The sequence below is a fragment of the Giraffa tippelskirchi genome, chromosome 7, assembly GCF_054371585.1.
Source record: "Giraffa tippelskirchi isolate mGirTip1 chromosome 7, T2T-mGirTip1v1.2.pri, whole genome shotgun sequence".
NCBI lineage: Eukaryota > Metazoa > Chordata > Mammalia > Artiodactyla > Giraffidae > Giraffa > Giraffa tippelskirchi.
Window position 1 is genome coordinate 116,421,743 of NC_137281.1, and position 576,716 is coordinate 116,998,458.

The 576,716-nt window shown below is 38.4% G+C and overlaps 10 protein-coding genes and 1 long non-coding RNA gene across 52 annotated transcripts; 8 read left to right on the forward strand and 3 right to left on the reverse strand.

The window, feature by feature from the left end:
* Positions 1-19,362: 19,362 nt before the first annotated feature.
* On the forward strand, positions 19,363-161,976 carry PRTG (protogenin). 6 transcript variants are annotated; one of them, XM_081510240.1, is made up of 21 exons: positions 19,906-20,275; positions 22,497-22,799; positions 67,836-67,888; positions 93,421-93,565; positions 95,626-95,765; positions 97,263-97,400; positions 97,657-97,815; positions 98,433-98,592; positions 99,396-99,643; positions 101,833-101,997; positions 105,755-106,060; positions 109,329-109,517; positions 141,981-142,076; positions 142,728-142,914; positions 143,563-143,690; positions 148,730-148,900; positions 155,648-155,830; positions 157,237-157,357; positions 158,611-158,776; positions 160,908-161,012; positions 161,496-161,976. In XM_081510240.1, the coding sequence occupies exons 4-21, from the start codon at positions 93,558-93,560 to the stop codon at positions 161,898-161,900; spliced, it is 3,075 nt and encodes a 1,024-aa protein (XP_081366366.1). In that variant the 5' UTR covers positions 19,906-20,275; positions 22,497-22,799; positions 67,836-67,888; positions 93,421-93,557; the 3' UTR covers positions 161,901-161,976. The 6 variants fall into 6 exon arrangements, 5 of the variants coding, with proteins under 5 accessions (XP_081366362.1, XP_081366363.1, XP_081366366.1 ...); XR_014059483.1 differs by lacking the exon at positions 67,836-67,888 and having other exon boundaries at positions 19,363-20,275; positions 155,648-155,834; XM_081510236.1 differs by lacking the exon at positions 67,836-67,888 and having other exon boundaries at positions 19,363-20,275.
* A 4,544-nt stretch (positions 161,977-166,520) lies between these two features.
* On the reverse strand, positions 166,521-170,457 carry LOC145513553 (uncharacterized). The gene is made up of 2 exons (XR_014059489.1): positions 167,539-170,457; positions 166,521-167,427 (listed from the first exon to the last, which is right to left on the reverse strand). It is a non-coding gene; the product is annotated as an uncharacterized LOC145513553 (long non-coding RNA).
* A 12,743-nt stretch (positions 170,458-183,200) lies between these two features.
* On the forward strand, positions 183,201-208,305 carry PYGO1 (pygopus family PHD finger 1). Of its 2 annotated transcripts, XM_081510252.1 has the most exons (4): positions 183,201-183,411; positions 183,710-183,814; positions 205,081-205,166; positions 206,225-208,305. In XM_081510252.1, exons 2-4 carry the CDS (start codon positions 183,766-183,768, stop codon positions 207,347-207,349), a joined length of 1,260 nt encoding a protein of 419 aa, XP_081366378.1. In that variant the 5' UTR covers positions 183,201-183,411; positions 183,710-183,765; the 3' UTR covers positions 207,350-208,305. The 2 variants fall into 2 exon arrangements, with proteins under 2 accessions (XP_081366378.1, XP_081366379.1); XM_081510253.1 differs by lacking the exon at positions 183,201-183,411 and having other exon boundaries at positions 183,421-183,814.
* A 14,295-nt stretch (positions 208,306-222,600) lies between these two features.
* On the forward strand, positions 222,601-303,229 carry DNAAF4 (dynein axonemal assembly factor 4). 3 transcript variants are annotated; one of them, XM_081510249.1, is made up of 9 exons: positions 222,601-222,812; positions 223,197-223,344; positions 225,377-225,510; positions 254,274-254,505; positions 265,005-265,150; positions 266,456-266,565; positions 282,686-282,839; positions 283,874-283,979; positions 302,716-303,229. In XM_081510249.1, exons 1-9 carry the CDS (start codon positions 222,690-222,692, stop codon positions 302,835-302,837), a joined length of 1,275 nt encoding a protein of 424 aa, XP_081366375.1. In that variant the 5' UTR covers positions 222,601-222,689; the 3' UTR covers positions 302,838-303,229. The 3 variants fall into 3 exon arrangements, with proteins under 3 accessions (XP_081366375.1, XP_081366376.1, XP_081366377.1); XM_081510250.1 differs by lacking the exon at positions 302,716-303,229 and adding an exon at positions 285,840-286,294; XM_081510251.1 differs by lacking the exons at positions 283,874-283,979; positions 302,716-303,229 and adding an exon at positions 285,840-286,098.
* Positions 295,341-302,776, reverse strand: PIERCE2 (piercer of microtubule wall 2). Of its 2 annotated transcripts, none has more exons than XM_081510278.1 (2): positions 302,663-302,776; positions 295,341-296,466 (listed from the first exon to the last, which is right to left on the reverse strand). In XM_081510278.1, the coding sequence occupies exons 1-2, from the start codon at positions 302,678-302,680 to the stop codon at positions 296,122-296,124; spliced, it is 363 nt and encodes a 120-aa protein (XP_081366404.1). In that variant the 5' UTR covers positions 302,681-302,776; the 3' UTR covers positions 295,341-296,121. The 2 variants fall into 2 exon arrangements, with proteins under 2 accessions (XP_081366404.1, XP_081366405.1); XM_081510279.1 differs by lacking the exon at positions 302,663-302,776 and adding an exon at positions 297,172-297,241.
* Positions 303,106-345,109, forward strand: CCPG1 (cell cycle progression 1). Of its 4 annotated transcripts, none has more exons than XM_081510243.1 (10): positions 303,106-303,229; positions 321,250-321,318; positions 323,551-323,671; positions 325,349-325,425; positions 328,477-328,681; positions 332,305-332,556; positions 336,885-337,006; positions 340,412-341,820; positions 344,332-344,429; positions 344,989-345,109. In XM_081510243.1, the coding sequence occupies exons 2-10, from the start codon at positions 321,259-321,261 to the stop codon at positions 345,003-345,005; spliced, it is 2,361 nt and encodes a 786-aa protein (XP_081366369.1). In that variant the 5' UTR covers positions 303,106-303,229; positions 321,250-321,258; the 3' UTR covers positions 345,006-345,109. The 4 variants fall into 4 exon arrangements, with proteins under 4 accessions (XP_081366369.1, XP_081366367.1, XP_081366370.1 ...); XM_081510244.1 differs by lacking the exon at positions 303,106-303,229 and adding an exon at positions 313,560-313,647; XM_081510241.1 differs by having other exon boundaries at positions 344,332-345,109.
* LOC145513550 (histone H1.3-like) lies at positions 341,648-359,481 on the forward strand. The gene is made up of 3 exons (XM_081510277.1): positions 341,648-341,820; positions 344,332-344,429; positions 358,234-359,481. Exon 3 carries the CDS (start codon positions 358,238-358,240, stop codon positions 358,886-358,888), a length of 651 nt encoding a protein of 216 aa, XP_081366403.1. The 5' UTR covers positions 341,648-341,820; positions 344,332-344,429; positions 358,234-358,237; the 3' UTR covers positions 358,889-359,481.
* On the reverse strand, positions 345,101-371,834 carry PIGB (phosphatidylinositol glycan anchor biosynthesis class B). Of its 4 annotated transcripts, none has more exons than XM_081510247.1 (12): positions 371,608-371,834; positions 368,635-368,767; positions 368,094-368,214; positions 364,506-364,610; positions 362,788-362,918; positions 360,031-360,171; positions 357,233-357,284; positions 352,379-352,590; positions 351,394-351,458; positions 347,863-348,076; positions 345,815-345,995; positions 345,101-345,480 (listed from the first exon to the last, which is right to left on the reverse strand). In XM_081510247.1, exons 1-12 carry the CDS (start codon positions 371,741-371,743, stop codon positions 345,343-345,345), a joined length of 1,629 nt encoding a protein of 542 aa, XP_081366373.1. In that variant the 5' UTR covers positions 371,744-371,834; the 3' UTR covers positions 345,101-345,342. The 4 variants fall into 4 exon arrangements, with proteins under 4 accessions (XP_081366373.1, XP_081366372.1, XP_081366371.1 ...); XM_081510246.1 differs by having other exon boundaries at positions 368,094-368,211; positions 368,632-368,767; XM_081510245.1 differs by having other exon boundaries at positions 368,632-368,767.
* Positions 371,835-371,922: 88 nt separating this feature from the next.
* On the forward strand, positions 371,923-373,724 carry PIGBOS1 (PIGB opposite strand 1). 2 transcript variants are annotated; one of them, XM_081510281.1, is made up of 2 exons: positions 371,923-372,139; positions 373,361-373,724. In XM_081510281.1, exon 2 carries the CDS (start codon positions 373,436-373,438, stop codon positions 373,598-373,600), a length of 165 nt encoding a protein of 54 aa, XP_081366407.1. In that variant the 5' UTR covers positions 371,923-372,139; positions 373,361-373,435; the 3' UTR covers positions 373,601-373,724. The 2 variants fall into 2 exon arrangements, with proteins under 2 accessions (XP_081366407.1, XP_081366406.1); XM_081510280.1 differs by having other exon boundaries at positions 371,923-372,135.
* RAB27A (RAB27A, member RAS oncogene family) lies at positions 371,923-454,507 on the forward strand. 23 transcript variants are annotated; one of them, XM_081510265.1, is made up of 11 exons: positions 371,923-372,139; positions 373,361-373,570; positions 396,480-396,558; positions 397,093-397,153; positions 401,534-401,650; positions 425,260-425,452; positions 431,938-432,112; positions 437,168-437,253; positions 438,792-438,895; positions 443,458-443,581; positions 452,213-454,507. In XM_081510265.1, the coding sequence occupies exons 7-11, from the start codon at positions 431,960-431,962 to the stop codon at positions 452,409-452,411; spliced, it is 666 nt and encodes a 221-aa protein (XP_081366391.1). In that variant the 5' UTR covers positions 371,923-372,139; positions 373,361-373,570; positions 396,480-396,558; positions 397,093-397,153; positions 401,534-401,650; positions 425,260-425,452; positions 431,938-431,959; the 3' UTR covers positions 452,412-454,507. The 23 variants fall into 23 exon arrangements, with proteins under 23 accessions (XP_081366391.1, XP_081366385.1, XP_081366384.1 ...); XM_081510274.1 differs by lacking the exons at positions 371,923-372,139; positions 373,361-373,570; positions 396,480-396,558 and adding exons at positions 384,103-384,218; positions 430,245-430,398; XM_081510259.1 differs by lacking the exons at positions 396,480-396,558; positions 425,260-425,452 and having other exon boundaries at positions 371,923-372,135; positions 373,361-373,619.
* A 7,721-nt stretch (positions 454,508-462,228) lies between these two features.
* On the forward strand, positions 462,229-482,475 carry RSL24D1 (ribosomal L24 domain containing 1). Of its 4 annotated transcripts, none has more exons than XM_081510285.1 (7): positions 462,229-462,355; positions 467,873-467,986; positions 470,197-470,269; positions 472,580-472,643; positions 474,422-474,507; positions 475,693-475,781; positions 482,357-482,475. In XM_081510285.1, exons 1-6 carry the CDS (start codon positions 462,275-462,277, stop codon positions 475,764-475,766), a joined length of 492 nt encoding a protein of 163 aa, XP_081366411.1. In that variant the 5' UTR covers positions 462,229-462,274; the 3' UTR covers positions 475,767-475,781; positions 482,357-482,475. The 4 variants fall into 4 exon arrangements, with proteins under 4 accessions (XP_081366411.1, XP_081366410.1, XP_081366409.1 ...); XM_081510284.1 differs by lacking the exon at positions 482,357-482,475 and adding an exon at positions 478,401-479,707; XM_081510283.1 differs by lacking the exon at positions 482,357-482,475 and adding an exon at positions 475,869-476,487.
* The last annotated feature ends 94,241 nt before the right edge of the window (positions 482,476-576,716 follow it).

Genomic DNA, 576,716 nt, shown 5'->3' on the forward strand with positions numbered 1-576,716 from the left:
ACTGTAGTGGGGTGCCATTGCCTTCTCCGATGAATGCGTCTAGAGATTACCATATTAAGTGAAATCAGAGAAAGACAAATACTATATCACTTATTTGTGGAATCTGAAAAATAATACAAACAAACTTATTTATAAAATAGAAACAGACTTACGGACATAAAAAACAAACTTATGGTTATCAAAGGGGAAAGGAGTGAGGGAGGGATAAATTAGGACTATGGTATTAACAGATACACACTACTACATACAAAATAAACAGGGATTTATTGTATAGCAGAGGGAATTAACTATATTCAATATCTTGTAATAATCTATAATGGAAGAGAATCTGAAAAAAGAGTGTTTATAGATGTATATAGTTGCTATTTAGTCACTAAGTCATGTCTGACTAGTCTGTGACCTCATGGACTGTAGCTTGCCATGCTCCTCTGTCCATAGGATTTCCCAGGTAAGAATACTGGAGTGTGTTGCCATTTCCTTCTCCAGGGGATCTTCCTGACCTAGGGATGGAACTTGTGTCTCCTGCATTGGCAGGCGGATTCTTTACCACTGAGCCACCAGTGAAGCCATATACATATATATATATATATAACTGAATCACTTTGTTGTATATCTGAAACTAATACAAGATTGTATATCAACTATACTTCAATTAAAAAAAAAATCCACACCAAGTTACATGAAATTTCAGAACAACTTTCAGAGCACATCTGGAGAGAAAAATCAAGCCACAGTCAAAGAATCAGGAATCAATTATTTTAAAGGACTCTTCAGTACAAAGTAATGCCAGAAGACAGTGAATGCCTTTAAAATTTTGCAGAATGGTGATTTTCAATTGAGAATTCTGTATCTTGCCACACTGCCATTCAAGCATGCTGCTGCTGCTGCTGTCGCTTCAGTTGTGTCCGACTCTGTGCGACCCCATAGACGGCAGCGCACCACTGAAACAAAAGCATTTTCAGATATTCAAGGACTTAATACCTCCCAAGCACCCTTTCTTGGAGATCTACTACAGAATATACATTACCAAAATAAAGGAATAAGAAAGAAGATATGGGATCCGGGAAACATGACTCCAACTCTGGAGAACTAAATAGGAAAGTTCCAGAACAAGAACTATGCAGCATCTGATAGATGTCTGAGCCCAGATTAGAGGAGGGAGATGGTGGCTCTGATGTGGTGGCGGGTGCACAGAACTGCTCATTCTCATCATGACTCTTTATGTCCATGTGTTACTTTAATAACTTTTAAATTATGTCCTGTCTTGGATTATCCTCTCCACCACTTAAACACATTCCTTCCCAGTCCAGTCCTCCTAGCACTGTTACACACTGCTGTTATACAGCATGTATCATGGAGCCTTATCAGCATGTGTTTATACGTCCTTCTCCAGAGTTATGATGTGAGTATTATGAAGGTTGGGACTGTGTCATTTCATCTTGATTTTCTCAGCCTCTAACAGAGTGCCTAAGTATGTGTTTGCCCAATTAAACCAAATACTGATTAAGCTAGTTGCCTGAGAGAAATTCCTCAAAAAGAGCATTTTATGTTGACATAATAGGATTTTAAATCAGCAGAAAAAGTCTATTTCACACCTTTAACATTCTCCCAACATAAATAGTAAGCCATCAACAGATGAAATGATTATACCTACCAAATGCACTAATTCATTCATTGAATAGATATTGTATCCACTTTATGCCAGAAAATCTTCAGCTTGCTCTGAGTCAGGTAAAATCCTCTAGTGGAAGAGTGAGTAAATAAATAGAGTACAAATAAATATATACAATAATGCTGTGGTGGGTAAGGGAACAGAGAATGACAGTGGGGGAGAATGGAGTACTCTTTTAGATGGGGTGGCCGGGAAAGCCCTTCTTTTGTCCTTGTTCTTCCTCCATTTCCCTCCACCCCATTAGAAAATGGGGCAGTCTTAGAAAACACACAGTGATATCAGAGAAGGCACTGGCGATCCACTCCAGTACTCTTGCCTGGAAAATCCCATGGACGGAGGAGCCTGGTAGGCTGCAGTCCGTGGGGTCGCTAAGAGTCGGACACGACTGAGCGACTTCACTTTCACTTTTCACTTTCATGCATTGGAGAAGGAAATGGCAACCCACTCCAGTGTTCTTGCCTGGAGAATCCCAGGGACGGGGGAGCCTGGTGGGCTGCCATCTATGGGGTCGCACAGAGTTGGACACGATTGAAGCTACTTAGCAGCAGCAGCAGCAGCATACATATATGTAGGTTGCATAAATATATATATATAATCAAAGAAATGTTTAAACAGCAGATATTTTGTGAAAGAATTGTCTATTTAGTAAAGTAAATAAAACATAATAAAAATAAGTATAAGGTTTATCTTTTTTTTAACAGGTACCACAAATCAATGGGAAAGGATCCATGAAGAATGAGATGCTTTTGTAAAAACCCTAGCGATAATAAAGGCAAACCAAAGAACTTGTAAAAACAGGCTAAAACTGACTTTACTGATCATGCATCTGTGAAAATTATAGAAAACCTTTTGAATAAACATTTGAAAAAAAAAAAAAGAAAACACACAGTGAGGTTTTAATCAGGACTGCCCTGAGCTAAGTCCAATTCTTTAAGTAGAGATGGAAAAAGAGAGGGCAACTTTCCTCTCCTTCCCCCTATTTAAGGTGATAAAGCAGAACAACCTCTAAGGGACTTGGAAAAGGCTTTCTTGTATCCTCAAAAGTTGTGAAGGAGCCACTGTGAAATCTTGGAAGAAATTAACACTCCTTTACTAGTGTAAGAGCTTTTGAACTGAAAGCAAGTATCCTGGGTACCATTCCACCTTAGCTGCTGCCATTTGGTGATAAATGGGATTGGACTGGTATAAAAGGAGTATGATTGCTTAGCTGACATCAAACCTCAAGGAAACTTCAACCATCAAGTTTGAAAATGACAATGTCTGCTAATTCCTAAAACATTCATAATTAAGGAGGGTTAATTGTTTTCAGCACATGTTATAAGTTGTATCTACCACTCCAAAATATATAGTCATAGATTTTCATTCTGGAAAATAAAAACATATCAGACTACTCAGTCTTTGTTCAGTTATCACTAAACATGCTACAAAAGAAAGTTGCTCTCCATTACAAAATGGATCTTTATTGGTAGACTATTTTAAAAAAAATAAATAGAAGGCAGCTATTAACCTGTTGTCATCAGTCTTAGTTATTTTAGTGATAAATTTGAACTTGCAGAATGTACATTTTCTGAAAAATGCTAGCTGAAGCAAACAAATTATAATGTTTGTATGGTTATCTACATCCTTGCATTTATTTACCTTTTCTTCTCTTACTCTTGTAGACAAGAGGTCTAAAAAACACCTTGCAAAGATTCAAAAATCTTTTAAAATCTTAATACTTACTTTTAAAGATTCTATGTCTATCAGTATAATTAAACTATCCTCCCCTCATCACCTTCATATATCATCTATCCTTTGCCAATGATAGCCACACAATCTGCAAACTAGGGAATGTATCTGCACGTTTGTTAGCTGAAAGAATGTGTGCTTAATGTCAAGGATCTACAGGTTTATGAGCTCCTAGATAGAGCTGGTGAACCATTTGGATACAGCTACCCAGCAGACAGTAAACAGAAATGACCAAATACCACTAATGCTCTTATTTATGGTAGATAGGAGTAAGAGCAAACCAATGTATAATGACAGGCATAAAATTTCCCACTGATACAAAATGTATTTTCAGTGCAACATTAAATCCTTTCCAATTTATAGAGGTCTTTGAAGGGCTGTCGTTTTTGAGATTGCATCCAAGTACTGCATTTCGGACTCTTTTGTTGACCATGATGGCTACTCCATTTCTTCTAAGGGATTCTTGCCCACAGTAGTAGATACAATGGTCATCTGAGTTAAATTCACCCATTCCAGTCCATCTTAGTTTGCTGATTCCTAGAATGTCAACGTTCACTCTTGCCATCTCCTGTTTGACCACTTCCAGTTTGCCTTGATTCATGGACCTAACATTCCAGGTTCCTATGCAATATTGCTCTTTACAGCATCGGACTTTGCGTCTATCACCAGTCGCATCCACAGTTGGGTATCGTTTTTGCTTTGGCTCCATCCCATCATTCTTTCTGGAGTTATTTCTCCACTGATCTCCATTAGCATATTGGGCACCTACTGACCTGGGGAGTTCATCTTTCAGTGTCCTCTTCTTTTGCCTTTTCATACTGTTCATGGGGTTCTCAAGGCAAGAATACTGAAGTGGTTTGCCATGCCCTTCTCCAGTGGACCACAATCTGTCAGACCTCTCCACCATGACCCATCCGTCTTGGGTGGCCCCACACGGCATGGCTTAGTTTCACTGAGATAGACAAGGCTGTGGTCCGTGTGATCAGATTAGCTAGTTTTCTGTAGTTTTAGTTTTAGTGTGTCTGCCCTCTGATGCCCTCTCGCAACACTTACCGTCTTACTTGGCTTTCTCTTACCTTGGGCCTTGGGTAATTCCTCTTGCCGCTGCCACCACTGCCCCTGGCCCCAGCCCCCGGCCTGGCCTAGCCCCTCTCGACTGCCGCCCCCGGCCCTCGGCCCCCAGCCCCCGGCCCGGCCTAGCCCCTGTCGGCCGCCGCCCCCGGCCCCTGGCCCGGCCTAGCCCCTGTCGGCCGCCGCCCCTGGCCCCCGGCCCGGCCTAGCCCCTCTCGGTTGCCGCCCCCGGCTCCCGGCCCCCGGCCCCCGGCCCGGCCGAGCCTCTGTCGGCCGCCGCCCCTGGCCCCCGGCTCCCGGCCGAGCCTAGCCCCTCTCGGCCTAGCCCCTCTCGGTTGCCGCCCCGGCCCCCGGCCCGGCCTAGCTCCTCTCGGCCACGCTTCTGCGCCGAGCCGTCGCAGCCGCCTCTCTTCTGCGCCGAGCCGCCGCAGCCGCCGCTCAAAAACGACAGAATGATCTCTGTTCGCTTCCAAGGCAAACCATTCAATATCACGGTAATCCAAGTCTATGCTCCGACCAGTAACGCCGAAGAAGCTGAAGTTGAACGATTCTATGAAGACCTACAAGACCTTCTAGAACTAACACCCAAAAAAGATGTCCTTTTCATTATAGGGGACTGGAATGCAAAAGTAGGAAGTCAAGAAACACCTGGCGTAACAGGCAGGTTTGGCCTTGGAGTACAGAATGAAGCAGGGCAAAGGCTAATAGAGTTTTGCCACGAGAACGCACTGGTAATAGCAAACACCCTATTCCAACAACACAAGAGAAGACTCTACACGTGGACATCACCAGATGGTCAACACCGAAATCAGATTGATTATATTCTTTGCAGCCAAAGATGGAGAAGCTCTATACAGTCAGCAAAAACAAGACTGGGAGCAGACTGTGGCTCAGATCATGAACTGCTTATTGCCAAATTCAGACTTAAATTGAAGAAAGTAGGGGAAACCACTAGACCATTCAGGTATGACCTAGATCAAATCCCTTATGAGTATACAGTGGAAGTGACAAATAGATTTAAGGGACTAGACCTGATAGACAGAATGCCTGATGAACTATGGACAGAGGTTCGTGACATTGTACAGGAGACAGGGATCAAGACAATCCCCATGGAAAAGAAATGCAAAAAAGCAAAATGGCTGTCTGAGGAGGCCTTACAGATAGCTGGGAAGAGAAGAGAAGCGAAAAGCAAAGGAGAAAGGGAAAGATATTCTCATCTGAATGCAGAGTTCCAAAGAATAGCAAGGAGAGATAAGAAAGCCTTCCTCAGCGAACAGTGCAAACAAATAGAGGAAAACAACAGATTGGGAAAGACTAGAGACCTCTTCAAGAAAATTAGAGATACCAAAGGAACATTTCATGCAAAGATGGGCTCGATAAAGGACAGAAATGGTATGGACCTAACAGAAGCAGAAGATATTAAGAAGAGGTGGCAAGAATACACAGAAGAACTGTACAAAAAAGATCTTCACGACCCAGATAATCACGATGGTGTGATCACTCACCTAGAGCCAGACATCCTGGAATGTGAAGTGAAGTGGGCCTTAGAAAGCATCACTACAAACAAAGCTAGTGGAGGTGATGGAATTCCAGTTGAGCTATTTCAAATCCTCAAAGGTGATGCTGTGAAAGTGCTGCACTTGATATGCCAGCAAATTTGGAAAACTCAGCAGTGGCCACAGGACTGGAAGAGGTCAGTCTTCGTTCCAATCCCAAAGAAAGGCAATGCCAAAGAATGCTCAAACTACCACACAATTGCACTCATCTCACAGGCTAGTAAAGTAATGCTCAAAATTCTCCAAGCCAGGCTTCAGCAATACGTGAACCGTGAACTTCCAGATGTTCAAGCTGGTTTTAGAAAAGGCAGAGGAACCAGAGATCAAATTGCCAATATCCGCTGGATCATCGAAAAAGCAAGAGAGTTCCAGAAAAACATCTATTTCTGCTTTATTGACTATGCCAAAGCCTTTGACTGTGTGGATCACAATAAACTGTGGAAAATTCTGAAAGAGATGGGAATACCAGACCATCTGACCTGTCTCTTGAGAAACCTGTATGCAGGTCAGGAAGCAACAGTTAGAACTGGACATGGAACAACAGACTGGTTCCAAATAGGAAAAGGAGTACGTCAAGGCTGTATATTGTCACCCTACTTATTTAACTTCTATGCAGAGTACATCATGAGAAACGCTGGGCTGGAAGAAACACAAGCTGGAATCAAGATTGCCGGGAGAAATATCAATAACCTCAGATATGCGGATGACACCACCCTTATGGCAGAAAGTGAAGAAGAACTAAAGAGCCTCTTGATGAAGGTGAAGGAGGAGAGTGAAAAAGTTGGCTTAAAGCTCAACGTTCAGAAAACTAAGATCATGGCATCTGGTCCCTTCACTCCATGGGAAATAGATGGGGAAACAGTGGAAACAGTGTCAGACTTTACTTTTTTGGGCTCCAGAATCACTGCTGATGGTGACTGCAGCCATGAAATTAAAAGACGCTTACTCCTTGGAAGGAAGGTTATGGCCAACCTAGATAGCATGTTTAAAAGCAGAGACATTACTTTACCAACAAAAGTCCGTCTAGTCAAGACTATGATTTTTCCAGTGGTCATGTATGGATGTGAGAGTTGGACGGTGAAGAAAGCTGAGCGCCGCAGAATTGATGCTTTTGAACTGTGGTGTTGGAGAAGACTCTTGAGAGTTTCTTGGACTGCAAGGAGATCCAATCAATCCATCCTAAAAGAGATCAATCCTGGGTGTTCATTGGAAGGTCTGATGTTGAAGCTGAAGCTCCAATACTTTGGCCACCTCATTCGAAGGGTTGACTCATTGGAAAAGACCCTAATGCTGGGTAGGATTGGGGGCGGGAGGAGAAGGGGACGACAGAGGATGAGATGGTTGGATGGCATCACCGACTCGATGAACATGAGTTTGGGTAGATTCCGGGAGTTGGTGATGGACAGAGAGGCCTGGCGTGCTGCAGCTCATGGGGTCGCAGAGAGTCGGACACGACTGAGCGACTGAACTTGAAGGGCTGATCAAGAAAATGATTGGTTTATAAAATGTAACTCAGTAAATTACGGGCTAGAAGTCGCTACTCTCTTTCTTTATATGGGTCATCAACATTTCCATAACAGGGAGTGGAGAGAGGTTGAGGCTCAAAGCTTGAGGTTTGAAACACTGGCCAGCTGAGTTGAAGGTGGGTTGGGGGGGACACAATCAGAGGCTTTCAATTGTGAATTACCGTTCCTTTCCCTACTTCTACTTCAGCCCCACCACACACATACCAACCACTGACTGGAGACTATCAGCACCACTCCACTCATCAGAAGACAAAGTGAAAAGCAGTTTATTTCTCCCTTGGAAAACTTGGGGACCCCCTGGTCCACTGTGTGCAAAGCACTTTGCTAGGTGCTATGTAAAGGTGTTGAGGGATGGTGCACTATTTGAGGACAGTCATAAAAGATTTATAAATGTACTAAATAAAAGCTTAGCATGGGTGTGTCTAGAAATGGAGTGCTGAAGTCCCTTTAGACCCCTGGCGTGTCTCTAATGAAGCATGAAGGTGTTGGGGCCAATATCAGTCCACAGCATTCCCTCTCACCACCACTTTCCTCTTTTTCTCATCCACCAAACAAAGCATGAGTAAGAACACTCACCTCTTTAGTGGCTTAGGAGACCTGTGACAGGACTGGCTGGAAGATGGAGAATTTCTAAATCCTACAGTTATTTTGTGAATTTATTCCCCAACTTTTACTTCTTTGGTCAAAACACTTTTTTTTAACCTCTTTCTGTTGATCTCACTTTACAGTTCTTCACTACATTTCCCTTCAGCATCGTCAAACTTCCCATTTTCTAGTTGTTTTTCTTTCTTCCCCTGGAGTTGTATCAAGCAGAGCTGGACACAGAACTCTTACATGAAGAAAAGCTTGTTGCTAGAGAGAAGGGAAAAGATTAACTTTCAGGTGCTGGAAGTTACACTTAGGCCTCCCACTGCCATTGTTCATGCATATGTGTGTTTTGCTTGTTATTTCTTAGACGTATTGAAGTAAAATCCCTGAAATTAATTAAATCTTGTCTACTGTAAATAGTAGACATTTGTCTTTAACATAATCAAAGACAAATATGAATCCAATAATAAAACCACTCTTGATGTGGTTAAAAAAACAAATACAGGGGATTTCCCTGATGGGCCAGTGGTTAAGAATCTGCCTTCCAATGCTGGAAATAAGGATTTGATCCCTGGTCAAGGAACTAAGATCCCACATGCCATGGGGCAACTAAGTCCATGCTGCAACTGTTTAGCCCATATACTCTGGAGCCTGTGTACTACAACAAAGAGCCCACATGCTGCAACTAAGACCCAACACAGCCAAATAAATTAAAAAAAAAATACACACAAAGCAATAAAGCATGGATGAGACGAGCCCAACTTTGAATTTTGCATTGCCACTTAACTGGTTGTAAGACCTTGAGTATGTTTTTTTAACCTCTCCAAATCAAATTCTTTAACCTCTGTGGAATAGATTAGCTATTTCTATGGCTGATATCATTTTGGCCTTCAAACATTTATCCTCTTGGGTTATTCTCTGCTTGTATTCTAGGCCTTGACTCTTAAAATGTGGAATTCAAAGATGACTATAAAATGCTAAACCTAGTAGGACCAAAGTGACATATAACGAGACTAATCCTTCCTTATTCTGGTCAGTGTGCATCCATGAACACAACATGGGTTTGCACTGGCACAGCTGCAACCACACACATTGTTGCCTCAGTTGTGATCAATATCTTCAGGTCATTTTCTCGCAATCTACAGATAAATCAGGTTTTCCCATGGCCACCCTTGATGCCTGTCCATCCAGTGCAATTAAATTAACCAAAAAGTACAAGGTTATGTTTATCACAGTTAAATTCCATGCTATTTGAAAAACAAAGCTGTTTCTCACCTGTCACATAGCCCAGCAGTACCAACTGTGTATGTGCTTACTGGTCCAGGTAAAGCAGGAAAAGTTGGTCTCCGGTAGACTGTGACAGAAGAAGGGAGGATGTGCCAGCAAGAACCAGTGAGTTGTGTTATTTCAGAGCTTCAGAAATATGGACACAACTCTTGGCTAATAAAAGTACCTTGCTGGTCCAGTGGTTAAGAATTCACCTCCCAAATCAGGGGACATGGGTTCAGTCCCTGTTGGGGAGCTAAGATCCCGTATGGAACAACTAAGCCCGTGCCACAACTTGAGAAGCTGGCCCACTCTGGAGCCCATGCACTGCAACAAGAGAAGCACCAGTGCTTCAGTGAAGACTCACTGCAGCCAAAATAAAATAAATGTAAATACTGAATGACTAAATAGTACTTTAAAAAAAAGTACCATGTTAGATCTGTCTGTAGTTCTAACTGTTCACTTCTAGCTATTATTCCTCTTTCCCTTCTACTTTTCACAAAACAGTCAGAGAGCTAAGAACAAGGGACTCTGAGTCAAGTAGATTTGGAGGAGGAGAAGCATGCTTTTGTCATGTATCTGCTATGGGAAGTCGACTAAGCTGCTTAGCCTCTCTGAACCTCTGTTCATCTATAAAATGAGGACAGCAATACCTACCCTTATCCTGGTTGTAAAGCTTGGGTGAGATAAATTGCTCTAGCACCTGGCATGGGGATCACAGAAAAGAATGCTCCACAGGTAACCCATCCAAAGGGCAGCTTTTTGGGAAATCATCGCCCCCAGGACAAAGATCAGGCTCCTTAGCATGGCATGATAAAGGCCTCTTTAGACGTGGTCCTGCACCTTCCCTCCACTCTCCAAGGTGGCCTGCATTTCAGACTGCTGACCTACAGCTAAAGGTCAGCATCCTGAATATACCTTGCTCTTTTGTTTGGTACTTCAGTGTCTTCATACCATTCTCTGGAAGGCTCACCCCAATCCAGTCCAATTAGAAAACTTCCACTCACCCTCCAGATTCACTGAAGATGTCAGCTCCACAGTCAAGCACATGTTAGGAGACAATCCTTCATGGTTCTCTTGCATTTCTGCACATCTTGCAAGAGAGGAACCAGCTGCACTTTGTTCTAGACTATCTCTTCAACAATGTTTGTGTAGCAAGTAGCCATGGAAGACAGAAATGGTGCCTTCTTTTGGAGCAAAGGGCAGGCATGCCTACTAACCATTATAAAAGATTTGGGTTCCTAAAGACCAGGGCTCCTCTTCTGTAATACAACCCACTGTATGTGCAGGTGACACCTGGTTCTCTTTGTTCTGCTCTGTGGAATTTTAGGCTTAGGGGAAAAATTGAGGCTGATGCAAAATTGCCAGTATTCTAGCTCCTGCTATCACTATGCTTAATAAACTGCCCATCATCTCTGACACAGGAGTTTTGTGTCTTCTACCAGAATCCGTGAAACAGTGGCAGACTAATTTGTTAGCTTGCAAGCAGGGTAAAATCTGAGACCTTCTGACTTCTTGGTAGCATGCTCCCTCCTTCCCATTTCATCCCTCTGTAGGCCTGCAATTGCTCCTTAAATTCCATTTATAAATTATCATGAACATTGTAGACTTTATCACAATATTCAGTATCTGCATCATTTTCTGATAACTGTATCTGCAACATCTATCAGTCCTATAACACATTGGATGCTCAGTACTTTATTGAGTGAGTGAATGTAGCCAGCTCTCTGCAGTTTCTCAAGACTCTTCTCGTGGCTAATTTGTATCCAAGGGGATGCTCAGTGTTCTTGTCCTCAGTTCTAAATGTCCTGTGCTCTTTTCTTCTAAAACCCTTGATCATCTCCCCTTTCTCACCCTGGAATGACCCATTCATTCCAGGTGGTGGTTGATGAGTTACTTCTGGCTCCTGTTTCCTAACTCTTCTGTTCCCTTGGAAATTATGTACTAAATAGTAACATACTCTCTCTTGAAGAATCCCCCAGGACAGCTCTTCTGAGTTTCCACTTTCCAAGACAACTACCAGGACTGGAAAAACATTCTCATTCTATCATGTTAGTTGTGCACTTGTTACATGCAAATTAAGATAAATGTGTCCACTGTACTTTTTATCCAAGCCAATGGTATTTAATCAGAGAAGGCAATAGCACCCCACTCCAGTACTCTTGCCTGGAAAATCCCATGGACGGAGGAGCCTGGTAGGCTACAGTCCATGGGGTCGCTAAGAGTCGGACACGACTGAGCGACTTCACTTTCATTTTCCCTTTCATGCACTGGAGAAGGAAATGGCAACCCACTCCAGTATTCTTGCCTGGAGAATCCTAGGGACAGCGGAACCTGGCGAGCTGCCGTCTATGGGGTTGCACAGAGTCGGACACGACTGAAGTGACTTAGCAGCAGCAGCAGCAATGGTATTTAATATAGACTAGACAAGGTCAATCCCAGGGACTTCCCTGGTGGTCCAGTGCTTAAGACTCCATGCTTCTGTTGCAGGAAGCATGGGTTCGATCCCTGGTCAGGGAACTAAGATGCCACATGCACAGTCAAAAAAGTAAAAGTCACCTCCAAATATACAACTTTGCACTATTCTCAGAGAACTTTCTCCTAATTGCTTTCCATATATTTAATCAGTATTTCAGTATACTAATTCATTATTTCTTCAGTCAAGAAATACCTATTAATTTCCTCTTCATGGTAGTGTCCTTCTCACTATGAGGAACATAAGATGAATAGGATATAATTTGTGCCTACAAAATGCTAGTGATATAGTAAATTATGTGTCACAAAAATACTATAAGGTTTCAGACAAAATAACATCTGTGCTTCCCCTAGAAATATAAATAATATTTGGAAAAGTCTCAATTACAGTGTGGGAATGAAGGGTAAAGAAAGTAATATAGGTTTAAGGAGAGATCCTGCAAAGGCTTAGAGTCAGGACAGTTCAAGTGCTATTGGGAAATCACCAGATGGTTCACTTGGGCCTGAGTGTCAACTATATTTAGGAAAAAATGGACAGTCAAGTTGTAATGGTAGATTGGGGCCAGATCAGGGGCCATTAGGAATAAGGAGTTTGTTGTTTAATGAACATTTGGCATTTTACAGGCCTTGAGAGGGAAGTGAAAGGTTTTTGATCAGAAGAAAAACTTGATCACAGACAAATTAATCTAGTAGTCACTGTAGAAATGGATTGGAGCATGGAAAGATTGGAATATTTGAGGGGAAGTCTCTTGATAGCCCATTCTAATGTGATGTGAGGTACTGAGAGCAGGAACATGGGCAGGATACTGAGTGCAGAACAGATTTTAAAAGGCTTCAGAGAGAAACTTGACAATATGGAGCTCTTGAGTGGGAGTGAGTAAGTAGATGCTTCAGTTGAATGTTATTTTGCATAATCCCCTTAACATCCAATCAACTTTGTTCATATCATGAGATGTGGGTGGTCAAATGTCTTGTTGAAATGAAGATGTTTTGCTTTTCCATTTTCCTTGACCTACTCTGATAAATTGTTAGCAAAAATGGCCTTCTGCTTTGTCTTTATCATCACTGCTTTTACTGTACATTTACAACCTGCTTTTTAAAAATTGTGGTTAGAAAAAACACAATGTAAATTTACTCTTGACAATTTTAGGTGTGAAATATAGTATCAACTATATGCACATCATTGTACAACAGATTTCTAGAACTTTTTCACATTGTGTAACAAACACTATAACCATGGAACCTCAACTCTCCACTTTCTCCTCCCTGCAGGCCCTGGCAACCACCATTTTATTTTCTGTTTCTATAAATCTGATTACCTTAAATACCTCATATTAGTGGCATCATGCATTATTTGCCTTTTTTGCAGTTGACTTACTTTGCTTAGTGTAACTTCCTCCAGGTTTATCTGTTTTGGAACATGGCAGGACTTCATTCTTCTTTTAGGGCTGAATAATGTTTCATAATATGTGTTGTGATATATATATATTTTTCTTTATCCATTCATCTGCTGATTAACTTTTCGGTTGCTCCCACGTCTTGGCTATCATGAATAGTGTCACAGTGAACATGGGTGTGCACATATCTCTTCAAGATTCTATTTTCAATTATTTTAAGTGTGTACCCAGACATGGGATTGCTGGATCATATTGTAAGTTCTATTTCAATTTTTGAGGAACCTCCACACTGTTTTCCACAGCAGCCACACCATTCTTCAATCTCATGAGAAGTTACCACCACTTTAAAATAATTATTTCAGAATGTTTCTGATGGCAAACTATTAAGCTCATCAGTGAGTGAGTTCTTAAATCACAGGAAGATCATAGCATGTGATACTCATCCAGGCCCTGCCCAGCTAACCAGCATATTAGGAGCTCAATTCCAGGGGAAAAAATTTTGAACAACTCCAGACTTTCACTGTGTTTTCTCATTTGCTATGCTTCATAAGCATATACAAATGGGCCTATGATTCCATAGAGCCAGATAACACTTTGAGGTCAGAGGGTGGGAAGATCATTTTGTACAACTCCATAACTTGTTGGGAAAAGTTATGTCATTTTCCCCCCTGAAAGGCTAGGAGTCTTTAATTTATTTAGAGAAACCTGATTTTTTTTTTTTAACCTACCATCATCAGATTTCAATTCTTTTTTAACTATATAGACTCTACCCTCTTTGGCCTGAAAATAATTGTCCTGTTTTAGAATATGAAAGCAGAATAGGGCTTAGGTAATTGTTTGTATTTGTTTGAGATTTTTCCTTCAAAGGGGTATTTGGGAGATTAAACACCCAGGCACTTCTTATCTTCCTCAGGACCAGCTTAGGAACCTTTCCAATAAGTCACTAGTGTCACCATCACTGTAATCACCAAACAAATGAATCAGATTTGACTGTTAAAAACCTGAGTATTGCAAAATTAAGCCCACTCTAAAAGGACACAGATTTGGCACTACTGGGAATATTACTCACAAAATAATAGCAATTATTGATAGAGCTGTGCACTACTATCCATGCATTCTATCATAGTACTCCATTAGTATTACATATACATATTCCCAATAAATGGATGAGATTTGAGAGCATAAATAACTTGTCTGCATTAAACTGAAATTTGAACTCTAGTCTGTCAGACACTCAAAACTACACCCTTAGCCACTGCAGTGTTACCTACTGCGTGCAAGGCACTGTGGTGGAATCTGTGGGGCATTCGAGAACTGGGTAGTAAGTCCTTTGGTAGCTTATGCAGCCTACATCATGATATAAGGCAAATATTTTACAGGAAAGAAACTGTAACTGCCCAAAAAGACATGTACTGTGTTATTTACAGACACATGCTATAAATTCTGAAGTCCACAAGAATAGAAGGGAACAGAGGAAGGGAGAAAGAGGGAGAGAAGAGATGGAAGGAAGGAAGGAGGGAAAGAAAAAAAGTTTAAATTTAAGACATAAAGGATTATATGGTAGAAAGGGCAACAAACAAATCAGAAGGCATGGATTTTGGTTTCCAGTTATCACTTACTAATAAATGACTTCTGTCAGAATGTGGTCCACTGGAGAAGGGCATGGCAAACCACTTCAGTATTTTTGCCTTGAAAACCCCATGAACAGTATGAAAAGGCAAAAAGATAAGACACTGAAAGATGAACTCCCCAGGTGTAAGTGCCCAATATGCTACTGGAGATCAGTGGAGAAATAACTCCAGAAAGAATGATGGGATGGAGCCAAAGCAAAAACGATACCCAGCCGTGGATGTGACTGGTGATAGAAGCAAAGTCTGATGCTGTAAAGAGCAATATTACATAGGAACCTGAAATGTTAGGTCCATGAATCGAGGCAAATTGGAAGTGGTCAAACAGGAGATGGCACGAGTGAACGTTGACATTCTAGGAATCAGCAAACTAAGATGGACTGGAATGGGTGAACTTAACTCAGATGACCATTATACCTACTACTGTGGGCAAGAATCCCTTAGAAGAAATGGAGTAGCCATCATGGTCAACAAAAGAGTCTGAAAGGCAGTACTTGGATGCAATCTCAAAAACGATAGAATGATCTCTGTTCGTTTCCAAGGCAAACCATTCAATATCACGGTAATCCAAGTCTATGCCCCGACCAGTAATGCCGAAGAAGCTGAAGTTGAACGGTTCTATGAAGACCTACAAGACTTTCTAGAACTAACACCCAAAAAAGATGTCCTTTTCATTATAGGGGACTGGAATGCAAAAGTAGGAAGTCAAGAGACACCTGGCGTAACAGGCAAATTTGGCCTTGGAGTACAGAATGAAGCAGGGCAAAGGCTAATAGAGTTTTGCCACGAGAACGCACTGGTCATAGCAAACACCCTATTCCAACAACACAAGAGAAGACTCTACACATGGACATCATCAGATGGTCAACACCGAAATCAGATTGATTATATTCTTTGCAGCCAAAGATGGAGAAGCTCTATACAGTCAGCAAAAACAAGACTGGGAGCAGACTGTGGCTCAGATCATGAACTGCTTATTGCCAAATTCAGACTTAAATTGAAGAAAGTAGGGAAAACCACTAGACCATTTAGGTATGACCTAGATCAAATCCCTTATGAGTATACAGTAGAAGTGACAAATAGATTTAAGGGACTAGATCTGATAGACAGAGTGCCTGATGAACTATGGACAGAGGTTCGTGACATTGTACAGGAGACAGGGATCAAGACAATCCCCATGGAAAAGAAATGCAAAAAAGCAAAATGGCTGTCTGAGGAGGCCTTACAGATAGCTGGGAAGAGAAGAGAAGTGAAAAGCAAAGGAGAAAAGGAAAGATATTCCCATCTCAATGCAGAGTTCCAAAGAATAGCTAGGAGAGATAAGAAAGCCTTCCTCAGCGATCAATGCAAAGAAATGGAGAAAAACAACAGATTGGGAAAGACTAGAGATCTCTTCAAGAAAATTAGAGATACCAAAGGAACATTTCATGCAAAGATGGGCTCAATAAAGGACAGAAATGGTATGGACCTAACAGAAGCAGAAGATATTAAGAAGAGGTGGCAAGAATACACAGAAGAACTGTACAAAAAAGATCTTCACGACCCAGATAATCACGATGGTGTGATCACTCACCTAGAGCCAGACATCCTGGAATGTGAAGTGAAGTGGGCCTTAGAAAGCATCACTACGAACAAAGCTAGTGGAGGTGATAGAATTCCAGTTGAGCTATTGCAAATCCTCAAAGATGATGCTGTGAAAGTGCTGCACTCGATATGCCAGCAAATTTGGAAAACTCAGCAGTGGCCACAGGACTGGAAAAGGTCAGTTTTCGTTCCAATCCCAAAGAAAGGCAATGCCAAAGAATGCTCAAACTACCGAAAATTGCACTCATCTCACAGGCTAGTAAAGTAATGCTCAAAATTCTCCAAGCCAGGCTTCAGCAACATGTGAACCGTGAACTTCCAGATGTTCAAGCTGGTTTTAGAAAAAGCAGAACAACCAGAGATCAAATTGCCAATGTCCGCTGGATCATCGAAAAAGCAAGAGAGTTCCAGAAAAACATCTATTTCTGCTTTATTGACTATGCCAAAGCCTTTGACTGTGTGGATCACAATAAACTGTGGAAAATTCTGAAAGAGATGGGAATACCAGACCATCTGACCTGTCTCTTGAGAAACCTGTATGCAGGTCAGGAAGCAACAGTTAGAACTGGACATGGAACAACAGACTGGTTCCAAATAGGAAAAGGAGTACGTCAAGGCTGTATATTGTCACCCTGCTTATTTAACTTCTATGCAGAGTACATCATGAGAAACGCTGGGCTGGAAGAAACACAAGCTGGAATCAAGATTGCCGGGAGAAATACCAATAACCTCAGATATGCAGATGACACCACCCTTATGGCAGAAAGTGAAGAAGAATTAAAGAGCCTCTTGATGAAAGTGAAAGAGGAGAGTGAAAAAAGTGGCTTAAAGCTCAACATTCAGAAAACTAAGATCATGGCATCTGGTCCCATCACTTCATGGGAAATAGATGGGGAAACAGTGGAAACAGTGTCAGACTTTACTTTTTTGGGCTCCAGAATCACTGCTGATGGTGATTGCAGCCATGAAATTAAAAGACGCTTACTCCTTGGAAGGAGGGTTATGGCCAACCTAGATAGCCTATTTAAAAGCAGAGACATTACTTTGCCAACAAAAGTCCGTCTAGTTAAGGCTATGGTTTTTCCAGTGGTCATGTATGGATGTGAGAGTTGGACGGTGAAGAAAGCTGAGCACCGCAGAATTGATGCTTTTGAACTGTGGTGTTGGAGAAGACTCTTGAGAGTCCTTTGGACAGCAAGGAGATCCAATCAATCCATCCTAAAGGAGATCAATCCTGGGTGTTCATTGGAAGGACTGATGTTGAAGCTGAAACTCCAATACTTTGGCCACCTCATGAGAAGAGTTGACTCATTGGAAAAGACCCTAATGCTGGGTAGGATTGGGGGCAAGAGGAGAAGGGGACGACAGAGGATGAGATAGTTGGATGGCATCACTGACTCGATGGGCACGGGTTTGGGTAGACTCCGGGAGTTGGTGATGGACAGAGAGGCCTGGCGTGCTTAATTCATGGGGTCGCCAAGAGTTGGATACGACTGAGCGATTGAACTTAACTGAACTGAATAAATGACTTTGGGTATACTGTAAATTTTATATGATATTGTATAATTACATCATCAGGATAAGTTTAATGCTGCCTAACATGGGACCGTAAATATATCAGAGAAGTTTAATTAGGGTTATTTAGTCTCATCACATTATATATATATATATCATTTATATTATTTCATATTAGATGCAGTGCTGTGATCCTCCCCAGAACAAGTCAAGGTCCAAAGTCATCTTAGGATCAAAGGCTCCTATGATTAATTGAAATGTTAAAGAAAGGGTGAAGTAGCAGTTAAAAAAAAAGTTCTTCCTTTGCTTTTTAGCTTATCTCTCCCCTCCCCCAATCTTTATTCTTCCGATTTATTCAAAAAGGAGAGCATAAAAGCATCTTGTTAGCAATTCTTATCCAGGAAATATGAGCACTTAGGATCAATTGAAAGGGAACTGGGAGAAGGGGGAGTCAAGAAGGAAAAGGATGTCATACAATAAAAAAATCTAGTTGGCACACCGTTAAGAGTATCAGTTTGTGTGTATTTATCAGATGTTTAGAACATCCTTGCAAACGTTTCATTTTATTACCTCTAGACATTTTCCCTTTCCATGGACCTTTATTCTGATGCTTAGAAATACTTGAAATTCATCTAAATTTTAAGTAAATTTTGGGAGGCAGTAGAGCCCAGGGTATTACTGTTTTACATGCAGTTAAGTTGAAATTGTTAAGTAGACTGATCCCTGTTATATAGTAAGCTTCCGGGGAAGGTTACTCCCAGCAGATGTTCTAAAACTGTTGATCCGCTCCCCGCCTTTTTCCCCCGTAAGGAGGATTTTTGGAATATGCTACAAGCAGTGAATGTGTTGCTGTCCTACTGACAAAAGCTAGATTTCTGTCAGCAGCTTTCATTAAGGTTAGCTTTTAGCCTGTGCTCTAATCATAGCCGTGGATTTCGTTTTGGATTAGGAAACCCTAATCCACATGTAAATATTCTCCGTGACCCACACATGGTTAGCAATCTGATTACATTTTTAATGTACCTTTTAACGCCTCTTGTTATCCTTCATTACATTTAAGAGATGTGAACATATTCACAGCATTTGTGTCTTTCCAAGTCAGTTTAACTTGTAACCAGGTAGTCTTATCCACGCCTAGTCCCCCAGACCCAGCTCGGAGAATCTAGAAATCCATCTGGCCTCACCTCTCAGGACAGGGCCTTTTGTGTGCACAGTTCTGACGAATTAAAGAACTTGACTAAGTTGAGAGATAATAAAACATCTCCCCAAACGGCAATTGTTCATTTCAGGGCACTTTTCAGAGATGTTTTTAAGCCAGCGCTGCTTCTGATGGGGACGGGGGGATAGGAACAGTCCCGAAATGTGGGGGCTGATCTCCCGGAGATGCCTCCAGTGGAGCTGACAAATCTCTCAAGTGGGAAATAGTTTTCCCTCCGCAGGGCCTCGGCGTGCGAGGGATGGAGGGGGATGGGCAGGGGCCATCAGGGGAGAAGTCTCCGGCCTTTCCACGTCTCTCAACACCATCCCTCCCCCATCCCGCCTCCTCCTTCCTCGAATCCTAAACAAGCCCAGGAGTGAAGGGGGATGGTCTGCGGGGGAAAGAGGGGCCCTGGGTTAGGCCAGGCCCTGGCCGGGAGGTTTGGCCTTTATGGCTCTGTCCTCGACGGTGGTGGGGAAAGCCAGAGGGGGCAGGGAAGCGAGCCGGAGACCCTCAGCCGGGGCTTGACCCCCAGGTGCATTGTCCGGCGGGGCCTGTCCCCTCCCCCCCGGGGCCACGACCCGGCCGCCACGGGGCCCCCTCCTAGCGAGCGTCTCCCTCCGCGGCCGCACCGACCTCGCGGTCCTCAGACCAGAGGCCAGATGTAGAAAGTAGTCCCCAGGCCAGCAGCAGCGGCGCTGTCCACTCCACCGCCCCCGCCCCCTCCAGCCGTCGCTTCACTCCGCCCCCGGGCCGGACGCTCGGGCCCCACGCCTCCTGCGAGCGGGTGTCCGTGAGCCGGCCTCGCCGCTCCCGCAGAGAGCAGACACTGGCCGCGCCACGCCACGCCGGTACCCGAGCGGGAAACCCAGGCTGCGCGTGTCCAGCCGCCGCGCGGAGAGGGCTCGGAGTTGGGGGCCGGCAGGCGGACAGCGGCTGAGGGACGCCGGGGGAGCATGCCCGCGCAGCCCCGCTGAATGGCGCCTTCCCTGCGACCCCTCGCCCCGCCGCGGCCGCCAGGGATGCTGCTCGGCGCGCTCCTGCTCCTGCCGCTCCTCGGCAGCCTTCCAGGTGGGCGCGCTTTCTTCTGCGCCGGTGGGGAGTGAGCGGGCGCGAGCGGGCTGGGGAAGGGGGCAAACGGGTGCGTGCGTTGGGAGGCGGCGGGGTCCTCTGCGGGAGCGCTGACCCCCGGCCCCTACCCCCTCCCTGCAGCCAGTCGGGAGCCGCTGGAACGCGAGGTGCCCGCGGGCTCTGCTGGGGCGCGGGCAACAGTGGCCGCCTCTCGCAGCGCCCGCCCCTCCTCGCTGCGCTCCCCCGGCCTCGCGCTGGGGGCCGGCGCCCGCTGTCCACTGTCGCCCCTGTCTCTTCGTGCCATTGTCCGCGCTCCGGCCGTGTCCTGGCCTCCACGGCCAGCCCGGGCACCGCGCGCCAGCCCGCCCGCCTGTCTGCCTGGGCCGCAGCAGCCGCACGTGGCTTTATTTATATTGTTTCCTTAGTGGCAGCCTCGCTGCGCAGGGGGCGCCGCTTTTCCGCGCGGCTCCCGGGTTTGTAGTGGGGGCTACCTCACTTTTTAGGGCGGGAGAGAAACTAGGTGAACTCAGCGCCCAGGTCAGACCCCCTAAGTGCCCCCACTTTCCCGGAACCGGATCCAATGAGGAGACGGGAAGGGTGGCATTGGAAAGAGAAAAGGAGTGGAAGTTTTGTGGCCCATTTGTGCCCCGGAGGGGGGGAGGAAGGGTCCCGAAGCTGAAAAGGAAGGTATCTAAGTAGGATTGACTTCTCACAGCTAGGTATTTTGGGGCAGGATCTGAGGTGTGCACGAATCTAAAGATCCCTCCAAACTCCAGGTTAGCCTTGCGCAAACTTGGACGAACTAATTTTTGGCTTTTTTTTTTTTTTTTTTTTTTGCGTCCGGGTTGCTTTATCCTCAGACGGTTAAGAAGTGTAAAGTGGAGGGAGGTGGGCGGGGAGAAGAGGTGTTCAGAAGAATGGATTCTTTTATTTATTTACAGGTTACAAACCCGAGACTTTGGTGTTCTAACCACACCCCTCTTCTCCAGGAGGAGTTAGTTTTCTTTTAGCATGAGAAAAGGATCAAAGTCAGATGTGACTCGGAAACACAACGGGCGCCTTCCGGAGTGGTCCTCGCTGCGCGGGGCTGTTAGGGTCGCTCTTGTCGCCCTGGGCATCCGTTAGGAGAAGTCAGCAGCCCGGGCGTGAGAGCGTGACTGGTGTGTGAGGTTTGGAGGACCTGCCTTGATGAGAAACAGATCAGTCCGTGGATTGGTACTGTGAAATCAAGACAATCAGAAGGAAGATGAAGTGCACTCCCCGCCCCTCTCCAGGGCGCTAATACTCTACTCGGCCCCAGTCAGTATGCAAGACTTTAGTTGACCTTTGCACTAAATGAAGGGGGTGACAGGGTATTAGTTGGTCATCGGATGCTTTATTCTGGCGGGGACCTGGGACGATGTGTATACTTAGAATAAAGCCTTTCTTCTGCTCTGATAAAAATGTGTATTGGTTGATTAAGCAATCTCCTCTCCCTATTAGACAGTAAGGACCAATTAGTCACACTCCCCCCCCCCCAACAGTTGGTAGTTCTTAAAAAAAAAAAAAATGAAATAGAAGGTTCCTAATCCGATCACCCACTGAGTACAAGCAGCAAGAGTTACCAGCATTTCAGAGTCAACTGTTTGTCTTTGAAATACCTTACCATACTCTGCAGAAATTAAGTAAATGGGTCTCTTTCAAGAAGAGACAGAATCTTTGCTGTTGAAGGGCAGGTATAAAATTGCAAACTTGTAATTTGTCACAAAAGGTAAACGCAAAGGACTAGGTGCCAAGGGTTTCAAAAACTCTTCAAGGGACAAGGAAATAAACTTGCTTGTTCACAGAGTTGGAGTTTTGCTAATGATTTCTTGTAAAATTAGACTTTTACGACTTACTCTGTTCAAGATCTTTTTGACAAGCTTGTAAAAGTAGCTCAAGAGTTTTCCTGATGATTTTGAAACTCTAGCAAGGCACTTGAGAACAGAATTCTTAAAAGGGATGAAAAGTTATTGAAATCTTCCCTAGGCTTTTAGTGTAAGATGTTGTAAAAAGATTTATCTGATTTGCTGAAAAGGTTTGCTGAAACTTAGATTGGTTTATTAAGGTGTTTGTCAGTTAACTAATCTGGTTTGTTAAACTGTGACCCATTACACTCTGAATAAGTGTTTTACAGTTGTGTGTTAAGAAATGATTTTACACCTGTAATTCTGGATATGCCCTTCCCCCCTTTTCCTTGTAGGAGTATGGTGCTTTAGCGAACTGGTTTTTATAAAAGAACCACAGGATATAACTGTCACAAGAAAGGATCCAGTCGTTTTAGATTGCCAGGCTCATGGAGAAGTTCCTATTAAGGTCACTTGGTTGAAAAATGGAGCAAAAGTGTCTGAAAATAAGCGGATCCAGGTTCTGTCCAACGGCTCTTTATACATCAGTGAGGTGGAAGGCAAGCGAGGAGAGCAGTATGATGAAGGATTTTATCAGTGCTTGGCCATGAACAGACATGGAGCCATTCTTAGTCAAAAAGCTCATCTTACTTTATCAAGTAAGTGCATAAGTTCTTGATTGTTTGATGTTTTTCACTGCTACATTTTGATGATTTTTTGATTTTCATTAATATGCTAACCTGAAAAATCATACGTAGGTTTTTTTGGGGATAGTAGTTGATGCTAGCTAAAGCATGCAAAAAAATCTGAGGGGAAAATATATATGCATGTGTAAATTTGAATGAGTGACAACAAAAGTTGCATTTACGTTTAGAACACGTAGAGGTGACTATATGAATAAGCACTTCAGACTCTGAAAAGAGTTGGGTTAAAAATTTGGTCAACGCAACAAAGGTTGTTCTAAAATCTCATTTTTTTAAAATCTCATTTTTTAAATTAATAATTAAAATTTGAAAATCATAAACAGTGTTTTCTGCTTTGTAAATGGTCCTTAAACCCTGAATCTTCCATATAACCCAACCTTTCAGTTCTCTGACTGCTTTAAGATCACCCATGTTGCTTTTTAATTGAAAGAGAGGGCACCGGTCAGTAACTCTCAAGCCTTTGAAGTATTTGTAGGCTTTTCCTGCTGGGAGAGAAAGAGATTAAGGCTATTTCCATATTATGCCTAATGGACTTAAACCAGATCTGCCCACTTTTTCTCAGTTGTCATAAAGTTTGCTGTCTAATGATTTCCTTTGTATTAACAACCCCATCAGATCAACCATTTGTCCAAGTGACCCACTGCTTGCTGGTTGCCCTGATAACCGTTGAATGTAAACGTGGGCCTAGGATGGTTAGAGAACTCCTTGTTTTCACCGAAGCTTTCCATCTCTTCAGGTGATCCAACACCCAGCACTCAAGATTACAATAGACAAAATTTAAATCTTAAAACACAACTGCATCTTAAAAGTAGTTTTACAGGCATCCTATCTACATATTTTTGTTAATCCACCAAAGATAGATTTTGCTCTACACCTACAAATTGATCATTTACAAGACGAACACTAGAAGGAGGGAGCTCTTGAGATAAAGTCATAATCTTTAGGAAATAGTTTCTTCAAGGTCTCCACAGTTGAAATTTAGGAAGCTGTTGGTGGGGGTTTCCTAGGTGACTTTATTGTAACAGTCTGTATTTATGCCACCTTCATTTTAGTAACTTATTTGCACAATAATAATTAATAGTAAAAAATAAATTGTAAGCGAAGATCTTTTTGTATTGAAATATGTCAGGAAAATAGAGAAGTTTCCAATTCTAATAAGCCTGGCAGAATGTCTGATAAACTTGCTTTTTTTTTTTTTGCTGTGATCATTGGTCAATCATCATTTGTTGCTGTTGTTGTTGTTGAGTAATGGTTTTTCACTACCATGTTGTTTTCAGGATAGTGTGCTTTTTATGCCTATGTTTTATTCATTTAATTTTTGTCTAATTGTTCCATAAAGTTGTAATTTTTTCACCTTTTTGGGTTTGTGGAATCTTGTGTTTTCATGTCCAAAAACTGTAACTTGTATTACTTTACCAGAGAGGAGAAGGGGCGGGATGGAAAGGTGGAGGGGGACTGATGGGCTCTGAAAGATTTGTCATGACCACTCGGTATTTCCAGGACCTCCTTAGCAGCCTGACAATTCTAGGGCACTTAGAAATAATTTGAAAACACGCAGAGCTTTCAGGTTTCATAAATAGTCTCAATAGTATTAACAATAGTAACTAACAATGTTAGTAACAGTGAAAGAAAGGTTTGTATTGGCTTTTTGAGTAGCCATAGGTTTTGTATCTTTATAAAAAGTATTAATGGCAAATATTTTATTAGATGTAAATATTTTGAAGGATTTGGTGGCAAAGTAGTTTTGATATTTTAAGTATCAAAAAATCTTTCTAGTTAAACTGTGTAGAACATTGCTTTGCTATTAAATATTAACTATAGTATGTTAGTTATAGGAATCACACTTTTCATATGCACACATCTTATTAACTTGGAGGAGATACTCTGCTCACAAAGTACATTCAGTTATTATAGATTTAAAGTAAAATATGCCTAGTGGGTATAGATTTTTCTTTAAAATATGAAATTTCTTAGAGATTTAAAATTTACAAAATTAGTTCTGATATCTGAGAAGCAGTGTACAATGACATTGTAGGCTTGGATGACTTTATCCTGTGTTCAGGGTGAAGATGTAATACATATTAAACAGGAAGAGAATAGGCATTAAGTGGACATTCTGGTTTTTTTTTTTTTTGAGGGCTAGCTCTCTCCTAGTTATTGATAACAGCAGGGTGCAAGTATGTTCTTTTTATTTTCTGGTCAAGGGTTTTGTCGCCAAGCATATCCTTTAGTTCTGAAGTGTAATAAGTATAGCACCTGGAAATCTAAAACTTTAATCGGTGCGAGTTTTAGATTTTTAACACAGGCAATAAAGTCTTGGATTCTAAACTTAGGAACTAGAAGCTGAAAGTTGCACTCTAGGCAAGAATTCCATTATTCATGTGTAAATTAGGAATTCACAGGGTTAAAAGGTTAGAAACTGGCCAGGATGAGGTTTACCCTTGTGATAAAGAGCAGATGACCCTCATTCATTGGCCGAAGCTTTCATGTAGCTCTTCTGCAAAGTTAGTTATTGCCATGAATTGTTCTTGAGGAATGCAGAAATTCAAATGTGAACAGGCCTTTCCTTAAGTGTCACTGTGGAGCCTTATCTCCCAGGCACATCAGAGACGGCTGTGGGGACAAGGTTCCTCCCCTAAGGCCTGGAGGCTTTGCTTTCCTGTTCATCCAAGCACAAAAGAATTTGTCTAACTTAGCTTTTCTAAGGCATCCCATTTTTAAAGGAAAGTATATGGTTAAAGTAATATTTAGGTTTTTTTTAAAGTTAATCCTTTTTATTGATAGCTATTTTAGCCATTTTACATTTTCATGTAATTAGAATAGAAAGGGGAGTGATGTGGAGGGCTCTTTTTCCAGTTGTATACAATAGTAAGAACAGGAGATTCAACCTTTACCTATAAATTTCAGTATTTTTAACTTTTGGCAGATCAAATTTTCACTTTCATGGGTGCTAAGTCTTCACTATATAAATAATTTAATTTAAATATTTTAGGAGTAAGAAATAATCTATGACATCTTGACATTTCTTACATTCTAAATGTTGAAGTAAGTAAGATAAATTTCATAGAAAAGCATTAGTGTGGTAAAACGGTCTCATATTTCAACAAGTTTAAATTAAGATAAGAGACATTTGAGAGAAGTAAAGGAGGAGGCGGGTTGTGTTCTGTGATGTGTAAAAGACTGGCGGTAAGCTAGTCATTGAACAGGAAGCTGGTTGTTTATTTCCTTTCCATAAAAGGTGGAAATTGAAGTCTTAGGATGGAGGGAAAGAGCTGACATAAAGCTGACTTATATTTGCTGGGTTTTTCACGACTGTTCACTTGGGTGTGAAATAAATTTTAAGTGAGCATTTGTAGCTGGAAGACCATAAGAATTATTACAACTTTATGATGGATTCCCCCCGCCCCCAGATTTTGACATTAGTTTTAGCATCCATAAAACTAATAGCAGTAGTTGTTTTCCTTTAAAAGAATGTAGGTTGTTTTCAAGGAATAATGTGTTTATCATTTCGGTTTAAGTTCAGATGAAACGAGGGTTTTTACTGAGATTAATGAAAAACTGTTCTGTGAGTGTGGTTTCTATTTTAAAGAGTAATACATAAATTATAACTCAAAGCTGATCTTTGAAATGTGAAGATAAAATATATTCAAAACATTGAAAGTCATGTTAGAAAAGAAGGTGGGTGGTATATTGAAAAGAGAAAGATAAGAACTATGAACCTATTAGCCTAAATTTTGAATTTTATTCATCAACCTCAACCCAACGTGGGCAAGAGTTTGCTTCATTGACACTTACTGAGATTTGTAGATGCTGTAAAAAGGATAACATCTCTTACCTGTGTGCATGTTCACTTCAAATCAAGCTGTTAACAGTTACTTGTCCTAACTCTAGAGTGCTAGCACAAAAGCAAAAGTTGTTTGATTTTGGAAAAATAAGACAAACTGAGATATTTAGAGAGACTAATCTGCCAACATTGTAGATGAGGTTCAGATGGTGCTTCCTGGGATCCAGGAAAAATCATCTTTAAAAAGAAGAGAGGGTGGTATTGTTGAAAAGTACATGTTTAAATTAAAAACTGACCATCCTAAAATTGTATAAGTTAAGTCAGGGAAGTAAAGCACATGTAACACTTGGTTCTTAAAGTTGGTCTGCCTAAAAAGTTTATCAGGTACCTGTAATTTCTGGGTAATGAAACCAGTTTTTCCCACTTTGCACTTGATTATTGAGGATCATTTCTCATTTTCAGAAACCTGTAACACTATCTCACTATTTTTCAAAGTTGTTGGACTTTTAATTTTTCAGTGAAGGAGAGTCCACTGCGGGATAGAATTATAATTTGGTTTAAGATGTATAAATGTGTTTGTTTATTTCTGTCAAGCTTCTTAATGGAATCTTGATGGGCATTTGGTATGGCCCTGCTGTGTCAACTAGCTCTGATTATTCTAAAGAAAGGCCCTCACTCTCAGCACTTGTTTGTCCGGGCATTTGTCATTTCCCCCTGAATTTAACAGCGGGGCTTACTGCTGAAGTCCAGAGCAGTTTAAAAGAATAGCAGAAAACAAATCTCTTAAGCAGCCATGTTAGGTTAAACGAGTATTTCAATTAATAAATGAATGCATTTGAGGTTACTTTTTTTGAAAACTTTTATATTCTTGACTACAATTTCGAGACATGTTTTTTCTCATAGGCAGAAGTGCTCAATTAAGGTTGTTTACTTTCAGCTTTTAAACTGGCAATTACTATTAATGTGAAAATAATAATGTTAAGTCAAGCATTTTGCTGAGGATTATATTTGCATTTTACAATCATCTGATGATTGATGTTTTAAGAAAAATTCTAAAAATTATACCACAAATTTAAGTTTTTTCCTGTCAATCAGGTCTATCTTAGTACTTCTGACAGTTTATGGTGTTCAGACTCTTTACTAAAACATTTTAAAAACTCATCATTTCCTATATATCTTAGTATATAAGAGAGGAAGAAGATATGGTTGTAATCATTGAATCAGAATTGACAGTTGCCCTAACATGATAACTGGCACAGAGGAAGTTCACAGTCAACAATAGACAATAGTGATGTATAAAAAAGGCAAAACTGTACCAAATTACTTTCAGTGGCTATAATTCTGAAGCCAAGTGAACTGCTTTGGGGATATGTATTACAGAGGATAAAGGCGTCATCCTCACGAAGGTCTCTGACACTAATCTGACAAACAGTTTCCTGACTTTTACATTTCTTGTTGTTTTATTTTTTAAAACCTCTGGTTCTCAGAAACTGCTTTTGATGAGCTTTAAAAGCCAAATTCTTATAGACCGAACAGAAGGTATGAATTTTTTTTTTTTTTTTTAGTTTCTAGAGTGTTTGCCTTTTCTGTGTGTGTGTGTGTGTGTGTGTGTGTGTGTGTGTGTGTGTGTATTTTATAGCTTTAGTATTTGTAGTGACTAGATTAATCAAGTAACTATTGGGGAGAGCAATCATTGTTCAGGGTCCTGGTTTCAAACTTGTATCCTTGCTGGACTTAGTTTTTAGGACTGATGGAAATAAAATTTTCTTTAAAATTTTTGCTGTATGAAACTATAGTAAATCCCTGTTTAGAACAATGTGACATTTAAAAAAAAATGATGTTGCTTTATATAGACATCTTTCTCTAAATAAATCATATTCCTTTGGGATAATCCCCCCAAATGGCCCTTTTTTTTTTTGGTAGCCTTTTTAGTACTAATGAGAATATGATTTAGTAGTACTTAGAATGGATCTTCAACTCCACCAATATACCAAGTATATATATATAGAGAGAGAGTTAATCAATTACATTTCTCAGGGTTTCTCAGCCTTGGTTCAGTTGAAATTTGGGGCTAGGTAATTCTTCATTGTAGAGGCTGACTTATATAACATAGGATGTGTAGCTTCTAGACACCAGATGCCAATGGCACCACTTCCTAGCTGTGTTGATGAAAGAATGTGTTTTGGGAGGCAAAATCACCTCTGGTTGAGAGCCACTGATGTTTCTGAAAGTAGTGGCAAACTTCAATCCAAGTAATACTTGGTTATTAGTTTTTTTAACTGTTTCTGTCTTAACTTGATATTCAACTTTTCTTGGTGTTAATGTTAAATTTATTGATGGAAGACTACTTTCTATTTTAAGTTATTGTAAAAGGAGTTTGATAAAGAAATATGTGTGGGTTGCTGTTGTCCTCTTGGAATAATGCCTTTCCATCCCTTTTCATACTCAAGAGTACGTTGAAAACTGCTGTTAAGAGTTTACCCTCCTGTAGGTTCATTCATTTTGATTTCAGTATTTTAGATCTTTTCTTGGGAATATCTAGTCTAAGAGTAAATACAAATTTCATTTAGTCATGTTTCTGTAACACTTTTTTTTTTTCTTAATGTGATGGACACTGTAGTTGAAGAGATGAGAAATCTCCATGTGTGGTGAATGTTAGAGAATGTTAGAGAACATCTTTTGTGAGTGCAGCAGTGAGTGCAAGGGACCTTTTGAAGGAGGTCGCCATTATCTTCATTACCTCCACCATAGTTTGGATGAGGAGATACCCCCACGTCCAAGGGCAGAGAAGCCCCAGCAAGACCATAGGCACTGGAGCGGCACCTGCACAGCACTGAAGCAACTTTGAGGAGCTACCCCACATCTAAGGGCAAAGGAGAAGCCCTAGCAATATGGTAGGAGGGGCGAAGTCGCATTTAGAATGAAACCCCATACCTGCCAGAGACACTCAGAGGACTCGAACAAACCTTGTGCACACCAGGACATAGACAACACAGAGACTGAGGCAGAATTGTGTTTGAGTGTCTCCTGTGGTGGTACGGGTTAGCAGTGGACTGCTGCAGGGGCTCTGGGTGCAGCAGACTTGGGTATGACGTAAGCCCTCTTGGAGGAGATCACCATTAACCCCACTACAGAGCTTCCAGAACTTACACAGGACTGGGGAAATAGACTCTTGGAGGGCACAAACAGAACCTTGTATGTACCAGGACCCAGAAGAAAGGAGCAGTGACCCCACAAGAGACTGACCCAGACTTGCCCGTGACTGTCCAAGAGTCTCTGGCAGAGGCGTGGGTCAGTGGTGGCTTGCTGTAGGGTCGGGGGCACTGAGTGTAGCATTGTGTGCATGGGGCCTTTTGAGGGAGGTCGCCATTATCTTCATTACCTCCACCATAGTTTGGCTCCCAGGTAAATAACAAGGAGGGAATAGAGCTCCACCCATCAACAGGAAATTGGATTAAAGATTTACTGAGCATGGCCCCGCCTATCAGAACAAGACCCAGTTTCCCCCTCAGTCAGTCTTTCCCATCGGGACACTTCCATAAGCCTCTTATCCTTCTCCATCAGAGGGCAGACAGACTGAAAACCACAATCACAGAGAACTAACCAATCTGATCACATGGACCACACCCTTGTCTAACTGAATGAAATGATGAGCCATGACTTGTAGGGCCAACCAAGACGGACGAGTCATGGTGGAGAGTTCTGACAAAATGTGGTCCATTGGAGAAGGGAATGGCAAACCACTTCAGTATTCTTGCCTTGAGAACCGCAGGAACAGTATGAAAAGGCAAAAAGATAGGGCACTGAAAGATGAACTCCCCAGGTCAGTAGGTGCCCAATATGCTATTGGAGAAGAATGGAGAAATAACTCCAGAAGACTGAAGAGACAGAGCCAAAGCAAAAACAACACCCAGTTGTGGCTGTGACAGGTGATTGAAGTAAAGTCCAATGCTGTAAAGAGCAATATTGCATAGGTCCATGAATCAAGACAAATTGGAAGTGATCAAACAGAAGATGGCAAGAGTGAGTGTCTATATTTTAGGAATCAATGAACTAAAATGGACTGGGATGGGTGAATTTAGCTCAGATGACCATTATATCTACTACTGTGGGCAAGAATCCCTTAGAAGAAATGGAGCAGCCATCATAGTCAACAAAAGAATCCAAAATTCTGTACTTGGATGCAATCTCAAAAATGACAGAATGATCTCTGTTCATTTCCAAGGCAAACCATTTAGTATCTCTGCCCCCACCAGTAATGCTGAAGAAGCTGAAGTTGAACGATTCTATGAAGACCTACAAGACCTTCTAGAACTAATACCCCCCAAAATGTCCTCTTTATTATAGGGGACTGGAATGCAAAAGTAGGAAGTCAAGAGATGCATGGAGTAACAGGCAAATTTAGCCTTGGAATACAAAACGAAGGAGGTCAAAGGCTAACAGTTTTGCCAAGAGAACGCACTGGTCATAGCAAGCACCCTCTTCCAACAACACAAGAGAAAACGCTACACATGGACATTACCAGATGGTCAATACTGAAATCAGATTGATTATATTCTTTGCAGCCAAAGATGGAGAAGCTCCATACAGTCAGCAAAAACAAGAGCAGGAGCTGACTGTGGCTCAGATCTTGAACTCCTTATTGCCAAATTTAGACGTAAACTGAAGAAAGTAGGGAAAACCACCAGACCATTCAGGTATGACCTAAATCAGATCCCTTACAATTTTACAGTGAAAGTGAGAAATAGATTCAAGGGACTAGATCTGATAGACAGAGTGCCTGAAGAACTATGGACAGAAGTGTGTAATACTGTAGAGGGGGCATTTATCAAGGCCATCCCCAAGAAAAAGAAATGCAAAAAGACAAATTGGTTGTCTGAGGAATCCTTACAAATAGCTGAGAAAAAAAGAGAAGCTAAAGGCAAAGGAGAAAAGGAAAGGTATACCCATTTGAATGCAGAGTTCCAAAGAATAGCAAGGAGAGATAAGAAAGTCTTCCTAAGTGATCAATGCAAAGAAATAGAGGAAAACAATAGAATGGGAAAGACTACAGATCTGTTCAAGAAAATTAGAGCTACCAAGGGAACAGTTCATGCAAAGTTGGGCTCAATAAAGGACAGAAATGGTAGGGACCTAACAGAACAGAAGATATTAAGAAGAGGTGGCAAGAATACACAGAAGAACTGTGCAAAACAGATCTTGACCCAGACAATCACGATGATGTGATCACTCACCTAGAGCCAGACATCCTGGAATGTGAAGTCAAGTGGGCCTTAGGAAGCATCATTATGAACAAAGGTAGTGGAGGTGATGGAATTCCAGTTGAGCTATTTGAAATCCTAAAAGATGATGCTGTGAAAGTGCTGCATTCAATATGTCAGCAAATCTGGAAAACTCAGCAGTGGCCACAGGACTGGAAAAGGTCAGTTTTCCAATCCCAAAGAAAGGCAATGCCAAAGAATGGTCAAACTACTGCACAATTGCACTCATCTCACATGCTAGCAAAGTAATGCTCAAAATTCTCCAAGCCAGGCTTCAACAGTACATAAACCATGAACTTCCAGATGTTCAAGCTGGATATAGAAATGGTAGAGGAACCAGATAAAATTACCAACATCCGCTGGATCATTGAAAAAGCAAGAGAGTTCCAGAAAAACATCTATTTCTGCTTTATTGTCTATGCCAAAGCCTCACTGTGTGGATCACAACAAATTGTGGAAAATTCTTAAAGAGATGGGAATACCAGACCACCTGACCTGCCTTTTGAGAAATCTGTATGCAGGTCAAGAAACAACAGTTAGAACTGAACATGGAATAACAGACTGGTTCCAAATAGGAAAAGTAGTACGTCAAGGCTGTATATTGTCACCCTGCTTATTTCTATGCGGAGTACATCATGTGAAATGCTGGGCTGGATGAAGCACAAGGTGGAATCAGGATGTCGGGAGAAATATCAGTAACCTCAGATATGCAGATGACACCACCGTTATGGCAGAAAGTGAAGAACTAAAGAGCCTCTTGATGAAAGAGGAGAGTGAAAAAGTTGGCTTCAAACTCAACATTCAAAAAACTAAGATCATGGCATCCGGTCCCATCACTTCATGGCAAATAGATGGGGAAACAATGGAAACTGTGAGAGAATTTATTTTCTTGGGCTCCAAAATCACTGCAGATGGTGACTGCAGCCATGAAATTAAAAGATACTTGCTCCTTGGAAGAAAAGCTATGACCAACCCAGACAGCATGTTAAATAGCAGAAACATTACTTTACCAGCAAAGGTCCGTCTAGTCAAAGTGATGGTTTTTCCATTAGTCATGTATGGATGTGAGAGTTGGACGGTGAAGAAAGCTGAGCACTGAGGAGTTGATGCTTTTAAATTGTGTTATTGGAGAAGACTCTTGAGAGTCCCTTGGACTGCAAGGAGATCCAACCAGTCTATCCTATAGGAAACCAGTCCTGAATATTCATTGGAAGGACTGATGTTGAAGCTGAAGCTCCAATACTTTGGCCACCTGATGCAAAGAACTGACTCATTTGAAAAGACCCTGATGCTGGGAAAGATTGAAGGCGGGAGGAGAAGGGGACAACAGAGAATGAGATGGTTGAATGGCATCAGTGACATGATGGACATGGGTTTGAGTAGGCTCTGGGAGTTGGTGATGGACAGGGAGGCCTGGTGTGCTGCATGCAGTCCATGGGGTCACAAAGAGTTGGACACAACTGAGCAACTGAACTGAACTGAACATGATGAGAAGTAAAACTGTATGAGATTAACTACCAGAAAATAACATTTGCTGTGTAGTAGGTGGTTCATTGGGTAAATTGTTAACAGAAGTCTTTTCAACTCATTCATTGGTACCATAGGCTTATTTTGGGCAGAAGCAATTTCACTTTTATAGATAATGATATAAAGATGGTAGCATCTTCTGAGGATATCAAAGGGTTATTAAAAGGAAAAGAATTAGACAATATAGTATTTAACTAGTACACAGTCACATGGAAATTTTTTTGAGTGATTGTTATTGAAATACTTGCTTTATTTTTTAAAAACTTTTATTTTGTATTGGGGTTAGCTGATTAACAGTGTTGTGATAGTTTCCGGTGAACAGTGAATGACTACACCATATATATACATGTATCCATTCTCCCCCAAACTTCCCTTTCATCCATCCTGCCACGTAAGATTGAGCAGAATTCCATCTACTGTACAGTGGGTACTTGTTGGTCATCCATTTTGAAATATTTGTTTTACATTACTTAGTAGCAGTGGGCAGGGATTTCATAGTTTTTATCTTTTGCAGGGTATTACTCTTTGTGTATGCCTCAGTTTTGGTTAAGCTGTTCATGCTAGTAAAAGTTATGATTGTTGCTACATGGAGTTAATCACCTGTAGAGGCCAGTAGCCACTGGTGACTCAAGGGGGAAAGTTGAGATAAAGAAGGAAGCAGAATATTTTAAAAGAATATTTTAAAGTGGCTCTAGTGCTGAGCAAGGGTGGTTAAATGTTTTTTGGTAGCATGTGTTCTATGCCGAAAATGTACTTGGAGTGGAACAAATCACCAATTAGTTAAAAATAGAAGAATGCACATTTTCATTATATTTGAGAAAAATAGTATTTGGGCCAAAGCAGAATTTTAATTTTGTTGCGTTCTTATTTTCCTGTCCTTGTAGTCATTCATAAAGGGATGATGGAGTTGACCGTTTCCAGTAGCTGGTAAATGCTCTTAGCGCTGCTGTTTTTTTCACTCATTTGCTGGGAGGGGTGAGGTGGGAAGGCAGGAAGAATGATAGAAAGGCAGAAGAGCAAACATTAATGCCTTCTCCATTATTGGTGACTTATACAACTTTAGACAAATCACTTTATCATTCTGATCATTGTCAGATCCTGGACAGATACTTGTCTTATCTGTAAAAATAGGTATCTGGGGAGAAAAAGGAGGAGGAATGGATATTGAGCAACAGTGCCCTTAGTTTTGTAATTCTGTTATTATAATACTAAGTAAATGGCCAAGAGATTATGTTTATGTAGGACTGAGTCCAATGACATTGCAAGAGAACGATTTAAGTCATGGAGAAAAAATTAAAATAGCTTGTCAGTTATTTAATTTGGTATTTTAAGAATTCATATTCTTGCCATATACCTTAGGAAGATCTGCTTTTAGAGAGGGGGAAGCCTTAAACCAGTACTGATCATTTGAACTATTATTTTTAGAAGTCTAGAAAAATAGATTACCTTGCCTGAGATTGGACAGTTCAGAATAGTTGTGCTGCTTTGAAGGCTGACATAGTGTAAGAGAGGTATAACTACAAATATGTGTCTGGCTCTGCCAGTAATTAATAAGTGCATTCTAATGTTTATTGACTCGGTGTTTGAAAAAAGTAGTACTGATTTCATCTTAAGAGAGTTTTGCTAGTGTTATTAATGTTTTAATAGAAATAGATTATACTGGCTTCCTGCTGTGATCACCAATTCCTGTTAAGAATGATAAGGTTTAATTTTTCCCCCAGCTTTCAAACTGAATTAGCTTGAATCCCTCTGATTGGACTTAAAGTAATTTCGATTAAAGTATTGACCTCAAACTGGACAGATAATAAGAAAAAAATGCTTTGATGTTGGTATTGCATTTTGGTAGTTCTTTTTAAAAGGGAAATCACTAATTTTCTTGAATAATTTTACCAGCTAAATGTGTTCACTATTTTCTTAAAAAGAATTCATTTTTATATGTTTAAGAAAGCTGTGTTTTCATGCTCTGACTTAGTAATATGTTTAATATAATTTTAATTGAGAAAGCAACTTCAGTAAAGCAATAAGGTTACCAAAAATTTCACCAAAAGGATTATTAAAGTTATCCTAATGTTGGAGTAATGTTTCTTCAAAGCCTGTTAGTATCTTTACCTGGATGATTTACCACATTTTTAGAACTAATAATAATTAATACTTGAAAGAAAATATACAGACAGAAGAAACTTTGTGAAATTTAAATCTATCAAATGTCAACTTGGAAGCTCTAATATTTAGGGAAAAAATTTTACTGCTTAGCAGGTGAAATAAGGAGAAAATATAAGTGGATTCACAGTTGGTCAATAGAAAGGTTATCAGTTTCTTATCATACTTGAATCGACTCTGCCATTCTTTTTTTTTTCCGGATTGAGGAATAGTTAATGTACAATATTATATAAGTTGTATGTGTACAACATAGTGATTCACAAATTTTAAAGGTTATACTCCATTTATAGTTATAAAATATTGGCTTTATTCCTAGTGTTTACAATCTTGCAGATTGTTTATTTTACACTTAGTGGTTTGTACCTCTTAATCTCTTACCCCTATTTTACCACTCCCTGCTTCCCTCTCCCCCACCACCCACTGGTAACCACTAATTCTCTATAAGATCATTTCCTTTTATCATAGTCACTAGTTTATTGTAGTTTTTAGATTCCACATATAAGTGACATCATACAATATTTGTCTTTCTCTATCTGACTTATTTCACTTAGCAAAATATTCTCCAAGTCCATCTGTGTTGTTGCAGATGGTAAAATTTCACTCTTTTTTATGGATGAGTAGAATTTCATTGTGTGTGTGTGTGTGTGTGTGTGTGTGTGTATACCACATATCCAATTGGACCATTCATCTGTTGGCAGACACTTAGGTTGCCATCATATCTTGTAAATAATGCTGCTGTCAACATTAGGGTATGTGTATCTTTTTTGGATTTGTATATCTTTGTTTTTCTGAGGTTTTTGTTTTTGTTTTTGTTTTTGATATATACCAGGAATGGAATTGCTGGGTCATATGGTAGTTCTGTTTTTAGTTTTTTGAGAAACCACCTTACTGTTTTCCAATTTACATTTACACCAACAGTGTGCAAAGCTTCCCTTTTTTCCACATCATCTCCACCATTGTTATTTTTGTTGTTTTTGATGATAGCCATTTTGACAGGTGGGTGGTGATAGCTCATTGTGGTTTTAATTTGCATTTCTGTGATGATTAACAATACTGAACATCTTTTCATGTGCCTGTTGGCCATCTGTATGTCTTCTTTGGAAAAATGTCTATTCAAGTATTTTGCCATTTTTTAAATCAGGTTGTTTGTATTTTTTATATTAAGTTGTATGAGCTATTTATATATTTTGGATATTAACCTTTATTGGTCATATCATTTGCAAATATTTTCTCCCATTCAGTGGGTTGTCTTTTCATTTTGTCAAGGGTTTCCTTTGCTGCTTGGAAGCTTTTAAGTTTAATTAGGTCCCATTTGTTTATTTTTGCTTTCATTTCCTTTGCTTTAGGAGACAAATCCAAAAAAACAGTGCTACAATTTATGTCAGAGTGTTCTGCCTGTGTTCTTTTCTAGGAGTTTATGGTTTCTACTCTACCATTCTTTATCAGAACAGAAAGAAAGTGACTAATCAAAGATTTTTTTCCTGTTATACACCTTTCAAAAGGGGATGACATTTTTAGAAAATAAAATAAAAGACATAGAAAATGCATTATTATTTTCCACTGATCTCCAAACTTTTAAAGACCTGTTTATATACTAGCTATGAACATTTTAAAGAGAGAAACTTAAGATCCCATAAAACTTTTCCTACAGTCAGTAGTGAGTCCTTGCTTCCTAATTTGACTTGCAGTATCATTCTGCCTTTCTCTAACATGAGTAAGGATCATAATTTGTAGTCTTAGACATTTCCATTTTGCAAATAGTAAATATGAAGCTGGAAGGAGGTAACTGCTTTGTCCAAGGACACGGCTACTAGATCTGAGACCAGAGCTCAGGTTTGCTAATTCTGGTCATAAATTCACAGTACTTAAATACTTTCTCCTGTGTATTGTGTGGAAGTGTGTCTTACTGTATTCACATATATCTCATCAAATGCAGAATATAGAAAAGTGAGTGATAGTGGAACTGAGCCTGAAGTTAAAGATAATTTCTTAATATTTATATTAAAAATATTTTATCATTGTGCAGCTTACCCTTTACTGTACTTATATAAGGTATTATTTTTGTTGGTGCAGTGAATAGGTGAATTTGAAATAAAATCACTATTTTATTTCATTTATAAAATGTGCTTATATTTTTAACAGTCCTGTGGCACTTCACAGAACTTCTTTCTTGTGGATAACTTCTATGTAGGGAGATTGAGCTCTTGTCCTTTTAGAGGCTCAGCGTTTGTTGATGTATCTGTCCAAATGGAAGTTTGATTGAAGCAGTGATTTTCAGTGTGTCTTTGAAGAAGCTCCAGTGGACTGAAACACTTTTGTAATCAAAAGGTTGAGGCTGTTTTTTTTTTTTTTTTAATGAAAACTACTTTCGTTTATTGGCCCCAGTGCCACACAGCTTGTGGGATCTTAGTTCCTTAAGCTGTGTGGGATTGGACTCGGACCTCAGCAGTGAAAGTGCAGTGGTAACTACTGGTCCACCAGGGAATTCCCCAAAAGGTTGGGTTTTAAATAAATGATCAAGCATGTGTCATTATTATCTTATGGGAAGAGAGACATAGTGATAATCTATATCTAGCATGGAAATGGTTTTTATAATAACATTTTTATTGGGACAGAATTAACATACCACAAAGTTCACCCTGTTAAAGTGTACAAGTCAGTAGGTGTTTGTGCATCTATCACCACTATCAAGTTCTAGATTATATCCAGAAAGAAAATCCACACCTCCCAACTCTCCCCTCCACTACCAATGAAACAACTAATCCTGTTTCTGTCTCTGCAGATTTGCCTCTTCTGGATATATTATAAAAACAGGATCATACAGTATGTGGACTTTTCTGTCTGGCTTCTTTCACTAAGCGTATATTTTCAAGGTTCTTCCATGTTTTAGCATGCATCAGTACTTCATTCCTTTTGGGAGGCTGTTTAAGGTTCTGATGTGTGACATACCACATTTTATTTATCTAGCCATCTGCTGATGGTCGCTTGAATTATTTATATCTTTAGGCAATCTTGAATAATTCTGCAGTGGACATCAGCACATAAGTAAGTGTCTTTTGCGTCCCTCTTTTCAATTCTTTTGGGCATGTACCTAGCAGTGAAATTGCTAGGTCATCTGAAAATTCTACATTTAACCTTTTGAGGAGACATCAAACATCTTTTATGTGCTTATTGGCCATTTGTATATTTTCTTTCAAGAAAAACCTTTTCAAGTTCTTTGCTCATTTTAAAAAATTGGGTTATTGATCTTTCTGTTGTTGTAGGAGTTCTTTATATATCTTGGACATTAAACCCTTGTAAATTATCTGATTCACAAATATTTTCTCCAGTTCTGTATTTTTGTCATTTCACTTTCTTGTTGATATACTTTGATGCTCAAAAGTTTATAATTTTGATGAGGTCCAGTTGATTTTTTTCTTTTGTTGCTTGTGCTTTTGGTGTTATATCTAAGAATCCATTACCAAATCCAGTGATAGGAGTCCAGCTTCACACTTTTGCATTTGGAAATCCAGTTGTGCTGGCACCACTTGTTGAAGAGACTGTTGATTCCCCCTTGAATGAACTTGGCAACCTTGTTGAAATCAATTTACCATAGATATATAGGGTTTGTTTCTAAACTCTCAATTTTATTCCATTGGCCTATATCCCTGCCTTTATAGAACCATGCTATTTTGATTATTATAGCTTTGCAAAGTTTTTAAATCAGGAAATGTGAGTCATTCAACTTTGTTGTTCTTTTCCTAAGACTATTTTGGCTATTCATGGCTCTTTACAATTCCATATGAATTTTAGGATTGGCTTTTCCAATTCTAAATAAAAGAATGTAGAATTTTGATATGGATTGCATTAAATCTGTAGATGGCTTTGGGTAGTATTGATATCTTAATATTAAGTCTTCCAGTTCATAAACAGTGTATCTTTCCATTTATTTTAGTCTTTATTTTATTCCTGCAATATTTGACAGTTTTCAATATCCAAATATTTCATCTTTTGGTGAAATTTATTTCTCATTATTTTATTCTTTTAGATGCTCTTGTAAATGAAATAGTTTATTATGTGTATACACACGATGGCTTTATATGTGTCATTTTGTACCCTGAAACTCTTCTGAATTCATTTTATTAGCTTTAGTAGTTTTCTTACAGATTCTTTAAAATTATATATAATCATGTCATCTCTGAATGATATAGTTTTACTTATTTTTCTCTATTGTATGCCTTTTATATCTTTTTGTTATCTAATTGCTCTGGCTAGAACTTCTGTGTTGAATAAGTTCTCCTTCTAGTTATCAAAACAGAAATATGGCTGTTACTACTGCAAGGACTGTAGCATATTATGGGAAAGTGCTTATGTGTGGTATCTACAGGGTTCTTACAAGGTTTACTTCGAGCAATTTTGCAGAACTTGTCAGAAGTCTTATAACCCTTACCAAGTGGAGAATATCACCTATCATGTAAATCAGATGTTTGCGTTTTGTGTCTGAATTTGGTGGTGGTAGAAAGTCTTAGTGTAGTTTCTTGAATGTATTTTCTGAAAGAGGCTAGGTTCCCAATGACCTTAGGTTTTGATTTCTTAGGTAGGAGTTCTAGAAATAACATTCAGCTAGGAAAATGAGACCTTAGTGAATGTTTCCTTCTGCCCTCGCAAATCTTGGTCTTGTTAACCTCTTTTGAAACTTACCTCATGTGCATTATGGAAGAGTATTTTCTTAACCTGCTATTCAGACTCTAATGTAAATGTATATATATATATATATATAAATATATATAAAGTACTTATATATTTATATTAAAATATGTTTATATTTTGCTACCCTCTGTTTCATATATTTCTCCTTAAATATTTGTTTCCTCTTTATGCTAGTTTAGATTTACTATTTACTTTTTTTCCTATTTCCTCAAGGTATACTTTAGACTATTGTTTTGAGATCTTTCTTTTTTATTAAATGTACACATTTACTGATATATATATATATCTCCCTCTGAGTACTATTTTCATCAAAACTCCCATGAATTTTGGTATGTCTTATTTTTATTTGTCTCAAAATATTTTCAAATTTTTATTTTGGTGATTTTTTTCCTTGACCCATTGGTTAAGAGCGTGTTGTTTAATTTCTACATATGTGTGTTTTCTAGTTTTCCTTCCGTGCTTTTATTTCTAGTTTCATTCCATTGTGATTGGAGAAAATATTTTGTATAAGCTTAATAATAAAATGTATTGAGATTTGTTTCATGGCCCAACATATGGTCTATCCTGGAGAATGTTCCTTGTGTGTTTGAGGAAAATGTATGTTCTGCTCTTTTGGTTAGAATGTCTTTATATGTCTTACTAGGTCTAATTGGTTTATAGTGTTCTTTAAATCCACTGTTTCCCTGTTGATCATCTGTCTAGATGTTCTGTTCATTATTAAATGTCTTGTATTGAAGTCTCTATTATCATAGAACTATCTATTTTTCCCTTCAATTTTGTCAGTGTTTGCGTCATGTATTTTGGGACTCTGTTGTTTGGTGTACATATGTTTCAGTCAGTCAGTTCAGTCGCTCAGTCGTGTCCAACTCTTTGCAACCCCATGAATCGCAGCACGCCAGGCCTCCCTGTCCATCACCAACTCCCAGAGTTTACCCAAACTCATCTCCATCGAGTCGGTGATGCCATCCAGCCATCTCATCCTCTGTCATCCCCTTCTCCTCCTGCCCCCAATCCTTCCCAGCATGAAGGTCTTTTCCAATGAGTCAACTCTTTGCATGAGGTGGCCAAAGTATTGGAGTTTCAGCTTCAACATCAGTCTTTCCAATGAATATTCAGGACTGATTTCCTTTAGAATAGACTGGTTGGATCTCCTTGCAGTCCAAGGGACTCTCAAGAGTCTTCTCCAACACCACAGTTCAAAAGCATCAATTCTGTGGCGCTCAGCTTTCTTCACCGTCCAACTCTCACATCCATACATGACCACTGGAAAAACCATAGCCTTGACTAGAGGGACCTTTGTTGGCAAAGTAATGTCTCTGCTTTTTAATATGCTATCTAGGTTGGTCATAACTTTCCTTCCAAGGAGTAAGTGTCTTTTAATTTCATGGCTGCAGTCACCATCTGCAGTGATTTTGGAGCCCCAAAAAATAAAGTCTGACACTATTTCTAATTGTTCTATTTTCTTGATGAATTGACCTGTTTAGTTGTATTTAATGTCCTCCCTTGTCTCTTATAACAGTTTTTGACTTAGAGTCTATTTTGTCTGGTACTAGTCTAGCCCCTCAGCTCTCCCTAGTCACCATTAACCATTAACATGGAATACCTTTTTCCATTCTTTCACTTTCAGCCTGTTTGTTTCTTGGATATAAAATGACTCTCTTGAAGATAGCATATAGTTTATAAATCATTTTTTAATCCATTTCGCCAACTTCTGACTTTTGATGAGGAGTTTAATCCACTTATATTTAATGTAATTCCTGATAAAGAAGGATTTTTGCCATTTTTGTATTATTTTTATATGTCCTGTGTGTTTCTTTTTCCTCTCATTTTCTCCACTACTGTTATTTTTTTTATGATGAACCATTTGACTCCCTTCTCATTTCCTTTTGTGTGTATTTTTTAGATATTTCTTTGTGGTTACCATAGGGATTATATTTAACATTCTAAATTTATAACTATCTAGTTTGAATTGATACCAACTTAACTTCAGTAGCATGTAAAACTCTGCTCCTATGCAGCTCAGTCTAGCCTTTAAAAAATAATTTATATATTTATTTATTATTATTATTTTTGGTTATGCTGGGTTTTCATTGCTGCACATGGCCTTTCTCTAGTTGAAGCAAATGGGGGCTACTCTTTATTGCACTATGTGGGCTTCTCCTTGCAGTGGCTTCTCTTGTTGTGAAGCACAAGCTCTAGGCAAATGGGCTTCAATAGTTGCAGCCCATGGGCTTAGTTGTCCCATGGCATGTGGAATTTCCCCAGACCAGGAATCAAACCCTTGTCCCCTGAGTCTAGCCTTTTATATTAAACTGTGATAAATTGCATCTTTCTATGGTATGTCCCCAGTAAAATAGATTTATAATTCTTCTATGGTTTTTCTTTAAATTATGTAGGAAATAAAAAGTAGAGGTGCAAACCAAAAATACATTAATTCTGACTTTAATGTTTTCCTATTTAGTTACATTTACTGGAGATCTTTATTTCTTGATATGGCTTTGAGTTACTGACTAGTAGTATCCTTTCATTTCAACATGAAGGATTTCTTTTAGCATTTCTTACAGGGCCAATCTCATGGTAATGAGCTTCCTTAGCTTTCATTGATCTACAGAGGTTTTAATTTCTGTCTCATTTCTGAAGGATAGTTTTATTGGATATACAATTCTCGGTTTACAGTGTTTTCTGTCACTTTAACTATGTCATTCCATTGTCTTCTGGCTTCTGTGGTCTCTGTTGAGAAATTAACCATTAATTTTATTGAGGAATAATAAGTATATGACCAGTCTCTTCTCTCTTGTTGCTTTCAAGATTTTCTGTTTGCCTTTATCTTGCAACAGTTTGATTATATTTATGTGCCTATCTTTCTTAATTCATTTTCTTGGAGTTCATAGAACTTCTTGGGCTTCCATCAAATTGGTAAATTTTTCAGCTGTTATGTCCTCAGATAGTCTTTGTGCCCCATTCTCTCTTTCTTTTTTGTCTAGACCTCCCACAATGAATATGCTGATTGGCTTAGTGGTGTCCCATGTGTCCTTTAGGTTCTGTTTAACCATCTTTGGTTTTGCAAATCATTATGTTTTTGCTTTATGGGTTTTATTTTTGCCTTTTCTTTCATGTCTTTAAACATTTTAAATCCTTATCTTGCAGTTTTATTAAACTTTACTGTTAATCACAGTGCTTGAGATGCCAAATTCCTTGTTTTCTGTCTGGTGAATTTCCTCAGGGCAGATTGTTTCCTTACGTGACTTGTAATCTTTTATTATAAGCTCATCTTCACTAGGGCTTAATATATCTGATATTATGGAAGAATTTGCTTTTGTTTGGCGCCCCACAGTTTCACTGGTCATGGACCAATTGGGGATTACTTTTTTGCTGCTCTACATTATTTGTATAATTTTGTAATCTACACAAGTGTGTGTAAAGTCCAGGGGTTTATGTTTGTCATGGAAAACATTTCTTCTCATCTAGAATAAAGCCTCCTTGTTGCTGAACTTACTGGTGGTTGAGTTTTTCTACTGACTCTTCCATTGTTTTAGAGATTTCAGCCTCAGGTCTCAGTTAGTTATGTTGTGATGGAACAAAACCACTTCTTCCTAGAAGCCTGTAGTGCCTATAGCTGACTGTCATTGCATCAGGCCAAAGTTTACTATTCTGTCCTTGCCCTTAAAATTTTGTTAGTGGTGGTGATGTTGTTTTGAATATGTTTTGTACAACATTTCTGTGTGTTTTTAATAAGAGAGAACATCTATCTTTACTCAGCCTACTGTTTTGCAGGAAAAGAAAAGGATATGGAGTCTTGAAGAATCTTTTCTTACCTCAGAAGCTATACACCTGATCTTTGAAGACTTAGTTTCTAACTTCTTTTAACTTCACATCTCTGTATAATCCTAGCTCTCTTCGTTTTATTTCTCAACACTTCTTACAATTACATTTCTGTCTTTCCTTATTATTTCAGTCCAGTCCTAGTTAATGGGATTTTTCAGTGACCTTGACTTATATTCCCTTCCACTGCCAGAACACCCAAGAAAATGCTTGGCATATTGTAGACACTAAATCACTTACTGGCTTCTTGAGAATTCTGTGTTTAGACTTATTTCTGACTTGACATTGTCATTCTTTGCTTCAACAAATATTGATTGAAAGCCTGCTCTGTTGTTAGGTCCTAAGAATGCCACAATTTAATTACAAAAACAACCCCTGACCTCAGTGATGGGTTAGTGGGGGAAAGGAATTAATAAATGAATAATTTTTAGAATACTATGATTGTGCAGTAGTAGAGTGTATTTTTGATAGACTTGCATTTGTAATATTATTTTTTCTAACTTTATATTGAAAAAGTATAAATCTGTAGAAAAGTGTTAGGGTAGTATAATGAATACCTGAATACTTTTCACCTAGATGCTTAGCTGTTTATTAAAATTTTGCCACAGTTGCTTCATCCTCACTCCCTGTAAAAATGTAAGTTGCAGGCATCATAACATTTTGCCTCTGAATACTTACGTGTGCATCTCCAAGTGTGAGGTGGAAGGGTGGAAGGTACTTAGGGAGAGATAACTTGTGGAAGTGATGCCAAAGCTTAAATTTTAAAGGAAAACTAGAGTTTAGTTAGATGAGGAAGAGGCTTAGTCCAATAAGGTGCAACAGTAAGTAATAGCATGTTACGTGTGCAATAATAAGCTATTTGGTGTTGCTAGAGAACAGATTTCAAGGAAATGATGCCCAGAAGTGGAGTTGGAGATGTGGGCAGGATCCACTCAAAAAAAAAAAAAAAGAAAGACCTCTTATGTACCACATGCCATTTTAAGGAGCTTAACCTGTGAATGATGAGGAGCTGCAGGGGATTGGACTGGGCAGTTTGTGTTTTACATTGATTACACTGGAGTCTGTGAGAACAGAGTCAGGTGAACAGGGACGGAGGCTGTGACAGTAGCACAGTGAGAGCTCCTAAGGGCCTATACTAGAGCACCAGTAAAGGGATAAAGGGAAGACTAAGAGTTTAGGTTGTTGTTAGGATTAAAAATTGGCGGTGCTTGTTAGATGTGGGGAATAAGGGAGAAGCAGAGGAAAAAATTCAGAGTGATGTTGATACTTCTATTTTGGGTGACTTGGTGAATGGTTGTGTCACCAACTGAGAGAGATCACAGGAGGAGGAGCTAACAAATGGAGCAAGAGTATGAGTTTGGCTTGGAATAAATTCATTGTTGGCGTCTGTGAGATAACCTATGTGGTCCAAGAGAGTGATTGGAGTCAGGAGAGGCATGGCCTAAAGATGCTGAGTTGAGCATCACCAGAACTTAGGTGGAGCCCAAGTTGTGGGTACTTTTGAGCAGGATGGGTGTGCAGTGCAAGAAGCATGGGCAACCACCAGAGACAGAAGCAGTTGTCAGGAACGTAGGTGGAAAACCAGGAGAATGCACAAGCGCAGAAGCCAAGGGTGAAGTTTCAAAGAGTTTATGAAACAAGATTAGATGCCATAAAGAGTTTCAGTAAGATAAGACTTGAAATATACCCTTTGCTGAAGACTGTTAATAGATCATTAAAGTCTTTGAGCCATTTTTGGAGAGTGAAAATGAGCACAGTTTTTAGGAACACAGAATTTTCCCTAAACATTAACAGTGGGATAATTTCTCATTGTTTTAATATTGTCCAACATGATTTTCAAATTATAAATAATACTCATGTTATGATTTAGTGAAGTAATACCACTTTATATTTTACTGAAACTTGTATCAGTGTCATCGTTGATACCAGAAAGTTGAGTTATTTAAATAGTATTTGTTGTTCAGTCACCCAGTCCTGTCTGACTAAGAGTCACAAAGTGTGACCCCATGAACTGCAGCATGCCAGGCTTCCCTGTCCTTCATTATCTCCCAGAATTTGCTCAAACTCATGTCCATTGAGTTGATGGTGCCATCCAACCATCTCATCCTCTGTCACCCCCTTATCCTCCTACCCTCAATCTTTCCCACCATCAGGGTCTTTTCCAATGAGTCAGCTCTTTGCATCAGATGGCCAAAGTACTAGAGCTTCAGCTTCAGCATTAGTCCTTTCAATGAATATTCAGGACTGATTTTCTTTAGGATTAACTGGTTCCATCTCTTTGCTGTCCACGGGACTCTCAAGAGTCTTCTCTAGCACCACAGTTCAAAAGCATTAATTCTTTGGTGCTCAGCCTTCTTTATGGTCCAACTTTCACATCCGTACATGACTACTGGAAAAACCATAGCTTTGACTCTACGAATCTTTGTCGGCAAAATGATGTCTCTGCTTTTTAATATACTGTCTAGGTTCATCATAGCTTTTCCTCCAAGAAGCAAGTGTCTTTTAATTTCATGGCTGCAGTCACCATCCACAGTGATTTTGGAGCCCGAGAAGATAAGGGCTGTCACTGTTTCCATTTTTTCCTCATCTGCTTGCCATAAAGTGATGGGACCAGATGCCACAATCTTATTAGTTTTTTGAATGTTGAGTTTTCAGCCAGCTTTTTCACTCTCTTTCATCTTCATCAGGAGGCTCTTTATTTCCTCTTTGCTTTCTGCCATTAGTGTGGTGTCATCCTTGTATCTGAGGTTATTGATATTTCTCCTAGCAATCTTGATTCCAGTTTGCGTTTCATCCAGCCTGGCATTTTGCATGATGTACTCTGTGTAAAAGTTAAATAAGCAGGGTGACAATATACAGCCTTGACATATTTCTTTATCAATTTAGATCCAGTAAGTCTGTTGTTCCACTGTTGCTTCTTGACCTTAATACAGGTTTCCCAGGAAGCAGGTAGGGTGGTCTGGTATTCCCATCTCTTAAAGAATTTGCCAGAGTTCGTTGTGATCCACACAGTCAAAGGTTTTACCATAGTCAATGAAGCAGAAGTAGATGTTTCTCTGGAATTCCCTTGCTTTTTCTATGATCCATTGGGTGTTGGTTATTTGATCTCTTGTTCCTCTGCCTTTTCTAAACCCAGCTTGTACATCTGGAAGTTCTCTGTTCAAGTACTATTGAGCCTAGCTTGAAGGATTTTGAACGTTACCTTGCTAGCATATGAAATGAGTGCAATTTTGTGGTAGTTTGAACATTCTTTCGGAGAAGGCAATGGCACCCCACTCCAGTACTCTTGCCTGGAAAATTCCATGGACGGGGGAGCCTGATGGGCTGCCGTCTATGGGGTTGCACGGAGTTGGACACGACTGAAGTGACTTAGCAGCAGCAGCAGCAGAACATTCTTTGGCATTTCCCTTCTCTGGAGATGGAATGAAAACTGACCTTTTCCAGTCTTGTGACCACTGCTGAGTTTTCCAAATTTGCTGGCATATTGAGTGCAGCACTTAGCCTCATCTTTTAGGATTTGAAATAGATCAGCTGAAATTCCATCACCTCCACTGGCATTGTTTGTAGTAATGCTTCCTAAGGCCCACTTCACACTCCAGGATATCTGGCTGTAGGTGAGTTATCACACCATTGTGATTATCCGGGTCATTAAGACCTTTTTTGTACAGTTTTTCTGTGTATTCTTGCTACCTCTTCTTAATATCTTGTACTTCTGTTAGGTCCATACCATTTCTGTCCTTTATTGTGCCCATCTTTGTGTAAAATGCAAATTTTCTTGAAGAGAGAGTCTTTCCCATTCTATTATTTTCCTCTATTTCTTTGCATTGATCACTTAAGAAGGTTTTCTTATCTCTCCTTGCTGTTCTTTGGAACTCTTCATTCAGGTGGGTATATCTTTCCTTTCCTCCTTTGCCTTTTGCTTAAGTAGTTTAAATGCTAAAATTGCTATTGTATTCTACCTGAAATAACTGTTACACTTATACAATTCTGTTTTGGGGGACATGCTCCTTAAAAATAATGTTCAGGGACTCCCCTGATGGTCCAGCAGATAATAATGTGACTTCCAATGCAGGGGGCATGGGTTTGATCCCTGATCTGGGAACTAAGATCCCACATGCAGCAGAGCAATCAAGCCCGTGCACCACAACTAGAGAAGCCCCTGTGCTATAACTACTGTGCCGCTAGTCGCTCTGTAACTAGAGAGAAGTGCCCAGTCACGGCAACTAGAGAAAGCCTGTGCAGTGCAACGAAGACGCAGCACAGCCAACATTTTAAAAATAAATAAAAAATAAAAGTAATGATTAGTGAGTATATGAAACTATTAATGGTCACTCATCATTTGTTTATTAAAGTTCTTTGTGCCATCCATTAAATTGATGTTCCCTCAAAATACACACTTCTAAAATTTTAGTATGCCTAGTCTTGAACTTAGAAAGGAAAAGCTTGATTTATAAACAAACTTCCCTGTTCTTTATCTTCTAATATCAACTTTGCAGATAACGTTCATGTGGTATAACAGATGTAGCCATTTCTCAATAACTTGTAAATCTTTGAAATATTTTAGAAAGTCAGTTAAGGAAAGCAATTAATCCCACAACTCCTGTACTACTGTGTAGCTTGTACTATGGCTTTTCTAAGTAATTGAGTTATTCCATTTTAGTAAGCAACCCAACTGAGATACTGGTTTGAAAATGTATATATTTATAAAAATCAGTTAACACATGTAAGTGTACTTTATATAAAGTAATTTGAGTCTTAAGAGACCTATTATTATAAACATGACATAGCCATATTTGAGAAGGCCACATGAAAATACTGCATTAAAAACTTGAAATTTTTACAAGGCATTTTTCTTTGAAGAAAAGAGATTTCATGTTAACTTTAAAATGCTGGACACTTTCCACATACAGTGACAATTACAATGATTTTTAAAACTGCAAAACAGGCAAACAAAACTTTCGTCCTAATGAAACAGCAGCATAGGTGTTAATAAGAGATGGACATTTGGCTCTTCAGGCATATTGTCCCACTACATAATAGTTCACTAGATTAAATGAAATTATTGATTTCTGCTTCATTACTGACATACATTTATGAGCAGTTTCTTTGGTACCACAGCTCTATGTCAAAGGTCGTAACTTTCTTTCTTTGGGAGAATAAAAGCTTTCAGATGGCAACTCCCAGAAACCTTCACTGTGGCCTTTTGCTTTTTCTTTCTTGCATAGAATTACTCAAGAGGCATGCTTGAAAGAGACATCTCATAAATCAGCAGGAGAGAGCCTTTACCCTGTGAGGCTTCTTAAAATCATTGACTACTAGTAGCATTCCACTACAGGATAATATTGTGCTTTACCCAGATTTTGATAGTTTGCAGTAGGAAATGGTTTGTCGTAACATGCCTCTTTGTGTCCTCTATTTTATGAGTGGTGGTGGTTTTGTTGCTAATTCACGTCCGACTCTGTGCAACCCCATGGACTGTAGCTCGCCAGACTCCTCTGCCCATGGAATTTCCCAGGCAAGAATACTGGAGTGAGTTGCCATTTCCTTCTCCAGGGGATCTTCCCAACCCAGGGATTGAACCTGAGTATCCTGTATTACAGATGGATTCTCTACCGACTGAGCCACATGGCTTATGGGAAATACTTCGATTTTTAGTAAAGCATTCAGTATGAAATGTTAAACTATTGAATCTGTGTTAAATATATACATTTTCTACTTCCCTATAGAAACCAGGTCTCCATGACATCAGAATGGACCAGTATAGAGTTAGGGGTTTGGAAATTCCCTGGCAGCCTGGTGGTTAGGATTCAGTGCTTTCACTGCTCGGGGCCCAGGTCCAATACCTGGTTGGGGAACTAAAATTCCACAAGCTGCATGGCATACTCAAAAAAAACCAAAGAGGCATTTGGATGTTTCCATCACTTAGTTGGGTCATGTAACCAAAACTCTTGCCTCAATGGCTGTTTTTTCCACTTTGCGTCAGATTGTTTTGGCATCATGTAGCTAAAACCACAGTTTTTACATAACTGGCACATCAGTGTGCACACGAGGATGTTACTAGACATGGATCCTATTGGAGAATAAAAAAACTCTTTCAGTTTCATAATGGCAGCTTGAGTTTTAGGGATTAGCAAGTTTATAAAGATATACAGGCATACCATGGCAGTATTACAAGTTTGTTTCCAGACCACTGCAGTGTAGTGAATATCACAATAAATTGAATCACATTAATTTTCTGGTTTCCTGGTGCAAAGTTCAGCTTGCACTGTATCATAGTCTGTTAAGTGTGCAATAACGTAATCTAAAAAAATGTCCGTATCTTCATTAAACACTTGATTACTAAAAAATGCTAACCATCAGCTGCACCTTCAGCAAGTCATAATCTTTTTGCAGTAGTAAGGTCAAAGATCCCTGATAACAGACCACAAGAACAAATATCAGAATAATGAAAAGTTGGAAATGTTGTGGGGATTACCAAAATGTGACAACAGAGATACAAAGTGAGCAAATGTTAGAAAAATGGCACCAAGAGACTTGCTTGATATAGAATGGCTACAAACTTTCTGTTTGTAAGTAACGTGTGCAGAGCACAATAAAGGAAATCACAATAAAATGAGGTATACCTGTGTGTGTGTGGTGTCTGTGTATACATAGATACTCTATTACACATAGTATGTTTTATGTAATCTATATTTTTCTTATATATATATAATTACTTACTTAAAACTACTTACTGCTGTGATAAACTTGAGTTTATAATCCTGAGTTCTTCATTGTATGTTACGCCTATATAGATACAAACAAAAAAAAAAAGAGGTGAAAGAAATTATTTTCTTCCTCCTAGTGGTCTGGTCATTTAGAAAGAAATTTAAAACTCAATTATACTGTTTTCTTCAAGAGTAGATCCTCTAATCCCTTGACTTTAAGATGATTTTCATATTCTGAAGATTTTGTAACACCCTATTGAAATACTCTTAAATTCCCAGACTTCTCCAATGAATCCTTGCCTCCCACACAACTAAGGGTTAACTGACTACCAGTTTATTAGTCATAAGGATTAGAGAGGTAGGAAAAGCTTATGTATTTGGCAAAGGACCTGTCATTCTTCAGCCCATTGATTATTTATTCTGAATAAAAGATCAGCCTTTGTTAACAACAAATAGGGCTGTTGTGATTGATATAAAAGTTTATTTGGAGAATCAGCTAAATAATCCGAATTTACTTATACGTTGGTGGCAAATAATTTTTACTGTCAAACAGAGTGCTATATTCTGACTGTATGATAGTAAATAGCTTTTGGATGTATCTGAAAAACAAGTTAATGTGAACAAATGTTGAGCATTTTAATATCTGTGCACTTGCTGAATAATTTACCTATGCCTCTTCACCAGCTTGTTCTAGTTTAGATAGAAATGTTTATCTAAATGTTACATCAAAAAGTTCTCCCTTAGTTTTCCTCTCACTTGGTGTGTTAATTGATAGACAAGCCAACAGTAGTTAAATAGCTTTTTAAGTTTCTTTCACTGCCTTTTTGGCTTAAAGATGAGCACTTTTTGATGTTAAAAATAGTTATTTTCCCTGCAGATTTCCAGTTTGAATCCCCAATACTCAAAAGAATTTTTTGGATAATTCCAAAGGACCCAGGATGCTGTGATTCCAAATCAAGACATTTATCCCTCTTTTTAAAGAAAAAGGGATTAGGAACTTCCTGCTGCTTTTGTAAACACTAAAAGCATCCTTCAGGGCTTGGAGTTGCCCTAAGGTCACTTTTACAAATGCTTTGAATACTCTCAAGGCCCGAGGTCAGCTGCCAACTTCATGATCTTGCTTTTATGGATAAGGGGTAAAATTCCTAATAGTCTAATAGATTTGTGCATAGGATCAATAAATCAATCAGGTTAAAAATATATTTGGGATTATCTAAAGAAAGTGTTCTTATTCCTGAAGGCAAATGGAAAATATCCTGATTAGCCTGAAACTTCAGATTTATTTTCCTACGATTTTGCCACAGATGTGGTAGAAACTGATTCACTAGACAGGAAACAAATGTGAAAGCTTTGGCAGTGAGGTTTTAGGATGAAAGTATTTTGTTTTAGCTCATAGTCTGTCATTGTAGCCTCGTTAAACAATAGACACATAAATATATAAAGATAGTTGATATGTTATCAAGTGTTTTGGTGTTAGATAATTTGAAAAATACTTTACCATTCGAATAAATAGAAAAATTAGATTAAAAGTTACAGTTATATTCAGTATTATCATTATAATGTTTTATCTACTCCTAAAAGGTTAAGGAACTCTCTAAATGGACTTTCCCCAGTTGTCTCCATTGTGAAGTTTCCATTTGAATTCACTAAACACAGAGTAGTTTTTGTTTGTTTTTTGGCTGTGTGTCCTGCGCGTTGCAGGATCTTAGTTTCACCAGCAAGGATTGAACTCAGGCCACTGCAGTGAAAGCATCAGTTACTAACCTGGACCACCAGGAAATTCCCTAAGCACAGAGATTTTTAAAGATTATTTCCAAATTTAAACTTTTAGCAACATCAAAAGATGTTTATGTATTTCTTTAAGAAGTGTCTGCTTAATTTTGGTTCATAAAAACATATGTTTTAGGTAGGTAAAAAATGTATATCATTTCTTAAAGCTATTTTATGTAGGTTTATTTTTTAAGTGGTTAGGAGATTTAAATAGTCACAATCTAGACTAGATCATGATACCTAAAACAGTATTTCAAAGCTGATATGGTGCATAAGCATGGGAAATAGCCTTTATTTAGAAACGTAACCTTACTTAAAGCTTTTTTCTCTAGTTAAAAATAAAAGAAGTGTCACTTTTAGTGGTCATGGAGCAATGAGCTCGTGCTTTGGCATATTCTCTCTGCTCCATATACATAGAAATGGTAGTTTAAATATAAGAACAGAAAACTGAAAGACATCCTGGCTCAAAAACAAGAAAGATATACAGAGACCGAAACAGAAGATAAATGGAGAGGGTTGTGTGGTCTGAAGTTGTAGACTTGGCCTTAGTTCTGGATACAGAAGGATTTAAAAATAATTGACAAAACCCATAAACTATAAAGAAAAATTTTAAACTTATAAATTTTGACAATTAATAAAAACCAGGAGTAAAATGACAAGCCACACCAAAAATAAGAAATGTGTAGTGAATCTAAATGACAAAGGATTCATAACCAAAATATATAAATAACTCCTGCAAATCAATAGAAAAAGACATGTCATAGTGGGAAAAAATATGAACAGGAGACAGTTCACAGATAGCTGATAAATGTATAAAACTGTACTTCACTCACTTGAAATCAGAGAAATGAACGAAAGTTTTTAAATGATACTGTTTTACATCTAATAGATTAATAAAAAAATGTATTTCCAACTGATGGCAAAGAAAGCTGATGGTAATCTAAATTGGTAGAACTATTTTAGAGAGTAATTAGGCAATATCTGGAAAATTTGAAAATGTTTATGCCCTTTGAATCACTAATTTCATTTCCAGGTAAATGTCATAGGAGAACTCTTGCCCATATATATAAGACGACTTATAAAAGAATGCTTCTTGAAGCATCCTTTGTAATAATAAAAAGTTGGAAACAGCTTACATGTCCATCGATAAGAAAATGGTTAGTAAATCGTGGCATACTCTGTATAGTGAAATAATCTATTAAAATGATCGATTAGTTATTATACATCTCAGTATGGATAAATGGCCAAAAAAAGTTGAACATAGAAATTAATTACAGCATAGAATATGATGACTTTGTATATAGATTGAAAGTATATAGAACTGTGTATACTTTGTTTATAAATACATAGATATTTAGTAAAAATACCCATGGGACTAGTAAATACTAAATTCAGGTTAGTGGTTACTTCTGGAGAGGGAAGGAAGATGATCAGGTCAGAGAAAGGTATACAAAGAACTTCAATCAAATCAGGTCAGAGAAAGGTATACAAAGAACTTCAATCAAATCAGTAATATTCTATATTCTTTAAGAAACTTCTGGAACAAATCTGATAAAGTTAATATTTGATAAAGCTTGGTGGAGTGTACATCAGTGCTTGTTATAAGCACTTACATTACGCCCTCTTATATCTGTATGAAATATTTTGAATAAACAATCTTTAGATGAGTGTTTTTAAATACATTTTCCTGTTTTGTCAGAGACTGTGTCCTATTAATGGCTTTCTGAATTTAGATTATCTTATATTGCTGTAAATACTTTGTTTGCTTAAGTTATTTGACAGCTTATTTAAAATTTTGTCTTTATTGTCTTTTTACTATCTTTATTCTAAGTCTTGAAAGTAAGTTGAATTTGTGTATAAATTTATGATATAAAAGGATATTAATAATCTGAAATAACATGTACCCTGGTATATGTTCAAAAATTAAAGTCCATAACTGCTTGGCACCAAATTGTCTTAAGTTGTTTCAGCATGGCCTTTGAGTTATCAATTGTATTGCCATATATTTAATTCAGTTTGAGAGCACAGTTATAATGACCAGACCATAAACCATTATTTTGGTTGTCTTAATGATCAAATTGGATCAACAATTATGGGTTGGATCAGCTGTTTTTCAGTTAGCTATTATAGTATCCAAAGAAAGCAAATCCACCTGAGATTTGTGGATTTGGTTAAAACATACAGACACAAAGCTGCATTCTGGAAAATCTTTGCAGGTACAGAAAACGACCCCCTATCTCTGAAAACTAAAGCTATTATTTAAGACAGGGCTCTTTGTCTGTCTTTGACCAGTGGTCAGTGAACTCTGACCGCACATTTCATTTCACCATCTTGACCATGGTGTGGGTTGCCAGTGATTGATTCATTAACCCTCTAGTGTTCACATTCTTATGTCAAAGACTTATCAATATAGGGGAAAAGGTTCCATGTGAGGTTATTCATTTGATTTAAAAGGCTATGATGAGTTGTGTGATTGAGGAGGTTACTCCGAGGCCTGAGAATGCCTTCATTGCTCCATTTTAATTTGACCCAATTCAAGTCTTACACCCAAAATCATTTACTGTTTTCTTAAACATTTCATCAGTTATCTGTCTCTTCTGTGAACTTCCCTCTGTGTAACATTCATCTGAGAGCTGTCATCTACTTTTCACTTACAACTTATATCTGCATTCATTAAGTAAATGTTTTTGTGTAAAGATATGTAGACATACACATACATATATACACGTATACATAGATATACACAGGACTTCCCTGGTGGCTCAGATGGTAAAGCGTCTGCCTACAATATGGGATACCCAGATTCAGTCCCTGGGTTGGGAAGATCTCCTGGAGAAAAATGGCAACCCACTCCAGTACTCTTGCCTGGAAAATCCCATGGATGGAGAAGCCTGGTAGGCTACAGTCCATGGGGTCGCAAAGAGTCGGACCCGACTGAGCGACTCCACTCACTTTATAGATATACACACAAATATTAAAATTATTTTTATAATATGTATATACGCACATATATATATGCACAAATATACATAAATGATTACAGGGTAAGAGACAAAACAAGGAAACCGATTATGGCACATTTCCAATAGCCAACTCAGAGATGGATGCATACATAACCATGAGAACAAAAAAGACAGTTTATCAGTTAGCTATCACACATAACAAACTATTCCTAAACATGGTGGCTTAAAACTGTAAATATTATTGCTTACAAGTCTATGGATCAGGTGGGTGGCTCTGCTGACTTGAGCTGGGCTCACACATGTTTACCGTCAGCAGGCAGGTCTGCTGGGAGGAGGGGTGCTGGTTGGTCTAGGATTATGTCAGCCGATGTGGCTGCCTGTTGGAATGATAGGAGAGATTGGACCACATGTTTTTCATCACCCACCAGGTTGTCTTGAGTTTATTCACGTTATCGTGGCGAGTTCCAAGAGAGTGGGGGGAATCGCGCAAACCTTCTCAAGGTGCTGGCATGGAATTAGCAGGCTGTTATTTCCATTCCATTCTGCTGGCCAAAAGCAATTCTCAGGGGCAGCCCAGATTCTAGAGGTGGGAATGGAGCTCTTTCTTTACAATGGAAAGAACTTGGATTTGGAAGAGTGAAGCATCAGTATACTACAGATGGAAAAGATATGAGAGAAAGTGTGAAAAGGAAAATTTGTTGATCTCTATCCTTGAAGATAAAGATTTATGACTTTGTTTTTAGATGGTGACATCATTAAGTCACATTGGAAAGAAAGAAAGGATTGGTAGGTGGAAAAAAAGAAGGGATTGGTAGGCAGAAAGAAAGAGTTAAGAGGTGGCAGAGGTAGAAAGGGGAAAGAAGAGGAAAGAACATGAATGAATGAGAAAGAGAGTGAATTTAGTCCTATTGTACCAAGCTTTAGGTGTCTTTGGGACTTCTTGATTTAGATATTTAGCCATATTGTTGGTAGAACTGAAGATTTTCTAAGAGAAAAGTTGAAGTCTAGAAATATATAGATTTCGCAGTCATTAACATATTAGGTGCTGGAAGTTGATGGGGTTGCTAAGGAAAGAGTGTAGTGTACAAAAATAACATTAAGAGGGCTGCAGACACAGTCAGCCTTAATGTTTAAGGAGTGAGTAAAAGAAGAGTCATCAAAGTAGGTAGGAAGCAGGAAAGAAAATAGTGAGGTGGGAGTCAAAAGGAGAAAGTCTGAAACTAAGTATATTCCACTTTTGTAGATACTACAGAGTTTGAATAAGCTGAGGATTGAGGAGAAGCCATTTGATTCATCACTGATGGTCATGGTGGGGTTGAGAAGTGATTAGGAGATGTAGTGGGAGAGGGATGCAGTGAGAAAAAGGCAAAGGGCTTGAGACAGAAGCCCAAGAGACCATCCCTATAGGATAGGAAAGACAAGAATATGTTTGTAAGCTAATGGTCCCTAGGGATGAGGAAGAGCTGCAAGACAGAAGTTGTAACAAATCAGTATTATGGAGCAGTGGAAGGGAAAGGACAGAATTAAATCCTTTATTAGAATATTTCATGTAATCCTCACCATGACTGAAATAAATTTCTTACCCTTTTATAGATTAAGAAACTAAGACATGGATACTTCCCTGGTGGTTCAGTGGTTAAGACTTCACCTTCCAGTGCAGGGGTTGTGGGTTCAATCCCTGGTTGGGGAGCTGAGATCCCACATGCCTCTTGACCAAAAACCCCAACAACATGAAACAGAAGCAGTATTGTAACAAGTTTAATAAAGACTTTAAAAATGATCCACATTAAAAAAAATCTTAAAAAAGTAAGATATAGAAACATTAAATAATTTACAAAGTCACACAGCTGTTCAATTAGTGGCTCTAAAATTACTATTTTTTTCCTTAACTTCACTCTTTTTGTTTTGTTTTTTATTTGTGCATGTTTAAAAAAAAGCATATTTGCTTTTAGAGGGGAGGAGGCAAGTCTACTGAGGTCAGGTATAAGTTTCACTTTTTCTTCTCCCACTGTGTCATAGATAAAATTTGAGGGTTTACTATATTTTTGATTGACAGTTTTTGTTACTGGCCTCCTTAACACTGTTGAATCATTACTGTGTCCTTACATCCATAACTACAGCCATAAAGAAATTTAATTAAACTATCTTTGAGGTCTCTTAGAGCACTTTCCTGGTGGCTCAGACGGAAAAGCATCTGCCTACAATACGGGAGACCTAGGTTCAATCCCTGGGTCGGGAAGATCTCCTGGAGAAGGAATGGCAACCCACTCCAGTACTATTGTCTGGAAAATCCCATGGACGGAAAAGCCTGGTAGGCTACAGTCCATGGGATCGCAAAGAGTCGGACACGACTGAGCGACTTCACTCACTCAGAGCATAAAAAACGGTTCTATAATTTTGTTAATCATTCATTTTCCAAGATAACTAGGAATTAAAAATAAATCGATTTCATAGCCCCAGCAGTGATCACTTTGAAAATAATCCTGGCTAAGTGTATTTACTAATGTAGTCAACTCCAGTACTCTGTCACCAAATTAAAATGTTCTAGAAGCTATTGTCATAATTGCTTAGCAGTGATTGGCAGAACCATCAGTATCCCTTAAAAATTTTTTTTGTGTCCCTTTATTTGCACCGTGCATTCCTGCTCTGTTCCTTCTCGTTGTCTTTTTGCTTGTCATGGAATATTTTCCCCTGTATTTTCTCCGTTTTCCTCTTTCTCTTTCCTCTCTTTCTCACTAATTCCTTTGCCTCAGTTTTCTCTGCCATCTTACCCCACCTTTCTGCAGTTTTCTCTGCCATCTTACCCCACCTTTCTGCAGATACGCACACAGACTCCTATCAGCAAATTTGTGTTTGTGGGGAAGGAAACTTCTAAAGGGCTGCCTGTCATGGAATAGGGGCTGAAAACCGCTGCTTTAGTGACTTCTGAGCACTGGTATATGCCCCCAAACCATTCAAACGATGCCACTGATAGCCATCTCTTTGAAAGAAACTCAAGAGTTTCTATTAAGCTGTGTGGAAAATTTGCATTAGGCTATGAAGAATGCTCCCACACCAAGTTGGGGAATCCAGCTTTACGACTGGCTCTGAATGTAGTTTTTCCAGTAGTCATATGGAAGTGAGAATTGGACCCTTAAGAAGGCACTGAAGAATTGATGCTTTTGAACTGTGGTGCTGGAGGAGACTCTTGAGAGTCCCTTGGACTGCGAGGAAATCAAGTCAGTCAATCCTAAAGGAAATCAACCCCGAATACTCATTGGTATACTGATGCTGAAGCTCCAGTACTTTGGCCACCTGATGCGAAGAGCCAACTCATTGAAAAAGACCCTGATGCTGGGAAAGATTGAAGGCAAAAGAGAAGGGAGTAGCAGAGGATGAGATGCGTAGATAGCATCACTGACTTAATGGACGTGAGTTTGAACAAACTCCAGGAGATAGTGAAGGAGAGAGGAGCCTGGCATGCTGTAGTCTCTGGGGTCTCAAAGAGTCGGATACAACTTAGCAACTGAACAACAACATCTGAATGTAGTTATGTTTATATCACAGTCACGAGTCTGTTGGGGTATCTGTCCAGACCAGAGGACTGTGAGGGCTGAACGTGGGTAGCATCGTAATTTTTGTGTCACTATGAAAGATGCATTACATAGTCAAATGTAACTTTTAGTACATTTTTGCTACTGTTATTAAGAAAATCAGTTTTATTTTCTTTTTCAGCAGGATCATGTTTCTTTAAGTACAAAATCTTTTCTATGACATTCACTGCAAGCCATCAAAAAAAAAAAAAATTGTGTTGTCTAGCTCTCTCCACTGCCAATAACAGGCATTTAAAAGCAGATTTTTTATCAGTTAACTTTCCTTTACCTGAATGAATGTGACACTTGACAACAGATGAGATATGAGCTGTAAGTTTCTTTAACCCCATTTCTATCAACTATGGATTATTTTGATATGGCTTATTGAACACATTATAGGAGATTTCTGTATGACTGTGGTTCAGAATTCTGTGCTCTTATTCTTCTTAGCTTAAGGTTGCATATAATTTAGAAAAACAAATTCTGTAAGAGTATATGCTTTCTTCATTTAAAAACTGGTTTGTGAAGAGCAGATCCAGCCTTAATCTACCCTACCCAGGTAATCCAAAAGCTGTTAACAGGCCAGATAAGAATTTGAATTAAAGAAATTGTTTAGGGAGCATGGTTGCATAAATTTGATTTAAATCATTAGTTGTATATAGTTAATATATGGATATGATGCTTTTATCCTACAGAAAGTACATTCTTGGTGTTTGAGATAATATTAAATGTCTTATCACTGGGAGCCTTTGTATAGGTAAGGAAGCACTTCTTAAAAAATGTCAGCTCTACTGGGGTATAATTGACATAAATTGTAAGATATCTAGATATCTGAAGTGTATGTCACAGTGACTTGATATACATTATGAAAGAATTCCCTTCATCTAGTTACTTAGCAAATCCATCACCTCACATGTTTGTGCATGTGTGAAAACATTAAGTTCTACCCCCCTTAGCAAATTTTAGTTATACAATTTAGTGTTATTAACTATAGCTGCCATGTTCTCAATTAGACCTTCAGACCTTATTGTATAGCTGAGAGTTTGCACTCTTTCGCCAACCTCTCACATATCTCCCTTACACCCCAGGTCCTGACAAACATAGAAAAAGAGAGTAGAAATGTGGGAAGCATTTTTATGAAACAAGCATTCTCAAACATCAGAATCCAAAGCAACTACACTATAAAAAAACACATTTGCATTTGTGGCTACTCATAGTAAATTTCCCATATTGCTTTCAAATATGATCATGTATATATCTTTTACTTAAAATGTTTCAGTGGTGGGCTTCTGTGATGGCTCAGTGATAAAGAATCTGCCTGCCAATGCAGGAGACTCAGGAGACACAGGTTTGATCCCGGGTTGGGAAGATCCCCTGGAGAAGGAAATGGCAACCCACTGCAGTATTCTTGCTTGGAAAATTCTGTGGACAGAGGAGCCTGGTGGGCTACAGTCTGTGGAGTCACAAAGGAGTTGGACACGACTTAGCGACTAAAAAAACAAACCAGTATATGAAGAAAGTGGTTGACAACGTTAAAAAAAAAAGACGTTTCATTAGCTTCTCATTGCCTTCAAGATGCAACCCAAATGCTTAGAGCCTTGCTTCTCAAATTTTTAAAGCGCATATAAGTCACCTGAGTATCTTTAAAAAATGCTAATTGGCATTTGATAAGTCTGAGGTTCAGCTTGATATTCTGTATTTCAAATAAATTCTAAGGCTTTTCCAGAGACCACACTTAGAAGCAAAGCATTAGAACACTAATAGGCAAGGCTCTTCATTATCGCATCCCTGCCCACTTGGCAGCTGCACCCTTTACTACTCTGTCTCCACCCTACTTCACCCTCTGACTCTCCTACATGCCTTAAATTCCTGTTGCATGGAATTTTAATTCTGTGAATGCATTATGCTCTCTTGCTGCTCTGTGCCTTTGCCCACTCTCTACCCTTCACCAGGACTACTCTTGATCGTCTCTGGCTGCTTAGTAGTTCTTAAACCCTCAACTACACATGCCACCTCTTCTGAGAAGCCTTCCCTGATTCTCAAGCTTGATTTGATGGCAGGGGGATGTGAAAGCATCCTGTGGGTTGTACTTTTATGGAGGACTTTATCAGTTTAACGTTCTTAGGTTCTGAGTGTTCTTTTTTATTTTTATTTTTTTTGTTTTTCTCACTCTTTTTTTCATTTTCTTAAATAAATTATTTTTAAATGAAGGATAATTGCTTTACAGTATTGTGTTGGTTTCTGCCATACATCAAAATGAATCAACCATAGGTATACATATGTCTGCTCCCTGAGTCTCCCTCCCACTTCCCACCCATACCACCCTTCTAGGTTGTCACAGAGCCTGATTCTGAGTGTTCTTTAAAGAATGGCAAGTGATTCACTTGTAATAGACAAGTCTATTGGAGAATAATGTGAAATTAGAATAATGAATTGCACAATTAAATTGATGTTGCTAAAAAATAAGAAGAGGGAGAAAGAATTGCTGACAGAAGATCCTAAAAGTTCTCACTGATGATTTTGAGGATGATTCAGTCAACTGGAAGGTTGGGGAAGTATGTTTTTGCTATTACTTCTAGGAAGGTTTAAAGGAGAGCAAATTGGGGGAAGGGAAACCGCTTGTCTTCTGGGCATGAATGTCTGTTTCCTGTCAGGAGAATAGACTCACTAGGCCAGATTTGTGTTCCTTCTCTGAAGTGCCATGATGGACTTCTTGGGTGGACTCCTTATGTCTCTAGGGCTGCAGGTTGTGTGTAATTAAAAAAATAAAAAGCACCATTTGACTCATGTTTCTGCTGTTTACTAATTCTATGATCCTGAGCAAGTGGCTTAACTTCTTAGGATTTTGGCCTATAAGTAGAAGTAATATTATTTATCTGTTAAGGTTTTCATGAATATTAAATGAGTTGATATATATAAAATGTGTAGTAGATTAATCCTCTCATCTCTCCTTTTTAGTACTGGGTGGTCAAGCCAAAAAAAAGAAGGGATCTCTAGTATCGTTAAAAAACTCCAATGTATTATAGACAGGTAGCTTAGAACTCAAAGTCCACTATATGAATTCACTCTAACAAGATCACCTGATGTGTATGTATATCTATATTTTTTCTGTTATCAGCTATATAGGCTTGTCTTTAAAAGTTATTAGAAGATGAAAAAAATACCCAGACATTTCATAGTGATTGATGTCCAGTTTATGAATTGTTTCATACATAGACCAAAATAAATTATGATTATGCAAACTTTAATGAGTTGTATTAACACACATTTACTAAATATCCACTGTCAGGTTATTATGTGAAAAAGAAAGGAAAACCAGGTTTTTTATAATCTGAGAAAACAACATATAAAACAATAGTGGAAAAGAATATAGTAAAGTTTATCAACAAATAATTTAATATACTGCAGTTCTTGAATTGTTTAGAATGTCCTTTAAATAGTTATTTGGAAAAGCAAAAGTAATCCTAGTAGAAATATTTCTGCTTTAATTTTGGTGGATTTTGTGATTTTTCTCATTCTAAATTTGTACACGGATGAAGTTGCTAAATGACATGAATTTTGTTACAAAACCTCACTCCCTTAACGCTTTTTTGATCCTTTTGTTTCTCTGACTGCTTCAAAGTGTAAAATTGCATGGAATGTTCTTCCTGCACAGTTGAGCTATTAAGCAGAACTAATTCTTTATGGAATGACAACAAGGCGTAAGAAAGGCATCTCTTGGATTAGGCAATATAAGGCAATCACTTGGCAAACGCTGAAGGGGAAGTAGTCTTGGAGAAGACAAAGCAACAGCACTTTTTCTCTTCCCCCTGAATTCATAGGAACCACACAAGTTGAACAGCTTTGAAGCTGGTTAATGTGGCTTACTATGCATGTTTTTTCTGTGCCATTTCCTGCTTGTTTTTGCCAGCAGAGGGGCCGAGAATAATCACTTGATAAATGCATTAGCATGTCTCATACACTTCTGTGACCACACACTGTTGCTGGGAAGACAGATAATTTGAGAAGAGGAAAATCCCAGTTGGGAATGTCTTTCAAAGTGAAATCAGATTTTACTCCCAAACTAACAGGATCCTGTCTAGATTATGAGAGTACCATATGGAGACTGATTATTTAAAACAAAATTTTTAACTCAGGATTAAGTAACAGTTGGGAAAGATGAAAAGCAAAGTGAACTGTGGTTTATTTTCATTTTATCAGCTTTAGAATGGAAGACAGGAATGGTATTAATTTTTTGATGTTTTAACAATTATAGAAAGCTGTTTTTATTTCCTTGGATGTTTCCTGTTGGCAGTGAAGGTCTTCCCGGGTGGCACAGTGGTAAAGAATCCGCCTGCCAGTGCAGGTGACACAGGAGACGTGGGTTCGATCCCTGGGTTGGGCAGATCCCCTGGAGAAGGAAATGACAACCCACTCCAATATTCTTGCCTGGGAAATCCCATGGACAGAGGAGCCTGGTGGGCTATAGTCCATGGGGTCGCAAAGAGTCAGACATGACTGAAGAGCTGAGTATGTGTGTTCCTGTTTATTTGCTGAGGTGTGTGATTTTTCCTTCTTCCTAATCTGTTCCTTAAATTCCTGCCAAGAGAGACCGTTTTTCTTATAGCATCACATTTCCATATCTGCTTCTGGTGCTCTTTATGATTTGGCCCTCAGAAGCCACTCCAGTGACCTGCTATTCTCTACTTACTGCTGATCTCTGTAGGAGGGAACAGCATCAATGCAGCAGAATGTAAGTGAAGGTGCTGCTGAAGAGAGCTAACTGTATGTTAGCTGTAGGTGAGGCTGTTGAAAGCATTAGTAACTTCAGCATTGAAAATCTCCCTTCAGATCACTCTTTTCACCTCTGCTTTAGGAGAGTGTAAGTGCAAATGTGGTACAGATGCATGTGTAAAACAGTGCACCTTTATTTTAGCATGCACTGGGGCAGTTTAATCCTGAATGTGATGTGCAGGTCTCAGATATATAGCAGTCTTTTTAAAATTAACTTTTATTGGAGTATAGTTGTTTTACAGTGTTGTGTTTCTACTGTGCAGCAAAATGAATCAGCTGTACATATACATGTATCCCCTCCCTTTTGGACTTCTTTACCATTCAGGTCACCACAGTGAATTAAGTAGAATTCCCTATGCTAGAATTAGTTATCTATTTTATACAAGAATTCCAAAAACCCAGTAGCTAATCTAGAAAATCTGTTTCTCATATGAGATACCTTGAATCAAACCATTTGGTTCTAGGACCAAATTCTAAATAATTTCAAGCCTGGCCTGATGGAACCTGAGACAGGTGAATATTATGAAACTCCTTAAGTTGGGCTCAGAATGCCAGGGTTCCTAGAGCTGACCAGTGTCTGCAGGATATGCTGGGTCAGCAGCCTGTGTAAAAGGTCTGTGCAGACTTTGCAGCCATGCAGTGTGCTTCTGGCATCAAGAGGCAGGGAACTGAGCTGGGCTACTCAGGAAAGACTGGTTGTTCAGATGTTTGCCTCTGTGTGTTGCCTCAGTGACTCCCCACTCTTCTAGCCTCTCTGCAGAGGTGTTACTGATTTTGCACCGCTTCACTACATGAAGGGATAGGAGGACTGTAGGTTCCCTACTCCTCCTGTTCCTCAGGAACATACATACATTTGTAGTTATATCTATATGTCTCATGTGTGGTATTCTAAAGAAAATGTAAACTTAGATTCATCGCCTTATACTCCTGCAGATTATTATTGTGTGCATACTATAATGTGTGCACTCCAGATGCAGTGACTGAACTGAATGTATATGCACCCCAGGACATATTTTATTCATGTGTTTATTAGATATCTATAAAGGGCCTTTTGTATCTATGGTGTTAATGCCAGGAACATAAAGATGAAAAGACAGGTTTTGTCCTGTGAGTAGAAGCAGAAAGTAGAGCTTATAGAACAGTGGAATGGGGTGGGAGGTAGGTTCAAGAGGGAAGGGACATATGTATACCTATGCTGATTCATGTTGCTACATGGCAGAAACCAACACAACGTAGTAAAGTAACTATCCTCCAATTAAAAATAATTAAAAAAAAAAACAACATTGAGACAAACAGTATACTCCAAACTCCTGGGAGTATATAAGAGTTCTGTAGTTTTATTTGGGAGTATCAGGTGTATCCTCACAGAAGAAATGAAGATGGTTTGCAGGAATCAGCAGACCACACATAAATTAAAATTTATGCATGCTGTCAACTTAATTTATAGTTCTTTGTTAAGAGTTATTTGGAAATTAACAAAAGTCTTTCTGCTTTGTAAGGAATACAGTCTTTTTGAAACTTATTTTTTAATTTACATACAGTGAAACTTAGTGATTTGGGTCCACAGTTCTATGAGTTTTAACATACGCAGAGTTATGTAACCTTCACTATGATCAGGATATAGAATAATCACCCAAACCTTCTCTCATGCTGCCTATGTAGCCATAGCCTTCCCTCCACACATTCTCCAATACATCATATAAATGAGATTATACATTATGTAGCCTTTTGGGTCTTGCTTCTTCCACTTAGCATGATCTGCTGAAATTTGTCTATATTGTTGAGTGTTTCAGTAGTTCTTTCCTTTTTATTGCTGAGTACTGTTCCATAGTATAAATTTACTATCGTTTATCCATTCACCAGTTGAAGGACATTTCAGTTGTTTATATTTTGGGCAATTACAGATACAGCTTTGATAAATTTTCTTGTACAGGTTTTCCTAAACAGAAGTTTTCATTTCTCTTGAGACTGAGCAAGTGTACTTTGTTTATTTGCTGAGGTGTGTGATTTTTTCCTTCTTCCTAATCTCTTCCTTAAATTCCTACTAAGCCAGACCGTTTTCTCTTATAGCATCCAATTTCCACATCTACTTCTGGTGTTCATTTAAGGTGACAATGCAGTTGGTATGTATTTAATTTTATCAGAAATTGCTAAGTTATTTTCCAAAGTGACTGTACCAGTTTGCATTCCTACCAGCAAGTTATGAAGTTCCAGGTACCCCACATGCTCCTCAGCACTTGGTATTGTCAGTTTTTTTACTTGAGTCACACTGATAGGTGTGTAGTGATAGCTCACTGTAGTTTTAAATAGCATTTCCTTATGATTGTTACTAACGAAGTTGATCATCTTTATATGTGTTTGGTTTCCATCCTTGGATCTTGTTTGGTAAAGTATGTGTTCAAATCTTTTGCCAAATTTTTTGTTGGTTTTCTAACTATTGAATTCTGAGATTTTTTAATGTATTATGGATACAAATCCTCCCTCAGATATGTGATTTGCAAATTTTCTTCCAGTTGATGGTTTGCCTTTTCCTTCTCTTAAGTTTATTTTTTCAAGAGCAGAATCTTTTTTGTTTTGATGGAAGTCTAATTTATCAATGTTTTTCCTTTATGGATTGTGTTTTTTATGTCATATCTAAGAACTCTTTGCATAACATAGATCACAAAGACTTGTCTGTTTTCTTCTAAAAGTTTTACTGTTTTGTGTTTCACATTTAGTTCTATGACCCATTTTTATATAAGGTGTAGGTCAAGATGCTTTTTAATGTTACAGGCACTGTGCTAAGCACTTTACACTCATTATCTTATGAATTCATAGCTCTTTTAAAAATCCTATTTTATGTAACAAAATATGTTTATGAAGAATAAGTAGGGAACTTCTTGGTGGTCCAGTGGTTAGGGCTTGGGTGCTTTCACTGCTGTGGGGCCAGGCTCAATCCCTGTGCAGGGTTATGCAGTAGGGAGTGATGTAGCCAAAATTATGGTAATCTTCTCAAGGACATAAGAGGCAGAGTTTTTTGTTGTAAATAAGGAGTGAATGGTGATGTGGTTCACTGAGTTTACTTAATGGTTTCTTTAAGTAACTGTTACTGAGTGCCTGTTGTACACAGGCCACCATTCTAGCAATCTACAGACAAGTAAGACATGTCTCTAAACTTCAAGTCATTTATAGTTTTGGTTAAAAGTGTCTGGGAACTTGAATAAATTGGAAAGGTAGAGAATTTCTGAAACTAGTTACTAGTATGAGTTAAGAAGAGAATTGTTGAATACCACTGAGTGGCAACATGAAGAGCTTTGTGTCACTCTTTCCAGCCAAAGAAATTAAGTTTGGGGACTGCCAAATCTGGCATTTGGCAGGATAGGGTTGATAAAATATCAAAGAAGCAAATTCTCAGATGTTATTAAAGGTGTCTTTCAATATGGATACAGTAGGAATAGACTGAAAAATAATGTAGTCTGTGGGAAATTTGCATATAGGATCTATTTCTGAAAGGTCCTGGTTCCTAACTTTGTTACAAAGTTTCTAGCCTTCATTTTGTTTATACTTCTGTGGACACATTTTGATCCAGATATTTCCTTTGAAAAGCAAATATATACCACTTAGCAACTGGATTTTAGAATTACCACATTCAAGCAGGATACTAAATTCAGTAGAAGTTGGGTAATAAGCCACTTATAAAATAGCTGTTTCATACTCAGTATAGATTTTCAAAACAAAGTCAATGCCCAAGATGTCATGATTGTGTTACATTATTTTTATTAAACAGATAAATATTTTTCTGTAAAATAACTTTTAAAGAAGTTTAAATAGCTACTTGTCTAGTCTTAAGGCTATAATAAATTTTCAGCTTCTGTTTGAAACCTGTACCTTGGTTGATTTTTTTTTTTACCTCAGTAGGTAAAGCATCAGTTACCCTGGTTTGATGAAATGCTGGATCAGGTCTCTTGTTTACTTCCTTTTCAGTTGCAGGTCAGTCTTCAAGGTTTGAAGACTTAAAGTGAATTGAACCTGTTGAGGTAAGAAGTTACAACTGTGTTTTGATTAGTAAATCCTGGAGTAGACAAATGCATGATTTGAATGATCAGCGTCATAGAAATAAACTTTAAGCTAAACTTTATATACATGAAATTCTGTAACTGACTCTGGAATTGTGGACATTTGAGAGTCTGAGATAGAAATCTCCCTGTTTCCTTGATGAGCTAGTTATAGAATTCTACAGAGTTGGGCCGGCTCGTGCAGGTACAAAGAGAGCACTGCTGAGAGCCGGGGTTCCTTGAAGTCTCAGGAACTGTCTGGGGTTTGGCAGGCCAGAGCTGTCCCTCTGTCCCACTCCGGAATACAGCCACAGCCATTTCCCACACAGAGTCAGAGGCTTGTGGGTCTCCCCTGAACTTCCTTGCCCTTGCAGTAGCAGTGGGGCCCTGGTTGATCTGAATGATTGTCACTGTACTGGATGGACTGGTGAACTATTGAATTACTTCCATCTTTTGACCACACTAGGAAATTGTCCATGGAGTTGAGATATTTACTGCGGTAATTTCTGGTCTTACATACTTAAGAGATAAAGCCCTGAGCCTTTGGAGTGGGAGCTCTGACTCCAAGACTCTAGACTATCAGAGAACTAACTCTTGGGAGTATCAAATAGTGAGAACTCATACAAAGGAAAGCACTCGAATACAAGACCCAGCAACACCCAAACACCTGTAGCACCCAGTGCAGGACACCTCATCTAAACAATAAACAAAACAAAAATACAAACCCAATCATCAGCAGACAGGATTACCACCTCACTCAGCCTTGCCCATCAGAGGAAAAACAAACAAACAAAAACTCAGCACAAATCTCACCCTGTAAGAAGCTTACACAAACCACTGGACCAATATTAGGAGGGCAGAAACCAAAAAGAAGAAAGAATTCAACGTTGAAGCCTGGTAAAAGGAGAACTCAAACACAATAAGTTAAAAAAATAATAATAATGAAAAGGCAGAGAAATACTACACAAATGAAGGAACAAACTAGAAACACAGAAGTCCAAATAAATGAAGAAGAAATAGGCAAACTACCTGAAAAAGAATTCAGAATAATGATAGTAAAGATGATCAAAAACCTTGAAAGCAAAATGGAGACAATGCAAGAATCAATGAACAAATACCTAAAAGAATTAAAGGATAAACACACAGAGACAAACAGCACAACTACTGAAATTAAAAATACTCTAGAAGGAATCAACAGCAGAATATTTGAAGCAGAACAATTCAGTGAGCTGAAGGATAAAATGGTGGAAATAACTTTTGAAGAGCAGAATAAAGTAAAAATAATGAAAAGAACTGAGGATAGTCTCAGAGACCTCTGGGATCATATCAAATTCACCAACATTCGAATTATAGGGGTCTCAGAAGAAGAAGAGAAAGAGTATGAGAAAATTTTTGAAGAGATTAGAGTTGAAATTTCCCCAACATGGAAAAGAAAATAGTCAGTCAAGTCCAAGAGGCACAAAGAGTCCCATACAGGATAAACCCAAGGAGAAACATGCCAAGACACATACTAATCAAACTAACAAAGACTAAACACAAAAAGAATATTAAAAGCAGCAAGGGAGAAGCAACAGGTAACATACAAGGGAAACCCCATACGCTTAACAGCTGATCTTTCAGCAGAAACTCTGCAGGCCAGAAGGGAATGGCAGGATATATTTAAAGTACTGAAAGGGAAAAATCTACAAGCAAGATTACTGTACCCGGCAAGGATCTCACTCAAAATTGATGGAGACATAAAAAGCTTTTCAAAAAAGCAAAAGTTTAGAGAATTCAGTACCACCAAACCAACTTTACAACAAATGTTAAACAGACTTATATAGTCCAGAAATACAAGAGAAGAAAAAAGATCTACAAATTCAACCCCAAACAATTAAGAAAATGGCAATGGGAACATATGTATCCATAATTTAAATGTAAGTGAATAAATGCTCAACCAAGAGACACAGACTGGCTGAATGGATACAAAAGCAAGACCTGTATATATGCTGTCTACAAGAAACCCACTTCAGACCTCAAGACACATATAGACTGAAAGTGAGAGGATGGAAAAATATATTCCATGCAAATGGAAAGCAAAAGAAAGCTGGAGTAGCAGTCCTTATATCAGACAAAATAGACCTTAAAGTAAAGAAGTTTACAAGAGATGAGGAAGGATACTACATAAAGATCAAGGGATCAATCCAAGAGGAAGGCATAACAATTGTAAATATTTATGCACCCAACCCAGGAGCACCTCAATACCTAAGACAAACACTAACAGAATAAAAGGAGAAATTGACAGTAGCACACTAGTAGTAGGAGGCTTTAACACCCCATTCACACCAATGAACAAATCATTAAAACAGAAAATTAATAAGGAAACAAAGTCTTAAATGATACATTAGATGAGATGGATCTCATTGATATCTTCAGGACATTCCATCCAAATGCAGAAGAATACACCTTCTTCTCAAGTGCACATGAACATTCTCCAGGATAGACCACATCTTCGGTCACAAATCAAACCTCAGTAAATTTAAGAAAATTGAAAGCATATCAAGCATCTTCTCTGACCACAACACTATGAGACTAGATATCAATTACAAGAAAAAAACTGTAAGAAACACAAACACATGGACATTAAACAACACGTTTCTAAATAACCAACAAGTTACTGAAGAGATCAAAAGGGAAATCAAAAAAATTCTAGAAACAAATGACAATGAAAACACGACAACTCAAAACCTATGGGATGCAGCAAAAGCAGTCCTAAGAGGGAAATGTATAGCAATACAATCCTACCTCAAGAAACAAGAAAAACATTGAATAGACAACCTAACTTTACATCTCTGGAAAAAGAAGAACAAAAAAACCCCCAAAATTAGTAGAAGGAAAGAAACATAAAGATCCGAGCAGAAATAAATGAAAAAGAAATGAAAGAAACAATAGTAAAGATTAATAAAACTAAAAGCTGGTTCTTTGAGAAGATAAAATTGACAAACCTTTAGCTGTACTCATCAAGAAAAAAAGAAGAATCAAATAAACAAAATTAGAAATGAAAAAGGAAAGTTTACAACAGACAATGAAGAAATACAAAGGATTATGAGACTATTATGAACAACTATATGGCAATAAAATGGATAACCTGGATGAAATGGACAGGTTCTTAGAAAAGTTCAATCTTCCAAGACTGAACCAGGAAGAAATAGAAATTATGAACAACCCAATTACAAGCACTGAAATTGAAGCTGTGATCAAAAATCTCCCAAAAAACAAAAGCCCAGGACCAGATGGCTTCACAGGAGAATTCTATCAAACATTTAAAGAAGAGCCAATGCCTATCCTTCTAAAACTCTTTCAAAAAATTGTAGAGGAAGGAACACTTCCAAACTCATCCTACAAGGCCATCATCACCCTGATACCAAAACCAGACAAAGACAACACAAAAAAAACTACAGACCAATATCATTGATGAACATAGATGCAAAAATCCTCAGCAAAATTTTAGCAAACAGAAGTCAGCAACACACCAAAAAGCTCATATACCACGATCAAGTTGGGTTTATTCCAGGAATGCAAAGATTCTTCAATATACACAAGTCAATCAATGTGGTACACCATATTAACAAATTGCAAGATAAAAACCATATGATATTCTAAATAGATGCAGAAAAAGCCTTTGACAAAATTCAGCACCCATTTATGATTAAAACTCTTCAAAAAATGGGCATAGAAGGAACCTATCTCAACATAATAAAGGCCATATGAGATAAGCTTACAGCAAGCATTATTCTCAATAGTGAAAAGCTGAAAACAGTCCCCCTATGATCAGGAAGAAGACAAGGGTGTCCACTTTCACCACTACTATTCAACATAGTTCTGGAAGTCCTAGCTATAGCAATCAGAGAAGAAAAAGAAATGAAAGGAATCCAGAATGGAAAAGAAGTAAAGCTCTCACTGTTTGCAGATGATGTGATACTGTACATAGAAAGCCCTAAAGATAGTATCAGAAAGTTACTAGAGATAATCAGTGAGTTTAGCAAGGATGCAAAATACAAAATCAATACACAGAAATCACTTGCATTTCTATATACTAACAATGAAAAATCAGAAAGAGAAATTAAGGAATCAATTCCATTCACCATTGCAATAAAAAGAATTAAATATCTAGGAATAACCTTACCTAAGGAGACAAAAGAACTGAACACAGAAAGTTATAAGACACTGATGAAAGAAATCAAAGGTGACATAAACAGATGGAGAGAGATTCCATGTTCCTGGGTAGGAAGAATCAATGTTGTGAAAATGACTATACTACCAAGTACAATCTACAGATTCAGTGTGACCTCTATCAAATTACCAACGGCATTTTTCATAGAACTAGAACGAAAAATTTTACAATTCATATGGAAACACAAAAGACCTGTAATAGCCAAAGCAGTCTTGAGAAAGAAGAATGGAGCTGGAGGAATCAACCTTCCTGACTTCTGATTATACTACAAAGCTGTAGTCATCAAGACGGTATGGTACTGGCACAAAAACAGAAATATAGACCAACGGAACAAGATAGAAAGCCCAGAAATAAACCCACGCACCTATGGGTACCTTATTTCTTTATTTTATTTTATTTTATTTTTTTTAATAAATTTATTTATTTTAGTTTGGGGCTAATTACTTTACAATATTGTAATAGTTTTTGCCATACATTGACATAAATCAGCCATGAGTTTACATATGTTCCCCTTCCTGGACCCCCCACCCATCTCCCTCCCCATCCCATCCCTCTGGGTCATCCCATTGCCCCGGCCCTGAGCCTTTGTCTCATGCATCGAACATGGAATGGTGTTCTGTTTCACATATGATAATATACATATTTCAATGCTATTTTCCCAGAACGTCCCACCCTCACCTTCTCCCTCAGAGTCCATAAAATTGTTCTATGCATCTGTGTCTCTTATTCTGTCTCGCATATAGGGTTATCGTTACCATCTTTCAAATTCCATATATATGCATTAGTATACTGTATTGTTGTTTTTCTTTCTGGCTTACTTCACTCTGTATAATGGGCTCCAGTTTCATCCATCTCAGTAGAACCGATTCAAATGTATTTTTTTTAATGGCTGAGTAATATTCCATTGTGTATATGTACCACAGCTTCCTTATCCATTCGTCTGCTGATGGACATCTAGGTTGCTTCCATGTCCTGGCTATTGTAAACAGTGCTGCGATGAACATTGGGGTACACGCGTCTCTTTCAATTCTGGTTTCTTCGGTGTGTATGCCCAGCAGTGGGATTGCTGGATCATATGGCAGTTCTATTCCCAGTTTTTTAAGGAATCTCCACACTGTTCTCCACAGTGGCTGTACTAGTTTGCATTCCCACCAACAGTGTAAGAGGGTTCCCTTTTCTCCACACCCTCTCCAGCATTTATTGCTTGTAGACTTTTGGATAGCAGCCATTCTGACTGGTGTGAAATGATACCTCATTGTGGTTTTGATTTGCATTTCTCTAATAATGAGCGATGTTGAGCATCTTTTCATGTGTTTGTTAGCCATCTGTATGTCTTCTTTGGAGAAATGTCTGTTTAGTTCTTTGGCCCATTTTTTGATTGGGTCGTTTATTTTTCTGGAATTCAGCTGCAGAAGTTGCTTGTATATTTTTGAGATTAATTGTTTGTCTGTTGCTTCGTTTGCTATTATTTTCTCCCATTCTGAAGGCTGTCTTTTCACCTTGCTTATAGTTTCCTTTGTTGTACAAAAGCTTTTAATTTTAATTAGGTCCCATTTGTTTATTTTTGCTTTTATTTCCAATATTCTGGGAGGTGGGTCATGGAGGATCCTGCTGTGATTTATGTCAGAGAGTGTTTTGCCTATGTTTTCCTCTAGGAGTTTTATAGTTTCTGGTATTATGTTTAGATCTTTAATCCATTTTGAGTTTATTTTTGTGTATGGTCTTAGGAAGTGTTCTAGTTTCATTCTTTTACAAGTGGTTGACCAGTTTTCCCAGCACCACTTGTTAAAGAGATTGTCTTTTCTCCATTGTATATTCTTGCCTCCTTTGTCGAAGATAAGGTGTCCATAGGTGTGTGGGTTTATCTCTGGGCTTTCTATTTTGTTCCATTGATCTATATTTCTATCTTTGTGCCAGTACCATGCTGTCTTGATGACTGTGGCTTTGTGGTAGAGCCTGAAGTCAGGCAGGTTGATTCCTCCAGTTCCATTCTTCTTCCTCAAGATTGCTTTGGCTATTCGAGGTTTCTTATATTTCCATACAAATTGTGAGATGATTTGTTCTAGTTCTGTGAAAAATACCATTGGTAGCTTGATAGGGATTGCATTGAATCTATAGATTGCTTTGGGTAGTATACTCATTTTCACTATATTAATTCTTCCAATCCATGAACACGGTATATTTCTCCATCTGTTTGTGTCCTCTTTGATTTCTTTCATCAGTGTTTTATAGTTCTCTATATAGAAGTCTTTTGTTTCTTTAGGTAGATATATTCCTAAGTATTTTATTCTTTTTGTTGCAATGGTGAATGGTATTGTTCCCTTAATTTCTCTTTCTGTTTTCTCATTATTGGAGTATAGGAATGCAAGGGATTTCTGTGTGTTAATTTTATATCCTGCAACTTTACTATATTCATTGATTAACTCTAGTAATTTTCTAGTAGAGTCTTTAGGGTTTTCTTTGTAGAGGATCATGTCATCTGCAAACAGTGAGAGTTTTACTTCTTCTTTTCCTATCTGTATTCCTTTTATTTCTTTTTCAGCTCTGATTGCTGTGGCCAAAACTTCCAAAACTATGTTGAATAGTAGTGGTGAATGTGGGCATCCTTGCCTTGTTCCTGACTTTAGGGGAAATGCTTTCAATTTTTCACCATTGAGGATAATGTTTGCTGTGGGTTTGTCATATATAGATTTTATTATGTTGAGGTATGTTCCTTCTATTCCTGCTTTCTGGAGGGTTTTTATCATAAATGGATGCTGAATTTTGTCAAAGGCTTTTTCTGCATCTATTGAGATAACCATATGGTTTTTTTCTTTCAATTTGTTAATGTGGTGTATTACATTGATTGATTTGCGGATGTTAAAAAAACCTTGCATTCCTGGGATAAAGCCCACTTGGTCATGATGTATGATCTTTTTAATATGATGTTGGATTCTGTTTGCTAGAATTTTATTAAGGATTTTTGCATCTATGTTCATCAGTGATATTGGCCTGTAGTTTTCCTTTTTTGTGACATCTTTGTCTGGTTTTGGAATTAGGGTGATGGTGGCCTCATAGAATGAGTTTGGAAGTTTACCATCTTCTGCAATTTTCTGGAAGAGTTTGAGTAGGATAGGTGTTAGCTCTTCTCTAAATTTTTGGTAGAATTCCGCTGTGAAGCCGTCTGGTCCTGGGCTTTTGTTTGCTGGAAGATTTCTGATTACAGTTTCGATTTGCGTGCTTGTGATGGGTCTGTTAAGATCTTCTATTTCTTCCTGGTTCAGTTTTGGAAAGTTATACTTTTCTAAGAATTTGTCCATTTCTTCCAAGTTGTCCATTTTATTGGCATATAGCTGTTGGTAGTAGTCTCTTATGATCCTTTGTATTTCTGTGGAGTCTGTTGTGATCTCTCCATTTTCATTTCTAATTTTGTTGATCTGATTCTTCTCCTTTTGTTTCTTGATGAGTCTGGCTAATGGCTTGTCAATTTTGTTTATCTTCTCGAAAAACCAGCTTTTAGTTTTGTTGATTTTTGCTATGGTCTCTTTTGTTTCTTTTGCATTTATTTCTGCCCTAATTTTTAAGATTTCTTTCCTTCTACTGACCCTGGGGTTCTTCATTTCTTCCTTCTCTAGTTGCTTTAGGTGTAGAGTTAGTTGATTTATTTGATTTTTTTCTTGTTTCTTGAGGTACGCCTGTATTGCTATGAACCTTCCCCTTAGTATTGCTTTTACAGTGTCCCATAGGTTTTGGGTTGTCGTGTTTTCATTTTCATTCGTTTCTATGCATAATTTGATTTCTTTTTTGATTTCTTCTGTGATTTGTTGGTTATTCAGAAGCGTGTTGTTTAGCCTCCATATGTTGGAATTTTTAATAGTTTTTTTCCTGTAATTGAGGTCTAATCTTACTGCATTGTGGTCAGAGAAGATGGCTGGGATGATTTCAATTTTTTTGAATTTACCAAGGCTAGATTTATGGCCCAGGATGTGATCTATCCTGGAGAAAGTTCCATGTGCACTTGAGAAAAAGGTAAAATTGATTGTTTTGGGGTGGAAAGTCCTGTAAATATCAATTAAATCTAATTTGTCTATTGTATCATTTAAAGTTTGTGTTTCCTTGTTAATTTTCTGTTTAGTTGATCTATCCATATGCGTGAGTGGAGTATTAAAGTCCCCCACTATTATTGTGTTATTGTTAATTTCCCCTTTCATACTTGTTAGTATTTGCCTTATATATTGTGGTGCTCCTACGTTGGGTGCATATATATTTATGATTGTTACGTCTTCTTCTTGGATTGATCCTTTGATCTTTATGTAGTGTCCTTCTTTGTCCCTTTTCACATCCTTTATTTTAAAGTCTATTTTATCTGAAATGAGTATTGCGACTCCTGCTTTCTTTTGGTCTCCGTTTGCATGAAATATGTTTTTCCATCCCTTCACTTTCAGCCTGTGTGTGTCCCTAGTTTTGAGGTGGGTCTCTTGTAGACAGCATATATAGGGGTCTTGTTTTTGTATCCATTCAGCCAGCCTTTGTCTTTTGGTTGGGGCATTCAACCCATTTACATTTAAGGTAATTATTGATAAGTATGATCCCGTTGCCATTTACTTTGTTATTTTGAGTTCGTGTTGAAACATCCTTTCTGTGTTTCCTGTTTAGAGAAGATCCTTTAGCATTTGTTGGAGAGCTGGTTTGGTGGTGCTGAATTCCCTCAGCTCTTGCTTGTCTGTAAAGCTTTTGAATTCTCCTTCATATCTGAATGAGATCCTTGCTGGGTACAGTAATCTGGGTTGTAGATTATTCTCTTTCATTACTTTAAGTATGTCCTGCCATTCCCTTCTAGCCTGAAGGGTTTCTATTGAAAGATCAGCTGTTATCCTTATGGGGATCCCCTTGTGTGTTATTTGTTGTTTTTCCCTTGCTGCTTTTAATATTTGTTCTTTGTGTTTGATCTTTGTTAATTTGATTAATATGTGTCTTGGGGTGTTTCGCCTTGGGTTTATCCTGTTTGGAACTCTCTGGGTTTCTTGGACTTCTGTGACTATTTCTTTCCTCATTTTAGGGAAATTTTCAACTATTATCTCCTCGAGTATTTTTTCATGGCTTTTCCTTTTATCTTCTTCTTCTGGGACTCCTATGATTCGAATGTTGGGGCGTTTCATATTGTCCCAGAGGTCCCTGAGGTTTTCCTCATTTCTTTTGATTCTTTTTTCTTTTTTCCTCTCTGCTTCGTTTATTTCCATCATTCTATCTTCTACCTCACTTATCCTATCTTCTGCTTCCGTTATTCTACTGTTGGTTCCCTCCAGAGTGTCTTTTATCTCCTTTATTTCATTATTCATTCTATATTGACTCCTTTTTATTTCTTCTAAGTCCTTGATAAACATTTCTTGCGTCTTCTCAATCCTTGTCTCCAGGCTATTTATCTGTAACTCCATTTTGCTTTCAAGATTTTGGATCATTTTTATTATCATTATTCTAAATTCTTTTTCAGATAGATTCCCTATCTCCTCCTCTTTTGTTTGGTTTTGTGGGCATTTCTCATTTTCCTTTACTTGCTGAGTATTTCTCTGCCTTTTCATCTTGTTTAGATTGCTGTGTTAGGCGTGGCCCTTCTGTATTCTGGTAGTATGAAGTTCCTCTTTATTGTGGAGGTTCCTCACTGTGGGTGGGGTTGGACAGGTGGCTTGTCAAGGCTTCCTGGGTGGGGGAGCTTGTGTCGGTGTTCTGGTGGGTGGAGCTGGATTTCTGCTCTCTGGAGTGCAATGGAGTGACCAGTATTAATTTTTGAGATGTCTATGGATTTGGTGTGCCTCTGGGCAGCCTGTATATTGATGCTCAGGGCTATGTTCCTGCGTTGCTGAAGAATTTGCGTGGTATGTCTTGCTCTGGAAGTTATTGGCTCTTGGGTGGAGCTTGGTTTCACTGTATATGTGGAGGCTATTGGATGGTCTCTTATTATTTAATGTTTCCCCTGGCTTTCAGTCTTATTCTTGCAGTAGCCTCAAGACTTCTCCATCCATACAGCATCAATAATAAAACTTTTAGGTTAATGGTGAAAAGATTCTCCACAGTGAGGGATACCCAGAAAGGTTCGCTGAGTTACATGGAGAGATGAGGTGAGGGGCGGGGTTGAGGTGACCAGGAGGGGAAGAGGGAAATTCAAATGAGGAGAGAGCAATCTAGCCAGTAAGCACTTCCCTCTGTGCTTTCCACAGTCTGGAACCCTCAGAGTGGTTCACAGAGATACATAGAGAGGGGGGAGGAAGGTAATAGAGGTGAGCATGAGTAGAAAGGGAGGAATCAAGAGGGGAGAGAGAGATCTGGGCAGTATCCTGTTCCTGAAGTGTTCTCCGGTACCCAGAACACCCTCAGAGATTCACAGAATTGGGTTGAGAAGAGAAGGAGGAGGGTAGGAGATAGAGGTTCCCTGGGGGAGAAGAAAGAGCATCAATAGGGGGAGAGAGTAATCAGGCCAGTGATCACACTCCTGAGTAAAAATGGGTCCTAAAGATTGGGTTCTTAAATGTACAAAACTGATATCAAATATGTAAAACAAAGATTAAAAATCAAGGGTAGAGGTTAGACTCTTATAAAACTTACAATATAAAAAAAAGAAGAAAAAAAGGAAACAGTGTAAAAAGAAAAAAAACAGTAAAACAGTAAAAAAAGTAAAACAGGAAAAAAACAGTAAAAAAAAGAAAACACAAAAGGCATAAGATATATGTATGCAGTTTGCTTCAAAAATAGGGGTTTTTCTTTTTTTGCAAGTTAATAGTGGGTTATGAAAATGAAAGTTAAAGGTGTAATAGAGGACTTGAAGAAAAAGGAAAGAAGAGAAAAAAAAATTTTTTTTAATTAAAAAAAAAATAGTAAAAAAATATATATCCCAGACTTTCTCTGGCGCTATTGTGAGCAGTGTGGGGACTGCTCAGTTTCAGATAGATCCTTGTTCTTGCTTATACTTTTCAAGATCTATAGGTCCCTTTCAATGCAGTCGGTATTAACTACAGGGATTTTAATCTGTTGGCCTGTCACTTCCAAGACGCTTCCCTCTGTTTATTTGGCTTCTGTTTGGAGGTCTCTTCAGTATCTAATTTCCGCCCTCTTTTGAAGATAATGCGCTCTTTGTGGATGCCTGACGTCCTCTACCAGCCTTCAGAAGTAGTTTTGTGAAGTTTGCTCAGCATTCAGATGTTCTTTCGCTAAATTTGTGGAGGAGAGAGTGGTCTCCCCGTCCTATTCCTCCGCCATCTTAGCCCCGCCTCCTCCTTATTTCTGACAAAGGAGGCAAGAATATACAATGGGGCAAAGACAGCCTCTTCAATAAATGGTGCTGGGAAAATTGGACAGCTACATGTAAAAGAATGAAATTAGAACACTTCCTAACCCCATACACAAAGATAGACTAAAAATGGATTAAAGACCTAAATGTAAGACCAGAAACTATAAAACTCTTAGAGGAAAACATAGGCAGAACACTCGATGACATAAATCAAAGCAAGATCCTCTATGACGCACCTCCTAGAGTAATGGAAATAAAAACAAAAATAAACAAGTGGGACCTGATTAAACTTAAAAGCTTTTTCACAGCAAAGGAAACTATAAGCAAGTTGAGAAGATAACCCTCAGAGTGGGAGAAAATAATAGCAAATGAAACAACTGACAAAGGATTAATTTCCAAAATATACAAGTAGCTCATACAACTCAATGCTAGAAAAACAAACAACCCAATCAAAAAGTGGGAGAAGGCCCTAAACAGACATTTCTCCAAAAACATACAGATGGCTAACAAATGCATGAAAAGATGCTCAACATCACTCATTATTAGAGAAATGCAAATCAAATCTATAATGAGATATCACCCCATACTGGTCAGAATGGCCCTCATCAAAAAGTCTACAAACAATAAATGCTGGAGAGGGTGTGAAGAAGAGGGAATGCTCTTGCACTGTTGGTGGGAATGTAAATTGATACAGCCACTATGGAAGACAGTATGGAGATTCCTTTAAAAACTAGGAAAAAAACATATGACCCAGCAATCTCACTCTAGGCATATATCCTGAGGAAACCAGTGTTGAAAGAGACACATGTATCCCGTTGTTCATTGCAGCATTATTTACAATAGCTAGACCATGGAAGCAACCTAGATGTCCATTGACAGATGAATGTATAAAGAAGTTGTGATACATATACACAATGGAATATTACTCAGCCACAAAAAGGAGCATATTTGAGTCAGTTCTGATGAGGTAGATGAACCTAGAAACTATTATACAGAGTAAAGTGAGTCAGAAAGAGAAAGATTAATATCGTATTCTAACACACATTACGGAATATAGAAAAATGGTACTGAAGAATATATTTATAGGGCAGCAGTGGAGAAACAGACTTAGAGAATAGACTTATGGACATGGGGAGAGGGGAGGAGAGGGTAAGATGTATGAAAAGAGTAATGTGGAAACTTACATTGCCATATGTAAAATAGATAGCCAATGGGAATTTGCTGTATGGCTCAGGTAACTCGAAACAGGGGCTCTGTATCAATCTAGCGGGGTGGGATGGGGAGGGAAGTGAGAGGGAGGTTTAAAAGGCAGGGGATATGTGTATATCTATGGCTGATTCAGGTTGAGGGAAGAGAGAGGGAGGTTCAAAAGGGAGGGGATATGTGTATATCTATGGCTGATTCATGTTGAGGTTTGATAGAAAACAACAGAATTCTGTAAAGCAATTATCCTTCAATAAAAAATAAATTAAAAAAAAAAAAGAATTCTCCAAAGTTACTGATTGGTGACTTAGAACCATGGAAACAGCAAGAAGTGTTTGAACATGACTGCTGGCCACCATGCCTTGGCACTTAGGACTCCCCAAGGAGAGGTGGGGCACTGACAACCGATACATTCGTTGACCAGTTGAGACTCTAGATGCTCTGGCTGCTGTGCAGTATGAGAACCACCAGCGTAAATCCTGTGTTCAGATTCTCACCAACTGAAGTATTTCCTGTTTAGTGACAGAATATTTTAAATGTAATTTACACAAGAAAATTATATTTTCTTACACTAGGGAATAGTTCCTGAACTTATGAGTTGTCATTCCAGATTGTGTATTCATAATTTTGGGGCTTCCCTGGTGGTTCAGCAGTAAAGAATTCGCTTGCAGTGCAGGAGACAAGGGTTCAATCTCTGGGTCAGGAAGAGACCCTAGAGAAGAAAATGGCAACCCACTCCAATATTCTTGCCTGGGAAATCTGATAGATAGAAGAGCCTGGTGGCTACAGTCCATGGGGTCTCAAAGAGTCGGACATGACTGAATGACAGCAATAATTTACAATTTTTAATTGGTTTTAAAATCAACCTGTGTTAAGTATTTCATTCATTGGAACTTCCATTCTTTGTAACATGTATTAAGTTATTTCATTCATTGCAACTCAAGAAGCATAAATAGCATGTTAGTTTAATATTATAGTCATACATTTCCATGGTGGAAACATGAATACGTTGCTTTCTGTTGTTCTTCAAATAAAACTTCGAAGAACATTTTCCTCTTAGCATTTTTTTTCCTCTTAGCATTTCTGATCCTTTTTCTCTGACTATAAATCATAGAAGCAAATGCTTAAGTAGACAGGTGAAGAGGAGGAAATCACAAATAAAATAGGCACTTACATTTATTGTGTTTGCAAGGTTGTTTTTGAGGATGGTGCATGTTTCTTGAGACCTTGTTTCTTGCCTGTTTTATAGAGCTCTGGCCTCTTAACAGCACTGTTTTAATGACTTCTTGTGGGGCTCTTGGTTTATGTTAGCACTGACTATGAAGGGAAGAAAGAGGTCAGGTTTCACAAGGAGGCTGTAGACTTGTAAAATCATGCCCAACTGGTAGAAATGAAGTCCACTTCAAGGAGAAAGAGATTTGCATAACACAAGATATTTTGCCATATAAATAAGTGCACGATGTTTTGATGATGCCTAAAACAGTTTGGTAAACGTGTGTGTTGGGAGGGGGGATTCTAACACTCATTTTAAAGGATCTATTCATTTACTCAGCTTAATACCACAGTTAAAAAGTTAAAATAGAAAAATATTTGCTGAGAAACAAAGTTTGGCTATCATGATATATGATATTTGTGCATGCTTTTCTGAAGTTTCTAAGTTTTGATTCAAATTTTTATGTAATTTCTCTTTTTATTGAAAAGTAATTTTTATTCAGATGTTCTTTTTCTCATTGTTTTTCACATTGAAGACACTGACTAGGGAGGGAATCAAACATCCGTATAGGTGATAGCTACCCAAAGAATGATAAGCTCAAAGTACTAAAACGGCAGATAAAAATTAAGAATGAGGGATCTTTTTTTTGGCCGCACTGCATGTCATGCAGAATCTTAGTTTCCTGACCAGGAATTGAAAGTTTACCTCCCTACAGGAGAAGCTCAGAGTTTTAACCACTGGACTTCAATGGAAGTTCCAGGATGAACCATTTTATCAGGCAGTGGAGCAGTACTAGAAAATTTATGCAAATTCCTGTTTCAAGCCATTCACCATAAAACTGTTAGTCGTGTCTGACTCTTTGTGGCCCCATGGACTGTAGCCCACAAGACTCCTCTGTCCATGGAGTTCTCCAGGCAAGAATACTGCAGTGGGTTGCCATTCCCTCATCCAAGGGATCTTCCTGACCCAGGGGTTGAACCCAGCTCTCTCACAGTGCAGGCAGTTTCTTTTACTGTTGGAGTCACACATACAAAGTTTATTTTAAATGTCATTTCTTTTTAAAAATTATATGATTTTGTAGGAAAAAATAAAAGTACAAAGTACATAATTTATAGAGATCCTCTTGTAATATAGCCCTTAGTATTTCATCATTGAAGTAGAGGATTTTATCCTCTTTAAATAATTTGTCTATTCACATTAAAAATGAGAAAATTATTTCTATTTCTCTACACTTTATATATACTTTTTTGTAAAAACTACATAGTCTGGCTTAGTAGAAAAAAAGAAAAAATTAAATCTTAGACTATCTCTACCTTTGTTAGGGCTTTAAAATTTATTTTATTGTATAATGGCTGTTAGCATCCTTTGTTTGGCTTTAAGTTATCATTCTGGAAGCAAAACCAGTGTATTCATAGCAAGATATCCTCTGTCCTATGCTTTCATAATATTCCATTATTTTCATAATATTTATCACAGTTTGAAATTGCTATATACTTGAATAGTGTATAGACAAAAGTCCGTCTAGTCAAAGCTATGGTTTTTCCAGTAGTCATATATGGATGTGAGAGTTGGGCCATAAAGAAGGCTGAGTGCCGAAAAATGGATGCTTTTGAATTGTGGTGTTGGAGAAGACTCTTGAGAGTCCCTTGGACTGCAAGGAGATCCAGCCAGTCAATCTTAAAGGAAATCAGTCCTGAATATTCATTGGAAGGACTGATGCTGGAGTTGAAGCTCCAAAACTTTGGCCATCTGATGCAAAGAACTGACTCATTAGAAAAGACCCTCATGCTGGGAAAGAATTGAAGGCAGGCGGAGAAGGGGGTGACAGAGAATGAGATGGTTGGATGCCATCACCGACTTGATGCACAGGAGTTTGAGCAAGCTCCAGGAGTTGGTGATGGACAGGGAAGCCTGGCATGCTGCAGTCCATGGGGTTGCAAAGAGTTGGATGCGACTGAGAGACTGAACTGAAGTGAGCTGCATAGTAATTTTAGTTAAATCTCTCTCCATTGCTAGACAAAGATCCTTGAGGGTAGAGCCTTAGTATTGTTCATCATTGGATCCTTGACATGTTGAACATTCTAGGCACAGAATAAACAACTGTTGATGAATGAATGAATGAATTTAGAAAAGATTACTTTAGTCTAAAATTGTTCTAAAATAAGTATGATTAAAACCCTTTTAGGGATTAGGGATGCAGTTAATGTGGCCCATTATTTTATGAATAATTGCATGATTCAAAGCCTGTCAGCATGGGTTAACTATACATTAAATAAATGGTTTGATTATAAATATAATGGGCTTGATGTTAACATGTGATTCATAGAGATTAACTTCTTTGTGTCTTAGTAATAATGTGTATCTTTAATAGCAGAAATATTCACTTTTTTATATAACTATTTTACATTGACTATTTAAATACTGTTGCATGCTTACCACATAAATAGTTTGGGAGTAACTGGTGCCAAATTAATTCTTTGGGAGAGGGGTTAAAAGCTAGCTGACAGATCTCTTTTTGAGAATGTCCCCAGTCAAAAAGAATTAAAAATATATAGTTGATATAAAGAAAAAGATCAGTTCCTTTCAAAGTAACAAAGATATACACATACATTCAGTTTTTCTAGTAAGTAGGCTAAGCTGTTTAAAGATTTAGAAAGAGAGTTTCTAGGACAGTGCTTTTGGACAGTATTTAAAATTGAATTATTTTTAGTGAGTTTGTGTTGTTCATGGTGGTTTTAGCGGTAATGGATGGTCTTATAGGAGTGTTTAATAGATGGAAGCCACATGTGAGTCAGTTGCAGCCCATATGAAACACTGATGAATGTCTGGAGGATGTTTTTGAAAGGGAAAGAGGGAAAATGAGAGCAGGGAGACCAGATAAGAGACTGTTATAGTGATTCCCGGAGAAGGCAATGGCACCCCACTCCAGTACTCTTGCCTGGAAAATCCCATGGATGGAGGAGCCTGGTAGGCCACAGTCCGTGGGGTCGCTAAGAATTGGACACGACTTCACTTTCACTTTCACTTTTCCCTTTCATGCACTGGAGAAGGAAATGGCAACCCACTCCAGTATTCTTGCCTGGAGAATCCCAGGGACGATGGAGCCTTGTGGGCTGCCGTCTATGGGGTCGCACAGAGTCGGACACGACTGAAGCGACTTAGCAGTAGCAGCAGCATGGTGATTCCATTGAGAGATGTTAGGACAGGGATGGATGTTTAGGGGTTAAAGTCAGTGGGAAACAGTGACTGAAGAGAGTGCAGGAGGAGTCGGTAGCTCAGGTGAATTGCTGCACAGTGGTGTAACAGACTGAGGCAGAGATATAGGCTGGGAGGAAAGAAGATGATTTCATTATGGACATGGTGAGTTTGAAGTATGTTTTGTAAATTCTAGGTGAAGGTGTCCAGTAGGCAGTAGCAGCCACGATGAACTGAGCATGATGAACTAAGCTGGAGATATGTTTTGGGAACTCTGCAGCAACAGGTGGATGTAGTTGAAAACTGAAATTGGGTGTGATCACCCAAGAAGAATGTGGAGAGAGAAGAGAATAGAGAATCTTAGAAGGGAGAAGGGTAGGAGGAGGAGTCAGAGAAATAGGAGTGCATAGTGTCATAGACACTGTTTCAATAAAATAATAGGGGAAGAAGGCAGATTGAATATGTGAGGCCTCGAATCAGAGAGGGAGAAGGGGAGACAGCTAGAACTGACTGTTTTTTAGAGAATTTGATGCCATGGGGAAGAGAGAGAGTGGGTAGCTGCTTGAGGGATTCATGGTGTAAGAGAGGCCTGGAGTTTTGTTCTCTTTGTGTTTTCAGTTTGGAAGGAACTTAATCACTTTTATAAGCTGAAGGAAAAAGTTGGGAGAAGAGTTTAAATATACAGGAGAGAAAAATAAAAACCACAAATATATCAGATTCCCAGAGGTGAAGGCAGAGGATGGGATTGTCACGCAGATGATGATGTTGTTCAGTCGCTCAGTTGTGTCCAACTCTTTGAGACCTCCTGGACTGCAGCATGCCAGTCTTCCCTGTTCACCGTCTCCTGGAGCTCGCTCAAGCTCATGTCCATTGAGTTGGTGATGCCATCCAACCATGTCATCCTCTGTCGTCCCCTTCTCCTCCTGCCTTCAATCTTTCTCGGCATCAGGGTCTTTTCTAATGAGTCAGCTCTTTGAATAGGTGGCCAAAGTATTGGAGCTTCATTCAGCTTTAGCAGGTACTTCCAATGAATATTCAGGGTTGATTTCCTTTAGGATGGACTGGTTTGATCTCCTTGCAGTCCAGGGCCTCTCAAGAGTCTTTTCTAACACCACAGTTCAAAATCATCAATTCTTTGGCACTCAGACTGTTTTATGGTCCAACTCTTGCATCTGTACATGACTACTAGAAAAACCATATCTCTGATTGTATGTCACCCAGATGGAAGAGTTGCAGAAAGAAAAAGGGAACTTATTTTTATGATTTAGTCACATTTGCCTCTTCCTGTTCAGTCTGAGAGGTACTGATGAAAGTCCCAGGGAATATCTGGCTTGGTTTTCTCTAGGCAAAATCTATTTTGCCAGCAAGTTGGTTCAAAAGAGACCAAGAAGTTAGACATGTTAAGTATAAAGGTGTTTTTGAGGATTAAAAAATAAAGTCTTTATTCAGTACTTGTTTCATAACTTGCTGCAAACCAGAGTGAGATCAAGAAATACTGTTACTTGATGGATGTATTAACTAACCTTATTATGGTAATCATTTCCAATATATAGATGTATCAGACCTCCAGCTTACACAGTATTGTATACCTTAAACTTATACAATGCTATTCATCAATTGTATCTCAATAAAGCTGGAGGTAGGAGGGGAAAAAAAAACCACCTTAAAGATTGCCTAGGGCTGGGGTGGGCAGGGGAGGGGAAATTAGGGATTTATAACTGAAGGATATAAAATTTTGAAGTGAGGAAAATATTCTAAAATTGATTTTGGGGATGGTCATGGACTTCGTGAATACACTAAAACCCATTGAATTGTATACTTTAAATAGGTGAATATAAATTGAATTTTACACTTTAAATGGGTGTAAATCACATGCAGTGTGAATTAGAGTTCAGTAAACCTGTCTTCCCCACAGACACTGCCAAAAATAAACAAATACCTATGCTGTGTTACAGGATACATCCATTTATCTTTTAGTTCTCAGACTTCTGAAACTCCAAAATTCTAGCCCATTTGACCTAAAGTCAAAGTTACTTTGGTTTTTATAGTTAAAAAAGCTTAGGGATTTCATAGACTCATATATCTGGGAAAGAAAGGGAATTGTTCAAAAAAAGGTAGTGGTTTGGAGGCATCATATTGTTTGATTGGTTAGATGGGATTCAGATAAAAAATACTCAGTTACCTAAGTGGTTGGAGGGAAATTACTCAGAGCGACAGAGTGACTATTTTTATTCTTAGTACTCACAACACGATAAAAAGTTTTATAATATAGATAGCCCTACTATATTGATTTTTTTAATTTTTATAAAAATCCTTTAATAGAGGAAGTATAAATTTTTGTCTCCAAAATATGATACCAGTAAAGTATCAGGGATTGTTTAGAGTTAGAGCACACAAAATAATAAGAAGCGTTACCCTATTCTAATATTATGCCTTGGTATTTGTACCTGGGAAACTCCCTACATTACTGTTTATTTTGCTTTAAGACCTAATAGAATTAGTTCACTTCAGTTGCTCAGTCGTGTTGGACTCTTTGCGACCCCATGGACTGCAGCACGCCAGGCTTCCCTGTCCTGCACGAACTCCTGGAGCTTGCTCAAACTCATGTCCATTGAGTTGGTGATGCCATCCAACCATCTCATCCTCTGTCATCCTCTTCTCCTCCTGCCTTCAATCTTGCCCCAAATCAGGGTCTTTTCTAATGAGTCAGCTTTTCACATCAGGTGGACAAAGTATTGGAGCTTCAGCTTCAGCATCAGTCCTTCCAATGAATATTCAGGACTGATTTCCTTTAGGATAGACTGGTTGGATCTCCTTGCAGTCCAAGGGACTCTCAAGAGTCTTCTCCAATACCACAGTTCAAACGCATCTATTCTTCAGAGCTCAGCTTTCTTTATAGTCCAACTCTCACATCCATACATGACTACTGGGAAAACCATAGGTTTGACTAGATGGACCTTTGTTGGTAAAGTAATGTCTCTGCTATTTAATATGCTGTCTAGGTTGGTTGGTAAAGTAATGTCTCTGCTATTTAATATGCTGTCTAGGTTGGTCACAGCTTTTCTTCCAAGGATCAGGCATCTTTTAATTTCATGGCTGCAGTCACCATCTGCAGTGATTTTGGATCCAAAGAAAATAAAGTGTCTCACTGTTTCCATTGTTTGCCCATCATTTGCCATGAAGTGATGGGACCAGATGCCATGATCTTAGTTTTCTGAATGTTGAACTTTAAGCCAATATTGCACTCTCCTCTTTCACTTTCATCAAAAGGCTCTTTACTTTCTGCCATAAGGGTGGTGTCATCTGCATATCTGAGGTTATTGATATTTCTCCCAGCAATCTTGATTCCAGCTTGTGCTTCATCCAGCCCAGTGTTTCTCATGATGTACTCTGCATATAAGTTAAATAAGCAGGGTGACAATATACAGCCTTGACATATTCCTTTCCTGACTTGGAACCAATCTGTTGTTCCATGTCTGGTTCTAACTGTTGCTTCTTGACCTGCATACCGATTTCTCAAGAGTCAGGTAAGGTGGTCTGGTATTCCCATCTCTTTCAGAATTTTCCACAGTTTGTTGTGATCCACACAGTCAAAGGCTTTGACATAGTCAATAAAGCAGAAGTAGATGTTCTTCTGGAACTCTCTTGCTTTTTTGATGACCCAACAGATGTTAGCAATATGATCTCTGGTTCCTCTGCCTTTTCTAAATCCAGCTTGAACATCTGGAAGTTCATGGTTCACGTACTGTTGAAGCCTGGCTTGGAGAATTTTGAGCATTACTTTGCTAGCATGTGAGATGAGTGCAGTTGTGCTGTTTGAACATTCTTTGGCATTGCCTTTCTCTGGGATTGGAATTAAAACTGACCTTTTCTAGTCCTATGGCCACTGCTGAATTTTCCAGATTTGCTGGCATGTTGAATGCAACACTTGCACAGCATCATCTTTCAGGATTTGAAATAGCTCAACTGGAATTCCATCACCTTTACTAGCTTTGTTCTTAGTGATGCTTCCTAAGGCCCGCTTGACTTCACATTCCAGGATATGTGGCTCTAGGTGAGTAATGACACCATTGTGGTTATCTGGGTCTTAAGATCTTTTTTGTATAGTTCTTCTGTGTATTCTTGCCACCTTTTGTTAATATCTTCTGCTTCTGTTAGGTCCATACTGTTTCTGTCATTTATTGTGCACATCTTTGCATGGAATGTTCCCTTGATTTCTCTAGATTCTTGAAGAGATCTTTAGTCGTTTCCATTCTGTTGTTTCCCTCTTTTATTTTTTTTTTTTGCATTGATCACTGATGAAGGCTTTCTTATCTCTCCTTACTATTCTTTGGAACTCTGCATTCACATGGGTATATCTTTCATTTTCTCCTTTGCCTTTAACCTCTCTTCTTTCTCAGCTACTTGTAAGGCTTCCTCACGCAACCATTTTGCCTTTGTTTTTCTTGGGGATGGTCTTGAACAATGCCTCCTGTACAATGTCACAAACCTCTGTCTATAGTTCTTCAGGCACTCTGTCCATCAGATTTAATCCCTTGAATCTATTTGTCACTTCCACTGTATAATCATAAGGGATTTGATTAGGTCATAGTTGGATGATCTAGTGGTTTTCCCTACTTTCTTCAATTTAATCTAAATTTTGCAATAAGGAGTTCATGATCTGAGCCACAGTCAGCTCCCAGTCTTGTTTTTGCTAATGGTATAGAGCTTCTCCATCTTTAGCTGCAAAGAATATAATCAATCTGATATTGGTATTGACCATGTGTAGAGTCATCTCTTGTGTTGTTGGAAGAGGATGTTTGCTATGACCAGTGTGTTCTCATGGCAAAACTGTTAGCTTTTGCACTGCTTCATTTTGTACTCTTAAGGCCAAACTGAAGGCCTGTTACTCTAGGTATCTCTTGACTTCCTACTTTTGCATTCCAGTCCTCTATGATGGAAAGGACATCTTTTTTTGGTGTTAGTTCCAGAAGATCTTGTAGGTCATCATAGAACCATTCAACTTCAGCTTCTTCAGCATTAGTGGTTCGGTATAGACTTGGATTACTGTGGTTTTGAATGTTTTGCCTTGGAAGTGAACCGAGATCATTGTGTCATTTTTGAGATTGCACCCAAGTACTGCATTTCAGACTCTTTTGTTGACTATAATGGCTACTCCCATTTTTTCTAAGGGATTCTTGCCCACAGTAGTAGATATAATGGTCATCTGAGCTAAATTCAACCATTCCAGTCTATTTTAGTTCACTGATTGCTAGAATGCTGATGTTCACTCTTGCCATCTCTTGTTTGACCATTTCCAATTTGCCTTGATTCATGGACCTAACATTCCAGGTTCCTACACAATACTGTTCTTTACAGCATCGGACTTTATTTCCATCACCCATCACATCCACAACTGGGTGTTGTTTTTGCCTTGGCTCCATCTCTTCATTCTTTCTGGAGTTATTTCTCCACTCTTCTCCAGTAGCCTACTGGGCACTTACTGAGCAGGGGAGTTCATCTTTCAGTGTCATATATTTTTGCCTTTTTATATTGTTCATAGGGTTCTCAAGGCAAGAATGCTGAACTGGTTTGCCATTCCCTTCTCCAGTGGACCACGTTTTGTCAGAACTCTCCACCATGACCCATCCATCTTGGGGTAGAATTAGAGAACATTTAAAAAATTTCAGTTTAATTGAACAGGTATTGTTTTAGTGCCAAGTCTGTACCATTCACCGACTCAAGGGATCCTGCAAAGTTATGACCCACTACTTGTCCTTATTGAGCTCACAATGTGGAATGGGAGACAGTCTTGTAAATATGTGACTATAATACTGTGGGATAAAAGTAGCAATAAAGGTCTTCATTCTATAGGAGTTTTATAGAAGAAAAAAGTCAGGAACAGCTTCCCAAAGGGTGAGACAAGAGAACTAGGTTTTAAGTGATAATAGGATTTCGTCAGGTAGACAAAAGGATCTACAATATTTGAAAGAGAAGGAAAGCTTATATATTGTTCAGAGGTGTGAAATACGGTATATTCAGAGAATTATAAATAGTTCAGTGTCTGTGAGACATAATTTCAAGGGGTTGAATACAAAGTGATAGAATTTTTTAGGGACTAAATAATTCATCAGTAACACAGATCAAATTTGTCTTTTAAGACCATCACTCTGAAAGGTAACTCTGATATCAGGACAGATCTCACCTAAAGACACTCCTTCAAGACTTCCAGGCAGTTGGTGATGAGGACCTGAATCACAGAGAGAGTCCAGTGTTCTTGAATAGTGATCCTTAAACATTTTAGTCTCACTCTTTATATGCCTAAATCTTGAGGACTCCAAAGAGCTTTTGTTTAGGTAGGTTATATTTAACAATATTTTATTATTAGAAATTAAAACTGAAATTTTAAAAATATTAATTTTGAAATGAAAGCACTGATCAATTACATATTAAAATAGCACATTTAATGAAAAATAAGTGTTTTCCAAAAAATTGTAGTAAGATGAGTGACACTGTTTTACATTTGTCCAAATCTTTTTAATTAGCTTAGTAGAAGACAGTTGGATTCTCGCAGTGAATTAGCTTTGTAGCTTTATATCACCCATCATGTAGCTTCTGGAAGCACTATGTACTCAAGAGAAATGAAGGTGAAAAAGGCAAAGGATGATTATCATAAAAATGCTTTTAACCTTCTGAGTCTACTGACAATAGCAGTTTGAAAACCACTGTTTTGAAGTAGTAAGAATTTTTTGTTACATACACAAAATATTAATTTACCCCCACTCCATCCTTTTTGGAAGAAGATATTCCTAAGAGTATTTTCATTATTACTCACTGGCTTTGTTCTATACCTCTAAAGGCCCATGATCCATTTATTGCTAAATTGTATATATGCATATTTATTTTTTGAACTGGGGTTTGAGGATGGAGAGTGAGACTATTATTGTGGCCCTTTCTTTATATCCTGGAAGACTTAGTAGAGGAAAGGCAAGCTACACTATTACCTGGAGTCTGGGCTCCATCAAAATGTAAAACTTGGAGGCTTGTCTAGACGAGTAAAGAAGAATTATCTCTAGAAAATATCAACATTTCAAAACTTAAGTCTAAAAATAGTGTCTTGAATCTGTGTGCGTTTATTCTTCAGACATATCATTTGTCTTCACTTTTTCCTCTCTCATTCTGCTCCATCAATACCAACTTCATTTTATTCCAAACATGGAGTGACATATCTGTGTCCAATAAAAGCCAAGTCTGTTTTCATTACAATATCTGCAGAATCTCTCTCTTCTCAGTGCCGCCACCCAGTTCTGTCATTTTTGTTTAAACAGCCTGTTGGTCTTTTGACTTAAGGCTCTTTTTCTTCAATCCATCCTAACAGTACCTGATTAATTTTCCCACACACTACTGTTACCATGATACTCCTTTGCTTGAAGCTTTTCAGTGATGCCTTATTTTGTACCATGGTACAAACCTGTTTATCTCTGTTCTCCTTCCACTCTGCCATGAACCTTTAATCTGATTTATTCTACAATAGTTAATCTGGCTGTTGCCTCACAATCCTGTGAACACAGGCTGCACATTTCTTACTTCTGTGCTTGCCTTCATGTTACTCCTTTCATCTGAAATGTCTTATTTTTCTCCTTCCATCTAAACCCAATAGATTCTTCAAAACTCAATTTAAAACCAGCCGCTGTTGGGACTTCTGTGATGGAACAGTGGATAATAATCCTTCTGCCATGTGGGAGACCCAAGGTTGATCCCTGGTCAGGGAATATCCCACATGCAACAGAGCAACTAAGCCTATGCATCACAGCTGTTGAGCCTGTGCTCTAGAGCCCAAAAGCTGCAACTACTGAGCCCGTTTGCTGCAATTAATTACTGAAGCCCACACACCCTAGAGCCTGTACTCTGCAACTAGAGAAGCCATCGCAATGAGAAGCCTATGCACTGCAGCAAAAAGTAGTCTCCACTCGCCACAACTAGAGAAAAGCCTGCACAAAAGCAACAAAGACCCAATACAGCCAAAAATGATAATAATAATAATTAATTAAAAAAACAATCCTTGTGAAAGTTTTTACCTGACTAGTCTGTCTTTATTGATTTGCTTGTCTTCTGAAATACACTAGTATTTTGAGATTTGTACTGCACAGCTTAGTTTATCATTATCTACCATTAATAATTGCTGTTTTTTGTTTCAGTTATGTTCATTTTTTTCTGAAATCTAAGTTTCTTGAGAATTTCATTTTGGGAAAGACTAAACTCCTTTAGCAGGGTAACTGCCCAGTGGTTTTTCTAAAATTATCTTTTAATATCTCTTTGTGCTTGTTGAGTTGACCTTATGTCAGAGCAGAAGTTCAAGCTTGATAAGTAATATCTAGCATAATTTTATTTCCAAGTATTATATAATAGTGCATATACTTATTCTGAATGTGAAAAACTTTATCTTATAGCTATTTCTGCATTTGAAGTTCAGCCAATTTCTATTGAGGTCCAAGAAGGTGGAGTTGCTAGATTTGCATGCAAGATTTCATCAAACCCTCCTGCAGCCATAACATGGGAATTAAATCGGACAACTCTATCTGTGACTATGGACAGGTAAATGCAGCTCTTGTCTTTGAAGATGATACAGAAGGACCAAAGATTTCATCATAAAACTGTATATGGAGAAAGATCACGGTGAAACTCATTTTTGTTTATGGTAGCCATAACTAATTTCTTAAAGACATTTCAAACTTAGGCGAAGAATTAGATCATCAGTCTCTGGTACATGGGGCATAGTTCCTGGCATCTTGGTTCAGATCAGAATTCAGATTCTCTAGTGCTTTGTTCTTTTCCTCAAACATCTTTTCCAACTATGGGACCCCCTGGGCACCTGGGTTGCAGCCCAAGAATTTGGGAAACTAAATTATACATTGACTACTGAGAATTGCAGTGCTATTTTAAGGGTTTAAGGGTTTCCCATATATGCAATAATGGTTGCTCACTTCCATCTTTGCCTACTGCTTAGCAGCCCCCTCTACACTACACACACACACACACACACACACACACACACACACAGTCACGTACACACACACACACACACACACACACAGAGTCACGTACATGCATGCATGCATGTACCTAGTGCTCTGAGGTGGTCAGAGTTTAGGGGTCAGGAACTTGGCAGCAACTTCAAAAGTTTGGTTCCTGTCCTAATGAGTAGCAATATTCCTTAGCAGACTCAAATTGCTTGCTGAAATGGTAAAGAGCACTAAGATGGACAAAGTTATTCAAGGAAGAGCTTTAAAAAAAATTTATATTCAGATAAATCTTGATGAATACCTAGATACTAATAGGCAAAAAGTCAGGAATTTGGAAAAAATCATACTAAGCTCTAGATTGTAAGTTTTAAATGTACTAAGTACTAAAAGTACTAATCATACTAAGCTCTAAATGTAAGTTATCATGTCAAGTGAGATTCTGTGTAAAATTACACCAATAGATTTCACAAGTCACATACAGCATAATTACTTACGTTTTAGAGAGTTATATCCCAAATGAAAACAGCTGAATCAAGCTGATATTTTTAATCTTGAAAGTATTGCATCTGGCATTTTAATTTTTTTTCCAATGGCTTTTTTATTTTTATTTTTTTATGGTTCTTAAATATATGTTTTTTTAATTTATTTATTTATCTGTTTTTTAACTTTACAATATTGTATTGGTTTTGCCATACATTGACATGAATCCGCCATGGGTGTACATGTGTTCCCCTTCCAGGACCCCCCTCCCACCTCCCTCCCCATCCCATCCCTCTGGGTCATCCCGGTGCACCAGCCCCGAGCACCCTGTATCATGCATTGAACCTGCACTGGCGATTTGTTTCACTTATGATAATTTACATGCTTCAGTGGCATTCTCCCATATCATCCCACCCTCGCCCTCTCCCATAGAGTCCAAAATACTGTTCTATACATCTGTGTCTCTTTTGCTGTCTTGCATACAGGGTTATCTTTACCGATTTACTAAATTCTATATATATGTGTTAGTATACTGTGTTGGTGTTTTTCTTTCTGGCTTACTTCACTCTGTATAATAGGCTCCAGTTTCATCCACCTCATTAGAACTGATTTGAATGTATTCTTTTTAATGGCTGGGTAATATTCCATTGTGTGTATGTACCACAGCTTCCTTATACATTTGTCTGCAGATGGACATGTAGGTTGCTTCCATATCCTGGCTATTAAAAACAGTGCTGTGATGTACTGTGGGGGTACACGTGTCTCTTTCAATTCTGGTTTCCTCGGTGTGTATGCCCAGCAGTGGGATTGCTGGATCATATGGCAGTTCTATTTCCAGTTTTTTGAGGAATCTCCACACTGTTCTCCATAGTGGCTGTACTAGTTTGCATTCCCACCAACAGTGTAATAGCAGTCCCTTTTCTCCACACCCTCTTGAGCATTTGTTGCTTGTAGACTTTTTGATAGCAGCCATTCTGACGGGCGTGAAATGGTACCTCATTGTGGTTTTGATTTGCATTTCTCTGATAATGAGTGATGTTGAGCATCTTTTCATATGTTTTAAAAGATTGAGTATATTAATTCTTACCATAGAATAAATGGTAAAATAGAATATAAAATCTACTACAAAGAGTTTAATCATGTTTCTTCTAGTGACAGGATAACTGCCCTGCCAACAGGAGTACTGCAGATATATGATGTTGACCAAAGGGATGCTGGAAATTACCGTTGTGTTGCTGCTACTATAGCCCACAGACGTAAAAGTATGGAGGCCTCTCTCACAGTGATTCCAGGTACCACATAGACGTTTATTTTTCAATTTTTAATTTGGCCCAGGTATTAACTTTCCTTCTCTGGCTAAACAGTATGCTCTAAAGTAGTACTTTAATTTCATTTAAATTTTATTGTAATCTAGTTGGAAAATGATCGTTTTTATATATTTAAGCAACCTTCTTCCTCCACCTTGTTTTATATGTTAATATCAACATCTTTAAGAAAGGCTGAATTTTTGTTTTATAAATACTTTTGTTTTTAAAATATAAAATGCAAAAAGGCTCAAAAAAGAATAATAATCATCTAGCTCTACCAAAATTTTCCATTGTCAATAAAAATGTATTTGGGTTTGGGTTTTTCGGTCTGTTGTTTTAGGAAAAATTATCATTTGTAGAAATGATGCATGCTTTATTATAAAAAGTAATGCCTATAAAAGTAAAATACATTTTTTACATTAAACAATGTGAAAAGTACAAAGATATGTTTTAAAATGTCCCTAGTCCATAGCCAGAGGTGATCATTGTTAACATTAAGTATATATAATTTCATGTATTTTGCCATACATGAATATAGTTAGAAGGGAAACTAGCTGGAGAGATGAATATGAAGAAATGTGTTTTATTAAAATGGAATTATAGATAGATGCTAGTTTTTTATTTTTAAATAATTAAATTTACTTGAATGTTGTGGGGGAAAATCCTGTCGTAAAGACAATGTTGAACTTCACATGAATGTTTACTCTTCACAAGAGATATTACTTCCTAAAAGATCCTTTAAGATTAAAATTTTTTTTTAAAACATCGAAACTGAAATTAAATTTTTAATGCCATGTTTTAATTTTAGGTGGTGTCTATTAGCTTCTTGGTGTGAAGCATAAAGACAAAAGCACTCTCTCACTTCTTCATTCTCCCCACTGTCACATAAATTCCTAACAAGATTAGTGAAAGTATTAAGTCAGTGTTTGAACCTCAATTAAAAGTGGATAATACAAAAACAACCTAAGTGTCCATCTACCAATGAATGAATAAATAAGATGTATCTTATCCATTTAATTAAGTATTTATTCTATTATTATTATTATTCAATAAACAGAAATGAAGTAGTGGTACATGGTACAACTTAAATGAACCTTAAACTAATGTTTAAATGAAAAGAAGCCAGTTCCGAAAGACCATGTAAGATGTGATTCCTTTTTTATTAAGTATCTGGAATAGGCAAACCCAGAGACAGAAAGTAAATCAGTGATTGTCAGGCTATGGGGAGCTTTGGGAGTGATTGCTGATAGAATGGAATTTGTTCTGGGGGTAATGAAAATGCTTTAAAATTGGTTATGGTAATAGTTGTACAACTCCAAAAGTACTAAAAACAGTTGAATTATACTTCAAATGGGTGAGTTATATCTCAATTAAGTTGTTTTAGAAAAGGAAAAAGTGAGTGACTTCAGAATAGATATTTTAATTCATTGATTATATCTTATTTATAATATTTTCTTATCTCCTGCCTTTTCCCTCTTAAAGGTAAGGAGTCTAAGTCCTTCCACACACCAACCATTGTAGCAGGTCCACAAAACATAACAACATCCCTTCATCAGACTGTTGTTTTAGAATGTGTGGCCACGGGAAATCCCAAACCAATCATTTCTTGGAGCCGTCTTGGTAAGTCTTCTGAGGAAAAAAAAAATCTTTTCCTTCAACTTTGTTCATACTAGTGAAATTGATAACATGTTTATATACAACACACGTTTGGCAGTTACATGGCTTTTAACTTTCTGGCATTACAGAGTGTAGACGAAAGGTTTTAGTATAGAAAATTTTAGACCTTTTGTGATAATGATTGTTTGGATAGTGATCTTCTGTCAAATTTTAGATCATATATTACAATGTTTTAACTCAAGTATTCTCTTTGAAATAGATCACAAGTCCATTGATGTCTTTAATACTCGGGTACTTGGAAACGGCAACCTCATGATATCTGACATCAGGCTGCAACATGCTGGAGTGTATGTTTGTCGGGCCACTACCCCAGGCACACGCAACTTTACAGTTGCCATGGCAGCTTTAACTGTATTGGGTATGTTTCCTTTCTTTCTGCAATTAGGAGAATCCTACATTTTAACACTTGCTGTTTTACCTCATAGCTTACTTCCACTTTTCTTTAATTCTGTAGCATTTATGTGAAAGTTGATATGAAATATTTTAATCCAGTGATGAATTTTAGGAGAAAATTAAAGCCTTGTGTTAAAATATGACTAGAATCACTCTGAAGTGTTCATCATGTTTGCTTTTATAACATCATGGTCCTTCTTAATTAAGCTTCCCTTTTATCTCCTCACCCACCTACAAATTCATATACACATTGACCAGTCTACATTTTTAATCTATTGCCTATGTGCACTCACAAGGGGCTGTATGTTGGACTTAGTTAAGTTAGGATCATGGCACACATATTTTTAGTGTGTTTGTATGTTTGGTGTCAATGGGGAAAGCCTGTGGGAAGTGGACATCTAACGGAGCAATGCAGAGGAAAGGCATCCAGAGAGAGAGATTTTAATAGATGCAGAGTACAGGCAGGAACTTAGAATGTCAGATATTTTCAGGGATGGGACTTGTATCCTTTGCTGTTCTCTTCCTTGACTGTCTGATTTGTGTTGGTACCACAAAAATATTTTCTTTTTTCTTTAAAAATAGCTCCTCCTTCATTTGTCGAGTGGCCAGAAAGTTTAACGAGGCCTCGAGCTGGTACTGCTCGATTTGTATGTCAGGCAGAAGGAATACCCTCACCCAAAATGTCATGGTTGAAAAACGGGAGGAAGATACATTCAAATGGTAGAATTAAAATGTACAACAGGTGGGCTAAGTCACTTTGCTGCTATTTTAGATAAAACATAATGATTTAGTAATTCTTATGTGAAATGGTTATAATTATAACATCAAATACCTAAATTGTTATTTTAAACTGAAGTAACAATAAGAAATTAACTTAAGACTATAATATCAGCATGCCAGAATCCTTTTGTATTTTATATGTGGATCATGGAAGTGGTAGACTATAATAAAATTTGGAACGGTTCTCCAGACCTGGCTTCTGGTCCTGGTAAGCTACCAGCTAAGTTATTAGCAGCATGTTAACCTTTTGGAGTCTCAGTTCCTTGCTCCATAAAGTGGGGAATTTAGAAGGAAATAATTAAGTCTCTAAGAATTCCTCTACAGTTCAAACTTAATGATTTTAAGAATTCATTTTTATTAGTGTAAATATGAATCTTCTTGTACCATTCTCATATGTTGAACAAAACTTCTGAACATTTTTATTGACCTGAAGTTTATGTAACATTGCAACATTATAGAAATTAGATGCTATTAATGGTTAATGTTAATATACTTAATATACTTCCTTAATAAAAGCCAAATTTAAAAAAAGAGATCAAGGTGTTGCCTCGAGCCAAAAGGATTTGGATATCACACATACTTATTTATATAGACTCAAAAAATAAGAGTAATTTTAAACAATTCATATAGGCTTTTCCTTAGTAGGGCTGGTTACACAGGTTGTTCTTAGTAACTTGTTATTTAAAATTTAGAGTGCACTTAGCATAACTTTATTTTTATGTCATCCTTAGATGTTTCATTGAAATAATTTTTTTCTTCCTTCAGTAAATTGGTAATTAACCAGATTATTCCTGAAGATGATGCTATTTATCAGTGCATGGCTGAGAACAGCCAAGGATCAATTTTATCTAGAGCTAGACTGACTGTAGTAATGTCAGAAGACAGACCCAGTGCTCCCTATAATGTGCATGCTGAAACCATGTCGAGTTCAGCCATCCTTTTAGCTTGGGAGAGGCCACTTTACAATTCAGACAAAGTCATCGCTTATTCTGTACACTACATGAAAGCAGAAGGTAAGCAATTTGAGAAGTATTTATTTTTAAGTGCTACTTAACTGTCATGGCTTTGTTTTCAATATAAATGATGTTTTACATATTCCACAAAATATTTTTGAAGTTCAGTGGCATTTACCTCTTTTAATAAAAATAATTACTATATGATCTGTGTAGCATTTTTTTTTGCTAAATTTTGTATTGTTGTATACTTTATGTGTATGTATGCCTGCTCAGTCACTTCAGTCTCATCTGACTCTTTGCAACCCTCTGGACTGTACAGCCTGCCAGGCTCCTCTGGTCATGGGATTCTTCAGGCAAGAATATTGGAATGGATTCTTTATGTGTTTAAGTGTAGTTTAAGATTTTCCTGTTTAGAAATAAGTACCATCTTTGCCTGCTCAAAAGTTAAAGTGGTGTACTTTACAAATTTCATTTCAGCCAAGATATCAATTCCTTAAGACTTAGTATACCAATTTAAGTATGCAATCACCTAGGAACAATGGTGTAACTACTTAATAAAATAAGGTGAACTCTAGTCACTGTAGCATGTTATTTTCAAGGGGAAAAGTAAACATTTTCAAATTCCCCGTAATGTAATTTTGTATATTTTGAATGTTTTCTGAAATCTCATAAAACTCTCTAAAAATTGAGCAGGACACTCTTTATTGATATCTCATTTATTATATAAAAGTAGAAATCAAATCGGTCTTAAAATTTTTATTCAGTTCCATATCTGGAATCTTTTTTATCCTCATATTTTCTTTTAGCAAAAAATGTAGAGGAAATGGAAAAGCTAGTTATAAATCGTAGAGATTTCACTATTGATTTCTCGTGGAAACCATAGCAGAGGTTTACAGAGTTTAGTTGTTTACACAAACAGTCTGCTTTTTATGCAGTAGACATTCCAAACACATTTCCAAGAATAGTGCTCTAATAAAATTGTCTGTAGAAACAGGTGGTTTGTTGTTGTTTGTTTTTTGTATTTTGAGGTAGTATTTTGAATTTAAATCAGAGGTCATAGTAGCAAGAAGAATGAAAATCTGATAACTAAGCATGTTGGAGTATGTTAATACCCTTTTTAGTGATTTAAGAAGGTAAAAGGAATGCTGGCTTTGGTGGAGACCACTCTTGTTCGCTATTATGGCTGTTTCATTAGAGCCTCCACATGCAGCTCAGTGGTCTATTCAGAGGCAGAACAAGGCTTTTTAATTTGAACTCAAGGACCTTGTTTGGTAGGTCAGAAATCGTACTATGCAGTTCCTAATTAACAAGCCATTAGCTAGTCTGTTGTGAAATGCCTGTAATCTTGTCTAATTAAAATGCTATCAAGTTAATTCAGAAATGTGGGAAAACTTAATAGTGGAATTTGCCTTCTCTTTTGTTTATAAATCCAGTGTGGAGAGAAGGGGCTCCATCCTTAGAGAGTTTTGATTAAGTTGACGTGCATTTACTGTGAATTGTTCACAAAGCACAGTAGCTGCCAGTGCTCTTGTTCCACTTTACAGGTTTGCTCTGTAGGAATTAAATCCCACAAAGACAAATCCTCTTCTATATCTTGCCATGCATATTTTATTAAGAATTGTTGAGAGTATTTTTCCTCTTTGGGCTTGGGGGGGTGGGTACCTCATAGTGGAACAAAACGTTTTGAAGCACATTCTGTGCCTCCTAGTTCTTTTGCTTTTAGTATAAATAAAAGAACAACTTGTGTCAGTCAAATTTAATAGACTCTCTAGAGGCAAAATGAGACCTTTTGCAGGACAACTTTTGGTTTGGTTTATTTTTATAAAGAGTCGAGCCATTACATTCCCTACTGTCTCTCCATTTATGTTTAAAAGAAAAAAGAAACCATGAGTTTAAGCAAGTAAGATTTACACTGTTATGAACTACAGTGTTCTGTAGTATTAAACTCTGTTGTGTTACTGCTGTACATTGTCTCTGCTATGGGTTTTGACTAGATGTTAAATGAAGTTTAGAGAAGATTAATTGTTTTCAGTTTGATTTCTTCAGGAAAAATTCAAGCTAGTAACTTGTAGCAAAACATGGTTACTTTTAGAAAATAAAAACCTTCTTATTCACATTTTTCAAAGGGTCACAAAAATAACAGAGAGATCCAAGGATCAGTGTTTCATAGTCTTGTTAAATGGTAATGACCTTGTTAATTTAATATTGAATATTCATAATTTTTAGACACCAATTCTTTAATCTAGGTTTAAATAATGAGGAGTATCAAGTAGTCATCGGAAATGACACCACTCATTATATTATTGATGACTTGGAACCTGCCAGCAATTATACTTTCTACATTGTGGCATATATGCCAATGGGGGCCAGTCAGATGTCCGACCATGTGATACAGAACACTTTAGAGGATGGTAAGAAAATGTGATTCTAAGTTATCTAAGCATGAACATTAATATGTTTTTATAACTTTAAAGAAATATGTGTTTTAAGAGAAAATATCCTGGTTTTGGTTTAAAAAAAAAGATGTGATAACTAGCAGGCTAATTTACCATTTCAGATCTTACTCTCAATTTTTGACAGTAACATGATATGATAAGGATAAAGAGCACTTTTGTTTATAATTCATACAGTTTTTTAATTGGTCACCTGAATTAGTAAAAATTTTAAATTCCATGAGCTATAAATATTTGTTTGAACAAATTCAGACACATAATGCAAATTTAATAACAAAATTGTCATTATATTTCTTCAAGTCCCTAATTTAAATTGTAAATGCATTTCAGAGTTTTTTGTTTTCTTTACTGAGTGAAACAAAATGTGAGATTCTCTAGGCAGGAATAAATGTAATGACCATTACATTGAGTGTCTGTAAAGACTGGAGGTCAGAGGAATTGAATTTCTGAAACTGAAAGTTTATAAAATTTAGTACTGTCAATTAAAAAATTCTTATAAAGTCAGATAGCTTATTTTTAGAAAAATTTGTGTTTATTCTGCTTAAGGAGGAAAGTATTACTTGTTCAGTTTGTTATCTCCAGTTGGAAGTTGAATTGCTGTGCATTTGAGGGCGAGCCTCCATGTACTCTTATGAAAGTGAAAATGTTAATCGTTCAATCATGTCCAACTCTTTGTGATCCTATGGACTGTATGTAGCCCACCAGGCTCCTCTGTCCCTGAAATTCTCCAGGCAAAAATACTGGAGTGGGTTGCCATTTCCTTCTCCAGAGGATCTTCCCGACCCAGGGATCAAACCCGGGTCTCCTGAATTACAGGCCGATTCTTTACCATCTGAACCACAGGGGAAGCCCATATATTCTTATAGTGGTGGGAAATTCTGTCCGTTAAAATAGTCCCGATAGAACTGATTCTCCTCCTCTGACTCTTCATCTTGCTCTTCAGGGCCTCTCCACAGCCCATTTTTGTACTCTACAGTGTGAAAGGGGGATTATTTAAAATATACTTAATTACACTGTTCCCCCTTTACAAATGTTTTCTCATCCATCCTCAAGAAATGGTCCTCCTTTAGTTTTCAAAGCATTTTAATATAAATGATTCTCAAATCTTTTTCTTCATCCATTTAGTCCTACGTCTCTTTTATTTCTATAATGCCACTTGTGTAAATGTTTATTTATAAATTCAGACTTTTACTAAAGGAAAAAATTATCACTGATCTGGATGCTGAATTCCACATTTGAGTTTATTCCGTTTTAGAGTGAACCATGACCTCTCTAGTTATCTCATTATGTTTAACAACCTCTGACATGCATAACTAAAGTGAAACTCAGGCTGGTGTTTGCTGTTGTTGTTGCTTTGGGTTTATTTGGTATATGAGGTATTGCCCCATGAAAGAAAATGTGTCTATAGCATAGCAAGCCAGTGGTTAAAATTGCCAGTTCCAGTTCAGTTATGATCTCAAAGTTTTCTCTTTTAAACCTTTCCTTATTTTGCAACTTTTTTGTTTAATTAAATTTCATTTTGTTTTCTGGATAACGTACAGACTTCTGACACTGCTTTTTCAGTTTCCACATCAGTATCGCCCCATTTCCTCAGCCTGTGCTTGTCAGGCTTCAGGCAAGATACTGAAGTGGGTTGCCATTCTACTCTGTGTGGGTCTCCTAGGGTACACAGCAGACAGAGCTAATATTTGTGAAATGTTTACCACTGCCTGTTCTAAAAACCTTTCCTCCAGTGGCTCATTCAGTCCCGACTTAGCCCTATGATAGAAGAACCATTGTTATGTAAGAGTAGTAGAGTGTAGGCAGGAGAATGCAGGCTCTAGATCTGCTTCCTCACTTCCAAGCTGTGTGACCTTGGGTAAGTGATTTCACCTCTACCTCAGTTTCCTTAGCTATAAAGTAGAAATGATAATGACACTCTCTTCACTGGGTTTTTGTGAGAATTCATGTGTTCATGTAAAGGACTCAGAAATGCTTAGTTTCCCCTTTGCTACCTATTATTTCATTAATTCAACAAATATTTATTGAGTACCTGCTATGTGTTATTCAGTATTTAGTAGTAAATGAAAGAGATGAAAAATTGGCCCATGACTTGTGGAGCTTACTTTCTATTGTGGGAGAAGAGGGAGAGGAACAATAAATAAGATGAACGCCCAGTGATATATACTAGGTTAGGTAGTAATAAGTGTTGAGAAGAAGGAAGAAAGCAGGGAAGGGGAGTAAGACAGAGACACCTCTTCTCATGGGTTACATCTGAAGACCTAAAGAAAATGAAGAGGCTTCCCTAGTGGCTCAAATGGTAAAGAATCTGCCTGTAATGCAGGAGAACTGGGTTCGATCCCCTGAAGAAGGGAATGGCTACCCACTCCAATATCCTTGCCTGGAGAATTCCAAGAACAGAGGAGCCTAGTGGACTACAGTCCATGGGGTCGCAAAGAGTTGGACATGACTGAACAACTAACACACACACAAAGGAAATGAAAATGGGGGAACTGGCTGGGCAAATGACTGGAGGACGTGCATTCTAGGAGAGGAAACAGAAATTGCTAACGGCCTGAAACACAAGCATGGCTACAGTGGAGGGAACAAGCAGAAAGTAGTAGGAGATGAGGCATAGAATGAGGAGCCAACCATACAAGTATCAATGGATAGGGTTTTGTATGAAGCTTCAATGAGGACTTTAGCTTTTCCTGTGACTGAAATGGGAGCTATTTTCAGGAGAATAATGACAAGATCTGACCTGGAATTTAATAGCAAATGTGTTGAGGCTAAATGGTAGAGATGAGGACAGAGGCAGGGAGATCTGTTCGGAGGCTATTGTGACAATACAGGCTGAGTGTGACGGTGCAGGGACCAAGGGGGTGGCCATGTGAGTCATAGAGCCATGGGACTGAATGTGGAGAGTGTGTGGAGGAGTCGAGGGTGACACCAGGGTTTTCATCTTTTGCAGTTGTACAAGTAGTTTCCATCACTTGAGGTAAGAAAGCCTGTAGAAGAAGCTATTGTTTTCATCCCCATTTTGTATATGAAGAAACCTAGACACAGAGAAATTAATTTGGCCAAGATCACACTCAGTAGAAGTTGATATAACAAGGACTCAGTTACACAGAGGCTAACTCCAGAACTCATCTTAACTTTTAATATTAGACTGCTTCCCAGTATTCTTGGCCTATTTCCCTGGAGTGCCAGTTATATTCAGATTATTTACAGGAAAATCATTGTTTTCATGTTAAGCAGCATGGAGATATATTATAGTTGGGGATAAAAAAAGTCACGCTAATTTTTAAGATACAGCTGTTAAACACTTCAAATTATTTGTCAGGTTTTAACCCTGCTGTCCTCAGCTTCTCCATTCTTGTATAATTCTCTTTTCTGTGTTTTAAGGCATCTTGGTGAAGTTATTGAGAAATATTCTCATGTTTTTTATGAGTATTAAGTAAGCTCATATTCATCCCAGACAACATCAAAACAGTCACAGCAACATTGATGAAAATCTTTCTTTCTTTGGTTCTCTACCTGGATCCTCCCTTCAGTATTTTTTCCTTGCTTTTACTGGTTTGTACTCTGCTTGACTGGAAGCCTCAGCCAGGGTTGAAAGGACCTCTCCTTTATTATATGATGTGCTGCTGCTAAGATACTTCATTAAATACTAGTGTGCTAGTTGATCACTTTGATTCTAAATATTGATAAGCAATCTGCCTTCTTGTATGACTAGTTCCCCTGAGACCTCCTGAAATTAGTTTGACAAGTCGAAGTCCCACTGATATCCTCGTCTCCTGGCTGCCCATCCCAGCCAAGTACCGGCGGGGCCAGGTGGTCCTCTACCGCCTCTCCTTTCGCCTGAGCACTGACAACTCCATCCAAGTTCTGGAGCTCCCAGGGACCACTCATGAGCACCTCTTGGAAGGCCTGAAACCTGATAGTGTCTACCTTGTGAGGATTACTGCTGCCACCAGAGTGGGGCTGGGAGAGTCTTCAGTGTGGACCTCACACAGGACACCCAAAGCCACAAGTGTGAAAGGTAAATGTTGACTATTGAGGAAGAATAACACAGTATCTTTCTTTTTTTGTCTTATCTAACTTAGGTTTATATTTTTAAATTTTGTCTTAAAAATTAAAATATTCCATAGATCATGGGTTTAATTGAAAACAATTTAAACTTTTGGTTACTCTGTGTTTAGTTTGCACATCCTTCAAAGATACATGGGTCCATATTATACAGAGTGTAGTAAGTCAGAAAGTGAAAAATAAATATCATATACTAACATATATATGGAATCCAGAAAGATGGTACCGAAGAATTTATTTGCAGGGCAGCAATGGAGAAACAGACATAGAGAACAGACTTATGGACATGGGAAAAGGGGAGGAGAGGGTGAGATGTATGGAGAGAGTAGAATGGAAACTTACATTACCATATGTAAAATAGATAACCAATGGCAATTTGCTATATGTCTCAGGTAACTAGAAACAGGAGCTCGGTCTCAACCTAGAGGGGTGGGATGGGGAGTGAGATGGGAGGGAGGTAAGAGAGAGGGAATATATGTATACCTATATCTGATTCATGTTGAGGTTTGACAGAAAACAGCAAAATTCTGTAAAGCAATTACCTTCAATTAAAAAATAAATTAATTAAAATAAACAAATGGGACCTAATTAAACTTAAAAGCTTTTGCACAACGAAGGAAACTATAAGCAAGTTGAAAAGACCACCTTCAGAATGGGAGAATATAATAGCAAACGAAACAACTGACAAAGAATTAATCTCAAAAATATACAAGCAGCTCCTACAGCTCAATTCCAGAAAAATAAGCGACCCAATCAAAAAATGGGCCAAAGAACTAAACAGACATTTCTCCAAAGAAGACATACAAATGGCTAATAAACACATGAAAAGATATTCAACATCACTTATTATCAGAGAAATGCAAATCAAAACCACAGTGAGGTACCATCTCACGCCAGTCAGAATGGCTGCTATCACAAAGTCTACAAACAGTAAATGCTGGAGAGGGTGCAGATAAAAAGGAACCCTCTTACACTGTTGGTGAGAATGCAAACTAGTACAGCCACTTTGGAAGAACAGTGTGGAGATTCCTTAAAAAGCTGGAAATAGAACTGCCATACGACCCAGCAATCCCACTGCTGGGCATACACACCGAGGAAACCAGAATTGAAAAAGACACGTGTACCCCAGTGTTCATCACAGCACTGTTTACAATAGCCAGGACGTGGAAGCAACCTAAATGGATAAGAAAGCTGTGGTACGTATACACAATGGAATATTACTCAGCTGTTAAAAAGAATGCATTTGAATCAGTTCTGATGAGGTGGATGAAACTGGAGCCTATTATACAGAGCAAAGTAAGTCAGAAAGAAAAACACCAATACAGTATATTAACACATATATATGGAATTTAGAAAGATGGTACCGATGACCCTATATGTGAGACAGCAAAAGAGACACAGATGTAAAAAACAGACTTTTGGACTCTGTAGGAGAAGACGAGGGTGGGATGATTTGAGAGAATAGCATTGAAATGGATATTATCATATGTGAAATAGATCGCCAGTCCAGGTTCGATGCATGAGACAGGGTGCTCAGGGCTGGTGCACTGGGATGACCCTGAGAGATGGGATGGGGAGGGAGGTGGGAGGGAGGGTCAGGATGGGGAATACATGTACAACCATGGCTGATTCATGTGAATGTATGGCAAAACCACCACAATATTGTAAAGTAATTAGCCTCCAATTAAAATAAAAAAATAAAAAATTAAAAAAATTAATTTAAAAAGATACGTGGGTTTAAATCAAATTGAATTACCAAGTTATTTATTAATAGGGACCTAATTAATATCACTCCTGCGCCATCGCAGCCACCGTGCTCAATGCAAAGAAATAGAGCGCTCAATTTTTCTGGGCTCCAAAATCACTGCAGATGGTTATTTTCAGCCGTGAAATTAAAAGACTCTTACTCCTTGGAAGGAAAGTTATGACCAACCTAGACAACACATTAAAAAGCAGAGTCATCACTTTGTCCACAAAAGTCCATCTAGTCAAGGCTGTGGTTTTTCCAGTAGTCATGCATGGATGTGAGAGTTTGATGATAAAGAAAGCTGAGCACCAAAGAATTGATGCTTTTGAACTGTGGTGTTGGAGAAGACTCTTGAGAGTCCCTTGGACTGCAAGGAGATCTAACCAGTCCATCCTAAAGGAGATCAGTCCTGGGTGTTCATTGGAAGGACTGATGTTGAAGCTGAAACTCCAATACTTGGCCACCTGATGCGAAGAGCTGACTCATTTGAAAAGATCTGATGCTGGGAAAGATTGAGGACAGGAGGAGAAGGGGACAACAGAGGATGAGGTGGTTGGATGGCATCACCGACTCAGTGGACATGGGTTTGGGTGGACTCCGGGAGTTGGTGATGAACAGGGCAGCCTGGCGTGCTGTGGTTCATGGGATCACAAAGAGTCGGACACGACTGAGCGACTGAACTGAACTGAATTAATATCACTACCATATATTTTTAAACAAATCATCAATTTAATAGAAAGACCATAATACTAGGAAGTTCCAGACCTTCCTCCTCTTTTACTAATGTAGAGTGTTCACTTTCACTTTTCACTTTCATGCATTGGAGAAGGAAATGGCAACCCACTCCAGTGTTCTTGTCTGGAGAATCCAGGGACGGGAGAGCCTGGTGGGCTGCCGTCTATGGGGTCGCACAGAGTCGGACACAACTGAAGCGACTTAGCAGTAGCAGTAGCAGCAGCAGTGTAATGTGACTGGGCTTTTTGTTGTTAATTGATTAATCACAATTAGATGGTCAAAATTAGGAAATACATATGACTGATTCATGTTGATATTTGACAAAAACAACAAAATTCTGTAAAGTAATTATCTTTCAATTAAAAATAAATTTTTAAAAATTAGGAAATACATATTGCTTCTTTGAAAAAACTTAAAATCCACAAATATAATTTTGTTCTTATTTATATATTGGATTGGCCAAAAAGTTCATTGCGGTTTTCATACACTGTTATGGAAAAACCCAAACAAACTTTTTGGCCAACCTAATACCTTAGGTTTTTTTTGTAGTATCTTATACTTTTAATTCTGTCTCAAAGTTTAATATCATTGTGTAATTTTTAATATGAAGGGCAAGTGTAATTGTTGGAATTGAACTTTTATGCAGCTGTTGATTTAGAACGGCGAGCTCTCCAATCTCCTGTGTTTTCATGTGAATTATGACTTTTCTTACACATACACATCTGGTGAATTTTTCTAGCTCCTAAGTCTCCAGAGTTACATTTGGAACCTCTGAACTGTACTACTATTTCTGTGAAGTGGCAGCAAGATGCTGAGGATACAGCAACCATTCAAGGCTACAAGCTGTACTACAAAGAGGAGGGGCAGCAGGAGCACGGACCCATTTTCTTAGATACCAGTGACCTTCTCTACACTCTCAGTGGTTTAGGTGAGTGAACCTGTACAGTGCTTTTCCTTTTTTCCTTCCTCTCTGACCATTTGGGAGAAAATGTTATTGGATATAAGGCAGAAGTACTGACTTGATGATGAAAAGAAGTGACTTTACTACCTCACTGTATGTATTCTGCTGCATAAGTCATTCAGTGGTCCTTGACTCACCATTGAGTGACTGGCACAGTGTCACAAGTGCTCAGTCATTCAGTCATGTCTGACTCTTTGGAACCCCGTGGACTGCAGCCCATCAGGCTCCTCTGTCCATGAGATTCTCCAGGCAAGAATACTGGAGTGGGTTGCCATTCCTCATCCAGGGGATCCTCCCAACCCAGGGATTGAACCTGGGTCTCCCGCATTGCAGGCAGATTCTTTACCATCTGAGCCACTGTATCTTTCTATCTTCTCCCCACCTTTGGGCATCTGACTTTCTTTCTGAATTTCACTTCTGGTGGAGTGAGATACCAATTTATTCTTGTGACTGTATGGTGGATATATAGAATGCTGCTGCTAAGTCGCTGCAGTCGTGTCCGACTCTATGCGACCCCATAGACGGCAGCCCACCAGGCTCCCCCGTCCCTGGGATTCTCCAGGCAAGAATACTGGAGTGGGGTGCCATTGCCTTCTCCAGTGCATGAAAGGGAAAAGTGAAAGTGAAGTCGCTCGGTCATGTCCGACTCCTAGCGACCCCGTGGGTCTGCAGCCTACCAGGCTCCTGCACCCATGGGATTTTCCAGGCAAGAGTACTGGAGTGGGGTGGATATATAGAATAGAAATGTGCAAATAGCAATATTGTTATACCAGATGATCAGATAATACACAATAATTTAACTTAGAAATTGCCTGAGAGACATAAAGAGCAAATTAATGGTTACCAGTGTGGAAGGGAGAGGCATTATGGGGTGGAGGAGAGAGGGGTATAAAAATTATTGAGTGTAAGACAGGCTCTAGGATTATGGTACAACATGGGGAATATAGCCAATATTCTGTAATAATTGTAAATGGACTGTAAGATTTAAAATTGTATTAACAAATAAATAACCAAATTAAAAAAAAAAAGAAATTGCCTGAGACTTCTGTATAAGTATATTGTTGTGCATGTGTAAAAAATATGTAAATTATGTACAAAATAATGCTGTTATATATGAACCATGTAACTGTAAATATTTACTGTATGTAGTAAGAAGCACTCAAGAAAAAAACACTTAATTTTATGTTTGGGTTCATCAGAGTTCTGAAAGACACTGTTTTATTCCTTATCCATCCTATCTTTGCACAGTGAAAGGGTTTTGTGATGTAAACATGTTTAGTAGAAGGTACAATAAAGACACTTACAACTACAATAAATGGATGAGTGTAAACAGATACTCAAGGTGTAGACTGCACACTTAGCTGTTTGTTGCTCTTGAGTAGATTTTTACCCTTAAGCACAAAGCAGCAAGTTTATGATCATCAGCTGAATTCCTACTGGATTGTTACAGCCCCTTCTGCACATACTGGACATTTACAAGCACTCTGGCTTTCCCTGTCACAGACAACCCTTTGGTGTGCGGGCAGGAAAGAGGTACAGTGGTCCCATCCAGGAAGGCTTCATTTCCCTGCCCTCGCAGCATTAGACAGAGTCCTTGTGAGTAAGAAGCAGTGGTGCAAATCTCTTTTCAGACCCAAGGACACAGAACCCCATCCTCCAGTTCTTGGCAATAGTTTTCCAGATGGCATTTTGCTTGTAATCTTGTTGTTTGCGATTTTAATTGAAGCTGTATTAGGTTAAATAAGTTTCACTGTTGATCCCTGTCATGCAGCTTTATAAAGGATGAGAAGTTACATATGTTCCAGGGTGACCTTCCTTAAGTCATTGATGCTCAGATGACATTAGCCCAACCTACTGTCAAGCACTCAGCAGCATTTATCTCTAGCTATGCTTTCCCTTTCCATAGGCTTGTCATTTCATCTGGAAAATTTTAGTCAGTATCAAGTAAGAAACAGGCTTTGAGACAATTGTTGATGAAAAATCATATATAAAGCTTAATGCCTCCAATTTCTTCACTGATAGTTTGAAATATAAATATGCTGAAGATACAAAACAGTAGATTCTTAGAGCAATCTTCTTGAACATATTAGTAGCTTATTCTAAACGGATGAGTAATTTATTAGAAAAAAAAGTAATGCTCTGCTTGTGAAAAGTTTAGAGAAATATTTTGTTAAAACTTTGCCAATTAAAAACAGTTCTTTAAAATTTAATTTTTTTCTGCAGTTAGCCTATATTTATATATATATAGAAGATCCATTGATTTTTGTTAAAATCTTTTATAATCTCTATAATAGCTTTCATCCTATAAACCTTTATTTCTTCCTGTGTTTTAAAAATAAATTGCATATGTTTACTGCCTGAGTTTTTTTATGGTATGATCCTTTGCGTATACCATTTGGAGTAATTCAGTTTAAAATCATTTTATAGTGTATAAAAATAGGAAATGATTCTGTTATAGTCCATATACCCCATCTATTAAAATAGCCCCATGTTTCCTGACTGGAGTTAGACTGAGTGGCTGGAGTAATTACAGTGCAGGGTGGCAGAGGACTTTGTCATGGCTTTAGGGCTTTCTTGTTAGAGGCACGTTCCATACCCCTGGATTTTGAGGGACAGAGCTGGAATGGTTGACTGGCAGGGATGCAGTTGTATAGATTCACACATTGTACAGCTGTTAACTAGATCACCTTTAAGATGCCTTCTAATTTTTAGAGTCCTGGGATCCCATCTTCCTTTTCTTAAAAGTCACCGTGGGGCCTAGCCCAGCTTATAGCAAGTGAATGGGTTTACCCCACTAAGCAACCAAGTGTTAACAGCTCTCACTCCTTTCCTTCTTACTTTTGGGTGTTGGGGGTGGGCAGTATCTTCTGTTAACTGAACAGCTGACCATCTGTGATCATTTTTAGTGAGAGCATCTGGCAGTAGATGCCTGTTTAACAGAGAGTGATGTGTCTAAAGGGCAGTAGGTTAAGGGAACTCTATCTGTGTCTTACATGGAGAATACTTGCTTTACTGAGCTTCTGCACATTAAAGATACTCTAACTGGAACTAGATTTACTAAGTGGGCTTGGAAATGAAATTTAAATGCTTTTGTTTGCTGATTCACTGTCAGTTTGAGTAGCAAACTGATGTCTCAAAATTTCATTTTCATACTAATCCCCTTTCTGATGCCCTTTTTGTTCAATTTCTGATAATTAAGTTTTCATTAAAAAAGTATGTTACTGGGACATATTCTCCTAAGTAATATATATAGTTCTTTGTTTCTGAAAAAAAGAAATAGGTGAAGGAGTTCATGTATTTCAGTTCCTTTAACAGTCATTTAAAATTCTTTTTTATGTAAGGCATTATAACACTAGATTAAAAAAATGTAACAAATGTGACCACTGCTTAAAACAAGAAGGATTAAACCAAGATTCAGTTGATTTACTTGTCTAATTTTCTCCCAAATCTGATTAACTAAATTTGATTGGACTTAATATTGAAAGTTATTTTAGAACATTTTACTTTAAACCCTCAACGCTCCATTCCCTGAAATGTAGACTGTTTTGTTTTTTAAAGTGGCTAAAAAGATTCTTGTGTATTTGTTAGTGTAATATAAATATTGGCAGAGCACTGGAAGTATTTTAATGTTGCTAGTTTGTTTGGTTTAATGGTTTTAAGATACACAGTTTGATTTTATTGGAAGTGGTTTACTTGGAGGGAGTTGGATAAAAAGCACTGGGCTTGTGATTTAATGTTTATGTGATTTGTTCTAAATTGTGGTTTGTGGTTTTCTTCAAGATTTTGCATCTTTGTAGTGATTATTTTCACTTAGGTTTTTTACCTCCTTGGCACTTTCAGTGTTCAGTTTTAAATAGAATTTTAAAGTGTTTGTTTCATTCATCATACAATAAACTGAAGCAAAATTAATAGCACAGTTGTGTTCCCTGATAATAGTTCCTCTTTTATTGTCTGTTTATTTCAGGAATTGGCTTCAAATTCTGAAGCTAGAGTTTCTAATCACAAAAGGACTGTTTTCATAAGCTGATTGTCAGAAACTGTTCTTAATTGTTTTGTCTGTGTAGAAGAAAGTGAAAAGGGGAGAATTACTTATATAGTGCTAAAGTTAGTTTAGCATTTAGGACACTGATACTAGATCATCTTTAGCTTCTATTTTCTCAAAGAATTTGTGCTAGTAAATATTTCACAGCAAGCATGATTAGTGAGCAGGCTATTTAGCACCAATTGTAAAGATCTAAAATATTTAAAATCGCACCTTCAAAACTTACAGATCTCTTTGAGAAATCTACAGTTAGAACTCCTAACTCTAGGAGTAGGAGTCTGAAGAAACAGTCCCTAGTTAATGATGTAATTTTTTTTCTTTTTTTTAAATTTGTTTTTTATTTGGAGGAAATTTTCTGTACAGTGTTGTGATGGTTTCTACCATACAGCAACACAAATGTAATTTTAAAGTCCATTAGTCAGTTTGTGTAGAAGCATGATAAAATTAAGTGAGATTTGTGGGTGTTATCTTTCCCTGTGGTATTGATAGAACAGGATTTGGTTGTGTGGCTACATATCTCATGAAAGAAAATAGAGAACTAGCACTAGTGAGCCAAATTGATCTAACTGGAGGAAGTTGTAATCTTTCCTTTCATCAAGGCAGAACAAGATTTTGTGGCATGATGATAAGAGACAGTTCATTGCGAACCTTACTATAATAGAAATTTTGTTTTCAGGAGAATTAGAATCATTCAATTTATGAAATATGGAAGTCACGTTTTTAAAGCAAGCCTAAGTCTTTTCAGAGACTGTATTTCCTCACCCCTCTCAGCCAAGGAAGGCTTAGATAACACTCAGAAAATCTTTGAAAGCATGCTGCAGGTGAAAATCCGTATGATGTGGTTGGTCTGCATGCTTCTGACTGCATCACTTAAGATGGAGTAAAAAAGACATGGCATTGTATAACAAAATCTTCCTAATGGTGAATAATTTCAGTTGTATAATTCTGTACTGACTTTTAGTGTATAAATTCATTTCAGATAATCTGGTGCTTTGATACTGACTACCAGCCCAAATACCATTACAGATGTTAGGAGTCTTCCACTGCTGAAGTAATGTATCAACAACAACATAAATATCATTAAGCATTCTGTCCAGATTAGCTTTGACTTTGTAATGCAGCACTAGTTTCTATGAGATCATTTTGCATGAATTTGTTAACAGACCATTTTTAGGATTGGTGTAAACATTCCGTTAACATTATTGCTATCATTTACCACAGTTAAGATCTTTGAGGACATAGTCTCACAGTTTTTGTCTCTCTTCAGTTCTTCCTGTGCTTTACCACAGATAATTTTCACTTTTAGTAGAGAAAGTTGCTCTGAACAGTATCTGATTACATTCTTTTATCCTTTCTTTTCAAATAATTACAAAATAAGTTCATTTAACTGATGTCAGTAGACTTCTTAAAGGAATGATTTTTGGAAACTACCTACTATGTAGGCCATAAAATTGGCTATGAGTACAAATTAAAGGGAACATTTAAAAAAGTACTGCATTTCACTTCCTTCACTGTTAAGTATCTTTTAAGTTATAATTTTTTAATTCTGTGTTTAATCTGTTATCAATACAAAACCTGTTGACAGTTAGGGACTTTAGGGAATAGTGAAATATTTTCTTCCTAATTTACTGAGAGTGAAAATCTTAAAAATTTCCTTCTCTGTATTGTCCAACAATGCCACATATGGTTGATATTCAGATCACATTTTAGAACCTTAATACTTAAATTTTTAAAAATACTTAAAAAAAAACAGTTGCTGAAAAGAAATGGAGCTTCTACGTCTAAAACATACCATTACTAAAAAAATACTGTTTCATTAAGACAATAAAAAAGATTTTTGTGTGACAATTTGAAACTACCTCTAATTAAAGACAGAATGTTTGTAGGTTGATGAAACTATAAAAACTATACAAAAGTTACAGTTAATCACCTGTTTATCTTTTCTTAAATTCTTTTTCTTGGATGAAAGGTAATCTTCCATTTTAAAATATTTTTGATACTCTCTGGACAAAATTAGAGACCTATACTTTCTGTTTGGAAAAAATCTTGCCCAGCTTTTAAGTCTTAACTCTTATGGGGATACTTTTGTGATCCCAAATGGAATCAGGCTTTCCAATAGTATATCATGTACAATACACTGTTATAGAAGCACGTGGCACTGATGGAGGAAAAGCATCAGTTGACTAAGTTTCGTGTCTACTGCCTCAATTTAACTTACAAGTTCCACAGTTTATTAACAAATTAAATCCTGGTTGTTTGCCTCAATAGAGATAACAATAGCTATTTTAGAATGTTAGGAAGATGAAATAACATAATACACGTAAGGGTTAACATTGCATTGTAAATTGAATTGTAAGTCCTCAACAAATGTTAGCTGTCGTAGCTGTTTTTAAAATGTTTCTTTTCCCAGGATGGAGTCTGAAAATCTGGATTTAAAAAAATTTTTCCCATGTTACTTTCCATAATCATTAGATATGGAAACCACTACTTCTTGAACTTTAATAAGTGTATGAATTTACCCAGGAGCCTTGTTAAAATTTACAATGTCTGGGTGAAGCCTGAAATTTTTGTATTTCTGAGCATTTTGAGAAGCAAGGGTCTAGACCAGGACTAGGCAGATTTTCTCTGTAATGAGCCAGATAGTAAATATTTTAGGCTTTGTGGGTGCTATGAGCTGAATGTTTTATGTTCCTGCCAAATTCATATGGTGAAGCCCTAATCCCTAATGTGACTGTATTTGAAGACATAGCCTTTGAGAGTGTGATAAATGTTGAATGAGGTCATGAGTGTGGGGCCCTAATCTAATAGGGCTGGTGCCCTTATAAGAAGAGGAAGAAATACCAGAGCACTCTCTCCACCATCAGACAGTGAGAAAGTAGCAGTCTACAAGCCAGCAAGTGAGCTCTTATCAGAAAGAGACTCCTGCCACACCTTGATCTTGGACTTCCCAGTCTCCAGAACCTTGAGAATATAATTGTTTAAGCCATCTAGTCCGTGGCATTTTGTCATGGCAGCCTACGCAGATGAATACAGTGGGCCATATGGTCTCTTCCACAAATGCCTGACTCCGGCACTATAGCACAAAGCAGCACAGAAAATTCATAAATGTATGGGTGTTGGTTATGGTCCAATAAAGGTTTATTTATGGAAACTGAAATTTTTAAAAAATATTTATTTGGCTGTAGTGGGTCTTAGTTGTGGCACCTGGGATCTTCGGTCTTCACTGCAGCATGCAGATTTTCTCGTTGCAGCATTTGAACTCTTAGTTGTGGCATGCAAACTCTTAGTTGGGATATGTGGAATCTAATTCCTCAACCAGGGATCAAACCCAGGTCCCCTGCATTGGGAGCATGGCATCTTAGCCACTGGACCACCAAGGAAGGCCCTGGAGACTGAAATTCGAGTTTCATGTAATTTTGATGTGTCATAAAATATTGTTTAAAATTTTTTTCTGACCACTCAAAAATGTGAAAACCATTTTTTAGCTGGCAGGTTACCCAGAGGCAGTAGGCCATATTGCTATGGTTTGGCAATTCCAGGTGTAGACTTGATAGTCTTTGCTCTTCAAAATGTGGTCCCAGGAACAGCAGCATAATCTGAAATTTTATTTAAATGTTGAATTTCAGGCTCCACCGTCCCTTCCCCAGATCTACTGAATCAGAGTCTCCATTTTAACACAATTACTAGGTGACTAGTATGTACATAAAAATGAACTGTACATCTAGACTGTACTGGTCTAGATGACCTAGTACAGTAATATTTTTCCTAAATAGCCATGATAATTTTTTATAACTTAATAACTCATAGTTCTAGTTTGTTATTCTTGTTGGAAATCTTTCATATATTTATTTTTGTGCCTTCTAGATGCCTATAATTGTCAAGCCAATGATAGTTTTTAATTTTGTTACTGCTGAACCTCTGTTTAGTCCATGTTTATTGCGCTTTTTATTGTTTATCTTGTTTCTGGTCACATTTCCCCATACTTCTCAGCTTGTAGATGTTGTTGAGTTGCTGAGTTATGTCTGACTGTTTGCGACCCCATGAACTGCAGCTCTCCAGGCTTCCCTGTCCTTCACTATCTCCCAGAGTTTGCTCAAACTCATGTCCATTGAGTCAAAGATGCCATCTAACCATCTCATCTGCTGTTGCCCCTTCTTCTCCTGCCCTCAGTTTTTCCCAGCATCAGGGTCTTTTCCAGTGAGTCAGCTCTTTGCATCAGGTGGCCAAAATATTGGAGCTTCAGCTTCAGCATCAGTCCTTCCAATGAATATTCAGGGTGGATTTCCTTTATACAATAAGGAAAACATGACCTTTAATGGGTATCATCATTCAGTCAGTACATTTCTTCCCAAACATCCAAGGAGTGGATGAGTCATAGGCTCTCAGGTATAATCTTGTAGTTTGAGCCCTCTATTCGTATATTTTGTTTGCCACTGAGTACTCATTCACAGATTCATTTTCTAATTCTCAAATATTTACCAAGTTCACCATGTGGTGGTCCATACATTAGAACACAACCGTATTTAATGTAGACAGAGCATACATTTGGGGAACTTAGGAAGAAGAATAATAATTAAATAAGCAATTAAAATAAGGTGTGATGAATTCCTTGATAGTGGAAGTCAGATTGCTGCTATGGCATTTGGCAGGAACCTCTGACCTACTTCAGGGCTAAAATGGGGATGGCTTTCAAGAGGAGAGAACATTTGTGTTGAGATCTAAAGGAAGATCTCAGCCAGGCAAAGGTGCTGAGGCAGATACAAGCTGCAGTATCTGATAAAATAATATAAAATAGGTTAAAGCAATATAAAAATATACGATAGATACAGGGTCTTTAATAGGTGTCATGCAAATACAGGGTTCTGAAACTCCAGCTTCATAGCTTCTGGGTTAAGTTACCTCTACAAAGAGGGGATAGCAGAACCCAGGAAGTACTCAAGGAATGCTAGAGTTTATGTGGGATGACCAGGAGGTGAGGGAGACTGTGTTCTGGAGGAACTAAAATGTTACTATGACCAGAGTGAAATGGAAGAGGCAAGCGCCTGGTAAGGCATGAGAGGGAACTCTGGCTTTATCCTTAGGGCAGTGTGAAGCCATTAAATTATTTTAAGTAAGCAAGTGGCCTGATTAGATTCATGTTTAGAAATACCTTTCTGTTGCAGTGTGTAGAATATAATATGGAGAAATGAGACACAAATCAGCTCAGAACTTACTTCTTCCCTGTAAGAGGAAATTTTGTGAACTTTCTTTTCACTTTCTGGTTCGGAGATGTTATAAACATCTATACTCCCAAGTTTGCTCTAGACCCTACTGTACGTGGCAGTTTTCATGTACACAAACAGTAAATTAAAATTCCTTTAGAAAGCAGCTTATTCTGCTGCTTTAAATCACTTTACACAAGGTTCAGTGGTAAAGAATCCGCCTGCTAATGCAGAAGACTAGGGTTTGATCTCTGGGTCAGGAAGATTCCCTGGAGAAGGAAATGGCACCCCACTCCAGTATTCTTGCCTGGAAAATCCCATGAACAGAGGAGCCTGGAGAGCTTTGGTCCATGGGATCACAAAAGAGTCAGACACTACTTAGTGACTAAACAACATACTCAACTTTGGGGGATTGTAATCATTGTAAAAATGTAATATTCACCAGATCAGCAAATTTGGAAATTTTACTGTGCAGACCCTCTTCAAAAATCATTTACAAAGTATTAGGTAATATTGATCCCATATCTGAAAAACAAACTATTTTAACATATAAGGGGGAAGGTATTTGAACCTTTGGTTCATGCCTGTCTTTAAGCCAGCTCTATAACTGTGTTAAGATGTTCTAATTTATCCTTTGTTTTAATTGAGGAAACTCTCAGGAGGCATCCAGTCATAAATCTAATGACATATTCTATCCCCTGAGAAAACCTAGTTAGTCTTGATTTGGTCAGTAACTGTTATAGTGCCAAGTTAATTAAATTTTGTGTTTTTAAATGATCAGAGAAATAAAGGAAATACAACCATGGATTCCATAAACCCATAACACAAACTGTTCTTTGAATCCACAGCATGAAGCCAGGAGCATTTAGTAGTCACTCAAATGGAGAATATTTTTTAACTCACTCAGCTGCTATTATGGAGCTTTTATTATGGGCCCTGAGAGTTGCAATACTGTTTGTAAAGCATTCATTTTAGCACTGTGTGAGGACAGTGAGTACAGTGTTTTATGGAACTTAATAGGTCTCAGATAAAGAGGCTCCTGTGCTTTCTTGGGGCTGGTCTCTTGGGCCCTACTAGGAGGCTTATAACACAGAAGCTCTTTGGCTTTGCAAATCAGTTGAACTCCATTTAGAAATTACTGATAATGAGCTGCAGTTACCATTAAATTAGAGTAAATTAATTACCAGCAAATGAGTTGCAAAATTGAAACCATCCCCGCAACATTCAGTTTTGACTTATGTGAGTTCTTGTAACTCCTTATGAAGACATTGCCTGGAAGATAGTGCCAGTTAGAAATGCAGAATTTCTGATGTTAGGGTTAATACAATACACATTTTTCTCAGAAGTTTCTATATGTGTGTTCTCTGTTATTCCCCATTATTTTTAAAATTTAAAAATTAGAATATATTAATCTAATGCACATACTCTCCACGCCCTGGATTTGGACACAAGGAACCTGAATGAAAGATGGCACGTCTGCCTCCAAAGTGTTTAACTGCAGCCTGGAGGACCTATCAGCATTCATAGGAAAATATGCTGATAAAATTGAGATGTGATCAGAGTATTCTGTAAGCATGAAGGATAAATGACTAATTTTACTATATGACAAAAAATTGCCCAGTTGAGAAATGGAGGAAAATCATTCCAATCATAGGAGCTCAAAATGTACAAAAAGATTAAAGCTGTGGTTTTAACAAACATTGGTTTGTTAAAGCTAAATCATAGGTTGCATAGGTGGGAGCTGTGGAGACTAAAACCATAGAATTAACTAGGGCCGGTGTTTTAAGGACCCTGCATACCATAAAAAGTTATTTAGTCTTTGTCTTATATTGTATAATAAATAGTGAAGAGCCATCAAATTTTGAAGTGAGAAAATGACATGGCTTGTTTAGACAGATAACTGGTAATGATACTGTAAAGGATAGATTTAGAGAATCAGTGAGCATGGGTCCAGGAGAGGGCTACCAAAGACAGGAAATCAATGAAATGGTTGTTGAAATAATCTAAAATAATAAGATAAGTATAAACTAAAACAGTTCATTGGAGAGAAGACAGGTGTGAAATTTTGGGGGCTTAGAACTTGACTCATTACATATGGGCCTGATGGGAGACCTTCATGTATAGCTAGTATGACTAAGGGATCTATGAAAAGATGTGCAACATCATTAGCCATTAAGAAATGCAAAGTAAAAAAAATTAACTATAGTAGGATACCACTACATACATATTAGAATGACTAAAAAATTTGTAAATGTCAAAACTGCCAATAACAAATGCTGACATGGATACAGAACACCTGAAACTCTTATGCATTATTGTAGGAATGCAAAATGGTACAGCCACTCTGGAAAACAGTTCAGTGCTATCTTATGAAGTTAAATATGCCTGTGCCATGTGACTCAGCAGTCTCATCCTACATGTTTACCCTAGAAAAATGAAAATAGATGTTCACACAAGAACCTATACACAAAATGTATAGCTCAATTTACAGTTCCCACAAACTGGAAACAGCAGTTGTCCTTCACTGGGTGAGTAAATAAACTGTGGTATAGCCATATAATTGAGTTACTCCTCAGCAGTGGAAAGCAATGAACTATATGGCTACTTGCAATAGTTTGTTGATGGATATCACTGGCATCATGCTGAGTGAAACAAGCCATTCTCAAAATACACTCTGTATTATTCCGATTATGTGACATTCTTGAGAAGTCAAAACTAAAGGGATGGAGAACAGATCAGTGATTGCCATAAATTAGGGGTGGGAGCAGGATTAACTACAAAGAAGCAGCACTGGCAGTTTCTTGATTCTATGAAATTGTTCTGTTTTCTGATTGCAGTGGTGGTTTCATAAACCTGTGCATGTGTTGAATAGAACCATACACCCCCAAAAGGTCAGTTTTCAAATTAAAATAGAAGAAGGAGGGTCTTGAGATCAGATGGCCAGAGTTTGAATTCTAGCTGTCCTCACACTTGGTGTGATCTTGGTTAAGTTACTGTACCTCCATAAACCTCAATTTGCACAATGTCCAGGATATTGAGGATTAAATGTACTAGAACATGCTGAACCCTCAACACAGTGCTCTTGTACATAGTAAGTGCTCAGTAGCTGTTAGCTGCTTATAAATCTGATTAGGTGAAGAAGTTGGACTGATTCTCAAGAGTCCTGAATGGATGATACTTCACTGGAGTAGAGCTTCAGGAGTAAGACCAGGTTTGGAAAAGTGGGAGATTATTTAGTTCAATTTTGATTGTATTGGGTTGGAAAGTTTGGTGTTCTGGTGGTGATGTCTCTAGGAGCTTAATATATGGTTTTGATTTCAGAAGATCTGAGATAGTGAATCACTGCTGTACAGTTTGGAGTTAAGCCTACACACTGATGCTGTCCTGCTCCAAGGGACCCAACATCTTTTTGTCTGAGCTACAAAGATTTGAGTGGAAGAAACTATTTATCAGCATAATTGTAAAACGAAAGACATTTTCAGGAAATGTCTTTCCTGAAAGGTCATTTTCAGGAAAGTGGGCACATTCAACAAATCTCGTTGAAATTTCAGATGAGGTCATATTTATATTCTTAATTTGGTATAATTCTAAACATTTATCAGTTTTTTACTTGCTTCAAAAGATAGAGGAATTTTGATTAAGAAGGAAGCAAAAAGGATCAGGCAAATCATTGCTGCTATATTATGGGAGAAACATAGCTAGCAAATTCCAAATTGTATTTTGAATTGTAGCAGATCACAGAGGATATTTTGCACTCTGCAGTGCTTGAAAGCCATTTTGTAATTTTTTTTGGTAACTCAGTTGGATGCAATAGCAATACTGTTATAATTTATATTTCTGCCTCTTAAATTCAGAGGACTGCAGAGAGTGTTAAAATACAGTGCCCCCTGAAAGAATAAATGCCTTTTACTCTTGTGCTATATATTGTGCTGTCTCAAAATTGTGTCAGTGGCACCTTATGGGATGTTACACTCAATTTTCTTTCCCACTTTAGAAAAGATCATTTTGGTGAGAGAAAAGGAAGGCAGCAATAAATGCCTATATTTTCTTAAATATTTTTCTCCTTGTTTAAAAATTAAAGTTCAGCTTTCCGTATCAAAACCAAAAAAATAACTGGGAAAAGAATTTTGATGGTTTTTCCTGGACTTTTATATGCTTAGTCTTGAATAGTCATCACCTTTTGAAATACTCTAAAACATGAAAAGCTCTGTGAAAAACATCTGTCTTGTTATTAAATGAGGTGTAATTTGTGAACAAAAACCTTACTCCTTTTTTTTTTTTAAGATAAAGCAAAGTTGTTTTTTTCCCAAGAACAAAATTGGTGCATTTGCCTAAATGGTCATCACTTTTGTAGGTTTGAAGTTGTTTTACTGCTTTAGCAGCTGTGTGGTAAGTTTTCTAGCAGACAATAGTGGTGGGAAGGGGGACTCAGTTGCATCTGGTTTCTCTTTGTAAAATGCCTGAAAAGTTGATATTTAGTAGTTTTCTTGAGAAAGAGGTTCATCAGTAGAAGAACTTTTTTAGTACCTAAATTAGCTTGCTATGTTTCATATGCCTTTGTTTTCTTTAAAAAAAAAAAAAAAATGGGGAGAGAAAGAAAAGAATAAAGAAAATCATCTACCCTAAAACTGCATAGCACAGATAACCCTTTGACCTTTGGCACTGGGTAAAGATTTACAGTACTTGCGGAGCCTCACTTCTCATGCCTGACTGAAAAGAATCCTAAATAAAGTAAGGCCCCTGTGGAGATGGAGAAAATAAGCAGGGTAAGGAAGTTCCATTATTTCAAGTAGCTCTGTTTTTTTAAATCAGTTTATGAAGTGAAATACCAATTGTGATGTATTTCCAGTTTTGAGTCTTATGTCACTTAAGTATGAGGTCTGATGTTACAGTAGTTAAAGAGTTGGGGATGCAGGAGGCAAAGTGTCCTTCTCCATTTCCTTCATTCTCAGCAAATATCCCTTCCTGCTGCCTCCCTCAAAGTATATCTCCACCTGAAATATCTTTTCTTTAGGGCAATATCTCTTCTTTAGGGAAAGCAAAACAATAGAAAGCTTAAAAAAAAAAAAAGGCGCTATTGAAATACAGATGAGAATGGGAATCGCCAGTTGTTTCTGTCTGTGTATGTTAAGTGATCAAGTTTTTCTTCGGATATCAAATATAAAAAGTGTATGAGAACAAAATTAGTTCCATGGTTTGTCTCCTGAAAAAGAATTCTTAAAATTTATTTTATTCAAGTATAGTTGATTTACATACAGTGTTGTGTTAATTTCTGCTGAAAGGCAAAGTGATTCAGTTATATATATATGTATATATATACACACACATTCTTTTTTAAAATATTCTTTTTCATTATGGTTTATCACAGGATACTGAATATAGTTCCCTGTGCTGTACAGTCAGGACCTCGTTGTTTATCCATCCTGTATATATTAGTTTTTATTTGCTAATCCCAAATTCCCAATCTATCCCTCCCCACAGAAAAAGAATTTTAAACTTCATTCCGAATGACACAAATTAAGATCTTTGAAGAAACTTTTACTATCTAATGATGTTCACATCTATTTAATAATTATTTAACTAACTCCTTTACATTGAATCTTTAACTTTATGCATCTTTCTCCTAAAATATTCCAGTAATCTCTATAACCCTTTGTATTTATATTTCAAAGGTTGTTAAATTTATCTTCTGTTATGTTTTCTGCTTCCTTTCTACATGTGCTAATAAAACCTCATTAAAATGGTAACAAATGAAAGCCATGTTTCCTTGGTATTAGGAAGACACTCATAGTTATTGGTCAGCTCTTGACTGTTTTATAGTGCAGAACATTCCCAGTGGTAATTTTGTGAATGAAGGAAAAACTTCAGTAAGCCTTTCCTTCTTATTTTTTAAAATCTGTAAAGCATGGTAAAATGCTTTACATGAATTGCAAACAGTTTTCCTTACAGAAGGGAAAACTCTTGTAGGAAATTAAATCAGTGCTATCCACTAATTGTCAACCTTCAGACCACTCTGGAAGTTTCTGGTCAATGTAAAGAATCTTTAGATGTGTGAGGTCTTTAAAGATCTAAGTAAGTTAAAGGAGAGAAGGTTTTTTAAATACCACATTAGCACATGAAAGAAACTTCAGAGTGGATAGAAAAAAACATTTGTTGCATAGCAGTAATTATACTTGAGGGTTTTGTTTTGTTTTTGTTTTAAGCTTGTTCTTAAAAAAACTTAGTTTGAATGAAATGTTAATCTTTGTACCAATTACGCACACCGTGAGGTAGAGGGGAGCTATAAGACAGGCATTGCTGTAGGAAAATATTTTTATATCTTAACGCTTTAAAAGTATTTTTGTATGTTTCATAATGTACATAATAGGACAGTCGCATATGTATATATTATAAAGAGTGTATATGTTATGAGTATGCTTGCTAGAAAAAATTATTAATGGGTGAAATGAAAAAAATGTGGAGACCACTATTCTAAAATAGAAAATTGGTTATTTCTAAGTAACTACCCAAATTATGAAGCTTTACAACTAGAAGAGGAAATAGGCATTATAATCAAATCATCATATAAACTATATTAATAATTGTAAGCTTTTGTAGGTGCTGTGGTAGAAAAGTATACAGAGTTGTAAGTTATAGGGAACACTACATAGTTTACTAGTGAGGATCTGGTTAAGTTTCCCTGAGAAACTGATAATGAATTAAGATCTGAAAGATAACAGAAGTTAACTAGGTGAAAGACCCTGATGGAATAATGAAAGATTTAAAGGAGGCATGGCATAAACCATAGTCATAGACTAAGAATCAAAACAGGCTAAATACTGGTATATTTTCCTATTTAAACAACTTGATTTATCATTTGATTTGGATAAACTGCTGTGATATCATAATCCTGACAGAGTTTATTGATATTGTACTTTTCCATTTTGAGATGTTTGAACTCTTGAAAGATTTTGCACAACATCTCAGAATGTAGGCTGCCCTATATAAGTGGAGGCTTCTTAAGTTGGCCAAGATAGCATAACTCTATTGACACTTACCTTATTATAGAAACTAGAGTGGATGCTTCAGCTGAAGATGAAAATGGCATCTTAGCTTTCTCAGCATGCCAGACATTAGCAATAACTTAGGAAATCTGTGCAGACAGTAGGCATCACATTTTGCCTGTTTATCACAGTTGATACATCTCTCCTGGTAGAATATGTAAATATATCTAGCTTGACATTGTTGAAAATTTATATACCTCCTAACCTCCTTCTAAGGAAGATTTGGAGTAACTCAATATAGAAACACAAAATTCAACAAAATTAAAAAGAAATAGGTGATGTAAGGCCAGAGTTAGTGAGGGTTTGGGATTAAAGAACCACTCATATTAATAGTGGGAGTATAAATTGATACACAGCTTTTCTAGGGATAATTAGGCAACTCCAAAAGTGAGTAGAATAATATATACACACTCTTTTACCCAACAACTCCATTAACAGAACCTGCCATAAAAAGGTATTCTAAACATGCACAAACATTTAACCACAGAGGTGCTCACTGTAGTATATGGGGTCATTTATAACTGTGAAAATCTGGAGAAAAGCGAAATAGTCAGTTTTTTGTTGTTGTTTAGTCGCTAAGTTGTGACTGTTTGCGACCCCATAGACTGTAACCCTCCTGGCTCCTCTGTCCCTGGGATTTCCCTGGCAAGAATCCTGGAGTAGGTTGCCATTTCCTCCTCCAGGGAATCTTCCCGATTCAGGGACTGAATCGATGTCTCCTGCTTGGCAGGCAGATTCTATACCGCTGAGCCACCTGGGAAGCACTATAGAAGTTTAATAAAATCAGCTATGATATGTCCATACAGTTTAAATAAATGTAGACGTTAGAAAGAATGTTTTAGGATAATGTTTAATAATATGAATAGTTATCCATAGTATATTCACTGAAAAAGATTATAAAGTACAAAATATACTGAATATGGGTGCATATGGATAGGAAATGGAAGGAAAAACATAACACACTAATGTTCACAGTGCTTATCTCTAGGTGCTAGTTTTAAGAATATTTTATTTTTATTTCTTCTTTTGGCTTGTCTGAGTTATATAAACTTTCTATGATAGACATATTTTATCATAATGAGAAAAAACAGTACTTCATCTGGATGACCAAGTATGATGATTTTTAGTATGGTTTCCCTTTCTTGAATACACTCTCACTCTTTTCATAAAAATGGCCTTTTGTCTCAGAAGAAAAATTATGGCAGATGGGCCTTAATTCTGACCCTACAAAACTATAGAAACTACTTTGGAACACTCTTTTTAAAAGGTCCATTTTTCTATGCATATATCCACTCTGAGAAATTACAGTGATTGTTTCAATCATATTAATTCTCTTTCCCATGTTGACTGAATTGCACGCTTTATGGCCGTGATTTCTTGGTTTACTCTGTTCTCAAGCTGTGTGTATTACAAATTGGCATTCAATTGTGAGTCGTTGAGAGTTAAGGAAAGAATCTGTATTTGCATTACTTATACACAGAATCTCAGATATTTCTAGAAATCTTTTAAGAACCTAAAGCCGTATTGGTACTTTGCATTGTCTTGTCAGGCTAGAGTTCAGTACAAACATTCATATGGATAAATGTGGATAAGTAGATAATAGAGATAAAATTGCCCACTAAGAAAATTATACTGTTCAGGAGTTAGGAAAGCTTTTGAAACTATGTGGGTGTGTGAAAGTCGCTTAGTCATGTCCGACTCTGCGACCCCATGGACTATACAGTCTATGGAATTCTCCAGGCCAAAATACTGGTGTGGGTAGCTGTTCCCTTCTCCAGGCTATCTTCCCCAACCCAGGGATTGAACCCAGGTCTCCCGCATTGCAGGCAGATTCTTGACCAGCTGAGCCACAAGGGAAGCCCTATGAAATTTGAAACTGTGAAAGCCCTATTTGAAACTATGAAATCTAACAAATTTGCAGTTACAAAAAATGTGGATTTTAAGATTTATTTCCCTTAATAAAACCGAAACCCTATGTTAAAGTCATAGTCTGACCTGTATAACAGTCTTTCCAAAAACATTTAGTCTGAATCTGACAATGAGGAAACAATTATTATAGATAAATCCAGATGTGCGGTAGTCTGTAAAACATCTGGACGGGATTCTTCAAAGAATGTCATTGTCACGAAAGATAGGAAAAGGACAGGGAACAGTTCTAGATGAAAAAGCAGTGATCCTCAGTTGGATTTAGGAATTGAGGATGAGGGACATAAAGGGTATTATCAGTATAAAATTTAAAAACAAACTATATATCAGATAAAATCGTGTTTTTGTTAAATCTACTGGATGTAATAATGGTATTGTGGTTATGTAAGAGAGGATGTCCTTGTTCTCAGGGGAATCATGTTCAAGTATTTAGGTGTAAAGTGTACTGATTACAAAAGAAAAACTGTGTGTATATGTATACTTGTACATATGCACATACAAATAAGAGAATAATAAGGAAAATACATCAAAATGTTTAAAAAATAATTTAAAAGGTAAAAAAACACTGTGTGTGTTCAGTTGCTTCACTTGTGTCCAACTCTTTGCAACCCTATGGACTGTAGCCTGCCAGGCTCCTCTGTCCATGGGATTCTCTAAGTAAGAATGCTGGAATGGGTTGCCATGCCCTCTTCCAGGGGCTCTTCCCAACCCAGAGATTGAACCCGTGTCTCCTGCACTGCAGGCAAATTCTTTACAAAATGCCCTGTGCTGTGTGGTCAATCAGTTCCTTCAAATTGACAGTGGTTATACAATGATTATGCACATGGTTAAAACAACAGCACTTATGAAATAACTGATTATATAAAACAGTTTTCTGGTGGTGTGTGGTATATTTAAAAGTTACGTCAAGTGGTATATATTGTAATATAATTTTACCTACTGAGAAATAAAGTCAGAAAATCAGATTCTTTCTCATCCTGCTGAGTAGCCCTTCCAGGTAAAGCTTATTTGAGGAGTTAAAAACAAATTATTTCTTTAAACAACTAAATGTTTCTTCTATCCATGGAATATTTATAAAATGATATTTATAATAATATATCTCTTTTGTGTGTTGGGGGGGTTCCACCACATGGCTTTTAGGACCTTAGTTTCCCAACTGGGAATTGAACCCAAGCCACAGCAGTGAAAGCACTGCGTCCTACCACTGGACTGCCAAGGAATTCCCTATAATAATATAGTTTAGGTTGAATGTAAGAAACTTTAGGTCTTCTGTTGAATATTTTATTTACCAGAAAATATTTTTAGTTTAATTCCATATGCTCAAATTGTTTCTGATTCTCTATCATATGTGTTGAAAACTATTTAAAGATGTATTGAATAACTGCCAAGCACTCTCAAACATTTTCAGTGTCTTTCACTACCTGAAAGACTGAAGATTTATGTAATTTGGGTGGACCACTTATAGCCAAGTAACGTGGTAATGACGTGCACCTGCTTGCATCAAAGAACTCTTCAGAATTCTCTTATCTGTTAACATCAAAATCAATTTCAAAGTGATAAATTCAGCAAAGATGAAATAAATTGCTGTAACAGTGCTTTTTGTGAGTTCTAAAGGAGGTATAAATAAATAACACAATAATGTTTTATCACTATGACTGATGAAGCTTACATTTCACTGGCTTGCATTTCATACTTGAGAAGAAATTTTAGACTGGTTTCAAGCTGTCTACCTGCTTCTCTCCCACCCAGTAAGCATCCTTTTAACTGCCGAGGGCTGAGATTTGGAGGAATGGTTATCAAACCACAGATGTTTTTGCCATGAAACTGTGCACCTCCTACCAAGTCACCGTGGTTCAGGAGATGATAGATTGTATTTTCATGTTGCCTCACAAAAAGGTCAAAATGGCATGGTGAGCCCATGACAGTGAAAGGGAGAAATGTTAGTCCTGGAAGGAAATTTATTTCATGGCTTCAGGGGAAGTGTGGTTGTCATGAATAGGCTCTCTCTGTCAGTCTATAAAAATATTGTTTGTAAGGCAATGATGTATGTCAGACAGACAGTGTCTGTGTGTTGGCAGACAGAGCAGCTACTTAAACAAATGCTAAGCCAAGTATAGTAGCATAAGTCAAGTACTTTGAATGTTTTTAGGGGTAAGGATTGCTCTTGATAGAAATATCAACATAAAGGAATTTACTTCATTTTCTGTAACAACTTTAAGTAAACTTCCTTTGAAAATTTTATAGCCTCTTAAAATGCACCCCCACCCCCATTCTGACACTTTTCTGGTGTCTGAAATTCTTGTCATTGGCAGTTGCTCTGTTTTATTTATTTTTATTCATTCATTTATTCATTTTAAATTATTCAGGAACATATATGTTGGGCCAGCCTTTTAGCGCTCCTCCTGTAAGAATGTTATCAATTCTGAGACTGACAGAGCAGGTAAGCCCCTGCTCTTTTGGAGTCTTGCTTTTTCTCCTCCCAGCCTATAGGAATTATCAACCATGGGCATAATTCCATGAATTGATGGTGTGGTAGGAGAGGTTCGGTGGCGGTCAAAATTAGACAGTTGAGGTGATTTTCTTCCACAGAAATTCCTAAAGGGAAAGGAATGCCATACAAAAAGAAGATAAAAGATCAAAAACTGTGTTTGTTGGAGTCTCCAGTATCATTTTCAGATTTGTTTTCTCAGTGTTTGGATGTAAATCAGATTCATTCATGGCAATGTTGAAGTAGAAATCTTCAACCCCAAATATTTCTTAGCCAGAAAGCCCCAAGTAATACATTTATCAAAAATGAAAAATAGATTTTTAAAGTCTTGAAAGTCTAATAGATATATAAAGATGAAATCACATAATTAAGAAAGAAATAACAGTATCACTATATAATTGGGAAAGCCTTATACTTCTGGATTTTGCCAAACAATCCCAGTCTTTTGGGGAAGGTTTTTAAAATAGAGGTGAACAATAGGGTATACTTACTTTGGTAGGAAACTAATTCTCACACGTCACATACAAAGAACTTTCTTCCAAATTATCCTAAACGCAGTAGGAGAGGGGATGTTTTTACTGGGAGTGAGAGGTGTTATTTGTCTTCAGGCCCTTGGAGGGGGGAGGTACAGAACAAAAGGAACTGAGTCATTTCAGATTTAGACAAATACTCAACCATCAGCTTCCGTAGAGAGCTGTTCTGCAGAACACTTAAGGAAAGTTGAGAGAGTGGAGGATTGCCCACTCCATCTGCCATTCTATCCGTTTTACACTCAAATAAATATTCTGTATTATCACAAAACAGATTTATAACATTTTTGGCATGGTGATCGTAAAAAACAGCTTTCTTTAAATTTATAATTCAAATGAAGTGAATTATGTTTATGATTAACAGTCCCTTACAGAAATTCAGTTTAACAAAAGAATGAATTTTTAATTTATGTTTAAAATTTTGCATTGTTTTAGCTAAAAATCCTTTGCTTTTAAATCAGAACACTAGTACGTTTATGTAAGGCATTATTTTAACCTTCATGAACTAACTTTTTCCATGCTTAACATAAATCTGATGATACAAGACAAAGAAACCCCTCTTAGAAGAGACTTGCTCTCCTAATTTGCAACATGGTTTAGAGAGAAGAGAAACACTAGTCTTTCACCGCTTAGATAACTTGAAGGCAAATCACATCATTCAAATGTGATTTGTGTTTTTGTTACTTTGCTTAAACATGGTATTTTAGAGTTATTTCACTCTGCTTTCCGTTCCCACCCATCCCCCTTAGCATTTTTTCTGCTCCTCTGCTGTTGGACCAGACTTGGTCTGGCCCCAGATTCTATGTCAGAGGCCATGACCCAGGTGTCACAGTGGTCCGTACTGCTGGCCTCTTCTCTGAATAATTATATGGGGGTATTGTGTTAGAAGGACAGGCTTGGAGGCAGTGCAGTCACCCTGGCTATCCAGACCAAGGGGCTCTCCAGTTGAACCACGGGGGAACAATGGGCCTGAAAAGGCTCACACAAAACCTTGTAGTACAAAAGATTAAATTAAAAATGGACATTTGGCCAGACACTAGTTTCATCCCTCAAAATGTCACCTTTCTCACTTATTCTGAGCATTTCCTACTTATACAGTGTTCATATATTGACCTTCTAGCAGCAGATTTTCAGATTGCTACTTTCAGATTACCTTTGCATATATATTCTAATTTATTTGATTATTTTTAATCCTTTGAGGATATCTTAATTGTGACACTGTTGCTAGTATAAGCAAAGCTTTCTTTAGCAGTGGTTTAAGTAAGTATTTTAAAGTAATACATAGTGATTTTTAAGGTAATGCTTTTTGTCCTCTTAAGATGTTTTATTAAGCTGTCTGTAAATTAAACAAGTGGCAGGGGACTGTCCAGAGGAGATGTGATTGCTTTACCTTCCTCTGGCCCTAGGAGGATTATTTTTCCCACCACCTGAGAAGTTTCCATTGAAGGATGGGTAATAAAACTCATTGTCTTCATGAGGTTTGAATGTTAGAAATGTCAGAGGTGGACTCACTGCTGTGGAGTATAAGTTTTCTCATGGTCCTGATCTCAGGTTTTCTCTTAAGTTTATCTACCTCTGATCTGTCTACATGGGCCTGGCTCTTGTCAAGGCTTCTGGAGCCTCACCAGCAAGCCCCAGCCAGAAGAAACAGAGGCTTGGTTTTCATCACCCTGATGTTATCTCTTATTATTTGTCCACAGCTAAATACTTTGTAAATAATTGTCTTCTAGTATGCATTGTCCAGGGAGCCAAACTTCTAGAAATGTCAATAGCATCGCAAAAAATCCATAAATGATGTCCATCAGTTTTACCATCTGTCTTTATCATCAGTCAGAAAGCACTTGGTCTTTATAGCATTTGGGGGAAAGTATTGGTGTAAGAGCTTCCTACAAAGTGAGCCTTCTAGTTTTTACCTTCGAACCTGTGTCTCTTACATCCCCTGCATTGGCAGGCAGGTTCTTTATCACTGGCACCGTCTGGGAAGCCCCAAGGGTGGTAGTGATCAAGATCCAGAAGAATTGGAACTCTTTAAATGCTTTCTCTTCAAAGTAAATTTTATTCCTTATTGGTTAAATGTCTGATTATTTGTTTTTTTTTTTCTACTTGTGTATTTGATTACTTTGAATGTATATTAATATCACCCACTTATTCAGAGCCTCCTTTAGAAATAACTTAAACCCGGAATTAAGCCAAAAAAAGGGTTGAAGTCATAAAGCCACTCAGTAGAGAGGATGACATTCTTTAGAATGTGTTCTCTTAATTTTACACTTGTTCTCACATTTTGCTCTCTGATTTCTTAAACATCCGTGATTATAAAACCAGGACCCCTTATTTTATCACATATCCCATAAGCACACTATTGAAGCCAAAGGACAATAAAAGAAAGTTTTAAAAAGCCCAACTACTCTATGTTGTAGAAGATATACTAAGTGAACTTACAGTAAGCCCAGCTTATTTTTAACATACTAAAGAATCAAAGAGGTTTGAAATAGATTTTGGGGTATTTTATATAGGAAAAAAATGGTTAATTTTCTGAGAGAAGTCAGTTTACTTATATAGAAGTATATTTATAAAATAAAAATAATAATTCTTATTTTATAGGGTTGTTGTAAGGATTATTTAAGATAAATGCAAATAAGCACATAGTAGTTTGTTGGCATATAAAAGGTAATACATTTTCCCAACAATTCTTTAATATTTTATTATTATCACAGCAGTTCATATTTATTGTAAAACAGTTACAGGAAGCAAAGTAATTAAAATTTTGCCATATAGAGCCAGATACCACTGTTAACATTTTGTTACACATCATAATAATAATGCATTTTCATTCCCTTCATAACTCTGCCTTAGATGTCCCACCACTTCCTTGCTCCTTAACTCCATGTTTCCTGCTACCTCTAACCTCACCCCTTTCTGATGAATTTATTCTGTTAAGGACCTGGATAACCAAATGTCATTCTTACCCTGATGCTGTCTCTGCAGCTTTGGATATTGTCAACCAACCTTCTCTTGGTTTCCATGGTATTTTACTTTCCTGGTTCTCCTTATGAGTCTTCCAAGACCACTTCCCTTCCTGCCCTCAGTTTCTAGTCCTTGCTGTCTTTTCTGTCCCAACACCCCTTCTTCATTCTGTGAATGACTGCTGAATGTGGTTCTTCATCCTAACTGTTGGCTCCAGTCCACACTTTCAGTCACCTGCTGGTAAGCTCCACTCCAGTGCTTCTCTGGCATCTCGGATTTGGCATGTCACTGGCTCCACCAAGCATATCCTCTTCTATTTCTGTTGGTCAACCCAGGCTGGAAACTGGGGAACTTTCTTACTCCTTCTCATTCATCCTTTCTCTCAACAGTCTCATTTAGTCAGCTATTTCCCATGTATATATAATAAAATCTGCAATGTCTAGCCTGGCTCTCAAAGCCCTCTGAGATCTCACCCCCAGCCCAACTTTTCTTTGTGACCCTCACTCATGCACCCTATACTGAGCACTTCTTCATCACTCATCCCTGATCCTTGTGTTCCTGTCCCCGAACCTTTGTTTATACTCTTTATATGGCCTCCATCTTTTTTTTCCCCATGCCTACTAAAAGATCAGATTCTGCTCAGATGCACTTCTGTGGTGTGTTCTCCGTGCCCCAAACTACTAGTAAGCTTTCCCTCTTTTTTAATTCCCTTAGAGTTTCAACAAATCTCTTTGCAGCAGTTATTCTATCTTGCATGGTGCTTATTTGTGTCTTTGTCTTAGCTCCCCTAGGACACTATTACCTAAACAAATTTGAGAGCAACTGAAATATTTCAATTTCCTAATCTTAAAGACAACGAAACTGAATTCCAGGAGACTACCTTTGCAGCCACACAGCTACTAAATCCAAGATTAAAATCCAAATTCCCCAGTTCTCAAACCAGCCCCCTCCTCTGCATTTATTTATTTAGAACTAAAAAACACCTACTCAGTGCCAGACATTTTCCAAAGCATTTTGTGTATATAAACTCATTTAATCCCCATTTTATAGAAGAGGAAACTCAATCTAAACCCAAGTAGTCTATCTGGTCCCAGGGTCTGTCCTTTCACCATTATACCATTCTGCCCTTTTACATGAGAGGGAAGAGGGATTAGGGGTCATAAGATGCTTCTCGTGGTTGTCATTCAGTCACTAAGTTGTGTCTGACTCTTTGCAACCCCATGGACTGGAGCATGACAGGCCTCCCTGTCCTTCACTATCTCCTGGAGTTGGCTCAGCTTCATGTCCATTGAGTTGGTGATGCCATCCAACCATCTCCTCTTCTGTTCCACCCTTCTTCTCCTGCCCTCAATCTTTTCCGACATCAGGGTCTTTTCCAGTGAGTCGGCTCTTCACTTCAGGCCAAAGTATTGGAGCTTCAGCTTCAGTGTTAGTTCTTTCAGTGAATAGTCAGTGCTGTTGTTTCTAATAATTAGTTTATTGGTATTTTTATCTGTATATCATTTTTATTTGTAGGTTATTATTATTGTTGATGTTATTATACACTGTCACTATTTTAAGTACTTCAAGTGAATCAGTTTCTGTCCTCCTCCCACCACCTCAAGAGAGAGATGCTTTATCATCATCACAGCCATCGTATAGATTACTTTAACAAAGGTAAAGAGAGAGAAGATAAACTTCCCAAGTTACACAGTAATGACCAAGGTAAATTGTAATCCAGGCTGTCTGGGCCTGACATCTCAGCCCTTAACCCTTGAGCTAAACCATCTCTTAGCTTCCTAGTAGTGCTGAGCCATTAGGTAAGTTGTCTTCTCTTTGTCTCAGCATCCTGTAGAGGACAGGTGACAAAAGCAGCATCTCGTTCACATGAAATACTTCAGGGTATGACAAAAACTGATCCAGGGCAGCCCTTTCCCCTTTTTTACAGCTTTGTATTTCATCAAGTCTTCATAATATGGTGAAACTAAAGCAGTCGCCCTGGAGGAGGAAATGGCAACCCAATCCAGTATTGCTGGGATAATCGCATGGACAGAGGAGCCTGGCAGGCTACAGTCTGTTGGGTCGCAAAGAGTTGGACATGACTGAGCAACTTAGCACGCACAGTCAAAGCAGTCACGCATTTCCTGCACTTGAATTGCTGTTTCATCAGTTTCAGTGGATATCAGAATAGCTCCCACCTTAATAGCTAGATGAGTCATCCTTCTCCGTACAGGCACACAGATGCCATCTAGTGATAGAGAAGAGAAATGCAAGTTATTTAAGTAAAACCCTGGAAGAAGGCAGGGGTTTTTTGTTGTTTTCTGGTCTTTGAACACATGTTGCAGTGAAAAATGGGTAATATTATACCAACACTTTTAGTAGGTTACTTAAGATTTTGTGTCAAGATACAATTAATGCATGGTTGTTAAATCATATGCTTTTAGAATAGAATTAAAGCAGATTCTGTTTTAATCTTTGTGCATCTTTAAAAGACCTTGGCATTACAAGGAGTCTCATTGTACTGATCTTTGTTTTTTTTTGCTCCAAGTTGTTGTCACTGAAAGGTAATAAACACCTAACTGTTAAAACTGGATATAATTAACAATAAATCAACTTGTTGTGTCCATCTACTTGATGTATCTAATGCTAGTCCTCAGATTTTCCCACACTTCATTTTTATGAAACAATCTACTGTTCTTCCATTAGGGAAGAAATCTAGTAAGTTGCTTTCCTAAGCATTTATCTTCATCAGGTTGTTTCTTTGTTAACAGATGATAACGTATTGAATTAATATGGAAGACATAGGTGAAGGTGGATTTGACACTGAGAGGACTATGCACCATGTGACATCGTTGCCAGAACACCAAGCATTCTTAGTGGCCATAAACACAAAACACAGCTCCTTCAATCATGTGTACAACTCTGATACACGTTTGAGAGCTTTTGCCAGCTCTGTGACTCTGAGAATGTTAATGAGGACAGAGGGTAGTTAGAGCTCAGCTTCGTTGTCTGCTAATTGCTGATTTGCTGATATTCTGGATTCTGGACCTTGCTTGTATGAATGAATAGCCTTCATATTCATTTGCCTTCACCAAGATGATTCCCAAATTTAAGTGCACCCTACTTTTGGTAGTGCCTTTTCTGTTATCCCAGGCAACTTTACTCACATAATGACAGCAGTAATGTTGTATTTACTAATTATAGAAACTGTACAAAGCCCTTAATAGGCGTGATCTCATTTAATACTGTCAAAATTCCTGTAAGTGATTATATCCCTATTTTCCAAATGAAAATAAAGCTTAGAAAGCTAAGAAACTTATTCAAGGTTATACAGTTGGTAAACAGTACACATAATTCATTTCATAGTCTATCCCTGTTGGCAGATTGAAATTAAGAGTTTTCTAATCCTTGAGCCTTCTGTAAAGTGCCTGACTTTTAGTAGACACTTGATAAATGTGTATTTGATACCTGTGAACTCTTTCTTGGCCAGCTAGACTTCTGGTTCTGATTCTCCCTTATTGAAACAAACTCATGCAGAAGAACTGATAGTGAGAATGAAACAAAGGGAAGAAAGAGAGGTGGATCCTAGGACCAGTGGAGAAAAAATAAAAGGTAGAACCGTAGTTGTGTTTCAGGAAGGAGAGCTTCAATTTTGGCCACAGGTTGACTCCCTAATAAAGACAGACAGGTTAATTTGGCTGAGATCTTGAGCATGTTAACTTAAACTGACACTCCAGAGTTACATATCAAAATGTTTAGTCAGATATGTGTTAAATTAATTTGGGCTTCCTTTCCTGATCCTTCATCTTTATATACTGCTAAAGCTTTAGGCAAGTTTAACCATAAATCCATATGCTACCTGTCACCCCTGGGATCAATTAAGAAATTAGCCCTGTTGAGGAATGATTTCTATGCCCCTTGTATTGAGTTCTGAAGGAACTGGGACCAGCTCTCTCCCCCATTTCTCATTCTCCTTCGCTCACTGGATTTTGAGGAGGCCTGTACTGTTCTTTGTGGCTGCTCTTTCTGACTCTGCTGGTTTCCCCTGAAACCACAGAGCTTAAGTCTGCTGAGTCTTGTGTAACAAAGCACCACATACGTGGCAGTGCTTGACTCAAGAAGGCCTGTAACAGGCTCGGGAAACTCGCTCCCTGGGGCATTTCACAGCATTGATCCTGAGTCTCTGCTTTGTCCGTTTTGTGTCATCACAGGGTCTTTGCAGAACTGTAGAGTTTTAAGACTTGTGCTGCTTTGCTGAGGTTCATTATGTGTGTACTTAACATGTTGGTCCTAAATTTTATTTTTTTATTCTGTATCTTTAATTTTGTTAATTGTGCAACTGTTCTCTGTTTTCTTTCTTAGCTGGTAACTTGTTGCCTGGTTATAGTCATCTTATGGGCTTCCCTGGTGTTTAATGATAAAGAATTTGCCTGCCAAGCAGGAGACATGGATTTGATCCCTGGGTTGGGAAGATCCCTTGGAGAAGGAAATGGCAACTCACTCCAGTATTCTTGCCTGGGAAATCCCATGAACAGAGGAGCCTGGTGGGCTATAGTCCATGGTGTCTCAAAGAGTTGGACATGACTTAATGGCTAAACACCAACAGTGCTCATCTTAATGTTGTTTGAGGTCTTCTGGTCCTTGGGTTCCCTCTTAAATTTACAAAAGTAGATGAAATGGAATTTCTAGCAAATTGATAAACAAGAATGAGCCAGATTTTTCCTGGGGTCTCTGTATTCACAAACCAAAATAATACAGTGACTAGGTTTTAAAATTGGAGTTATATTTTTATAGCCTAAGAGAGAGGAATACATGGCAAATGCAAGTGGCCCACAGCTCAGCTTGGCCCCCAGCCTGGTAGTTTTTATTTTTTAAAGTACGATTCTTTATAGAGCATGAAGAATAGATCACATGTGAACAAATGTGAATGGATTTTCCCTTTCCTTTACATTATTTTTCCTACCTAGTATGTCCTAGTGGCTCAGACATTAAAGAATTGGCCAGCAATGGGGGAAACCTGGGTTCAATCCCTGGGTTGGGAAGTTCCCCTGAAGAAGGGAATGGCAACTGACTCCAGTATTCTTGCCTGGAGAATTCCATGGACAGAGGAGTCTGGCGAGCTACAGTCCATGGGATTGCAGAGAGTTGGGCACAACTGAACGACTAACACACACACAGTATATCTGAAAAATTTTTTTTCTACTAAAATAATTTCCAAAATTATCCTGGTTCATGTTTCACCTTTTTTGTGTAGATAGAAAGGAATCTCATTTACCCAATGTATTGAATACTTATTTGCCTGTCTGTGGTTTACCTTTTCCTGATCTCACATGGACTTGAAGGGGAAGGAGCCCAGCCCTGGAGATGGTTGCTCTGGCCACGTGGATGGTTTGCAGGGGCCTCAGAAGAGCTGCGTCTCCTGGTGTAGGGCTTGCTGGCGTCTGTGCTGAGTGGGTAACAGCCAGGTGTGGGGCGTGTTGAGGAACCAACTCTTCTCTCATCTTCCTAGGACATTTAAGCTGCTTCTGTCTGATCAGCAACAACAAAAAAGCTTAATTCTGGGTTTAAAACTTGGGGTAAGCAGCTCACTTTTTTAAAAGAGGAAAATGAAGAATCAATTTTAGGGCTAAAAATAAGTAACCATTCCGGAGAGGTGTTTATGAAGTGTTGGTTGACTGTTTGCACAGTGAAAAAAAGCTTAATCTCTCTACCTCTACTCATAACCCTCAACAAAATCAGCTTTCTAGGCGAGTTAGCTGTATCTGTGTCTGGCTCCGGGAGAATGTGAGCTGCGTTCGTCAAATGCTGTTTCATCCTTCCTTTTCTATGTCTCATAACTCCTGGCATAACACATTACACTCAGGAGGCTGTCCTAAAGGTACTCTTCTAATTGAATAGAGACAGGATAAAGCAATATGTTTGAAGAACTTCTGCAGAGAGTTGATTGAGTTGCATTTGTACCCATTCACAGGGAGAATTTGTAATGTGGAGCTCTGGATTCAGTTGGCTAATGAATACAGCAATAGAAAGAAAGAAAGAAGAAAACAGATTCAAATTAAGTAGCCATTGATTTGAACATAAGCCTTTTGAATCTTAGAATTTCAGTGCTGAATATTAGAGAGCATTTCAGTGATGAAACTCAAATGTGTTTGTGTTTTCTGATAATTATAAAATTTGAAAATTTCTGTTTTAAAAATGCATTATCAGAAGACATGCTTACTGTGACAAAGGCATGTGTATTTGTGTAAATTTAAATGCCCTGTATTTTTGTCATAGAAATATCCACAAATTCTTGGTTCAGCTTTGTGTGACATTGGACATGCTACTTAACACTTTTGTATGACGGTTTATAAAATGAGAATAACATAAATCTTACAGTGTTTTGTTTAAAAGATATTTTTTATAGAATGGTCAAATGTTGTTAATCTTCTTACCTTTCTATCTAAAAAGTACAGGAATGTTCTAAGTTGTATAAATTTTTCTTGTGTAATTTTGTCAGAACAGAAATAAAAATTTTATATTTTAGGATATCCTTTTAATGCATTTAAAATTAAATATTAAAATGCATCCATTTCAGAAATATTTATACAAAGTCTTAAATTACATTGGAGAATTTAATAAACTTCACATCTTGTTTTTGGATTTTAAATGTTTGAATTCAGTCTAGAATTATTTTTATTATATTATTCTAAGGTTTTTTTCCTCATTTGATATATCTATTAAGGATGATTGTTTTCCTTTGTGTCCCTATGGATTTATTTATATGTGTTATTATTATTTAGAGAATTATAATGTAGAAATACATTAGAAATAGACTTGCCATATGACCCAGCAGTCCCTCTTCTGGGTATATATCAAAAGGAAATGAGATCAGTACCTCGAAGAGTTATCTACATTCTCATGTTCTTTGCAGCATTAGTCACAATAGACAAACTGTGAAAACAACCTGAATGCCTGTTAGCAGGTAAATAGAAAAAGAAAATGGGGCATACACACACACACACACACACACACACACACACACAATGGAATGTTACTCAGCTTTTAAAAAAGAAAGAAATCCTACCATTTTCACGACTTAAACTCTCAGCAGCAGAAAGTGGAATGGTGGTTACCAGGGGTGGGGAAAATGGGGAGATGGTAGAGTTTCAGTTATGCAGGATGAGTTAAGTTCTGGAGGTCTGATGTACAGCATGGTGATTGTAGTTCTCAATGATGTATTGTACACTTGAAATTTACTGAGAGTATAAATCTTAAATGTTTTCACCACATATATACATACACACTCAAACAGTTAAATAGTGAAATAATGGGTCTATCTGTTAATTCACTTGATTATAGTGATCATGTCACAATGTATACCCATACCAAACATCAAGGTTATATGCTTTAAATATATATAATATACAAGTTTTATTTATCAACTATACCTCAATGAAGATGGGGGAAGAAAGAATTACATTATTTCTGAATAATATTTATTTTTGCCTTAAGCAAGTATTCTATAGATGTTATCATAAACACTAACATTTAAATGTATTTATATCATTAAGCTTCATAAATATCTCCTAAAGTATATTTTTTAAAATTTGTGACCACTTAATTCCTCAAACACCTGAAAAAAAATTTCGTTTTAGTATGTGTGGAGTAGACTTTTAGTTTCTGTATTGTGATAGTTAATGATCTCCAGTAGAGGGAGCTCCAACTCATCTTTCTTGATAAATATAGCTCGCAACTGAAATGTGAGTGTGAGGAAAGGGCATAGGATGAAATAAAGTTAACACATGGTTATAAACATTTTCAAAGGTACTAAAGAATGACAACTGTACTTCTTAGGGGGAAAACAATCTCAGTTTTATTTCCATGCTTTTAAGTTAACTACTATCAAATAACTAAACAGAAAACTATGTAGCATAACCACTTGTAAGGAATCCTTCAGTCAGCCCAAGGCTTTTAAAATCAAGAATCTGTGTCTGGTCAGTTGAGGAAGGGAGAGAACAGTGGTGGTAATGTTATTGTTTGAAGTAAGGTTAAATAAAGCAAAATTTTATTAATTGGTATTATTGTGACTGTCGAGTCACAATAGCAAAGGTGAATTGCTGAGTCATTGTGTAGGACAAGGAGAGAGAAAATTTTCATTTTACTTAGAGCTCTTACGCATTCAGAAGATTTTAAAACCAAAATCTAGAAAATCTGTAGAACCCTTGTTCCCATCTAGAAAGCTGGACCTAATTATTACCTGTTGGTTTCTTCATAGACCCGAGAAGAAAGTATCACGTGAGACTGCTGGCTTACAACAACATAGAAGATGGCTACCAGGCAGATCAGACAGTCAGTACACCGGGATGCGTGTGTAAGTAAGAGCTAGAGTAGCTTGTTTCACTATGTAAGACTCATACCCCTCTTCTTTCTTTAAATTTAAATCTCGTTACTACTTGGATACCTTGGTGGTTTTATTACTTTTGTATCTTCCAGGATACTCAACATAGTATTTTGAACCAAGTACATACTCAGTAAATATTTGAGACTTGTTTAATCATAAGAACCTGTTTTAGTTTTGCATGCAAGAGATCATTAGAAATTAAACTGGGAAAATAACCCTGAATACCTACATATATTTTCTTTTATCTCCTTTAACCTTGAGGCTAATTGTTTCCTTCCAGTTGCTGTTCAGTTTTATTGCTACTGAAAGTCGTTTGGCTATATTGCTACTAAAGAGGATGTCAGTCTAATTTTTTTAAGTCTACTGCTGGCTTTCTGAATATCTTTGGCTGGTAGCTTGACTCCTCTGTGCTTCTGTTTTGCGTTTTAACTATTGATAATATTTGATTCCTTATCTAACTCATGGAAGAGTCACTCAGGTTTGAACGATGTATCTCTAGACCACTGTGAACCTCTGGTGGAATAAAGACCTAAAGGGTAGGGTGTTACGATTTTACCATTTTACGACTTTCTGTATTAAATATTATGCCATGTGGCAAAGTAACATTGTCTTTTTCAATAGCTGTTCGTGATCGCATGGTTCCTCCTCCACCACCACCCCACCATCTCTATGCAAAGGCTAACACCTCATCTTCCATCTTTCTGCATTGGAGGAGGCCTGCATTCACCACTGCACAGATGATTAACTACACCATCCGCTGTAACCCTGTTGGCCTGCAGAATGCTTCTTTGGTTCTGTACCTTCAAACGTATGTAACTTCTATTAGTAGTTGTTTTCTTTGCTCTCCTCCCCACTCACACTTCCTTGTTTACCATCTTGAGCCAGCTTGAGCTTCAGCTGTAAGCATTTGTCTCAGGACCTATTTTATGTATACAGTGGTGGGAGATTTTGCATCTTTACATATTTAATTCTGAGAACCACATTTTTTGAAATTGAATTTTCAAAAATGATTATTTTTTGTTTCCCTAGCCTCACACAGCAAAATTAGACAAGAAACTATCACTATTAATGACCTTCAATCAGCTAAACTTAGCATTTTTAAAGAAAAAAACAAGACAATTTTCAGATTACATCAAAAAATAAACCTAGTTATTCTGTTTGCTAGGTTATAGTTAGAAGCCCATAAAATGTTTTAAAGGAATGATTTGACTTCCAATATTTCAGAGGAAATCCTTTTGATTTGGGACATATTTATACCCTTAATTTCCTAGGTTCCTCTTGAAGAGGCCACTTTTAGACTTATTTCTATAATATCAAATGTAGCATTTTAATAGTCAAATTAGATTCCTAAATTTTTTTTAAAGAAAATGAAGTAATAATAACAATAACCTATATTGGCTGGAAATACAATCTTTTAGAAACAATGTACTAACAATTTTATTACTACTTATTATAGATCAGAAACTCATATGTTGGTTCAAGGTCTAGAACCAAATACCAAATATGAATTTGCTGTTCGACTGCATGTGGATCAACTTTCCAGTCCCTGGAGCCCTGTTGTCTACCACTCTACACTTCCAGAAGGTAAAGAAAGCAACTCCTTGTGGGTTTTACCTACATATTTGATGTGTGTGTGTGTGTGTGTGTGTGTGTGTGTGTGTCTCACTTTGAAGAAGATTCTATCCTGGTTGCCACCTACCAGTCTACCTGTATATATTTGTGTTGCTTCTTAACTTTTGAAGTTTCTTTTCCTTTATTATAGTAAAAACATTTTTCCTCTCAATGTGTTGCACAAACAAGTGGGCTTAAATTTAGGGTCATTTTAGGGGGTGCTACATTTTCTAAGAACAAGTATACTGTACAAGGCTGCACCCAGGCAATTTAAAATGGAAGTAAGTGAATAATGTATTTAATGATGTTGTTGTTTAGTTGCTAAGTCATATCCAGCTCTTGCGAACCCATGGACTGTAGCCTACCAGGCTCCTCTGTCCATGGGATTTCCCAGGCAAGAATACTGAAGTGGGTTGCCATTTCCTTCTTCAATTGAATGATATTAGGAGGCCACATTAGAACCTAATGTGAGCAGTAGCTTGATGCTGTGCATGGTACAGTATACATGATACCTGATTGAGCACCAATTCTGTAGCTTACCTATAGCACTTGCTAAAATATTTCATATCTGTAAACCGGCATTTCCTTTTTCTGAAAAAAAAAAATTTTTTTTTTATTAGTATTTATTTGGCTGCATTGAGTCTTAGTTGCAGCATGCAGGCTCTTTCGTTGCAATGCGTGGGCTCTCTAGTTGTGGTGTGGGCTCCAGAACTCGCAGGCTCTCTAGTTTTGACATATGGGCTTAGTTGCTCTGCTATGTGTGGGATCTTAGTTCCCTGACCAGGAATCTAACCCACATCTCCTGCATTGCAAAGTGGATTCTTAACCACTGGACCACCAAGGAAGTCCCAGCATTTCCTTTTTTAAAAAAAATTAACTTTTATTGGAATACAGTTGCTTTACAATGTTGTGTTAAGTTCCTATTGTACAGCAAAATGAATCAGCTCTACATTTACATATATCCCCTCTTCTTTGGATTTTCCTCCCATTTCGGTTGCCATAGAGCATTGAGCAGAGTTCCCTGTGCTACCCAGTAGAATCTCATTAGTTATCTGTTTTATACATAGTTAGTGTATATATGTCAGTCCCAGTCTCCCAATTCATCCTATCCCCTCTTGCTGCTTTGTGTCCGTATATTTGTTCTCTACATCTTTGTCTTTATTTCTGCTTTGCAAACAAGTTTATCTGTATTCTTTTTCTAGATTTCACATATAAACAATGTTATATTTGTTTTTCTGACTTACTTCACACTGTGTGACAGTCTTTAGGTCCATCCACATCTCTGCAAATGGCACAATTTCATTCCTCTTTATCTCTGATTAATGTTCCATTGTATATATGTACCACATTGTATGTATGTACCATTCTTCTGTCAGTGGACATTTAGATTGCTTCCATGTCCTGGCTATGTAAGTAGTGTTACAGTGAACATTGGGGTGCATGTATTTTTTTGAATTATGATTTCCTCTGAATATAAGCCCAAGGGTGAGATTACTGGGTCATATGGTAGTTCTGTTTTTAGTTTTTTTAAGGAACCTCCATACTGTTCTCCATAGTGGCTGTATCGTTTAGATTTACTACCAACAGTGTAAGAGGGTTCCCTTTTCTCCATACCCTTTCCAGCATTTATTGTTTGTAGATTTTTTGATCATGGCCATTCTGACTGGTGTAAAGTGATACCTCATTGTAGTTTTGACTTGCATTTCTGTAATAATCAGTAATGTTGAGCATCTTTTCATGTGTTTGTTGGCCATCTGTATATCTTCTTTGGAGAAATGTCTGTTTAGGTCTTTGCTCATTTTTTGATTCGGTTGTCTGTTTTGATATTGAGTTGCATGAGCTGTTTATATATTTTGGAGATTAATCTCTTGTCAGTTCCTTCATTAGCAAATATTTTCTCTCATTCTGAGTTGTCTTTTCAGCTTATGATTTCCTTTGTAGTGGAAAAGCTTTTAAGTTTAATTAGGTCCCATTTGTTTATTTTTGTTTTTATTTTTGTTACTCTAAGAAGTGGGTCAAAAGAGATCTTGCTGTGATTTATGTCAGTGTTTTGCCTATGTTTTCGTAATATTATTTTTATTTATTTATTTGGCTGTGCTGGGATCTTAGTTGTGGCATGCGGGATCCAGTTTCCCCCCCTGGGGATCGAACCCAGGCCCCCTGCATTGGGAGCGAAGAGTCTTAGTCACTGAACCACCAGGGAAGTCCCTGTCTATGTTTTCTGCTAACAGTTTTATAGTGTCTGACCATACATTTAGGTCTTTAATCCATTTTGAATTTATTTTTGTGTATGGTGTTAGGGAGTGTTCTAATTTCATTCTTTTACATGTACCTGTTCAGTTTTCCCAGCACCAGTTATTGAAGAGACTGCCTTTTCTCCACTGTATATACTTGCCTCCTTTGTCATAGACTAGGTAACCATAGGTGCATGGGTTTACTTCTAGACTTTTTATCCTGTTCCATTGATCTGTATTTCTATTTTTGTGCCAGTACCATACTCTTTTTTTTTAATTTTAACTTTTTAGTTTGTATTGGGGTATAGCTGATTGCAAACAATGTTGTGATAGTTTCAGGTGAACAGCAAATCATGTGTATGATTCAACCATACACATACATATATCCATTCCCCTCCAAACTCCCCTCCCATCTAGGCTGCCACATAACGTTGAGCAGAGTTCCATGTGCTGTACAGTAGGTCCTTGTTGGTCATCCATTTTAACTATAGCAGTGTAAATAACCCAAACTCCCTAATTTTCCTTCCCTCATCCTTCCCCCCCAGCAATCACAAGTTCATTCTCTAAGCCTGTGAATCTCTTCCTGTTCTGTAAGTAAGTTCATTTGTATCATTTCTTTTTAGATTCCACATGTAAGGGATATCATACGATATTTCTCTTCTCTATCTGACTGACTTCACTGTATGACAATCTGTAGGTACATCCATGTTGCTGCAAATGGCATTATTTCATTCTTTTTAATGGCTGAAGAATATCCCATTGTATACATGTAGCACATCTTCTGTATCCATTCCTCTGTCAGTGCACGTTCAGGTTGCTTCCAGTGAACGTTGGAGTGCATGTATCCTTTCAGATCATGTTTTCCTCTGGGTATATGCCCAGGAGTGGGATTGCAGGGTCATATGGTATCTCTGTTTTTAGTTTTTTAAGGAACCTCCATACTGTTCTACATAGTGGCTGTACCAATTTACATTCCCCAAAACAGTGTAGAAATGTTCCCTTCTCTCCATATCCTCTCCAGCATTTATCATCGTGGGTTTTTGATAATAGCCATTCTGACTGGTGTGAGATGATATTTCATTGTAGTTTTGATTTTCATTTCTCCAATAATTAGCACTGTTGAACATCTTTTCATGTGCCTCTTGGCCACCTGTATGTGTTCTTTGGAGAGATGTGTATTTAAGTCTTCTACCTATTCTTTAATTGGGTTGTTTGTTTTGATGATGTTAAGCATCATGAACTGTTTATAAACTTTGGAAACTAATCCCTTGTCAGTCACATTATTTGCAAATATTTTCTCCCAGTCTGTGGGCTGTGTTTTGGTTTATTTATTGTTTCCTTTGCTATGCAAAAACTTTTGAGTTTAAGTAGGCCCCATTTGTTTATTTTTGTATTTATTTCCATTATTCTGGGAGACAGATTGAAAAACCTACTGCTGTGATTTATGTCAGAGACTGTTCTGCCTATGTTTTCCTCTAAGAGTTTTACAGTGTCTGGTCTCACATTTCCGTCTTTAATTAATTTTGAGCGTATTTTTGTGTATGGTGTTAAAGAATGATCTAATTTCATTTTTTACATGTAGCTGTCCAGTTTTCCCAGCACCATTCGTTGAAGAGACTATCTTTCCAAGATTTTGTAGTCTTGCCACCTTTGTCATAAATTAATTGACTATTGGTGCATGGATTTATTTCCAAGTTGTCTATCCTGTTCCACTGATCTATATTTCTATCTTTGTGTCAGTACCTTTCTGTCTTGATTACTGTAGCTTTGTAGTATAGTCTGAAGTCAGGGAGCCTGATTCTTCCAGTTCTGTTTTTCTTTCTCAAGATTGCTTTGGCTGTTTGGAATCTTTTGTTTCCATACAAATTGTAAAAATTTTTGTTCTAATTCTTTGAAAAATGCCATTGATAATTTAATAGGGATTATATTGAATCTGTAGATTGCTTTGGGTACTATTATCATTTTCACAATATTGATTCTTCCAATCCAAGAACATGGTTTTCCTTTTCTCTAGAATGAGGGTGAATGTGTAAATGATCTCTAAGAACCATTGTAGCTCTTTTTTAAATGATGTTGAGAGAGAAAACAATGGATATTTATTTAAGTGAGCATTAGGCTGTTTTGCTATGGTTTTGACAATATTCCATATGTGACATGGTGCCCAAATCCAGCTCTTCACACCTTTAGCTCATAGTGAACATGGGGTCAGCTGAAATCCCAAGACTTCCCTATCTTTTGTAGATACAAGGTGTTAGTCTGAAGTCTGTTCTATAAACTCACTTATTCACAGCATTTGGAGAATAACTGAATATTTCAGTCTCAGAAGTATTTTCTTGAGTGGGTTCCTAGATCAGGTTAAGTATACATTATATGCATTTTAGTAATAAGTGTAATTTAGATTCAGTACCTAAAAGGGTGAGTAATGTGGTACACTGGTGGAACTGTAAACCTTTCTAGTTGTCAGTGTGGCAAAACAGTATGAAGAGCCCTAAAAATGCTGACAACTTTTGACTCAACAGTTCCTCATCTAGGAATCTACCACCTCCTTTATATTCTTTTTAATGCTTTAAACATAATAAAAATAAAATTAGCCTTGAGGTAAAGAAGAGAAAAATCATATTTTGATGTATCACTAATGGTCCATGCAAGCTGTGATTTTGAGATGTTTTTATAGCAGCTGCTAGTGTTTCTAACTCTCATCTGTACCTATCCAGGTATTTGAGTAACTTAATGACCATTCTCTCGTAATAATACAATATTTTCTGCATGTGCACACAGCACCAGCAGGCCCACCAGTTGGAGTGAAAGTGACGCTGATAGAGGACGACACTGCTCTGGTTTCATGGAGACCTCCTGATGGGCCAGAGACAGTTGTGACACGCTATACTATCTTGTACGCATCCAGGAAGGCCTGGATTGCAGGGGAGTGGCAGGTCCTCCATCGAGAAGGTAGGTACGACCAGAATTTACCAAAGGGCATGAGAAGTAAGACTATTAATGATAAGGAAACAAAGGGAAAGAGGGATCTCGAGTTCGTTTTGAATTTATATTTATGAAGTAACAGATGACTAAGGATTTTGGTTTTATTCCAGGGACATTGGGAAGTCATTGACATACTTTAAGCATGAGCACAATTCATGCTTCAGAAAGCTCCATCTGAGTATTGTGAATAGAAGAGGTTTGGTAGAGGAGAAGTAGGGGTCAGAGTAATGCAAGCAGACTAAAAAATGATTGTTGTGGTCCAGGAAAGAGAGAAGCCTGGATTAGGGTGGTGAGAATTGAGATGGAAAGGAGAGGGAGGTTGAGAGACACTGAGGAGGTAAAATTAACAGGACTTGGTAGCTAAGGAGGGAGAGAGAAGGTAAGAAAGAATTGTTACAGATAACTTGTATTTCCTGTGGTTGTGTGTCTTGCACTAGAGTAGCAAACAATGGTAGAAGACCTGGTTTAATGGAGAAGACCTTTGTATAACTACTAAGATGGTCCACATGCAAATAAATTGACCCATATGAGTATCAGACAGTGTCTACTTAAGTACAGGGATAAGCTGAGTAAGGCTTAGGAACATTGAATTTAAATTTTTTAATACCAACTGTATTTTGCCTGAGGAAAAAAACGAATTCTAGAACTCAGTATTCTTATTTCATGCTGTTATAGTATGTCCTTTTTAAATTTTTCATTTGGACAAGTCCCATATGCCAGTTTTTGGATGGGTCATTACATAAATATAATTTTGTTATTTTGATACTTTAAATGTTTTAAATTAAAATATAGCTCAGCTGGTAAAGAATCTGCCTGCAATGTGGGAGAGTTGGGTTCAATCCCTGGGTTGGGGAGAACCCCTGGAGAAGGGAACAGCTACCCACTCCAGTATCCTGGCCTGGAGAATCCTATGGACTGTGTATCCATGGAGTCGCAAAGAGTCGCACATGGCTGAGCGACTTTCACTCACACATAGTTGATTTTGATACTTTCTTAATTCAGACATGCATGCTAGGAAAAGAACAGTTTTCCAAGCAATTAAAAGCTTAAGAGAGATTTTGAGAAGGAAATTTGTTGGCCATCTAACACTTTACAGTGCCAAGTACTTCCACATACATTTTATCTTTTAAGGGGAATATTTACCCAATTAAGAGAATATACTTTAAGATCACTTATGTGGATTAATAACACTTTTTGTAACTATAAAATATATAAATGGTAACTTTAGCTAGTAGTTGTATATTCATATTTTTCACTAAGCACATGCCCCAATAAGTAATGATTTCCTAGTTACTGAACAGCCTGGAAAGTAATAAGTACCTTCTAGCAATACTGTTTTGTATTTTATCCATTATCTGTTGCTAAATAGTGCACCACTCTAAAATTCAGCTGCTTTATTTTCTCACACTCTGGGAGTCAGCAGTTTAGACTGGGATAAGCTGGGCAGTTCTTGTGTTGGTCTCTCCTGAGGTCATTCATGAGGCTCTAACCATCTCAGAGTTTGAACAGAGTGCAGGTAGCATAAAAAACATGAAGAGATTTCCAAGATCAGGGAGAGAGGGAGTAGGACACTCCACATACAAAGAATCACACCTCTGCCTGATTCACATTTGCTAACATCCCACTGGCAGGCAAGCCCATACTTAGCTTAGTGTGGGTAGAGACTGCCCACAGGTATGGAGAGATAGAGGCATAATTTGTACAGGACTCTTCATCCTACAGCTGGCTACCATACTCTTAAAATACATAATTCAGTTTTCATAAATTAATTCCAAAATGATCTCTTGACACAACATTTGTCCAAGTGACTAACTGGATATAATGAGTGTTATTTGTAAGTACTAATAGAAGAATTTTAATCTCATGAGCACATACTTCCTTTACCTTTTCGTGCATACCTACCTGAAAAGAAACAGTATTTTGTTTTGGTACTTTTTATTGCATTCATTTGTCAATTCAGACAAGGCTCAGATTTTTGCCTCACTGATGGCCCAGTAACCATCAATAGATTGTAATTGGAGGTTTTTACTTCTTCTAACTATATAATAGTGCATGGAGAGGAGAGAATCCATTTTTGCCATTATGTTGCTTCTGTAATTCTAAGAAACGTTATCAGTGAAAAACTTTTTCTGTTAAATGTAGGGAACCTTTTTCATAGCTAATGCTAGTAATTTGTAGTGAACAAAAAAACAATATAAGTAAAATGTAATTGAGTTTTTTTTTTCAGAGAGAAAAATACAAAGAGTTTGAGTTACCCACTTCTAAACAAAAAGCAAAAAATATAACATGGCATTTACAGAAAAAGAAAGTAAAGTAGTCTGTACTACCTAATTATGGCAACTTTGGGAAAAGGTAATGGTGTAGAAAAATATGGAGGGAAAAGGGAAGAATATCAGTATCTCTTTCATATATACCTATTGATCATCTTATACATATTATGTTTTTACACATTTATGTGTAATTCACATATTTATTACCAAGTAGAACAAGTTTTTTTTTCATTAGTCAAACATTTAAAAAATGTTCCTGGTATCCATATATTTGTGGCTAAAATGGGACATGGTAAAATGGTTTAGAAAAAATGCAGTGTGAAAGTATGCTTGTGTGTAATTTACAGTGGGTCAGAAATGATAGCCTTTACCTTCCTGATATGCGGTAGATTAGCACAAAGTACTCAATTATTTTAAAATTTACAAGGCATTGTAAGAAATCATTCTCTACTATCTACTACAGCAGTTTCTTCATATATTAGTTTCCCAAGATGACAAAGCTACCTTGCTTCCCAAAAAAAAAGTTCCATAACTAAATAAGTTTGAGAAACATTATGCACTATTTCCTATTAAGAAGAATTCCTTTCCTTCAGTAAAGGAGTTCATCTAACTTAATATTTACCGAATAAATTGGACTACTGAGGGGAAGAACCTACTGACTTGTTAAATATTGAGGGATTGCTATGTGTCAGGCTCTCTTCTAGGCATTGGCAGTACCACAGTGAACAGAACAATGTCCCTTTCTCATTAGAGCTTACATGTCAGATAACAACAAACAGATGTGTTCAGGTAGTGTCATAAGTGCTATGAAGAAAGCTACAGTAAGGGAAAGAACAAAGCGATGGAGTTGGTGAGCTAAGTTCTTCTGAAAGAAATGACATCTGAGCAGAGCCATATGGATATCTGGGGGAAGTGCAGAGACCCTGAGATAGAAGTGTACTTGACATTTTAGAGGAACAACAAGGAGGCCAGGGAGGCTAGAGTGAAGGGAAGCATAAGAATTGGGAAATGAGATGGGGAAGTAGCCAAGAGAAGATCTTGTAGGCCAGACTTTGTGGACCATAGACTTTTTCTAAGAGGGATGGAAGACATTGATATGATTGACATTTTGAAAGGATTTCTTTGTCAGCCTCCTAACAGCCCACCTGAAAAATTGACTCTAGAAAGGTAAGAGTAGAAATTGGGAGACCATTTAATACGCAGGTGTCCGTGTGAGAGTTATTGGGGGTTTGTGTGCTAAGTTGCTTCAGTCGTGTCTGACTCTCTGCAACCCTATGGACTGTAGCCTGCCAGGCTCCTCTCTCCATGGGATTCTCCAGGCAAGAATACTGGAGTAGGTTGTCATGCCCAGGGGATCTTCCCAACCCAGGGATTGAACCCACGTCTTTTATGTCTCCTGCACTGTCAGGCAAGTTCGCAGTGATAATAAGAAGGAAGGTAGTTAAGAAGCTATTAGAACATAATTTGAAAGAATGGTCTCCTCGATTTGCCACAGGTTGATGTGGTGTGTAAGAAAAAAAAAAAAGAGAAGCAAAATTGATGGGGGAAATCACAAGTTTAGTTTTGAACATAGTACATTGGAGATGCCTCTTAGATGTAAGAGAGGTTGGGTAAGCAGGGAGGGTTAAGTTCATAGGAGAGGTATGGACTAGGGATATAACTTAGAAGTCATCAGTATGGAGATGATGTTAAGACTCTGGAATTGAAAAAAATCACTTAGTGTAGACAGAAGAGAGAAAGGTATGAGATTGCATTCTGGGGCTTTTCTTCATCCACAAAATCTTACCCTTTGCTTTTATATTTTAAATGAACATTCCTTTAATAACAAATGGCTCATATTCTAATATAAGTTCAATTGGTATTTACTGAGGATTATCGTGTACAAAGCATCATGCTAGCCACCTTCAGCTGTGCAAATGTGAAAAAAATTTTCTGTCCTCCAGAATGGAAAGAGGGAAGATCAGAGGTGAGGAAAAAGACTTACTTTCATTGATCATATACACTTGTGTCAGACACTTGTCCATGGTAGTTTATTTAATCCTTATAGTAATTATATGAGGTGGGAATTATTGCCCCCATGAGGAAAGTATAGTTCAGTGACATGTCCCAAGTTGCAAATTACTTGGTAACATGCCAGGATTTGATCAACATTGATCCAATGCTGAGCCCGTTACACTGTCTGGTTTGTGAAGCTCCTAGTCGAGTTAAAGAGTCAGATGCATATAAAAGGCTAGAGCTTGAAATAATCATGCCAACTAGAATTGAGACTGTTTGCTGAAAGAATACAGGGACAGTCAGATTACTTTAGTACTTGGGCTTGACTGTGCTCATAAGGAAGACTTTCTGTGGAAGAAAGGGGAACATGTGTACACACATACACACACAGCTCATCTGCTTGCAGTGTTTAACTTAAGTGAATTTTAATTTCACTTAGTGATTGGTTTTGCCAAACACTCTCTAAAATTACATGATATGATAAATTGGAAGCAATTTATTTATATATCTATTTGTGAAGAAATTGAAATTTTCTTCCTTCTGGCTAATTGTAACATGTCCCAAACATTGTTGCTTTTTAATTCACCTGCCTAAGAATAGGTGACAGTGGAAAGACTCTTCCTGATTCTAAATAGAGGTTGGTTTGTTTATTCAACAGTTGTGTGCTCAAGTAGCTCACACTCTTTCCAGGCCAAGCTGAAACCAGAGCACAGGAAAACAAACCACCTTTAGCTCCTCAAATTGCCACTCGGTACAGCTGCCTCCCTCCATGTGACCTGCAGAGGCAGCCTCTGAATCATGACCTCAGCTCTAAGATCACCCGCATTTCACTTGCATAATGAAATATACTGTCGCAGCAAGTGCACTAGAGGAGCCAGCTCTGAGCTGGTGGTGAGTGAGGACTACCAGCAGTTGTAAGGTCTCTGAAACTATTGTAAGGGTGCCCTGTGTCACAAAAAATGAGAAGAAAGCACCATAAGGAAGCCAGGTTTCCCTGTGAATATCCGCCCACCAATGCAGTGCAGGAATAGCTCCTGGCTGAATTTCTCCTATATCTGCTTTCTTAACATTAGGGCTAGTTCCTAAGGTGAGAGCCCCTTTGTAAGAAAATACTTAAATGGCATGGCAGGACAAGAGCAGAAAGACCCCTCAAAAAATAGGAGTGCCCAGATAGGAATCCTTCTTGGCAGTCATGCCATCAAAGAAGATACCCTTCAATACCAAATATTATATATAAATTCAAATGATGACTACTTCTGGAGAAAAGTAGATGCTAGCCAGGTTGCTAGTGATAATTTTGATAGTTAGTCTGGGGTCTAGATCTTCAACCCTCTGAGGTTCCTACATAGCTTTGGCATTTTCCGACCTGTTTATATTCAAGAAATCTGAGATGATAATGAGAAAGGTGAAAAACATATTCATACTTTCAGAAATAATTGTGTTTCTAATTTAAGAAATAAGAACAAAATCATCTATCACAGTTGCTGTAAGTGGTTTAAACATTTCTAAAAGGAAAGAAAAAGACAGCTCTCATCCATTTCCCTGGCAGTCCAGTGGTTAGCACTCAGTGCTTTCACTGCTGTGGCCCAGGATCAATCAATAGTTGGGGAGTTAAGATTCAGCAAGCCGCAGGTGTGGCCAAAAAAAAAAAAAAAGTCTCACATTGGATGTTTTTTAAGTGGATGTTTATATTTTTGGCTGCGCCGAGTGTTAGTTGCAACACACAGGATCTTTGTGGCATCATGCAGCATCTTCCATTGCACTGCTCAGACTCTCTAGTTGTGAAACTCAGGCTCCAGAGCGGACAGGCTTCAGTAGTTGTGGTGGCTCAGTTGCTCTGTGGCGTGTGGGGATCTTAGTTCCCCAACCAGAGATGGAACCCACATCCCCTCCATTGCAAGGCAGATTCTTAATCACTGGACCACCAGGGAAGTCCCTCACATTAGATTTTTAAAATCTGATTATAATTGTGGGATCTGAGTTTTTTGTGTCATTTTCTCTTTACCTATGTTTGAAATATTCCATAATAAAATGTTTTCAATGCTATTTGTATCCATACCTGTGTAGAGAGTAAAACATTACATATATATATATGTTTATTTATATTTTTTAGTAAAAAAAAGTGCTGCTTTTACAAGCTGCTCTTAAAATTACAGAAAAGGATTACATATGGGCACAGTGTTAAATGAAAACTCTAAGATATAAAAATATGTGTAGTAGATATGTCCTCACACATGTATGGTACACACATACACACACACAAATACACCAAAATGTTAACAATGGGAGATTGTTATTTTATCTATATGTATTTTTATTTTACAGGTGTTCTACAATAAATGTGGTGCTTTTATACTCAGAAAAATACTTTAAAAATAAAGGATCATGAATGTGTGAAAGAGTGAATAAAAGATAAAGTTTATTTAATTTGTAATTGATGTATTTATAGGAGCAATAACCATGGCTCTGCTGGAAAACCTGGTGGCAGGAAATATATACATTGTCAAGATATCTGCATCCAATGAGGTAGGAGAAGGACCCTTTTCAAATTCTGTGGAGCTGGCAGTTCTTCCAAAGGAAACTCCTGAGTCAAATCAGAGGCCCAAGCGTTTAGATTCTGCTGATGCTAAAGGTCTGTATGCTGCCATAATCACTGATTTTCCTAAAGAAAAGAAAATAACCCGTGTTTTTTTCCAGCTCCCCTGTGCTTTATTTCTGCTCCTACCTTGGCCATGTCCCTAAACCCACACTCAGCTCCTTGAATTGTTGCTTGTGAGGTTCACATGCTCTGAAGCTGCATGGCTCTGTCTGCCCTCCTACACGGAGATACACTTACCTCGGAATTATCCGCAGTTTTCAGATCACTGTGTCCCAGTAACTTCTCCTTCCAGCTGTGCACCCACCAAGACAGGTGAACCACACCACCCGTGAACTGATGATGGTAGGCGTCCATGGAGGTCCATGGAAATAAACAGTAGTGGTGGTTGCGGTGTGCAAGCTAAGGGGAGCGTGGTTTTTGTTAAGAGTTTTCACCACACACACAAACCAACAACAAACAACCTTTCCAGAGAGAAAGTCGTTTCTCTCCAGAAAACAGTTGGAAGAAGTATCTTTAAAGAGCCATTGTCACTACGGTCAGGGCATTGTCCTGTTTTGGAGGAAACTGGGGCCCCCTGTGACACAGGACTAGATGCTTCTTTACCTCCTCCCTGGAGAGGTGGGCCTGTGTGGTGAGGCGGGCCTGTGTGGTGAGGCAGGGTGTGGCAGGGACAGCTTTAATGGAGGAAATGCCAGCTGAACTGGGCAGGATTAAGGGCACTTAGTTCCTCGGAGGATAGCCATTCAGTACGGTGTATGTCTTGAGGGGGACACTGGCAGGAGAGAGAGAGACAGAGAAAGGCAGGGCAGTCAGAGTTCAGCTCAGGAAGGAAGTAGCCATAGTAGCTGCCATATCATCAGGGAAAGCCGAGGGCAGAGCTCATGTGCTTCTCAGATACCTTGCTAGTCAAAAGTGTCTAGGGACCAGCAGCGTGGCTATCTGCCAGGAACTTGTCAGACATGCAGAACTGCATATGGGCTCTACCCCAGACCTTGTGAATCAGAATCTGCATTTTAACATATCCTTTAGTGACGGTTATGCACATTAGAGTTTGAGAAGCACTGCTATATGAAAATACATAATGAAAACTTATCTTCAGTATACAGATCTGCTTGTAAGGTAATATGACATGAAAGGTATCTTTGGCCCATCAGTGAACATCTTTGCCTTGTGCCTTTTAGCATTATAAATTATGAACTGATGTTCATATTTGATATAATATCTAGAACTCATATTTAGAATCTTCAATATGAGAAGATAAGCCAATTTTAAGTTCCCTGATAAAAGAGTAGTACATCTTTTTTGCTTAGACACAGATACTGTCAAAAATTTTCCTCTGAGAGGAAGACAAATTATTGAAAAGCTAATATCTGAGAATTAAGATATATGGGATCATTTATTTTTTTGATTGATTCTGATACATGTGTTTCCCCTTCTAGTTTATTCAGGCTATTACCATCTGGACCAAAAATCGATGACTGGCATTGCTGTAGGTGTTGGCATAGCCTTGACCTGCATCCTCATCTGTGGTCTCATCTTGATATACCGAAGTAAAGCCAGGTGTGTTTTCATTGCTAGAGATGTTGAGGTGATTAACATTTAAATTACAGTAATCACAGAAACAAAATCAAGTACCTTTTAGAGGAGCTGGGATTTTCCCATTTAAAAATGAATGTTTTATTACTTGAGTTCTTGCAGCTATAGAGATGTACTTACTTTGGAAGATTATTCTCTCACCATTTGAAAAAAATTGCTGTGCCAACAAAATATTCTTAAATGAAGACCTAGTTTCTTCATTTCCGTGGTATTTTGAGAAACACAAAATATATCTTTTGGCTTTTTTTTTTTAATGACATGCTTAATCTGATATATCTCCTGATTGGAGAAGTCCTTACTGCTTGGACTATTTTCATATTTAAGTAGCTTGAAATGTCTGAGTCACTTGAGAGCTCTACCCTTAGCACCACAGGACACATGGTTGGGATTCTCCAGACACGGATTAAAAGAAATGTAATAGCTGGGGATTAGTTCTCTATAAACTCTTTGTCAGGCAGTTTTATCTGTGATTTTGACTTCAGCTAAATTCTCAGCATTCATGGAATTTGTCTGTCTCTAAACTTTTATATTTTGACTTTTGCCTTCATTTATTTTCTTAAAGTTCTCTATTAAATTAAAAAAACGGAAGCCAAATACACATCGTTTTTAGGTAATCTCCATCACTGGACTGTCTATTATTTGAGGTTTTTCAGAGTTTATTCTATATGTTTTTGGTACTTGTGCATAGAAACACACTATGCACAAGTGTGTTTCATTTTACTGTTCAAGTTTCTTGTTTCCCAAGAACTTTTTAATGAAATCTTTCTGTACATTGTTTTAGTGATGCCCGGATCTTTCAGAAGTGCTGCTACAAATTTGTCATCATTAATTGTTCTGTTAGTGTGAAAATCTGCAGACCTGAAGGAGAACATGTAGATTTTAAAAATTATAATTTCTTCATAAATTATAAGTAAACAACAATAATTAATTGTACTTTGTAAATAAATATTAAGGTTTTTACTGAGTATTTGTAAAAAGTAATTTTATATTAACAGACATTGGGGCCAAAAACCAATAAGAAGCTTTCTTCCATCATAAAAGTTTGCATCAGTGAGTTGGAGTTAAAAATCTAATAATTTCTAAGGATATTGATAAACAAGCATTAAGGAACTCCATTGTTTGCAAAGTTGTGAATGTCCCAGATTTCACCAAGTTTGGTACATTTGCCTTTCTCTTCTTGTGGACTTACAAGATTTCCTTTTCATGCAATATTTCAGGAAATCAACTGCCTCCAAGACAGCCCAGAATGGAACTCAGCAGTTACCTCGTATCGGTGCCTCCCGAGCCAGTGGAAATGAAGTAGGGAAGAACCTGGAAGGAGCCATAGAAAATGAAGAGTCCTTGATGCCAATGATCATGCCAAATAGCTTCATCGATGCCAAGGTACTCTGAGCTGACAGGCTGTTGTGCTGCGTAATCCTTCCCACCATTCATCTTCTCTTTATGTGTAAAATCTTACCAAAAAATTATATGTTAAATGTATTATGTCCGTAGTCCACATAATGAAATGTGAAACCATTTCACTCAGGTTCTTCCTTGCATACAATATTTGGGGAGAAGAAGATAGGGTAGATAAAAGAATAAAAGATGAAAAAGATAAATAAAAAATGAGCAAGTAGCCTAAATTCAGTTAGTTCGGATCATATCGAGCTGAGATGTCATAAATAAGGGCACCAAGATTATCAGTCCATATTTACTATAATTTGGATTCTTCTGGATATAGTGGATGGAACATTTTTTATTAATCCATTCTAAATTTAGTTTATTTGATTTTAGAACTAAATGGAGCATCAGACTATTCCAGATGTAAATTACATTTTAAAATATATGGAGTATCTGAATAGGTGTTTCAAGATCCTTCTCTTCATGGCCTTAGGGAGTTGGATACAGTAAAGAAATGTCATGGGAGGATGTCATTTCATGTCCTTTCCACTGTGGGTAGTAGTGGTACAGTGATAAGCATTATGAACACCAACTGAAAATTATTTTTAGTCACATTGCGGCATTAGATATTGTGCACTATTAAATAGTTCTCATAACCAGCATGTTATAAATAAAGTATCTGCAAACTGTAACCCAGCTCAAGCCAGTCCGTGGCCTGTTTTTGTATGGCCACACTGAGCTAAGCATAATTTCTACATTTTTAAAGGATAGTTTGGGGATGACAAAAAAGGAGGAAGAGAAAATGAAGCAGAGGCTGTGTGTGTTCTGCAAAACCTAAGACATTTACTATCTGCCCTTTTATGGAAAAAGTTTGCCAAATCCTGTTATACATTCTTCTTATCCAATCCTTCCCCCAAATTTAGAATGTCAAAAATATAACAGAATTTTGGGAAGTTTCAATATTAAATTTTATACAATTAAATTTAACAAATGCAGTTTACATGTATCTAGCTATCACAGTGCTATATATGATACATACAATGGGTAAATAATAGTGAATTGATTTTTGCTATTCCTGTTTTCTGTTTTGTTACAACTTAATTTAGCTTTTATTTTCTGATACAAACGTAAGCCATTTAGCTTATTTCAAACTAATCTAGAACATCAGAACCTAAAACTTTTAAATAAGCTCAAAACTACTAAAATACACTATTCTGCTATTATTAACTCAGAACTAGACATGAGAAAGGATTGAGAAGTGAAAAGGGGAGGAAGACATGGGAAAGAGAATCTAAAGTGAAGGTGGCAGCGCACAGTTGGGGGCCTGAGTGAAGCAGAGGTCAGTTTAGAGGCCAGGTCTCTGACTTCCCTTGGATTATTAGCCAAGAGTTGATCCGCTGTCTATTGTCATTTTGTTGAGGGTATGCAGGTTCATTTTTTTAAAAAAATTTTATAGCATTTAAAAAAATTGATTATTTTTGACCGCTCTGAGTCTTCATTGCTGCGTGCGGGCTTCCTCTAGTTGTAGCAAGCAGGGGCTGCTCTCTGGTTGTGGTGTGTAGGCTTCTCATTGTGGAGCTTTTCCTGTTGCAGAGCATAGGCTCAAGGCTCACAGGCTTCAGGAGTTGTAGCTCGCAGGCTCTAGAGCACAGGCTCAGTAGTTGCTCTGCAGCATATGGGGTCTTCCCAGACCAAGGATCAAACCTGTGTCCCCTGCATTGGCAGGCAGATTCTTAGCCACTGGACCACCAGGGAAGCCCTGTGGGTCCATTTTTATCTGCCTAAATCCTTTTTAAATTTTTCAGTCATGTGGAAAATTTGAAAAATAATAAATGCACAAATAATTGTCAGTATCTTTTCATAGTTCTGTATCTCTTGCTATATATTTTTGTTTGGCCTGTCATTTGAAAATAAATTTTGGGATTATTACACTTCACTCCAAATACTTCAGCATCTCTCTCTTAGGAATAAACCTATTATATCTTTTTTATCACTAACAAATACCCCATATTTGTTGTGTGCCACTGTGTAAAAGAAGAAATAATAATGTCTGTGATCATATTTTTCCTTTAACATTTTAAAATTTTGTGTACTTGTAATAAACTGAAATTTTCCTCTTTTATATCTACAGGGAGGAACTGACCTGATAATTAATAGCTATGGTCCTATAATTAAAAACATCCCTAAGAAAAAATGGCTCTTTTTCCAAGATTCTAAGAAGATAAAAGCTGAGCAGGTAACTCCCCTAAATGGAAAAACTCTTTCAATACTCATGGTGTGTGATATGATAATTTTAAAAAGAGGAAAATGTGAATGAGTGTTTTTTTTTTCCAACTTCGGTATTCTTTCTGTATATGATTTTATTAATTTGGGGCATGACTCTATGGAAAGCCATGGGGATTGATGATTGACATGGCAATTGGAATTGTAATCAGAGCTGTGGTTTTCAGTGGGGGATGGGGGATAATGGAGAAAGGGATGAGGCAGGAGCCTGCATCGAAATCACTGAAGAAGCCTTCTGACACTTCACTTGCCCTGGTAATTCTGATGTGTTCCCACTGCTCGGAGAACCATTGACAGTTCCTTCGTGATGATGAACCTTCCACCCACATACTCCATCGATTTGCTATCTCAGAATATATGAAATATGTAAAACCAGATTTATTATTTTTCAGAGCATTCTGTTATCACTGATGGTATTTTATGTATTTTTACCTAGCCTCAAAGAAGATTTACTCAAGCGGTCTGCCTTTACCAGCCAGGCACAACCATACTAATCAGCGATGAAGACTCCCCCAGCTCCCCAGGTCAGACAGCCAGCTTCCCAAGACCCTTTGGTGTTGCAGCTGATACTGAGCATTCAGCCAACAGTGAAGGCAGCCACGAAACTGGGGATTCTGGAAGGTTCTCCCACGAGTCCAATGATGAAATACACCTGTCGTCAGTTATAAGTACCACACCCCTAACCCCTAGTTCCTTCACCGGCAGTGATTTGGGTGGGGACCCCTCGGTGAGAAAGTGTGAAGAGACTGCAGTGCGGTCAGGTGCTGAGCAGACTTCCTCTTCAGTCTCTCAGCCAGCCCCTGCCAGGCTTTGCTTTGAGAAAAAGGATTTTCCAATCTAGACAGCCACATCCAGGTAATCTCACCTTTAAGTCTGTTCGAAGGACAATGAACAGGGAGCCAAAGCCTTCTGTGAAACTCTTGGTATCTTGGTATCTTATTGGGTATCTCACCTTTTTTGAATGTTTTTTTTTTTTTTAATCTTTAAGCTTACGTATTTTGAATGTTTCATTGTCAGCAATGTGAAAAGACAGTCAGGGTGTTTGACTGGATTATAAAATATATCACTGGAGCAAAGGGAAGACTTTTGAAAGCCCCTTTGCTGACTATCTACCTCAGTTTGCCAGAGGGCAAACTCAGAAGACAACTTTGTTACCTCATTCGTTGTGATAGTTGATCTCAGCTGCATGAACGATGATACTTCCTAGTAGCGTTTTGTTTTCAGTTGCTGTATGTGTCATATGTGTGATCCAAGGAGTCATATAGGTAGGTGAGTAAGAATGTTTATCTGAAGCTCTGAGTTAAAACAATAATAACAACAAACTATGACCTCTGCATGGTTTGGATCATTTAACACCTCTAGCTGTGAGGACTGAAACCACTGAGAAGAGAAAAGTGGGCTGTTGACTTTACTGAATGACCAGCACAAAAAAAGTGTATCTCTTCTGAGAATAGAACTGTTCAGTACATACAGGGAACCCTCTTGTATCAAGGGCTTCTGTGTTGTGGGCATTAGAGTCCAAGTGCTTTATTTGCTGTGTCCCACACCTCAGCCTGCCTGGAAGCTATGGCTTTTCAACCTGTTCCTTTGCCTGACGGTTGGCCAAAGTCTGCACTGTCTTAGTTTGCAAAGCATCCTCAACCTTTCCAGAATTAGTTGCAAAACTCCTTGCAGAAAACCGATTTTTATAGAAAATAAGTTAGAGTTTGCAGTTTTCCTTTTTTTAAATCCCAGCTTGGTGACCCAGGTCTCCTGCATTGCAGGTGGATTCTGTACCATCTGAGCCACCAGGGAAGCCCAAAAGGGGTAAAAAAAAGTTTCATTAAATATTACTAATGAGGATAAATGCAACAGTAGACAGTAAAATGAACTTGAGGTTATCACGGTAACAGTGCCTTCCATTATTACGAAGTTCTTTGCCTTATACTTTTTTAATATTCATGAAGTTGTTCAGGATAAGAGTACCAAAAGTTGCCTTAAGAGTTTCTTGGATTTCATCAATAACTGTTTTAATATACAGTGTTTTATCAAAGCATTTGGGTTTGTTTTCGTGCAGGTTTTGTTTAGGGATAAGTATTCTGAGTTCTACTAACTTGTTTGTATTTTCTTGAATTCTTAAGAGAATTTGGTACTCTGTTTAATCTTCCTTCAGTGTCGATGCTGTGAACGAGGAATGCTAACTCCAGTAGTGAGTTAATCCTCTTGCTGGAATGCTAACTGCAGTAGTGAGTTAATCCTCTTGCTGGTTTGAAATCGGTAAACTGTTTACTTAGCCACACAGAATCGGCCTTCTCTCAGTTTTAAGACAGTTACCTATTAGGTGCCCAGCAGTGGGAGATGATAAAGAATTAAACTCATGGTGTAGAGAGGGGATCCCCTTATCCTTTAAAAAATGTTTCTTCAAATTATCTGGAAATGACTTTTGAGCCTCTTTTTAAAAGGAATCTTTATCCCCCTTGAAACCTTTGTTTATAGACTGGGGATGAGGTCATGTTAAATGGTGTTCTAAAGACAAAAAAAAATATTACTGGATAATAGTCCCATCTCTGTCATCTTGTTTCCCAGTATCTGGTGATACAACATTTTTTGGTTGTTTTTCAGTCTGTAGTTTTGTGCCAAATTGGATGTGCTCAGAAGCAGACCACCATTAAGTGCCAGTTAATGCAGTTCTGAACTAAATTCACAGTCCTCCATTTAGTTATCTAAGGATGGGCTTCATGGCGAAACAAAAAAGCAGAGCTTTAGGTGAACAATCTGAGGCAAGGAAAAATGCTGCTCCTGCCTTTATAGCTCCTGTTTATACTACCTCCTTTTAAAGTTATTCTAGTGTTACTTTTTTTTTTCCTGTACTCAGGGAACATTTTGTTACTTTTGAGCTGCCTCATGGAAGCATGGGCAGATTGACAGGGTATATCTTTGTGGGCTTGTAAGTAGAAAGTATGTGGGGCCAATTTTTATCAGTATCTAAAAGGAAGGAGTACAATGGGTTCATTTTATTTTTTTAAACTTTTGTTAAAAGGCAAACACAATCTATAAGGTTGAAACATCATCCATCCTGTCTAGGAGGCTATTCATTTGAATCATTTAAAAAGCCTAAAACTGATAATTTGAAGTCCTTAAGGAAAGTATTTTGTTTTGTTTTTGATGAATAGGCCCATAGTTATTGTAGATCTTTAGGCTATAACTATTTGCTAATTATTTACCAGTATCTTTTTTACTCTTTCACCTTTTCGTTTTGTTCTTGTATAAGATTTTTTCATAATAATCTTGTTACCAAAGAAGTTTCAGTAGAGAGTGAAAATTCAACTATGATTTCCCTCCAAATTGAATTAACTAGAAACATCTATAGGTATGAAGCTTATACAAGTAGTTACTAACCCAGAATAATAGGAGTTATATTGATTGTTATAGTTAATTAGACTAGTAATTTTAACTACCTTATTGTTACCAGAGCATTTAAAAGTTCTTCACCAACAGATAGTTCCAAAGAATTTCAAGTGTAATTTTTTCCCTTCAGCAAGTAAATCTTCAGCTATACAGTATTATAGTATTTTGAAATTGTTGAAACCACTTGTTGGAGAGGAAAAAACTCTTTCACCAAAGACAAATATTTTAGTATCATTGAATAAGATATTTAGTATACACCAAAGACTTCTTTTTACTTGGCCAAAGCTAGCTTCTTTGAAGTCTTAAGTATGAAATTGTAACTGAAATGTGAAGGTTCTCAGTCATCTTTCACAGTGATGTTTCTTCATGGTGTTTCACTCTGAAGGGGCTAATATGCAAATAGTAACTATTTTCTTTTCCAAAGACTTATTTGCTATAAGTACTAATACATGCATGTCATTTTTATGCCAAATATTACAAGATACTGCTCATCAGTATTTTCATACCAAAGACCATTTAAGTATATAGATTAGCCTGTAAGTAAGTAAAGATGAGCAGATTTGAAATAAATTTATTTAGAGGCTGATAGAGACTCTAGCTTTAGTAGCAAAGGGTATCAAAGGGCTAAGTTTACATAATTAAAAGCAATACAGTTATATTGGTATTTGTCAGTGTTTTAATTCATGTGCTTTTTATCAGCAAGTTTTTAAAAAACCAAAGATAAATATAAGGTTTCCTCCACATATAGGCAGATTTAGTTGTACATTAAACTGTTGTTTCTTGTTTCTATGTCAACCAAACTTGTCTCTCCAGAACCCAGTCTGTATACAAACAGCATACAAAGGGACTTTCCATTGAGTCTGCTGATTCAACCACAGGATGTTTTTGCCAAATGATGTGATACTTTCCTAAGCACCTTGAGTGTGGGATGTCAGCAGAAATTATCAGGAGGCTCTTCCATTGCGGAGCATTGTGGCAAACTCTGAATCAGCCTATGCAGCCTTCCTCCTGCTTAAAGCATTACCTGGTTTACTCTGAAGGCTTGAGGCAGTCACTTAATAACGAGGATGTTCTCATGTCTGGAGAGCAATGGGATATAACAAGGAAATGAATCATATCAATTTTTAAGTGGCTGTTCTTTGATAGATGTGCTCTTTGAAGTTGTTCGTAAATTGACATATTTTAATTGCAGCAAGGGAGCTTGCTATTTCAAACTTCACTGGAACCATGGGTAAAACAAATATCTTGTTCATGAAGTACAGAGTTTTATATTTTGATTAGCTTAAAAGTAAGGACACAACTTTATCCACTAAGTGGCTTTAAAAAATTAGCCTTGGCACATCAGGGAAATCAGATCCTCAGGGAAGTGCTTTTTATTTGCCTTAGCTTCAAACAAGAGTGGTGCCAACCTTGGGAACAATGACAGTGATTTGCATTGGTTTATCTTGGCTTTGTTAAGGACATCATGCTTGCCCATGTTGACGACTCAGGATCATTGTTCAGGTCCATGAAGATACCTTTGGAGACAATTGAGTCTCACAAAAAAGATGGATTCGAAAGGTTATTTTTTAATGGTTCCACCTCAGCAGGGCTGTCATGATTCATATATACATTTATATTTCATTGAATGTAAAATTTTAATAATGAATGTAAAAAAAAGTTCCAAGATATTGAAAGAGTCATGATTTAAGACTAAACATGTATTTTGTAGATTTTGTTTCTGACAGTTTGCCACGTGGGTCTCTGATAAAACTGCTTTGGTTTAATGGTTATAATTTCTGTGAGCACAGAATAGAGGGTTCTGGAGATCACCATACACAATCAGTTGTCTAATTGTGAATTTTATTGATGTTTAGAAGGACACATACATAGAATTGTGTGAAGCTGATTTATGCTCAGGATGTAAGATTGCAGGCTAATGCAATGTGTATGTTTGCAGGCTTTAATCTTCTCAGGCGATTTCCCCTGGTAAGCTTTTGAAGGTGTTTAAGATTAACATGACAGTCTTGCATTTTTACCAGACAGATACTGTATTATTTTCTTACTACTGCTATAATAAATTACCACAAAGAAGGCCTTAAAGCAACACAGATTTATTATCTTACAGTTCTATAGATCAGAAGTCTGACACAGGTCTCAATGGGATAAAATCAAAGTTCATTTCCTTGTCTTTTCTGGCTTTTAGAAGTTGTAGATCCCACCCTCTGTCTTCAAAGTCAGCTACATAGCAGCTCTCTGACCCACTTCCATTAACATATCTCTTTTTCTGACCCTAACCAGCAAAGGCTCTAGAATGTTAAGGACTCACTTGGTGAGATGGGGCCCATTTGGGCAAACCAGGGTACTCTTCTCCATCTGAAAATTCTTAACTTAATCACATCCTTAGTGTCTTTTTTGCCCTGTATGGTAACATACTCAGAGTCCTGGGATTTAAGCGTGGACTTTTGTGGGTGGTCATTATTTTGCTTACAACAGGTACATTATTTCTGTAGAACTCTGATCCCCATAAAATGTCTATTGCATTACAGAGATTGGAAGTGTGAAGTCATGTGTCCTTTGGGGATCTTCAAAATTTCAAAGGTATGAAAACCTTGGCCTATCGCCTATCAAATGTACACATTAAGCTTTCTCTCTAAATCACTTGCAAAAACAATTCAACTTTAAACTTTTTGAATATGTACTTTGTGAATCAACATCTCAGTTCCATCTGTTTAACAGGAAAGTTTCCTAATGTTTGGCTCTAACTTTACAGAATTTCATCAGAAATTTTTGAAACCTGTTATTATAGTTCAGCTTTGTCCTTTTCTCTTAAGTGATTGTTAGGGTAGAGTGGAGGGAAAGACCTCAGACATAGGAAGGAGTTCAGAGTAGATGAACAGAACCATGCTCAAGTTCATTCTTCATTTCCTTTTAAAAGCATTTTGCAACATGCACGCCTTCTGACTTTTAAGTCAGGCTTATTTCTTCAGCTTCACAAGCCACTGTTTGGTTTTCAATTTGATATAGCTTCTTGATTTTCCATGAGCCCATTTTGCAACATGCACGCCTTCTGACTTTTAAGTCAGGCTTATTTCTTCAGCTTCACAAGCCACTGTTTGGTTTTCAATTTGATATAGCTTCTTGATTTTCCATGAGCCTCAGCTAGAGCTCCACTTAACCTTATCAGCATGTACAACTCCTGGGAAATTTTATCTTTCTTGTAATTATTCTTTGATGTCAATTGTTCCTTTTCCTAGAAAGCTTTAGATTCCACTGCTGTAGTTTGTTCTGATTCCTGGGTCATGTCAATCAAGCCTTCTTTCAGATATAAAGGATAGTTTATAATTCTACCCTAAGTTTTAGCATGTTTTCAATGAACAAGATAAAGCTTTCTCCATTAAGAGGTAGAGCCCGTGATGATATTATGAGTAAGGTTAAGAGTACTGGTCATTTTTCAGGCACTTCTGATTCTACTCCTTAGAAAGGGACATGCCATTTAGTAAGCATATGTGATGTGCTATGCACATGCTTCAGCCATGCATATTGCTACATTCTACAGAGTAAATAGTATCCCCATTTTAGAGATCAGGAAGTAGGTTTAAAATGTCTGACTTGCCAAAGACCACAGCTAGTATGGTGCTTAGCCAAGACACAAACCCAAGTTGGTCCAACTGCAGCATTTACAGTATTTCTGCTGTGATACATCATCTCAGCTAAGACATGATATTTAATTACCTAGGCTCATGTTATCTTCCACTCTATCAACACAACCTATCCACATAGTCATAGCCAACCAACAGAGAGAAGTCTGTCTTAGTAACATCCATTTATTCACAGGAGGAATTTAGAGGGGCTATAACTCACTCCTTGTCATCTCCTAACCACCCTTTTCTCCTTTGAAACCTTTAATTTCTCTTAGTCAGAATTGAGTGTGAAAGCTGATGCTTGTGCCTAGAGTGGAATTAAATAAGGGAGATATGGTTTCTGGAGCCCTTAACTATTCAAGCACTTCTTTATTAGACTAGGTGTTCAGAATTGAATTTTATTTTTTGTAATTTTCCTGTTGTCCCCAAATCTAAGTAGAAATTTATTAACTCGAAAAAGCCAAACCTGTAACCAGTCATCCCTGTTTTGCTAGATCTGAAGAGCATAGGTGTTATTTGAATTCAACCTAATTAATATAGGAGGGAGCAAAGTTGAAGGAGAATCATATAGTAGAACAAGTATAACGTTAGTCTTTGGCATACCTAAATTCTAGTCCTAGACCATTTTGAAAATTGGTAGGAAAAAAATCCTTAACTCAGTTTTTGTTCCTTTTATTCCATACTTTGTTGTGCAGAATGAAGCAGTAGTACTTTGAAAACTTAAAAGTATAAATAATTAGAATCCTAAAGTCATTTCTATTCAGCTATGAAACATATTTTAATAGATTTTTTTCTTTACATGGCAGCCTTTCCAATTACATTTGCCTGTGCTAAAATGAAAAATGCTTTTGTTTCCTATATATGCACCAAAAAAACTACCAGAAGAAAGTGGGGGATAAAAGATGTAGACAGGGATTTAAACACTCATCTTTAATGTAGGTAAATCTATATGCTGAACAGGGGGATTTACAGTGCTTTTGAAAGTACTAAACATGAAATCGTCTTACCCTAATTTAAATCTTTTATTTTTTGATACCTGGCTTTTAAAAATTTAGGGAGAGAGTCAAATATCCCCAGAGGCGTAGATGGGTAAGGACAGAGTGCATTTGTAGGATTCTTCTCTAACAGATCTACTTTTTCAAGATTATGGGGCATTTCCAAATTTCTATAAACTATTTGGAATAAATTTTAGGGTAAGACATACTGACATCTAATTCTAGTTTATTCAAGTCAACCTTTAAGGCTTGTTGACAAGAATTACATGATTATCTTTTTTTAGAGAAAGGAAATATTTTCCCTAACTTTCTTGAACCAGCAAATATCACTCTTAGTATAATCCATGAGATTCTGAACACCTTTCTTGATTTACTTGTTTGTATCTTGTAAGTAGTTCATGGTATATAGACATAGTCCTAATTTACAGATTTTATCTTTAAAATTTATGTTACAGAAGTTTGTTTTTCTGCAGAACTATCTTTAAAAATAACAGCAAAAAATACTTAAAAATTTTTACCTAAAACATTTTTCTCCCTTTTAACACATTCTTTATTCTGTTTGCAAATGAAAAGGTTACCAATAATTTAACATGAGCCTGTTAAAAGAAATTTGCAAAGCCTTAATTCACACACATTGCCTTAGCCTATCAGTAGACTAGAGGACATATATTAAGTTTGTCTGTTGCTGTTGTTGGGCAATATTTTATGTCTGTGTATGTGCGATTTTTTTTTCTATTTTCTTCAAAGATGTGAATTAAATGAAAGTGTGGGAGCCAGCTATATTGTTTCATATCATGGGTGTTCTGGATCCTTTCACTCTGTATACCATTTTCTTGTAAGGGCAGCATTTGCAGACTAGCTAATGGACTCTAGAGCTGAGCTATTTTAATTTTATACTTGACTCAGGGGATCAGCTCTGTGAACTCCATTGCATGAAGAAAGCAAATGTTTGCCTTGATTTTGAATGTACCTTTTTAATGTCTTCTTAAAACATATTTTGCTTAATAATGTGGGTTTGTTTTCTTTTTCTAGCATCATAGTAAATATTGCCTAGTACTTTTCCCATCCCCAGGATAGTTTATTTACTATCCTACAGGTCATGCCAAAAATAAATAAAAATTTAAATGCCAAAATGTTTATGAAACTGCTGTCTAAATACTGATTGATTGCACAGTTTAAATAAAAATTTTCCTTAGTTAAAAAAAGAAAAAAGACATGTTTTCTTTTACTTTTCACTTTTCTTTTGGGTGATAGAGAATGAAAACTTTGAGTTTATAAAATGATGGCTTTCATATCCTGCGATGGGATGATTATAGAGTCTACTCCAAGCAGTAGGAATATTGCTGGGAGAAACATCAATAACCTCAGATATTCAGGTGATACCACTCTAATGGCAGAAAGCAAAGAGAAACTAAAGAGCCTCTTAATGAGGGTGAAAGAAGAGAGTGAAAAAGCTGGCTTAAAACTCAGCATTCAAAAACTGAAGATCATGGCATCTGATCCCATCACTTCATGGCAAGTAGATGGGGAAAGGGGGAAACAGTGACAGATTTTATTTTCTTGGGCTCCAAAATCACTACAGATGGCAACTGCAGCCATGACATTAAAAGACGCTTGCTCCTTGGAAGAAAAGCTATAACAAACCCAGACAGAATATTAAAAAGCAAAGACATTACTTTGTTGACAAAGATCCATATAGTCAAAACTATGGTTTTTCCAGTAGTCATGTGTGGATGTTAGAGCTAGACTATAAAGAAAGCTGAGTGCCAAAAAACTGATGCTTTTGAACTGTGGCCTTGGAGAAGACACTTGAGAGTCCCTTGGACTACAAGGAGATCCAATCAGTCCATCCTAAAGGAAATCAACCCTAAATACTCACTTGAAGGACTGATGCTGAAGCTCCAATACTTTGGCCACCTGATGTGAAGAGCTGACTGGAAAAGACCCTGATGCTGGGAAAGATTGAAGGTAGGAGGATAAGGGGGCAACAGAGGATGAGATAGTTGGATAGCATCACCGACTCCTTGGACTTGAGTTTGAGCAAACTTCTGGAGATAGTAAAGGACAGGGAACCTGGCATGCTGCAGTCCATAGGGTCATAAAGAGTCGGACACGACTTAGCAACTAAACAACAACAGCAAGGCATCTTAGAATTGTCTTCATCTGGCATTTATTGAATAGCAACAAGGAAAGAGCAATTTTCCCATTCCAGTAGATGACTGCTTACCTTAGAAATAAATAGCCTAAAAGCTATGACTCATCCAGACAGACACATTTCTAATTCAGTTAAAATTTTTGTTTTTTAATATTATAAAAAAAGATTGAGAAATATTGAAAGCCCTTCCACTTAAAAAATCTAGAAATAACAGGTAAAATATGACCTGAACAAACTTTGCAAGATAGCTGAATTATTTTTTAAAAAATTTCCCGATTTGAGTAATGAAAGGGGAACTGAAAAATAGAACAGTAGCTTCTCGAAATGACATTGTGCTGACTGTGGAGGACATGAAAGAAAGAAAACAGAACAAGAAACTATATCAAAAAAATAAGAAAAGTGAAAGTGAAAGTCACTCAGTCGTGTCTGACTCTTTGCGACCCCATGGGCTATGCAGTCCATGGAATTCTCCAGGCCAGACTGGAGTGGGTAGCCGTTCCCTTTCCAGGGGATCTTCCCAACCCAGGGATCGAACCCAGGTCTCCCACATTGTAGGCGGATTCTTTACCAGCTCAGCCACAAGGGAACAATTACATTAAAAAGATAAATGAATAGATTTCCTAGAAATTAGGGGAAAAAAAAGTTGTTGAAATTTTGAAAATCCATTTAACAGCATATCAACTACATTGAATATTCTCAAACTGGAAGATAGATTTGAGGAAATTGTCCAGGATGCAGCACAATAGATAAATAAAAAACAGAAATAAGCAGAAGATTCAACATACATCTGACAGTCATTCTAAGGTGAAAGAATGAAGCCTAAGCAATTTTCAAAACAAATATGACTAAATTTATGAAATCCTCGGAATCAGGAAGCATAATCCTCAGTCTAAAAATAAAAAAATTCCACAGCAAGATGTCTTTTTTTTCATATTAAGAAAGTCTTGAGTTGTATTCAGCATTTTATCTGAGGCTCTAATGAGAGTAAAAGAAGAAAATGATTATCTCACATTCAATTTTAAGGACTCTCGCAATAGTGAAGGCACACAGACTATAACAGTCTTGAATGTATGAAATGCATTGTTTACACAAAAATATCATAAAGATTTTGTATCAAAAGGAGATAGTCTGAATATCTGCAAAGTCTCTCCAGTCTGACGACTCCCAGCAGTCATTGTTCTGTTTTCCCCAATTCTAACCTAGAACTCTAGACAAAGCAAACAATACAAAAAACTTTTCTAGGCAAAGGAGTCTCTGCTGCTGCTGTTTAGTCGCTAAGTTATGTCCGACTCTTTGCAACCCCATGGACTGTAGCCTTCCAGGCTCTGTCCATGGAGTTTTCCAGGTAGGAATACTGGAGTGGATTGCCATTTTCTTCTCCCACATCAAGATGTGAATTTGGTGAACTGCAGAACATCAAAGACAAAGATAAGAATTTAAAGGAAGTCAGAGGGAAAAAATGATTAATTTCACTAAGAAGATTTCTCAATAAAAGAAGCAAGAAGATGGTGGGATAATATCTTCAAGACATCACACACAAAAAATAACTATAGTGTGGAGTTCAGGGTTCAGAACTCCACACTGTAGAGAAGTGTATATGAGAAGAAGCAACAATAAGCAGGAGATATCAGTCAAAAAGATAATGAGATACTACCCGATATATACTGCTGCTGCTGCTGCTGCTAAGTCGCTTCAGTCGTGTCCGACTCTGTGTGACCCCATAGACAGCAGCCCACCAGGCTCCTCTGTCCCTGGGATTCTCCAGGCAAGAGTACTGGAGTGGGTTGCCATTTCCTTCTCCAATGCATGAAAGTGAAAAGTGAAAGTCAAGTCGCTCAGTGGTTTCCAACTCTTAGTGACCCCATGGTCTGCAGCCTACCAGGCTCCTCCATCCATAGGATTTTCCAGGCAAGAGTACTGGCGTGGGGTGCCATTGCCTTCTCCGTGATATATACTAGGATGACTAAAATAAAAAGGTCATAACAAGTGTTGACAAGAATGTGGAGAAATTAGGACCCTTTCAGATTGCTGGTGGGAATGTAAAAGGTATAGCCACTAAACTATTTAGTTTAGCAGTTCCTCAGAAAGTAACATAGTGTTATCATATGACCCAGCAATTCACTCCTTAGATATATACCCCAAAGAAATAAAACATGTTCATACAAAAACTTGTACAGGCATAGTCACAGCAGCAGTATTTATAATATCCCCCAAAACTCCGGGAGTTGGTGATGGGCAGGGAGGCCTGGCGTGCTGCGATTCATGGGGTCACAAAGAGTCAGACACGACTGAGCAACTGAACTGAAAGTGGAAAAAACCCAAATATCTACCATCACATGACTGGATAAATGGAATGTGGTATATTAACTCAATGGACTTTATTCAGTAATATAAAGGAATTAAGAACTGATAAATGCTATAGCAAGCATGAGTTTTTTAAAATACTAAGTGAATGAAGGCAGTCCAAAAGAGCAACATGTATCTATAGAGACAGAAAGTAGATTAGTGGTTGCAAAGGACTGGAAGCTTGTAGTGAATGGGAAATGATCACTGATAGGTATGAGTTTTCTTTTGGAGAGATGAAAATGTTCTGAAATTGATTGTGATGATGGTTGAACAATTCCATGAATATACTAAAAATAAACTACTGAATTGTATACTTTAAATGGGTATATTGTATGGTATATGAATTACCTTTTTTCTCTTTTTGGCTACACCACATGGTATGCGGATCTTAGTTCCCTAACCAGGGATCGAACCTATGCCCCCTGCAGTGGAAACAGAGCCTTAACTGCTGGACCACCAGGGAAGTCCCTGGTACACAAGTTACATCTCAATAAAACTTTTAAAAAAATTCATGATGAGCAAAGAGAGAAAGGTGGGTAAACCTAAATCAACATTGAATATATAAAACCAAAATACTACTAACGAGTTTTATATTAAAACAAGGTTAAACTAAAATACGAGAAAGAGTGAGCCATAAGGCTAGAAGAAAACTGAGCAGAGCCAAATTATTCTACCATTCTTTTAAAAATAACTATGTTAACAATTTAAGATTAAGTGCTAAAATAATAGAGAAGTTATCATTTCTAAGTCTACTAATTTACGTAGAAAAGGAAATGAAGAACACGCAATCAATTTAAGAGAAGACAGTGAAGTAGACGGGATAAAAAGCAAAGATAACCCTGAGAAAAAGAATAGAGTAATAAGGTAGGAAAAATACAATTATATCTGTAGTAAACAAACTACTCCTAATTTAAGGGTTGGATGAAAAAATCTTCCTGTATGTTGTTGCCACTTAAAACATAATGACCCCAGTCTCCCAAGGCAATAGAAATAAAAGCAAAAATAAACAAATGGAACCTAGTTAAAAGTGTTTGCACAGCAAAGGAAACCATAAACAAACAAAACAGACAACCTGTGGACTGGGAGAAAATATTTGCGAACGATTTGGCCAATAAGGACTTAATTTCCAAAATATACAAACAGCTCAGCATTACTCCAAAGAAGTAAACAAATGGCTAACAATATGAAAAGATGTTCAACATCCTGAGTCACAAGAGAAATGCAAATCAGACCAACATGAGATGCCACTTCATATCTATTACAATGGGTATAATAAAAAAAATTGTGAAGGAAAATAAATATTGGCAAGGAGATGGAGAAAGCAGAACCCTCACACATGGCTAGGAGGAACACAAAATGGTGAAGCCAATGTGGAAAACCATTTGGATTCCTCAAAAAGCTAAATGTAGAATTACCATATGAAAAAAAAGAATTCCCATGCGGGCCACCTATTCTACTTCTAGGTACATACCCCTAAAAATGAAAACAAAGACTGAAACAGATACTTGTACCCCAGTGTTAATTGCAGGTTTATTCACAATAACTAAAGTTAGAAACAACCCAAATGTCCATCAATGGATGAATAGGTAAACAAAAAGTAGTGTGTCCAGAAAATGAAATATTACTCACCCATAAAAGACATGAAGTTCTAATACATGTTACAGCATTGATGAACCTTGAAAACAATACCACCCCACATGAACTAGGTTAGTAGGTAGAATTCTAAATGAAGAAACAAAACTTTCATTACATGCATATGACAACTGTCTGCATAAGAAATTCAAGAGAAGTCTATAGACAAACTATTGGTCCAAACACAAGATTTAAGCAAGATTCTTGGGTATAGGATGAAAATACAAAGTACAACAGAGTTCTCATTTATCAGCAACAAACCCCTACAATGTGTAATTTTTGAAGAAAGGTATAATTTACCATATCAACAATAATTAAGGATTAAAAATATCATACCAAACATGTAAGCCTTTTACAGAGAAAATTATAACGCTCTGTTGAAGGACATATTTGAAGAACTATTTACAGAAGGAGAGAGCCCAAGTTAATGGGTAGGAACATTCATTATTTTTAAAATTTCAAAACCCTCAAATAAATCTACATACTTAAGGCAATTCAAACAAAAATCCTAATAAGATTTCTCACAGATATTTCCACATGAAAAGGATAATTTTGGATGCCTATATAATCTAAATGAACAAAATCACAGATAAATGAACAAAACATTAAAGACCTGATTGTAAAAAGCCCAGCAGAATCCTATATACACTTGCTACTATTCTAAGCACTTGATGTACATTGACTCATTTAATCCTCACAACAGCCCCTTGAAATAGATGCTATAATTGTCCCTATTATAGATGAGAGCAGTGAGGCACAGAAAGATCAAGGAATTTCCCCAGGATTACACAACTAATAAATGTAGAAGCAGGATTTGAAGTCAGCCAGCCTGGATCCAGGTGTCTTGGTATTTAACCAGTATACATACTGATTTCTTTTACATGTATTTATACATATATTCAGATCAGTATAAAGAAAATTAACAATTAGTAAAACAGCCTTTTGCTCTATTAGACCCTCCCTGACTTCCTCCAATCCTTATTGCTCTCTTTCTCACCCTTCTTCATTTCTATTCCTTCCAGTTCAGTCTTATAAGAGCTAGCTACTAATTTCTTTGTAAGGTGTAAACTATAAAGTGGTTAGAGCTAGGTAATATACATTTTTAATAGATAATTCTTTAAAACCAGGGCAATTTTACAATCCAAAAGCATGGTGAAGTGACATGAAAATAATGGTGGAGCAACAAGTGGTGAGGTTGACATTTTGGGGAAAAAGAGCCTGAGTAAAATTCATTCAAACGAATGACCATATACTCTCAAACTGTGCATGTATACATGAGTGCATATGCTTATAATCTGTATGCATTGTTAATATGTTTTGAATATGAAAACCTGTTCTTTTACATTTTGCTTATTTTGTAACAAAAGCTATAATAAATATGGGAACTCTGGGAGCCAGGGTTCTCAATTCAGGAGAAGAAATATACAAGGAGGAAAGGAGTAAAGACAAAGAACCATGTGAAATTGGTTTGGAATTAGAGGTATTCATATGTATTGATATGAATTCATGATTTACTGTATGTAGTTGCACCATATGAAACTGCATTTTTCCAGAGTCTATAAACAATGACATTTATTGGCAATGAGTGCATCAAGCACTCAGTTTTTTAAATACCATTTCCCACTAAAAGGAACCAGGGCTCCTTGAGGAAAATTGCTAAATCTAGGGCTGGGGCAGAGACAGCATTTAATCCTGGAACATCTTGTTGTCAGAAAGGAAGTAGTTGTTCCAAGAAATTATGGGATATGTTTAAAAGATTACAGGAGTCACCCAAAGGGCTCCAACTAGCCAAATCTAGAACAAATTTAATATTACAATGAATAATGAATTACTATTATAATTCCTTGAATAAAATAAGTTAATTCTGACAGGAAGGAAAGATAGGAGGGAGAGAGGAGAAAAAGGAGAGAGGCAAGCTCTTTCTTATACTAGAATGTCGAGTAGGAAATGTAGAGGAGTGGCAGAGTTAGAAAGGACCATTTTGCAGCTATGATAGTAATAACTGACTCAGGGAAGAATCACCAATGAATACAGTAGAGGGAGACTGCTGATCAGCACAGAGTTTCTATTTGGGGTGATGAAAATATTCAGATTTAGATAGTGGTAATGGTTGGCACAACTTTATGAATATACTAAATATACTAAAAAGTGAATATACTATAAGCTGAATGGTATGTATTTCAATGGTGAATTTTATGACATAAATTATATCTTCATAAAAAAATCTCAATGTACAAAAACTGGAGGAACTCAAAGAAATGTTCCTGTGTCAACTTGTCATTGTCTTACCTCGCCTTTCCCAATCTTTCCCTGCCAACACACATACAAACTAAAACGGCTTAGAATTGGCACATTTTCTGTCTTTAAAAGAGATTTCATTAAATGACAATTGTTCCACATTTACAGTTTGTTGTTTTAACACCCAGATTTGTCATGCTCCTTAGGTAGTCCTGCTGTGCTGTGTTTCATTCACAAATATGCACATATCTTTCTCATTCCCACATGCTCTTAAAAATTTTCTCAAGCACCCACAGTGTTGCAGTCTGCCTATGTTGGCAGTATTTATATCCTGAAAAAAATCTGCCTCTTTTCCCATTTTGCTGTAAGAAACAGAGCAAAACAAGGCAAAACTCCCATATTACTTTGCCATATTGGTTTATCAGCTGCCACATAAGAAGTACATGACTCACTATGTCTTGAGAATCAAAGATCAGACATAGACACCGGTGTCCCACTGGAGGCACCTCATTTAACCATGAATGCTTTAACCACACTGTCCCAGGAAAGATTCTGAGGACCTTCCTTGATTATCTTACATTCAAGTCTGTGGTTATTATGAAGGGTATGTCAAGTTCATATGACAATGATCAAGATGAACAGTAAAATAGACACTTGTCCCTTTCTTGTATTGCTAGCTTCCTGAATATTTTAAAATGATTACATACTCCCAATCAGTCGTTTTCTTTGTTATTTTTCAGTAACAATTATCCAGGAGGAATTCTGAGAAAATGCTTGGTCTGAAATAATGTATTTCATAATGTATTCATCTAAACTATATGACTGAAATTTGGCTATGTGTGAAAGTCGCTCAGTTGTGTCTGACTCTCTGTGACCCCATGGACTATATAGTCCATGGAATTCTCCAGGCTAGAATACTGGAGTGGGTAGCCTTTCCCTTCTCCAGGGGATCTTCCCAACCCAGGGATCGAACCCAGGTCTCCCGCATTGCGGGCAGATTCTTTACCAACTGAGCCAACAGGGAAGCAGAAATTTGGCTAGAGGAATCTATTACTTAGTTGACCACTTTAAACATGAGTAGTTAAATGTATCTTTTTTTCCCCAGCTTTAGAGTAGTTTGTTGTTTAGTCACTAAGTCCTGTCTGACTCTTCTATTCATTTTTTCTTTTGGCCGCCAAGTGCAGCATGTGGGATCTCAGTTCAATAACCAGGAATCGAACGTGTGTCCTCTGCAGCGGAAGAGCAGAGTCTTGGCCACTAGACTGCCAGAGAAGATGCTGTCTTAACTCTTTTGTGACCCCCTAGACTATAACCCACCAAGCTCCTCTGTCCATGGAATTTCCCAGGCAAGAATACTGGAGTGAGTTGCCATTTCCTTCTCCAGGGAATCTTTCCAACCCAGGGATCAAACTCATGTCTCCTGCACTGGTAGGCAGATTCTTTACCACGGACCCACCAGGGAAGCTTAGAGTAGTTAGTATAACTTAAATAATCAATAGACAAAATTATAGAATGTTAAGACTTTGACACTGAATTCTCAGCAGTTATATAATTCATTCATTCATTCCAAAAAATGTTTGTTTAGCACATAATATGTGCCAGATAATAATAAATAAAAATCGACACAACCCTTTTCTCATGAATTTTGAAGTCTGGCAATAAAGACAAAATGTAATCAGATAGTCACAAAAGTTAATATGTAGTTTCAAACTGAGAGAAGTGAAGAAGGAAAGTACATGAAAAAACAGAATCTGAGGTAGAGTACAGGGAGGCTTCCCCAAGGAGAGAAATACTTGAGAATGAAAGAGTTTGAGTTAATTAGACTAGGAGTAGGGAGAAGAGCATTCCTGAAATAGAAAACAGCATTTGTAAAGCCCCTGTGGCAGGAGGAGAATTCCAATACTTTGGCCACCTGATGCATAGAACTGAATGATTTGAAAAGACCCTGATTCTGGGAAAGGTTGAAGGTGGGAGGAGAAGGGGACGACAGAGGATGATATGGTTAGATGGCATCACTAACTCAGTGGACATGAGTTTGAGTAAACTCTGGGAGTTGGTGATGGACAGGGAGGCCTGGCGTGCTGCAGTCCATGGGGTTGCAAAGAGTTGGACGTGACTGAGCGACTGAACTGATTGTACTAAAACTGTACATGGGGCTTCCCTGGTGGTTCTAGAATCCTCCTGCCAATGCAGGAGATGCGGATTCAATCCCTGGGCTGGAAAGATCCCCTGGAGAAGGAAGTGGCAACCGACTCCAGTATTCTTGCCTGGAGAATCCCAAGGGCAGAGGAGCCTGGCAGGCTAGAGTCCATAGGGTCACAAAAGAGTCAGACACAACTTAGCAACTTACAACAACAACATAGTTGTACATGATGTTAACATTGGGGGAGACTGAGGGAAGAATGCACAGGACTTCCCTGTACATTTCTTTGCAACTTCCTGTTGAAGCTATAATTATTTCAAGATAAAAATTTAAAAAGTAAAGAACACTCTAGCTACAGAGCAGGAAATAGATTGGAGTTAAGGCTGATATGGAAGAAACTATTGACTGATTATTATAGTAGTCTAGGAAAAAGCTAAAAGATCATGGCTAAACTTGTGTGGTGGCAGTAGGGAGAGAGAGATGAATGGACACATCAGAGAAATATTTAGAAAGTAAAAAGTAAAACTTATAGAATCTGCTGATGGATGGGATATATGAGGTTGAAGAGAATGAATTCAAGGGTATTTTGAAGTGTGACTTTTCCCCATATATCATACCCTAGAAAATAAATATACATTTAGGACAAGACAGCAAAAAATTGGAAGCCATCATCTTATGACAGCATATTCCACAACCAAAGGTGATGTTGCTATGAGTTGGGGAGCTTTGCTAGCCTCAAGTACACACTGTTGTTGTGTCAAAAATCAGTTTATTATGGGGGACTTCCCTGGTGGTACAGTGGATAAGAATTTGCCTGCCAACACAGGGGACATGGGTTCAATCCCTGGCCCAGAAAGATTCCACATGCCACAGAACTGACCCTGAGAGCCACAAGTACTGAGCCCACACGCTGCAACTACTGAAGCCCAGGCACCTAGAGCCCATGCTCTGCAACAAGAGAAGACACAGCAGTGAGAAGTTCACATAATGCATTCAAGAGTAGACCCCGCTGACCACAACTAGAGAAAGCCAGTGCATAGCAACGAATACCCAGCACAGCCAAAAATAAATAATAAATAAATACATAATCAATTTATTAGGGACTTCTCTGGCGGTCCAGTGGTTAAAACTCTACACTGCCAATGCAGGGGGCACCTGGTCACGGAGCTGAGATCCCTCATGCCCTATGGCATGGCCAAAAGATTTTTTAAAAAATTTATTGCCTCTCCATCCCAATTTACCCTTCTTTGCCTTTTCTCCAAAAAGAAAGATGAACCCTTTGTTTTTCCTTTGCTAACCAGCATATTATACTTTCTCAGCAGAGGGGGTTAGAGAGACATTACAGGAGGAAGGGGCTTTTCTTCCTGCTCCAGTTTCTCCTCTTGGTAGGCTCTGTGTAGCAAGCATGGCTTTTCCAGTGTGCAGCTCCTGCCATGCTGGCAACTTATCCAGTGCCAGGATCCTGCAATCCAGGCAGCACCCAGGGAGCAACACTTTCTCTGGCACTCCCCTTAGACTGCTGGCTACACATTCGCCAGTCAGGTCAGGATCTTAGCCTGGAGAGTGAGAGCTCTAACTCAGTTTGAAGGGTGTAGCTCCTCCTTATATTTGCATTTCTCCTATTTTTGGATCTTTCCTGTAGCTCAGATGGTAAAGAATCTGCCTGCAATGAAAGAGGCCTGGGTTCGATCCCTGGGTCAGAAAGATCCTCTGGAGAAGGGAATGGCAATCCACTCCAGTATTCTTGCCTGGAGAATCCCATGGACAGAGGATCCTGGCAGGCCACAGTCCATGGGGTCGCAAAGAGTCGGACACGACTGAGTGACTTCACTTTCACTTTTCACTTTCATGCATTGGAGAAGGAAATGGCAACCCACTCCAGTGTTCTTGCCTGGAGAATCCCAGGACGGGGGAGCCTGGTGGGCTGCCGTCTATGGGGTCGCACCGAGTCGGACACGACTGAAGCGACTTAGCAGCAGCAGCAGCAGCTTTAGGAAATACAATAAAGAATTCAAAATCTCTTAGCCATAATTTTTCCCAACCACTTTTCTTGCACTAAGGATCATATAAGGAATCTCTGTTTCCATATTACCTGATATTTTCAAAGTGCTTTCACATCTTCTCTCAACGACCATGTGAGTTAGAATATAGGATCCAATACTTAGCATTTGCTTGAGTTTATCACACTTGACAGAATCCTGTTGATCTAGTTGACTAAGGACCACTTCCAGTCTGTTATTCACGCATTCATTCAACAACAACAAAATTTTGAACACTTGCCAGTCACTGTTAGGTACCAAAGTATAGCATACTGCATAAAATTCCTGGCTGTATGGAGCTTACATTCTAGCTGTGGGGCCTGCGCTGTTGGGGGGGTGGGGGGTCAGTGGGTGGTTCTCCTTACAGGTGCCTCCTGTAAAAATTTTCCTAGCCTATCCTAGTCTGAATCTTAAAATTAGAATTTTCTCTCCAAACCTATTAAATGAGAAAGGGTAACATTTGTTCCATGGCCATACCATATTCTGTCTTTGAAGCTGATTCCTCTGCTTTGGTGCTTGTCTGTCACATAGTTCTTAGGACTATGTGCTATCAGCTATCAGCTTCATGTTTACACCTGTTCTGTCATTATCTGTGCAACTCAATGAGTTCTATGGGTCTTGTCTTCGAAAGGAAGAGACTCCTGTTTGTAATCATATGATTAATGAGTGCTTCTCAGTGATTCTGGATCAGAATGGTCAGTGTCTCACCTGATTGAAGATTAAAGTCGACACCCTCAGGATGAGGGTGAATGTCTTTAGTAGAACTGGAAACCTAACAAACAGGGAAAACATTTCCGTGAAAGTCAAAGAATGTCAGTCAGAAGAGATCTCAGAGATGTGGCCCCACTGCCTTTTAAAGATCAGAAATCTGAGACTCAGAGAGGTTACTTAAGTTGCCTTAGGTCACACAGCATAAATGGATGTGGAATCAGTAATCATACAATCACACGGCTTTGTGTGTGTGTGTTGGGGGGGAGAGGGCAGGCGGGGTCCTTCTCCTAAAATTTAACGTCTACATCAGGCTCAGGTGCCCCATCACTCCCAAACCCACCCTCCTTTCTTATATTAATTTCGCATTGCTTTCTGGAGAATCAGGTCGTGAAAACTTGCAGTTGTGGCATTCTACAAACAGGTGTCCAGACCACGGACACGGAGTGGGGAATCTGGGTCTCCACTTGCCCGCGAACTCTCCAGCTCCCGTATACAAAGTTTTCTCGGTTCGTACGTTCCTCTTTCAGATCCCTGGCCGCGAGGCCAAGATGCCTGCTGCGGCCTCGGAAGAAGTTCGGAGATGCTGATTCCTCGAAGAAGCCGGGGCGCGTCGGCCGCCGAGCCGGGCGTCCTCGGGCCCGGCGGCAGCGGCGGCGACGGAGGGGAGCGCCGCGCGCGGGGCAGCGCGGGGCTGGGCGGGGCGGCCCCTAGGCGCGCGCTGCCCGCCCCGACTTCCAGGGCCGCGGGCCCGCTAGCCCCGCGCGGAGCGAGAGGCGCGCGCGGGCCGTGGGGGCTGGGCCGGGGCGGAGCGCTAGGCGGCGGCGGGAGGCGCCGCGGGACCAGGCAGCGGCCCCCGCCTCCCCGCGAAGTCCGTCCCCGCGCGGGGCTGGGGAGCTCGGGGCGGGGAAGCCGCGGGGCCGCGCCACGTCCCTCGCCCGCCCCAGAGCGGGTTTTGCAGGCGGCTCCAGGCTGGGGGCTTTTGTGTCTGCGACTCGAGAGCGGCGAGAGCACAAACCTCCTCCTCAGAGGGCGCTGTGAGTGCGCCGCCTGGGCCCGGCCGCCCGCCTCCCGGCTCCCCTGTCAGCGGCTCCTGAGGCGGCGGCGGCGGCGAAGAAGGAGTGGGAGGAGGCGGCGGCGGCGGCGCACTCGTCCTCCGCACACGCCGGCCCCGGGCGGGGGGCCGCCCCGAGGCCGCGCTCCCGCCGCCGCCGCTGAACCCGGCCGGACCCCGCACGCCGCCCGGCCGCCCGGAGGCCTCGTCCTCCTTCCAAACTTTGCAAAGTCGGCCCGCGTCCCTGCCGCCCTCGGCCGCGCCTCAGCTCGGAGGCTCGCCTCGCAGCCGCAGCGGCCCCGCGAGCAGGAGGAGGAGCCGCCGCCGCAGCATCAAAGAGACCGAATTCCCGCGGCCTGGGGGGGAGTCATGCTTTGCGGTCTGTAATGTCAGCAGAACAGGAGAAGGATCCCATTTCGCTGAAGAGAGTTCGAGGTAACCGAGAAGGGCGCCGGGTTGAGGGGAGCCGGGTGAGCGGGGCGCGCGGGGGCCGCGTGCCCGGCCGCCGGGAGGCCACGGGGCTCTGTCCGGGCCTAACTCCGCGCAGCCCGCGTCCCGCCTGCGCCCCGGGGCTCGGGCTGCGGTCGAAGGCGCGCGGCCCCGGGGCTCGCCCGCCCCCAAGACCCCCGCGCCGGGCCCTGGCCGCCCCGACTTTGTGTTAGGAGGCAGTTGAAGCTGCACTCCGCATCCCTTCATACCCCGCTTCTCGCCCACCTTACCTCGTTGGCCAGACACAGCACAATAGGCAGCTCAGAGGGTGAGAAAGAAACACCCCCGGTAGAGACCACGAACGATGCCTACCCCCCACAAAAAAGTAAGTTGGACCGCACAGGAGTTGACGCTCTTGCAGAAGGTGTGCCGGGCCTTCAGGTCTCTCCCGGTCCCCCTTCCCACCCTCCGAAAGACAACAAACATGCAGCTTATTTTCCTTAGGAGAGGAGAAACTATATGCATTCAAAACGTTTTCCTCTATTGGCTTATGGATAAGAAGCAAGTCGCCCCAAATCAGTTTTACACACGGTCGGTCGGCTGGCTTCTTCCTAGCACACGAGTTAGGAATTTCCCTGCTGCCTTACTAAGAAATATCAGAGGGAACGTGTGCCAGACAAAAGATACTGCCTGTAAGTTCAGACGTCAAGTGCCGGCTCGAAATTTGGGGAGTGTCCGCCAGCTCTTTATTTCTAGCGTTCAATAAGGTTAAGGTTGAAAGTCCTAAAGTTGAAGTCATACAGTTTGCTCATTAAGCAAATATTTATTGAACATCTACTCTGTGCTCGGCACTGTTTTTGACACTGGGATACCACGGTGAACAAAGCAAAAAGACCATCTTCACTCACCAGGAATTCAAACTCGTGGGGGAAACAGATGATGAACAATTGAAAGGTATAAAATGTCAAATGGTAAGTGCTATGGAAAAGATCAAAGCAGGAAGAGTGGGTAGAAAGTATGTATGGGGGTGAGGAGGTAGTGATTATTTATAAGAGGGCTCACCTGGAAGATGAAATTTGGCAAAGATCCAAAGGGAGTGATAGAGCAGAGCTCTATGGATATACGTGGGAATAGCAGTGTCGGCAAGAGGAACAGCAAGTGCAAAGGCCCTGGGTCTGGAATTTGCCTAGTGTGCTCAAGCAGCTGCATAGAAACTCTTGTAAGTGGCATGGAGTGAGCAAAGGGACAGTAGAGTGAACTGAGCTGAAGGATAGGGTGAGTGTGTATTGGGGGTCTTGGGAGCCATTGAAAGATTTTACTTTGGCTTGCACTCTGAGATAGGTGCTGGATGGTTTTGTCTAGGAGAGTGACTGATGTGACTTAGGTTTTTACTTGCCGCTGTGTGGAGAATAGACTGTAGAGAACAAGGGCTAACAAGGGAGGCTAGTTAGGAGGCTATTGTAATAAACCTTTCATCCAAACAAGATAAAGTGCTTTATAAATCAGTAGTAAGGTAAATTTCCAGTTGATTTAAGTGATGTAGAGACCAAGGACCACAGCCATTCATCTGTGTTTTTGTTCCTTGTGACTAGAGATTAAATCTGTAGAACTGGCTTGAGACACAATGACAATGTGGAATCCAAATAACATCACTTGAGTTTAGATAGAGATTGATTTTCTTAACCATTTAAGCAAAAACATAATTTAGAGCAGAATATTGTTTTTACCGGCTTAACATCAGTACAATCTTTCTCTTGGTGAAGATTTTCTATTTCAACTTTTCTCTTAGTGGTTATGAGTTGCCAAAGCCTTTAAGGAGTAGACTTTATGAAATAGTTATTTCTTTGATATGTGTACCATATTGTTTTGCCTATTATTATAAATTACTTTGGGTTTGAAGGAAAAGAAATCGTTATCAAGTTTATACCTTTGAATTCAATTGTCAGTCTTAATCAAGTGTAATTTTAAATAAAATTGATGGGTATTTCATTGTGGGTCAAGAGCACAGATCTATCTTCGCTTTGTTACAACTAGTGGTTTTAACTTAGATGTTGGGAGTTCACTCAGGTGTCAGCTCAAGAATACTGTGAGAGTTAAGTACCAGAATAAAAGACAAAGCACTTTTTTAAAATAAAAAGCCAATATGAAGAGGAGTTTTTATAATAAGTCGTTTTGTACTAATTAGAACATTAATTTTTAAAGCATTCTAAAATTATTTTATAATCCATAAAAGATACCAGTATATCTACATGAGCTCTTCTGAAGCACAGTTCTGCTGAACTTCATTGCCCTGAAGCTTTTTGGTTATAATTTATATCATCTGACTGCTTATAAGAATGTGGTGTTTGCAGAACATAATCTCTTGAACAGTGCTTCTCAAGCTGTTTCTCCACCCATTGATCTACATAGACAGACTTTTTAATGGTTATGTATTTCATGTGTATAAAAAAATGTAAGTCATCAAACCTCTAGCTGAGGATAAGGCTAAGATATAGACAATAGATAGATAGACATATATAGGTAGATAGATCTCTCTACATATCTGTATATGTATAGATATATATGTATAGATATGCATATATATGTATAGATATACCTATCTATGCATATATCTCTACATGTGTCTATCTATAGAGAGACCTATATATATTTTTAATTTTAGAAGAATTATTAGAAAATAATTTTATAGGTGTAACTCAGATATGGCAAAATTAGGACAACATGAATGACTTAAGGACTTTATAATAGTATACTCTGTAGACCTAAAGCATCATGATCCATTAGGATGCTTATAAAAAATGTAGCTTCCTGGACCCACAGAATTAGGATTTCTGAGAGAGTTCTCTGCATCCTTAACAAGCTCTCCTGGTGGTCCCTGTGTACACAAAAGCTTGAGAACTGCTGCTGTTGGTAGACCTAGATTATGATAGGTAAGTGGACCAGAGGAAGCGGATTGGTAGTTTTCCAAACTTGTCCTGATATTTTAATATTAGATTCAGAGTTCATATTTGGTGGCAAAGTATCTTTCTCATATTTCCTACCAGTTCTTACCACCTCCCAAACCCTCAGCCCTTGATTGAAAGACAGATCCATGAGGATATGTACAATATCTTGATTATTTTTCTGTTTCTTCCCTAACTACCTTGCTCACAGTAGATACTGAATGAATTAATGAGTGACTACATGGAGGAACTCATTCATATCTGTATGCTGCTTTCAGATTGTCCATAGCCCCTCCCACCAATTTTTACTTGCCCTTTTCCCTTAGAATGTTACCATCATCCTTATTTTAACCAACAATCCTGTTATCCAGTATTCTTAGCACTCTTAGGTGTTGATCTGATGACAGTGTTCGTTCATTTATTCAAATATTTATTGGGTAGACAGTGGGAATACATTGATAAGACATATCGCTTGTCTTCACCAACTTTTAGTGTCGTCTGGGATACTGAAAAGTAATCTTTACAAACAGCGTGATAAGTGCTGTGATCGTCTGTGGAAAAATAAACATATAACCCCTCTTTAAGGGAGTCAAGGAAGGCCTCCTGGAGGAAAGTTTTAAGAAGCAGTGGGTGTTCCTTCGTTTTAAACGTTGTAGAAAGAGCAGCAAGGAGGATGAGGGGTGAGAAGAAGATCTAGGAACTTAGTGATGATTTTGAGAAGGCACTTTTGGGAGAAAACCCCATTTCAAAGTACTGAATATTAAGTGGTGAAGATGTGATTTAAAAGAAGCTTGGTGGCAGAAGGAAATAGGTAGCCAATAGCTTGGAAGGAGTCAAGATAAAGTTTGTATGGATTCTCTTTGTTTACTTTTTCTCCCTTGAAAAATGATAGACATATTAGTAGACCAATAGAAGGACCTGATTTAGAGGAAGAGGGGAGAAACTGAAAAAGCAACAGAAAAAGAGGATAATTCATTAATAAGGCATTCAGTACATTTAAAAAAATATCTACAGTGTGCCAGGTACTCGCTGTTGTGGAAGCTGGGCGTGAAACAGACAAGGCTGCTATCCTCATAAATCAAGTTTCTGCATATGAGAGAAGGAATAGCATCAAGGATGCAAATGAAGAGTTAGAGAATAAAAGAGAAAATGAAGAAGAAAAGCAAATTTAGAGATGAAGAAGGAAGTTGAAGCATTCATTTCAGATGAAATGCTATTTTTTTACATAAATGCCACATTTATTGTTTCAAATACAATTCTGTCTGATTTATTACTGATTTTGCATGGAAAAATTAAGACAGCTGACATTATATGACTCATGTCAGAACTGTGCTGAACAGTATATAGTATCAAGATAATTCCATCTAGACTATGAATAAATGATAGTTCTTTAGTAGAAATTTCACTAGTCATGAGGCAAAAGTGATTAAGTAGCTATCTGCTTTTAAAAGACTGTACACCCTCAGGTGAAAAGCTTTTAACCAGAGTTGAAATGACATTGGAGAGGTGAGGATGTATTTTAGAGTGGCATAATAACACAGAAATGTCACAGAAGCATACAAGGTAGACTGTACTAAAAAAAATATGGACCATCTTGATAAGAGGAGTGTATGGAAGATTTGGGTTAAGATAGAAGAGGAAGCATAATTTACATAGTCATAGAATTAAGGGAAAGAACTGGTGAGAGAAAGTCTAAAGGACAGGATTTTGAGGGGGATTGTTGTTTTGTTTTATTATTTAATTAGCATATGTAAGGACTAGGCAGAGTGTCAGGAAAGCAAGTTTGGTGTTCAGCATGTTGAATGTATCCCCTTGGGATGCTGCAGAGTATGCAATGGATATACATGGTTTGGAACTGAGGCGGGTGGTCTGAGCCAGAAATAGAGATCTGGAAGTTATCAGTAAACATGTGAATATTAATTTGATGCCTTGGGAGTAGATGAGCTTACCCAAGAGAGTGGAAAGTTAGAATAAAAAAGCATTGAGAAAAGCAACTTTGGGAACACTAATGTTTAGGAGATAAGAGGGAAAAGAGGGCACTGAAAAACAGAATGGCAAGGAGTAGCCAGAGAGATAGAGAAGAAAAACAAAAGAGAATGGTGTCACAGATATATAAAAGAATAAATTTATGAGGGAGTGATAAATGGGTTTTGTTGTTAACAAATGAAAGGTGTCTGTGAGACCTTCAGCATGCTCTTTGTCCCATATTCCCTAACCTGATAAATATCATTTATTTAGTAACCCAAACCCATCCCCCACTGCAACTCAGCACTGTCCCAAAGTACTAGATATTCTGTCTTAGTCTGTTTTGCACCCATCATCTCCTAGTCTTTCCACAGCTACTTCTTTAGTTCAGATTTTGCTTATCTCTTTGATTATTACACTAACCCTGTCACTGGTTTCAGTGACCCATTTTGTCTTTTTTAACCCATTTTCCACATTGCTACTTACTGCTGGTGATAAATAACTACCATTTATTAAGTACTTACCAAGCAGTTTTCTAAACAGAATAAGTATGTACTCTAGAGATCATCTAGAGTACATCAGTGGATCATCTTGCTTAATCATCTCAATAACCCTGTAAGTTATGTTATTATTCTAGGTTTAAATTGAGGAATTGATGTTCAGAGAGATTTAGTAATATGTGGTAATGTAACATATTCAAGTCTGCCTGCTAAGTTGCTTCAGTCATGTCTGACTCTTTGTGACCCCATTGACTGTAGCCTGCCAGGCTCCCCCTCCATGGGGTTTTCCTAGCTAGAATATTAGAGTGGGTTGCCGTTTCCTCCTCCAGGGAATCTTCCTGACCCAGGGATAGAACCTTCGCCTCTGGTGTCTCCTGCATTGGCAGGCAGGAACTTTACCACTAGCGCCACCTGGGAAGCTCATATTCAAGTCTACCCAGCTAGTAAGTGGCAAAGCTAGAACTTAAATTCTGGGGCCTCAAATCCTAGCCACATAGTGCTCCCCAAACACAGTTTAGTCACATTACTCTTTTTTGTAAAATTCTTCTTTGGTTTCCCGTTGCATTTCTGATGAAAATCCAACCTTCTTATGTTGACCCAATCCAACATTCCTATATTCTTATTTGACCCAGGCCTACCACTTAGTCATCCATCCTTTGTATTCATGAAATGTTCATCCTTGTCTCCCATACTCCATTTCTGAAATATTCACATTTCCCCTCTAGATGTCATAAGCTCTCTTGCCTTTACATTTTTCTTTGCACATTCTGTTCCTTCTGCTAGGCATGTCCTCTTCTTTTTCCTAACTTTGGTAAGACACCCATCCTCAAAGCATCAGCTCCATTGAGACCTCCCATTATTAGAGGTGTTATGTATAGAGTCAGCTTTCCACTTGGACACCATCTACTCACCCTTCTCAGCTTTACCTTTGTGGGCAGCCTTAAACTTCATGCACCACAGTTATGCAGCGATTGTTAGTTTGGGGAGAACAGCTGGCACAGGAACCACAGATATTCGAAAACTTAAATGACTGAGGTTGAGGGCTTTCCTAATTTAATACTTATTACATGCCCAGATTGATATAGGTTTGAGGCATCATATAGTGGACACTTTCTGCCATTATTTTGAAAAGGAAATAATGTGTTTTTCATCTCAGTCATATAAGGCCATTTTGCCAAATGCTTGATGGAATTCATGTAACACTGTATTCACAATGTTTCCATTCCATGGTAGAGACCAGTATTATAAAAGTATATGTTTCAGGTGAAGATAAAGCTGTTTAGCTAAGAAGCTCACATCCAACTGACATTATATGTTAGATTTCTGGACTGTTATGAAAAACTGATATTTGAGTGTCCAGTGATTGTGTCGTCACTGCTGGTTATTAGATATTTTGATAGGATGTTAAATACTATAGAAACTGAAGTAAAGTGCACTAGTGATAAAGTTTAGTCTGAAGGAAAACAAAATGAGGACTAGCAATTGAGTGTCTACTCTGTGCCAGGCAATGTATTAGGTACTGTATTAGGCAATGTATTAGCCCAGTCTGTTTGGGCTGCTGTAACAGAATACCGTAGACTGGGTGGCTTGTAAACAACAGATATTTTATTTCTTACTATTGTTTTTTTAAAAACCTTTATTTACTTATTTATTTGTGGCTGTGGTGGATGTTTGTTTCTGTGCACAAGCTTTTCTCTAGTTGCGGCGTACAGGGGCTACTCTGGTTGCAGTGTGCACGCTTCTCATTGCAGTGGCTTCTGTCGTTGCAGAGCACAGGCTGTAGGGTGGCCAGACTTTAGTAGTCACCCCGCACAGGCTCAGTAGTTGTGGTGCACATGCTTAGTTGTCCTGCAATCATGTGGATTCTTCCCAGATCAGGGATCAAACTCGTGTCCCCTGCTTTGGCAGGCAGATTCTTAAACACTGGACCACCAGGGAAGTCCTATTTCTTACAGTTCTGACAGCTAGAAAATCTGAAAGCAAGGAGCCAGCAGACTTGGTGTCTGGTGAAGACCCACTTCGTGGTTCATAGACAAGTCTTCCTACTCTGTCCTAATATGGAAAGGGGTGAGGAAACTCTCCTAGGTCTGTTTTATAGGGGCAGACAGAGCCCACTTGACCTAATCACCTGTCAAAGACCCCACCTCCTAATACCATCACACTGAGATTAGGATTTCAACATAAACATTTTTGAGGACAAAACCTGGTTTGAGTCAAATCAGTCTAGAGTACATACTTATTCTAGTACATTCACATATTAAAATACACACTTGGAATAATGCTGAAGCAGGCCTGTTTACAGAAAAATATTAGAATACTCATTGGAAGGACTGATGCTGAAGCTCAAATACTTTGGCCACCTGATGCGAAGAGCCGACTCATTGGAAAAGACCCTCATGCTGGGAAAGTTGAGGGCAAGAGGAGAAGGGAGTGACAGAGGATGAGATGGTTGGATGGCATCATCGACTCAATGGACTTGAGTGTGAGCAAACTCTGGGAGATAGTGAAGGACAGGGAAGCCTGGTATGCTACAGTCCATGGGGTCGCAAAGAGTCAGATGCAACTGAACGACTGAACAACAACAAAAATGTTTTAAAATAATGTAGTCACATTACTTATGAGAACAGTTACTATCACAAACCAAACCATAATTGTGAATAAAATGAGCTTAATAAAATAAAATTTAAAATATATGAGGCACACTATTATCTAGTGTACAAGAATAATGTTGCCAAAATAGATTGAGTCTTAAACCTAAAGAATAAAGAAGTTGTACCTAGACCAAGAAAAAACCATAAGAGGCCTAAAGTAAATAATACACACTTTAAAAAATGAAAAAATCCACTCTTTAAGAAATAAAAAGTGCTTACAAATACTTCCCTGGTGGCTCAGATGGTAAAGAATCCACCTGCAGTATGGAAGACCCGGGTTTGGCCCCTGGGTTGGGACAATTCCCTGGAGAAGGGAACAGCTACCCACTCCATATTCTGGCCTGGAGAATTCCACAGACTGTATAGCCCAAGGGGGTTGCAAAGAGTCAGACACTACTGAGCAACTTTCACTTTCACTTTGGCTTCCCTGGTGGCTCAGAAGGTAGTGTCTGCCTGCAGTGCAGGAGACCCAGGTTTAGTCCTTGGGTCAGGAGGACCCCTGGTTAAAGAAATGACAACCCAATCCAGTATTCTTGCCTGGAAAATCCCGCAGATGGAGGAGCCTGTCAGGGCATGGTCCGTGGGGTTGCGAAGCATCGGATACAACTGAGTGACTAACACACACAAATAAATGATTTTATCCTTATAAATGAGTTTCATATAAAAATCATTAATTTGTAGAGTCTTTAGATGGGAAAAAATAGCTTCATTTAATATATTGAACACTCCCCTGAGACGATAAGGAAAGAAACAAGCTTCCAGATCTACATAAAAGGTGAAAGTTTATTTTACTTAATTGAGATTGATTGACATAATGAAGGGTGATAATATATAGATTAAATTCCTTTACTTTCTTAGAATGAGAGAGGTTTCTTTCTCTATCATGGACATCACTCTTTCCAACTTCTCTGCCCCTTGTGCGTTAGGAGGGCACTGGGCAGGTAGGAGTGAAGAGATGAGATTAAGAAGTTGAAGAATTAACAAAAGGATCAGAGTAGCCATTGTTATAACAAGCCTTGGAAGTTCCCCTTTTCTTGGTTCCATGCCCCAGAGCTCTCAACTTCTGGCTGAATGGTCATGGTTTCCCTTGCAGAGTGTAGAGCAGATAGAAGCTTTGGCATCAAGTTATTAAGATAACCTAAATAACTACCTCTATAACCACTACTTGCCCTTCTTCTGGATTTTGGCCTTGCAACTTCATTTCTAAGGGGTAATAATTACATAAATTCTTGGTAGCTTGTATTCTAATTAGCCCCAATGAGCATGAATCTGATTTAACATGACTTATTACATCATGGAGATGACAGAACCAGCATTATTACAGACAGTGATGGGAGGGACCTAGGTAAGGCCAAGAGTCAAGCCATTGGAAATGCCATCATTAACTTTTTAGATGAATAATCAGTGGGGCAACAGAGAACAGTGGGAACTTGAAGGATTGTTTTATGGAGGAAAATATTAACTCTTAAATAAAAAAGTAATACTATAAAATTCAGTTTTCAAAAAAGAATTTTAGATGGCTTTGCTCACAGATTACTTGAAAATATGGAATTTATTTAAATGATTCCAAATGTCAGAGTTATGCCTTACAATAAATATAGCAATTATTATTAAAGTTTTAGAAAGTGAACAGAGATGGTAGAGTACATTTTGTTCATCTTTAAATTATAGTATTTTAATAGAAAAAGTTGCAGTTATTCAGTAATCTTAATAATGCTGTGAAAGGTAATTTATATGTACTAGAAGAGACTAATGTATTAATCAGTTCAGTTCAGTCGCTCAGTTGTGTCTGACTCTTTGCAATCCCATGGACTGCAGCACGCCAGGCCTCCCTGTCCATTACCAACTCCTGGAGTTTACTCAAAGTCATGTCCATTGAGTCAGTGATGCCATCCAACCAGCTCATCCTCTGTCGTCCCCTTCTCCTTCTGCCTTCAACCTTTCCCAGCATCAGGGTCTTTTCAAATGAGTCAGTTCTTCGCATTGGGTGGCCAAAGTATTGGAGTTTCAGCTTCAGCATCAGTCCTTCCACTGAATATTCAGGACTGATTTCCTTTAGGATGAACTGGTTGGATCTTCTTTCAGTCCAAGGGACTCTCAAAGGTCTTCTCCAACACCACAGTCCAAAAGCATCACTTCTTCAATGCTCAGCTTTCTTTATAGTCCAACTCTCACATCCATACACGACTACTGGAAAAACTATAGCTTTGACTAGATGGACCTTTGTTGCCAAAGTAATGTCTCTTCTTTTTAATATGCTGTCTAGATTGGTCATAACTTTTCTTCCAAGGAGCAAGTATCTTTTAATTTCGTGGCTGCAGTCACCATCTGCAGTGATTTTGGAGCCCCAAAAATTAAAGTCAGCCACTGTTTCCACTGTTTGCCCATCTATTTGCCATGAAGTGATGGGACTGGATGCCATGATCTTAGTTTTCTGAATGCTGAGTTTTAAGTCAACTTTTTCACTCTTCTTTTTTACTTTCATCAAGAGGCTCTTTAGTTCTTCTTTGCTTTCTGCCATAAGGGTGGTGTCATCTGCATATCTGAGGTTATTGATATTTCTCCCAGCAATCTAGATTCCAGCTTCTGCTTCTTCCAGCCCAGCATTTCTCATGATGTACTCTGCATATAAGTTAAATAAGCAGGGTGGCAATATACAGCCTTGACGTACTCCTTTTCCTATTTGGAACCAGTCTGTTGTTCCATGTCCAGTTCTAACTGTTGCTTCTTGACCTGCATAGAGATTTCTCAGGAGGCAGGTCAGGTGGTCTGGTATTCCCATCTCTTTCAGAATTTTCCACAGTTTGTTGTGACCCACACAGTCAAAGGCTTTGGCATTGTCAATAAAGCAGAAATAGATGTTTTTCTGGAACGCTCTTGCTTTTTCAGTGATCCAGCGAATGTTGGCAATTTGATCTCTGGTTCCTCTGCCTTTTCTAAAACCAGCTTGAACATCTGGAATTTCATGGTTCACGTATTGTTGCAGCCTGGCTTGGAGAATTTTGAGCATTACTTTGCTAGCGTGTGAGATGAGATGAGTGCAATTGTGTGGTAGTTTGAGCATTCTTTGGCATTGCCTTTCTTTGAGATTGGAATGAAAACTGACCTTTTCCAGTCCTGTGGCCACTGCTGCATTTTCCAAATTTGCTGACATATTGAGTGCAGCACTTTCACAGCCTCATCTTTGAGGATTTGAAATAGCTCAACTGGAATTCCATTACCTCCCCTAGCTTTGTTCATAGTGATGCTTCCTAAGGCCCACTTGACTTCACATTCCAGGATGTCTGGCTCTAGATGAGTGATCACACCATCGTGATTATCTGGGTCGTGAAGATCTTTTTTGTACAGTTCTTCTGTGTATTCTTGCCACCTCTTCTTAATATCTTCTGCTTCTGTTAGGTCCCTACCATTTCTGTCCTTTATTGAGCCCATCTTTGCATGAAACGTTCCCTTGGTATCTCTAATTTTCTTGAAGAGATCTGTAGTCTTTCCCAATCTATTGTTTTCCTCTATTTCTTTGCACTGATCACTGAGGAAGGCCTTTCTTGTCTCTCCTTGCTGTTCTTTGGAACTCTGCATTCAAATGGGTATATCTTTCCTTTTCTCCTTTGCCTTTTGCTTCTTTTCTTTTCACAGCTATTTGTAAGGCCTCCTCAGACAACGATTTTGCTTTTTTGCATTTCTTTTTCTTGGGGATGGTCTTGAGCACTGCCTCCTGTACAATGTCAGGAACCTCCATCTGTAGTTCTTCAGGCACTGTCTATCGGATCTAATCTCTTGAATCTATTTGTCACTTCCACTGTATAATCATAAGGGATTTGACTTAGGTCCTACCTGAATGGTCTGGTGGTTTTCCCTCCTTCTTCAACTTAAGTCTGAATTTGGCAATAAGGAGTTCATGATCTGAGCCACAGTCAGCTCCTAGTCTTGTTTTTGCTGACTGTATAGAGCTTCTCTATCTTTGGCTGCAAAGAATATAATCAGTCTGATATCGGTGTTGACCATCTGGTGATGTCCATGTGTAGAGTCTTCTCTTGTGTTGTTGGAAGAGTGTGTTTGCTATGACCAGTGCGTTTTCTTGGCAGAATTCTTATTAGCCTTTACCCTGCTTCATTCTGTACTCCAAGGCCAAATTTGCCTGTTACTCCAGTTGTTTCTTGGCTTCCTACTTTTGCATTCCAGTCCTTATAATGAAAAGGATCTCTTTTTTGGGTGTATTAATCAATTTTTATTATTAAGCATTACCTATTTCTATTTACACTTTTGTTATGATGAAGTACCCATAACAAATGTTAGGAAAGACAGGGCTTTGATGTTTGGCCCCTTTGTTTCTTTATATAGTCACTTTATTATTTGACCTCAAGCCCATTGCTAATTCTGTTCTACAGAATTTCTAGGTATTCAGATTCAAGAACAACACATTTCTCTTTTCAGTATGTTAGTATATACTGTTATGGAAAACTGGATGCAAATTGTTAATATGAACTCATTAGTTCATTTTATATAGGTTACTGAAAGTTATATATTGATAAGAGGTTTAGTCATTCTTGAACCATCTGATTTTGAATAAATGACCTTAAGGAGTGAACTGGATCTGTCTTAGTTCTTTACTTACCACCTACTCAAGTGGGATTACCATGCCAAATTAGAATTGAAAGATTCCCTTTATTATTTTTTTATTTAAAAATTTTTAATGGTCACAACTATATTTTATTTCAGTGAATGTGTTTATCTTTCCCAGCTTGTAGTTTTTTTAAATTGAAGTGTAGTTGATTTCAATATTATATTAGTTTTAGGTGTACAAATAGTGGTTCAATATTTTTTATAGATTATAAACTCCTAAGATAGGAGTTCTTTAGTTTGATCCAGAGGTTTCCACTTTTGCCTTTTGTGGGCCATTGAGGAAGACATTATATGTATAAGATTTCTGGAAGGCAAACTTATATCTTAGAAATTAGATAAACTTAGTTTTACTTAAACAACAAAGCAAAAATAAATAAGTTGGACTTCACCAAAATTAAAAACTTACATGTTTTACATCTGATAAGATTCTAGTATCCTTAATATATATGTAAAGAATTCTTAAAACATAACAGAAAAGACAATCTAACTGAAAAAATAGGCAAAGAACTTGAATAAGCATTTCTGCAAAGAAGATCAATAAATACATCAAAGGGTAGTCAACATCATTAGTAATTTTGGAAATGCAAATTAAAAGCACAAGGAGATACCACTTCACACTCACTAAAGTCACTATTAAAATAAAAAAACACAAAATAAATCCTGGGGGGAATATGCAGAAATTAGAACCCTCAGACTTCAGAAGTGGGGAACGTAAAATGATGCAGCCACTGTAGAAAACAGCCTAATGTTTCCTCAAAATGTTGACCATAGAGATATCATGACTCAGCAACTCCACTCCTAGGTGTATACCCAAGAGAATTGAAAATACACATTCATTAAAAAACGTGTACATAAATGCATTATTCATAGTTTCTCCAAAATAGAAACAACCCAGATGTTCACCAATTGATGACTGGATAAAAATAATGTGGAATGTTGTTCAGCCATAAAAAAGAATGTAGTAGTAATACATAAAATAACACGGCTGAACCTTGAAAATATTATGCTAAGTGAAAGAAGCCAAACACAGAGCCACATATTATAGGGCTAAAGGTACGTGGTTTCTTTTGGGGATGATGATAATGTTCTGAAATTAAATAGCGGTGATAAGTTACACTGCTTGGTGGTGGTGAATATGCTAAAAACAAAACAAAAACCCATTGAATTGCACACCTAAAAGCAAAAGAAAACAAGTCCTAGTTTCAGATTTCAGAGCTGCTTTTTACCAGAGGTATGGCTCATACCTTTACAATTTCATTTCTCTTTGTTTCTTTTTTAAAATGGGGATGATTTTCCTCATGGGTTTGTTATGAAGATTAAGTGAAGGAACATTGATATAGTTAGATAGAAACTACTAAGATAGGATGCTAGAACAAAACCACGGAGTCTTTTCTTAAATTTCAAGTGAAATGAACCAAAACGGTTTAAAAAAAATAAATAAGCCGGCAAACAATAGCAGCAACAAACAAGGGAAGTGGCACAGGCCAGTAACATAAATCTGGAACAGGCTGAAATCTGGATCACTGTTTTAGGCTTCTAAAACAACCCTTTTCTCTTGGGAGCTGTTGGTGATTTACAAAATTTTGAGAATTCTCACTAAGTAACCCCAAGTCTGGTGAAAAGCAAATTAAATGAGTGTTCTTACTGTCTCACTGTTTTGAGTGAGGGAAAAAAAACGAGTAAAACAGGTTTGTTGTTGTTTTTAAAGGACTCTCTCTGAGAGAAAAGAAGTCTTCAGGGATACAAGGTGAATAAGACAACACAAGGGAATACTCTAATGTGAGTGGGTTACTGCACCTTACAAGTAGGTAGATATGCACTTAACAAAACCTCAAAATTAAGAGCCTGGATGTTTCAAGAAAACATGATAGGTTAATAACCTTACTAAGATAGGCAAACATTTTAAAGAGAATATCCAGTCTAATAAATGTAACATTCATATAGGGTTTATTGTAGGAATGTCAGGCTAGGTTTAACATTAAAATAATGTAAAGGAAAAGCATCATAAGATTAGATACATACCACCTAAGCCAAGAAAACCATCTAAGCCAGGCAAACAACCTTAGATACGAATAAAAGGGAGTCAAAGTCACACACATTAAATCAGAGCTTAAAAGGTCTGGGCAAAGTTTCAAGGTAAAAATAAAAGCATGATAATTACTCAGACATACTATAGCAAACTAATGAACTAACACACATAGAGAAGAAAAAGAAAAACAGCATGCAGGAGATGAAGAAACCATAACCTACAGGACAAAAGGAAAAAGTAAAATTTATATAGTCCTCAACTTTGAATTCAGGAAGTGTCAACGTTATTTAAAGAAAAAAGAAAAACCATGTTTTTAATGTTTTTTATTTAATGTTTTTATTGATGTTTTCGCCTTAGAGAATTCTCTTTTGATGAAACATTTAGCATATTCATCATTTTAACTTATTTCTTTTTCCTTATTAAATTTGAATAAGTTAACATTCAATGGTTTTATTTAAAAATATCTCATTTTTGTAAAGATATTACTGTCAATGTTTATACACAGGAGTGAAAGTGGGTAGGTAGATAGTAAGCTAAAAGTCTGGACTGATGTTAACTTAGGAGTAATGATAGTTTCTGGCTGGTAGGGTTTGAGCTATGTATCAGTCAGGGTCTAGTCAGGAGGCAGAAACCATACCAATTATCTTTAACTTAAAGAATTTGATATAAAGTATTGCTAACAGATATTAAACTGGCAAAATGGAATACTAAAGATTTTACAGAGGTAACAACTGTGGGAAGAAGCTCCCTATGTCCTCATGGCTGTAGGACATAGGAAAGATGTTGGAATTATAAAAATATGTCCACTCACAAGAGGGACCCTGTGGAGTTTATAAACTCCGGTCTCTGAGAAGGGGTTGCTGCTTAGGCTTATAAATGCCCATGGGGTTAGAGGATGGTCCTAGTGACTCAGTGCTGATGTCTCTGAGGAGGGCACAACCAGGCTATCTGGGATAATATGTGCTCTAAAGAGAAACTGTTATTTTGTTCTAGATGGCTAGCCAGAACAAGGAGTACCTTTCCACTCATTAGAAGACTTCCTCTTTATCCCTCAATAGGGCTTTTAAAAAGTTTTTATTCATAGTCTCGCGCATTTCTTAAATTTATTGCTAGTTATTTTAGTTTAGTTTTGTTCCTGAAAATGAAAGCTTTTCTTTTCCTTTATCTTTTAATTTGTTGTGGTTTTTATATATGAAGGCTTTTGGTGTTTAAATATTAATTTAACTTCCAGGATCCTTACTAAAATTTTGTTATTGTTTGTCATAGTTTTTACCTCTACAGTATTTAAACTTGTCCTAAATAGCCCTTTTTGCCTTTTCATACTGTTCATGGGGTTCTCAGGCAAGAATACTGAAGTGGTTTGCCATTCCCTTCTCCAGTGGACCATATTCTGTCAGACCTCTCCACCATGACGCATCCGTCTTGGGTGGCCCCATATGGCATGGCTTAGTTTCATTGATTTAAACAAGGCTGTGGTCCATGTGATCAGATCGGCTAGTTGTCTGTGATTGTAGTTTCAGTCTGTCTGCCCTTTGATCCCCTCTCTCAGTGCCTACCGTATTACTTGGGTTTCTCTTACCTTGGATGTGGGGTCTCTCTTCACGGCTGCTCCAGCAAAGCGCAGCTGCCGCCCCTTACCTGGGACGTGGGGTAGCTCCTCTTGGCCGCCGCCCGTGACCTCGGGCATGGGGTAGCTCCAATCGGCCACTGAAAGATGAACTCCCCAGGTCGCTAGGTGCCCAAGATGCTACTGGAGATCAGTGGAGAAATAACTCCATAAAGAATGAAGGGATGGAGCCAAAGCAAAAACAACACCCAGTTGTGGATGGGACTGGTGAGAGAAGCAAGGTTCGATGCTGTAAAGAGCAATATTGCATAGGAACCTGGAATGTTAGGTCCATGAATCAAGGCAAATTGGAAGTGGTCAAACAGGAGATGACAAGAGTGAACATCAACATTCTAGGAATCAGTGAACTAAGATGGACTGGAATGGGTGAATTTAACTCAGATGACCATTATATCTACTACTGTGGGCAGGAATCCCTTAGAAGAAATGGAGTAGCCATCACAGTCAACAGAAGAGTCTGAAATGCAGTACTTGGATGCAATCTCAAAAACGACAGAATGATCTCTGTTTGTTTCCAAGGCAAACCATTCAATATTGCAGTAATCCAAGTCTATGCCCCTACCAGTAACGCCGAAGAAGCTGAAGTTGAATAGTTAGTTCTATGAAGACCTACAAGACCTTCTAGAACTAACACCCCAGAAAGATGTCCTTTTCATTATAGGGGATTGGAATGCCAAAGTAGGAAGTCAAGAAACACCTGGCGTAACAGGCAAATTTGGCCTTGGAGTACAGAATGAAGCAGAGTAAAGGCTAATAGAGTTCTGCCAAGAGAACACACTGGTCATAGCAAATACCCTTTTCCAACAACACAAGAGAAGACTCTACACATGGACATCACGAGATGGTCAACACCGAAATCAGATTGATTATATTCTTTGCAGCCAAAGATAGAGAAGCTCTATACAGTTAGCAAAAACAAGACTGGGAGCTGACTGTGGCTCAGATCATGCACTCCTTATTGCCAAACTCAGACTTAAATTGAAGAAAGTGGAGAAAACCACTAGACCATTCAGGTATGACCTAAATCAAATCCCTTATGACTATACAATAGAAGTGAGAAATAGATTTAAGGGACTAGATCTGATAGACAGAGTGCCTGATGAACTATGGATGGAGGTTCATGACATTGTACAGGAGACAGGGATCAAGACCATCCCCAAGAAAAAGAAATGCAAAAAAGCAAAATCGTTGTCTGAGGAGGCCTTACAAATAGCTGTGAAAAGAAGGAAAGCGAAAAGCAAAGGAGAAAAGGAAGGATATACTCATTTGAATGCAGAGTTCCAAAGAATAGCAAGAAGAGATAAGAAAGCCTTCCTCAGCGATCAATGCAAAGAAATAGAGGAAAACAATAGAATGGGAAAGACTAGAGATCTCTTCAAGAAAATTAGAGATACCAAGGGAACGTTTCATGCAAAGATGGGCTCAATAAAGGACAGAAATGGTAGGGACCTAACAGAAGCAGAAGATATTAAGAAGAGGTGGCAAGAATACACAGAAGAACTGTACAAAAAAGATCTTCACGACCCAGATAATCACGATGGTGTGATCACTCATCTAGAGCCAGACATCCTGGAATGTGAAGTCGAGTGGGCCTTAGGGAGCATCACTACGAACAAAGTTAGGGGAGGTGAAGGAATTCCAGTTGAGCTATTTCAAATCCTCAAAGATGAGGCTGTGAAAGTGCTGCACTCAATATGTCAGCAAATTTGGAAAATGCAGCAGTGGCCACAGGACTGGAAAAGGTCAGTTTTCATTCCAATCCCAAAAAAAGGCAATGCCAAAGAATGCTCAAACTACCGCATAATTGCACTCATCTCACACGCTAGTAAAGTAATGCTCAAAATTCTCCAAGCCCGTCTTCAGCAATACGTGAACCGTGAACTTCCAGATGTTCAAGCTGGGTTTAGAAAAGGCAGAGGAACCAGAGATCAAATTGCCAACATCCGATGGATCATCAAAAAAGCAAGCGAGTTCCAGAAGAACATCTATTTCTGCTTTTTTGACAATGCCAAAGCCTTTGACTGTGTGGATCACAACAAACTGTGGAAAATTCTGAAAGAGATGGGCATACCAAGCCACCTGACCTGCCTCTTGAGAAACCTGTATGCAGGTCAGGAAGCAACAGTTAGAACTGGACATAGAACAACAAACTGGTTCCAAACAGGAAAAGGAGTATGTCAAGGCTGTATATTGCCACCCTGCTTATTTAACTTATATGCAGAGTACATCATGAGAAATGCTGGGCTGGAGGAAGCACAAGCTGGAATAAAGATTGCTGGGAGAAATACCACTCTCAGATATGCAGATGACACCACCCTTATGGCAGAAAGTGAAGAAGAACTAAAGAGCCTCTTGATCAAAGTGAAATAGGAGAGTGAAAAAGGTGGCTTAAAGCTCAACATTCAGAAAACTAAGATCATGGCATCCAGTCCCATCACTTCATGGCAAATAGATGGGGAAACAGTGGCTGACTTCATTTTTCTGGGCTCCAAATTCACTGCAGATGGTGATTGCAGCCATGAAATTAAAAGATGCTTACTCCTTGGAAGGAAAGTTATGACCAACCTAGACAGCATATTAAAAAGCAGAGACATTACTTTGCCAACAAAGGTCCATCTAGTCAAGGCTATGGTTTTTCCAGTGGTCGTGTATGGATGTGAGAGCTGGACTATAGAGAAAGCTGAGCGCCGCCAAATTGATGCTTTTGAACTGTGGTGTTGGAGAAGACTCTTGAGAGTCCCTTGGACTGCAGGGAGATCCATCCAGTCCATCCTAAAGGAGATCAGTCCTGGATGTTCATTGGAAGGACTGATGTTGAAGCTGAAACTCCAATACTTTGGCCACCTCATGCGAAGAGCTGACTCATTTGAAAAGACCCTGATCCTGGGAAAAATTGAGGCAGGAGGAGAAGGGGATGACAGAGGATGAGAAGGTTTTATGGCATCACCAACTCGATGGACATGGGTTTGGGTGGACTCAGGGAGTTGGTGATGGACAGGGAGGCCTGGACAGGGAGGCCTGGCATGCTGCAATTCATGGGATCCCAAAGAGTCGGACACGACTGAGCGACTGAACTGAACTGAAATGAAATAGCCCTTACAGAAATCTGCTTTGCGTTTTGTTATATGTGGGACTATTGCCAACATGCTGATTTCTCTTTATTGACATGTACCATTTCTTTCCCTGAACTACTGTTGTGAAGATACCGTTACAGGTCTCCCTGCTCTGACCCCATTCTCATCACCAGTTTATTCTCAGCACAAATGCTAATGTAATCTTTTAAAAACACAAATCGTTTTACTTTCCTGTTTGAAATTCTTAAATGATCATCCACTGTTCTCCAAATATAATCCTGATTCCTTATCATAAACTACAAGGCTCTGTATCTCAGTCAGCTTGGGCTGCCATAACAAGATGCCATAGACTGGTTGGCTTAAACAACAGAAATTTATTTTCTCACAGTCTGGTGCTAGGAAGTCCAAGATTAAGGTGCCAGCCAGTTTGTCAGTTCCTGGTCAAAGCTTTCTTCCTGGATTGTAGGTATATTCCTATCTTCTTGTTGTGTCCTCATGTGGTCTTTCCCAGTGTATACATGAGGGAGGAAGGAAGGGAAGGGGAGAGAGAGAAAGGACAATCACTTTTTCTTCTTCTAAGTCCATTAATCCCATTATAAGGGACCCACCCTTGTGACCTGGTATGACCCTAGTTACCTCCCAAAGCCCTCATTTCGAAATGCTCTCACATTAGGGTTAGGGTTTCAATGTAGGAATCGTGGGGAGATACAGCAATCAGTCCATAACACTTTAAATTGATCTAGTCCCTGCCTGTCTCTTCAGCCTCTTCTGAAGGTACTCATCAGAGTTCAGTAACACACTGGCCTCTTTTAAATGTCTCAGACACATTCATGCTCCTTTCTTATTTATTCTGTCTGCCTACAGGCTTATTGTTCTGCTCTTCACGTGAGAGATTTTTTGCCATCTTTTAGGTCTCAGTTTAAGTATCTCTTTCTTAGAACCCACATGTATGAGCAAGTCTCCTATAATCCTCTGTCAACCCATTGAATTTATTTATTAATCTATTATAAATATGTATTATATGGCTACATATATGTGTACATAATTTTATTCTGTCTGCTTTTGTATATGTTCAGAATTCTTTGTAATAAAAAATGTGCTTTTTTAATGCAAAAAAGTTCCATTGATAAACTTACTTTTTAACATAGTCAAGCTTTTGCTTTTATTTGATCATATTGAGAGAATCATGCCCACATTCATTGTTGTATTTTGACAGTACCTTTCAGAATTAAAAGGCATATACTTTTGATGCCATAATTCTAGTTCTAGGAATGACTTGTACATGGATTTTCATTGCAGAACAGCAAAGGTTTGGAAACAATTGAAATCCATCAATAGGGAGGGGACTAGTTTAATGAATTATGGTATAATCATACTATGAAATACTACTCAGTTGTTAGAGAATGGAGCAGTTCTATATGTAATGGCATAGAATGATTTCCAAGTAAGAACTCAAGGTGCAAACCATTGTTCCATACTAAACATGCCATCGTTTTTGTACTCCCTAAAGGTATATTAGAATTAATCTAGATTATCTTTGGAAAGACGGAGAGAAACTAGCAACAGTATTTGCTTCAGGAATAGGAAACCAGATGACTGAAGGTTTGACAGTAGTATAGAGACTTACTTTTTCACTGAAAAAATAAATAAATAAAAAACAATGCTGTGGAAGTAGAAGGGAATGACTCTGGCTGAGATTATGGGGAAGACTTTTGAAGAACAAAGATAATAAAAGCTTAATACTACTTTTATCTAATAAAAATAGAAAACATATTAACAGGTAGCTGTAATATTGGTATGAAAGATATAAAATTTCACTTATGAATAGAAATATTATTTGGATGTATTTACTTATTTTTAGGTGGTGATAGTGGACTGGATGGGTTAGGAGGACCAGGTGTGCAACTAGGAAGCCCGGATAAGAAAAAACGCAAGACAAATACACAGGTAAATTGGCATTTTCTTTGTTAACAGTTTTTCTTCACTGATATGATCACACTATGAGGTAAATTTAACTTTGGTCATGGATTTTGTTTCCTATCCTCATTCTGAACCTAGTGGTAAATTCTGCAGTGATTGTATTTTTATTTATTTATTTAGTTTTTACTGTGCAACTCATGGCTATTATTGGACTGTAGGCCTAGAGTGAATATTGCAAGAAGGAAATGTAGGCAAATAAATTAAAATGCTTATTCTTATATCTGACTTCAAAGGAATAGATGCCTGTAGTTTTATGAAAAGATTTAAAAATATATGGACACAAGTTTAACCTGGAGTAATGTTCAACTATTATAATAAATCAGTATGTATGTACATAACATGAAGCAAAAAGCATCTTTTGTCTATAATCTGTGGTCGTAATAAACGTTTATAAATACTGACTTCCTTGGTTTAATCCTTTATAAAGTTGAAGCACTCTTTTTGTTATAAAATTGCAAGTGAATATGAAGTATGTACACATTACTTTTCTCCATTTTGGCTACACTGTTAAACTTGCAGTGTGACTAAAACTGGCAATTTATTTTTCTAGTCTGAGGTCTAGAACATAGTGCTTTGGGACTCCTTCAGTAGCTAGTCCCTGAAGTTTAGCCAGGAAAAAAAAATTTAGGTCCTGTTTACTGTTACTTAATTTTATAGCCATTTGGAGGTGTAAAAGTATTTTTAGTTAAAATTTTAAGTGAAAGATAATAGTTATAGGCTAGCATATTAAATGAAAATTATGGTAATGAAGCTTCTTTTGAAGACTGAATACATCCAGAGTTTGAAATAATTAATTTGAGCTCAAAAAAAAATAGCATGTTTCCTTTCCTAAATGAAAGAAACCTACACATTTTTATCATTAAATATAATTAAATATAAACATTATTTGGAATTGAAAGGTCAAGTGAAGAATTACATTTTCATAACACTTCAAAAGAAATTTAACTAAAACTGGGTTCATAAATGTTAACATTTATGACTTCTTTGATCAAAAACATGTATTTCACTTTACATTCTCATTTCAGGGGCCTTCTTTTCCTCCACTCTCTGAGTATGCTCCGCCACCGAATCCAAACTCTGACCATCTAGTGGCTGCTAATCCATTTGATGACAACTACAATACTATTTCCTATAAACCACTACCTTCATCAAATCCATATCTTGGCCCTGGGTATCCCGGCTTTGGAGGCTACAGCACATTCAGAATGCCACCTCACGTTCCTCCAAGAATGTCTTCCCCATACTGTGGTCCTTACTCACTCAGGAGTCAGCCACACCCATTTCCTCAGAATCCTCTGGGCATGGGTTTTAATCGACCTCATGCTTTTAACTTTGGGCCACATGATAATTCAAGTTTTGGAAATCCTTCTTACAATAATGCACTGACTCAGAATGTTAACATGCCTAATCAACATTTTAGACAAAATCCTGCTGAAAACTTCAATCAGATTCCTCCGCAGAATGCTAGCCAAGTATCTAACCCTGACTTGGCATCTAACTTTGTCCCTGGAAGTAATTCCAATTTTAGTTCTCCGTTAGAATCTAATCATTCTTTTATTCCTCCCCCAAACACTTTTGGTCAAGCAAAAGCACCACCCCCAAAACAAGACTTTAGTCAAGGAGCTACCAAAAACACAAATCAGAACTCCTCTGCTCATCCACCTCACTTAAACATGGATGACACAGTGAATCAGAGTAATATTGAATTAAAAAATGTGAATCGAAACAATGTCGTCAGTCAAGAGAACAGCCGTTCGAGTAGCACTGAAGCTACAAACAACAGCCATGCAAATGGGACACAGAGTAAACCACGGCAACCTAGAGGTGCCACAGATACGTGCCCCACTGAGAAAAGCAATAAATCTGCTCTCCACCCAAGCCGTCATGGGCATTCTTCTTCTGACCCAGTGTATCCTTGTGGAATTTGTACAAATGAAGTGAATGATGATCAGGATGCCATCTTATGTGAAGCCTCTTGTCAAAAATGGTTTCATCGGATCTGCACTGGAATGACCGAAACAGCTTATGGCCTCCTAACAGCAGAAGCGTCAGCAGTATGGGGCTGTGATACCTGTATGGCTGACAAAGATGTCCAGTTAATGCGCACTAGAGAAACATTCGGTCCCCCTGCAGTGGGCAGTGATGCATAATAACAGGCATTCACTTCAGTGTTTCCCCACCCTCTGTGTATTACAGAGGGTCAGTGACATGGGATTTTAATGTTTTACATAATTTTTTTAAATGCATACATGAAAATATTATTTACCTTTTAGATTTTATTAATACGCCATTGCTAGCGCATATTTTGTATTGTCTTGTTTGCTATTGTAAATAAAAATGATGTATGTGAGGGTGCATTAGAAAGTACTATACAAATAAATTTTAGTTGTTAATCGTAAAAGCCTCTTGAAGCTTCAAGATAATGTATAGCTAATGTAGGCAAGTTTTTACTTTTTTAAAAGTTACAATCATTGAAAAATGTGTCAGTTGACCCTTGAACAACACAAGTTTGAACTGCATATGTCCACTGATTTTCAGTAAAAGCATACTATAGTACTACATGATCCTTGGTTGGTTAAATCCTAGGATAGGAAAACACAGTTTTGGGGAGCTGACTGTAAAGTTGTATGCAGTTGTTTGACAGTGAAGAGATTGGCACCCCTAGCTCCCACAGTGTTCAAGGGTCAAGTGTATTTCAATGCTGAACTTTGGCAATATCAAATTAAACATTTAGTTTAAAGAATGTTTGAGAATCCATGTAACATGTTTTCAGAAAGAATATATGTAGCTAAAACATGAAAGCATACATTTTTATGGATCTTCTAACAAATAGTAGAGTATGACACCAGATTCCTCCCTTACTGGTGTCCCTGAAATTAGTGACTTTCATATTATCAAGTCAGTCTTTCCAGGATGTCTGTACAGATACAAGACAGATGTTAGCATATAGTAGATGTTCAATACGTATTTGTTGATGAACTTGTGGATTGTACCACATGAAATTGCTAACGTAAGATCAGTTGAAAATTGACTACAATTAGTAGAGTTGTCATAAAGGGTGTTTTTAGTTGTGCTATTTAGAAATATAACAATATTATGCTCTTCACTCTTGAGTTTTCCTTGATTATTGAGTTGTTTTGTTATTGTTTTCCAGAGAAATAAATAATACAGTATTCTCAGAAGAATTGAGAATACTTTTCTTGATATCATTTCAAACTAGGACATAGAAAAATGAATTTGGCCTTACAGGGCTCTGCTGGCAGAAGGACTACTCAGTGGTGGTTTGAAAAATCTTGTTCTTGGGATCTGAATTTAAAAATGAGCCTCACAGAAGTTCAAAATCCATTTTAAGTGAAGATCAATTAAGAGCCAAGGTGAGAGCTTACTCACGACCATTTGAGGCCCTGCAGGAGACACAAGTTTCTGCTGGGTCTGGGGAGAGTGTAAAAATAGACTTAAAGGTACTCTCTTGAGAGAAAATCAAGAATGGAGACAGTTGGAGGTACACTCATTAAGATTTGAAACAACAGAAACCTGTTTTTGGAGTGGATTAAAACCTGTGACCCAAAAAAAGGATTCTATATGACAGTTGATAGCAATTTACACAATGGTTGGATGTTGGTAAAGCTCCCAAACTTGAACCATCATTACTGTTGTGACCAAATCTGAAGACTCTGTGGTGATCTGCAGAAGGGATAGTGACTAACATTTAAACCTTGGTGAAATGACAGCAGCAGCAATATTGCCAAGAAACTTAAATTATGCTTGAAAATTTTGATTATATGCCCTTTGATTAGTAAACATGAACCTACACTTTTACATGACAGCACTGGCATCACATGTCACAAGCCACTAAAGCAAAGTTAATTGAATTATTCAATTCTGTCATTTCCAGCACAGTCACCAGAACTTTATCCAATGAACTGGTGTAGTTTTCATCGTTTGGAACTTTTTCTAAGAAACTACATATTCTCCAATTGAGAAACAGTAATTGGAGGGGTTGAACAATTTATACAACATAGCAAATGATGAATTTTATAAAAATGAAATATGTAATATCCTATTAGAAAATTATTAATGCTCATGATGCATATTTTGATTGAATAAAACTTATTTTTTTAAATAGTGTTTTAATTGTGACCAACAGAAACAGCAATTTCATATGGTACAAGGTAATATAAGATTTTTTCCATTTACCTGTGACTAGTTAGAGGTGAGTACAAAATATTTTAAGTATAGTTGTAAGATAAATATCTTTATAGTTTTAGGAAATGAAATGATATAAACTCTCATACTAGGTACTCCTTTGTGTGAAAATTTAACCAGTTGAAGCAGATTAAAATGCAGTACATTGGGCTGACTTTTGACATTTGATTGTTCAGTAGCATACTTGAAGATCATATTTTGCTTACATTGTAGCTTTTGTTAAAGATACATAATTTTCTAAATGTTTAAGGATCTAGTTGTCTTGTTTTTGAAATCCAAGTGAGTGCTTTTTTTAAGATATAATGCACTGCATGCTATATACCCAGTTCTAGCATCAGATGGTGATTTAAAAAAAAAATGACTGAGTACAGTTAGATACTGAGTAGAACCTTCCAATGTCCTCAGGAGTTAACAGAGTAGTACTCATTGTGCTCATTGCTAAAACTGGTGAGAAGCAGTTTCTAAAGCCCTCTGTTGCTTACAGTTTTATTAGTTAGTTGTTTTGTGAAAAGGAAATTAACCTCTCTCAAATTAGTCTAAAAATACTTGATTTATAATGTGACTTTTATTTTCCATTTCCAAATAATTGTTTTTACAATTTTACAAACAAGTGAATTTGTTCTTGTGTTTAGGTCTTAACAACACTTACTTACTTAGATAAGAATCTGTTAAATATCCAAAAGAGAAAAAAACCATGGTTGATTCCACAATGAATTACAGGCAAACTGTAATCATAACTGACGAATGTTTTCATCTATTTGAATTAATTTTCTTACTAGTTCTACATTTGTCTCTATATGACACTGTCAAAAGTTTTCTAGAGGCTTTTTGGTAGGGAAGTGATGAACTTTTAAGAAGGCCAGGTATTAATTTGCCTAATATGACTCAAAGAAGACTGTTACACAAATTGATGTGGCTTTCATAATGCAAGTGACGAGTTGCCCTAAATTTAAAAATATTTAAAGAGGGAATGAAATGCATAATCTTCTAGTAACATCACACTTTTTTTAGTGTAATCCTTTTCTTTCCCTGAAAGGACCTCATCTCACATGCACACATATACACAAGGACACACATATGTGCAGCTGAGCAGGAAATCTTGGGGTTTCTCCTACATTCTCAAGTTTTGCCGGAGTTCAGCCTGGCTATCAGCAGCTGGCTCCTTCAACAAGACTAGGTTACTGATAGAAAGTTTTAAAACATCAGTTCCTTTCTCAGAACTTGATTTGTTCATTTCACTAGAGAATTCTTGAACCACTTGCTTCTAGATGCTACTGGACTCACTAATACAGAAATAATTTAGCTTGTAAAAGAAAAATAAATTATTCTTCAGATAGAGTGCTTAGAGTTAGATTTGTGATCTGTGTTTTCCTTGTGTGTGAAATACTTTAGAGTACTGCTATTATGATTCTTGTTATCCAAACTAGAAGATTATGTACATAAAACTGAAGATTTTCTTGTACTAGTGCTTATTCTTCTTAGATGAACACAATATAAGAAATCCAATTTGTGTGTGTATGTGTTTAGATTCCCAACTCTTCCTGGTGGTAGGAAAAAAACTGCAATAATAGGTCACCCTGATATCTGCTGACTTGAATCATCCAGGTAAAATATCGGGAGTTTTCTTCTAATACTCTTCCAAATTTGTTTGTCTTGAACAAACTGAGTGCTAGTACTTACTATTCAACATGTTATAGTAATTGTATTTAATAGTAAATATATATATATATATATATAAGCAATGATTTTTAAAGGGAGCTCAAGAGAGTTTTTTGATTTCTTTTTTGCTGTGTATAGAGGTTTCATATGCATGAGTGTTTTGTTATTTAAGATCTTTTTAATTAAAAGCATCCAGATTCCCAAAGTTCATTTGTAAATAGTGATTTAGAACTCTCTATAAGATGATTAGATTCTTAGGGAAGCTCATAAAGGCTTATTTAAACCATCATATAGTTAGCCAATAGTATCATGCTGAATGCTCCTTCTTTAGGAGAACCAATCAATGTAGGAAGGAGAAAGGAGAGGTCTTTCCTTTTTTCTGATTGGATACAGAAAGGTTAAGTTCTCTGGTGTGAGTGTTTCCCAGTTGTCCTCCTACCATCCTAAATTCTCCAGTGGAATGCTCTGGAAACCAACCTGCCTTTTCCCTTCCTGGATGTTCTGTACTTCAAAATTTCATATCTTTCCTCAGAATTCACGTTTCTTTGTTGGCCGTGGTTGGCTAGATTTTTAAGGGGAAAGTGTTTTCCAACAAGTTTTGAACAAAGTGAAGAACATGGGATTAAATTTCTCTTTTTTAAAAGACTTTATGCATCATGTCAATGTATGGCAAAAACTATTACAATATTGTAAAGTAATTAGCCCCCAACTAAAATAAATAAATTTATAAAAAAAAAATAAAAGACTTTATGCAGCATGAATCTTAATATCTTAGATTTCAGAAAATACGACCACATTTCAGGCACCGTGGAAAGCAGTATTTTTATTAGGTCGATACCTTGAGAGTACTTCCCAGTTTCCTTTGAGACTTTTCTTTTCACTCTTTCTTTTTCTCTACTTCAGAACTCAGAGATTTCCTTCTCATTTCCAAATTTCAGTAACTTCCCCATTTCCTGTATTCCGTTTATCCTATAAAGTAGTATAGAAGTTGCATCTGTATTTTTCCAACTCTTGGTACAGTGATGGGAGCTTAGAGGCACCCCTGGAGTAAAGGAACTAGGGATGCCAAGACAAGTGCTCTAGGGCAAGTAAAGGGAAGGAAGTTTTCATTGAAAACTTAATGAAACCCAATGGATAAGCTTCATCTTCTGTCATATTTTGTCAAAACACATTATTTGTAATTATATTAAAATTCTAAATACCTGTCCTTTTCTTGTTCTGTAGGTGATGTAGATGATGTTGCTTGTTAGTTAAAATACCTTTTATAAAAGAAAGTCCTGCTTCTTACCATGATGTATGTGACTTAAATGACTGTTTCATATTAAAACTATTTCTTCCTTATGTACTGCTTACATATACCTCTTTTTGGGATATTAGTTCAGTACTTTTATACAAATCTGAGTGTGTTCCACATTGGTGACATGTATTTTTGCAGTAAATTTTTGTTTTGTTCTTAGAGCATGTTTAAAGTAACACATGCACTAGTGCTGTGATCTGTGGCAAAATTACTGTAATTCAAATTGGAAAATAAAATGTTTCCAGACTTTGTCCAACATTTATTCCTATGGCAAAGGAAATTACTATGTAATACTAATTATTTCTTATGCTGATATGTTTAAGCTACTCTATGAAGTATGTGAGACATCGGTATTTATGGGTTAGTATTAATAGATGGCCTGATGTCTGAAATGGAAGAGAGGAATAAAATTTGGTGTTGGCATTCCTAGAAGCACTCATAATAAATACTTCTTAAAAATTTGATCTTCCTCTTACAGATATAATTTACTAAGGAATTATCTTAACTGACAGTGCATATTAGATTTTTTTTAGCCTGTATCATCAAAATTATATACTAGACTTTGAACTTACTCTAATGTCTTCCAACCAAGAAAGATATCATTCACTCCATCATAATCAAAATAAATAGTAATAATAATCTTCATTTATTGAGAAACTATTTATTAAAATAACATGAAATGCCTCTAGTTAGAATTTGTAACCATTGATACAAGGCTTGATTGGTGTTTACTTTGTACTCTCTGATGAAAAGATTTGCTAAAAAAATGATAAGATTTTAAAGAAAAATGCTTAATCTTGAAAAAATTTTTAGCTTTTTATAAGCATTTATTTCAGAATACTACTTTAAAAGCATTCTTTTGTCTTCAAGTACCCAAAAGAATTATAATAGATAATACTTGCAGATTTGCATATTTGAAATTACATACTTAACAGAAAAAAAATGCTTGTGAATGCTTAAACTGCATATCTTTTAAAAATATTCAAAATTTCAGACTTTTATCAATTTAAACTATCCTGAATTGATAAGATTTTACTATATCAGTGATGTATATTACAAGGTTAATGTCTACTGATGTCGTCATTTTTGGCATGGTTGTTTTCGTATGTATCATACATTTGATTGTCAGCTATTGATAGAACTGACATAGCAATGAATCTGATTCAGTTCTTAAAAAAAAATTCCAGATGCCATACTGTGTCATAATCCCATTATATTTTATTTGAATACTCAGTGTTTTCATGGGTTTCTTTTTTTTTTGTATTTTAGTTTTACATGTTAGTTTTTTTTTTCCCTGGTACTTCATATACAGTCTTTTAGAACTGGATCTATTTCTATTTGAATCATAGAGTTTTAAAGAAGTATTTGTATTAAATGATTCGTGAATTGCTTTGTGGAAAAATTTGAATAAAGTATGAAATGACTAGGTTACCCCCAAATTGTTTATTTTCTTTATGTAGTTAACATGCAGGTTACAGTTTTCAGAGAAATAAAATTGGCTTGGTAACTGAATGCAGTAGATAATGGGCAGTTTGGCTTCCAACTAGTAAACCAAATAATTCTCAGTTCTGAATACTTTTTAATAATTACTGTAAATAATGGTAAGCCAGTTTTCATTTTTCAAGATACTTAACTCTTATAATTTCCTCCTTATTCTTTTTCTTTAAACATCTGCTAGAATTTTAAAATTGGAGGAGTTTATCTTCCACATTTTAGTTTTTTATTCTATAGGTAAGTAGTAAGATGTGTAGAGGTTCTATCAAAACAGTCTGTGTTATTGTTGGCTGTTCTTTTCAGGGATCATGCTAAATGTCATTTGTGCATTGTATAAAGAATGTTATTTACCAGTATATAGACCTACTATTAGTTGAAATTATGTATGGCAGGCTTTCTTGAACAATATGTATTGTAAATTTGTTTCCTGTTAGTGTTATGCTTTAGATTCTTTTAAATAAAACTAGTTTTTAAAGAGAAAAATAACTGTTTTTTAAGTGCTTGACTTTCATCAAGACAAGTGTGATAGTCTTGGCTGTAGGTAGAAGATGTGCCAGGAAGCGTTAAACAGGGCGATAGCTCCAGTTTACTAGGAATTTAGTTTTATACTGAGGAACAAACCAAGATTTTTGTTCTTTTTCCTGTGAAGTTTGTAATTACACTGAGCCCTGAGTTTCCTTAAGAAAACGTGAACATACCTCTATTCTGATTGTACAAATTAGGACTCTAGTTTTGTTAATAGAAAATTAATTGGAGAGGAGTTCTGCAATCTCAGCAGCATAGTGATCCTTGAAGTAGAGATACAGTATTGCTAATACTGTAGCAATATTAAGAACAAACTTGCTTGAATGATAAAATTAGGTTTACAAAAGACACCCAAAGTCTGTTTGAAACAATCATCAGGTATTTGAGAAAAAGATGCATAAAGTGTGACTGTATCAGTTGATGCAACTTGGTATTAGAGGTAATAAAGGTGACAATAAGATAAAAGTACATCAAGGTAAAATTTGGGTGTACCAAAGGTTTATTTAAATATGTGGAAGGGAAAAAAAAATTATCCCATCTGTTGTAGGAAAAAGATGTACAGAGACTTCTGATCAAATAACATTATGAAATTGATGCTGTAAGTTACCACTTTGTTTCAAACATGTAACTGGTAAATATAAAAAGATTGGGTTCAAAACATATATACACACACACACACACACACACATATACATATATATATATACACACACACCAGGACAAGAAATAAAGGAAAAAACATAAACTATGCTGAAGCAGCATCCTGCATGACTGAGCCCAAGGCAGAAATCTGTCAAAAACTCTAATCTGGAGGGTGATGAGGTCTAAGTGCTACTACATTCCAAACTTGAGATGCAATAATGCAGTACTTAAAGGGGAATGTATAGCTTTAGATAATTTTTCAGCCCAAAATACAATGAGCTAAGTGTTGATCTCAAGAGCATAAGAAAAGAATAGAAAGTCCTAAGGAAAGTAGAGGATTGAAATAATAACATTGAGAATAGGAAATAGAATAGAAAACAAACACTAGAGAGGAATAATAGGGCCACAAATTGGCTATTTAAAACATGTAAAAGGTTTAATATTTAAAAGATTTATTTAAATGGTTAATCTTTAAAAGATAAAAGTTTATTTAAAAGGTGAATAAAATTGATGAGCCTCAATTTGGTGAAATTGGTGAACCTGATTTTTTTTTTTTAATGGTCAATAGAACAGGAATAAAAAAGGGCAAAAAATAGCACCGTTTTAAGCTTGGTGGGATTTGGGATTACTTGTGCTGCTGCCTCACATGTGAAAAAGGTTAAAAAGCAAACTTGGCTCCAGCTGATACCTGAGACTCTAGCTTATAGGCCTAATGTGGCACAAATACACAGTTTTGTAATTTTCTCATGTGGTAACTTGTGTACAGTATCACCAAAGAATTTGAAACAGTAAATTGACGTAACACTTGGCTGAATTGGAGTTCCTAGGACACAGGTTAGAGGCAACTTAAAACTGCCAGAAAGGAAAGGAAGAACCTAGAGGAAAGAAACAAAAGTAGAAGGAAAGAAAAAAAAACACCCACTGTAAATCAAAATTTCAAAACATGAAGAAAACTAATGATAAAAATAGGCAACAAACATCTTTTAAAATTTCGATCCACTCAAGATGAAAATGACAGCACAGCCTGAAAAAGACTTTAAGAGAAGTACAATTCAGGATCCTGAAAGATAAAGAATAAAAAACAAAAATGAAATCCAATATATAGATATTCATTCATTCAGCATTTAATAATGAGTGTTATTTATGTCAGTCACTGTTCTAACTGCTAAGAACATAGCATTGCATGCTGTAAATCAAGCAGACAAAACTCACTACACTCATGAAATTTTTATTCTATAGAGAAAGAAAAGTAAACTAAAAGTGAATTAGAGAATAGTGCTAAGAAGAAATGAAAAAGGGAATGCTGAGCCTGGTAAGGTGAGGTGCTAGAGCAAATAGAGTATGTTTCATTTTGTAAGAAACCACTAAACTGTCTCAATTTTTTGCATTTCCACCAGCAGTGAATGCAAGTTCCTGTTCCACTTCCTTGTCAGCATTTGTTGTTGTCCCTGTTGTGGATTTTGGCCATTATAATATGTGTTGAGTAGTGGTATGTCATTGCTCTAATTTGCATTTCTCATGACATTTGATGTGGAACATCTTTTCATATTCTTATTTATCATTTGTGTATCTTCTTTGGTGAGTTGTCTGTTAACGTTTGGCTCTTTTTTAAATCAGGTTGTTTGTTTTCTTAAGAATTCTTATGTATTTTGGGTAACAGTCCTTTATCATATGTATCCTTTGCAAATATTTTCTCCCATTCTGTGTCTGGTCTTTTCATTCTCTTGATAGTGTCACTCACAGAACAGAAAAAAACTTACTTTAATGTAGTCCAGCTTACCAGTTTTCTTTCATGAATCATGCCTTTGGTGTTGTACCTAAAATTTATCACCAAATCCAAGGTCATCTAGATTTTCTCCTGTGTTATCTTCTAGGAGTTTTATAAGTTTACATTTTAATTTTAGGTCTGTGATCTATTTTGAATACACTTTGTGAAGGTTAGAACCACTATGCCTAGATTTACCTTTTTGCATGTGGGTGTCCGGTTGTTCCATTTGTTGAAAAGACTGTCTTTTTTGTCCATCATATTGCCTTTGATCCTTTGTCAAAGATCAATTGACTTTGGGTGTATTCCTGTGGGTATATTTCTAGGCTCTCTATTCTGTTCCACTGATCTATTTGCCTGTCCTTTCACCAATACCACCCTGCATTGATTATTGTTCTTCAAACTTGATCTATCAATTTAATGCAATCCCAATCAGAATTCTAGCAAGTTATTTTGTAGAGATTGACAAATTGATTCTACAGTTTATATGGAGAGGCAAAATATCCAGAATAGTCAACACATTACTGAAGGAGAAGAAGAAAGTTAGAGGACTGACACTACCCGACTTCAAGACGAGGTACAAGGTTGGCCCGTCTTGGAGATTTCTAGGTGCTGGTATGTCTGGCTTTGTAGAATGAGTTAGGAAGTATATCCTCTATCTCTGTCTTCTTAAAGAAACTATAGATAATTGGTACAGTTTCTTTCTTAATGTTTGGTAGAATTCACCAGTGACTCCCATCAGGGTGTGGAGCTCTCTCTTTTGGGAAGTTATTGATTATTGATTCAATTTCTTTAAAAGATATAGGCCTATTCAGGTTGTCTATTTCTTTTTGTGTGAGTTTTGGTAGATCATGTCCTTCAGGAAGTTGGCCCATTTCATCTAGATTATCAAATTTGTAGGTACAGATTTGTTCCTAGTACTCCCCTTTATTATCCTTTTCATATTCAGGGTATCTGCAGTGATATCTCCTCTTTCATTTCTCATATTAGTTATTTGTGTCTTCTTCACCCCCCCTACTCCCCCGCTTTTTTTCCCTTACGTAGCCTGGCTGGAGGCTTGTTGATTTTATTTTCATCAAACCAGATTTATTTTATTTTCTCTATTGATTTCCTAGTTTTAATTTCATTGATTTATGCTTTAATTTTAAATTACTTATACTTTTAAAATACTTTTTACGTTAGATTTTGCTTTTATTTTTCTAGCTGCCTAAGGTAGACACTTATTTGATTGATTTTAGATCTTTCTCTGATATATGCATTTAATGCTATAAATTATTTTCTAGTCAAACTCTGATAAAACTCTAGCAGTTTAGGCTCTGGTTAAATAATTTCTTCCAAGGTAAAGTCTTGCTAAGAACAAATAAATGCTCTGGCATATTTCAAAATCATTCATTTCCCATCCCCCTGATGAGAGCTTGAGGATATTTTTGTGTAAATACTCACTGTGAGAAACTGGTGGAGTTTCAGAAAGTAAAACTCAAAAGTGTTGGGGGCTGAGTCCCCCTAGAGCTTTTGTCCCTCAGATCTGCCCACAGTGAGCCTCTATCAATTTGTTAACTACATTCAGGTTTTCCTGCCTTGGCACTAGTTCCCATGGACGTTTCTGCTCTGATTGGTTGTGATTCACTATAAATACAATCTTTCCCATTTCAGGGGCAGTAGCTTGCCCTGTGACCTCACTTGTCTTCTGCAGCTAAGAAGAGTTGTTGATCTTTCATTTTGTTCAGCCTTTTTCTTGTTGGGATGGAGTGGTGACTTCCAAGCTCCATAATGCCAGATCAGGAACTAGAAGCACTTAAAATTCTTTTAAAAAACTTATATGCTAAAACAAGTCTAGTAAGAAAAATCATTAAGATCTACACTCTGTAAAATGTCAACCTAAGATATTTCGGCCAAAAATAAAAAGGGTAAATGGACACTTCACACTCTCTACATGAGCTCTACCTATATATTCTTGTCTAGCTGTAAATCACATTGTCTTTTCCTAAAGCCCAAATTTAAAATAGTAAAATAATGAATGCATTTAAAGCTTAGTGTTGAGATATTGACTTGAAAGCTATTCCGCATTAAAAAGAACTAAAGTTTCTTGGGGCATGACTGATTCCATTTCCTAGAGTAAAAAAAGGAAAAAAAATCCAAGTAGGTCTAAATCATTTTGTTCCAAGAATAAAGGCTTTTCAAAAGGTTTTTTTTTTTTTTTAAGTTCTGAGGTAGTATTAAAAAAAATCATAAATCAACCTTTCCTTATGGCCAAATTTGAGTTTGACGATCCAAGAATAAATTGTGGTTAATTAATTTTAGGTGAAGAATAATAAATCAGATTTAGTTTTTGCTTTGTAATGTACATTTTGACTCCCTAAAAGCCTCACAATACATAAGGAGGAAATAAGGACATGCCTCTATTATAGAACTTGTTTTTAAATTTTTACTTTTTCTAATATTTGTTACATATAAAATAATACAGAGATTTGTATATGTACATTATGAGTCAAAAGATGAATAAAGCAAATCCATCACCAAAACTAGAGACAGAGGGGAAAAAAAACTTGGCAATTTTTTTGATGCTCTCTGATAACATACTTTGTTATAATGAACAAAATAAAAAATAATTTGAGGTGTTCTCTCAATTTTTCTAGGGAACCAGCCAATATCCTCCTGTCTTCCAGTGGGAGAGGCGCACCTGAACTCTGCTTGCCAGTGCTAGTAATTTTTTTTTCCAACTTAACCTTTCTGTGTGAATCAAGGTCTCAAGATACTAGGTAGCTGGCTTTCTCAGATAATTCTTGTAGTTTGCACCTAAACCACGAATTGCCTGGGTCCCACTAGTTTCCCTCCTGCAGGTTCAAGGGGAAAAGGTTCCCCTTCATGTTTGCCCTTACAGATAAAACCTTACAGAAAAACTTAAGGATGACAAGATCACACACACACACACACACACGTATGTGTATATAAAAATATATATATTTAAGCTTTAAACTTGTATGTTCTCCTTTCTTATAGAAGGGAGGACAGCAAGGGGATGGAATTCCTCTCCTATAACACAGAGCTACATTGCAGATTGAGCATATTGCTTCGGGCCCTATATGCTTCTCCTTGGGATGAGGGGAGAATGGGGGAACCTGTGTTGTTTTGTTATTTTCTTGGCTTTGTGAGTTTCTCCTTTCCCCTATTAAAAGCTATCTCTTACCCTTGTGGTTCATAGTCTTTGTTGTGTATCAGAATTACCTGGAGGTTCTGTTAAAACACAGATTGCTAGGCCACAGTTCCAGATTTTCTGATTCAGCAGGTCTTCAGTGGGTCTGGGAATTTGTATTTCTAGCAAGTCCCCAGATGATGCTGACATTGTTGTCAGGGGACCATGCTTTGAGCAACTTTGTCGTAATTCATGCAGAAATCAGCTCTTTTGGCTACCACAAAGAGTGTCACTTGAAAGAGTTCCACCTAGAAGTTAACTGTTATCCTTTCTGACATCTTAGCTTTCCTTTATAGTTTTACCACATATACAGGAATCCTTAACCAACAGATTTGCTTTTCATTAAAGTTTTATAAAAATGGCATTATTCCTTAAAGGTCTTTGTTTTTTTCTTCACTCATCCACCCAGTATAAAGTTATAATTAATTTTTATTGTTGTATTATATTCTTTTGTATGAATGAATATACCTACTGATATTTGGCTTGTTTTCAGGTTTTTGCTAGGAAGCTGCTATGGACAGTTACTTGTTTATTCAATCATAGAGTTACCCTCTTTATGAAAGGACCCAATCTGGAGGAAACCCTCCCTCCCTTAGACTTTCCCCCTAGTTTGGATCCCCTTTACTGAGACACTCAGTGTGGCATGTGTCCTTCCTTGCTCAGTGACTGAATAAAACACAAGTTATTCAACTACAGATGTCCAATATATATTGAAAAATATATATCCTGTCATTCTTTATTGTGTCTTTTGATGAATACAAGTTCTTAATCTTAGTTCAAGTTTTCAATTTTTTTTAACATAAGTGCTTTTTGATATCATACTTAAGCTTAAGTATGACAAGATCATATATACACACGTATGTGTATATAAAAATACATACATATAAGTTTTTAATTTATATATCTTCAATTCATCTGAAATTCATTTTTGTGTGTGACACCATATGCACGTAGCGATCCAATCTCATTTTTTTCCCATATGGTTACAATTTCTAACACCAATGTATTCAATAGTCATTCCTTTCTTTGCTTTTCCCCATATATCAAGTTTCCATCTACACGTGGGTTAGATTAAGATCTTTTTGTTTGTTTTTTAAATCTGTTAAGGAACACTTTTAAGATTGAATTAGTTTCAAGGCTTGTGAAACACTTTTTAGGTAAGTACCTAAGTCTTGAAGTATAAAGATTAACGGTGTTTTAAATTGATATCAGCTGGTGTACTGATTCAGTAATAAAACTGATCAAGTTTTTAAAAAAAGATATTCAGAGTGCAAAAAGTTTCATAAGAATGATAGAACAATTTCACCACACGAGTTTGTATGTGCTTAACAAAGTGATTGTTAATGAATTTCCCTGAAACTCCCAAACAGCTCAAAGTATGCTTTTAATTTACCATAAATACATTATATCACTTGTGTTTCTCTATAGTGGCAGAATCTACACTTTAAAATTTTGGAATACATAAACTGTCTTTAGAAGACACAAAAAAGTTTGAAACAAAATGGTGAAAGTAGGCATTGAACACGAGGGAAAAATGCTAAAAGCAACATGAAAAAGAATCTATAGGGTTGATTTTTAGGTTTCTCCGCTTGGGAGGACAAGAGACAGGAAGTCTAACATGGTCCCAGTATTCAAAGTTGGGCTATCTTGAGACGATGAACTATACTGAGGGGTGGCCTGTTTGGGGAGGGTAAAAGATGATATTTTTCCCTCCCAAGTCTGTTGTTCCTTAGCTTTCCTCAAGGATTTTTTCAGTAGCTTTTAAATTTGTATTAATGACTTCCAAAATAAAATGTTAAAAATCCCTATCCGTAGGTGGCAAATAGTTTGTAGGTGCTTAGCTTTCATGTTATTAAAAAAAAAAAAATCAAATTCCGGTAATTTTTAAAGTGTCTCCAAAAAGCATCCCAAGGAAAGAATACTGGGAGCTACCGCATCACGATCTTAATCACAGTGCAGCCACACTAATCCTTGTGACAACAGGGTTGGGTATATGGATCTCAGATTTCTTAAATACGGCATGAGGGAAGACTAACATGGTCTTCAAGTTTCCTTTCAGCGTGAAAGTTACAAGTCTCCCTAAGCAACTATAAAACATATCCGTCTCAATTTAACTTATCCTACAGTTGAGTTGCTGCCAAGCGTTCTTCAGGTGAGTCATACGGTCATAAGTTCTCAAACCGAGGAGTGAACCCTATCTACACGCTTGTGAGGGGCTTCCGACTGACAGGATTTGAACGACTATAATAGGACAGGCAAGCTTCTAGGCCAGAACGTCTATATGAGCAGGAAATTCCCCGAGCAAGAACACCATATGGTGCTAACTTCTACAGCTTCCGTCACAACAAACAAAAGGCCAGGCTGCCACGGCGCGTGGGCGTCGCACCTGCTTCTCGTGGGTCACGCTTACTTTGTCCCTTTTTTGCATTTTCAGGCGTGAAGCTTCTTTCTTACTTAAGCGGAAGTGGGCCTGCTACTTCGCAGACTCCTGAAACTATAAGACCCCAAACAGCGGGAACACCCCTACACGCTGGCCCAGGCAGTCGCGAGGGGAGTCCGCAGGGCGACCGCGGGGGCGCGCCCGGGGCACGCTGGGAACGCTGGGTGCCCCGGCCCTCCTGACCCGGAAGGGCTGACGGGTGGTAAATCGGCTTCCCTAGCAACCGAGCGGGCGTGAGTCCTCCTCATTGTCGCCGGCTGCCTCCCAGGATGCCACTGCAGGTTAGCAATTACAGCTGGCAGCAGACGAGCACTACGGTCTTCATCTCTGTGCCCCTCCGAGGCGTCAGCGTCCGAGACGCGGACGTGTTCTGCACCGAAAATTATCTGAAGGTAGGAATGCAAGTCTTGCCGGCCGGCCCCGGGGGTGTGGTCTGAGGCGTCTGCGAGGGCACGGCTGTGGACGCGCAAAAGGTGCGTCCTTGCAGTTAAGCATCCTAAAATATTACTCCTATTAAAAGTAAAACAAAGCAAAACAAACAAAATAAGATACGAATCTCATACAGGTGACACCTCGTCTGTAGATAGATGTCATCGGGTCAGGGATGATTTTATCCATGGCTTCCTCATATGCCTTGCTACTTTTATCGTGACCTGGAAATACATTTATAGCAGGAATTTAAGAAAATGATTTTGGCCTCCGTCACTTATTTCTTAAGGGGTGTGTCTTTCATTTTATGTAGCCAAATTAACTTCCGTTTCCCCCCTTCTGAATAGGTGAACTGTCCTCCATTTTTATTCGAGGTGTTTCTCTATGCTCCCATAGACGATGAGAGCAGCAAAGCCAAGATTGGGAATAACACTATTGTTTTCACCCTGCACAAAAAAAAAGCAGCCATGTGGGAGACCCTTTCTCTGTCAGGTGGTAAGTTCTTTACTAAAAGATGTTAAGCCGGTTGTGCTTTTTAAACTTTATACCATTCAAAAATTTATCTTTTGAAATAATTAGGTTGCTCTTCTAGGAAAACAAAATAGGCACGAGTGTGATTTAAATGAGGTAGTGCTTCAGCTACCTCTTAACCTAATAACCTAATTATTGAGTAATCGAATTTCAAAAAAATTAGAGTCTGTTAATAATAGCTCTTAAACATGTGAGCTTCTATCTTCAGAGGATAAGGCCTACCAATGTGGCCTTTATTGAGCACTCATTCTTGATTTTTTCAACTATTTAAAACTTATTATTCTTAGCCTATGTGCTGTAAGAAATCAGGCAGCAGATTGAGTTTGACCATAATTGCCAATTAGATGAATCAAAACAGTCTTAAAACTAACTTATATAACAAGTAATGAACACTGACTTTACTTCAGAAACCAAGTTTGAGATTCTTTTAGAAGTCAAACTCAGTTTTTTTAAATTGGTTAACCTTGATTTTTATTTTTTATTTTTTTCAAACTCAGTTTTACATGCAATTCAGTGGAATTGTTTAAAAATCTTTTTTTCCACATATAGTGTTATGAAACTCCAATATATACTCCAAGCCTGCCTCCCTCATTATTCACAAAATACTGCTCCATTTTTTTCTGAAGTTCCTTCTTGATCCATTTTTCATTTCTTTTAGACGTGGAGCATTTAATTTGGAAACTTGATTTTTTAAAAATTATTTCTGCCCCTGAAGCTGGTCCAGCTCTCTGCCACCCTGTTACTAAAACAGGTGGATGGTTGAGGAGAGGCTTCAGACCTCATTCCAGTCCTGATTTCCAGCCAGGATCTTGGATGGGTAAAAATTCCATACTCTTTACTCATGTTTAACTGAAATTTAATATTCCCTTCAATTATGAATGTAGACAGCAATCAAAAGCAGTATCAATAAAAATCACAACATGTTCATATCAGGTACCTTTGTCTTTTAGATGCACTACTTTGAAATTATATATTAGACATTTTGCTATATATTATTTAATGCATAAATAAGGAAGCAGACATTTGTATATCACAAATTTAATGTTTTGTGTTTTAATATAACACTTAATATTTTGTAAGTATTTTAATATAACACTTTGTAACTAGTTTTCCTTATGTATTATTTTCATATATTTTAAAACAATATGAAGGGTTAGTATAAGTGTTTAATACTCATCCCTCCACTCCTGCCCTCTTTGTCTCGTCCTACTTCACTCTCTCCCAAGTTTCTTCTCCCCTCATATTTTTTTTCTTCAAAGTCTAGATCCCTTCCTTAATCCTTATTCTCTTAAGATAATTTACCCCATAATGGATCACAGCCTACAGTTTCTAAAATACTGAATCACTGAATAAAAAATGACTGTGAATGGTAAAGTTCTGTATGTAACATGTCATGTGACTTTATAATTTTTCCTAAAGCTTGACCTGTACTCTTCATACATAAAACTCACCATTTATATTTTTGAAGGTGATTGATCATGTCAGATGATCTCAACCCATGTTCTCTTCTAAGAGACCTCATAGTGATGCTTTATCATGATCAGGTGTATAAGCTAATAGGAGAGAGAGGAGTATCACTGTGTTCTCCTTCCTCCCCTCCAGCCCCCTTTGCCTCTCCCCATCCCTCTCATTGCACACCCTCTCTCTCCCTCTGTGACCCTCTCCTCCTTCTCTCCCTCCCCTCTCCGCATCCTCATTCCCTCTCTTATTTCCTCTCTCCATTGCTCCTCTTCTCTCTTATTCATATCTTCCCTCTCTGTCTCTCTGTGTCTGTCTGTCTTTCTCAGTGCACAAAGGCATCTTTACTAATTCATTACTGTTACAGTTACTCTTATTAGCTTCTTGACTAGTTTAATACTGAGAAACCTTCTTACTTCTCCACGTGAAGTTGGGTCCAAAAACATCTTATCCCAGATCAATATGTAAGAAAAACAAATTCTCCTAAGTAAAACAAATTCATCATGATTCTAATTTAATGATATTCTTCATGTTTTAGTTGACAAAGAGATGATGCAAAGAATAAGGGAGAAATCTATCCTACAAGCACAGGAAAGAGCAAAAGAAGCTACGGAAGCAAAAGCTGTGGCAAGGAGGGAAGATCAAAAATATGCACTAGATGTCATGATGAAGGTAAGTTGCAGATTGATAGGAAGGTCCTTTAATTAAAGATATCGTAGTAAACTATGCAGTGATCGTTTGTTCCATCTACTGTACTTTCTCACCTTTTTGTTTATACTTTGGTTACAGGACTTGCTGTGTTACGTAGGTTGTCTGCTACTTCTGAAAAGCTGTATGAAAGCATGAAGGCTGAACAATAGATTTACCTGTTTTAGGGAGAATGTTCTATTTCCAGGGGAACAAAAGTTATAAGGTTTATGGTGGAAGTGTTTTACGTCTTTTTTTAGCTTGAAATTGATGGACATTATTATTTAAAACAAGGAAAACATAGATTCAACACTGAATATTGACCAATAATATCTTTTTTATTTTTTTTTTCAATAATATCTTTTAACTGTTGAGGCTTTCAAGCTAAAGCTTTAATCAGTAGTATATTTTTTGAGATATAATTCACATACCATACAGTTCGCTTATTAAAAGCTTATAATTCAGTGATTTTTAGTGTATTTAGAGTCGTAAAACCATCACCACAATCAATTTTAGAACATTTTCATCACCCCAGAAAGAAGCCCTGCACCATGGGCAGTCACTCCCTGTTCGTCCAAACTTCTAACCTAGACAACCACTAATCTACTTTCCGTCTCTATAGGTTTACCTAGTCTGACTAATTTTTACAAATAATTTCCCATCTTAAATTCTCATTTTGAAATGACTAAGAAATCTATAACAAGCATCATCTCATCAAGAGTTCTGTGGACTCATGGTTGTTCTTTTGCTTTTGGATCACTAGTATTGTTTTTATAATCAACAGTTCATAATTCCAGTCCATAATTCCAAAGACTTCTCTGCTTCTTTATCACTTTTACTTGACTTTTAAATATTGACAATGATTAATATACTTCATTTTTTTACTTAATAATTGAACATGTGGTCAGCCATCCAAAGATTCCTGCTTTCAGTATACTTGATGAGTTCCACCTTTTCTTGATCATATTATTACTACTATCAAACTTTTCCTGAATTAAAAAAAAATACAAGCAAAATAGTATAAAATTTGTGGCAGCAAGTAAGTATTTATTGAACTAATAAATAATAGCCCACATACTGCTGCACTGGTAAATATAACAAAGCTGAACAATTGATTGCCAGGCAGTACCACAATGCCCTACCTTGAAGTTGATAAATATCTCCTGATATACGAAAGCCTGACTTTGGTATTTGCGAAGGTAGTTTAGGGACATTAATGTATAAAGAATGAAGCTGTAGTTTACATTGAAGTGATAGAACCTATGAAAGTCTGTACCCTATACTACAAACTATTCATTTTGTCTGTCTCTTCCCCTGAGTATTGCTGAGAGTTGAGACTACATTTTCTTTCATCCTTATCATAACCATTGCCAAATAAATGGTAGCTGCTCAAATATTTGAATAAATTAATGTGACTACATTGTTTGAGAACTCTGTAATCATAGTAAACTTCTATTCTGGTGGATAAATGTAGCTAATTTTACTCTGTACTCCATTAAGAGTAAATGAAGCAATATGATGACAAAAGGCAGCTCATTATTAGCTTAAACTATAAATTAGCTTCAAACTTGATGTACATATACCAAAAACAGTTGTTTTTTTTTTTTTCGTAGTAATCTTTTAAAAACAGTGAGCAGGGCTAGTGCTAAGAGTCACTGTTTCAGTTTGCTATGCTGGATAGTGGTAACCTGCTCGGGTTTCCCTAACAGAACACCACAGAGTGGATGACTTTAAGCAACACACCTTTGTCTTCTTGCAGGTTAGGTCCTAGAAGTCTCAGATCAAGGTATAGTGGATAATAAGTCTATTCCTGGCTTGCAGATAACTGAAAGAGAGAGAAAAAATCTTATTAGGGCATATCCTGTTCTATCAGGGCCCCACCCTTATGACCTCAGTTCAGTTCAGTTCAGTCGCTCAGTCGTGTCCGACTCTCTGCGACCCCATGAATTGCAGCACGCCAGGCCTCTCTGTCCATCACCAACTCCCGGAGTTTACCCAAACCCATGTTCATCGAGTCGGTGATGCCATCCAACCATCTCATCCTCTGTCGTCCCCTTCTCCTCCTGCCCCCAATCCTACCCAGCATTAGGATCTTTTCCAATGAGTCAACCCTTCGAATGAGGTGGCCAAAGTATTGGAGCTTCAGCTTCAACATCAGACCTTCCAATGAACACCCAGGATTGATCTCTTTTAGGATGGATTGATTGGATCTCCTTGCAGTCCAAGAAACTCTCAAGAGTCTTCTCCAACACCACAGTTCAAAAGCATCAATTCTGCGGCGCTCAGCTTTCTTCACCGTCCAACTCTCACATCCATACATGACCACTGGAAAAACCATAGTCTTGACTAGACAGACTTTTGTTGGCAAAGTAATGTCTCTGCTTTTAAACATGCTATCTAGGTTGGCCATAACCTTCCTTACAAGGAGTAAGCGTCTTTTAATTTCATGGCTGCAGTCACCATCAGCAGTGATTTTGGAGCCCAAAAAAGTAAAGTCTGACACTGTTTCCACTGTTTCCCCATCTATTTCCCATGGAGTGATGGGACCAGATGCCATGATCTTAGTTTTCTGAACGTTGAGCTTTAAGCCAACTTTTTCACTCTCCTCCTTCACCTTCATCAAGAGGCTCTTTAGTTCTTCTTCACTTTCTGCCATAAGGGTGGTGTCATCCACATATCTGAGGTTATTGATATTTCTCCCGGCAATCTTGATTCCAGCTTGTGTTTCTTCCAGCCCAGCGTTTCTCATGATGTACTCTGCATAGAAGTTAAATAAGCAGGGTGACAATATACAGCCTTGACGTACTCCTTTTCCTATTTGGAACCAGTCTGTTGTTCCATGTCCAGTTCTAACTGTTGCTTCCTGACCTGCATACAGGTTTCTCAAGAGACAGGTCAGATGGTCTGGCATTCCCATCTCTTTCAGAATTTTCCACAGTTTATTGTGATCCACACAGTCAAAGGCTTTGGCATAGTCAATAAAGCAGAAATAGATGTTTTTCTGGAACTCTCTTGCTTTTTCGATGATCCAGCGGATATTGGCAATTTGATCTCTGGTTCCTCTGCCTTTTCTAAAACCAGCTTGAACATCTGGAAGTTCACGGTTCACATATTGCTGAAGCCTGGCTTGGAGAATTTTGAGCATTACTTTACTAGCCTGTGAGATGAGTGCAATTGTGTGGTAGTTTGAGCATTCTTTGGCATTGCCTTTCTTTGGGATTGGAACGAAGACTGACCTCTTCCAGTCCTGTGGCCACTGCTGAGTTTTCCAAATTTGCTGGCATATCGAGTGCAGCACTTTCACAGCATCACCTTTGAGGATTTGAAATAGCTCAACTGGAATTCCATCACCTCCACTAGCTTTGTTCGTAGTGATGCTTTCTAAGGCCCACTTGACTTCACATTCCAGGATGTCTGGCTCTAGGTGAGTGATCACACCATTGTGATTATCTGTGTCGTGAAGATCTTTTTTGTACAGTTCTTCTGTGTATTCTTGCCACCTCTTCTTAATATCTTCTGCTTCTGTTAGGTCCATACCATTTCTGTCCTTTATCGAGCCTATCTTTGCGTGAAATGTTCCCTTGGTATCTCTAATTTTCTTGAAGAGGTCTCTAGTCTTTCCCAATCTGTTGTTTTCCTCTATTTGTTTGCACTGATCACTGAGGAAGGCTTTCTTATCTCTCCTTGCTATTCTTTGGAACTCTGCATTCAGATGAGAATATCTTTCCCTTTCTCCATTGCTTTTCGCTTCTCTTCTCTTCCCAGCTATCTGTAAGTCCTCCTCAGACAGCCATTTTGCTTTTTTGCATTTCTTTTCCATGGGGATTTTCTTGATCCCTGTCTCATGTACAATGTCACGAACCTCTGTCCATAGTTCATCAGGCATTCTGTCTATCAGGTCTAGTCCCTTAAATCTATTTGTCACTTCCACTGTATACTCATAAGGGATTTGATCTAGGTCATACCTGAATGGTCTAGTGGTTTTCCCTACTTTCTTCAATTTAAGTCTGAATTTGGCAATAAGCAGTTCATGATCTGAGCCACAGTCTGCTCCCGGTCTTGCTTTTGCTGAGTGTATAGAGCTTCTCCATCTTTGGCTGCAAAGAATAAAATCAATTGTGACCTCATTTATCCTTAATTTCTTCCTCAGAAACCCGTGCAAATAGGAGTTAGAGCTTTAACACATTTGAGGCGACACACAAACATCTAGTCTGCAATTCAGGAGACTGCCTGCAATACAATATACCCAGGTTCGATCCCTGGGTTGGGAGGATCCCCTGGAGAACAAAATGGCAATCCACTCCAGTATTCTTGCCTGGGAAATCCCATGAACAGAGAAGCCTGGCAGGCTACAGAGTCAGTCACGACTTAGCGACTAAACCACCAAACCAAATATCTAGTCAATAACACTGTAAAAACTGTCTAAAATTTAGTGGCTTAAACAGCAATCCCCAGCCTTTTAGGCACCAGGGACCAGTTTCGTGGATTTTGCCACGGACCGGGAGTGGAGGTGATGGTTTCAGGATGATTCAAGCACATTACATTTATTGTGTGCTTTTTATCTAATCTAATAACTGCCACTGATCTGAGGAGTTACTGATCTGCGGCCCAGAGATTGGGGACCTCTGGCTTAACACATTATTTCTCACAATTCTGCATGTGGGTCAGGCAGTTCTGTGGTCTGAGTTTGCCTTGGTTGTGGCTGGATGTTTTAGGATGACCTCACTCACATGTCTAGAGCTTTGCCTGGGAAAGCCGAAGCCCCTCTCCATGTGCTATTTTATTCTCCAGGTTAGCACCGATTTCTTTATTTCATAATTAGTGTTTCTGGGAGCGGGAATGGGAAAGCCCTAATGTACAAGCCCTTCTAAACACACTTCTGTGTCACATTTTCGAATGTTCCATTAACCTAAAGTCTCAAAGAACCAAGCCCAAATTAAGGGTTAGAGAAGTAGACTGCACCTTTTCTGGGGAAGAAAGATGAAGTCACATTGCAAAGGGACATGCTTATAACTAAGGAAGGAAATTTTGGCCATTTTACAACTTAGTTTGAATTGAAAAGATTGGAGTTTAAGCAGTAAAGATAATTTGATTTCATCTAGCAGGAGAAGTTCAGAGACAGAGCAGTGAATCCAAGCCCTGACTCCATCTCTCTACAACATCCTTAGCACTGCCTTTCTTTGCGACTGCTTCATCCTTAGGCTGATAGGAAGATGATCCACATCTGCACATAAGCAGAACCACCAGGAGACAGTCTGTCTATTCTGTTGGCTCCCTTTCAAGCCCCATAAAATGATTGCTTTATATACTGTAGAATGATACTTCAAATGGCAGTCAGTTTTACCTGTGTGCAAATATATCTTTACTTCAAGTCTATTGCGTCAGCCTTGGTTTACAGCGTCCATGTCTCCTTATCTTTGCTACTGATCTGTCATTCATTTAGCAGACATTTATTGAATACTTTAAAAGATATTGAGACAGAGCTGACAAGTCAGTCTTCGATTTCAGTTTGCTCATAGTATAGAGAGGGTGACAGACAATAAAAAACAAAGATTACAGCCTAGTATGTGCAAGAAATCATGGGCAGATAAAGAGAAAACACTGGCCAAAGATTGGTATCTCAGTCTGAAAGGATGGTCAGGAAATAGGAGGCAGTGTAGTTTGTGCTGAATACTGGAGAATGAGCTACAGTTACCTAGGGATAAATGGGAAAATGACATTATAGTCAATTTTGGATAAGTGCTCGACAGAATTTGGCACAGTGAGGAGCAGTTGTGATGAGAAATAAAATCTTGATATTTAGAAAAATCTCTTTAGGAATTTTCAGCAAGAATACCAAAATAATTGGTTTTGTGTTTTAGAAAGCTCATCCTGGCTAATGAGTTTGAAGAGGTTGCAAGGAAGAGGCAGAGCTTTTGTATTCCTAGGATGAAAGGATTTTAAACATATTTATGTGTTGAAGAAAGAAGCCAGTAAAGACGGAGAGATTGATAATATAACCAGGAGAGAGAATTGATGATGAAGCAGTTTTTTTGTGGTGGGATGAAGGTTGGAACAGGTGAAAAAATTAAGTCCTATGCAATAGGGGATATTTTATCTTTTGACTAAAGGGCAGGAATAGAGAATAACCAAGGGTTTGGAAAAATTTTCATGACACAGATAGTTAAAGTGATCCTTTGTTTTCATGGTGAAGGTAGAAAGTTCATCTATCCAGAGCATGAAGAATTGAGATGGAGTAGGGGTGACTAATAGAAGCCTGGAATATTGATACCAGACTAATCTTAAACATGCTTTTTCCCCTCTTTACTTTGGACTACTATTGCCTACTTTTCCTGTTTTCTTCACCCTTTTGTAGGTTATCTTCTATTTTGAATTTTTTGGTTCTATTTTGTTTTATTTTCTCTTTTAAGGAACTTGTTTTCCCACTAATTTTTAACCTAAATAGGTCAAATTTGAAGTGCTTTCTTCAGCTATTTTCTTAAAGTTGAAACTCAGAAACTTGGAACTGTAAAATAACTTTGCCTGATTATGTGTGAGTTGCTTTCTGGAGTTGTCTAGATTATACTATAGGACCTTTTAAAAGTCCTTATTGGTGAAACCACATGCCCTGTTTATTGGAAGCATGGATAACTAAGGTATAGAAAAGCTACAAGTAACTGCTTTCTCGTTTTTTATTCTATGCAGTTGTAAAGGTGATTGTTTTATTTATGTATTTAACCTTGCAGCTTATAGGATTCCAGTTCTTTGACCAGGAATTGAACCTGGATCATGGCAGTGAAAGCCTGGAATCCTAACCACTAGGCCATCAGGTGCTGCTGCTGCTGCTGCTAAGTCTCTTCAGTCGTGTCTGACTCTGTGCGACCCCATAGACGGCAGCCCACCAGGCTCCGCTGTCCCTGGGATTTTCCAGGCAAGAGTACTGGAGTGGGTTACCATTGCCTTCTCCGAGGCCAGCAAGGAACTCCTGTAAATATGACTTTTAAATTTCTCTTTCTGATAGTTTGTTGTTAGTGTATATAAATGCAACAGATTTCTATAGGTTAATTTTATATCCTTCAACTTTACTGAATTCATGTGTTAATTCTAATAGTTTTTTGGTGGCATCTTTGCTGCTGCTGCTAAGTCGCTTCAGTTGTGTCCGACTCTGTGCGACCCCATAGACGGCAGCCCACCAGGCTCCGCCATCCCTGGGATTCTCCAGGCAAGAATACTGGAGTGGGTTGCCGTTTCCTTCTCCAGTGCATGAAAGGGAAAAGTGGAAGTGAAGTCACTCAGTCGTGTCCGACTCTTAGCGACCCCATGGACTGTAGCCCACCAGGCTCCTCCGTCCATGGGATTCTCCAGGCAAGAGTCCTGGAGTGGGGTGCCATTGCCTTCTCCGGGTGGCATCTTTAGGATTTTCTTTATATAGTATCATGCCATCTGCAAACAGAAATAGTTATACTTCTTTCCAGTTTGGGTTCATTTTCTTTTTATTGTCTGGTTGCTATAGCTAGGACTTTCCATAGTATGTTGAATAAAAGAGGCAAGAGTGGAAATCCTTGTCTTGTCCTGACCTTAGAGGAAATGCTTCAGCTTTTTCCTGTTGAATGTGATTTGGCTCTATGTTTGTCATATATGGCCTTTAATATGTTGAGGTGTATTCCCTCTGTATCCACTTTGTGGACAGTTTTTATCGTAAATGGATGTTGAATTTTGTTGACAGCTATCTGTGCATCTGTTGAGATGATCTTAAGATTTTTATTCTTCAGTTTGTTACTGTGGTGTATCACACTGATTGATTTGTGGATATCCTTGCATTCCTGGGATAAATCTCACTTGATCATGGTGTTTGATCCCTTTAATGTACTTTTGGATTTAGTTAGCTAATATTTTGTTGAAGATTTTCACATCTGTGTTTGTCAGTGATATTGGCCTGTAATTTTCTTTTTTTGTGGTGTCTTTGTCTGGTTTTGATATCAGGGTAATGCTGGCCTGGTAAAATGACTTCTGAAGCATTCCTTCCTCTTCAGTTTTATGGAGTAGTTTTAGAAGGACAGATGTTAACTTTTCTTTAAACATTTGGTACCGTTCACCTGTGAAACTGTCTGTCCTGTACTTTTTTTCATTGGAAGTTTTTAAAGTCAGTAATCAGTTTCAGTACTGGTAATTGGTCTGCTCATATTTGGCACCCCACTCCAGTACTCTTGCCTGGAAAATCCCATGGACAGAGGGGCCTGATAGGCTACAGTCCATGGGGTCGCTAAGAGTCGGACACGCCTGAGCGATTTCACTTTCACTTTTCCCTTTCATGCACTGGAGAAGGAAACGGCAACCCACTCCAGTGTTCTTGCCTGGAGAATCCCAGGGACAGTGGAGCCTGGTGGGCTACCGTCTATGGGGTCGCACAGAGTCGGACACGACTGAAGTGACTTAGCAGCAGCAGCATATTGTATATTTTTTCTTGATTCAATCTTGGGAGATTTTACATTTCTAAGAATTTATCCATTTCCTTTAGGTTGTCCATTTTATTGATGTATAAATTGTTTGAGTAATTTCTTATGATCCTTTGTATTTCTGTGATGTCAGTTATAACTTATTGTTTTTCATTTCTGATTTTATTTGGGCCCGCTGTTTTTTTTAATTGATCTGTCTGAGTAATAGTTTATCAATTTTATTTTTTGACAGATTCAGCTTTTAGTTTCAGTGGTTTCTTAAAATTGTTTTTTAGTCTCTATTTTATTTATTTCTTCTCCGATCTTTGCATTTCTTTCCTTCTACTTTGGATTTTATTTGTTCTTTTTATAGTTCTTCAGATGTATTATTAGGTTGTTTACTTGAGATTTTTCTTGTTTCATGATATAAGCTTGTATTGCTGTAAACTTCCTGCCTTGAACTCCTTTTGCTCCATAGATAGATAGATTTCAGTCGTTATCCTTCCATTTTCATTTGTCTCCAGGTATTTTTTTATTTCCCCTTTGATTTCTTCAGTGACCTGTTTTTTGCTCAGTAGCATTTAGTTTAGCCTCCACATGTTTGTGTTTCTTGCACTTCTTTCTAAGCTTATAGCATTGTGGTCAGAAAAGATGCTTGATATGATTTCAGTCTTCTTAAATCTGTTCAGACATATTTTGTAGCCTAGAATGTGATCTATCCTGGAAAATGTTCCATGTGCACTTGAAATGTTTATTCTGCTATTTTTGAATAAAATGTTATAAGGCCATCTGATCTAATGTGTTATTTAAGGCCAGTGTTTCCTTATTGATCTTTTTGTCTGAATCATCTATTGATTTAAATGGGGTGTTGAAGTTTGCTACTTTTACTTGTTAATGTCAATTTTTGCCTTTTTGTTTGTTCATATTTATGTATTTAGGTGTTCCTATGTTGAGTGAACATATATTTACAATGATTATATCTTCTTGTTGGATTGAATCCTGTATTATTATGTAATGTCCTTTTTCATCTCTTGTTACAATCTTTGTTTTAAAGTCTAGTTTGTCTGATAATAAATATTGGTACTCCAGCTTTCTTTCCATTTCCATTTGCATGAAATACCTTTTTCCCTCCCCTTACTTTCAATCTGTGTGTGTCTTTAGATATGAAATGAGTCTCTTGTTGGCAGCATACAGATGGGTCTTGTTTTTGTATATATTAAGCCACTCTTTGTCCTTTGATCCTTTTAGTTCTTTTACATCTAAAGTGGTTATTGATAGGTATGTACTTATTGCCATTTTGTTAATAGTTTTGGGGTTGTTTTTGTAGTTCTTTTTATTCCTTTCTTCTCTTGCTCTCTTCCCTCATGATTTGATTCCTTTCTTTAGTATTATGTTTGGATTCATTTCTTTTCTGTGTTTCTGTTATATATTTTTGGTTTGTAGTTACAATGAGATTGTATACAGTAACCTATATATGTATGTGAGTGTTTGTTTTTACTCTCCCTCTCCCCACATTTAATGCTTTTGACATTATTTTTTTACAGCTTTTTGTTTTGTGTATCCTGTAACTGCCTATCATGGATATAGATGATTTTACTACTTTGTTTTTTTATCGTTCCTACCAACTTTATAAGTGGTTGATCTACTACCTTTACTGTATATTTGCCTTTACCAATGAGATTGTATTCTTTTATAACTTTTATATTTCTAGTTCTGGTCTTTTCATTTTTGCTTAGAGAAGTCCCTTTAATTCTTTGTAAAGCCAGATTAGTGGTGTTGAACTCTTTGCTTTTGCTTGTGTGTCAGATTATCTGTTTCAAATCTGAAATAGCTTTGCCATGTATTCTTGGTTGTAGGTTTTTTCCTTTCATCACTTTAAATATATAGTGCCACTCCCTTCTGGCCTGCAAAGTTTCTACTGAAAAGTCATCTAGCAGTCTTATGGGAGCTCCCTTGTATGTAACTAGTTGCTTTTCCCTTGATGCTTTTAAGATTCTCTCTTTATCTTTAATTTTTGCCATTTAATTTATACTGTGTCTTTGTGTGGACCTCTTTGGATTGATGTTATATGGAACTCTGTGTTCCCTGGACCTGGATGTCTGTCTCCTTTCCTAGAATGGGAAATTTTCAGATATTATCACTAATGAGCTCTCTGCCCCCTTCTCTCTCTCTTCTCCATCTGAGACCCATATGTTGTGATTATTTGTTTGCTTGATGTTGTTCTAGAGGTCTTTAAGACCGTTCTCATTTTAAAAAATTCTTTTTTTTCTGTCAGCTTTGGTAATTTTCGCTACTTTGTCTTCCAGTTCGATGATCTATTCCTCTATATCATATAACCTACTGTGATTCCTTCTAATGTTTTTTATTTCACTTATTATATGCATCAGCTCTGTTTGGTTCTTCTTTATATTTTCTAGCTGTTTGTTAAGTGTCACACTGTGTTTATTCTTTCTTCTCCTAAGTTCACTGAACAACTTTATAATCACTACCTTAAATCCTTTATTGGTTAGATTGTCTTCACTTTGTGTAGTTCTACTTCTGGAGTTTTGTCTTGTTCCTTTGTTTGGACGTAGTGTTTTGTTACCTCATTTTGCTTAATTCTTTGTGTTTATTTGTAGATATTAAGTAGATCGTTTATGTTTCCTGATTATGGAGAAGTGACCTTATGTAAAAGACAACCCTATGGGACCCAACAACATACTCTCCTTTGGTCACCAGAGTTATATGATCTAGGGCTAACTCCTATGTGGCTAAGCAGGGCCTTCTCTTGTGTCAGGGCCAACAACTGTGGGCATGGGCATGCTGGTAGACAGGGCTCACCCCTGTCCCTGTTGTATGTGAGGCCCTTCTGATAGGGAAGCAGTCAGCTGACAATGGACAGAGCTGGGTCTTGGTATGTTTGGCTGCATGGCTTGGGCTATCCCAAAGTTGGTGCCAGTATGATGGTGAGTGGGGCCAGGTCCCACTAAGGCTGTCTGTGGGCAGGGGACCCTGGAGCATCTGGCTGCAGGGCCTGGGAGATCTCAGAATTCGTGTTACCTGCTAGAAGGTGGGGATGGATCCTGGGGGATCCTGTGTCTTGTGTCAGCTCACTGGTGGGCAGGGCCAGATCCTAAAGTCTGGGATCTGGCCCTTGCTGGAAGGCTATGTAGCCAAGGCTGGTGCTTGCCCACTGGTGAGGAAAGCTAGGTCTCCTGTGAAGCTTGCAGCTTGACTGTAGGTGTCCTGGTACTGGTGCTGATAGGCTGGGGGGGCAAGTAAGCTTCCTGCTAGAGGGAGAACTCCAGAATGTTCCTAGCACCAGTGTTCTCATGGGAGAACAAGCTTCCCAGAGTGCCTGCTGCCAGTGTCTTTAGGAGGAATCCATGTCACTTCCTGACTCTTTGGAAAGTTTTCCAGTATCAGCCAATGGCGTTGACCTAAACTCTTTTCACCTTACTGCCTTCGTTCTGGGTCTTTGAGTGTGTGAAATTTTGCTACTCAGCTGTCTTGGTTACTCCCCCATCACTATTGCTTTTAAAATTTATTTTTTTATCTTTCTCATCTCTGATATTTCTAATAACAAGTTCTACAGACCAAATGCATTTTGGCTTTTTGTTTGTGTTCCTTCTTCATACTGCTGCCATGGTGACTTTTTAAAATTTTTAAGCTGTTTTTTCCAGTTACTGCAGTAAAATTGACAAATAAAATTGTAATATATTTAAACCATACAATATGAAGATTTGATGCATATACTGGAAGGAATCACATTTTCAAGTTCACTAATATATCTGTCACTTCACATAGCTACCTTTTTTCCACCTTTTTTTTTTTTTTTGAGATGAATCCTTCAGATCTACTCTCTTAACAACTTTCAATTATGTAGTACAGTTTATCACTATAATCAATATGTTGTATTACATTAGATCCTCAGCAGTTACTCATCTTACAGCTGAAAGTTTGTACCCTTTTCACCAATGTGTTCCCATTTCCTCACCTCCCTCCAGCCCTTGGCACCACGACTCAACTTTCTGTGATTCTGATTTTTTTTTTTTTTTAAGATTCTATGTATGGGCTTCCCTGGTGGCTCAGATGGTAAAGAATCCACCTGCATTGCGGGAGACCTGGGTTTGATTTCTGGGTTGGGAAGATCCCCTGGAGGAGGGCATGGCAACCGACTCCAGTATTCTTGCCTGGAGAATCCCCATGGACAGAGGAACCTGGTGGTCCATGGGGTTGCAAAGAGTCAGACATGACTGAGTGACTAAGCTCAGCACATGATACCATGCAGTATTTGTCTTTGTGTGGCTTATTTTGCTCAGTGTACTGCCTTCCAGGTTCTTCCATGTTACTGCACATGACAAGATTTCCTTCTTTTTTAAGGTTGAATAATACTCTGTTTTGTGTGTGTATGTGTACATATATATTTGTTGTTGTTTAGTCACTAAGCCGTGTCTGACTCTTCTGCAACCCCATGGAGTGTAACCCGCCAAGCTTCTCTGTCCATGAGATTTTTGATTGGGTTATATGTTTTTCTGGCATTGAGTTGTTTGAGCTGCTTGTATATTTTAGAAATTAATCCTTTGTCAGTTGTTTCATTTGCTATTATTTTCTCCCATCTGAGGATTGTCTTTTCACCTTGCCTATAGTTTTCTTTGCTGTGAAAAAGCTTTTAAGTTTAATCAGGTCCCACTTGTTTACTTTTGTTTTTATTTCCATTACTCTTAAGAGGTGGGTCATAGAAGATCTTGCTTTGATTTATGTCATGAAGTGTTCTGCCTATGTTTTCCTCTAAGAGTTTTATAGTTTCTGGTCTTACATTTAGGTCTTTAATCCATTTTCAGTTTATCCTTTTGTGTGGTGTTAGGAAGTGTTCTAATTTCATTCTTTTACATGTAGCTGTCCTATTTTCACAGCACCATTTATTAAAGAGACTGTCTTTGCCCCATTGTATATTCTTGCTTCCTTTGGCAACAATAAGGTGCCCATAGGTGCATGGGTTTATTTCCGAGCTTTCTATCTTGTTCCATTGGTCTATATTTCTGTTTTTGTGCCAGTACCATACTGTCTTGATGACTGTAGCTTTGTAGTATAATCTGAAGTCAGGAAGGTTGATTCCTCCAGCTCCATTCTTCTTTCTGAAGACTGCTTTGGTTATTTTGGGTCTTTTGTGTTTCCATATGAATTGTGAAATTTTTTGTTCCAGTTCTGTGAAAAATGCCATTGGTAGTTTGATAGGAATCACATTGAATCTGTAGACTGAGTTTGGTAGTATAGTCATTTTCAAAATATTGATTCTTCTTACCCAGGAACATGGAATATATCTCCATCTGTTTATGTCACCTTTGATTTATTTCATCAGTCTCTTAAAATTTTCTGTGTACAGTTCTTTTGTCTCCTTAGGTAAGTTTATTCCTAGATATTTAATTCTTTTTGTTGCAATGGTGAATGGGATTGATTCCTTAATTTCTCTTTCTGATTTTTCATTGTTAGTGTATAGAAATGCAAGTGATTTCTGTGTATTGATTTTGTATCCTGCAACTTTGATAAATTCACTGATCAGCTGTAGTAATTTTCTGATACTATCTTTAGGGTTTTCTTTTTTTCTTTTTTATTTTTTTTTTTATTTTTAGGAATCCAAGGAATCCCTTATTTATTTTCAATATTTACAAATGTCTCTGGAATCTAGACCAGGAGAAAACTTGTACAGTGAAAGGTGTCTTTTTTTTTTTTTTTTTTTTATAAATTTATTTATTTTAGTTGGGGGCTAATTACTTTACAATATTGTAGTGGTTTTTGCCATACATTGACATGAATCAGCCATGGGTTTACATGTGTTCCCCTTCCTGGACCCCCCACCCACCTCCCTCCCCATCCCATCCCTCTGGGTCATCCCATTGCCCCGGCCCTGAGCCCTTGTCTCATGCATCGAACATGGAATGGTGTTCTGTTTCACATATGATAATATACATGTTTCAATGCTATTCTGCCAGAACGTCCCACCCTCACCTTCTCCCTCAGAGTCCATAAAATTGTTCCATGCATCTGTGTCTCTTATTCTGTCTCGCATATAGGGTTATCGTTACCATCTTTCAAATTCCATATATATGCATTAGTATACTGTATTGTTGTTTTTCTTTCTGGCTTACTTCACTCTGTATAATGGGCTCCAGTTTCATCCATCTCAGTAGAACCGATTCAAATGTATTTTTTTTAATGGCTGAGTAATATTCCATTGTGTATATGTACCACAGCTTCCTTATCCATTCGTCTGCTGATGGACATCTAGGTTGCTTCCATGTCCTGGCTATTGTAAACAGTGCTGCGATGAACATTGGGGTACACGCGTCTCTTTCAATTCTGGTTTCCTCGGTGTATATGCCCAGCAGTGGGATTGCTGGGTCATATGGCAGTTCTATTCCCAGTTTTTTAAGGAATCTCCACACTGTTCTCCATAGTGGCTGTACTAGTTTGCATTCCCACCAACAGTGTAAGAGGGTTCCCTTTTCTCCACACCCTCTCCAGCATTTATTGCTTGTAGACTTTTGGATAGCAGCCATTCTGACTGGTGTGAAATGATACCTCATTGTGGTTTTGATTTGCATTTCTCTAATAATGAGTGATGTTGAGCATCTTTTCATGTGTTTGTTAGCCATCTGTATGTCTTCTTTGGAGAAATGTCTGTTTAGTTCTTTGGCCCATTTTTTGATTGGGTCGTTTATTTTTCGGGAATTCAGCTGCAGAAGTTGCTTGTATATTTTTGAGATTAATTGTTTGTCTGTTGCTTCATTTGCTATTATTTTCTCCCATTCTGAAGGCTGTCTTTTCACCTTGCTTATAGTTTCCTTTGTTGTGCAAAAGCTTTTAATTTTAATTAGGTCCCATTTGTTTATTTTTGCTTTTATTTCCAATATTCTGGGAGGTGGGACATGGAGGATCCTGCTGTGATTTATGTCGGAGAGTGTTTTGCCTATGTTTTCCTCTAGGAGTTTTATAGTTTCTGGTCTTACGTTTAGATCTTTAATCCATTTTGAGTTTATTTTTGTGTACGGTGTTAGGAAGTGTTCTAGTTTCATTCTTTTACAAGTGGTTGACCAGTTTTCCCAGCACCACTTGTTAAAGAGATTGTCTTTTCTCCATTGTATATTCTTGCCTCCTTTGTCGAAGATAAGGTGTCCATATGTGCGTGGGTTTATCTCTGGGCTTTCTGTTTTGTTCCATTGATCTATTTCTATCTTTGTGCCAGTACCATACTGTCTTGATGACTGTGGCTTTGTGGTAGAGCCTGAACTCAGGCAGGTTGATTCCTCCAGTTCCATTCTTCTTCCTCAAGATTGCTTTGGCTATTCGAGGTTTCTTATATTTCCATACAAATTGTGAGATGATTTGTTCCAGTTCTGTGAAAAATACCATTGGTAGCTTGATAGGGATTGCATTGAATCTATAGATTGCTTTGGGTAGTATACTCATTTTCACTATATTAATTCTTCCAATCCATGAACACGGTATATTTCTCCATCTGTTTGTGCCCTCTTTGATTTCTTTCATCAGTGTTTTATAGTTTTCTATATATAAGTCTTTTGTTTCTTTAGGTAGATATATTCCTAAGTATTTTATTCTTTTTGTTGCAATGGTGAATGGTATTGTTTCCTTAATTTCTCTTTCTGTTTTCTCATTATTGGAGTATAGGAATGCAAGGGATTTCTGCGTGTTAATTTTATATCCTGCAACTTTACTATATTCATTGATCAACTCTAGTAATTTTCTAGTAGAGTCTTTAGGGTTTTCTATGTACAGTATCATGTCATCTGCAAACAGTGAGAGCTTTACTTCTTCTTTTCTGATCTGGATTCCTTTTATTTCTTTTCTTCTCTTATTGCTGTAGCTAGGACTTCCGGAACCATGTTGAATAATAGTGGTGAAAGTGGACACCCTTGTCTTGTTCCTGATCTCAGAGGGAATGCTTTCAGTTTTTCACCATTGAAGATAATGTTTGAGGTAGGCTTATCATATATGGCCTTTACTATGTTGAGGTAGGTTCCTTCTATGCCCATTTTTTGAAGAGTTTTAATCATAAATGGGTACTGAATTTTGTCAAAGGCTTTTTCTGTATCTATTGAGGTTATCATATGGTTTTTATCTTTAAATTTGTTAATATGGTGTATCACATAGATTGATTTGTGTATATTGAAGAATCCTTGTATCTATGGAACAAACCCAACTTGATTATGGTATATGAGCTTTTTGGTGTGTTGCTGAATTCTGTTTGCTAAAATTTTGTTGAGGATTTTTGCATCTATGTTCATCAGGATATTGGCCTATAGTTTTCTTTTTTGTGTTGTCTTTGTCTGGTTTTGGTATCAGCGTGCATTGCAAGGCAGATTCTTAACCATGGACCACCAGGTAAGCCCAATACCACACTTTCTTCATTACTGGAGCTTTGTAAATAATATATTTTGAAATTGAGAAATATGAGCCTTCCAGCTTTGTATTTTTCAAGACTGTTTTGGTTAATCTGGGTCCCTTATAGTTACTACATTTGAATCTGAAGAAAGACTTTTCTATTTCAGTTAATATTATATGATATCTATGTGTTTTCTGACAATTTGAAAAGGCCATTACATGAAATGTTATTTTTATAATTTAAAAAGTATAGAAAATGAATGGGGGGGTAAGATCTCTTGTAATTTTCTCCTTTGTTTTTTGTATTTTTTATGTTTTTCTAATAATAAACATTTATTTTTCCTAATAAGAAAACATTTATTTTTGAAAACAGAACAATGCTTATCTTCCTATGATTATCTTTAGACTTTTAATTTCTTTTTGTTCTAACAGGAATTTACTAAATCTCTATGTACGTCTACCAAATTTCCAAACATATGAAAAATTAACTATAGCCATTAGCATGGTATCATGAGAAAAAGCAGTATATTTGACACTGTCTTTCTTATATTTACACTTTGTCAAGTCTACTGGTTTACTTCCTTTTTGTGTAAGCATATCTCAAATTCACAGCGTTTGTGCAGAAATAAAACTTCAGCAATTATATATATGTCCACTTTTTTGTTTACTGCAGGCTTTTTCATCTTTTCCAGAGGTGTGGTTAAAATCTTTTCTTTTTTTTTTAATTTCATATGTCCTGTTTCCTCACGAGCCTAGAGAAAGTCTGTGGTCAGTTTTTCAGAGCTCTTACAACTTGAGTGCTGGACAGTCGGTCTTCTTGGTCTCCTTTCCATGGGTCCCTGAATCTGGACCCTAACGAGCTTCTTGGGAAGTTGCTGAAGGTTTGTAAGTAGGTCATTTTAGGACAGTAATTTTTTTAATGCTCTGTGTATGGAGTAAGTTGCCCATACTTTATGGAGTTAAGCTTGAATACCAGTTGAGTTGTTAGTGGCTAGTATATGTATTATAGAAAAGAGATGGATAGTGTAGGGTCATGCATTCATAATACTGTTAGCCTTGAAAAGAACAGTGTGGGAGAAGAAATACTTTTGTTTCAGGGAGAAGTTGAAAGAATTTAAGATGTTGATGGTTCCCATCATCTCAACAGCAAGGTCTTTTGAACCAGAAGTAGTTTAGTTCAATAGGACACCTCCAAAAAGAAATTGTTTGCAAAAGTCTGTTATCAGAGATGAATAAGGTTACTATTGAGCAGCAAGGATAAGGTAAAGAGTAGGGTACAAGAGTAAGATATTAACTAATTTCCATTAGCCAAAATCTGGTTTAAAAAACTAAATTTTACTTCTGTTCCTCCATTCTGTGAGTTTTGCTCCTTGAAGTTGAAGGCTAGTTTAATAGAAGCATTTTAGCATATATAACATTAAATATATCAGTACTATGTCTCTGTGTAGTAAACCCAAGTACTGACTTCAGGATGATTTCTTCAACAGTAAGCCAAAGCTGAATCTTTAAAAGATACCAGCAAATCATGATAAGACTGTAAAGTCATATAGTGTAAGACCAAAGAATTTTCTATCAAGTAATAACTTTTATTCAAGGACAGATAGAGCTAACACTTTAGTAAGAGTCTACTCTTATCTTTGTGTGCTTAGTCGCTAAGTCGTGTGTGACTCTTTGTGATCCCCTGGACTGGGCTTCTCTGTCCATGGGATTTTCCAGGCAAGAAAACTAGAGCGGATTGCCATTTCCTCGTCCAGGGGATCTTCCTGACCCAGGGATCGAACTGGCATCTCCTACATCTTCTGCATAGGCAGGCAGATTCTTTACCACTGAACTACCTGGGAGGCTATCCTTATCTACACGTGGGGTTTCCAAGGCACTTACAAATTCTTATGCTTTATATGAACATCCAGATTTCAGTTTAGTGAAGTAAACTGAAAGGTAGAATCCCTACGTCCAAATTTGCTGGCGAGTTAAATAAGTTCCTCTCAGTTTTTCTGAGTTTGACTTTTCACTTTGTGAATTATTTAGCCTTTGGTTCTTCTTACAGCTCTCACTGATGTCTTTGGGCCACCTTTGGCCTGTTTGAAAATCTGCCAAAGGGAAAAGAAAATGTCCTAGTCTGCTTGGGTTGCCATAACAGGCCAACAGCAAAAACACCGACTGTGCAGCTTAGGTAATAGAAATTTATTTTTACACAGTTCTGGAAGCTGGAAGTTCAATATCTGGCTTCAGACCAATTCATTTTCTGATGAGGCCTCTCTTTCTGGCTTGCAGCTGCCTGTGTCCCCTACATGATGGACACAGAGAGAGTGTCACTTCTTATAAAGACAATAATCCTAGTGAATCAAGGCTCTACCCTTATCACCTCATTTAATATTAATTTCCTCCTTGTAATTGTAAGCCTTTTCTCCAAATATTGTTACATTGAGTGAGTGTTAGGGCTTCAACACACAAATTTGGGGGAACATGATTGAGTTTTTGGGGAGAAGAGAACTGAAATGAAAATCAGTTTTTATTATGTTTTAGCTTTGAACACATACTTATATCATTCTAAACACCAGATTATCTTTTCTACAGAAATAAACAACTAAATAATTAAATTTCAGAAATTAATAGAAATTTTACAGTATATGAAACTTCAGACTGAATTAATACATCACTTTTCTTAGCTCATTGTTAGAATGATATATAGCTCCACATGAAAGATGTTGGCTGAAAAAATAACACACAACCTAAAAATTGAGAGTTATGTTTTTACTAAGGACCCAGCTGAGGACAGTAGCCCTGGAAACAGCTTCTCAGATAGCTGTGGGGAACTGTCCCACAGAGGTGAAGAAGGACCCAGGATATAGAGGGGCTTTTGCTGAAAAAACGAACAAACAACAACCATGTAGTTGAACATCAAAAGATTACTGCTTGTCACAAGAAACAGACATCTCAAGTTAATGTTTTTAGTGCTTTTCTGTGTATGGGAAGATGCTTGATAATGAGCTTATTGAAATTATTCCTTTGAAATGCTTCTTAACTGTCTAGGGCTAGTATCCTGCACTACTGGGGCATCTGCAGTGACTGATGGCTTGATGGTGGACAGCATTGTTTATTACCAGAATGACAGGCAATGTTCTTCGTTGACAAAGATAATAAAGCTTAAAGATACTCTTAGGAGGCATTTTTGCATGTTCTTTTCCCATTAGTGCCCTTGACATATTAAGCAGTTATTTTAAATTCCATGCCTGATAATTCTTACATCTGTGTTGTATCTGAGACTGGTTCTGATTATTGCTTGTCTCTTTGCAATCTGTTTTTACTTACCTTTTGGCATGCCTTACAATTTTGTTGTTATTGAACACTAGTCATATTGTATCAGGTAATAGAAACTAAGGTTAATAGGACTTTAGTGAGTAAATTTATTTATTTTAACAGGATTTGGTGTTATGTTTAACATTAGCTGTGTTAGCTGTACAGGTATAGATATTAGAGGCTTCAAATTCCTCTAGTGGGTTTTTTTTCCACTTCTCTTTTGAATCTTGGATTTTCTGCTTCTCTATCTACTCATCCTCAGTGAGAGCCTTTGTCATACAGCTCTTTCTTCTGTGATCCAGTGTCATTATTCTGGAACCCTGTTGTTGTGGTAGTAAATTGTAAGGGAGTGGAAATATTCTATCATCTTTCCATCAAATCCCAGGCTTTTTCATGGGCCTGTATCTTGGTTGTGTGATCTTTTTACACATGTTCCTCCAATGATACAGCTTTTCTCCCCTGGCTCTCATTCTCTTCCTGGGTGCATTGTTCCCTGTCTATTTTCCTGAAGCCTGACAGCTAACTGTGTTTTTTTTTCTCCCTTTGGGTGGAACAGGAAGTCTGGGGAGGACAGGAGTGGGAGGAAATCCCTTCTCCCAGTGCAGATAAGGGACTTTAGCTCTGACAGGTTGCTTTCTCCTGGAGAGTCAATCTTTGTTATGGAGAATGCTTTGGGTATTTCTGTGTTTCACAATGATTATTTTTTTAAATTATTTTTTTTAAGGATAATTGCTCTACAATATTGTGTGCTTCTGCCATACAACAATGTGAATCAGCCATAAGTACACATATGTCCCTTCCCTCTTGAACCTCCTCCCACCACCCATACCATCCCACCCCTCTAGGTTGTCACAGAGTACTGCGTTGAGCTTCCTGTGTTATATGTCAGCTTCCCATTAGCTATCTATTTCATTAATACATATGAATATGTATTAATAATACATACATACATACATTAATAATAATTAATACATACGGTATATGTTGTAATGCTACTCTCTCAATTCGTCCACCCTCTCCTCCCCCGCTGCCTCACTGTGTCCAAATTCTCTTCTCTGTGTCTGCATCTCTGTTCCCGCCCTGCAGATAGGTTCATCAGTACCATTTTCCCAGATTCCATATATATGCATTAATATGCTATATTTGTTTTTCTCTTTCTGACTTACTTCACTCTGTGTAGCAGGCTCTCAATGATTATTCTTCCCCACCTTCTGCCAGAGTTCTTATTCAGATCTTAGTCATGGTAATCTAGTGGGGTTTCTGATGGTAAACCTCACAAAAATATGGGGTCACCCTCTAAGACTGTGGCTCCCCAGAGTTTCTCACTGCCATGCTGGGCCACACTCAGACTCCAGCATTTTGTCAAAGTTACTGTTTAAGTGTTTTTACCAGTTTATAGCTCCAGTTGTTTCTGGAAAAGGCAAGCAGATCTTTATGTCTTTCTGGACACACTTGTCTCTCTGGGTTTCAGAGTAGCAGTTTGCTCTGTGACTTAATTCTCTGATGGGTCCAAAAAGCTTTGTTTTCAGTGTGTCCATCTTTTTCTGTTGTAAGGATAGGAATAACAACTTTTTAACGTGTCAGAACAGAAGCTGGAGCTCCTTTGTTGACCTTTTAGCTTTATACATATGTGTGTGTGTGTGTGTGTGTACATACATACTCTATATAAATAAACATAATTTTTATAATATGGATATGAATTTTAGGTTGTTCAAGTTTTTAACGATTGCCATACGCACCTTTAGCTTATCGCAATCTATGATCTACTTCAGTTTAACACTGACTCAATTCCAGTAAAATACAGCAACTTTGCTTTATACGGCTTCATTTTCTCTCTTTAGTTTTGGGCTATTATTGCCATTCATGAATAGGTATACGTATATGGATTTTATAAATAAACAATATGTGTTATAATTTTACTTTAAAAATAATTGTTTTTTTAAAAAATCTCAAGTTTTCAAAGAAAGAAAAGAAAAGCAATCAAATACTGTTTTAAAATTGTTTAATGGATAAAACATAAATAACATAAAATTTACCATTTTAGTCATTTATAAATACATAGTTCAGTCACATTACATACATTCACATTGTTTTGCCACCATCACCAACCATCCATTTCCAGAACTTTTTTATTTTCCCAAACTGAAACTCTGTACCCATTAAATAGTAACTTCCCATTCCCCATTTCCCTAAGTCCCTGCTGCTGCTGGTGCTAAGTCACTTCAGTCGTATCTGACTCTGTGCGACCCCATAGACGGCAGCCCACCAGGCTCCGCTGTCCCTGGGATTCTCCAGGCAAGAACACTGGAGTGGGTTGCCATTTCCTTCTCCAATGCATGAAAGGAAAAGTGAAAGTGAAGTCACTCAGTCGTGTCCGACTCTTAGCGACCCCATGGACTGCAGCCCACCAAGCTCCTCCGTCCATGGGATTTTACAGGCGGGAGTACTGGAGTGGGCTGCCATTGCCTTCTTCCCCTAAGCACCTAGCAACCAGCATTTTACTTTCTATCTCTGTGAATTTGACTCCTCTAGGTGTCTCATATAAGTGAAATCATACTATATTTGTCCTTTTGTGCCTGGCTTATTTCACTTAGCATAATGTCTTCAGGGTTCACCTACTTTTTAGCATGTGTCAGAATTTTCTTCCTTTTTAATTCTGAATAATGTTCTGTTATTATGTGTATACCACATTTTGTTTATCCATTTGAATTGTCTTTTATACTTACCCATATATTTACCATTTACCATATTCTTCATTCCTGCTTACAGATCTGAGTTAGTGTTTAGTACCATTTCCTTTCAGCCTGAAGAATCTTCTTTAGTATATCTTATTGGGCAAGTCTGTGACAAATAGTTTCTCTCAGTTTTCATTTATCTTGAAATGTGCTTATTTCGTCTTCATTTATGAAGAATGGTTTTGCAGGATCTAGAACTTGCAGTTTTAATTTCTTTCTGTCTGTGCTTTGAACAACAGGTCTTTCTCTGCTTTCTGTCTTCCATTGTTTCTAATGAAGAATCAGCCTTTAATTGTATTATTATTCCTCTGTACATGTTGAGTCCTTTTTTTTCCTCTGCTTTAAAGATTTTCCAGTTTTTGTTTGGCCTTTGGGTTGACTTAGTAGTTTGACTAAGTTTTATCTAGGCGTATCTCTTTGTATTTATTTTACTCTTGGTTGAAATTCTCTGAGAGGTGTAATATTCTCATCAGATTTGAGAAGTTTTTGGTAATTATTTCTTGATGTATTTTTAATTGGAAACTACACATTTTAGTGGTTGGTGGTTTAGTCACTAAGTTGTGTCCAACTCTTGCTACCCCATGGACTGTAGCCCACCAGGCTCCTCTGTCCACAGGATTTCCCAGGCAAGAATACTCAAGTGGGTTGCCATTTCCTTCCCCAGGGGATCTTCCCAACCCAGGGATCAAACAGAGGTCTCCTGCATTGCAGGTGATCTTTTGCATTGCAGGCGGATTCTTTACAGACAGAGACACCAGGAGAGACATTTTAGTAGATTATAATAATTCTGAGTTCTGAAAAGTTATTTATTGATTGATAGTTGTTTAGTTTTTAATAACTTGCCTGGACTTTAACTGTGGAGTCACTCTAGACTCACTTGTAGTAAACACTGCTGATGTTTCTGCTGAGTTTTTTCATTCTTATTTTTAATTTCTTATGTTTTTTCCTTAAGTGTCTTCCCTGTGTCTGCATAGCTACTTGTTAGCTAATAACTTGGGCACAGGTGTTAAATACCTTCAGCCTGAAAGGCTTCCACCCCTGTGCTGACTGGTCTGTATGTGGATTTGGAAATACATTCAAAGTTAGAGCAAGTTCTCAAGTATCCCTTGGTTTTGTTTTATGCCAGGCTTCCTCAAGTATCCCCTAGTAATGCATCACTTTGTGTTTAACCAGGGGTGTATGGTGAGTTTATTACAGACCTTCCATGGCTCTCTAATTTACATGCTCTTTCTTTTAATTTTCTGACTAGTCAAGCATTTACCCTAACCAGGACTTCAACCTCAGACCTCAGCGGCAAATTTTCCCTCTTCATTCCCAACCAAATCTACTACTTTTCTCCACCAAAGCCACAGGTTTTCACTACCCCACCCTGAAATGAGCCCACTGTTTTTGCTAACAAAGCTGCTGGGTGTTTTTTTGTCGTTGTTGGTTTCATATTGGTAAAAATGTCAGTCTTGTCATCCTGGCTGGAGTGAGTGGTTGGAAGAAACCTTAGGCAGAAGGGCAGAGCCTTTCACAGCTCTTAACCTGTGACTTTAGCAGTTTCTCTGGACTCAACACTTACCAATTTGCAGGCTGCCTTTGGTTAATTCCCACTTCCTTGAATTGATTGTGTTTGAGAAATTTGTCTAGTTTTATACTTAATCTTTATGGATGAAAATTGCCAACCTCTTCATGCTTCCATAAAACCTGCATGTTTTCTGCTGTGGATGAATTTCACATTTACTTATTACCAAACTTCCTAAGAGTTCTGTTGGTATTTTGATTAGATTTAAATTGACTTATAAATTAATTTGCAGAATATCAACATATTTAAGATATTGAGGTTCTCTTCCAGGAATGTGGCATTTATCTCTCTTTATTCAGACTTACATTTTATATTCCTCAGCAAAATTATTTAGCTTACATATAGGGCTGGTTCATATTTTGTTAAGCTTATTCGTAGCATTATAAAAGCTTTTATGGCAATTACTAATGAAATTACCTTTTTTTGTTGTATTTTCTAATTGTTGCCAGTTTGTAGGAAAGTTAGTTGTTATGAGTTTGTATAAGTTGATCCTGTATGTGATTGCCTCCTTGAAATCTTCTCATTCTGATGTGCTGTGCTTAGCCACTCAGTCATGTCTGACTCTTTGTGACCCCATGAACTGTAGCCCGCCAGGCTTCTCTGTCCATGGGGACTCTCGAGGCAAGAATACTGGAGTGGGTTGCCATGCCCTCCTCCAGAGGATCTTCCCAAACCAGGGATCAAACCCAGGTCTCCTGCATTGCAGGCAGATTCTTTACTGTTTGAGCCATCAGGGAAGCCCAAGAATACTGACTAAAGTGGGTAGTCTATCCCTTCTTCAGGGGATCTTCCCAAACCAGGAATTGAACTAGGGTGTCCTGCATTGCAGGTGGTTTCTTTACCAGCTGAGCTACCAGGGAAGCCCTTTCATTCTAATAGTTTGTTAGTTTATTATTTGTATTCTTTTAGGTAGTCTACAACATTATTTGCAAATCGTGATGGTTCTATCTCTGTATAATCTATGTTTGTATTTCTTAAAGTTTTTAATTTAAAAAATTTATATACTGTAAAAATTCTGTAGTGTAGGTTATGCTCTCCAGGAAAATAGTAAAACAGTAGGCATATTGGCCTTAGGGACTTTACTGGAAATATTTTTAATGCTTCATCATGAAGTATGATATTGTGTAACTCCTTTTATTGATCTAAAAAAAAATTTTTTTTTTAGTATAAACTAGTATATTGGCATGTACTGAGATCATATTATTTTTCTCTTTTGAGTGCCTAATATCATAAATAATAAACACCATATTTGATCAAGATGTATTATAGTTTTAATATTTTCCTTGATTCAGTTTCCTAGTATTTTATTCTTTTTGCATTTTAATTCATAAATGAGATTGGTTTATAAAGAACATTGCCTTGATAAACCAGAGATTCATTCCAGATTGAAATAATTATAGGTTTCCCTTTCTTCAGGAATTTGGATTAGAAGCCACTCATTATTCAGTTACTTACATTTACTGTCTATATTAAACTCATATCCCAGACTATATGGCATCCTTTTTTGAACAATGCTGCTGCTGCTGCTGCTGCTGCTAAGTCCCTTCAGTCGTGTCCGACTCTGTGCGGCCCTATAGACGGCAGCCCACCAGGCTCCGCCGTCCCTAGGATTCTCCAGGCAAGAACACTGGAGTGGGTTGCCATTTCCTTCTCCAGTGCATGAAAGGGAAAAGTTAAAGTGAAGTCGCTCAGTCGTGTCCGACTCTTAGCGACCCCACGGACTGTAGCCTACCAGGCTCCTCCGTCCATGGGATTTTCCAGGCAAGAGTACTGGAGTGGGGTGCCATACTAGGGAGTTAAATGGAGAAGGCAGTGGCACCCCACTCCAGTACTCTTGCCTGGAAAATCCCATGGATGGCAGAGCCTGGTAGGCTACAGTCCGTGGGGTCGCTAAGAGTCGGACACGACTGAGCGACTTCACTTTCACTTTTCCCTTTCCTGCACTGGAGAAGGAAATGGCAACCCACTCCAGCGTTCTTGCCTGGAGAATCCCAGGGATGGTGGAGCCTGGTGGGCTGCCGTCTGTGAGGTCGCACAGAGTCGGACATGACTGAAGCGACTTAGCAGCAGCAGCAGGGAGTTAAAATCCAGTTTCTTCATGTAAGGTGATTATTTTTCTAGCTTTCTGAATTTTTCTGTTACCACACATTCCTCCTTTAAATGGTATGTTCCCCTGATTGCATTTTTTAAAAAATAAGACCTTCAAGGATTATTTAATGTTTGTCTCTGTTTCTTTGCTGTATGTAGTCTCTGTTTTCTCTTTATCATGATCATAAGGTATTACCTTCTTCATGTTTTTCCTTTCATTCTAGTTCATTCTGTGACCTGTTCTTTGATGCCTTTTGTAATTCTTCCTCCTCCTCGTTAATCCCTGAGGACTACTTTTGTTTGCAATATAGCCTATTATACATTATATATACATATATATTTATATGTACATATGCGTGTGTGGCTGTCCACACACGTTTTTCCCCTAACTACATCTTGGCATGATAGAACTTTCTTGTTACTTTTGGTGGGAAGAACAGTCTTGTTTTTGGTAACAGAGACTTAGTTTGTGCATTTATAAAACTTTTAAAAATGTACTTGCTTAACAGGGATTATGAGGGGTGAAGATGTTCTGACTCTTCACATACTTTTTCCTCCTTCCACGTGTTGAAGCAGAGAGGAAGGAGGGGGAAATAGGCAAATATATTACTAAATTAGGGGAAGTTGTCATCATCTTTTAGGTTGTGGCTACCTATAGTTAATACTGACTGTTCATCATGACCTGTTGTGAGGCCTTTAAATGCTGGTTCATTGCCCTGTGCAGATTTGTCTTGATGCAACCTGTTGACAGCTCACTGCAGCTGTCTGAACTTAGGACATGTAGTAGTTAGCATCTTGTGTGCTCACTTTAGGTCTTAGAAGCAATTCTGGGATTACAAGAAGCTTCTGTTAGTAATTTATGAAATTTATTTTAATGTCAGTGTTTCACAGTTTAATAGGCAAAAAAAAAAAAAAATTAGTCCCTAGAGGAGGGTATTAACTCATGCAGATATTTCTTTGGTACTTCACAGTTTTCATACCTGTAGTTTTAATTCCATATCCTAAAATAATTCAGCCTCTTAGAAATTTCTTCCCAGCATGCCATTCTAGAGTTGTGTCAGATGTCCTATTTAAATGTAAATTAATTTAAATTTACATTAATGAAACTTAAATAAAATGAACAGTTCAGTCCCTCAGTCATGCTAGCTACATTTTCAGTGCTTCATTAGCCACAAGTGGCTAGTAGCTAATGTATTGGGTAGTACAGAACATTACTACCTCTAATAAAAGTTCTGTTAGACACTGCTTCTCTAGAGGATAGAGGTGAGAAATACTTGTTACCTTAGGAAAGTTAGATAAGTGGAGTCAACCATATATACTAACCAGTTACTCTGTTACATAGATTTTTTTTTTTTTCTTGACCATATGAAGTTTGTGAAAGGGAGAAAAGTTGGCACACAACTGAGCAATGTATTGCTTTCAGATTCATCTGATATTTAGCTTTTCATGTGGAAGTTTCAAATAACTGCTACTGCAAACATAGTTGAGAGCAGGATTCAAAGTTCAAACATTTCCACCTACCAGAGACGAACTCCCTGGTTCCTGCTTTCTGTATCCCTTTTTATTATTTCCTCATTCCTCAGATGAAGGTCAGTGCAACTTCAGTCCTAAGACAGGAAAGACTGGCATTTTTGAAAGGCAAATGTTTGCATATACATATGTGTGTATATGTAAGGGTTTTGGGACAAGTGACTTAACTTGCAGAATAATAAATTTTTCTTCTTGTTTTTTTTTTTTTAACCAAACTCTTACATATCATCGAATTGAATGTGTGCCTATATTTTACATACAAGTAAACCGAGGCTAGGGAAAGTGACTGCCCAAGAACGTATCAATGTGTGTGTGTTAGTCACTCAGTCATGTCCGACCCTGTGACCGCATGAACTGTAGCCTGCCAGACTCCTCTGTCCATGGAATTCTACGGGCAGGAATACTGGAGTGGGTTGCCATTCTCTTCTCCAGGGGATCTTCCTGACCCAGGGCTCAAACCTGGGTCTCCTGTGTTGCAGGCAGATTCTTTACCATCTGAGCTACCAGGGAAACCTGAAACTAAGATATGTGTTCAGTGACACCAGATTGTTGAGCATTCTACTAAATCATTTGCTTTTCCCATTTTAATTCTTTATTCATTGCTAACTGTTGCTGCAGTTTTAATGACAAGTGTTTAGAGGTGAAAGTAACTAATTATTATAGTAAATTTCTTATTTTTAAAATGTTGCTTTTTATATGTTTTAAAGGATTTGGTAGTTTTAATTTTTACAGATTGAAGAAGAAGAGAGGAAAAAAATAGAAGCTATGAAAGAAAATGAACGGATAAAAGCAACTAAAGAATTGGAAGCCTGGAAAGAAAGTCAAAGAAAAGCTGAAGAACTTAAAATAATTCAGAGAGAAGAAAAATTATATCATCAAGAAAAGCAAATGGAAGAAGAGAGAAAAAAATTAAAACATAAATGTCTTACTGGGAATTCAGCATCTAAAAATCTTGCCACAAAAGGTACAATGATTAACAATTTCTGGGAAAGTGAGTCATGTTAGTGAAGTATGTATGTCATTGTGTGTATGTGTGTGTGTGTGTGTGTGTGAGAGAGAATCTGTCCACAGTATTAGGTCATTATTTTAGTATATGATGTACTGCAATACAGAGAATAAGGTGAAAGACTTACTTCTTCCAGAAAGTAATTAAGTTTTCATAATAAAATGAGCAAAGATTCAATATTGTTTTTACTCACGTGCTTTCTTTAGACTTGTAGGCAAGTGTTGTTAAATATGTATTTAACTCAGGTACAGAAAGACTTGAAGTGAATTAGCAGTACCAGGAACATTCATTGATTTCTTCAGAGATAAGAAACTAGGAATTTCATTAAAAGGTCTTTTATTCATGTAACTCAGGAAAGCGAGTACTAGTAGGCAGATTTAGTTGCAAACAGATAAGAATTCTGCTGGCCTTTGATTCTGGTATATTTAAAAATAAATGAGAAGGCAATTTTCTTTATTGAAAACTAAAAGTTCGTTTTTATTTTATATTAGAATATTAAACTTTGTTTTGGGCTTATTTGTGTTTATTAAATGGAACATTTTGTAGTAAAATCTTACACAATAGTGATTTCATATTTCTTGGGTGAGTACTGTATGCCAGGTAATTTTATTGATTGTATCATCGATTTCTCACACTAGCACTTGCTGTTATTCTTTTTTGTTTTGTTATTCTTATTTTAAAGGAAAAATAGGTTTTGAAAGGATAAACAACTACCCAATAAGCAAACCTGTAGGATTTGAACCCAGATCTGTCTGATTCTGAAACCTGTGTTCTTTTCAAAGGCTATATGTCTTTACTACTATAACAGTGAGATCTAGCATGTTAAAAAGTCATTTATAGTGAATATTAATCAATAGCCATTATTAAATTTATGTATTTTTCATGGTTTAATATTGACATGCCAGTTAACTACTATACTATCTCCTTTAGTGCCATTTCAGCAAAATATTGATACAGCTAGAGAATTTGAAAACATTTCCTTCCAAATTTCAAATACTGCTAAACAAACTGATTGATTTTAAATACTGTTGGAACCCAAACATACTTTTATAGGTATGAGATATCCTGAAGATGCTTAAAAAAAATTCATCCATGGATATAAGGGAAATTAAACATGGTATAGGGAAAAAATATATGTCACCTTTTTTTTTTAATTTTTACTCTAGAAGTCCTTTTTTTCCCCCCTTATTTCAGTAGTGTCATTACAGATGCCTGACAAATGTGGTTACTTTCTTCCATCTTGTTCATGCATTTAACAGATACTTATTTACTGCATGTTTCCTCTGTGCTAGGAGTTATGGAATATACATTTATGACTAAACATGTGGCCAGTGCCTTCAAGGAACATATACTATTGTAGATACGGATAGCTTCAGTTAGCTGGGATTTGTACATAACCGCTTTAAAAAAATTCACAAACATCTCATTGGTCAATAAAGTTAGACCTCTTGAAGAGGGAAACTTGGCCGCTCCTGAAAAGCCTAATACTACTGTGTCAATGTCACTGTTAACTAAAAATGCTCGTTTGATAGCATTTTTAACTACAGGCAGCATATTATATTATTTTCCCCAGAAACATTCTTTAGACAAGCCACTCTTGTAGTGTATATAGAATACGGGTGGCGAGGCAGGTGCCGTAGCTTGCCTACTCAGTCTGTGCTCTCCTTTTCACCGATAGAATCGTGACTTGGGGGTGGGGAACAGAAGAGATGTGTCCAGCTAAAAAAGCTTAACTCGGGGAGATTTGACTGGTTGGATATTTGAAGAAATTGAGGAATAATGACATTTTTTTCTTTACCTGTGATAATGATATTATAGTTATAGCTTTATAAAGTCCTCATCTTGTAGAGGTGACTACTGAAATATTTATTGCTGAAAAAATACAGTGTCTGAGGTTTGCTTCAAAATAGTGTGATATGTGAAAGTGGATAGAGGTAATGATGAGTGGTGTTGGCCATGAGTTGATAATTGAAGTCACGTTATGAATACATGATGGTGATTATTCTTTCCTGTCTAGTTTTGTACATATTTGATATTTTTTATTATAAAATGGAAAAAAATTAAGGATCAAATAGTGAATCATTTTTCAAAGTAATTTTAAATTAGTAAAGAAAAAAGGAAAACGAAATTCACCTTCAGCTCTCCCAGACTTTCTTGTAGCCAGGTGACACATGTATGTCACTTGTATATGTATGTCCCTTGACACATGTATGTCACTTGTCATACATATGTATGACATGTAGTCAAGTGACACAGCTCTGACTCTTGAAATAGAAATATGCTAATAATTTATAGAAAAGTATTACTTTTTCAAGATAAGTGTCCCCAGTTCCTTTCTGTTTGCTTTCCTCTTTCCTTTTTCTACCTAAGATGAAAATCTATGCCAGGAAATGCATTAGCTATCATCTTGAGATCATTAAGAGGTAAGCCATACATTAAGAGTGATGTAACAGGGAAGAAGGAGGAGCTTGGGACATTAATGACATTGGAGAGCTAATAAATCATGCTGGAGTATCTTTCTTCAAACTTGTTAAGTGAGAAAAACAAACCCATGTATGATTAAACCACTTTAATTGTGTTTGTTGTTCACATATCCTAGAGAATTTTGACTGCTGGAAATGGCTAATGGAAGGCAAGGTTGATTTAGCCTTTGAAAATCATTTAGTATAATTAACTAAACTAAAGAAAAATGTGATTATTTCGATGTTACAAAAAAGCACTTGAAAAAATCCAACATCCATTTACAATAAAAAGTGCTTAAAAAATAAGGACTAGAAACTTTCTTGATCTGGTAAGGGCCTTCTACACAAAAACCTATAGCAAACATCCTATTTACTGATGAAATAATGCATATTTTGTCCCTGAAGTTGAAGAGTAAGGCAAACATGTCTGTTTTTACTGCTTCATTCAGCATTATACTGAAGGTCCTAACTGCTGCATTTAGACAAGAGGGCACATTGGTGGTTGCCTGAGACCGGGGGTAAAGGGAAGGAATGAACTGCACAGAGCTATAGGGGGCTCTTAGAGATGATAGGAATTTTCTGTCTTGATTGTGATTTTGTGAGTATGTACATCTATCGGAACTCATTTAATATGCTTTAAAATAAGTACAGTTATTGTACATGAATTATTTCTCAATAAAATTGGAAAAAATGTTTATTATTTTTAAGTATGAAAGCATCAAAGTATATATGATTTCCTCAAATTCTTATTATTCCACAGTAGTGCTTAGGGCCAGGCATAGTGAGGCCATCCCCCAAGTGGTTTCATTTGAGGGTCCTTGCCTTTATGTCTGCTTTTATAAGGGAAAGTGAAATCAATGAACATTAATTAGTTACATGACTATGGGGGCTTCCTTGTCTTGTTAGGAAGAGCTTTGTTTAAAAGGTATAAACTCTTGAAGTCAGTTACCGATATCAGCCTGTTGTGTTGAACTAACTTTGCTGTGCTAAGCTATCTTATTTGCTAAGCTACTAAAAGCATTGTAGAGGGAAAGATGAGGCTTCAGAGCACATAGATTTTTCCATTCTCAACTTGATAGAACTAGGTACTTCTAAAGGTAGGAGCAAGCATAAGTCTGGAGAAAATAAGGTTGGTTGAAAGTGTGTAAGACTTTGCTTACCAGTTCTCCTCCCCTACCACAGCAGAGAGCTGGAGGTTTACTTTCTGTACAGTTGAGGACTCAATGAGATTCTGCTCTGAAAATACAGAGATTGAGTGAAAGTCTGCATTATGAAAATCTAAATACTGATTCAAGAGATCCCTTCAAGCCCTATACTCTTTGCCATATGCATACATGAGCCAGTGCACCTGGGATGCAGATTGAAGAATTCCTCTACAGGGAATCCAGCTAGGATGCAAAAACCTTGTCATTTTTAATGGCCCAACTAATTCACCATGCTGAAGCTTATTCATCAACAGTCTTCCGATTCATGTACACAGAACTTCCAGTCAGAATATTTATACTTACCATTTTCAATATGAACAGATAGCCAAGAACCAAACAGAAAAATATAACTAGGAACAACTAGGCATGAAACAAGTAGGAATGGAAGAAAACTTAAGAACCATAGTTAATGTCCTCAGAGAGATGAAAACATATTTTAACCCTTGAACAAAAACAAGAGGCTGTAATAAAGAATTTTCCAAAAAATCAGTTTGGAAATTTAAAATGTATAAAATGTTCAGTCAAATAGTTGGAATATAGTAAATTTTTTCCAGAAAATAGAACAAAATGACAAAGAGAGTTTTAAAATAGAAAAGATGGGACTTCTTTCATGGTCCCGTGGTAAAGAATCTGTCTTGCAATGCAGGGGACACTGGCTCGATCCCTGGTTGGGGAACTAAGATCCCACATGCTGCAGAGCATCTCAGCCTGGGCACTGCAGCTACTGAGCCCACATGTACTGGAGCCTGTGTACCACCATTGGATAACCTGCATGCTGCAACTACTGAAGCCCACCTGCTCTGGAGCCTGCACTCTGCAACTACAGAGTCCATGCTCCAGAAGGAAATCTCCTACATAACACAACGAAGATCCTGGGTGCCACAACCAAGACCTGATGCAGCCAAATAACAATAAATAAACAGATAAATTAATGTAATTAAATAAAATAGAACAGATGAAACAACTAAAGTATACATCCACATTGTCCCAACATTCAAATAATAGAAATATTAGGAAGAGAGGAGGGAGAAACAGGAAAGGAAATAATTTTTTTTTAATTCTTTTCTTTAAATTTGGATATAACTGGCTTAGTATGTTTTAAGTGTACAATATAATGATTTGATATATATATATAGTGAAATGATTACCACAGTAAATCTAGTAAATCTGTCCAGCACCATATATTGTTACAATTTTTCTTCTTATGAGAACTTTTAAGATGTACTCTCTTAACAACTTTCAAATATACAGTGCAATGTATTAACTATAGTCACCAGGCTATACATTTCATTCCTAGTACTTGTTTATTTATGACTAGAAATTCATACTTTGTGATCACTATCACTCATTTTGTCCACGTCCCAACCCCCATCTCTTGACAACCACCAATCTGCTCTCTGTAACTATGAGTTCCATTTTTTGTTGTTGATTCTACATATAAGAAATAATTTAAAATTTTTTAGTGAGGGGTTGTGAAGGGAGAAAAAAAGGAGGAGTTTGGGATTAACAGATACATACTACTATCTGTAAAATACACACTCCAGTATTCTTGCCTGGAGAATCCCATGGACAGAGGAGCCTGGTGGGCTATGTTCCATGGGTTTGCAAAAAGTCAGACACGACTGAAGCAATTCACCAGCAGCATTTGTAACATAGAAAAACAGGGACCTGCTGTATAGCACAGGGAACTGTATTCAGTGTCTTGTAGTAACCTATAATGTAAAAGAATCTGAAAAAAATATATAGGTTCCTAATACTATTTTATTTTTCCTTGATCAATTATTGCAGCATTTTGCAAATTTTATTAGTCTATTCCAAAAAGCAGTTTTGGGTGTTGTTGATTCTTTTATTGTTTATTTGTTTTCTATTCCATTAATTCCTGTGTGTATTTTTATTTGGCTGCTCCTAGTTTCTTTGAGTTTTCTCTGTTTTGTATATAATTTGTTTGCATTCATTTTTGAATCTTTTAATTCATGCATATGAAGTGTAATTTTTTTCTCTTAAATACTACATTAATACATCCATCAAGTCTTGACATCTTGTTTTTTCATTGTCATGTGGTTGCAAATATTTTGTAAGCCATCATAATTTTTTTGCCCTCCAATTATTAGGGAGAATTTTTTTAAAATTTACAAATGTATATAAAGGCTGGACCAAAGCAGAAATGATGCTTAGTTGTGGATGTATCTGGTATTGAAAGTATAGTCTGATGCTGTAAAGAACAGTATTACATAGGAACCTGGAATGTTAGGCCCATGAATCAAGGTAAATTGAAACTGGTCAAGCAGAAGGTGGCAAGAGTGAACATTGACATCTTAGGAGTCAGTAAACTAAAATGGATGGGAATGGGGGAATTTAATTCAGATGACCATTATATCTACTGCTGTGGGCAAGAATCCCTTAGAAGAAATGGAGTAGTCTCATGGTCAACAAAAAAGTCTAATATACAGTACTGGGATACAATCTCAAAAACAACAGAATTGATCTCAGTTTGTTTCTAAGGCAAAACATTCAACATCACACTAATCCAAGTCTGTGCCCCAGCCACTAATGCAGAAGAAGCTGAAGTTGAATAGTTTTATAAAGACCTTCTAGAACTAACACCATAAAAAGATGTCCTTTTCATCATTAGGGATTGGAATGCAAAAGTAGGAAGTCAAGAAATTCGTGGAGTAATAGGCAAGTGTGACCTTGGAATACAAAATGAAGCAAGGCAAAGGCTAACAGTTTTGTCAAGAAAACACACTGGTCGTAGCAAACATCCTCTTCCAACAACACAAAAAATGACTCTACACATGGACATCCCTAGATGGTCAATACTGAAATCAGTTTGATTTTATTCTCTGCAGCTGAGGATGGAGAAGTTCTCTACATTCAGCAAAAACAAGACCTGGAGCCGACTGGCTCCAGTCATGAGCTCCTTATTGTAAAATTCAGGCTTTAATTGAAGGAAGTAGGGAAAACTGCTAGGCCATTCAATTATGGCCTAAATCAAATCCCTTATGATTATACAGTGGAGTTGACAAATGGATGCAAGGGATTATATCTGGTAGACAGAATGCCTGAAGAATTATAGATGGAGGTTCATAACACTGTACAGGAGGCAGTGACCAAAACCATCCCCAAGAAAAAGAAATGCAAGAAGGCAAAATGGTTGTCTGAGGAGGCCTTATAAATAGCTGAGAAAAGAAGAGAAGCGAAAGGCAAAGAAGAAAGGGAAAGATCACCTAACTGAATGCAGAGTTTCAAAGAATAGCAAGGAGAGATAAGAAAGTCTTCTTCAGTGATCAATTTAAAGAAATAGAGGAAAACAATAGGAAAGACTAGAGATCTCTTAAAAAAAAAATTAGAGATACCAAGGGAACATTTCATGCAAAGATGGGCACACTAAAGGACAGAAATGGTATGGACCTAATAGAAGCAGAAGATATTAAGAAGAGGTGGCAAGAATACACAGAACTATACAAAAAAAAATCTTCGTGACCCAGATAATCATGATGGTGTGATCACTCACCTAGAGCCAGACATCCTGGAATGTGAAGTAAAATGGGCCTTAGGAAGCATTACTATGAACAAAGCTAGGGGAGGTGATGGAATTACAGCTGAGCTATTTCAGCTCCTAAAATATGATGCTGTGAAAGTGCTGCACTCAATATGCCAGAAAATCTGGAAAACTCAGCAGTGGCCACAGGACTGGAAAAGGTCAGTTTTCATTCCAATCCGAAATAAAGGCAATGCCAAAGAACATTCAAATTACCATACAGTTGTGCTCATTTTACATCCTAGCAAGGTAATGCTCAAAATCCTTCAAGCTAGGCTTGAGCAGTATGTGAACTGAGAAATTCCAGATGTACAAACTGGATTTCGAAAAGGTAGAGGAACAAGAGGTCAAATTGCTAGCATTCATTGGATCATAGAGAAATTAAGGGAATTCCCAAAAAACATCTACTTCTGCTTCACTGACTACACTAAATCCTTTGACTGTGTGGATCACAGCAAACTATGGAAAATTCTTAAAGAGATGGGAATACAAGACCACCTTACCTGCCTCCTGAGAAAACTGTATGCCGGTCAAGACGCAACTATTAGAACCAGACATGAAACAACTGACTTGTTTCACATTGGGGAAGGGGTATGTCAGGGCTGTGTATTGTCACCCTGCTTGTTTAACCTCTATGCAGAGTACATCATGCAAAATGCTGGGCTGGATGAATCACAAGCTGAAATCAAGAGTGCTGGGAGAAATATTAATAACCTCAGCTATGCAGATGGTATCACTCTAATGGCGGAAAGTGAAGAGAAACTAAAAAGCCTCTTGATGAGGGTGAAGAAGGAGAGTGAAAAAGCTGGCTTAAAACTCAGCATTCAAAAAACTGATCCCATCACTTCACAGTAAATAGAAGGAGGAAAATAGAAGCAGTGACAGATTTTATTTTCTTGGGCTCCCAAATCACTGTGGATGGTGACTCCAGCCGTGAATTTAAAAGATGCTTGCTCCTTGGAAGGAAAGCTATGACAAATCTAAACAGTGTATTAAAAAACAGAGACATCCCTTTGCTGACAAAGGTCTGTATAGTCAAAGCTATGATATTTCTGGTAGTCATGTACTGATGTGAGAGCTGGACCATAAAGAAGGCTGAGCAGTGAAGAATTGATACTTTCGAGTTTTGGTGCTGGAGAAGACTCTTGAGAGTCCCTTGGAGAGCAAGGAAATCAAAGCAGTCAATCCTAAAGGAAATCAACCCTGAATATTCACTGGAAGGACTGATGCTGAAGCTGAAGTTCCAATACTTTGGCCACATGATACAAAGAGCTGACTCATTGGAAAAACCCTATGCTGGGAAAGATTGAGAGTATGAGGAGAAGGGGGTAATAGAGGATGAGATGCTTGGATGGCATCATTGACACATTGGATGTGAATTTGAGCAAACTGTGGGAGATAGTGAAGGACAGGGAAGCCTTGCATGCTGCAGTTCATAGGGTCACAAATAGTTGGACATGACTTAGTGACTCAACAAAAACAGGCTATCATTTTTCATTTCTACCCTCAAGTTTTCCACTCCTGAGTTCTTAATTTTATTGTTCCATGTTCTGGTACATTTCTTTGAGTAATTTACTCAGAGAAGATGGCTAAATGGTGTATTTACTTAGTTCTTAAATATCTAGGAATGTCTCCTGGCTTCACAAGTGAACAGTAGTATATTAGGCTGTAAAATTCTTGAGACATTGTATTAGGTAATTGGTTCAAGCCAATTACTGAAATAAGAGGTCAAAAGTCATAGATTGGTTTCCCTGGTAGCTCAGTTTGTAAAGAATCTGCCTGCAATGCAGGAGACCCCGGTCTAATTCATGGGTTGGAGTGATCCCCTGGAGAAAGAATAGGCTACCCACTCCAGTATTCTTGGGCTTCCCTGGAGGCTCAGATGGTAAAGAATCTGCCTGCAGTGCGAGAGACCTGGATTTGATCCCTCGATTCGGATGATCCCCTGCAGGAGGACATGGCAACCGACTCTAGTATTCTTGCCTGGAGAATCCCCTTGGACAGAGGAGCCTGGCGGGCTGCATTCCCTGGGGTCACAAAGAGTGGGCACAACTGAGCAACTAAGCACAGCACAGCACACAAAGTCATAGATAAAATAAGATCAAAATTGAATGTTATCTAATACTTATTATGTAACGGTCATCAGTCTAGGCCTGATTAATGTCTTTGTTCCACAGGGCCTTCCATGCTGGTGGGGCAACATCTATTGTACCATTATTTGGCTTCCATCTCTGGGTCCAAGGTGGATAATGTAGTTGGCATTGTTTTTTATCCAGTGGGGTAGGGAAAGAAGATGTCCACTGCAAGTAGATTTACCTGTAAAATGATGATCTGTAAATTGTATATATCACTTATATTCACATTATGTTGTGTAAGGTTTGGCACATAACTACACCTACTCTTAAACAAAGAGGGGAGAATGAATAGGACACTGGATGATAGCATTCCCAACCACAAGCATCTATAGAAATTGTTTGTTTAAATTTTTGTTGATGTTACTTTCTAGTTTGAGTCCTTATTCTTTCTTCCACATCCCCTCTTTCCTCCCTTTGAAATGTTAATTCAGGCCCTTTTCAGTTTTTCTTTAAAGTGGAAATTTTATATCTTAATGATATGTGTTCATTTTATATCAAAGATACAAACACTCTGTCATGTTTGTAGAAAATCATTTTTGATCAGTTTTGATATTTTCATTTTTTAGTACCTTTACTTCCTTTTACTTATATAGTTTATAGTCTAACATATAGATTGATATCTTCTCTTATATTGACTGAACAATTATTACATCTAACTGCCTTTGTACAGATGTATAGCTTTTCATCATAACTCTTTGCCTGTTCCCATTAGCTTTCTCTAATAGCTGAAAATCTTTTCTGTCATTACCAGGAAGCCTATACAAGATACTGCTATAGGAGCTTATGGAAAGTGATGACTTTGCGTAGGTACCCTCCTGTAGAGTTGACATAGGTTGTAAGAGTGCCGTGCTCCATAGTGAATGTAAGTTAAACACTGTGTGGTTTAACAAAGAGAACCCCAGAAAAGTAGCTGAAGTCATTGATTAAAGAACAGATAATTAGCTTCCATAATTTCAATGAGGAATTTTACATTCCTTCCTGTAGAAAATTATGTTTGGATTATTTGTATAGGATTTTAAAAGTAACTTTAGTGGGTAGTTGATTTAAAAGTCTGTTTGATTGTTAACTAAGAAATAAGAGATAAATAACTTAGTTGCTAATATTGTTTTTGAAGGGAGAAATTCAGAAAATATATTTTTTGAGAAGTTAAAGGAAGACAGTATTCCTGCTCCTCGCTCTGTTGGCAGTATTAAAATCAGCTTTACTCCTCGAGTATTCCCTACAGCTCTCCGGGAATCACAAGTAGCAGAAGAAGAGGAGGTTGGTACATTTGCTGTTAGTTACAGTGACCACAAATGAGAATACTTAATTTTTTACTTCATATGTTGAAACTTACTGGATCTGAATTTTTAAAGTATTCATTGCACTAAAGATATTACTTCATGAAAAAAAAATATTTCTTTTTGAGAAAAATATATTTTGCAGGATCTTTTTTTTGGGCTTCAGAATGCTGATGAGAAAACATTGATTTAATATTCAGTGTTGTTGCTTATTCTAGGAGATAATCTGTTGCATGTGCATTTATTTTATTAAATACATCATTTTCCATAATAGATTTGTAAACTTAGGGACTGTGTGTGTTGTGGTAAGAAAAGATTTGTAAATTTATTATAACTATAATATAGTTATATTTATAAATGAAAGTTATCAATGCCAAATGTCACATTAGAAATACTTGACATTAATAATTAATTTCATTTATAAATTCCTGAGCTCTGGGATTTTGAATGTCATATATTTAGTTGTATAAGCACTAAGAATTCTAAGAACTGCTTTTACTTATTTATTTTTTACAATAAGGTATGCACTGATACCTCTCTCAGTTGAAAAGTTGTGAAAATAATTGAAGTTTCTTAATATATAATGAAAATTTATAAATACTAACTTTTTTCTTAATATTAGCAATATATTTCTGTATTTCATTATTTATAAAAGTATTTCTATAACTATAAAATTATAATTATTTAAAAAATAATTTATATATTTCTATAATATAAAAATACATATATATTATAAACAAGAAAAGTAAAATAATATTGACATGAACTACCAGAAATTTGGACAAAGTTTGAACTAGAAATTGTTAAACATTTGATCTTAATCAGCTAGTGAAATTAAAAATAACAAAAAGTTTAAAATCACCGTCATCAAATATTATATCAGTCTGCTCAGAATACTGTTACAAAGTACATAGACTCGCTGGCTCTAAGAATAGACAATTATTTCTCACAGTTCTGGAGGCTGAGAAGTCAAAGGTCAAGATATGGGGTGAGGTGGAGAGAAGAGCATGCCCTCTAGTTTCTTTCTCCTCTTATAAGGATACTAATCCTGTCATGGGGGCCTCATCCTCATGACCTCACCCAAACTTCATTATCGCCCAAAGGCCACAGTTCCAAATACCATCACACAGGTGGTTAGGGCTTCACCATACGAATTTTGGAGCACACAAACATTCAGTACATAACAAATAGTATTTCCATGTTATGTAGGAAGATGAGAAATCTAAAAGTAACTGTTAATAAAATAAGTCCTTTGTGTCCTTCATTAAACTCATTCTCATTTCAGTGGCTACATAAACAAGCAGAGGCACGAAGAGCAATGAATACTGATATTCCTGAACTTTGTGATTTAAAAGAAGAGGAAAAGAACCCAGAATGGTTGAAGGACAAAGGAAAGTAAGTTGTTTGCACCCTGGCCATGAGACTTATTATAAATCTATGTAGATATTAGTACTTAACAACATTTTCTAGATATCTTGACATATGTGTGAATGTGATTGTTGGGAAGAAATAATGTAAGTATGTGAATTATGTAGGTAGCACCTCTGTATTTAAAAAGTCAGATCTTATAACAATTAAATGAGATTCTTATTTTTATTTGCTTTTGTATTTAAATGTCATGGAAATGAAAAAATATAACATCTTTTGGACTGCTTATTAAAATCTCTTTTAAAATCACTCAGTGTTTGACATAGGTCCTTGGTAATACTTCCCTTAAAATCATGGTTCTTCAAAACTGGAACTACTTTGATTAGTCATATCAATCTTTGAAAGCTTATCAAATTAGCTTGTTGCTCTGTCATGACCTAGATGGGTGGGATGGAGTGGTGGGGTGGAAGGTTCAAGAGAGAGGGGATATATATACACACATATAGTGGATTCACTTCATTGTACAGCAGAAACTAACACAACACTATAAAGCAATTATCCTCTAATTAAAAAAAGATTATCAAATTAGTCTATAAATTATCATTTTGTCTAGACAATCTTTCTACTTATTTATATGTGACTGTAAATTTTAGACAATTATCAAAAATAATGAATTCTGGTACATTCTGTGGCAATTTGAGTTCATATTTTGAGGCAATTGTAGACATTATTTATTATATCTTATTTTGTATGTTTGTATTATTTTCCTGTTGCTGCCATAACAAACTGCCACCAACTTATTGGCTTAAAACAATACTAGTTTATTATCTTATAGTTCTGGAGGCCAGGGGTCTAAAATGGGTTTTACTAGGCTAATATCAAGGTATCAAGTGCAATCCTTCTGGAGACTGTAGGAGGGAATCTCTTTCCTTGGGTTTTCCAATCTTGAGACCACCCACCTTCCTTGGCTTATGGCCCCAAACCAGCAGTTGCATCACTCTAGCCTTTGCTTCCATAGTCACGTCTCCTTTTCTGACTCTGGCTCCCCTGCTTCCCTCTTTCATTTATAAACACCCTTGTATTTATAACCCAGGGTAATCTCCTACATTAAGATTCTTAATCACATCTGCAAGGTTCTTTCTAACTAGCCATTTTATGTATTCACAGGTTTTGGGGAGTTAGGGTGTGGCTATCTTTGTGTTTTTCTATTCTCATCTTCTCTCTGTTCTTTCCTGGTCTTTTCTCTTACCTAAAACAACACCAGAGATTGATTTGTGGAGTTGAGCTGGAATTGACAGTTTTTCTAAAGTTCAGAGGCCTGAGGCTCACAGATTTGTTCCTCTTACTCCCAAGAGTAATCCCTTCTCCTTCTCCTTCTCTTCCTTCTTCTCTCCCTTCCTCTCCATCTTTTGAACCATTAAATAAATATCTGTTGATTATTTATGGTTTGTCAGGCTGTAGGCTAGGCTCTGAACTACAGAAATCAGTAGAGGAGAGAGACATACACAAATACTGACAAAACTGTATGGACAGTGCAATACATAGAAAGCACATGATAAAATGAGAGTACAGAAGAGGGGTACCTGACCTTAAAAGAAGGAAGGTACTTTCAGGAAGAGCTTCCTAAAGAATATAGCACCTGAGTTCCTCTTAATGATAGGTAGGAATTTCAGGAGGAAGGGAGAGAAACGTGTTCATTTTAGGCAGAAGATACAGTGTGAGCAAAAGCTCAGAGACAAGACTAGTGTGACATACAGGCCAGGAACTGTGGGTAGCTTACTTTTTGATAAAACATAAATTTGAAGCTAAGAATAATAACACATGAACCTAGAAAAATAGGCAGTGGCCTTGTGTTATTCTTACATTTTATTCTGTAAGGTGGGGGTCTTGAACAATGACATTGTTGTAGAGGGGGAAGGGGAGGGCAATGTGAGAAATATTCAGGAGGTAAAATAGGGAGAACTTCTGAGTGACTGCTGAGGAGTAGAGGAGTAGTTGTGGACATCTTCTGGGTTTCTAGTTTAAAGGATTGATTACATGCCACCAACTGAATTAGAGAACACTAGAAGAGGGCCAGTTAGGAGGGAATGTAGGTAAGGTCAGTTTTGAATATGTTTAGTTAGAGATGCCTTTTGGTCAAGCTGACAGTGTCCAGCAAGTTTGAAACCCAGAGGAGAGTCCAGCCCTGTGTTATCGATTTGGAGATCATCAGCATTTATGCAGCAGTTGATTTATAAGAGTAGGTGAAGTGTCTAAAAATAGGGTATAAAGGGGAATAATGGCCTAAGGCTAGAACCTTGTGATCCACCAATACTTGAAGATCTGGTAAAATAAAGTGGTACACAGAAATACTCTCAGAAGCCGACGAAATAGAAACTTTTAAGAGTTTTTTTTTTGTCTTGTTCTTCTCTAAAAGTTCTCCAGGCGAGAATACTGGAGTGGTTCATCATTCCCTTCTCCAGGGGATCTTCCCAACCCAGGGATCGAACCAGGTCTCCTGCATTGCAGGCAGATTATTTATCATCTGAGCCACCAGGGGAGCAAGCCCTCTTTACAAATAGAAAAGATTAAAATAGATGTGCAGATGAGACAGAGGAAGTGGTTGAAATATCCTTAAGAAGAGTGGGGAAAACTGACTCAAGGCCGATGGTGAATGGATTATCTTGATTTTGTTATTCTTTTTCCTCTTGTTAAAAGTTGTGTTCATTTTTATACTTTATAATAAAGATATTCCTTTTGAAAAAAATTTATGCACATCAAATGAAAGTTCCCCTTGGTTTTTACCCAGTCTGCTGGCCTTCTGCCTTCCCTGTCCCCCAGATGTATCCAGTATAAATATTTCTTTAATTGCATTTGTTTGTCTTTGAGCTACCATTGTCATAATCACAGTTATTACATTCATAGCTTGTGATAGGTTACCAGAGCTTTGCACATACTATTTCATTAAATCCTTACTACTGTAGTTAGGAACCACTGCTTTTGGACTCATTTAACAAATGTTTATCGTAAAGCTAGTTGCTTTACACAAACTAGCTCTTTTAATTCCTTTAACAGTATAACTAGTTGTATATTATTATTTTATCCCAAGTTTCTAAAATATAGAAAGAGAGCTAGAGAGTTTGAGAAATTTGGCTAAGGTGGTGGTTTATAAATAAAACCAGGATTCAGTCTCACGTCAATATGATTTCAAAGCTTTTGTTCCAGATAGTGTTGTATAACCCTCACAGATGAATAAAAGTCTTGTTGTCCTTTTGTTCTGATTGTTTAGCCTTAGTGAAGACAGCCCAAGTGGTGTGGCTATAAATTGCTCTTCCTTGAGGCCTGAGAGTGCTGAAGTGGACATAGCTGAATGTGCTCTCCTATTGGATTGGTTACTGTGGTCTAGAAAATACTGGAAGATTAAGTTGTAATAGGGGTAGAATGGGAAAGACTAGAGATCTTTTCAAGAAAATGAGAGATACCAAAGGAACTTTTCATGGAAAGATGGGCACAATAAAGGACAGAAATGGTATGTACCTAACAGAAACAGAAGATATTAAGAGGTTGCAAGAAAACACAGAAGAACTATACAAAAGAGATCTTCACAACCCAGATAATCACAATGGTGTGATCACTCACCTAGAGCCAGACATCCTGGAATGCAAAGTCAAGTGGGCCTTAGGAAGCATCACTACGAACAAAGCTAGTGGAGGTGATGGAATGCCAGTTGAGCTATTTCAAATCCTAAAATGTGATGCTGTGAAAGTGCTGTGCTCAATATGCCAGCAAATTTGGAAAACTCGGCAGTGGCCACAGGACTGGAAAAGGTAAGTTTTCATTCCAATCCCAAAGAAAGGCAATGCCAAAGAATGTTCAAACTACCACACAATTGCATTCATCCCACACGCTAGCAAAGTAATGCTCAAAGTTCTCCAAGCCAGACTTCAACAGTACGTGAACCGTGAACTTCCAGATGTTCAAGCTGGATTTAGAAAAAGCAGAGCAACCAGGGATCAAATTGCCAGCATCCGTTGGGTCATCGAAAAAGCAAGAGAGTTCCCGAAAAACATCTGCTTTATTGACTATGCCAAAGCCTTATGAATGTGTGGATCACAATGAACTGTGGAAAATTCCTCAAGAGGTGGGAATACCAGACCACCTGATCTGAATCCTGAGAAATCTATATGCAGGTCAAGAAGCAACAGTTAGAACTGGACGTGGAATAACAGCTTGGTTCCAAATCGAGAAAGGAGTACATCAAGGCTCTATATTGTCACCCTGCTCATTTAACTTATATGCAGAGAAACACTGGGCTGGATGAAGCACAAGCTGGAATCAAGATTGCTGAGAGAAATATCAATAACCTCAGATATGCAGATGACACCACACTTAGGGTAGAAAGCGAAGAAGAACTAAAGAGCCTCTTGCTGAAACTGAAAGAGGAGAGTGAAAAAGTTGGCTTCAAACTCAGCATTCAGAAAACTAAGATCATGGCATCCGGTCCCATCACTTCATGGCAAATAGATGGGGAAACAGTGACAGACTTTATTGTTTGGGCTTCAGAATCACTGCAGATTGTGAGTGCAGCTGTGAAATTTTCTTCTCCTTGGAAGAAAAGTTATGACCAACCTAGACAGCATATTAAAAGGCAGAGACAGTACTTTGCCAACAAAGGTCCGTCTAGTCAAAGCTGTGGTTTTTCCACTAGTCATGTTTGGATGTGAGAGTTGGACTATAAGGAAAGCTGAGTGCTGAAAAATTGATGCGTTTGAACTGTGGTGTTGGAGAAGACTCTTGAGAGTCCCTTGGACAGCAGGGAGATCAACCAGTCCATTCTAAAGGAAATCAGTCCTGAATATTCATTGGAAGGACTGATGTTGAAGCTGTAACTCCAATACTTTGGCCACCTGATGTGAAGAACTGACTCATTTATAAAGACCCTGATGCTGGGAAAGATTGAAGGTGGGAGGAGAAGGGGATGACAGAGGATGAGCTGGTTGGATGGCATCACCAACTCAATGGACATGAGTTTGAGTAAACTCTGGGAGTTGGTGATGGACAGGGAGGCCTGGCGTGCTGCAGTCCATGGGGTCTAAAGAGTCGGACACGACTCAGTGATTCAACTGAACTGAACTGATTTTCTGAGATGGAAGGAAAGAAAGTGAAGACAAGTGTGAAACTAGATAAGTTTCTAACAAAAATTGCTCAGTGGGTTCTATTGAGGTCTCTACTAGGTTAGAGAGCATGAATTCATGGAGGTGTTATTCAGCACAGCTATGTGATTTATCTTCTAAATAGTGTTTAGTGTTTCAGATTTAAGAATAGATCATTGAGCCAAGGTTGGAAGTTTGATGGACAAGTATGACAGAAGATTGGTAGACAAAGGACCAGGTTGGAAAAAAAGCTTAGATGTCTAGCTGTGAAGTCTAGGCTGGGGGACTTCCCAAGCAATCCAGTGGTTAAGACTCTGCGCTTCCAATGCATGAGGCTTGGGTTTGATACCTTGTTGGGATCTAAGATCCCACATGCTGTGCAGCATGGCCAGAAAAATAAATAAAAAATAATCTATTTTTTAAAAAGAGAAATCTAGGCTGGGTTAGAAAGGAAGAGATGCCATAGTGGCCCAGTGGACTAAGGAAAAATGGAGCAGTTAAGACATTAGAGGACACTATAAAGTTGAAGATTAACTCTAAAGGGAAAATTTGCAGGATAGAAAGTTCTAGTCAGTGGCTGGGATTCCAGAGTTTGATATCACTGAAGTAGTGCAGATCAGGTGATGACAAGTACAGGAGGTGGTCCTGGAGTGGGTAGCAAAAGTGAAGGAAAGGTTATTTGAGTTAAGGTCATTATTGTTTAGCCAGTGAGTCGTGTCTGACTGCAACCCCATGGACTGCAGCATGCCAGGCTCCTCTGTCTTTTCACTATCTCCCAAAGTTTGCTCAAATTCATGTCATTGAGCTGGTGACACTATCCAACCATCTCATCCTCTGTCACCCCCTTCTCTTGGCCTCAATCTTTCCCAGCATCAGGGTCTTTTCCAGTGAGTCAGCTCTTCACATCAGGTAGCCCAAGTATTGGAACTTCAGCTTTAGCATAAGTCCTTCCAATGAATACTCAGGATTGATTTCCTTTAGCATTGACTGATTTGATCTCCTTGCAGCCCAAGAGACTATCAAGAGTCTTCTCCAGCACCACAGTTCAAAAGCATCGATTCTTCAGTGATCAGCCTTCTTTATGGTACAACTCTCACATTGGTACATGACTACTGGAAAAACCATAGCTTTGACTAGATGGACCTTTGCTGGCAAAGTGATGTCTCTGCTGTTTAATATGCTGTCTAGGTTTGTCATAGCTTTCTTTCCTTTTGTCCTTTCCTTAAAAGGAGCAAGCATCTTTTAATTTCATGGATACAGTAATCGTCCACAATGATTTTGGAGCCCAAGAAAATAAAGTTTGTCACTGTTTTCCTTTTTCCCCCTTCTATTTGCTGTGAAGTGATGGAACTTATACATCTGGAAGTTCTTGGTTCATATCCTGCTGAAACCTAGCTTGAAGTATTTTGAGCATTACCTTACTAGGATATGAAATGAGCACAACTGAATGGTAGTTTGAACATTCTTTGGCGTTGCCCTTCTTTGGGATTGAAATGAAAACTGACCTTTTCCAGTCTTGTAGCCACTGCTGCGTTTTCCAAATTTGCTGGCATATTGAGTGCAGCACTTTCACAGCATCATCTTTTAGGATTTGAAATGGCTCAGCTGGATTTCCATCACCTCCACTAGCTTTGTTCATAGTAATGATTCCTGAGGCCCGCTTGACTTATACTCCGGGATGTCTGGCTCTATCTAGGTGAGTGACCAGACTACACCATCATGGTTACCTGGGTCATTAAGACCTTTTTTGTATATTTCTTCTGTATTCTTGCCACCTTGAGTTAAGGAGTCCCAGGTATTTCAGGGCTAAACTGATAAATGGATCATATACCTAAACTTTAGAATCTTCTGGAATTATGGCATGAATTGGGTTGGAGACAGATGCTGGGAGCCAGGGATTGAGAGGTTATTGCTGAACCACGAAAAGACGCCGGGATTCTTGGCCTCCAGAGGAGAAGAATTCAATCCGGGGCCAGAGACGAGACTTGATCACTCAGAGCTTTGGTGTAATAAAGTTTTGTTAAAGTATAAAGGAGCTAAGAGAAAGCTTCTGACATAGGCATCAGAAGGGGGCAGAAAGAGTACCCCCTTGCTAGTGTTAGCAATGGAATTCTATATTCTTTAATTAGTTGTTACACTGAATCAAAAGAATGTCTGGAGGTTGTAAAGACCTCACCAGACCCACTCCCATAATTTACAATTTAAGATAACAGGATTAGCCAGAAAGTTTAATCCAGAGACTGTCCTCAGGCAGGATACATTATTGTTATATAATCCTAAGGAATGTAGAGAGAAAAGGAAAAAAAAAGTTTGCCCTTTCTTCCTCCTTGAGAATTTCAGACCGCTCTCTCCTTGAGGACCCCTAGACTTCTTATCAACCTGCCTAGAAAATGACTCTCTCAGTATCAAAGACTTCAATGAATAAGAGAAGAATGATTTTAAAAAGCCAGTTAGATGACAGTGACCAGAGGTTATAGGGTAAAGATGTCAGAGTCCTAAAGGATGATGATTTTTTTTCATTAAGGGAGAGTTACAGCTTGGAACTTGGCAGAAGTGAGTCTGGAGAATGCCAGCACCTATGGTCCTAGCCGTCCCGTGATGTGGGGAGGGAATCCTCCATAGAGAAGGTGGTAGATATAGCACTGCCCTCCAGAGAGAGCCAGGTTTACTTTAAGAAGCATTGTGTGGAAAAATTGAGGATTAAGAAACAATAGGGGTGGGAGTTGGAGTCAGTTAAGCTTGAATCACCAGTAAGAAAGTGTAAAGGAATAGAGGGGGATGAGAACAGGAAAGACCAGCAAATGTGAACTTTCATGTGAGGACACACAAGCAGCTGCATTTTGATCAGTGCCCAAGATAACAGGTTGTTGGACATAGTTAGAAAGTCCTTTGGCACAATGTGTTATGGTGCTGGGACTGGCTAAATGGTCCTAGACAGTGTTTAGTCTGGTTTTCATTCTTTTTTTATAATGAATTTATTTATCTATATCTTTATGTTTTGGCTGTGCTGGGTCTCCAGTGCTGCATGGGCTTTCTCTAGTTACAGTACATGGGGGCTACTCTCTAGTTGCAACGTTCAGACTTCTCATGGTGGTGGCATCTCTTGCTGCGGAGTGTGAGCTATGGGGCATGTGGGCTTCAGTAGTTGCGGCTCATGGGCTCTAGAATTCAGGCTCAGTCGTTGTGGTACAGAGGCTTAGTTGCTCCACAGCATGTGGGATCTTCCCAGATCAGGGATCAAACCTGTGTCTCCTGCATTGGCGGGAGGATTCTTCACCACTGAGCCACCGGAGAAGCCCTGGTTTTATTTCTGATATACCAGTGATGTGATTTCAATTTGAATGGAAAGGGCAGATAAGATCATTGAGCTAGGGTTGGAATTTTGCTCACAGGTACAGCAAAAGACGTGTGTGTGCATATGACAACTGGCAAAAGCATTGAATTGGTAGCAACCTAGTGCAAAAAAGTGTACTTGATTGTGGTGAAGTGTGACTGGTAAATTATAATCACCTTAGTCTCTGGGGTTTTTTTTGTACCAGTTAGGATGTAGGGTAAAGATGTCAAAGTCCCAAAGGAAGCATTACTATGAACAAAGCTAGTAGAGGTGATGGAATTCCAGCTGAGCTATTTCAAATCCTAAAAGATGATGCTGTTAAAGTGCTGCCTACACTTAGGTATAAAGAGAAGCAAAATAGAGTTAAAAATGAGGAGAGATGGAAGAAAACTTAGTAACTAGTGACATCCAGAGAAACAAAATACAGCTAATCATAGTGCCAAGTATGAACAGATAAAAGGAAAGGTAGTGATTATTAGAGAGAGATGTATCCTCTTTAGCCATGTAACACAGTACAGAATATAGAAACAGATGTAATAGATGTCATTCAGAAGCAGTGTTGAATTTAAGACAAAGGATGAAATGCTTTCATCTCCAGAGGCTTTGTTTCATGTTGGCCTTCTATATTTACACAGGCCTAAACAGTCCAACTGTCCTTTATTGTGTTTAAACTCATGGGACACTTGTTCACAGAAGGGTAGAAATGGACAGGCCTTCCAAAAGAACAGTCATTTGAGAAAACTCTTCACAGGATTGTATCTACTCAAAAGAGACTCTTAGAAAAAGCCATAGAATGTTTTCATTTTTCTTTACCTAGTCTTTTACTGCCAATCTTTAGTTTTAAATGCCAAATCTACATTTCAGGAAAATAAATAAACTAAGGTAATTTTATTTGTTCATGAAAACATTTTACCTTTTGCAGTTAACATTGTACCAGATAGCTTTTTACTGAGAACATTTCACATAAAACAGTCTCTGTGCTCTAATTTAGATTTTCACATGGTGTGTTGTTATTTAACAGCCTTACATGACTCAGAATCTGTGAATAACTAATAACTACCCTTCTAGACACTTTTAATCATGTAAGGTTAGCTCGATCATTGTTTTATCCCACCTATATTACTCTGTACTTGAGTTTCAGCCTGAGTTTTTTGACTGTCTTAACCATAGACTAAAGGATTCTTCTTCTTCTCATGACATAGGACCACTTGAATCCCATCTGCGTACCTCATTATGTGCAGCAAATTATAATGTTAGATAGGAGGAAACTAAAGATATGTAATTCTGCAATCTAGTAGCACCCAGCAGCATATTATTGTCATAATATAAAATTACCTGCACTAGTTCTAGTGTCTGAATTTTCTTTTTTTTCTCTTGGCCTAAGTGCCAGCGTTAATAGCCTGCCTAATCCTCCAGTCCTTATAAGACTGAGGCTGTGATTTGCTTTTACTTTTTCTCTTGCCACCCAGGTTAATTCTGCTTCTGAACCCCAGCATTGTGTGTAGGAACCTGCCATTTGTTCACTGACTCACCTAGTACCAACTTGTGCCAGTGTGAATCCCTGTTTGCTTGCTGTTTGTGAATTTTCTGTAGCTGGACTCTGTCTGCCTGTCTGGATATCCTTTTATTTCGTGTTGAACTTTTTGATGCTGATTGTTAACCACCTGTTACCAACTTCTCCCAACACAGGATATGGTTCTGCTTGCTAGATTGAATTTCTTTCTGGTACTTTGGTTTGGATCCATGCCCTGGCAAGAACTGTGAAGAATTAACCTACCACAGTTTCAGCTGGCAGAAGTCGGGAGACTCTTGAGTCAGACACAAAGGACTTTACTATTCAAGGCACGTCAAACAGTATGATCTTCATGTTAGTTCCCTCTGTGCCTGAAATCCCATAGGGCCAATGCAGAAGTGGACCCAAGTGGATACTGTACACATAGTAGGTTTGTACCAGAGCTGAGAAGGCCAAGCTTAAGGAACACAATTTTTTACAAGAGTATTATAAGCAAACCTGTCCAACTTTTGCCTCACAGGGTGATAATATCTTTATTATACTGAACAGCAACAAGTCTATTCTTTGCCCCAGAGAGAGACCGTGTCTGTCTCATCCAAGGGTGTCCACTATACAAACATCTCTGAAAAGATAGTCCCAAACAAAAGCCCTCAGTGCATCTGTTGACATATGACATGCAGGAACACAAAAGACCCGTGGAGAATTGTCTCCCAGTATCCTCTTGGATCTGCCTACTTTCAGAACAGATCTGCCAAATCTGCCTTGCTCTGCTGCATTTTTTACAAGTCTGTTTGTTTGTAGAGATAAGACAGTTTTCTTATATTGTCTTTTGCCTGACTTGAAGTTTAGAATCCATATTCTAAAATAACTTCTTTGACATAATTATAATTTTGTTTATTGATTGACTGTATGCATTTTACAGCCCAGAATATTCCGTTGCAGTGCAGTCACCATTATGGCCTAACTTGTCATTTTATTTAGGGTACAGCATCCTTTTCCTCCTTCCATCCTGAGTGCTAAATTGTATTCGTTGATGTTCCTTCACTAAGGTGCACTAATACTCAGTTTTAGAAGCTCTTGAAATACCGAGAATGTTTTCTACCCACATAAGATGTTGAAAGAAACAAGGACCTTCAAAATCTTTTGAGGCGTAGGTGCTGTTAGAGTTCTTATTGCCCTCCAAACAGAGCTGTTGTGTCTTCTGTTGGAATATGTGTTACTTCTGGCCTCCACTGCTGTTTCTAAGCCCCACTGCTTTTGATTTCTCTTTAACTTCTTTTACTGTCTCTTTCTTTACTTCCCTCCAAATTGTTTCTTTCTTATCACTTCTGCTTGTTATGGCTGCTCTTATGTTCAACTGTTGCTCAAAATGTTTGGCCTTTTTGGCTATTGCCAATCATGATGTTTCTTTCTTTACAGTGGAAACCAATCAATCATCGTAAAGATGACAGTAGTGTTTGCAGTTGTCCACATCTCTTTTATTCTTTCTGTACAGGCAGTACCATAAGGACTCAGTATGTTTTGAATGAGTATTTTTGCATAATTCTTTTCACTGTCATTGCTTTATTTGGAGCCATTAGGCGAGACTTATGGGTTATTAGCTTCTCTGTTTAAATTCGCTACTGCCCCTAAGACTGAGGTTATTTTTTTCCCCTTTTCCTTTTGAAATTCAGCTATTTCTGAGTTCAGAACCATTCTGAAAGTCATAAAACAAATTAAACTTTGTTGAATGTTTGTACTGGTGTTAAACTTTTAGGAATATAATGCTCATTGCATTTATAGTTTAATATATATGCAAAGATTGAAAATGTTTAATATTTCATATTTCTTCCTATTACACCTCCTACAGTGGTTCTTTTTTTAAAATTTTTATTGGCATACAGATGTTTAGAGTGTTGTGTTGTGTTAGTTTGAGATGTACAGCAAAGTGAATCAGTTACACACATACATATACCCACTCTTTTTTAGATTCTTTCCCCATGTAGGTCATTATAGCGTATTGAGTAGAGTTCCTTGTGCTATACAGTAGGTTCTTATTATCTTTTTTATATAGTAATATGTATCTACATATGTATCTACATATGTATCTACAAGCTCATGAACAGTTTTATCAAACTATTGCTCTTTTGGAAGGCTTGTCCACCTCAACCCTTCTGTGAACAACTGTCCCATGAGTTTAAACACAGTAAAGTAAAGGACAGTTGGACTGTTGACATCTATGTAAATATAGAAGAATTTCATCTATATAAGAAGCTTTAGCAATACGTGAACCGTGAACTTCCAGATGTTCAAGCTGGTTTAGAAAAGGCAGAGGAACCAGAGATCAAATTGCCAACATCTACTGGATCATCGAAACAGCAAGAGAGTTCCAGAAAAACATCTATTTCTGCTTTATTGACTATGCCAAAGCCTTTGACTGTGTGGATCACAACAAATTGTGGAAAATTCTGAAAGAGATGGGAATTCCAGACCACCTGACCTGCCTCTTGAGAAACCTGTATGCAGGTCAGGAAACAACAGTTAGAACTGGACATGGAACAACAGACTGGTTCCAAATAGGAAAAGGAGTACGTCAAGGCTGTATATTGTCACCCTGCTTATTTAACTTATATGCAGAGTACATCATGAGAAATGCTGGGCTGGATGAAGCACAAGCTGGAATCAAGATTTGTGGGAGAAATATCAATAACCTCAGCTATGCAGATGACACCACCCTTATGGCAGAAAGTGAAGAAGAACCAAAGAGCCTCTTGATGAAAGTGAAAGAGGAGAGTGAAAAAGTTGGCTTAAAGCTCAACATTCAGAAAACTAAGATCATGGCATCCAGTCCCATCACTTCATGGCAAATAGATGGGGAAACATTTATTTTTCTGGGCTCCAAAATCACTGCAGATGGTGACTGCAGCCATGAAATTAAAAGACACTTAATCCTTGGAAGGAAAGTTATGACCAACCTAGACAGCATATTAAAAAGCAGAGACGTTACTTTGCCAGCAAAGGTCCGTCTAGTCAAGGCTATGGTTTTTCCAGTGGTCATGTATGGATGTGAGAGTTGGACGGTGAAGAAAGCTGAGCACCGCCAAATTGATGCTTTTGAACTGTGGTGTTGGAGAAGACTCTTGAGAGTCCCTTGGACTGCACGGAGATCCAACCAGTCTATTCTAAAGGAAATCAGTCCTGAATATTCATTGGGAGTACTGATGTTGAAGGTGAAACTCCAGTACTTTGGCTACCTGATGCGAAGAGCTGAGTCATTGGAAAAGACCCTAATGCTGGGAAAGATTGAGGGCAGGAGAAGAAGGGGACGACAGAGGATGAGATGGTTGGATGGCATCACCGACTCAATGGACATGGGTTTGGGTGGACTCTGGGAGTTGGTGATGGACAGGGAGGCCTGGTGTGCTGCTGTTCATGGGGTCGCAAAGAGTCGGACATGACTGAGTGACTGAACTGAACTGAAATATAGAAGACTAGCGTGAAACAAATCCTCTGGAGATGAAAACGTTTCATCCCTTAGCTTAAATTCAACAGAGTTTTGTTTTGGGGAGATAAAAACATTCTAGATATGATGGTGGTGATGATTGTACAAAAGTGTGTAAAGTGTTTATGTGTTTAATGCCACTAAACTGTATACTTCAAAATGGTTAAAACGGTAAATTTTACAATTATATGTTAATTAATTTAAAAAGAAGCTTTGTAGTAGACACAATAGATTATCTAGCCAATGTTTATTGTCTCCTTTTATCCTTGCTGGCAGAGTCCCTATTTTGTTTAGGCGTGTAGACCTTGTCTATGTGACTTAGAGTGGGGATACTATCCCAAGTCCAGGGATAAATTCTGATTGACTGCAGCATATCAAGATATCAAGATTATTGTCATTACACTGCTGGTGTGTGTGTGTGTGTGTGTGTGTGTGTGTGTGTGTGTGTATGTATACACAGTAATGTTTATTACAGTATTGTTTATAAAAGCTAAACATTGGGAAACAAGACCCGTGAGTGTCCATCAATAGGAGGAGACTGGTTTTAGAAATCCTGGCACAAATGCAGGAACCTCTGTGAAAATAGTATATTTCTGTATTTGTTAACATGGAAAGATGGTCATATTGTTGAATTATTTAAATAAGTTTCCAAACAGCAGTATATAGAACTGAGGAGTGAAATTAGAGAAAAAGAATGGGTGGAAGGACTGAGAACAAGAGAAACTGGTAGGTTTTTTAAGGCAAAATACTTTTTAAGGCTCAATATTTTTGATCCATGAGATTTGGGAAAGATGGTGAACTGGGAGATTTCTGGCAAGGTTTTCTTGATCTCAAAAGCATATACCAGAAGATACTGTCGATTTTCTTTTAATGAATATCGTGCCTGAGTGTGGCACCTTGAACTATGTATGAGGAAAACTAGCCAGGATGAAGCAGCTGCTGAGTCCAGTGGGATGGAGCGGGAAGCTGAGGCCTTGATAAGACCCATGTGCTGCTGATCACATTGGGCCTGGAGCCTTTCCCTCTAAGCTGGTTTAATGTGAGGTGATCTGTTTCCTTCCTGGTTTAAACCAGTTTGAATTGAGGTTCTGTTACTTGTGGTCAGAAGCATCCTAGCTGATATGAGACATTTCAGAAACGTAAACTGTTCCCACAGAATTAGCTTTTCTAGTTTGTACAGGTTATTTTAAACCTGAGTCCGACTTAGGTTAGATGTCACTGTGGTGTCCTTTTACCTTTTATTCATGATTTGCAGGGTGCTTTTATGGGTCTGCTTTTGAAGTCATTGTGTTTAATATTCTAAAATTGTGAAGTGTATAGTACAATTGCCTGGAAATGAATACAAAATGTTGTTCATATGGCACTTTTATATTTGGCAGAATACTTTCTATTTTCCTTATGTTTATGTATTTTTCAAAATACTAGGAATTGTACATGAAAAACAGAAAATAAATTACATTTTAAATAAATCCTTTAATTATGTGTATATCTTTATTTGAAGAGAATTTTGGGAGATTTGAACTGAAAGAGTGTATTTATTAGAATGCTTTCGTTTGCAAGTAACTGAGAAACCCAATTTAAACTGGCTTAGTGTTTAAAGATGGCACCCCACTCTAGTACTCTTGCCTGGAAAATCCCATGGACGGAGGAGCCTGGTAGGCTACAGTCCATGGGGTCGCTAAGAGTCCGACACGACTGACCAACTTCACTTTCACTTTTCCCTTTCATGCACTGGAGAAGGAAACGGCAGCCCACTCCAGTATTCTTGCCTGGAGAATCCCAGGGACGGGGGAGCCTGGTGTGCTGCCATCTATGGGGTCGCACAGAGTCGGACACGACTGAAGTGACTTAGCAGCAGTGTTTAAAGGATGGCTCAGTGGGTAAAGAATCCGCCTGTAATACAGGAAACACAGAAGATGTGGGTTCAATCCCTGGGTCAGGAAGACCCCCTGGAGGAGGAAATGGCAACCCACTCCAGTATTCTTGCCTGGAAAATTTCATGGGCAGAGAAGCTTGATGGGCTACAGTCCTCAGGGTCACAAAGAGTCAGACACGACTGAGCATGCACAGGCAAAAGCAATATTTAAAGGAATTTATTTGCTTACATAACTAAAAAACTAAAAGTGTGTTACTTACCAGTTAAAGCTTGATCCAACAGCTTAACTGTATCACTAAGAACCTGAGTTTCCTTCTGCCTTATTATCCTTTCCATAATTCCATAGTATTAGCTTTATTCTAGTGCTGGCTCCTCCCACAGTTTCAAAACCGTCAGTAACAATTTTGGCTTGTGTGCTTTCTACATTTGTATCCAGCAGGGGGCGTTTTCCCAATTTTTCGCTCTCCAACTTTGGTAATAGAAAATCACAGGCTTCATTCTGAAAACACAGTTTAGGTCAAAATTCCATCCCTGTGTCAATCATTGTAGCAAGGAGGATGGAAATACGCCTACTGGCTTAAGTTACTAATTAACTGCCCTTGGAGGTGGAGGTGAGGCCAGTCCCATTCAGGTTACGCGCTGATGTTTGGAGGATAGGTATGATAGTGCCACCTGCAATGTCCAGTGTGTAATTCAAGAATCGGAAACAGAGGTCAGCCATCCATCTCCTCTGCCAGGTATCATTAGATAGTATTTCTGTGTTTCTGTTTCAGTGTTACATTGTTTTTCTTTTATGTTTTTGCCTCATTAGCAAATTGTTTGCAATGGAAAACTATTTGGCAGCTATTAATGCATACAACTTAGCAATAAGACTAAATAATAAGATTCCACTACTGTATTTGAATCGGGCTGCTTGCCACCTAAAACTGAAAAACTTACACAAGGCCATCGAAGATTCTTCTAAGGTATGTGTATCTGTTTATATATATAGCTTTAAAATTGCTATGCTCCCATTATTGATTGAAATGATGGCTTTATCTTTTCTTGGGTAAATTTAAATAATTGAGATGCAATGAATTTAAGAATCTTCTTACTTATTACATCTTTTTACTGAAAAAAAAATTTTTTTATGGTTAAGTCACTGGTGTAGTTTGAGACTTCAAGTTAGATTAGAGATACCTTATAAGTTGCCTTGGTGTATCAGTTGAAGTTCAAAAGGAAATTAGTAAATGGTAGTCAGTTTGTACCCACCTTTTTTCTTAATAAAGTTTTGGAGACACTGGGAGACAGAAGGAGACTTGATGTAACTACAGCTTGCACAATAGAAGGATATCTCCATAACCATTTTTCAATTTTCAGAGTAACTTAGTATATCCTAATTTCCGTTGTGAATAGCATGTCATTATCTTAAACTTCTAGTTTTTTCTTCTTTTTATCCATATCAAAGTAATATTTTAAGGGAAACTCAGATGCAAAATCTGTTATGTGTCTCCTTGAGATTGAGGGTATGGAGGAAACAATTAAGTCCTCATACTTCAATCTCATTAAGTTATTGAAGATCTGACAATATTTTCATGCTCCAGTTTTCATTTTACTAGCACAATTTCATGTACAAATATTTATTGAATGAATGAATAAACTGAATCACCAAATTTGAATGTAAAATCATTATATATAGTATGTTTATTATTGTAGTTAATAACATTAACTAAATTAATGCTATTTAACCATCCCTGCTAGTAAAGGTAAAGCTGTAAAGGTTTCAAATGATAAACCAAATCATAAGTCTGGGGGCAAGAGAGTGAATCTAGTATAGGAACAATCAAACAAGTACTAAAATTGTTCAACATAAATGTATATATTTGATAAATTCCTGTCCAGTTAAGCCAAAAATTTAGGTGGATGAGGGCCCGAGGCTTGTTTTAAAGTTGAGTTTTATCTTGTTTTTGCTCAAGCTTAAATTGGGAAATTATGTTTTTCCCTATTTTTTTTCTGTTAGGTCCTAGAAATATTGACACCACCTGTTGCAGACAATGCTAATGCAAGAATGAAGGCACACATACGTCGTGGAACAGCATTCTGTCAACTAGAATTGTATGTAGAAGGTAAGAGATGAAATGTTTTCAGTTCCAGGTTATACTCTGAAAAAAAAATGTCATAGCCATTATTCAAGATGACTCCATTATTTTATACTTTTAGCATTTAATTTATTCTTTGTAATTTATCTGGAAAAAGATGACTTGAAATATTTTAAAAAATCGTTGTAGAAGGGAATTAATACAAGTTATAAACATCTCCCTAGGTCTAGGGAGATGCTGTAATATCAGACAACCTTTTGTGGAAAAATGTGTGATAAAGGATATAAATGAATCATTTAGGAAATAATGGAAATTTTAAAATTAGCTTCTTTGGTCAGACACACAGATAGCACATATGCATGCTCAGTTGTGTCTGACTCTCTGTGACCCCATGGACTGTAGCCCGCCAGGCTCCTCTGTCCATGAAATTTTCCAGGCAAGAATATTGGAGTGATTTGCCATTTCCTACTCCAGGGCGTACATACATGCGTACATGCATAAGCTCAGAAACAATTGCTGTAGCACAATGCATGATCAATTGCTTATTTTTGTGTACTAAGGTTTGTAATTCAGTCCCATGTATATAGAAGCCATATTTATTTGATTTTTAGGGTTTTAATTTCTTTTGTTTTTCGTTTTTAATGTATTTAACAACTAGTTGCAGTTATTCATGTTGTCCCAGAGTTTTATCTTCAGTGTTCTTCTCATACCCTCCCCACCCAGATACCAGTTCAGTTTCTCTTCATTCAAGACCTAAAGGCCTAATTCCTGATGATGGCTTGCCAGGAAATGGGCTCCAGCTTATAAAGTTTCTGACTTGTTTGTAAGCTTGTTTCTGTCATTTTTAGATTTTTCTAACCAAAGCATCCAAATTAGGTTTATGTGCCTATCCTTTCTTTGAGTTATACCCAGCTTCATGAGGATAAAAATTACCAAGACAGGAATGAAACACTGTAAGCATTCTTTAGGAATTACAGCATCATAGACTTTTTTGAACTTAAAGACTTTACTGAACCTTCATTTTAAAGATGAGAAAATGGAGGCTTGGAGACATTAAGTGATTTCCCTGAAGTGGCATGTCAAATCCATAGCACCTGGAACTCAAGTTTCCTTGGTGGCTGGTGGTTTAGTCCCTAAATTGTGTCCAACTCTTGTGACCACATGGACTGTAGCCCGCCAGGTTCCTCTGTCTGTGGGATTTCCCAGACAGGAATACTGGAGTGGGTTGCCATTTCCTTCTCCAGGGGATCTTCCCAACCCAGGGATCGAACCTGTGTCACATGCATTGCAGGCGGATTCTTAACCGCTGAGCCACCAGAGTTACTCACAAAGAAATTCTTCCCACTGATTTTTTTGTAAAGGTTTAGATTCAGTTACATATTTTTAACATCCAGTGCACAGTGCCTTCCTTTTTAACCAATTTTTCACAAAGAAATTTTGTAGATAGGATAACTACAAAAAAAAGCACAAAGTATAGTCTATGAGTTATGGAAGGTATGGATTGAATCTACCAAAATTATTTTTTAGAATTTTGAAATAAGACGACATTAATTACTTTTTAATTAAGGTGATAAAAATGTCCTTTTGGTATATGAGTTTTGAGTCTCTTCATGCTTTAATGAGTTTAAGCTGTTAGCTTATTTGTATTTCAGTTTAAAATTACTGTTTCTTATTGAATCTTGGTTAAAATCATTATAATTATTTCTGAAATTACTTAAAAATTTCTTTAGTCTAGACCATGTATGTGAAAATGGGAATCTGACCAAAACCTATCACTTATACTGAACCATGGATTTAACAATTTTTTTTTATTTTTAAAAAATGTTGTCTAGATAACACAGGTACTTAGAAAATATTTTATTGATCATCATTGCTATATAAATACAGGCCTACAGGATTATGAAGCTGCCCTTAAGATTGATCCATCCAACAAAATTGTACAAAATGATGCTGAGAAGATTCGGAATATAATTCAAGGAACAGAACTAGAATCTAAATGACTACTAGAAGCAACTAGATATTGTTCTAAGTTTAACAAAATAACTGGAGGCATTAGAAATCTGTGCATATTATGGCTGATTATACAGAATCACTTTCTCTTTAGTTCCATAGAGGGCAGAATATTATAAATCTGTAGAAAATGAAATGTTTGATTTGAATGGTTTTTGAATAAGTAAATCAAAATAAGAATAATTATTTTAATTATTTGTTTCATATTACTATAGAAGTTTTTTTGTTACTGAATTCAGCTTGCCCTTATAATATTTGTTGGTGTGATTACGAGGACACTTACTGATTCATTTTTAACAAGAAGTTTAAAATAAAAGATTGTGTTTATAAAATATTTTTGTTTGTATTAAATACACAATTTAATTGTCTGAATGCTTGGCCTTGGTATAATCAATATTGATGTTTCCACTTAGTTTCCAAATGCACAGAACCTTCTTTTAAAAAAATATTGCTCCACTACCTGTTGTTTTAGGTTAGACCAGTTTACCTTAGTATTAATAAAACAACTGTTTGGAAAACCTTATCTTCAGCTGTAGCAAGTGTGGCCAAAGCATGGATCATATTTTATAATACTGTCTGATGATGATAACTTTTCTAGTAAGATTGTTTTCTAGTACTGTCAAGTATATCAGTAAAAAAAAAAGACAGCAAAGGGTGAAAATGTTAACTTAGAATATTGTGATACTGGCACTGGATTGCACCACCAGTTGTGTTGTATCACTGTGATGATGCAAGCATTAAGCAAAACCAACACAGCTTCCCTTTTACATCTAACAGTTGTCACAATTCTCTGTGATTATATTTAGGGGTGTTTTAGGGAAAAAAAACAAAATTTTTAGAAATAAGTTTTACAGTATTTGGTCATCAGACGTCATTCAAGTGGCTCATAAAACGTCTTTAAAAAAAAAAAAGATGTAATACTTTTTTGAATATGTAAGAGTATCCTAGTTCAGCAACCTTGAAACTTTTACTTCTATAAAGCAACTCTTGATAACTTCTGTAGCAGTCCTGCCCAGTTATCAGACTTTCTGGTGAGGTAGGATTGCTTTTTCTTATAATCAGCCCTGTTTTGTTTCTATTTTTAAAAATAAATATAACCAAAGTAAAGGTGGTTCTCTGGGAAGTGGAGTCACCTTAGACCTAGAGATGGAAGCCTCATGTTAAAGGTGGCAGAGATAACCTATCAGCTGAGGTCCCAGAATGACTTTGCAAATCAGATCTACTTACCCATCCTGAACCACTTGTCTGTTATGTGGGAGAAAAATGAGCTTTTATCTTAAGTATGAAAAAACAAAAAAGGTGGTTCTTCTGTGTATCATGTTCCAGTTTGACATTCAGAATACTTTAACCAACCTAGTCTTTTCTCAGGCTCTTCCTAGTGCAGGGAAAACAGGGCACGAGAGAATGGTCACGTCTCGAGTCTCAATGAGTCCCAAGGACAGGCCATCAAGAGAGGTTCCTTGGCTTCGGGCAGGAAAGAATTCAAGAGCAAGTCATAGTAAAGTGAAAGCAGGTTTATTTAGAGATGCACATTGCATAGACAGAATACAGGCCATCTCAAAAGGTGAGAGCTGTGCCCGGGTGTGGGAGTAGTTTTATGGGCTGAGTAGTTTCATAGGCTTACCCAGTGGGAGAATTATTCCTACTATCTTGGAGAAAGGGCAGGTATTTCCAACAATTGGCCCACTGCCCACTTTTTGGCCTTTTATGATCCACCTCAGAACTGTCATGGTGCCTGTGGCTGTATCATTTAATTAATGTTTTCAATGATCATGTAATGAGGCTCAGGGGCTACTGGTGGTCAAATCTTCCACCATTTTAGACCTAGTTGGTTCTAACCAGTTTTTTCTCTATCCTCAGTGACTGTGGCATTCTTTTAAAGGTTGTGCCCTGTTCCCTTCCCTCCTGTCTCATTCCTATTACATCCCAATCAGAAACAAAAACCTGGGCCCAATAGACCCTAAGTGCGAAAGATCTATTTTTGGAGGAGATAGAAGGGAGTTTTAAGTAGTTATTATTTTTGACCTTATCCTCTAAGTCTTGGTTTAAAAGCAACAGATACTCATTTGTATTCATGAACTACTTGATCTTTTTTGAGCAAATCTTCTGTTAAGGGACTTTTGTCTTAGACTGAAGTAGAGTTAAATTAGAGATATGCACATTCCCATTTCATTTATGATAAAAGCATGCTTCCCAAATAGAGTTATCATTAAAACTTAGAGTAAAAGATTGTTAAAAGGATAAATTATTATGGTAGTCCTTAGACATGACCAAGTCAAACAAGGAAAGATTTATTACTTGCAGCAAGTAAGGAGAACACTGGGGACTTTTCCCCAAGCTCCAAAATTGGGAAAGTTTTAAGCTAAAAGTGCATGCATATTCATGAAACGGCTTGAGCAAAGAATTCTCCTTGGAGTTGGCAAAGTGAACAGAGTTCCAAGCTCTAGTTGATTGAAGTTAGGAGTGTCAGAAAAGGTCAACATCATCATCCCTTAGCTTCCATTAGATCTGGTGGTTGAGCCCTGGTTGTTGTTCAGTCGCTAAGACATGTCTGACTCTATGCGACCCCACGGACTGCAGCACACCAGGCTCCCCTGTCCTTCACTATCTCCCAGAGTTTGCTGAAATTCATGTCCATTGAGTCAGTGATGCTATTTAACCATCTCATCCTCTGCCGTCCCCTTATCCTCCTGCCTCCAATCTTTCCCAGCATCAGAGTCTTTTTCAGTGAGTCGGCTCTTTGCATCAGGTGGCCAGAGTATTGGAGCTTCAGGGTTAGTCCTTCCAATGAATATTTAGGGTTGATCTCCTTTAGGATTGATTGGTTTGACATCCTTGCAGTCCAAAGGACACTTTCCAGCACCACAATTCCAAAGCATCAGTTCTTCAGAGCTCAGCCTTCTTTATGGTCCAACTCTGAGCCCTTGAGAGGGGTTAAATTCTTCAAAAAGAAACTGCTTCAGGCTAATCCTTACCACTGAAGCAGACTTGGAAGTCTTTATTATCTGATTTGTTATCTTTGCTGCTGTTCCTTTTCTTGCCTGATAAGAGTCCTTTGTTCTTTTGTTCTGGTAAGATCATTATTATCAAGACCTGTTCAAGGTCAAGCATTGTGACCAGGCTTAGATCACAAAATGGTTTAGGCCTCAAATAGCTTCTCTTATGTCAAAAACTATATCTGGTTCTTTTTCTCCAGGGACCCCATACCCCATCTGCTTACACAAGGATAAGGCCTAATTTAAAAAGTGGCTCAGAGGAGCCTGTTTAGAGTTTGGTCAAGGAAAGACCACTTGGCATTGGTAAGCCAGGTTTTTTCCAACACACCTCACCTATGTGGAGAATAAAGGGAAAGGACTTTTGCACATACTATCTGGGGGGAAAAAGTTGATATGTGATCTCCCAAGAATCCTGAAAACAAGGGTGTGTTGCATTACCTTGATTGATTAATTAATTACCTGAATTGATCTGCCTCAGTCTCACTCTCAAAGACCCGAGAGCACCCTCAAGACTGACCCATCTGCAAGGATCAGAGTCACATTAACCAGGCTCAGGAGAGTAAGTAAAACAGATTACGTACTTATTACTAATGCATAATCAGAAATTTACTGAGGATGTTCATGGTCATGGTAGGCTAAATGAAAATTCATTTCTCCTTATAAGCAGATTTGATATGGTAAATCATAAATTTGCTTGACAGACATGGACTCAGAACAAGGATAATTAGTTTAATGAATGGACTGTTTCATGGCATCATGCATCCAGTTCTACATAACAAGCTTCCTTTTTCCTAAAATGTTTAGGCTAATTCCCTTTGTTTACAAGCCTTAAGACATACCTCACGATAACTCTCTTGTACTAACAATAAAACCAGGTTAACTCTTCAGATCACGACAAGGTTACCAGCATCATCTCTTTGAGATGTGATTTGCCTTTTTTTTTTTTTTTCCTATGAAAGAACATTAATAGAGAAATTTATTTAGTTGATGTTGTGATTTCCCCCTTCTAAAATGTTTTAAAGGAATATGACTCCTAAGGCCATCTCTCTCTTAAGACACTCTCTTCAGGGAACTACTTTTTTTTTTTAAGGAGCTACTTTTGACAGTACTTAGAACACACTCCATTTTAGCCTTTGTATGACCTAAATAAACATGGTTTTTGTTTATTAAATGGATTTGTATAGTACCTAGAACATAATAAACTCAGAATAATTTGAACTATTATATATAGTAAAAACCAACATTATTTGGTCAAATATATTAATTAGATTATTGATGGGGTAAAATTATATTTATGATTGCCTTTTAGTTTATAGCTAATAGAGGAAAAAGACCTAAACAAACTGGTAAAATATTCCTTTGGGAAGATGAGCCTTTAGTTTAACTTCATGCTGTATTTCTAGAAATAATCAGTCCATGAAAGTGAAAGTGTTAGTCACTCAGTCCTGTCCGACTCTTTGTGACCCTGTGGACCGTAACCAACCAGGCTCCTCTGTCCATGGAATTCTCCAGGCAAGAATAATGGAGTGGGTTGCCGTTTCCTCCTCTAGGGGATCTTCCCCACCAAGGGATTGAACCCAGGTCTCCCGCATTGCAGGCATATTCTTTACCATCTGAGCCACCAGGGAAGACAATCAGTCAATAAATGGAGATAAAACTTTAAATATTCTGATAATTGTGTAAAGGTAGGAAAATTTTCCTAAAGTATGCAAGTTTTTAATTTAGTGTGCTTTAAATATTTTCCAGGAGAGTTAATTGTTCAAACTGTTACCTGAAATGGAGTCTTTCTTTCTGGAAAAATTACTGAGTATGTTTATTTTTTACACTTTAGGATAGCATATTTAAAATGTATTGCTTTATTCATTGTAGCTCACAAAATAAATTAATACTTTACAGTCCATATTCTAATGCTTTATTTTTAGCTTGTTCTTACGTATCCTGGTTCTAAGTATACTATAAATTGATGGATAATTCTGTGTTCATCCTGTCTATATGTTTGATTTTATATACTCCAGTTTTTTTACTCCATGTTAAAGAACATTACTCTGCAGTCATCTTTAGCTACATTTTCTCTGTGGAACTGATTACTGGCGGTGAGAGATTCTCAAAATGTGCTTCCATCAAATAGAAATATGCTATATTATAACCTTCTTTTTAAAAAGTAACCTTTGGCCCCACATATATTTCCAGCTATAATCCCATCTCTGTATTCAGTGTACAGAAAAGCTACCAAAAAGTATTTACTTCTTGCAGGCTTTCATAAACCTGTTCTAGTACAATTTTCCTCTCTACAACCTCACTGAAATACTTCTCATTGAGGTCGCCAGTTATCTCCACATTACCTAATCAAACCCTCAGGTCTCAGTCTATGTGTTAGCCTCCAGGATAGTTTCACAAAGCTGGGTCATTCGCTGTTCAGGAAACAAGTTCCTTACTTGACTTCTGAGTATCACAGTCTTCCTCATTTCTTCCTACTTCACTAGTCACTTCTTGGTCTCATTTGTTTATTCCTTGTCATCCCCCTGACTTCTAAATGAGTTCCCTAGAGATTAGTCCTCTGGTCTTTATTCTGCCTCACTTTGTTATCTTATCTCATGATTTTAAGTAATATCTTTGTGTGAATATTGTTTAAGTTGATTATATTCAGCTTCTCCCTTGAACATCAGACTAGATATTAAGTTCCCACAATAACTTGACTTTCTCTTGACTTTTCTTCAGGGGCATCATTAGATACCAACTGATCAGACACTCCTGTACCTTAAATAACTCCTTGTCCAAGCATTCTTCCTTCAGCCCTGTGTAGTTTTTCCCTATAATTCTTTTCACCTGGCATATTGTATGCATGCATACATACATACATATATATATATAATATTTACATGTCAATATCATGTAAATAAAATATTTACATAAATAAAATTTATGTAACATAAATATGTAAATGTTATACTTATATGGGGGTTTCCCTGGTGGCTCAGACATTAAAGAATTTGCCTGCAATGCAAGAGACCCAGGTTCGATCTCTGGGTGGCAAAGATCCCCCTGAGAAGAAAATGGCAGATCATTCCAGTATTCTTGCCTGGAGAATCCCATGGACAGAGGAGCCGGCAGGCTATAGTCCATGGAGTTGCAAAGAGTCAGACATGACTGAGCAACTGACATACATACATGGACATAAATCTTTATGTGTAAATACATACACATTATGGTGTTGGTGTTAGTCACTCAGTCGTGTCCGATTCTTTGCGATCCCATGGACTGTAGCCACCAGGCTCCCATATTCTTGGGATTTTCCAAGCAAGAATACTGGAGTGTGTTACCATTCCCTTCTCCAGGGGATCTTCCCCACCCAGGGATCAAACCCTGGTCTCCTGCTTTGCAGGCAGACTCTTTACTGACTGAGCCACTGGGAAAGCCCAACATAAATATTTATGTGTAAATATGTATACATACAAGCCGGCCACTGAGGGTGCTCACAATGGCACCTTCCTCCAGGGCAATGGCAAAGAATGCTCAAACTACCACACAATTGCACTCATCTCATACGCTAGCAAAGTAATGCTCAAAATTCTCCAAGCCAGGCTTCAACAGTACGTGAACCGTGAACTTCCAGATGTTCAAGCTGGTTTAGAAAAGGCAGAGGAACCAGAGATCAAATTGCCAACATCCATTGGATCATCAAAAAAGCAAGAGAATTCCAGAAAAACATCTACTTCTGCTTTATTGCCTATGCCAAAGCCTTGGACTGTGTGGATCACAATGAACTGTGGAAAATTCTTCAAGAGATAGGAATACCAGACCAGCTGACGTGCTTCCTGAGAAACTTGTATGCAGGTCAGGAAGCAACAGTTAGAACTGGACATGGAACAACAGACTGGTTCCAAATACGAAAAGGAGTACGTCAAGGCTGTATATTGTCACCCTGCTTATTTAACTTATATGCACAGTACATCATGAGAAACGCTGGGCTGGAGGAAGCACAAGCTGGAATCAAGATTGCCAGGAGAAATATCAATAACCTCAGATATGCAGATGATACCACACTTATGGCATGAAGCGAAGAGGAACTAAAGAGCCTCTTGATGAAGGTGAAAGAGAAGAGTGAAAAAGTTGGTTTAAAGCTCAACATTCAGAAAACTAAGATCATGGCATCTGGTCCCATCACTTCATGGCAAATAGATGGGGAAACAATGGAAACAGCGAGAGACTTTATTGTTTTGGGCTCCAGAATCACTGCAGATGGTGACTGCAGCCATGAAATTAAAAGATGATTTTTTCTTGGAAAAAAAGTTATGACCAACCTAGACAGCATATTAAAAAGCAGAGACGTTACTTTGCAGACAAATGTCTGTCTAGTTAAAGCTTTGGTTTTTCCAGTAGTCATGTATGGATATGAGAGTTGGACTATAAAGAAAGCTGACTGCTAAAGAATTGATGCTTTTGAACTGGTGTTGGAGAAGACTCTTGAGTCCCTTGGATGCCAAGGAGATCCAACCAATCCATCCTAAAGGAAATCAGTCCTGAATATTCATTAGAAGGATTGATGCTGAAGCTGAAACTCCCAATACTTTGGCCACCTGATGAGAAGAACTGACTCATTTGAAAAGACGCTGATGCTGGGAAAGATTGAAGATGGGAGGAGAAGGGGATGAGAGAGGATGAGATGGTTGGATGGCATCACTGACTCGATGGAGATGAGTTTGAGTAAGCTCTGGGAGTTGGTGATGGACAGGAAGGCCTGGTGTGCTGCAGTCCATGGGGTCACAAAGAGTCAGACACGACTGAGTGACTGAATTGACTGATCTACACGTATTTTACATTTATATATTTATACATGTAAATAAGTATTTGTAAATATTTATATGTCTTGTTGTTAAGCTGCCCAGTCATGTCTGACTCTTTACAACACCATGGGCTGCAGCATGCCGTATGTCTACATGTGTATAAATATATGTATACCACATATGTCAGTGTAACATAAAGACAGAAACATTTACATTCTATAACATTTATATATAAATGTGTATACATATTTATACATATGTCTTTTGGTCTGTTTTCCCCTAGTAGAATTTATTAGAATCTAACCTCTAATGAAGCTAGGTGCCTAGAATAGTCCCTGAACTTTAATAGACACTGAATGATTACTTAATTGCATTCCAGACAACATGCTTGATTCCATGATACTCATTCTTCTTAAGAATTTTTGCAACAGCAACAAAAGAAAAAGAATGCCTAACCACCTATCATAGTGAGGAACTTTTGGTTAACCTCTAGATTTTACATGTTAAAAAGTTGACTTCATTTGCTACAAATCAAGCACCTTCAGTGAAGGAGTAAAATGCTTTCTATGGTTTATGCCAGAGAAGTCTGGTAAACTCAAATTCTGTTGCATCATTTCCCCGGAAATCTTGTGCAGTGCCTTGATTTTTGATGTTTCAGAGGAAGTGAACAAAGCTAATCTTTTTTCCTTCCTGTGCCCATATCATATTTTGTGATATTTGAAAGAATTTCATGAGTCTGCAGAGTTTGAGCTGTTTCCTAAGATTCAACTTTTCTGTGTCCAACTTTTCTGATCCCCTAGAGACTCACAAGATTCAGTTTAGTTCAGTCGCTCAGTCGTGTCCGACTCTTTGGGACTCCATGAGCTGCAGCATGCCAGGCCTCCCTGTCCAACGCCAACTCTCAGAGCTTACTCAAACTCATGTCCATTGAGTCAGTGATGCCATCCAGCCATCTCATCCTCTGTCATCCCCTTCTCCTCCCGCCTTCAATCTTCCAGTGAACACCCAGGACTGATCTCCTTTAGGATGGACTGGTTGGATTTCCTTGCAATCCAAGGGACTCTCAAATTTTTTTTTCCAGTAGAGAGTTTAGTTCCAATTGAATAGGAGGTTTCAACAGATGGCAGCTGAAATATATCTCTGTGTAGTGTAATTTCAGAGTTTAAAGAATTGTATAGGCCATCATTGGAGAAGGAAATGGCAACCCACTCCAGTATTCTTGCCTAGAGAATCCCGTGGACAGAGGAGCCTGGTGGGCTGCTGTCCATAGGGTCACACAGAGTTGGACACTACTGAAGCGACTTAGCAGCAGCAGCAGCATAGGCCATCATCTACCACTGCTCTTGCTCTGTGTTGAAGATGTATCAGAATAATTGCATTTGTGAAAATGTGCAACATTCTTTCACATTTTCATTCTTTTATACCTAGGATTTCTTCTGCCTGGACTGATCTTTCCTTTGATTTGGCTTGACCTTCTCCAGGATGTTTCTTCTGACTTCCTTGTCTCCTTTTAAGCCAATTCTGTCTTTGTGTCTGAAAGACCTTTTATGTATTTTACATTACATCAATTATCACACATTATTAATTTGCTAATCTCATTTCCCCCAAATATTGTTTATTGAAACAATAAAACAAACTCTTTTATTTCTGTGTTCAGTTTACATCATATTTGTTGTTTAGTTGCTAAGTCATGTACGAATCTTTTGCGACCCCGTGGATGTAGCCTGCCAGGCTCCCCTGTCCATGGGATTTTCCATGCAAGAATACTGGAGTGGGTTGCCATTTCCTTCTCCAGGTAATCTTCCCAACCCAGGGATCAAACTGGTGTCTCCTGCATTGGCAGGCAGGTTCTTCCCACTGAGCCACCAGGGAAGCCTATTTATTTTGTATAGTGCCTGCCATAAGTAGGTGTTCAACAACTGAATGAAAGAATTTCAAGTCCTCTCTTCCATCAGCTTGGCAGTGAGAACTAACATTTCCCTGGGTTCTAAGTTGTTAGTTGAAGTAACAGAAAAGTAGGAAATTTCTCATCAGAATCTTCCTTAATTCAGTTTTTCTAATTAGAATTCCTGTGTTCCATTGTCCTGGTAAATATACTCAGTAGACAAGTTGAGATCCTGAAAACATTTTGGAGTTTTGGGACTACATGAGCTAAATAAAGCTAGGTATAATAAAATGCTTTCTACCATTTATTCTGTTTTGAGTACATTTTTATTTAAGAAGTCACTGTCATTCACTTATCAGTTGAAATGCTTTATTTGTCAAAGGTATTTTTAAAAATTACTTCAAGGCTTTTTTATATTTCAAATTAGGTATCCTAGTCTTAGATTTAAAGCTTATTTTTCCTGAATATATTTTCTCTTTAAGAGTAGCATACTTTCATAGAGTGTGTTGAAAATTAGGAAAATCAAGGGTTCTTGTTCTGTCAGGTGCAGTGTTTAGAGTGTTATTTTGATAAAATCCAGTCGCTCTGATATGACTAGAAAATACTTGCTCCCTTGGAGTATAATAGCAGGGGAAAAACTGTGGCATAGGTAAAAATTCACCGTAATTACTTGAATTGGTTTTATACATAATCATCTTAGGTTTTGATAGTGAGGTAGTCGTATGGAGTGTCTTTGGATCCAACATACATGAAAACACAGGATTGCCAGGATTTACACAAGGAGGCAGTTCAGGTTTCATTTCTGTGTCTGAATTTGAAGCTGAAGTACTTTTCTTATCCTAAAAGATAAATGCATAAAATAATTATTAATTATACAGTTCTGGAAAAAAGAAAACAGAATTATTTAAACTAAGCCTTTTTTAATACAGCTCACAAAAATTGACTGGAAAAAGATCAAAGACATGAATGTAAGATCTGATACCATAAAACTCCTAGAAGAAAACATAGGGGAAAAGGTCCTTGGAGGTGGCCTTAGTAATGATTTTTGGATATGGCAACAAAACTACAAACAACAAAAGCAAAAATCAATAAGTGTGGCTACAACAAACTAAAAAGCTTCTGTACAGCACAAAAACAGTAGAGTGAAGAGGCAACCTTGGAATGGGAAAACATGTGCAAACCATATATCAGATAAGGGGTTAACTTCTAAAATATCTTAAGAACTCATACAATTCAATAGCAAAAAAAACCAAACAGTATAATTAAATAATGGGCAGAGGATCTGAACAGACATTTCCCCCAAAGACACATAGATAACTAACAAGTACATGAAAAGATGTTGAACATTCCCAATCATCAGAGAAATGCAGATCTAAACCACAATATAATGTCACTTCACACCTGAAGAATGGCTATTATCAAAAAGTTAAGAGAGAGTAAGAGTTAGGGATGTGGAGAAAAGGGAACTGTTGGTGGGAATGTAAATTGGTACAGCCACTATGGAAAACTGTGGAATTTGCTCAAAAAGCTAAAAATAGAACTACCATATGATCCAGCAGTTTCACTTCTTAGATATCCAAAGGAAATGAAATCACATCTTGCAGAGATATCTGCACTCCCATGTTCATTGCAGCATTATTCATAATAGCTAAGACATGGAAACAAGTATTCATCAACAGATGCATGGATGGAGAAACACGCATACAGAATGGAGTACTATCAGTCATAATAAAAGAAGAGTCCTGCCATTTGCAGCAATATTGAGGACCTTGAAATCATTATGTTAAGTGAAGTAAATCAGAGAAAGACAAATACTGTATGATCTCACATATATGTAGAATCTTTAAAAAAAACAGCAGAATGGTAGTTATCAGGGGCTGGGAATGGGGGTAAATGGAGAGATGATGGGCAAAGAATATCAACTTTCAGTTGTAGGAAGAGTAAGTTCTAGGGACCTAACGTACAGTATGGTTACTGCCATTAACAATACTATATTTGAAAGTTTGAGAGTACATGTTCTCACCACACCCACACACACAAATTTGTAATTATGTGAAGTGATGGATGTATTAGCTAATCTTACTGTGTTAATCATTTCACAATGTATATCAAAGCATCATGTTGTACCCCCTAAACTTACACAAATGTTATATGTCAATTATACCTCAATAAAGCTAGAAAAACAAAACAGAAGAAAACAAAAACTTAGCCCCATCTACTCTCCTTTTGGGAGTCCTTTTCTCTTGAGGACATTGAAGAGTACCCATTATATTATAATGGGTTCCTTGGACTGCAAGGAGATCAAATCAGTCACTCCTAAAGGAGATCAACCATGAATATTCATTGGAAGGATCGATGCTAAAGGTGAAGCTCCAGTACTTTGGCGACCTGATGGGAAGAGCCAACTCGTTGGAAAAGACCCTGATGCTGGGAAAGACTGAAGGCAAAAGAAGAGGGAAGCAGAGGATGAGATGGTTAGATAGCATTACTGACTCAATGGACATGAACTTGAGAAAACTGGGAGATAATGGAGGACAGGGAAGCCTGGTGTGCTGCAGTCCATGGGATCGCAAAGAGTCAGACACAACTTAGTGACTGAACAACATATATATGGACACAAGTATATATATATGTGCATGGGCTTCCCTGGTGGTTCAGATGGTAAAGAATCCATCTGCAATGCGGGAGACCTGGGTTCAATCCCGGGGTTGGGAAGATCCCCTGGAGGAGGGCACGGCAACGCACTCCAGTATTCTTGCCTAGAGAATCTCCATGGACAGAGGAGCCTGGCAGGTTACAGTCCATGGGGTCACAAAGAGTCAGACACGACTGAGCAACTAAGCACATATATATGTATATTAAATTTATATATACTTCAATTATATATATCTGTACAGAGCAAACTTGTCAAAAGTATGTACAAGATAAGTTTTAAAAATCCTGTATTAGAACGATGAGAACTTATAAAAATGTGTAAATTATAGAATAATATGCAATAGGTCATAGTTCAAAGAGGACGTACAGTTGAATTTTAGAGTGAAAAAGGAACAAGATAAACATTCAGCGATCTTAACCTTGTGGATCTTTGCTTTGTGTATTAAGCAAATAATTACACAACTGACTAATTACAATTGTGGTAAATGCTATGAAGAAAAAAAATTTAAGGTATTTATGAAGACTCATGGGGGTTTAATCTAGTGTGAGGGCCTAGGAAGGCCATTCTGGTGAAGTGCCATTGAATCTAAGATTGGAAGGCAAGGAAGGAAAAGATAGAGGAGGGCACAGAGAAAAAGCGTGGCCCAAGTGGAGTGAAAATGGCTCGAGATGAGCAAAGAGGGGCAGGGGCAGAACCTGAAGGGTCTGGTTGACTATGTGAGAAGTTTGGATCTTTATGGTAAAAGCAATGGAAAGCTACTGAAGAGTTTTAAAGAGAAACATGTCATAATGTAACATAATTTTTAGGACGATTACTTGGCTGTCAGAGCCTTGAATGGATGTGGAGAGGAGCGTCAGTAGTCCATGTGACTGACGATGATGATTTATAGAAAGATGGTGGTACAGAGAGACTAAGAAATAAATTTGAGACATATTTTGAAAGTAGAATCCATAGGACCTGGTGACTGATTGGATGTGGATGGAGAGGAAGAGGGACATATCAAGGAAGACCCGTAGACTTCTGGACAAACATTTGGGTAGATGGCCATTTGCTACAATTTGTAACTAATATACATAATAAATTTAATAAATATTCAAAATAATTTAGCTATTTGGGGGAGGAGGGAGCAAGACAGTAAAAAGAATGAATACAAAAGTGATATTTTCTAGCACATGAACATAACATGCTTTATCTTCAGTAAAGTCATGTCCATTAAAATCAACAAGCTTCAATCATGAAGGTGAAAGAATTCACATGGAACAGACTATACGGACCTTGTTTATCACTCATTCAACAAATACTGAGTACCTACTGTGTGCCAGGCACTGTTAGATGCCAGAAAGACAGTGATTAAAAATCTGAAGTTCCACATTTTATTGTATACAAGATAAGAACATAGGAAACCAACTCAATAATGTTGGGAAATTGGGTAGTTATTTTTAAAAAAGGTAGATCTTCACCTTCAAAATTAGGTGTCACCAGTTCTAGGTTCTGATGTTGCCAGTAAAAAAGCTGCGTGACTTTGATGAAGTTATTTTGCAAGGATTCAAATTCCTTGTCTATAAATATAAAACAGAGGAGATGAATTAGATAGGTTTGTTTCCTAATCTGAAGCTATGAGGGCTCTCCAAATGTAGCCATAGGAAAGTGACTTTCAGTTATTTGAAAAACATGAACAAAGAGTGTACATTTACTTGTGATAAGGCCCTTAAAAATGCATTCTGTGGTGTCCACGTTGGCAAAAAATTTTGGCGGTTAAAAAAACCCCCCAAATTTGGAAATTTCTTAAATACTTAACATCTAAGTCCTTTCATATCAGAAATTATATTATTATAATCTAACCTTATAGAGAGGTTGGCAGGGTACAGTGCGTGTGTGCGTGCTAAGTTGCTTCAGTCCTGTCCGGCTCTTTGCAGCCCTATGGACTGTAGCCCACCAGGCTCCTCTGTCCGTAGGGATTCTTCAAGCAAGAATACTGGAGTGTATGGCTGTGCCTGCCTCCAGGAGATCTTCCTGACCCAGGGATTGAACCCACCTCTTGTATGTCTTCTGCATTGGCAGGCACTTTTTACCACTGGTGCCACCTGGGAAGCCCCATGATACTGTAATTGTGACTTTTTAAGGTTGAATTAAATAGAAGGTTGCTTATATGTATTAAAATTCTTTTTCTTTGAAGACTTTATAGTAGATTCTTGTGATTCATGAGGTTCAGACCCTTGAACAATTCTAAATCCTTAAAACTAACAAGCATAAAATCTTGGTTTCTCCAACTCTAAAATGGAGGAAAGAATATTGGCCACGTTGTTGTGTCAGGATCAAATTTGGATCAGATTAGTTTGGTTCCTCTTAAAATAACCCAGCTCACTCTGAGTTCCTGGGTTATTCCACTTAATGTCTCAGCAAAATTGTTCCCCACTATAAGAAACCTATTTGTTTTGAAATCGTTAGTTCTAGTCTGCAAATGTGAAATATTTACTCCACCTTTTTTTTATAGCTTCAAAATTTAGACCTATTTATTTTATATTCATATCTAATGGCTCTAATTTGAGATATTAAAATTCATAATCCAATTTTGTTCACATTTGAAGAAGTACAATAGTAGCACAAGGCAAGAACTGTGTGACCTAGATTCCAATCCTTTATCATCACTGCACCTTTGTTTTTATATTGTCTGTAAAACTGGTCAAAAGTTTGTTGTAGTTCCTGTGGTTGGAAAGTGAAAGAAAATCAGATGTAAATGATACATTACTATATAAATGGAACCAATTTTTATCATTTTCTTTTTTGCAGGTATACCTCAATGCATATGCACCATCTTCCACAATTTAGTTCTGAAATTTACAAGTTACGAACACTTACACTAGTATGCTCCCATTTACTAACACTCATTATCTTGTAGGAAGCTGGCAAAGCTGGAAATAAAACTCATCAGATCTTGCTATTTATTCTTTTTAACACTGGTTATTATTTTAAATATCCAGAGCACAGACACTGGATCAGAGTAAGTTGCCAGAATGTTACGGCATTCTGACAACAGGTCACTTTGTCTCAAAATGTCAAGGTTCCCAAGATTCTTAAGTGGGAGGTGCTGCCTTGTGACTTGTGAGAGAAAGTACCAATCCTGATATAATTTATGGACACCAGTCAGATTGTCCAGGGCAACCTCACTCACAGAGGTTGTGACTTTCAAGTCACCCTCTACAGCTGGCTCTAAAATTTGGATCAACTTTGACTCCAAATGTAATAGAGAAAACAGAATCTAGTCAAAATAGAAGACAAATGAGCTGAAAAATTTTGTTGGCATAATCTGTACCATACAATCTGTAGAAGTTACTGTCCACCTAAATCTTTTGTACCTCCAGAACAATTCACAAATGTTATGGACTTTGAAACAAAATACTCATTGCTTTTACTTTATATCCTAGGTCCTCACTGCAGCTTTCTTATTTAGGTTTAGCCCTCTTCAAATCTGATGTTCTTGAAATGTGGAGTTCAAAACAGATATATTAAAAACAAAACAGCCTAATACAAAGAATAATAAAAAGATTACTTTAAATTCTCTGCTAGATTACACACTGAGTCAGCGACTGTTACTGAAGGATAAAAAGATTAATGAAAATTATAAATGAATCTTTTAAAATCAATTAAGTGCCTTGAATGAATATCTATAAATAAATGGTATTGGCTTTCTGACTAAGTTAATACTCAGGCTCTCCTAGAATTAGAGAAGACTAGGCCACTTTGACTTTTTGAAGTCTTTTGTTATAAACACATTTTTATAAAAATAAATAACAACAAGCTATTGAAATAATAAAAATGCCCATTATGGAAGCTGTAATTATAACATTAAAAGTGCTTTTTCTTCTTTGGTTTTTGTTTCACAGTTGATGTTAATCACAGTAACACCAAAAGCAAAAAATTCCTTAAAGCCTAATTTTTAGGCACCCTTTTGTTTCTCCTCAGGCCCAACCATCCTTCTTGTTCATGTTTTAAGAAATTTTGGGGGCCACAGTTAAACCTTGACTTTCTACTGTTTCTATCAACAGTGATATAAATACATCATATTCTTTCGCCCCCTCATATCCTTTTTTGAACAAGACACAATGTAAACAAGTGTAAATTAACAAGGCACATTTTTCTTGTTCAAAACCATCACCCCATTTTGCAGTGGGGTATGAGTTGCATACCATCCAGAATCATCTTTATATCTTCAGAGGCAATTCCGGCTTAATGCAATGCATGTTACATCTGTGTAGTCCAGTGATTGCCTACAAAAGTGGTTTTTTTGGAGCGTGGGGTTCGTGGGAATGCGAGGTGCCCCAAATTTATAGTAAAGAGTACCAACAGTCAAAAACATCTAGCCCTCTGCCCAAACCCACCCAGTCGCATTCGGTCATTCTCGATGTCTTCTTTATTTTTTCCGCAAACGCAGTGTTTCCTGCAGCTGATGGTAAGAAGGCCAGCGAGCACGAGAGGACACAGCCCTTTTTCTACACACAATTAAAGCAGCAAAGAGCTGGTGAGCGGTCGGCTGGATCAATACGTATAAACTAATCCGCCTAATCCCAGGAGCGGTCCTCCAGGGTGGAATCCTGCCAAATGGCTGTAGCAGCCCGTCTCCATAGTAACCAGCCGCGGCGCCTCTCCAGCTCCGGGGCCCGGATGTTGTCGGGATCTCGGCCGCGGGGCCCAGCTTCCAGCAGCTTCCCGGCGGCGGGCTGCGCTCTTCGGGAGTCGTAGTTCTTTACTCGGCCGTCGCCGGGTATGAGGCGCGGATCGGACTACGAGTCCCGGCATGCGCCGCGGCGCCCCGCCGGCCGCCGCCTCCCGGCTGCGGACGCCTGTGAGCAGGTTGTTTTTATGAGAGGCGTCACTGCTCTTGGAGTTGTGACCGCCGGCGCCGCGACAGCCAGCGCCGTCGGGCGGAGGTGGCGCTGCTCCTTCAGGTAAGGTCCTGGGCGGGTTTGGACCCCGGGAGGGGAGTCCGCGCCGACTGTCGCGGTTCTTGTGTCAGTCGTCTGGTGGAGGTATTCGTGGGGTCTCCGCTGAGGGGAGGCTTCACCCTTAGGCTCTCGGCGTTTGCGGCCGCCTGGATGGCCCCCTCAGAACGCGGGGCCGCAGTCCACGCGGCGGAGCAGATCCCGAGGCGTCCGCTCCGGTGATCCTGCATCCTCGGTTTCCTGCGTGCAGACGCGAGCAGAGCGCCGGGGCTGTAGGGGAGCCGTCGGTCCGCGGGACGCACCCGCCTTCCTCCACTGGGCTGGCGTAAGGCTCTTCTCGGTCCTGATTGATGAGAATCCATATGGTAAGATGTTGTGTGCGTCACCCCGCCGGGTTTTCAGCCAGTCGGTCTTTTTTGGTGACGTTTGAGCCTCGTGATGCGAGGAACAGAAAGATTAAATAATGCATTGGAGATTTCTGCTTGTGCGCCAGTCTGATAATCATCAAATTTCTCTATCTTCTACCCCATCCCCCTGTCCCCTTCCTAATCAATAAGCCCCCCGTAGCATCAGTCCACACTGTGTCTTGTACGCGCTACCTGTTTATTTTGTTTAATGAATCCAACTTTTTGCCTTTGGGAGCGCCAATTTGGACGAACTTGGCCAATTAGGCACTTGGTTGAGCGGGTGAAATTGGCGCTGCTTCAGTCTAGCTTTATTGAGAAATGGAATGGAGCCTTCTTGTAGCTAGAACAGGTAATTATTTTAGTACCGCAAATTTTAGGAAATTTGCCTCCAATAAGGTCACCTCTACTGAACAGTACTTGAAACGTCGTTATTAGCGCATCACTTCTTCGGTGTCAAGTTTGAATCTTATTAGGCCCCGCATTTCTCAGGGGGCTATTTATCACTCCTTGGACGCTAGTGTGAATGGTTTACAATTCTTTTCTACGCTACGGTCATAAAGGGGAAGGGAAGGGAGAAAGCGAGGGGATTATTTTTAATAATTTTTAATCCTTTACCCCACCCTAAGGATTGGCTAAGGATTCTAGTTAAAGAATCCATTAAAAATAGGTCTCAAATAATATTTAAGGGTGTGGGAAATACTAGTTTTTAAATGAAAATAGGTTAGAAAGTAGTGTAATTCTAATTTTGTTTACTAAACTATAGAACTAGAAGTGGTTATATGTCTATTAGAAATAAGACTCAAAGGAGAGTCATAGTTATGAAAGTGATTAGATGATGCAACTACAAATTTATTTTTACACTGTCTAGTATTTTCCAAATTTTCTATAGGAAAAACTTAATTTAAAAAAAGGGACACAGATAAAGCAATTCCAGTTATGTAAACTCTTTAAACATTAATTTTAAAAAGCAAGTAACAGCAACAAACAACATAGGCAGAGCCCCTGTTACTGCATCCACAAACTATGAATAACAAGTTTAAATACAAGTTAGTTGTGGAGAAGTGACAAGAAATGCTTTGGTTGGACTGGAAAGGAAAACAAAACAAATATGACACATTGTCAGCATTTGTGCATCTCAGCTCAATCTTGATCTGTTTTTATTTTGGACAGTAAAATCAAAGACAACATTCCTTACTTTTCTTCAGTTAAGGCAGTGCAGTCTTAATTATTCCTGTAACTCAAGGTGACAAAGCATGGGCATGTTAATCTGAAAAGATCTGGATATAGCAAAATTTTTCATTTATCAATTGCCAGTGGAAATAAAGAAGTTAAACATTATTATAAGATAGGGGATGTTAAGCATATTTTCATTGAATCATTTTAAGTACTGTGTTTGATATGCCCGATATTTTGAATTATGTTTTTGTTTCATTTTCTATTATGAGTATGTTGGATATGGATGGTAAGTTGCATGTTTGGGCCACATTTTGTTTTCTGTTATAAAGAAAGGGTTACATTGTTCTTTGGGAAGAATAGTCTATGTATTTTTGCAGTTATCAGTCTTGAAAAATTGGGGTTTACCTCAATTCCAAGTGTCCATTTATTCTTAATAAAATACCATTCTAAAGCTTTTTTTTTTTTCCTTTTATTAAACTGTAGAAGTCATACTTTGTTTTCTTACATTCTTTTCTTTGGAGCATTGTTTCTCTCCCCAAATTTCAGTTCCTTGTCAGTATTTTGTATTGGTTTGTGTGTTTTGTGCCCTGTCTTGGCTCAATACCTTATTAAAAATTTGAGTTCCTTTACAGGGCATAGGAAACATTCATAATTGTTTAACTTGTCTGATTTGCTAACTGGTTCTAGATTATAATATTGTATTTTTATGCAGGTTAAATATTTTTTAAAAAATTCTGTGAGTTTGAACTGAGATCTTAGAAGTAGTAGTTTCTAACATGTAAAGAATATGGACACAGTGTAAGGCCTGTTAAGCCCAGAGTATTTTAAAACAGAAAATGCAGACTCATCTAACAATGTAGAACTAGTAGAGGCTGAATTGTTTTTGTTTACGTGTGTGGTCAAAGTGAGAAAATGGCCATATTGTAAGTAATAACTTATATTTTCAAGAATCTTCTTTTTGAGAATTGTGCAGTTTTTGTTTTTGTTTTTTTATGGTAAAACTTTTTTGTAGTTTTTAAAGGTTACTTTCCGTTTATTGTTATTACAAAATACTGACTATATTCTCCATGTTGTACAGTACATCCTTGAGCCTATCTTATACCCAGTAGTTTGTACCTCATTCCCTTACCCCAGTATTGCCGCCCTCACTAGTTCTCTATATGTAAGTCTGTTTCTTTTCCTGTTAAATTCACTAGTTTGTTGTGTTTTTTATATTCCACATATAAGTAATATTGTACCATATTTGTCTGACAATTCTGCAGTCTTGATTAATTTAAAACAGTTAAAAAATACGAGTTTGTTTCAAAGGTCATGTTTATTGTATCAGATGAACTTGAAAAAAAATCTTAGAGTTCTAAAGTGAAATTTAGCTCTATAATGGGAAGATTGCAACTAACTGATTTGATTTAGAGGATTTTTTTTTAAGGGTATTTAATGTGTGGAAACCTGCTTAAGGGCTTTCTGAAGGAAGTATTAACAAGAAACTATTAGTATTAGCAGGAAGTCAGAATCTAATTTTTCTTCAGTATTTGCCCATGAAGCACTTAACTAAAATCTTACTTCTGGTTCATGTTGCCAGCATGATGAAATGTGAAAAAAGAATTGGATTAGGAGTCAGAATGTTAAATGATGTTGACAGTAATTCAATTTATGAATCTGTTGTTTCCAGTTTTACGTTATAAATAACAGCCATTGCCACACTTCATGGCATATTCATGAAAATCAGATCTGATATAAAAATCATATTACTTTGTGTCAGAGTGATCTACCAATGCAAAGTATTATTGGCTTTTATAAGTAACATTTACATAAAGCATGTTATACATTTGAAATGTGATGACTTAATGTGATACACACTTTTGGCTGAGAAGTTTGATGGAAAAAAAGTCAAATGAGATCTTCATTTGACTTTTTGGTAGTGCTTTTTGCCTTTTACTAGGTTGAAGGAAACCTGGCCCCTTTCCTGACTGTGACTTTGCACTCTGCTGCATTAAAGGTCCTGAAATTGCAGTGTTCTTTTATGGTTGGGCCTTTAATTTTGGTTTTGAATTATTTTAATTGCGCATCTAAAGTATAAGGAAGATCATCAGTGTGACTTAACAGTAGGAAGTGAATGCTGTTTTTAATGTTCTAAAACGGTACTGTGAGTTGATTTCATGAGTAGTAAGCCTACATTCAATGTCAAATCCCAGGTCCTCCCAGAGATGCATGACGTGTGTAAGCATTTATCTTTGAGGGAGAGGAATAGTTTAGAGCTTAGACATCTCCTTCTGGGGACATCAACCCTGTCTGTATCTGACCGTTGAGATTAACATCAAGTTTAGTTGACATACAGAGCATTCTAGTAAACAAGTCTTTTAGAAACTTGTAAATCAATTCTGAGGACTTTATGAGAACCAATATAAGTGAAAGTAACAGTGGGGGTATACTTAATTGTCTATTATGTACTTTAAAAAAATGAAAAACAATAAAAAAAATATAAAATCTCTTTGGGGACTTCTCTGGTGGCCCAGTGGTTAAGACTCCGTACTTCCACTGCACGGGGCATGGGTTCCAGCCCTGGTCGGGAACTAAGATCCCACTTGCTGCTAGCATGGCCAAAAAAAATAATACCTTTGTTTCCCATCTTTCTGGCCTTTTTTTCCCAACAGAAAAGTAGAAGAGAGTTGTAAAAAAAAAAAATTATGACAAATTATCTTTTTGTGGAAAGTAAGTTTAGAATAAAAAAATAATAGATATATGATTAATACATACATTTTAGAAAGTAAAAACTTTTTTTTTTTGAATTGAGAGTAGAAGAAAACATCAGGCTATACAGTTTTACTTAATTTATCTCTGAAAAGGGAAAAGGAGCCACCAGGGACTTACAGTGTCCAAGTGAGGGCAGGATGGAGCTAGTCAAGCTTTTAGATTTACTCTTAGCTCTTTTAGACTTTTCCAAAATTAAGACGTAACAATTCTGGAAAGTTAGGATTCTTTTCAGAGTTGGAAAACCTGGTGAAAAGGATATTTCCATATTAACAAGTATCATAATTTCCTCCCAGCATTTTGAATTCATGTTGTTTACTACTTTATTTCAAACTTTTTATCAAAGGTGTAGCTTCTTGTAGGTGGAGGCAAAAGGGGATACTTCTGTCTTCAGATATGGCAGTAGTTGCTTTTGTTTCCCCATTTGAAGGATATTACATCATAAAAGGAAACTTGTGAAGAAATTGTATATTGACTCACTTCTTGCAGAATTTGTTTTGTAAATCAAAAAGTTAACCTACTGTATTGTAACAGTATTGCTGCCTCTTTCTGGGATGGATAAAGTGAAATTATTAATACTATTCCTATTGGAGATTTTTCTCCAGATGCCTGTCTTTAGCAATAGATTTCAGTGTTTAAATGAAATTCACTCCATTAAAACTAGGAAAGCCTGTTTGCTATGGAGTGATTATCTTTGAATCCACTTGAAGATGAATATAAACAAGAGGAAGAACAGCCATTGGACCCACATCTTGATCCCATAGTTACTACACCGTGGACTCTTCAAAACCCTGGGTTATATTCTTTTTTCTCTAGTATTAGTTTTCCACAATAAACTTCCAATACCTCAGATAAAAGTATTTTAATATGATTCCCGTAAGTCCTTTAAATTGTCCTGAAAAGACTGGCCCTCCAGAAGATGAGTAGATTTTGTTTCAGTCAATCATTTACTTAATATCGGGCTGGTTTTTTCATTTTAAAAAATGTCCCTTTTCCTGCTGATTATGAAGGTAATAAATAGCTTATTGAAATTTAGCAGACATAGTACATGTGATTTTTTTTAGATTTGAAAGATACTGTTTAAAATATTAATTCATTTAATGCATATAAATTAGTATCAGTAGGGTTTATTTTTCTTTATCTAATGTATTAACCTGTTTAATATTTGTTCATCATTTAGGTGTTAAAGTAATTTTGTTTCTCTTTGTGTATATTTGCTAGTAATGTTGGACATTTTTCCTTATAAGCTATTTTAATGTCTTCTATAAATTGCTTACTCATATTCCTTGTTGAATTTTCTATTCAGTTTTAAACCTTTTTTCTTACCAACTTACTGGTGTATTTTAAATATTTTAAAAACTCATATATATGTTACAAATATTCTCAGTATATCATTCTTACTTATATGACTTTTAGCAAATAAGTTTATGATTTTTGTACAATGAAAAACTTCTATATGGTTTCTAGGTTTTGTGTAAAGCCTAGAATATCTTTAGTCTAAGATTCTAAAACTTTTCTGTTTTGAGTCTTTTTTTTTTTTTTCTTGTGTTTTTATCTTATATGTTTAAATCCCTGGGCTGTATTTTTGCCAGGCAGTCTTAAGGTTTTATGAAGCCTTACATTAATAATGCTGAACTTCCACAAGACAAACTGGAGAAATGACATCAATCTGAAAGCCTTTTGCAACATCACATTTATGAAGTCTAATTGAGATTATATTTTCTGAGTGATGCAATTTGGTGGAAAAAAAAAACAAACCTACCTGATCCCCCCCCCCCCCACACACACACACTTTGGGAGTCAGGAGAGAGAGAGAACGGTGAAATTTACTTTTTTTTTTAAAATTCAGAGGCGTTTTATGTGAAAATGGCTCTTATCTTTTGCATCTCTTTCATCCTGTACCTTTCACACAAACCATAGAAAGCTTTTGTGCTGTTTTGAGCATCCAAAATGGCAGCCAGTACTTGAGTTCCATATGCAGGATTGCCTGTGAGATCTTTTTTCTCTTGCTGCTGTCTGGAAGCAACTTTAGTTTGGCCTGTACATGGAGAAAATATGCTGCAGGATTTATGTGCTATAACAGTTAAACTGCCATGTAAAAACTCAGTCTATTTCAAATAAATAAAGAGTTTACTTGACCATTCTAGCCAGTAAGCTTTGGAATCACCTTTGCTAGGGTGTTCCCTTTTTACCCCCACAGCACAAAGGCCAGGCACTTCTAGGTTAGGCTTATTTATTGCCGGAGTTTGGGGGCTGAAATAAGGTTGACATTGTAGGTGGAAAAAAATATAAACTTCACCTTCACTTAAGATGAGACTATTTGGAAAAAAAGAAGCAACAGAGTGAAAGGTTCTCTCCCCTCCCAATGAACAGAATTGAAGACAATTCCCCAAAGAGATGCAGTTCTCACCATTTACCTCCTGAGGTATTTGTCACAATACTTTTTAAAATGTGAATTTGTGCCAAATTACCATAAAGCATAGTGACAGTAACAGTTTTAGTTGCTTGCTTAGACTGAAAATCTTGGGAATTTTTAAGCTTTTCTGTTTCAACCCCTTCACTGTGGTGCTCAGTGATTTTAGTGGCCCTGCCACACTTTTGAAAATAGAAATAAAAAAGTTCATAATTTTGCTACATTTAACAGAGGCAAGCTTAAGGGTGAAGCTGAACTTGAAATTAGACCTGTAGTTACATTCCTATTTCTGATCCTTTAATTCCTGATCTGAGTAAACATGCTTGTATGTCCTTTCCTGTAGATAAAATAGAGTATTAAGTGATTGAAGATGAGAGATTATTATATTTGTATTGTATGACTTCTGACTAATAGCAGTTAAAATTTTTTAGCTATTATGAAGACATTAAAAATAAAATTAGAACTTCTTATTGGAGCTTTGAACTTAATACTAATTAGTAAAGTAACTCATGGATAAAAGTAATTGAAGCTGCCATTAGGCAAGTTACTCTCAGAAGTATAGAAGTATGCTAATAATTAAGTGCTGTGCATTCAGGGGAAGGAGAGTTCAGTGTGTCAGAAACATGAAGGAAAGCTTCATGGAGGAGGACTAAGCCTTAAAGATAGAAGAAAGGAAGAAGGAAGGCATTTAGGAAGTATGACTTGAGTAGGTGGAGACATGGAGGATTGCTACAGTTCCTCCTCTACTAGTAGCAAGTAGATGACTTTGATCGAATGAGATAGTTCTGGAGGAGAGATCTCATTAACTGCAGTAATGGGTAGAGCCAGATAGTGGAACATTAGGATGTCACCCTAAGAAGATTGACTTTATAGTACAAAATTCTTATTCTCAAGGTCATGGAGAGTTTCTGCAAGGGAAGTTTAAAAAAAAAAATCTTAGCACTTGGAATAAGTATTATATGTAACCTGCAGTCAATTTCATCATTGCCTATATTTAAGTGTTTTAGGGTAGTTGTGTGTGTTTAGGGAGAGACCAAGGAAACAGTTGAAAAATGGCACTGCAGAAAGTGATGAGAGTACCATAGTCATTTAAACAGCATTGTTTTGGTGCTGGAATACAGATCATTAGAACAGACCTGTAACTGATTCATGGGACTGCATGTGACAAAGAATGGCATTTTAAATCATAGAATTATGGACTATTTAATAACTGAGATTATTTCTAAACTCACACTAAAAGGGAAAAAATACAATTTCATAATTTAAATAGCTAAATGTAGAAGCTAAAATCTGATAAAATATTAGAAAATTCAGGAGAATAATTTGTAATTTTGAGAGTGAAAAAGACTTTCTAAAGCAAGGTGTAAATATAGGTTATAAACAAAGACCCTATTCTCCATCCTCAACATTTTACAACCTAAAATTTAAAAACATATTGTGATAGAAGCTATTACTTATTTGTTTATTTTTGGGTGTGCTGGGTCTTGGTTTTTGCATGGACTTTCTCTAGTTGCTGCAGGCAGGGGCTACACTGTAGTTGGGGTGTGTGGGCTTCTCATTGCAGTGGCTTCTCTTGTTGCTGAGCATGGGCTCTCGGGCTCGTGGGCTTCAGTAGTTGTGGCTCCCAGGCTGTAGATGCAGTGTTGCGTGGGCTAAGTTGCTCCTCGGCATGTGGGATCTTCCTGAACCAGGGATCAAATCTGTGTCCCCTGCATTAGCAGGCAGATTCTTTACCACTGTGCCACCAAGGAATCCCTGAAGATGCTTTTTTTAATTGAAGCATCTATTTCTGCTTTATTGACTATGCCAAAGCCTTTGACTGGTTAGAACTGGGCATGGAACAACAGACTGGTTCCAAATAGGAAAAGGAGTACGTCAAGGCTGTATATTGTCACCCTGCTTATTTAACTTATATGCACAGTACATCATGAGAAACGCTGGGCTGGAAGAAACACAAGCTGGAATCAAGATTGCCGGGAGAAATATCAATAACCTCAGATATGCGGATGACACCACCCTTATGGCAGAAAGTGAAGAACTAAAGAGCCTCTTGATGAAGGTGAAAGAGGAGAGTGAAAAAGTTGGCTTAAAGCTCAATGTTCAGAAAACTAAGATCATGGCATCTGGTCCCATCACTTCATGGGAAATAGATGGGGAAACAGTGGAAACAGTGTCAGACTTTATTTTTTGGGGCTCCAAAATCACTGCTGATGGTGGTGATTGCAGCCATGAAATTAAAAGACGCTTACTCCTTGGAAGGAAGGTTATGGTGAACCTAGATAGCATATTTAAAAGCAGAGACGTTACTTTGCCAACAAAAGTCCGTCTAGTCAAGGCTATGGTTTTTCCAGTGGTCATGTATGGATGTGAGAGTTGGACGGTGAAGAAAGCTGAGCGCCGAAGAATTGATGCTTTTGAACTGTGGTGTTGGAGAAGACTCTTGAGAGTCCCTTGGACTGCAAGGAGATCCAATCAATCCATCCTAAAAGAGATCAATCCTGGGTGTTCATTGGAAGGTCTGATGTTGAAGCTGAAACTCCAATACTTTGGGCACCTCATGCGAAGGGTTGACTCATTGGAAAAGACCCTAATGCTGGGTAGGATTGGGGGCGGGAGGAAAAGGGGACGACAGAGGATGAGGTGGTTGGATGGCATCACCGACTCGATGGACATGGGTTTGGGTAGACTCCGGGAGTTGGTGATGGACAGAGAGGCTTGGTGTGCTGCAATTCATGGGGTCGCAAAGAGTCGGACACGACTGAGCGACTGAACTGAAGAAGAAAGAAAGTGAAAGTGAAGTCGCTCAGTCGTGTCCGACTCTTTGCGACCCCACGGACTGACTGACTGTTGCCTACCGGGCTCCTCCGTCCATGGGATTTTCCAGACAAGAATACTGGAGTGGGTTGCCATTTCCTTCTCCAGGAGATCTTCCCAACCCAGGGATTGAACCCGGGTCTCCCAGATTGTAGGCAGACGCTTTACCGTCTGAGCCACGAGGGAAGTCTAAGGAGAAAAGTTAGTAGCAAATGAACTCATTAATGACCCAGTTTTATTTTTTTGCTCATGACATGATCAGAAGTTAAAGATGGTTGTTACCTTTTGGTGAGGTTGTGGAGAAATAGGCACCTTTGTATGTTGGTGAAAGGCCTTCTCTAACAACTTTATTAAAAGTTCTGATCCCTCCCTAGTCTCTGCATTGTTTTTCCCCCTTTACTTTATTTTTCTCCACAGTACTTTCCACCAGCTGACTTACTGTATCTATCTTGTTTATTTTTGTAGGGTTGTTATTGGACAAAAAGGACATTTAAAGGGTTTTTATTAGTTGGGATCTTGGGTCCTCTTTCCTTTATCCAACAAGATCTGGTTTAAAGCAAGTGTTTTCATATCCTTTTGGGGAGGTGAAAGTTCCAGAACCTTTGAAAAGCAGGATGGAAATAGGTTCCTGAAAGCTGTCTAGATTGACTGTCTCATCTTTGATCACATTTACAGTACAGCAGCACTTTTGGGGCCTGTGCTCACAGCCCATTGGTTGGCTTCATTGGAATTGTAGACATGTGGGAGAATAATGCCCCCATTCTTCTCCATAGTATCTGATTCTAGAAGATACAGTAATGGAAATGGTACCTTTTTCATAGTAAAATGTAGCTACTCAGGAATGATGAGAGGCACCATCATATCAGGTAATATTCACTCCAGTTGTACTTTATTAGGTGAAATTAATATTGTTGCTGTTTTGACAGCTGCTACCTCAAGTTGTTTTAAAATTATGTCTTTAGTCTATATCTCTCCTCTGAATTCAGTCCCCAGCTGCCTACTTGATGTTTCAACTTAGATGTGATAATAGCTGTCTCAAATTTAGTATGTTCCCAACCAATTTACCAATTTTTTTTTCATCACTTGCTGCTGTTAAAGTCTTCCTGTCTCAATGGCCATTTTGTTCTCGTATTTGCTTAGGACAGGAGTCATCCTCATACCTTATATTCAGTAAATCAGGAAGCCCAGTTGGCTAATCCTTCAAAATACATGTATAATTTGTCCACTTCTCACTATCTTTGCTACCAGTCTGGTCCAAATCAGCATCATCTCACCGGGATTACTGTTGTTGCTTTGCAGATGGTCTTCCTGCTTCTGCCTTTGCTCCCTCCCAGGGCTGTCCTCATAGGGTAGCTGGGATGATCTTCCTATTCCTTTCCTCAAAATTCTCCTGTGGCTTTTAATTTCACTCAGGTTAAAATGAAAAGTCTTAGGATTTGTAAGTCATGCATCATTCATCTCCCACTCCTTATCTCTCTATCCTCATCTCTTCCCACTTTCCTGCTTGGCCACTCCTCTCCAATCGCACAGGCCTCCTTGCTATTTCTCAGAGATGTGGGCTTGGTTCCAGCCTTGTACCTACTGTTCATTTTGTCTGAAACACTCTTACCCCAGTTAACTGCACTGCAGTTCACTCACTCACTCATTGAAATCTTTGCTCAAATATATCTTCTCAAGGAAGCTTTCCCTTATTATCCTTTCTGAAATTAAGCCTCTCCAACCCAGAATTCCTATTTTCGAATTTTCCCATGCTTTCTTTGTAGTAGGAAATACACCATCGAACACACCACATATCCTACCAGTTTATGTTGTTTATTGGATGACTCCAGTGTGAAAGATGAAATGCATAGAAAAATTGAGATGAGTTTAATTCAGACTGCTGTAGTGGGGAGAAAGTTCATTAATAAGTATCTCATAAAACCAAGAAATTTTATGGAGGCAAGTGAAATAAGGGGCTCAGGATGCTGCTGCTGCTACTGCTGCTAAGTCTCTTCAGTCATATCCGACTCTGCGATCCCATAGACGGCAGCCCACCAGGCTCTGCCGTCCCTGGGATTCTCCAGGCAAGAAGACTGGAGTGGGCTGCCATTTCCTTCTCCAGTGCATGAAAGGGAAAAGTGAAAGTGAAGTCGCTCAGTCCTGTCCGACTCCCAGCGACCCCATGAACTGCAGCCTACCTGGCTCCTCCGTCCATGGGATTTTCCAGGCAAGAGTACTGGAGTGGGGTGCCATTGGTGGAAGTCTAACCTGGGGTTTTTTGAGGGCAGGTTGGTCCTTTGCAAGTTAGCTGTTTGTCAGAACACAAAACTGGATAAGGACATTTTTCAACCTTCCTTGCTTTCCTGGAGCACAGGGCTCAAAGTTTTACTGGTAGAATTTAAGCTCCAGGAGGGCAAAGACTCTTATTTGCTTTATAGAGTGATATATTTTCAGTATCTCGCATGTGCTGAGAACTGAATAAATATTGAATGAGGAGATGGATAAAGGAATGAATTTAAAATGGTACCAACAATAGGCCCATCTGCTGGAGAGCATGATTATGCTAGTGTAGTATAATCCTTCTACCTTAAGAAGCTTCATAAATGAGATGTGAGAATTTGTGTAATAAATGTATGTACATCCTAATATGACTAGTATGTGCAATGTTCTATATTGAAACCACATTTTTGTAATGCTAATTGTCAAATTTTCTTCCATAGAATTCCACAAATCTTTCATGCTATGAAGAAAAGTTCCATAGGATTTCTTATGAAGTGAAAGTCACTTTCAATAATTTGTTCGGGAGGCTCTTATTATAAAGGAGTTTGGAGACTTTTATCTTGAAGGCAGTGGAGACCAATTTTAAGTGATTGAGTGATTAAGTGATCAGATTTATGTTGTAGGATAAACATAGTAGGGGCAGCCTTGGGAAGGAGTGACCAGAGAGGAATTTGAAACTGTAAGCAGAGATCTGTTAGAGAATTGTCACTGTAATTGAAGTAAGAAATGATGAAGTTGGATTAGGAAGTGCATAAGGATTTAGACTTGGGTCAAGGCAAAGTTTTAGCTGTTTCTAATGTGCTGTGCTTAGAAGCTCAGTTGTGCCCAACTCTTTGTGACCCTGTGGACTATAGCCCACCAGGCTCCTCCATCCATGGGGATTCTCCAGGCAAGAATACTGGAGTGGGTTGCCATGCCCTCCTCCAGGGGATCTTCCCCACCCAGGAATCAAACCCAGGTCTCCCTCATTGCAGGTGGATTCTTTACTGTCTGAACCACCAGGGAAGCCCATTTCAAAGGTAGTTATCCTTAAATCTAGGATTTTTGACCTGATGTTTGGTGGGTTTTGCTTATAACCATATTATTTTTGATTAATGCTGTTCTCTGAGATAGAAACAGGAAGAGCAACAGGAAAACGATCTTAGTCTTATAGATACTGAGAAACCTACAAATGATCATCCAAAAAGCACTGGGGAATTTCATAGCTGGAGATTGGGATAAAAAACTACCCTGAGGAAAAAAAGGAAGCCTGAGTCTAGAACTTCCCTGGTGGCTCAGACGGTAAAAGCCTCTGCCTACAGTGCAGGAGACCCGGGTTTGATCCCTGGGTTGGGAAGATCTCCTGGAGAAGGAAACTGCAACCCACTCTAGTACTCTTGCCTGGAAAATCCTGGATGGAGGAGCCTGGTAGGCTACAGTCCATGGGGTTGCAAAGAGTCAGACATGACTAAGCAACTTCACTTTCACTTGAGTCTGGAAAAGGGCTTCAAGTCTACCGTCTTCATCAAGTATGCTGCTGCTGCTGCTGCTAAGTCGCTTCAGTCATGTCCGACTCTGTGCTACCCTATAGATGGCAGCCCACCAGGCTCCACCATCCCTGGGATTCTCCAGGCAAGAACACTGGAGTGAGTTGCCATTTCCTTCTCCAAAGCATGAAAGTGAAAAGTGAAAGTGAAGTTGCTCAGTCGTGTCCGACTCTTCGAGACCCCGTGGACTTCAGCCTACCAGGCTCCTCTGTCCATGGGATTTTCCAGGCGAGAATACTGCAGTGGGGTGCCATTGCCTTCTCCCCTTCATAAAGTATACCCTTAGCTTTATAACTTTAAGTTATTATTAGTAAGCCCCTCAAAGTGGGATGGGGTCAGGAAATGGTTCACAGAGTGATGCCTTAGTTGAGATAGAAGAATGGGCACCAGAGTTTAGGTGGAAGTTAGGGGGTGAGGAACTGAGATCAGAATATGCAGAGTGCCTGAGTTAAGAGAAAGCTAAGTTTTTTAGGTTAATTGTAAAGGTTAAGGGAAAAAGGAAGGAATGAAGAGGGAATGAGGTGCTAGAGACAAAACACTCGATATTTAAGGCCTTTGAGCATTATCTTTAAGACTATGAAAATCTTAACATTTTTAAGGAATGACAAAATACCATTTTAAGCAGATAACTTTGTAGTGAGGCGGTTCAAATGCCATGGCAGTGTCAGTGAAAAAAGATGCACAACTTGAGAGTTGTGAGTTAAGTTATATTTGGGGCAAAATGAGGACTGCAACCTGAGAGACAGCACCTCAGATAGCTTTGAGAGACTGCTCCAAAGAGGTAGTCAGGGAAGGTCGATATGTAAGATTTTGGTGAAGGGGAGTTCAGTGCAATCAAGCCCTTACTTTACTTTAGAAAAAGACCTACTCCACCAGATGCCCTGGAGCACAGAGTGCCTCACTCCACCTTGAATGGCCTCAGAGGGTGCTTAAGGTTAACAGCTGAGGCAGCACAGGGTTCAATCTCCACAAAGGCAGATAGCGAACTCCGTTGTTGTTCAGTTGCTGGCGGATACTCTTGGCAAGTGCCAATTTGTGGTTGATAGAAGCTTTCAGAGTCAAGTGTGTCTAGAATAGGGCTTAGAAATTTACTTCTTAAAATTTTACTTTAGGTGTATGCAACTTTTTGAAAACATCTGAATTAAGAGGGTTCTTCAGTAGGGCTGTGATTTTTGCTTTTCCAGACTCTTGAAGTTATGGCCAGTAGGGAATCTTTTTTTCCTCATTTGGGCTAGATGTCAAGCTTGTTCTTTCTCCAGGGCAAGTAAACAAAGAATTAAACTGGGATTTGATTAAAGTGGGCTCCTAGATTTGAGAAATTTAAATATGACAAAGAGTCCCAGTTTAGCAATGTATGTAACTTTCTTTTGAAATCTTGTCTTTCTCTCGAGAGCAGTTAGAATTATTGATTGGTAAACAGATAACTATCTGGGGACTACCTGTTTAAATGAACTGTTTAAATGGAAATTACCTAGATAAGGGTAAGAGATACGTACACATTAAATATCCCTGACAGAGAAGCCTGGCATGCTGCAGTCCATGGGGTTGCAGAGTCCAACATGACTGAGTGACTGAACTGACTGACTGATAAGGTCTGGTGTCCCTGAAGTTTTAGAAGGTTGCCTGTGTGCAAGCCAAGATAGGCACTGGGAAATCTTTGGGGGTGAGATGGAACAGCAGTGAGAATATGGGCTACTGCGCTGTGCTTAGTTGCTCAGTTGTGTCCAACTCTTTGCAAGTCTATGGACTGTAGCCTGCCAGGCACCTCTGTCCATGGGAATTCTCCAGGCAAGAATATTGAAGTGGATTGCCATGCCCTCCTCCAGCGGATCTTCCGAACCCAGGGATCGAACCCAGGTCTCCCGCGTTACAGGCAGATTCTTTACTGTCTGAGCCACCAGGGAAACCCAAGAATACTGGAGTGGGTAGCCTATCCCTTCTCCAGGGCATTTTCCAGACCCAGGAATCAAACTGGGGTCTCTTGCAGTGCAGGTAGATTCTTTACCAGCTGAGCTTCCAGGGAAGCCCATGGCCTACTCAGTTCAGTTCCGTCACTCAGTCGTGTCCGACTCTTTGCAACCTCATGGACTACAGCACGCCAGGCTTCCCTGTCCATTACCAACTCCTGGAGCCTACTCAAACTCATGTCCATCGTGTCAGTGATGACATCCAACCATCTCATCCTCTGTCGTCCCCTTCTCCTCCCACCTTCAATCTTTCCCAGCATCAGGGTCTTTTCCAGTGAGTTGGTTCTTCGCATCAGGTGGCCAAAGTATTGGAGTTTCAGCTTCAACATCAGTCCTTCCAATGAATATTCAGAACTGATTTCCTTTAGGATGGACTGGTTGGATCTCCTTGCAGTCTGAGGGACTCTCAAGAGTCTTCTCCAACACCACAGTTCAAAAGCATTAATTCTTCAGCACTCAGCTTTCTTTATAGTCTACCTCTCACATCCATACATGACTGCTGGAAAAACCATAGCTACTAGAGGAGGTTCAGAAGTGGGGATTTGCAGAGGGAAGAGGGGCTTTTACATGGTGAAGAATGAATGCCTTTTTAGGCTTCAGCCAATTTTCTTAATCTCAAAGCCCTCCCTACTTCTTGTTCTGTGTAGAATGGTTTTTCCAAATACTCAGTCATTAAACCAAAGTATCTTATATGTTCTGCCTTCTGTATTTGGTTATTCAGTTCTTTAAAAATCTTTCAACTCAGTCTTCTCAAATCTCTAACTCCTCCTCATCTTCTTTACCCTTTCCCCCTTTGTCAGTACTGGTTAAATTTAGGTGCTCATCTTTTTCATGGAATATTGCATTGATTCATTGTATCCCACAGGTCATTTTTTTTCTGCCTTTGTTTCCGTAGTGCTTTCCCCACTATCTCTTGAGAAATTCTTCTGTGTCATTTTGTTGGTGTTGTTAGTGAGGAACTAGAACTTAATTTTTTTGTGATATCTCTCAATTTAAAAAATGTTGCAATTCAGTTAAAAAACATGCCATCTAGCATGCCTAAAAACCTTACAACCTCATTTATAAAGCCTGCTTTGACCATTCTTTCTTCCTGCTAACTACTCAGTTTTTGTGCAGTTTCATATGTTAACCCCCTAACTTTCAAGCTGTTATAAAGATAGTATACAAATAGTAACATCAGAAAGTTTGTTTTAAACTTGTGAAAACTGGTTCAATGAGAAATTGGGCTTTATGTAGTCAATTTAATAAGGAATGCTGAAATAAAATTGGTTAAATATAAAATTGGTTAATAGCCTATAGGGATTTAGACTGAGCCTTTGAGACAGTATTTTCTACTATACAGAAAACATGTATTTCACTGTAGTAGTTTTTTTTTGTTTATTTTACAGAGTTACCTTTAAATCTAGAAACTGCCTGGGCCCCTAATTAGTTATAAATCAAACAATCAGTTTACCTCAGGTAAACTTACTGTAAAACATTGTCTAGTGTGATATTAAAAGTCACACAATTATCTTTATGTCTTATTCTAGATTTTTAAAAATTTGTCTGAAAACATACTTATTTTGTACTATTAGTGACCAGCCACCTCTCTGTATCTTCTCTTTTAAAAATATTAATTTATAAGAGTTTTCAGAATCACTGATGAATGGTTTAGGTCTATATTTTTTTCCCATTTCTCATTTGTGCCTTAGTTCTATAATAAATTATCTACAGTAGAGTTCTGTTAAAACATATAATGGATTCCCAGTATATGTGCAATAACATAAACATTTATAAGATATGTATAGAAATAGCACTTTAATGAGCTTAGTTTTGAAATTTAAGTAGGAGTTTGAGATAGCAAGGGAAGAATAAGCCAGGTAAAGTGACTAGTGTGTTCTGATTTAGGACTTGAGTCTGTCTAGTCCTGGCAAGACAAGGAAATCCTCCTGAGCCAATATATTTAGATGGTCATATTGTGGAATGAAGGGGCAAGCTGGCTCTGAAAGAAAATGTAGGATTCTGTCAGGCAGAGAAACAAACATGAGGAAGAACAATCTGACTGTGAGGAAGTCAACTGTTGAGAGAATGATGAATGGGGAACAGTCAGCTAGAGTAAAAGCCTATGTTATTGCCAACTTCCACAACTTTCTGATCCACTTCTGGTCTTTTTCTTCTCCTGTTTTAATCTAACTGAAAAATTACCAACATGGTTATTTTCTTAAAAACCGTTTGATCATCTTCTTTCCCTGCTTGAAAATATTAACTGCTTCATGATTGACGACAACACAGTGGACTTCATTTTGCTTGGCCTTTTAACTCTTCCAGTTTCCCTATGTGGTTTCCTCAGCCATGATTTTCACAGTGTACAGTTCATTGAAAACATAGACTTTTACTCTAGCTGACTGTGAATTCATCATTCGCTCAACAGTTGACTTCCTCACAGTCCGATTTTTCTTCCTCAACTTTGTTTCTCTGCCTGACCAAATCCTGCATTTTCTTTCAGATCCAACTTGCCCCTTCATTCCACAATACGACCATCTAACTATTTGGGCTCAGGGGAATCTTAAGTTTGGTTGTATTTGTTCATATTGATATGCAAACTTGTCCTGTCTGGTAAATCTATGGGTGGGTTGTCTCGGTTTCACCTGGGAGGCAGTAAACCAGTCACATACTGTGCTGCCTGTAGAATTTTTTTAAATGTTTTCCACATAGCAATATGTTTTTGTATTTGTAGACCTGAAAAATGTCTGAGAACTCCAGTGACAGTGATTCATCTTGTGGTTGGACTGTCATCAATCATGAGGTATGTATTTAATTAATACTTTTTGTAAGGCAGCTTGTAGTATTATAGTATTAATAATGATGTAAACTGGGTTCTTTGAAGGCCGTTCATTTTTTACATCTAAGCGTAAGATTCCACTGATCTATAGCTTTGACATTTTCCCACCTACATTACACTCACTGCTGAAAACTCTTCATTAGGCAGCATCTTAATGTACATTGGTTTCCTCAACTTTGAGACAGTAGGCAGTTACTTACTGAGGGCTTATTGGTCCGGCCTTGTGCTTTACTTATGTTCTCTTATAATTTTAAGCAACGCTCTGTGGCATAGATTTTCATTCTCATTTCATAGTTGAGAAAACCAAAAATTAGAGAGATTTAGTAATTTGGCCAAGATTATATCAGCACATGCATTTAAACAGGCCAGAAAGGAGCATGAAGAACACGTTCCACCAGTGTTGTGTTATGTTACATTGTTATCATTGCAGAACTTCGCAGGAAAAAGACTATGACTAAAACTCTGTCACAAAATGAATTTTATTATAGAAGTATGATGTTATATGACAGTACATAGTAAATATTAATTTATTCTCTCACACTGGTAATATATGTCAATTACAGAAAAAAATCATAAGAGTGATGAATAGAAGCAAAAGGATAAAAATTATCTATACCTATATAATGTGTTAATGGATTTATCTATAGTTTTCCTGTTTTTTATTCCAGCCTCTCAGGCTTCACTTATTTTCCTGCATCAATACAAATTTTAAATGGTGTTTTTTTACAATTGCCCTGATAATTTAATGTTTAGACAATTGGTTAGTCATGTCTTCTAGACAACAACATTAGCCCAACTTTCTGCAAGAAAGTTTTAACATTCATTAGCAGCTGTACTAGTTAAAATTGATGTGGTTTCTTTTGTTTCTAATTCTTTTATTTTTTTAAGTAAATGACTTTTCTATTTTTAACGTGTTTCTCCAAAGCTTAGATCAACTCTCATAGCAACAATTACTCCTTCAAGGATAATCAACAGTGTAGGAACAAGGCAGTTGTGGGAATCTTCAGTGTGAAGTAAGAGAGCAAACCTCTCTGGAATGTAGCCTGGTGTGCCATTTGGGTGTTCTGTAGTAGAGATACCTTGTCACAGAGTTGCTTACATTTGTACCTTTATCCCTCTTCCCTCCGTATCTTGTTATCAGGTTCTGCTCTTTCTTGCTAATGTCTCTTATGTGTATTTCTTTTTTCTTTACCATTGCTACCATTCTGACCAAGGCCAGGACTGGTCTCCCCAGTGGCTCACAATTCACCCCAAACCTTGTGTCTGTTACTACTGTTCTTCTGCCACTTTAGCAATCCCAAAGTCTTACATTCAGAATTCTCTTTAGGATTCAACTCAAACTCACTCCTTTAATGAAGTCTCTTAGTTGTGAGTTACATGTTTCAGGAGACCTCAGACCTTTTGATTTCATGATCAGTAAACTATAGGAAGATTGAGGGAGGGATCTGGAGAGAGGCTGAGTCATTTTTGGATAACTTATTTTGCTCATTAAGATGAGAAAAAAAATCTGTTAAGATCTACTTCTATTAAAGAAAAGACAATCTGACATCAAAGTAAAAACCTTGGAAGAATGAAGAAGAGTCTACTTTTACAGAGAACGTTTACTCTATTAGTGTAATGGTGGTGGTGGCTTAGTCGCGTCTGACTCTTGCAACCCTGTGGACTATAGCCTGCCATATTAATCTAATAGGTTAATTTTAATGCTTGCCTTTAAACTTTTTTAGTCATATGTTGTAATAAGTATGTTGTATAATAAGTCATATGTTGTAATATTTACTTGTGTCTGTTTCTCTGAATAGGCTTTAAATCTGAATTTTAGATTTCAGTTTTTTATACTCGTGACACCTAGCAAAATGCCTTGGCTAGAGTAGTTCCATAAATGTTGAGGAGAAGCAAATTAATAGAAATAGCTAAATGTAGAAATCCTCTGAGATTCAGATCACCTCTTGGGCTTATAGTGCAGTTCAAGTGTTTGGCTTCTGGACTAACTTCTTTCAGAGTCTAAACCTGTGGCTCCTTTCTGCTGTTTCCCTGCTGTAGGTTTTATGGACTAAGTTGAACAAAAGCAATAGATACTGTTCCCTTTGAAGTATAGCAGCATCTGGGGCTTTTAATAATAATGGAAGCATATACAGGTAGTCAAATGTAGCTTTGGGTAGCTGATAGACAATGAACTGATTATCACTTTTTCTCTAGGGGTCTGATATAGAGATGGTGAATTCTGAACATGGTGCAGCTAGTGACAGCTGTGAGGCCACTTCAGAATGTGCATCTTTATCACAAGAGGAGCTGCAAGGATTGCAGTTAGAGCAGGGAGGTAAGTTTAAAGAAGTCTGATTTTTTTTGTTTTTCTTGATAGGATATGTGAACAACATGAATCTTGCCTTCTTTCTAGGTGGGCAGCCTTTCTGGCTGGTCTAAACCAGCAGGTCACTGAAAAACGAGAATTTTAGTGTGATGTGGTGGGCAGGCCTAAAGAACCCAGTGGGACCAACCTGCCCAGGGGCCTTATTTGTAGCTATGGTGGGCTTCTGTATGAATGTTTGATACTGCTAGTGTAATCAGTAACTAAATATTATTAATCTTAATTAAGACTGTTGATACACAGAATTATTTATTCATCAGAAGGGGTTTACTCAACTCTTCTACAGTTACCACACTTCAGAGTACCTTTGGTTATAGGTAGTGAATGGTATTTAACTACTGTATTGCATTGATGTTATATATTGTTCTATGGGATTTGATGCCCACATTAATTATATAGAGAATTAAACCCAAATAATTAATGCATCTTCATATTTAAATTATTTCTTAAAGTTTTTAAAAAATTGCATTAAAGTGTAAACAAGACATTTCTCCTTCTGGAGAATAAAGTGGATGTCTTAAGGCCAGAAATATAAAAGATTTATGACTCTTAAATCTTGTTTTCAGCCCATGTGTTGATTACTGTTCTCATTTGAACAGTGATTTTCATCTTTCATGGGTCAGATTTTGAGAATCTGAAAGCTATGCATGGTCTCTTCAAAGAAATGCATATCTTTATATCTGTGTTATAAAAATTTTTTTCCATACTTCCTCAGGGGTCCTTGGACCCAAGACCAAATTTGTTGAGGAGTCTTATCTCCAAATTAATATTCTCTTGGGGCTGTATCACATACACAAATGATGGTTTCTTTTTTTTTTTTCTTTTGTTATTTTGAAGGAGTTAGATAATGAAAAATACACATTTGTGATAGAAAATCAAAGGATGACCAAAAATTCAAAGCCATCTATAATTCTTTTGATTCTGGAGATAATGTTATACAACAATGCATGTGCTTTGCTATGCATAAAGCCTGGTGCTTACTATGTACTGTTTTCGTTTTTAGCTTCTATTAAAATTTTACAGCCTTTTTTATTAAAAATATGACATTATAAACTGATTTGTGTATTTTTTTCTTGTAAGTTTCTTATAAAATATATCTGTTATGGTGACATTATTTTGTTTTTCTGTATTCGAGTCATTGTTTTTTATAGTCCCGTTTTTTATTATAAAGAATTTGTAATATGAAGCCGTAGTTTTGATCCTTGTGTTACCAGGCATTGACATTCATTAGAATAGTGGTACATGTAGGAATTTTGAATAAACTAAGAATTCAGTAAATGTGCGCTCACTGATCTGAGAATGAGTTTTCCCTATTAACAGGCTTTTATAAACACCTTGGCTTAAGTACTTTGGAATTGTAAAGTAGAGATTGTTTATTTAGAGATTATGGTTTTTGTAAAGTTTTAAATGAGTTCAGTTCACTAAAATTATCTCAACAATTTCCAGTAGTTATATTTGAAATATAGAGATTTTTTTAAACAACAATAGAGTGATTGTTACAATTGCACGTGGCTTTTCATTACATCCACTTTAAAAATGAGGAATAGATTTTATTTATGCATATTATAATATATGCAGACTATAAAAAGTTGGTGAAATATAATTAAATTGACCTTTGCTTTATGTCAGAGAGCAGCAAAAATGACACAGTGTTACTGGGAGGAGCTACTTATCCTGCTTTGGAGGAAATGAAGTCAGCACTCGAGGTAACCTTGTGTTTTACTCTGGATATCTGATAAACAGTAATTCTTAGAGAATACTAATTAAAGCTGCCATTTCTGTTTGTGTATTTTGTTCCTATAAATAGCTTTTGTTGAAAAATTTGGGTTCACAGGTTGGTCAGTTTTAAAGTTAAAGTTAGCTTCCATTTTAATGCCTAATTAAGTGAACTATCTTTTATTTATTTATTTATTTTTTTTCAAGTACTAGTAACTTTATTATGGCATAAAGATCTATTTGTATACATTAACTCAATTTTACAGTAAAAACACTTTATGTACAACGGTAAAGAAACAGCTGCACAGATAGTTCCAACATAAAAACTGGTTGTTTTTTAAAAGTTCATTGAGTTGTCTGATACATAAATTGGAAAATACTTTCTCTGTAGAAAATGGTAAAAATGGTATTATTTCCCAGGCTAGCCCAACAAGCCCATTTAAACCATACAGTAGTTGAATTATACATTTATAAATATGGTTTGAATCATGGGATCCAGGAGAAACTTTAGCTTCATTTATTGACAGTCATGTTGTCCTAAACCGTGTAAAGTGAAATTCCCATTCATCTTCTCCCTTACTCTCTTGAGTATTTCTTCCTAAAGGACTAGTACACTGTCCTACTTGATAAACCAACCTATTCCTATCCAAACTTAAATGTTTGCGTTGTTATTTAAGTATGCTCAGTATCTCAGCAAAACCAGAGTTTAATAAAATGTGATCCACAAGGCAGGAGTTGTTGGTCATCAACTACCTAACTCCTCTGGTTTGAATGGGAAACCATGAGGAGGTCAAGTGATAAAACTGACAAGTGGATCAAAGAAGAAAAGCCAAGAGAATGTGAGAACAGAGAGACATCCAGTCAGGATTCAAAGACAGAACTGAAATCTAAATAGAAAAAGAATGCTGTCTCAAGAACCAAGGAGTTGAGTTGGTTATCTGAGAGCCCCTTACTGAAAAGGTGACTGAGTAAGAAGCAGTTGGCTATAAAGACCCAGTCAGAGAAACCAGTGTCCAGCAAGATTTCAATTGTTCAAAATAATTAAATGAAAGTAAGACAGGCCATGTGTTTGAATTCCTCATATCATAGTTTATTTCCTGAAATTCCCAGTACAGAATTTCTAGGAATTAAGGCAAGAAGACAATGCTACTCTTAAGCTCCTGTACCATGTGCAAAGTTTCCCAGAGAAATAACGCTTGAGACCTCGGAGCAATACTGGCCAGGGGCTGTATTAGGTTCTTCTGTTTCCTCAAAGCAACAACTTAAAAATAACCATAGTTTGTTCTTAAAAAGAACTATAGGTAGCTGCAAGCTTTCAATGGAGTAACAGTCTAATAGGAAGAGATCCTTTACTGTGGCTATAGCAGCTAGGCTTTGAGAAACTAAACTGGATCGTTGTACCTGAAATCCCCAGCTTGCCCGTTAGAAGTTAAACTCTAGAAACAGTAATGAACCATTAAGTTTTCATCATTTAAAAAAAAGCTTTATCATGCACCTTCACTTGTTCTTCTCTTTGCTCTCAATATACATGTTTCCTTCTTGCATGTAGGAAATATTTTCAGTGGTTTTTTGACTCTTCAGCAATGGAAATCTCTGCCCCCTATTCCCCGAGTTCCTTCTTGGTAAATAATGTTAATTTTCCAATAGGAAGTGGAGCACATTATCATCAAGCACCATTTATCTAGCCTCCTTACTTACGAAGAAAGTTATGGGGCCTTGTTATACACCTGGAATTCCTTAAAGATACTTGCTTTCTAGTAAAATACTTGTATTTACACATACACATTATTTTTAAAATCTATGAGGAACTCACTGAAGCATGAAATCACCTTTTATTGAGAAGCTAAAAATGTATCAAAATGCACAAAACAATGGCTAATATAAATACTATCTCCTATCAAATGTCTCACCATCCTCCAAATCTAGAGCATAAGCAGGCATAAACTGTATTAATCACAGTTAAGTGTGAAACCTTGCTTCAAAACACTGCTCACTATTAACTCTCAGAAGATATACCATAGGAATAATCGGTAGCCAAGTGGCTGAGGAATACCGGTTAGAAAACAAAGCTTTGAGTGCTCAAAGTGCTGCTCTAGAAACTGTTGCATTCCCCATGGTATTTAGGAAGGGCACTATTAAGAATGAGTGTGAGTGATAGTTGCTGTCATGCCTCACTCGTTGCAACCCCATGGACTGTAGCCTGCCAGGCCCCTCTGTTCATGGAATTCTCCAGGCAAGATTACTGGAGTGGGTTGCCATTTCCTTCTCCAGGGTGAACTATCTTTTAGAAAGTGATTTCTTGGTAAAGTGTTAAAGATTTATTCTTTTAACATCTAATATTTTCTTTGGAAATATATTGCATTCTTGAATTATATTGAGAAATTAAGGGTAAAATGAAAGTTAGGTTTCAAATTTGTCCTTGGGCATTTTACTTGACTTCCGTGTACCTATGGTTGATTCTTGTTGATGTTTGACAGGAAACCACAGAATTCTGTAAAGCAATTATCCTTCAATTAAATAAAGTGGCAAAACAAACACACTCTTAAGCGCAGCTGTGTATCAAATATAATACTGTATTGATCAAATATAATAAAGTAACAGTAGTTGCTCAAAAAAAACTAAATAGCTGGATGATCTTTACATGTCATAGCTGTTGAAGTTTATCAGAAAAATTTAATCAATGGGTTTCCTGACCATATAAATAAACCCATATTTATTTATTACAACCCAAATAAACCCATAGTACTGATGAGAAATGAATCCTCTCCTTTTTGTGGACTTTGGGTTGGAGAGATGGATTTGTTTCTCAACTCCTGCAGGAATGAATGGTAGGCAAGCAGTTTGATTTAATTCTGAGAGAGTTGCCTTAGGTTTGATGGTGTTTTCAGACTGAAAGATGAGTCTACTCTTGAGTAATCCTTTCCTATTGAGCAAGACTTATTTTAAACCCAATCATTGTGCTACTTAAGTATACTTAGAAAATGTAAGGGCCATACATATTTGTTGAATATGTCTCTAAAATTATGGTTCTGATTCTAAAGGGAGAGGAAGAAAAGTTACCTGATGACAATCTCTATTTTGGAACTGTCAGTGATGATTCTGATATTGTTACACTTGAGCCACCTAAGTTAGAAGACATTGGAAATCAAGAAGAAGCAATAATTGTTAAAGAAGCAGAGAGTCCAGAAGACTTTAACATGGGCTCTTCCTCTAGCAGCCAGTATACGTTTTGTCAGCCAGAAACGGGTAAGAACTACATAGCAAATACACTGATAGGAGGCTTAGGACTCCTCTGATCACATTGTATGTAATGGCTGGTTTTCTGACCCTAAATCTCCAAGTTATGAATATATTTGGGTAAAATACAAGAAAGTTTTTTGTAAAAACCTACCATTTTATCTAGTGTTTTACTAAACCCAGGGCCTAGAGTACAGTAGTCCAATAAATACCATCTTTTATCATTAAAAGAAGGGAAAAAAAAATAGCTTTAAGAGATTTGTTAATGTCTCAAACACTCCAAAATGCATTTGACAATTTTTAGGTCTTTAGGAGTGGGAGATTGAGCCATTATACCTAAAAAGCAGGAGAATGTTAAGATCTTGAGTTACAGTGGTACAAATTTTTTATTATAGAAACAGTGAAAGAAACTTTTTTTGAGCCTTCCAGATCCATTTAATTGTCAGTCTTAGCAGCAACAATCATTTTTTGTATGCTACCATGTGCCAAACAGGATTTAAGGAACTGGCAAAACAGGAGCATCCTAAAGCCCCCAAACTGAGATCTTTCACTTTAGACTTGAGTTGTGAAAATGTACCTATTAGTCACATTAAGTCACATTCTTAATGCAGTTAATGCCTGTTGTTCAGACAGAATCATTTGGAGGTAAAATGTGAGTTACTGAGCTAATTCCTTCTGTAATTCTTTGGCTCAGTTTTAGGGACATATGTAACATCTTTCAGGGTAATATAAATATTTAAATACAAAGTTATGGAAAAGAAGAGAAATCTATATTTAACCAAAGGTTATTAACCCCCAATTATAATTTAGGGTGGATTATGGGAGAGACATCTGGGGCATTGCTAGTGTTAATAAGAATTTCCTGATTTGCTGCAAAAAGAAGAACGTGTAGTATTTATTTCAGATCATTTTCTTCAGTTTTACCAGTCTTTTGTTTCATTTGCCAGAATCAGACCATGGGAATTCTGTTATTCCAATTTAAGCTAATGAAATGCAAGTAGGGTTAAACCAGATGCTGATTTAACTTGAGAATATTTGTGGGCCAGGTGTGTAGTCAAATTGAAGCCAGGAGCTTTGTGGAAGAGTTCAAGTAGATATTTAAGAAGTGATGACACACACTGTTGATTGTTTTTCCGTGAACTTCAGTACTTCAAAGTACATTATTCTAGTTTTAATCTCCTTTTTGAACTTGGACTTCCTAGAATTTTACAGATTCACTTAAGCAGAATATTTTTTAGGTGTGTTTTTATCCATTGTTCTCCTTCCCAGGGAATTATTTCAGTAAAAGAAATGCTAAAAAAATAATTTAAAATAACATTTTGGACTATGTTAAAAATAGTCTATATACATCAGTTGTTAACAATTTTTGTTCTTTTCCTTTAGCAGATATTTTTCTTGGTTGGTAATATTTCCTGCTGTCTGTTGCTTAGTTTTGTTTGTTTTTTCCCTTTCCCTGTCTTCTCCATCTCTGTAGAATTTCAACTACTTTTTTTTTTTCTTCTTATAAATTAGATTCTTGTGGCAGTAATCTTTTCATTGATGTAAGAACATCTCCCAGTCCCTCCATATAACCCTCTCCTCCCCTAAGGAAGCAGAGTTGGTAGTTGTATAAAAGTTTGTGTGGTATGTGTTTTTTAAAAAGTCATGATTATTAGATTTTGATGGAGCATGTGATCATGTTAAGTGATAATTATTTTTCAATTCTCTTTTCTCCTTTTTATTCTTTGTAATAAAGCTTTATACATCTTTTTTTCCCTGTTTATTCACAAAAGAAAGATGGTGGGAGAAGCTGTGGAAGATTCCTGAATGCATAAGGGGATGGGATGATCAGCTGAAACACCACGTTCCTAGCCAACTCACTTTCCAAGGTGGTGTGACTAAATCTGATCAGCTTTTCTAGAGCTGAGTGTTCCTAGTCACATTTACTATTTACTGAGTGCTTTAAAGATATCTATTGTAATCTGTGATACTCTGAACAGGTGTTCAAAATTGATCTTGTAATAAAGCTGGCTAAGCTTTTTGCATGCCTTTGCATTGCTTGCATCTTGGACTGTGGGCCAAATTATGCCTTAAAAGAAGTTTGAAAATCAAAGTATCTCAGCTGTCATATGTATGGGTTAAAAAAGATGGAAGCATTAGATAAAAGAATGAATTTTTTCATTTGGGCCAGCCTGATCTATTCTTAGTAAACGTAGAATTGAAAATTTAAGAAATTTACAAATGGTTTGTTTTTATATTTACCCATCTTAATTATGTCAGAAAGTGTGAATTAAGTACTTCAGCCATGATCATGAATGCCTTTATATTATGTAATGCTTTGTTTAAGTCTTCCTTTCTTTCTCTTTGTCCAAGAAATGTAAGCTCACAGCTGAGGTGATGACATCTTGGAAAAACTAGTGATCAAGAATAACCAGATAAACATGATGGGCATAAGGATTTTGACCCAAAGATCTCTCAGTGACATCTCTATCGCTAACTATTAGGAATATTCATTCATTCAGTAGTGCCTTCTGTCTTTGTGTTTATTGTTATAAGTGTGAGAATCAACCAAATTCTCTATGATCCAACTTTTAAAAGTATTGTCTAACCTAAGTCAGCAGCTTTGCTGTGGCATGGATACCCTGTCTTCTGAAATGTTTTGCTTTTTTGAAGCATGAATGTTTGTTGTTTTTGGAGCTCTTTGTATCAAATTTATGTTCACATTTTATTCTTTCTTGTAGTGCTTTTTTTTCCTTCTCCCTGGCCTTTGGAAATTATTAGAGTCATCTAATCTGAGTCAGCATATAGTTTATTGATATATGGGGCAACATTAAGAAATAATACATTTGAAAAAGCTGAAGATTTTTTTTTCCAATGAAGATGCTTCTAGTACTTGAGATTTCTTGTAATTTTTTTTTCTATTTGTTGTTCTTTATTATTCTTTTCATTAAGGAGCAGCACAAGACTAGTCCTTAATATCGGAGATAGCTGTTGTGTCACTTCCTCATGCTGACATATTTACTAGAGGGTAAAATTAATAACCTTCTAGTAAGAGTGGCAGTCGAAGGGAAGGGCTCATCTGACTTCTGGAAGCCTGGGTTAAACTATAGTGCTTTGAACCTTGATCTGGGGCTCATAGAATGGAAATAAAACTAGGGGCTAGTACACTCAGGGAAACTTTTGGTAGTTATTGTCTTTTTTAAATCACAGGAACTGCTTATATACTTCCCTCTGTTCCTTAAACAGTTGAGTTTAAATTACCTCCATTTGAAATTAAATTGAAGAGATAGAGGTTTTTTTTTTTTCACTTCTAGAAATAGCATTTGTGGCACTAATAGCAGTGAAGCTTAATAGGCAATGAGAAAGATTGTTTTAATGGTGTAAAGTATAAGGGAGGTTAAAAAAAGAAAAAAAGCCAAAACCAGACCCTCAGCGGCACACAATATAGTTAAAAAAAAGTCTTAGGTGTCACAATTGAAATCTTTGGCTTTATGTTGATAAATTTGAAAATTTAAGTTTTGTTTCTGTTGTGTTGTTTTTGTTCTTGGCTGTCTTACGTAAAAAGGCATGTAGGGATGGCATTCTAAATCATATTTACCAGGAAAGCTTTCTAAAATATTTAATATTTATCTACATTTTTCTTTTTAAAATAGTATTTTCATCTCAGCCTAGCAATGACGAATCAAGCAGTGATGAAACCAGCCATCAGCCCAGTCCGACCTTTAGACGACGTCGTGCCAGGAAGAAGACTGTGTCTAGTTCAGAATCTGAAGAAAGGCTACTTGCTGAACAAGAGCCTGAACCCCCTCAGGAGCTATGTAAACGGCAGTTCAGTAGTGGTCTCAATAAATGTGTTATACTTGCTTTGGTGATTGCAATCAGCATGGGATTTGGACATTTCTATGGTAAGTATTTGAAAATTTGTTATATATAAACTGATGGTGAAGAGTGAGGCATTCTGGGAGCTGTTTTCAGTGTCATCCTTGAAATATATGACCTTAGAAAACTTGTACCTGTTTGAGCCTTAGTTTTCTTGTGGACAATGGGGATAGTGTTGCCTCACAAAGTTATTTGCACCTAAATGAAAAAGTATTTAAGAAATGTAAGGGCTGTTCATATATATATATATATATAAATATTAGGAGAATTATTCAAGTTCCAGTTGCAACTATTTGTTACATTTGAAGTGACTGTCACAGTAATTGGTGCTCATTTCTACCTTCAGGTTTCATGCAGGCATTATATTTTATGACTTGTTATTCTGTGATTCACATGATTTAAGAATTCACTTGTATTATACTTTGCTCAGTGTTATTTACATTGGTTAATTACTCTTATTTACATGAGTTAATTATTTTCTTGATGCAAAGCCTTTGAAACTACCTTGGTGAAAGAGGAAGAAATTCCATGTGGTATTTTTCTTTTGGGAGCCTAGCCATTGAATCTTATTTAAGTTGTATATTACAAAGATAAGACTATTTGAGAACTGAACATTCATACTTTTTGCTTTATTAAAAATTTGAAAAAGTTTAAACAAACGTCTTAGATCTTGCCAACTTCACAACTTGCAGTTTGCCTTATATTAACTACGTTTAGGATTTTTGCCTACATAATATACAGTTTAGCTTTCTGAGTAATCTGGTTTTTCTAGTTCCTTCCACCACTGTGTTCCTTAAGATTCAAGAATTACATGTACCCTGTGTTGATTTGTAGAGAAGACTTATAGTGTAATATGAGAAGAAACTTAGTGAAGATAATCAATTCTTGTTTAAAGTGAGAGAAAGGAAATGTGTTTCTTCTTGTCTTTAACTTTATATTAATGAAAAATAAGTATTTAGATGGCCTGGTGGATGCTTGAATTTAATACTGGGACCCTTTAATTTGTATCTTACCTTGATGTTTGTTATAGTGAGATTTGACTTGAAATATATACTTAACTTGTTTATTATCTAGCTGGAGCAAATGTATGAACATTTCTTTTGAGCATGGTTTTTTCCCATTGCAGGTAAACGTGGAGGTAACAAAGGAGAAGGTGTAATTTTAATCTTTTTTTCTTATTAAAAAAAATTTGGACAGTGATTTAATGTTAATCCACATTGCATTAAAGCCCTGCAAAATGCATGACCTTTAAGTATTTTGTAGAAAGATTAACCTAGGAGCGCTTTTAAAAACTGATAAATTATTGCCCTCTTATTTAAGAATTTTGTTACTTGTAAAATTTATTTATTAATTATATTGAATAAAATATTTTCCTGTAGTACTTCAGATTAGCTTTTCAGAATAGGAACAACCTTCACAGTAATAGGTCTATACATGAATGAGCCTGGCTCAGTGAACATAACAAAACTTAATCTGAATGATAAGTTTTTCATGGTTACTTTTAAAGGATGTCACGGTTTTTTCCCTTAATTTTGGCACTGATCTCAATACTTTGAGTTCTTTTGAGTTGATGTTAGAGCCAGCTTGAATTTCCCAGGCACTGTGAAGTCAGTCATTGCATTCCATAATTAGTCATTTGCTTTATAATCATTTATCCAGAACACACTGCTAAATTAATCACTCAGAACATTCACCAACCTTGGGTCCATGTAAATTTGGAGTGTCAGATCTATGTTGGATGGAAGAGAGAACTATTTAGAAGGACTGAGGATAGTAAAAGAATACTGTAGGTATTTGGCACTGCCTCAGGTCCTGAAAGTCCTTACAAAAAATTTTTGAAAATCATGATGAAGCACTTATCTTGTTCTTTCTTTTACCTGTAGACTGTTCATATTCTAAATTGACAGTGAGATTCAATTGATTTGTTTTCCTCAGGGAGTTGCTTTAAATATAGGCTGCCCTGCTTTTCAGCAAATAACATAACAATATAACTAGGTGCTAAGTTATGAAGCACAAACAAGAATCATAGCTCAGACTGTGACACTGAGTCAGTCATCCTAGAGGAGGTAGGATTTTAGTTGGGTCTGGACTTCCACATACTCTTATGTGGAAGGAAAGCAGAATGTGCTAGCAGTGGAGAACCTGATAACCTGAAAGTAAACTTGCTAAGTTTGGGAGCACTGAGAAGACTGGCAGGATTGTATAGCCAGGTATAGAATAGATATTTAGAAATAATAGAATATAAGGTTGGAATATGTGGGATGCTATTATACTGTAAAACATCTTGGAATCTGAGCAGGAGAGTTTGATTTATAGTGACCCGAAGAAGTAATTTTAGAGGAAAAGTGCAGAAGATAAATAGTGTGGGATAAATTAGAATAGTCAAGTAGAAGGTTTGGTAATTCAGGTATTTGGTGATCAGGGCCTTGACTGTTCTAGTGAAGGTGGGGATGGAGAGAAGGTTGGTGAAATAAGGAACATGGAATACCGGTGGAAAACATAACTTTGAGCCAGGCAGGGATACTTGAGATAGTGATAGTTTACTTTTTAAATTACAAGAAGTGTGTTAGCTTCTTTACTTTAGGTGGTGGGGGAATTAGAGGGATGAATTTTTTGGTCAATGAGAAAGTTAATAGATGGTGAGCAAGTTTGGTTTACCTGGAGTGGTGCAAGTCCATGGGGTCGCAAAGAGTCAGGTACAACTGAGCAACTGAACTGAACGTTATTTTAGAGTGAATTAGGGCAGGTGCTGAAGTGGTTTTGTTTTGTTTTGTTTTGTTTTACTGAAGACACCCCAAAAATTGTGCCCAGCAGGCAGCTGGATGTATTGGCTGGAAGCTCTGGTGAGACTGAGACACTTTATCTGTAGAAAAGAAGCCTTACTGCAGTGGTAGCAAAAACTGACAGTGGGTTAGTGTGATTAAGGTGGGCAGATTTGTGGACATAACCAGAAAGCCTTACACCCTGGGTTGTAACACTTTATGGTTTACAGCTGAAGGTGTAGAAGGAAAAGAAAAAGCTAATGGTGGGATTGATTGACAAGGGTCACGTTGATAGTCATCAAACATATGCTATGTAATAGTACCGCAAACGCAGATCTCAACACATAGTTTTAAGATATTTCCCATTGGCCAAAGGAATTCATTCTGTTAGCAGTTTTGAAAAAAAAAAACAAAACAGTTTTCTGTTGCCTTGGAACGATAGATAAATTTATTTTAATATTTCAAAAGATCTGAGATTTTTTGGAATAATAGGGAAACAAATTTGCCATGCAAATTTGTGAATTTTTTTTTTTTGTATTTCTGTTTTTGTTTTTTTGAGAATGAATTCTGACAGAGTATCATAGCTGTTAAGTGGTAACAGTTGTCTGTAATTTAGCAAAAGTTTTTAGTGTTTTTCAAGATGTATTAAAGAAATGTTATTTTTTCAGAAATCAATAAACTATTAATTATTATATTCTTTCACTACAAAATTCTGTGATATGATGCCACTCAGTAGATGTAGTATTATGGTTGCCAGATGCATTTGGTCTTCTTTTTGATTTAGTGTGTTTTTCTCATGCATGAAGCATGTAGCAGCATGTGAACATCATGTCTTGGCAAATTAACAGTTCGATTTTTAGGGTGAAAATACAGAGCATCCTGGTTAATTTATGATTCACGGGGGTAGGGATGGTGATACTCTCATACAGGCCTAACTAATGCAGAGTTCTTAAAAGAGTTGGCTTTGAGAATGGTGGGTAATCACAGCCAGTTGTTTTCCTTGCTATTCTTTTTGGGCTTATGCTATATCATTTAGGCAAAATATAGTGAGAAAAATATTTTCATTTTTCTTTAGTGACTTATAACCTGTGACTAGACTGCATGATTTTTTCTTTTCTCTGTTGAAGTGGGGAATGCAACACTTTATGTACCTCAGAGAGCCCTTAAATACAACAAACTTGAGTGCCTTCAATATAATAAAACGGAAACATGACATAAATTATTTTGCTTGGTAGGGTAATATGGTCTGGCTTGTTTTAATCAAAAGAATAGTGAACTGCTTAAATATACCTGGTGTATGCTAAATATAATAAAAAATATATTAACCTATTTGGCCTGATTGATAAATTATCATCCATCTGTTGCCATTTAATGAATGACACCATAAGATTTTACTTATTCCTTCTTTGTTTATATAATCAGAATTTTTATAAAACCGTGAAATATTTTGTAAAACTGCGGTATTTTGAAGAAAATGATCCTCTCTGGATCAAGTAGTTAAATATATGCAAATTATGTGTTTCATTGTATATTTAAAAATATTGGTAATTGTGACGTTTATATATCTCTAATAAAAAATGTTTTATTTCTAGGCACAATTCAGATTCAGAAGCGTCAACAGTTAGTCAAAAAGATACATGAAGATGAATTGAATGATATGAAGGATTATCTTTCCCAGTGTCAACAGGAACAAGAGTCGTTAATAGAATATAAGGTATGTACTAGTAATGAATTTATAAAATTGTGTTATCCAATAATTATTGTGCTATTCAGATACAAGTGCAGTGCAGATGAGTAAATCAATAATAGTATTGGTGATTGTTGACTGAGTACTTACGTGTCCTGGTCAGTGTTGTACCTTACATACAGCATTTCTTGCCACATCCCAGTGAATTAAGCAAGTATTGATACTAATTTCATTTTATAGATAGGAAAGAGATTCAAAAAAGCTAAGTAACTTTCTCAAGTCTAGCAGTCAACAAAGCTGAATTTAATTTTGTTTATCTGACTCCAGAGATAATCACTATATTATAGTTATCATTATTTTAATTGATATTATATATAAAACATTATTAGTCGACTTCCCTGGTGGTCCGATGGTTACGAATCCACCTTGCAATGCAAGGAACACCTGTTCGATCCCTGGTCCGGGAAGATCCCACATGTTGTGGGGCAGCTGGGCCCGTGTGCTGCAGTTGCTGAAGCCTGCGTGCCCTAGAGTGTATGCTCTTCAACAAGAGAAGCCACCACAATGAGAATCCCAAGCCCCACATTTAAGAGTAGCCCCTACCTGCTGCAACTAGAGAAAGCCCTCGTACAGCAGTGAAGACCCAGCACAGCCAAAAATAAATTAAAAAAAAAACATTATTATTATTAACATTATTTTTATAGAGCCAAGCAGAACATTTTCATTCAGTGAGAGAAAAAGAGGAGAGTTTGTACTTTCTCGAGGAGCCACCCTTGCTCACAGGGAATAATCGGGCAGTCGTTTTCTCTGGTCTCCATGTCAGTTACGAAGACAGAGAAAGCATGTTACTCTTTCATACCTGACATTCACCTAGCTCCAACAGGACTCTGCTTTCCATTCTGGGTTTATGAGGATTAGCAAAGCATTTCCTCTCTAGTTCTTGCTTTGGAAGGGTGTCGGGATTATAGTAAACTCAGGGTAGAAAGGTAAACTGTTCCTTTTTCCTTCTATTTCCCTAAATTTCATTCACAGTATATATGCTTCACAATGTAAATTTCCCTTCTTTATGTATATACTCTTTTTGTTTTTTGTATATACTCTATAGGGTTATGGTTGTATTTCTTTGGAAGACAGAATCCTGCTTAACATCTGAATTATATCTTTCAGGGATGGACTCCTGAAGTTAAGTTGTAAATAGTGTAGTTTTCTCTGCCTTGAGCAGTGTGCTAGTCAGTCATGTCGGACTCTGCGATCCCATGGACTGTAGGCTGCCAGGTTCCTCTGTCCATGGAATTCTCTAGGCAAGAATACTAGAAGGGGTTGCCACACCCTCCTCCAGAAGGGTGTGGCACCCTCTTGAGTTATAACCTCCTGAGTTGCCTTGAGCAGAGGATGCAGAAAGGAGCAGCCATTTTCTTCTTTACTATCACAGTTTCTGGTTGCATAGAATGACGTTGACTCTAAGGAGACTCCCCTTACATAGATCTTTACTGAGTCAGTTCTTGCAAACCTCTTGTCTCCAGCTGCTAAATGTGGTTTGGAGTTCGAAGATCTTCATGGAAGACCTTTCTAGGACCTGCTTCGTCACTTAATTCAAGATTTTAGAGTTTACTGGATACAGAATATTGTACCCTCTAGTCATCCTGTGGCACTCCCTGTGCTTGTGCATTTAAAGATAATACTGCATTAGTCTGTTCTACTCCATAGTTCACTTAAAAAATTATTGAAGTAAGTTGATTTGCAGTATTAGTATCAAGTGTACAGCATAGTTATTCAGTATTTTTTACAGATTATATTGCATTAAAAGTTATTATAAGATAGTCGCTATAATTCCCTGTTCTATATAATATATCCTTTATTTTATACAGAGTAGTAGTTTGTGCCTCTTAATCCCATACCATAATGTGCCCCTCCCCCTTCCCGCTCCTCACTGGTAACCACTAATTTGTTTTCTATATCTGTGTTTCTGTTTTGCTTTTATATTTGTTTGTATTATTTTTTAGATTCCCCATATAAGTGATATCACACAGTATTTGTCCTTCCCTGACTTACGGCACTTAGCATAGTATTCTCCAAAGTCCACTGCTGTTGGATAAGTGAAACTTGTTTTCTCTCACACAGGGGGAGCAGATGAAATGACTATAAGGAAATTTTGATTTTTAATTTGTTCTTTGAAGCTTAATGAGCCAGACAGTGAAATATCCATCTCAGATAGTTAATTTTCAAGTGGAAAATCTTGTCATTCAAAGGACTTTTTTTTTGTCTCTGTCAGATATTTTTATGTTCTGACTGCAATGGATTAGTTATGGGACTTCCCTGGGAGCCCAGTGGTTAAGACTTCATGCTTCCAATGCAGGGGGCACAAGTTTGATCCCTGGTCTGGGAAATAAGATCCTATATGCTGCATGGCATCACCAAAAAAAAAAGTCTTGGCAATTTCCTTGTGGTCCAGGAGTTAGGACTCAGTGCTTTCACTGCTGTGCACCTGGGTCAAAAAGTAAAAAACAAAACAGTGAAGTTTTTTGTTTTTTTTTTTTAAAAAGAGCGAACAGTCATAATGTTTGTAGTCAATTTTAAACAAAGTTGAAATATCATTTTGCTGATTTATACATAAGAGATTTTAACTGACTAGATAGTGCTATAACCATTAATCTATTTAAGCATAACCATTAATCTGTTTAATTTCAGGCTATTTTGATTTAAGTTTGTTACTAATACATGTATTGACAGAAAAATCAGACCCTTCAAGGCTACCCAGCACTGCAGCAAAAGTTCTGTAAACTTGAATGGACATACTTTCTCTCTCAGAAATGGTGCTGACTTCAGAGTTACATTGCTAATCTGGTCAGTCTCTTCAGAAACATTGAAATTGGCAAAATTAGTTGTAAATGTTACCAAGATTTAGTCTGTTCTCTAAAGTGTGGGAGAACTTACATGACTTACCTGAACTAGGGTGTTAATTTGCGTAGGACCAAGATCTTTCAAATAGTACTAAGATTATTGAAAATTTTTTCCTTCAAAGAGTGCCATGAGTATATAATGGACTTTTGAAGCCTGACATCATGTCTAACTATAATTTTACTTTTTATAAGATAATCTCCATCACTCAAGGACCAGAGAACCTTTAGTCCTTCCTAAATTCTCTCTAGGAGCCTTCTCAGTACAGATTGTGGAGTCCTGTAGTTAAAAGATAGAAGGCAGTCTTCTTCCAGCATGCTCTGTTTTTATTTTCATGTAGCTCTTTGCTATGCATTTTCTTGCATATGAACCTTTTATTTTCCAATTTTCATGTATTGAAAATACTACATAAAGGATAGTCTCTGTGGAAATAGACACTAAACATTTATGGAGTATTTGTTATACCATAAAGATTTAAATTCAGCTTTGATATTTCACTTGAAATTTTTCTTTCTTATCTTTCAAAAAATTTAGTCATTGAAGGAAAACCTTGCAAGGTGTTGGACCCATACTGAAGCAGAGAAGATGTCCTTTGAAACTCAGAAAAAGAACCTTGATACAGAAAATCAGTATCTAAGAACATCTCTGGAGAAGGAAGAAAAAGCTTTGTCTTCATTACAGGAAGAGTTAAGGAAATTAAGAGAACAGATTAGGATATTAGAAGATAAAGGAACAAGCGCTGAATTAGTTACAGAAAATCAGAAACTTAAGCAACATTTGGAAGAAGAAAAGCTGAAAACACACAGTTTCCTTAATCAAAGGGAGACTCTGTTGGCAGAAGCAAAGATGCTCAGGAAGGAACTGGAAAGAGAACGACTAATAACCATGGCTTTAAGGGTGGAGCTCCAACAGCTAAGCTCCAGTCACTCATATGGCAACCCAGACTCACCCAGTGTAGTGCATGAGAAAAAGGAGATAGAAATGTTACGGGAAAGACTCACTGAGCTGGAGCGCAAGCTTACCTTTGAGCAGCAGCGTTCTGATTTGTGGGAAAGACTGTATGTTGAAGCAAAAGATCAAAATGAGAAACAGGAAACTGATGGAAAAAAGAAAGGGAACAGAGGAAACTACAGAGCTAAAAATAAATCAAAGGAAACATTTTTGGGTTCTGTTAAGGAAACATTTGATGCGATGAAGAATTCTACTAAGGAGTTTGTGAGGCATCATAAAGAAAAAATTAAACAGGCTAAAGAAGCTGTAAAAGAAAATCTGAAAAAATTCTCAGATTCAGTTAAATCCACTTTCAGGCATTTCAAAGATACCACCAAGAATATCTTTGATGAAAAAGGCAATAAAAGATTTGGTGCTACAAAAGAAGCCACAGCTAAAAAACCAACAACAGTTTTTAGTGAATATTTACATCCACAGTATAAAGCACGTACACAAAACCAGAATAGTAGAGGCCCTACTATGCAAAGAGAGGGAAAGAGAGAAAAGCCTCATTTTGAAGAATTTGGAAAAAATACAAATTCACAGAAATGCAGTGCTGAGCGTGAGTGTGGTGGAAATTACAATTCTTTCAGAAAGGCTTGTGCTGGTGTATTTGAATGTGCTCAACAGGAATCTATTAACCTTTTTAATGTTAAAATGTTGAATCCTGTAGGGATAGATGAATTTAGACAGTTAATTGAAGGGTATTTATTAGAAAAACTGGATAGTTTTCATCATTGGAAAGAACTTGATCACTTCATCAATAAGTTTTTCCTAAATGGTGTCTTTATACATGATCAGAAGCTCTTCACTGACTTTGTTAATGATGTTAAAGATTATCTTAAAGACATGAAGGAATATCAAGTAGATAATGATGGCGTATTTGAGAAGTTGGATGGATATATATATAGACACTTCTTTGGTCACACCTTTTCCCCTCCATATGGACCCAGGTCGGTTTACATAGCACCATGTTATTATAATAGTTTTTAACATTTGTAGATTGAATAGCATTTTTATAATTTGATAAGTTTCTTAGAATGCTACTACAGTTGACCCTTAAACAACCTGGGGGTTAGTCTGCATATGACCAATGCTCAGGCCCTCTGTATCAGCATTTCTGCATCTGAGGATTCAACCAGCCACAGACCATGTAGTACTGAAGTATTTACTATTGAAAGATATCCAGGTATAAATAGATCCAAGCAGTGCAAACCCACATTGTTCAAGGGTCAGCTGTATTTGTTGTAAAAGTACTTTTTGTAAACAAAAGTACTATTTGTAAAAGTACTTTATTGCCTTGGAATTTAGGATTAAATAAATTGAAAGATTAAATTTTAAGTTAAAATCTATTACAAGCTGAAAATTCCATAAAATCAGTTTGACTTGAGCAAATGGTTTAATTTCTACCTTAAAAAAATCTATTTAGACTATTTCATTTTTTTCATTATACTTTATATGAAAAGATAATCACCTTAAGTTATTTCCTTAATCTTTTATTTACTCACTCACTTTGGGAAGCTAAGAGTGAAAAATACAAATTTTACTTTGAAATCAGTAACAATTCAAGTGTCCCACTTGCTTTTTCTATTCTACTTACCAACTGAATTATGATATTTAATACATTTATTATAGAATTATTATTGGTAAAGGTAGAGACGTGATCAAAGGGGTAAACTTAGCAAGCCACAAGTTCTAATGCTGTGCTTTATATATAACCTCTAAAAATAACATTGTATTATCCATTGCTTACCAGCTTTCTATTCTGTAACACGAAACTCTCCTAATCTTTGAATGTTAGCTTTATTTTTTAACCTTTGAGATAGTTTTATATATATATAGCTTTTTGAATAAATGTAATGTGTCAGTAAAATAATGAGACTGATTTTGGTGTCTTTAGTCATTAAATACATGTCAAGTGCAACGTACTGTGAGGCTGTCCTGAGGAAAGAAATAAAAAATTCTTGCTGTCAAGGAGCTCACAAGCTTTTGGAGAATTAGGTCAGTACAAGAAATGCAGCAGAGATATGGAGGCATATGTATATGGTGGCCTCAGTCAGCAGATGTTTGGAAAGCCTTCATAATGAGATGGCCTTTGAGCTGAACTTCTTTTTAACCGGTTTTTGAAGAAGTAGTGAGAACTTGCCAAGCAGATGGAGTACATTTCACTCAAAGGGAACTTCATTTGCAGTGATTTGGAGATTTGAAGACATGCTATGTTAAGGAGACAAGGTAGAGCTGGGGTGTGAACAGAAGATTCAGATCATGAAGAACCTTTATGCTGAAGGACTTGTTTTATTGCATTTTGGGTCACTGGTAGCAGCCTGAAGGGTTTGTTGGAAAGAGTGAAGCTAGATGCTGAAAAGTCTTTGAAACGATACAGACATGAGCTGATGAGTATCTGAACTAGGGCAGTAGCAGGAATAGAAAGGAGGGGACAGATTTGAACAGTATATAGTAAGTAAAATCGGTGCTATTTCTTGTGAAATAGAAGTAGAAAGGAACAATGCCTTTCGAGATTTCTGGGTTGGGTCACTAGTTATATATATATGTATATATTATATATAACTATGTCTATAGTTATATATAGACATCAACTATGCTAAGGAATACCAGAAGGTTTTGGGTAAGGGGAATTGAAAATGAGGATTGTGTTTGGTATCTATTCACATATAAGTAGAGAGAATTAGTTGGCTATTGGTTATGTGACTCTGTCTCTAGCCTAGACTCTGTATATGTACAGTCTAGGCTGGAGGTGTTTATCAGACTCCCGAGGAACACCAACATCTAAGGGGTTGTAGAGATAGAAGGCTGAGAATGATGGGCAGAGAGTGGCATTGTGAAAATCGAAAATCATCTCAAGTAAAAGGAATAATGTTAAATGCCCCCCCCCCAAAAAAAAGAATGGATGCCTTGGTTGGGAATTGGATGGCCATGGGGTGTTTTGTTGAAGTAGTGACAAAGGTGTAATTATAGAGATCAAGAACTACATGAAGATATTGTTTATAAGCCTTAAAGCTGTTAGAGCGAGCATGCGCATGCAGAAAAGAGAGAGGGAGAGAGAGAGGGAGGGAGGAACTCTGTAGATGTGTATGTATTCCTGCAGAGGGAGGAAGCCACTTGGGGAGGGGAAATTAATTTTAATAGGAAAGGAGAAAAAATAATGGAAACATATCTCATTATTTTATTGTCACATTTCTATTTATCTCTTGAGTGTTTCCCCTCTTTGCCAGCACGGTTATGTTTGTCCAGTTTTTCTTTCTGTAGGATAAAAGTATAAACTCACTGAAATCTTTTTCTTTTTTTTTTTTTTATGGTTATACTAGTATTATATACTTCAGATTCATTTACTATCCTTTTTCAGTGTTCAGATAATAGATTAATGGAGAAAAAACATTAAAATTGTTTTCTGTTTAAATAAATTTAACTCTAACCTGGATGAAAAATGTGTTTACTGCTTTCAGTCGACCAGATAAAAAGCAACGTATGGTAAATATTGAAAGCTCCAGGCATCGAAAACAAGAGCAGAAGCACCCTCAGCCACAACCTTATAAAAGGGAAGGTAAATGGCATAAATATGGTCGCACTAATGGAAGACACATGGCAAATCTTGAAATAGAATTGGGGCAGTTACCTTTTGATCCTAAATATTGACCATCACAACTAAGTTAAATTGAAAACTGTAATAGAAACTTGGATGCTTTCTTTACTGTGTGGTGTTGAAACTAAGATGAAATTATCAAGATAACAATGTCTTTCTATCATTTCTAAGTATAGTTTGATGATTTTATATTATTACTCAGCAGTATCAAGCAAAAGCTTACTAACTTGGATTTTCCTGTAGTTTAGCTTTGCTGAATTTTTTTTTTTGGGCACTGGAAATGTTCAACTGTAGTTTTATTAAGGAAGCCAAGCATGCAACACATTTTGTGCATGAAATGAGACTTCCTTTCAGTGTATGAGCTTAAAGCAAGCTCAAATCATACATGACAAAGTGTAATTAACACTGATATTTGTGTTCAATTTCCAGTAGAGCTTGAAAAAAAAGTACATTGTGATGGAATTTCATCTTTAACATTTTATAACCTTACACTTGCTTCTTGTCTTTTTGTGGGTTCAAGAGCCCGTTGATTTGTGAAGAATTTGCTGCCTTCTTATGAACTTGCTGACTTGTTCTCTTGTGAAATTTCTTGCACATCTGAATATTGTGGAAGAAACAATAAAACTACACCATGAGGAAAACTAAAGGTCTTTATTTAAAATCTGGCATTGCATTAATATATGATTTTATATTGTGATTTTTTTTTTCCATACATTTCCTCAGTAGTGCTATTTGGTAAAGCAGTTCATAGTGGTGTTCTTTGCTAGTTCCATGAGTTTTACCCAGTATTTAGTAGCATCTTTCAGCAACATCTGAATATTCCTGCTCAGCAGTCTCTCTTTCTCTGAGAAAGGTCTAAACATAGTTCAGAATTTCATCTTTGGTTGAGTTTCCCTTTCAACTTCCGTTCATAGACATATATGTGACTTCCAGTTCGACTCTCCGGAAAATGAGTGTGGAAGAAAACAGCAGTTCTCTCATAGTTGTTTGAAATTAGGAAAGGACTTATTTCCTAGAAGTAAATAAATGTTTTTAAGCAAATAAAAGCCACCTTTTGTTGAGTACTGTTTCCTGAATTTAAGAATGACCTATTTGTTCTTCTGCAACTTTTTTTCTTAATAAAACAATGCAATTTCGTAATAAAATAACTCATGGTAAGTAACATATATTCCTTGGTAGTTCTATAGAACTAGGGCTGATTTTGACTAGGGAAAAGACCAGTTAATAAAATATGTGTTGAAAGGGACCATTAAAAAAAGTGATATTGTCTATTTATCTGAGTGTTTTTTGCTAAACCTGAGGTAAAATAAAAATACCAAGTTATACCTTTTTTCATATTCCCTTACCTCCTCCAAGATGCTGAAGATGATCAAGTGAGTAGGCAGTGTTGAATCATTTTGAAACTCCATATACAACCACTTTAAGGGATTTAGATAAAACATATCTGCTTCAACAAGATAATCACTTTTTCCAGTCAGGTCTGGGGGACACTGGAGAAATCTCATTGGAAGCGGGTAGTGGACATGGCTATAAAAAGAAAGTTACCATTATAGTTACAAGAAGTTAAAAAAAATTGTGACAGTTTTCAAATTTCTCTTAAGATACATCATGTTCACATAACAAAATGTGAAATCTGAATCTAAACTGGGGTTTCACTTAAGGTGAAGAGGCACATCTTTAATGCAGTTTTCTCAAAAAATGGAGACTAAGATTCTTATACAGTGTAGGTAGCATAACCTCAAGTCCAAACTAGAGTGAAACTCCTTGTGAAGGTGGGAAGTCGGTCTGCAGCTTGTGCGACTCTAACATTAGTATGTGTTCCAGGGATGCATAGGGGCTTTGGGACCAGGTGTGCTACCTGTTATAAGAGAGTAATATCTGGCAAGGTAGAAAACTGGTCATGAACCTGAAAGGATAAAGGATTCTTTGTTCTTTTCCTCTTTCTGCTCTGAATTCTTAAGTGACAAGTTTTTCCTGTTTCTTTTGTTGTTCTTAAATATTTGTATATAAGTATGATTTAGTAACAGAACAACATGGGTTCACAGATCAAAATCCAAATAAGTAATGGTTTTACTGTGGCATTGGAAGATAAGAGTGTATGTAGAAAAGGTGGATTAAGCAGTTACTTGGGATATGCAAAAAGCCATGTTTACAACTTTGCCTCAGAAAAATATATTTATTTTTATCTATGAAATGCATACAAAGTAAATTTACACAGGATCTTAATACTTCACGACTTTTACAATTTTGAAGATGAAGGTCTTGCTTCAAGGGGAAAGCAGAAACAATTGAGAAAAGGCTGCCAGCCTTATATTTCAGAGGTAGGTATCAGACTTGTGTGTGTGTGTGTGCGCACTCCATTGTGCATTGTTGGAAAACCCTAAGATGAGAACTAGGTGAACTATGAAAAGCCTAAGATATCAGTCATTACAACCACGTATGAGAGAGCATTACGGTACCTCTAGGATTCCTGTTCTCTGAAGTTACCACTACTAAGAATATAGGGAAAGTGAACATCCCCCTCTCAGCTCTAGTCTTTTTTATATAGAATGGGATCTTCAAGTTAAAGGGCTGTTTGGGGTCTTGCATCCATCTAACTGTGGCTTTTGCTGGACAATCCCAATTTTCCAAATAGCCTATTAATGATTGGCATTAATGACTCAGTTAAGCAGAGTATTCCAAAAGTGTTAAATTACTGTAAAATGATACCAGCTTTGATACTGACTGAATGTGCACCTGGAAAATTAACTTCAGATTAACTCTAGCTAGGTAAAGAATTTTCTAAAGGAAAGCTGTTTTCTTTGTCCTTTTATCCTTATTAGGCAATTGGTGAAGTAATATAGCTCCCTGAAATACAAGCTTAGTGTCCATGATGTATTTTTAAATGCCCCGCATAATTAAGGCACTTTCACTGTTATTTCCCAGATACACTTAGTCCAAGCATTAGAATATCATCTAATTGAGTTCCCTAACTTTTACAGGCAAGACAGCTGATACCTAAAGAAATTAAAAACACTGGTTTAAGACCAGGACACCAGTCCCCATCAGTAAATCTGGACTTGAATCCCGTGTTCTGAGATCATTTAAAAATTATGTAAATATAAGATGTATCACAAAGATTTGTATTAAGATCAATAATACCTGAATTTTTTTTTTTTTTTTACCAAGATTACCATTAAAGGTAGTATACTGTATAGGTTTATTTGATCAGAGTATACAAATGTAAGTTGTTTTGAATATTAAAGTCTATTTAAAAGTGGTATATGATTTTCATTGACATAAACAGGAGTTTCAATACCTTATAATCATTTGACCAATTAATTTAAATTCAGGAACCCGAAAGGAGTTTTAAAGTAGTTTTTATAGTCAGTGTTTAGTGAACAACTTTTATTACCTGTAATAAGGGGTAGAGTGACAAGGCATCATCATAAGTACTGAAGCTGAAGATACATTTGTATTGTTGTAAGAGAGTTCTTGAATATTAGTCATGACATCAAGAGTACCTCGTTGATGAACTAAACCAGTATAGAGGGCAAGGAGCATATTTGATAAAAACAGAAAACTTAGAGCTGGTTTCTTCCACGTTTTCAAGTTGTTTAGTGAGTATCCTGTATAAAGATAGACACATTGAATGGTAACAGTGGTAATTTTTTTTCTTATAGCTAAGTGAATATTAATTGCAAATATATTTATAATCTTTAATGGAAGTGTAGTACAGGCTGAAATGCCATCATGGAAAAACATGAAATAAGCATTGGGTCATGTTTGTAATTTCTCTGACTATTCACTGTCATTGTCCAGTATCATCCAGGTCTTGACCTTTTTCTAGAAAACGGAATTGACCTATAGCAGAAAGAGTATGGCTAGAGAGTCCAGATTTGAATTCTAGCTTTGGGATTAGTTTCCCCATCTGCAATAGTACCTTTTTCAAATATTAGGGAAAAATGTATGTACAGTGCCAGTCCTGGTACATAGTTGCTAAATATATAGAACTTGTCTTTATTCCATTTACCTATCTCTTTAATCTTCCAAGCACTAGTGATAGATTGTGTACATACAAGTCTCAGTTATTCTGGAGGAAATGTAACTTTGTATTATTCTTAGAAAAATATACCACTAGGCTCCTGGGAGATTTTCAGTGGTCAGTTTGTGAGTGGTGGCATGGATCTCTTTCTGGAAGTAGATTAATGTTTGTTTGTTTTCTTTCACTGTTGTGTTGGGCAATTCGGAGATGCTGAACAATTAAGAGGGTATAAGTGATGCCTCTGAGCATGGTAATGGGAGGGAGGGTAGAGGAACCAGTTCTGTAACACTGATTATCTGACTTTTGAAACAGCACAAGTGTGGTTTTGCTAAAAAGATTAGCATATGGAAAAACAAAGTGGCTTAATCAGAAACATGCAGGTCTGGAAGGGCCACTGTAGTAAAAACAGATTAAGCAGAAATCCAACCCAGAACTGGAAACAGCTCAAATGACAGAAGTTTAGTCTAAGAATTTCAGCATTATTAGACTAGTGACACCTTTCTTTTACAGGTAACGAAACTGAGGTACAAGGTTATACAGTTCACTAAGGATCAGAGCCAACATTCTGATCTAGAATTAAGGTGTTTTGAGTAGGATTGGGGGAAATTCAAATTAGGCAAGACAAGTTACTGTAGATGGAAGAAAACAGCTGTATTATTTCTCTTCCTGTGTCCTGTCCCCACACTAGCCTGAAGTTTGTCATCTCTTAATCTAGCCTGGCTTTGTGACTTGGTTGACTAAAAGAATGTGGTAGCAGTGGCAGTGTGCCGGTTCCATGCTTGGGCCTCCCTCTCTCAGATCCCTGCCTACACCCAGCTTATTCAGCACCAGATAGCCTGCTGGAGAATGAGAGCCCACAAAAGAGCTGAGGTACCCTGACCAATAGCCAGCTGAATCCCAAGTAGGTGACAGCCCAGGCTAGTTCAGCAGAGCTGCCTACCTCCTCCACAGCTGATCATATTTGCGTAAGTGAGCTCAGTGGAGAACTACCCACCTGAGCTGTTGATTTGTAAATAATAATAATAATTGTAAGCCACTAAGTGTTTAGGTAACTTGTTACACTGCAATTGCCAATAGAATTGTCATGTTTATATAAAATCAGGTTAAAATAGGTCACATAAGAATAGAGTAAAACAGATTTGAGGTACAATATAACTCAGGATTTCAAGTGGCTAAAAAAGAAAATTGGGCCAGAAAACTGTGCCCTTTAAAACATCTGGAATTCCAAAGAGACTGTTGTCTGAAATCATTCCTGAACACCAGACTTTGGTCTAGGTGAACTCACTACTTAGCTGGTCTTGTTGTTGGAACTCAGCATTACAGTTTTGATTCTTAGTGGAAGTACAAGTCTCCAAGGAATCAGAATTTTTGGCTCACTCAGGAACCTTAGGTACATGTGTCTGAGGGAAAAGTTCACATCCTATGAGAAGATCAGGGGTTTTTCTAGGTCTCTGTCCTTGAGGGATCTTTCTGAATGGACACAAGATGGAAGAAAGATTCTTTCCATTAGAAAGGTGTCTCTTCAACCCACACCAGCATTTTATCTCAGTGTTTGGGACTGGAAACAGGTTACCAAGACCCTCCCACTTAAAGATTCACTCTCAGAATGGGAATGAGGATTTAGACAACTCAGTCTTTAAAACACCATAAAGACACAGAGCAGAGAAATAGAAAGCTGGAAAAACCAGATTATAAAAATGGAATGTAACCAAGTTTCTAAAGTAACCAAACTAAACAAAATGCACAGAAATATTTGTCCTCCAGTAGTATCTGGCAGTGTTCACCTGGGTGAAAAGTAAACATAACTAACAAGTGGTTGTTGAAAAAAAACAAAAACCCCTAAATCTGAATAGTAATTTATGAACAGAATTGTTCTGTTAAATGGTCTCACTATTCTAAAGACTTGCCAAATAGCGCTTAGATGCTTATATTTTTCTGTCTGCATCTGTAGATGAAGTAAGACTAGATATAAAGACACTATATGACACTAACTTTGGTTTCAGTACTTTAGATATTTCAAATATATAGATATGTATGTTTGTGTCTAAAGAGAGTACATACATCTGAGATGTGAGAGACGATACTTATACTTGACCAAAGAAGGCTGCTTAACTCAATGAATTTGGAGGGTTTTTTGTTTGTTTTTTAAGTAAAAAGTTTGATACCATTAATGCCCTCATTTTTCTCAGCCTCCAGGTCCAGTTTGATTGTCATTTCTTCCTTCCTTAGTCCAGTGATTTTTCTTTTTTTAGTGATTAATATTTGAAGCAAGCCAACAAATCACTCTGAATTAAACTTTAAGTTAATAGTTTCATAAATTTTCCAAACCAACATAAAAATTCATATTTTACAGAGCTTAGTAATATAAGACTTTAGAAGTCACATGTAAAAAACTTACTGCAAAGACCTAGTGGAGATATGGAGAAAGGTGGAAAATGAAACCAGAGGTGTAAATCACGTTAAAAACTGCATATGCATTGGGACTGAGTCTTAAAGGGATAAATGTGTATAAAGCTTAAAAACTAGTTTAAACATTAATTTTCCATTTGTGGAATGCAGAACTTGTAGTTTAACCATAAATTAAAATTAGCTATTCTGAAATAGATGTATTACTTTTTAGTGAAAATTTCTAACAGCCAGAAACACCACCATCAAAAGGTGCTATGGATGCTGGATCCTTAAGTTTTTATCTTACTTTACAGGACACAGGAAAAAGGACATTCAGGGAGGAAACAGGATATTTTGGCTGCACAAAGGGAAAGCTGCAGTAATATAATCAATTTGTAATTAAGGAGCAATCCTTACCTAGCCTAGTAGAAAATAATATTTTAGAGTTTACTAAGCATTGATTGTCCTTGTTTTATTATTAGTTTTTTTTCTCTATTTTACAAAAATACTTACCACAGAACACCATACAAAATGGTAAAACTGGATAGATAAACCTGAATTCTTTGTGGCTCAACATGCTATAATAAAAAGAAGATATTCAAAGAAAATATTATTTTCTCATATTAAATGATGGTTTAAGAAATTAATGTATTTAAAATGAATATAATTAACATCTGTTTTTGTAATTATGAGACTGAATTTCATGCTTCAGGAATCACTCTCATTATTTTTTAGTTATCTGGTGATGTTATGTTAGAAGTAATGCCAACAGTTGGTGTCAATGTGAAATTCCAAAGTACAATTGCATTCTAAAAAGGATTTCTGTTACCAACCCAAAAAGTTATACTACTCAGATTTCAAATAGAAATGTATACATTTTCATTTAGAAATACAGTACTTAAAATTTTGGCAGTTTCTGTTTTTTAAAAGCAAATACAATTTTCAACCTCTTAAAATTGAATATAATCTTATTAAGCAAACTGTGTGTATCAGAAGGGCTTCCCTGGTGGCTCAGACTGGAAAGAATCTGCCTGCAATGTAGGAGACTCGAGTTTGATCCCTGGGTTGGGAAGATCTGGAGAATATATTAAAAGTATTCAGTTGTTGTGAGCATCAGCATTTGTTTGTTGTTTAAACGCTAAGTCATGTCCGACTCTTTCCGACCCTATGTATTGTAGCCCGCCAGGCTCCTCTGTCCATGGGATTTCCCAGGCAAGAATACTGGATTGTGTTGCCATTTCTTTCTCCAAGAGATCTTCCCGACCCAGGGATTGAACCCATGTCTCTTGCGTTACAGGTGGATTCTTGACCACTAAGCCACCAGGGAAGCCCTGAGTACCAGCATTATCACTGCATTTTCAATCTGCTAAATAATCCCCACTAACAAATCATACGAATTAATGAACCCGCAAAAGATAAATAGTTTACCTTTCAAAGAATTTATTTAATTTCTTGGTAACATTTAAAAAATGAACTATTTGAACAAATAAAATCTTACCTATAAACGAGCAGTGTCCATAGTACAGTCACCACAAATATCCTGTACCTTTTTGGGGCTAGAAAGCAGCCATGAATAAAGAAGGGTAAGTGAGTACCCAGGACAGCTGGAAATCCTTGACTGAAGTACCAGTGCCATGGATGAGAACCATAAAATGATCCCAAATCCTGCAGCACGTTGAATTTCAAAAAATTGTATTGAACTAGAGTCCACTGGGAGAGTTGAAGGAAAAAGAAATAGAAATGTGTTAATGCCAAGTATGAATTTTTGGTATTGGGGAATTTGGCATAATCATGAAATTAAATCAGAATTAAGTCTGAACACTGGTAGTTTACATTGATAATTTTGAATATGCAATAATTCTTTTTTATACTGTTACGGTTTATAATAGTATACTGAATACAGTTCCCTGTGCTATATAATAGAATCTTGTTTATCCATTATCCGTATAATAATTTGCATCTACTAATCGTAAACCCCCAATCCATCCCTCCCCCCACCCCCTTCCCCTTGGCAACCACAAAGCTGTTCTCTTAAGTCCCTGAGTCTGTTTCTGTTTCACAGATAGGTTCATCTGTGTCCTATTTTATAGATTCCACATATAAATGATATCATATAGTATTTGTCTTTAACTGACTGACTGCATTTAGTATGATCATCTCTGGTTGCATCCATGTTGCCACACATGGCATTATTTCAGTCTTTTTTATGGCTGAGTAGTATTGCATTGTATGTTTATCCATTTATCTGTCAATGGATATTTACGTTGTTTCCACGTTTTGGCTATTGTGAATAATGCTGCTATGAACATAATGGTGCCAGTATCTTTTTAGATTTAAGTTTTGTCTAGATATGTGGAAAAAATCCCAGGAGTGGGATTGCTGGATCATGTGGTAATTCTGTTTTTTGTTTTCTGAGGAACCTTCATACTGTTTCCCATAGTGGCTGTAAGGTAAGCTTACCTTCCCACCAGAGGTGTAAGAGGGTTCCCTTTTCTCCACATTCTCTCAAGCATTTGTTAATTGTAGTTTTTAATGATGGCCATTCTGACCAGTGTGAGCTGGTACCTCATTGTAGTTTTGATTTGCATTTTTCTAATAGTGACGATGAACATCTTTTCATGTACCTATTGGCCACTGTATTTCTTTGGAGAAATGTCTGTTAGGTTTTCTGCCCATTTTTCGATTGGGTTGTTTTGTTTTTCTGTTGTTGAGTTATATGAGCTGTTGGCATATTCTGGAAATTAAGCCCTTGTTGGTTGTATCATGTGCACATATTTTCTCCTGTTCTTTGTCTTTTTGTTTCTTTTTTATGGTTTCTTTTGCTGTGCAAAATCTATAAGTTTGATTAGGTTCCATTTGTTTATATATATTTTTTTATATTTTTCTTTTTTTAATTTAAATAATTTATTTTAATTGGAGGCTAATTACAGGATTGTAGTGGTTTTTGTCATACATTGACATGAATCAGCCATGGGTGTACATGTGTTCCCTATCCCCATTTGTTTATATTTGTTTTTATTTCTATTGCCTTGGGAGACTGACCTAAGAAAACATTGGCATGATTTATATCAGAGAATATTTTGCTTATGATCTCTTCTAGGAGTTTTATGGTGTCATGTCTTATGTTTAAGTCTTTAAGCAGCCATTTTATTTTTGTGTATGGTGAGACAGTGTATTCTAACTTTATTGATTTACAGGTAACTGTCCAACTTTCCTATTACCAATTGCTGAAGAGACTGTCTTTTTTCCATTGTATATTATTACTTCCTTTTTCAAAGATTAATTGATTGTAGGTGTGTGGGTTTATTTCTGGGCTCTCTATTCCGTTCCATTGATCCATATATCCATTTTTATGCCAGTACCATGCTGATTTGATTACTGTAACTTTATAGTATTGTCTGAAGTCTGGGAGGGTTATACCTCCTACTTTGTTCTTTTTCTGAAGGATTGCTTTAGCAATTCAAGGTCTCATAGTTCCATATAAATTTTAGGATTGTTCTAGTTCTGTGAAAAATGTCATGAGTGATTTGATAGGAGCAATCACATTAAATCTGTAGATTTCTCTGGGTAGTACAGCCATTTTAACAATATAAATTCTTCCAATGCAAGTGCATGGGATATCTTTCTATTTCTTTGAATCATCTTAAGTTTCCTTTATTAATGTTTTATAGTTCTCAGTATATAAGCCTTTCACCTCCTTGGTCAGGTTTATTCCTAAGTATTTTATTTTGAGTGGTGTGATTTTGAAAGGTATTTTTTTTTTTTTACATTCCCTTTCTGATATTTCATTGTTAGTGTAAAGAAATTCGAAGGATTTATGTATGTTAATTTTGTATCGTGCTACCTTGCTGAGTTAGTTCATTTCTCAGTTCTAGTAGTTTATGTGTGGAGTCTTCAGGGTTTTCTACAGATGGTATCATGTTGTCTGCTATAATGACAATTTTGCCTCTTCCTCACTGAACTGAACTGAACTTCCAATTTGGATACCTTTTATTTCTTTTCTTATCTGACTGCTGTGGCTAGGACTTCCAGTACTATTTTGAATAGAAGAGGTGAGAGTAGGCATCCTTATCTTCTTCCAGGTTTTAGTGGGAAGGCTTTCAGCTTTCACCATTGAGTATTATATTGGCTATGAGTTTGTCATGCGTGTGTGCTCAGTCGCTCAAGTCATGTCTGACTCTGCAACACCATGGACTGTAGCCCGTCACGCTCCTTGGCCATGGGATTTTCCCCAGGCAGGAATACTGGAGTGAGTTGCCATTTCTTCCTCCAAGGGGATCTTCCCGACCCAGGTATTGAACCCACGTCTCTTGTGTCTCCTGCATTGGCAGTCATATTCTTTACCATTGAGCCACTTGGAAGCCCAAGGGTTTGTCTTAAATAGCTTTTACTATGTTGAGATATGTTCCTTCTATACCCACTTTGGCAAGAGTTTTTCTTTTTTTTTATCGTGAATGTTGAGTTATAGCAAATGCTTTTTCTGCATCTAATGAGATGATCATGTGGCTTGTCTTCTGCTTATGTGTTGCATCACATTGATTTGCCTGTGTTGAACCATCCTTGTGAACCTGGGATGAATCCCACTTGGTCGTGGTATACAATCTTTTCTATGTGTTTTTGGATTTGGTTTGCTAATATTTTGCTGAGAATTTTTGCATCAATATTCATCAAAAGTATTGGCCTGTAATTTTCTTTTTTGGTGATCTCTTTGTCTAGTTTTGGTATCAGGGTGATGACGGCTTCATAGAATGTCTTTGGGAGTGATCTTGATTAGTATAAGCTCTTCTTTGCATGTATGGTAGAATTTGCCTGTGAAGCCATCTGGTCCTGGACGTTTGTTTGTAGTGAGTTTTTTAAATTACAGATTCTATTTCTCCTCTAGTGATTGAAAGAGCACAATTCAAGAAGAAGTGAATCAATTTCTTCTTGATTTAGTTTTGGTGGACTGAATGTTTCTAAAAACTTGTCCATTTCTTCTAGGTTGTCAGATTTGTTGGCATATAACTGTTCATAGTATTATGTTGCTTTGTATTTATGCAGTATCAGTTGTTAACGTTTCCTTTTTCATTTCTTAATTTATTTGGGTCCTCTCTCTCTCTTCTTCTTGGTGAGCCTAGCCAGAGGTTTGTCAATCTTGTCTATTACCCTTTCAGAGAACCAGCTCTTGGTTTTACTGATTTTTTTAATCTCTTAATTTTCTCTCTAATCTTTATTATTTCCTTCCTTCTGCTGACTTCTGGTTTTGTTTTTCTTTTTCTCTTTTAAGTGGTAAGGTTAGGTTGTTCATTTTAGATTTTTCTTGTTTTTTGAGGAAAGCCTGTATCACTATGAACTTCTGTCTAAGAACTGCTTCTGCTGCATCCCATCAATTTTGTATGGTTCTCTTTTCATTGTCATTTATAATAGTGAAATCATTTATTAACTTTTTATAAGTATTAATGTGTTCTTTGTAAATCACTAGATTTTTGAGATTCAAGAGAGTATAAATAATTATGCCCATTTTGACAGTGTAGCATGCAGACATAAAGAATCAATGAAAATAATTTTTATATGTGTTTGGTAGCCATATTAAAAATTTTACTGTAGTACCACCTTATGGCATCACACATTACCTATTAAGATAAAGCTCTGAAAACACTGCACTTTGAATTACAGCATAAAGTAGATAATAACAACAATAGCAGCTAACATTAAGTGCTCACTTTTGCCACGCAATGTTGTAAGCATTTTACATTTATTATCTCATTTAATCCTCCAACCTTAAGAGACAAGTACCACAATTATTTCCAGATAAGGAAACAGGCAAGAATAACTGGTCCAAGGTCTTACATCTTAATACACTAGGCTTCAGACAGTGGCATCTGATTCCAGAACCTATAAGTGACTTAAAAGCAGGGAACTAAAAAACAACCGGAGGCTATTACCAATTAGATTAAACTTATTACCATTATTATTAGATTAAACCTATATTACCAATACTAAATGTATTATCAATAAGATTAAACCAGATGCTTAAAGAATATTCTGGTTAATATGAATTCTGAATAATTGAGGTTAACTAAAATCCTTTAAAAGTTAACCTTTATTGTTACAAACCTGACAACAGTGCTTTAAATGGACTCTTAGAACTTCAATTAAGAATACACAATTCTGTTATATGGAAAGTATAGCAAAGTGAACCAAAGGCATATGCTGCTAGCTTTTTCCTAATATATCCCATATCATTAAAAAAATGTTTTCTTTTATTTTTCCTATTTTTCCAGATACTCATGGATTAAAAAGTAAGGCTGAGTTTTTAGTGTAATAAATGACTATATTAAAGTAACTTTAAAAAAAGGTTATTTTTACTTACTTGACCAAAAAAAATACGATCAATTATCAGAGACAAACTCAAAGTGACAAATCTGAAAAACAAAATAGAATGGTGACTAACATTTTGAACCTACTAAAAATCCAGCAATGGCATATGACTTAGTGGCATATAGCATCAAAAGCCACTTTAAAAATGCTTCAAAAGTTTCTCCAGCTGAATATGGATTCACACGTTTTGAAAGATCCTTCACTGAGAAAAGCTGTATTTAAACAAAAACTTTTAAAGAGTAATAAATTCTGTATTACCTATTGCTGCATAATGAATTACCCTCAAATATTTTGGCAACCTAAAACTATGAACATTTATTTATTTATTTTGCAATCAAACCCAGTTTATAGTCTCGTCACTCATAAACTTTTTTTAAAAGTCTATTTTTGCTAAAATAGTTATCCATCTTGTACGTAGAATTTTCTACCCCAGTGCCAATTCCCAGTGCTTAGTGCAAACAAGTTGCAGGAGAGCTGTGCTATTGCTCCCGCAAAAAAACTGATTTTCCTTGTTTATTTCAGTAAAAATGAGGTTATTTACATAGAGTTGAAAAGAAAACAATGTGTATGACGATGCTCTGGAAGAAAGATTTGCAAAAGAAACAGAACTAGTAATTTTAAGGAAAATCTGAAAGTTGTCTCAATTTGACCGAAGTTTCCAAGAGAGTTGGGGGAATCAGCAAAGTTTCAGGGAGCCAGATTTGAAACTAGGTATAGCAAATAAGGCAGGAATGAAGCCTGAAGAGTCTTGGATTAGTTTCCCCCACATGCCTAATAATTTCGTGCCCAGATTTCTTATATTTTTCTTCTTTTTTAAGGGGCAAAAAACACAGCCACTCGGCAGAGCCGAGGAGTCCTCCCTAGCCGCACGGCGCACAGAGCAGGCAACCAGTCATCACTCAGCGACTCTCTATGTAAACCCCCAGCCGGCGGCGCCCGGACACGCCGTTCTGACAGTTTACCCTTACTTTTTTGTCTTTCCTGGCTAAACAGGAGCATGTCGCAGACGGCTCCGGTTGCTCCTGCTGCTCCCGCACCAGCAGAGAAAACACCTGTCAAGAAGAAGGCGAAGAAATTGGGCGCGGCCGCTGGAAAACGCAAGGCGTCCGGGCCCCCGGTGTCCGAGCTCATCACCAAGGCTGTCGCCGCCTCCAAGGAGCGCAGCGGCGTGTCTCTGGCTGCGCTCAAGAAGGCGCTGGCGGCCGCCGGCTACGATGTGGAGAACAACAACAGCCGCATCAAGCTGGGTCTCAAGAGCCTGGTGAGCAAGGGCACCCTGGTGCAGACCAAGGGCACAGGGGCTTCCGGCTCTTTCAAGCTCAACAAGAAAGAGCCCACTGGGGAGGCCAAGCCCAAGGCGAAGAAGGCGGGCGCGGCCAAGCCCAAGAAGGCTGCCGGGGCGGCTAAGAAACCCAAGAAAGCCACGGGTGCGGCCACCCCGAAGAAGGCTGCCAAGAAGACTCCTAAGAAAGCCAAGAAACCGGCAGTGGCTGCTGGGACCAAGAAAATAGCCAATAGCCCGAAGAAGGCGAAGGCAGCCAAACCGAAGAAGCTGACTAAGAGTCCGGCCAAGGCCAAAGCCCCCAAGCCCAAGGCAGCCAAACCTAAAGCTGCCAAACCCAAGGCTACAAAGGCCAAGAAGAAGTAAATCTTGAGCGGCACCTCCTGCTTTGAAAATCTCAAAGGTTCTTTTCAGAGCCACCCACTAATTTCAGGTGAAAGAGCTTAACCGGACATATATCCCTAGGTTTACCAACGAGTTTTGTAATACAGGTACTATGAACATTTTTTATCTCACAGCTTCTGTGGGTCAAGAATCCAGGCACAGCTTAGCTGGGTATCTCTGACTCATGGTCTCATAATTTGTTAGGATATTGACTGGGTCTGTAGTTTCAGCTGAAGGCTCTCATGATTTTTCCCTACAGCATGCATTGTCACTTGAGAAACATAAATTAATCAGTTTTTAGCTGTCTCCCCCAACTGGAATGTATAATTCATGAAGGAATGGACTTTGTTTTGTTAAATTGCTGTATCTCTAGCATGTGGAACAGCACCTAGCACATATTAGGATTAAATATTTGCTGAATGAATGCTTTACAATCAAAACAGTGTTAATCTGAGAAATGACAATAGTGGCAACTTAGCCACCACGTGATTTTGTCCTTTTTTAATAGCTACAAAAAATAGCCTGTACAGAGTGAATAATCATATATTAAAAAGATCACTGTTTTAAGAGTCAAAGTGCATTCATTCCTTCAATGAATAATTATTTTGTATATTCCACTAGGTACCTGGTATAATTCTGATCCTAGGAGCTCAAAATGTAGTTAGAGGACCTGGGTTTCAATCCCATTTTCATCACAGCAACCCAGTGACAGTGGCTAATTTAATTTCACCAAGCCCTCCATTTTCTGTATCATAAAGTAAAAACACACCTACATTGCCTAGATCTAAGAATTGTGAAAATCAGGTAATATGTGAATATGTATTGTATGTTTATTATAAAAACCACATACAAATGTGAAGGAATCAAGTATCCTTAAAATATATTTGAAAAATATTTAAGAAATAAAGCATAGGAAAGTTCTAATTTAGAAAAACTCCCAAGATCCTCATTTAAGCAAAATATTTAGAATCACAACTAAAAATATAAAATTGGAAACGCTATGTTTCCTTGGTCTGATAATTCTCAGTGATATTAGAAGATAACACATGACTAAAAAGATGTAAGATTTTGTTCATAATCTTTAATTTATTAAAATTAATATGATGGATTGTAGCCATACTTACCCTACAGGTAAAAATTGATGTAGAATAAGATCAAGCTTTCTCTGTTCTTGCCAGAAATGTCTGAACAGCAAAGGTATCCATGGAATAACAGCTGTGGGACGGATTATGAAGGCAAATGCCACCAGGGATGAGTACTTCACACTATACGCAAGGAAAAGAAAGGTATTGTTAAGACAACTTGGAAATTAGTTCAGAGGTTATCTCTTTATTCTGTGGTATTACATTTTTTTTTTTTAATTAGAGCATTTTCTTTTTGGTATAAATAGCTATGTGAACATGGGGAAATTACCTGAACTTTCTGGTTCTTAATTTCTCTCATCCATTAAAAAGAGGAATATGTAAGGTCTTTTCCAGCTTTATTTAATATTCTAGTATTTCCAAGTAAGAAGTTATCCTAATCTTAATGTTAGTTTTATTTACTGAGAGGTATATCAACTTTTAACCATAAAACTCTGTCAAATCCTTTTCTGGTGGAAGTGTCTCCTACCGAGATAAAAGACAGTCACACATTTTCTAAGAGGGGAAAAAAAGCTCTTTTAAAGAAACATTGGGATTATTTAGGCAATGATAGGCTTCTGTTTTTTTGGTTTTGTTCAGAAAGTAGGCTTGTAGCTTTGTCCATCTGAAAGATACATCTGTCTATATATACATATATAGATATACACCTGATTTTAAAAAAGCTTACTGTAAAAACCTGTATGATCAGGGGTAGAAATGTGGGTTTTTACTATTAGGACCTCTCTCAATAAATAGTTGAAGGAGAGCACCTAATAATTTAATCATCAAGATGATAGTGGCAAAATAAAACAACTTAGTTGAAGGAGAGCACCTAATAATTTAATCATCAAGATGATAGTGGCAAAATAAAACAACTTTATGGTACCATGATATACCTATTAACTAATAAGTAACTATAAAGAAATTTCCAGTGTTGGTGAAGATGTAAGAATAGGGGTTTCAAGTTCAAATTCTTACGGAGACCAGGTAAGTAATAAAAATTTGTGGTACTAGCTGCATGGGACCTCCAATAGTGTCATGAAGGAATCTTGGCCCAGAATGTTGCTAGGCCTTACATTTTTTCAAGAGAAACTAGAAATCAAGATTTTAGGTAAGATCTCCCAATTTAAAAACTTTGCCAAGTAGTTAACGTAAAGAACAAAAACACTGAGCAGATGAAATAAAACCCCTCCGGCTTGGTGTGAACTTGTAGTCAGCCTAATTGCAGATTCTGCCATAGTGAAACTACCTAGAGGATGCCCAAATGTATCTAGTCCTACCTAACCTCACTCCAAATTTTCCAACTTGGGTTTCTTACTCCTTTCTGAATATTTCTACATAACTCTTACTGGAATTTAAAATCAAAGTATATGAAATAAGCCCCACAACTTTCTCACAAACCTGTTTAGTGTCTCGTATTTAACAGTATCACTCATTCTCAGTCTTAAAATTTGGAGTCACCTTAAATCCCAACTTTTCATCCCACACATCCACTTTACTTCCCATTGCCATGATTTTACATCAAGTCCTCTCACTTGCCTAAAATCTTCTCATAGTTGTATCACTTGTTTGGAATCTTTTCATAATCATTATTTCTAATTTTGCAGAAATATTTCTTAAGACTATCATTGTCATCATCAATACTTACTGAACACTTACTTTGTAATAGGCCACACTGTCTACAGATTCTCATTTAATTCTTCAAAGTGGCTCTGTTTTCACTTGATAGAAATCAATGTTTAGACATCCTCATCTGTAGGTAACGTAGTGAATGCCTATTCTAGCAGTCAAGAGTCTTAATGCAGAAATGATCTTATTTGGTTTGATCCTCAACAACCTTGTATATATGGAAGAATAGATACTAGCTTCTTAACTAGATTCCCAGATTTTCTAGCTTTCTCCCTTTTAGTGCATCCTCAGTACTGCTACTAGGAGATAATTATTTCTAAATCAGGTTTAATTGGGTCATGCTTCTCAAAGCTGCCGGTACCCTGCTACTTATAAAATGTGAATTCTGGAGAAAGGCAAAGTGCCATGCTAGCCTCATTCCTCTCTTTTCCCACACATCCTACCGCACATTAGCTCCTCCAGACAACCTGCACAGAATACAGTGAAACCCTATTCTGATGTTCCTTTTTCTTAGTATTTTATACCAACTTATATAAACCCAAACCACATCCATGTATTTTCTATTTGCTCATCCAGGATCTACTCTCTATTCTTCACCTACTCAGAATGTAGGGACGGTGACCTGTGTGGACTGTGTCAATGGGCTGTCTTGCTCTTTGGCTTCTCATTCGCATTGGTTAACTGGAGGGCAGAAGAGTCAGTGTATGTTATTCACCCTGCTCTTTCCTTGCTATGGATAAAGGCTGGCTGTACCCCTCTCTTGTTGGGGTCCTCTCTAAAAGTTAAGAGTTCTAGGGATTTCAGTAAGTTTCCTCCCCTTACTCCCTGAGGCCAAAGGATAACAGAAACTTGCTATGTGACTAGCCCTCAGGTACTATGGTATCCCCTTACTAGCTTTTCTAAACATTGTTTATACCTTTGTAAACAGTCCTTTTATCAAACTCTCTTTGGTATCTAGCTTGAGTATCTCTCTTTCCTGCTGTAATATATATATCAACTGAATTTGTTGTTCTGATAGCCTTCATGAATATTGGGGGAGTCCACTGGATATTGCAATATATCGATAATTTAAGATTTTTCAAAATCATGCTTTAGAGTTTTGTACATAATTGTAACAGTACTGTAACTCACCTGTTCATACACTTTGAACCTTCCAAAGGATAGTAGAAAAGAGCAATTATAGTGAGAACAGTTTCCATGGTGTTTGTAAGAGTTCTGGTACAGCAATACCACGTGAACCAAGAGCATAACTGGCAAAAAAACTAAGAACAATTATAAGCAAACATATATGGAGGGGGAAATGGAAAAGCTTAGTATTATCTTCTAAGGAAAATAGCAAGCAAGTCTAAAGTTAAAAATGGGCATGCCCAAACATTGTTTTTAAGTTATATCAAACACATGTCTATGATAATCAGATCTGTATTTGTTCAAGTTAAGTTTATTCTTTTAGGTACATTTTTGTGGCATTTCATTTCATTTAAATCTCACTTCTCACAATAAAAGATATAAAAAATACAGATTCCTTGACAGCAGAGTTTAAAGAAGACTGAAATTCATAGCTAGAGTTTTATAATCAGTATTACTCAAATTGTCTTATATTACTGACAAGTATTTTGGTTGATATTTTTATTGACCTTGGTTTGGAATATTGTCCTATTTCCTGATGGGAAATTGAAGACAACACACACACACACACACAAAGTGACTTATCAGTAAAAAGCATTAAATTTTAATTTGGAAATTGACTAAATTAATAAACCACTTTTTGGTAGAACATGCAAACAGAAGCATCATTAAGTCTGCAAAACAAATGCCTTTAAAAGAAACTGATTAGTTGCTTCAAGGATGTTAAAACATGTTATACCAGCTTCCTATCTCTTCCAATACAGACTTTAAAATATGTTCCCAATTAACTTCTTTTTGTGAAGTTAAAGGCTCTTCCTGAACTGGAATATGGTAGTGCTGCCACTTTGGAGGAAGGATTTTAAAGGCATTATGTCTTTGCTGTTTTAGGTTCAGCCTTGAGCAGTGTATATAAGCACAAATTAAAGAGACTGACTTAATCCTTGAAGGATTGCTAAAGTAATCTTTTTAATGCAAAGCAACACACTATCTGCAGAAATGTCATATTAATAAGTTAATGTTAATAAATTAACACTAAATTATACTTCAGAAATGTGTTGGTAAATTGGTTATCTGGAATTTGAAACATATTTGCCAACAGAAATATAAAAAAGGTAGTAAGATTTCTAAGTTGGCTTATATAAGCTTACTTAATTCGATAACTCTTTAGGATAGGTTTAACTGGGGAAATCCATTCAGGATTTGAATGGGAGATTGAGAATCTCCTCACTGTGAAATAAGTCAAATGACAAAAGACAGTCTTCTGTACCTTTTCCATTATTCTAGCCAAAAGTGAAAGACTGCATCAGTGAGAAGAGAATTCTCAGGGCTGAGTTGCAGGTAGTTGGAGGAATAGTGAAAGGATTGTAATCAGCTGAGGTAATCGTGTGGTAGGCAATAGTTTAGAACTGTTCCTACTGAATATTATGGCAAGTGAGACAAGGACTCAGCCCTGAGTCATGGTGCTTCCCAAGGCTGTGTCCTAGGCTTCGGCCTCTCCAGGGTGGGAGGGTACCAATGGCTTCCTACCACCTAGGGCTCATTCAGAAGGAGACAGCATGTCCACTTGCGTCTTACTGTTCTGAATTATGGAAGTACCTTTGTAAAGTTGTACAAGTTATTTTCTGAAACTGCCTTGGGAAATCAGTCATGTCGACTGCCCTGTTCATGTGCTTCATGCTCACAGGAATGAAGGAAAGAGATTTTCTAACATGTTTTAGACTTACCACCCATTGTGCTACTTGCTGATTTTCTAGTTGCTTCATTAATGAGTAAAGCCTCAAGTCTGCTATAGCAGACAGAAGTGCTTGGGCAAGTCTAGGAACCCAAATCTTCATTAGTTAAAAAAAAAAAAAAAAGATATTAAAAACATCTGGTTAGTTCACACTTTAAAACTGTAAGAAATCAACAAGCTTATCCAACATCGGTTGAAAGCCATTCTTATTTTTTAAAAAAAGATGTATTCTATTCTTCTGCAAAATACCTGTTTTTCTGCAAAAAAGCTACATTAATTTTCATGGAAATACCAAAAGGTAATTTTATCTTTCCCATTCTCTCTGTAATGTATGTATTACAATACTACTAATTTTAAGTAGCCAGCAGCCCATTTCATTGTGTGAAGGCTCTATTTTAGAAGCACATTAGTTGTTTTCATTAGCATAACAGTAGGTAATTTTTAATGAAATATTTACAATACAGTGGGCTAAGTATCATACTAAGTACTTCATGTATATCAGCTCATTCAGTCCTTCTATCAATCCTATGAGACAGGATTATAAATGACAAAACAGGGACAGAGAGGTTAAGGTTAAGAAATTTCCCCAAAACTGCAGAGCTAGTTAGTGTGGAGGTCAGGATTCAAACCCAAGTCTGCCTGACTCCAAAGCTTAGCTACTAAATTACATTGTTTTGCTATCATGCAATATCAATAATGTGAGTTACTTTTTTTTTTTTAAAGCTTTAAGTAATCTATTATTACAGAAATATGGTTTTCAGATGATATTAAAGAAGAGTAAAATGAAAGTAAATGTATTATAACTTAATTACAGTTAATGATTCTATATTATACAGTAATATCTTTTGAGTTTTAAAATGTGTCAGTTATCATTAACAAACTAAACACTTGCTGGTAGATCACAACTTAATTTTAGTTTGTTCAAAAGATGTGTTTCTAAAAATTTATATGTACATCTGTATTTTATTGCATCAAACTTCACTAATTTTACGTTATAATTAGAGCTGCTTTACTTTCAGTTGTCAGTGATTTCTAACACTTGAGCTTTATGTCCTTTATCAGTACTCTATAAGTATATGTTTAAATCGTAACGGTACAGTATACTTCATAATTCCACTTAAACTGTGCCCGTAAAATACAGTAAAAGGCACCTCTGTACTCACCTTCTGTTTGCCCTGCAAAAGAATCTATAAGCCGCCTCCTCACCTCCCAGGTATGCAAATACTTCATGTGAAAAGTTAATTTCGCTACAAACTTGATATGAGCTGAGTGTTGAGGTAGCCACTAAAATACTAAAAGAATTTTTTTGTGCACTGAGAGAAGTATAGTTATTTATGAACTTAATGAGCCCACTATATTCTGAGCTACTTATCCTAGCTTTCAATATTGTGTTCAGTTTCAAGACCCACTTTTTAAGATTAGACATTAATAAATTACAAGATGATTATGAGGTTTTAAGACTGGAGATGTTTATCCTGGATAAATAGGACTTTTTGAAGTGTTATGTAAAAATCTTGAATTTAAAAGAAGGTAGATTTTAGCTGAACACAAAAATAAATGGAGTTGTAAATTTCCAGTTGTTAGCAGTCTCTCCAGACTTTATCATAATTTTCCAGGTTATAATAAGGCCCTAACAAGAATTAAAGAGTTACACATGGCTTCTGGAGAATAAAAACTAGTGTGATGGAGTAAAGAGAAGATGGAATGTGCCAGGAATGAACCCTGAAGATTCGGCCTTTGTTGGCAGCTTACCATTCTATACTCCTATTTTTTAAGATCCTGACCCTTCCTTTCCTGAAGCTCCAGGAGCCGGATGCCTGTGTGCCATCTTCTGACTGTTCAAAACTCCCACTGTGGTACCCCCCCCCACAGGTCTCCCTTCTTATCCCCCTTTCTTCTCACAATATTCCAAGCTAATGCTCTCCAGTATAAACACAATGTGAGCCACACACTGAATTTTAAATCTTATAGTAGTCAAAAAGTGAAAAATGTCAAAACAGGTAAAATGAACCTCAATACTTCTATTTAACTCATCATATCTAAAATATTTCAACATTTAATGTAAAAATTACAGAAATATTTTACATTCTTCTTTTGCTCTAGTTCTTTGACACTTGGTATGGATTTTACACTAAGAGCACATCTCAATTTGGACTAGCCACATTACCAGCATTTCCAGTCTTGAGTAGCCACATGTGGCTGGTGGCTTCTGTATTGGACGGCACAGCTCTAAGCCATTGTTAATTCTGTCCACATACCTTATGAAGTTTAGAGAGAAGTTATCTGGAAAGAGCACTGGACTGTGAATAAGGAGACATAGGATCTGGTTTTAGCTTTTAACATGCAGTGACTTTGGTCTGTTTTCTTCATCACTTCTCTGACCCCTTCTGGTTTCAAAATTATATAATCTATTTTAAAATAATCAAGATGAGAGTATGATGACTGACAGCATCATAATGGTTCTCTGTTCAAGTTCTATCTTGAAGGCTCCTTCATTCATAATCTAACCTATTTTCTGAGATATACATTTGCCTAGGCAGATATGAATATCCTGCATATCTAGAAGCTTAGTGGGTAGTCGTGAGAGATGAAAAAACAATTCACAGTTCCTAACTTCTACATGTGTTAATGGGAGAAACACTCCTTCAGCTCTCAATTTTCCTTCCCTGTGATATTTTCAAATGAAGCATCAATTTCACTGATATGTTCTTTGTTTTTCACTAGTGGGTAATCAGGTATCATTGTAAAGGGGAGGGTACAATACAGCCTTTAAAAAAAAAAAAAAACCAAACAAAACTCCAGAACCTCAGTGCCTTTCCAGGCTTCAAAATACCCTTCAGGATTTGGGCTGCCTTTAGAATTCTGGGCCACTTCCCTAACAGAAAATAGGGAAGGCCCAACTGTTGAGTCCAACTTGATGATAGCTTAAAGGATGTTGATAATGAGGTTAGAAAAACTTCTGCACCGTTAGTTCTTCTTTTGTATCTTTTCCTGGCAGCTGACCCCAGAAATTCATTATCTAGGGATTACAACCCTGCTCACTCTTGATGGCTAATTACTACACAGCACAATGACTGTACATATCAATATATTTTTGTCAAGTTAATTTTCCTAATTTTTAATTTCAACACTAAATCCTGAGTAGGTTTATATGTATTTAGTTTTCATAGGCTCACGTAACATGGCCTTCTGTTTACAAGTTAAAAAAATAAGATATAACACTTTCTTAAGTGATTCTTTCATGAAGGAAATTTACTTTTAAAGTACAAATAATATATAATATAGTCATTATGAACATCTGTATATCTTAATAGAATATCTCACAGCAGAATATCTCTTAACAGAATATCTCACACTTTCATGCTCAATGTTTTTAGCACATATTGAACACTTACACATCACCATGTGTCTTTGAACCCTGGGCTTCCCAGATAGGGTCAGAGTTCAGCAACAGTAGTCTTCTAAAAACAAACTTCCATAAATAATAATTATTAATATTTAATAATATTAATATACATTAACCTTAAAAAAGGGATGAAATCTGTTAATGACTATTTTGATTACATTTATTTAAACTTACCAGCAAGTGAACACTATCTTTCCCCAAAAGATGCAGAATCTTGTAAATGCTTGCAAAGATTAAGGGGTAAGTATAACCCCTCAATCTTTCTGTCCATTCCCAGGTCAAATAACCATAATTAGTAATATTAAGGACTAATGTTAAGTAGCATTGAAACATAACCTCTTTTCATTTCTACATATAAAACTTATTTTTCAGCAAAGACGCTTAAATAAAAACATAGTATTTCATACAGAGTATTTGAAATAAAAATGTAGTTAGCTAACTATACTTAATTTCTTCAAAGCAGCAATGTTTTTTACTTCATCTATATCCTCCACATTACTGAGCACTGTGGGAATATATGCCAAAGGCTTAGTACACTAACACCAAAGAAAGATACAGAAGAAATATTAGCCTAAAATAATGGCACACTTTTATAGGTTAAAATTACTTGGAGAAAATATGTATAATTGATTGAAAACATGTCATAGAGCTGACACAGTTTCTGAGATGAATACACATTTCTAGTCCAGGAATAGAAAACTACAAAGGATATTTGAAAACCATATGATGTGCAACTTCAAGAGACTGCCAGTATTCATCTGGAACAAAACTTGTCTGGACTAAAAAGCAGTTACATATTCGTAACGCTATGATAAACAAGACCAGATAAATGTTTTCACCAAGAAGATCTGAAAAAAATGAACAAACAGGTAATTGTAGCACAAGAGTCAGGCTACTTCCACTTGGAGAACTAAAATCCGCTCTGGTTGGCCCTTTGCTCAGGCTTTGTTAAAGTGCAGTGGTGAACTCCAGCCCCTCTACACTACTCACGAGCAGACCTGGGTGGAAGGTTAGACAAAGCACCATAGCCTCAATAATGGGGGATTACCACTCCTTTCATTTACCAAATCAAATATTAAGATACATTTTGAAAAAGAGATTGGGTTAACTAAGGCCTTCAGCAAATATATGTGTATATAATGAAAGAAACCAGCTAACAAATTACTAACTTAGGAAGCAACATTTTGTGTATGTGCATATACTGGCATATAAAATGGTCCTTTGTACACTTTTAAATAGTCCTTTTTGATGCTTTTGTATGGTAGGCACTGAATTCATTCCTTTACATGCACTGTGTCATTTAGTCCTCACTGCTATAGGGAAGGTATCATTAGCCCTATTTTATATGAGAAAACTGAGGCTCAAAAGTTAAACTGCCTTCTCCCAAGTCAGAAAGCTTGTAAATAAACAGGATTCAAAACCAGGTCTGTATGTTGACTCCAGAGTCCTGCTCTTAATTACAAATGGACAGCTTATACACTAAATACTTTTTAAATGTGAATTTAGTTGCCAACATTTAAAAATCAGATTTTATGTTAACATTTGTATTGTAGCATATCAAAACTCCTTAAGATCTAGCAACATAGAGCTCAACTGGGAAACAGCTGGCTGGTACTGAAATATAGGGTGCTTTGACTTCTTGCATTTAGCCTTGCCTCTTCTGTCTCCTGACAACTTGAGTTTGCAGCCTGCCTCTGATCCACTGTGAGTCTTTTACTATCATTCTGGGTTCCTGCACTTTCATTTCTTATTCTTCAGGAACATTTCTTTTTTTTTTAATTGGAGGGTAATTAAAATATTGTGATGGTTTTTGCCATGCATCTCAACATGAACTGGCCACAGGTATACATGTGTCCCCTTCCTCCCAACCCCCTCCCCCCACCTTCCTCCCCACCTTATCCCTCCAGGTTGTCACAGAGTGCTGCCTTTAAGTGCCCCGTGTCATACTTAAACTTCCATTGGCTATTATTTTACATAGGTAATATATATGTTTCAATGCTGTTCTCTCAAATCATCCCACCCTCTCCTCTGAGTCCAACAAGTCTGTTCTTTATGTCTGTGTCTACTTTGCTTCCCTGCACATTGGTACCATCTTTCTAGATTCCATTGTTCAGCTGTCAACATATACATGCACTAATATATGATATTTGTCTTTCATACTTAACTCTGTATGACAGGTTCTAGGTTCATCCACATCATTAGAACTGACTCAAATGCATTCCTTCTTATAGCTATAGGAGTAGTATTTTATACTATAGGAGTAGTATTCCATTGTGTATGTGTACTATTTTCTGATGGACATCTAGGTTGCTTCTATGTCCTAGCTATTGTAAATACTGCAGCAATGAACACTGGGGTACTTTTTCAATTAAAGACAACGTGTATTTTTCAATTCTGGTTTCCTCAGAGTATATGCCCAGTAGTGGGATTTCTGGGTCGTATGGTAGTTTTACTCCTAGTTTTTTAAGAAGTCTCCATACTGTTTTCCATAGTGGTGGTATCAGTTTACATTTCCACCAACAGTGTAAGAGGGTTCCCTTTTCTTCACACCCTCTCCAGCATTTGTTTGTAAACTTTTTGATGATGGCCATTCTGACTGGTGTGAGATGATACCTCATTGTGGATTTGATTTGCATTTCTCTAATGAGCAATGCTCTGCATCTTTTCATGTGTTTCTTAGCCATCTGTATGTCTTCTTTGGAGAAATGTCTGTTCAGGTCTTCTGCCCACTTTTTGATTGGGTTGTTTGTTTCTCTGGTATTGAGCTGCGTGAGCTACTTACATATTATGAAGATTCTTTGTCAGTTTCATTTGTTATTTTCTCTCATTCTGAGTGTTGCCTTTTCACCTAGCTTATAGTTTTCTTAGTAGTGCAAAAGCTTTTAAGTTTAATTTAGGTCCCACTGGTTTATTTTTGTTTTTATTTCCATTACAGTAGGAGGTGGGTTATAGAGAATCCCGCTGTGATTTAGGTAGAGAATGCTGGAACACATTTTAAATGTTCTCAACTGGTGCATTCAACACCACATGGTGCCCCTTCTGAACTTTTTAATCTTTCAGAAACAAACCTCCCTGCTGGCTGTATCTGCTGTCCGGAAACCTTGTTGTTCTTTCCTTTTCTCCTCTTTACTTTGTGGCCTCAGGCAGAAGAAACTGTACTCAGAACTGGCCCTTAAACAACAGCCTTTGGCACATAGAAGGCACGCAATATATAATGAATGAATGAGGAACCTATCTACATATTAAATACCTCCTCCGACAGATCAGAATCCCACTTGCTGGGGTGATGTTTCTCCTGTCAGGGTGACAACGAGACCAAAGAGAAGGCGGAGGGGCCAGCAGGAAAAAGCAATGTGGCGGGGGTCAGACCTGGTTCCACTCCAGCAATCAGCCCTCCGTAGATAAGAAACTTTGGGAACACTGGGTCAGGGTGGCCACTCCCTCTCTGACTTGGGATGGCCACATCATGCTTATTCACTTCTCATGGCTGCGGGAAGCTGGCACAAAACAATGCAGAATACAGTGCCCTGCAAGAGACGGGGATCCGGAATCCCATCTCCAGCGCAACGTGATTTCTCGCACACCACGCTCCTCCCACTCCCGGACCCCCAGTAGATGGACTCCTCGTTCAGGGTCGCCAACTTCCCGCCACCACCACCCAGCTCGGCGTCCACACCCCCTCACTCACCCCCGCAGCGCCCGGTGCTCTTCTGCGGGCTGAGATACAAGGTGGACTTTCTCGTTCGCAGCTTCGTCTTCTCATGGGAGCGGTTCTGGAGACCGCGGAAAAAGAGGCTGCCGCCCCCGCCGCCGTCTCGCTCCATCCTGCATCAGCTTTGCGGTCCGCTGGGGACCGCCAGCAGTCAACGTCCCCAGCAATGGTTGCCCGAAACGGCGCGCGTTGCTCTTCCGCCCACTAAGTTTGGCCTTTGCGAGCTGCCGTCGCCGGCAGGCGCAGAGGTAGCCGGGAAAAGGCATCTTCGTCCCGCCCACCCCCAACGGTGGTCCCCGCGGCTCACTATTGCTGGTTCGGCGACGCAGCTACCCCTTCGCCGCGGGCTGATCCGCGCTTTCCCTTCTACGTTTCTTTCTCGAAGAATTGTTTCCTTCCTTTGGTTTCGTGGTCTCTGCGGCTGGGGTCCGGAAACTACTGAAAAGATCTGGATCTCACCTCTGCGGATACAGGCAGGAGGCGGCGCGGAGCTGAAGAAGAACGGTGTGTGAGTGATAATAGTACTGATAATTGCAAACGGAAGTGGTGGTGTAACGTAGCATGCTTTGGGTGATCTTACAGTGACTGTTTGTTGAGCGACGTAGGCAGGATAAGGGTAATTTAGCCTCTTGTACAGATGTGGAAAATGAGGCCCCCAAAGGTTAAAGGACTTGGTCAGTGTCACTTAGCGAGCTAGTGGCGGAAGGGGAACCTTCTCCAATTTACTTGTGGTTTAATTGTCTGTTTTTCAAGGAGCTGACTTGCAAATGTCTCAGTAGTCTTCGAACCAAAACATGCTTGGTGAAGTTCTCGTTTATCTAAGTGTATTTTCCCCCAGAAAAATCGTAAATTACAATTTTAGCGATATATTAAGAAGCTACTAGTTAATTCCGCCACTGTTGAATTTTGTGACCTCGGGGACTGGCTTAGGAGGCTGTGAAGTATTGTTATAATAAAGAGAACATAAAAATGATTCACTCTGTTTTACCTGTTTATAAACATGTATTTAGTATCTCCGAACCATAGAACTTACCACAGACAATAGACTATTGCAAGGAATATAATTTTCTGAGAAGTTCTAGAGTCAATTGTTAAATTGTTAAATTGTTCTAGAGTCAATTGTTAAATTGTTCAATTGTTCTAGAGTCAATTGTTAAAAGTAAAACCATTAAAATCCCTATTTTATTTTTTGTCAAAAATATATGGTTGATGACTTAGGGGTGATGTCAGTTTGTATCTACTATAGCATCAAAGGAACTAGAAAAGCTTTTAGTTTGTTTTTAAAAATTGTTTTTAATCACACATATTGTCATGAAATAGTAAAGAAAGGCTAATAATGAAAAGTAACAAATCTCTCTCCTTTCAGATGAGATTGGCAATCACATTTAACTTTCGTGGACGACTGTTTCTTTTAATAGTTTTCATATACCTTTAAAGGCATAAGAAATATGTTCCTCTATTTTTTCACACTTCTGCCATTTAATAAAGTATCCGTTTAAAACCTCTGAAAACATTCTATAATAGCATTTAGCTTTATCGTATACCATCCCCTAACCTTCATTTGTCATATTCTCTTTGTGTCTATATTCCTATTTTAGTTACATCAATAAGCATATTTACATATTATGAGAAAAATACCGTTTATGCAGGAGCAAAGTTGTGGCATGAAGTCTTTATAAAGGATATTGTGCTGAGTTATTGCTTTGCTTCCCATTTTCTTTGTATACAGACCTGAAGAGAGTTCCTGGATGTGGAGTTTGTTTTTTTAGAACCATCCTTGCGCTGTGAAGTGTTTGATGAAAAAATGTTTGGAAGATTGACTTTTCCACAACTGCTTTTTGCTAGCTTCCTTGGAATTGCTGGAGGAATATATATTTATCAACCAATATTTGAACAGTATTCCAGAGATCAGAAGGAGTTAAAAGAAAAGATGAAATTGGTACAAGACTCGGAAGAGAAGAAAAGTTGATATTACATGGAGTTGAAATGTGATTGCTTAAAATTCCATTGAAATTATACATTGAGTATAAATAGTAAAAAGTTACTCACTATAAATAATCTAGTAAAAAGTTATCAATTATACCTTAAACAAATTATTGATAGTGATTTTAAATTAGCTTTAAAACTAGCACTGTCAATTTTAGTATTTACTTTACTTTTTGCCATTTTATGTCTTTTCACCAGGATCTATGAGTATGTTTCCTTTTAAGCAAAAATGAATATATTAAGGAATATTTTATTTCCTAGTTGAGGCTTATTTTTCTGGGAATGCGGCCTATACATTGGTGGTCTAGAGTATAGAAACTAGCTGGGAATTGTGTTTACAGTTGTGTTTGTGAATGAAGTTAACCAAGTTAACTACCTCATGCAGAATGCCCCTCAATTAGCCTACAATTAACCTACTTTAATATACTTCAGCACTCTTTCAATTCCTAGCTTTCTCTTCGCAGGCAGAATGGAGGTGTAAATTGAGAATCAGGATGGCTCAAATCAAATGGAGGTTTTTGAAAAGGTAGATGGTATCACATAGGGTGGCAAACATGACACAGATCTGTTTACTTAACTCACTAAGCAAATTTGCATTAATAATCGTGATCATGGAAGAGTTAATTTATTATGAAGCTATTCATATAGTTGAAGGGTTTTTTGGAAATTGCTAAGAACTGTTATTTAATTTTATATTTTCAGTGAGAGCTTAAGTGTAATCACATGTACAAAATACTGTAAATCAATTCATTTCTTTTTTTTTAAATAAATTCATTATAACTTAATATAAGCTATTTATGTTGAGATCAACGTAAGTAATAGGATTGAGAGAGAGAGAGGCCAGGAGGAAGCATGAAATTGTTAGCTTCTGCTCAGTTGCCACAAATGTCCCCTTATATTCTGCTGATTTAGAGCATGTCACAAAGATTCTTCCCACAGGATACACAGTCAAGTCACATAACCATGGGCACGAATATATCATCCTATTACCCAAGGAATGATAATCCTATTTAACATCACATGAAGTTTAACTACTTTTGATCATTTTGAGAAAGATGTACCTGTCTGTTTGGTAGTCCCATACCAACTGTCAGAGAATGAGTTGATTTTTTTTTTTTCCCCAGTAAAGGTACTATAGCCATTCAAATCAAAGCTATAGTGATATGCCACTTCACATACACTAGGATGACTGCAGTCAAAGAGAGGAAATAGTAAGTGTTGTTGAGAATGTGGAGAAGTTGAAACCCTCGAATATTGCTGGTGAGGATATAAAACAAGTTTGGCAGCTGTGAAAGTTTGGAAGTTCCTCAAAAAGAAGAACATATAATGTTACCATATGACCCAGCGATTCTGCTTTTAGATGTATATCCCAGAGTAGTGAAAACATATCTGCATAAACATTTGTAAATGAATGCTCGTAGCATCATTAGAATAGCCCCAAAGTGGAAATAATCCAAATGTCTCAGCCGGTGAATGCATAAATATATTGTGGTATATCCACGCAATGGAATATTACTTGGTTGAGCACAAAAGGCCACATATTGTATGATTCTATTTATATGACATGTCCAGAATAGGTAAATGCATAGAGACAAAGTGGATTAGTATTAAATATTTCCCAGTGATTAAGGGGAAGAAGGTATAGGGAGTGACTGCTAATGGATATAGGGTTACTTTTTAGGATAATGAAAATGTTTTGGAACTAGATAGTGGTGTTCAGTGACAGGTTTGTGAATATATTAAAAATCATTGAATTGCACACTTTACAACTTCATTGTGTGAGATTATATCTCAATAAAACTGTCAGGACTTCACTGGTGATCCAGTGGTTAAGAATCCACCAGCCAATGCAGGGGACATGGGTTTGACCCTGGTCTGGAAAGATTACACCTGCCACAGGACAACTAAAGCCAACATGCCACAACTACTGAGCCCACATGCTGCAACTACTGGAGGCTGTGCTCTGCAATGAGAGGCCACTGCAATGAGAAGACCCTGCTTTTTGCAACTAGAGTAAGCCTGTGCATAGCAGTGAATACCCCATGCAGCCAAATAAAATTAAAAAAAAACACTGTCAGAGAGGGGAGAAAAAATAGCCACTGCTTCCAGAGTAGCAGCTGCCATTGGAGTAGTCCATTGTTTTCTTCCATAATCCATCTAGTATATGTGTGTGGTATAGAATATACATAACATAAAATTTACTATTTTTATGATTTTTAAGTACATTTCAGTACATTAAGTATATTCACATTGCTGTGTGACCACCATCACCATCCATCTCTAAAACATCTGTTTAGTCTTTGCAAGGCCCAAAGAAGTGAATTAAATGGCAATGTGGAGATGCCCCACCCCTATATCCTTCATATATTTGAAGGTGGCATTAATGTCTGCAATTCTTTGCATGCTGCTGCTGCTGCTGCTAAGTCACTTCAGTCATGTCTGACTCTGTGCGACCCCATAGATGGCAGCCCACCAGGCTCCCCCGTCCCTGGGATTCTCCAGGCAAGAACACTGGAGTAAGTTGCCATTTCCTTCTCCAGTGCATGAAAGTGAAAAGTGAAAGTGAAGTCACTCAGTCGTGTTCGATTCTTCGAGACCCCATGGACTGAAGCCTACCAGGCTCCTCCGTCCATGGGATTTTCCAGGCAGGAGTACCGGAGTGGGTTGCCATTGCCTTCTCCGATTGCTTCCAATTTGCTGTCATAGTCAGGGAAAGCAGAGTCGGGGGCTTTCGGTTGGTTCTTTATACAATAATCATGTGGCATAGACTGAATGCATCCCCCCATTCATATGGGGGGAAGCCCTGATCCCCTTGTGAGGGTATTTGGAGGTCAGGCGTTTGGGAGGTAATTAGGTCCTGAGGGTGGAGCCCTTATCAATGGGATTAATAGTAGTGTTAGTCACTCAGTCCTGTCCAACTCTTTGTGACCCCACGGATGGTAGGCCATCAGGCTCCTCTGTCCACGGAATGCTCCAGGCAGGAAGGAATACTGGAGTGGGTGGCCATTTCCTTCTCCAGGGGATCTTCCCAACCCAGGAATCAAACCCAGGTTTCCTGCACTACAGGCAAATTCTTTACCATCAGAGCCACCTGTGTTTAAAAGCATCAATGAGATTAGTGCCCTTAAAGAAAAGATACCAGAGACATGCTCTCTCTCTTGCCCATGTAAGGATATAGCAAGAAGGTGGCTGTCTGCAAATCAGGAAAAGAGGCTTCATCATGTACTGAATCTGCCTCTGCCAGCCCCTTGATCTTGTACACCTCAGCCTTCAAAACCGTGAGAAAAAAATACCCGTTGTTTAAACCACTTATTTAGTGGAATTTATTAATAGCAGTCTGAATAAACTAAGGCACGGCTCTTCCTATAAGATTAATGTGAGGTCCCTGCCGGCTACTGAGTGTGTGTGTGTGTGTGTGTGTGTGTGTACATATATATATTTATATATCCTATCCATGGACCTGAATTTGGGGAGGAATGACAAAGTGTTCCTGTAAAACAAATTTGGGTAAACCTGCATTTATCTTATCCCACCCCCAATGACCCTGCACTCTAAACTGAGGGACTGTGGTAGCATTTAGAGCTTCCTTGTACCAGCCTCAGATCATGCAGTCAACAGGATCTGAATTTTGTCCTGGTTAAAGGCCTTGGGTCTCTTGGTAGGAGCAGAGGAAAGTTTATGGTAGATTCTTGTGGCATTGAGGAGTCCTTCCTCAGGTAAACACAGCTTCTTTAATCATTGGGTCTAAATTTATGGAATGACTTAGGAAACTGGTAAAAGATCTTGATTGCCAGTGTGAAAACCAACAGCCTTCTGCTCACTAGTTCTTAATTTTCTTTTAAAAATATGACTCAAGAAACACCCCTTTCTCTCCCCAAAACAATAACACCTATCTATCTTTTCCTTCAGAATACGGTGAACTTTTAAGCTGTTGGCATAGATCCCTGTATGCTATCAAGTCAAGACACCCTGGTTGCCCTCCAGCCTGGCTTCCCATTTTAGCAGTTATGACTTGCCATCAGACCTTTGCCACTTGTAAATTCTTTTATTTCTAACTTGGGAGTCCTGTTGCAGCATCTTCTGTCAGTCTCAGCTCATAAAGGATATCCGTGTCAGTGGCCTCCTGACCAGTGCCTCAGTGAAAGGAGCCTCATCAGGGCCTTTCAAGTAACAGCAGGTGGCGGTTCTGCAGTCTTATCACAAATCCATTATTCTGACTCCAAGGTCAGCAGGGCGAGATAGGGAGAACAAGAAAGTTAAAGAGGGAAAGCCAAGACAATGATAGGTTTTCAAGGGGGCCACTTGATCCTATGGGATTTTTCTGAAGAGAATTAAAAAAATTTTTTTAGCTATTATTTTGAAATACCTTCATACTTAAAAGGTACAAAAATAATATAAAAAAATTTCATATACTTGTTATCCAGGTTCCACAGATGTTAACATTTATCCACATTTGCTTTAATTTCTCTCTGTATATATGTGCTTACATATGATGCACACACAAACATTATTGTTTTTCTAAACCCTTTGAAAACAGAATAAGTTGCCCATATGATTCCCTTTACCTCTAAATATTTCAATGTGCTATTCCTAAAAGCAGGGATGTTCTCATTTATTATTATAGTGTAATAATCAAGATCAGGAAGTTAAGGTTGATTGGATATTATTATCTAATCTCAGATTTCATTCGGATTCTACTAAGTCCCATTAATGTCCTTTAGAACAAGACAAAAATATTTCTCTGAACCAAGATCTAATTTAGGGTCATATTTGAATTTAGTTCATGGTTCTTTGGTTTAATTTATTCTTGTTCCTTAGTCATTACCTTTTATGACCTTGAAATTTTCAAAGAATATTGGTTTGTTTGGTAAGTTCAATTCAGTTGCTCAATCGTGTCTCTTTGAGACCCCATGAAGCGCAGCACACCAGGCCTCCCTGTCCATCACCAACTCCCTGAGTCCACTCAAACCCATGTCCATCGTCTCAGCGATGCCATCCAGCCATCTCATCCTCTGTCGTCCCCTTCTCCTCCTTCCCTCAATCTTTCCCAGCATCAGGGTCTTTTCCAATGAGTCAGCTCTTCGCATCAGGTGGCCAAAGTATTGGAATTTCAGCTTCAACATCAGTCCTTCCAGTGAACACCCAGGACTGATCTCCTTTAGGATGGACTGGTTGGATCTCCTTGCAGTCTAAGGGACTCGCAAGAGTCTTCTCCAACACCACAGTTCAAGAGCATCAATTCTTCGGCGCTCAGCTTTCTTTATAGTCCAACTGTCACATCCATACATGACCACTGGAAAAACCATAGCCTTGACTAGACGAACCTTTGTTGGCAAATAATGTCTCTGCTCTTTAATATGCTGTCTAGGTTGGTCATAACTTTCCTTCCAAGGAGTAAGCGTCTTTTAATTTCATGGCTACAGTCACCATCTGCAGTTGTTTTGGAGCCCAGAAAAATAAAGTCAGCCACTGTTTCCACTGTTTCCCTATCTATCTGCCATGAAGTGATGGGACTAGATGCCATGATCTTAGTTTTCTGAATGTTGATAAGCCAAGTTTTTCACTCTCCTCTTTCACTTTCATCAAGAGGCTCTTTAGTTCTTCTTCACTTTCTGCCATAAGGGTGGTGTCATCTACATATCTGAGGTTATTGATATTTCTCCCGGCAATCTTGATTCCAGCTTGTGCTTCATCCAGCCCAGCGTTTCTCATGATGTACTGTGCATATAAGTTAAATAAGCAGGGTGACAATATACAGCTATGACGTACTCCTTTTCGTATTTGGAACCAGTCTGTTGTTCCATGTCCAGTTCTAACTGTTGCTTCCTGACCTGCATACAGGTTTCTCAAGAGGCAGGTCAGGTGGTCTGGTATGCCCATCTCTTTCAGAATTTTCCACAGTTTATTGTGATCCACACAGTCAAAGGCTTTGGCATAGTCAATAAAGCAGAAATAGATGTTTTTCTGGAACTCTCTTTTTCGATGATCCATCAGATCTTGGCAATTTGATCTCTGGTTCCTCTGCCTTTTCTAAAACCAGGTTGAACATCTGGAAGTTCATGGTTCATGTATTGCTGAAGCCTGGCTTGGAGAATTTTGAGCATTACTTTACTAGCGTGTGAGATGAATGCAATTGTGCAGTAGTTTGAGCATTCTTTGGCACTGCCTTTCTTTGGGGTTGGAATGAAAACTGACCTTTTCCAGTCCTGTGGCCACTGCTGAGTTTTCCAGATTTGCTGGCATATTGAGTGCAGCATTCTCACAGCGTCATCTTTCAGGATTTGAAATAGCTCAACTGGAATTCCATCACCTCCCCTAGCTTTGTTCATAGTGATGCTTCCTAAGGCCCACTTGACTTCACATTCCAGGATGTCTGGCTCTAGGTGAGTGATCACACCATCATGATTGTTTAGGTTGTGAAGAACTTTTTTGTTCAGTTCTTCTGTGTATTCTCTTGAAAAGATCTGTAGTCTTTCCCTTTCTATTGTTTTCCTCCAATTCTTTGCATTAATCGCTGAGGAAGGCTTTCTTATCTCTCCTTGCTATTCTTTGGAACTCTGCATTCAAATGGGTATATTTTTCCTTTTCTCCTTTGCTTTTCGCTTCCTGCTTCCTGTCTTTTCACAGCTATTTGTAAGACCTCCTCAGACAGCCATTTTGCTTCCCATGGCAGACGGCAAATGCTCTTGCTAAGTGCCAATATTTGTAGTTGACACTACCTAGGAATTGTCTCTCTCAGGACAAGGAAGAGAGGCGTGGGCAGTGGCAAGAGTCGGAGCCATGTATGTACAGAGGCTTCAAGCCTCCATCATGCGCCATTGTGCCATCAGATTTCACTTGTAAGACACAAATTCAAAGATGAAATTATTGAAAATTTTAAGATGGTGACTACAGAGCAATATAATTCTGTGTGCTGGGCCCTGTGTGGTGTTCTGGTTGCATAGCCGTGAAGCCAACCCTAATGATCACTATTTTTATGTTCAAATTGTTCCAAATTTGGTCATTTGGAGTCCTTTCCAGCTGGCCCTGGTTTTTTTTAATGTTTATTTCCAATATTAAGTGTTATTTTTGAGCATTTTCTGAAAATAATTTATAGTTTAACAAGTTTACAACTAGATACACAATACTTAAGAATATATTTTGACATTCACGGTGGACATATTTGGAAAGTAAGTTTTGTTAATGTAGCTTATAAACAAAAATATTTTGACAGTCCCAGTTAAAACAAGCAAGCTCTTAACTGAGGTTTAATTTACTCAGTTTCTGTAACAACTTTCTCTTGTTTTCATCTGGATACACTTTTCTCAAATTCGTTTTTGAATTTCCTCTGCCCGTGCCTTAAGTACTGAGCAATCCTCTGGATTCTGCACCAAGTACCCTTTTTGCCCTTTCTAGACTAGCTCAATGCCTCTCACATCTGAGTGGTAATAGCTCTAGTTCATGTCTTCTGTGTTTCAGACCAGCATTTTCAACTGCATACTAAAGAGTTTCACTTGGATGTTCTGCTGGTGCTGGCATGTCAGAGTTGAAATGTCCTGAAATTGTTCATTATCGTCTATTTCAGTCTCCCTCCCTGTTGCTTTCTTTTGCTTAGGGGTTCCTAGTTGCCCAAACCAGAAACCTGAGCATTTCTATGAATTCCTCCTTCTCCTTCCCCACCTACAACCAAGTCTTCTTGATTCACTCTCCTAAGTATCTGTCTATTCATCCTCATCCTCAAGGCCATCCCCTTAAACCAGATCACTGTTATCCCTCACTTGGATTTCAGCATGCTAATTGGCCTTCCCAGCCAATTCTTAGCCTTATAGCCATTAAGAAAATGCATTGTGAATTCTGGTCCTGGCTTTGCCACTTATTAGCTGTGTAAAACTGGTGAGGTTGCTTAATCTCTTTAATGTGCTTTTTCCTCATCTGTAATATGGGGAGAAGAATAGTGCTTATTTCATAGGGCAATTGTGAGAAGTAAATGAGGTGATATATGTAAAGTTCTTAGCATATTGGCTGATTCAGAGTAAATGGTCAATAAATGTTAGCCATTATAAGCATTCCAAGGTCCTTCATTACCCAACCTCTGCTTATTTCTCCAGTTTCTTTGATTGCTCCTTCCACTCATTTTTTCAGCTTTTCTGAGCTTTTAGTTGCTCCAATATCTCATTCTTTCTTTTGCCTCCAGGCCATTCTTCTGATCTTTTTCCTAGAATTCTCTTCTCTCACCTTCCCCAGGACTTCCCTTGTAGCTCCACTGGTAAAGAATCTGCCTGCAATGCAGGAGACCCTGGTTCAATTCCTGGATGGGGAAGATCTGCTGGAGAAGGAAATGGCAACCCACTCCAGTATTCTTGCCTGGAGAATCCCATGGACAGAGGAGCCTGGCAGGCTAAACCCCATGGTGTCGAAAGAGTAGGACACGACCTAGCAACTAAACCACCCCACCTTCCCCACTTTTTCATCCTTCTTAATCTATACATCACTTGTCTCTGGGAAGTATTGATCTGATATCACTTAACTTGTGTTCCAATTAGTCAGACTTAGCCACTGAACAACAACTTCCCTTATCAAGGATCTTATCTCACTGCACAGAAGTTAACGTGATCTCTTTGAGGACTGGATCACTGAGGGCAAGGACCAGTTTGCCTTGTCTACTACTGCATCTCTAGTACCTAACAGTGTTTGACTTGCTGAATGAAATGACAGAATGGCTGATGTATGAGCCACAGCATCGCTGTTTTCTGATCTCCTGCCTGGTGAACTCCTGGTGACAGCCCTGGCTGGCTGTAGGAGTGGGGAGGGCTGAGCGCTCCTTGAATCATGGGAACCATTAGCAGTTGTTGCATTGTTGGTGCCCCCGCCCCCAACCAACAGATCTTAGCTGTTCAGTGACTCCTAAGACTTCTCTACACATGAACACGGGACTACTTTCCCTGTTTTAACCTCCACTGACAACAGTTTGATGGCTTTTCTCTAAGGAATATCCCTTGAAACCATCACCCTATAGTGAATCTGTTATCCCTAACTCTGCGATTACTGCATTATATTTGCCTGGGACTATTAAAATGAATATTCATATTTAGCAATTTCATATAGTTCATCCTATATGTAACTTTTTAAAGTAATCTGAGAAGCTCATTGTACTGTAATGTAAACTATGAGTAGTTATAGACTGAAAGGATAATGGAATTGGGCAGATGGCCTTGAGGCAGCTGGAATTTGTGATGCAAGAAGAATCTGTGAGATAGAACCAATAGGAAGAGCCGGTGAACTAGGGCTTCCAAACATTTTGCTTTGCTTAGAAGTAGAATTATTTGGTTGAGAAGTGCTTTGCCTGGCGACCTCCCTGGCAGTCCAGGGGGTAAGACTCTACTCTTCCAATGCAAGGTCTCTGATAAGGAACTAAGATCCCAGATGCCTCCTGATGTGGTCAAAAATTAAAATAAATAAATAAATAAATAAATAGAAGTGCTTTGCGTGAAAGCTCAGGGGTAGCCCCAAAAGTCACTGTTCAGACCTTGCGGGCACTGGAGGAGGAATTTGGCACCTCTAGTGAGAACCTGAGGGCCTGAAGCTTCCTACCTGAAGCTGCCTCAGCCACAGGTCCAAGCGGCCCACAGAAAGCCGTCGGCACTGAGAAAGGGAAGCCGCTAGGGGGCAGCAGAGGCTCGTAGATGTCTCGCTACAGGAGCTAGTCTTTCAAGTATTTTTTTAATTTTAACGAATTGCTCTAATACTTGGAAATTTAAATGAGAGAGATTTTGTAATCTGAACTAGACTGTTCAAGAGCAGAGACCCTGTTTACTACCCCACTTACTACCCTTTCTGACCGCCCACCCCCCCCACCCCCACCCCATCCCGCCCCAGTCACATCCAGTCATTCTCAAGTATCCCAGAGCTTTCCCTCACTCCAGGAACACCAATGCCCGGCTACCTGAGTGAGGAGCTGGCGGGGCCGGATGGACAGTGGCAGAGCCAGGACGCCCAGCGCAGATCTGGCCCCCGGGGAAGCTAGACAATGTGGGCAGTCACTGCAAGCTGGGAGCTCGCCCCTCAGACCCCCGCTTAGGGCCTCAGGAACCGTCGGCCTCAGGGCCGCCTTTGCAACCGCTCAGCACCTGTGGCGACCGGAGACAGACACTAAACTGACGCCCTGAAAAACACCTTTAGAAAATGGCCTCGGGGGTGGAGATTTGGCGAGAGGCACCAAACTATACCTTGCAGTGCCCCGATCCCGGAGCAGTTTTTAAATGCCATCCCTGTGTCTCAAAACGAAAACAACCCCTTAAGGTTTGACACCTTCCAGGAAAGGACAGTGGAGACCGAGTTTGGGCTAAAAGAGGCGAGTGGGGAACTTTGTGTCGGCCTGCTGGGCAGGTACGGCGGGGCTGGGGGCGGCGCGCTCGCCCTGTCTGGCGGGGGTGCTCCCCGAAGTGACAGGAGGAAGCGGGAGGTGGAGGGCGGGGAGGAGGTCCCGCCCCCACCTCGCGCTCCTTTACGGGAAGTGATGTGGGGCCAGACGGAAAATACCCGCCAAGGACCCAAAAAGACCGGCAGCGGGTGGACGCGGCGCGCGCGGAGGCAGAGCGGCGTGGGGACCGCGGGTGGAGCAGGTGAGGCGGAGGCGCGGGCTGGGAGGCGCGCTCGGGGTCCGGCCGCCGGGAGGCTCCGGTCAGCCCGCGGGGCTGCGCGACAAAGCGGGCGAGCTGAGGGTCTGGCCCTGGGGCCGGGTGTTGGGGTTGCAGCTCCTCTCCGCTCTCTGGGAGGCAGAGCCCACCAGAGAAGCTGCTTTGCTTCTCCCAGGCCCTCAGCACGAACGCCACGGTGACAATCGCGAGCTTGGGGGTCATCTTGGGCGAGGTGCCGGTTATGTGGAGTTCCAGGTTGGGATGGGGCTGAGGAAACCTCCCGGCGGCATCCAGGTACTAAGGGCCGCATGGAGGTGGCGGGGTGGGAGGAAGGAAACTTCTCAGGCAGGAGAGGAGGCTCCTGCACGGCCTCTCTAGTTCTTTCCTCCCGTTTTGTCAGTTGAATGATTTAAAGTCTTGACACCTTTGTTGGGCGGGGTCTGGACGGCAAACTATCTGGGTGGGAGAGGGTCCTCGCCCTTCCCTCCCAGTCAGACAGAAAACCCTACCAGGCAGTCAGGCCCTTCTGTCTTGACTGGCGGTAGAGCTGATATGATGACAGGTTTCGGTAACTCTTGCCAAAGCTTTTGTCTCTGTCCCAATAGATCACGGATTAAGCAAAGTCAGGCCTGAAGTGAAGGAAATCTTGTGAGCCCTTGACTTTGCCTTCCCATCATTTTGGCTCCTGCGGGCCACCTGCATGGCCTCAGCATCACCTGTTAGATCCTCTGTCTCACGTGTCTTCTGTGGGCTAACAGCTATTTTCCCCTACTGGATGGATTCTTACTTTGGGATTGGCTCATCATTCAGAGGTTGGGGGTATCCTCTTATGCTGTATAAAGTTTCTATAATTATTGGTGATTTAGTTTGTTGGTGCTCCACTGTTCCTGTTTTATTGATTTATTTATGCCTTCTTAGAAACTTGTTCTAGGGGGAAAACACAGTCTGGAATACAGAATTTTTGCAGATGGTTACAAGTAAAGAAAGATTAATGTAGTGCTGAAAAAAACTTGACTGAGATCTGTATTTTATGTTAGTTTTCATGCCCACTTTCTTCCTTTCCTTTATTCTTTCTTCCTTACTCCCTCCCTTCCTTAATTTCCATGACCTGCCTTGATTTTTCTAATTTTGGTGAAGTATTATAACTAATTTTTTCTTTTGTTGCTGTGCTTTTGGTGTCAAATCTAAGAAAGCACTGCTCAATCCAAAGTCATGAAGATTTATGCCTATGTTTTCTTATAAGAGTTGTTAGTTTTAGCTCTTATATTACCATCTTTAGCTTGCTTTAAGTTAATTTTGTACATGGTGTGAGGTAGGAGTCTTAACAATTTTTTGCATGTGGACATCAGGTTCTCCCAGCACCATTTGTTGAAAAGAGTATTTTTTCCCCTTTGAATACTGTTGGTGCCTGTGTTGAGAATAAATTGACAGTAAATGTGAGGGTTTATTTCTAGACTCTCAGTTCTACTCCATTGAGCTGTATGTCTATCCTTATGCTAGTATCATACTCTCTTCTTTATTAGCTATGTACGTGATAAGTTTTGAGATGAGGAAGTGTGAGTTCTCCCACCTTGTTTTTCTTTTTTGAGCTGTTCTCGCTATTCTGGGTCCCTTGAATTTCCATATGTAATTTAGGATCAGTGTCTCAATTGCTGTTGCCTGATTTTACAACAGATGTAAGGGTGTTGAATTGGGCAACAGTCTCTAGGAACCAGACTCTTGATTTTGCTCTTCCAAACCTGCTTTTCCCTCAGTCTCCCCTTTCTCAGTTAATGGCAACTTCACTATTACAGGTGCTTAGACTAAACACCCTAGGGTCACCCCTGATTCTTTTCTTTCTCTCATATCCCACATCTAGTCCCTCACAGAGTTCATTGGGTCTCTTTGAGACTATATCTAGGATGGGAACCATTTTGTAACATTTTCACTGCTCCCACCAAGTTCCTTTCGTTTGTCAACCCGGATTACTCAAAAGCCTCCTGCAGGGCCAGCCTGCTTCTACCTTCACCACTCTGGTTTGTCTTAACAAAGCTGCCGAAGCCATTTATGTCACTCACTCCTGTGCTCGAAACTCACCAGTGGCTTGGTATACCAGAGGGAAACCTCTGTCACCTGCAATCCCTTACATGGTGTGTGGCTTCATCTTCCATCACTCCCCTCTTTTCTCACTCGGCTTCAGCCGCACCTCAGGACCTTTGCTGTTTCCTCTGTCTGGAATGTTCTTCCTTCAAAAGTCTGCACTGCTTACTCACTCATTTCATTCAAATCATTTCTTTAGAGATGCTTTCTTGTCCCATCCCATCGAAATTAGCGTCCCCCACCCCCCACTCCAACATTTGCTTCCTCTTTACCTCATTTTTCTTTAGAGTATCTGTAGCACTCTTTGTTATTGCACACACACATCTGTCTCCCACTGGTAGAGTACAAGCTCCATGAAGGTCAGGAATTTGTCTTGTTTGCTCTGGTGGAGGTAGCACCTGGAAAGGTTTCTGGCACATATTAAACCCTAAAAAAAACCATGTTGAGTAAATGAAAAGGGAATGAGAAGCTGAGAAATGGGGATCACTCTGCTATTTCTTTCTCACTCTTCCTTCCCATTTGCAGTGTCCATAGTTACACCAGCAACTCCTCCTTCTCTCCTTTTCTATCCACTTTTTTCCCTGGAGAGAATGTTCTTACTCTTCTTGGAAAGGGAAAGGTCACACAAGCAGAAAGGTGAGGATTTTGGGTCCTTCCCGAGGGCAGGACCTGGGCAGACTGGGAGGAGGCCTTCAGCACCTGTCTCTAGTGATTTGGTTTCTTGTGCTGATCTAGGGAGAGTAAAATTCCTTGGAAATTTGAGAAAATGGAGTTTCATTTCCTGATGAATATTCTGCAGTGCAGTGAATTTAATCTTTCTCTGGCTTCTAACTGAAATTGCCAATTATGAGACTCATTTTGACTTTTAATTGCATAATGACTTCAGACTGTCAACTGATTATGCATATGTGGCCTTATTTCCATGATGAGATTGTAATATCCTGGAGGCAGAGCATGGCTTCATCTCCTTTGTGATTCCTGCACTGCAAGCTATCATAGACAATAGAAGTGCTCAATAAACTCTTGCTGAATGTGCCCATAAGTTAATGAATAAACTTGGATTTGTTTTCATCATTAGAAACCTCTAGTCCATATATTTAATTTTTCTCAGCCTATAGATGTTAAGTATCTTGTTTTTGTCCACCTCATTCTGCTGTTTCTGATAAAGCAGTATTGGCTAGAGTTGAGAGAGGTTTCCTGCTGACCTTTCTCACTGAGAATTGAATTAACTGGCCCAGAGAGTGTACTAATCACTGTGGTATTTTAAAAGTTGAACCAGCCTTCCATTGTTAAACTTATCTTGGAATGTGCCATATCTATATATTCACTACAAACTATGAAAAGGATTATTTTTACACCCATGGCATGTATATGTGTGTGGGTATAAATAATGCAAGCCCTAGTTAACTTGATAGGTGGGGGAATCCCTTCCAAATGTATGTGTATGTCAAGTCACTGTGATGTATACTTTAAATATCTTACAATGTTATATGTCAATTATACCTCAATAAAGCTGGCTCATGGGCTTCCTTGATGGCTCAGTGGTAACAAATCTGCCTGCCAATGCAGGAGATGGGGGTTCGATCTCTGGTCCAGGAGGATCTCACATGCTGCCAAGCAACTAGGCCTGTGCGCCATAATTATTGAGCCTGTGCTTTGGAGCCAAAAATAAATAAAATAAAATTATATATTTAAAAAAGTGGCCCACAATTTAAAAAACAAATGAATTGTGAGCTCCTACGCAGCAAGATTGTCTTGTTATTGTTAGAACAAGGTTGCCTTCTGAAGAGAGGAATTTTTCCCTTTCACTGCCTTCGCTTTATATGCTGCATGGAGGTTTCTCTTGGATCATATTTACTCCTCTGCCTTGTAGTCAGGAAGTTCCAGTTTATGGTCTGGTTTGGGCTTCCCTGGTGGCTCAGAGGGTAAAGCGTCTGCCTGCAATGCGGGAGACCCAAGTTCGATCCCTAGGTAGGGAAGATCCCCTGGAGAAGGAAATGGCAACCCACTCCAGTACTCTTGCCTGGAAAATCCCATGGTCGTAGGAGCCAGGTAGGCTACAGTCCACGGGGTCGCAAAGAGTCGGACACGACTGAGTGACTTCACTTTTTTGCCTTAAGCTGATTATCTTGGGAGCAGACAGGAGCACTGAGTTGGAGGAAGAGATAAAAGGTTTGCAATTAATTCTGTGTCCAGAAGGTGAGAGGTGTGGAGCTGTGAGCATCCATCTTATTCCATCCATCTTGTTTTGGCCTCCTGGCTGGTCAGGCAGTATACCACATTCTTTTCCCTGTATGATTGAGATCTACTAACGTTGATATTCTACTCACTGTTTAATAAAATTTAATGCCTCACCTACTCAAAACAAATGTTGCAAGTCATTCTTACTTGCCTGCTTTTGTTTTATTTTTTGCCTCTGTGTATGTATGTCACCCATGAGAAGGCCTCACATTTAGTGCTTCAGTCACACTTGGAACCACTCACCTGTATGAAATCAGACTTTTGAGAGCTGAAATTATACTTTGAATGTGGGGTCAGAGGTACTGTGCCAGATTTAAAAAAAATTTTGGATGAACAACAAATAATATTTTACTATAAGTATGCCCCATGCAATACATGGGACACACTTATACTAAAAAATTTGTTTTTTTTTTTTTCTATGAGTGGCAGAGTTAACTGATGTCTTGGATTTAATCTGGTAACTCTGGTCTGGTAAACTTATGTTTTTGGGTAGGAAGTGCGTTGATCATGATAATGTCCGCAGAATAACTGAGCTATGGCTCATTTTGATAATTGCACATGTGTCCATCTTAGGAAGGAGAGGGATTATTAGAATTAGAAGACAGTGGGAGAAGATTCCATTTTCCTCTAGTGTTTTGTGGTGAAGGAAATTTTTCTCCAGAGGTGTTGTCATTTTCTAAGATCACACAGTTAGTGGCAGAGCTGGAACTGGAACTCTGGGTCCAGTGGTTAGTCTGCTGCACAAAATCTTCCCTTAAGAGATCACATGTAAGTTGCTTATGTTTTCATGCTAATCTTTAATCACTTCTGTTGTCACCCTCCCATGATTGCCTTACTGTCCTGCTGTCCTTCTGATACTTAGATCTGCTATGTAGCAGGCAAAGCCATCCTCAAGGACACGCTTGACTTTTCTCTGAGAACCGCAGGGCCATTGAAAGCCACCACTGGTTGTATTCCCGTAGTGATGCCAGAAATCCCATCTTTGCATGTGTTTTTATTCCTTCTAAGTTCTGGTTATTATTCTCATCCTCTTTGAGTGTTTACTCTAAGATGCTTTGATTCAGGAGGACTTGCTGAGAATAATTCCACAACCACCAAGTATTGTCTCACTGAAGGGTGCCTGCTTTGAGTGGCCTAGTCCTTTGACACTCCGTGTCCTCTTGTAATTTGGTGGAACAGATATGGAAGATATGTGGTAAGGATCGAGGCAGTAGATAGGTGTCCCTGTGACTTCCTCTTTAGAGATGTGTTCTTTTAAAACACAGTTTGCTTACTGTTTTAAAGTTATCTGTACTTATTTAAGAAAGTGGCCTTAGAAAAAAATATCCTTCCTCTGACTGCTGCAAGAATACCATATTTCAAAGCCACTAATCCTGTTTTTTCATAGCCATTTGATTAATTCATATAAAGCCTTACCAGCTGCCAGGTCAAAGCATAATAATAAAATTGGTTGCCAAGAGACTGAAAAATCTGTTCATTCTTATTAACTGCTGCTCATCTATCTTGCTCGGATCCCACCATGTGGGCAGCTGGTTGAGTCTTATCTGCATATGGCTGGTTACTTATCACCTATGTATTTGTATCATTTGACACAAAAACAGGGCCTCAATCAGCTAACGGAAGCTTATGGTAAGGTTTTTTTATTATTATTTTTCTTGCTGTATTAGTTCTAATACAGGAAGGAATGAGACATGCAGAAATAGGTCTTGACTTAATGTCCATTTGAGATACCTGAGAATTTTAAAATATAATCCAAGGGTGCAGTCAGGATTTCTTTGTTTCCTGCAGTGTGATTCATTTTCATAATGAATCTCACCATTGCAAGGGAGCAACCCCAGGGATGAGTAAAGAGGTCTGGCAGCCCTTGAAAAGATAAGGTGCTGTCCTTCCAATCAGATGGTAGAGACCAAACGTGTCCAGACCAGCTGCTGCTCATTCCAGGCTGGACTTCCTTTGTCAGGGACAAGGTCAGCTCTTCATCGCCCCACTCCACTTTGGCACAGAGGGCCGCAGAGCGGGTTGTGGTGTTTCCTCGGGGGGTGACTCAGCCTTGTCTTCCAGAATTCCTGCTTCAGTGTGGAGGAAACAACTCCGCCAGGAACTAGTGGATTGGTTTTTAGTTTCTAACTTTGCCAGTGATTAACTAAGTGGTATTACACTGGCAGTTCTTAATTAGGCTGTTTTCAGCTCCTTCTTCCTCAAGGGGGCATTGAGCAGCATCTGGAGATGTGGCTGGTTGCCATACCTGGGGAGTTGCTGGTATTTAGTGGGAAGAGACCTAGGATGTGTCTAAACACCCCAAAGTGCACAGGACAGCCCCTAATACAAAGAATCATCCTGCCCACCATGTCAGTGGATCAAGGCAGAGAAACCCTGCGTCAGACATGTTGTGGAACCTCTCTCGCCTGCAGTTTCCTGAAGTCCACATTCTCTCCATCATGTAAAGTGAACTAAGCCTAACTCCACTTCTGTGGTCTTTCTAACCTCTCCCTTACCCCCAATTCTGAGTGAGTCATCAGATATGGGGTAGGGCCCAGGCATCTCTATTTGTGTGGATTTTATATCTATGTGTATGTATTTTACATCCATGGGTATGCATTTTACATCTGCACTGGGGATTCTGACGGGCAGTTAGGGTTGAGGGCCCTGCCCTTAGGGATCGCGGGGTTAGGTCCTCGCCAAGGTGCCTGGTGGGCCATGTGAGGGGAGTGGACAGTGTGGGGACAGTCTGCCAGTAGGAAGCAGGAGCCAGGTGGTGGCCTGGCTGCCGTGTGATTGAGTGCAGGTGGAAGGCTGCCAGCAAGTCCTCAGGGAGGGCTTGGCCCCTGAATTCCTCAGAGACGGGGCCCCCAGCACAACAGGCTCTCAGATGCCTGGGAGTGTCTGCTCCACAGAGTCCCAGCTGATCACTATACCCTTGTACTAGAGGTGCCCCAGATCCCAGAGTTTCCCAAGGAAATAGCAAGACTGGACAGTTTCTTCATGGAAACCCCATTTCCTGCTTAGCTAGAGCCTTTCTGGGAGATTCAAAGTCAACGGCAGAAACCCCAACCCTGAGTCAGCAGCCCCTCTTGCCACTCAGATAAGGAAGCCTCACTTGTTACACTTACAGCATCATGTAATTTAAGGGCTGGTGGGCATCTTAGAAACCAGGGAGCCCAGCCTCTCCTCCATCTGACAGATTCAGAACTGTGCCCACAGTCACATGACAAACTGATGGCAGAGAGGGTTCCAGAAGACAAGTCTGCTGGTTCTTTCTATGCCCCTGTGCTAATGTTTCTTAATTGTAACCAGCAGTGTCTCTCCCTTGGACTCCTGTGAAGTATCACAGGAAGTGAAACAAATATAGTAATGATTTTCACCTATGTTAAAGCAGTCCAGAAATGTCTGAGCATCTGCTATGGCTATGTGCTAGCTGCCAGTTAAAGACCACCATTGTTTCCTGCCTGTACAGCTGTTTTTCTGGTCTCATTCTAGCTACCCCCGCCTCCCTGTAACCCATTCCTCATGCAAAGCCAGTGATATTTTTAAAAATGTAAATCAGATCATATCCTTCTTCTGTTTGAAATTCCTCAGTCACTTACCACTCTGGTTGGTGTAAGATCCAAACGTTCTAACCATGATCTGTAAGTGTCTCCATGATCTGAGCCCTGTTGGCCTCCTTGTCCTCAGCTCATCCCTGCGCCTCCTTCCTTTCTATTCCTTAAAAACGCCAACCTCTTACCTTACTCAGAGCATCTGCACTTGCCCACAATTCTTTTCTCTAGATTCTCATCTGGGTGGTCCCTTGGCAGCAGAGTAATCCCTGATCACTCTGTTGGAAGTAGTCTTTAGTCAGCCTCTATCCTATTATACGTTATGGTCTTCACAGGACTTCTTACTATTTGAAATTATTTTATATCTATGTTAACGTTATCTATCTCTCTCTGCTAATTGTTCTCTCTGTGACAGCAGGGACTCTGTTTTGTGAAATTCTGGATACTTGTCACCTAAAATAATGCCTGGCACGTGGGAGATGCTTAAGGTGATAGTGAATGAATGATAGAGCAGGTAACTAGGAAGTTGGTGTGAGAGAAGATTGCTTGGCCTGTGTTAATTCCTATTGTTTCCTACATTGGACTTTATGTTTTGTTGTTGTTTTTACACTTTTTACTAATTTTTTTTTAATTGGAGGATGATTACTTTACAGTATAGTGATGGTCTCTGCCATCCATCAACATGAATCAGCCACAGGCATACACATGTCCCCTCCCTCTTAAACCTCCCTCCTCCCTCCCTCCCCATCCCACTCCTCTAGGTTGTCTCGGAGCACCAGCTTTGGGTTCCCTGAATCGTACAGCAAATTCCCACTGGCTATCTATTTTACACATGGTAATATATATGTTTCAATACTACTCTCTAAAGTCTTCCTACCTTCTCTCTCCCCTGCTGTGACCAAATTGTTTTTAAACTTTTTATTTTGTATTGGGGTATAGCTGATTAACAATGTTGTGATAGTTTCAGGTGAACATAGAAGGGAGTATGTATCCATTCTCCCCCAAACGTCCCTCCCATCCAGGCTGCCACATAACATTGAGCAGAGTTCCATGTGCTGTATAGTAAGTCCTTGCTGATTATCCATTTTAAATATAGCAATGTGTACATGTCTGTCCCAAACTCTCCATCTAACCCTTCTCCCCATCCTTCCCCTGGCAACCATAAGTTCATTCTCTAAGCCTGATGAGAGTCTCTTTCTGTTTTGTAAGTTTGTTTGTATCATTTCTTTTTAGATTCCACATATAAGGGATGTCGTATATTTTCCTTCTCTGTCTGACTTCACTGAGTATGACAATCTCTAGGTCCATCCATGTTGCTGCAAATGGCATTATTTAATTCTTTTTAATGGCTGAGTAATATTCCATTGTATATATGTACCACATCATCTTTATCCATTCCTCTGTCGATGGATGTTTAAATTGCTTCCATGTCTTGCCTGTTGTAAACAGTGCTGCAGTGAACACTGGAGTGCATGTAACTTTTTGAATCATGTTTTTCTCTGGATATATGCTCAGGAGTGGATACTCTATTTTTAAATGAACCTCCCTACTGTTCTCCATACTTGCTGTACCAGTTTACATTGCCACCAACAATATAGGAGGATTCCCTTCTCTCCACACCCTCTTCAGTATTTATTGCTTGTGAATTTTTGATAACAGCCATTCTAGCGGTGTGTGGTAACAGCTCATTGTAGTTTTGATTTGTATTTCTCTAATAATTAGCGATGTTGAACATCTTTTCATGTGCCTCTTGGCCATTTGTGTGTCTTCTTTCGAAGAATGTCTATTTAGGTCTTCTGCCAAGTTTTTGACTGGGTTTTTTGTTTTGTGCTGTTAAGCATTGGACTTTATTTTTTAAAATTAAAACCTAAATATCAGTTTGATACATGAGAAAAATTTAAGTGTTAAGCAGACTAGTTTCTTTTCTTTGAAGACGAATGTATTCAGATCCTCTAGAAGGAACTCTGTGGGAAACAAATAAAATAGGACAAAGCTACTTGGTAAGCACAGACTCTGGCATAGGGGCTTAGAAATCAAAAGATCCAGGCTTTAGTGCTGGAAGGGGCCTGAAAGATCACCCTGGGGATAGTTGCTCAGAACTGGCTGCCCGTGAAAATCACATGTGCTGTGCTATGCTTAGTTGCTCAGATGGGTCCGACTCTTTGTGACCCCATGGACTGCAGCCTGCCAGGCTCCTCTATCTATGGGGATTCTCTAGGCAAGAATCCTGGAGTGGGTTGCTATGCCCTTCTCCAGGGAATCTTCCCAACCCAGGGGTTGAACCTAGGTCTCTTGCATTGCAGGCAGATTCTTTACCAGCTGAGCTACCAGGGAAGCCCAAAAATCACATAGGGAGCTTTTATTTAAAACATATGCAAAACCACATGTTTTTCAGTCTCTTCTTAGGAGATTCTAATTTGTTAGGCTTGGCTTTAGGGCTAGGGAATTCATGTTTTATCTAAAATGCTGCTGTAGTAATGGATGGATGGTGCACCACCAGGTTTGGGAACCAGTGACCAAGCCCACCTCTGTCCCAAGGTGAGTACACTGAGGCTCAAAGAGATCAGGTGTCTCACTCAGGGGTACCCACCTGAGCGGCTGGAAGATGGCACTCAAGTCTCCCAGCCTTCTTTCTGCACCATTCAAAAATGTAGTGAGAAAGATTCTCAGGGACAGAGGTGCGGCTGCCTCGGAAATTGTGGGTGTATTACTTTTTTCTTTATTGACATGTAACTAACCAGTCTGATGTCAAACAGGAAATGCATCTAGCGTTGCTGTCCTTTTTTATTACAAGGTGTCAGATCAGTTTGAGTTTAATGGTGATGACCAAAGTGTGGTTCCGAGACCAACACCACCCAAGAACTTAGAAATACAAATTCTCAGTGCAGCCCAGAACTGCTGATTTTGTACTCCAGAGATGGCCCAGTGGGCTGTTTTTTTCAAGCCATCCAGGAGATTCTCATGCCCACTGAAGCTTGTACTTTTTACAACCCAGCCAGTGGTTAAAGCTGCTGGCCTCGGCCTTTTAGTTGGTGACTCATTAACATGGAGGCCTTAACTTACGCTAGCCATCTGGTTTCCTAGGTAACAGTTGCTCAAAATAGGGACTTTTGTTATAAATCTTCATTAGTCCGCTACACAAGGTAGGGTAGATTAATACTTACACCTGCTGCGTGTGAAGCTGTGTGTTGGAAGCTATTACTTGTCTTGTTTAATTCTCACATCATTCTCAACCATCCTGCTGTGTAGGTATTATTATCCCTATTTTATAGATTTGGAATCTGAGGCTGGTGGAGGTTAAACAAGAGTTATTTGCCCAGCTATGGTTGTGCATTTTGCTATCTGTTGTCTCCCTAGAGCAGTTGCTCTCCAACCTTTTCATACATAATTGGGAATCCTTTGGAAAATCTTGTTATTAATGCAGATTCCCTCACTGCCTTCCCAGAGGGCCTCATTCAGGGGCCTGATGGAACCCAGGACTTTGGATTTTCATCAGGTACTATAGGTGATTCTGCTACCAGTGGGCATCAGACCATACTTGGAGAAGGTTCTCTCCTGGATCCATTCACTCTTGCTTCAGTAGTTGGACCAGATGTCTCTCAAGGCTCCTCAGAGTTTCTGTGGTTTGCCAGTGTTTTGTGCTCACAGACCTTGGGCACTGGATGGGGAAAAAATATGAGCATGGAGAAAGAAGCTTGGGAGCTCGTACAGAGAAAGAGCTTTTTCTTGACATGTACACACTGCTTTATTTATTTATTTTTGGCTGCACTGGGTCTTCGTTGCTGCACGTGGGCTTTCTCTAGTTGTCAAGAGTGGGGACCACTATCTAGTTGCAGTGCCTGGGCTGTCATTGTAGTGGCTTCTCTTGTTGCAGAGCGCAGGCTCTAGGAGCACAGGCTTCAGTAGTTGAAGCACTTGAGCTCAGTAGTTGCAACTTGCTGGCTCATGGGCACTTGGACTCAGTAGTTGCAGCTCCAGGCCTCTAGAGCACGGGCTCAGTAGTTGTGGCACACCAGGTTAGTTAATGCTGAGGCATGTGGAATCTTCCCGAGCCAGTGTCCTCTGCATTGGCAGGTGGATTCTTATTCACTGGGTCCCCAGGGAAGCCCCCAGACAAGGTTCTTATATGCCTGGCTGTTCCTGCTCTCTCTGCTGCCTCGGTGTTTGCAGGCTATGTTTTGGCTTTGAGTAACTTGTGATCCTTTCAGTTATCGACCCCAAAATTGTGCAACTTTTCGTGTAACAACTTCACCCATGTGTTGGTGAACTGCCCAAAGTGAGCCATTTCCTCCAGGCTGAAATGAGTATCTGTCAAGTACTGAGTTGCTTCAGCTTTTGAGGCAAGAAATGGCATTTCATCTGTTTGATGATACGATCCCATATTTTTCAGGCATAGAATGGACATATTTAGTGAATGAACTGTCAATCCATCAGGAGACTATGACTTGGTGCCATTATGAAGGGAAAAAGTAAGATGCAAATTTAAAAATAATTTCAGGTGTGATGCCTGATGTCTTTTTTTGTGTGTGTGTGAATTAGAATGGTGATTTCTCCTCCAGAAGTTTAGCTAAGTACCCCAGGATCCTCATAGTGAAAACAATGCATATATCCAAAGCTGGTGGAAACCTCTCAGGCCTTTGCCCAGTGGCTAAGTCATCATTGGTGAAATATTACATTTATTTAATAAGGCCTAGTCCCTGAAACAAATTATTAGGAAAAGGTTGGAAGGAAATTTGGGAAAGCAAACTTTTCAGTTTCCTGGAATCCACTGTGTATAAGGTAAATTATTTTTCTGGTAAGAAAATAATCAAGGTACAGGTTAAGTTTCTAAGGATAATTTATTTTGCCTCTGATATCAGAGTTGGTAATACCAATAGGTAACTGAGTACAGTAGCTAGAGCTGCCATTTATTGTGAGCTTACTGTGTGTCAGGAATCATATGAACTTTCTCTCATTTACTCTTCAATAGACTTTCAAAGTAAATATTATCCTTCATTTTACAGCTGATGAAACAGGCTCAAAAGGATTGAGTAATTCGACCAGTGTTGGAACTGGGGTTTCCAGGTATGCAAGGCTTTGCTAAAAAGCAGGCCCGGGTAAACGAGGATAGTTAGTTACCCTGAGTGTCACCAGCTCACTGACCTACAGTTGATGGCTAGGAAGTAAGCCCAAACCATTCTGAATTGTCTGGTAGACAGTACATATATGGAAGTGTGCCGATTCGTCTCACAGAGAGACCTTCAGAACACTTCGTGGTACATATTTTTCTCCATTGCATACATAATTCTGATCTTGATTATTTGGTTTCCAGGTGCCTTGTCAGTTAGAAGCTACACATTGGTGGGGGGAGGAGTGACCCTGGAAAGGCACTCTGATTACTGTGGTGAGGGACAGCTGGCTGGCTGACAGAGAAGGTGAAGGCAGGGAGAATGAAATATAAACTAATAAAAGACAAGATCAATACAGTGTCAGGAGGCTTTAATATAGTGGCAAACATACCTTAAAAGAGAGCAGCTATTATTGAACATGTACTAGGTGCCAAACACTGTTTAAGCACTTTATAGTATAACATGACTCATTTTTACAAAATAATCCTATTGTTCCACCAATAAAGAAACTGAAGCACAGAGAAGTTAGGTAACTTGGTGAAGGTCACACAGCCTGTGAGTAGTAAAGCTGGGATTCAGTTCCAGGCAGCCTGAGTCCAGGGCCCAGATCCTCAGCATCCTGTTTCCATGTAGGCCTTAGATCCTGGAGGTGTAGCCCACATTAGTGGTGTTTATTGTGATGGCCTGAATCATCCAAAGGGGGCGGAAAAAAACTTTAAGGTTGGACATTACATGTCTTTTTGTATTAATTAATTAAAAAAATTTTATCAGGGCATAGTTCTGCAAGGACTGTTAGTAGAAGTCATCAGAATCTCCGCCCGTGGCTTATTTCCTGCTCCCCAGAGTCAACTGCTTTCAGTTCTTGCAATGAGTTGACACTTGCTGGTTGTTGTGTCCTCTATCTCAACTGACGTACTTGTACTTCTGTATGATTGATTTTTCAGTTTTATGCATCTTCTATTGATGCGTTACTATGGAAAAAGAAAATTTTAGTTTGTTTTTCCACCCACCCCGACCACACATGCATAAGATTTCCATCTCCTCCTTCTCCCAACAGTTACATTATAGTTGTAGCTAGCTCAGTATGTCATGGGATCCTATTTATGTGTAGGCTTCCCTCCTGGGTTGGGCAGTCTCCTGAGAAGATGACTTGAACCACTTGCCTGTGGAGTATGCCTGCCTTTTGGAAGCCCAGCATGTAGGTGTGGGGTGGAGGTGTCTTCATATTTATTAATACTATGCAACTTCTCAGTGCCTCCCCTGCCTCCACTAAAGTTGGTATGACTCAGAGACCCCCTGAGAGTTTGATTCTTGGAGTTTTACTCTCTCTGGAGAATAGACGTTCGACTTCTTCTGGAGCTGGAGGAGTAACAAGGCTGGCAAGGCTGGGGTTTGGGGGTGTAAACAGACTTCCATTATTTTAGCTTCACTTTATGCTCTCCCCTCCCCCAGAGGTATTGGGGCTTTGACTGCCTAAGCCCTTTCTGGAGATTCTGTGATGTGATGAGTTGCTCCTCGTGTTTCTCTACTGGCAGATAAGGAGTCTGGTTTCCTGAGTCTGCTAATCAATTACCTCTTGTTCATCTACTTTCTTTTTTTTTTCCCCAGCACATCACTGCATATATACTTAAACCAATCCATCTTTCAAGAGACAGAAACACCACACAGCATGCAGTTAGCAAAGATAACTTCTATAAGTCAATATAAAATGTTACAGTTTATAAAGCTCTTATATTTATTTTTAAAATCTTTATTGGAGTGTAGTTGCTTTATAAGGTTTTAGTTTGAGAGGTCATAGAACTAAATGTATTTAGTGTGCTTTCTTTATCCTGAAGCCTGAAAGACACTGGAGAAAACTTTCAATGCAAAGGGGTCATAAAAAGGTGGTGTTGCTCTAAGGGGAAGACTAATACAATTCTATGAAAAAGGGGGTTGTCGAAGTTTTACTTGCTACTCAAAGTGTAGTTCTAGGACTAGGAACATCATTGTTACCTGGGTATCACTTGGGTGCTATTTAGAAATGCAGAAATCCTGGGCTCTACTTGGGCCTGTTGAATCAGAATTAGCATTTTAACAAAAAATCCCTGGGAGACTCCTAGGGATTGAAGATTGAGAAGTGCTAATATCAAACTTTCCTCAACTTCTACTGTAATTTAGAATAGGCTAACTGTAATGAATTTTCATGTGGGATTTAAACATTTTGGTATTTTCCCTTACTAAATTATTCTCCAAATTCTAGAGCAGTGGTCCCCAACATTTTTGGTATTAGGTACTGGTTTGGTGGAAGACTCTTCTTCCATGGAGCAGGGCGGGGGAAGGAAATGGTTTCAGGATGATTCAAGCACATTACATTTATCGTGCACTTTATTTCTAATCTAATGCTGTTGCTGATCTGACAGGAGCTATCGGTCTGTGGCCCAGAGGTGTTCTTTTACCAGATAATGTCAGACTGGTTATGTTCAGGCTTTTTCAGTTGCTCACAGTTCTGCAGGTTGGTGATAGGTTTTATAGATTGCATCAGTGGAGTCTTCAGTCACACTTGGAGTGGTCAAATGAGAGGGTGGCTACCCCGTGAGGTGAAGGATACATCATTCGTCTTTATGCCCAACATCTATCCCGGTGACAGGCCTGTGTTTAACTAGAGACTTGTGGAATGAGTGAGTCAAGTAAGATACAGTTCCTGTCTTTGAGGTATTCACCAACCAGCAAGGAATCAACTGGATAATTATCACACAGGGTTGATCTGCCCTAGGAAAGAGGGAGCACAGAGAAGGGGCATCTGAGGCAGCATTACGGGCAGAGGGACTGAAGGGCTAAGTCTCTTGGTGAACAGAGCCTGTGGGTTTAGAGCAGGTGCACTCAGGTGAGTGTATCACAATCACCTGGCGGGCTTGTTAAACCATAGACTTCTGCCCTCATCCTTAGAACTTCTGACTCGGTAGGATTGGGGTGGGCTCATGAATGTGCGTTTCTAACAGCTTCCAAAGTGATGCTGATGACACTGCTTTTCCATTTTGAAAAATCACTGGTTTTAGAGAATTCCAACTAGCTCTGGTGGCTGGAGTCTGGAGGCTGGGAACAGTAGATGACAGAGAAGGCAGAGGCCTAGGGAGTGGGGATGTTACTGCAAAGATTGTGGGGAGCCACTGACTGGTTTTACAGAGGAGAGTGATGGACACCCACTTACCTTGTGGAAAGAGCACTTTGGGTGCAGTGTGGAGGATGGGTCAGTGGAGAGGCCAGGTTGGGGGCCAGAAAATCAAATATGTGGTTTACTGTAGCCATCCATATGAGAAACAATAAACACTTGGAATAAAGACTAGAGGAGGAAAGATTCCAGTGGTCAATGGAAGTGGGAGTGGAGGGAAGGAGGACTCATTGAATACCATCAGGTGTCTGGCTGGTTGTGCGTTGGGATTGTGTTACTCAAGACACAGGAGGAGAAGTGGGTGTGAAACAGGGTCTACAGAGAAGAGGTAAGTGGAGGACTGGACATGTTGAATTTAAGATGCCAGCAAGGTATCTGGGTGGACTGCCAGGCAGAGAGTTTTCCTTATGGGTCTGGAGGCCAGAGCGAGATATGTGGGAAGTCCCTTCACTTCCTCAACTTACACTGATTTCCTGTAGTGTTTGCTTGAATCAGGCCTTGTAAATACAAGGAAGCAATATTAATAAAATATTGCTAATTGTAAATAAAGAAGCAATATTAATGTAAGGGTTTCCCCAGTGGCTCAGTGGTTTAAAAAAAAAAACAATCTGCCTACAATGCAGGAGATGTGGCAGGAGCCATGGGTTCAATCCCTGGGTTGGAAAGATTCCCCCTGGAGGAGGAAATGGATACCCACCACAGTATCCTTGCCTAGAAAATCTCATGGACAGAGGAGCCTGACGGGCTACAGTCCATGGGGTCTCAAAGAGGTGGACATGACTGAGCAACTAAACACACACACACACAATATTAATATAACCCTTAAGGACATTTAGAACACAATATTTTTAAGTATGTTTTATCAAGAAAACAAATGTTCTACTTGTTTGGTTGAGGGGAAAAGAAAAAGTTGAAGTGTAAGTCTTCTAACACTGGAAGAGGTTAATACAGCTGCCTTCTGTCCGAGAGACCAGGAGATTGGGTTTTACTAAAAGCTTGAAAGGGGCAAAATCACTTGACTGGTTTGCGGGCCATATGACAAACAGCTGAGACTAATTAGCTGGCTTGTGGGTTTTTCCAGAGATGACTGATTTTGAAAGTTGATGAAGCCAACTGCTTTTCAAAAGACTCTTTTGAAAAACTTTTATAAGTAGACTGTTCTGATTTTAACCTTTCTCTTTGTAATAGACAAAAGTATCTTTTTAGAAGAGGACATGTGATTACAAGTTGCCTAATTGTTGAAGTGTTGGAAACTCCAGTCTCTAAAGTTTTGGGAAAATCAACCAGGATTTATACTTTGTCAAGGTATGGTTATGCCTTTTTTTTTTGGTGGTGGTGGTGGAGAGGTAGAGGCTTCGAGTGCTGAGGTGCCAGTTTTCAGGTACTTAAAATAGTGCAATTTAACATAAAATACCGCTGCATACATTAATTTTTTAAAACAAAGACTTCAAGATGTCAGCTAAATTTCTTATGTTTAGTTTGAAAAGTGCATTTTCACTTACCAGAGAGTGCGTATGAATACTGACTGCATTCTTCCTTTCTTTTCTGTACTTTAACAAAGTAACAGAGGCTTTTATTCTCAGGTGATATGTTGAATAAGAGAGCTGATTACAGAATTGAATAGCTCTTAAGAGTCTTGTTCATCTTCTGAGCATTTTATCCACAAAAATTCAATTGGGATTTTGTTTTTAATACTGTTAATAGCTCTGTGCTATGTATGCTAAGTTACTTCAGTTGTGTCTGACTCTTTGTGACCCTATGGATTGTAGCCCACCAGGCTCCTCTGTCCGTGGGATTCTCCAGGCAAGAATACTGGAGTGGGTTGCCATTTCCTTCTCCAGGGGGTCTTCCCGACCCAGGGATTGAATCTGCACCCCCTGAGTTGGCAGGCAGGTTCTTTACCACTAGCATCACCTGGGAAGCCCTAATAGCTTCACAGCTAATAGTTCTAGTGGAGGATTATGTAAGTATGTGTTTTAATGTAAGGTGTGTTTCTTCTGTCACTTAAATTTGTCTTCTAATTATTAATTTTGTGATGTTTGGAAACAGTATTGTAATTAGGTAAGGAAAGGCCTATCTATTTTATTATTATTATTATTATTTTAAAGATCCATCTGTTTTAGAGATGAGAAGGCAATGGCACCCAACTCCAGTACTCTTGCCTGGAAAATCCCATGGACGGAGGAGCCTGGTAGGCTGCAGTCCAGGGAGTCGCTAAGAGTCGGACATGACTGAGCGACTTCACTTTCGCTTTTCACTTTCATGCATTGGAGAAGGAAATGGCAACCCACTCCAGTGTTCTTGCCTGGAGAATCCCAGGGACGGGGGAGCCTGGTGGGCTGCCGTCTATGGGGTCGCACAGAGTCGGACACAACTGAAGTGACTTAGCAGCAGCAGCAGCAGCAGCAGTGATAGTATGCAGGAATGAAAGATCTGGGCAATGAATATGATGGGATGTTTTATCATACAGTTCTCTCCACTTTTACATGTGTATTAGTTTGCTGGGGCTGCCGTAACAAAGTATCACAGTCTGTATAGGTTAAAATAATAGAAATTTCTTGTCTCTGTCCTGGCAGCTAGAAGTCTGAGAATCAAGGTGTTGGGGCTGTGAAGGAAGGATCTGTTCCAGGCTGCTCTCCTTGCCTGTGGACTGCTGTCTCCTCCCTCTGAATCTCTTGTCATCTTTCCTTTCTGAGTGTTTGTGTTCAGAAATCTTCCTATAAGGACACTGGTTGTATTGGATTAGGGCCCACCCTAGTGAAGTCTTTGTCATTTGACAAGCTTTCTAAGGACCCTATCTTCAAGTCAGGTCACAATCTGAAGTCCTGTGAGTTAGGACTTCAGCATATGAATTTGCTGCTGCTAAGTCACGTCAGTCGTGTCCGACTCTGTGCAACCCCATAGACGGCAGCCCACCAGGCTTCCCCGTCCCTGGGATTCTCCAGGCAAGAGTACTGGAGTGGGTTGCCATTTCCTTCTCCAGGGCATTAAAGTGAAAAGTGAAAGTGGAGTCGCTCAGTTGTGTCCGACTCAGTGACCCCATGGACTGCAGCCCACCAGGCTCCTCCGTTCATGGGATTTTCCAGGCAAGAGTACTGGAGTGGGGTGCCATTGCCTTCTCCAATGAATTTGAGGGGAACACAATTCAACTCATAACAGATAAATTTGAAAAATTTCATTGTATTGCAATTTAATTGCCTCCAAGTCATGCAGTAAATATTTGTTAAGCCAAGTGCCTAGACTGTGTTCGCTGTTGAGTATGTGAGGATAAATAAGACTTGATCTCTGTCCACTGACATTGGCTTAATCATATGTGTGCATATAGCTTCATGAGTGTGTTCATTTATCTCTTTCATTGAGTTTTGGCCACTTTCAGAGTTGGGTGTCCCTGAAGACACGATCAATGTCTTGACACACGGGCACCTGGAAGGGCTCTGTTGCTCCTGAACGCCCTCAAGATAGACAAGAGTAGAAGACCCTTAACATTCATCTAGTCTGACCTCCTCATTTCACAGATGAAGAAACTGGGGCTTCAAAGTGCGAAAATCATTTCTGATCAGTGCCAGAGCTGCAGCAGCTTCTACTCCAGTATATCATTTTGTTTTCTTGGTCACAAGTTCATGCTTTCACTTAGGAGTGAACCCAAAGTCTCTTTAGAAATCAGAAGAGAAAGAGCCTTGATCAAAAGCTGACAATCTCTGTTGAGATTCTTGGATTTTTAAATACCAAAAAAAAAAAAAGACTGAGAGGATTTCATCCACAGAATGTTCAGTTTGAACTTAATACATCCCGAAGGAGATTGCTCCCACCTTGGTTAGTCTCTTTGTCTCTTACCACATTCTCTTTATTCTTTTCAGACACGCTGTTCAGTGACCCAGCAGCCATTAGAATACAAACAACATTTTTTCTTCTTTCTTGCTGCTGCTGCTGCCGCCCACAAGACAGGAACTGCGGCAGAAAAAGAGCACTGATGAAACATTGCCGGCCAGCAGGGTGGCACCATGGCAACCAGGACCTGCCCATGTCTGGCAGGGCTGGGAGCCCAGGGCTGCCTCTGCTGCCGTTTCAGCATCTGCCCTGTCCAGTCTCTCAGAACCTGAGTGCTCACAGAGGACATGCTCCACACTTCACTCTGTTTCTCTTTTCCCTTTTGCTGCTATTCCCTTCTTCCTCCCTCTGCACTTGGTTGATTTATAGTTTGAGCCAGGGTACACCACATGTGATAGCTGCTGGAACAGGCTCATTAAAAACAAAAGCTGATTTCTGCAGAAGCCATCCTTGTTTGGGGCTGTCCTTGCAAGAGGGCACCTTCCTGCTTTTTTTGGCGCTCCCGTTGTTGCTGGCGTGGCTGGGGCCCTGCCCCCTTGGCAGAGCAGAAGCCCTGTTTGGTGGGGGTTGGAGGGTAGGGAGGGGATTATGAGACGCTGCTTGGGAGGAGAACTTGCCTTGCTGCTGTTTTTCTGAAGGCAGGAGCCACTTTGCTCAAACATAGATGCAAATTGCCCAAGAGCTGAGAGCAGTCGTGTTTTTTTTTTTTTTGCCTATCTGTTTTCTTGCTTTCGCCCATTTCATTTTCTATTAGGCTTCTCCTCTCCCTGATGTAACCTGTAAGGGGATCCTTTAGCTCCAAGTACTGGATTTATCACACTGTAAATGTTAAGTGGATCCTCTGTTTTCACAAGAAGGAGGAAGTCCAGACAGCTTTAAGCTGATACCACTCTGCGGTGGTGACTGATGCAGGCTATGGACTATTGTTTGAAAAATCTTCCTAATGTCTTTTTTGGATCTCTCTTGCTGAGCCTTACATTTTGGCTCTCTTCCTTCTAAAAGGCCTTATCTCTTGCATGGCCTCAGAAAATCAACTTTGTTGATGACTCTAAAATACATCTTGTTAACCCTTATTTTTCTTCCGAGCCCTAATATTCTGTTTTCCAAATGCCAATTATACACATTTCCCTGGATATCCCTGTGACATGAGGGACGTATAATTGGTCATATTCCGTATAGGATTACATAGTAGTTGAGAGTGTGTCTGGGTTCAAACCTTGGCTTTGCCTTTTATTGACTGTGTGACCTTGGAGAACTTACTTAACCTTTCTGTGTGTCAGTTTTCTTATCTGTAAATTAGAGAGTTCATAGGGTTGTTGTTGTGAGGCTCTGCTGCTAAGTTGCTTCAGTCGTGTCCGACTCTGTGCGACCCCATAGACGACAGCCCACCAGGCTCCTCCGTCCCTGGAACTCTCCAGGCAAGAAAACTGGAGTGGGTTGCCATTTCCTCCTCCAGTGCATGAAAGTGAAAAGTGAAAGTGAAGTCGCTCAGTCATGTCCGACTCTTAGCGACCCCATGGACTGTAGCCTACCAGGCTCCTCCGTCCATGGGATTTTCCAGGCAAGAGTACTGGAGTGGGGTGCCATTGCCTTCTCCGTGTGAGGCTCTAGTGAGTTAATATATTAAATGACTTAGAAAAGTACTCAGTAAGTGTTTGTTATAATCATCTCAAACCAGCTTTTCCTCTCTTGCTTGTATGCTTATGTGTGTGTGCTCAATTGTGTCTGACTCTCTGTGATTTCATGGACTGTAGCCCACCAGACTTCTGTGTCCATGGGATTTTCCAGGCAAGATTACCAGAGTGGGTTGCCATGTCCTCCACCAGGGGATCTTCCCAACCCAGGGATTGACCCTGCATCTCCTGCATTGGCAGGTAGATTCTTTACCACTAAGTCACCTGGAAAGCCCTTTCCTCTCTTAGTTAATGATATAGTATCTTCCATTCAGTTAATAAACTAAAACTTTTGATTATCTTTAACTCCTATACCAGTCATTAAGGAGCTATACTGATTTTCTACCTCCTAAATCTCTTGAATTAATCCCTTCCTCTGCATCCCACTGTCACCAACACAGGTCACTCACCATCTCTCATCATAGCTTCCTGGTCCTCTGTGTATCCCCAGAAAGATCACTTTCAGGCACAGACCTCATGTTCCTCTCCTTCATAAGAGCCTGCAGTGACTTTCCACTGCCAAGAGGATAACACACAGACTTTCTAGTGTCATGTAAGAGTCCCTTCAAGCCCAGGTACCAAACCTTCTCCCATCTTTTCAGCCTGTCTGGACACCTCCTCTCCCATCCAGGTACAGCCCACTAATGACATGCATCTGCTGAGGTTCCCTAAATGCATCATAACCTTTTCCCTCTTAGACCTTTGCAAATATAGATGCTCTTCCCTGACTCCCACCATCCCATTCTCATGGCTCCAAACCTTGTCTGTGTTTTGTACTTCAGATGTCAGACAGCCCTTACCTAATTCCATCAAAACTCAGTTACACCTTTCAGATTGGCCTCGGTAGTAATTTTGTTGATGGTTTCTGTTATCTTTAAAGGATAAGTCTTATTTGACCTGTGAGGTAAAGTTCTTTACCACGTCATCTGTGAACTGTGTAATTTTGTTCTTTCACGTTTGTCACTTATCCCTCTGTGTGCTGATGTAAATCCGTGGCTGGGGTACCCCTCTGTGAGGTGACTTGGTGGGCTCCCCCACTTCCCTGGCCCTCTCTGCCCCAGGTCTCCCAGCTGTCCAGTCCTGTGTGCATATGTCTGTAACAGTTCTCGTTCCCCTGCATCTTCATTGTTCATGTTCACGTACAGCGCTGCTATTAGACTGTTGCTTTTCTGTAGCCTCGTTCTAGGTGCTTAGCATAGTGATACGTGCAGGGTCTGTTCTCAGTGCTCACTTGGTACATGCATGATGTTTGAACTGATGTGCTCGTCAGCTACCACCTGAATTTCTATCATTCATCCTAGCTTCTCTCTCCTCAGTGTCTTCAGGCTTTGCTGGTATATCTTTAGATCGTTGGTGTAGGACAATCCACTTGTCAGATTTCATTTAAAATTATTAACAACTTTTGGATTGACATTTGTATATCATTTTGCATTTAGTTTCAGTTATATTTAAGGACATTGGGTTTATGTATATTTCTTGGGAAGTACCTCTGTGTCTGTCACATTCGCCTTGTCATCCTGTGCTTTATAATGTTTGCAATTTTGCGTTGGTCTCTTGAGCCAAGTTTTTCCTCTAAAGCCACTAAAAAGTGCTGTTAAAAACATTAGATTCCTGGGACTTCCCTGGTGGCCCAGTGGTTAAGACTCTCTGCTCCCAATGCAGGGGGCATGGATTCCCTCCTTATTCAGGAAACTAAGGTCCCACATGCTACATGGCATGGCCAAAAAATAAATATATACATTTCCATCTAGTCTGGTTTTTGTAGTTCTGAAAAGTGTTTAAAAACTAAAAGTGAAAAAAAAAAAAACTAAACTAAAAGTGAGTGTTTATAGAACTCACAGAATGAAGATAGACTGTTTTCTTTTTAAATTTTTTAAATGGTGTTTTAAAACCTAACTGGTGGCAATGGCCCTGCGGCTCTTTGGAGTCAGGTGTAAACTACAATTCTGTATATTCTTGTGATTTTTAATTTACTTTTCTTAGGACAAAGGACTTGAAGTTTGTTTGAGAGCTGCTTGCTCATTTCTATTTCTTTTAATTGCCCTTTTTCATTTCTAGATCATGCCTCATCTAACAATATTGGTAAAATAGCTGTATTTTATAGAGTTAAATACAGACTTTAGTTAATTGTATAGACCAATTAAAAAAAAATCTTGGCAAAGTTTTTTCAAAAATGCTTCATAAATAATTGGCTAGAGTATAAAAATGTAGCTTCAGCTTCTTTAATTTTAAAATGAAGACATCACTTTTTAAAAAGTGGTAAGATAACATTAAAAATGTTATTGGATTATAGTTGATTTACAATTTTGTGTTAGTTTCAGGTATATAGCAAAATGATTCACTTATACATATATCCACTCTTTTTCAGATTCTTTTCTCATATTGATTATCACAAAATATTGAGTAGAGTTCCCTGTGCTATACAGTAGGTCCTTGTTGGTTATCTCTCTTATATACATAGTAGTATGTGTTTGTTAATCTCAAGTTCCTGATTTATCCTCCCTTCCCCTGCCTTTCCCCATTGGTCACCATGTTTGTTTTCGGTATCTCTAAGTGTGTTTCTGTTTTGTACATAAGTTGATTTTTATCATTTTTAAAAATTAGATTCCACATATGAGTGATATCTTCTCCACTTAGTATAATAATCTCTAGGTCCATCCACGTTGCTACAAATGGCATTATTTTGTTCTTTTTTAATGGTTGAGTAATCCTCTGTTGTATGTATGTACCATATCTTTATTCATTCCTCTGGTGATAGACATTTATGTTACTTCCATGTCCTGGCTACTGTAAATAGTGCTGCACTGAATATAGGGATGCATTTATCTTTTTGAATTATGATTTTTCTCCAGATAGATGCCCAGGAGTGGGATTGCTGGGTCATGTGGTAGCTCTATTTTTAGTTTTTAAGGAACCTCCATACTGTTCTCCGTAGTGGCTGCACCAATTTACATTCCCACCAACAGTGTAGCAGGGTTCCTTTTTCTCCACACTCTCTCCAGCATTTATTGTTTGTAGATTTTTTTTTTTTTGATAATGACCATTCTGATTGGTGTGAGATGATAACTCACTGTAGTTTTGATTTGTATTTCTCTGATAATTAGTGATGTTGAGCACCTTTTTATGTGCTTTTTGGCCATGTGTATGAAGGTCAGGTAGAGAAGGAAATGGAAACCCACTCCAGTATCCTTGCCTAGAAACTCCTGTGGACAGAGGAGCCTGGTGGGCTGCTGTCCATGGGGTAGCAGAGAGTCGGACACGACCGAAGCGCCTTAGCATGCATGCATGTATTGGAGAAGGAAATGGCAACCCACTCCAACCCATTCTTGGCTGGAGAATCCCAGGGACAGGGACAGAGTCATACACGACTGAAGCAACTTAGCAGCAGCAGCATGAAGGTTAGGGGCTTCTCTGGTGGCTTAGCAGTAAAAGATCTGCCTGCAGTGTAGGAGATGCAGGAGCCATGGGTTTGATCCCTGGACTGGGAAGATCCCCTTGTGAAGGAAATGGGAACCTCTCCAGTATTCTTGCCTGGAAAATCCCATGGACAGAGGAGCCTGGCAGGCTACAGTCTATGGGGTCGCAAAGAGTTGGATATGACTGAGCAACTAAACCACCACATGAAGATCACAGTTTTTGACTAGCAGAGGGAGATGACAGATTGGGTGGGGTCTAGTGCATACCAAGAGAGATATGATAAGGCAAGAAAGATGAGGAACCTGTTTCATATTCACTGTCACAGTCATTTCTCCAAGTATCTGGGGAATACATTGACTTTTTTTTTTTTTTTTAAGCTATAACCTTCTGGTGAGTCACACAGTTGTGTGTGTGGGAGGAAATGAGGTGGGACGAGAGGAGAGTATGGATGAGGGTCTTTGGATCTTTTAGCTTGTCTATTCTGTCCTGTTCTACACTGTAGAGTGCTTGCCTCCCAGGGAATCTCAGCTTTAATGTACTGTTCAGTACTGCAGATTACTTCAAGAACTTGTCCATTTCCAGACACCAAACCTTTTGTATTCTTTCTCTCAGAACTCACCTCCCCCATATCTAGATTAGGTGTTAATCTCATGTGCTCCTTTTATTATGCTGGCCATAGGTACTAACCATGCTTGGAGTCTTGCTTCAGTGGTCAATATTGTCCGTTAGATGGTAAATTCGGTGGGGGGACGCAGATGCTGTATCTGTCTTATTTGCATTTCTATCACCTTGCACAGTGATGGGTGTGGGCACTCAAGTGTTAAATGAATGAACAAAACAAACATGTGATCACCTCTAACTAAGACAGAACCTGTCCAGTCTTTTGTAGACATATAACTTTCCTTTGATGCAGCATTCCACAAACTAGATTTTTTCCTCCTGCTTTAAACAAAAGAGAATAGCTACATTTTCCCCTTTGTCTTCAGATTGTACATATTAGATGATCATCATGGCTGGTCTGGTTTAGGTTTGGAACCAAGGTTTTGAGGCATGGACTGTCTCCTTTGGCTGATTGTGCTGAATTACAAAATATATATAAGCTTCACTTTTTATCTCTCTTAAGATGCTTACCATTTTTTAAATTTGTTACCCTCAATGCTTAGTGTTATAATAGGGTGTGTGTGTGCTTGAACCCCAGTACTTAAAAGTCTAACATAGTATTGAAAAGAAAATTCAAAATCTAGCTAATGATTTTCTGATGTTACTCTAGGTAATAAAAGACTATTTCAGTTGAAAAACTTTCTGTGATAATTATTTCTGTCTCTAAGTGACTGCATCTTGAGTAACCTTTTTTCTTTTGGCCCCAAACTAGAGCAACTTATGTAAAATGTGATTTGTTATATTTGAAGGTTGGTTTTGAGTAAATCATCTCAATTGCATGGAACTTAATAGACAATTCATTTTTTATTCATCCAAATATTTATTAATGACTCTGAGAATTATAGCGTCCTTTCCTCAAGAAAGGACGTGGAAGAAGCAATGACTTTGAAAGAGAAGTCCTGGGTACAGGTTATCAATAAGAAGAAGTTAGAGTTAGAGAGAAACTAAAAGTAAAGAAAAATAAAGATCAAAGGCAGAATAATTGTAAAAGCTTGTAAATTAACAAATTAAAGGAGAAAAAAATCACTTATTTTTCTCAATAGATTTAGAAACAAAATTTGATAAAATTGATGTACATCCATAATACTCATTCTTAGAAAATGAGAAATAGGTGGAGTACTTCCTTATCCTGATAAGAGTGTCTACCAAAAACCTACAGCAAATGTTACTCTTAACAGTGAAACATTAGAATCAGGATGTTTATTCAGTACTTTTGGAGGTCCTAACTAGCACAGTAAAACAAGGAATATAAATAAAATGTATAAAGATTAGAAAAGAAAAAAAGATGTATTTATTTTCAGCTATGTATAACAAATCATTAGAATAATGTAACTAAGTAATAAATAGATGGTAATATAGATGTAAGTATATATATTTAAAAGATATCACTTATAATAGTAACAAAAATATAAAGCACCAGTAAGTCTAAAAATGTACAAGATCTTTATGAAGGGAATTTACTTTGACATTTGTAAAGGCATTAAAGAAGCATAAATAAATGTAGAGATTATACATATACATGGATAGAAAGATTCAATATCATGAATATGTAAGTCTTCTCAGTTTGATCCATAGATTTAACATACTCACGTTCTGAGGAAGTTAGATGGAAGTGTGAAAGGTCAAGAATGTCTGCAGTGAGGCAGCGGGACCTGGTCCTCTCAGGTATAAAAAATAAATACAAAGCTGCGTTATAAAGTCACGGTAGCTAAGGCCTTATAACATTGGCCCATGGGTAAAATGACCGAAAGGACAGAAGAGCGAATCCTGAAACAGATCTGCCCTGATATAGTGACTCACTAGGAAAAGAGTAATTTTTCTTGATAAATGGTACTATGATAATTAGGTGTCTTTCAGGGAAAATTAGTTAAATTGCATTCCTACATGCACCTTAAAAATTACCACTGGATTGAAGACAAATGTAAAAGGTAAAATATTTTGAAAAATAATGTAGAAGAATATCTTTATCACTTTAGGTAAAGAAGGATTTCTTAGCTGTATTTTTGTTTTGTTTTTGGTCACATCGCGAGGTACGCAGAACTTCCCTGATCAGGGATCCAACCTGCACCCCCTAAAGTGGAAGTGTGGAACCTTAATCACTGGACCATGAGGGAAGTCCATGGGTTTGTTTTATATAAAGAAAACTATGTATAAAAGATTGATAGGTATGACTACTTGAAGACTGAGCTATTGAAAAGGAGAAAGGACAAACAACTAGGTCCTACTGTATAGCACAGGGAACTATATAGTCAATATCCAGAGATGAACCAAAATGGAAAGAATATTTAAAAAAATATATATATATAGAGAGAGAGAGGGAGGGAGAGAGAGTGTTCCTGGTGGCTCGGTGATGGAGAACCCACTGCCGATGTAGGAGTCGTGGGTTCAATCCCTGGCTCAGGAAGATCTGTAGTAGGAATGGCAACCCACTCTAGTACTCTTGCCTGGGAAATCCCATGGATAGAAAGATCTTGGCAGGCTACAGTCCATGGGGCTGAAAAAGAGTCACATACAACTTAGCGACTAAGCAACAACTACACACACACACACGCGCGCACACACACACACACACACACACACACTCTGCTAGTGGTAAAGAACCTGCCTGCCAATGCAGGAGACATAAGAGAGGTGGGTTTGATTCCTGGGTTGGGAAGATCCCCTGGAGAAGGAAATAGCAACCCACTCCAGTATTCTTACCTGGGAAATCCCATGGACAGAGAAGCCTGGTTGGCTACAGTCCATGGGGTCACAGAGGGTAGGACACGACTGAAGTGACTTAGCGTACACACACACACACACACACACACATATATATGTATATATATAATAACTGTGACTTTACTGTACAGAAATTTACACAACATTGCAAATCCAACTATATTTCAATTAAAAAACGTGAAAAGACAAACCACAAATAGGAGGAAGATATTTGCAACCATTGTAACTGTCAAAGGACAAGTACCTAGAACATTCTTCTCAAAAGAATTTCTGCATGTTGATAAGAAAAAGACAACCCAATAGAAAAAAAAGGAAAGGACATGAGTATGCTTTTCCATAAGAAGAAACTGAATGGCCAACAAACTTAAAAAAAAAAGAAAAAGAAAAAAAGAAAAGAAATTGAATTGCTCAACCACATTAACAGTCAAAGAAATGGCAATTTAGATTACAATGTGGTACTATTTTGAGAAGTCTGACAATAAACAGCTGATGTTGGTGAAGATGTGAAGTTGGGAGTGGAAAACAGCTGTGGCCGTTGAGTTGCTCAGTCATGTCCGACTCTTTGTGACCCCATGGACAGTAGCCAGCCAGGCTCCTCTGTCCATGGGATTTTTCCAGGCAAGATTACTGGAGTGGGTTGCCATTTCCTTCTCCAGGGAATCTTCCTGACCCAGGGATCATACCCATGGCTCCTGCATTGCAGGCAGATTCTTTACCACTTAGCTACTGGAGAAGCCCCCAGTTTGGCATTGTCTTGTATTATTGAACATATACATACCAGTGTCCCAGGAATGTCATTCTTTGGTACCCATCCTTCTCCTTTGGTATGTTCTGAATTGGTTCAGATGTCAGTTCAGTTCAGTTCAGTTGCTCAGTTGTGTCAGACTCTTTGTGACCCCATGGACTGCAGCATGCCAGGCCTCCCTGTCCATCACCAACTCCCAGAGTTTAGCTCAAACTCATGTCCATTGAGTTGGTGATGCCATCCAACCATCTCATCCTCTGTCGTCCCCTTCTCCTCCCTCCTTCAATCTTTCCCAGCATTAGGGTCTTTTCACATGAGTCAGTTCTTCGCATCAGGTGGCCAAAGTATTGGAGTTTCAGCTTCAGCATCAGTCCTTCCAATGAATATTCAGGACTGATTTCATTTAGGATGGACTGCTTGGATCTCCTTGCAGTCTAAGGGACTCTCAAGAGTCTTCTCCAACACCACAGTTCCAAAGAATCATTCTTTGGCAGTCAGCTTTCTTTGTAGTCCAACTCTCACATCCATACATGACCACTGGGTGACATCTTGCTTCCTGATGATCTTGTTTCATGTGTCTTTTGTGGAAAATGAGTTCATTTTGTTTCCTTATCCTGATTGCTAGCTTCTTGAGGAAAGTGGTGAGATCGCATATTTCTCCTGTGCCATTTGTAGTTGCCAACACAGTACTGGGCATGTAGAAATTACTTATCAAATACTGTTAAGTAGAATGCAAATGTGACTTAATTTACCAAAAAAAAGCAGCTGTCAGTGGTGCTCTAAGACATGTTTTGAGTCATTCCTGAACGTAATCAGCAGGGAACAGAGGGAAACGGAGGAGGGATGAAGCTGTCAGAGAAAGTCAGATGGTGGGCACAATTAGCAATGGAGTGGCAGCCGGCCTGTTGTCAGACCAGTGGTGAGGGGCGGAGGGGAAGCCGCACACAAGAAGACAGTCCAGGCAACACAAAAGTTTACTGTGGAGGTGAGGGGTGGGCGAGGAGTACTCAGAAGTAGCCTAACACCTGTCCAGGTTAATGAAGATAGAGCACTCAGATACATTGAGAAAACGTTGATTATAGGAATATCCAGACCTTAATATGGCTTTGGAGGACTGATTTTTAGGGTGAGATTTGAATGCGTAGAGAAGCATTTGGCTTAGTTTGTGATCATTCTGTTAATTACTGAGGCCGTGAGAAAAGGATCATAAGTAAAGGAGGTTGTTGCTGGTGACACAACTTCGCTCCCCTTCTCTCTACTGTGGCGGTCAGTAGGGTCTCAGTCCCGAGCCCTGATGTTCAGAGTGAAGGGAACTCAAATGACTGCACGCGTCCTCCGTGCCCAGAGATGTGTTGTGATGCCCAGTGCCGTGGCTGTTCTGGTACTGCTCCATTTCACTTTCTTTTTTTCACATTGCCCTGAAAGTTAGTGAGGTGCTTTAGAAATTCCAGTACTTTGACAGCTAAACTGTATTTCCAATTCTGCCTTTTCCCAAAAGGGTCATAAAAATCCACTGACAGACCACATGCTCCAGATTTTGGGTTGGAAAGTCACACTGCATCTCCCAAGTTAACAATCATTTTGCATCTGAACCAGATGTGAAGCCTCTTGCATTAGAATACACGCGGTAAATGTCCGGTTTCCTCAGAGAAACCTACACATTTTCTTTTGTGAAGTTCTGTCTCCTACAGAGATCAAGATCAAGAGCTTTTAGAGGAGAAGTAACAGAACTTTAGTCTGTTCTTTTCTGTGTCAGAAATGTTCAGTTTAGAACTATTTTATAAGAGCTAAATCTATATGTATCTCAACTGCTTAGAGGTACCAGTACTTAAGGGAAATTATTTCAAATAAAAAATTGTAATTTCTATGCAGAATAATTTTCTTTATCATGTTCTATCTAAAATGTAAATATGGGAAAGCTTTTCTTGAACATTTGCATATAAGCTTTTAAGGTGATACTCATTTCTAGGAAAATTTCAGTATCATTGTTAGGAGTTTTGGTTTATTTTCAGTGTTTGATAGCTATATAGCAATTGTATTTTTCTGTGATGTACAAATAAATAGGAAAGTTCCAAATTAAAATGATATCAGTGACAACATCGTTATTTTAATGGAAAGATAATTCCTGGGGTCAAAACGCTCAACTTACTAACTTTTGCAATCAAATTTGTTGGTATGTGAGGGCTAGTTCAGTTCAGTTGCTCTGTTGTGTCCGACTCTTTGTGACCCCATGGACTGCACTATGCCAGGCTTCCCTGTCCATCACCAACTCCCAGAGCCTATTCAAACTCATGTATATCGCGTCGGTGATGCCAACCAATCATCTCATCCTCTGTCATCCCCTTCTCCTCCCGCCTTCAATCTTTCCAGCATCAGGGTCTTTTCAAATGAGTTGGTTCTTCACATCAGGTGGCCTAAGTATTGGAGTTTCAGCTTCAGCATCAGTGCTTCCAATGAACATCCAGGACTGATCTCCTTTAGGATGGACTGGTTGGATCTCCTTGCAGTCCAAGGGACTCTCAAGAGTCTTCTCCAACACCACAGTTCAAAAGCATCAATTCTTTGACCGTCAGCTTTCTTTGTAGTCCAACTCTCACATCCATACATGACTACTGGAAAAACTATAGCTTTGACTAGATGGACCTTTGTTGATAAAGTAATGTCTCTGCTTTTTAATATGCTATCTAGGTTAGTCACAGCTTTTCTTCCAAGGAGCAAGAGTCTTTTAATTTCATGACTGCCTTCACCATCTGCAGTGATTTTGGATCCTGAAAAAATAAAAGTCATCACTGTTTCCACTGTTTCCCTATGTATTTGCCATGAAGTGATGGGACCGGATGCCATGATCTTAGTTTTCTGAATATTGAGTTTTGAGCCAACTTTTTCACTCTCCTCTTTCACTTTCATCAAGAGGCTCTTTAGTTCTTCTTCGCTTTCTGCCGTAAGGGTGGTGTCATCTGCATATCTGAGGTTATTGATATTTCTCCCAGCAATCTTGATTCCAGCTTGTGCTTCATCCAGCCCAGCATTTCACATGATGTAGTCTGCATATAAGTTAAACAAGCAGGGTGACAATATACATCCTTGACGTACTACTTTCCCAATTTGGAACCAGTTTGTTGTTCCATGTCCAGTTCTGTTGCTTCTTGACCTCCATACAGATTTCTCAAGAGGCAGATCAGGTGGTCTGGTATTCCCATCTCTCTGATTCTTTACCAAATGAGCCACAAGGGAAGCCCATATGAGGGCTAACTTTATACTTTCAACAAGTGGGCTTATTAAAGCATGATTATAGAATTATGAGAATGATTTTCATGTGTAGCTTATAAAACCTTTTTTACTACTTTGAAGTCACCTCTTTCATATATAGATTCTCATTTTATCCTCATTAAGATGAAGTACAGTGTTAAATGCTTCTTCAGTTTCCTCCAAACCCTCAAAGTTTCTAAAGTTGTTGCTTGTCAATCTGTTATTCATGCACAAATACTTACATCCTCATGGTGTTCCTTTCATGTGTTTTATGCTCCTCTTGTCTGTAATTTTCTTTCCCCTCTTGGCTTGTTCTCTTGCTGATTCATATTTCCTTGCTAACACAGAATTTTTATTTTGCCTTAGCATACCTATATTGAGGTCTCTTTATTCACTCTTTTTTTTTTTAATAAGGCCCTGTAGATTCATTCTGAGTGACCATCTTGCTCACTGACTTTGGCCCCTATATTCTTAGTCCCCTCCCTTCAAATGTCTTTTTAATAGGTGCATTCAGAAAATAGAACTTGGAACTTCCCTTGTGGCCCAGTGGTTATAACTCCAAGCTTCCAAAACGGGGCATAGGTTCGAGGTGGGAACTAACACATGCTACGCGATGTGGCAAAAAAGAAAATAGGAGCTTGGTTCCCATAGGTGTCCTTACTACCTGGTTGATGACATAGACAGGTATAGGTTTGGGAACCAAGTTCTAACCTGAATGCTTGAGCTTTCCATTTGTGCAGGGCAGGAACCTGCTCGGGTCGATCAGGGAGGCTTGGAAATTGCATGGGTTAAGCAGGAGGGAGCAAATAGGTGGAATAATTTCCTTAACTTAGGTAAGAATCTCTCTGGCTTTTGTTAAAGTAACTACTACCTGGGTCTTTTCTAAGTATTGTTCCTGATGAGCTAAGTGATCTTCCCAGTGTTAATGGGTAGGTGTCCTCCTGAATTCCTCGAATTCATAAGCCACCTCTCCCCCCTTTGTGATCTACTTCTTACTTTGTTGGTGTTCAACTTTGGCGTGATTCTGTCTACCTGTCTGGGACCTCCATTTGTATTTACCCCTTCTGACCTGAAGTTGGTTCTGTGCCACCTTCATATAAGGTTGCCTTCTTGGGTAGGGAACACTAGGGGTTGCTCTGCTCCTATCTTACCTGTGCCCTTTCCTCCTCTCCTGGAACCTTCCGATGTTTCTAAGTAGCAGTCCTTGCATGTGTAGCATTCCTCATGATACAGCCATTAGCTGGGGCAAGGGGTCCTGTGGAGAAAATACAATACTAGTAATTCCTTCTGAATTTATGGAAAAAGTCAAGTTAGTGGAGAGGATCTTAAGTTTTTCTCCCGTCTGCTCTGTTAGTCTCTGCTGTACTTTAATACAAAGTGGCTTATGATACAGCGCAAAATAATATATTCTCAGTTATTTTGCTGTATCATATAGTAAGTTTGCTATATCATTTCATTTTGTTCTTCAAAGCATATCTTGACTTCTGAGGGTTCTGCCCAAGCTTAGGTTGTTGAGTACATCAAGAATAATATGGCTGTACTTTGCAATGCCCTTTAGGAAAAAAATCAACAGTGTAGCTGGTTATAAACATCCTTCCAGTAGTTCCATTTTGCAAGTACACTGGTTTTCTGTCTCAAGGAGGATGCTACTGCTTGGTTCATCTCTGGCCAGTTTGGTCTAGATTTTCCCTGGACTATTCCGCCTTAGATCCACAGCTCTCCTTTCCCTTTGAGTGACTCAATGATCATTGTTTTCAAGACTCTTTCCTTATTCTCTGAAGCTCCAGGTAGCCCTTCTTGGAATTCTTACCAGGGTCTTTCAATACATTCCAGATTTTCGCTCCCAGATAAGACGAGTCCTAAGGTTGTGGTTAAGTGAGCAAGATTTGAGAGATGGCATCGTGAGGAGATGTTGAATGAAAAAGCCTAGCAGACCTTGTAATGAGCTGTCAGTCTGAGGTGTTTAGGGAGAAAGAAAGTGTTGGGTACAAAGTTGAAGGCAAATGAGATGATTCAGAGCCATTTGAGGTTGAGCTTTCCAGACTGGTTTTCCACATGTGTACAGTGGAGCTCATGTTAGGACCTTCACTTCTTTTACCAGAGTGGTTCTAAATTCACCTGTTTTATATGTTAGAGTGCCAGGTAAGATTTCATTTGAAGAAACTTGCCAAAGAAAGTTTGCAACCAGCTGGACAAGAGCAGTTTTCTGAGGGAGTGAAGGATCTGCGGCAGCGATGTTAGATAGTTTTTCTGAGCCTGAGTGCCAGAGCATCCAGCTGGCTGTGAAGACACTGACCTGCTATGGACAAAAAGTAACCCAAACTTAAAACTGCCCTAAGTCAGACAAGAAGCTCTCCAAACATAAAATCATCTCTGTAGTGATCTGTAATAAAATGTTAGAATGCAACATACTGTGTTCGTTCCTTATTGCTCAATTGACTGTCCTAACAGGAAAAAAGCCACTGTGTGCTGAACAGACATGCCTGAGCCTTGCTGTCACTTACTGAGTGTGGCTCACTCATACTTTCTTAAGTACTCTCACAAGAGTGGACATGTGAATTCACTCCAGATTTTTAAAAATGAAAGAAAATAAGGAAAGACTAGTATGCATTACAACCTTCTCAATACAACCTTCTCAATTAATGACACATTTACAAGAATACCAAATACTATGTAGTATTTGGAATAGTATCTGGAATTCTTTCATAAATGTACCATTAATTGAGAGGGTTGTAATGTGCACTAGTCTAGCAAATAACTTTGCCAGGCAGTGTCAGTGAGCAGTTTGGAGATCTCTGAGTGTGGATTATAACTGATTTGTCTGTAGATTTTTATTCCAGTTAAAAAAATAATAATAAAGAGGAAAAAGGGCATTTGAATAAGAGTTTATAGACTCTTAAAGCACCTCCATGGATCACAGAAGACTTGAGATCCCACAGACTTGAGGCCTCTCATAAGGGCTGCAGTGCCTTGTTCTTTTATGATGTGTTATTTTCATCTCCTTTAAGACATTGTCTTGTGCTTAATTTTCTAAAATAAGATGCATTATTTCCTTGGAACCTAACAGGTGAAGTAGGAAAACATAAACAAGGGTATATCAGATTGAAAAATGCAACTAACTAGCTTGAACTAGCACACATCTAATTCTGCATTCAACAAACAGGGAATACAGATTATTTTCATACTTAACAACCACCCCCCCAATTTGATATTAAGCAGACCACATTTACTGACTCAAAGATAATAAAATGAGAAGACAACAACAAAAATCACAAAAAAGCCAACAGTGATCTGACAGGCTGATTTAGAAATAGGCTGGATGACTGCAAGTACTTCTGTCCTCTTTTGCATAAGTAAACTCAAGGCACACCCTAGTCTATACACAGCTGTTGATAGAAATGCAAACAGTCCCTTGCTAAGACTGCGTACTGAATAGGTGGAACTGGGCAAGACTTCTTGAGAATCAACAAGAAGTATATCCCACTGGACCTGGGCCATAGGTGAGTTTCTTTTTTTTTTTTTTCTTTTGATTTAGCTGTTAAAGAATATGCTATGTAGGGAGCAGCTAAATATGTGTTGTAAATATATTAACAGAGCGAGAGTGGATCTGACGGGGACTAGAAAGACCTGTAACTGGCTGTTTAGAGCTTATTGACCCCAAACGAGAGAGGCTAAGAATCCTAGTACTGTTGTCTGGTGCTGCTAAAACATCAGGAAATAGTTTGATTTTTTTTTTTTTCTGAGTCTATTTTACTGTTTTTAAAAGAACTAAGTTAACATATGGTAGAATATTTACAGACAATAGTGTTTTAAACTCATGATCAACTTGTGTCTGTATGCTATATTTTCATCAATATATGATAAAACCCAAGCTGGCACCATGAAGAAGCACTTGGGTTTCAGAAATGGCCCTGTTCCCAGACTTAGCTGGAGGAAAACTCCTTCCCTTATTGGAAAAGCAGACGTCCCTGAAGACAGAGTAGCGCATGAAGGAAGGTCCAATACCTTAAAATTGAGGTAGCCGCTCACCGTTATAAGGAGAGCACCAGTATTCAATGACTGGCGTTGTTGGTGTAAGGTCAGTTTTTGCTCGCACAAGCTGAAGTTTAGGACGATTACCTGGAGATGAGGGACAGGAAAGCCAGAAAAGGAGAGAGGCCAGAGGGGTCATGACTCACGAGAATGAATAGAAGTGGGACTGTTAGAACCCAACAGGAGGGAATCACAGGGTGGATAGGAGACTATGAAAAAGAAAACCACCTGTGAAGAGATGATGTGCTTTCATAAGCCAGCCTGCATCTGAGAAGCATATCCCTGGGGTAGAGAACAGCTGTGCTCTGATGTGGTCAGCACAGGCAAGGCTATGGGGTTGGCAGAATGATGGAGAAGTAAAGACATACCCAGTGCATCTTAGTGACCTTTATGAGTATCTGTGTACCATACCAATGCTTCACCTCAATAGGGTGTGTGTAATAGGAGCCCTCACCATTCACAGTTCCTGAAAGTATGCAGTTACATACAGTGTGTGTGTGCTCAGTTGTGTCCAACTCTTTGTGACCCCATGGACTGTAGCCCACCAGACTCTTCTGTTCTTGGAATTTTCCAGGCAAGAATACTGGAGTGGATTGCCATTTCCTCCTCCAGGGGATCTTCCGACCCAGGGATTGAATCCGCATCTCCTGCCTTGGCAGGTGGATTCTTTACCACTGAGCCACTGGGGCACAGTGCATCTCATCACAGAAAAGATGAGGTACAGTCTGTGCCCTTTGATTAAGAAGTCAGAGAAATGTTACAGTACACTGTAAAAAATCACATTTAGAAAACAACAGTGACGATGATGTCCTAGTATGCAAATGACTGAGTCTAGAAAGGCAGGGCGGTGGTATACTCTGGACATAGTTTCTCTACAGGGTGAATAAATATAGAACTTTTGTCATAGTTTTTTAAAAAGGCAATGATGAAGAAACCCTCTCTTCCCCAGCTACTGACAACTCAGGGATATTTACCCTGTTGTTTTTATTGTTTGGACAGTCGTCTTCAACAGGTCTGGATTCTTTTAATTCACAATTTTTTTTCATCCTAAAATTTTCTTGGAGTGAAAGAAGCATCGTTGCTCCATCACAAAGTGAGGTGATTCTCTTCTTGATTGGGTGTATTTCCTCTGAGAAATTAGCATCTTCCTCTTGTTACCTCACATGAAAAGCTTTGAGGCAGGGGAGATGCACATGGACAGCCAGGTTGTGTTGGCCAAAGGCCTTCCAACCCTCCCACATTCCAGGAGGACCAGACTTGGCAGAATCCTCAACTCTGTTTCTCAGTCATAAATGGAAGGGTATTCTCTGTTTTGCAACCTTGGAAATGCATTCTTCAGTTTCAGGTCTTTCAAGTGCTACTTCATTTGTAATCCTTCCAGTCCTGGCTTTGGTAGCAGCATGCTCACTCCTCATATTTCCGTCTTTGAGTCTTGGTCCTGGGAGTTTGGCATCACTCTGGCATAGCCAACAACTCTTCACTTCTACCTCTTCAAAACTTAATAGCAGAATTTCCTCTATGAATCAGTTAGTCTTGCAGATATACTGCCTTCCAGGTAGCTTAGGTCTTTTCATACTGTTCATGGGGTTCTCAAGGCAAGAATACTGAAGTGGTTTGCCATTCCCTTCTCCAATCCTGAATACTCATTGGAAGGACTGATGCTTAAGCTGAAACTCCAATACTTTGGCCACCTGATGCAAAGAACTGACTCATTTGAAACGACCCTGGTGCTGGGAAAGATCGAAGGCAGGAGGAGAAGGGGACGACAGAGGATGAGATGGTTGGATGGCATCACCGACTCAGTGGACATGAGTTTGAGTAAACTCTGGGAGTTGGTGATGGACAGGGAAGCCTGGTGTGCTGCAGTCCATGGGGTTGCAAAGAGTCGGACATGACTGAGCGACTGAAACGAACCAAGCTTAGGTCACTCCTCCTTTTCTATTTTCAGAAAATATTTTTACTCCATTCTTTGGGAGCTTTATTAGGTTCAGTGTCTCTCTTAAGATATCATGGAAAAAACACCAGTCTTAATGTCATAATATCAGTTTTCAAACCTTAATCTGTTGTAGTCATTAGAAGAGCTATGATATATTGATTTCCATCATGCATTTTGCTACTCACTTTACACAGGTGGGTAGTGGTGTCCTGTTGTTTGAATTTAGGAGACCTTGACTCCAACACCTGTGTTTCATTGTCTTCGAGGGAGTAGACTTCATAGGTATTGCTGCTGCTGCTGCTGCTGCTAAGTCGTGTCCGACTCTGTGCGACCCTATAGACGGCAGCCCACCAGGCTCCGCTGTCCCTAGGATTCTCCAGGCAAGAATACTGGAGTGGGTTGCCATTTCCTTCTCCAGTGCATGAAAGGGAAAAGTGAAAGTGAAGTTGCTCAGTCGTATCTGACTCTTAGCGACCCCATGGACTATAGCCTACCAGGCTCCTCCGTCCATGGGATTTTCCAGGCAAGAGTACTGGAGTGGGGTGCCATTGCCTTCTCCACATAGGTATTGCACTTCTATGTAATTCTTGGAGTCTTCCTTGCTTCATGGTGTCTTTAAGAAGCATGTTTAGCCATGGGTGAGACATTGCATTGACAGGACATGTGGTTGTGACCATTATGGGGATACTTACACATTATTTGAGATATTACTCAGCAAACCAAACAGCCACTCCTATTACCATGGTATTGCCTATATTTTACAAGTGACAGATTCTGTAGTACACCTTTATTCCTGTTGCCCTATGTCTATAAAACAAGATGTACTTGTCACAAACTGAGTAATACAACACCCAGTGTTTACTTTTCATAAATTTCTGTAAACATTCATATTCTGATCCTAAAAGAGGTGTGGACAACAAATAATGTCTTTGGAATAAATGAATCAATGATCTCTATACCTTAAAAAAACAAAAAAGCCAGTATCTCATTTGAGTTGTTGACAGTGGTCTTCCAGAAGAACATTTTCTACTTCCATGAAGCATTCTAGTGCCTCTTCTTTTTTTAGTTGCTTGAATTATTGGTCTACTGGTTTATGTTGGTTACCTACAGAGGTGATGGTAACATCTCAGAAATAGTAGGTCAACTCTTGGGTTGGGACTGTTCATTTTTTCTTTATTCTGGACCTTCTCTTTAATACTCATAAAGAATTGCAAATATCTGAAGGATGCTTTTACACATGATATATTTGGATGTCCTGGCAATATTTGGGAATATATATTTAATTCAACAGTGTTTGTAGATAATTCTGTTTTTTCTTTTAATAATTTGGCACTTTAGATATTATCTAAATGGCATTTAGATATCATCATCTGCTAGAAGTTAGTCTTTTCACTTTGTTTAAATAGGGAAAATGGAATATTCCTATGTAACAGGCACATGTATAAATATTAAGATAGGTAAATTTAGATTCTGTCAGTTTTTAGTCACATGCCTGTCTTTTCACTATCAATGGTGGACATATGATATTACTACAAAACACTATATTGAGAAGAATCCATTTACAAATCATAGGTTATAGGTGAATATGTAATGTACTTATAATCTAATATTCTGAATTTGGATAAAGCCAAACTCATCTTTCAATAAGGAGACAAGGAAGAAAGAGATGCCTATTTCTGTCTGTTTTTCAAAGCCATTACATTTCTACTTAACTTCTCTCTACCTAAAATCTTCTTGAAAAGAATAATTATTTGTTTGCAGCAAGTCTTAGTTATAGCACATGGGATCTTTGATCTTCATTATGGCACATGGAATCTTTTTTTTCTTTTAATATTTTTAATATTTACTTTTATTTATTTGGCTGCATTCTGTCTTAGTTGCCACATGTGGGATCTAGTTCCCTGACCAGGAATTGAACCTTGGCTCCCTGCATTAGGAGCTCAGAATCTTAGCCACCAGACCACCAGGGAAGTCCCTACCTAAGATCTTTGCACAAACAAGATAAGCTCTTTGTTTATAATTTCATCTATTTCACTGTCAACCTATTCAGGAGGGCAGAAACATACCCATTCAAACTAGACCAGAAATTGAGAAGAGGAAGGTCATGTGCACAGAGAGCAGAGGCTGTCTCCTATTATAGAAATGGGGAGCCCCAGTCTTGGGCAGTACATATCTTGCTTTCACAGTGAAAGTAAATGTGTTTCACTTCAGGGTGTAGCAATTGCAGTGACCTAAGACAGTGGTAGCCAGGGCTCATTTGGTAAACACAAGTTGCCCCTACTCAGATCTTGGTATATTATAAAATGCTTTGATGATGAACACTCTAGCTCTGATAGTGCTGAAATCACCCAGTTAAAACTCACTGTTAGATCAAAATGCGAAGGTATTTTTTGTGTTAAAAGCCTCGTACATGACTGCACCTAAATTGAATTTTTCAATTTTTTCAGAAGGTTCAGGCACTGGTTGTAAAATTACATGCTTTGCCTAATAAGAATGTGATGAGGCTATGCTTTAGTAATAATGTTGATAAAGAGAAATTTCAGTTATTGAACACAATGCAAACCAAGCAGTGTGCTAAAAGTTTCTGTGGTTTATGTCATTTCATCCTTAAAGTAACCCAGTTGAGGTTTGTAATGTTATTTCTACTTTGTAGTTTAAGAATGGAGGCTTAGTGTGAAGAACTTGGATCAAGTCACACCAACAAGGTTCAGAATTTGAACCCAAACCTACTTACCACCATATTAAGAAAACATCCCTCTCTTATACAGACTTGAAGTTCTCCTTAAGGATGATGACAAAAATTCATGACTGTCTACTACCATTTGTGGCATATAGTAGTGGTTCAGGTAATATTATCTCTCCCTGCTTTGTTACTCTCTGTACTAAATATGGTTGATAGAGGGAAAATCAGGCTTTCAAGAACTGGCCGGATTATCTGGGATAACTTTAGAATGACTCTGCCTTGTGATAGGGGATCCTAAGGCCGGAAGCTATGGCTGAGTTTAATAGGGAGCTTCATGGAGAATTTGGACTATGTTGTGTGTGTGTATGAGGGAGAGAGAAGCACACAGAGAGAGATCTTTTCCCTTTGTTTTAGCTAAACCATTTTCTTCTATCTTACTTCCTGAAGAGCAATTAAAATGTATTTTATTTTTTAAATAAGGAAGAAGATCATTGACTTTCTCTTACCAGGCATTTGTCACCACATGGTACTTGTTGAAGAAGTGGGTGTTCCTTGCCTTCTATTGTTACTCTGATGAGAGTGAGGGTGGAGAGCACTTTGAAAAAATATTTGTGTAAGGAGGAAAGAAAGAAGTGAGCTGGATAAGAAAGTCTTTTGCCTATCCAAAATTGAGGGCGTTCTTGACTTTTATTAATAGAAGATATTTCCTTGAGGTTTAGATGCTACTTCCTCCAGGAGGCATTGTGTTTAAAGAAGTGACCTTATGTTCAAATGCTCTCCATAGAGTCTTATTTTTACTTTAGGGATTCAGTTATTTTTTTAGATTTCTAAGAAGGAAGATTGCCTGGGTATTGACCCTTTAGAAGTAGACTGCTAGGTTATGATGCTAATGACAGTTATTGTGTGCCAAGCACTATTCCAAACTTTATATGTATACACTAACTCAATCCTTACAACAGACGTTTGAGATAGATTTGCTATTGTGCTTCATCAAATATAAATGTGTTGATGCTGTATCTTGATTTTACTAGAAGATGCTATTGAGAGGTTTTCACACAACTGTATTTCTAGTGCCATTTTATTTACTAACAATTGCAAGTTGTCATAGGTTGTAAAACTGTGAAATATAAGATACACCCTACTTATAAAAAAGTTAAAATAACAAAGCATATACATAATAGTATTAATAAAATAGGATATCATTCCCATTTTTAAAATGGAGACCCTGAGGCAAAAGACATTAAATTTTCTAAAGTGACATGACTGAATTCACATGTGGGTGATTCAGTTCTAGTGTCCATGCTCCTAACCTCCACTTTTTTCTGTCTCTCAACAATACGTTGAAATTGAGCCCACGTTGACATGTGATAGACTGCCCAAGACCCACTTATTCATCCTTTCATTGTGGCATTCACGATAGAATGGCACTGAGATTTTTCCTAGGGAGGAAGTATGTATGATGTGTGTCTTTAGGGATGTGATGAGGGGTTTGCCCTAATGCATGCAAAGTGCTTGACATGTGGGCATCTGACATGTTTTTAGTAAGAGCAATGCAATTGGGAGGCCTTGATGAACTGGCTTCCCAAGGATCAGTAGGTTGGAGTACTTGCTGGAAACTGTGCACAACGTGTTGTTTGGGTGCCCCAAATTCTGCATTGTGTATTTCACTCTGTTCCCCTTTGTGCTCTAAAATGCCAACATAAAAGTAATTCATTATTTCCATAATTGAGGAGTAGAATATTTTCTTCCCCTGAAGAATAGGCTCCAGAGACACCACTCAGGACTTGAGTAACAAAAATAAGAAACAAAAGTAATTTTTCATACGAAGATGGTTCTATGTGAAGACCTACCAGAATCTCATATAAGAAAATTATCACCATCAATACCCTGCCAAAACCCTGAAAAATCTCTGTTAACAATTTGAAGACCTGCTTGTTCCCTGAAACCTTTTATTTCCTTGCAGCTTCCTTACTGTTTAGAATTCTGGTCTCTGTTAACCCAGACCAGCCTGGTTATTGTGTCCAATTTAGGACAAACTCTAAATAGCCTCCCAGTTTGCTGAATGTTCCGCCCAACTGAAATTTATATTTTATTGTTGGATCACAGATCGATGTTTTGCTGCCAGATCCTTGAGATAAGTCAGGAGGTGAGTTCTCAACCCAAGAGGCCGGTGTCACTCATCATGCCTTTTCCTATTGTTTATCGTTTTCTCCTCGGACAGTGTCCCTTCTCCCAACCAGCATACTGTACTCCAACGCGGACAAACTGTTCAGTTGTAGAAAGATACTATACTGTGGTGGAGATACATTTTTGAGTAGAGGTTGTCTACAACTGAGGTGATTATAAATAAATTTTAAGTTTATTGATTTGGCATAAGTTTAAAACACCAAGCCATTGCTTTTGGTGCTTCTGATTATAATTTTACATTTTTAGTCTTAAACTGACCATCTGATCAGTCAACTTGGACTTTTTTTTTTTTAATATTTATTTTTTGGCTGCACCAGGTCTTAGTTGCAACACATGGGATCTTCAGTCTTCGTTGTGGCAAGCAAACTCTTAGTTGTGGCGTGTGGGATCTAGTTCCCTGAAAGTGAAAGTGAAAGTTGCTCAGTTGTGTCCGACTCTTTATGACCCCATGGACTGATAGTCCATTGAATTCTCCAGGCCAGAATACTGGAGTGGGTAGCCTTTCCCTTCTCCAGGGGATCTTCCCAACCCGGGGATCTTCCCAACCCAGGGATCAAACCCAGGTTTTCCACATTGCAGGTGGATTCTTTACCGGCTGAGCCACAAGGGAAGCCCCCTGTTCACTGACTAGGGATCAAATCCAGGACCCCTGCATAAGGAACACTGAATCTTAGCCTTTGGACCACCAGGGAAGTCTCAACTTGGACTGTTTTGAACCAGTTTTTACCTTGAACTAGTTACAAGTGTTTTGATAAAATTAGAGCAACTGTGGCCCAGTTGGAGATAGATTTAATTGGTCAGCGCTAACTTGATTCAGTAAAATTTATTCTGAACCAATCAAACCTCATGTGAGTCAGTCAGAACCTGCTTGTCCAAGTGAGAGCTTATTTGAGCTAGCTAAAACCAGCCTGAAGCCTATTTGAGCTCTTGAAACCAGACCTAAATGGTTAGACACGTGTGGTTTTAGCCAAAGTGGCTTTAGATCAATCAGAAATGGTTTTGTAGGTAGAATGTCTTTGAACTTAACTCTTTCATTCTCAACCAGAATGAACCATTGAGGTTCTTTTGAACAAGTATGAATTGGTTAGAATGTATTGGAGTGTTTTATGTAGTTTAAACCTGATTTTAGCCTGGTCGAAAATGACATATCTACTTAAAATTAATTGAAAACAGTTAGATTTAGCCAAAAAAGAGGGTCATCTTTGCTGACTTAGTGAACTACTCTGAGCCAGTCAGCAGTCTTTTGTGTCAGAAATGCATGTTTCAAGCTGCCCAGAGGCTATTTCAGAAATTCTTCTAGGTCTTCAGAGCCCCGTCTGACCTGTCCAGAGTGGGGAGAAGAGCGTGAGCCAGCATTTACTGAGTACCCAGCATCTGCCAAGCATTGTGCTGGGCACTCCACAAAGAGCGTCTCATTCAATCCATAGAACAATGGGGTGAAGTAGTGTACATTATCTTCTTTTTCATAGAATGAAAACCTGAAAATCCAAGGCTGAAAAACATCTGAGTAGCCAGTAGGTGGGAGACGTACAATCAGTCTAGCTCTGCTTGACTTCAGAAGTCATGTGTTTCCTGTTAGGCTACCTTGTATGATACCAAACCTGGCCACTTAAAAAAAAAAATTATTTATTTATTTGGCTTTGTCAGGTCTTAATCATGGTAAAGTAGGATCTTTCATTGCGGCACACAGATTCTCTAGTTGTGGCACCTGGGTTCAGTAGCTCCGTGGCATGTGGGATCTTAGTTCCCTGTCCAGGAATTAGATCCACATCCCCAGCATTGCAAGGCAGATTCTTAACCACTGAACCACCAGGAAAGTCCCCCATACCCGATCACTTCTAAGTCCAACATGCATTTGTAAAAATTTGAGTAATGGCCACAAAGCTTGGGGTAGAATAGACATTGGACTTGAAGTTAGGAGACATTTGTTCTAGACTGTGCAAATGAGTTAAACTCTCTGGGTTCTGTTTTATTCTTTAGCAAACAACCCAGGAAATGGAAGGTCTGAACATTTATTTTCAGGTCAACAAGGCAGATAATTATCTAAAGGTGTAGTCTGAAGAATATAAAGTATGATTAATATCATCAGTGGTGTCTATACCATCAGTTGTGGTATTTCATTTGCTAACACTTCTTTTATGATGGTTTGGTTTCAAACAGACTGTTATGTATTGCTGTTACCATGAATAGAAAACAAAACCTACGAAGACCATTTATAGACTTAGGTGTGTAATTCTTCACCCATGATAACTAAACACTTTAAATTTGGGGGCCCTAAAGATACGTTCATCTGTCTTTGAATTCCATTTAAGTAGGTTTAGAGAGTTCTAGAAGAATGTGCCATTGATGCCAATATTTTCTCCTGTACCTAAAATGATACAAAAACATATTCATAGAAATGACCAACTTTTTTTTTAAAATAAAAATAAAGAGGAAACAAGGTAGCTGCAGAAACTTCTTACATCACTCCCCTTTCAGAGTTTGGAGTTGCTTTCTGCTTTCTCATTTATTTGGAGGGGAACCCCCCCCACACACCGAAAATGATTCACTGTTATCTGGACCTAGTTTTCAATTCTTATCTCTTATTTATGAATAACTTAGGAGCCAGTGAGATGCTGTGATGAGACATGCTAGTCTTTTATTTGTACCCAAGTGGTCATCTTCTGGAGAAGTGTTCTGTTGCACACCATTAATACTGGCACCCTGCACCTGTGAGTACAGAAGCTGTAAATGGAAAGCCATCATCTGCACTGTGTCACTCTTTACAGTGTGCAAACAGAGTGCTGAATGTTTGGAGAGGCTTTGCCCTTAGTGACTGACCAGCCATATCTGAATGCGAGGTCGTAGCTCTGCACTGAGGCACTCTGCAGAGGTCACTGCAGCAGCTCTGGGGAATCAGGATTCAGGATTTTTGAGCATAAGGTGAGTCACCAAATTGAGGATGGGCTAGGGGAGGCAACCTTGAAAAGTCAGTGAATGTCCTTGCCTGAGCTTTTATTAATATTATGGATCTATAGGAATAATCCTATAGGAAGCATTGAGAGTTGTGGTAAAGTTTCTGGATAGGAGCTGACTGGATGAAAAGGGGACAATGAGTGGAAAATGAGCAGAATTTTTTTTTTCTTTATTTTGGCTGCACTGAGCCTTCATTGCAGTGCATGGGCTCTTGGCCACATGTGGGCTTTCTCTAGTTGTGGCGTGCAGGGGCTTCTCTAGTTGCAGCACATGGGCTTAGTTGCCTGGCAGCATGTGGGATCTTAGTTCGCCCACCAGGGATCAAACCTGCATCCCCTGCATTGGAAGGTGATTCTTAACCATGGGGAAGGTCCCCCAAACCAGCAGAGTCGAATGCAGGACTTACGATGTGTATGTGGATAGGTAAATGTGTATGTTGAATGGGCAGAGAGCATTGTCAGTGATAACAGGATGATTGCTTTTCTGATTTTCAAGAGGATTTATTGGTATTAGAAATGGGAGGATAAAAAGAAGTAAGCTTTCCCTGAAGATAGACTGTGTTTCCAGTCAGATTAATATTTTGAATGGTTTGAATCTATTTAAAGGATTAAAAATAAATCTTGAAAAGTGCTGATTGTGAAAGATAAAAAGTAACCATGGTTAGGTCTTGCTGTAAAAACAAGAATATTTCTTCTCAAAGGTAGACTTGTTTTGCCCAGTGCTGAAGAGCTGAATTGGTAGCATTTCCTATAGACTATCAAGGCAAGTGTAGGTAAATGAGCCTTTTATGGTGGAACTCAGTTCTCAAGTGAGCAGTGATATTCCAGAAAGATCTGGTTTAATATGTAGTAGCTGACAATAATAACATGTGAGGAAGCTGCAAACCAAGTTTTTTTGGCTTTATCTTTGAAGGAACTGTAATGACATGTGAAAATGCATAGGATAAATGAAATTGCCTAGATGTCCAAGAGAAAAGCCAAGGATATAGCACTAGGAGACTTTGAAAAAGGAGGTACAGTCGGAACCACTTGCACTCTAAGAATTATTATTATTCCTGTAACATTCTGTTTGGAGAAGGAAATGACAGTTTACTCCAGTATTCTTGCCTGGGAAATCCCGTGGAGGAGGAGCCTGGCAGGCTATACAGTTCCTGGGGTCCAAAAAGAGTCAGACACAACTTAGCGACTAAACAACAACAAACATCTTCTTTCTTCCTTTGTTTTGTTAACTTTTGTTCTACATGATCTGTGTATAAGATAGTGACCATTATCTTCTTGATTTTCATTCTCAGCACAGCTCAGTTCAGTAGCATCTTATCTAGCAAATGATTAAGTCCTTGGGACAGTGAGTAATATCTAACCCTCTCTTCACAGAACCCTTAGGCATATAGGTGTTATGTAGGAGTACTTGTTAAACTGGATATTAAAAGAAGTCACTTTATTAGCAGAGGATTCTAATATTTTCTAATGAGTTTTTGGTAAATATGCATTTGTTTGTATTTTTCAGGTGACCCATTGAGTTCTTCATTATGTCTGATGGAGACTATGATTACCTCATCAAGTTTTTAGCTCTGGGAGACTCGGGAGTAGGGAAGACCAGTGTGCTTTATCAGTACACCGATGGTAAATTTAACTCCAAATTCATCACAACCGTCGGCATTGATTTCAGGGAAAAGAGAGTGGTAAGTTCTGCATCCTTCCATATAAAAATATAATCTCTGAGTCAACCTTTGCCTGTCTGTTTTGTTTACTTCATAGGAATTAGGAGGACAAAGGTTGGAATCTAAAATTAAAGGGTACATATGAAAATGTATTATGTTCAGTCTGAGCAATGTGATTAAAGGCTGTAGCTGAGGACACTTCATATAAAACCAAGCAGGTGAAATAAAGTAAAAGTGAAGATTTTTAAAAAATTTCCTTGATACACTTCTGGCTGGTATCTTCCTTCTGAATTCTAAAAAGTTATTTGTCTACCTTTATTATGAAGCTTGCAAACCACCCTGCTCATTTTAATGGCTTTTCTCTTAATTAAGGCCTCAGCAGTCCCATTCATTAGGTGGCAGAACTCATTGACCCCACCAGGAGTGTGAGGTTGAAGTACGGGTGGGAATGACTGTGCATATGGATCCAGGAGGTAACCAAGGGAACAGTAGGGTTCTGCAGAATAAGAGAAGAGGTTCTTTTTAACAACTGTGTTTATTTTTTTTTAAAGGACAGAAAGACAAGTTATTCTGGGGGTAGAGAGGAAGTCAGGAGGTTGATGTGTCCAGGAAATTCATTTCTTACTAAAAAAAGCAACCATTCCCATAAAGCAGGTCACCAAGTAGTCAGGAAGACTAAGGACAAAGACCCTTTGGTGGAGCATATTCTACTTGGGAAATATGCAGAGTTTCTGGCTTCAAGGACAGAAGAATTCATTCTTTCTGATCCACCCTATGTCTTTTATTCCACTACCAGAAGCCTTTTTTTTCTACTACCACTGTTTTCTTTTTTTAAATTATTTTTAAATTAAGGTATAGTTGATATACAGTATTGTGTAAGTTTTAAGGTGTACCATATAGTGATTTACAATTTTTTAAGTTTATATTCCATTTATAGTTATTATAAAATATTGGCTATATTCCCTGTGTTGTACAATATATACTTGCAGCCTATTTTATACCTTTGTCTTTTTTATGATTATTTTGGGATGCTTGCAATTTCAAATAAATTTTAGGGTCAGCTTATTAATTTCTACAAAGAAACCAGCTGAAATTCTGGTAGGGATTGCACTGAATCTGTAGAATAATTTGGGGAGTGCATGTGTGCTCAGTTGTATCAGACTCTTTGTGGCCCCATGGCCTATATAGTCCACCAGGTTCCTCTGTCCATGGAATTTTCCAGGCAAGAATACTGAAGTGGGTTGCCATTTCCAACTCCAAGGGATCTGCCTGACCCAGGGATTGAACCCACATCTCCTGCATTGGCAGGCAGATTCTTTACCACTGTGCCACCTAGGAAGCATTCATATCTTAACAATATTAAGTCTTCTGATTTGTGAACATGGAATTTTTTGCCATTTAGATCTTCTTTAATTTCTTTCAACAATATTTTGTAGCTTCCCAAATGTATTTTATACTTTTTAAATTAAATTTATTCCTAAGTATCTTAATCTTTTTATGTTACTGTAAATTAAATTGTTTTCTTAATTTTATTTTTGAATTGTTCTTTGCCATTGTATATAAATACAATTTATTTTGTAAGTTGAGCTTGTATACTGGAACACTACTGAACTTGTTTATTGTTTCTAATATAACCTGCATGTGTTCCTGTATAGAGAGTGTCTGTGTGTGTTTATTCCTTAGGATTTCCAATATACAAGATCTTCCTATCTTCTGTTATACTTCTTCCTTTACAAGTTGGATATGCTTTCTTTTTTTTTTTTTTTTTTGCCTAATTGTCCTGATGAGTGCCTCAGTAAAACGGTGAGTAGAAATGTTGAACGAGAACATCTTCGTCTTGTCTTTGATTTTAAGAAGAAAACATTTGGTCGCCATTAAGTATAACTGAAGCTGTGAGTTTTTCATAAATGGTATTCTTCAGGTCCAGGATGTTATCTTCTATTCCTAATTGTTGAGCATTTTTTTATTATGAAAGGTGTTGGATTGTTTCAAGTGCTTTTTCTGTATCTGTTGAGATGATTGTGTGGTTTTGGTCCTTTATTCTAGAACTGTTCTGTTCCATTACAAATCGATATTGATTGGTTTTTGTATGTTAACCCAACCTTGTTCTTATGATAAATTCCACTCAGTCATAGTATATAATCCTTTTTATATGTTGTTGGATTCTGTTTGCTAGTATTTTGGTGTCTGTATTCAGAATGGATATTAGTCTATAGTTTTTTTCCCCCTCATAGCTTTGTTTTTGGTTATCAGGATAATAAAGCCCTCATAGAATGAAGTGGGAAGTATTTCCTTCTTTTCTGTATTTTGGAAGAGTTTGGGAAGGATTGATGTTAATTCTTCTCTAAACATTTGGTAAGATTCACTAATGAAGACATTTGGGCCTGGTGTTTTCTTTGTGGGAAGTTATTTTTATTATGAATTCAATCTTCTTACTGGCTGTATGTCTCTTTAGGTTTTCTATTTTTTCTTGAGTTAGTTTCAGTTGTTTGTGTCTAGGAATTTCTCCATTTCTTCTAAGCTATCCAATTTTTTGGCATACAGTTGTTCATACTATTCCTTTATAACCTTCTTATGTATTTAAAGTTGGTAGTGTTGTCCTTTCTTTCATTTCTGATTTTAAGAATTTGAATCTCCTATTTTTGTTCTTAGTCTCACTAAAGGTTTATCAATTTTCTTGAGCTTTTCGAAGAAAAGGTAATTTCTTTCCACTCTAATCTTTATTATTCTTTCCTTCTGCTTACTTTGGATTTAGTTTACTTTTATTTTTCTAGTGTTTTAAGGTTGAAGTTTAAGTTATTGATTTGAGATCTTTCTTGTGTTTAATATAGGTGTTTACTGCTGTATATTTGCCTCTGAAGCTACTTTAGCAGTGAAGCTACTTTTTGTATGTTGTGCTTTTCATTCATCTAAAAATGCTTTGTAGTTTCCATTGTGTTTCTTCTTTCCACATACTCATAAATTTCCCAAATTCCTTTCTGTAAATGATTTCTAATCTTTTTTTTAAACCACAGTATGGTTAGAAAACATATTTTGTATGAATTTAGTCTCTTAAACTTGTCAAGACTTGTTTTATGACCTAACATAAGGTCTATCCTTGAGAATACGTGCTTGAGAAGAATGTGTATTTTGCAGTTGTTGGGTGAAGTCTTCTGCAGACGTCTATGTTATGTCTAGTTGACTTAGAGTGTTCTGCAGCTTTTCTGTCTCCTTGTTCATCTGCTTGCTTGTTTTATCTATTATCAAAAGAGTATTTAAGTTTATAAATATTGTCAAATTGTTTATTTCTTTCATTTTATCTGTATGTATTCTTAAAGGTAACTACATGGCCCTTTTATCATTATAAAATATCCTTTTTTTTTTTTGTCTCTTTTTGTCTTCAAGTCTATTTTGTCTCATGTTAGTATAACTCCAGCTCTCTTTTGGTTATTGTTTGCATGACATTGTATTTTTTTCATTCTTTTCCTAACAACCTTTTGTGTCTTTGAATCTAAAGTATGTCTTTTGTAGACAGCATATAGTTGGATCACATCTTTAAATCTAAGCTGCTAACCCTTGCCTTTCACTTGGAATCTTCAATCCATTTACATTCAATATAATTACTAGCAAAGTAGGATTTATGTCTGCCATTTTGCTACTTATTTTCTGTATGTCTTATCTTTTTTTGTTCTGTTACTTCTTTGCACCCTCTTTATTTTGTGTTATATAGACATTTTCTAGTATACCATTTAAATTCCCTTCTCACTTTTTATTTTTTGAATTGTTTTCTTAATAGTTCCCCTGAGGATTAAATTTGTCATCTTAAGTTTTAACAGTCTAGTTTGGATTAATCCCACTTAATTTCAATGCCATACTCTGCTCTTATATGGCTCCATTTCCTGCCCATTACTTTTCACTGTTATTGTCATACAAATTGTATACATATTGCATCTTTATCCACTGTGTACCTATCAACATGAGTTTATAATTATTGCTTTATGAAATTGTGTTTTAATCAGATACAGGAAAGAGTTATGAAAAACCATTTATATTGTCTTTTGTATTGACCCATGTAGTTACCTTTACTGGTGCTCTTTATTTCTTTGTGTGAATTTGAATTACTGCCTAGTGTCTTTTCATCTCAGCCTGAAGCTCTGTCTTTGTTATTTCTTGCAGGGCAGTTCTGCTAACAATGCGTTTTATGTTTTTGTTTATCGGAGGATGTTTTAATTTCCCTTTTAATTTGAAGGATAGCTTTGCTGGATATAGGATTCTCGGTTGGTAGTCTTTTTCCTTTCAGAACTTTTTATTGTCCTACTGCCTTTTGGCCTCCATTTTTATTTATTTGTTTTTTAATGATAAATCAGCTCTTAGTCTTATTGAGATCCTGTATATGTATTGAATCACTTTTCTCTTGCTGCTTTAAAAATTCTGTCTTTTGATTTTTGACAGTTTGGTGATATGTCTAGTCAATATCAGAAAGTTTATACTTCTTGAAGTTCATTGACTTTCTTGAATATGCACATGAATATTTTTCATCAGATTTTGGAAGTTTTTGGCTATTATTTCCAGAAGTATTTTTTCTGCCTCTTTATGTCTCTCCCTTTCCCCCTCAAATAATATATTACTTGTATATTCTTTAATATATTTATAAAGATATATAATGTGCTCACACATTATAAAGAAGAGCCAATTCAATGGAAAAGACCCTGATTCTGTGAAAGATTGAGGGCAGCAGAGAAAGGGGCAACAGAGGATGAGATGATTGGATAGCATCATCGATTCAATGGATATGAGTTTAACCAAACTCCAGGAGATAGTGACGGACAGGGAACCCTGGCATGCTGCAGTCTATGGGGTGGCAAAGAGTCAGACACAACTGAGCGACTGAACAACAAAAAATGTGCTTACATCATTTAATACAAATTATTGTGCTATCCAGAGACAATTATTTGAAATAAAATACAAATAAGATTGTATTCCAGATGGAATTTTCTTTAGAAGTTTAGATACCTAGGGGAGTTATACTGAATAGGTAAGTGAGAAGAGATCACCAGTCTCAGAAGTTCTCTTTTCTTTTTCATTTTGTCATTTTAGGTGTACAGAGCCAATGGGCCAGATGGAGCTGTTGGCAGAGGTCAGAGAATCCACCTGCAGTTATGGGACACAGCTGGACAAGAGAGGTATGAGATCTTCAGTCATGTGCTCTCTGCAATAAAGGGGAAAAACAACTGCACTCTTCACACAGTGACCTGAGCAGGAAAAGGCCACCTGATTAGTTGATGTGCACCTGGATAAGCCATGCTGCCAAATTAGCAGGAAATTTATCAGTCTGAAATGACAATAGTGGCTTTATTTCATACAAGGTCAAAGGGAAAATGAATCCTTTTAAAAATCGATGCTTTTACTTATGGACTTCTTTCTTTTTCTCCCCCTTTTTAAAAACCTGTAATAACCACAATTATTTTGAAGCAAATTCCAAATAGCAAACTGTTCCTTTTGTAACTATTTTGGTACATATCTCTGAAAGATGAGTACTCTTTTTGTAAAAACATGGATTAGAAATATTTGAGAACACTTAAAATAGCTAATTAAAGGACAAATTCTTAACCAGTATTTTCTTCTCTGGAGCCTATGCCTGTCAGTTGCAGGCTTTGCATAAAGGCAAAATGAGAGAAAACCTACTACGAGAGGGAGAGAGGCAAGGAGATGGCAGGATAAATCCTTGGTGCATGCATGCATGTGTGTGCTCAGTTGTGTCCAACTCTTTGTGACCCCATGGGCTGTGGCCCACCAGGCTCCTCTGTCCAAGGGATTTTCCAGTCAAGAATATTGGAGCAGGTTGCCATTTCCTATGTCAGGGGATCTTTACCACCCAGGGGTCGAAGCTGCATCTTTTGCATTGGCAGGCAGATTCTTTACCACTGGGCCACATGGGAAGCCCAAATCCTTGGTGGAGAGGGTACAAAGAAAGGGGAAATTGAGTCTGATTACCATCACCCTAAAGCCAAAGAAATGGTTCTCAGGGATAAGGGATTTCTGTAGAGACTGAAATTAAAAGGTCATGCATGGAACACATTGTGATGTTAAATCAAGTCAGGCTTTCACAGGACAGGAAAGACACATACACAGCAAGCGCCATTGCTTTTGGCCTATTTAACTTTTAGTTGTACAGTAAATTCTTGGCTGAGACAAAGAGATCGTGAGCTAGTTCTTGCCATTCCTGTCCAGAAGGCTGGTTTTTCAAATGACATGGCTTATTAACACATAAATGTCTACCAGTTAGATAAATAACTGTATTATACACATTTGGAATATCATCATCTAATTTGTTAAATTTTAAAAAAAATTGTTTTTATTTTAAAATTCCAATAACTGTTGGCATTTTAGGAAGTCTGTATATGTTTTCAAATATTTTTTCTTGTTCTAAATACCTATTTACTATATTTTTAAGATACTCAGTGTCATTGATTATGTACATAATTTTACACTGTTGAAACTATCTATTATATAATAGTGTAATTCAGTAAACCTTGTGCAAGGAAGATCTATACATAGTGTGCATGTATAATGTGAAGTTAGTAGAAACAGTGGCATGTTGTTAAACATCTGACTTGTTATTGATGAACTGTTTTAAAAGGCTTGAGGGGACTGCTGGTGGCTTTATGTTTCAAAGAGTAGGGCTGTGGTTTAGGTGACCAATCTGCTTTTATGTTCCCAGGTTTCGTAGCTTGACAACTGCCTTCTTCAGAGATGCTATGGGGTTTCTTCTGCTTTTTGATCTGACAAATGAGCAGAGTTTTCTCAATGTCAGAAACTGGATAAGTAAGTAGTATTGTCTCCCTGCCTGTTGCTTCCCACTCCCTGAAACAAAATCTCTCTTATATTCTACTTCTTTTGTAAGTTGTTTTGTAAGAGCTCCTAATGCTGTTTAAAATGCTATTTAAAGGAACATGGCTCTTAGTTCAGGAGCAAAGATAACTGAAGCCCTCTGCTTTCCCTGGTCATGCTAACCTCCATTTGTTGAGTGCATCTTGCACTCTAGATCCATGGAGTGTTTTCTGTGTAATCTCTTCACCAGTCTTTTCCACAAAGAGGACTCTGATCCCCATTTTATAGATGAGGAGATAGAAGCCTAGAGAAGTGCTATCAAATCTGATAACATCCCAGGGTTCAAAACACGTAGTACATCGACCCTTTTGAAAAATTAATGGATCCTAACCCTGTCTCAAGGTGTCTTCTGTATTTAAAGGGCCAGAGCACTTGCCAGGAGGATCTTGTCATAGAAACTTCTAGAACTGCCTTGGCCAGAGTGGTCCCCAGCACAGTATACATGAACCTGCATTTTGGCTCTTTGGAGACAGCTTGATAGCTTACGTGATTCGTTAGTAGTCATTTAGAATCCTGCTACTTGACCAAATGTACATTTTCCTCTGTTGGTTGTATTGGTGGAATCATAGAGAACCTACTGGGGAGGCCTGTGATGTTAAATTTCCAACAGCCAAATCTTTGGAATGAAAACTTATTTATAAACCCCTGCTACATAAAAATTTCTTATAGTTTCAGTGTTATGAAAGGGTAATGGGCTGTGATTTTTATAGTAGAAAACCTTGTTTTTAAAAATGAGTTTTTAAATAATTGTTGAATGCCTTGTGGTTTTCAAAGCATTTTCACATAGTTTGTGTCCAGTCCCCATGTTCCCCCCATGAGGAGATCCAGGGAGGTGGTGTATCCTCATTTTAGGATAAAGATGCTTAGCCTTATGGAGTAATAGGCTTGCCCAAGGACATGGAGCTTTTGGCTTTTGATTCAGTGGCCTTTTTGGGGACGGGGGTATTCAATGGCTTTTTATGCTCTTTCTGAACTAAGTTAATCACTAAGAGTTGAACAGCTATTTAATACTTTAAATATAGGTTCTCCAGGTGAGTCATGCTTATTGGGCTTCACTTTGTTAAATGCCTGTCTGAGTGACACACCCTTTTGGCTCAATGGCAGTGACTATTTCTAATCTCTTATCCTCGTTCCTTGCTCATCATCCTCTACTTTTTGTCACTGGGAACAATTCTGGGGCTTTCTTTAGCACTTTCTAAGGATTGTTGTTCGGAGAAGACAATGGCACCCCACTCCAGTACTCTTGCCTGGAAAATCCCATGGACAGAAGAGCCTGGTAGGCTGCAGTCCATGGAGTCGCGAAGAGTCAGACACGACTGAGCGACTTCACTTTCACTTTTCACTTTCATGCATTGGAGAAGGAAATGGCAACTCACTCCAGTGTTCTTGCCTGGAGAATCCCAGGAATGGGAGAGCCTGGTGGGCTGCCATCTATGGGGTCGCACAGAGTCGGGCACAACTGAAGCGACTTAGCAGCAGCAGCAGCAGCAGCAAGGATTGTTGTTAGAGATGGGCTCATAGAATCTTAGCACAGGAAGAGCATCAGCCCACCTATTTTTCACTGGGAGAAACCGAAACTCTGGACAAGGTAAATCTTGTCCATTTGGGCTTCATGGCTAGTTACGTGAAGAATAAAATCATGTGAAATTCTGTGTATTATTTTGTGTTTTCCTTATAGTGTAAAAGAATTCTTATTGCCCAGTTAGGCAAAGAAAACATACATATTGGAGATTTCACATCTTCAGTGTAAAGTATTCACTGTCAGAAAGATTCAGTGTCAGAGGTAGTAATAATAAATCTTAATTAGGAATAAAAATTTGTTAGTTATATATATATTTTAATTTTCCTCTTCCTGTTAGTAGTTTGAATATTAAGGGGATCATTCATTCCTTCTTTTGGGGGTCACCTTTCTTTGAGGATGAGCCAGGTGTGCCCACAGGCAGCATGTTTTATAGGGAAACTCCAAAGTAGCCTATATTTCTAAACTGTTCTTCTGTAGCCTCACATAAGTGGGACAAGAGCCCAATAAGTATATTTTGAACATATTTTTTCCTTTATATTTTTATTCCTATTAATCCCCCTGTCTGAAAAGCCCTCTCCATACTCACTCCCATTGTCTTAAAAATTTAGAGTTCAATTTACTCTTTAAAATCTGACAAAATATGGCCCCCATGAAATTTTCTGTGGTAACTTTATTGAATTAAATTTTTTTCTCTCCTCTTTTAAAAAAATTTTTATTAAAATGTAGTTGATTTACAATGTTGTATTAGTTTCAAGTGTACAGAAAAATGAATCAGTTATACATGTATCTGTTCTTTTTTTTTTTTAAAGATTCTTTCTCCATATAGGCCATTACAGAATATTGAGTCGAGTTCCCTGTGCTATACAGCAGACTCTTATTATCTACTTTATATATCCTGTGCTGTGCTTAGTCGCTGAGTCATTTCCGACTCTTTGCAACCCCATGGACTACAGCCCACCAGGCTCCTCTGTCCATGGGGATTCTCTAGGCAAGAATACTGGAGTGGATTGCCATACCCTCTTCCAGGGGATCTTCCCAACCCAGGGATTGAACCCAGGTCTCCCACATTGCAGGCAGATTCTTTACCATCTGAGCCAGTGGGGTGTGCATGTCAATTTTATTCCTCTCAATTGGAGTTAAGCCTCCTATTATGTTTTGTACTACTTACACATGATCCTTATCACATACCATATCGAGCTATAGTTATTTATATATGTGCTTTTTTTTTGGTGAGATATTTTAAAAGAATTCATAAATTTATATTTTGTATAAGTAATTCACAACCTTTGTAGAAAAGATAGGAAAAAAGAAAAATGATCAATTATCATACTTCCCAGACTCCTCAAAATAAATACTATTAAACATTATTACTGGATTACTGGTAATACACAACACCTCTAAATGCTTTATTGCATTACCATAATGATTTTCAAGTGTGAGCATGCATCTAGATCCCCCCAGAGAACTTGTTAAAATAGATTCCAGACCTCAAACCCAGCCTTCCTGCTTCAGTAGATCTGGTGTGGTACCTGAGAATTTGCATTTCTAGCAAGTTCACAGGTGATGGTTAGGCTGCTGGTCCATGGACCTTACCTGAAGACTCACTGAATTAACTCATTTAATCTTTACCTTACCCCTATGAAGTAAATGCTGTCATTGTCTTCATTTAAAGATGGGGAAATGGAGGCACAGAGTGGCCATGTAACTTCCTCAAGGCCTCACAGCTAGTAAATGGCATAGCCAGGATTCAGCCTTAAACACCTTCGGTCCCGAGTTCATTTTCATAACCTTGACACTGCACAGACAAGGTGTTAACAGAGCACTGAGCCTCTCTGGAGACCAGAAAGGTTTCACAGTAGAAGTAACTGAGAGGCAAGTTGTAAAGGAAGTAGGGTATGTCCTTGAAGGAAGGTTGTGTTTGGTTATTCAGGGTATGGGGACAGCATGCATAACAGCCTGGAGGATAGAAAGGATGTGGCTGTTGGAAATGGTACAGTTTGCTCTTGCCTGTATAGGTCCTGTTTCCCACTTCAGTCCCGTGAGGGCAAAGGTCAGTGCCCTGAAATTCTGCACCAAGTATCAGGCCTCTGTTATTGCTCGGTAAATACTAACTGACTTTACTTTCTCATGATAAGATATAATGAACATGACTTGATAATGAGGAACTAATGGTTAACCATGATAAAAAGTAAATTAGGCCATACATTTTTGAGGATGTCTTATTGTGCAAGTTTGGGTTACTTTAATTTCACTGTGAGGCATGATGAGTATGAAATAAGACTTATTTTCCTTATTTGAGAGATTAAACTCTTTAGCTTAGTTGAAGTTCCCATGCTTTAATTGCTGTTAATATGCCTGCTAACAGATTTTCATGTGAAAAGAAATAGAAGCTATAGGTAAGAATTGTAGTCTCCTGCTTCTTGGATCTGGTGACAGAATCATTGACTATATATTCTGGGTTTTCTGTCTTTATTTGATCCTATATTTTGTTTGTTTTAGATAAATTGATTCTGCCTTAGTATAATAGAAAAATGTGAAAAATATTTCAGATAGAAATAGGTTTATAGAAATACAATTCATTTTAAAAATGTCACTGCTGTGGAGAGAAAATATATGAAAAACAGAGCTTTAAGGTTAGTCATAAGCATTAGGAAATCCTCCAAGTGTGTTTTTTTTTTTTTTCAAATGATCTTCATAAAGAAGACAGCTATGTGGTATATGTGTATGTGTGTGTGTGTACGTAAGTTTTGGAGGGATAACAAATTCTCCCATCCCTCTCCAATATAAATAAGCTGGAGTATGTGCATAAGGACAGGGTTAGTTTTACATCTCTACGCCATCCATATAGTTTTATAGCTTCCTTATATCTATATATCCATTTACAGTTTTAAAGCAGTTTTGCATATATTCTCCCCTGATCATAGACTTATATTACTTACCTATAACAAATTTTCTTATCTTCTTCTACTAATAGGTCAGCTACAAATGCATGCATATTGTGAAAACCCAGATATAGTGTTATGTGGAAATAAGAGTGATCTGGAAGACCAAAGAGTAGTAAAAGAGGAAGAAGCCAGAGAACTTGCAGAGAAATATGGGTGAGTATTTTGGGGGAGGAGTCTACAGCACAAATTTCCGATGCAAGCATTTGCACGTGAATGGGTAACAAAAAGGGCAAAAGCAAAAAACTGAGAGGGATGTAGGCCTTGGGAGAAGGTGTCAAACACCTCGTTTGCATATTAGTATTACATGATTTGGGAACCATAGAAAAAGCCTTTGGTGAGGGCCTTCATTCAGTGCTTCAGTACCATTTTCTCAGTCTCTTGATATTTGAAGAAAGACAGCTTCAAGGGCAAACACCCTAACTGTGTAAGGCCTCTCTTCCAAGATGCAGATATGAGATGCCCAGGATAAGGAAATTCTGTATATTTTATTCAGTGAGAAAAATTCAAAGCCAGTCCATATTCTGCTTTGGCAAGTTCCAGGATACAAGAAGACCTTATTGGCTTTGAAATACCTATGCTGGTGGAGGAGTGTGAAGATCTCCTTTGGTTTAAGCTGTGTTTTTGTTGTGGTATGTGCTTAATCACTTCAGTCGTGTCTGACTTGAAGGCCCCATGGATTGTAGCCCTCAAGGCTCCTCTGTCTGTGGGATTCTCTGGGGCGAGGATACTGGATTGAGTGGCCATGACCTCCTCCAGGGAATCTTCCGGACCCAGAGATTGAACCTGTGTCTCCTGTACTGCAAGGATTCTTTACCACTGAGCCACTGGGGAAGCACCATTTGTGTGGTGGAGAGTCAGCTAGATACTGTTTTCCTCCTTGAGCTCAGGGGGTAGGATCATTGTAGCAGCAGCATTAATGGACATGAAAGAAGGGGTCAGCTACTGCTCAATAAAGTACTACAAAGCAATTTGTGCTATACTTTGTTCCTCCAAAATAATGAGAATGCAAATGTGCATGTAATAGTTACTCTTATTATTAGTGGGAGACAGCAAGTAGGGTAGAGAAGGAAGGGAAGCGAGGGAGAAAGAGAAAGGAAGAGAGAAGGGTGGTGTGGGTGGTGTACTGTGTGTAGAGAGTATTACTGCCTAGCAGCCTCTGTTGTTAGACAAATCCAAGGAAGCTATAGGAGGGACTTTGCCTTTTTATCATGTGAACCCTGCCTTTTTCTTTTTTGGGTTGATGGAGTTCAGAAAGCAATCAAGGATAGGGTTCACACTGGAGAGGGAATGGAAGGATAGGTTGACTGGGCAGGAAGGAATCAAGAGTCTGGAGAGATTTGAATACTAGGGAAGAAGAGTAGACTTGATCTGTAGGGGCTCAGGATGTTGCTGAAGGCCTTTGAACATGGAGTGCTGTTATGAGTACTTCCCCAGGTCAGTCTAGGGTGACGGGTAGGATGGAGTGGAGAGCTGCTGGGCAGGCCCTGTGAAGGGTTGCTGTGTGTCTGATGCTGAAGCCCTCAGGACGGGCAGTCAGAAGGGAAGGTGGATTTGAAGTGGGGGAGAGCCAGAACCAGCTGGGACCATGACCATGGACTGAAGCTGTGTCAGTCCCTGTTGCTTCTGACCTGGATGGTGTGGGTGTCCAACAGAAGCCAATGCTCTTTGCACAGAGCTAAACACAAACACACCTGACCCAGCAGCTGGAGAAGCTAAAGGAGGATCTAGGGGAAGGTGGAAAAGGAGACAGATCTGGTTGCTGGTTTGTGCCAATGAGATGAGCCAGCAGATAAGCAACAAAATGTGAGAGCCGCAGAATGGCTGCTGCTTCACTTCTGCCCTGGGTATCTCCCCTGCATGTCTCTGTGGTCCACCTTAACTGCAAAGGGAGTTCTGGGAAGTGTTGTTCAATCTAGACAAACTGACAGATCATAAAGGTACCACAGATAGAGAGTGGGGCTGGGCATTGGTGTCTTTTAAAAGCTCTCTATGTGATTTTTTTTTTTAAAGCAATGGCCCCACTGACTTTTATGTATTTATTCATTTATTTTTAATTAATTTAATTTCTGGCTGCACTGTGTCTTCATTGCAGCATGTGGGCTTTCTCTAGTTGCAGCAAGTAGGAGCTACTCTCTAGTTGCGGTGCACAGGCTTCTCATTATGGTGTCCTCTCTTGTCCGGGAGCACGGGCTCTAGGTTCACGGGCTTCAGTAGTTGTGGCGCTTGGGCTTAGTTGCCCCGTGGCGTGTGCTATCTTCTTAGACCAGGGATTGAACCCTCATCCCTTGCACTGGCAGGTAAATTCTTAGCCATTGAACCACCAGGGAAGTCCCTCCATATGATTTTTGGAGGGGAGCTTGAGAACCTCTGACTGAGGTGATTCTGAAGTGGGGGCTGACCAAGCCCTGCAGGCGATTCTGATCACCTGATGTGCCCACTTCTATCTTGATAGTCACTTTTGTAAAGTAGTGGAAGGAAAGAGGGATCAGATACCACGGTGGATTCTGAAGTGTTGAAGCTGGGGGCTGTGTTGCAATGGGGTGAGGAGGAAGTAAGTGATGAAGCAATGGAAGCTGTGGAGCTAGCTAGACCATGCTTTTGAGAAGTGTGTTTGCAAAGACAAGAAAATAGGGCAGCTAGGAAAGTTAGCTAGACCCAACAATTATATTGTCAAGTGTTGTGGGGGGTCTGGATTGACTCATTCCCTCTCTGGGCTTTACCTGCCCTTTGCTTGTTTCCTCTGTGCCCATTCCCAAGATTCCACATCCCGCACAGTATTGGAGAGCCTGCCGCTACCTTCTGACGGTATGGAGATTCCGGGTACAAAAGGGGCCGCCTGTCCTCAGTGCTCAGCTCAGAAGATCTGGGCAGTATTTCATAAGAGAGGTTCAGTGTCAAGTTTCTGAACCGAGTTAAAATGAGCAGAGGAGAGATTAGCAGATAAGATAGTGGAGGTTACTGAAGATGGGAAGGGATGGAAGCAGACTTCCCTTAGGATTTAAGAAGCATAAAATAGAGTTCTGTAGGCTGTTGGGAGTTTCAGAGGAAGGTGTAAAGGAGAAATTGGGTTCACATGGATTGGACAGATTTGCCATTTAAGTTTAATGATTATTTTCACAGAAATTTTTTTTTCATTTTTAATAATTGTAGTATTTTCATTGGTTGCACATGCACTAAAAGACGATGTTGGTTAATCCATCTGTGTGCTAACAATCAGGGAACAGTAGTTTATGGGATATCTTCATATCATTTGTGTATTATCTGATGAATTTGTGGTGTTTACTGTCTCTCCTCAGTTCATAAGAATGGATCATTGGTTTACAAGTGGCTCTCTGAAATATACATGTATTTAAGAATGAAAGACTATGTCTCAGAAAAACTTTGCAAACCTAATAAAAACATGCTGCTGTGCAAATAAGGAATATAAATGTGTGTCTGCTGGGACAAGTAAATTTGAGAATGAAGACTTCTTGCAGCAGCCCAAAATAGAAAGGGTGAATTGGATGCATGATGATGAATATTTGAAAATTTATTTGTAGTGGACTAAGAATCCCTTCATCCCTAATCCCCCCTCCCCCCCCCCTTTTCTTTTGCTATAGCATTTGTTTAAATTGTAACATGAAGCTCTTAGGTCACTTCCTAATACAACAAAGCAATGTGGCCCATAAACCAGCTTTTTTAGAACAACTACAAAATAATGCTTTCCAATATTGAATAATATTGACAATGAAATCAGAGAAGAGAGTAAAACAGAGGGTTATTCAGATTTGTACTTCTGCCAGTCAAAACCATGATATTCACATTGTTGCTGAAACACTTAAAAATATCTGCGAAGTCAGTGACAAATATGTTAGAAGAAAAAGCAGAAAGCGTATTGGCAACATTCCTCTTTTAGATGGTACTATTAGATCTCAGACTTAAGTGTGCCCCAGTATCACCTTAACTCTGGGTCCCACTGAGCTTCTCACTTAGTGGGACTGGGATGAAGCCCCACATTTTACATTTCTAGCTGGTTCCTAGATGTTGCTGCTACTAGTGACTGAGGATAGCACTTTGAGAAGCACCCGTGTAGGTGTCAGGTTACCATGAGCTGTGCATGCTTGCAGATATTTTCCTTGCCCACAGAACTGGACAAAATGATGGTGCAACAGAATGTGAAGCAGGTGTCTACTTGTGCCACATTTGGGGAGGGACATGTGCTCACTGACTGATCACTGGAAAATCCATGCTAAGTCCAGGAGGATTTTTTCTCTTACACAGTTAATGATATCAGCTGTGCTATAAGATGGGGCAGGGACATGGATTGTTACCAAGCGAGCACGAGCCATAAGCTTATAGGCAAAGACTTCATTGTAAGTGACAATGATTGCATCTAAGTGTCCTTCTATCCTCTTCTTTACTCACAGAAGATAGTTGTTGGTCAGTATAAGCCTTTTGTTCTTGATTTAGGGTTAAGGGAAATAGAGGACATAATGAATATGATGAAAGTATGATAATTGAATGTGTGTATATCACATGTGCTGTGCAAAGAAATAAGCAGTAAATTTTCACAGAATGAGATAAAACTGTCATATAATATTGTATTAGTTTTAGGTATACTACTTAATGATTTGATTTATGTATATATTGTGAAATGATCACCACAATAAGTTTAGTTAACATCCATCACCAGCGTAATTACAGTTGTTTTTTTTTTCTTTTTTGCTGAACCTCAAGGCATTTGGGATCTTAGATTCCAGACGAGGGGTGGAAACTGGACACCCTGCCGTGGAAGCATGGAGTCTTAACCACAATACTGCAAGGGAAGTCCCCTGTAGTTACAAATTTTTTTTTTTCTTGTGATGATGAGGACTTTTAGGATCTATTCTTAGGGACAGCAAATAGAAGACAGCTCCCCTCCCCCACCCCCACCCCCCCACCGTGGAGACTGGAGACTACTGGCTAATAATGTGAAAGGTGCTCAAGAGTTTCTGGAATGGAGGGTGTGTTAAAAACTTTTATTTACAACATTAATAATGTGAGTACAGGCCATCTCTGGGATTCCCAGTAGTTTAGCTCAGCACGCAGCACTCAGTATTTCATCTAGTCTGAACTAGATGAAATGTATGAATAGCTTGATCTCTGGTACTTTGATTCTTTGAAAACTTGATGATATCTTCTCTTTATTCAGGGAATAAATAATGACTTATCATTGGGCACATTTTAAAATCACACACATAAGCTGCAACTAAACAGACAAGATTGATTTCCAGAGCCCCACAGGACTCAGAAGATGGTCTGGATTTCATTTGGCACTATCTCCCAGGGTGAAACAGCTTATGCCTCACCCTTTCCTCTAAATGCTTGTTCATTTAGCAGCCAACAGGCTATAAAAAGTAGTGAGGCTCACTTTTTACTTTAGTGAAAAATTCCTCCATAATTTGTGGATACACATGTGAGCCAAATATCTAAAACCGTTGCACAGAATCACCAAAAGCTTCCTTTTCATTCCTGGGAACCTCTAACTGGGATCTGGAATATTCTAGTTTTGTAGAGATAAGTAAGAGAAGAGAAAACACCTAAAAATTGGATCCTAAACTATGACATGAGCTGGATATAGGTATCTCGGTGAAAAACTGCAAATGATCATGTCTCCCTCATTTTCTTAAATTTAAAAACTTGTGATTTATCTATTTATTAAAAGTACATCAAAATTGGTGTTCTGCAAGTGTTGCAAAATCCATTTAGTGCGCATTTATGGATTGGTATCAGTTAGCTGCACAGGATTTTTTCTGAAGGGTTGACGAACTGCTCCCTAGTTGTTCTGCACTAGCACCATCCTGTGGCAAGAAGGAACAATACACCTGTCTCTATGCTTGAAAGTAGGGCAGTTGATCCACTTGAATTTAAGCTAAGATTACTAAATTTTTGCCTGAAAAGTTTTAGGAAAAGCAGAACATTATTTTTAGAGAAGAAGAGAATCCCATTGGGTGAACATTGATTGAGCACTTGCCGGACGCTAAGCTTGTGTTAAGCCCTTTACCTGTATTATCTTATTGCTTATTTATTAAGACCCCATGAAGCACTGTTGTACCTCTTTACAGATTCAGAGAACTGTTCGGATAAAGTAGCCCAAGTACCTTCTAAAAGTGAACATCAAGAAGATATGGGCATAAAAATATGACTGACTCTATACTAGAACTTCTATGCCCTTAGGACATGCTGAGCAGTCCAAGTTTCAAATGTGAGCACAGGGCATCATTTTTTTGTTTGTTTGGTCACACCACATAGCTTGCAGGATTTTAGTCCCCATGATCAGGGATTGAACTCACGCTCTCAGCAGTGAAAGCACAGAGTCCTAACCACTGGACTGCCAGGGAATTCCCAGAGACATCATTTTATGATGGAAAGAAAGTCTTAATTCAGGGTCTTTGCTATCCATCTCATTCAGTTTACTTTTTGTCTGGCAGTTCAAAGAGGTGAGGGTGGTGAGGAGTAATCTCTAGAATTCATTTATTCCGATAGGAATAAAAACCGCATTACCTCAGTTGCTTAGAAGACTCTGAATAATTAGTCTGAAGATTTTTTCAGTTGCTTTTTCATGAAACAATAGCTTTCTGAATGGTAATAGAATGATCAAGCCTTCTCCTTAAGTATAAGCAATATTCTTAGACATTAAATGATTCTCCTTGGGTGTAACTGAGAAAGAGCACAATGGAGAAAATCTAAGTATTTAAATTTTGAGAATTCTTAATCTAAAATTCAGTTCATGTAAAAATGGCAGCATCAAAAAGTGTCCCTGGAACTTAACTCCATAACATAGATAGTTGATAAATAAGTGTTTATTGAGTTTCCACAAAGAATGTCTTCTTCACACTTGGTAGAGAAATACTACATGTGACCAGAGGGATGGGGAAAACGCATTTCCTTCATTTTGTGAATAAGGCACCAGATGATGATGTAGGAAAAAAAAAAAAAAAAAAAGACTGACAGTAACCGAAGAGATAGCCAGGCAAGAGATTTAAAAATCACTAAGATGATATAATTTGCCCAGTGAGACCTTCTCTGATTAAGATATTTTACTTTATTTTTAAAAAGCTTTATTTATTTATGGCTGTGCTGGGTCTTTGGTGCTGTACACAGGCTTTCTCCAGATGCAGTGAGTGGGGGCTACTCTCTGGTTGTGGTGCACGGGCTTCTCATTGTGGTGGCTTCTCTTGTTGAGCACACAGGTTCTAGGGCATCAGGGTTTAAGTAGTTGTGGCACATGGGCTTAGTTGCTCCTTGGCATGCGGGATCCTCTTGGATCAGGAATTGAACCCATGTCCCCTGTCTTGGCAGGGAGATTCTTAGCCACTGGACCACGAGGGAAGCACCTGATTAAGGTATTTTAGAGTCAGCATATGAAGGGATATGAACATGGGCATGGTAGAATCAGTGGAACAACTGTGTCCATCAGACCTCACAGATAGATGGATAAATGCTCAAATCAAGTGATGGTTCCTCAAGCAGTTTTTATGAGCTACACTCCAACAGGAGAGAATATAGAGTCCAGTTGGAAGGCCTGTTAGTTCCTATAGGAAGCAAGCAGATAATAAGGCAGCATCTTGAGGAATTGTAATAGAGGTAACCTTCCATGCCTCCACATGTACCCCTACTGTGCTTCTTAGGAAGCAGAACAGTTCTGAAAATATCTGTCAAAGCACTAAGAAGGTTAAAACAATTCTGTTAAAGCTCTCCTGTGGAAGCTGCTCCTAGTCAGAAAGTAATGAAAGAACTACCAGAATTGTAATCAGAGTCATTGATGTAGTGTTAATGTGCTATGAGAACACAGGAAAACAAAGACATTCTTCAGGAAGAGTAATAGAGGTGGATGTTAAAGTATCTATAAATGTAAGGAATATTTTACTGAATTCAATTGCAGGACTCCTAAAGGGGCTAAAACAACTTTCTTTTGTAGTTTTTACATCTAAGAGTATTTTTTGGTTAGACTCCTTACTAAGTGGTGGGAATGAAGTCAACAGTTTGAAGAAAATATAATTATATCATTATTTTCATGACTTTATTAAGGAGGAAGAATTTGGCAGGTAATTGATTAATCCCCTTGCAAAGACCAAGTATGAAGGGTGACCACTGCAAGAAGACTGATGATGTCTTAAGAACATGTGAAAAAATAACCTTATAGTTTTGAAATGATCCTTTGTGAGTTACTAAAGAATTATACCTAATCTCAGGTCCTGGGATAACAAAATAAACATGCTTAAGATTGATATGCTTGAGGAACCCTCAAGTGCTATAGAATTCAGGTGTGGTCCAGGAATACCGCCTGGAGCTGACAAGTGTCCAAGCCCTTGACGAACACAGCCAGAGACCTCTGATGTCTCATGTTGGCTTGTATTTTTTCCCCCCATTGACGGCAAGTGAGAGTTCTCTGTTTTGGAGAACTTCATACAACATTATGTAAATTTGGAACCAGTAGAGCCTATGGTTGAGTTGGTTACACTCAAACAGCTGTGGATTCAAATCCTGGTTCCACTCCTTTCTAGCATTATGAAATTGGGCACGTTACTTCATCTTCCTGAGCTATAGTTTCATCACCTGTGACATGGGGATAAAAACTCCCAGAAGTTTTACATCTCTGTTAGGAATGCAGTGTCAGTTATTTTTTTACTTTTCAATGTGGTAAAATGCCTTTCTTGCCTTATATATTTATATTCTTATGATTTTCTAAGTTGAATTATCAAGGGCAAAGGTCACTGACCTTTCCCTCCACATGCTGTAACCCAGGTTGTTGCTGTCTTTCAGAGTCCCCTACTTTGAAACTAGTGCTGCCAATGGGACAAACATAAACCAAGCGATTGAGACGCTCCTGGACCTGATAATGAAGCGAATGGAACGGTGTGTGGACAAGTCCTGGATTCCCGAAGGCGTGGTGCGTTCCAACGGTCACACGTCTGCAGATCAGCTGAATGAAGAAAAGGAGAAGGGGTCATGTGGCTGTTGAAGGGGCTAGTGAGCTGAACAGCCATTCAAGGGGCCCATGTCTGTGACCTTCCCTGTGGTGATACATGGCTCAGAGAGAGACGAACAGGCCTTGCGTACAAACTGCTTCTCACCATCCCAATTAAACCTATCAGTAAAGCATCCCGTTTTAAAATTACTTTGCTGCAGCTTTGTAAATATTCTTTAAGATTCAGCCTGAGAGATATTCAGCAAAATATCCCACATAGCCAAAAGTGCCTTATGAAACATTAGCCCCATGGCAGTAGATCGTTCAAGGATTCAGGATTTTGTAGCCACAGAACAGTGCATTTATTATGTAGAATGACTGAAGATACCATCCCTGCTTTACCATAGATAGGCCCAGAGTCTCACCTTTAAGATCTTAGATGTAATATCAGTCTTTAACGCAAATTTAAGATCCTTCTTGCACCACAGGGGACTTTCTAAAATGTCATCTAAACAATTTGAATGTTAAATAAGAATATACACAAATGATGGTTCAAAGTCTTAAGTATAATTTATATAAGCATTCTGTTTAAAATGAATATAGGACAAATGATTGGCCATATCTATAGGCCCTGGATAAACTGGATTGATCAATTTCATGCTCACTGTGACTATTTTTGGTGGGAAGGGGCTTGAGAGTAAGGGCTAGGGTGGTTTAGTGTTGTGTAAGCGACTAAAGTGGGGACTTCTGGCTCCCTGCTCGATTCCCTTTGCTCTGAAAAGTTGACTGAAGGGTCAGGGAATTCAATTTTTATGCCTTTAGTTCACAGTGATCTGTGCATTTGTACTTGGCCTATGTGCTGGCCATATCTGAGCATAGCTGGTGCTTATGCTGAAGTTATTTGTGATAAGCAAATATTTAGCTTCTTTTTCTTTATATTTATAATGTTGGTCTGGCATCCTCAGGCTGCAGTTTCAATTAGCTTATGAATGACTCATCATCTTTTTCCCCCATCAGGCTCTATCTTGTTGATCTTTGAAACTTGTTTTATTTTTATACAGGTGGAATTGAAGGAATTAGTTTATAATTACATAACATGTCTGTTTATACTGTTTGGTGGAAGATGGATGTTTGTATTTAAGCAATTACATTATTATTCTGTCTCAAAATAGAAAAACAAAATATTCTATAGCCTGTAGTTTTCACTGAGAGCATGGGTATTTACTATACTTGCTGGATCTTGCCATGGTCATGTACTCTTCCACACTGCCAAAGTGTCTTTTTTACCAAACTAAAGGTGTGTTTCAAAATATGCTTCATGGCAGTTGTTTATAAAAATCAAAGGGGAAAATTCTTATTTATTAAAGTAGTTTAAGTAGATTAAAATTTCCAAAGAACTTAATGGCTATTTAGGAAGAAATACCACTCATTATAATTTAAATAAAGAATAAAAATAAATGTATCTTGTGATGGCATAACTGTAAGTAGAAAAATACAACTATGATGAAAACTAACTACTTGTACATGATAATTTTCAAACGACTTTTTATGGACCATCTGTCCTGTTTTTTTTTTTTTGCCACTGCCCTCCCACCATCTGCTTAAGAAACTTAGTTGTGCTTTCTAAGATCTATCCTTAAAATTTAGACTTTTTAAAATACTAAGAAGTCACTGAGTCCTATGCATTTAAATTGTGTACCCTAGTGATAAAAGATCCAGATATTTCAAAGACAGGGTCCTCATCATAAGCAGTGCCTTGTAAAATTGCTGTAAGACTTAAGTGGAGGAAACAAGTTTATAGCTATGTACCAGGGAACATTTTATATGATTTATTTGTATAGTGAAAAAGAAAACAATATCTGTATTGTGTCAGCCTATCAGGAACCAAACAAGCAATTCATACAGATTTTACTGGCCTTAAACATAATACACAATGAGACATATGCATGATACAGTGCACACCCAAGAGCCATTTTTAGTTATTGACATCAATAACCTGGATTCTCTTTGGAAATCACGTGTTTAAACCTACTTTGAAGCACCAACATAAACTTTTTTTGTGTGTCAATGTATTTTTCTATTTATAGGCTTGTGTAAAAGTGAATTTTGTGCCAGTTAAGCTTATAATAAAAACGTGGTTTAATCTGTCATTTGTGTGTGAACATAATAATTTCATTTCCCTTTACAAGAAAGTTTCAACCCTGAGGATGTAATGCTAAAGGAAAGCACATTCAGAGACACAAATTCCATTAGGTACTTGATGAGGGACCAGCCAAGATAACATGTTCTAGAGAAGGTAACTCACACATGTCATCATCAAACACTGATGGAGCACCTACAGTGCATGAAGTGTTGTGCCAGCTGTTGTCAGGTGAACAAAGCAAGGATGGTAAGGGCTTGAACTAACACTAGGGCTGAGAGATGGATGCAAGAAGCATTGGGGAGGGTGTAGTACTTAACTGGATAAGGACGGAATACGGGGAGATGGACTCTCTGACCTTATGTCCTGCCACCCTGTCTGCCTCACTCACTCCTCTGTGAGCATACTGGCCTCCCTAGAGCAGTAAAGTGTGTTCCTGGAATATCTGCTGTTCCCTCTGCCTGGAATGCTTGTCTTCCATATATTTACATGGCTCCCTCTCCCACCCTGTAGGACAATTCAAATGTCATGTTGTCCAAAAGGACTTTGCTGATCACCTTCTATAAGATAGCAGTCACTCCCTCTCATGGCCCCTAGCAAATTGTCCCCTGCTGCCTTGTTATTCTGCTCTGTTTTTGTACATGTCACTTACCACCACTCAATATCTTTGTATGTTTGTCTCTATCCACTAAGATATAAGCTCCATGAGGACAGGGATGTGGGAAGTTTTCTTCAAAACTGTGTTGCTGCTACCTGGAAAAGGCCTGGTACGTGGTAGGTACTCAAATGGCTATTGGACTGAATAAAGGACTTTAGATGCAGCAGAGTCAGATGAAAGAGTTTTCAAAGTAAAAGAAAACAAAAAAAAAAAGTAAGAGTCCAAGACTTCAAAATGTTTAGAAAGGTTCTCATATATTAAGCCCATATTGGTTTATTATGAGAAATTAGGAACTCTGAGAAGTATACTCTGATCTTTTGAAGTTGATGTTAAGATAGCTAACGACCCATTGAAGAAATGTTCAATATGGACTTTTTGGGGTTTTTTTTTTTTTTTTTTGGCTGTTCCAAGTGGCATGCAGGATCTTAGTTCCCTGATCAGGGATCAAACCCTTGCCCCCTGCAGTGGAAGTGTGGAGCCCTAACCACTGGACAGTACAGGAAATTCCCAATTAGGAGTTTTTAAAAACTGAACTGTAGTTGATTTACAATCTGTTTTGGCAAAGTAATTCTTTGCTAACATTATATATACATTATATATGTATATATTAATATATAACACACATGTGTATATTCTTTTTCAGATTCTCTTCCACTATAGGTTATTGCAAGCTATTGAATATAGTTCCCTGTGCTATATAGTAGGGAGGGCCTTGTTTACTTTATATACAGTAGTGTGTGTATTTGTTAATCCCATACTCCTAATATATTCCTCCTTCCTTCTTCCTCCTTTCCCCTTCAGTAACCATAAGTTTGTTTCCTATGTCTGTGAGTCTGTTTCTGATTTATCAATAAATTCATTTGTACTGTTTCTTAGATTCCATATTTAACACATATCATCTAGTATTTATCTTTCTCTGCCTGACTTAATTTCTTTAGTATGATAATATCTAGGTCCATCCATGTTGCTGCAAATGGCATTATTTCATTCTTTTTATGGCCAAGTAATATTCCATTGCGTATATATATATATATATATATATATATATATATATATATGTATCGCACATCTTTATTCATATATCTGTCAATGGGGACAGGCTGCTTCTATGTCTTGACTGTTGCAAATAATGCTGCTATGAGCAGTGGATTGCAAGTATCTTTTCAAATTAGTTTTTGTCTTTTCCATATATGCCCAGGAGTGGGATTGCTGAATCATATGATAATTCTATTTTTAGTTTTTAAAGGAAATCTCCATACTGTTTTCCATAGTGGCTGCACAGATTTACTTTCCCACCAACCATGTTGAAAGATTCTTTTTTCTCCACCCTCTCCCCAGCATTTATTATTTGTAGGCTTTTAGATGATAGCCATTCTGACTGGTGTGAGGTGATATGTCATTGTAGTTCTGATTTGCATTTCTCTAATGATTAGTGATGTTGAGCATCTTTTCATATGCCTGTCTTCTTTAGAGAAATGTCTATTCTGATCTTCTGTCCATTTTTTGATTGCTTTTTTTTTTATATTGAGTTGTAGGAGCTGTCTGTATATTTTGAAAATTAATCCCTTGTTAGTCACATTGTTTACTAGTATTTTCTCCCATTTTATAGGTTGTCTTTTTGTTTTATGATTTCCTTTGCTATGCAAAAGCTTATATGTTTGATTAGTCCCCATTTGTTTATTTTTGCACAATAAAGAATGCTTTGTTTGGCTTTTTATAACCTGGAAAACTCTATATAGTATTTCCAGGTCTTCTATTTTTGGCAAGATGGATGAGTTTAGAACTAGAAAACTCTTCTAATATAAAACACTTGATAATGCTGGATAAAATATAATGAATGTATTTTTTAAATGAACTATTGATCTCTTAAGAAAGTAAGGATAATACCTAGAGACCATCCCTCTTCCTCCAAAAAACAGACAACAACATCAGCAACAACAGTGGGATTTTGTAACAAACTGATACTGGATGTGGTTTGCTTTTGGTTTGGATTTTGCAGGATCAGTAATCAAGGTGCTCAGCTTTAATGGCTACATGCCATCATGAGATAAAACTTTGGATTCCTTGGAGGTAAGACGCTGGAATGGAGGGCCTCCTAACCCCAAACACACTCAAAGCCAGGTCCTGGTCTATGTCTTAATCTCCCCTGCGAATTTATAACCATAAGTGTGCTTTTACACAGGTTTAAGATTCAAGTTTACATTACTCCTCTTCTGTTTTTTATTTTTCTCTTTTCCTGGAAATGTTTAAGCCAAAAAATGAACATAAACTAACCTAAAATAATTTGTGATTGGCAATACCTCTGGATTACTTGGGAGAAGCAAATAGAATCTCTTCAGAGGGAATATTTCCACCCAGAATTTACAGAATTTTTACAGGAAACACCTACTAAGGATGAGCTCACTATTTAAAATGAAAACCTGTTCCTTCCCCACCAGCTTCAGCCCCAAACATGACCAAGGGCCAATGAACCAAAATCCAGCAATAAGGCACTTAAGAACTTCAAATAATATGCTTACCAGATGGAGATCGTAAAATAATTACAAACATAAAAGGAATTGAAATGTCTGGGAAAAGAAGACTTTATTAAAGATACAAGACTGGTTTGAATTTAGAAAAAGACTTCCATGTATGGAAAATGTAGCCACTGGCATTCAAAATGTAATGGTTAGAGGTTAAATGGCAAGTCTGAAAGAGAATGGGTAAACTAGAAGATAGACTGGAGGAAATTACATAGAATTCAGCAGAGAGAGATAAGGTACAAGAGAGGTTAAGAGAGCGAGAGAGAGGAAGTATTAGGGCTCCAACGTATGTGTAATAGGAATTCTAGAAGGAGAAATGGGAGAAAATGGAGGAAGAGGAAATACATGAAAAGAAAATAGCTGAGAATTTTTCAGTAAGGTGAAAGACATCTACCTTCATGTTCAAGAATCATGTCTCAAGCAAGCTAAATGAAAAGAAATAGTATTTCCAAGATTTCAGCTCAATCTGTTGGATGTGGAACCATCCTTCTCTGTATTCCATTATAATTGGAAAGAAACAATTTTTTTTCTAATAGTGACTACTCACCTGTTCAACCTAGAGAGAAGCACTGAGTGTGCTCATAGGCTGAAGGGAACAGAGTCTCAGATGAAGCCTTAAGGTGTGGGATTAAGAACATAGATAAAAGGTATGTTGCCCCTCACACTGAAGGTAAGAGGTCAAGCTAGGGTTATCATGTTGGTGAGAAGGGCAGGAAATTTCTTGTTGAAGTAGCAGGATAAAACTGAAAGAGATGGGAAGGAACTGTGTAAAGAGCGTGGGAAGACTGATGAGGTTCTTCTGTAATTGTTGAGGGGGATGAGAGAGGAAGAAGATCAAACAAAAGTGAAATAATTTTCAGCCTTTTGGTTGACAATGAAGTGTTGGGCAAATGTTTATTACTAAAATTTCTGGTATGCTGCTTTGTTATTAACATTGTTCTGGAATTACATGTCAAATGATTAGCCAAGGAAAATAAATGCAAGTATCAGATAAAAGGAAAACACATGCATTTGCAGATTATAACTTGACAAACTGATTCTAAAGGTTAAAAAAAAAAAAGCTTTAAGGACTAGCTAGAGAAACAGAATAAAGAGGTCAAGGAAAAAAGGAAGAGGAGGACTTAAGGTGCGTGTGCGCTAAGCTGCTTCGATTGTGTCCAACTCTTTGTGACCTTATTGTCTGTAGCCCACCAGGCTCCTCTGTCCATGGGATTCTCCAGGCAAGAATATTGGAGTTGCATGGGTTGCCATGCTCTCCTCCAGGGGATCTTCCTGACCCAGGGATTGAAACTGTGTCTCCTATAGTTCATGCATTTCAGGTAGATTCTTTACCACTGACCCACCAGCGAAGCCCCAAAATGACAATAATCCAAACATTTTCAAACTCGCAGATAAATATCAATAAATAAATTAGTTGAACAAAGCAGAGAGTCCAGACTGAGACCCATTGAGAAGTGATATTTTAAATTAGTGGAGAAAGTGATACCCTTATTCAACCTATAGTATTGGGGGGAGAAACCCCACTAGAATCCTGTGTTATTATTTATACTTAAGCAAATTCCAAGTTAGTTGAAAATTCAAATGTGAAAAATGATACTATAAAAATAATAGAGAAAAATCTTTGAAAAACAGTTTTGAAGAGGGAAATACAGTTTCAAGCAAAGCACCAAATCCAAAACTACTGAAGCAAAGACTAATTTGGATACGAACAAATAAAATATTTCTGCTAGAGAAATACCGTAATCAATGTTTACAATATTAATAAATTAGGAAATAATTGCTGTCACCACTTGTTTAATATGTAAAATGCAGTTAAAAATAACCCAGTAGAAAACTGTGTGAAGGACATAAACAGGCAATTCACAGGAAAAAAATATTTTTCAAGAATTTGTAAAGATTCCTAACTCCATTCATAATTAAATAAATGCCAGTTAAAATAATGATAAAACTTTCAAATTTCAGATTGGCAAAGATCACCTTTGAGAAAGACGTGGTGAAACAGCCATGTTATTTGTTGTTGCTGTTCATTGGTAAAACCTTTTGGAAGACATTCAGCATTATCTACCAAATTTTAAATGTGTTATCGATATGCCAGCAAATCTGGAAAACTCAGCAGTGGCCACAGGACTGGAAAAGGTCAGTCTTCGTTCCAATCCCAAAAAAGGCAATGCCAACGAATGCTCAAACTATCGCACAATTGCACTCATCTCACGTGCTAGTAAAGTAATGCTCAAAATTCTCCAAGCCAGGCTTCAGCAATACGTGAACCGTGAACTTCCAGATGTTCAAGCTGGTTTTAGAAAAGGCAGAGGAACCAGAGATCAAATTGCCAATATCCGCTGGATCATCGAAAAAGCAAGAGAGTTCCAGAAAAACATCTATTTCTGCTTTATTGACTATGCCAAAGCCTTTGACTGTGTGGATCACAATAAACTGTGGAAAATTCTCAAAGAAATGGGAATACCAGACCATCTGACCTGTCTCTTGAGAAACCTGTATGCAGGTCAGGAAGCAGCAGTTAGAACTGGACATGGAACAACAGACTGGTTCCAAATAGGAAAAGGAGTACATCAAGGCTGTATATTGTCACCCTGCTTATTTAACTTATATGCAGAGTACATCATGAGAAACGCTGGGCTGGAAGAAACACAAGCTGGAATCAAGATTGCCGGGAGAAATATCAATAACCTCAGATATGCGGATGACACCACCCTTACGGCAGAGAGTGAAGAAGAACTAAAGAGCCTCTTGATGAAGGTGAAGGAGGAGAGTGAAAAAGTTGGCTTAAAGCTCAAAGTTCAGAAAACTAAGATCATGGCATCTGGCCCCATCACTCCATGGGAAATAGATGGGGAAACAGTGGAAACAGTGTCAGACTTTATTTTTTTGGGCTCCAGAATCACTGCTGATGGTGACTGCAGCCATGAAATTAAGAGACGCTTACTCCTTGGAAGGAAGGTTATGGCCAACCTAGATAGCATATTTAAAAGCAGATACATTACTTTGCCAACAAAAGTCTGTCTAGTCAAGGCTATGGTTTTTCCAGTGGTCATGTATGGATGTGAGAGTTGGACGGTGAAGAAAGCTGAGCGCCGCAGAATTGATGCTTTTGAGCTGTGGTGTTGGAGAAGACTCTTGAGAGTCCCTTGGACTGCAAGGAGATCCAATCAATCCATCCTAAAAGAGATCAATCCTGGGTGTTCATTGGAAGGTCTGATGTTGAAGCTGAAACTCCAATACTTTGGCCACCTCATGAGAAGGGTTGACTCATTGGAAAAGACCCTAATGCTGGGTAGGATTGGGGGCCGGAGGAGAAGGGGACGACAGAGGATGAGATGGTTGGATGGTATCACCGACTCTATGAACATGGGTTTGGGTAGACTCCGGGAGTTGGTGATGGACAGGGAGGCCTGGCGTGCTGCAATTCATGGGGTCGCGAAGAGTCGGACACGACTGAGCGACTGAACTGAACTGAACTGAACTGAACTGATAGGCCCAGCAACTCTATGCCAATAAACACTCTTTTTGGAATAAAAAAGTGTATCTGTAAGGATGCTTATTATGTCAAAAGATAGGAAACAAATGTCCATCCATAGGCCACCAATTAAAATACAATTGCATTTATGTAACAATGGAAAAGAATGTTGAGTATTCGTTGATAATAAAATGTGTATTGAATGCTTAATTACGTGCCAGGAACTTTTCCAGGCACTGGGAGTATAGCTGTAAACAAAATGAGAAAAACCCCTGCGCTTAAGGAGTTCTCAAGGATGCAGGAAAGACTGATTAGGATGCTCATTAGTGTTTCAAGGAAGCAGTGAAGACACGTACACACAAATAAATAAGTCTGTCTATGCACAGAAAACCTCTGGTAGGTAAAAGAAAGTGATTGTTATACTGAAGGGGAAGACTAGAGGTCTGGGGAGGGAACTTTAATTTCCTGTACAAATGGTATTTTGTTTTTTTTTAATGTCTAGTAATTTAATACATGTATATTAATTAAAAGGCGGAGAGGGAGTAAAGGTGGAGAAGACCACCACTACAAGTTTTTAAAACACCGCTGGTTAAGTCCTGCGAGCCTGAGACTCAGCAGCTTCGGTTGCCGTGCGAGGCAGCAATTTCCCGCCGTGGACACCAGGCAAGTAAGTCCTCTAGGGACTGGAATCGGGAGGGGCTCGAGCCGTGGAGAAATGAGTTCCTAGAGACGAGCCAAGTGTGGCGAGCCGCCGGGGAACAGCACAAACTACAGACAGAACATAAAAGACATGAGTAAATGCTGACTTAATATGATACGGTAGGTGGAAAAACTAGACGCTCTAACAGCCGGTTCAGAAAGCGCAGAACCTTGCACTTGCCCAGACTGACAGCTGCCGGCCCGACTCTGCATTTCTGCGCCTGCCCCATTTCAGCGCTTTTCCCGGCGCGGCCGCGGGGAGGCGCAGTCACGTCCGGTTCGCTTTCCAGAAGCCCTGAAGAGCACCGCCTTTTCCGGAGGCTCTTTCCGGAGAACTGGGAAGAGAATCACTTCCTGTGGGGGGACTACGTCACTTCCTCTTCAGCTGGGTGTTCAGCCTGTGCGTCCCCACGCGCATTCAACATGCGGATTGAAAAGTGTTATTTCTGTTCGGGCCCTATCTACCCAGGCCACGGCATGATGTTCGTTCGTAACGATTGCAAGGTGAGGAGGCAGGGAGTGGCGCGCTTTTAGCTGTGCTCCCGCGGGGCTGAAGCCGCGCCTGCTCGGCGCGGAGTCACTCTGCGCCTACCAGTTGGGCGTGGAGTTTGGCCTGGGATTTTGGCGCGTGAGGCTGGCTTTACTACGGGCTCGGACCTCCACCTCCAGCTTGGGCAGTTTCTCCTTTAGGCGGTCCGAGCAGAGCTGGTCACTAGGCCGCTCTTGGGAGAGGCCGGCAGTAATGAGGTTGAGGAGCGATTCCAGCCAGTGCCCACGGGGAAGCTGGGAGTCTGTTGGCCCACTGTTGTATGTGGGCCACATTCTTCAATTCAGTAAACCTTGTTGAACGCGTGCCGGGTCAGGCATCTTTGCTGAGGTCCTCCTCTAGACAGATGTATAAGACTTGCGGTCAGCCGTAGTGTGTAGCTGCTGCTAAGTCGCTTCAGTCGTGTCCAACTCTGTGCGACCCCATAGACAGCAGCCCACCAGGCTTCGCCATCCCTGGGATTCTCCAGGCAAGAATACTGGAGTGGGTTGCCATTTCCTTCTCCAATGCATGAATGGGAAAAGTGAAAGTGAAGTCGCTCAGTCGTGTCCGACTCTTAGCGACCCCATGGACTGTAGCCTACCAGGCTCCTCCGTAGTGTGTAGAGGTTGATAGAAATGTTGGGTATTACTTAATAGCAGAGTTACGTTTTATGAAGTGATTGGAGGTGATTTGGAGAAGGACTTATGTGAAAAGACACAGGAAGGAGATGCTTTTATCCTGGATCTTGCATTTTGTTTAAGAGCAAGAGGAGAAAGCATTTTAGGCGGAAGGGAAATGAACAATTTGAGCAAAGGCACAGAATGGAGCAGTTACTTCTCTGTTTAAGGAAGCAGTTATTTCTCTGACAGATTGCAGAGGGTGATAGAGGCTTGGGGTAGGGCTATAAATACAAATATAAATCTATATTTAAAAGGTACATTTGAAAACAAGATAGATACAGATCTTACTCGACTTTCGATGGAATTGCTTCTGGGCAAACCCATTGTAAGTCGAAGATGCAAAAGCCTAACCTACTGAATATTGTATATAGCCTCTCCTTCTTTAAACATGCTCAGAACACATTAGCTTACAGTTGGGCAGAATCACCTAACACAAAGCCTGTTTTATAATGAAGTGTTGAATATCTCATGTAATTTATGATATACTCTACTGGAATTGAAAAACAGAATGATTGTAACTATTAAGTTGTTAACTCTGTGGACCGGGAGCTTTGGTTTGCTGCCAGATGTCCAGCATCAGAGAGAGTTTTACCGCATGGCTAGCCTGGGAAAGATCAAAATTTGAAGTACGATTTCCACTGAATGTGTATCACTTTTGCACCATTGTAAAGTTGAACCATCTTAAGTTGGGCACGGTCATTATAAGGCCACATTGCGAAAGGCTTTGGGGATAATATATGAATTTGCTTTTCATACCGGAATGAATCTCATTCCTCTGTTCAAAATATTGTTTCTCAGAATTTGAGCTCTCTTATATTTGCTTCAGAATCACTGGACACTTGTGAAAAAAACTGATTCCTGATTTCCACCAGATCTGTTGAATTGGAATGTCTAGGGGGAGGGGAAGAGGCTCTAGGAATCTATATTAAATGAGGTGATTTTGACATGCTCAGGAATTACGGTTTGTACTTCCTCACCTTATATGTGTATTCTATATGAAAAATACTGACCTCACTAAATTAGGAGTAAGGGATCTTGCTGAAAATGAGGCACCAAAGCTGTATTTGGGAACCTGAAAGAGTATATAAGTGATTCTTAATTCCTCCTCTCAGGAACATGGCAAAGAATTTATAGCAGTGAATGAAATGATTGCTGGGTTGGGATGTAATTCACAGTAGGCATTATGGCATTGTAGATGATCTGGTGATCATGATTTTATGATTTTTGTCCATCAGTGTTTGTCAGCTGGATATGGAAATTAGAAAGGAGCTGTGGGAGCTGTCTAGAGTTGGGTGTTGACCTGGCAGATACAGTGGGAGTTCAGGTTGATGAGGAAGTCTGTGTTGCTAGCAAGAATGGTGTTGAGTTAGCTGGGAGCTAGCTTGCTCTAGGGAGGACTGGTGTATCCAGAACAGAGTTGACTGGGGAAATAAGATGTAGAGGCCCAGAAGCACTAATGAAGACCAAGCACCTCATTTTTTCCTTTGTTGGTATTTCCCACATCTTTATATCCTTAGTTCCAGGTTTGAATTTTCCAATTGACAGAGAAATCCTGTCTGTACCTAACAGTGAGCCTCCTGAAAGAGAGTTCTTATTACCGCAGCTCTTTTTGCCTCAGAATGAATAGTCATGTGCTTAGATAGTTCTGCTAGAAACTGAGAGTTACCTTTGAATCTTTTGCTCTTTGTATCCAGCTCTAGGTCCTATCCATGCTGCCTTTGCAAAGGATAGTGGTGTCTTAGCTTTTTTCCTGCCCTCCTGGCCCCAGATTAGGCACTTGTCATTTTTGTAGTCTCCTAACTATTTTTTGTCCATTTATGCTTGTAGCTTTTGAGACCATCTTTCATAGACACCTCTCCTCTTATGCGTCTCAAGTAGCTTCTTAAGAGTAGAATTAGTGTATTGTTGTTATTTAGTCACTAAGTTGTATCTGATTCTTTTGTGACTCTATGGACTGTAGCTCATCGGACTCCTCTGTGCATGGGATTTCCCTGCCCATAATGCTGGAGTGGGTTGCCATTTCCTTCTCCAGGGGTCCTTCCTGACCCAGGACTGAACCTGCATCTCCTGCATTGCAGGTGGATTCTTTAATGCTGAGCCACCAGGGAAACCAGAATTAGTGTGTTACTAATTAAAATACTGAAAAAAGTGAAAATATTAGTTGCTTAATCGTGTCTGGCTCTTTGTGATTCCATGGACAGTGTAGCCTACCAGGCTTCTCTGTGCATGTGATTTTCCATGCATGGATACTGGAGTGGATAGCCATTCCCTTCTCCAAGGGATATTCCCACCCCAGGGATTGAACCTGGGTTTCCTGCATTGCAGGCAGATTCTTTTCTGTCTGAGCCACCAGGGTAAAATATTACTGCTCTGTATTTTCATAGTATGCAAACAGAAAATGTGTACACTCTTAAGGTGTGCTTAATAAATCTTTGTTGAATTAGTGGCATAAAAAAGGATTGAACTGTGAAGCTCAGATGGATCATTTGTTTGCACGTTGAAGACTGAGGATGGTGCTCAAGGACTAGATTAGAAGGGAAATTGGAGCCTATGAAGCTTTGTCTCACACAGAATCATCCACCACCTACTCCAGTAGAGATTTAATCACTCCTTAATGTATATTTACGTATTATTTTATACTTCATTATTGTGTATAGCCATATCCCATTATTTATATCCTAGTCTGATCTTTATTTCTCTTGTTTGCAAATTGAGACTTTATCACAGTGCTGGACTAAGCTTCTCAGGGTAGAGCATCGTGTTTTAATTATTCTTGTACTTCTTGCATCTACTGCAACATCCAGCACATAGTAGCGGCTCTTTATTGGGGAATCCCCATCCCATCTCTGGAGAAGGCAATGGCACCCCACTCCAGTACTCTTGCCTGGAAAATCCCATGGATGGAGGAGCCTGGTAGGCCACAGTCCATGGGGTCGCTAAGAGTCGGACACGACTGAGCAACTTCACTTTCACTTTTCCCTTTCATGCGCTGGAGAAGGAAATGGCAACCCACTCCAGTATTCTTGCCTGGAGAATCCCAGGGACGTCGGAGCCCAGTGGCTGCCGTCTATGGGGTCGCACAGAGTTGGACACGACTGAAGCGACTTAGCAGCAGCAGCAGCAGCAGCATCCCATCTCAGGGACTCCGGTCTCTTCAGATACTTCATCAGGCTTTTTCAAGTGAGTCTGTTAGATACAGAGTTTAAGTAGGCTTCCCTGTATCTTCCCATTGGCTTTCTTTGGAACTGAGAAGACCTAGGAAAGTTCAAACTTCTCAATGAGGACTTGTGTAGGAATTGTCTAGTAGATATTAAACAAGGAAGGCTTTTACTTAAAAAGGTAGTAGTACTTTGGGCTGGAAATATGCAAAAGAAATTTTACCAATAATGATTTTATAGTGAATTATTTCAGAAAACTACTGTAGTTCACATATTTTCTAGCTGTTTGAAATTAATTCAAGAACGTAGAGCGGGCTCTCCAGGAAGTCTGGCCCTTGATCAAATTGATGTAATATTGACCATTTGTTTCTTCCTTTTCTTTTCGGCTTTGCCATACTGCTTGTGGGATCTTAGTTCTTGGACCATGGATCCATCACAGGGCCATCAACAGTGAAGCGCCAAGTTCTAACCACTGGGCCACCAGGGAATTCTCTAGTATTGACCATTAAGAAATCTGTGTCCTAGTGTGATTAGTGACCTGTTTGAAGGTCCTCATAGAACAATGTACATAAAATGAAAAATATTTTGATTCGTGATTTATGTGTACACACACATATGCGCACAGAGGCTTTATTGTTGTTTTAGTCGCTAAGTTGTGTCTGACTCTTTGCAACTTCATGGACCCACCAGGCTCCTTTGTTCATGAAATTCCCAGTCAAGAATATTGTAATAGGTTGCTATTTCCTTCTCTAGGGGATTTTCTTGACTCAGGGATCAAACCTGTGTCTCCTGCTTTGGCAGGCGAATTTCTTACTGCCGAGTCTCTTAGCTTGAAATGTCTGTACCTTAGGTTGGCCTTTTTTTAAATGGGTCACATCTAGGCATGATAATTCAATTGAATTTTCTTTGCCAAGGTCCACATATTCAATTATAATACTTTTTCTCTCAGATTTTCTTTAGTAATACAAATTGTAACTTGTTTTAAGACAGAGTAACAAAATGATGCATTTTAGACTATAAATCCCAGTAAGTCACTTTAGGAACACCTTGAATCATCATTAAATTGTAAGCACTATTAAAGGATCACATCTTTGGAGATGAAAGTGTAGAATTAAAGTAGTGAAGAATCTTCCTAGTAGATATGAATAAATTCTTTAGAAAACAAATCTATAGCCAGTTTTAGTTGCTGTTTTGGGAAATTATTTTGTGCAACAGTGAAAAGAACCAAAGTACATTTCAGAATGGTTGTTTGAAACTTTACCCCTCCCCTCTCATTGAGATATATACAAAGTGAATTTTGAGAATTATTCTGAATTGCAAGTGGATTTAAATAACTTTACTTAAAATTGTTCCCTTCATTCAAGATCATAGTAAAGGTTTTACTGTTATTCTATAAAAATGCTAGTTTTTAACCGTATTTTGGGGGCCCTCAATCTTTAGTTGTAATGATGTTTGATAGTCAAAAAATAGTTCAATTTGCATTTTATGTGATATGTCTCATGTTTCTAAATGATGCTCTAAGTAGAAGCAGTTGTGAGTGAGAACCATTGTTATTTCTCAGACTTTATAGTATATTTTGTCTGGTGGGGTAACATCCTATGGCATAAAAGTTTTTAATACTGTCTTCTCACTATTTTAACACTTGTTTAAATAGGTGTTCAGATTCTGTAAATCCAAGTGCCATAAAAACTTCAAAAAGAAGCGCAATCCTCGAAAGGTCAGATGGACTAAAGCGTTCCGGAAAGCAGCTGGTAAAGAGCTCACGGTGGTGAGTACAGTTAGCTATCACTATAGTTTTTATAGTTTTCAAAATTTTAGTTTTTGGATGGGGAACATGATTCAGTTAACTCTAATAAGGCCTCCCATAGAGGATTGAAGACTGACTGACTTGTGTTTGGCTTTGGCAATCTCATTCTCACATGATCCCCAAAACTATAAATCTGTAGAATTCTGAAAAGGAAAAAAAAAAATTCCTAATCTGGTTTGTAGAAATGATTTTTCTTATTCTCCAAAAAGTATTTTTTAGCTCTTGTAACAAAGGGGAGAATTATTTAAATGGATTGAAGTTGGAAATGGTTACCTAAGGATTTTGAAAGGAAGTTAAGAGTTAAAAGGATGTTTGAATTGCAGTGAGGGCTCGGATGAGGTTTGTAATAAGCTTGTTTATCAGTTTTTCGATTTCTTTATCTGGATTTTGTGTCTGAGAGCAGAGAACTTAGTTAATGATATTTGTGTAAGGAGGAATAGTGAGGAATTGGGGTGAGGGAGTCTCATGAGATGAGCCCCCACAAGTCCTGCTCTCCCTGAGGTGGTGTGAGGTTCCGCGGAAGCTTGTCCGCACTCTGTCCTTGAAAAGGAAGGAGGGGAAACGGTTGCGCCGGTTGTTTTTGAGGGCGGGAGATCGTTCAGCTGTCTTCTCCCTTCTGTACTTTCTCTTCCACCAAACTCATGACTTTTTCCCACCTTTCCACTCCGTAAAGGCAGTGTCTTAAGTAGTTGCTGTGAAGTCCTTTGCTGGCTTTCTTAACACCTGAGGGTTTTTCAGTGAATGTAAAGAATATTTTTTGACAACATGTAAGGCCAGATCATGATTGTTGTCACAAAAATAATTTTCATTATGGATGAATAGAACTGTAGCATCTCAAATACAGGTGGCAACTGTATGAGTGAAGGAAGAATGCTAGGTCATATTCATTTGCTGGTGACCAGTTACCTTGTCATGGCTGAATTTACTATGATCCGAACAGAGTCTTGTGTATATAAATGAAATAGCTAAGTGCAGAGTTAATGTTGCCTGAGTCTGATAGATTTGAGAACCAAGAAATATATGGGTTTTTTCCCAAAATTATTTTGCATATTTTGAGATAAGTAAAGTTAAGTTGTTAATTGTCAAAATACTGACTACATTTGGAGGGGACCTAAGGAATTTCAGGGTGAAGCTTACATCAGGCAGAGTAGCACCGCATTATTTGAGGATGTGTAGTTTCAAGTCTGTGCTGTAACACAAAGGTTTATAGGTATTGAAATATATGAGCATGCTAGGTATATTTGTTGAACCGTATGAAATTCTCAGTGTTTGACTCTTTTTGATCTATGGGAAAAGGCAGTTTCAAATGGTTCAGTCTAATATAAGTTTTCTGGCTGTTAGTCTCATCTAGGAACAGGAAATTAGGGATGCCTTTTGAGTTTATTTATAATCCTCATGATAGTTATAGGCCCGTCTCTCCTCCCATCCCTTTGAGAATCACTAATATCCAGAGAAATTTTTCATTAGGACTGTCTTGTATGTTGTGTTTAATGGAGAGAAAGTTTGAAAACTTATATTCTCTGAGATCATCTTGGGGAAAATCTTAGTATGTTTCCATAGCCGTGACAAACCTAGACAGCATATTCAAAAGCAGAGACATTGCTTTACAGACAAAGGACTGTATAGTCAAAAGGCTGTGGTTTTTCTAGTAGTCATTCATGTATGGATGTGAGAGTTGGATCATAAAGAAGGCTGAGCGCCGAAGAATTGATGCTTTTGAACTATGGTGTTGGAGAAGACTCTTGAGAGTCCCTTGGACTGCAAGGAGATCAAACCAGCCAATCCTAAAGGAAATTAACCCTGAATATTCATTGGAAGGATTGATGGTGAAGCTGCTGCAATACTTTGGCCACCTGATGTGAAGCACCGACTCATTGGAATAGACCCTGATCCTGGGAAAGGTTGAAGGCAGGAGGAGAAGGGGCTGACAGGATGAGATGGTTGGATGGCATCACCGACTCAGTGGACATGAGTTTGAGCAAACTCCTGGAGATGGTGAAGGACAGGGAAGCCTGCTGTAGTCCATGGGATCACAAAGAGTCAGACATGACTGAGTGACTGAGCAACAACAGTAGCTTGAAATACTTAGAACTTTTGTGAAAAGGAGAAAAAGTTTTAAGAAATGCTTCTTTTCTATCTCTCTTAAAACCATATTTTTCCTCTTTTTACAGGATAATTCATTTGAATTTGAAAAGCGTAGAAATGAACCTGTCAAATACCAGCGAGAACTGTGGAATAAAACCAGTAAGTCACAAGGGAATATGAGGAGTTTTCAGGAGACACTGGTTTGGGATATTGCCATAGCTTTAATATCAGTTAATTGTTTAGTATTAAATTTATTCTTTTAATTGGTTAGTTTTTATAGTTTTATCCTTATTGCAATGGCTCTGCTGTATTTGTGTTTTTTATTGTAAGCTATCCCAAATCTTTTCAGAATTGATTGATGTATCCATTATTAAAGTAGCATAATTATTAAATTTGCTGTTATTTGAAGTACCTGCACAGAGATCTAAAAGCAGTCAAATATCCGAACAAAAAAATAGAGATGTAGCATACTTCATGTAGAATACTTAGTTCAAATATACAAAAAACTTAACACACTTTGCCAGTTTAGATACTCTGGTCTAGGGATATAAGTATTGTTAGGGATATAAGTATTGTATATCTCATGAAACTTAGTGATTTTGTAAAGTTCAAAAGTACAGCATGTAAGCATGATAATTACAAATTTTCTAAGAGAATTTCTGTTTGACCTGAGTGAAAATGAAGTTAGAGACTACTAAACTACAAGCAGTAGTGTTTAGTTCTTACCTGTCTGCATACCTACTTACCTAGCTGTTTCTCTCCGTTTACTTATTTAAGTTAGGCAGAGGCTTTAATTTAAAAAATTCTCATATGTAGTAAAACTTAATTTCTTAATCTAGCTTGTAGATTCTACCATGTATATGTACAGTGTGAGGCCCTTGGCCCTGCCTGTTCTTCTTCCCCCATGCCTGCTTATGCAGCCTTAGCCTCTTCTAGTCTTTGGTGTGGAGGTGAGGTAGTTTGTTAGCTAGAAGTCTCTTTAAGACTTAGAATTCTACCCTCTGTACTGATTATTTCACAATATGCACGAACACATCGATGCCATATGGAGCTATACATTTTTCACAGGACTATTAAATTGATTCCTGAAGGCACTTTTGGCAGGGACTTTGTTGAAAGATTCTAAAGCATTTCTGGACCCCATTGAGTTTTATTTCATTTTGGCCTTTGTTTTCTTTTTTGTTACTACTTGAAAATAGCAACTCCAGACCATTTTTACCTATAACTACTTTTATTTGGTGGGTATTCAGCTTGATGTGGAAACTGAGGTACATATCTTAGTTTAATCATCTGTGGATATTCAGTTACTGAGACACTCTGTGCTGGTATCATGATGTTTTTATTGTTCCTGAGAAATACTGTGTGTTCTCTAAGATGTTGTATCATTTACCAATAACCACTGATTCTGGTGTATGAAGATGAAGAGGGCATATACTCTCAGTGCATTTTACTGAGAACTCCTGTTTTGTTATTTGTTAGGCAGTAGTTGGTTCAGGCATTATTACAGAGCCTCATTCATTTGCCCCACTCAGATACACAGGCTACACTTTAAGAATCTGGTTGGGAATTGTGCTGCTCGGTATGGTAGCCACCAGTCACAGGCTACCGAGCAATTAAAATGTAACTAGTCTGAATTGAGATGTGCTGTAAATGTAAAATACGTGCTGGATTTTGAACACTTAGTGTGAAAACAAGCATAAAATCTCAGTAAATAATTTTTTATATTAATTACATGTTGAAATGACAGTAATTTGAATATGTTGGGTTAAACAAAATGTACCTTGAATTTAATTTTGAACTCTTCCCGTTTACTTTTTTAAAATGTGGCTACTGGAAAATGTAAATTACATATGTGATTTATCTTATATTGTATAGTACTGATACAGATTCTAGAGTATAGTTGGGCTCTACTTTATAACCAAGGGTCTTGTATAAATTTTCCAAAACAGTTGTTGGATTTTAGTGGTTAAGAATGTGGCAGATTGACAGGTTCATTCTACCAATATTTGTAATGTGATCATATCTCAGGTATATAATGTGATTCATAATGAGATCATAGCTCAGGTACTTGAAGAAAAAGTAGCTTTTATTACCAGGAAAGGACTCTTTATTTATAGAAATGACAAACTAAGAATGGGATTAATGTCATTAATCCACGTTCTCTGTAGAGTAAAATTTGAAAAGTGTTGGACTGGTTTCAAGTACAAGGAAAATTTAATTAGTAGTAAGGCTTTTGCAAAATGAAGATTAAAGAAATGATACTTGGGAAAGAGTCAAAAGTGACATTAACCAAGAGTACGTACCTTTGTCAGGTAGTTTAGTAGGAATTGTTTTTTCAGTGAGTGTTTTGTTTGGTTTAGTGCATTTCTAAATCAGAATAAAGAGGTGATTGTTAAAGCTCTTGTTGATTATAACCATCCGGCTTGAATGTATATAAATTTGTTAACTTTAATGAATTTTTTTTAATAGTTGATGCAATGAAGAGAGTTGAAGAGATCAAACAGAAGCGACAAGCTAAATTTATAATGAACAGGTATGAATGTTTTAAAATAGCTTTATTTTCACATAACTTCAGACTTTCAGAAACTATCAAGATAGTATAAAGAACTCTGTATATTCTGTTAGCATTTTGCCACATTTACTTTGTGTTTAACTCTGTGTGTAGTAAGTTGAAGACATGATGCCTTTTCCTCTTAAGTATACTTCAGTGTATATATCCTAAAAATAGTATGTTCTTTTTCTGTGTGGTTTTTAAAATTGAGGTATAATTGACACACAACATTATTTTAGTATCAGGTATGCAACGTAAGAACATGCTCTTATATAACCACAGTATAGTTATGAAATCGGAAAATTATCACTGATAAAATACTGTTATTTAATTTATAGACCTTACTTGATTTTACCAGTTGTTCCAATAATGCCCTTCATCACAGCAGAAAGTCATGTGTCATGCATTGCATTTAGCAGTCATGTCTCCTCAAGCTTCTTTAATCCAGACAATTTCTCACCTTTGTCTTAAATGACATTGACATTTTTGAAGAGTACAGGTCAGTTATTTTACAGGATGTTTCTCATTTTGTGTTTGCTGTTTTCTTCATGATTAGATTCAGGGTAGGGACCTTTGGCCAAACTATTACAGAAATGTGTCTTCCAGGTACATGTTGCCTCTTACTGGTGATGTTAACTTTTATCACTTGGTTAAAGTAGTGTCTGCTAGTTTTCTCCCCTGGAAATAGAGGAAACTACTTTACTGTTTTATTCCCCTCTTTGTAATCAGTGCATCTTGGGGGAGACACACTCAGCAAAGAACCTGTTACTCCTCAAAGTGGTATCGACTAGTTTTAGCATCCATTAGTGTTCTGCCTGAATCTGTTACTATTGTTATTATTACCAAGTGGTGATTTTTCTAATTTCATCCTTTCCTATTTATTAGTTGGCTTTTTTATCCAAGAAAGAGCATTTTTCTCTTTCCCCAGTTGCACATTTATTATTCATTTATTCACATCATATGTGTGTCTGTGCACTAATTCTTACTGTTTTCAGTGTGTTAGAATTCTTTATCATTATTTATGTTGATGTTCTAAGTACCCCAAGTTGGCCAGTGAAAGTTCTTCAGGCAGGCTCTGTGTCATTTTGACAATTCCTCATCATTCTTTGGGTGCTTTCTTGCTTTATGGCTAATAAGATTTTCTAGTACCATCTTGCACTTCCCCTGTCCCAGCTTGAAACTGGCTATTTCTTTAGAAGAGACATCACTTTTGATCTAGTCATCATAAACATCTGTCATAGAAAAGCATGTGTCAACAGCTTTTTGGCTTTAAACCTTTTTAATTATGGAAAAAGGGGGCCGAAATGCTTGAGAACTAGTCTCTTGACTTTTTTTGTTGTTGTTGAATGTCTTATTGTTTCATGCTCTTGTAATTACGGAATAATTTAAAAAAATAGATAACACAGAGATTATATCTTTCTCCTCAAATAGAGAACAGATACTTTAATGATTAGAGATTTGTATTTGGTGTCTGTGATCTCTAAGGCTTGTTAATTCTTTGTTGCAGTTACATTCCTTCATTCACTGAGCAAATACATATTCAGCCCCCAATTTATTCCTGACTAGGCACTAGAAATAACAGTGAATGAACAAATTGGGAATGTAGGAATCATTAAGCTAATAAGGAACAAGAAACAGATTGTATTCCCATTTCTCATCTGTGTGGTTAACTAAATAAAATTTTTACAAATTATGAATTAATGTCTTTTAAAGAGGTTTTAGTAACTGAGCTTTTGGCCTTGATGTGTTTTATCTCCTAGGTTGAAGAAAAATAAAGAACTACAGAAAGTTCAGGATGTTAAAGAGGTCAAGCAAAACATCCATCTTATCCGGGCCCCTCTTGCAGGTACGTAGTGCATTACACAGGAGTTCTCTGCCTTCAGTAGAGAAAGGGAAAGCTTCTGTGGTCCATGTAATTGGGTACCAGCCAGTTTTTTGAGGATAATTTTTTTTTTCATGTAAATATTCTCTCTCATTTAGGATATGACTTGGTAATTTGTAAAAAAATATTGATTCAGTGCATTTCTGAGTTCCATTCAGTTTATCGCGTATGGTGTTTCTTTTCTCCCGTCATAAAATCCTAGCTTCCGTAAAAACACTTTCCAAGTTAATCAAAATTATTTGACTCATAATTAAATAGATGATTTTGCCTCATACCTATTTTGATTAAAAGGACAACGTTTCATATTAATAGTTCCCAAACTTCATTTGACTTAGGAATTACTTGGGGGACTTACTAAGCACAGAGGTTCAAGACCCTTGGATCTGGACCTCTGAGCTTTAGTAGCTCTCCAGGTGATTCTGATACCTTAGTTTGAGAACTGCAGTTTTGTACTAAAGCCTTGCTTGTGCTTCTGTAACTTACAGGTAGGCACTCAGTTGGGCAGTCGTTTGTGTGCATAATTTCTTTTGTGAGGTGCTAGGAAACCAGTTTTTTTACTCAGCTGGTACCAAGTACAATCTATCAGAAGGAGAGAGAATTTGGTGGGATTTGACTTAGTAAAGTCAAATTCTGTAACAACATATTGGGTAGATGTATGCAAAAGTCCCAGCTAGGACTTTTGTATCAAATTAAAAAAATAAAATAAAATCCTAGAGCATTGTTTCACATACAGATTATATGGACTGACACCCCAAAAACAATAGAAAGGAACCGTTATTATCTAAGATTTTAGGTAGCCCTTTTTGAGGTAGAGAGGGCAGTGTTGAGAGCAGAGATCCTGGCTCCAGGTGGCCATGGTTCACATGCCACCCCTTTGTCTTATTGGACTTACCAGCCAAGTGACCGGGTCACTGATTCATTTATCTCTGCCTCAGTTTTCTCATTTTTAAGTTGTAGGTTGTCATGAAGGTGAGATGAGCAAATAAATGTGTGGCAAGTCATAAGACCTGTGTGAGTTTAGTTACTGTTCTTAAATTATTTAGGAATATTTAATGTTGTTTTAAAATAGCCAAGATTCTTTATAAAGTGTGGATATGACTTCTACAAGGTCATACCAAATCAATAAGACTTTAATTTCTTTTTTTCAAGGCAAAGGAAAGCAGCTGGAAGACAAAATGGTACAGAAATTACAAGAGGATGTGGACATGGAAGATGTTTCTTAAAACTCTTAACTGTCTGTAAGCATTTCTTTTAAGTGAATCCGGAAATCTCCTTTGGAGACTTACAACTTGTAAATTATTGATCTTTTTTTTTTTTCACATAAGGTCACTGAGATGAAAAGGCAGTAAATACTTCTGTCCTACATTGATATCTGCAGAACAGCCAATATTATGGATGCTAGGTTGCATCTCAACGTTAAACCTTCACTGAGAGAAACACTTTTATATATCATGAAAACTATGTTTGTAAATACAGAAGTGAATTGTGGACATAAAATGGTCATGCTATTTGGTTAATGGCACTGGGCAGCATTTATGTAATAATGAAAAATTCGTGACTAGTAATATATATAAAATAAAATTTTCTTTGCAGTAAAATATTTCCTTTATTAGTATTCCGGATGGGATACAGCAAGGAACTAACAATCTGTATGATAATTAGCCTCAAGTAATATCTTTTCTTTTGATGTTAATATTTCTGGTCTTGGTTTATTAGCATCTTGGAAGAACATAATGGTCCAATATATTGAAGCCTAATTATGTTGGACTGTTTTGATGTGGTTTAACTATTGTGATAGTCATTTGTGGATGTTGAGGGTGAGTTGAACAGTCTGTTCCTGAAATGGCACTGTGTAATTTCCACTTTGGAGAATACTCAATGATAAGTTGAGATTCCTAGTAGAATAAACTTTTATTTTTCCATGACTCCAGTGCCTATTAAAAATTTTGGTGTGGTTTTCTTTTTAAAAATTCCTAATTGTTTGTGGAAAATGGGATGTATGAGTAGCACATTATAAATTATTTGCACATAAAATTGTTTCTAAGCAGCTACATATTTATTTAAACAAAAGGTAGGTATTCCCAGGTGGCTCAGTGGTAAATAATCCAACTGCCAGTACAGGAGATGCAGGAGATGTGGGTTCAGTTCCTGGGTTGGAAAGATCCCCTGGAGAAGGAAATGGCAACCCACTCCAGTATTCTTGTGGGGACAATCCTATGGACAAAGGAGCCTGGGGAGCTACAGTCTGTGAGGTTGCAGAGTTGGACACAACTGAGCACAGCACAGCATCAGACGAAAGGTGTGAATATCAATTGCTTGGAAGAAAATTACTTTGTTCACACATACTACTGAAGTAGATCTGTTTAAAGAGAAATGTATACTTACACTTACATTATCAGTATGTTAAGAGTATTAAGTAACTCAGTTTTTTAGGACAAAATTTAGAATAAATTACAAATTCTTAAGGTTACATAATTATATAGTAACAGCTAAACTTTTATTTCAATATTAGATAGTAGAAAAGTGGACTGATCACTGAATCAGGTGTTAGAAGACCTGAATCCAGCTTTGTTCTTGTTGATAAAGTGAAACTTATTTGTAAACAAAATTATTGATGTAATAGGAGAATGCGTATGTAAAAACATTTGTAAAATTGAAGTTTTCATTCCATACTACATTTGTGTTTGTTTTAATATAAACTTGTTTTAAAATCACATACTGTTAAGAAACAAATTTCCTATTGTGCTAGTTAGGAAGCAGCTTGGCTATTGCTTTGAGATCATTAATTTGGGGAAACTGATCTAAAACAAAAAGCTGACATTGTATCTCAGGTTTAACATTCAGACGGTTCTCTTAGCTGTCAGAATTTCATATTATGAGACACTAGATCTCACTATAAAGTATTTAGATGCAAATGCAGTGATTTTATTCACCCTCTGCTTTCTAAGCGTAGTTGGACCACAAAGGATGAATGTCCCTTTAAAGTTTGCTTGAGAGTTGCATGGTACAGAGCTTTTAGGTTACTATTGTTTTAACTTGTCTGGTTGAGACCTCTGCTGGGCAGTTAGCATAGCACAAAAACATAAATTGTCCAGGCACTCACTACACAGAAAATACTCACTAAAAGCAGTATCATAGAATTTTTTTTTAACATCTCTTAAAAAACCTTGTAAGATGCAGAAAAATTCTCACATGGAAAAAAAAATCTCGTTTCTTAAAAATAGAAACCCTAGGAAGATGTTTACTCTATAGAAGAAAGTTTGAGAAGGACTAGCCCATATCTTGTGAAGTAGTCAGCATTATTCTAGTTTTATAAATGTCAAAATCTTAGGTGTAGGTAACTTGCCCCTTCGTAGCACGGAACAGAGGATGAAGGAGGCGGGATCTGTGTCCTTACGAGTCTGTCTCCAGCAGATTTTATTTGCAGGGAAACCCAGGGTGAGTGGCATTATGCTAGTTTGTGGAAGTCTGTTGTGGTGTCTGAAGACACTTTTTCAGGTGCCCACCTGGGATTTTTATTAGTTTAAATGTGCATGCTTTATTCATCAGAGAATTAATTGTCTCCAATCTTTGATTAAAAGTCACATTACCTTGAGCTTCTCTGTAGTGCAGTATCTGTCTCCACTTGTCAGATCCTACCTGTGCATCAAGATCCATCTCAAATACCTGCTCTTACATAAAGTTTTTCATGATGACTACTCTTGGAAATATTTTCTTCATTCACTCCCTTGAGTGCTATGTGTTGTTGTGACGTTTTGGGGCTATTTATCTCATGTAATAATAATAGATAGCAATAATCATACTAAAGCTTCTTAAAAGACAGGGTCTCTATCGTCTTTTTTTTTTTTTTTTTTAAGGGGAGCGCAGCTACTCGTATACCCTTGACCGAAGACCGGTCCTCCTCTATCGGGGATGGTCGTCCTCTTCGACCGAGCGCGCAGCTTCGGGAGGGACGCACATGGAGCGGTGAGGGAGGAAGGGGACACCCGCCTAGCCAGCCAGATCAGCCAAATCAACCCTGGCGATCAATGGGGTGACAGATGTCGCAACCAGATCGCCCTCACATCCTCTATCGTCTTTTTATATACACCCAAGCATGTAATAGATACCTGTTAAATATTGGTTGAATGGAAGATGATAGTGTCCACAAATTATTTTAGTGCCAGACCCTTTGCAAAAATATATTACAATTGTTTTTCTCATAGACCAGTGTCCCTGACCTCCAGCATCTAGTGCTTGATGATTTCAGGTGGAGCTGATATAATAATAGTAGAAATGAAGTGCACAATAAATGTAATGCACTTGAACTATCCCCAAACCATTCCTCCCTCCCTGGTCTGTGGAAAAACTGTTTTCCATGAAACTGGTTCCTGGTGCCAAAAAGGTTGGGACAACTGCCGTAGATAAATCTCATCTACAGTCATAAGAAGTTCAACCTAAGAGGTCTTTCTGAGTAATCTGATTTTGAGGAGGAGTATTAAGAGAAATTACAGAAATGAGATGAGTTGCTGCGGAGAAGGCACTGGCGACCCACTCCTCTTGCCTGGAAAATCCATGGACGGAGAAGCCTGGTGGGCTGCAGTCCATGGGGTTGCTAAGAGTCGGACACGACTGAGCGACTTCACTTTCACTTTTCACTTTCATGCATTGGAGAAGGAAATGGCAACCCACTCCAGTGTTCTTTCCTGGAGAATCCCAGGGATGGGGGAGCCTGGTAGGCTGCCGTCTATGGGGTCGCACAGAGTCGGACACGACTGACGTGACTTAGCAGCAGCAGCAGCCCCTGCTGCCCAGCTAGAGTTTACTGGTTCTAAAACATTCATCCACATATTCAGCAGATATTTAATGTGAACATGCTATGTACCAAGCCTAGTTCTGAGCACTGGAAGTGTACAGTAGTGAATAAAACAAAGTAGGAAAAGAAAGTCACACTACCTTGGTCGGAGAAACATCATCATGTGAGCAAGGTAGATAGTATGTTTTAATCTTTCATTGGACTCTTCATTTTTCTAACTAGAGCTTGCATATCCCGTGCTAGAAGAGCTTTTTCAAATTAACCTACTATCATTCTTGTAACATACTCATTTATGGGGGCCCATGAATGTGTGCACTCCATTTGATCTTATCAAGTATTTTCCCCAAAATAAAGAGTCCAATTATCTCATTAGTGGTTGGTTTGTTTCTGTGGGTAAGTGCCAGTTTGTGATGATTCCATCCACGTTTGTACCACATTTAATTTATTTCCCGTTTAATCGGTGTTTACATTGAACTAGGATCAAACAGAATGAAACCCGCAGTTTTGCTTAATTATCGTGGAGCAAGTGGAAACAGTTATAGGATTTTAGCTGAGAAACCTTACTGCAGAAGCACAGATGGTTTAGGAGATGTTGATAAAAAAGTATGTCCAGGAATTAAATCCTCTATAAGCACTATATTAAATTCCCAGTGCCTGCATGATAATTAACTTTGCATTAATTACTTTAAGTTTTCTTCTGCTGTCTACAGCTCTGAGTAGAAATCCTACAGACTGAGCAAACTGTCAAGGCACGTCTTGTCATGATGCATTAACTGAAATCATTAGATTGTTCAGAAAGGCATTTCTTTCCAGACTTGTCTAGGTGGTTAAGTTCAGTATTTATAGCTGTTCCTCTGTGATTCTCTAACCTTTTCTAAGTCACTGTTGTGGAAGTGGGGATTTGCCTTGTGGCAGGATGGGCTACTTTGGAAAACAGATTTTAGATGGAAGCTTATCTAGAAACTCTCTAGATTAAGGATTGCACTTGCTGATTTTATTTCCTCTAAACTACTAAGAGACTGAACAAAATGTTCTTTAGGCAAGGGACATCTGAGCTGTAGTGGTTCATTAATTACCTGTCTTAAACATTTTTTTCCTCCTCTTCAGTAAATCATTGTGAATACTGTTGAAGTCTCACTTTGTACACTGTCACCCCATTTCCTTCCTTTCATCCCCAGGGAGCCACTATTCCAAAGTGGGTGTATACCTTTCCAGGCATGTCTTTATAATTGTGTGTCATTAGTGTATATTTAGTTATATACATGGTGATTGGACTAGTGGTCATTAAGGAATGAATTAGATTGAAGTGATGGAGTCTGTACTTTTAGGTGCCAGGTGAGGGCAGTAGAGGGTTGCTAGACTCAGGAGTCCATGTAGGGTAGGACCATGCAAAGGTGCTGTGCTGACAAGCTGAGAGACTCAGAAAGGTAGAATGTCAGCGAAGGGGTTAAAAGGGGCTTATAGTCCCTATAGATACAGGGATTAGATCCTGGATCCTGGCTAGGAGGGACTGAAGCCAGGGCCATCTATGGGAGAGAATGCTGCTTTAAAGAATGAAAGTTCTAATACAGCACAGCTTTGAAGTCACACCATGCTGTTTGAATCCCGACTCTGAATTCAGGCAAGTTATTTGAACTTTGTGAGACTCGGTTTTCACATACGTAAATTGTGGATGATAGTAGTTATTTTTTCAGTTGATGCATATAAGAGCTTGTCACATACACTGAATGTTCACTATTATATTTTAATAAGTCATTGGGAAAGCATCAGAAGTGATCTCTTTCCTTTTGAAGCAGTAGATATAGGTTACAGGTCTTACCATGCACAGCTGTTTAAAGCAACCTATACAAAGATTGAGATGCTCCCTTTGGGCTTAAGTCCTAAAAATTTCCACTGAATAAAACATGAGTTTCAACTTGTATGCTGTGAATATTTTTTAAGTCAACAAAACTTGCATTTATAGTTAGCTTTTAATCAACCTTTTATGATGTATATATTTTGTGTATTAATTAGTATGTTGGTACAGCAACACAAGTATATAATAAACTCATGCATGTGTGTATTTTGAGAGTGAGCCAAGATTTTTTTAGTGATGAGGTATATGTAATCACAGAACTCCGCAGACAACTGCTGTGTGGCTAGTCTAGGTATGCAAGGTCAAGATCACAACAACGTTGTCAGGGCGCCCTCACTCTGTCTCTCGGGTCTTATTTTGGGCAAGATGGCAAATGGAGGCCTAACTCATACTTTTCCAACTTAACACCCGGAGGCCAAAGACTGGCGGTAGCAGAAAAGTCCTGTGGAGACTGATTTAGTTGAGTTCCATTCCATAATCTGAGCCAGTCACTCAGGCCAGGGAATGGAATATTCTGGCCACTTGGATTAGATCATGTTCTCGGGGAAAGGGATGATATGGATCAATCCTAAGGGAATCATATGGCAAAGGTGTCCCCCAGCAAAGAGGAAGGACACATAGCGGTCTGGGTGCGAGTGGGACTTACTGCCCCAGGACAGACTGCTCAGGAGAGGAGGGGTCCCATCTAGAAGTGTTCAATCCAAAATCCAGTGTAACTTTCCCTAGATTTTATGTGGGCGTGAGAAACAGAAATGAGCTGCCGGGCTTAGTCATGGGCCAAGGAAAGTTTTATGTTAAATGTGCATAAAGGAACAGTACGGAGCCTAGGTGAAGATGGTGTCTGATACCCATGAACAAAAAAAAAGGCTGGGATGTAATTTCTCTTTAGGACTTCCTATGCTTTGTCTGAGTGTGTCCTGTGGTGTGCATCTAATTAGAGACTTTGGGGTCACAATGGCCTTGCTTTTCATTTTAACTCTGCCACATGCTAGCTGTGTATATGCTGCCCAATTTACCAGAACCTCTGAATCTCACATCTGTCATTTATTTCTCTCTGGCAGAGTTGTGGGGAAGATGAAATGAGAATACCTATCATAGTTCCTAGTGCTTGACAAATAGGAACTATTATGGTGATGCTACTGATGCTGTTGTTTTCCTTTCAGACAGTTTGGCCAAATTTCTGTGGTGAAGGATGCAGGACTGATTCATCTTTGAAACCTCACTGAGCCCCCAGAGAGCCTGGCGTGTAGTAAATGTTCAATAAATCCTTGTTGAATGATCAGTGAGGGAGGGACTGTAGTTTATTCTGTGTCAAATCATTCCTGAGGGACTCTATTATGAAATGCTGCTCAGACTTTCAGCTCTACTGAAGGACAAATTAGTCTTTGACCAAGAAAATTACTTCTTAGTGGTTCCCCTCTTGCCTTGTGAAATGTCGACCAATATTACTACAGGGAAGCTTTTCAAAGTATTGAGATTTCTTCACTGGCTTTGAGAGCACATATTAGTATTTTCCATGGCTTCTTTTATTGCTTTATAAAAATATTTTGATCTGTATTCCCATACTGATTACACAAGAGCTGAATAAACTGTTCCCATTAATGTCAGCAAAGACCCTTCCTCCACCACTGGAAGGGATGAAAAGACTGTCATGACTTGGGATTGTCTGGGCTGCTTGGAAGAATAACTTGGGAATAAAGGTTATGGGTTTTCTCGAGCCAGCTTCGAACTACTGTGACTCTGAGTGTGGAGGAAGTTGCCATGGAAAATAATTATACAGGCTGTTCTTAGGACTTCCCTGGTGGTCCAGTGGTTAAGACTATCTTTCACTGGGGAACATTGGTTTCATCTCTGGTCTGAGAAGATCCCACATGCTGCTGGGCAGCTGAGCTTGCTGGCTACAACTAACTATTGAGCCTGCATGCTGCAACTACTGAGCCTGCATGATGCAGCCAAATATTAAAAATTAAAAAAGACAGGCTGTTCTTTTGGGAAGTAGTGATCAAAAAAGAGGGTATACATTTGCCTGTATGCTGCTGTAGGATTTTTTTTTTCTTTAATTGGATTATAGTTGACTTACAATGTTGAGTTTCAGTGTACAGAAAAGTGACTCAGTTACACATATTTATCCTTTCCCATTATAGTTTATTACAAAATACTGTATATAGCTCCGGAGAAGGCAATGGCATGCCACTCCAGTACTCTTGCCTAGAAAATCCCATGGATGGAGGAGCCTGGTAGGCTACAGTCCATGGGGTCGCTACGAGTCGGACACGACTGAGCAACTTCACTTTCACTTTTCCCTTTCATGCACTGGAGAAGGAAATGGCAACCCACTCCAGTATTCTTGCCTGGAGAATCCTAGGGACGGTGGAGCCTGGTGAGCTGCTGTCCATGGGGTCACACAGAGTCGGACACGACTGAAGCGACTTAGCAGCAGCAGTATATAGCTCTGTGCTATACAGTAGGACCTTATTGTTTATCTCTTTTATATGTAATAGTTTGTATTGCAGGAATCCTTTTTGACAGCTTTATCTGCCCAAGGATCTGGTAGGCTGGAGCTTTTTCCCACAGTGAAAAAAGAGGGTAACTTTCCCATAATACTCAGAACTTCCAGCCTCTGAAAGTTATTGTGGAGTCATCTGGACTCTCATCTCAAACCCCATATTCCATGCTTACTGAAGAGAGAGCAATGATACTGGAAGGGCTGGCTAACTGCCCAGAGAACACTCCTGTCACCTTGGTTTTGAGAATAAAACAGACAAATGAAGTTGGTGATTTCAGGGATAATTACTGACTTTAACCAAAGTCATTTTGGACTTTGTGTTTAAAGATCAGAAAGATTCTACCTGGGACTAGGAAGCTCCTTGATTTAGTCCTTAGAGATGTCATCCCTCAGTCCAGACACTGAGCAAGATAGAAAAGACTGAATTAAAACCATGAAGCTGATGGACAGTATTCAGAAGTACAATTCAGGAATGATGTCATCAAAACAGTGTCATAGGAGACCCCAGCCTCTGTCTCCCAACAAAGATCAACAATTTGATAGCTATATATGAATAGAAAGAGCTCTGAGAGAGCTCTGGAATCCACTTAAACTTTAGCAACACAGTTGAATAAAACTCCTGAGAATAACAGCTCAAAAAGAAGAAGAAGACAGCTTCATCGTTTGTGTACCTCATCCCATCCCCAAGCAGGCACTGCTCAGCACCAAAAGTGAACTTCCCAGGTAGGTAGGGCTAGCTTGGCTCAGAATAGGTTGTGGAGGTGAGTGACCAGTTTCCCCAGCCTTTCAGGACACTGCGTGAATGTTTTCCACCAGTTTCACCCCACTCCAGCCAGCAAAGCCAAGACATACAGAGATGGCCAGTAACAAAAAGGAGAAGCAGGAGCTGCCAGGAGTAACCACACAGCCAGAGCAATTATAGCTCCCAGTGACCTCATCTGCAGACAAACCTGACATCTTTCCCCACTGGAAACCAAGGGCCAGCAAAGCTGCCTCCACCCCCTGCAGATTTCATGGCTTTTGGCCCACAGGTATTCACACGTTCACTAAGGCCAGCTGCCCAAATCCTTCTCCATTCACACCCCACAGCCCCGGCCCCCGCTGGGGCCCAGGATATGTATTGGCAGCCATCCCAGGCCTGTGAGGCCACTCAAGTTCAAGACATCAGCCTAGATTCCTGCAGCTGAACCCCTCTGCCATGTGTGTGTGCAGGGAGAGCCCCTTCTGCTGTGTACTGGCCTCACTCATCACTGGCCTCCACTGCTGTGCATATGTCCAAGGGGACATTGTCCAGCCATGGGAGAGCACACCAACTGCCAGACCCCTCTGCAAAAAGAAAAAAACAGGTGCACTTGTGGGCCTGGAGAAGGCCTTGTCTTCTGTCACTGCTTGCACTGTGCTCACCTGCTGCCAGCCCTTCCATCTGTGCACCTGCAGAGCCCTGGCCTGGTGCCCATAGCTGGCTACCACTGCCCTGCATCAGTGGTGAGAAGCAGCAGTCAACGCCTGCATAATGATAGCCAGGGTACCTGCAGCTGCCAGCACGCCTGTAGTTGGCTCCAGCCTTTTCTGTCTGCTCTGCCCCCCATCACTGCATATGTGTGTGTCTGGCCACCAGCCCCTGCCACTACACAGGCCCCTGCAGCTGAGGGTGTGCATACCACGAGCTCCAGCCACCACTGCTGCTTGCCCTGGTTCCTGGCTGCTAGAGTAGAAGGCACCGTATCAGACCTCGATAGCCCTTGCACCTCCTGGACAGCCATGGTGCTCACCAAATTACACAGCTGTTGACGATCTGGATCCCAGGAGCCTGAGTATGTTTATCACAGTCCCCTGAACCCAGTGCTGCTCTCCCATCCTCCCAACATGTGGTGCTCTGCACAGTGGACCTGGAGTCACAACATGCTCCAGTATGTCCCTGAAAGAAAGTGAAAGTGTTAGTCACTCAGTCGAGTCTGACCCTTTGCGACCCCATGGAGTATAGCCCACCAGGCACCTCTGTCCATGGAATTCTCCAGACAAGGATACTGGAGTGGGTTGCCATTCACTTTTCCAGGGATCTTCTCAACGTAAGGATTGAACCCTCTTGCACTGCCGGCAGATTCTTTACTGTCTGACTCATTGGAGAAGAGAGTAGCTCTCCAGTCTTTTTGCCTGGAGAATTACATGGACAGAGTGTGTCCCTACCTGCAGGTAAAAGTCTTCCCTTACCAAAGTTGGTTCCTAAAATCTGGAAGATGTGATTGCTTCTAAATGTGCAGACACCTATACAAGGCTATAAGAATCACAAAGAACCAGGAAAATAGGACTCCACCAAAAGATTACTGTAAGCCTCCAGTAAATAACACCGTTTGCTCCCCCACCAAAAGGGAGATTCAGGAATTTCCTAATGAAGAATACAAAATAATTTTTCTAAAAATGTTCAGAGAACTATATGAGAACATGAATAATTTAAGGATATCAGGAAAACAGTACAAGAACAAAATGAGACATTCAACAAAGAGAAAACATAAAGAACCAAATAGAAATTTGGGGGCTAAAGACTTTTAATGACTGAACTGGAAAAAAAAAAAAATCAATAGTATGCTTTACCAATAAACCTGAAAAAGCAGGAAAGAATCATTCAGCTTGAAGATAGATCGATTGAAAATATCCAATAAAAGGAGCAAAAGAAAAAGAACAAAAACAGTAAAGGGGACTGGATCAAGACGGCAGTGTAGGAGGGTCCTGAACTCACCTGCTGCCATGGACATACCACATCTGCAGCTACGTAGAGAATAGTTCCCTATCAAAGAAACCCAAAACTAGCTGAGCAACTCCTACACATCAGGTGAGGAAGGAAAAACTCACATCAAAATGGGTAGGAGAGTGATACAACCTTTCCATGAATCCCATCCCTGGCACAGTGACTCACAGTCGGGAGGGAACTCACAAATCTGATTCTCTCTGAGGAACACAGGGTTTGAAATTGCCACTTCCAACTTGTAAGACCTGGAGCTGAGAGACTGGGCCCCGGGAGCATGTAGCTTTGAAAGCCAGCAGGGCTTACATGCATGAAATCCACAGGCTGCCAACTGGTCTTAAAGGCTTGAGCAGGGCACTGCCAAGCCCCAGTGCCAAGCACACACCTCACCTAACCCACTGCTGGATCCTTGTATGTGCTCCTGAATGCCTCTGTGAGACTCCAGTAGGAAGGGAATGTGGTTAGGAAATAGACCATGGCTGTTTGGCAAGTGAGAAGCCAAAAATGAGCTATAGCACCACCTTCTAGAATACAAAAGGCAGGTTTCAAATGGCCAGTCTGGTGAATATTAAGAGCCAGGTAAAGTATAAAAGCTGAGTTAACATGTTTGCTATTTCAGAGGCAAAAGGCAAAAACAGAAGTAACTGCAAACAATATGAAAAATCAAGGAACTACATTATCACTAAAAGGAAATAGCAGTTCTTCCATAGCCAAACTCAAAGGCATGGAATATTGTAGTCTAAATGATGAAAATTTGAAATCACTGTTATGAAGACATTCAACAAGTCACAAGAAAACTCAGAAAGGCCATTCAATTAATAATGAATAAAATTAACGGACAGAAGTTCTTTACCAAAGAGAATGAAATTATGAAAAGAACTAAGTGAATTCTGGAACTGAAAGATTCAATGAATGAGACTAAGTGTGCAATACAGAGTATCTGTAGCAGGGCAGAGCAGATGAAAGAAAGCAGCAGCACCTTGGAGGATAGGAATAGAAAAGTAGTTCCCTTTTAACTACTAACTTTTAATCTTCTAACTGTATTAAGATAAAAAAAAAAAAAGGGAAGAAAGCCTATAAGAGCTGTCAATTTCCATCAGAGGGGCAAACATCTGAATAATTGGAGTTCTGGAAGAGAAGGAGGAGGCAGAGAGTTTTTTATTTGAAGGGAAAACTCATGTGAAAGAAAATAGTGAAATAAACCTATTTATAAGGATGGTTGGGATATTTCCCATCAATGAAGTATCAAGAAACAATTTCAGATTACACACCTAGAAATGGGGTAGGTATGATTTAGATTATGGAAATCTTTGGAAGTAAGTCTCTCCATTACCATGAGATTTCACTCCAAGAAGGTAATCTGGTATTTGTACAGAGCTCTGAAGTTTTCAAAGCATTTTCATACACTTCTCTCACTTCAGGTGTATAGCAGTCCTAAACGGTCTGTAGAGCACATATTCCCCTGTGACAGATGACTGAACTGAAACTCACAAAGGCCCAATGGACTTGCCCAAGATCATGTATCCGATTGAAGGCAGAGCTTTGCCTAGAATCAGATTCTCAATACGTTTTCTCTGTTTTCTCTAGTTCTGTTTTAGCATGACCAGCAGATGACATCTTCTTCTTTGACCTGGACCAGTTTTTAGATGACTCAGACGTTCAGAAAAGGGGCAGGATCTGCCTTGGTGATGATTCCAGCATATTATGGTGTTTAGAGGAATAGCTTAGGGCTAACAGTGGGAGGATGGTGACTGCTGCTTCTTTCCTTTGGGAGGAATAGGACAGTTTAAACTGACCTGGAGGTGAACATTTCTTCTTTAAAATCTTTGTTTTGTAAAAAGAGAAACCATTTGGTTGCAGCCTCGTGCAGGGTAATTATGGCTTGAATCAATTGAGCTCTTGGTAGATAGTTTTATTTCCCCAAAATTATGCTTGGAGAGTTTTAAATGACCACACTTTCTCGAAATATCAGTAAGTAGAAAATGAACAAGTCAAATTCCAATCAATTTTCTGGATCTACTATTGCAGTGATGTTTCTTAGTTGAATAAAAATATATTTACTCAGAATATAAGTACATAGGAGAATGGACGAAGACAGCTATATTAGAATTAAGGCTTTATGTTTCTTTTATTATTTATTTTTTGCACCAACAGATACTCACTAGGTAGTATTTCCTGTGAATCATATCTATGGGTAGCACAGGTATTCCTAATTTTTGGAGGGCTCTTGTTTTCCATTTATAAAGCTACCTTAGAGTTGGGAGTTCCTGTCTTCTGCTAGGGGCCATTTGCTATAAGGGCAATCAGTGTTTCACATCCAAGAAGGAACATTTGTTTGTAGTAATCACTGCCAGGGGACTTGGGGAAGTGTTTAAGATGAAACAATATTCATGATTCTCTCCTTTTCCTCAAAACCAAGAGCTGTTTCTCATTAGGTATTCTTCTAGCAACACAGGCAGGGGACTGACCCTTACTATCTCAGTCATTTCTTCTGAACTAGACTTCATATTTTCTCACCTCGTTCATGACTATGGAGAACCTTGAAAGACTCCTCTTACTTAGCTTGATTCTCAGAGTGGTCTGGATTCTGCTTATGAGTTCACCTAGAGTGGGGGAAACATTGGTCATAAGGACTTGTATTCCTCTGGGTCAACTGAATTATACAGAATATATTTACTGAGAATAGCAGAAAGCATCTTAACTGGGAGTTGTGGACTAAATCATGGTCCTGGGGTGAGGCCAGGTCTTAGAGCTAGAGAAGGCTAAGGTCCAAGGGCTGAAATGATACCATAACCAAGAAATAGAGTCAGGAGCTGGGAGGCTGAGGATAATTTGGTAGTTGAGTAGGAGGTAGGTTGAAGTGTGTGATTTAGGATAGGAGCTGTGAATAAGAAGACTCTCTAGAAGCCTGCAGAGACATTTTGGAGAAGAGTTCAAAGAAAAGCGTAACTGCATTGAAAAAAAAAACATCTTCTAAGGAGAGAGTTGAAAAACACCTCCTGTATGGGCTCAACAGTGGACAGCCATCCAAGTTGATGATGGAGACACTGCTTCTGAGTTAACTGCAGCCAGACATCTGGAGAAGGTGAAACACGAGAGGGTCAACATGACGGCAAAACGGAGTTCTGGGACGTCCCTGGAGGTCCGGCGGTTAAGACTCCACGTTTCCACAACAGGGAGCAAGAGGGCACTGGATCCCTGTCAGGAACTAAGATCCCACACGCCACACAGCTTGGCCAAAACCCCCCAAAACAAAAAAACAAACCCCTCAAAGCAAAAAAACCAAAACAGACCCCCCCAAGTAAACAACAAAAAACAAGCTCTGGGTAAACACAGAAGCGAGCCTAAGTGTTCTTTTTTCTTCAGGTTCTGTGAGTGAGATGTGAAATACTCTGAACAGGGATTCCATTGTCTTAATTAGGCTTGAGGCTTTTCTAGGCAAAAATTTACCAGGTTGGAATCACTAGCAATACACAATCAAATGGTTTCGACTCTCAGTGAGGCGGACAGCTGTCTCTCTCTGGATTTTTCTAATGTCTCTCCACCTACTGCCCTCTGCAGAACTTCCCTCAGCCCATAAAGTTGAATGCTTACTCCTTTAAGAGGAAAAAGCAGGATTTTCAGTAAAGCTTCTCTCTCAACTCCTCATCTCTTTGCATTTCATTCAGTTCTAATACCACGTGCCTTAGTTCTAGATGATGTTTGAATTATTATACAAGCAATTTATCATAGTGTCAGAGCTGGAAAGATCAAAGTCATGTTATGTAAAAACATTTTGTGGATTAGACAATGTAGGCCTATAGTATTTACTTATAGTCATCGATTATGGAGCTGTGTTCAGAACCCAGATGCTCTGATTTCATTACCCCATATGTAAGATACAGGAAATAATGAATTTATTTCAAAGGAAATGGTAAAGAAATGCATACCAAATATGGGGATGCCACCAGAGTGTAGAAAAGGTGATTGTTTTCCTATTTGGAGTTTGGATTACTGATACAGATGTGGAAATTTTAACTTTTCATGGCTAGTTGAAAAGCAACTGATACAGTGTTATAAAAAACTAAAAAGCAGCACTTGTTTGCCCTAAGAACTGGTCAGTCCACTTACTAGTTAAAATAAGTTTTAAGAGAAGATTTCATGTCCACCAAGTTCCTTTATTTTATCACAAACCACTGTTTTCTCATTCCTGTACTGTATTTTCCCCAAACCCCTCAGATTTGAGAGGTCGTCATCTTGAAACTAACTGGATCAAACTTGCTGACTTCACCTCTGTGATTTCTAGCACTGATACCCAGTCTCATTTCTAGTTGTTTATATTTACCTTTATGCTTTAGCTTGTGTAACAGGAATAGGGGAGGTAAGTAGATGAACCATGTGTTTCTGGAAAATGCAAGCACCCCAGTGTCCATAGAAGAATTATACCATTGACAAGATATGGAAGCAACCTAAATGTCCATCAGCAGATGAACAGATAAAGAAGATGTGGTACATATATACAAAGGAATATTAGCCATAAAAAAGAACAAAATAATGCCATTTGCAGCAACATGGATGGACCTAGAGATTATCATACTCAATGAAGTAAAGCAGATACAGAAAGACAAACATATAATATCACTTATATGTGGAATCTAAAAAAAGGGTACAAAAGAACTTATTTATAAAACAGAAATAGAGTCATGGATGTAGAAACCAGCTGTTTGGTTACCAGGGGGAGAGTGTTGGGGAAAGATAAATTGGGAGATTGGAATTGACATATACATACTATATAAAATAGTAAGGACTTACTGTATAGCACAGGGAACTCTGCCCAATACTTGGTGATGACCTACATGGGAAAAGAATCTTAAAAAGGTGGATATATGTATATACATAACTGATGCACTTTGCTGTACAGCAGAAACTAACACAACATTGTAAGTCAACTATGCTCCAATAAAAATTAAAAAAAAATAACACAGGCTCCCAAATAAGCTCTAGTCTGAATTTGAATCCTAATTCCATCCTCTACTAGTAGCAAGTTATATAACCTAGGTTTATGTTTCCTTATCTGTAAAATGGGGATGAAAATAAAAATACCATAAAATAGCGATCTTGTAGGATTGTTCTGAGGATTAAAGGGTTGGTATCTGGCACATAGTAAGTGCTCAATAAATGATAACTATCGTAGTAGTATTAGTAGTGGTATGACACTGTGGTCAGTTTGCTTAAAAAGGTAGCAAGAAAAAAGAAACGAGTAAGGACAATGATATGTCAATGTTGAGACAGATTCTTACAAGTCAGAGTTTCAACATTGGCACTATTGACATTTTGGACTGAATAGTTCTTTGTTATAGGGCTATCCGGTGCATTGTAGGATGTTTAGCAGCGTCCTTGGCCTGTACTGACCACATGCCAGTTGTGACAACCAAAAATATCTCCAGACATGGCCAGATGTTCCCTAAAGGGCAAAATTGTTCCCTAGTGAAAACCACTTTTAGAGTAATATAGCTGTAGTTGATGACTAGTAAGTTGTGATATAATCTTTATTTTTATTTATTTATTATTTTAGTTCAAAAAGTGATTTAATGAAAATTAAACTTGGGTTTTCAAAGACTGGCTAAGCAAAACAGTATGTCTGACGCTTGAAAAATCTTAAATCATTCATACACATGCACACACATAATGTGGGCCTGCACAATCATTTCCTGAACCCTAAAACTGAGGAGACCCGAGTGTGAAAATAAGGTCTTAGGCTCACACATCTAGTGAACTGCATAGAACATTTTAGGATGGTTCCTGCCCACCCGCCTTGTAAGTATCACTTGCTATTTATTCACAACATCATTTAGTCTAGATGTACTCTTCAGTTGCTTCTGGGACCGTGAGCTTTGGAGTCAAACCTGAGCTTGGATCCCAGTTCTGTCACTTATTTGCCATGTGACATTGGGTAATTTAATCTCAGGCTCTTCATCTGTAATGGTAACGGTGCCTATCTACTTGCCTGGGCCATGCGACACATACTCACAGCATTGTGCCAGGCAGTCAGGACTCACTATCTATTAGTCTCCATTCTTCCTCCCTTCTTTCCCCTTCCACCAAGGTGGGTTGTGAAAGTAGGGAGACCAAGGGATTGAGCAGGTGGACTTTCTGGTCTATATTCTAACTCCTTACCTAGTACCAGAGTCTTGTGAGCTCCATAAATGTTAAGGTGAACATTCCAGGTTTAGCCAGAAGAAACGCCTAAAAGCTTTGTAACTGAGACCTCTAAGAATATGTATGTATTTATACACATATACATGGAGAAGAAAATGGCAACCCACTCCAGTATTCTTGCCTGGGGAATCCCAGGGACGGCGGAGCCTGATGGGCTGCCGTCTATGGGGTCGCACAGAGTCAGACATGACTGAAGCGACTTAGCAGCAGCAGCAGCATACACATATACAATACACTGCTCAAGTCATTTGATGTGTGCCTTTGTACCATATTTCAACTGGCATCCTGAAAAGTGATCCATTTGGGGGAACTGAGGCAACCATAGATACATCCTCAGACCATTCTACAGCTCTGTGGAGTGACTGGAGGTGGTCACACTTCTTTATGGAGCTGACCCTACACTCTTGAAGATCTCTCAGCTCGAACCGCTACTGTGAACCGATAGCAAGCGTGCAACTCTACATCTGGACCCTGCCTGCCAGTCTGGACAAGGTGCTTTTGTAGCACAACATAGGTGGGAAGATTGAGCCGTCGATCGCTGGGGGAAAGGCAGCCTGTTAGACGCCGCTTAGGGAGGCGCGAGGCTGTCAGCGTAAGTGTGGGAAAAGGAGCATCACGACGCTGCCGCAATCGAAACAGCTCCGAAGGGCTTGCTGGGAAGCTCCACAAATAGACCCACATTGCATATGGAAACTAGGGACGGCTCAGGAGACGTCGGGTGGGGAGACGGGTGAGTACCAGACTGTCTGCCTTCTCCACTTTTCTTTGTTGCTCAATAGCAGTCTAAAAATCACCGCTTCAGTTTCTACCTCTATAAAGGTTACTCTGTCTACTTCTAAGGATGTCGTTAAGATCAAAGGAGGCAACACATGTAAATTGAAACCCTGAGGGCGGCAGGTGTTACGTTTCTACGTGAGGCCACAAAACAGTCAAAAACAAGCCCCTGTTGCCAGTCACAGTAACGGTGACCCATGTAGTGAAGGCCACATTTACAAATCTCCACATGTGCCTGGAGATTTACATGAATCATTGATATCTTTACAACTCTGTGAATTAGATATTTTTATCCCCATTTGGCTGTTAGGTGATTTGTTCAAGGAACTCAGTCCTGCCTATTTCCAGCTTACATGCCTTCCCTAAATTTTTTTGTACCTTCATAGGCTGTCAGTATGGCAAGTCTAAAGTATGACTTATTTTTATACTCAGCTCTGTACTTTCCCACCTTAGAAATGCACACAAGCTTTGACCTGGCAAAGCTGTTATAAACGCTAATCTGGAGACCGGCTTTCTGATTTTCCATGTGAGTTTTAACCATGCAGAATTCTGGCATCCTTGCCATGGCTTCCGGGGGGCAGCTTAGAAAGCCCCTGTGCAGCGAGTCCCCCTTACACACTGGAAACCACCACAGCTGCCACAGGGCTAAGGATGGGGCAGAGAGGGAGTATCATTGTTCTATCATTGCTGTAGCAAATCACCGCAAATTTAGCCACTTGAATCAATACAAATGTATTATTTTACAGTTCTGTAGGTCAGCAGTCTGACATGCATTTTACTAGACTGACATCAAGGTGTCCGCAGGGCTGCATTTATTTTTATAGGCTCTAGACGAGAGTCTATTTTCTTATCTTTTTCAGCTTCTAGAAACAGTCCTCATTCCTGGGCTCACAAACCTCCTCCACCTTCAAAGCTAACAACTCTGCTTTTCCACCATCATGTTTCTCTCCTCACAAGGGTTCCATGATAGATTGGTTCCACCTGGGTAATTCAATCTCCTCTCCCCATCTCAAAGTCCTTGTTGCCACATAAGGTAGTATACTCACAAATTCTGAGGATTAGGATGAGGGTGTCTTTGGAGCATTATTCTGCCTACCATAACCCCCATTCAGATTGCAATATGACAGGCATAAACAGGTTTGGGAACAAAAATACAACTAACTTATTAGGGGAGCAGAAATGTGTGGCTTAGATACAGGGAGAAGCTGACTGGACCACATACTGTGACTGCTCAGTACACATTTTCATCTCAGTGTTTTATGGACAGAGTTGGTTCACATGATGAAATGTTAAATGGGAGTCAGTTAATAGAATGTCTACTGCTGTTTGTTCAGCAGGGCAGGTTTGTGAAGCTGAGTTTGATAGTGTTGTCAGGAATTTGAGTGCTGTTGTTTTAGCCTCCAGGGACAAAACAATTACAAACTATCCCTTGACCCCATATGGTGGTTTAGTCGCTAAGTCGTGTCCAACTCTTGTGACCCCATGGACTGTAGCCTGCCAGGCTCCTCTGTCCATAGAATTTTCCAGGCAAGAATACTGGAGTGGGTTGCCATTTCCTTCTCCAGGGGATCTTTCCAACCCAGGGATTGAACCTGAGTCTCCTGCACTGGAGGCAGATTCTTTACTGACTGAGCTACCAGGGAAGCTCTGACCCCATAAAGAAGCGAAGTAAGAGAACTTGCTGGTCTTTAGGGCCTTGAGGTGAGAAGTTGGATGTTATTGAAGGTGACTGATATGGAGCTGGAAAGTAACAGGAATAAACAGGTCTTTAAAATTTTGAATTTGACTCAATAATTCTTTCATATGAAGATGTCTTTTTCCCTCTCCTCAGCCAGAGGTTTTAATATTTTGTGTGTGCTCAGTCACTCAGTCATGTCTGACTCTTTGCAACTCGATGGAGTGTAGCCTGCCAGGCTCCTCTGTCCTTGGGATTTCCCAGGCAAGAATACTGGAGTGGGTTACCATTTCCTTCTCCAGGGGATCTTCCTGACTCGGGGATCTAACTTGCATCTTTTGTGTCTCCTGCATTGGCAGGTAGATTCTTCACCTCTGAGCCACCAGAGAAACCCTTAACATTTTCTGAGTTCCAAATTCTCCATGTGTACATGTCTCACTTGTAGCTCTCATAACATGGGGTTGTAATTATTTAGTTTTACACTCAGAGTGGGTGCCCCTTGAGAACAGATTCTGTATCTGATTTACTGTTGCACCCCATGATCTGGTTCAGTGTCTGTTATAAAATGAGGGAGTGAGGGCATGCAAAATCTGGAGGATTCCCACCCATGGTTATCAGCCAGGGTTGAAAACATAGTCCTCCATAGAAGTAGAGGGATCCACTTAATGTCTCATGAGAGGCTAGAAATGGTGCTCGGCAATGGAGGTTTAGATTAGGAACAGCTTTTGGGGATTCCTGGGTGGTCCAGTGGTGAAGACTCCACACTTCCACTGCAGGGGCCATGAGTTTGATCCCTGGTTGGGGAACTAAGATACCATGCAGTGCAGTGAAAAAAAAAAAAAAGAACAGCTTTTATTGCTGGTGGGGTAAGGGCTGTCTTCCAGATCAGTTCTATAGGGGATTGTAGGCGTCTGTTGTGCTGGTTGGTTTTCATTGTGTCTTTCGTTTAAAGGCAGATTCAAGTTGACTAGTGCAGCCAAAACTGGTGGAGCTAAAGGCAGCCAGCAAGGTTGCTGTGTGATGATGTAGTTGTATAATTCTCTTAGACATAGGGTTGTTAGTTGTGATTTGCAATAATCACATAAACCAGTGAAACACCTAATGCCCCTTTTCTCTTCAAATATGTTTAATGAAGTAGATATGGCCTCATATTAGTAGAATTAAACAGAATTGCTTTAACATGTGTGTTATTTCAGGGTCATTGTTCTTGCCAATGGTGCAAACCAGCTCAGATTATTGTTCACAGGGCTGGATGGACTATAGTTGTAGTGTATGGATGGTAACCTTATAACAGTTGTAGGCTTGACACTAGACTTCGTTTCTTCTACCACTTTGCATTTAGAAATGGTCTAAACTCATCTTAGGGCTTCTCCAGTGGCTCCGTGGTAAAGAATCTGCCTGCAGTGCAGGAGATGCAGGAGCCATGAGTTCAATCCCTGGGTCGGGAAGATCCCTGGAAAAGGAAATTGCAACCCACTCTAGTATTCTTGCCTGGAAAATCCTATGGAGAGAGGAGCCTGGCCTGCTACAGTCTGTGGAGTCGCAAAGAGTTGGACATGACTGAACGACTAAACCACTGCCAAACTCATTTTGGAAATAGTCCAAGTATGTTCTGTGTGCTCAATAGGGGTGTCTCTGCTGAAATCAGTGTAAAGTACCGTGCAATTTTATCACCATTCTTGGTCTGATTGTTCTTGTCCTCAACTCATTTGAATATTTATCTCAGATTGGTTAATGTGACTTCATCTATTTCATCTTAGCTTTGTGGTATTTGATTTGTATGCATTCTCAATAGTTTGGTCTCCTGGTAGTTCTGAGTCAAATGTAGCAGAAAAGGATGAAAAATAGCTTTACTGTTGCAACTTACTTTCTCAATCAACATTTATGAGTAAAAAAGTAGGAGAAACCACCAGTGACTCCCTGAAATTTGTCTTGATGCTAAACCGCTTAATCCTTAGGAGACAGCCAAATCTAAGAATTATCTGACACAGCAAAATCCTACAAAAGGTGAAGTGGTTGTTATGTGTATTAGTCAGGGTTCTCCAGAGAGACAGAACCAATAGGATGGATATAGATATTTATATATTTATACATTTATCTATATGTGTATATATATAAAGAGATTTATTGTAAGGAATTGGTTTGTGCAATTTGTAGAAGCTGATGTTGTTCAATTGCTCAGTCATTCCGACTCTTTGTGACACCATGGACTGCAGCATGCCAGGCTTCCCTGTCTTTTACTGTCTCCTAGAGTTTGCTAAAACTCATGGCCATTGAGTCGGTGATGCTATCCAACCATATCATCCTCTGTCATCCCCTTCTCCTCCTGCCTTCAATCTTTCCCAGCATCAGGGTCTTTTCCAAGGAGTCAGCTCTTCGCATCAGGTGGCCAAAGTATTGGAACTTCAGCTTCAGCATCAGTCCTTCCAGTGAATATTCAGGGTTGATTTCATTTAGGATTGACTGGTTTGATCTCCTTTCCTTAGATATTTAGTTGGCAAACTGGAGTCTCAGGAAAGCTGATGTGTATTTCCAGTTCCAAAGTTGACAGGCTCGAGATGAAACACCGGCTGCTGGGGACTGTTTTGGGTGATGTGACTTTCCAAGTACTTCCAGGTCTTACTGCAGAGGATGAGTGGACTCCATCACCTTGGGGCAGCCCTCTGTCAGAAAAAAATAGGAGCAGGCTGCTGGGTGTGTGTACTGAAATTGCAGTGGAAATCTGGTGGATCACTCACATTGTTGGCCAGATGACTGAACCCTCGGACATGTCAATCTACAAGGGCCATCCAAGGCAGAGGACTTTTGTCAGCAAATGAAACTGACCAGGCAAAGTCAGGGAGATGAAACAAGAAAGCTGTGATAAAGGAGTCAAGAAATAAGAGTTTCAAGGGGAGTAAAGTGGCCAATAGTGTCAAGTGCAGGAGAGAAGTCCAGACTTCAAGCAAGATCAGGAGAGTGGACATTAGTTTTGACAGTGGATGTCCCTAGTGGCCTTTGCTGGGTGACCTGGGAGTGTTGGGGATGGAGTGTTTGAAGGCTTAACAGTGGTGAGTGAATTGGTGTAAGAAAGTAGAAATAATTTAATTCTCTTGAGGAAGCTGACAGTGGTAGAGGAGAGTCGTAGGAAAGTAGGTTGAGAGGGTTACGGGGCTGAAGGAGAGTTTTAAAAAAGCTCTTGAGGAAGAGAAGGAAAATGAAAAGTAGAAGACAATAAAGTTAGGCTGCAGCCTCAGAGATTAAGTAAGATATGAGATGAAGTAAGATATGGGAAAAAAAAAATTCTTCCACTGGTAGGGGAGGGAAGCATGGTGAGCTGAGTTCAGATGTTGATACATATACAGGTGTGGGAACAAGAGGATGATGGAGTTTTGCCCTGGGTCCATAGCATATTTTTTCTCTGTGTCTTTTGTGATCATGTAAGTTATAATGCTATAATGGTTGCAGCTTTGGTTTCTCTTAATGGTTTTTATTGTACCTCAATTGGAATATGATATGGGAAGAGAGTTTCCAAAATTTTATTCTGTATAATAATCTGGTGATAAAAATTCAATAAATGTCAAAGGAGTGGAGTGTTGTAACACCCAATTATATAATGCAAGGTTGTTTTTACTAAAACACTTTTTCCCCCCCTGAAGATTCTAATTTTCATTTGATTTGTAATGATTTTCATACATACATGAAAGTAAACAGTAATCCACAATATGATCTTGAGTAGATTTTAATTTTGGATTCTGTTGTTTGAACATGTTATAACCCATGAAACCAGAAACTTCTGATCATAGAGCATCTGCTGTGCTAAGCATGGTATTAGATGCTTTAAGTACATCACCTAATTTTCTTCATTAACTATGTATGCGTATGTGTGTTTTCACTGCTGGGGAGGAAACTCTTAAAGATCATATGCTGGTAAAGCTTAGAAGGAGATTTCTTTTTTTCTTAAAGTATTTTCCTTGGTATAAAAATTTAGAAAAAATAGAACAACAAAGAACAAACAAACATACAGAAGTATCCTTGTTAGGATGTTCATTGTTTCAGTCAGTACAGTTCAGTTGCTCAGTCATGTCCGACTCTTTGTGACCCCATGGACTGCAGCACACCAGGCCTCCCTGTCCATCACCAACTCCCAGAGTTTACTCAAACTCATGTCCATTGAGTTGGTGATGCCATCCAACCATTTCATCTTCTGTCATCCCCTTCTCTTCTTGCCTTAAATCTTTCCCAGCATCAGGGTTTTTTCCAATGAGTCAGTTCTTCGCATGAAGTGGCCAAAGTATTGGAGTTTCAGCTTCAACATCAGTCCTTCCAATGAATATTCAGGACTGATTTCCTTTAGGATGGACTGGTTGGATCTCCTTGCAACCCAAGGGACTCTCAAGAGTCTTCTCCAACACCACAGTTCAAAAGCATCAATTCTTTGGTGTTCAGCTTTCTTTACAGTCCAACTCTCACATCCATACATGTACTGGAAAAACCATAGCCTCGACTAGATGGACCATTGTTGGCAAAGTAATGTCTCTGCTTTCTAATATGCTGTCTAGGTTGGTCATAACTTTTCTTCCCAGGAGCAGGCGTCTTTTAATTTCACGGCTGCAATCACCATCTGCAGTGAATTTGGAGCCCCCCAAAATAAGGTCTGTCACTGTTTCCACTGTTTCCCCATCTATTTGCCATGAAGTGAGGGGACCAGATGCCATGGTCTTAGTTTTCGGAATGTTGAGTTTTAAACCAAACTTTTCACTCTCCTCTTTCACTTTCATCAAGAGGCTCTTCAGTTCTTCTTCACTTTCTGCCCTAAGGGTGGTGCCATCTGCATATCTAAGGCTATTTTATTTCTCCCGGTAATCTTGATTCCAGCTTGTGCTTCATCCAGCCCAGCATTTCTCATGATGTACTCTGCATATAAGTTAAATAAGCAGGGTGACAATATACAGCCTTGATGTACTCCTTTTCCTATTTGGAGCCAGTCTGTTGTTCCATGTCCAGTTGGAACTGTTGCTTCCTGACCTGCATACTGGTTTCTCAAGAGGCGGGTCAGGTGGTCTGGTATGCCCATCTCTTTCAGAATTTTCCACAGTTTATTGTGATCCACACAGTCAAAGGCTTTGGCATAGTCAATAAAGCAGAAATAGATGTTTTTCTGGAACTCTCTTGCTTTTTCGATGATCCAGCGGATGTTGGCAATTTGATCTCTGGTTCCTCTGCCTTTTCTAAAACCAGCTTGAATATCTGGAAGTTCACGGTTCACATATTGCTGAAGCCTGGCTTGGAGAATTTTGAGCATTACTTGACTAGCGTGTGAGATGAGTGCAATTGTGCAGTAGTTTGAGCATTCTTTGGCATTGCCTTTCTTTGGGATTGGGATGAAAACTTACCTTTTCCAGTCCTGTGGCCACTGCTGAGTTTTCCAAATTTGCTGGCATATTGAGTGCAGCACTTTCACAGCATCATCTTTTAGGATTTGAAATAGCTCAACTGGAATTCCATCACCTCCACTAGCTTTGTTTGTAGTGATGCTTTCTAAGGCCCACTTGACTTCACATTCCAGGATGTCTGGCTCTAGGTGAATGATCACACCATCGTGATTATCTGGGTTGTGAAGATCTTTTTTGTACAGTTCTTCTGTGTATTCTTGCCACCTCTTCTTAATATCTTCTACTTCTGTTAGGTCTGTACCATTTCTGTCCTTTATTGAGCCCATCTTTGCATGAAATGTTCCCTTGGTATCTCTAATTTTCTTGAAGAGACCTCTAGTCTTTCCCAATCTGTTGTTTTCCTCTATTTCTTTGCATTGATCACTGAGGAAGGCTTTCTTATCTCTCCTTGGTATTCTTTGGAACTCTGCATTCAAATGGGAACATCTTTCCTTTTCTCCTTTGCTTTTTGCTTCCTGTCTTTTCACAGCTATTCGTAAAGCCTCTCTCAGACAGCCATTTTGCTTTTTTGCATTTCTTTTTCTTGGGGATGGTCCTGATCCCTGTCTCCTGTACAATGTCACGAACCTCCGTCCATAGTTCATCAGGCACTCTATCAGATCTAGTCCCTTAAATCTATTTCTCACTTCCACTGTATAATCATAAAGGATTTTATTTAGACCATACCTGAATGGTCTAGTGGTTTTCCCTACTTTCTTTAAGTCTGAGTTTGGCAATAAGGAGTTCATGATCTGAGCCACAGTCAGCTCGTGGTCTTGTTTTTGCTGACTGTATAGAGCTTTTCCATCTTTGGCTGCAAAGAATATAATCAATCTGATTTCGGTGTTGACCATCTGGTGATGTCCATGTGTGGAGTCTTCTTTTGTGTAGGGTTTAATATATAGAATTCCAGGCCATCATCTCATTACTAGGTTCTCTTTCTCTTCATATATATTTTATAGCTTATTAAAAAGTCATCACACTATATATCCAATTCTGCAATTTGCTTTCCCAAAAGGTTCATAATGTTTCTTTTTCTCTCTTGCCAATTTAAAATAAAAGATAATTTTACCTATTACGTTCCCTGCCATTGTCTCCTTCTAATCTTTTTATGCAAATGCCAGAATTCACAGGATTCAGAGAAACTAATCATCTTGATTGATAACCAAATTCCTAAAAAAGTTTTGATAATAAAGCAATTCTTTGATAAATAATATTTTTTATTGGTGGCAGTTGGGGTTTTTGTCACTTTTTTTGAGTGCTGTTTTAAACATGAGTTTTGATTATAAGTAGCCAGATGTGTCAAATTTGCCTTCCCAAAATTCAAAATGATGAAATGGTGGAAGATGGTCTAAAAATAAAATAGTACATGTATATATGTGTCACGTGGTTTTGTTCGTAAGGCTATCAATTTTCATAACTTTTTGCCTTTCACTGTCCATAGCTCCCTGGCCTGTGATTTATGCTCTGTCTAGTATACAAGGTTGGGGTAGCCAGATGTCCCAGATTTAGATGTATTGTAGATGAATGGTGAGGTTTTACCCATCACCAAAATAAAGAACCACTCTGTGATTTACAACATAATTACTGGGGTTGTAAGATTAGCAATTTTTCTATACTGGAGTTGGGAGCATTCCCCACTTCTTCCCAGGTGGTTAGCCTAAGAGATGTCATTTGTTTGGTGCCTTGAGCAAACATTTCTTCATGGGTTATTTTAAACGAATAAAGAGCAGCTGATAAGCTGTGAACTGTGATCTATTAGTTAATCGAGTTCCAGCAGGAGATGAGGAGAAACAGAATCTTTTCAGAGTATCAGTAGTAGTTCACATTGAGTCTGGAGTTACAGTCTTTTTCTTTAAAATGAGCAAACAACAACTCTACCTTTATTTCTTGTTTTCTCTCTTTCTGCTTAAAACTTTTACTTTTGTTCTTTTGATTCTTCATGTGTCTTTTTTCTTTCTCTTCTTACCACCTCACTGGCATCTGACATGCCGACTTTTTCCTCTGGTTTTGTGGTCCCACTTTTTTCCCTTCACTTTTTTTTTTTTTTGGAGCCTGAAACCTCAGTCCTGGAAAAATGCCCTGACAATTGTCTGTATATCAATACCATGAGAGAACATTTGAGAATTTCTTCAGTCTGGTGCCTGAGGAGAAATAAAGGAAAGGATTCTTCTCCAAGCCTTTGCAGTGCCTCACATACCTCCTAAATTCTGGAGATTGTGGCCAAAAAGAGACTCTTTGTCTTGGCTTGCTTGTCTATAAGCTGATTTGGTTAGGTCCAGTCATTAGGACTCTAAGCTTCTAATGCAGGGGACTTGGGTTTGATCCCTGGTTGAGGAACTAAGATCCGGTATGGCAAAGAAAATTTTAAAAACATAAAGTAATTTCATGTACCATTGGGTTCTTATTATGATATTACATTTTCTCCTCTCTGTGCCATCTCCCCCCCCCCCCCAATGATAGCTGTTTGCAGGGGCAAAAGGGAACATGATTCTTCACTTTTCACAAAAGTGAATGATGCTTAGCCTTGTGGGTAGTGCCCTTTGGCTTCCAAGAGTGTTGGAGAATGTTTCATTTTAGTGAAAACATTTCACTAAAAATGACCCTTTTGGGAGATAGCTATTAGCTACTTCTGGAGAGCTGAAATAGTATAGTCTGGCTAAGGGTATGGAACTTTGCATTAGATTTGGGATGAAGCTTCTAACTTGGGCAAGTTTCCCTCCTTTAAATTTCAGTTCCTCGTTTGTGACATAGAAAGGCCTCATAGAATTGTGAAGAATAAATAAATTCAGGAGTGAGAATAGCCCAGTAGAAGTCTGGCAGGTATTGTTATTCACATGATCAATATTTGCTCTATGGCTACTCTCTGGGTTCCAAGCCCACATCCCCTCCTGATTGGGGTAGGTATTTTTAGGACTCTTCCATGTCTGCTGCTTCTTTCCTTCTGGGTCCAGAGCATCACTAGTGGGTGTGTGCTGTGCCTAGAAGGAGGCCTGACCTCGGGAGGGGCAGTTGTCTTCAGCCAAAGATCTCCAAAGAGGGCCCAGAGCTAAGGATGGCTGGAACACACCCCACCTGCCTACATGAGGGGATCTAGGTGACACGTCACTGCCGAGTAGACCTAGGCTTCCCACTCCTTGCCAGTGTTTTCTGAGATAATCTCCTAAATAAACCACTTGCCCTTGAATCCTGTCCCAGTGCCTGCTTCTGGGGGAACCCAAGGCAAGATAGATCTTTCACAGCACTACTGGAGAGCTTGACATATGTCCACCGAGGCTGCCAGGTATGTGGAACAGGAATATGACTTCTGCCCTGGGAGTCAGAAAAGAGAGTCAGACTGCTGTGCTGATGGGGGTAGCAAAGAGGTTACTGCGCCCAGAGTAACCTACACTTCAGTGTTTGTTGGGGCAAAGGAGAGTGACTGTGAGTGTCTCCCATGGAGGAGAGAGGGGCCTGGGTGAGAGAGAACCAGTGAGGGTTGGCTAGGTTCTGGTCAGCTAGCGAATGGACTCCTGCAGCAAGAAGCTGGCAGTGGACACCAGATTTTCTGGGGGCTGTAGAAGAAATTTTCACATGTGCTGGCTCAGTGTAATAAAAGCAAGATTAAAAAAAATTCAAATCCAATTCCTTCTGCCTACATTAATTATAGAAAGCCTAATTTATTTGCACTATAAAGTAACAGTGTCCGGGGCTTTCTCTGGATTGCTAATCTTTTCCCATTCATCATTCCAGTTATTGGCTTTCTGCATTCTGGCAGCCAATCCAGAGAACTCTTTATGTGGAGGATTAACTATTCTATTTCAGGATCATGCTTCCTGAATTTACATTCCCTTTTATTGAACCCACCATAGGGAATAATAGGATAATCAAAGCCGTGCTACCTCTGGTCGTGATTATACTTGCATTATCCTCAGTCAGGGCATCACAAAAGTCCATATTAGTGATTTGTGTTTTCCATAGTAGATGTCACCAAGCAACAAATTTCTTAACAGTCTAATCATTTTAATTTTATGATGTTCAATCAAATATTTGGCACATATTGTTTTCCTAGGTTGGTCAGACCAGGTTAATTGGAGCCCCAAATTTTTCATCCTGTTGTATTATAAGTATTTAATCTGGTTAGTATTCCACTTGACTAGCAGTATAAATATGTCAATTTGGAACATCACTGAAAACCAAGTTCAGCAGTGCTGTAGGAGATAAAATTTATTTTTAAATTAAAACTTGATCCCATAGCCTCCAACTTTGGTATTGATATTACCTCTGATTTCCAGAGATTTTGACTTCCATGTACAATTATATTGATTTCCAGATACATCATAAATATCAAAAGATTTGAAAACATCATCTTCATCCCAATTTGCCATTATATTTTTAGTGAAAGAATAAAATTTGGGTGAGTAGTTAAGGGAATGAATTCAAATGTCCAATTACATCAATAGCTCCAACTTGAAACAAACAAAAAGCTAGAACAGGGCTTTTAAAACTTAGTACACACAGATTACCTGGGGCCTTTGTTAAACTAAAGATTCTTATTGCTAGGTCTGAGATGGAGGCTGAAATTCTGCATTTCTAACAAGATCCTATGTGCTGCTGCTGCGGCTGCTGGTTTATTGGCCATAATATGAGCAGCAAGGACCCAGAAGATTTTCTGAAACCCTTGTGAATTTAAGTGAAATGGTCCCTTTAACATTTCTTCATAAGCCAGTTTGTATAAAGTTAGGTCAGTTACTCAACTGCTCCAGGGTTAGGTACCAATTCTCTCATTAAATCCAAGATGTCATTGATTGTTAGGTGAGTCATTATTTTGTGCTGCTAAGAAGGGAAAACACTGACAAACTATGATGCATGCTAATTGCAGCAATGTTAAAATATGAGTCTTAGAATTCAAGAAATAGGATGGTTTTCCCTGGCTCCTTCCCAGTTTCCAGAATGAGTGTTTATTCTGTGCTGGGTATTTTTCCTGTGAGGTATGTGCTCTGCTGATCCCACTTCACAGAGGTTTGGAGTGGCCAATTCCTTTAAATGGCACAGCCGGAACATGAACCCGGGTTTCTATGACTGGGGAGCTCACACTCTCATCTTCTACCTCATGTTTTTGTTGTTGTTTAGTTGCTAACTTGTGTCCGACTCTTGTGACCCAATGGATTGTGACCCACCAGGCTCCTCTGTGCATGGGATTCTCCAGTTGAGAATACTGGAGTGGGTTCCCATTTCCTTCTCCAGGGGATCTTCCTGGCCCAGGGACTGAACCTGTGTCTCCTGCATTGTAGGCAAATTCCTTACCAGTGAGCCACCTGGGAAGCCCCCTTCTACCCCACAGGAACGGGAAAGATTGTCCCAGAGGAAAATGTTCTCCTATGCTGCCTCCCTTGGCATTCACTTAGTAATTGCTCCTATGAGTTTCTGTGCCTGCTGTGTTTATTTCCTTTTTAAACACATTTTCTTTGAGCTTGGCTTCTTGTGTTCATCACTCTATTGAAGTGATTTGTCTTGAAGTCACTGGTGACTTTTTACTGCTAAATCCAGCAATCCTTTCAGTCTGAATGTTCCTCAACCTCGTCTCTATCTGACATAGCCTACCATCCTCTCTTTGAAAGTCTGCTCTTCTGTGTTTTTGAATAGCTTGTTGTTTATGTTTGATGCTTCTCTGATATGAGTAAATCATATTTCACTTAATATATTTATCATCAGCTTTCATTTGCAACCATGCATCAAAAGGGTATGAAAGGAATTCAGGCAGTTCCCGAGTCCTCATTGAATGAAAGTGATGCATTTGGGGGTACAAGACAAACTGTGACTTGGAATCATGGATCTTTCCTGCTATAACCTCTTTTTTGCTCTTACTTTATGTATATTTTTATCATGTGGTTTACAAAGTTAGGTTCTAATTATGTTCACTTGTCTTTGTATCCTACTTGACTGAAAACCCTTGCAGATAGAGTCTGTGTTTTATTTATTTCTGTTTCTCCAACCCTTGTCCAATGCCTGGCACACAAATGATCCAACACTGCTGAGGCAGGAACATAATTCCCTATTTTAGTGGCAAGGGTAGCTGTCTTCTGGTATCTATATAGTGTTGCAGGGCAGTGTCACTTGTGAGGTCTCTAGTCCCAGGAACAGACCAGTCATGTAAAGCCACAATGAGTGGTAATTCAGCAATATAACAAAGCTGTTTTTAAGAAAAATCAAATTAAATCTTGTTTTGAAAGCAGAAAGTAACTGTTGACCTTGCCTTAAATAATTTCACTTCTTGATTTCAAAGTCCATTATACCCATTTCTTCTTTTGTTTGTCAAATGATTTTCAGTCCAAACATCACTTTTCTTGAGCCACCAATTTATCTGCAGAGCTGTAGTTGTAGAATGTTTTAAAAGCTTGGGTAATCAGAGGCCTTAGGGAAGTAATGTGGCAGGAAGGCCAATAGGGGGCGCCAGGCTATTTGCAATAATTTTGGAAGGGCTGGAGAAGTCTGTTTACCAGCCTGGCTTCAGCAATACGTGAACCATGAACTTCCAGATGTTCAAGCTGGTTTTAGAAAAGGCAGAGGAACCAGAGATCAAATTGCCAACATCCGCTGGATCATCGAAAAAGCAAGAGAGTTCCAGAAAAACATCTATTTCTGCTTTACTGACTATGCTAAAGCCTTTGACTGTGTGGATCACAATAAACTGTGGAAAATTCTGAAAGAGATGGGCATAGCAGACTACCTGACCTGCCTCTTGAGAAACCTGTATGCAGGTCAGGAAGCAACAGTTCGAACTGGACATGGAACAACAGACTGGTTCCAAATAGGAAAAGGAGTACGTCAAGGCTGTATATTGTCACCCTGGTTATTTAACTTATATGCAGAGTACATCATGAGAAACGCTGGGCTGAAAGAAGCACAAGCTGGAATAAAGATGGCCAGGAGAAATATCAATAACCTCAGATATGCAGATGACACCACCCTTATGGCAGAAAGTGAAGAAGAACTAAAAAGCCTCTTGATGAAAGTGAGAGAGGAGAGTGAAAAAGTTGGCTTAAAGCTCAACATTCAGAAAACTAAGATCATGGCATCTGGTCCCCTCATTTCATGGGAAATAGATGGGGAAACAGTGGAAACAGTGTCAGACTTTATTTTTTGGGGCTCCAAAATCACTGCAGATGGTGACTGCAGCCATGAAATTAAAACATGCTTACTCCTTGGAAGGAAAGTTATGACCAACCTAGATAGCATATTTAAAAGCAGATACATTACTTTACCAACAAAGGTCCATCTAGTCAAGGCTATGGTTTTTCCAGTAGTCATGTATGGATGTGAGAGTTGGACTGTGAAGAAAGCTGAACACCGAAGAATTGATGCTTTTGAACTGTGGTATTGGAGAAGACTCTTGAGAGTCCCTTGGACTGCAAGGAGATCCAACCAGTCCATCCTAAAGGAGATCAGTCCTGGGTGTTCATTGGAAGGACTGATGTTGAAGCTGAAACTCCAATACTTTGGCCATCCCATGTGAAGAGTTGACCTATTGGAAAAGACCCTGATGCTGGGAAGGATTGGGGGCAGGAGGAGAAGGGGACGACAGAGGATGAAATGGTTGGATGGCATCACCGACTCAATGGACATGAGTTTGGGTAGACTCCGGGAGTTGGTGATGGACAGGGAGGCCTGACGTGCTGCGATTCATGGGGTCGCAAAGAGTCAGACATGACTGAGCGACTGAACTGAACTGAACTGAGATGGGGGAAAAAAGTGAATGAACACACAGCATTTTTTTTTTTTTTATCTCACTAATTCTGTTAGAAGCACAATGGGATTCGTAAAAGTGAAGATGGAAAAATTCATCAGCTATACACTTAGATCTGGATTCTATATGATGAACATTTTATACATCGGTTGTTTTAGAAAGAACTTAGAGGACCTCACACACTCTCCCTTTACCTGATACATTTCAGTGTGCTTGGGAGTCATGGTAAAGTACTTAAATTACCCACACATTGGGTTTTTTAAGGAATAACTTTGTAGAAGGCAGTTGAAATAAAAGAAACGCTGATGCCCAGGAGTGAGATTGCTGGATCATATGGTGGTTCTATTTTTAGTTTTTTTTTAAGGAATCTCCATAGTATTCTTCATAGTGACTGTACCAATTTACAACCCCACCAACATTGTAAGAGGGTCCTGTTTCTCCACACCCTCTCCAGCACTTAATGTTTGTAGATTTTTTGATGATGGCCATTCTGACTGGTGTGAAGTGATAACCTTATTGTAGTTTTGATTTGCATTTCTCTAATAATTAATGATGGTGAACATCTTTTCCTGTGCCTCTTGACCATCTGTATATCTTCTTTAGAGAAATGTCTATTTTAGGTCTTCTGCCCATTTTTTTGACTGGGTTGTTTGTTTTTTTGATATTGAAGTACTGTATAGCACAGGGAACTCTACTCAGTACTCTGTAGTGATCTAAATGGGAAGGAAATTTAAAAAAATGAGGATACGCGCACACACACACACACACACACACACATAGCTGATTCACCTCACTGTGCAGAAGAAACTAACACAGCATTGTAAAGCAACTGTATGCTATGCTGTGCTGTGCAGAGTCATGTCTCACTCTGTGACCCCATGGACTAGCCCACCAGGCTCCTCTGTCCATGGAATTCTCCAGGCAAGAATACTGGAGTTTGTTTCCATGCGCTCCTCCAAGGGATCCCCAATAAATTTTTTTTAAAAAGTGCTGATCATACAACACCTGGTTTCTAGGGAACATTTTGTATTTCCCTCTGGGATTCTGATTCTTTCCCTCCCTCCCTCCCTCAATTCCTTTATTCCTTCCCATCTTCCTTCAGAAGTTGGAGTGGGTGGTTTGCTTCTTCTTTGGGGGAACTGATTAGTAAGCTTATGTCCTGCCTTTCCTGCCCTTGTATTCTTGGATATCATGATTGACTCTTGTCTGTTGCCTTCTCTTCTTCTCCTTTCTCCAGAGACCTCAGTTGGAAAAAGTTAAGAAGAGGGAGGAATAGGGAGGAAGCTGGGTCAGGAGGGAGTTGACTGAGTTTAGAAGGCATCTTCAGCGGGTTCCTCTCAGTTCCGTACCCCAGGGCTTCTGCTTTGGGCACATGGCCAAACCTTTTCACTCCAGCGCTGGGAGCTCTCTCGCTTTTCTCTTCACACACCTCTCCCCATTAGGCTTTTCAGGCCTCTAGTCTTTGTTGTCTTCGGGGATTGTTTCAGATTTCTCTCTTCAGATAATGTATCACTGTCACAGCTGGCTGGACAAGTAGGTGTTTTTCACTGCTGAAGGTCTAAAGCCTCTCATAAAAACAACTAACAAATGTATTATCAAAGAAAAGCAAAAACTAGTAATATCTCAGCACCTTCAAATTTGTGATAGTGATATAAAAGTGCTCTTAAGCAGGGAATGCTTAAACTCTTCCCTCTGAATTCATCTGCACTTAAAAAAAATTAAACTAATCTCCATTTTGACACAATTAAAATTTTGTAAAGGTTCACTTAAATCACTTTAGTAGATCCTTGAACGCAGGGTCTTTAGGGATAGTAATTTATCTTGAATGATTTATGTTGAAAAGAGGCATATGACTTAAACCAGGATGGTTATAAGGTAATTTATTTAGGTGAAACTAGTGGCAGGCATGTTGGCTAGAGCATACTAACTGAAAGAGAGGTTGAGAATATCCATAAAAGAGAAGGTTGAGAAAAGGTAAATTTGACCCCCAGCAGGAAGAAGAAAGGAGAATGGGAGAAAGCAAATAAGAGATGTAGAGTAAGATTTGTTTGTTTTTGAGACTTTATCTCAAAGTGTACCTATGAAATAATTTTAAGAAATGTCATTTATGCAACATTAAATGAATATAGAGAGTCAAGGAAAGATAAATTATTCTTTTCTCCCAAGATAGTAAGAAATGGGTAAAGGGAGTAAGGGCTTCTCTGGTGGGTCATTGGTAAAGAATCTGCCTCCCAGCACGGGAGACGCGAGTTCAATCCCTGGGTCAGGAAGATCCCCTGGGAGAGGAAATGGCAACCCACTCCAGTATTCTGGCCTGGAAAAATGCCATGGATGGAGGAGCCTTACATGCTACAGTCCATGGGGTCACAAAGAACTGGACACAACTTAGCTACTAAACAACAATAACAGCAAAAGGGAGTAAAGTAGAGCTGGACACAACTTAGCTACTAAACAACATAACAGCAAAAGGGAGTAAAGTAGAGCTGGACACAACTTAGCTACTAAACAACAATAACAGCAAAAGGGAGTAAAGTAGTGTTTTTGGTTTTTTAGGCCACGCAGTGCAGCATGCAGGATCTTAGTTCCCCATCCAGGGATCTTACTCATGCTCCTGCATTGGGAGCACAGGACCTTAACCACTGGACCAGGGAAGTCAGGAAAGTTGTGTTAAGCTTAGGAATCTTCATAAAATTCTCCCCTTCCTAAAGCACAGCTGCACTTTCCTCTGAAAATCTAACATGTCACAACTCTCTAGCAATAAATGCCTTAATACAGACTGTTTTATAATGAATTTTCAAAGACATCCTTAATTGCACTTCAGAGAGTGCTGTATTCTATAGGCAATGAAGTCATTGTTGGTCAGATTGATACACAAAGGAGACCTCACTTTATAGATTACTTATGACCGAGATGTGGAATATGCTCTTAAAGTCTGAATTCTAATCCTCAGTAGTAATCTATTTTGGATGCATCATTTTACTAATAACCACTGGTTCCAGTTGTGTCAGAGTCTGATATATGGTCTGGCCTACAAAGTAGAAGGGTTGCCATAGAAAGCCTGTTGTGACCTAAATCTTTCGCTGTGAAACAGGGGAGCCTGGAGTATCCCCCACCTTCATTATTAGCAGGGTCCCCAGGCTGTCTCAGGCACGGTTGCTGCAGATGTCAGTGTCTTACAGATAGTGTGGGAGGGCAAGACCCGTGTCTTAGGATATGCATGCTTGAGTGAGAAGCAAGGAAACCCAGGGCACTTGGAGCCACTTAGCAAGGCGTTGTGTTTAGAGACTGAGAAGGGGAGCTGACTTGTCAAAATGTGTCTGCCAGGCGCAGTGGCCTCAAGCCATCCACCAATTCTCTGGGGGAGGCTGGGACACTGGGGGAGGAGCCCTTGTAGGACAGATGAAATGGGATGCTGATTGTGGGAATCAAGCAGAAGAGATTTTCCTCCTGGTGGAAACTTAGATGATTTGGAGGATATGACAAATGCTTTGGTTTTGGAAGTGAGACCAACATGTTAGACTCAGTCTAGATGGAGTTGACAATAGTCCTTCTATTAAGAGAGCTGAGCACCGGGAAGAGGAGAGTAAGTTGGGGTCATTAATTGGCGTTTTTGTAGAAGCACATAGTGGGTGGGCAGTAACACTAATAACCTCATTCTTTGGCATCTTCCTTTCCATGAATACTTGGGAGGGATGCCTTGAAATAGATTGTACTTGAAAGTACAATTAGAAATGAGTGCTGCTAAACCAAGAGTGCTGCTAAAGGTAGGAAAGAAGTCTTGTTGAGTTCTCACCATTTCCAAGGACGACATGAGTGACAGAAGGATCATGAAATGTGTGAGACTAGTAGCATGACAAGGTATCTGGGGGTCGCATGTTTTTCTGGAGTACTGGCAGTGGTGACCCCCTACCCTCTGGCAGAGTATGTCTGACTTTGGCTGGTTGCAGTCACTAGCTGACAGTAAAGGAGCAGTAGCGGACCACTGGGAAGCAACAAGCAATCTCTACGTTTTGTGCCAGAGACATTGACCTTCAAATACACATGGGTTCTTAGCTTCCATCCAGATGGCTGAAGCCATTTTGCATATGACCTTTGAATAAATGTGATACTATTGTGCATATTTTAGGGATTTTTATAGGATTTGATATTCAAAATACACAAATCTATTCCTATCTACTAGACACTCAAATGTATTATTTTGGTATATGAAATGAAAAATAAAAGTTGACACAATCAAAAGAAATGCATAATTGATGTCAGATTAATTGAATGGAAGGTAGGGAAATGAAAATGCATTAACTCTAACAGTAGCTTTAAACAGAATAAAGTATTGACTTTTCAAAGGATTATGACTATCCTTAATCCTGCCAAAACGAAGCTTGAAGCAATTATTGGTAATACAGATGTATTATTAATACCAGCTGCTACCCAGGTTTTGATTATGTAAGAAAACAAGCTTAAACTTTTGGCAGATGGTTAACTTAAAAATTCAAGTAAATCCAAATTTTTAAATACTGAAGAGTAGGTAGCATTTCTTTTTGAGAACCCAGTTTTTTCCTCCACAGGGAATACAAAAGTGGCCATCTCCAAATGTGATGTCATTCTTTAGAAAGTAATTATGCCTTTATTTTTCTGGATCCTCAGGTTTATAATCCTTCCTAGGTATTCTGTTTGACCCCAGGAGCCTTTTTTAGGACATGTTCAGGCTTCCATTAGCCATTCTCCTCCTTTTAAAAAAAATCCTTGATTCTTTTCCTGTGGGAAGTCCCTGAATTATCATAGTGCAAATGATGGGTGGGAGATCCTTTCTTGCTATTGCAGTGTTATCCCTCTTGTGATGGATTGGGGGCATGAAGGCAGGACAAATCAATGGGCTGAATTTGGTGAGCTAATAGAATGGTTCCTTCTAGCTTCACAGGGGCATGATAGAATCTTTGGCTCGACAAGGTCACTCAGCAGGACTGCAGACCAGGATCAAGATGTTAGCACTGTTGTCTTACCTTCTGGCTTCAGTAGTATGATGTCTGTCATGCTTGTTTCCATTCCTCCTGATAGAAGAGGGGCAGCATTTTGACTCCTTAGGAAGTAGGAGAGGTAGAGAGACCAAAGTCCCAACCTTGGGAAATTAAATTATCCTTCATCAATTAAGCAGTTGTGTTTTATGGGAAAATGTGATTTGAGTTTCAGATGACTATACAACAAACCAGTGGAAAGAGTTTGCAAATATCCAATGTAACTTTTTGAAATAGGGGTTTGAAGTCAAAGATAATAGCAAGGGTGAAAGAGAAAAAGGAGCAATTTTTCTAAAGGAGCAATGAGGCTCAGAATATTAGCTGAAAATAACATGCAGGTGTTTATTAAACACATGCAAACCCATGAGGTCTTTCTCATGGCTTCACAACTGGATACTATCTTTAGGAAAATGTAAGTGGTGACTACTAATTGAGGACAGATTGAGTCACTGAAAGTGAGTACACACTTTTTTTTGGTAAACATTTTTATTACTTAAAATGGATCATTATCAAGGAAAGGGAAACAGGGTTTCTTCAAGGAATTTATCCTGTCCCAGGGGAAAAAAAGACAAATGCAAACAAGACAGAAAAGAATTAACATTCATCAGACACATTGTTTGCTACGAAATATACTTACAGTATACCATATTTTTGCACGTATCATATTTGTTACAACACTATGAACTAGGCATTATTATAATCACATATTTTACTGATAAAAACTGAGACTTGAAACATTAAAAATCTTTCCCAAAATCATATAGCAATTAAAAGATCCAGGAATCTGACTTCATATCCCAAACTCTCAGTCACTGTACTTTCCTGGGTCATGGACACCTTCAGTGCTCTTCTGTTGTTCATGGGGGATAAACCCATCTTCATCTGTGCCTAATGGTTGAGCAGCTGGAACATGAAAGCTAGTCAGCATGATTTGGTTGATGAGAGCCAGTTAAGGCTGAAGATGCGTGGTTTTATAGCCAGCAGACATTTAAAGAGGCAGAGAGAGAATATGAACTGGTCCTATATGGAGGCAGTTGAATAATTTCTTGAACTGATTGCATGTCTTAATTTCCTCTTTTTAAAAAAATAATTTCCCTGATTTGGTAGACTGTCCTCTAATTATGGGGCTTATAGACATTTATTCATTTTATTAAAAATGCAAGTTTTAATGGTGCAGTCTTCAGAAGCCTAAACAACAAGTAACAATTAGCTCTGTGGCTCTTGGCCAAGCAGTGCTAATGCCTAAATTCATCTCATATTTCACTTGGCCAGTTAGTAGAATGGCGTTTTATTACAATAATTTTCCTTGCATCTTGACTTTCTGTCTTAAATGGCTCTACTGAGGAAATGAACCACACTATTTGGACCTCCTTCCTTGCAATGGTTGGTTTTAATAGCACTTGCAATCTTTCCCATAATTTCCCAAGGTGACAGGTTGCTTATGTATAACCTGTTCATGTATTCATTCATTTAGTCATCTAGTTCTTCCTTCACGCCTCCTTCCCCGCTCCCTTCCTTCCACCCACTCTTCTTTCTTTCTTTCCTCTTTCATTCCTTTCCACTTCCCCCTGCTTTTTCTCCTTTCAACAAATAGTTACTAGATTCTCAAGAAATGCTAGGCCTTGTACTGAGTCCTGTGGGGGATACAGAAATATATAGATAGATGAATAAGTATTATGATTGATTTGTTCATCCATTTAATTAATATTTACTGAATGCCTCTGGTGTACCAGGCTCTGGTTTGCAAGCTAGGAATGAAGTCTCTTTTCTCAGTGATTTGTGTTCCTGGACTATATTTGGTGGTGGTTTCATTGCTCAGTCATGTCCAGCTTTTGTGACCCTGTGGACTGTAACCCGCCAAGCTCCTCTGTCCATGGGATTTCCCAGGTAAGAATACTGGAGTGGGTATTTCCTTCTCCAGGGAATCTTCCCAACCCAGGGATCAAGCCCATGTCTCCTGCATTCTAGGCAGATTCTTTACCACTGAGCCACCAGGGAAGCCCCAGGGTGTGTATTCATGAGACAAAAATGTATGTCAAGTAGTGTGTGCATGCTAAGTCGCTTCAGTCGTGTCCAACTCTTTGCAACCCTACAGACTGTAGCCTGCCAGGCTCCTCTGTCCTTGGGATTCTACAGGTAAGAATACTGGAGTGGGTTGCCATGCTCTTCTCCAGCAGATCTTCCCGACCCAGGGATCGAACCCACGTCTCTATGTCTCCTGCATTGGCAGGTGGGTTCTTTACCACTGGTGCCACCTGGGAAACGTGAGGTCAAGCAAGTAGTAGTAAGAACTATAAAGAAAAATGAAGCAGGGAATGGAGAGAGAGAGGTGATGGAGGTAGGGTGGTTTGGGACAGCCTCTCTGTTAAAATGACATTTGATCAGAGAAACATTTATCTAAGGGAAGAACAAGTACCAAGGCCCTCAGGGAATTCATTTCTAACAAGGAAAAAAGGTGTAAAGGTAAACCCATGTAACAGAAGGTAGAACAGGTAAGTGATGTAAAGAAGGCATGGATGAAACAGCTGCTGCGTGAGGTCAGAGGGAGAGGAGAAACCTGCTGAAGAGGAGGGGCGATGAAAGAGCACAACCCACTTCCTAAGGACTAACACACACTCTAACACCTTATGTCCTTTCTTGAAGAGTGACCATTCTCCTCCATTACGAGATAGTTGGGTGTGCACCTAATTAAGGTGCCCTTTGTTTAAGATGCTGAGATTTTAGTAGAGACAAAAATAAGTTACATCATCTGTCTACTTTCCCTTCTGGTTTTAGGCTCCTCTAAATCATATTTGTAAGAAGACTAACTGTCTGCTCATGTCCAGTGTTGCCTCACCAAAGACTACAAGGCCAAGAGATTACTCCTGTTTTTAGATGACTGTGCCTTGTGCTCAAGATTATTAGGTCGCCTTTATTTTTACTTGCTTTGGTCATCTTGGCAAGGTCCTAGCTCTTCTATTAGGATGCAAGTGCCCCAGTGAAAAAGGAAACACTTTAATGCAGTATCGACTCACCTTTGGCTCATAGGCGGAGAGAGTTTAAACAAGGAACTATGAAAAGAAACTAGAAGATTATATCATATTTTTATTTTTAAAATGGGTTGCTGGCAAGAAAGGAATATAGGTCTGTAAGTGGACAGAATGAAGAGAAAGAGCACAAGGTGATGGGAAAGAAGGAAAGAGAAAAAAGGATATCATTTAATTTTATAGAAAGAGATATGTATCCAAATCTTGAAACTGATCCAATTGAGACCTTTTGAGATATAGGGATAGATACATTTTGAAGAGCAGAAATACCTTGATAAGCTACTTGAAGCAAAGATGTGATCATTGGGTTGAGTGTGGGGATCTGCAGGAGCTGAGGCACACTCATGACAATTGAAGTGGGGTGCCTTAGAAATGAACAGGGATTTAGAGGGGGCTGGAGGTAGAGGGAGAGACAGAAGAGAAAGCAGAAGGAGGAGAGAGAAAAGCAACAATATGGAGGGTGACTGGTGCCCAAGGCAAGGAAATGACCAAGCAACCTTTAGCAATACAGATATCTGTTTTTGAATTTTAAATTATTTCTGCTGCAATGTAGATTTTTCTTTCCAAAACATTCAGTAATATTTTCTCCATATTCAAAAAGCCTTCACTGGAGGGTGTATTGGGTTGAAATTAAGGATAAGAACAATGCATGGCAGAGTAGGGTGGCTTCCCTGGTGGCTCAGAGGTGGAGAATTTGCCTGCCAATGCGGGAGATGTGGATTCGATCCCTGGCTCAGGAAGATCCCCTGAAGAAGGAAATGGTAACCCATTTCAGTATTCTTGCCTGGGCAATCCCATGGACAGAGGAGCCTGGGGGGTTTAGTCCATAGAGTCGCCGAGTCAGACATGACTTAGCGACTAAAGAACAACGTGGCAGAGCAGAGTTGAGCTCGACAGGAGCAGATGATGAGAGAACTGCTGATCTTGGTATTCACTCAACAGACGCAGATACAGAGTCAGCCATTTGGAGGGTCCCCCTACACTCAGGCTCCACTGAAGGAATGAGCAGAAATCCCAAGGGTGCCACTGAATTTTTCTATAATTGATAACATGGAGATTTTAATCTGTCTTTACCTAGACATTAAGAAATAGATCCACACCAGTTGGTATCCAGATTACATATACTTAAAAAATTTTTATTAGAAGTTCATGTATCAGAACTTCAGAAGTGAAGATGAAAGCTGAAACTCCAGTGCTCAACATGAAGGGGAAGGGAATGTTTGAAGTGTAGCACTAAGTGGTTCTTCCTTTTAATAGATGGGAATCAGGCTGTCTTTGGTTTGTGTGTCTCTCAGGAGGGTCTTTCACAGAAGTGAGTCTTTTCTATGGGGAATCTGGAAGTGGAGGGGTTCTACACTATTTCTTCTCATAGCCCTGAGGGCACATTTGAAAACTTTGAATATCCTAGTTAATTTCTTTGTTTTTGAAGCTGTGGAAAATCCCAACTATCTAGAGAGGGCAAACTTGTGGAAGGCTGAGCAAGGAGATGACTGAGTCATTACTGTGCTCTTTGATTTGAATACTAACTATGAGCAGTGTGTGTTCAAACCCTACCTTCAGTTCTGTTTGGAGACTTCTGATTCCTGATAAGATGGTCCGCCCAGCCTGGGCTCCTGAAGCCCTTTCTGTGTGCATGTGTGCTCAGTCACCCAGTCACGTACGACTCTGCAACCCCATGGAATGTAGCCTGACAAGAATTTTCCAGGCAAGAATACTGGAGTGGGTTGCTGTTTCCTCCTCCAAGGTATCTTCCCAACCTAGGGATCAAGCCCTCATCACTTTTGTCTCCTACATTGGCAGATGGATTCTTTACCACTGTGCCACCATGCTACAGAAGCCAGAGGGAAATCAGTGGGTCTGATAGACTAATATAAACAAGCAACCTCCAAGGAACACTGGGGCAAAGATCTTGCCTGGGTTTCAGAGTGTGTGAAATGGCAATGTTTGGAAGAGAGTTGGACCAGATCTCTGCTGTCCAATATGGTAGCCACCAGACTCAAGTGGCTATGGAGTGCTTACAATGTGGCCAGTCTGAATTGAGATATGCTGCAAAGGTAAAATATCTCATCCCCTCACCCCTGCCAGATTTTTTTTTTTTTTAAGACTTACTATAAAAAAGGGAAGGTGATATATGTCACTAATTCATTTTTGTATTGCTTACATACTGAGATGATAATGTTTTGGATATACTGGATTAAATAAAACATATTATTTATATTAGTTTCTAGGGCTGCTGTAACAAAGTGGCCACATGGACTGTAGCTTGCCAGGCTCCTCTGTCCATGCAATTTTCCAGGTAAGAATACTGGAGTGGGTTACCATTTCCTCCTCCAGGGGATCTTCCTGACCCAGGGATCCAACCCACATACCTTGTGTCTCCTGCATTGGCAGCTGGATTCTTTACCACTAGTGCCACTTGGGTATAGATTGAGTAGCTTAAGCAACAGAAATTGATTTTCCCACAGATCTGGAGCCTAGAAGTCCAGGGTCTAAATGTCAGCAGAGTTTGTTCCTTCTGAGGCCTCTCTTGTTGGCTTTTAGATGGCTGTCTTCTCCATGTATCTTCATATTGTCATCCTTCTGTATGTGTCTGTGCCCTAATTGCTTCTTTTTATAAGGACACTAATCTCATTGAAGTAGGGCCCATCCCAGTGACCTCATTGTAACTTAATTAAGATAAGATCTCTTTAAAGGTCCTAACTCCAGATACAGTCACATTCTGAAGTACTGGAGATTAGGATTTTAACATATGAATTGGAGGATGGGTGCTCATTCAGCCTATATCATTATTGAAATTAAACTCACCTGTTTCTTTTTATTTTTAAAAATGTGGCTACTATAAAATTTAAATTATACATGTGGCTGCATTAGATTTCTGTTGGACAGGGTTACACTAGACTGTAACTCCAAAAAGGCAGACTCCTTTAAATGTTGTACGTGCCAAAGAATTGATGCTTTTGAACTGTGGTGTTGGAGAAGACTTTTGAGTCCCCTGGACTGCAAGGCATCCAACCAGTCCATCCTAAAGGAAATCAGTCCTGAATATTCATTGAAAAACTGATGCTGAAGCTGAAACGCCAATACTTTGGCCACCTGATGCGAAGAACTGACCCATTTGAAAAGACCCTGATGCTGGGAAAGATTGAATGCGGGAGGAGAAGGGGGTGACAGAGGATGAGATGGATTGGATGGCATTACTGACTCAATGGACATGAGTTTGCATAAACTCCAGGAGTTGGCTATGGACAGGGAGGCCTGGCATGCTGCAGTCCATGGTGTCTCAATGAGTCGGACATGACTGAGCAACTGAGCTGAACTGAGCTGAACTGAATTGAGTTTCCTAGTACCTTGGACACTTCAGTTCAGTTCAGTCGCTCAGTCGTGTCTGACTCTAAGCGACCTCATGAACTGCAGCACACCAGGCCTCCCTGTCTATCACCAACTTGCAGAGTTTACCTAAACTCATGTCCATCTAGTCGGTGATGCCATCCAACCATCTCATCCTCTGTCATCCCCTTCTCCTCCCACCTTTAATCTTTCCCAGCATCAGGGTCTTTTCAAATGAGCCAGCTCTTCGCATCAGGTGGCCAAAGTATTGGACTTTCAGCCTCAGCATCAGTCCTTTCAATAAACACCCAGGGCTGATCTCCTTTAGGATGGACTGGTTGGATCTCCTTGCAGTCCAAGGGACTCTCAAGAGTCTTCTCCAACACCACAGTTCAAAAGCATCGATTCTTCGGCACTCAGCTTTCTTTATAGTCCAACTCTCACATCCATACATGACTACTGGAAAAACCATAGCCTTGACTAGATGAACCTTTGTTGGGAAAGTAATGTCTCTGCTTTTTAATATGCTATCTAGGTTGGTCATAACTTTCCTTCCAAGGAGTAAGCGTCTTTTAATTTCATTGCTGCAGTCACCATCTGCAGTGATTTTGAAGCCCCCCAAAATAAAATTAGCCACTATTTCCACTGTTTCCCCATCTATTTGCCATGAAGTGATGGGACCAGATGCCATGATCTTAGTTTTCTGAATGTTGAGCTTTAAGCCAACTTTTTCACTTTCCTCTCTCACTTTTCATCAAGAGGCTCTTTAGTTCTTCTTCACTTTCTGCCATAAGGGTGGTGTCATCTGCATATCTGAGGTTATTGATATTTCTCCCGGCAATCTTGACTCCAGCTTGTGCTTCATCCAGCCCAGCATTTCTCATGATGTACTCTGCATATACGTTAAATAAGCAGGGTGACAATATACAGCCTTGACATACTCCTTTTCCTATTTGGAACCAGTCTGTTGTTCCATGTCCAGTTCTAACTGTTGCTTCCTGACCTGCACACAGAGCCTGCCACAAAGACAAGCTTGACCACAGTGGTTGAATGTCAAATAAATGAGCACTACAGGCAATAGGTAGGGTGAGAGAGGATTTTAGGAGTGCCTCTCTATAAGATTCCTTGCCCTGGTGTTTACCCGAGTAGCTCGTGGTTGGCTGCATTGCTACTATGAAGGAGGAAAATAATAGCCATCCTGACAGCTGTCTAACAGTGCAGAGGTGAGTCTGGCTGGGGCAGTGGTAGTTTACAGTTGGTGAAGGCAGGCATACTGGTCTTCAAGCCTTCTCGCTTTCTTAGCATCCTTCTCCACTTTGAGAGCAGTGTGCTAGAATGAAAGGAGGCAGGTCTTGAAGGTTAGTGTCAAGAGGGGTACAGACTATAATATCAGAGGACTTCTGAAGTTCCCAGGAGGTCACAACCTAGAGTCTTCTTTAACAAAAGTGATTTAAAAAGACTATCTCAAAAATGTTTTGAAAAATTAGATGAGCTAAGTTTCTTAAAAAATGTAAAATTACAAAATTGATGTAAGAAGAAAGAGACTATTTGAATTTGAAGTGGTGATTAAAGGCTCTCATACTCTCATCCCCAAAAACTTTAGGCAAAAATGGCTTTATGGGAGAGTTCTACCAAATTTTCAAGAAAGAAAATCAATGTTATATATACATTTTAGAAATAAAGAGGAAAACCTCCCAACTCTTTTTTTTTTTTTTTTTTTTTAGGCTAGTATGGCCATAAGCCAAATAAAGACAGCACAGGAAAAGATAAGTATAGGTCTGCTTAAGAATGTCATGTGACAATTCCAAATAATAATCCCTAAGTCCATTGGTATATTACAGATATCAGATCAAGTAAGGATGGTTTAGCTTCAGAAATCCCAATTCAGTATCTTAATTGACTAAGAACTCTTTCATGGTTATGTTGATGTATGCAGTACAAGCTTTCAATAAACTTCAACATCTATTAATGATTCAAAAACAACTCTGCTGCCTGGCTCTCGCCATGTCAGTTGAGTTACATGCTTCCCACGAGTCAGTTGTGTTTGTTCCCAAAGCTCTTTGTACCAGCTGTACTTGATATTGTAATTATGTACTTAAGTTAAATATTATATAAACCAAAGTATGAAAAGAGAATTGTTTTGCTGAAAGCTCCATTGAATGTTTTGGAAAGATTTGCTAAAGGCAAACCACTAATAAATATTGCTATCAGATCATTGTCATTTCTATCATATTTAAAGCAAAGGCTTCGGTCTTACAGCAAAAGATTGATCAATTAATATGGATTTAAAAAGTTAAAACAAAAGTTTTAATGAGTGCATCATTTTGTATAATTCCCTATCCTTACTGACTTTTATTCATTTACTAATTGTTACCAGTAATGTCAGATACAAGGGCTCTCACTGTATTATTTTGAAAAACAACACTCTCTGAATTCCCAGTATCACCCCTTCCATTCTTTTCAACCTCTCATTTGGTTATGAAGAGGACTTGTAAGTGAATTAATACGCTTTCATCCTACCTAGCCCGCTGTGTCATAGCATGAGTAGGAAAGAAGATATGTTAGACTGTCCATGTTAGGTCTCCCCGCCTCTTGCTCACTGAAATTATTAAATCTACCAGAAGTCAAAAATTTCATGCTCCTAAATATTCCTATTTATTTTGTGTCACTTCTGAAACTGTTTTCTCATCATTCTGTCAACTTTGTATTCCTGAGTCTGAATAAAAATAGAGTATCTGAAACCTCTCTCTGTTCCCCTTTTGCACTAGATCTCAGTCACTTGAACTATTTTTTTCTTGTTGTTGTGGAAATGTACTGGCATACCATTCTATAACTTATTTCTTAGAATTGTGCAAATTGAAATAGGATTCCAGAACCCAGATTTCTGGAAAAATAACAACGTTTCAACTTTTTTTTCTTATGATAAGAGGGAATTTTGGAGAAAAGCATCATAGAAGGGTGCTAAATATGATTCAGTTATGGATGCTCGCTGGACTCTTGCCCATCACTTTCTTACTTGATATAGGTAAAAACTATGTATTCTCTCCTTTTGTAGTGTGTATAGAGAAAATCAGAAGTGTAGAGTAAAATAGGAGATGGTGAAGGTGCGGAGTTTTTTTCTTTTTAAAGTGGCTTCCTTGATCTATAATTCACCTATCATACAATTCAATCATTTAAAGTGTACAATTAAGAACTTCCTTGGAGATCCAGTGGTTAAGACTTAACACTTCCATTGCCGTGCGTGCTGGTTCGATCCCTTATTGAGGAACTAAGATCCTGTATGCCACACAGTGTTGCAAAAGTAAAAAGGGTACGATTCAGTGGATTTTGGTACTTATTCATAGTTTTTTTTCCAGTTTTATTGAGACTGGTGTACAGCTCTGTATTCATTTGTGTACAGCATAGTGATTTGAATTACCTATTATACATCATGAGATAATTATCATAAGAAGTTTAGAGAGCATTCACCCTCTCATATAGATACAGAATAAAAGAAAAAGAATAAATTTGTTCCCTTGTAGTGAGAACGCCTAGGATTTACTCCCTTAACAACATTCTAATATAACATACAGCAGTGCTAATTATATTAGTCCAGCTGAACATTGCATCTCTAGTATTTATCAATCTTATAACTTGGAAGTTTTTACCTTTTGATCACAGTCATCCAGTTCTCCTTACCCCTACCTGTCACCTCTGGCGACCACAGATCTGATCTCTTTTTTATGAGTTTGTTTTTCAAAGTATAATTGAGTTGACCTTATAGGTAAATTATATATTAGTTTCTGGTGCATACTATAGTGATTTTGATATTTCTATTCGTTGCAAATTGATCACCACAATAAGTCTAGTTACCATCTATTGCAACACAAATATATTACATTATTATCGACAGTATTCCCCATGCAGTGCATTTCATCCCTATTACTCATTTATTTTATATCTGGAAGTTTGTATCTCTTAATCTTCCTCACCTTTTCACTCATCCCTGCTCTGACAAGCACCTATTTGTTTTCTGTATCTGTGACTCTAATTCTTTTTTTTTTATTTATTCATTTTTGTTTTGTTCATGGTGTTCTCAAGGCAAGAATACTGAAGTGCTTTGCCATTCCCTTCTCCAGTGGACCACATTTTGTCAGAACTCTCCACCATGACCCGTCTGTCTTGGGTGACCCTACACAGCATGGCTCATAGTTTCATTCAGTTAGACAAGGCTGAGGTCCATGTGATCAGATTGGTTAGTTTTCTGTGATTGTGGTTTTCAGACTATCTGCCAGGATAAGAGGCTTGTAGAAGCTTCCTGATGGGAGAGACTGACTGACGGGGAAACTGGGTCTTGCTCTGATGGACGGGGCCATGCTCAGTAAATCTTTAATCCAATTTTCTGTTGATGGGTGAAGCTGTGTTCCCTCCCTGCTATTTACCTGGGGCCAAACTATGGTGGAGGTGATGAAGATAATGGTGACCTCTCTCAAAAGGTCCCATGCATGTGCTGCTACATTCAGTGCCCCCAATCCTGCAGCAGGCCACCACTGACCCGCAACTCCGCTGGAGACTCCCAGACACCCACAGGCAAGTCCAGGACAGTCTCTTTAGGGGTCACTGCTCCTTTCTTCTGGGTCTTGGCACACAAGGTTCTGTTGTGCCCTCCAAGAGTCTATTTCCCAGTCCGCTGTAAGTTCTGGCAGCTCTGTGGTGGGGTTAATGGTGACCTCCAAGAGGTCTTATGCCATACCCAAGTCTGCTGCACCCAGAGCCCCTGCCCCTGCGGCAGACTACTGCCGACCCATACGGAGATGCTCAAACACAGTTCTGTCTCAGTCTCTGTGGGGTCCCTGGGTCCTGGTGCACACAAGATTTGTTTGAACCCTCTGAGTGTCTCTGGCAGGAATTCGGTTTGATCTAAACACGAATTCGCTCCTCCTACCATCTTGCTGGGGCTTCTCCTTTGCTCTTGGACGTGGGGTATCTCCTCACAGCCACTCCAGCGCCTACCATCTTTCTGAGATTTCTCTGACCTTGGATGTGGGATATCTCCACACAACTGGTCCAGAGAAGCGCAGCTGCCACTCCTGACCTTGGACGTGGGGTATCTTCTCTGCTTGCTGCTCCAGCGACCTGCCTCTTGAGAAATCTGTATGCAGGTCAGGAAGCAACAGTTAGAACTGGACATGGAACAACAGACTGGTTGCAAATAGGAAAAGGTGTATGTCAAGGCTGTATATTGTCACCCTGCTTATTTAACGTATATGCAGAGTACATCATGAGGAACGCTGGGCTGGATGAAACACAAGCTGCAATCAAGATTGCTGGGAGAAATATTAATAACCTCAGATATGTAGATGACACCACCCTTATGGCAGAAAGTGAAGAAGAACTAAAGAGCCTCTTGATGAAAGTGAAAGAGCAAAGTGAAAAAGTTGGCTTAAAGCTCAACATTCAGAAAACTAAGATCATGGCATCCGGTCCTCTCACTTCATAGCAAATAGATGGGGAAACAGTGGCAGGCTTTATTTTTTTGGGCTCCAAAATTACTGCAGATGGTGACTGCAGCCATGAAATTAAAAGACGCTTACTCTTTGTAAGGAAAGTTATGACCAACCTAGACAGCATATTAGAAACCAGAGACATTACTTTGCCAACAAAGGTCTGTCTAGTCAAGGCTATGGCTTTTCCAGTAGTCATGTATGGATGTGAGAGTTGGACTATAAAGAAAGCTGAGTGCTGAAGAATTGAAGCTTTTGAACTGTGGTGTTGGAGAAGACTCTTGAGAGTCCCTTGGACTGCAAGGAGATCCAACCAGTCCATCCTAAAGGAGATCAGCCCTGGGTGTTCATTGAAAGGACTGATATTGAAGCTGAAAGTCCAATACTTTGGCCACCTGATGCGAAGAGCTGACTCATTTGAAAAGACCCTGATGCTGGGAAAGTTTAAAGGTGGGAGGAGAAGGGGACGACAGAGGATGAGATGGTTGGATGGCATCACTGACTCAATGGACATGAGTTTAAAGTAAACTCGGGGAGTTGGTGATGGACAGGGAGGCCTGGCGTGCTGCAGTCCATGGGGTCACAAAGAGTTGGACATGACTGAGTGATTGATCTGAACTGATTTTTGTTTTTTAGATTCCTTTTGTGAGTGAACTCATATGGTGCTTGTTTTTCTTTGTGTGACTTGTTTCACTTAGCATGATACCCTCCAGATCCATCCATGTTGTTGCAAATAGCAAGATTTCATTTTTTTTTATTTGTTATAGCTGAGTAATACTCCGTTGTTTGTATACATCACATCTTCTTTATCTATTAGGTTGCTTCTGTATCTTGGCTATTGTGAACAATGCTAATACACACAAGCATGCTTATATCTTTTCAAATTAGTGTTTTGTTTTCTTAGGAAAAAATATCCAGAGTGGGATATGGTGGTTTGATTTTTTTTAATTTCACAAGGAACCTCCAAACTGTTTTCTATAGTGGTTGCACCAGTCTACATTCTGAGTGCAGAAGGGTTCCTTTTTTTCTACATCCTCACCATCATTTGTTATTTGTTGACTTTTAGGTAATAGCCATTCTGACAGAGGTGTAAGATATCTCATTGTAGTTTTGATTTTCATTTCTCTGATTATTAGTGATGTTGAACACCTTTTTATGTGACTGTTGGCTATCTGTATGTCTTCTTCAGAAAAATGTCTATTCAGGTTCTTTGCTCGTTTTGAATTGATTTTTTTTGATTTAAATTGTATGAGTTTTTTGTATATTTTGGATATTAATCCTTATCAGATATATAATTTGTCAATATCTTCTTTCAGTCAGTAAGTGGCCTTTTCATTTTATTGACAGTTTCCTTCACCATGCAAAAGCTTTTTAGTTTGATGTATTCTCATTTGCTTGTTTTTGCTTTTATTTTCCTTGCCTGGGGAGACAGAGGCAAATAATATTTTTAAGCACAGTACTAAAGAATATATGTCTTACATATTATTATAGGAGTTTTATGGTTTTAGGTCATATGTTTAAGTCTTTAATCCATTTTGAGTTAATTTTTATACATGATTTGAGTAATCCCATTTTATTCTTTTGCATGTGTCTGTCCAGTTTTCCCAATACCATTTATGTATGAAGCCATCTTTTCCATACTGTATATTCTTGCCTTCTTTGTCATAGATTAATTGACCATGTAAGTGTGCGTTCACTTCTGGTTTTTCTATTATTTTCCCATGATATTTGTGCTTGTTTTGTGCCAGTACCCTACTATTTTGATTACTATAGCTTTGGAGTAGAATTTGACATCAGGAAGTGTGTTTCTTCCAGTTTTGTTCTGCTTTCTCAAAATTGTTTTGGCTATTTGGGATCTTCTGTATTGGGTTGGCCAAAAAGTCTGTTTGGTTTTTTTCCATAAGATGCTCTAGTGGCATTTAGTTGTCTTTAACTTCATTCAAAACAATTGTTTTTTTTAGGTTGTATTGTGACAGCTGTCATATCAGTGTGCACTTAAAAGCACTTATCAAAATTGGTGAATTTTTGTGTTGCTTATTGAAGGTGAAAGAAAAAAGCAACATTTTTTTTTTTTTTGCCATATTAGGTTTTATTATTTAAAGAAAGGTAAAAATGCCACTGAAACACAGAAAAACATTTGTGCAATGTATGGAGAAGGTGCTGTGACTGATCAAATGTATCAAAATGGCTTGTGAATTTTCGTGCTGGAGATTTCTCACTGGATGATGCTCCATGGTTGGGTAGACCAATTGACATTGATAGTGATCAAATTAAGACATTAATTGAGAATAATAAATGTTGTACCACATGGGAGATAGCCAACATACTCAAAATATTCAAATAAAGCATTGAAAATCATTTATACCAGCTTAGTTATGTTCATTGATTTGATGTTGGGTTCCACCTAAGTGAAAAAACCCTTTTTGACCACATTTCTGCATATGATTCTCTGCTGAAACATAATGAAAACATTTTATTTTAAAACAAATTATGATGGTTGATGAAAAGTGGATATTGTACAAAACTGGGGAACAGAAGAGATCATGGTGAAAGTGAAATGAACCACTACCAACTACACCAAAGGCCGGTCTTCAAAGAAGGTGATATTGTATATATGGTGGGATAGGAAGAGAGTCCTCTATTATGAGCTCCTTCTGGAAACCAAACAATTAATTCCAGCAAGTACTGCTCCCAGTGAGACCAACTGAGAGCAGCACTCATTAAAAATGCCCAGAATTAGTCAACAGAAATCACATAACCTTTCATCAGAATAACGCAAGACTGCATGTTTCTTGGATGAGCAGGCAAACATTGTTACAGCTAAGGCTGGGAAATTCTGAAGGCTTTATTCACCAGATACTGCACCTTAGGGTGCCCATTTATTTTGGTGTTTACAAAATTCTCTTAATGGAAAAAATTTCAGTTTCCTGGAAGATTGTAAAGGGCACCTGAAACAGTTCTTTGCTCAAAAAGATAAGAAGTTTTGGGAAGATGGAATTATGAAGTTGCCTGAAAAATGGCAGAGGGTAGTGGAACAAAGTTGTGAGTACATTTTTCAGTAAGGTTCTTTGTGAAAATGAAAAATGTGAAAAAAATTTTTACTTAAAAAAGCTGAAGCAACTTTTTAGCCAACCCAGTATTTTCATACAAATTTTAGAATTATTTGTTCTAGTTCTGTGAAAAATGTCATTGGTATTTTGGTATGGATTGCATTGAATCTGTAGATTGCCTTGGGTAATATGGTCATTTTAACAGTATATTGTTGTTGTTCAGTCTCTCGGTTGTGTCTGACTCTTTGTGACCCCATGGACTGCAGTACCCCAGGCTTCCTTGTTCTTCATTATCTCCCAGAGTTTGCTCAAACTCATGTCCATTGAGTCGATGATGCCATCCAACCATCTCATCCTCTGTCACCCCCTTCTCCTCCTGTCCTCAGTCTTTCCCAGCATCAGGGTCTTTTCCAATGAGTTGGATCATCACATTAGATGGCCAGAGTATTAGAGATTCAGTTTCACCATCAGTCCTTCTAATGAATATTTAGGGTTGATTTCTGTTAGGATGGACTTGTTTGATCTCCTTGCTGTCCAAGGACTCTCAAGAGTCTTTTCCAGCACCATAGTTCGAAAGCATCAATTCTTCAGCTCTCAGACTTCTTTATGGTCTAACTCTCACATCCATACATGACTACTGGAAAAACCATAGCTTTAACTATACAGACCTTTATTGGTAAAGTTATGTCTCTGCTTTTTAATAAGCTGTCTACTGAACTGAACTTAGCTAGATTTGTCATAGCTTTTCTTCGAAGGAGCAAGTGTCTTAATTTCATGGCTGCACTCACTGTCTGTAGTAATTTTCTATCCTAAAAAATGAAGTTTTTCACTGTTTCCATTTTTTCCCCTTTCTGTTTGCCATGAAGTAATGAGACTGGATGCCATAATCTTAGTTTTTTGAATGTTGAGTTTTAAGCCAGCTTTTTCACTCTCCTCTTTCACCTTCATTAGGAGGCTCTTTAGTTCCTCTTCTCTTTTTGCCATAAGGGCAGTGTCATCTGCATATTCAAAGTTATTGATATTTCTCCCAGCAATCTTGAATCCATCTTGAGTTTCATCCAGCCAGGCATTTTGCATGATTTACTCTGCATATAAGTTAAATAAGCAGGGTGAAAATACACAGCCTTGACGTACTCCTTTCCCGATTTGGAACCAGTCTGTTCTTCTATGTCCAGTTCTAACTGTTGCTTCCTGACTTGCATACAGATTTCTCAGGAGGCAGGTCAGGTGGTCTGGTATTCCCATCTCTTTAAGAATTTTCCACAGTTTGTTGTGATCCACACAGTCAAAGGCTTTAGTGTAGTCACTGAGGCAAAAATAGATGTTTTTCTGGAATTCCCGTGCTTTTTCTACAATTCAATGGATGTAGTTAATTTGATCTCCGGTTATTCTGCCTTTTCTAAATCCAGCTTGTACATCTGGAAGTTCTCAGTTCACATACTATTGAAACCTAGCTGGAAGGATCACCTGGCTAGCATGTGAAATGAACTCAATTGTGTGGTAGTTTGAACATTCTTTGGCATTGCCCTTCTTTTGGTGTTGGATTGGAATGAAAACTGACCTTTTCCAGTCTTGTGGCCACTGCTGAGTTTTCCAAATTTGCTAGCATATTGAGTGCAGCACTTTCACAGCATCATCTTTTAGAATTTGAAATAGCTCAGCTGGAATTCTATCATCTCCACTAGCTTTGTTCATAGTAATGCTTCTTAAGGCCCACTTGACTTCACACTCCATGATGTCTGGCTCTAGGTGGGTGGTCATACATCGTGGTTGTCTGGGTCATTATGACCCTTTTTTGTACGGTTCTGTGTATTCTTGCCACCTCTTCTTAATATTTTCTGCTTCCATTAGGTCTATACCATTTCTGTCCTTTATTGTGCCCATCTTTGCATGAAATGTTCCCTTGGTATCTCGAATTTTCTTGAAGAGATCGCTAGTCTTTCCCAATATATTGTTTTCCTCTATTTCTTTGCACTGTTCACTTAAGAAGACGTTCTTATCTCTCCTTGCTATTCTTTGGAACTCTGCATTCAGATGGGTATATCTTGCCTTTTCTTCTTTGTCTTTTACCTCTCTTCTTTTCTCAGGCTATTTGTAAGTCCTCTTCAGACAACCATTTTGCCTTCCTGTATTTCTTTTTCTTGGGGATGGTCTTTATCCCTTCCTCCTATACAATGTCATGAACCTTCATCCATAGTTCTTCAGGCACTCTGTTTATCAAATATAATCCCTTGAATCTATTTGTCGTTTCCACTGTGTAACCATAAGGGATTTGATTTAGGTCACACCTTAATCAGTGGTCTAGTGGTTTCCTCTACTTTGTTCAATTTAAGTTTGAATTTTGCAATAGGAGTTCATGATCTGAGCCACAATCAGCTCCCTGTCTTGTTTTTGCTGATTGTATAGAGCTTCTCCATCTTCAGCTGCAAAGAATATAATCAATCTGATTTTGGTATTGACCATTTGCCTTCTTCCAATTCATGACCATGATAGGTCTTTGCGTTTTTTTTTCCTTCAGTTTCTTTCATCAGTGTCTTGTAGTTTTCCAAGTACAGTACAGGTATTTTATCCCCTTGTTAGCTTTATTCCTAGGTATTTTACTATATGATGCTATTTTAAATAGAACTGTTTTCTTAATTTCTGTTCCTGGTGGTTTATTGCCAGTGTACTAAAGCACACATTTTATGTTTTTGATGCCATTTTTTACATATTTTTTGGATACCTCTTTTTTTTTCTTATTTCTATTTATGGACTTTTCTGCTTAAGGAAGATCATGTAACATTTCTTATAAGGCTGGTTTAGTGGTGATGAACACTTTTAATTTTTAATTATCTTGGAAAATTTCGTATGTCCTTCACCTCTGAATTGTATTTTTGCCAGATAGAGTATTCTTGGCTTTAAGTTTTTTTCGTTTCGACAGTTTATATCATGGCTCTCTTTCTCTCTCCGGTGTACCAAGTTCTGCTAGAAAATCAGGGTATAGCCTTATAGGAGTTCCTTTGTATGTGACTAGTTGTTTTTCTCTTGCTGCCTTTAAAATTCTATCTTTATCTTTAAACGTTGCCATTTTAATAACTGTGCATCTTGGTGTGCTCGTCCTTGGTTCACCTTGTCTGTGACTTTCTATCCGTATCTTGATACATTTCCTTTCCCAGGGTAGGGGAGTTTCTAGTCATTATTTATTCATGTGTGTTTTCTGCACCTTTCTCTCTCTCTTCTCCTTCGGGGAGCCCTGTAGTGAGAATATTATTGTGCTTGGTATTGTCCCAGAGGTCCCTTAAATTGCTCCTTTTCTTTAGTTCTTTTTTTATTCTACTGTTCTGTTTGGGTGATTTCCACAGTTTTTTCTTCCAGGTCACATATGTGTTTTTTTTATATTATCTAATTGCTGATTATTATTGATTCCTCTACTGTATTTTTCATTTACGTTAATGTATTTTTCAGTTAAGTTAATGTTAAGAACTGATTGGTTTTTTCTTATAGTTTCTCTGTCTTTGTTGAAGTCTCAATGTGTTCCTGTACTTTTCTCCAAGTTTGATGAGCATATTTATGATCACTCCTTTGAACTTTTTATTGGACAGATAGTTATCTCTATTTCACTAGAGGGTTTGTATGTGTGTGTGTGTTTTTAATCTTGTTCTTTCATTTGGAACATGTTCCAATGTTTCCTTATTTTGTTTGACTTTCTGTGCGTGTTTCTATGAATAAGACAATGCAGTTATCTTTCCCATTCTTGAAGGTGTGGCCCTGTGTAGAAGTATTCCCTATGTACACTGTGATTGATTAGTATGTGTTGTGGCATGTTTCTCCGTGAGTTTATACTGTATGCGACTCTTTGTGACTCTTGGACTAGACTAACTATTTCCTTTCCCATGTTGGGGAAATTTTCAACTATAATCTCTTCCAAAATTTTCTCATACCCTTCCTTTTTCTCTTCTTCTTCTGGGACTCCTATAATTCAAATATTGGTGCATTTGATATACTCCCAGAGGTCTCTGAGACTGTCCTCAGTTATTTTCATTCTTTTTACTTTATTCTGCTCTTCAGAGGTTGTTTCCACCATTTGATCTTCCAGCTCACTGATTCATTCTTCTGCTTCAGATATTCTGCTATTGATTCCTTCTAGAGTATTTTTAATTTCAGTAATTGTGTTGTTTGTCTCTGTATGTTTATCCTTTAATTCTTCTAGGTCTTTGTTACTTGATTCTTGCATTTTCTCCATTTTGTTTTCAAGGTTTTTGATCATCTTTATATCATTATTCTGAATTCTTTTTCAGGTAGTTTGCCTATTTCCTCTTCATTTATTTGGACTTCTGTGTTACTAGTTTGTTCCCTCACTTGTACAGTATTTCTCTGCCTTTTCATTTTTTTTTTTTAAGGTTCTTGTGTTTGAGGTCTCCTTTTCCCAGGCTTTAAGGAAAGTTGAATTCTTTCCTAGAAGAAAGTTGAATTCTTTCTTCCTTTTGGTTTCTGCCCTCCTAAGGTTGGTCCAGTGGTTTGTGTGAGCTTCGTGCTGAGTTTTTGTTTGTTTTTCCTCTGATGAGCAAGGCTGAGTGAGGTGGTAATCCTGTCTGGTGATGACTGGGTTTGTATTTTTGTTTTGTTTGTTGTTTAGATGAGCGTCCTGCACAGTGTGCTACTGGTGGTTGTGTGATGCCAGGTCTTGTATTCCAGTAGTTTCCTTTGTGTGAGTTCTCACTATTTGATACTCCCTAGGGTTAGTTCTCTGGTAGTCTAGGGTCTTAGAGTCAGCGCTCCCACTCCAAAGGCTGAGGGCTTGATCTCTGGTCAGGAATGAAGATTCCACAAGTGGTTTGTTATGGCACTAAGTGAGATTAAAACAAATATCCAACAACCGAGAAACCAAGATGAACCCCAGACAAATGGCAGTTACAAAATTGGGCAAATAATAATTTTTTTTTAATTAGTTTATTTTCTATTTTTTAACTTTACATATATAATTATTAAAATAATGGAATATACACATATACGTCTACACCCATGAGCAAAGTGAAAACAGTCTAACAAAGATAAAGTACAGTAGATTGACCCAGTGAACAAGGGAAATCAAAAATTATATTTACCAGTTAAGAACAAAACTAACTTAAGCACAAACTGTAAAACAAAACTAAAGCAAGGTGCCAAGTGGGGAATAAAGCAATGAGAGCAAAACTAACAAATATGTTGCAAGGAAAGGAAAGAAAGAAAAGAAATAATAGATATGCAAAGTTAAATAGAGGTAGGTGAAGAAGATTTATATACATTAAAGATTAACTGCAAAGGGAAAAGAACCATAGGAAAGGCAAACAAAGAAATAAATGTAGAGAAAATAATAATAGTTTTAAAAATTAAAAATTAAAATTAAAAAAAGAGAAAAGAAAAAAAGGGGGGGGGAACACTACAGAACTGCAAAAGCTCAGCATAGAGGCAGAGGTTTATGACAACAGTAAAAAATGTGACTGAGGAAAAAGAAAAGCTCAAAAGCTTAATTGGATTTCTTAGTGCCAATAAAATTGACAACTACAACAGAGGGGTAAAAAAAAGAATATAAAAAAAGAAAAAAATCCAAAAGAATCTACAGAACAAGTCAAAAAATAAGAATAATAAATGTTTTTCTTGAGTCGCTGCTGTCAGGGTCCTTTCCCTTGCTGGGAGTCACAGTCCACCTTATTTCCCTAGCATGTCCTCCAACACTGTGCTGATCTCTGGACCTGCTGTGGGGGCAGCTGAGATTCTAATCTGGTCCTACTCCTGTGTGTTTTTGCCTCCAATGTCCACAGCTATCAGAGCTAGTGAGTTTTCTTCTGTGGGAGCTCTCAATGGCATTTTATACATTCCATAGACAGAGAGTCTGCTTAGTTGATCATATGGATTTAATCTGCAGCTTGTACAGCTCGTGGGAAGGCTTTGGGTCTTCCTTAGCCATACTGCCCCTGGGTTTCAATTGTGGTTTTATTTCCACCTCTACATGTGGGTCATCCACTGTGATTTAGCTCCTGGGGCTGCCCCTGGAGGACTGGGGTTTGCCCCTGTGAGGGCCAGGTGTGGAGGTGGTGCAGCTGCTTGGGTCGCAGAGGTTCTGGCCGCACCAGGCACTCGGGTTCCGCAGCTAGGGTAGCAGGAAATATAGTGCTCTAGAAGGTAGAAGGGTATGGCAACCAGTATTGGCCAATATGCTCCAGTATTCTTGCCTGGAGGACCCCCTCTCTGACAGAGAAGCCTGGCAGGCCATAGTCTTCAGGGTTGCAAAGAGCTGGACACGACCCGGTGCACATAGATGCAAGACTTTTTTTGCCTGTGGCAGCTCTGCCCCAGTGAGAGTTGAGCATGAAGGTGGTGCAGCTGCTTGGCTTGCGGGGGCCCTGGTGGCACCAAGTGTGCAGGGACACGAACTGCCTCCGCTGCAGGAGTTACGGCCCTATGGGAGTCTTTTTTCCAGTCTCTTGTAGCTGGCCATCAGAAGGCCTCTTTGGCCATTCTCCGTAGCTCCGCCCACTCAGGCACTTAGAGGGCTCCCCTGCCTGGGATCCTTCTCTGTTGTTTGGTGCATTAGGAACAAAGAGAGGCCCCCCCGACTGGGGTCCTACTCTGTAGATTGGCACATCAGGCACTCTGGGTGGGGTCCTACTCTGTAGTTTAGTGCCTTAGGTGTTTGATGGGCCAGCCTTTCTATTGTTCAGTTGCCGATGGTGGTGTGTGGGGAGAGAGAGGCTATGGTGATGGCTCCCCACGCCTCCTGTGACTCAACAGTATCGCCTTGCTTCCATGGCTGCCTGGCTTTCCTCCACCGGCATTTCCCACCACGATCTCCTCCCTCACATCCCCTCACTCAGTGTCTCTGCAGTCAACAGCAGCCCTCAACCTGGGATTGCTCCACAGTCCCTTAACTCCAGACCCAGCTGCTGCCCCCTCCAGGAGACCAGTGTTCCTGTCCGGTGTATGGCTGTGGCAAGGACCGTCTAATTCTCATTCCATTTAGGCTGCCACAGATCAGCTGTTTCACTCTCAGCCTTAAATGTTTCTCCTCTGACTCAGACAGTTGTCCTGCTGTGGAGATCGGACCCCTACTTCAGTTCCCCCACCCGCTGAGGGCAGGTCCAGTCCTACTAACACCCTTGTTTTTGCCCCTAGTTCCTTCCTCCTACCAAGTTTTGCGTGATTCTATATATTCTTTTCCACTGGTCAGGTACTCCTGTCTGCTCTCAGCTGGTGTTCTGCATGCACTTCTGTGTCTGAAGGTGTATTCCTGATGTATCCATGGAGAGAGATGTACTCCAAGTCCACCTACTCCTCCGCCATCTTGGAACTTCGTACACTGTGATTGCTGGTGGCTTTGGCAGGTAGGCAGGGTCTGGAGTGGGAATAGGCTAGGGGTGTCCTGGGGCATGCTAGGCTGGGGCCACCTTGGCAGTATAGCTGGAGATGGATGGATATGGCCTGGGAGGTGGTGTCCCAGGTCATGCTGGGCTGAGCTGGATCATCTTGACTGAGTGGCTGAAGCTGGAGTGGGCGTTGCTGGGGGGTGTGCTGCAGCATGCAGGTTGACTAGAGTGCCATGTACTTTAAACTGCTACCTCTGTTCTGAGTTTCAGAGCGAGTGAGTTTGTGCATGAGCTCTTTAAGAGTGAAGTCTCAGTTTCTTGCAACTCTCCTGCTCTTTGGAACTAAGCCCTGCTGAGTTTCAAAGCCAGATACGATGGGGGCTGATCTTCACCATGCTGATTTCCAGGGCTGGAGTGCCTAATGTATGCCTCGAACCCCTTGCTCCTTACAGAGGAGCCCTGCATGTGTGATTTTCCCTTCAGCTTATGAGTTACTGTGCTAGGGATGTGGGTTCTGACTCAACTGTTTTTCTGCCTCCTCTCCTACTGTTGTTTTTTCTTTATATCCTTAGTTGTAGAAGCACTTTGCTAGTCTTCAGGTTGTCCTCAGGGAGAGTTTCCTATGTGCGTTGTAGTTTTGATGTAACCATGGGAGGAGGTAAGCTCAGGATCTTCCTACTGTGCCATCTTGATCCCTCCCCTCAAGGGGTTAAGCAACTTGCCCACGATCACACAGTAAATAAGTGGTAGAGTAGTATTGTATAGGAATGTTTATATTTTAACTGGTAGTCAAAACCCTCGGATCCAGTTCTGATTTATCAACAGTTAATAACTATATGACCCTGTACAAATTACATAAGCTCTGCTGGTCTGTGTTTTTATGGGTAAGATGTGAAGTTGAAATACTTGGGATCCTTTGCATAATATGAATTCTTTTAAGGTTGAGAATAATATAATATAGACAACTGAATAAGCAGGAAAGATGTTTCTCAATTGAACATATATTCTCTTATAGCAGAGTCTAAATGATTTTCCACTTTAAATTGAGAAAGTAGATCTTATCAAGTATTTATAGAAACTGCAGATTGCTCACACTTGCAATCCAATACCTCATTTTACACCAGTGAGAGGCAAATGATGTCTCCGACTTTAACACATGCTTAAGTCAATTCAGTGAATAAAGGACTATCTTCAAGTAGCTCAAATTTAAAGGAAGTCATACATTTAATGAATGATATGACTTTGGGGACCACTTAAGAAAATAGTTTTTCTAAGATCTTCACAGTTAAGTCTAAAGTATATATTCTTACAAATGTAAATTCTTTTAATTGAATCTACCTGCCAATGCAGGGGACATGGGTTTGATCCCTGTTCTAGGAAGATCCCACATGCGGCAGGACAGCTAAGCCTCTGTAACGCAGCTACTGAAGCTTGCATGCCTAGAGTCCATGCTCTGCAACAAGAGAAGCTACCTCAATGAGAATTCTGTGTACCACAGAGTATTCCCTTCTTGTGGCAACTAGAGAAAGCCCATGAAGAAATGAAGACCCAACACAGGCCAAAACAAACAAACAAAAACACCCCACAACATTTGAGAAAAAACAGCCATAAACATTGATATTAATCAACTATAAACAATAGCTCCATCTATATTTAATAAAACTTTCTAACATATATTTAAATAGAATAAACAAATAACCACATAAATGTGTATTTCTGATGATGCTTATCATTATGTACAATATAAAGTTCTTTTTAATTTCTGCTTTGTTTCTACTGCAACAATCAGAACTCATCATCATTAAGGTCATCATAAGGGGTTCTCTCTGAGAAGAGTTTTTTGAGCAGGCACTTAGGACAACTTGGGAAACGAATTCAGAAATTTCTGTTTTGTTGCTCTGTTCTCATTGCTTATTTCCCTGTAGAAAAAAGGTGGTGAAGATCACTCACGTGCTGTTCTATTTTGCCTTGGAAACAACTTTTCCATTTCCTTGAGCTGCCATCTCATCAGCAATGGCAACTTCACCTTGTTCCTTGACAAGATACAAGCAGATCCATCTTCAATTTGCATGAGTCAACTGATTTGCATTGACTTTCCTCATTCTATATTCCTACTACATACCGTTACCTCCCAGCATCAAAAAGACACAAAACTCTGGGAAAATTTAGCTCATTAAGTCTCTGAATCACAAATTCCTTTTCTGCCACAAATTCTGTCCTTTGCCCTAAAAGAGATCACAGTCACTTCCTTAAAAAATGAATATGTATAAAGTATTGAAGCAATTCACCTCCCTCCCAGACTGACATAATAGGGCTTACCTCTCTCATTAAGAATTTTTTTCCTTCAAAAACCTCTCTTGGGAAGTCATTTATTAATACTTATTCCAAGTAGTTTAGGACTTCATCCTTTGGGATCATCATTTAAAATGTTGTAGGTTGGGTTTGCCAGAAGCAGATACTTCCAGCAGAGTTTGAGGTGATAAATGTTTATTAGAGCTTAACACCTGTGAAAGGAAGGGGGAAAGCAGGATTGGGCAGAGGGAGAAATTGAACTGAGATGCAGGCCTGACAAAGACTTGACTAACCTGGGGCAGTCAACCATGGGTCAAGTCTTGCTTGGTAGAGTGTTGCGCTTCAGACCACAGAGACTGTGCCTTTATTACTCCTCCTTGCTCAAGCACTGGAAGCAGGCTGTCCCTGAAATGGCATGACCTGTAGCTGAAGCCGACCCTGCTCAAGATGATGGCTGGAAGATGCCCTGATGGTCACAGTCCCCAAGCTGGGCAGCAGGTCCTGCCTTGAAGGGGAGGTGGTAGTGGTGGCACATATGTTCATGTCTAGCACATAGAATCAGTTAAAAGTCCAAGGAAAAGCCCAATCTTATTATAATACTTTTACATCTCATGCTCAGCTTCCACCGAATGTGAGGACTAAAAGGCTTATATAGACTTTCTGGTCTGACCACTCTCCTCTCCTCCACATTTTAGCAGTGTCTGACATTTTCCCCCTGAGACACTGCACTAACAGAAGGTGGCATGAAACCTTCCTATAGCCCACTTTCCGCACCAGCTACCTCCTGTCTACTCACTTCACAGCATTTTTTTCTCACTTAAATTGGCATAAGAAGGGACAAAAATTTGAGGGAAAGAGAAGGAAGGTTGAAAACTTGGAGGAAAATATTCTTTGGGGTTATAATTGCAATTTGTGAGAAATACCCAGAAAAGCCTAGATCAGTCCCCAAATGCTGATAAATAATTGGAGAAATAAACAGTCTTCTTGAAAAGGTCCTCTGTCTTTTCCCCCAGTTTTATTGATTTTGTTGTTATTCAGTTGCTCAATCATGTCCGACTCTTTGTGACCCCATGGACTGCAGCATGCCAGGGTTCCCTGTCCTTCACCATCTCCTGGAGCTTGCTCAAACTCATGTCCATTGAGTCAGTGATGCCATCCAATCATCTCGTCCTCTGTCGTCGCCTTCTCTTCCTGCCTTCAATCTTTCCTAGCATCACGGTCCTTTCCAATGAGTTGGCTCTCTGCATAAGGTGGCCAAAGTAGCTGTGCAGCAAAGTGACTCAGGTATATATATCTATTCTTTTTCATATTCTCTTCCATTATGATTTATCACAAAATATTGAATATAGTTCCCTGTGCTATGTGGTAGGACCTTGTTTATCCTTTCTATATATACCAGTTTGTATCTGTTAATCCCAAGCTCCCAATATTTCCCTCCCCTCCCCTCCCCTCCTCTGTCTTTCCCTTTGTTGAAACTCTTGCAAAAATGGTGTAGAGATTTGATTAGGTAACCTAAGGAAAAAATGTTTTAAAGGATCTCCTTAACTGATATTAATGGTCAGATGTATAAATAGGTAGGTCATCTCCAACCCCTATTCTGGCAACAGAGTGGCTGAGTGATAGTTCTCATAAACCATTCATTCATTTATTCATCAAATGTTTTTTAAATGCCTGTTACATGCTAGGCCCATGCCAGGCTCGGAGGCAATGGGGAACTATTGTATAGTATAAACTAGTTCACAGCCACAGTTGGCCAAAGACTTCAGCCAGAACTCCTGGCTGTTTCCCTCTGATTTTTTTTTTTGGCTGTGCTGCATGACATGTGGGATCTTAGTTCTCTGACCAGGAATTGAACCCATGCCCCCTGCATTAGCAGTGCAGAGTCTTAACCACTGGACCACCAGGGAAGTCCCTGTTTCCCTATGATTTTGACATTTCTTTCCGGGTTGTGCTATACCTGTTAATTTACATGAAGGTGTTCTAATGCTCAATGTGGCAGTTGTATTTTTGTTTTGAAACATTTCAGTTTTCTTTGTCTAAACCCTCTCCTTCTAGGGCCTAAGGGAAGCTGAGGACTGGTATTCATTGTAAATTTTCCACCCAGTTTGCTCCCTTTTTTCCCTCTCTGTCTACTCCTCTCCTCTTCCTTTGCTGTTTGTGGTGGCAGTCAGGATTCTCAGAGGGAATGCATTGCACTGGTCTACAGAAGGTGAGGGACAGGAAAAGAAAAAGGAGGACTGGGGGATGTCTTCTGAGGCTCCCGTTAGGAAGCCAGTGGGCCATTAATAATAATAGCTAAGGTTTATGTGACATCAGCCATGTGACAGCACATGTGTTAACTCGTTAAATCCTTTTAACAATCCAGTAAGTTAAGTTCTTGTGGTATCTTTAAATCCCTACTTCATAGATGAGGATATCAACATAGAGAGAGCCGTACAGATAATTGTCAGAATCAACAATGACTTTAAGTTCTTTACTCCACACTCTAAGCCACTACACCAAAGTACCTTTTGAAATCGAGGACAGCTGAACAGACATCAAATCTGCTGTTCTATAATTTCTGGAAACAAACCTTTTTCTCTCCTTGTCCCTATCCCCCTTGGACAACTGGTACATTTCCTCTCTCTCTCACTTTCAGGAACCTTTTTCATTCTTCATGACTTCTCAAATCATTGATGGTATAAGCACTTTAAATGCCCTGAAGATAATTCACCTGAATTTGAGCAGCTGGGTTCATCTAAATAGCTGGGCAGAGCATGACTTCTCTTATGTGTTGGACTTCAGTTCTTCCTACTCAGTATTTGTTTTATGCTTTCTGGTATGGAAATCGCTCTCCCTGGTGAGATGATTTGCAAAATAAGTATTCAATTGCATGTCTTTCTCTATTTTGAATTGTCTTCCCTAATTGGTGATTCTACTCCTTCCTTACTGAGTTTCTCATCAGCAGCCAAAGAAAGAAACCCCAAACAATGAAACTTAAAAACAAGTTTTTTTTTTTAAAGCACTGTTCACAAGCCTCATCTGATTCTTGGCCAGTTTTGCTGACACTTTCCAAGTATGTGGCTCTAACTTGTTCCCTAATTAAGTACCCCTGCCTCCTTTTATAGATGTGGGTTTCTCCACAGTGACACAATTGACACTTGAGCCAGATAATTTTTTATTATAGCAGCTGTCCTATGCATTATAGGATGTTTAGCAGCATATATGGCCTTTATCCAATAGATGCCAGTAGCAACACCTGTGACAACCAAAAATGTCTCCAGAACATTGCCACATGTCTCCTGGAGGACAAAATTGCTCCCTGTTGGAAATTGCTGCTATAATTGTTACAAAATGAAAGCAAACAAACAAAAAAAAAAACCCAAAACCTGAACCCAAATGTAGATGCACTGAGTTATTTGTTTCTACTTCACAACCACTTCCTAGCATATTGCTTCATCTTTAAAAATGGGGGTGGCTGTATTTAGTTTAGGATGGAAGAGATGGGGTACATATACTATCACTCTTCCATGTAGTAGACACTGCAGAAATCACTAGTTGGTCATTTCTTTTTAAATCTCTGAGCTGTATGCTCTTCATAGTCCATCTTATTATTGGACTCCAAGGGGACAGCTGATTGGCATTAGAATATGAAATGAAACCCATTCATCACCCCTTCATTTAAAGTTTCTTGTAGAATATCCATGATTTTACTTTGAACCCTTTCAAAATTTGTTTCCTAAACTTTGGGACATATTGTGAGAGAATAACACTCTAACCTTGAGAGTTATGATGATAAAGAAATAAGACAATGATTGTACCTAATATCTTATTTTTTTTAATTATCATAAATCCCAGGATTAGAGAGTTATTTTCTCACAATATTCACATCAATTTCAACCAGTTTTTCCCTGTTGATCAGACTCAAGTCCAGAGTTAACAGTCCTCCTATTGCTTCTTTTAATTTAGGAGAAATGAAGTAGCCAAGATGTACCAAACTGTTTTTCGTGTATAATACTGGCAAAGATGAAAACTGTGGAAAATATAGAGAGCTGTCAAGGTGGTAGTGAAATACATTAGAGAGAATAACGCAACCCTTTTGAAAGACAGATTGTAAATATCTATCAAGTTTCTAAAGTGTACATTCCTTTGATCCAGCCATTCTTGGAATTTTATGTAAAATTCATATTCTTATTGTGTTCCAAATTATTTAGTTTCCTACTCAGAATTTCACGGTACTTTGCTCACAGTTTTTATGTCAGTTAACACTCTGTACTGCAGTTGTGGTTTTTACATCTTTCCCTCAAATGTGCACTTCTTGAGGGCAGAGATCTTGTCTGATTGATCATTGCATCCCCAGTTCTCTGAACCCAATAGATGAATGAAGGTACTGAAGAATGTTCCAGGTTTCTTAATAAAATTATTAGAGATGATGACCCTGAGGAATAGCCACGCTTTTCATGTTTAAAAGACAGTCTATATTGCTTACTGACTTGTTATTTGGCGTTAAGTAAAAGAGTCGATAGGATACTCAATAGTATCTTCAATACTACGAAGAAGCTTAAGATGCTGATTACAAAAAGCAAATAAATCAGCAAGAAAGAAAAACTTCAGAAAGTGAAGAAGTATGTTGTTTAACCAAGAATAATTTAATGGACAATCTGAATCTAGGAAGGACACAGACACTAGCTGTTTAGTGGAAAAACTTTGGAATGGGAAACAAAAAATCCCAGTGGTGAAAATCCATTTTGAGTGTTTGGTTGAATCATTTCTGAACTCAGTATAGCATGATGTGAAGTTGAATTCATTTCTTTAGTTGAAACGTGAGATGCCCATTCAAGATGTAACTGAAAAAGAATTTGTAAAGCTTTGGTGAAAAACCAGAGTGATACTGCTCACAGAGAAGGAAGATGTTTTTAGTTTTTAGTCTGATTTCAGCTCTTCATTGACCTGGGGAGGCCAAGTAAAAAAAAAAAAAAAATTTTCCCAGCATGTCTTTGGAGAAAATAAACTCTGTTTCTTTAAACCCTGCTCATCTACCTTTGATGGAGAAGGGTTTGAAGCTTCTTCCAACAGCTTCAATTGATTCAGCAGAATAGGTATAGGTTTAACAGTTATTTTCTGTATTTACAGCATTCCTAAGAACCACAGAATATCAGTTAATTTTATTGCAATTACATTTTAATTTTACTCAGAAAGTCAACAGAGGGTGAAGTTGATTTTGAAACCCTTTGTAAAGGAAAAAGCTGTGCTAATGCTAGTAGTTATTATTGTTGTTATGGTCACTATTGTTCTGCAGGTGAAATTGGGAAAGAGTGTAGGGAGCATGGAGAAACAAACTTTCTCTTTAAATGAAGTTGACTGACTGATTTCAGCTTCATGTGTGACTGAAAACCATGGTAAATTCCAGGATCAGTGGAGTCTGACCCTGGGGTTAACAATAAAGCAATTCCCTCAGAGCTTGGGGTCTGAAAGCTGTCACACTACGGATGATAGCCAGGCTGCTGGATCCATTTCAAAGTGACTCAGTCGGGTAGAGAATTACTTATACATTTAGCACCACAGGTATTAGTTCTCTCTCACCACTGAGAGACTGCTGCAGGGTATTTTTTTTTAATTTGTTTAACCATATATTGTCTAGTTAAAAATTTTTATTTGTGCTCCTGTTTGTTTTGTTCATAGGAATATACTTTTGCTTCTGAGATTCCTCCAAATTTTACAGTTTGTAAAGTAAGTAGTAAAAAAAAATCTAATTGGAAAATGGGTGAAAGACATGAAGAGACATTTCATCAAAGAGGATATACAGATGGTAAATAAGCAGGTGACAAGATGTTTAACATCTCTAGCCATTAGGGAAATGCAAATTGAGACTGCAATGAGATATCACTGTATACTTATGGAACGGCTGAAATCGAAGAGTGAGAATACCAAAATTTTGGAGAACATGCAGAGAAATTGGATCATTAATTGCTGTGGAATATGAAGTGGTCTAGTTACTCTGGAAAACAATTTGGCTGTTTCTTTAAAAACTAAACATGAAACTACCATATGACCCTGCATTTGTGCTCTTGGATATTTAATTCCAAAGAAATTAAATTTATGTCTACAAATAAGTCTGTACATGAAAGTTATAGCACTAATTGATTAAAACATTAAAAAAAAATTTAAAGCGTGTTAAAATATATGTACTACAAAGTTAACCACCTTGACCATTTATAAGTGTGCAGTTCAGTAGCGGTAAGTGTACTCACAGTGTCGGCTACCAACCTTCAGAACTCTTTTCCTCTTGCAAAAAAATAAATCCTGTACCCTTTAAATAGTAACACTTGTCTTCCCCTTCCCTTCCAGCCCCTGGAAACCACCATTCTACTTTCTGTCTTTATGAATTTGATTGCTTAAGATACCTCAAGTTGAATTACATCTTATTTTATTTTGCAACTGACTTATTTCATTTAGTACAATTTCTTCAAGATTCATCCATGTTATAGCATGTGTCAAAATTTTTTTGAAGGCTTAATAGTATCCCATTGTTTATTTACTTATCTGTTGATATATACATGGGTACATGTACAAATATCTCTTCAAGACCCAGAAATGGGAATTGATAGATCATATAGTATTCTAGTTTTATTTATTTATTTTTTTAGAATCTGCTGTACTGTTTTCTGTAGCAGCTTTACCATGTTACATTCTCACCAATAGTGTACAAGGTTCAAATTTGTCCACATCCTCACCAACATTTGTTATTTTCTTTTTCTTTCTTTTTTTGGGATAGTAACCATCCTTGTAGTTTTGATGTTCATTTTGCTAGTAATTAGTGATATTGAGTATCTTTTCATGTGCTTATTGGCCACTTGTGTATCATCTTTGGAAAAATGTCTGTATAATTTTTTGATTGAGTTGTAGGAGCTATTTGTATATTCTCAATATTAACCCCTTATTATGTATATGATTTGCTAGCATTTTCTATCCTTTTGTAGGTTGCCTTCATATTCTATTATTTGTATCCTTTGATGCATGTGTGTGTGTTAGTCCCTCAGTTGCGTCTGACTCTTTGCAACCCCATGGACTTTGATGCATAGGAGTTTTTAATTTTGACATAGCGCAATTTATCTATTTTTATGTTTGTTGCTTGTGTTTTTGGTGTCATATCCAAGAAATCATTGCTAAATCCAATGTCATGAAGCTTTTTCTCTATGATTTCTAAGAGTTTTCTAGCCTTACCTTTTATGTTTAGGTCTTTGACCCATTTTGAGTTAATTTTTGTGTATGGTATAAGATAACAGTCCAACTTCATTCTTTTGTATGTGGATTGCCAATACCATTTAACTTACCATTCTTTCTTTCTTTTTTGAACTTCCCTGGTGGCTCAGATGGTAAAGTGTCTGCCTACAATGCGTGAGACCCAGGTTCAATCCCTGGGTTGGGAAGATCCTCTGGAGAAGGAAATGGCAACCTACTCCAGTACTCTTCCCTGGAAAATCCCATGGATGGAGGAGTGCGGTAGGCTACCGTCCATGGGGTCGCAAAGAGTCGGACACGACTGAGTGACTTCATTTTATTTCTTTTTTAAATTAATTTTTATTGGAATATAGTTGATCTATAATATTATGCTAGTTTTGGGTATACAGCAAAGTGAGTCAGTTATACATATATCCACTCTTCTTTGGGTTCTTTTCCCTTATGGATCATTACAGAGTATTGCGTAGATCCCCTGTGTTACACAATAGGTTCCTATTAGTTATCTGTTTCATATATAGTGTGTGTATATGTCAATCCCAGTCTTCCAGTTTATCCCTCCTCTGTTTTCCCCCTTGGTGACTGTAAGTTTGTTTTCTACATCTATTTCTGTTTTGTAAATAAGTTCATGTGTACCATTTTTTAAAATTCCACATATAAGCAGTATCATATAATATTTGTCTTTCTCTGTCTGACTTACTTCACTCAGTGTGACAATCTCTAGGTCCATCCATGCTGCTACAAATGGCATTATTTCATTCTTTAATATGGATGAGTAATATTCCATTATATATATATGTACCACATCTTTCTTATCCACTTCTCTGTTGATAGACATTTAGGTTGCTTCCATGGGTTGACTATTATAAATAGTGTTGCAGTGAACATTGGTGTGTATATATCTTTTTGAATTATGATTTTCTCCAGATATATGCCCAGGAGTAGGATTGCTGGATCATATGGTAGTTCTATATTTAGTTTTCTAAAAAGCATCCATAGTGTTCTCCATAATGGTTGTACCAATTTATATTCCCACCAACAATGTAAGAGCTCCTTTTCTCCACACTCTCTCCACCATTACTACCTCTTTGTACTTTTGATTTGCATCTCTCTGTTAGTGACGTTGAACATCTTCCCATGTACTTTTTGGCCATCTGTGTATCTTCTTTGGAGAAATGTCTGTTTAAATCTTCTGCCCATCTTTTGATTGGTTTGTTTGTTTGCTTTTTGTGTGTGTGTGTTTTTTTTTTATTGAGCTACATGAGCTGTTTCCGTGTTTTGGAGATTAATCCCTTGTTGGTTCGTTCCATCATTTGCAAATATTTTCCCCCATTCTGAGGGTTGCCTTTTTGATTTGTTTATGGTTTCCTTTGCTGTGCCAAAGTTATTAAGTTTAACTAGGTCCTGTTTGTTTATTTGTATTTTCATTACTCTAGGAGGTGGATCATAAAAACTATTGCTGAGATTTATGTCAGAGAGTGTTCTGCCTATGTTTTTCTGTAAGAGTTTTTATAGTATCTGGACTTACATTTAGGTCTTTAATCCATTTTGAGTTTATTTTTGTATATGGTATTAGTGTTCTAATTTCATTCTTTTACGTGTAGCTGTCCAATTTCCCAGCACCATTTACTGAATAGACTGTATTTTCTCCATTGCCTGTTCTTAACTCCTTTGTCAAAGATTAGGTGACCATAGGTACATGGGTTTATCTCTGGACTTTCTATCCTATTCCATTGATCTATATTTATGTTTTTGTACCAATACCATACCACTTTGATGGCTGTGGGTTTGCTATATAGTCTGAAGGCAGGGAGCCTGATTTCTCCAGCTCCATTTTTGTTTTTCAATATTGCTTTGGCTATTTGGAGTCTTTTGTGTTTCCATACAATTGCAAAATTTTGTGTTCTAGTTCTGTGAAAGATGTAACTGATAATTTGATAGATATTGCATTGAATCTAAAGCTTCCCTGGTGGCTCAGATGGTAAAGCATCTGCCTGCAATGTGGAAGATCTGGGTTCGATCCCTGGCTTGGAAAGATCCCCTGGAGAAGGAAGTGGCAACCCACTCCAGTACTATTGCCTGGAAAATCCCATGGACAGAGGAGCCTGGTAGGTTATGGCTCATGGGGTCGCAAAGAGTCAGACACTACTGAGCATTGAATCTATAGATTGCTTTGGGTAGTATAGTCATTTTCACAATATTGATTCTTCAAATCCAAGAACATGGTATATCTCTCCATCTGTTTGTTTCACCTTTGATTTCTTTCATCAGCAACTTGTAGTTTTCTGAGTACAGGTCTTTTGCCTCCTTAAGTAGGTTTATGCCTGGGTATTTTATTCTTTTTCATGTAATGGTAAATGGGATTGTTTCTTTGTTTCTTAATGTCTCTTCCTGATCTTTTGTTCATGGCAAATAGATGGGGAAACAGTAGAAACAGTGGCTGACTTTATTTTTTTGGTCTCCAAAATCACTGCAGATGTTGACTGTAGCCATGAAATTAAAAGATGCTTGCTCCTTGGAAGGAAAGTTATGACCAACCTAGACAGCATATTAAAAAGCAGAGACATTACTTTGCCAACAAAGGTCTGTCTAGTCAAAGCTATGGTTTTTCCAGTAGTCATGTATGGATGTGAGATTTGGACTATAAAGAAAGCTGAGAGCCGAAGAATTGATGCTTTTGAACTGTGGTGTTGGAGAAGACTCTTGAGAGTCCAAGGGACTCTCAAGGAGTCCAGCTAGTCCATCCTAAAGGAAATCAGTCCTGAATATTCATTGGAAGGACTGATGCTGAAACTGAAACTCCAATACTTTGGCCACCTGATGCATAGAACTGACTCATTAGAAAAGACCCTGACGTTGGAAAAGATTGATGGTGGGAGGAGAAGGGGATGACAGAGAATGAGATGGCTGAATGGTATCACCGACTCGATGGACATGAGTTTGAGTAAACTCCAGGAGTTGGTGATGGACAGGGAGGCATGGTGTGCTGTAGTCCATGGGGTTGCAAAGAGTCAGACATGACTGAGCAACTGAACCAAACTGAACTGAACTGATCTTTTGTTGTTAGTGTATAGAAATACGAGAGATTTCTGTGTATTAATTTTGAATCCTGAAACCTTACCAAATTCATCAATGAACTCTAGCCCATTAATTCTTATAAGAGATTGTTTGCCCGTGTAACCTACATTACATTAAAATATAAAAAGCATCTGTATACATTAAAATAGAGAATAAAAGGCTGTAATCAGCCTGTTAGGCAAAAGCACTAAACAGAAAATGGAATCACAAAATAAAAGTCAGTCTTTACAAAAAAGCAATTTAGAAACTATTGCCAGTGACACAGAAGCTTTTCAAAATACTCTATATCATCTCTATACATTATGGTCCTACATATTTAATTCAAGAAAGTTAAACCTAACAGCCAAATACATACAAAATATTGGATATAAAGAGGCATATTACCATTCAGGGCCTGAAAAATTTAAGGAACCCACAGAAACATGTTAGGTTAATGTTGTCATAGTTTGGTTTTGGTTATAATACTAGGTTCTTCATTCCCATTCAGTCATTATATAATCTGTTAATTAAAAGGATATCTATTACAGCTTATTTTTAAAATTGTTTTGAGCTTTTGTTCTAGGATTAAGTTTCATTCTGCTTTCGATCTCATTTGTTTCCACAGCATCAACTGTACATGTATCATAACTAATGTCTTTAACAGCAAAATTAATTCATGTTTAGCATACCATTACATTTATTTTGAAATTTTACAGTAAAAATTCTACTGTTGAAAATATTAAACTTCAGTTCTCTAGATGTTTTATCATTCCTGAAAACATCTGGGCAAAAGTTTTAGAATGTATCACAGCATGGTACAAACAGATATCATGACTTAGAATACACGTGAACAGAACTCTATGAGCTGCTTAGAAAACTAGAAAGTTATTAGCTTGTATAATATGGTAAAACTTCAGGAAATTAAGATAAATGCTCTGTGCAGGCACAATAAAGTTCTGGTCACATTCTTTAAGTCCTTCTTACATAGATATATGACTAATAGCATGAACAAATTTCAATCAAGTAAGAAGAGCTTAAGTGTAGAAAATACACAATCAACCCAGTTTCCTCTTTCCTGTACCACAGGGCCTGGCTACATGCCATCTGGTGATTATTAGGCAAGATAGCTGCCATCTGCCACTTCTGTTAATACATAGGAGAGGGAGAGGGTTAGCTCTCCCTACCCTGTAAGCCTAGGAGATTCTCTTACAGCTGTTTACATGCCCCAGGGCTCCAACTGAAGATAGAGTTTACTCTCTGTGTGTGCATGCACGTGTGTGTGTGTGTATGTGTGCATGTGTACCCAACATATCCAATACCAAAATGAGAGAGTCCTTTCTTACAACCTCTTAAATGACATAGGAGTCTGTGTTTGGCCAGGTTAACACCCCACAGCAAGCCTCTTCTATCCTGCCTGACTCAAAGTCAAGACACTATTAAATACAACCTAGGGAGGTGAAACTGGATTGTAGCCATAAAAATAGATTACAAAGTAGACACAAATAGAATCTAAGATGTGAAAAGGACTTGCCATTCTGTTTTACGTCCCTTCAAGGAAAGGTAAAACCTAAATCATCCGCAAATGTTTTCCGTAAACTCACATAAAAGCATTATTAAGATATCATATCTTTCCTTGTGCCAGGTAGAAGTTAATTTTCTTACATTAAAAAAAAAAGAAGGCATAAAATTATTTCAAAGAAGCCTTAGCTAAGATCCAAAGTTGAACTATTTCTAGAGTTTAATGAGGTGGCAATCAAGAGCAAAAAACAGGATATATAAACAGTTTTAAAGTCTCAAGAAAATCAATTTATTTCCAAATAACTGAATTATATCCCAGAACAAAGTTCAAGAATACTTATAGGAATACAAAATATCTAGTACATTACAGTGTAAAATTCATAATATCTGGCTTCCAATAGAAAATTCCCTGTGATGAAAACAATATATGCCCCATACTGAGGAGGATGTTTATTCGATCAAAACTGATCCCCAAGTGACACAACAGAATTAGTAAATAAGACTATTAAAATAGTTGTTATAACTATACTTCACTTGAGAGGCTAGAGGAAAGATCAAATTTGTTAAGCAGAGATGTTAAAGATATAAAACGTGACCCAGAAAGGAATCCAAGATGGTAGCTTAGGAAGACCTTGACCCACCTCCTCTCACAGACAACATTCAATCTATACCTACATATGGAGGTGTGAATTACTGATTACTACAGTAATCGAAGCAGTGTGGTACTAATGATTTGCAAGAGATATTTGTAACAAATAACAGGGAGATCTTTCACCAGCAAATTGCCTGATATTCTACCAACTGGGGATTGGATTTTTTTTAAAAAGAATTATTTATTTGTTTATTTTTTGGCTGTGGTGGGTCTTAATTGCTGCACACAGTCTTTCTCTAGTTATGGTGAGTGGGGGCTACTCTTTGTTGCAGTGTGCGGGCTTCTCATTGAGGTGGTTTCTCTTGTTGCAGAGCATGGGCTCTACGTGCACAGGCTTAAGTAGTAGTGACGCGTGAGCTCAGTAGCTGTGGCTCGTGGGCTTGGTTGCTCTGTGGCAGGCGGGCTCTTCCTGGACCACGGATCTAACGGGTGTCCCTTGCATTGCAAGGTGGATTCTTAACCACTAGACCACCAGGAAAGTCTTATTGATTGGATTAATATTTACCCCTGTGAAGACTCAGACCAAGGCAGAGGATGTGGTAGGGGTGACATAGAGATTCATTTAATGACAGTCAGACTACAGCAAGGGGCAAAGCAGAGTTCTGATGGGAACAAAGGAGAAAATCTTGTCTTCCTGGAGGCATGTGTTTTGCTGAAAGTTTTACTTTCGTTTTAGGTTGAAAGGATTCCTTAAAAGAACCACTCGTTACACACAAATAAACAGTTTCAACTTCTAATAGAAGATTGTTTAACTTAATTTCAATATACAGTCATTAGGAAAATAAATAGAAACAGTAGAGAGAGGTAACAGCATATACATCGCCAAATTGAACCGACACCTACACCCAGACTTGAACAGCGCTGGGAAGTCTCACATTAGCAGCAGTTTGGGGTCTCAGTTGGGTAAGGGTCTCAGGTAGTGCATCCACCCTACAGGTTAGACTTCAGATTGCAGTTTTGGGGGCTCCCGCTAATCTTAGGCTGAAAACTGATGTCATCATCAGTTTGGGTGCAGAAATGCTCTGGTTTTTCTTTAACTTTTACAATGCTGTTTGTTTGACCTTGTGAGTCATAAGATTTTGTTAGACCCTAAAGTTGAGGGTGGGTGGGACATGGGGTTGCCAGGGCCCCAGGGGCTTAAGAAATTCCAAGACTCATTCTCTTTCTTATCTAAAATGCCACTTGACTAGCTGGTAACCATTGATGTGTTTGCAAGCAGGCAGGTAGTCCAGGCAGGGTCCAGGCAAGGTCAGAAGTTGGTCAGAGGCCTGTTCCCCTACTTCTGAAGCCTGAACAAGACTACTTCCATTTTAATTTCCCTAACAGCATGCATACAAGAAGCCATTATAGACAAGGTCATAACACTTGAATTGCTCTAAAGGATGAGTGGGAATATGACAGGTGGAAAAGGACAAAAGGGAACAGTAGGTCGAGGGAACAGAATGAGTTCATGGCATAGAGTTGTAGAAGACTGTGGTTGGGTTGGTGAATGGTGGTGATCAGAGCACAGCTCATATTAATAATGTCTATAGTCCCCACTGATCTAGGGCTGAAGTCCATTAAATGTGCAAATTAATCTTCTCTTCAAAATCCACTTTAGATTCTAGGGTGTTAGGGTCCAATTGTTGGTGTGCAAATCACTACAAATGTAGCAGCTTAAAACAACACAAATTTATCTCACAGATTTGAGGTCAGAAGTTTCAAAATCCAAGGTGTCAACAGGATATGTTCCTTGTAAAGATTCTGGGAAAGAATTCATTTCTTTATTTGCCTTTTCTAGCTTCTGTGGGCTGTGTGAATTCTTTGGCTCATGACCCCTTCTTCACCTCATTCTGATCTCTACTTCTATAATCACATATCCTTCTCTTACTCAGACTCTCCTGCCTCTCTCTTATAAAGACCCTTGTGATTACACTGGGCCCACCTGCATAATTCAGGATATGCTTCCCATCTCATTTCTTAATCACATCTGCCAAGTTCCTTTTGCCATGTAAGGTAATATATTCATAGGTTTAGGGAATTAGATTGTAAACATCTTTGTTTCCATAAATTCTATAGGAATTAATGATCTTAGATCCCCAAAGACAGAGGCAGAATGAATTTGTATATCTAAAGCATGTGCAGCCTTCCCTGGTGGCTGGTAAAGAATCTGCCTGCAATGTGGGAGACCTGGGTTTGATCCCTGGTTTGAGAAGATCCCCTGGAGGAGGGCATGGCAACCCACTCCAGTATTCTTGCCTGGAGAATCCCCATGGACAGGGGAGCCTGGCGGACTACAGTTCATAGGGTGGCAAAGAGGACACAACACAAAGCATGCGCAACCCAAATGGTATCTTTCTGGCTATCAAAACAGGTGACTTTCTGTAACTTACTATATCATCATCCTTTCATCATGACTATGATTCTTAAAATAATCCCAAATCATTCACAGCTTTTCTATTGGTGAGATCCTTATGACAACAATCCTTGCCATGTCATGAAGTATTTAAAGAGCTCCAATTGCCTCCTTCCCTTTCGGCACCAAACTTTTGAAAAGAGAAATCAACACCCACCATCTCCATTTCTTTAGCTCCTGTTTACAGTTCTACCCAGGAAAAGCTGGTACCAACTGGGCTTTGGTTTTCTCACCTGGTTCACATCTGTTATTATTAAGATGTTCCTCTCCAGCTTTAAACTCCATGACTCCAGGCTACTTCTTATCAGTCACTCAACACCAGCAGTTGGCTGTTTCCCCTCAAGTCTCCTAGCCCCTATTCAATTGTATTTCTCCTAGGACTTCAAGCCAAGCTGTCAGTCTAATCAGTTTGTTGTGGCAAGCTTCAGTACATACAGAACTGAGCAAAAAGTTTTTTTCCGTATTGTAGAATTCCACCAAGAAAACAATTCAAGCTGGGAGTGAAGCCTGCTCCTGCATCACCTAGGAGACTTCTCTCTTGATGCTGGGCTGCATACTGATGCCCTTCTGGCTGGAGGCTTTCCTATACTATGAAACCAAAAATATGACCATCTTAGGATAGAAGGAGATAGAAACCCCAGCACAGATATACCCAAGGCATATTGGCTTCTTAAGAGATCCTAGTTTCTATTAATAACAGCTTTCACTTTTAGTTATATATTTATTTTTCATGTAATCAGTTGCCTCTTTTGGCTGATGGTGAACAATGCATCTTATAACCATGGAAAGAGAGCAGTTTCCTTATGAGAATTCAGTATCCTATTAACTGTTTTAAATTACTTTATATAATATTTCAAACTTGGATTTTTATGTAATTTAGCTTACAATAAGCATTGTGAGATGAGATCCTACAATAGTTGATTAGGCTCCAAAAACTTTTCCTGATTTATCTTCAGAAAAGCCTAATTATCTTCCTGCTTCTGGGGAAAGGGATCTATTGGAGAATGCTCCTCAAATGTAGTGTGAATGGGGAAAGGTTACCTCTAGTCTTGTGTTCACTAGTAGTAAGTGAAGAGCTAGTACAACTTCATTTCTTTGTTCATTCAGTGTATTTACTGAGGTCTTTCCATGTGCTAGGGTCTATGCTGGGCAGTAAATATAGATATGAATTAGACATAGCTTGGTTTTCAGGGAGTTTCCAGTCTAGTAGGATATATAGGTATGTAAATATCAAATAAACTAAGTGCAACAAAATGTCATGGATTTTTCTGAAGTATCTGCATAGTGTACAATGAGGATAAGATGGGAATGGACCCCATGATTTTATTATCAAGAAATGGGGAGGCATCACTTGATGTCCTTGTAAGCAGTAGAGTAGCAGACATATGAATGAAAAGGCGAATGAAGGAGGCCTGACACTACCCACATACAGGTTCAAGAGCCCCCTGAATGTTTATGGAATATCCACCTTAAGCCAAGTACTCTTCGATGGTGAAGAATTTGTCTAAATGGAGATTAATTACAGAGGAATCAAAGAAGGAGAAGATTCTTCTTGTCAAGAGTAGAGAGCAGGAAAATAAAGAGGTAGTGAAAATTCAAGGGGGTCTACCTTAATATTAAATATTCATCTGATTAGGGTTAAAAGTTTTTCCAGACTCTAATCAGGCTTATCAAGTTTGAAGTGATAACCCAAGAAGTGTAAAATTATGAGATATCTTTTGTGACCTTCCTTGTAGTGGTAAAAACAGAATATGTGACTTAAAAAAATAATCTTGCCTTTATAAATCTACAGAGAATAGCTTAAACTCTCAAGTGGTTCTTATATTTCTTGAAGAAAGAAAAGATATTATTTTCTGTAATGGTCATTTTAAGCCAAAGCAGCACTAGATGATTTAATATGGGGAAAAAATAATAACAGTGAAAATACAGGCAAAGAATAAGAATAAGCTGTTCACAGAGAAAGAAATGTGAATGGATTATACAAATATAAGCAATAGCATTACAATTAAAGATATGCAAATCAAAACAAGGAGATACCTACCTGATTGCCAACATTTAGACAGTTGATAAGATCTGGGGTTGAAGAGTGAAGAAGCTGTCAACCTCATACATTGTGGATCAGAGAAATATGGGTGCAGAGCAAATAGATGCTAGCAAAATTGAAGATGTACACGTATCCTGTGACCTAGTAATGCCACATCCAGAAATTTATCCTAAGGCAGATTGTCAAAGTTACGAACAAAGCTATTTCTCCAACCTCATTTCTAATAGCAATACCAAAATGTATCTATCAACTGGAGATCAGTTAAGTAAATTACAGTTGATTCATACTATGAAACATTATGCCACTATTAAAGAGTAAGATATAAATAAATACATTTGTGCTAACATAGAAATCTATCGTTAAAAAGCAAGATGCAGAGCTGTGTGTCTGTTGCCTGTAAATGGAAGTATTTTAATAGGTACGCAACAAACTTCTAATAGTAGTTCTACAGGACGTGGAATTGGGTGGATGTGGAGTAGGAAGGAGATTTAATTTTCATTGTATACATGGGATTCTATTTCACTTGTTTCACTATATATGTTTCTTTTTCAATCAAAAAGAAGAAAAAACTAGTTGAAATAATGGACTGACGAGTTCAGTGATGGAGTAGTAGTGTCAGAGATTCTTTGTAATCCTGAAATAGAGGAAAATTCCTCTCCTTAGTCACTCTGAATTCTAACGGTACTTCTTTTTTGTAGCCTCTTGTCAGTCTCTAGGTAGCATTCACCAATGTCTCCTTGGTTCTTGGTTTCCACACATTAGATAAAACAGCCACATCTTCCAGTCTTGACAGACTTGTCTGATGTAGGAGATGAACTTAATCAATGGGCCTGAATTCCTAGTTGCCAAGAGTGATAGTGTTTTTTTCTTAGTGGCTCCCAGTAGTTGAGAGTGTGTTATGACCTGTTAGTGTCCCGAAGGGAAACATCATGGTCAGCACCTGATGCAGGTTGATTAGAAGCCAGGTCCTCAAGCCAGAGCCAGGAGAGTGTTCAGTCAGACCCCTCCCAGGGAGAAATTGGGAAACAATGAATATCAGGTATGTAGCATGGTACACAGAGGCACTAAGTAAATTCTAATTTTTTGGAAGGTGATTTATAAGTAGGGGTATTAGGAGATAGCAAAATAATTTTTTGAAAATTAATATTGTGAAATAAAAATGTATATTACAGTATGTACAGTTATTTGACAATGAAAATGGCTATATAGTGAGCTATCATATTACTTTTTAGTTTCTGCTCCCTCCAAAACTGAAAATAAACTGTAAAGAATAAAGCTAAGGCAATACTTCTGATTTGGCCTGGATTGTTATTCTTCTACACGCTCATAACCCCTTCAGGCAATATGGCACAGCTTTTATTTCATTATTATCTGATGCAAAATGCCAGTAGTCTCCTTTGCCATTGAATAGAAATGACCATTAAGAACCATAGGTGTGACCCACAATGATGTTGGACTGCTGAAAAGATGTTCTATTGATTTAAAAATAGGAAAATAAAATCACAAAATTGAAATCAGTACATATTTAATTAAATGTTTACAAAATATAACATTTTGCCAGCTAATCAATAGCAATGCAATACACGTATTATAAAGGGATATATGTATTATCTTTCATGAAGGATATGATTATACTTAATATAGTCTATTTACCATAGGTTGGGGCTTTTGCAAGTAAAGGCAAAGAGACTATAGATAACCACATGAAAAGATGCCTAGTGTCATTACCATCAGTGAAATACAAAAGAAAACCATGAAGACATATTACTTCACACTCTAAAAGGCTAGAATTAAAAAAAAACAACAACAAAATTAAAGTGTTAGTGAGGTTGTGGAGAAATTGGAACCCTCCTGTGTGTTGCTGATAGGACTGTAAGATGGAGTACTCACTTTGGAAAACAGTTTGGGATTTCCTTAAAAGGCTAAACAGAATTACTAATGATCCAGCAATTTTACTTCTAGGTTATATAGAAATAAGAATTTATGTCTACACAAAAACTTCAAGAGAAATGAAAACTTATGTCTACACAAAATATTGCATATAAATGATCATAGCAGTATTATTGATAATAGCTAAAAAGTGGAAAAAACCTAAATGCTCATCAACTGATGAATGGATAAGTAAAATGTAGTATAGCCATACAATGGAGTACTATTTGGCAGGTAAAAATAGCTGAGATAATGATATGTGCTACAACATGTACCATGAATGGATGAAGTTGGAAAAATATTAAGTGAAAGAAGCCAGTCACAGGGGGACACATATTTTATGATTCCATGATATGAAATGTCTGGGATAGGCAAAACTGTAGGGACAGAAAGTAGATTGATGGTTGCCTCGGGCTGAGGGGAAGAGTTTTGGGAATGACTGTTAAAGGGTATAGGGTGAAGTTAGGGTGTTCACACAACTCTGTGAATATACAGAAAGTGAAAAAAGTGAAAGTGAAGTCGCTCAGTCGTGTCCGACTCTTTGTGACCCCATGGCCTGTAGCCCACAAGGCTCCTGCATCCATGTGATTCTCCAGTCAAGAATACTGGAGTGGGTTGCCATTTCCTTCTCCAGGGGATCTTCCTGACCAAGGGATCAAACCTGGGTCTCCCACATTGTAGACAGATGCTTTACTGTCTGAGCCACCGTGAATATACAGAACGATGCTGAATTGTGTACTTTAAATGGGCAAATGGTATGGTATGTGAATTAGATCTCAACAAAGCTGTTTAAGAAAAAGTAAAGGTGAGGAGAATGTATAGAGAACTTAAAATGACTCTGGAATGACTATGTGCTACTTGTCTCTCTAATGTGATTATCAGTGTAGTTGTTCTCTCTTTGTCCTTCCTTCCTGGCTTTTTCTTTCATTCATTCACTTACAGATATTTATTGAACATCCATACTGAATCAGGCTTTATGTTCAATGTTGCTAACATAGTTGTAAAGAAAACACCTGTAGGTTTTGCTCACATGGAACATGGAGCATATAGTCTATTAGGGGAGAGAGATATTAAATAAATATTCACACAACCACATGTCTGATTATATACTGTGCTCTGAAATCTAAAGAAGACTAGGATGCTGTAGGACATGTAGAGTAGATATGATTCAGATTTGTGATTGTTGAAGATCCCCTGTGAAGTGAATTTGAAATTGAACTCTGAAGGGTATGTAGGAATTGGCTGGGTGAAGATTGTGTAGAAAAGCATTCTAGATAGTTGGATCTGCCTCTGTAAGGTCTCCAAGGTGTAAACTAGTTTGGTGCTCTTCAAGAAGGGCAAGTGGGTCAGAGCTTGGTAGCAAGGGAGGTGTTGTATATTTCACATTTGGTAAGTTGGGAGAGGAAAGATCTCTCAGGGATCTTTTTTGGTCATATCAAAGACTTTTAAATTTATGAAAGAAATAACCATTGAGAGTTTTAAAGTGGAATTCTGGCATGATATTTATAATTAAAGATATAATTTTGATTGATAAGTTGAGAATGGCTCAAAAGGCAGCATCCGTGGAAGTGCAAACATCAATTTGGAAGCAATTGCAGTGTCCAGACAAGATCATGCAGGCTGATGATAGAGATGGCTGAAAGCAGATGGATTTAAGATATAGTTTGAAGACTACAACTTTATAGATTAGACACAGGTGATGATGTAGGTATCCAGGGTAACTCCCAGATTCACGGTCTGAAAAACCAGTATCATTAACTAAGTTGGGGAAGAAAGAAGTATCAGCAGATTTGGAACACTGTAAATGATATTCTTAATGCCTGTAGATAGATCATTATAAATATTATTCAGTGGGTAGAGTTGCTTCTTTCTTAGGTTAAAAAAAGAATAAAAATAGTTTCTCTTGGCACTTCATGGATCATACAAATAAACTCTGAACTAATTGTGGGTGTTCAGGATTCCATTGAACTATGTCACATACTATATTGTATAGACCAAATAAATTACACTTACTTATATTTGTTTTTTAAAATTTATTTTTTATTGAGCAATAATTGCTTTACATTATTGTGTTGGTTTCTGCCATACAATCAGCATGTATCAGCCATAGGTATACATATGTTCCCTCCCTCTTGAACCTTCCTCCCACCCCATCCCATCCCTCTAGGTTGTCACAGAGCCCCAGTTTGAGTTCCCTGAGCCATACAGCAAATTCCCACTGGATATCTGTTTTACGTATGGTAGTGAATGTTTCCATGCTACTCTCTCCATTTGTGCCACCCTCTCCTCCCTGACCCTGTGTCTTTAAAGTCTGTTCTATGTGTCTGTGTCTCCATTGTTGCTCTTCAAATAAATTCATCAGTACCGTCCTTACATTTGTTTTTATGTCTCTTTTCTTTGTTGGACTGAACTCCTTAAAGGTTGCATTTTCTTCTTATTCATCTTTTGAGATTCTAACGAATAGTGTGAATTTTGGTAGTAAACATGACATACTGAAAAAATGAGTGAGGATACATAGCAAAGTGTTAAAACTAACATGTTGAAAAGAAGATGGAGAGAGGGCAATTTATGGGCAGTGACTCAAAGATGCAGGGAAAGGATAAGCTCAAAAGCCCAGGTTGAAAGGATGGTATTATACAAAGGAAGGGATAACCTTTGTTGTTTTTTTTTTTTTGAGATACTAGTAAGGAAGAGTGAAGACTGTTCCTGATACAAAAATGAAGCAAAGTCATTAGAGTTGAGTAAAGGCTAAGCAAAATGAAGGCTAAATGGGTTGGATATAGAAGTTATTCAAAAGGATAACAAGACTTTGAGATGGAGAAGATGATTGGGAGACTGCAAGTGATCAACGAATGGAATGGTCAGTAGGCTTCCTTCAGTCCATAGGCTAAAACCTCTTTATGGCAAAGACACTTCCTACCTTTCAACTCCATGCTTCACTGATTCCACTTTCCTAAGTATTTTTCGTTGTCTCTTCTGCTTCTTGTGCTTGCATAGGGTGTTCCCTATTCCTTCTTCATCTAATCCTTTTAGAGAATTCTTATTCATCCTTCAGGATCCACCTCATGTCTCATAGCCATTTGAAAGCGTAGTTAAATGCCCCTTCTTTAAGATTCCACGTGTTCTGAATTTATCTTTGTCACAGGACTCATCAAATTCTATTTTATTGTGTACACCCATTTTCTTTGGCTGACTATGAGTTCTCTGAAGGCAGGATTTCTGCTTTGTTCATCTCTTTGCTCCCAGCACCCAATTTTATAGAAAGTATCCACAAGGTGCTCACAGATGGTAAGCCCAATGAATTAATTGTAGAAATCTTATCTTTTAAATAGGAAATATTCATGGGACATTTCCAAATATAGCCATGATGAGGATTGACTCTGTGCATTGGGCATCTCCTTAAAATATCTCTTAGGAGCAAGACTTGGTGTTTTGTAGCCTTGTGATAAAAGGGATCTGATATTTCAGGAGAAGAAAGAGTAAAGAACAAGTGATTTTCATGTAAAAGAACCAAAAACTTGGTATGCTTAGATAATTTCAAAAGAAACAACACACACAAAAATACACAGCCAGGCTTTTCCCACATGGAGACACCAGAAGAAAAAATTTATCTTCAGAATTTCATGTACTCTTAAGGTTGTATGTGACTTTGAAGGACAAAGTAGCATGATTTTGAACTATTCTCTGCCCCATAGAAAAATCCTTGTTGCACAGAAATATTGTAATGGGATTTTATCAGTGTCTCTAAAAAATTGATGAATGTATTAAAAAAAATCATTTGTGACTGTAAAGAACTCGGTAATGCCTAATTGTGAGAGGCAGAATGAATAGTGGAGAGGATTCTCAACTCTGCCTCCAACTAGATTTGTGATCTTAGACAAGATTATGAGCCTCAGTTTCACCATCTATATGTAAAAAGGAGTTGGAGTGGGTAATTCTTCAAGAGACTGCATCCTTCTCAAACAATTGGAGACTGTATCCACTGGCTATCCAGTGTGTGTGTGTATTTCTGTAATGGAAAACAGTGGTCTCTGAATGGCACAAAGGGTTAAGATTCTGTAAAAACAAAATAGAATCATAATTTATCGATTCAAAACCCAATTATTCAAATTCTTAATAATGTGAGCATGAGGCAGTCCTTACTGGAATATCTAATGATTTGAGTTTCTAAACATGAAGAGGAGTAAAACCGAAGAGAGGGCTCTGGAGTCAGCCAGATATGGTTTGGATCTTGGTTCTGTCATTAACTGTGCCATTTGGGGAAAATTATTTAATCTCTTTAATTCCTCATCTGTAAATGTGGTCAATAATGATGTCTGTCTCTGGAAGGGCTTGAAAGTGTTAAATGTAATATAATATTTAAAAATACTTAGCACAGTATTTGTCCTATTATAAGTGCTTAATACTAATACTTATATTTCAGTTTGGCCTTGTATGTGTAAAATATGGTTTTAACCGGTCAGTATTACCAAAACATGGGCCAGGAGGGAGCCTTTAGAGGACATATGAGGAAAGAGCAGCTAGTGAAGAAGAATCCAGTCTCTGTGCCTTGGCACTGAATTAATTCTCGGAGACAGAGTTTTGGGTGAAGTAGAAAGTTCAGTTCAGTTCAGTTGCTCAGTCATATCTGACTCTTTGCGACCCCATGGACTGCAGCACACCGGGCCTCCCTGTTCATCACCAACTCCTGGAGCCTACTCAAACTCATGTCCATCAAGTTGGTGATGCCATCCAACCATCTCATCCTCTGTCATTCCCTCTCCTCCCGCCTTCAATCTTTCCCAGCATCAGGGTCTTTTCCAATGAGTCAGTTCTACGTATCAGGTGGCCAAAGTATTGGAGTTTCAGTTTCAGCATCAGTCCTTCCAATGAATATTCAGGACTAATTTCCTTTAGGATGGACTGCTTGGATCTCTTTGAAGTCCAAGGGACTCTCAAGAGTCTTCTCCAACACCACAGTTCAAAAGCATCAATTCTTTGGTGCTCGCTTTCTTTCTAGTCCAACTCTCACATCCATACATGACTACTGGAAAAACCATAGCTTTAACTAGACAGACCTTTGTTGGCAAAGTAATGTCTCTGATTTTTAATATGCTGTCTAGGTTGGTCACAGCTTTTCTTCCAAGGAGCAAGTGTCTTTTAATTTGATGGCTGCAGTCACCATCTGCAGTGATATTGGAGCCCAAGAAAACAAAGTCTATCACTGTTTCCATTGTTTCCCCATCTATTTGCCATGAAGTGATGGGACCAGATGCCACGATCTTTGTTTTCTGAATGTTGAGCTTTAAGCCAACTTTTTCACTCTCCTCTTTCACTTTCATCAAGAGGCCCTCTAGTTCTTCACTTTCTGCCGTAAGGATGTTGTCATCTTCATATCTGAGGTTATTGACATTTCTCCTGGCAATCTTGATTCCAGCTTGTGTTTCATCCAGCCCAGCATTTCTCATGATGTACTCTGCATAAAAGTTAAATAAGCAGGGTGACAATATGCAGCCTTGATGTACTCCTTTCCTGATTTGGAACCAATCTGTTGTTTCATGTTCAGTTCTAACTGTTGCTTCCTGTGGCAGCAACCTGCGTATAGATTTCTCAGGAGACAGGTAAGGTGGTCTGGTATTCCCATCTCTTTAAGAATTTTCCACAGTTTATTGTGATCCACACAGTCAAAGGCTTTGGTATAGTCAATAAAGCAAAAGTAGATATTTTTCTGGAACTCTCTTGCTTTTTTGATGATCCAATGGATGTTGGCAATTTGGTCTCTAATTCCTCTGCCTTTTCTAAATCTAGCTTGAACATCTGGAAGTTCTTAGTTCACATACTGTTGAAGGCTGGCTTGAAGAATTTTGAGCATTGCTTTGCTAGTAGGTGAGATGAGTGCAGTTGTGCAGTAGTTTGAGCGTTGTTTGGCATTGCCTTTCTTTGGGATTGGGATGAAAGCTGATCTTTTCCAGTCCTGTGGCTACTGTTTTTTCCAAATTTGCTGGCATATTGAGTGCAGCACTTTCATAACATCATCTTTTAGAATTTGAAATAGCTCAACTGGAATTCCATCACCTCCACTAGCTTTGTTCGCAGTGATGCTTCCTAAGGCCCACTTGACTTCACATTCCAGGATGTCTGGCTCTCAGTGATCACACCATCATGATTATCTGGGTCGTGAAGATCTCTTTTGTATAGTTCTTCTGTGTCTTCTTGCCACCTCTTCTTAATATCTTCTGCTTCTGTTAGGTCCATACCATCTCTGTCCTTTATCAAGCCCATCTTTGCATGAAATGTTCCCTTGGTATCTCTAATTTTCTTGAAGAGGTCTCTAGTCTTTCCCATTCTATTGTTTTCCTCTATTTCTTTGCATTGATCACTGAGGAAGGCTTTCTTATCTCTCCTTGCTATTCTTTGGAACTGCATTCAGATGGGTATATCTTTCCTTTTTTTCCTTTGCCTTTCCCTTTTCTTCTTTTCTAAGCTATTTGGAAGGCCTCCTCAGACAACTATTTTGCCTTTTTGCATTTCTTTTTCTTGGATGGTCTTGATCACTACCTCTTGTACAATGTCACGAACCTCCGTCCATAGTTCTTCAGGCACTCTGTCTTTCAGATCCAATCCCTTGAATCTATTTGTCACTTCCACTATATAATCATAAGGGATTTGATTTAGGTCATACCTGAATGGTCTAGTGGTTTTTCCTACTTTCTTCAATTTATGTCTGAATTTGTCAATAAGGAGTTTGAATAATGAGTTTCAATTTAAATCTAATTTGGCAATAAGAAGTATTGCTTTGTCAGTCAAAAGGGGCCACAGCAGGCTCAAAATTGTGTGCCCCAACTGGAGAGGGTCGTAAGAAGCTTTATAATAATTGTTTGAAGGGAGTGTGATCAGCTCATGGACATTCTTCTGATGTTGAGGTAAGTGGGTATCAGCCTCATCAACCTTCTGGTTCCGACAGGTCTCGTCCTGGGTTTATGTGCTTGTGGGTTTTTTTCCTCCCTGGTGGGGGTTTCAGTATCTGTAAAACAGCTTTAAGATATTGTTCTGTATATCTCATTGGGAAACCAGATCTCTGCCCCAAGGCTGCACTATTGTTTCTTTTTGATTACTCCTCCTCTGTTTCTGCAGCTCCTTTCTTCCCTAATTAGCATCTGTTTGACCCTGACCATTAGAATTCAGGGAAGGTCATGAAGGTTGAATGAAGCCTATAGTCAAGAAACAGGGGGCACATAAAGGTTATTGTACCCAGGAGCCCCACAGAATCCTGTTTGGTATCACTGGGAGTGACTACAGATCTTCAGACCAAGAGTAATTCAAGTTTTTTTTTTTAATTTTTAAGGTGAGAAAATAATATCTCAGGGTAGTTTTGACATACCCATACAGGTCACACAGGTAAAGTTACACAAAAATGAATAAAAAGAAACCACAGGAGGATATTGTATGAGGCCACTAACATTACATTTTATGACATTACAGTGTTCTTAAAAAGCTTTTTGTATGACTGAATTATCCACCTGAGTAACAGTGAGTATGAGCTTTAGACCTGGATTGATTTCTTTATAAGCCCAGTTCAGGAATTTCCAGCTCAGGTGCAGCAGCTGCCAAGAAATTTGTGTTGCTTTAAGAAATAGGATTCCAGAAGACCCTACCCACTTCATACTTTAAGGATACTGCTACATGAGATAAAGATTCTCCCATCCAAGTACTAAACAGCCCCGACCCTGCTTAGCTTCTGAGATCAGACGAGATTGGGTACGTTCAGGGTAGTATGGCCATAGATGATAAAGATTCTCAACCAAGATGGGCATCGGGATTGCCTGGGAAAATTTTAAAAAATGTTCTGATAACTTGGCCTCACTATCAAAACTTCTGATGTTTAGCTTGGTGAGAAAAATGTCTGAGCATTTTTTATCTCATTTTTTCTTAAAAATTTCCAAATAACTTTAATATATGCAGTTGACTCTTTGTATTCACAGGTTTTGCATCTGTAGTTTCAAAAATGAAGAACATGGAAAAATTTTCCAAAAAGCAAAACTTGAATTTGCCTTGGGCTGGCAGCTATTTACATAGCATTTACATTGTATTGAAAGCAATTTACATAACATTTACATTGTATTAGGTATTATAAGTAGTCTTGAAGGTAACACAGTATATGGGAGGATGTGTGTAGGTTATATGCAAATACCATGCCATTTTATATAAGGAATTTAAGTATTTATGGATTTTAGTATCTACAGGGGGTCCTGAAACCAACACCCTGTGGATACCAAGGGACAACTGTATATAATATAAAAATTAAATAATGGAAATATCCTGCTGCTAGAGATATTTTTAAGATCGGAATTTGCACATATTATGTGTCCCATTGTTTATATTGGGTGACAATACAAGAATCCTGTATCTCTATTTGTTAAAAAAAAAAAAACCTCAGGACTTCTCTGTGGTCCAGTGGTTGAGAATCCACCTTCCATTGCAGGGGACAGAAGTTCAATCCCTAGTTGGGGAACTAAGATTTTATGTGTTGGCGTCAACTAAACCTGCTCAAGGCAACTAGAGAAGCCCCAGTGCAGCCAAAAAAACCCCCAGGCTTCCCTGGTGACGCTGATGTCTATTGGGATTGAGGACTCTTGACATAGGGAATTAGTATTATAATTCAGTGCTTATTTTTAGTTTTATTGATTATTATAGATTGTTTGTAATCACTGTGTTGTTGGTATTTAAAAGTTATTTTTCCCAGATGGATAAGGGAGTAATTGATAAAACAGAATGAAACAAAACATAAAGAATGTATTCTAATGTCTTAAAGGATGCTTATATGGTGTAAATGTCCAATCTCAGAGAGTAACAAGCCCTTTATTCAAACTCCTGTCTGACAGTTGTCAGTGAGTGACTAGCCAAGGGAGGTGATGTGGCATAAAGGAAACAATTGTAAGCTTGGAGTCAGGTGGCCAGGAACCCTGGGATTTCATTCCAACCTTACTGCTTAATGAGCTCTGAGACCTTTGTCAGTTGTTTCACTGCCTTGAGTTTCTGTTCCTTCATATGTAAATTGAGGCGGACTTGAACTAGATTATTTCTAAGATCTAGTGTCTCAAAATTTAGTGGTTTATTTAATGTTTTAGTAGTTACAAAGATGTGTGTGCGTGCTAGGTTGCTTCAGTTGTATCCAACCCTTTGAGACCCTATGGACTATAGACCACCAGCCTCCTCTGTCTATGGGATTCTTCAGGCAAGAATACTTGCCATTTCCTTCTTCAGGGGATCTTCCCAACCCAGGGATTGAACCCATGTCTCTTTTGTCTTCTGCATTGTCAGGCAAATTCTTTACCACTAGCACCACCTGGGAAGCCCTAGTTACAAAGCTAACATCTTAATTTTGCATTTCAGAATCAAGCTCCTGAATACTTGAGAGTAAAAGCAGATGACTGGATTGATCTAGGGTGAGGTGAGGTGGGAAATCACAGCAATACAGATGCTAACTGTGTGACTCTCAGGGTTGATCATGTCTGTAAGGATCTAGTAAGATATGCTGTGGATCTAGGAGTTGGTAATTAGCTGGGAAAAATTAAAAGGCTCAAGATACAAGAGACAGCAGTACAGTTACAAAAAAAAAAGAGGTGGAAAGGGAACTTTCCTGGTGGTCCAGTGGTCAAGAGTCTGTACTTCCAATGCAGGGGCTGCAGGTTCAATCCCCAGTCAGGGAACTAAGATCCCACATGTTAAGTGGTGTGGCCAAATTAAAAAGAAAAAAAGGAAAAGAAAAGCAGGTGGGGGATCATATGGTAAGTGATCTGTAGTTAAGCTGAAGTTTCAGTCAGCAAATGGAATAATGGAGTCTAACTTGAGGTGAAACAAGTCTGCGTGCCAACCAGTAAAGTTTGGTATTGGTATTGTAGAGATGAGGTGAAGGTCACTGGTACTGAGGAAATCAAGGAACTATTGACCTCGACCTGTATAAATTGTCCATACCAATTTGGGAATCTACCAGAATGGTGGTAGTATTAGGAGAGGAGAGGAAAACTGTAATCAGATGTCAAAATTCTCAGTGAAGGTGAGACCATGATCAGGAGGGTAGAGGGAAACACAGTGGCCTTCTTTAGGGAAGAAAGGGATGATCTGAGAAACTTTTGCATAGCATAGAAGAATAAAGTTCTGGAAGTAACAGCTGACCTAAGAGTGATGCTTATCTATTTAGGGAAGTTTCCCAGATCTTGAGAGGCAGGATGATTTCCTGAGACCACAAATTATATTTTGAGTATAAATGTATTTATATTTACTTTCTCAATACATGAAGGCAACTATGGTCCTTGTGTCCTCTTGCCTAGAAGTATTTATGTCCCAAAGACTTAAAGTAGAAGACACTTTCAAACAGGACTGTATTTCTGCTGGTGTATCCCATGTAGTCAGGTACAGATGTGAGAATTGGACCACAAAGAAGGCTGATACTTCCAAATTGTAGTGGTTAAGAAGACTCTTGGGAGTCCCCTGGACAGCAAGGAGATCAAACTAGGCAATTCTAAAGGAAGTCAACCCTGAATATTCATTGGAAGGACAGATGCTGAAGCTGAAGTTCCAATATTTTGGCCACCTGATGCGAAGAGCTGACTCATTGGAAAAGATGCTGATGCTAGGAAAAATTGAAGGCAAAAGGAGAATAGAGCGGCAGAGGATAAGATGATTAGATAGCATCACTGACTCAATGGACATGAATTTGAGCAAACTCCAGGAGATAGTGAAGGACAGGGGAGCCTGGCATGTTGCAATCCATGGGGTTACAGAGTCGGACATGACTTACCAACTGAACAACAACAACACCCCATGTAGTATGGTAAAAGAAGTAACTTATTATCATTTTTATTTTAATTTTTTGATTAAAATTTTTTCAAGTGAAAAAAAAAACTATATTTATATTCTCAGTTGGTGACAGTTTGGGAGAAGAAGCTGCTCCTGTCTGAGAGCCCATATTAAGCTGCAGTGTTGTTCTACATAGAGGTCATCACCACCTGGGCATCTGCCATGGTAGAAAGAATAGGCCCCTGAACTTTTCAAATAACTTGGTTGCCCTACTTTTAAGACTTTTCTTTTTTCCATCTAATTTCCCCAACGTTGACTTTCTTTGTGACTTAAATATTCTTCCCAGCTCTCAGACTTCTTTTGAGGAGCCATAGAAATTTCATTCCTCAGCCTAAATAGAAGCTGATTTCTTCAAATGGAAAATTCAGCAAATCATTGCAGTAATGTGTATTGATTCTTCCTGCTCCAGCAGGTGGATCAATGTGAGGAGAGAATGTCATTATTTCCTGTGCTGTCTACAATCCCAGATGGATTCACAAGAGAGGCCAATGGCAACGACTCTGAAGTTTTACTTGAAAGGGTTGTAAATAGTCTGTTACACCTTTGGAAAGCTAAGGACAGAACTCTGGTTATGTCTGTTTGTGGCCCAGGCATTGTCAAAAATCAGAAAGTCTAGCGTCTTTGGTTCTACTTTGGGATCCAGAAATGGTGGGCCTCAGTTCTTGCTTCTTCATGCTATAGGATCATGGGACAAACTCCTAGAAATTTAGATCACCTTCAACCGCTTGACCTGTGAATATGAAGAATTAATACCTATACTTTCTCTGAGATGAATTTAACCACTTATCTTAGATTAATATAAAGATAAACATAAACAAAATGGGTAGGTTTGCAGTAAATAAATGTACTACAAAAACAAAAATTTAGAGCTTAGTTTAACATTATTTTTTCACAACTGAGCAAACAAAGTCCAGGAAAGTAAAGAGACTTTCCCTAGTCACCATCCATTCAGAGTGATGTTGAGTCTAGGGCCCAGGTATATCAGTTTTCTTTGGTTGTTTAATAATTCTCAATAGTAGTATGAGTGGCAACAGTGTGTAGTTTGAAGACCAAGCAGCACTTTGTCCCATGTTATATTTTTAATTTTAGACAATGTTTAAAGAAGGATTAAGACTGTTCAAAAGTTTTGATTTTTTCTGGGAAAGTTTAAATCCACTTTGGTAAGGGAGAAGGTGATGTTGAGAGTGGTATTGGTGTATGCAGAAAATGGGGTTTGTGCAGAAGTCTGGAACAAGTTGGGTGTTGGTAAGTCTTTCAGGAAGCTCTGATCTGGGAAGCAAAACAAGCATAATTATTCATGGATTGAGGAAATGTTGGAAGATGACACCCAGATAATGTTAACTTGAGAAAGTATACCCACCAAGAGTGAAGGGATTCTCTAGTCGCAGGGCTTCCAAAGTGTTCTGGATTTCCTGAGATGTGATGATGGTGTCATGTTATAAAATTTCCAAATAGTCTTAAACACTATTTAGGTGATTTTTCTTTCTCTCTCTTTTTTCCTTTAGGGGAAATTGTTGGGGAATTTAGGGAGATAGTAGTAGAGTGGCTAGAGTTAAGTTACAGTGTTTTCAAATGGTGTTGCTGACATGCTATTTATTTTGCCCAGTGATCTAATATGGTGTTGACAGAGGAAGATGTCTGTTCAATTTTCCTTTCTTGGAGAAAAGTTTATTGCCCATGAACCGTGAACTTCCAGATGTTCAAGCTGGTTTTAGAAAAGGCAGAGGAACCAGAGATCAAATTGCCAATATCCGCTGGATCATCGAAAAAGCAAGAGAGTTCCAGAAAAACATCTATTTCTGCTTTATTGACTATGCCAAAGCCTTTGACTGTGTGGATCACAATAAACTGTGGAAAATTCTGAAAGAGATGGGAATACCAGACCATCTGACCCGTCTCTTGAGAAACCTGTATGCAGGTCAGGAAGCAACAGTTCGAACTGGACATGGAACAACAGACTGGTTCCAAATAGGGAAAGGAGTACGTCAAGGCTGTATATTGTCACCCTGCTTATTTAACTTATATGCAGAGTACATCATGAGAAACGCTGGGCTGGAAGAAACACAAGCTGGAATCAAGATTGCCGGGAGAAATATCAATAACCTCAGATATGCGGATGACACCACCCTTACGGCAGAGAGTGAAGAAGAACTAAAGAGCCTCTTGATGAAGGTGAAGGAGGAGAGTGAAAAAGTTGGCTTAAAGCTCAACGTTCAGAAAACTAAGATCATGGCATCTGGTCCCATCACTCCATGGGAAATAGATGGGGAAACAGTGGAAACAGTGTCAGACTTTATTTTTTTGGGCTCCAGAATCACTGCTGATGGTGACTGCAGCCATGAAATTAAGAGACGCTTACTCCTTGGAAGGAAGGTTATGACCAACCTAGATAGCATATTTAAAAGCAGAGGCATTACTTTGCCAACAAAAGTCCGTCTAGTCAAGGCTATGGTTTTTCCAGTGGTCATGTATGGATGTGAGACTTGGACGGTGAAGAAAGCTGAGCACCGCAGAATTGATGCTTTTGAGCTGTAGTGTTGGAGAAGACTCTTGAGAGTCCCTTGGACTGCAAGGAGATCCAATCAATCCATCCTAAAAGAGATCAGTCCTGGGTGTTCATTGGAAGGTCTGATGTTGAAGCTGAAACTCCAATACTTTGGGCACCTCATTCGAAGGGTTGACTCATTGGAAAAGACCCTAATGCTGGGTAGGATTGGGGGCGGGAGGAGAAGGGGACGACAGAGGATGAGATGGTTGGATGGCATCACTGACTCGATGAACATGGGTTTGGGTAGACTCCGGGAGTTGGCGATGGACAGAGAGGCCTGGCGTGCTGCAATTCATGGGGTCTCAAAGAGTCGGACACGACTGAGCGACTGAACTGAACTGATATACTGTTTAACATTCTGAGAATATTACATTTATAGTGAGGAAATAATTTTTAAAGCTATGTCTTTTTTTAGTGCCGCAGTTGGTTGAAAAGAGAGCAATTCATTTAATTAGGAGAATATATTGGTCATACACAGTGGAACAAATTAACCTATTTTGACTTATTTTTTTCATTGGTGAGTTGACAGAGCTTTGGACAAAACTTTCTGTCTTCTTTGACACAATTCACTCACAGCCATAGGATAGCCTTTCCAACATAAAGTGAATTATAGTAAATTCTTGTTTTATTTGGAACTGTTGGTGAATGGTCTGTTTTGGTGAACTGAGAATTATCATTGAGATCATATACAAATAAGCTTTTAGAAGAAAACACCCTATGTTGAAAGTAATATGACTTTTGTAGGTTTAACTGCTGACTCACTCCATCAAGGTTCTTAGAAGCATGCACCAGAAGCTGACTATAGCTGACTAAGCAAAATAATACTTTGTTAAAAGGTTATTGGGAAGCTCATAGTACCATTGACCTGACTGGAGAACAGGCCTGAGGTTAAGTTCCCAGGAACCGTGTCCAGAACCACACCTCACCTCAGTAGCACAGTGGCACTTTGCCTAGCACCAGTGCTACTTCTGCACCAGAAGCTTGGCCTTCCGGTTGTTCCCATCCCCCAAATCTAGATACCTTTTCTGTCACCCACAGAATTGAAACATGAGTTCCTCCTCTATTTAGTTTCTTACTTCTGAGTCTTCATGTCATGTGAAGTCTAGAGCACATGTCCATGTGTTATCTTTTAAGGAGGTTGGGGTAAAGATTTCTTTAGGTTCTACCTTTTTTTTTTTTCTTGAAATGATTTGTCTAGAAATGTTTAATGAAAGACAGTTCATAACAACAAAAACTGGAGACAACCCAAATTCCCATCATCTAGACTACGGATAAAGTATATCTGTACTATGGAATATTATACATCATTGTCTAGGTTTTATCTTGATATAAGATGTGACTTGGAAGGTTTTCCAAACATAGCAAGGTGTTAAAAATATCCTGGGTCTCTAGAAAGCATTACAAATACCTACCTACACTGTGTGTCTTTGGGCGGACCATGTCATCTCATTAAGCCTCTGTTTCTCCCTCTGTTGAATAGGATTATTCCTCTTATATCCTTTCATGAAATGGTATATAAGCAACTTTGTTGTCCAAATGTAAGTCCAGGGTCGCCAAAGTACCTTCTTACTTCTGAGAATTCATGACTTGCCATGACTTGCCAGGTCTGATTTTCATTTTGGCTCCCATGCTTTCTGGAAGTAGTAATAACGTTGCTGGGGAAATTTATAGCTTATTAGATGGCCATGTTTATGACAGCATTTTCCACTGTAGAGCACTAGCCTTCCAGAACGAAAGATAGATAGTTCCTCTTTATTACAGAAGATGCCTAGAAAAAATAGGTTGTCTTCCCCAACCTAGGATTCACTAGATTTCTGTGCCACTTCACAAGTATTGGGAAATAAAAGTTATGACTCTACACATTACAGAAATAGCTTCTCCCAAATTGACTTGAGAGAATTTGGGCCCTTGGTGTGGGGAAATGTAATTGGTGAGGCTTAGGCTATTTTATAGCTTCGCTGAGCATTTGCTAATGTGCTAGGAACTATACTGAGTGCTTCCCATACATTATCTCATTAAATTCTTACTACTGTTCTATGACATGTATACTCTCATTATCTCTCTTTTATAGATCAGAAAACCAAGTCTTGGAAAGAATAGGATTATTATTCCAAAGTCACAGGAGTGTAAGTGACATGTATACTCTCATTATCTCTCTTTTATAGATCAGAAAACCAAGTCTTGGAAAGAATAGGATTATTATTCCAAAGTCACAGGAGTGTAAGTGACAGATTCAGGGTGGGACTGGAAGTCTATATGATGCTATATCTGTTGCTCTTAACCACTGTGTATGGTGTACAGTGAAGTCCTTGGAACTCTGTTCACTCACAGGAGTAGTCAGCCCTGAAGTGTAGAGCATCACTGAATCCTTCCACATGGTGTTTGGTTTTGGGGAAATCAGGACCCTAGTCAGTCTGTAATTTTGTTCAAAGGGTCATCCTTTTTTGGGGGGTATGGATGTTCCACACAGCATGTGGGATCTTAGTTTCTTGACCAGAGATCAAGCCTGCACCCTCTGCATTAGAAGAAGCGAGCCTTAACTACTAGACTATCAGGAAAGTCCCCAAAGGGTCATCTTTACTTCCCATTTGACCTTTCACTGTGACTTGATTCAGGCTAAGTTTTGCTGTTCTCCCTCATCCAACTTTTCTTTGTTTTTATCTTCCCTGACCCAACTTGGTTCCTGTCTTGGGCAAAGATTTTTTTTTCTCACACTTCATTAATTTTTGACCATGGATATCTTGGGACTCCACTCCTGGGTCCTCCTCAAGGACTGGAGCTACTATATGACGATTGCTTAGCCCTCAGAAACTAGGCAAATGAATGCAGAACCTTCTTCCATCGTGAGAAACATTGTCCACTTCATCAGCTAGAATGCCACCATGCTGTCCCTTTCCTCTACCTCTATCTCTGCATTCCCCAAGGCACAATTGATGCCCTTGATCGTATTTTTTCTATTCTCTCTCCTTCCTAAAGGAAAATCTTATCCATTCTGATAAGGGGTTGGTTTTAAACAACCCCTATGCTGAGGACTAAAAAACTAGTGGATTGATTGGTAAGGTGTAAATGGATTTGTCATCCACCTTGACAGATCCAAAAGCCAATTTTATGGCTTGCTTTAAAGTTCAACTTAATTTTTCCTTTATACCCCAAAAGACTTGTCTTTTTGAATTATTTAGCTTTTGCTAACAATCCCATGACATATTATTCTTAAGCTGTGATGCATTGATATAGAATAGATCTTCTAGTGCCAAAGAATCCCCAAGACACCAGTTCAGATCTTGTTCATGAATTATTGTCTCCTCTGAGTCCATCACATTATTAATTACAATCAGGAATAATTTAAGTATCTATTCTGAAACCATGAGTTGTTCCCCTAGTGTTAAGAAGTTATGACATATACATATATATAAAATGATCACATGGAGCTGTAATGCACAAGGTAATATAAATATTTGGGGATACATTTTGTGATGTTTAGAGCTGGCCAGATATCTGGAGTTATTTGTAAATGTGTAAAAGAAAGTTCTTTTCATCCTTTTGGGTGAAGACTACCATCGATGCCAATAAATGTCTCCTGGTCTTATCATGTAATGACAAAATGGGTTCATCTTTATGTTTGTATTATACATGCATATTATATATTATAAAATATCTAACATAATTATAATTACACAAATATGCATTTATGTTAATTCTCAAGTCAAAATGATTTTTGAAGTCTTCCCTGAATTAACTCAGTCCCTTAAAGTGTTCCCACAGATATTTCTGTGACCCACCCCCAAGATGTGTCTCACATGTGCATATACATGTGTTCATTAAATGCAATGACTATCAATATATTTTTTCAGTTTTTTAAAAAAATGTGGTAAATAACGTATAACACAAAATTTGCCATCATGACCATTTTTAAGTGTAAATTTTCATAATGTTAAGTATATTTACATTATTATAAAACAGATCTCCAGAACTTTTTTCCTTGCAGATGTGAAACTCTATGTCCATTAAAAACAATGTCTCCTTTTCCCTCCCTCAGGTTCTGATAACCAACATGTTACTTTTTATTTCTATGAATTTTATTAGTTTAGATGCCTTGTGTAAGTGGAATCATACAGTACTTTTCTTTTTATAACTGATTTATTTTTCTTAGCACAGTGTCTTCAAGGTTTATACATGTTGTAACATATGACAGGTTTTCTTTATCTCGTAAGGTTGAATAATATTCCATTTGTGTATGTAGCACATTTTGTTTCTCTGTTCATTCATCAGTGGGCATTTGGCTTGCTTCTACCTCTTAGAATAGTGTTGTAATGAATATGGGTGTGCTAATATCTGTTGGAGACCCTGCTTTCAATTCTCTTAGATATACATCAAGAAATATGATTGCTAGATCATATAGTCATTCTATTTTTAATTTTTTACTAAAGTTTAATGTTGATTTCCATACTGGTTGCCCCATTTTGTAATTCCATCAGTAGTACACAAAGATTCCAATTTCTTCACATCTTTACCAGCATTTGTGATTTTATTTTTTTGTAATAGCCATTCTGACAGGTGTGAGGTAGTATCTTATTGGAGTTTTGACTTGCATATCATTAGTGATTTGTAATGTTGGGGCATGTTTTCGTATGTTTGTTGGCTAATTGTGTACCATTTTTGAAGGAATATCTATTCAAGTCCATTGCCTATTTTTATATAGGATTATTTGAATTTTGTTGTTGAGTTATTTGAATTCTCTATGTCTTCTGGATATTAATCCTTTATCAGATATATGATTTGCAAATATTTTCTCCCATTTCCTAAGCTTCCTTTTCACTCTGTTGATTTTGTCCTTTGGTATACAAAGTTTTTTAGTTTGATGTCCCATTTATCTATTTTTTGCTTTTGATGCCTGTGCACAAAACAATTATCTGTTTTTTGCTTTTGATGCTTGATGTAATATACAAGAAATTATTGCTACAGCCAATGTCATGAAACTGTTGCCATGTTTTATTATAGAATTTTTATAGTTTTAGGTCTTACATTTTAGATCTTTAATCTATTTGAATTAATTGTGATATAAGATATAGTTGCAGTCTCATTTTTTCATATGTAGATATTGGGTTTTTCCAACTGCATTTGTTGAAAAGTCCATCCTTTCCCTATGGATGGTCTTGGCTTCCTTGTTGAAGATCATTTGACCATTATACAAGAGTTTATTTTGGGGCTTTCTTTTCTTTTCCATTGGTCCATTTTTCTGTCTTTATGCCACTGTTACACTGTTGTGGTTATTGTAGCTTTGTAATATATTTTGAAATCAGGAAGTGTGAGACTCCAGCTTTGTTCTTTTTGAAAATTGTTGTCACTATTCAGAGTCCCTTGAGATTTCACATTAACCTAATTGTTTAAACTTATGTAATACTTGTGATTGGGATTTTGACAGGGATTACATTGAATTTGTAGAGTGCTTTGAGTAGTAAGGATATCTTAACATTAAGTCTTCCAATCCATGAACACTGGATGTCTTTCCATTTATTTGTGTCTTTAATTTTTTACTGAATGTTTTGTCATGTTCTGTGTACAAGTTTTTAACCTTCTTAGTTTGGTTATTTCTGAGTACTTTTTAAAATATTTTTGTAAATGGAATTGATTTAACCACCAAGATTTCTTACAGTGGGCTTTACTGACCACATGCCCAGAGATGCTTGAGGAAGCCTTGCCACTCTTTATGCTGCCAGTACCCATTGTGGGCATGACATTGTCCACTCTGAGCATGTTGTCTCCTTATGTCCCACCAAACACTAATGCTTAGGGCACCAGAGTGTTGCCAGGCTCTTTGCAGAAGTCAGTGAATGACCATTTCTGCCACACTGTCCCCCAAGCTCCTAGACTGTCCTGCTTATGCTTCATCTCTCAAAGCCCATTTGTTTCTGTTCTTCAGCCTATGATCAGAGTCTTATAAAGACTTGCATCAATTTTAGGACTTTACCCTGTAGTCATAAGGCTCGAATATAGTATAAGGGCTTCAGTTAGTAGAAACACTTTGTATATACGTGTGTGTACATATATATATATATGATGTTAATCTGTGTAGCTTCTGTCTAATTTAAATGGACAGCATGGTACTGGATAGTAGAGAAAGAGGCCAAGAAGGCTGGCAAACCTACGTGTTCAAGGGAAATCTTGATCCCAGATAGAATTAGTTCAGCAGATTCTCAGAGCTAGTTTCAGCCTCTTGACTGAATAATTTCTGACGTTGGGGATATTTCTTTGCAGATTTCAACAATTTCTTGGTCAGTAAGAGAGTATGACATAATTGAAATGATCATGTAAATTTCCTGAGTGTCATCCTGCTCTAGAAAGATGAAATTCTATAAGGGTCATGGGCTAAGGAAGTTCAGCTTGGGAGTTGTATGGCAACTGCATTCGAAGAAGAGCTAGGACTGAAAGGATCAAGACTCTGTCTTTCTTCATGCCATAGACTTTTCTAATATTCACCTGCTGGGTAGGGGGCTTGCTGGGAAATATGTACTGTGGAACCAAGGATGCAGGTGCTAGACAACCAAGGATGCAGGTGCTAGACATGCTCCCTGTGTAGGCACCAAGGACTCTGGCAGTATGGGCAAGTGCCTGTTTCTAAAGTTAACGTGGGTAGAGGTAATTTTGTTTACTTGTACAACTCCACATCGCCCTTCCTCAAACCGCACACTTGCTTAATGAGTAGCCCAGAGTATTTTTAGGATGCACAGGTATGTCTAACTTCATTGATAAGTGTCAAGATATGCACTCTTTGCCC

What these genes read in the sequence shown, in the direction of transcription:
- PIGB (XM_081510245.1), bottom strand. Translation starts at nt 371,743, where the DNA reads ATGGAGCGAGACGGCGGCGGGGGCGGCAGCCTCTTTTTCCGCGGTCTC. An exon ending in GAGCACCGGGCGCTGCGGGG is followed by an intron (nt 368,768 to 371,607) that starts GTGAGTGAGGGG and finishes CATTTTTTTCAG; the next exon opens with ATCTTCTTGGTGAAAACATT. An exon ending in TCTTCAGCATCTTGGAGGAG is followed by an intron (nt 345,481 to 345,814) that starts GTAAGGGAATAT and finishes ATTTACTTCTAG; the next exon opens with GAAATAAGTCCTTTCCTAAT.
- PIGBOS1 (XM_081510281.1), top strand. Translation starts at nt 373,436, where the DNA reads ATGTTTGGAAGATTGACTTTTCCACAACTGCTTTTTGCTAGCTTCCTT.
- PRTG (XM_081510236.1), top strand. Translation starts at nt 20,182, where the DNA reads ATGGCGCCTTCCCTGCGACCCCTCGCCCCGCCGCGGCCGCCAGGGATG. An exon ending in GGCAGCTTTAACTGTATTGG is followed by an intron (nt 97,816 to 98,432) that starts GTATGTTTCCTT and finishes CTTTAAAAATAG; the next exon opens with CTCCTCCTTCATTTGTCGAG. An exon ending in AGATTCTGCTGATGCTAAAG is followed by an intron (nt 155,831 to 157,236) that starts GTCTGTATGCTG and finishes TTCCCCTTCTAG; the next exon opens with TTTATTCAGGCTATTACCAT.
- DNAAF4 (XM_081510249.1), top strand. Translation starts at nt 222,690, where the DNA reads ATGCCACTGCAGGTTAGCAATTACAGCTGGCAGCAGACGAGCACTACG. An exon ending in TAAAAATCTTGCCACAAAAG is followed by an intron (nt 254,506 to 265,004) that starts GTACAATGATTA and finishes TTGTTTTTGAAG; the next exon opens with GGAGAAATTCAGAAAATATA. An exon ending in CCATCGAAGATTCTTCTAAG is followed by an intron (nt 282,840 to 283,873) that starts GTATGTGTATCT and finishes TTTTTCTGTTAG; the next exon opens with GTCCTAGAAATATTGACACC.
- RSL24D1 (XM_081510285.1), top strand. Translation starts at nt 462,275, where the DNA reads ATGCGGATTGAAAAGTGTTATTTCTGTTCGGGCCCTATCTACCCAGGC. An exon ending in CTGGTAAAGAGCTCACGGTG is followed by an intron (nt 467,987 to 470,196) that starts GTGAGTACAGTT and finishes CTCTTTTTACAG; the next exon opens with GATAATTCATTTGAATTTGA. An exon ending in TATCCGGGCCCCTCTTGCAG is followed by an intron (nt 474,508 to 475,692) that starts GTACGTAGTGCA and finishes CTTTTTTTCAAG; the next exon opens with GCAAAGGAAAGCAGCTGGAA.
- RAB27A (XM_081510265.1), top strand. Translation starts at nt 431,960, where the DNA reads ATGTCTGATGGAGACTATGATTACCTCATCAAGTTTTTAGCTCTGGGA. An exon ending in ATTTCAGGGAAAAGAGAGTG is followed by an intron (nt 432,113 to 437,167) that starts GTAAGTTCTGCA and finishes TTGTCATTTTAG; the next exon opens with GTGTACAGAGCCAATGGGCC. An exon ending in CAATGTCAGAAACTGGATAA is followed by an intron (nt 438,896 to 443,457) that starts GTAAGTAGTATT and finishes TTCTACTAATAG; the next exon opens with GTCAGCTACAAATGCATGCA.
- LOC145513550 (XM_081510277.1), top strand. Translation starts at nt 358,238, where the DNA reads ATGTCGCAGACGGCTCCGGTTGCTCCTGCTGCTCCCGCACCAGCAGAG.
- PYGO1 (XM_081510252.1), top strand. Translation starts at nt 183,766, where the DNA reads ATGTCAGCAGAACAGGAGAAGGATCCCATTTCGCTGAAGAGAGTTCGA. An exon ending in TTCGCTGAAGAGAGTTCGAG is followed by an intron (nt 183,815 to 205,080) that starts GTAACCGAGAAG and finishes ACTTATTTTTAG; the next exon opens with GTGGTGATAGTGGACTGGAT. An exon ending in AACGCAAGACAAATACACAG is followed by an intron (nt 205,167 to 206,224) that starts GTAAATTGGCAT and finishes TTCTCATTTCAG; the next exon opens with GGGCCTTCTTTTCCTCCACT.
- CCPG1 (XM_081510241.1), top strand. Translation starts at nt 321,259, where the DNA reads ATGTCTGAGAACTCCAGTGACAGTGATTCATCTTGTGGTTGGACTGTC. An exon ending in GGACTGTCATCAATCATGAG is followed by an intron (nt 321,319 to 323,550) that starts GTATGTATTTAA and finishes CTTTTTCTCTAG; the next exon opens with GGGTCTGATATAGAGATGGT. An exon ending in ATTGCAGTTAGAGCAGGGAG is followed by an intron (nt 323,672 to 325,348) that starts GTAAGTTTAAAG and finishes GCTTTATGTCAG; the next exon opens with AGAGCAGCAAAAATGACACA.